This window comes from Moschus berezovskii, chromosome 11, assembly GCF_049115385.1.
Source record: "Moschus berezovskii isolate FMDL1 chromosome 11, NW_MosBer_1.0, whole genome shotgun sequence".
NCBI lineage: Eukaryota > Metazoa > Chordata > Mammalia > Artiodactyla > Moschidae > Moschus > Moschus berezovskii.
Window position 1 is genome coordinate 97,336,685 of NC_142470.1, and position 520,209 is coordinate 97,856,893.

The 520,209-nt window shown below is 41.4% G+C and overlaps 12 protein-coding genes and 5 pseudogenes across 30 annotated transcripts; 9 read left to right on the forward strand and 8 right to left on the reverse strand.

The window, feature by feature from the left end:
- The first annotated feature begins 926 nt into the window (after positions 1 to 926).
- Positions 927 to 7,267, forward strand: NOTO (notochord homeobox). The gene is made up of 3 exons (XM_055399150.2): positions 927 to 1,344; positions 4,852 to 5,066; positions 7,109 to 7,267. Exons 1-3 carry the CDS (start codon positions 927 to 929, stop codon positions 7,265 to 7,267), a joined length of 792 nt encoding a protein of 263 aa, XP_055255125.1.
- A 2,104-nt stretch (positions 7,268 to 9,371) lies between these two features.
- On the forward strand, positions 9,372 to 22,494 carry SMYD5 (SMYD family member 5). 2 transcript variants are annotated; one of them, XM_055400197.2, is made up of 13 exons: positions 9,372 to 9,487; positions 14,424 to 14,532; positions 15,271 to 15,410; positions 15,857 to 15,978; positions 16,642 to 16,711; positions 17,321 to 17,425; positions 18,185 to 18,247; positions 18,460 to 18,530; positions 18,852 to 18,958; positions 19,337 to 19,393; positions 20,193 to 20,287; positions 20,940 to 21,010; positions 21,111 to 22,494. In XM_055400197.2, exons 1-13 carry the CDS (start codon positions 9,392 to 9,394, stop codon positions 21,256 to 21,258), a joined length of 1,254 nt encoding a protein of 417 aa, XP_055256172.2. In that variant the 5' UTR covers positions 9,372 to 9,391; the 3' UTR covers positions 21,259 to 22,494. The 2 variants fall into 2 exon arrangements, with proteins under 2 accessions (XP_055256172.2, XP_055256173.2); XM_055400198.2 differs by lacking the exon at positions 17,321 to 17,425.
- Positions 22,495 to 22,993: 499 nt separating this feature from the next.
- On the reverse strand, positions 22,994 to 27,171 carry PRADC1 (protease associated domain containing 1). The gene is made up of 5 exons (XM_055400199.2): positions 26,992 to 27,171; positions 24,862 to 24,962; positions 24,194 to 24,303; positions 23,753 to 23,920; positions 22,994 to 23,527 (listed from the first exon to the last, which is right to left on the reverse strand). The coding sequence occupies exons 1-5, from the start codon at positions 27,056 to 27,058 to the stop codon at positions 23,407 to 23,409; spliced, it is 567 nt and encodes a 188-aa protein (XP_055256174.1). The 5' UTR covers positions 27,059 to 27,171; the 3' UTR covers positions 22,994 to 23,406.
- Positions 27,172 to 28,114: 943 nt separating this feature from the next.
- Positions 28,115 to 46,358, forward strand: CCT7 (chaperonin containing TCP1 subunit 7). The gene is made up of 12 exons (XM_055400163.2): positions 28,115 to 28,257; positions 35,110 to 35,263; positions 35,893 to 35,999; positions 37,508 to 37,633; positions 38,418 to 38,470; positions 38,817 to 38,988; positions 41,801 to 41,965; positions 42,701 to 42,889; positions 43,633 to 43,730; positions 44,293 to 44,425; positions 44,874 to 45,080; positions 46,002 to 46,358. The coding sequence occupies exons 1-12, from the start codon at positions 28,252 to 28,254 to the stop codon at positions 46,218 to 46,220; spliced, it is 1,629 nt and encodes a 542-aa protein (XP_055256138.1). The 5' UTR covers positions 28,115 to 28,251; the 3' UTR covers positions 46,221 to 46,358.
- A 4,153-nt stretch (positions 46,359 to 50,511) lies between these two features.
- Positions 50,512 to 73,179, reverse strand: FBXO41 (F-box protein 41). The gene is made up of 13 exons (XM_055400780.2): positions 72,986 to 73,179; positions 59,930 to 60,939; positions 58,250 to 58,475; positions 57,696 to 57,769; positions 57,078 to 57,436; positions 56,151 to 56,392; positions 55,803 to 55,918; positions 55,529 to 55,681; positions 55,257 to 55,352; positions 53,598 to 53,716; positions 53,283 to 53,441; positions 51,898 to 52,013; positions 50,512 to 51,793 (listed from the first exon to the last, which is right to left on the reverse strand). Exons 2-13 carry the CDS (start codon positions 60,799 to 60,801, stop codon positions 51,734 to 51,736), a joined length of 2,592 nt encoding a protein of 863 aa, XP_055256755.2. The 5' UTR covers positions 60,802 to 60,939; positions 72,986 to 73,179; the 3' UTR covers positions 50,512 to 51,733.
- A 7,529-nt stretch (positions 73,180 to 80,708) lies between these two features.
- Positions 80,709 to 82,573, reverse strand: EGR4 (early growth response 4). 2 transcript variants are annotated; one of them, XM_055400886.2, is made up of 2 exons: positions 82,423 to 82,573; positions 80,709 to 82,021 (listed from the first exon to the last, which is right to left on the reverse strand). In XM_055400886.2, the coding sequence occupies exons 1-2, from the start codon at positions 82,556 to 82,558 to the stop codon at positions 80,709 to 80,711; spliced, it is 1,449 nt and encodes a 482-aa protein (XP_055256861.2). In that variant the 5' UTR covers positions 82,559 to 82,573. The 2 variants fall into 2 exon arrangements, with proteins under 2 accessions (XP_055256861.2, XP_088697885.1); XM_088841759.1 differs by having other exon boundaries at positions 80,709 to 82,024.
- A 106,193-nt stretch (positions 82,574 to 188,766) lies between these two features.
- On the forward strand, positions 188,767 to 393,948 carry ALMS1 (ALMS1 centrosome and basal body associated protein). Of its 7 annotated transcripts, XM_055400283.2 has the most exons (24): positions 188,767 to 189,070; positions 220,916 to 221,041; positions 231,928 to 232,123; positions 235,871 to 235,988; positions 237,134 to 237,384; positions 239,152 to 239,255; positions 239,358 to 239,507; positions 246,212 to 246,374; positions 257,695 to 262,746; positions 263,797 to 263,930; positions 302,326 to 304,166; positions 319,391 to 319,632; positions 329,892 to 330,017; positions 343,317 to 343,487; positions 351,764 to 351,901; positions 353,358 to 353,528; positions 355,514 to 356,676; positions 380,377 to 380,494; positions 383,997 to 384,200; positions 384,649 to 384,878; positions 385,597 to 385,780; positions 389,719 to 389,782; positions 392,477 to 392,576; positions 393,795 to 393,948. In XM_055400283.2, exons 1-24 carry the CDS (start codon positions 188,780 to 188,782, stop codon positions 393,837 to 393,839), a joined length of 11,382 nt encoding a protein of 3,793 aa, XP_055256258.2. In that variant the 5' UTR covers positions 188,767 to 188,779; the 3' UTR covers positions 393,840 to 393,948. The 7 variants fall into 7 exon arrangements, 5 of the variants coding, with proteins under 5 accessions (XP_055256258.2, XP_055256254.2, XP_055256255.2 ...); XM_055400279.2 differs by having other exon boundaries at positions 237,134 to 239,255; XM_055400280.2 differs by having other exon boundaries at positions 237,134 to 239,255; positions 385,597 to 385,771.
- LOC148776239 (large ribosomal subunit protein uL30 pseudogene) lies at positions 196,465 to 197,232 on the reverse strand (annotated as a pseudogene).
- LOC148776240 (F-actin-capping protein subunit alpha-2 pseudogene) lies at positions 213,379 to 219,631 on the reverse strand (annotated as a pseudogene).
- On the forward strand, positions 320,622 to 321,753 carry LOC129539560 (MKI67 FHA domain-interacting nucleolar phosphoprotein pseudogene; annotated as a pseudogene).
- Positions 324,788 to 328,129, forward strand: LOC148776241 (double-strand break repair protein MRE11 pseudogene; annotated as a pseudogene).
- Positions 393,949 to 395,003: 1,055 nt separating the features above from the next.
- Positions 395,004 to 395,708, reverse strand: NAT8 (N-acetyltransferase 8 (putative)). The gene has a single exon (XM_055401228.2). The coding sequence runs from the start codon at positions 395,706 to 395,708 to the stop codon at positions 395,004 to 395,006; it is 705 nt and encodes a 234-aa protein (XP_055257203.2).
- A 7,634-nt stretch (positions 395,709 to 403,342) lies between these two features.
- TPRKB (TP53RK binding protein) lies at positions 403,343 to 409,242 on the reverse strand. Of its 8 annotated transcripts, none has more exons than XM_055399774.2 (6): positions 408,843 to 409,100; positions 407,215 to 407,292; positions 406,733 to 406,832; positions 405,604 to 405,726; positions 404,134 to 404,310; positions 403,343 to 403,657 (listed from the first exon to the last, which is right to left on the reverse strand). In XM_055399774.2, the coding sequence occupies exons 2-6, from the start codon at positions 407,217 to 407,219 to the stop codon at positions 403,571 to 403,573; spliced, it is 492 nt and encodes a 163-aa protein (XP_055255749.2). In that variant the 5' UTR covers positions 407,220 to 407,292; positions 408,843 to 409,100; the 3' UTR covers positions 403,343 to 403,570. The 8 variants fall into 8 exon arrangements, with proteins under 8 accessions (XP_055255749.2, XP_055255744.2, XP_055255748.2 ...); XM_055399769.2 differs by having other exon boundaries at positions 406,733 to 406,895; XM_055399773.2 differs by lacking the exon at positions 408,843 to 409,100 and adding an exon at positions 408,404 to 408,821.
- A 5,112-nt stretch (positions 409,243 to 414,354) lies between these two features.
- LOC129540183 (U6 spliceosomal RNA) lies at positions 414,355 to 414,455 on the forward strand (annotated as a pseudogene).
- Positions 414,456 to 417,794: 3,339 nt separating this feature from the next.
- Positions 417,795 to 433,702, reverse strand: DUSP11 (dual specificity phosphatase 11). The gene is made up of 9 exons (XM_055399767.2): positions 433,474 to 433,702; positions 431,945 to 432,020; positions 430,641 to 430,772; positions 426,488 to 426,611; positions 423,428 to 423,488; positions 421,330 to 421,376; positions 420,979 to 421,054; positions 420,567 to 420,749; positions 417,795 to 418,278 (listed from the first exon to the last, which is right to left on the reverse strand). The coding sequence occupies exons 1-9, from the start codon at positions 433,572 to 433,574 to the stop codon at positions 418,083 to 418,085; spliced, it is 996 nt and encodes a 331-aa protein (XP_055255742.2). The 5' UTR covers positions 433,575 to 433,702; the 3' UTR covers positions 417,795 to 418,082.
- Positions 433,703 to 442,993: 9,291 nt separating this feature from the next.
- C11H2orf78 (chromosome 11 C2orf78 homolog) lies at positions 442,994 to 450,220 on the forward strand. Its single transcript, XM_055401229.2, has 3 exons — positions 442,994 to 443,093; positions 446,046 to 446,804; positions 448,308 to 450,220. Exons 1-3 carry the CDS (start codon positions 442,994 to 442,996, stop codon positions 450,218 to 450,220), a joined length of 2,772 nt encoding a protein of 923 aa, XP_055257204.2.
- A 14,633-nt stretch (positions 450,221 to 464,853) lies between these two features.
- On the forward strand, positions 464,854 to 489,682 carry STAMBP (STAM binding protein). Of its 4 annotated transcripts, none has more exons than XM_055399790.2 (10): positions 464,854 to 464,916; positions 467,048 to 467,265; positions 476,045 to 476,120; positions 476,413 to 476,508; positions 477,909 to 478,272; positions 479,295 to 479,419; positions 480,294 to 480,431; positions 486,863 to 486,975; positions 487,501 to 487,600; positions 489,018 to 489,682. In XM_055399790.2, exons 2-10 carry the CDS (start codon positions 467,063 to 467,065, stop codon positions 489,072 to 489,074), a joined length of 1,272 nt encoding a protein of 423 aa, XP_055255765.2. In that variant the 5' UTR covers positions 464,854 to 464,916; positions 467,048 to 467,062; the 3' UTR covers positions 489,075 to 489,682. The 4 variants fall into 4 exon arrangements, with proteins under 4 accessions (XP_055255765.2, XP_055255767.1, XP_088697700.1 ...); XM_055399792.2 differs by having other exon boundaries at positions 464,856 to 464,990; XM_055399793.2 differs by lacking the exon at positions 464,854 to 464,916 and adding an exon at positions 465,040 to 465,237.
- Positions 489,683 to 520,209: the final 30,527 nt, after the last annotated feature.

The window sequence follows — 520,209 nt, forward strand, 5'->3', positions numbered from 1 at the left end:
AGCCTGGAAGGCAGGAATTCCTCCCAGTGCCACAATCACTGCATAGTGCTCACTGGCCAATTCTAAATGCTTTATGTGCATTAACTCTTGTGTGACTACACAACAACTCCATGAGGTACCTACTATTACTCTCCACTTCAGAGGAAGAAGTTGAAACAGCAACTTGCAACTTGCCCGAGGACATGGGTAAACACCGATTATCCAACTGTAAAAGGGAGATGCATATGCCTGCCTTACACCTTACAAAAGGCAGGTTTTGTAGGACACCAACTCCCATGCATTTGCAATAAATTCGTATTTCTTACCCTTCCATTTTTTTTTTTTTTTGGATACCGGAAAGATTTTTCCAGTGGGGCTTAAAGTCCCTGGAAAGATACAAAAGAAATTGATAACTACAGCGGTGTCTCCAGGCAGGAAAAGGTGGGAAATTTACTTTTCAGTGTTTAAACAAGATATTTCAATTATTTTTATTTTTTTATTTAAGTGCTTGCACAGTCATAAGTGAACGTGGCCAGGACTTTCAAAGGCAGTGAGCAACACTGTAGGGTGGCTTGCGGCCCACTGCAGGGTGGCTCGCCTGGGATCACCAGCAAGCTAGTGAATTTAGGGTCCTTTTCCCTACTGCACAGGATGGGGGTATTTTTTAGGAGGAAGGAGGAAGGGCGCTGAGGCGCCCTGGGCTTTGGAACGTCGGGGGTCCTGCCCGCGGGAGGCGGCGCCCACCTGGGCGATGGGAAGGAAAGGCCCGGCCCGCTCGGCCCCGCCCTGTCCAGTTTAAGAGCCGCGGGAGACCGCTGTGGCCGTCCCCGGCCGACAAGGCTCGCTCCCTTACTGAAAGCAGGTGTCCTCCCGCGCCTCCCGCGCTGCCCACACAGCCCATTGGCCCCAGCTCCCCTTCTTGGGCCCTTCCGAGCAAGGGCTGCGCCATGTCCAGCCGCGGGCCGCGGGGCTGCCGGCCGCTCCCTCTTTCGGGCGCCGGGCTCCAGCCCCAGCGCTCCAGCCGCTCTCCCCGGCCCGCGTCCCCCGCGCTGCCGCCCGGCTCTGCAGATCCAGGCCCACCCCGCGCGCCCGGGCGCCTCGCGTCCTCCTTTTCCGTTGAGGCCATCCTGGCCAGACCTGACCCCCGCGCGCCCACCACCTCCCCGCTGTCAGTCTCCGCTGGCGCCCGGGGGGACCTCTGGAACGTGCCCTCCAGGCCTCCCGCCCAGGCCCTGTCCGGGGCATGCCCGCCGACGTGGCTGCCTGCCTGCCTGAGCGCGGGGCTGCACCAGCCGTGCCCCCAGCCCCCTGTGCTGCGGCCCCTCGCCTCCCACGTCTGCGGCCTCCAGGGTCTCAGCGTCACAGGTACGAGGGAGGGACGGCAGCCACGGTGGGCGCAGGATAGAGGAGAAGTCCCCGAGTTTGCGAGCCAGGCGTGATTGGAGTGGATGTAGTTTATGACCCTTGACCCTGCAGGTGATACCGGGCGGAGAGAGGGACCCAGAGCGGGAGGTGGGAGAAGTTGTGTGGGGTGGGCAGTACCTGTGCAGAGAGGAAGGTGAGGGCAGGCCCGAGAGGGGCTCGGACAACCAGGATCAGCGCAGGTCTGCAGGCAGCCCGGCCCCTCCCTGGACTAGGGAGCGGGAGAGACCCTTGCTCCCTGCCACACCTGATTTGCACAACGCTTGGTAGAGCAGGCTTTTCCCCAGCGCGGCCAACTCAGCCAGAGAAGCAGCTGCTACTGGTACCTTTCAGCGAGAGCGAGGAGCTGTTGGGTGTTACCCGACCGGGTTACAGCCTCCACTGCTCACCTCTGTGTGAGCTTAGCTTCCGCACTTTACTGCTCTGAGCCAGGTTCCTTCAGCTCTTAGAATGGTTCCTTGGGGCCCTGGGCCCTGGAGCGTAGTCACTTAAATCCCCATGAGACGTTAACCATTGGGGTAATGTTCTCCTCTAGTATTAACATCCACCTACATGAGTTTTTACCATTTTTGCCTATCTGGTTCATGCATCCCCATGGCTTCCATGAGGGAAAACAAGAGCAAATTTAGTGCAACAAGCCTTATCAACCCAAACCAAGATCCTGGTAAGACAATCTTTCTCAGGTTCCCCCCACCGTGTGTCTCCTCACCTCCCTTCAGCTGGGCATTCCTCCCACCCATGTAGGAGAGAAACCCTGGTCTCCCAAGCACAATGCAAATTCTGGCTACATAACCCACCAGAGGTGGCTCAGATGGCAAAGAATCTGCCTGCTATGCAGGAGATGCTGGTTCGATACCTAAATCGGGAAAATCCCCTGGAGAAGAGCATGGCAACACACTCCAGTATTCTTGCCTGGAGAATTCCATGGACAGAGGAACCTGGTGGGTTACAGACCATAGGGTTGCAAAGAATTGGACATGACTGAGCGATTAACCGAAGAAGGCAATGGCAAGCCACTCCAGTACTCTTGCCTGGAAAATCCCATGGATGGAGGAGCCTGGTAGGCTGCAGTCCGTGGGGTCGCTAAGGGTCGGACACAACTGAGCGACTTCACTTTCACTTTTCACTTTCACACATTGGAGAAGGAAATGGCAACCCACTCCAGTGTTCTTGCCTGGAGAATCCCAGGGATAGGGGGGCCTGGTGGGCTTCCATCTATGGGGTCACACAGAGTCGGACACGACTGAAGTGACTTTGCAGTAGCAGCAGCAGAGCGATTAACACTTTCACTTTCATGAGAGCCCTCACTCCAAGACACCTTTTTCTAACATCCCCACACACCTGAGGTCTGAATTGTAACTTTCTACTCTGTATTACTGTTGTCTCATTTTCAAGTTAGTTTATATATATATATATATATATATATATATATATATTGATTTGGCTGTGCTGGGTCTTAGTTGAGGTGTGTGGGATATTTTAGTTTCAGCATGGAATCTAGTTCCCTGACCAGAGATTGAGCCCAGACCCCCTGCACCGGGAACACGAAGTCTTAGCTACTGGACAACCAGGCAAAGACCTCTCTGGTTTTTGCATGGGTATTACATCCACACAAATCAAACTTCAAAATGTTAACTATAAAGTTATAGTATGGAGAAGAGTTTAGCATTCCTTTCCCCTAGCCACCTGGTTCTCCCCTCCCCACAGGCAGCCAGACACCGGTTTCTTTACTCTTCCAGTGTATTTTATACTATTTAATACTTGGACACAAACACGTGTGTGTGTGTTAGATGCTTAGTTGTGTCTGACTCTTTGTGACCCCATGGACTGTAGCCTGCCAGGCTCCTCTGTCCATGGAATTCTCCAGGCAAGAATACTGGAGTGGGTTGCCGTGCCCTTCTCCAACAGATCTTCCCTACCCAGGGATTGAACCTGGGTATCTGCATTGCAGGCAGATTCTTTACCATCTGAGCTCACACACATGTGTATTTGTGGAAATACATGCATATATATATATATATATATATACACACACACACACATGCATTCTTCTACCCTTCCCATACTAGACACACGGCTCTGCACCTTACTCTTTTTACTTGACCATGTATCAGAGATTTTTCCTTATAAGTCCACACAGAGCTTCTGTATGCCACAGAATGGTCCATTGTAAGAATATACCTTATTTTAAATCTGGCTCCATTGATGATTTCTTATCTTTTGCTATTAATGCTTATGTAAGCCAGTTGGGCCCAGTGGCTGGGGTCTTAGGCAGCCAGACCTCACTCCCTTCACTGGGGCAGTTTTGTCTGCTAGCCCTGGAGCCCCTCTCCAAGGTTAGTGGGAGCTGAGGAGTCTTAGCACTGCACTGCCAGAACTCTGTCTGGAACACTTCCCTCCAAGCTAGCCCAATGGCTTACTTCCTCACTCCTCTGGAGTTATGAGTCAGGTACTGCCCCTGGTAGACCAATCTGCATCTCCGCGGGCCCACAGCTCTATGAGCTGAATAGCACCCTTGCGTGCATTAGAAAAGGTCACCTCCTAACTTCATGAAAACACAACACCTTGTCAGGGAGGAAGAACAGGCAGAATTTCAGACTCCACTTACCCTCTCAGCTGGGTACCTGTGTGCAGGATACAAGCTGTACATAGTGGCCCTATTCAAGTGTCACCTTAGTGAGGTGGCTACCCTTTCCAAAGATGTTACTACAAACTCTTCCACCTACCCCCCCCACACACACACACACTTACCCTGTCCTTCCCTGCTTTATTCTTCTTAGCGCTAATCACTTTCTGACATACTCAATATTTTACTTATTTGCCCCACCCCCCTTTTTTTTTTTTGCTGTTAGGGATTCTCTGTTTTGTCCTGGAACCATGCCTGAATCATAGTACACATTCAAATATTTGAATGAAAAAAAAAAGATGACCTTCACTCTTTGTTCAAAAGGGGGTCCCTTCTCTGCTAATCTCATAGGGTTTTCCTGAAGTAGCCAAGGAAAGGAGAGATGGAGGTTTGGCAGGTCCTCTTAGGGCCAGAGATTATGCCACTAACCTGACTAATGGAGGCCAAAGCGGTCTCACAACACTGTCGCTTCTTCTAAAAAAAAAAAATTTTTTTTAAATTTTATATTGGGGTATAGCCATTTAACAATGTTGTGATAGTTTCAGGTGAACAGCAAAAGGATTTAGCCATATATATAAACATATATATCCATTCTCCCCCAAATTCCCCTCCCATCTAGGCTGCCACATAACATTCAGCAGCGTTCCATGTCCTTCTTTTTCATTTGTTTTATTTTTGCGCAGTCTCTTCCCACCCTGCCTTCTTACTGTGTTACCTGGCCAAGGGTAAGACAGGGGAATGGAGCTGTGAGTTTGTTCTCTCTCCTCCAAGATGAGAGGGTAGGGGGTTACGGCTAACCTTTCCTCCTGCTAATTGCTCTTCAGGCTTGGAGCTGGTTCACTGCCTAGGCCTCTTGGATCCCCAAGACTGGGTCCAAGCTCAGGACCTTCAGGACACTGAGAGATCCCAAAAGAGGATCCGAACCATGTTTAGCTTGGAGCAGCTGGAAGAATTGGAGAAAGTGTTTGCAAAACAGCATAATATAGTGGGGAAGAAGAGAGCCCAGCTGGCAGCCCAGCTCAACCTTACAGAGAACCAGGTGAGAGCAGTTACTCCTGTGGGGCTCGGGCTGCACCCAGGGACAGTTACTACTCTCTCAAAAAACCTGGAGTCGGGCTGGGAGGAATTTAGGGGCCTCTTTCTCTGTGCCAGGCTGATAGGGGATACGGACCCTAACCACTGGCATACTCCCTTCTCTATATAATGAGAAAAATAATCCTATTTGAACTCACATTATGGAAATAACACTTGGTGTTAATCTAGAACTTTATAATATAATGTTTCCATGCTAAATAAGGAGTTGACAGTAAAATTAAGTTGGTATTCAAGAGACTAAATATTAAAACTAATAAACATTCTCTTGACCCCATATTCCCCTCTGGCTACTGAATTATCTCTGCTCTTTTCACAGGCAAATTTCTCAAGAACTGCCTATGTTCTCTCCATGTCCTCACCTCCCGTCTACTCCTTAATTCACTGCAATGTGAATTCTTTCATTCTGCCATTTCACTGAACCTTCTCATCAAGGTCTCTAATGACTTCCATGTTGCCCAAGTCATCATATGCTTTCTTCTCTCATCTTACCCCACCATTCAGTACATCTCATCTTACCCCACCATTCAGTACAACCACTCCTTCTGTTTTAAAACCCACAGTTCTCTTGGCTTCCAGACACCACACTCTCTTGGTTTTTTTCCCAGCTCTCTAGTCCCTTCTTCTTGGTTCCCTTTGTAGGCAACTCTTCTCTCTATGGCCTCAAATTTTCTTCCCTGGATGATTTAATCTATCCCCGTGGGTTTTAAATACCATTTGTAAGCCAGTGACTCCCTAATTTGTATCTTCAGCCCACCCCTCTTTTCTGACTTGTGCATCTAACTACCTTCCTGAGGCCTCCACTTGGGGGTCTTGTGGGTAGCCATTTCAAACTTAACAAGTCAAAACCTCAATTCTTGATTTCCCCCCCAAATCTCTCCCTTTCCCCACACATGGCATCGTTGTCCACCCAGCTGCTCAAGTATCTAGCTCAGATACTTAGATCTGAGTATCTAAGATACTCAGTCATCTGAGATTCCTTTTTCTCTCCCAATTCCAATCCATCAGCCAGCCTTTTCACCTCTACCTCCAAAATACAACTGGAATCACTTCATTTCTCTCCATTGCCCCCAGTTTCAAATGGGACCGTTCTTCTCATGATACAGGGAAGGGAGCGTGCAGCCCCAACTATTGCTGGATCACTGCAAGAGTCTCCCCAGCTGTCTCCTCAAATCTGCTTAGATCCATTCTTCACCTGCTGCCAGATGTGCAAAGTACTTGATAAAGTCCATAGTAAATAGGACTATGTCACATCCCACTAAAAACTTGAAAATGACACTTCTAATCCATGGCCTTCAGAGTTGTGGGTGATCTGGTCCCCACTGACCTCTTCCACTTTATCTTCCTTTGCTTTCCCCTTTCTCAGATGTGTCTGCCATGCTTTCCTCCTTTCTGATCCTCAGACACTCCCAGCTTGATTCCCCTGCCCTGGCTTGCTTTTCTCTGTCCCCATCAGGCAGGCCTCTCATCCTCTGAGCCTCAGCTTAAGTGCTGATTCTTCAGGGAGGCTCAAACTCCTATTTGTACCCTCATTTGGGTTTATATATTTGTTTCCATGTTTGTTTTTAGTCTCCCTACACTAGACTGTGAGCTCCGTGAGGGCAGAGCTCGTACTTCACTATTATCACCATCACCTGGGAAGGGCCAGCACTGCCTCAGACGTGGATGTTTAAAGTGAAGCCAATACACAAGTGCTCAGTTGTGTCCCGACTCTTTGCAATCCCATGGACTGTAGCCCAACAGGCTCCTCTGTTCATGGGATTTTTCCAGGCAAGAATACTGGAGTGGATTGCCAGTTCCTTCTCCAGAGTTCAGATCAGGAGCTCAGTAAATACTTGGGCGAATGAGTGGTACTGGAATTAGAGGGAAGGGTGTGCTTCCCTTAGAATGAAGAGTAACTTTTCAGAGAGGAGTGGGCACTGTGAGAATGGGGGATGCTGTGGGAACTGTTAGGCACATTCTGATCTCTTCTCACTGCTTCAATTATAGGTGAGGGTCTGGTTCCAAAACCGAAGGGTCAAATATCAGAAGCAGCAAAGGCTGAAACTGCCAGCTGCATCTGCCATGGCTGCCTCCCTAGACGAGCCCTCCAGCAGCTCTGACACCGGCATCCAGAGAGAAGACGCCGAGTCAGGAACAGACAGCTGAGGATTGCAACAAAGGCTCAGTCCAGGCTGGGCTAGTTCTTCCTGGAAGCACCCATCGGACCTCCTTGTTCCAATTCTTAATGAAGAGCTTGTCAGGTCAAAGGGCACCAGGAGAATCTGAACTGTAAAGCAGGAGCCCTCTTTTTCTGTATCGACCCCGGGAGCTGTAATAATGCAAATAGTCACAGGTACAGACTTTGGCCTTCAGCTATGTCCTTGACCAAGTTACTGAATTTCTGAGGTTTTCCGCTCCCCCACCTGTAGAATGGGTATGTTGATAACTTTGACCTCCCAGGGCCTAAATGATGTCTGTAAAACACTTAAGAGTGTGCCAAGTGTGCCAGGCTCAGCACTAAGTGTGCAGTAACTACTAAGGCTTATAGGTCTCCTTCACCTGTGGGAGTAATAGCTCAGCCCCAGCCTCTCCAGAGAGTAATCTTTGTCTGACCTGGCTGTAGAGGAGAGAGGGCCTCCTTGCATCAGCATCTGGGCATTGAAGACTCTTCCCCATTGGAAATGGTGGAATTGAGAGCAAAGAAGGACGGGTAGACCATTTAGCCCACTTCTTCTCACAGAATTTCCTGAAATTTTTTAGTTTTGTCTGAACTGTTACCACTCATAGAAGGAACTCAGGCCCAGCTGCCTCCTTGGAGCAGACATGCTAACCTGAACACCATCTTTTTCCCTCTAGCTACTCGACTTGACCCCCTAGCCATCTTTATATAGAGTAGAGAGATTTAACTTTGCCTTTGCCAAAACTGGCATTTTGTCATGAACCCTGCTGTATTATTACCCCAACCCCTTCACGACCAGTTCTCATGGCTTCCATTCCTTCCTGGGAACCACTCTGTTTCTCTCCGATAAGTGTATATTATAGCCTCCCTTTGTGAAGTTCGCCACCAACATTTCCAGAGCTAATTTCTCTAGCACTTCACATTTCCTGGCGGGCCTCTGTTGAGGGTATTCCCTTAGAATACAGGATGATTTCTGGGTGTTGAGATGAGCTGGTGGAAGGAGGTGTGCCCTGCCATCTGGTGGTGAGAGAGGGCACGGTCCACGCTGCTCTTCAGAGTTCTTGAGGGAGGGAGGAAAGGTAGGGAGCAGGGGTCCTTGGAAAACCATCTGTCCCTGAGACAGTGGACCATCGTGTTGAGGATACCAGGCTGCAGCTGGATGGAGGGGGAAGGCCAGGGTCCAGCTTCAAGAGCCTTCGGTTCCTGTCTTCCAGTAAATCCTTCCTAATGCTGGATCCAGTCAACTCTATTAAAGGAACACAGTTGCATGTGCCTCTTTCAGGAAACCTTGGCTCCCATTTTTTAAAAATCACCAGTCAGTTACCTATTAAGCAGTTACCTGGCTCTATCCAATCCCTAAATGTCACCATAAGACCACAGAAGATGTAGACACAGGTCTTATGTCAAGTAGCACAGGATCAGTTGGAGGAGGAGGGAACAAAATGAGAGACAGGGGTCAGGCCTGACTGTGGGGACAGATGCTACAGGTCAGTCCTGAGCAAGAGACCAGATCCTTTCCCACTCAGGACAATCTGCACATGCAGACTCACTTCTGTATAAAACTTCATGGTCCTTAGACCCTCCAGCGCCCCCACCCCCACCCTTGGCTACAAGGACCCTATGTCCCTGAAGCGTCCGAGTAAGACACGCTTCCAGCTTGATCTTGCATAGGACTGTCTGCCCCATGCCAGAGTGCCTGGGGAAATAGGAAATCTCGCGCTGGACTTTGTAGGATGACTAAGAGTGGTAAGCTAGCTCTTCCCTTTAGGCTGAGTCCAAAGAGCTACTGACAGGCCACTGGGAGGTAGAGACAACAGACAGAAACACGAATCCAGACACAGATACACACATCAAAACGACACACACAAACTCTGGTACTGGCCACGAAAACAGGCAAAACGGCACAGATGTAAAGCACAAACGCAGGCCCAGCTACATCCAGTCAACTAACCACTCGACCTACACACACATCGCTCAAAAACTCGTGCGCAACCCCGCACGGCCTCACGGACACGCACGCTGGGGGCAGGGCCTTAGGGGCGGGGTCTTAGGGGGCGGGGCCTCCCGGGTCGAGGCTGGGTCAAGGGTCAGAAGGCGGAGGTACGCCCAAGATGGCGGCCTCCATGTGCGACGTGTTCTCCTTCTGCGTGGGCGTGGCGGGCCCGGCCCGGGTCGCCGTGGAAGTCCGCTTCGTGAGCAGCGCCAAGGTGAGGCCGCGGCGAACCGTGCCGGGGTCCCCCACCCAGCCCGGCCTTGGAGACAGCCCCGCGGGACACCATGCCTGCAGCTTAGAGGCTCCTCTGCCGCTCGGACACTGCTGTCCGGGCCCGGCTCGCGGCCCGGGGGCTCTGTGTCGGTCCCCGCGTGCAGGCTTCCAGGGCGATCACGCGGTGGGCTGGGGCCCGCGGAGTCTTCGTGCGCGCCCCCTCCTCCCGTGGAACCGGGCCTTTCTGCCAGCTGGGCTGGGGAGCGCCAGGCCGGGGGATATTGCTGCTGGATCCTGGGATCTGTTGGGCGGGACGTGCTGGGCAGAGGGAGCTGCGGTACTAAAAAGCGTGGGCTATCAAGGAACTTTCTGAGTGAGATTTGGGTGGGGGGGGTTGAAGAGAGAGGCCAGGACACTTCACAAGGGTCTTGGAGTGCTAAGGAATTTGGACCGAAGCCCGTGGTAACATTGAAGGGTTTAAATCAAGAGGATGACATTTTGTGTTTTACTATCGTGTTTTAAAGTTCAGTGTAGAAAAAATTCGAAAGTGCATGTAAGGAAAGGAAAAGTAAAACACTCATAGTCTTGTATTTGTGCAAATATGTGCATATTAAAGTTATATTTTTAGGCTGCTTTCTGATACAGCAGTATATATTTCAATGTCAATAATCCTACTTTTAGGTATTACTTTTTAAGAGTTGAGTAACAGTCTTTCATGGGAGGACCACTGTTCACTCAACAACTGTTCGCTTGTGGCCCCTTGTATTGTATCTTGTTTTCCATCCCTGAGGTCAGAGATGGTGAAGCTCAGTGTCTGTGCACACATCCTTTTATTCTCACCAGCGCTAAGTATTTTCTTTCTCGGTTATCTTTATTAGTTGATATGTGCAAAATGATACTGCTTTGTTCTCATTTGTATTTCTTTACTAATGAGGGTGAATAATTTATCATTTGTAGTGGCAGTGTGTATCCTTGCTCCTTGCCCTGGATGTCAGCCTTCTAGTCATCTGGCTCCTGCTCTCAGCATCATAGTATTCACACAGTTCCCCAACCTAAGCTTCCACTGTCCTCTTTCCACTCCAGAGGCATCTGGAGCATTCCTCTCTTAACCTGGTAAATCAGCTCCCCTATGCCCTTGGGCTCCTCACTGCCTACAACTCCATCTCCACCCCAAGGCCTGCAGTGCTCTCATTGGCTCAGTTTGATGGTGTTTCAGTTCCATCACTCCTAGCAAGCAGAGAGATTCACCTTTACTTTCATTTGCTCATGTCTCTGAACCCCCTCCTTTTTTTTTTTTTACTTTCTTCCCTCTTACATCACTTCAGCCACTCTCTTTGCCCAGTTGTCCTGTTCTAACTTCCATCAAAACCCCAGCTCTGGAAGAAGGAGCTGGCTTCCCTCTGTATGCCTGCAGCTTATGTGCTGCTGCAGAAAAATCATGTACCCAGACTTGGTGACAAGATGGCTTATCCTTTTGCATCTGTATTCATCAAGTGGGATTGGTTTGTGATTTTTCTTTTTCCTTTATTGTATCTTCTTCAGGTTACCACGTCAGAGTTACACTTGGCTTTTTGTTTGTTTTGTAAAATAGAGAAACTTTCCATTTTTTTCCCCTGTGTTATTGAATAGTTTAAATAGCATAAGAATTACTTATTTGGTTCGAGAGAGCTGATTTATGAAACCATATAGACTGGGGTCCTCATGTTGGGGATGGTTTTTGACCACTTGCTGTGTTGCCCCTATGGATATTGGCAAGAATGATTTTCAAAATTTTGCCAGTTGCTATGCCAGGGATATGACTGGTCAGAACAGAAACCTAATCAAATATGGTAAGTGTCAACCAAGATGCTGTTCTAGTGCACATCAGGCAGATGTTGGTGTTGCTTGTCAGTCTGTCTTGGCTTCCTTCCTGTTGAATTCACTTTTGGGAATTGATATTTTTCTAGAAAATAATTTAATAAAGAATTTATTTACTCGAGCCTTAAATCTTTATTGTACAATCTTTTTTTTTTAAAGTTACTTTTCAAATTTTAAATAACTTTGCATAGTTTGTACCCTTTACATTCAGGTTCAGGTTCATTTCTCTCCAGCCTTCTCGGTAATATGAATTAGAGCTGTTTTTTTCTTGAAACACTTCATATGTTTTGGGGATGAGTAGTTTCATAGAGGAACAGCTCTGATTCTTCCCTTTGCATCAATTACTAAATATTTCCTCCATTTGGTCCTCCAGAAAGAGGGAGAGAGATTAGTGCTTATCCAATACCAGACCACCTGACCTGCCTCTTGAGAAACCTGTATGCAGGTCAGGAAGCAACAGTCAGAACTGGACATGGAACAACAGACTGGTTCCAAATAGGAAAAGGAGTACGTCAAGGCTGTACATTGTCACCTTGCTTATTTAACTTATATGCAGAGTACATCATGAGGAACGCTGGGCTGGAAGAAGCACAAGCTGGAATCAAGATTGCCGGGAGAAATATCAATAACCTCAGATATGCAGATGATACCACCCTTATGGCAGAAAGTGAAGAGGAACTAAAAAGCCTCTTGATGAAAGTGAAAGAGGAGAGTGAAAAGGTTGACTTGAAGTTCAACATTCAGAAAACAAAGATCATGGTATCTGGTCCCATCACTTCATGGGAAATAGATAGAAAAACAGTGGAAACAGTGTCAGACTTTATTTTTTGGGGCTCCAAAATCACTGCGGATGCTGATTGCAGCCATGAAATTAAAAGACGCTTACTCCTTGGAAGGAAAGTTATGACCAACCTTGATAGTATATTAAAAAGCAGAGACATTACTTTGCCAACAAAGGTCCATCTAGTCAAGGCTGTGGTTTTTCCCGTGGTCATGTATGGATGTGAGAGTTGGACTGTGAAGAAAGCTGATCGCCGAAGAATTGATGCTTTTGAACTGTGGTGCTGGAGAAGACTCTTGAGAGTCCCTTGGACTGCAAGGAGATCCAACCAGTCCATTCTAAAGGAGATCATTCCTGGGTGTTCATTGGAAGGATTGATGCTAAAGCTGAAACTGCAATACTTTGGCCACCTCATGTGACGAGTTGACTCACTGGAAAAGACTCTGATGCTGGGAAAGGTTGGGGGCGGGAGGAGAAGGGGACGACAGAGAATGAGATGGCTGGATGGCATCACCGACTCTGTGGACATGAGTTTGAGTGAACTCCGGGAGTTGGTGATGGACAGGGAGGCCTGGCGTGCTGTGATTCATGGGGTCGCAGAGAGTCGGACACGACTGAGCGACTGAACTGAACTGAACATCAAGACTGATGACTGTCAGAAGTAATGTGGGTCCCTGTTCATAATATCTTTGCATCCCACAGAGGAAGGCCAGGTTTTCATTTTGCTCGGTCGGGGTCCCAGGGGTTACTCAGCATGGAGGTGGGCTTCTAGAAGGACAACCAAGCTGCACCCACGGCTTTGTCAACGGTTTTGTTCAGCTGTCCTAACGTGCTATTAGAGCTCCCAGAGTTACGCACAGGATTGAGATTTGTGGCTCATGGGCCTGTCCAGGTCTACACATCCTGCTGCTCTGATTTGGGGAGGTGCCCCTGCCTAGCCAAAGCGCCAGTGTTCAAAGGAAACGGGGAGCTACCCAGGAGGCCACATGACAGGACACTTCACTGCTGGCTCAGTTATTTTCTTTCTCTCCCTTTTTGTAACAGTTCACTGGCACTCCTGGGGCAATTGGCAGGGGCACCAGTCCTCCAAGTGTAGAGAGGGCAGAAGAGCCCGGCTGGGCCAGTAACTGCCTGGGTTCCAAAACTGTCTCCTGAGTCCCTTTGTACATTTGAAGTGAAGTGAAGTCACTCAGTCGTGTCCAACTCTTTGCGACCCCATGGACTATAGCCTACCATGCTCCTCCATCCATGGGATTTTCCAGGCAAGAGTACTGGAGTGGGTTGCCATTTCCTTCTCCAGAGGATCTTCCTGACCCAGGGGTCAAACCCGGGTCTCCCACGTTGTAAGCAGACGCTTTACCGTCTGAGCCACCAGGGAAGCACATTTGAGAGATGGCAGTTCAACAGTTGTTTCCTCATCTTTCACCCCGTACATAGTGTCTGCAGTGCTTTAGACCAGGACTTCTCACTAACGTGCGTGTGAATCACCTGGGTTCTGATGTGGCAGGTCTGGAGTGGGGCCAGAGATTGTGCGTTTCTAACATCTCCCAGGCGATCCCCATGCTGCCAGTCCATCACCTCATTTTGAGTAGAATGGCACGCATCGGGTTCCTCCACCTGTGCTGTATCATTACCTCCTGGAAACTACCTGGTAGGTATTATTACAATACTCACTTTTCACATGGTAAACAGATGGAAAAAGGCAGTTGGCTCAACCTTTCACAGCAAGCTGGGTTTAGGACTGGTGCTAGGGTTAGTCATTCCTTTCAGTGTAACACCTGAGAACTTGTTGGGCACCAGGTACTGTGCTAGGTACTGTGAGTACCAAGCTGACCAGGGAAGTAGGACACATTCTCCCGCAAACTAGGCCTCCCCCTCCCACAGTGTAGGATTTCTCTGCAACCCTGAGGAGCAGCGTCATGACCAGGATCCTGGAGGGGCACATGGGTGACTCAAAAGGTGGCCCTGTACCACTTCCTAGTACTGGAGGCTCCAGCCTGCTGTGAACCTCTGGCCATGCTAAACACACTCCTCTGTGTAGTCCAACATGGTTGACATGGTGGCTGTCTTCCCATCCCAGGCCCTCTGCCTTGGACAGGCTGGAAGATGTGCTACTGAATGTAGGGTAGAACTGCATTTCTGGAGGAGGTGATTATGAAGAGGGCTGACAGTGCTCCAGGACTGACCCCCCTGAGGCAGAGGCCTCTGCCAAGAGGGAAGCATATGGAGGTGAGGAGCCCTTGAAGCTCTGTCCTCTGTCTCTTCTTATGGCCATCCTATTCCTTCTCTGCCCTTTTAGGGAAAGGGGCTGTTTGCCACACAGCTGATCCGGAAGGGGGAGACCATATTCGTAGAACGGCCCCTGGTGGCTGCGCAGTTTCTCTGGAATGCACTTTATCGCTACCGAGGTGAGCGCATCTCGCCCACTCTGAGGGCTGCTGTGCCCAGCAGCCTTGGCTCCTGGAGGAGAGCACAGATATCCCTGACAGTCTGTGGGACTCCCGGTGTCGGGAGGGAAAGTGCATCTTTTCTTGGAGAACTGTGCCTGAGAACCATGCCTCTGTCTAATCTCAGGCCGTCTGGGGCTGTGAGCTTGTAGCAAAGAAGCACTTCCAAAGGGTACCCTGGAAGAGGCCTGTCACTCAGGTGGTACTCAGCGTCATCATGAAGGGCTCTGTGCCAAAGTGGAGCCCCCCACCAAGAAGAAACTACATGCCCCCTGGTCAAGAAAGGCTTCATTAGGGGTCAGAATCAAACAGGATGCTCTTAGCTTTGCTAGCCACTCGTTTTTTTCACCCTTTCCTTGGGCTAGAGAAAATCTGTGAAAGGAGGGTCAGCTCCAGAATGTGGGGAAAGCCCAGTTTGGGGGAGGAGTGGACAGCCCCATAGACTAAGTCCCATGGAGAAGCAGGGAGAGTCTGCTAGGAGGGGTGGGGACTCCAGAGAGGGAAGAAGGTATCATCTATCTTTGAATGCATGTGAAATTGATTCATTCATTCCGTTCTTTAACATAGTCATTCATTTACTCACCCCTTAAAACATCTGCTATGAGCCAGGTGCTCTCCTAGCCCCACGGATATTGCTGTGAAAGGACAAATGCAGCCCCTGCTCTGAGACGCTCTGTCATGTCTGGCTCTCTCCCGCAGCCTGTGACCACTGTCTTCGGGCACTGGAGAAGGCAGAGGAAAACGCCCAGAGACTGACCGGGAAACCAGGCCAGGTTCTGCCTCACCCCGAGCTGTGCCCTGTGCGCAAAGACTTGCACCAGAACTGTCCTCACTGCCAGGTGAGCAGCCCTGGGGCTGAGCTGAAGTCCTCTCTGGGGAGACAGGAGTGAGGCCGGACTTGGTCATGGCCCTTCAGAGCCCCCAGTGGAGGGAAAGACATCGAAAAGACTTGGTTACTATTCCAGTTTCGTCCACCCTGTTCCAGTCCCACTGTCCAGAAAATAGGCGTGTTGGGAGCTTGCCCTCTTCCTCGGAGCCTGACAGAGCCCCTCCCTGTCCCCGAGAAGCAGTCTCTTCTTCCCACGGTTTTAAAGCCTGGGGCAGGTGCCCCTCTCACATGCCCCCAGAGCACTGAGTGCTTCCTCGTCTCATAATACCGTAATACCAGTGGCTGCTGCTCGGGCTGTTTGTGGGGGGAGTGAAGTTAGAGAGGTGAGGCCACATGGGTGTCTGTGCCTCCCCCCAGGCCAGATCCTTGGGTGCTGACCTCCCCCTCCCCCGACAGGTGACATACTGCAGTGCAGAGTGTCGACTGGCCGCAGCTGAGCAATACCATCAGATTCTGTGCCCAGGCCCCTCCCAGGATGACCCTGCACATCCTCTCAATAAGCTGCAGGAGGCCTGGAGGTAGGTAGCATTTCCTCTCTTCTCTTCTTTATCCTTCCTTCCTTGTCTGTCTTCCCCACGCTCAGCAAATGCAGCCATCTTTCTTAAGTTACCACTCCCTGGATTTTTCCTCCATTCTTAGGGCTACACAGAGGTCATTTCACCTATTCCCCTTGCCTTAAATCTGAGCTGCCAGTCCCACCATCCTTAGCATTTTACACACTCCCAGAAAGAACCCTATTAAGCCCTGCTGCTGCTGCTAAGTCACTTCAGTCGTGTCCGACTCTGTGTGACCCCACAGACGGAAGCCCACCAGGCTCCCCCGTCCCTGGGATTCTCCAGGCAAGAACACTGGAGTGGGTTGCCATTTCCTTCTCCAATGTGTGAAAGTGAAAAGTGAAAGTGAAGTCACTCAGTCGTATCCGACCCTTAGCGACCCCACGGACTGCAGCCTACCAGGCTCCTCCATCCATGCGATTTTCTAGGCAATAGTACTGGAGTGGCTTGCCATTGCCTTCTCCCACAGAGATATAAAATCCTACCCACGTCCTTGCCAATAGCTTTCCCTCTTTGGTTATGAATGGGATTGGTAGGAAGGACTCTCTGTAGCAGTCAGACCAGGCTTTCCTGAATTCAGCTACTGGGAAGGGAATTTCTAGGCCAAACCTTTTTCTTTCTCCCCAGGAGTGTTCACTACCCCCCTGAGACTGCAAGCATCATGTTGATGGCCCGGATGGTAGCCACAGTGAAACAGGTGAGCCCACCTGATCTTCCGGAGGAAGCTGACTCTGGCCTCATTCAACCCTTGGCCTTAGTTTCCTTCTCACTTTAAGACTCTCGCTTGGATACAGAGTTCCTTCTGGGCCTCTCAAAGAAGAGCTGCTTGCCGTGTAAACTTTAGGAGTAGCTAACCATAAATCTGGCAGGGGGAGGGGGGCTTATCTTGCCTGTGATCTTTGATCTGTGAGATGACTTCCTGTGCAGCAGCAGTTCATGCGTTCCATTTAGAAGCACTGCCTTTTCAGGACTGTGTCTCTTTAGGTACAGCAAGAGAAGCTACTCCGACCCCTTCTTTAATATTGTTGCTGCTCAGCCTCATTCTCTTTTCCCAGGTGCCGTGAATTGGCTAGCTTGGCAGTAGCTGGGCAGGTGGTTGGGTGTGGACAGGGTTGGGAGGAAGAGTCTTACCTAGAAGCTAATGTGTGATGGTGTTTCTCTGAGGGCTGGGGCTTTGGAATGACAGCCTACTCGTCCCACAAGGGCGGGAGTGACAGTAAAGAAGAGGGTGTCCATGAGTCCATCTGTGCACATGCACGCATGGGCATGCGTGAACTTGACCTTGAAGTATATTTGTTCACTACAGGCTAAGGATAAGGATCGTTGGATCAGGCTCTTCTCCCAGTTCTGTAATAAAACTGCTAATGAGGAGGAGGAGATTGTCCATAAACTCCTAGGGGACAAATTCAAGGTTGGTCTCCCCCCATGACCCTCCCACCCCTGCCAGTAGCCTGAGCTGTCTATGGCTTCCTGGAGGAAGCTTCACACTTGCTCCCTTCCCAGTCACAGGAAGAAATTCGCTCTTGGGTCCAAAAATCTATTCAGAGACTTGTATTTCTGCTGCTGTTTAACTTCATAACCTGATGTGGACTTAAAATTGCAAAGTGGGGTGATGACCAAGGACGGAGGGGCTGGGTGCCCTGATATGGGATGCAGGACCCCATGATCGGATAGCAGTGGGCAAATCAGATGTAATGGAAAATGGAGGGTTGGGGGGTCTGCAGGTTAGGAAGTGGGGTGAAACAGATTTCTAGTTGCCCATGTACTGAGCACTCGCTTCAGATCAAAGAGTTACACATTCTCCCGGAGGAGAGCAGACTTCTCTGCAGGAGCCTCCACCTTCAGGCAGCAGGTATAAAAGGGCTTTTGGGGCAGGCCTTCCTGCACTGAATCTGGGGAAAGGAGGGGAGTGTCAAGCTGCTCTGGAGGGTGGTGCTGGTATAAGTGCTAGAAAATAGGAATTTGGGGTTTGCTACCCTGGATTGGAAGAGGCCAGCAGACTGCCAAGGCTCTTTGGAGATCAGGACTCCATGGCTTTCCTTTGCCCCCAGGGAAAGCTCAGTCTTTAGAGCTCACCCTTTTCCTTCCCTTACATGGTCTTCTGGGCCCTGCCTGGGTGCTAAGGGGAAACCCCAGGACTGCAAGTCTCTCCCTGCTTTCCCTAAACCAGGGTCAGCTGGAGCTACTGCGGAGACTCTTCACAGAGGCGCTTTATGAAGAAGCACTCAGCCAGGTGAGTGCGGAAAGGTGGGACGAGTGGCCTCCCAGTCACTCCAGCCCTCTGGGAGCAACCAGGGCAGTGTCTCCACCTGGGACAGCTAAGCGAGAGCAGACCTTGTCTTACAGATTTGGGATGGGACTGACTCACAGCAGGCTCCTCAACAGAGTTGTATTAGGAAGAGCAAGTGGCTGCCCACTGAGTGCCCTTCTCCTTTCTCCCCACAGTGGTTCACTCCGGATGGATTCCGGTCTCTCTTTGCTCTTGTTGGGACCAATGGCCAAGGAATTGGCACCAGGTTAGGAGAGAATGTTCCAGAGCTCTTGGACTTGTCCCTCAGGGCTGGGGTGGGAGATTGAGAAAAGCAGCCAAGCTCCTTTCAAGACTAGGGTGGGGCAGGGTGTGACTCTGGCCAGAATGCTGGACTAAACTCAGGGGCGAGGGTCAGACAGACCGAGTCTTTCTTGGGAACACTTAGTCTGTTGGGAAAGGACACACCTACCCACCCCCACCCCCACCCCCTCTCGGGAGAAAGAAATGGACTTAACTTACTTGGAGGTGGAGAGCCCTGTGAGCTGGGTCTTTCTCCTCTCCAACCACGGCTGACTGGGACCCCCAGCTCCCTGAGCCAGTGGGTCCATGCCTGTGATGCTCTGGAGCTGAAGCCTCAGGACCGTGAGCAGCTGGACGCCTTCATTGACCAGCTGTACAAGGACATCGAGGCAGGTTGGTGAGATGGAGCCTTGGCCTTACCCGAGTTTGGAAGCCCTCATCAGTCAGTCGGTGGACAGTCTTCCCCCCGGGAGCTCTGAGTTCACGGTTGGGGAAGGTAATCCCTGTGTGAAGCTTCATGCCTGTCTGCAGGGCATACACGAGAAATGGCCCTGCGGTCCAAGCAGAGGCCTCATGGTAGGGTGGGGGAGTGCCAGATGGTACGTTGGTATCATGTATAGGAAAGCAAGCTTGTGCCTCAGAGAAGCATTGTCAGGTAAATGGTACTGACTGCGTGGCAAGACAGTGGAGCCATGCCTGTCCATATAAGCCTAGTTTCCTTTTCTACCTGTGAAATGGACACAATACCATCTGCATACTACTGTCTTACAGCAACCGGCGAGTTTCTGAACTGTGAAGGATCTGGCCTCTTTGTGCTGCAGAGCTGCTGTGAGTCCCAGCATTGAGAAGGCGCAGCCTCACGCTGCAGTTCACCTCTCTTGATCCCTTCTGGGCTGGTAGAGTTGAATCTGGGAGTGGGATTAGGGGTGAGCTTGAGGATTTCCCCTTGGTCTTCCGTATCATTCTTTCATTGATTAATTGGACTGTTTGTGCTTTCCAATGGACGAGGCCCGGTGCTCAGGCAGAGCACAGACCTCTGATTCTTCCAGAGGGAACCCTGGGTCTTGCCCCACCACTGCCCTGTGAGTCCTGAGTGTCATAAGAACCCAGGAAGCGCTCAGGCTGGAAGGTAGTCTCATCAGCACCTGATGGAGGGACAGAGCCAGTTTGGACTGTTGTCTTTCCAGATCCCGGCCTGCCACCCTCTGTTCTCTTCACCGCAAACCTTTCCTCCCAGGCTCTGGGGACACTACCTTTCCCAAACTAGGCTCCCAGCTGTTACCAGTAACAGACAGGCCTGATTTAAGTTTCAGGCACAGGCATCCCTTTCACAGCCCTGTCCCTCCCTTTGTGAGACACTGGGAACAGCTGAGGATCAAGGGGACCAGTGAGGAGAAGAGCAGGGCCAGGCATTGCAGGTGGGGCAGGGCAGTGATGTGGGAGTACATCTGGGCCTGGGCTCTTCAGGAAAGAGCGCTGGACAGGGAGACAGGACACCGGGGCCCCGGGACCTGCACAACCCTAGCAGGGGTCAGAGAACAGGAAAGACGGGGCCCAGGGCTCTGCACAGTTAAGGCTGTTATTTTTCTTAGTCAACAATCCTCATTATCTGCCTCTCGTAACCCAGGCAACCACAGCTGTGTCCCCAATGCAGAGACCTCCTTCCCAGAAAACAACTTCCTTTTGCATGTCACCGCCCTGGAGGATATTAAGCCAGGAGAGGTGAGGGGGCAAGTAGCTGTGGGGGTGGGTGGGCAGGAGGCCTGGCAAGTTCTTTCCAGGAATCAGGAGCAGCAGTGGCTGCAGCCCCAGGTTCAGGCTGTTGGGTTGAATCCCCACATGCTGCAGGACCTTAGTCTTGCGAGTGTGCTCTGACCCCACCTCACTTCAAAAAGTAACTCCAGAAAGCCTCAGCAGTGTTTGAGAGAGCACTGTGTACCTGAGTTCTTGTCTCCAGCTACTTTTTTGATCAAGGAATCTGCAGCTTCTAAGGAAACAGGAAATGGCCTTTGTGGCTTGGACTATGGGTTGCTAGTGTGGTTTGGGGTCCTGGCTCTGAGAGCAGTACATAGAGCCTACTTGAAACTTCTTTCAGGGCAAGTAGCTTCACTTCAAGATAACCTCTGCCCCAGCCACAGACAGACCTTGGCCATGGCCTGAGGCCCAACCATAGCCCCCAGTTCAGACTGTTAAAGCCTCATAGTGCCCTCCCTGCTCTGAGCACAGGGGATGGATTGGGGCGGCCTGCCCTTTCACTGAAGGGCAGCTCGGCCTCCTGGGGACAAGGCAATGGTTGGACACAGGGCAGAGGTTGGGGAGGCCCTGATCCCACCTGTTAGAAAGACCATCAGCCCACCTCTCTTGTGCCCCTTAGGAAATCTGCATCAGCTACTTAGACTGCTGTCAGCGGGAACGCAGCCGCCACAGCCGCCACAAGATCCTCAGGTGCCAGTGGGGGCTGCGGTGGGCAGTGGGGCTCTGGGGCCCTCTATTCCAGTGGCTGCCTGACTGCGCCCTCACCATCATCTCCCCTTGCCCTCTGCAGGGAGAACTATCTGTTCGTCTGTTCCTGCCCTAAATGTCTGGCAGAGGCCGATGAGCCCAACATGACCTCGGAGGAGGAGGAGGAGGAGGAGGAGGAGGAGGGAGAGCCGGAAGATGCCGAGCTGGGGGATGAGATGACTGATGTGTGATGTTTCCCTGCTCGGAAGCGCTCCTACCCCAGACCCTGCAGGAGCGGGGGCCTTTCCCCAGAGCAGAGGCTTGGAAGGAACACCCCACTCCTGTCACCCGCTTCCCCCCCATTTCAGCACTCTTTCTGCCAGAGGGTAAGACAGGCTGGACCCTAGGCCCTCTGCCCCCGCCGGACCTCACACCCTGGACACTGCTGTTGAGTGGCTTAGGCTCAGCGCTGTCACTGAGCTGCTCAGAACTGGCTTCCCCCTGAGGTTCGGATGTAAGTGGCTGGAACCAAGGTCAGGGCCTAACTGTTTCTTCCCCATGGCCCCACTTACTCATCCGCTTGAGGCTTCAGCCCTCTCCACTCAGTATGGGGGCAGGGGGCAGTAACAAAGTGGCAACCCGAGAGCAGCCTGAGTCCACTGAAGCAGAGAGGGGCCAAGATGCCCTTCCCGGCTCCCCTGCCCCCACTGTTGCAGCCTGACCCCTGGCACAGCCGGGAGAGGCAGGAGTGGGGAACTGGGCCCCACTGCCCCTTCTCTTAGGCTCTCTGTGGGGAGCATTGAACCACGGGGATTACCCCCCTCCCCACCTCACCCACCGTTTAGACATCAGGGGAGTAGAGAGTAGCCCGTCCCCCAGAATCTCTGTACTGTGCCTTGCCTCTAGGCCCTGGTACAGTGGCTAGCCTCACAGGGTATGGAAGAGGTCTCTGCCTCCCTTAGGAGGGGTGTGGGGGGATCACCATCCCTCTTACCCTCCTCCATTTACGACTCTAGCAGCATGGCTGAGACCTAGGGGTGAAAGGCCTCTGCTCCCTAATTGAGGATGTTCCAGAGTCTTCTAGAACTTTCATCAGTGAGGGGCTCTCCTGGTCTCAATCTCCATCTTTAGGCTCTCCACAGAGGAACACAGGTCTTCCAGAAACCTAGAAGAGCTGGGCTGGATACTCAAGATTAGCCCTGACTGTCCTCCTCCCCAGATTAGCACCACCCCTTGCCCTTGGGTTGGAAGCTGTGGAAATTGTAACCTGTCACCCGCAGTTCTTTTCTGCCCACCTTCCCTGAGGGGCCTGCCGCACGCCCCTGCTGAGGGGTCCCAGGGAGGCCAGGTGCCGCCCCACGGGCCCCTTCCTGGGTTGTGAGCAGGTGGAGTCTGCCTGACTAGCCTGCTGGGTTCTTGATTCTTCAGAGCAGCCAGCACCCCCTCTGCCCCACCTGCCCGTGTTCTCAATAAAACATGAATGGCGACAGGCCTTTCCAGGAACGCTTTGTGGGGGAGGGCTTGACAAGCTGCCTCAAGCAGGCAGCAGTCACGCGGATGGTGGCAAAGTGCATAAGGTAGAGCCAGGTGATGGCAGGAGACGGGAGCTCCAGCTCCCCAGTTTGGATTCATCCCTCGTCTCGTCTATATCTGCTGTGCAAATGTTTCTCAGGTCTAAGAGCAGGGTTCCTCTGAGGTCCAGTGGATCCCCAGAACCAGACAGAACGAGCAGATCCCCAGAACGAGGAGGCTTTTCCTCGGGGGCTGAACCACCGCTTCCTGAGTTCTTGAGCAGGAGACTGTCGGGATCCAGGATTAGCAGTCTGAGCACTGGTCCTGAAGGACCCTGGGCAAGCCTTGTACCCTCTCTGGGCCTCAGTTTCCTCCCTTCAAAACAAGAGCCTGGGACCAAGTGAGTATTTGAAGTCCCCCACCCCACCCCTGTGTGCTTTACTCTAGGACACAGTTGCAACCCTGATGAGAGGCTTTATTGCTAAAAAGTCACTGAGGGTTTATTACGTCCTCAAACACCAGCTCCTTATACCATTCCAGCAATTGCTGTGAAAGACTCTGGGTGGGGAGGCTGGAGCCAGGTGGGATGTGACAGGTCTCAGATGGCTCTCAAACCACCTGCTGTTGGCTCCTTTAGTTTCAGACCCTAGCCCACCAGCCCCGGGGCCTGGCTCTTGCCTCTTCCCATAGCAGGAGATACCATAGGAGCCCAGGGGAGGAGATGCCAGTGGTGTGGCTTCCTTTAGCTGAGTCAAGGCCCAAGCCCTTTTCCTCTACCTGGCTCCACCAGTTCCCAAATGCTATCCCCAAATCCTGAACAGCAGAATTCCTGGATTTTCCCTTCTCAGCCCAGAGTTGCTTATGGCTGGAATGTGGGACCAACTCTTCTACCAGAAGGTCCAGGGCGGTTGCAGCAGCTCAAAGGTGGGGATGCTGGTGACATTGACTGGGATGGAAATGATGGCCCAAGGCAGCCCATGCTGTTCCAGGGAGCGGCGGATCATGTAGCTGGGAGGGCATGAAGAGAGGTGGTGATGGTCACTTTCTCGGCACCCCATCAGGCCCCGCTGTCCCCATTACTCTGGGAGTTCCAGAGCCTGAGGACTTTTTTGGCCCTCCAACCAGGGCACCCCAAGATGAGGCTTGTGGGTAGGGACTAGTAATTGCCCTTGACCTCCCCGAGTTGTAGCACCCAGTTTGGTGCTAATACAGCCAGAGACAAGAACCCCTCACCCATCTCGGCCGAGCAGGAAGAGGGCGGGGATGTCAGCTGTGCGCTGGGTACTGTCCTGGATCATCTCCACGTAGAAGCTGTCATTGTCAACCGCGTTGTCAGAGATGATCACTGCCCGCCCGCCGTGCTCCTGCACCACCCGGGTCTTGGAGAGGAAGGAGCAGCCCCTGGAAGAGGTGATGATGAGACCAAAGAAAAGGCAGGGTCCTAGCTATCCCCTCCCCAGACCACCACCCTGGGAGGGTGAAAGAAGGACCAACCATGGAGGATTATTTTTTTTATAGAGGCTCACAAGTAAATGGCCAAAGGCTTTGATAATTTTAAGACATTTCTTAAAGACTCTTAAAAAGGTGAATTATTTAAAAACAGTTATTTCTAAGTATCACCACCAACACTCACATCAGACACTCCCCTGGTGCCTGTGCCTGTCTGCGCCTTACCCCCTCTCCACCAGCGCGATCTGGTCCTGGATGAAGAAACCGTTGCTGAGTTCCCCACAGGCCTCTGAAGGTTCCGCAGGGACAAGGTGAATCTGCTCATACCTTGTGTGCTGAAAGATATTTAAACAGGTGAAAGTGTGGGGAGGGTTTAGGACCGAGCTGATCATTCCATCATATCAGCTCCTCACAAAATATGAAGGAAATGCGTGATTTCTGTGTGCTGGACACGAGCACTTTCATTGAATTCTCACAATTGTCTGGTTGTCCTATCCCACCCTCCCTTTTTTTTTTTTTTTGTCAAGTCCTTAATTTATTTTTTTTTCCACCCTCCCTTTCACAGACACAGGGAAGTTGCTATGGACCCAGAGTCACGTATTAATAGTTCAGTGGTGGTGCTAGCGGAGCCTTTGGCTTTTTGTTTTTTTTAACTACTTCATGTCCCTAAGAAGACAGTTTTTCCCTCTGAGATGCCCAGGTCTGTATTATACCCAGAGGACCAGCCAGAAGCCCTTCCTTCCTGGCTCTGTAGCCCCTGGAAGACAGAGCAGGATTCTGCCCCCTTCTCTGTCCCAGCACTCAGGTATTGATTGAATTGATGAAGGTCACCTCAACTTAGTAGGGGAAATGTGGAGACAGCATCAGAGATGAGGGGGCCTCCTTGAACTTACAAAGATACCACCAAAGTCCTTGGCAGGCGTGGCTGTGAAGATGTATCGAATGTCTCCAGGACTCAGCACTTGAAAGTACAAATAATCATGGATGCGTAAGCCTGAAAGGTAAAATGTACAGGTGAGACGGCTCCAGGGGAAAAGCTGGTTCAGGTTCAGATGATGGACCCCATGCCTTCAACTAGGCTGGCTATGGTTTGGGCCCAGAGACCCAGCTTCAGCCAACTGTGTCCTCGAAGTAGGTAGGATAGATGGTCTCTGCCCTGGGAGGATAGAGCTGATGCAGACAGAGTTAGTGACCCCAGAGGTTTACAGCTGCTGCTGCTTACACAGGTGAGCCAGGGAGACTGAGAGTTCCAGCGTTACCTCTCTGAGGGTTAATTCGTCTTGGCTCTGAAGCAGACTTGAGAGTTTCAAGGTGGTAGATATGGTAGCTGTTGTAAAAAAAAAATCTGGCTCCACTGCCATTCCCCCCTCTTCCAGTCACTACCATTTCTTGTCCTAGCTGATACAGCTTTTTAACTGGTCTATCTTAGCCTCCATTCTTGCTCCCTAAGGTCCATTCCCCTAACAACTGCCAGGAATTTCCTTTAAACGTCTTAAAGCAGATTTGATCATGTCACCACTGCCAGAGCTTCAATACCCTTCAAGGACTTCCTTTTGCACTTAAAACCTAAACTAGTCTGCAAGGCCCTGCTTGATCTGGCTGTTGGCAGCTGCCCCAACCTCATCTCTTCCCTTCCTATGTTCTAACTACACTGGCCTCCAGTTTTTCACATTTCCAAGTCTTCTCGCAAGTTCCCTCACCATACTGCACTTGTGCCTCTTTATAGGGCTCACTCCTATTCATCCGTCAGATCACTTTCTCAGAGAAACCTGCCCTGTGACTGCCCTCCCTTTATGCCCATTCAAAAATGTACCTTGCCTCCAGTGACACTTTTAACATAATTTGGAATTATTTTTGTTTGTTGCCTCTCTCCTGCACTAGAACAAGGACTTAAGTTTGTAATTTCATTCCATACTGTATCCACATTATCCAACATAATGGCTAGACTATAACTGGTGCTCTAAAAGGTTGTTGAGTGAATGAACAACTATTTGCAGCAGGGAATTGCCAGAACAACTAGATTTTTCTGGGATGTGGATCTCTTTAGTACCAAAGTGTAATCTTTTACCTGAACTGAAGTCGCTGGTTTCCTTAACCCAGAGAGATTGAGTAATGTGAAAGGGTGGAAGCTTCTGCCACAAGTCACTACTGTGTGTCAAGGCTGGGATCGACTGTGGCTTAGCTGTCCTTTTCTACATCCTAATCAGCCACCAGGTAGAGGTCCACTGGTTTGGTACTGGGCTACACATACAGCCTTTTGTCCTGGGAGTGGAGGCTTCCCGTCAAATAGAGAGACATTCCCAGGAGGCCTTCCTGGATTAGCACTAAAATTCCCCTCCTCCGTACACATTTTTGCCTAGCCTTTGCATCCGCTGATCTGTGTCAATTAAGTGTAGATATACAGATGTGCTCACGTAGGTATATGGGTGTATGTTTATGTTCTTGTGTAGGTGCAAACAGGTTTGGTGTGTGCGTATGTGCTAAGTGCGTGTAAGCCCACGTATAGCAATGTGTGGTCCCATTTATGTATGTGAGTGGTCACATATTTCCAGCTTGTAGTATTCGTGTGAGTGTGAGCGTTAAAGTCGCTCAGTCGTGTCCGACTCTTTGCGACCCCATGGATTATATAGTGCATGGAATTCTCCAGGCCAGAATACTGGAGTGGGGAGCCTTTCCATTCTCCAGGGTCCCATTTATGTATGAGTGCTCAAATATTTCCAGCCTGTAGTACCCCTGGGTGTTCCTTGTTCTTCGCCCCGCTCAGCCACCTAAGTCGGCGCTAGTGGGGGTAGGGGGAGCCTTCCTTCGACGTGGGTAGCTGGGGACTCACAGCCCAGCCTCAGGCCGCGCCCAGTTAATGTCCCTGGGGACCGCTACCCACCCACTCCAGATGCCGGTGTCTGGACCTGCCTTGCTCCGAACTCGCGGGGTCCCCAAGGTGACCCGTGGCCCCCGACCCAGGACGCGCTCAAGCTGGTCCGCCAGCCCCGCCCTGAAGCGTAGCCCCGCCCGTTGCTGCTCACCGTGGGCCGCGACGCACGCGGGGAGCCAGAGCACGAGACAACACCAGCCCGCGGCGCCGGGGACCATCTCCAGGGCCCGGCCGGGCGCCGCGCTTCTTCCAGCCACCCCGCCGCGCGTAGCTAGCCGGACTTCGGCCTGACAGCTGCTCTGGCCTCCCGCCCCCGGACCCGCTCACGCCGTCGGTTGGCTGACCGGAATGAGGCCTAGGACTGATTGGCTCTGAGACCTGCTTATGTGGCCACATTTTCCGCCCCTACGCCCTAGCCCACTTCCTATTGGTCGAGAGAAGTGAGGCCGAGGGCTGATTGGTCTAAACTGTTAACTGCAACTGCCGGCCCCCGCCCCAGCATTTCTCATTTTGGGTTAGACTCTGCAGGACCCCTCACGCAGAGGGCGGGCCTGGGAGGCCGCGGGAACTGAGAACCGGAGACCCGCAGGACTCGCCTCAGCCCCGAAAGTCTTGGCTAGTCAGCTCGTGCGTTCTCGGCCGAATCTTCACCGCGGCCGCTTCGCAAGATAACGATTTATCTTCTAGCTTTGCTTTCCTTTTTCCCATCCTCTTCTTGGGAAGGCATTAGTCTAGCGCCCAGGTGGTCTCGGGCGACCCCTGCTCTGCTCATCCTCTGTCTAGTTCCACTGGCGTTTGTGCGCTCGTAGTCAGTAGGCTCTGGGGATGTGGCCTGATGTACCCGACCCTCGAGGAAGCGCTGACTGCCAAACCAGAAAACAAGCATTCGGGCCAGGTGCCCACGTGTGATTTTGGACACCTAACCTCTCAGCCTCGGTTCCCTCATCTGTAAACTGGGCGTGATCGTGGTACTACCAAAAACGATAGTGTTTAACAACGAGCTCACTCACGTCAAATGCTTAGTAAAAGTCTCAGTCAGTAGTCAATAAATATATGCGCTTGTTGCATCCCTTGGTCTTGGGAGATAGGGGGAATGGAATTACAGTTAGTGGCTGATGCGGCCGAGCAAGGATTCCACATGCTCAAAAATAATGGCACCATGGAAAACTGGCGAACCATCCCTCACCAACGATTCTCTTAACTCTCGCCGAGGCCCAGCCTCTGACCCTTCTAGCCACGCCGACTCTGTGGTAGCGAACCATAGAGTGGCGGAAGTGGCCCGCCCCTTCCTCTCCCGGTCCAACGGCTTTGTGAAGCTTCTGGGGATTTCTCTGGCGCGGAGCATTGTGGGGTTGCTGGGCTTCCCGGGCGCGGAGAAGAGGTGTAGCCGGCCACTGGATACGCTTACAAGATGATGGTGAGTCGCGTTTCGGTCATCCGGCCCCATCCGCTGCCATCTGGTCTGTAGCTGGCTCCGCCTGGCCTAGGCCAGTCTCGTAAAACCTTCTCCTCCTTATTGACTCGGTTTTCGCCCCGACCCTCTGTCTGTGAGGGACCCCGGCCCGCTACCGCCTGGTGGGCCCGGGCCTGGAGCAGCTGCTCTCAGCGAGGGTTTTGTGGGGCTCAAGAGGAGGCTCCGGTCGGGCCGGCGGGACTACAAGTCCCAGGGTGCTTCGGGGCCTTGAACCTGTGTCGGTCACCCGGTTTTCGGAGCCCCTCATAATCATGACCTAGGTCAAATGACTGCGGGTTGAGCGTGATACGCGGTTCAGGGCCAGACTTGTAAGCGCTGGCTGTCTTGAAAAACGCGGATGTGAAGAAGGGTGCTTCCTAGAACAGGCAGAGGCAGCATGGGGATGGAGCCGAAGGTGGTCTCTCTTTGCCCCGCTCCCTGCCTCCTTGCGGCTGCATAATTGAAAACACATCCCTCCGCTCGTACTCCGCTCCTCATCCCTTCATTCATTAAGTAAACGCATTTTGTTGTTCGGTCGCTCAGTGCTGTCTGACTCTTTGCGACGCCATGGACTGCACCACGCCAGGCTTCCCTGTCCATCACCACCTCCCGGACTTGTTCGGACTCATGTCCACCGAGTCGGTGATGCCATCCAACCATCTCATCCTCTGTCGTCCCCTTCTCCTGCCCTCAATCTTTCCCAGGATCACGGTCTTATCCACTGAGTCATTTCATCGCATCAGGTGGCCAAAATATTGGAGCTTCAGCTCCAGCATCATTCCTTCCAATGAATATTTAGGACTGATTTCCTTCAGGATTGCCTAGTTTGATCTCCTTGCAGTCCAAGGGACTCTCAAGAGTCTTCTCCAGCACCACAGTTCGAAAACATCAATTCTCCAGCACTCAACCACCTTTATGGTCCAGCTCTCAGATCTGTACAGTGTTTTGACTATACAGACCTTTGTCGGCAAAATGATGTCTTTGCTTTTTAATATGCTATCTAGATTTGTCATAGCTGTTCTTCCAAGGAACAAGGGTCTTTCAATTTCATGGCTGCAGCCACTATCCGCAGTGACTTTGTAGCCCAAGAGAATAGAGTCAGCCACTGTTTCCCCATATATTTGCCATAAAGTGATGGGACTGGATGCTATGATCTTCATTTTTTGAATGTTAAGTTTTAAGCCAGCTTTTTCACTCTCCACTTTCACCTTCATCAAGAAGCTTTTTAGTTGCTTTCTGCCATAAAGGTGGTGTCATCTGTATATCTGAGGTTACTGCTATTTCTCCCAGCAATCTTGATTCCAGCTTGAGCTTCAGCCAAGCATTTTGCACGATATACTCTGTGTATGAGTTAAATAAACAGGGTGACAGTATACAGCCATGACATACTCCTTTCCCAGTTTGAATTAGTCCCTTGTTCCATGTCTGATTCTAACTGTTGCTTCTTGATCTCATAAAGGTTTCTCAGGAGGCAGTTAAGGTGGTCTAGTATACTCATCTCTTTAACATTTTTCCACAGTTGATTGTGATCCACACAGTCAAAGGCTTTAGCGTAGTCAATGAATCAGAAGTAGATGTTTTTCTGGAATTCCCTTGCTTGTTCTGTGATCCAGCAGATGTTGGCAGTTGGATCTCTGGTTCCCCTGCCATTTCAAAATCCAGCTTGTACATTTGGAAGTTCTTGGTTCACCTACCGTTGAAACCTAGCTTGAAGGATTTTGAGCATTATTACCCCTTGCTCGCCTGTGAAATGAGCACTGGTGGGTGGTAGTTTGAACTTATAGTACCTACTGAATGTACTAGTCCCCTAGTACAGCTTCTGTGGTGCAACTTCTCAACCAGGAGAACGGGCAGGGCAGTGGGGATGATGCATTAGAGGTGAGAAGACCCAGCCTCTGACCCTATCTGCCCTTCCAGATGTGACATTAGATGGCTTTTCTAGTTGGCCACCTAATTCTGGGTCTCATTTTCTTCAGGGAAGCTGGTGAATCCTGGAGGCTGTCTGTGGCCCTCCCCTCTCCCTTTCTGTGGCGTCCGTTTCTCCAACTTGGAGGTACAGGTACCTTCCATGGGTCCCAACCAAGCTTGTAGTGTCCCCCGAGTTGCTGTTGAACAGGGCCAGCTTTTGAGTGTTTGAGGTAAAACCCTGACCTGTGGTCCCTGTGCACTTGGCAGTTCGTTTGTTCATTTTTATCCGTCCAACTCAGTTCTCTTTTCCTGCTTCCTCAACTTCTGCCTGACCTAGTCATATGTCAGACTGACAGCTAACAGATGTTCATTCTACCAAATGCCCTGAGAATCCTGCTTGTACCTGAGAGAGTAGGAACCTGGAGTTAATCTGTATACCCTCTCGCCCTTTCATCCATCTAGTACTGCCTTTTTCAGTCTGTCTTCAGTGTTACTATTCCCTGAAGTCATCTTCACCTCATGCAGTGGCAGCATAGTACAACACTTGAGAGTACGGGCTCTGGAGCCGCACTGAATGCCTGTGTTTGTAAGTAACTGTGCCACTTAATAGACGTGTGCCTTTGAGTGTGGTATTATACCACAGTTCCGGCCCCCAAAATTCTTCTGACTTGTGATAAAACCCTTCACCAGGAGGCCCCAGACCACCACCTCGGCTTTTTCCTTAACTGGCCCCTGCTCTGTTTCCTCGCTTATTGACTTTTAATAGCTCTCCTTTTTGTGTGTGAAACTTAAGTCACCAAGATCTCTTCTTGCTGTTATTGTTCGGTACCTGGTATTGAATTGGTACCTGATACTCTGGAAGCCTCCTGTGATTGAAAAAGAGGTAAGAGGGTTCCTCAAAAAGCTCAGTCCTGTGACTTCGGTACAACCACACAGAAGGTATTGATATGTCCTTGCCTTTGTGTTCAGCACTGCATGCCTTAGCATATGAACACCTGTTGTTTTTATAGAGCATCAAGGTAGATAATGCCTATTAAAAGTTTTTAAGGAGAACGAAGACCATTAAGCTGAAATTAGCAAGCCTTTCATGATAGGTACCCTTAGCAGATTATTGAATTCTGCTATTGTTTCTTCACTTGAGTAAAAATGTGATTGGAAAGTAACTTAAGGACACAAGCTGGACTTGCCCTTGGAGAACTGATAGAAGAGGCACCATCCTGATTGACCTAGCTTGGCTCAGTCCAGCCCTGCCACCTTTTCCTCCCCAAAGGATCTCTGTACCCAGCTTGCCATTTCTGTAGGGCCTATAAAGCATAGGTGCTTGGGACAACGTGGTCAGTTTCTTCCAAGCCCTTCTTGCTTGTACTTAGGAAGTCTCAGTGAATTTAGTGTCACCATACTGCTGATGCTTTTCCAAAAATAAGAACCAATTGCCACCTTACTTCATGATGTGTATAAAACACTTTCAAGTGTCCAAGTCAAAAGTTTGCATATGATTTAGTCAGCCCCCCGTATCTTGATTTCTCTGTATCCGAGGACTCAACCAACCTCAGGCGGTGTAGTACTGTAGTATTTACTGCTGAAAAAAATTCAGGCATAAGTGGACCACACAGTTCAAACCATGCTGTTCAAGGTTCAACTGATAATGTAATTGGAATTTTCAGCACCAACAGCTTCTGTATATTGCTTTATATGTGGCCAAATCTAAGCACTCTACGTGTAAGCAGCAACTAATCTACTTTCTTTATCTATGAATTTGCTTACTCTGGACATTTCATGTAAATGGAGTCATATAATGTGGGAAGATTCGCTGGAGAAGGGAAAGGCTACCCACTCCAGTATTCTGGCCTATAGAGTTCCTTGGACTCTTTGATCCATGGGGTCGCAAAGAGTCAGACACAACTGGGTGACTTTCACTTCACTTCACTTCACAATATGTGATTATATGATTGTGACTGTATTGTTTCATTCATTATACTATAATATTTTCAAGGGTCTTTGACGTTGTAGCATGTGTCAGTGCTTCCTTCCTTCTTATGGCTAAACAACTTTTATAGATAAACAATTCATAGATAAAGAAAGTAGATTAGTTGCTGCTTACATGGGTGGGTGGAGGGGGGAAAGGGTTGTGATAGCTAAATTTTGTAGAATTTTTTCCTGTTCATATTATTGATGTATTCTAAATCACCTTATTTTGCACAAAGTTTAAATCATTCTTCATGAGGCTTTTTTTCATGCTGTAGCTCCTTTACACATTTGTGTGTGTGTACATACATATTCTTTATATTCTTAAAAAATATTTGATTAAATCTGGGAATCCTTAAAATATAAAAGTAGTTTAGAATAAAATGAAGGTGTATTCAAGAACAGGAGTAGTGCTGTTTGAAAACTTTGGTTAATATCTTTTTTTTTTTCAATTTTTAAATCTTTTTAAAATTGAGATAACTTACAGGAAAATGCATGGATCTTAAGAATATAGTTCAATGACAGATTCACGTATCTATATAACTCAGATTATACAGATATTATTATTATTCTTTTTGAGGTGATGAAAATGTTCTAAAATTAAGTGTGGTGATAGTTGCACCTATCTACAAATATATTAAAAACCACTCTACTGAATATTTTAAAGGGATGAATTTTATGCATGTATGCACGTAAATCATAATAAATAAAAAATAGTAGAAATAAAAAAAAAAAAATAAGCACTCTACACATTGAAATTAGTGTAGTCCTTAAATGGCAACCCACTCTAGTACTCTCGCCTGGAAAATCCCGTGGACAGAGGAGCCTGGTAGCTACAGTCCATGGGGTCGCAAAGAGTCTGACACGACTGAGTGACTTCACTTTCATTTTACCTTTATGAAGCTTGTACTTTAAGGTGGATGGCAGTATAAACATTATGCTTGAGAAAGAGCAGAGAGAGTTATGGGATCCCCTGTTCCCAGTGCACATGTTAACTACTGTTGAGAAGAATGGCAGCTCTGAGGAACTGCTGGCCTAGTGGTAAGAAAGTGGTTTTGGTAGAATGTGGCAGTGTGGCTCTTGTAGGTGGGGTATAATTTGGAGTTAGAGATGAGAAAAAGTTTATAAAAACATTGGATAAGTTAGACTTGGTGGGGTGAATGACTGTTGAAGGGACTAGGAAGGGATTAAGACTCAAGTTGGTTTTTGATTGATAATGTAAATCTCTATTGGGGCAGGGCTGGGCCAGAGATGACTTGAGGCTGCCCTGAGGAATGATTTAGCAGGGCTGGGAGAAGGGGCCTTTGGGGAACCCATTTTTCTTTGCAATGGACCTGAAGGAATTCTGAGAGTACAGAGAAGCCATTAAGGAATGTATAATGTTTGTTAGGAAAAATTGAAACAAAATAAAATACCCAAGTTTCAAAATTTTCTTTATTATTTGAGTTTGTTGTGCATCTTTCTAGCTGTTTTTATGCAGTAGCTCATTATATCTTGCTGCTTATAGTTTTTTGTTTGTTTGTTTTTTTACCCCAGTGTAAATTAGACTATGCCATTACTCTGCTAAAAGCTTTTCCAGGGCATCCCTTCTTTGTGGGAATAAAATCTATAAACTCCTTACCATAGTCTGCAAATGAGTAGTGATTTCATTCCTGTCTGCTTCTTCAAGCTCATTCCAGTCTTTTGCTTACTCACTACCCTCCAGCTACACTGGCCAAAGAAGTCAAATTTTTAAAGAAATTTTTCAGTTAATGTGGAGTCAGCCTCATGGGTTGTTTGACTTTCTAGTTTGTGAATTCCTGACTCTTTTTGTTGGACTGAGACAGCCTGATGCTTTTCTATGTCTTCCCCACTTGAACACTTGAAATATCCCCAAGGGTGGATGTGGGCAGTGACTGTCAAACTTTATTGCAATCCACAGTAAGAAATAAGTTTCAAAGTATAGGGTTGCAGAGGGTCAGGCACAACTTTGGGACTAAATAACAACATAGCCTAATTGCACACACATAAGGAGGAGCCTGGTAGGCTGCAGTCCATGGGGTCTCTAAGGGTCAGACACGACTGAGCAACTTTACTTTCACTTTTCACTTTAACACATTGGAGAAGGAAATGGCAACCCACTCCAGTGTTCTTGCCTGGAGAATCCCAGGGAAGGTGGGGCCTAGTAGGCTTCCGTCTATGGGGTCACACAGAGTCTGACACGACTGAAGCGACCTAGCAGCAGCAGCAACTAACATAACAAAAGTTTTGAAACAGTGTTTACACTTATCTGTTTTACATACATAAAATCAGTCATAAGAGAATAGTGACTGTTCTGAGACCAATGCAAAATAGAGAAAAACTTGTTTAGGCTATCTGGTTGGAGAATAGTCACAAGAAAGCTTTATGGAACCAGCATGAGAGATGGAAACACTGCTGTACAAATTAGAGTTGTCGTTTTGTGAGGCAGGACAAACGTGCCATTTGTTTATTTGCCTAGCCATCTCCCTACACTCCAGCCACCATCATTGGTAAAACCGCCTGCCCGGGCATCTCTGGGACAGCATCTGAAGCTCTTGGCATCTCATTTTGCATCCGTGCCCCATCTACTTCCCTGCGATTAAGCTCTTATGCAGTTAAGTGGGTGTTTGCGGAGGGTGAGCACCGAGTAGGCCTGCTTTCTCCTGTGCGGTGGCCTTGTTCCTCAACCCAGGAAATAGGATCAGGAGTTGAAAGGGCTATGCTTTTTCAACAGGGCACTGAAGAATACAATATTTGATTTGTTCTTTTTGACTAAATCAGTGCTTCTCAAACCATTTTCTGGTATACCTGCAGAGCATGCTATCTCTGGAGGTAGAGGCTGTTTAAGGAATAGATGTAGTGGATGGACATTGGGGGAATGTGGTTTAAAGGGGCCTCCAGATTTTTTTTTTTTTTTTAAGTGAATTGCTCTTTCTTCTCTAGCCCACACCAGTTATCCTGTTGAAAGAGGGGACTGATAGCTCCCAAGGCATCCCCCAGCTTGTAAGTAACATCAGTGCTTGCCAGGTGATTGCTGAGGCTGTCAGAACTACCCTGGGCCCCCGTGGTATGGACAAGCTCATTGTGGATGGCCGAGGTAAGTGCAGAGTTTCTCAGACCAGTGTGCAGAAGAGGAGGCTCCTCTAAAGTGTTTGGGGCCAGCAGAGATTGGCAACAGAAATCCCTCTGCTTTTAAGATAGCTGAAGGATTGCTCACTATGAAGCTACTTCTTTTCATACATTGTCCTGAATGCTGAGCCTCTTGGGAATATATGGGAGAAGCCAGGTTCAGGAATCTTGCCTTGTAGAGAGATTTGCCCTAGAAACATGAAATAGAACCTTCTGAAGTTGCCTGTAGTCACTCCTATTGTATCATGTTGCTGAGACAAATTCCACATTATGTTTTAGTCTGTTAATTTACAAGTGAAATACGAGGGTATCAACTGTTAAGAATATCTAAATGATTATCCGTTCTTATTTTTTAAAATGTTTTCTACATCCAGTAGAGGTTTGCTGTTCAGGGAAAATGAAGAGTTCATGGCTTTTGGAAATGTGTGATTTTAGGTGGCCCTTTTTGCCCAGAGCTAAATCTATAAGATTAGTTCGTTCCCACCACGAGACCCTCTGTCCTGTCCCAATAAAGTGTATATGGGCTCTAAGTCCAGCTAGAAGTCAGAATTTAAGAAAAGATTGTTACATTTTTACTTTGTGTTTGTCCCTTTAAAGGCAAAGCAACAATTTCTAATGATGGGGCCACAATTCTGAAACTCCTTGATGTTGTTCATCCTGCAGCAAAGACTTTAGTGGACATTGCAAAATCCCAAGATGCTGAGGTAGGAATATCAAGTGTGCGTATTTCAGTGGAGATTGAAACACATGCCTGTTTGTTCCTTTGCTCTTCTTTCTTTAAGCATTTTGATTTTATATCTAAAATCATGGTTTCACAAATAGAGGCTTGTAAAACTATGTCGATGGAATTAATAGCCCTTTAAAATTCTTTCTGTTCCACTCTGTGTGGCTCAGATCTCAGGACCAGGCCTGTGTGTTGTCATTCATATGAGTTGCTCAGTAAATAATTTAACCTCTAATCTGTTGGTTGCCTTATGAGATGGAGTTGAAGATTATTTCCAGTTCACTTTTCTCTTTCTTAAAAAAAAAAAATTTATAGTGGTGAAACACACATAATATAAAATTTGCTGTTTTATGTTCCTGTCAGTGACATTAACTTGTCTTTGCCTTTTTAAAAATCATTTCTAACACTGGAGTCCTGATAATAAATATTGAGAGAGACAAGTTTGCATTTCAGAGTGTTACAGATAACGTTCTGAAGTTATATTAAAAGGTCTGTTAGGACCCTGTAGCCTGGAAAACAGTATGGCAATTTTCAACAAAGGAATGCCTTTCTGTCTAGGAATTTGGCAGCTTAAACCCTTTGCCACAGTAACTTTTTTTCTCCCTAAAATCTCAGTCCACAGAAACGTAAGTGAGTTAAAAGTAAATTTATTCTATATCAGAAGTTAATCAGTTTTCTAAAAAACTTTTTTCTCAAAGAAAAGGGGAAGCAGAGGGAAGAAAAACTCTTATTCTTTTTCTCCTTTATTAAAAATAAAGTTTAGATCCCATTATAGACAATTGCCATTAAGAAAAACAGGCTCATAATCTGCTTATTCCAAATAGTGTTTAAAATACAGAAGACTTTGATCCTTAGAGGTTTGTTTTGTGAACTCCCATAGAATTTGTTCCTATTTATCTCATACCTTTTGCTACCATTATTTGTTATTTGTGACATAGTAGGCAGGCCACTCCAGTACTCTTGCCTAGAAAATCCCATGGATGGAGCAGCCTTGTAGGCTACAGTCCGTGGGGTCGCTAAGGGTCGGACACGACTGAGCGACTTCACTTTCACACATTGGAGAAGGAAATGGCAACCCACTCCAGTGTTCTTGCCTGGAGAATCCCAGGGACAGGGGAGCCTGGTGGGCTTCTGTCTATGGGGTCACACAGAGTTGGACACGACTGAAGTGACTTAGCAGCAGCAGCAGCATTATAATATTATAAGCATGTATACTGTGTTACTGATCATAGTACCTTCTCCATAGTAAATCAGTTCTTGGTTAATTTGTGTGTATGATTTAATATTCTGGGAAAATTTGTCCAGATCAGCCCTCTTTGGAGAATGGGCCTGGCTGGGGAATTAATTCTGTGGCCCAGGACCATTTGATGGGATGAATATCTACCCAGCAACACCTCAGTTTATATGGATAGATTGCCTAGAAAACAGAGTTCGGGAGTTTTATTCCTGAACATGAGTGGATATGAGTTTCCTATCATCCTGTTCCAGGTCGGTGACGGCACCACCTCAGTGACCCTGCTGGCTGCAGAATTTCTGAAACAGGTGAAACCCTACGTGGAGGAAGGTTTGCACCCGCAGATCATCATCCGCGCTTTCCGCACTGCCACACAGTTGGTATGGGAGTGCCAGTGAAGCTGGGCCATTTGTGCAACTTTTTGTTTCTCTTAGGATGTGGTCTGTATTGGGCTGTGGAGGGTCTGGGGACAACATTCCTTGAATATTTTCTGAATTCTACTACATAGAAATCTCAGTTCTACCATTCAGTAGCTATTGACTAGGTTTATTACTTAGTCTAAGCTTCAAGTTTCCTGACAGACTATGATGTAGACATATCACAGGCTGTCGGTGAGAGCTGTTTTGTTTTTATCGAATACTTCATAGCACATCTTGAGACCTTGCTTTTATTGACCTTTGACTTTCATTCTTTAACTTGGGGTAACTCAGTTCCTCTTCACCTTACTTTCTTTACTGTCTCTGTTTTGGGATGGTGACATTAAAATGAAATCATATGTGAGAAGTATGTATGAAAGGATATCTTTTGAAAAAGATGGCTTTGAAAAGATACAGTGTTTAACATACAAATGTGTGTGTCATATATTACATAACATAGTTAATATATAAAGTACTAAAAGTTGTCACGGGTGCTGTTCTACGCCTACACTTTGTCACTGGTGCTGTTCTATGCCTGCTCTGCATGTCTAACTTTGGGCATTTTTCTAAACTAGAGATGTATATTTTTCTGGGCAGCTATAAGACTTAGAAATGTTATTTCAGCTGTCGAGTAGAAATACTTAAGATTTGGGAGTAAGCAGATCAGGGACTAGGAAGAGAGATTGAGATCCACTTTTTCCAGTTTGTTTTTAACATGAGAGACTCACCCAGCTTCTGTTCTTGGCAGGCAGTTAACAAGATCAAAGAGATCGCAGTGACTGTGAAGAAGGAAGATAAAGTGTAAGTTTGCAGTGAACTTTGTCAGAACCTTGACTCCCCATGGCCAGATTGGATGCAGAAGCGTGCTCGAATACCCTGCATGGACTGGGGCTGTTTGGCTCTTCCTAAACCCCTTGCTGTGCCCCAGTCCATGTAGTACAAGAGAGGCTGTAGACAGTAGTTTAAAAGCTGTCACTCATGAGGTCTTTGACTGCAGTCACCATCTGTCAGTGGTAATCTGCCCTAAAGATTCAGAAGACAAAGTGTTGAGGACTGAATGTAGAGGCTAGGATAGAATCCACATTGCAATAGAGTCCCATAAGAGAGGCTTTCAAGGCCTGATGCAGGTCCCACCCTTGTGTCCCAGGGAGCAGAGAAAGCTGCTTGAGAAATGTGCCATGACTGCTCTGAGCTCCAAGCTGATCTCCCAGCAGAAAGCCTTCTTCGCTAAGATGGTGGTGGACGCAGTGATGATGCTTGATGATTTGCTGCAGCTTAAAATGATTGGAATCAAGAAGGTGCAAGGTGGAGCCCTAGAGGTAAGCCTGCTGAGGCCTCCCTCAGAGGCTCTTGCTTTCACAGTGACCCTGTAGGCAGCTTGCTGTGGGAGGACAGCACGCATTAGAGGAATAGAGAGACTGCACTTGGGCTGGAAGCCAGATTGAAGCTGTGCTCCTCATGCTGTGGCTATAAGCTGTCTCCTGTCTGTAGGTGCATTTTGTAACCTCCACAGACTTGTATTACTTGTCAGCAGAATGGAAGGATGAACTGGCTGATTTTTAGAATCTCATTGTTAATGTGAGAGGGGACAGGGCTAGCTCTGATAAATTATCTAAAACCCTCTCAATAAATATAAATACTTTTCAGTCCATTCTTCTCCAGTGGTACAGGCAGGTTCTTCCTTTTATTCATTTATCTTGAACAGATAATACAGAAGTCAAACTGTATAGAAAGCCCTAAAGGAAAGAAAAAATTTCTCCTATACCACTCCTGCCCTAGAAACCACTATAAACTATGTGTGTGTTCTTCCAGACTGTGCCTCTATAAGTGTAAATGTAAATATTGTTTTCTGAAATGAATGCTTGCTTGTAATACATCGTGTCCTGCAACTGGCTTTTGTTTGTTTAACAGAATATTTTTTCACTTATTTAAATTAAAATAGTGACTAGTGTCTGCTGTGTTTGCACAGCACAATTGCATTTTCATTCTGTTCATCTTCCTCCTCCACTTCCTGTCATGGCACATGAGAGTGGGATGAGATTCCCTTTATATAATAAAGGTGTAAAGAATCTGAAAGTCATCTGAACCATTCCCATGCCTTTGGCCCCCAAATGGTCGTGTTTCAGCCCGTTCTCTATGTCATGGCTTGCTGACATTGTCTTTACACGCTACTTTGATCTCAGTGTTCCATCTTGTGTTCCAGAAACCCTTGAGATTAAATTGGCATTCACTAAACTAGGGATCCAGAGAAGGCAATGGCAAGCCACTCCAGTACTCTTGCCTGGAAAATCCCATGGATGGAGGAGCCTGGTAGGCTGCAGTCTATGGGGTCGCTAAGGGTTGGACACGACTGAGCGACTTCACTTTCACTTTTCACTTTCACACATTGGAGAAGGAAATGGCAACCCACTCCAGTGTTCTTGCCTGGAGAATCCCAGGGACGGGGGAGCCTGGTGGGCTTCCGTATATGGGGTCACACAGAGTCGGACACGACTGAAGTGACTTAGCAGCAGCAGCAAACTAGGGATCAGAGCTGTAATTTTTAACTGGTGAGAAAGCCAGGGGCTCCAAGCCATGTTCAGTCTGTCTCTTTTAGTCGTCCTTTGCCCTGGTAATGCACCCTTCCTCCAGTCTTGCATCCCTTAAGTTCATTCTGTTTTTTGCTGCAGGGTGAGGTTCCTCAGTTTACACTCTGTGTGTAAAGCCATTTGGGGTTCTACATTGCCCACAGGGCAAGAGTCAGGCCTTAGCAGAGCCTTTAAGATTCTCCTAAACTTGTCCCTGCCCTCTTTTTCACCACCCCCCATCCTCTCATTTTGTATTCCAGCAACTGCTAATGGCTTTTCATCCCCTGATTGCACCATACTGCCTCTGCCTGTTGGGAACATCTTTTTCGTTTTCTGTTTGACTTATTTCAGCGCATCCCTCTTGATTCAGCTAAGGCATCACCCCCTTTAGGAGGCTGTGGATTCGAAAGATGTAGGAATCTGTTCCCTGTTAGGCTACAGTATTATGTATTATAGACTAAAATTGTAGATTCGTACTACCAGAAAACCATAGGTCATTGAATGGAATACAGTTTTTAAAATTGTTATTTTGTCAACATACAGTTGATTTACAATGTTGTGTTAATTTCTCCTGTTCAGCAAAGTGTTTGTTACACATACCTAATTCTTTTTCATACTCCTTTCAATTATGATTTATCACTGAATATTGAATAGTAGGACCTTGTTTACCCGTTCTGTGTAATAGTTTGCATGGTAACCCCAAACTCCTAACCCATTTCTCCTCCAACCCCCCACCTCATGGCAACCACAAGTCTGTTCACTTTGTGAGTGTTTCTGTTTCATAGATAGGTTCATTTGTGTTGTATTTTAGATTCTACATGTAAATGATATCATATGCTATTTGTCTTTTTCTTTCTGACTTCACTTCCTGAATATACCCTTCTTTATGGAGTGGGAAATGACTAGGTCATTTAATAAGAGATCTGAGATTGAGCCTGCCTTCTCACAGTGTTAAAGTCACTCCCAAGTGCCATGTGCTTTCTATCATGCTCTTCTTTTAAATCTACCACGCAGCAAGCTCTGTTTTGGAATGAGTGGTGTAGTAGTTCCTATTCTGAGGGATCGAGATGGGAGAAGGCACAATGATAACTTAGAACTGCAGGAAATTTCTGACTGTTAGGACATTTGTCTCCGTCTCCTAAAGAGAGGAAGTGTCTCGGCTGCAACACACAGGTGTCTGTGCACTCACGTGCAGCACAGGCAGGGAGGGGCATGTGTGCGCATGTGCAGTGAAGACTGGGAGGCGTAGAGTTGGGACGACAGTGCACCCCTTGGCGCATGTGCTTTGGAGGCCAGTCTTAAAGGACAGCCCAGACAGGCCTTTCCCATGCTTGGTCTCTGCAAGCTAAGTGGTTTTCCTTATCCGAAGGGACAACCAAAATATGTTTTTGTATTTTTCCTAGCATTTAGGATGATGGAAAAACTTTGTTACAGTAGTGGAATAAAAACATAATTAACCCTTTCAGGTTCACAGAAATGGCCGTGCATTAGTCTATCACACCACTAACTTGATTTTATTTCATGCCAGTACTGAGCTGTTGAACCATCTGATTTTTTTAAACAGGAGTCCCAGCTTGTTGCTGGTGTCGCATTCAAGAAGACTTTCTCTTATGCTGGGTTTGAAATGCAGCCCAAAAAGTACCATAATCCATTGATTGCCCTTTTAAATGTTGAGCTTGAGCTGAAAGCTGAGAAAGATAATGCGGAGATCAGAGTCCACACAGTTGAGGTAGGTTCTCCCAGCTGGCAGCATGAAAATGGGCAGCATTCTGGGCCAAAGCCTTGGGCCTTCGTGCTTATCTTGGGCTTAGCTTTGTTTTTCAGGTACCTTAAGCGCTCCTTTCTCTTCCTGTGCCCCTAAGTATTGATGTCTAAATACTGGGCCCACTCTTCTCACTCTACTCTCTCTGACCTGGACCTGAGGAGGTTTGGATAGGGCAAACCTGCTGAATGAAATATTATCCTTGACCCTGGGGAAGGAGCTTGGGGGAGCCTTTCAGCTATGAAATGAGCCCTATATTTTGATTCCTCTTATTTGGGCTGATGTAATCTGCCCTTCTAGGCTGTGTCCCATGCTGCTCGGACCAGTGTGCTCCCAACATTGGTATCAGCAAGGCTGTCTCTCTGGAGGTAGCATTGTCACCCAGCTGTAAGCAACTGTTCTTGGAAAATGCATCCCCAGCACAGAATGGCCTTTGAAGGAAAGGTCTTGTCGTTGGGAACTCCATGGGCACAGTGCCTCAGAAGAGCTAGAACTTAGCTGGCCATACTGCCTCACACCTTAGCAAATACCAGCTCTGGAGTAGCTCCCAGTGCTCAGATTACTTTCTGCTTTTGTGTTTGAAAGTTTTAGATGGTTCCTAAGTTACCTTATAGGGTCCTTGTTTATTTGAACTGAGGGGAGTCTCTTCTCTTTACCCTCTGTTAATTCCCAAATAAATCAGTATTTTCTGGGTCTCTTCAGGATTACCAGGCAATTGTTGATGCTGAGTGGAACATTCTTTATGACAAGTTAGAGAAGATCCATCATTCCGGAGCCAAAGTCGTCTTGTCCAAACTCCCCATCGGGGATGTGGCGACCCAGTACTTTGCTGACAGGGACATGTTCTGTGCTGGCCGAGTGCCGGAGGAGGATCTGAAGAGGACAATGATGGTAACCAAACTTTCACAGGCTGCTTTTAGGTCTTTCTGGCCCCAGAGGGGTTTTCACTTACCCCTAGTGTACTGAAGTGGTATGTGAATCTGGGGCTTGTCTACTTAACTCTTTTTGCCATGAAACACTTCAGTTCCAGTGTGTGCATACTTAGCATATAACAGTTAATCTAACCAAACAAGTCAGGAAAGCTGATCTGTGAGGGAACCTAGCAGTCGCGCTAGGATTAGCTGGCTGAGCTCCAGTCTTGATGCTGCAGGCCAGGTTTCCTCTCTGTTTTTTTGCTGCACCTTGTGCCTGTGGAATCTTAGTTCCCCGACCAGGGATGGAACCTGCACCCCTGCACTGGAAGCATGGAGTCTTAACCACTGGACTTCTAGGGAAGTCCCACCTCCCTTTCTTCTTAAGCATATTGCCAAGGTGCTTTAGGTTTTAAAGCACTGATCATGACTTCGGTCACTGGGCTTAAAGGACCTAGTTTAGGGAAGAGGGCGTTGGGTAAAGCAGAGGGTCACCATCTCTTCTTAACTGGGCTGCTTTGCCCTTCATGTTTCTCATTCTGTTTTGTTTTCTCCTTTTCCAGAGGGAGCCTTGAGGTCAAGGGTGAGAGTGGGTCATCCAGTGTATCTGGGCCACCGTGGCAGTCTGACATGGGAATTGGCTTTAAAACTAGGTAGCAGGATGCTTGCTTCCCACTTAATGTGATCTGTCACTGCTAGATGATTTTGTCTTGTGTTCCTCAGGCTTGTGGAGGCTCCATCCAGACCAGTGTGAATGCGCTGTCATCAGATGTTCTGGGCCGCTGCCAGGTCTTTGAAGAGACTCAAATTGGAGGCGAGAGGTGAGTGGTAGGCCTGGGCTCCCTGTTTGCTTATTAGCTCATGAGACTTGCCGGATGGCCTTCTGCCATCTTTGGTTTGTGGTGTGTATATAACAGGCCTCCCAGGTGGCGCTAGAGGTAAAAAGCCTGCCTGCCAATGCAGGAAATGAAGAAAAGTGAGTTCGGTCCTTGGGTGGGGAGGATGTCCTGGAGGAAGAAATAGCAACCCACTCCAGTATTCTTGCGTGGAGAATCCCATGGACAGGGGAGCCTGGCAGGCTACAGTAACATGAGCTACTCTCTTCTGAGGTCTTAATCTCTTGGGGTGTGTAATGCTCAGTTATATAAAGTGTTTGAGGAAGAAAGAAGGTCAAATCAGTTCTACAGTCTGACTCCACAATCTTTTATGCCCCTGTGATACAGCCCTAGACCTTCCCAAGAATGCGCCTTTAAGGGTGGGCTTGGAGAACTTTAGTGAGGGACAGAAGAGCAGCTGTAAGTGTTGGGAGGACTTGGTGAGGCCAGAACACTGTGGGTTGGCAGCAGAAAGGAGTTCACAAATACAATTTGATCCTGGATGTAGGTACAATTTCTTCACTGGCTGTCCCAAGGCCAAGACATGCACTATCATCCTCCGTGGTGGTGCAGAGCAATTTATGGAGGAGACAGAGCGATCCCTGCATGACGCCATCATGATTGTCAGGAGGGCCATCAAGGTACTGGACTGGGGGCTTCCAGCCTGCACAGCCCACTCTGCCTCTTGAGCTGATGCAACTCTGGACTTGTGTGGTGATCCCTTTCCTGTATAACCTGTCCTTCCATGTGGGGCATGTGGGCCCTGATTGTCTCATGGATCCTTAAGAAACATCCGCAGTCTATCAAAATAAGTCATGCTACCTTAAAAGCTAAGACTTGTTCCTGTGAGCAACTGTGGAACTGATGGAGTCAGCCATCCCAGGGATTGTGCCAGTGCCTTCAAGGTGTAGGTGACCTTGAAGATGGTCAGAAACCATATGGTTCACCTGATTGAAGTTGGGATCGGATTCGGGGAGGGAATGAGGAACTGACCCTCTTTCTAGGCTAGGGGGCCTGTTGACTGACTGGCCCAATTTGGAGCTTAGACAGGGAGCTCCTTGAATTTAGAGGTGAGTCTGGTCTTTGCAGAATGATTCAGTGGTGGCTGGTGGTGGTGCCATCGAGATGGAGCTCTCCAAGTACCTGCGAGATTACTCAAGAACCATTCCAGGAAAACAGCAGCTACTGATTGGGGCCTATGCCAAGGCCTTGGAAATTATCCCACGCCAGCTGTGTGACAATGCTGGCTTTGATGCCACAAACATCCTCAACAAGCTACGGGCTCGGCACGCCCAGGTGGGTTATTCCTTTCCTTTGAGGCAAGGGACTGGGTGGATGGGGCTAGATTCTTTGGGTGTGCTGTGCTTTCTCAGGCTCTGTGTGGTCAGCCCAGGTGGTGCTGGAACCAAACCCAGTACCAACTGACTGCCTCTTCTGAGGTCAAAAGGAAAGACATGGTGTCAGGACTAGTTGTTCCGGGGTTTCTTCAGTGCTTCTTGCAAGAGTCTGATCACTCCTTTTGGTGCACTGAGGGAACGCAGAAACACAGTAGCCTCCTGCCTGGAAGCTTGTAGTAGCTACTCTGTGTACGGGCTTCCTCGTGGGCTCCTCTAGCACTGCAGGGCCCTGCTGACAGTAGTCCAACCGTGGCTGTACTACCTCTGTGCAGAGCATGCATCTCTTGAGAATTTAATTTGTTCGTCTGCCGTTCAGCAATTACTCATTTGGAGATGTTTGCTAAATGCCATTTGTTACATGCTCAGTGTGAGGATAGCAGCGCTCAGTGAGTGACCTTGCTTCTGACTTGTGTTAGAGCTTTAAGCAAGTCACTTTCTCTTGTGTGTCAGTTTCTTTGTCTGTAAAACGGGGGTTACTGGAAGCATTGTGATGATAAATGAGATCAAAGATTGGAAAATCATCCTCTTGAGAAGCATGGTTTGACATACAGTCATCAGGTGACCTGAGGGTGGGCCTTCCTAAAACCCAGCAGCTTGCCTGGGAGAGGCCCTGTCAGCACTTCTCAGGTTTGGAAGGGTGGTGGAGAGCAGGGACGGGAAGAGGCTTCCAGGCTCCCCTTGGAATGCCATCTTCCTTAGGGAGATGCCAGCGGATTCAGAGAGCCTGAGGATGCCTCACAATCTTAGTCATTCAGAGGATGTGCAGGAAGAAATTTGAGAGCAGTTCCATATCATTTTCCCTCTTTTTCTGCTTTTTCAGGGGGGCATGTGGTACGGGGTGGACATCAACAATGAGGACATTGCTGACAATTTTGAGGCCTTTGTGTGGGAGCCAGCAATGGTGCGGATCAATGCCCTGACTGCAGCCTCTGAGGCTGCGTGCCTTATCGTGTCTGTAGATGAAACCATCAAGAACCCTCGCTCAACAGTGGATGCTTCCCCAGCTGCTGGCCGGGGCCGAGGTCGTGGCCGTCTTTGAGAGGTTCCCCAGCCCTCACACGAGTGTCCGGCAGGCTGTGCTTACTCTCTCTTGGTCAAATATTACAAGGAAGGGGCAGTATTTGGCCCACTCTGTTCTCACTGGAGGTTATTTAAATAAAACTTAAAAGACTTAGAATCCATTTTGCACATTATTTGGGTGCAGGAATTTTACTCATAAATGTCTTGACTGCAGCTCAGAATTGTAGCTTTACATGTACTCACCCAGCAGGTAGAAAAGAGAACTCGGCCAGGGGAGGCACTCCACTTGAGTGGCTCCTGTCTGGAAGTTTTACTTTAGTTGCTTTCTCAGTCTTAGAAGCAACTGGAAGATATGGAGTTGCTTCCTTTTTTTTCCTTTTTTTCTGACGTCATCTTATTTAGCCCTGACTTTGCCCGGCACTGCTCCTAGGGTTTCTCTGGGTTTCTGTTTAATGCACTACATTATCTTGTCTACCCCTTTTACTTCCCTATTCTTTTGACTCGGTCCCTTAATCTCTCTTATTTAAGATCTCGAGGTTGAGGACTCTTGAAGGAATGTTTCTAAAGTCTTGTGACTTCTTAGAAGGGCATCCGTTGAGGAGGTGGCTGAAGGAGCCACCTGGTCTTAATTCAGCCACTAATGGTCCTCTGGGGGGTCCCTTCTGCTTTCTTCTAACCAGTGAAAGTTGAAAATGGCCGGCACAGATAAAATCAGCATTCTAACTGCCTCCTCGTTTATGCTAGTCCTGAGAGTTGGCCTGCAGTTAACTAATTAATAGAAAGCTTCTGCTCCCTGAATCTGGGAAGTGATTTTTTTTTTTTTTAATCTGAATTTCAACCACTTGGGAGTTTGATGAACTCAAAAGTAGAATGAGGTGGTGGCAGGGTCACACATTGGAGTTTGGCATCCCTCCTAACTTGATGGTCTTTAAGTAAAGTTTTTCCGGTTCTGCCTGTATGATAATGATAATAGCTGACTCAGAGTTGTGGGGATGTGTTCAGCTACTTGTTTGATGTTAGAGCTACACAGTTTTAAGCCTAAACAGCTGTTTTTTTTTTCCTGATTTTCATTTTAAGACCTGAGGAATCAAATCAGTGGGGGCAACCTCATTTTGTAAAATGGAATGTTGAGCCAGACCATGATGGGAAAATTGGTCTCCATCAGGCCAAAGTCGGATTGGCTGGCCAGAGCCCTCTGTGGTGCCCAAGCCAGTGAGGGGATGGGCAGGTGTGCGCTGTTCCTGCTGGGTTTGCCCTTAAAGATGGCTTCTCCTGACTAAGAGTCAGAAATGCCCCTCAAGGCTTTTTACCTGCACTCTGGCAGGGGCAGTAACCCGCATGGCCTTCCTCCAGTGACGTCTACCGTCCTGAGACAGGTCTTCGTAATACTTTTGTTCGCCTCATTGGTGCCATTCAGATCATCCTCCTCCTTGCTAACTCAGTGCATTTCAGCTACAGGAAGGTTTGGTGACAGACTGGCCAGTGTGGCCACCTACCATTTACTTTCCTGAGGCAGATAATTCCAGTTTCACCATCTTTTATTGGATACAAAGCCACAAATTCAGATGCCCATTGGAGTCCTTTTAAATACATACGCTCGGGTACATTCGGCAAAGGGCATCTATGGGCAATGTGGAGCAAAGTGCTGGGATGGTGGTGCCTGGGTGGGGCAGAAAAGTGGGGCCGGGGAGGCCCCCTGGGGGCTGGAGGTACAGGCACCACTTCAGAAACAAAACCAAAAGTTGCTGTCCACCCCTCTGCCTGATGTCTTTGGGGTGAGGAACGCTCCCCTCTCAGCTCAGGCCCACTGTACCTGGCTGTTCAGGGAAGGCATGGCATGGGGGCCAGCTGTGGAGGTCCCCGCCAGCAGGGTTATGTGAGCCAGGCCTACTGGCGCCAGCCACAAGGCGAGCCTGACCCTGAGCGCTAGGCCCTTGCCAGGGCAAGGCTGAAGCCTGGGCCCCTGCCAGCAGTGGCAGGCGAGGCTTGGACTTGCAGCGGGGAAGCCTGCCTGATTGTCGGGGCAGTCTTGGGACCTGCCAGGGTCCCAAGGGGTTGGGGTCAGACTAGAGCTGGTTGCCTTAATTGGCCCTGGTATTCTGATCTTCATCCAATCCTAACTAAACCTTATCCTCAGGCAAGGCTGCAGATGAACACACTTGTCCAGGAATAAATATACACACACACACGTTACACAGCAGTATGTACAGAAACGGGGCCTGGGAAAAGGCTGGGTGAGAGAGCATAGCCGCCAGGACTAGGGAGAAGTGCCAGGCCCCTGGGGGAGGGAAGTTCCACTCCTCAGGGACTGATGGGCTGGGACAGATCCTAAAGCATGAGTTAACTTCTCCAGGTGCTTGGGCCCTGTACCCAGTCCCCAGCTTGTTTTCACCCCAAACCCACCAGGAATTGGGTCTTTGGCACCAATAGTCACTCTGGAAAGATCTTCGGCTTAGCACCCAAGAGGGACGAGGCATGGGCGGCTCCCCACCCACAGCCCAGACTGGAGACTAGGGCCAGGGAGCCATGCAGAACCCAGAGACAAAGCATGGAGTCAAGTCTTGCAGCAGCAGGACTTGGGAAGGAGACCGCATTCCCTCCCCCGGCCCCACCCCAGCAATTCTTGAACGACTGGCTCAAACTCCACTCTGTCTTGGTCCCAGGTGGTCTTCTGGCCAGTAAAAGCCATGGTTCTGGGCGGCCCACTTTGTCTCCCTCAGGGACCCAGATACATCATCTCCTTTGTTCTCTGCCAGTGCTGTGGGGAGGCAGCCTGAATAAAGCATGATGTCCTCAAACACCCCAAGTCTCCCAGGTGCTGGGCTGGCAGAGAGGAGGTGGTAAGGACACCAAGTGGCCATCACCCATGGGGCCTCTACACCGGCTGGGTCCCCTGGAGCAGGGCCTGCCTTGGTTTGCTCTCCCAGATATTCCTCTATTTTGCATCTCATCAGATGTGAGATAGGAAGAGGGCTCCCCTTTGGGTGAGTGAAAGATGAGGTGCCCCCCGACTCAGGGCTCATCCCCCTGAGGAGAGGTAAAACTACCATCAAGCTGGTAAGGACCTGTGGAAGCCTGCTCACCCAGCAGTACTCAGGGCAGACATCCAGGCTAGGGCACACAAGCCTGTCAGTCCCAGGTGTGCAGTGGGACACGCTGTGACCCATCCGGGCAGGGGCTTGGACCTATGCACTAGGCATCCCCCACACTCAGCTGGAAAACAAAGGATGCCAACTCATGGAGAGGAAAACTTCCCACCAACAGGTGAGGGGCGTCCTGATCACCTGCCCCCCACGCTGGTGATGGTCAGTGCTGCTGATCAGAAGGAACTTAACCACCATCAGGCCTTTCAGCACCACCTTTCTCTCACTCGAGCTCGCTGCCCTTGTACTCTCACCTTTCCCAGAACTGATCGCAGGCATTCCACTGGGCATCTTCCCAGGGAGATTGCCCAAAGCCTTGTATTCAGGGATGGAGGCTTCCTGGGACAGAAAAAGTCCCTCAGTAGGACAGGCTCAGGCCAAGCAAGGCATCCCTTTGTGCTTTGTCCAGGAGACAGAGGGAGGGCAACACCTCTGGTCCTGGGGTCGCAGGGAGCAGGGGCTATGGTGGGTGCAGCTGGTAAAGCAGAACAGACACACCCAGGGCGTCCAGGCCAAGTGGACCTCCACCTCCCTTCTGGCCCCGGAACAGAGGAAAGTTGTGCTTCTCCTTCATGACTCCTGGGGACAGAACTGGGAGGTTAGAGCCAACAGAACCAGTTGCTCTGGGATGGGGGTGCCACACAGCCAAGGCTTCGTGCAGGACTAGATGGAGATACTGACATGCCACCCTTGGTATTTGGAGTCTTCAATGGGTAGGGCCAAAACCAGTCACAGGAAGAAAACAAAAAGAGCAAGACACAGTTGTGTGGGGAGCCAGGAGAGCTGGATACACTTCTGAGCCTGTGAGGGTCCCAGCTCTGGAGGGCTTTTTGCAGGGAAATCCAGGGTGGGTCTTGATGTCCTGATGCCAGGTTGCGGAGAAAAGTTGGATTCCCGGAAAGGACTGGGAAACTAGAATAGCCCGGTCCTAGCCAGGACCAGTGCCCTAATGTTTAGGGCCGAGAGCCTATCTTAGAGCAAAAAACCCTAAGATGGATCCAGATTAATGTTTGAAAGAACTTTCCAAATGGAGGTTGGCAGGACCCACGGCCTTTGTGCCACTGTGGGAGGGCTAAGAGGAGGAACTTGGGAGACCTGAGTCTTAAGAGCCATAGAGCCAGGACCTGACCCTTTGGGAACCATGCAAGGGTCAGTGACTGCCTCCGTTTGCACTCTAAGCCAGTGATCCTGGTTCAGGCCCCAGTACTGCCCCCGGCAGAAGACCTCCCAGCACAGCCCTCAGCCCAGGGGCCAGTGGAGACTGAAGAGGGGGACAAGTCTGATGTTGGGGCTCCTCCTTCTGGGCCCCAAAGGTGTGGCTCCCCAACCAAGGCCGCATCTTCCAGCAAGGTAGCCGGACAAGGAAGCAAACTAAACCACTCCCTTTCCGGCCTCCTCAAGGCCCCAGCAGAGGGCAGCCAAGTGATTCCCTCTCACATGACCTTGGGGACACAAAGGCCATCTGATTCCTGTCCAAGCACCCCGATTAGAAGTATACTCCTTGAGGACAGGAACTGCTTCTCACTGCTGACAGCATTTCCCAGAGCTGGGACCTGGCCCCTCCAGAGGCTCGGGATTGGTGGAAGGTATAGAAACATGTGCGTTATAGCTCTGAATTTAGTTCTGGTGTGTCACGGGATATGTGGTGGCTGGGAAGAGTCTTGTCTTCTCTACAGCAGTAAAAACTCGAAGTTTTCTCACCCTGGCAATATCCACCCTTGGGAGGTGTGACCTGGATGTCTTGGGGAGAAGTTCTTGCCCTTCCAAGCCGACCCCACTACCTCACTGAACCCCCTACTTCCCTCAGCTGACCACATCCCCAAACCCCTAGGGTTATCCCTGGAGAACATGGACCCAGAGCCCTGGCAGGCTGCCTGAAGGGGATGCCCTACAGAGGGCTAGGACTGGGCAGGGGAAGAGAAGAGCCTCTTGGCCAAGTCTGAGCTGTCTGTTGGAGCAACCCTTCTGGTCTGGGGCCCTACAGAGGCTTCCAACGAAGAGGCTGGGCCTCACAAAGGGGCCTCCTGGTCCTCAGGCTGCCCCAACAGCCTGAGCAGCCAAGGAGCCTCTGGTGGTTATTGCAGATCCTCAGGGCGATGACACCAAGTGCTGGTGGAGACTCAGCTCTTCGCTGGCTGTGCCTAGAGGGCTGCTCCAGATGGGGGTGGGGTGGGAGTTGGGGGACAGCTGTCCAAGCCCCTGCTCTGGAGAGGCAGCGCTTACACTGTGTTACACTGTCCCAGCAGGACAGGAGACTGACAACCCCTCTCCCAGAAACCAGGGATAACACCAAGCCTCCAAATGTCTAGTCCAGATCAGGGTCACTCTGGAGGTCCAAAGAGCGTGGCTGGTGTGGGGCTGGCAGGGGCCCTGCCGCCCCCAACCCGGGTTAGCAGCCTTCCACCTTGATGTGCAGGATCTTAGAGAAGCCGGGCCTCCGCCGTAGGGCCTGCGAACCAAACCTGAGTTAGTTCCCCTTGGGGCAGACAGGCGGAGCCCTCCCTTCAAACCGTGGGGTGCCCTGGGGGCTCTTAATCAGAGCCAGCTGCTCACCTGGAGCTTTGTCACCATGTCCTCAAACAGTTTCTGGGCCTCAGGACTGCTGGGCTCTTTGAAGTAATCGGCAATCCCGATCTGAACCACAATGGACTTGAGGTTCCGGCAGATGCCTAGGAAAAGGTAAGTAAGGTGGGGCCCATGTCTGACCTGGGCAAGAGGCCTGTCTGTCTTCTCTCCTCTTACCAATTAATGAAATCAGAACACTCTGAGAGACAACCGTGTGCTAGTCACTGGGAGCAGATCCATGCTGCCCCAGGATCCCCTGGGCAAGGAAAGAAAGAGGGTGAGGTCCCAGAGCACAGGTTGTGCTGGACTCAGGGAGGACGAGTGGATGATAGCCAGCTGTGCAGGGGTTCCAGCAACTTCGCTGGCAGAGGGGACCATTGTGCTATGGTCTGGGCATGCCGAGATGAATTACAGGAACAGCGTAGCTGAGGTGCAGCTGCTGGGTCTCGGCTGGCCAGAGCGCTGGGGGAGTGGAGGCAGGGAGCAGGTTAGTTGGGAGTAAGGGACTGGGTGTTGCCATGAAGTCAGGGGAGGAGGAGTAAGAAGGTCAGGAGGCTGAGAGGATTCTAGAGGTTAAGATTTTGGAGGCCAAGCAGTTAGTTTTGACAGTCAGCCCAGGGCAAGGTCATGAGATTGAAGGGGAAGGAAGAAGAGGATCCTGGCGATGATAAGAAAGTCAAGGAACCTGCAGTGCTCAGGATATGGGGTCCTGCCAGGGGCCAAATGGTCCCCGATGAGGGACTCACTTGGGTGTGTGCAGCTCAAGCTGGGCACCTGCATCCTTAATGAAGGTGGAGGAATCAGGGAGGGAGTGGGGGCTGGAGGGAGGTAGGGGCCAGCAGAGGCGTGCTGAAGGCTTCACCCTGAGAATTATCCTGAGGAGCTAACACACATCTCATTAATCTTCCCGCCCATTCAGCTTAGCATTCAGCATAAAAGATGGGGATACAGACTCAAAAGAAGTACAGTAACTTGCCCAAAGTGACACAGCTAATAAGCAGTGAAGACAGAATGGACACGTAGGTCAGTAAGTTCCAGAACCCATCTGTTCAGCCTTGCCCTTGGCTGGAGGCTCACGTGGCGGTAGATGGTGGACGATACTGAACAGCCCATTTCTCTAGCTTGGAAACAGCACGAGGCAACACATGTCCATTTGGCTGAACTGAACCATTCGGGTCAGATGCTGGCAGGCCTTCAATGCCACCCTGGCCTCAGAAGGCACCGGTGGCAAAGCCAGGGCTAGAACCCTGGTCAACCAGACCCCAGTGTTGGTGTTTGCTGACCAGGAGCAAGAGGGAGTTGGCTACACTACTTGCTGACAAGACATGGTAAGAGGCAACTGTGGTACCCCACCCATGTTCCCCATCACTCACTGTTGAAATGCAGCAGGGCCTTGGGAGTTACGGGGGTGGCTGTGAGCACCAGCATCTCCAGGCCCTTCAGGCCTTCCCGGCAGACCTCAGCCGCCACCTCCTGGGTGATCTCCGACACATGGTCCAACTCCAGCACCTGCAGCCGCATGCAGTTTCTTGCTAGGAAGAGGGAAGGAGAGGGGTGGGCCTGCTGACAAACACCCAGGTCACTTCCTGCCGCCACCCACGCCATAGCCCGAGCCCCACTATGATTTCAGTTTTGCACCCACGCCTGCTTCCCATAACCCCCTATGCCAGTCCCACGGAGAGACTCACCGAGTGATGCCAGGCCCTGCACCCCACAGCCGGCACCCCCGACCCCCAGAGCCCGGAGGTGGGGCCAACAGCGACCGATCATCTGTAGGCAGCGGTTACTGAATCGCATGGGCTGCTGGCTGGAGAATGGAGTGGAGGGAGGGTCGTCAGGGAGCCCCTGGCTGCATGCTATCCTAAGCCCACTCCTCGGTCAGGACCCGCCCCACAAGGCGAGGGCCCCACCAACCACCCGACTGTTCAAGTCAGAAACCTGGGATCTTCCCTGACTCCTCCTCCTTCACTTCCTGCCAAGACCTGCAGATGCTGATTCCTCAACAACTCTTCAACCCACAGCTCAGACCACAATCAACATTCATCTGATTATGCAACTAGTCTCCCTGCCAGTCATCCAGTGGCTGCTGAGAGCCGCGCACTCCCACACGCTCACTCAGTCATTCAACAAAATGCTTCTCAAGTCCTGCCGTGACTAAGAACAACAGAGCTGGGCCAGAATTCACCTGCACTGTGGGAGACCTGGGTTCGATCCGTGGGTTGGGAAGATCCCCTGGAGAAGGGAACAGCTACCCACTCCAGTATTCTGGCCTGGACAATTCCATGGACTGTATAGCCAGTCCATGGGGTCGCAAAGAGTTGGACATGACTGAGTGATTTTCACTCACTCGCTAGGGATACAGTGGTGACATACAGACATGGACCCTGCCTCCAAGAGGTATGCAGTGTAGGGGGAAGACACAGAACATTACCAGTCTGATATAATCCCATTTGTTAGATCTATAATCCCCCAATGGCTTCCCAGTGCTTTCTAGATAAAATGCAAAAATCTAAATCTCCTAGGTAGGACCTGACCTTGGCCCAGCCTTTCTTTTCACACTCACTGCTCATGCCCACCACTCACAGCAAACCTGCTACTTCCCTGAACACTTCATCACTTAACAGTCCCCAGCGGCTGCCACGCACTCGGTACCAGGGACACGGAAACGGACATTCACAGCCTCTGCCCCAAGAAACATGAGTCTGGTGTAGACTGAAACATAGAGAAATTATTGTAAAATTGACTAGATAGGGGCTAGGACAAGGTGCAAGAGGAATGGAGACGGGAGCAGTGACACGTTCTGAGTGTTAGTGATGGGATACTGGGGACCCGTGAGGCGGTGTCATGAAGAGAGAGTCTTGGAGGGCACGAGCAGGGAGTGAGAAAGCCTGGTAGTTTGAGAATTCCAAGTAGAGAGATGAATGATCTCACACCCTGGATTCTCTGAAAACCAACTCTTTTGTGTATTATACATTGACCTCCCTAACTGCCTTTCACGTGTCAAACAAAGCTGGCTATTTCAGGCCAGTATTTCTGAACACTCGCTGTGGGCTCTGCAGCCTTTAGGCACACATCTCATCTGAGCCAGCTACAGGCTTAATAAGATCCACAGATCCTTGATACCACGTTCACTCTGCAGTAGAGAAAGTAAGGCACGACTGGGTAGCCCAAAGTCACACTGCCCACAAGCCAGGCCACGACCCCACGTCAGACTCTGAAGCTTAAACACAGACTGATGGATGTTAATCTGTCACCCCAAACAGCACACGGAATGGGCCCAGATCTGCTGGGTCCTCAGCCCCACTCCGGGCCCAGCCCTGCCCATCCCCACCGCGGCCTCGGCTCACCAGGGGTGAAGTGGTGCCACCTGGAGGGAAACGATCTCTCTGCAGCCTGCTCCCAGGGCCCAGATGACCTCATGACCCACTGGGTCTGTGGCGCTTCTGTTGAAAAGACAAAAGCTGGGGCCATCCACTCTGGAGGCCTTTGCTCCTTTCCTTTGGGCCGCAGAGCTCTTGGGTCCTTTTGCCCCAGAGCCCTGGGGGGAGGGGAAGGTATGCGTATGCAGAGTCCAGGGGTCCCTCTGGCCCAGGCCTCGCTCCCAGCAGTGGGGACCCACCTGTAGGTGACGGCCTGCAGGGCGCGGCAGTAGCAGCTAGCCAGCCACAGCGAACGGTCAGTGAGGATGTTGGGGCAGTGGGAGATACGCAGGATCAACAGATTTCCCCCCGCTGCCTTCAGCAGAGACTCCAGGCCTGCCTCCAAGCAGCCCCTGGGGACGGCCAAGAAGTCAGGGCACCGTCTGCAGCCAGGTCCTCCTCCGGGAAGCACCCTGACATCACTCTGGGTCTGCAGCCCAGGAGTGGTGCCCCCACCCCACCCCATGGCCTCACCGGGTACTCCGGGCATACTCCTCCTTGCTCTCCTTCTTGCCCCGCTGCCGGGGCTTCAGGTTCTGCAGTGTCAGCGAGTGGGCCTGGGTGCACCACTGAGCCAGCATCGCCAGGAACTGCAGGGAGAGAGGAGTTATCTGCGCATAATGGGATGTGAGTCTGGTTGGCGGGAGATGGACCAGCCCCAGGATGGGAGGCCTCAGGAGAACATTTCAGGGAGCCAGGTTGAAGCTGGGGTGTGGTAAGGGTTGCAAGGAGCAGAGCTTGCAGGGCTAGACTCTGCCAGGGAAAAGATGGGGTCACAGCAAGGGTGACTGGGAGAGCAGGACGGCAGAGAGGGACAGCCACCTTGGAACAGACGCGGGCGTTCTCCAGCAGCACCCGGGTCCAGACGGCGGGGTGGCGGGCCACGAAGCGCCAGTCTCGGCAGACCTCGGCGGCGTGTAGCAGCGTGCGAGTGTCCAGGTAGGTGAAGATGCAGAACAGGGCAGCTCGCATCTTGAGGATCTCCGGGCTGATGACCTCATTGGAGCGGGAGGGGCTGCCCCTCTCAGCTCGCCGACCCCGCCCACTGCCTCCCTCGGGGCGGGCTGCACAATACCACAGGGTCAGAGGTCAGATGGGGGGTTATACAGGTGGGGAGCTGGGGTAGGGCAGGAACTGCAGGAGGAATGGGCATGACAGAACCATGCTGGGGGACCAGAAACTGGGGAGGAGGGACAAAGGGCCTCTGCTTCCCCCTCCTCTGCATTATCCCCCTCCCTAATTTTGCAAATTGGAAAAAGGTGGCCCTTCCTCAAGCGAACTTTCTTTTTAAGGTCGTATATCATCACACTGTCCAAAGTCATCCCCTAGAGGAGGCAACTGAGTCAAGATTGGAGGAAGCAAAGGGTTTGGACAGAAACTGTCCATCTGTGAACAGAAGGCAGGTGAGAGGTTGCCCAGAGCAGTCACCAGGCACAGCCACGCACCCGGATCTGAACTTTCTGCCCCCAGACCCACCCACATACACATGCGGCCTTGTATGGATTTGGGCGAGGGCTTCACTTTGAGCTCCCAACTCCTTTCCTATGAATGTCACGTGAATGGATCTCTGTGTCCCAGCAGCTCCTGCCCTAGTACAGCCTGCAGGGCCCAGTACATGTGGGAAGTCTGGAGCAAGAGGAGAGGCAGTGCAGGAGCCCAGGAGATTTACTGCCTCAGCCCTGTGTCCCCTGAGAGCAGTCAGCACCATGGAAAACCTGCCCTCTCAGTACCCACCCCCTCAGGACTCACCAGAGAGCCGGCAGCTGCTCACCGGCCCAGCCATAGCAGGCCCATGGCGGGGAACATCTGAGGGGCCCTCAGCCTCTGACTCGGTGGTTCGGGAGCCCACGTCGGAGACATCACCTTCCTCCCCTTCCGTGCTGTGTCGACGGGGTCTGCGCTGCCAGTTCTGGATGGCCTGGCGCCGCAGTCCAGAGCTGCGAGGGGGCTGGGCCCGCTCTGAGCCACCGTTGGCAGCCTGGACTCGCGTGCCCAAGCCCCCGGGGCCGCTGTCCTCAGGGACCCCCTCTTCTGGCCGGGGCAGCTCCAGACTGTCACTGTCATAGCAACCTGAGCTCTGAGATGCAGCTGGGATGCGACTGGAGGCCCTGGGGTGGGGGGTGGACCAGACGGTGAGGAGCAAGGGGTCCTAGGCCTGCCCAAACTCTCCATGCCACCTACCACTGGCCAAGGGCAATCCACCCACCCTACTGTCCAAGAGTCCTCTCTAAGTGTGGAAAGGCAGACAGAGGTGACCCAAGGAGGATGGGGGGAGGAGGAGAAGCCAAGCCCTAGAAGGGCCAGCAGACCAGTGGATCTTTCTAGGGGAGGGTGGGCTGTGAGGGACGGGCCAGGCCCGTGGCTTACCCTGTGCTGGGAGAGGAGCCATGCCGGGACACTGCATACGTGCTAGGCATGGCCGGGCCCGCGTGGTGTTCTCGCTGTGGGCCCCCCGAGAGGGAAGGAAAGGCCGGAGGCAGAGAGAGCCAGAGGATTAGAAGGAGTGGGAGAAACAGGGTACAAGATGGAGATAAGAGATGGGGAGAAGAGAGAGAAAAAGAAAAACAGTTGGGAGAGATGGACAAGTAGACAGACAGACAGCCCGGAGAAGCAGGCTCACCAGCCCCCTCCCTGTACCCACCACGCACCCCAGACCCCGGCTTGTGGCTCCTGGGCTCTCATTTGCAGAGATGGGCAGAGGTGAGCCCCTGCCTGAGGCCTGGGGTTGCTGGATGCTATCTCACTACAGCCTCAGGGAGGGGCTCCCCTCTTCTGGACCCCTACTTCAGGCCTGCAGTCTGCTCATGGGGAAGAGCCAAAGAAGGAAGCACGGCGTATCAGAGGGGGATTCAGGCACATGTGAAGCACGGACGCAGGGGTCAGCTGTGCAGGCAAAGAAGGGAAGGCAGGTGGGCACTCACCGTCCTGCCTGGGGCCCGGGCACTGGGCCCAGCACCAGCTGCCCCACCTCCGCGGCCCAGGCTGGCACTGGGTGTGCTGCCACAGCTGCTGCTGATGACCTGCAGCTGCCGCTCGGCCCGGTCGGCCCGCTCGAGGAGCTCCTCAATGAACTGCTGCAGCCGCAGCTTGGCACTGGCCTCCCGCGCTGCCGTCTCTTTCAGGAACTGGTCGATCTGCACCACCTCCCTGGGCCCAGAGCAGTCTCTTACCCCAGTGCCCTGGCCTGGCTGCCCACCCACCCGCTGGAGGAGACCCTGAACAGTAGGGAGAGACAAGGGCACAGCTGGCCACAGTGTCTGCTTGTGGTCACATGGGTACATGCAGAGCACACCCAGGAACATTGCCCACACAACAGTGCATACAGAAATGCAAGCACACACCCCGAGTCATACGTTCACGCCCCACCAGCCCAGACCCAAGCACACAAGCAGACACCCCTGCTCCCCGCAGGCATGTTCAGTCACACACAGCCACCTCTTCCCTCCAGAAGCCCACTCATGGGCACACACTTACATTCCACATAGTCCAGTAGCCAGCCCCACACACTCATGTACACAAATTCATATAACGTTCATCCACAGGCATGCACAGGCTGAGGCACAGTCCTACCAACACATTCAAACACACACACACACACACACACACACACACATTTTCAGAAACGTTCTCAGATGCAGAAAAGCACACTTACAGTCACACCAACCTCCAGGAGTTGCACACGCAGCATGCTTAAGAGCCATGCGAGCATTTACTCTCACATGCATTCATACACGGATGGGCACCTTCTAGGTGCCACGCTCCGTTCGAGGTGCCAGGCTCCGTTCTAGGTGCCAGGCTCCATTCGAGGTGCCAGGCTCCGTTCGAGGTGTTGGGGCTACAGCAGTGAACAAAGCAGAAAAAATCCCTGCCCCCATGGGGCTTATCACAATGGGGACAAATAACATCTATGTACTTCATAAGTCTACATTTGAAGACCAGAGAGATGAGGAGAAGCCCAGCAAAGGCTGAGGAAGCCAACAGAAAGAGATGGAAATTCCAGGAAAGTGTCTTAGAAGCCAAGTTAAAAGATGTTTCAAGGATCAGCTGTGTCAAATGGCTGCCAAGGAGCCAAGTAAGAAGATGATCTGGCCTTCGTAACATGAAGGTCATTGATGACATGGAGGATAATGATGGAGGTGGACGCCTGATCAGAGTGGGTTCAAGAGATAAAGTGGGGAAAGAAATCAAAGACAAGTAGAAACAATATTTTCAAGTTTTTCTGTGAGGAGGAGAGAAAAGAATGATACAATAGGAAAAAACCTGAGAAGGGAAAGGAGAGATTGAGCCTTGTCTTTGGGTGGGCAGAGGAGAAGAGTCTGGTGTCACAATCAGGAAACAGCCTTGTCAAGGAGCAAAGAGATGGAAGAGAAAGAGATTCACACACACGAACACGGTCACACTGTCATGGTCTCAGATTCCTAAACACACACCTTCATGCCACTCTTGGCCCCACGCGCACCACCATTACATGCCACAGAGCCCGTGTAATTCGGCCGCACACACAGTCACACTCAGGATGGTGGCGGGAACACAGTGATGCCATCACCGACTCTGGTCCATTCACGGACACACCCACCCACGGGGCCCCGTGGGCCACTCACTGCTGCTTGCGGCTCAGCTCCTGTTCTTTGTGCACCAGGTCCTGCTTGAGCGAGGCCAGCAGCTCCACACTCACGTCCACCTGGCGCGAGAGCTCGGAGGCGCGCTCCTCCAGCTCCTCCTTCTCGCGCCCCAGCCGCGCGCTCTCCTGCCGCGCAGTCTCCAGCTCCGCCGCCTTTCGCTCCAGCTCGGCCTGCAGCCGGCCCACCTGGCCCGCGATCTTCTGCTCCACCTCCTCGCTCAGCCGCTCCAGCCGCCGGTCCACCTCCAGCTTCTCCAGCGCCCGGATCTTGAGGCGCGCCAGGCCCTCTTCGTAAGCCACGTCGGCGGGCGAGGGCGACGCGGGCGAGGCGGACGCGGGCCCGGGGCAGGGCCCGGGGCCGGGCCCGGGCGGCGGCGTCGAGCACGCCGAGGAGGCCACGGACTTGCGGGCGAAGAGCTCCCCCAGCGGGATCTCGATCTCGCGGAGCGCGTAGCGCGCGGCGGGCACGAGGCCCGGCTCCGCCAGCTCCTCGCAAGGCAGGCCGGCCGGCACCAGGTCGCCGGGAAAGTGGGCGAGGGGCGCGTGGTGGTGATGGTGGTGCAGCAGGTGTGGCGCGGCGGGCGACGGCCCGACCGCCTGCTCCTTGCCCTGAAACGACGTGCTCTCGAAGACCTCGCGCCGGGCGCCCGGCACGGCCAGCAGGGCGGCGGGCTCGGGCGCCAGCGGGAAGGCCGCCGCGGCGCCGTCGCAGATGCTGTTGGTCTTGGAGAGAATGTAGAGCGTCTCGTACGTGTGGCTGTACTCCAGGTGCGCGCGCAGCGACGACAGGCTCCGGAAGCGCTTGTGCTCCCCGCAGCGCGGGCAGCGGTAGGGCAGGTCCAGCGAGGCCATGGCCCCGCTGCCCCCGTGGCGCCCGGGCTCCACCGCGGCCGCCCTGGAGGTCAGCCGGGCGCGCTCATGGGGGGACGCGGGCGAGCCCCCCTGAGGGGTCAGGCAGGCTCAGGGCGCTGGCAGCCAGGGGCAAGGAGGCTAGAAGAGAGGGGAGTAAGCCTTAGGAGGGAGGTATCCCTCCCCACCTCCAACCCGTATCCCCCACCCTTGACGAAACTGACTTCCCCAGAAAACATGTGCCCACAAGAGGGGGGCAAGGGGAGACCAATGGCCAGACCTCCCAGAGGAGACTGGCCTGCTCCAGTACCTGAGCGAGGGCTGCGCGTGTATGAGAGTGAGAAAGAATGAGAATTCTCTAGGGGGGAGGGGGGAAGGCATTAGTTTTATTTCTAATAGTAACAACCTGGACATAACCCAAGAGCCCACCACTAGTAGAATGGATAAATCGTGTTCTATTCATAATGGGATGTTACCCAGCATTAAGAAGGAACCGTTGGTACATGGAACATGGATGAAGCCATTTAATATCATGCTGCAGGACAGGAGCCAGACTGGAGTGCATACTGTTGGATTCCATACACATGGAGAACAGACTAAACTCATGAGGACAGAAGTCAGAATAGAGGTCACCTCTGGGACCCACATGGACCAGAAAGAGGCAGGAGGTAACTTTATGTGATGCTGAAAATGTTCTTTATCTTGCTATGAGTGGTGGCTGTACAGGTATATACATAAAGTTACACAGTTTATACACACGTACATTTAAGTTTAGTGTACTACATGTAGCAGCTGTATGTACGTTATACCTCAAAAAAATGTTCATTTCCATGTCTTGCAACCACACGCATCAAACCAGCTGGACTACTGGTACCATGCTGCAGTGACCAAGATGTCACCTCACTTACTGATACCGATGTGTGTATGTCACTGTTTCTTTTCCTGCTTCCGTCCCACTGTCTTTCATCCCTGCTCTGCCCTTTGCTCCAAGGGCCATGATATTTGTCTTCTCCAGGTTCCTTCTGGCACAAGTCACCCCTCTTCCTGGCATCCCACTCCTGTCACTCTCAACTCCTGCTGTCCATCCTGCCTCGTCTCTGGCTTCTCGTCACCCTTCCCCTGCCTCATGGGCTCTCTGCCTTGTAACTGGCCTTCAATCACCTCGGCTGTCACTGTGCCCTTCCAAGTCACAGGCCATCTGCTAATCAGACAATGTAGTTGTCATCAAGGGTCTTCACCTACTTGGTCCCTTGGATGATACCACTGACCGCTCCATGTTGGCAGGCTGCCGTGAAGCTGCCCTGTTTGGGTTCTCTAACATTTCCTTCTAGCTGTGTTCCCAATCGTCCTGTTTTCTGATGGGAGGTATGCCTTCACACCGCCTTTGCTCTATCTGGTTCACTCCCACAGTCTGGTTCACTCATACCTTTAAGCCTTTACTTTCAGCTCCACCTCACCATCCTGACCTACTCTTTAAGTTCCATTTGCCTTCTGGCTTTACACCTGGGTGTATGGATGGATGCCTATTCTCTATGCCAGTCCAGCACCCAGTCCTCCTCCTGGCAACAGCACCCTGCCTTGACATTGGGGAACCATCCTTTCTTCCCCAATTTCTCAGTCCATGTGGTCTGAGTGGGAGCTGATGGTTCCCCCAGGGGTCAGAATGTGATATAGGCCTGGCCAGAGTCCTGAGATGGGCACACATCACCTAACTTGAGTCAGTGAGTCATTTCTCCAGGACTTCTCTGGCATTCCTGGGGAAAGCATCCTCTTTGGTCTCAGGTTTCTAAGCACAGGGGCGGGCCAAGCTGTGAGGGCCATCTTTGTCTCCTTTGGGAGGAACCACCTGGGAATGAAGCCAATACGCAGAGGCAGAGGTGAAACGGAGAAAGAGCGATTCCTCACACAGTTTGAGGTCCTGGTCTGTTCAGTTAGGTGAGTCAGTCCATTCCCTTTTCTGCTTTAGCCAGTCTGTGTTACCTGTACCAGGAAAAAGTCCAAACTCAGAAATTAGATTCAGAAGTCAAATTTTTTTGAAAGAAGGAATTAGCTGAACTAAACAGGATAATACCACTTCCCCTGTCTGCTACACAGCAGCAAAGCAGCTGACTAAACTCTCCCACTGCCTCTAGAGGTGAGCTAGAACTTTAGGGGACCTGTAGAAAAATGTCCAACAAGAAAGAGAAACTTTGGCTGAAAGGGGCTCATCTGAAAGCAGAAAGGAAGAAAATGCTGCTTTGCCCAGAGAGGTCCTTTCTGCCTGAGGCCAGTAATTCAATAGGGCTGAGAGTCAGATAATTAAGAGCCAGTTCTCGGCTGCTAGCTAAAGTCAGCTCAAGCAAAGACAGACAGGCTGGAAACACAGAGGGAGACAAACCTGGAGCCTGACAGGCTCTTGACTCCTCAGGCCCTCTTGAACTCCTCCCAGCTCAACAGAGGCCACCGTGGCTTCCATTACAAGCAGGCTTCCAGTGGGTTGCAGCTTGAAGGAGAAGGGGCAGAGAGCTCTGCCTCTCACCACAGACTAGGAGTTGCATTGCCCTGAGGCGGAGCCCTACTAGAGCCACAGAACCATGGGCTCCTGGGACAAGCAGAGCACCAAGATCTGTTGCTAAGAGACAACTCCTCCTCCTCCCCCAACACCATCACCAGGGACTTGATTCAAGAATTATAACTTTCAATGAGGTCTCTGGTTTGGTTAATAGCTCTGGGGATGGCTGAATGCAGACTGACTGAGAGCTTTCTAATGATTAAAGCGATTGTATTGCCAGGAAATCCCCTCAAACATGGAAAACAAAGGCCAGGGGTTACTCAACCCCTTAAGTTTTCCCACCCCCAAATTTGTACCAATGGGAGGTGACCCCTCAAAGCCCCTTGTGCACGTGGCCTCAAAGCATGAAGGATAACGAGGCTCTCGACAGCAGAACCAGAGCAGCTGCTGGGTGGGCCAGGGCACCTTGTCCACACTGACCGGTCAAGGTTGTGGTCCGGGCTATGGACCTGTGATCCTGGAGTGTTCTCCCTCACCTCCCCTCTTCAACTGGAAAGGTTTTGCTCTTTCAGCTGTCCGACTTTTCCTCCATTGTTGTAGTTTGGTCATAAATTAAAAGACCTGGAGGGGCTAGCTCAATACCATAAGAGACAGGACTTGCATTGGGGCCGGACGTAGTAAGTGGGGGAGAGTTTGCAGCCTCTCCTTCTGGAGATGGGACAAGTGTGTTTTAAGTTTTGTGAGGACTAATTTCATTACGATAAAACAGAAAAATTTTAAATTATATGAGAAGGGGGATCTGTTCAGATCTTGGACAGAGGTGGAAGGGAATGGACATTTGTTGGTTTTGCTGCTCAACTCCAGTCCCCCTTGGTAGGTACACACCCCAGTTTTCCCTTGGAGAACCATTCCCCCCCACTCTGAGTCAATGTTGTTTGGCTGACCTTGCCCCCTGGCTCCATGAGCTTTTCCAGGGGAGCTCATATGACCGTGGCCTTTTCATCAGTCACAGCTGTTACTTGGTCTTGGGCACGTTTCCTAGGCCAAGCCAATATAGCCCCTCCAGTATCTGTGCAAAACCAGCAGGATGTGAGGCTGGAGCTCCAGGGTGGCCCTTTCTGCCCTCTCTTTAGGAAAGGCGAAGAAAAAGACTCCCTATGACTGCCCTGAGCCACGGAGCCAGATGTGCCAAAAACTTTAACCCAGGACTCGTCAATTGCATGAGGCAGCAAAAATTTTTTTGTAGATTAAACAATCTGAATTGGTTGCCAGGAATGAGGCTCTAGAATAACACAATGACCCACAGTGTCAAAAGACTAACCTTGGACTTCCCCTGACACACTCCCCAGCATCCTTGTTTCCCTCAACAGTGCCACCCACAGCTCTGGTTATCTCAATTCTGCTCCCTGCTAACTATCAAGACTGGCTGGTTTTTCCTTTGAATGCTCTCAACACAACTGTTTTCTGCCTCATGCTCCCCCCACCCTGGAAGTCCCCGAGATCCAGTCTTGGGTCTCACAGCTCTCTAACATCCTATATGAGGCACCCCCAGATGCCTCTGACACGAGATAACTCCTATTCACGATCCTTCAGTGGTGTCCATCGTCCGTCAACTGCAGCCAGATTCCACAGCTTCATGCTTCGGCCTCAGTGTAGTCTTGTCAGTTTGAAAAATGGCCTGGCTATTTCACTTGCATTTTTTTGGATTACTAATGGCTGGAGATTTTTTTCACAATTTATCAGTCATTTATATCTCTTTGGTAACTTGACTATGAACTACTTTGCTCATTTTTGTACTGAGGGTCATCTTTGCTTATTGATTTGCAAAGGCTTTTTACAATATTGATCTTTTGTCATTTATATATTGCAAATATTTCTCTCATGTGTTGACTGGCTTTTACTTTTGTTTATAATCTTTATTGACATGCTAAAGCTTTAAAGTTTGCATCAGTAAAATCTTTCAGTTCAGTTCAGTCACTCAGTCGTGTCTGACTCTTTGCGACCCCATGAATCACAGCACACCAGGCCTCCTGTTCATCACCAACTCCCGGATTTAGGATTTCTCAATTTGTTGTCATTCTTAGGAAGTCCATCCCTACCCAAGGATTATACAAACAGTTATATTATGCTTTCTTTTAGTAATTTGTGGTCTCCCTTTATTTTTTTTCAGTCGCTCAGTCATGTCCAACTCTTTGCAACCCCATGGACTGTAGCCTGCCACGTTCCTCTATCCATGGAATTCTCCAGGCAAGAGTCTTTTGTGGATAGCCATTCCCTTCTCCAGGGGATCTTCCTGACCCAGGAATCAAAGCCGGGTCTCCTGCATTGCAGGCAGATTCTTTATCATCTGAGCCACCAGGGAAGCCCCTGGTCTTTTTTTTTAAGTCCAGAACATTTTTAAAATTAAGGGCTTTAAACAAACAACCATAATACTATAAACACAATGACTGGTAGCATGCAAATACCTCAGGATCTGTGGTTTCCTTTCATACAAAGGAGTTTTCATCCATCTAAAAATTTTCGATATGCATAGTGAGACAGGGATTAAAAAACTTTTTGTTAAGGGCATTTTCACACATATCCTAAAATAAAGAGAATATGATGATAACTCTCTTAGGTACTCATCATCTAGCTTCAGAAATTATCAGCTCATGGACAGTTTTGTTCATCTGTACACTGTTCTCTGACTTCACACCTCCTCCACCTCCACCACTGGATAATTTTGAGCAAATCCAAGTTATTGTATTATTTCATCTAAAAGTACCTCAGTATGTATAAGACAACTTAAAACTTCTTTTAAAAACTAAATATTATTCACTTATTATCACAGTATTATTGTCTTTTTATGTCTATTAAAACTCAAAAAAGTAGCCTTGAGAGGTAATCCGAAAGGTGGTTCTCTGAAAAGACCAACAAAGTAAATATTCCTCTGGCAAATCTATTCACAGAGAAAAGGAAGGGAAACAAGTGCTATAGTGAAAAGAAGGATATAAACACTGACACAGAGAAGATTTTTTTAAATTTAATTTAAATTACTGAAATGCTACCAGGTACAACTCCTGGCCCAAATTTATGAAAATCTGGATTAACTGAATACTTTTCTAGGAAAATATAAATGATCAAAATGGACTCAGGAAGAAATTTTAAAAACCTGACTAGACTAATGGTTACAGATAAAACTGCGGAAGTTGGCAAAGTGATCGTGGATATATTATAAGGAGAGTGTGGTTCACACACACAGCTGTTCAGGAACAGGGTTATTCATGCACGTTCAGTCCAGTGTCTGAGCACCTGTGTTTGCCTGTCTGTCCCAGCTAAGTGCTGGTCCTTCCTGTGTGGGGATCTTGCCTACACAGCACCTTGCTAGCCAGGCTTCTTGAAGATCAGGGCTAATCCTGGGGGCACAGGCCTGAGTGTGGAGGTGCAAGCTAGAGGAAGAACGGGGTCTCTGGAATCCGTGGTCTTCACCTGAGGCCCACCCACCCCACAGTTTCCCTCCATCTCCTGGAGCTGAGAAATGACTAAAAATCATTCTTAGGAATATTTCTGGCTAGATTTACCCACTTCCTCAACATAAGCATCAAGCTTTGCCTGAAGACAAGCAAGATGATGGAGGGAGGAGGGGAGAGAAGAGCAAAACAGAAACATGGTCCATTCAAATTCCATCACAGTGCTATACTGTGGTCACCTGGACAGAACCATCAAAGATTTTCCTTTGCATTCTAGTCTCCCCAAACCAGCAACCTCTGCAGACCTAAGACCTGCCTCCTTTTTCAGCCTGGCCTGTCTCTTCACCATCCTCAGGACTTGTTATCTCCTTCCCCTGTCTCAGATGTCTATCTCAAGTCTACTTTTAAGTCCAGCCCAAGGTTCTCTTTGAGTAGAAGACTCAATCAGAGGTATTAGCTTTTTTTTAATTTTGTAAATGGCTTTCCAGTGTGTGAGTTTCATCTCCTCAAATAAGACCAGCCATCTCAGAATGTGTGTCTTCTTTGGCTCCTGTCCACTGTCACAGTTTCACATGTTGACTCTGCCAGAAACACTGATAATCTTGCATTTTCATGGCTTCCACTACCACGTGGTCACTGAGAGTTCCTGCAGTGAACATTATTATTTTTATCTGCTTAGCAAGTCTTCTTCATCTTCTGTTAATAGCAACATCTCGTCTTCTTTTTGGTAAGCTTCCCCTTCCTACTCCATGTTGGAGTTCTGACAGGGCTGCCAATCCTAGGAGGGTGGTCCCAGCACTGACCAATCGTAGTACCTGATCTTGGTCAAGATGATTCCTCAGGCTGAGCCAGCTGAACCCCTCTCTGGGAATTTATATGAAAGACTAAAGAGACCTCCTTTAGTCTTATGTGAAAGTCTAAAGTCTCTCTGGGATCACATGCTAAGGATAATGAAGCTATCTGTGGCCTTGTGCAACTTCCACCCATCACAAGGAGAAAGCTCATGTATGGTGGGGAAAACAATGTGGCAACACTCAGAGGGAAGTCGAGTCCAGAGTTAGCGTCCTCACCCATTTTTGAGAACCTGTGTACAGTTATGCCCAAGACCCACTCATCCCTCTTTTTTCCAGTTATATGCATTAGTTCATATCCTTTTTTGCTTAAAATAATTTGGGTCGGGTTAGATTTCTGTCACTTGCAATCAAAAGTCTTAACTAACACTCGTGTAAATTTGTATTTCTAACCTAGAATTCTCTCCTAAACACCACTCCAACATGAATTCATTCAACAGTCATTTACTGAGTACCTACCGTGAACCACACCAGGTGCTATGCTGGGGATGTTGAGGACACACAAACCTGCAAGATCCAATCCTTGCCTTCAAGCAGCCTGAAATCTGGGACAGACTAAGGCACTGGATGGTGCAGTCACGAGTAAAGGCTATGTGGGAGACCGGCACAGAGGAAGCAGAAGTCCCTCTACACTAAGCTTGAGGAACTTGGGGGTTGGGAACCCCTGGGAGGAAAATGTAAGCTCCACAAGAGTAGAGACATTATCTTTCTCGATCGCTGCATTTTCCCAGCACTGAACAACGGTGCCCACTAAGTGCTCAGGAAACGTTTATGGAATAAAGAGAAGGTGTGCGTGCATGCTCAGTTGTGTCCAACTCTGCGATCCCATGGACTGTAGCCTCCTAGTCTCTCTTCTGTCTGTGGGATTTTCCAGGCAAGAATATTGGAGGGGTTGCCATTTCCTCCTCCAGGGGATCCTCCCAACCCAGGGACTGAACCTGTGCCTCCAGCATCTCCTCCATTGGCAGGCAGATTCTTTACCACTGAGCCAGCTGGGAAGCCCAAAGGGAAGGCAAAGACTTAATTAGATGTAGTTGAGACAACGGCCTACAGAGGGCCAGGGTCAGGAAGAAGGCTGTAGGAACACAACACAGAAACTGTTAGCCAAGGCAGCAGGAGTGTAGATTGGGAGAAGGTTGGATCTGGGAGCAATTTAGAAGGCTTGGTGACAGAATGACTGTGGTGGGTATGAAAGGCGGGAGTCAAGGGTCAGGCTCAGGTTTGGGGTTTGAGGATCTACGTAGATGCGGATGAGGTTCAGTAAAGAGGGGAAATGAGTGAGGGCAGGTTTGCAGGGGAGAGTGAGTTTGGTTATAGATTCCCTGAGTTTGAGGTTCCACTGGGCCTTAGAAATATTTGATACATAGTTTTCAATATGGAGCTGAAAATATAGTTTTGGCAATTTAAGCTTAAAGACAAAAGTGGATGAACAGGACCAGGGAGAGGGTACAGAGAGAGTAGAGCAGAGAGGAAAAGGTGGATCCTCAGAGAGACAGAGGAAGGAGAAGAGCCGAGAAGTGCCTAAGAACCAACAGCAGAAATGGGAATTCTGGCAGGAAACCTTAGAGGGGAGAATGTCATGGGTGGAAGGAGTATAGAAAACTGTAAACAACGGGAGCTGACAACTCAGGTCAGAGCAGAGGTGGGAAAGGTCCACTGCCTCCAGAGAGGGCCACGTTGATGAGCCTGGCTACTGTGGGTTGCCGGGGGGTGTCGTGAGGATGTGAGCAGACAGCGAGTGGATGCGGAAAGCCCAGCGTGAAGGGGAGGAGGCTGCAGGGGAGCATGACGGACTGCACCGAGGACGGAAACACCTGAACACATCTAAATGCTTCTCGCAGATAACCTAATTTTAATCTATATCCTCACTTCCGCTAGCCTGGAGTTATCCATGCCTCAGACCTGTAATTTATAGCAATTCTTTTATTTTTTTAAACTGCTTCTAAGAAGCAGCAGAAAGCAGAGAGGACGAAATGGATGATATTTTAGTGTGGTCAGCTGAGTGCCTAATATGGCTAACGGTGGACTCATACCACAGTGCTCACCCTGAAACCTGCTGCTTCCCCGTTTCCCATCTTGACCAGCATGCTCCCTGTCTGCTCAGCACCCTGTGTGCGACCCCAGCGCATCCCTGAATTCTCAAGAGTCCCCCTCAGATCTCGTCAGTGGCTGATTTTTGTCAATACTATCTTCTAAATATTTGCCTCTATTTGTTGCTCTTCCTTTAGCCAAGGCCCCAGATCTCCTATCCCCCTCTATCTGGACGCTGACACCATTTCTAACTGGAGTCTCTAACTCCTCCAGCTTGGAATTCTCATTGTTTCTCAAGAAGAGATGCAGTCATGTCATTCTTCTTCTAGTGAAGACATCTCTGAAGGCAGGCCATCTTCTGAGAGGTAAAGGCTACCCTGCCTTGCCTGCTCTCAAAGCTGGCTGGAATCTGACCACCACTCAGCTTGTCAGCCCCAGCTTATGCTTAGTGAGCCCTGTGGGGCTTAGCTTCACTGAGAATTGCCATGTGATGTTATATGCTTGCGTCTTGGCTCATGCTGGTCCCTCTTTCCTGGACTCCTTCCACTAACTGGTGAATTCTGCAGGCCCAGCTCAGATGCTACTCTTTCCATGAAGCCTTCTACCCTCTCCTCCAGCTCAAGTCACATCATAGCATGAACCACTCCTCACCATAGCTCTTCACACATGGTAACAGGAGTGAACACATGGTAACATCGCATACTGGATGGTCATGGACGTGTTCGCACAGCTGATCCTATTCACATACATTTGGAGGCCAGAGGCAATACAACTGACTCATCCTCACACCTTCCACAAACAGAGCAGACATCAGTATATTCTTAGAGGAACCACAATGAATAATGGAGGGTGAACAGATTGATTAACATAACCAAAGTGATTTCCACCGTTCATCATCATGGAATGGGTGAAAATCAACCCAAGAATCCCCTTGAGTAACATATTCTTCCCTGGCTCTGCAAGTCACCGCTGGGAGGTCAGACCTTGTTGTGTCTTCTCGACATCATTGCTCCAGCAGAGCTCCAAGGTTTAGGACTTGTCTGCTTCATTCTATTTTATCCACCCAACAAAAAGATGGCAAATACAAGGCCCATGCCAGGCACCAAGGACACACAGATGACTAAGACAGCAATGCTGTCAAAGTGCTTGCAGTCTAACAATCAAAACAGTGAATGTCTACCTACTAATTATTCTGAAAGATGGTTTTCATTTAGTGCTCAAGACAGTGCTGCCAAGTACACAGGATCATCATTTTAGGATGAGGAAACTGAGGCTCAGAGCATCCAGATCATGTGTCCAAGACTAGTAAGTGACTGTTACAAACTGCTGCTTTGGTGGTGCCCAATGAGCCATGCCTCCCAGTATCCCTACCCTTACGTGGTCCTCTCCCACACTGACCCAGAGATTGGCTATGTGACTTTGGCTGCTGGGACATTAATCAAGCCTGATGCAAGCAAGGTTTGATAAGCAGTTGCTCAGAGTTTATCCTCTTGGAATAACTTCACCTGGGGACCCAGCTGTCATGTAGAAAACTTGGGCTTGACTACTGGGTGATTAGATGCCGTGTGTAGAGAGGCACTGTAGGATGAAAGGCCACCTTTCCAGCTGTACGCACCTGTATGCACCTGAGAAGAGCCAAGTGAACCCATAGTCACAGCCAGCACACAGACCATAATAAATAATAAATCAGTATTATTTTAAGCCCCTGTATGCTGGGGAGGTTTGTTATACATCAGAGAATAACTGAAATAGTGACAAGCTAGGATTTGAACCCTGCACTATCTGACTGACTTCAAAACCACGCTCTTAGTTTCAACACTGTGTTCCTTCTGGTTGGCAGTGGCATGTCATACCAATACTATAATATTTATAGGTTGGTCCATAGTAGCACTCAATATGTCGAATGAATGAATGCAGCATGTGGTGGGCTACCAGAGAGAGAGGAAAGTCCACGGAATTCAAAGGCAAGATGGCAGTTACCTTTCCACAGCCATGATCCCCTTTCCGACTACAATTATTCCAAGAACAAATATCCCCTAAATCTAGAAATAAGTATGTGCGTGTCACCGAACTCCCTCTGTCTGTCTCTTTCTCTGTTAAATTCAAATCAGGTAAAATTAAGAATTTCAAAGAGTTTGGTTTTGATGGTCATTCCCCTTTGCCCCCAACTCTCCACCAAGCCCCTGGCATCTTTTCTCCCTCCTGTGTTGCCTTCTAGGCCCCAAAGCTCTTTCTACCTCTTTCCATATAAAATCCATATCCGGGAAAGCAGAGAAGGTAGAAATTACAGAAATGAGGAAGGAAGACTTGGATATTAGTAGATGGCATTACAGGCCAAAGACGTGATACTCCAAGTTCAGTGCTTCCAGGAGCCTCTGCCAGCAGGTGGAGGAGGGGCAGAATGGGGAGGCCACTGGAGGTGTCTCTGTGGCTGGAGAATAAAGGACTGCCCCCTGAATCCCCCAAGAAGGCAGGGGCTCTGGCTGTCTCCACCTGGGGCTGTGGCCCAACATCTGTCCCTCCCAGAGTAGTCCCTGTCACCTGGAAAAGACCCACGGGGGTCACTGCATCCAGTCATCTGCTCTGACACTGCCTTTTCCATTCGAAGCTCCCCCTCACTCTCAGGCTCCTGCAAGCATGCACACACCTCCCAAGGTCACACACACATGGCTCCAGCACGGGGATCCCATACCCAGAAAACCACCTGGGCCCCTCACTGCAGACTCAACTAAGGAGAGAGCAGGCCCCACTCCTATTCACAGGCAGAGGGTGGAAGCGCTTACAGGCACCGTGGCACACACTGACATGCAAAGCAATGCAGTGGGGCACACATATCCAGATCACTGTGGGCACAGCCACCGGCAGAAGCACTAGGATGTGAGGAAACATGCGTGCACACGCATGCACACCTCTAGACCATCACACGTGCACACAAGCCCTCCCACCCTCAGACACCCGCGCAGGTGCCCAGCCAGGCCTCAACACCAAGCCCCTCCCCCACCCCTTTGCAGAGCAGGTGGGAAGGGCTGGGGTTTGAGGGCGCTCTTTCTCCTCCCTCCCTCGGGTCCCTGCTCTCCAAGGTCCAGAGTCCCAGTGGGGTTTGGAGCCCGCCCCGCCCCCCAACCTGGCTTGAGGAACGAATGGCGAGAGGGGGGATGGGAAGCCTGGTCTCGAATCGTTCTGATTTTAAGTCCTTATATTAACCCCTTCTTTGCCTCTGGCCTGCTCCAATCCCCCGCGGTCGGGGAGCCTCCCGGGCCTCCAGAGGGCTGTGGGGGAGAAGCAAGGGGAGGAGACAGCGGCTGGGGTCCTCCCTGCCTTCTCTCCAGGAGCGGTCCCGCAGCGCGCCCGCGACTCGCCCTTACCTCCTCCACCCCGCGACGAGGCCAGGCCCCGCGGCCCGCGGCTAGGGGTGCAGAGGCAGCCCCCGCGTGCCCGGGCCAGATGCAGGGCCGCCTCGGGGCCTCGGATCTCGCTCCCCTCTGCAGCCTCGGGTGGCCGCCGCGGCTGGCGCCCCCGCCTCCCTTTCGGGGCGGGGGCGGCCAAGCCTCCCAGCCAGTCGCAGCGGGAGGGGCACACAAACAGGGCGGGGGAGGGAGGGAGCAGGGAGGAGGGGGCGCGCGGCCGGAGGAAAGGAAAGGAAGGGGTAGGGAGGCGGCGAGGGGGTGGGGCAGAGCCGGCCCCTCCTCCGGGGCGGGCTCTCCTGCGAGCTGGGGAGCGGCAGATGCCGCCAGAAGCGGCTGCGCCGGGACCCCACGTTTTCCGCTGCGGGCGGCCTCGGTGGGGGAGGGGTCCGCGGCGCCGCCCTGGGGGTGCCGGGGCCTCTCCGGCCGAGCTCCTCCTGGGTCCCCGTCTTCCTCGGTCGCGGCACCGCCCAGTGCACTCCCCCTGCCCCAGGCACCTCCAGTTGTGACTTCTGCTGCCCACCTTTAATCCGAACCTCTCCGCCCTAACCCCACCAGGCCGGTTTGGGACTGCTCCCACCCGGGGCAAACCCTGGGGTGCAGGATTCTGTGGGTCAGGAAGAGGGCCGGCGCGCTGCGCTACTAAGATCTGCGCCACCGGCCCGACGCAGCCGCCTGGGATGCGCCCCTGGGGTGTGCACTCAGCGACCTCGGGTCACACAGCCTTCGAGGAGACTGCCTGGGCCCATCCCCTCTGGGCATTCCCAGCGACCCAGAGGAACTAGGACTGCCTTCGGCCAGACTCCACCAGGTCCCGGGACCCAATCTTGCCCTTGAGGGTGCCTTCTAGGAGCACATGTTCCCGTCACAAATCCTATTCGGGACCTGGAGGGGGAAGAAAGGGACAGGAGACCCTTGGTTCCTTCCCACCCACTCCCACCTCAAACTTGGTTAGGGGAGAAGCCCTGACTGTATGGAACTTGAGCACCTAGAGGGCCCACCCTTGACTTGAGGCCCATCCAGCTGATGAAGCAGGAACAATCTGACTGTCCAAGCGTGGAGAAAGTTTATAGGATTGCAGTGGGTAAAATCGGATAGGGTGTTTGGGTTACTAAGCCCAGGGATGAGGTGAACTGAGCTTCAGATGAGAAAAAGAAGGCATTTCAGACTAGGGGTAGTACTTGCACAAAGGCAAAGAAACTGGCTTGGGCAAAGTTGAGGGCCAAGATCATGAGGGGTCATCCAGCAGCAGAACAGAAACCCAGCATAGCCCCAGGATTCTCCAGTAAATGAGGTTGATGGGGACTCTCCTTGACCCCATCCTGTTCCTGCCAAGGCAGGGTCATTGGGCATTTAGTATCTGGAAAGATAGTTTGTGGGCTTCCCTGATGGCTCAGCGGCAAAGAATCTGTCGGCAATGTAGTAGATGCAGGTTCAATTCCTGGGTGAGGAAGGTCCCCTGGAGAAGGAAATGATAACCCATTCCAGTATTCTTATATATTGGAATACTGGAAACCCATTCTTATATAATCTGAATACTGGAAACCCGTCCAGATTTCCAATATTCTGGGAAATCCCATGGACAGAGAAGCCTGGCACGCTATAGTCCATGGGGTCACAAAGAGTTGGACACCACTGAAGCAACTCAACAGCAACAGGATAATTTTAGAGCTGTCAGGTAGCCTCTGAAGAAAGGCAAATTTAATAAGGACCCAGGCCAGCCAGTTCAAACTCTCCTCCTCCCCACATCTTCTTTTCCTTCCCCTAGCTCCTGAATTTCTTTCCTCCTTGAGAAAGTCTTCTTAGATTGAGCAAATAAGAAATCGCTTCTTTTAAGACCTGTTATAACAGCTATTAACCAAATGCTGCATGTTCAGTCGCTTCAGTTGTGTCTGACTCTTTGTGACCCTAAGGACTGTGGCCTGCCAGGCACCTATGTCCTTGGGATTCTCCAACCAAGGATTCTGGAATGGGTTGCCATGACCTCCTCCAGGGGATCTTCCCAACCCAAGGATTGAATGTGAGTCTCCTGCGTTTCCTGCTTTGCAGGTGGGTTCTTTACCACTGAGCTACCAGGGAAGCCCACCCAAATGCTGAGCATTACACATCATTTTTGTACATATTATTCAAATGTCAGACCTACTGAGTAGGTATTATTATTATACCCACTTTATAGATTGGGCAGCTAGAGTTCAGAGCTCAAAAAAAGGAACAGTCAGGATCACTCAAGTCACTAAATTCTAAGGTCTGTGCTTGATCATAGTGCCCCCCGACACCCCTTGGCTGTTTAAGCCCATTGAAACTTCTGCTGCCAAAATGGAGATTCGCTAAATTCACCTGCTTTTGTAGACTGCCAAAAATATTCACCTGTTTTTTGTTCTAGTGATGTTTGTTCTCACTCTGTGCTTCTCTTGAATCTGTAAACCCATTTAGCGCATGCATGTGTGTGTGCGTGTGTTTTTGTGAATGTGTGCATGCACACATATGCACACAGGTGTGTGTCTGTGCATATGCACATGTATGCGTGTGTGTGCATGAGTGCATGAATGTGTGAATGTGTACATGGGGGTGTTTGTACATATGCATGTGTATATCAGTAAATGCACATGTGTATGTAAGTAGGCATACATGTACTTGTATACGTGTGTGTTCAGGTGTGCATGTACACACACGTGCATATGTATATGCGCATGTGTGTCCAGGCTACATTTTATGGACTACAGTTCCTGTTTGGTTGTTATGGGAACCACAGTTCTAAAAATGTTAAACTGAATCCCACTCCATGTGGGCCAGAAAAACCAAAAGGGAGAGAGAGAGCTGAATAACAGATACAGCTGGGGACCCAAAGCTGAGGCAGAGAATCACGGGCTCGAGAAGAACTGGACAGGCACAAACCAGCCAGAAGTATGTCCTACTCATGGGCCCCTGGGCATGGCTCAGGGCCTCAGTCTCGCTTCTTCCCATCTCCCTCCTGACTCTTTCCCAGTTTCATGCTCTCCAGCCACCTTCCTTCCTTCCTCGGCCCCATCTCTTTTCCTCTTCTCCTTTTAGACCTTTAGGCCTTTTTGTTTTAGGCCAATCAATCAGCACAATAATTAGGCACTTAAGGTGTACTGGGCAGAAGGCCTAGTGATACAGTGGCCACACATGTGGATCAGACAAGGTCTCTGCCCTTGAAGAAGCTCAGTAGTTGAAGGATTTGGTGGGCGGATTCACGTGGGTGGAGGGGAGAGGACAGAGCAAAGGGAGAGATGATAGAAGAGGATGGACACTGAGTTTGGATCAGATATGGAGGACTTTAACTGCAGTGTATTTTTTGTAGGAAGGTGGAAGCTGTGGTCAGTTTGGAATAAAACACTATGAGTAACAGTTTAGGGAAATTACATCAGTAGTGCTGTGTGATGTGAAATGGAAGGAGAGAGAATGGAGGCAGAGGGACCACAGGAAGTGGTGTGGTATAGTACAAGCTTGTTTAAAACAAGGCCAGAGTTTGGGGTGATGAGGGAGGAAATAGCACTCTCAGTTGCTTTGTCAGACTCTCCCCCATGTCCCACATCGTCAAGATTCTTATTACTCTTCCCTGTCTTTCCAAGATGAGAGCCAGGATTTGACTGAGCCTTTGTTACTAATGTGTATGTGTGGCAAATTCTTCAGGGAAAATATTGGTAACCACAGGCCCAACATATGGTAGGTGCTCAGTAATACTTGTGAAACAAATGGATATATGGAAATGCGCTGGTCTTGGACCTGGAAAGCCCAGATCCAAAGGTCTACTTCAGTCTCTCATCATCTGTGTGCTCTTAAGAAAATCCCCAAATTTCTCGGACCTCAATTTCCTACTGTGTACAATGAGAGGCCAGTCAGGATGTTCTTGTAAGACCCTTCCAATTATTATGTGATTGTCATAGCCAAGGTGTTTGTGCATGTGGAGGGGGTGGCACGGACTCAGGTGTTGGCAATAGGCAGAGAGAGGATAAATGGGGGAAATATTTTAATAGAGGAATCTGTATCTTCTGGCTTCAGTTTTCAGCAATATTGTGGGATAAACCCAAGTCCCTCCTGCTAAAGAATGCATGGACTGATTCACAAGACATAACAGACATCTGAAATGCTCAATTGAACTTGCAAGAAAGGGAAGAAAATCTACTTGGACCCGAACAGGGGAGCTGAGACCAACAGATGAGAGCACGAGATGTGCTGTGGAGGTATGGAGAAGGAAGACCTTCCGATATTGCTTGTCTGTCCTGACCTGGGCCCTGGGTGGAGAAGGGGAGTTGCCTCTGAGAAGCTGTAACTACTTGAGTTAGAATTTGAACTCACAACACCTGCATAATATAAGAACCCCAAGTCAAGAAATTAACATAAAGATCGGCCTTCATCCGTTGATATTCCTGGAATGCCTGGCAGAAGCAAGCACAAAACTGCTCAGGAGAAACATACCCTCAGCCGAGGCTACAGAATATTACTGACCAGGTAAATCTCACAAGGTTAAAATGACAGGACATAAAAGGAAGCAATGTACCATGAATTAGAGTGTGTAAGACCCTTTTGAACTTCAGTAAGATCCAGGAAGTCTGAGTTGACAGCCTGGATGTGGGGGAGAGAGGGGTAAAAAAATGAATCCCACAGAATTGTAGTTATTTAGGTGATTTTGAGAACCAAACAAATGGTGGTCTCCATTAGCATAAACTGGGTATACAAAAGGCTGATTTGGTTTTAGACAGATTGTATTTGAAATGGTGGTAAGCATCCCCATATAACATCCCCACATGGAGATGTTCATTATTCAGAGTCATGGGCTTCAGCTGGAGTAGAGATGAGGGCTGGCTGGCGTAGAAGTCATCTGTGTAGCAGTGACAGCTGAAAGCCTAGGAATTAATGTCCTCTCCAAGGAGAGTGTTGAAATGGCGAATGAAGGTCTCAGAACTAAGTCTGGGAAAACACCCACATTTTTGAGGACTAAATTAAAAATAGAAGTGAGTAAGGAAAATGAGCTATTTGTCCCCAGTTATGTTTGGGTCCTGGTTTGGGACAATTTTCTGAGTGTTTCACTTAATTCTTTCCATCTCTGGCCTAACATTCTTTTCCCTCAAAATCCCTAAGGGAACTTCCATTAAATGGAGCAGTTTCTCTTGGGTATAAATAGGAGGGCCTTCTTAGCTGGGAGTTCTAGAACCCAGGCTGGGCCCTGGTACATGCACTGCTACTAAGCCACTTCTTTGGGGTGCAGCTTTCTTATCAGCGATTTTAAGCCTCGGTGGCTGTGAGGACAAGGTGGGACACCATAGAGATGACAGTGCTTGATGGATGGTGAAGAAGGCAGGGTGGGGCGGCTAGACACCTCTCATCTCTGCCCTTACTTGTTCAGGTTGCGTAGCTTGAAACCAGTTGCTTGAAATCTGGGTCTTTATGCTCTTTCTTACCCTACTCTGCATGGGAAGTATAGTCGGGTGGTCTATGCCCATAAAGTGAAGGGTGTGGTCCCGTAAATATTAAGATATTGAGAGTCATCATCATCTTATGTCTCCACGGATCTACCACTTCCCTGTTACAGTGCCTGACGCCCCACCATCTGAGGCTCTCTCACTACAGGGGTAAACATTGCTCTCTACAGGCTACTCTATTAAAGTGCTGACTCTCCTAGAACTGTTGGTCACTCAGTCATGGCCAACTCTGTCGAACCCACCAGGCTCCTCTGTCCATGGAATTCTCCAGGCAAGAATACTGGAGTGGGTAGCCATTCCCTCCTCCAGGGGATCTTCCTGATCCAGGATTGAAGCCGGGTCTCCTGTATTGCAGGCAGATTCTCTACTGTCTAAGCCAGGGAAACCCCTCCTAGAGGAGGGAGCAGTGAATCCTTTACCACGGACTAGTTTATTAGATACAAGGTACTCAACCACATGAAAGCACTTAGCACTTTGGGAGAAAAATGGGTAGAATTCACTGACTTGATAATTTTGTCTCTTGTCAACTGGAGTGTGGGGGTGGAGGGTGAGCACATCTGAGTTAGTGAAGGAATGAAGGGGCCAAAGGATCAAAAGCTGGGTTGATCTGGCATCTTAGGGCTGTAGGACTCTCTTAATTCAGGAATAGCTCAGCTCCAAAAAGAATGAAGTCCTCAGACAGGCTCTATCCTTTCCTTAGCAGAGACGAGCTATCAGGGAGGAGAGATGGGGTGCACAGCAGGCTTTTAATACTCCAGCATCTACCCAAGATGGCCAGGAAAAGTAAAAGCTTTTGGGTTGGGAATTTAGGGAGTAAAGGGAGGACCAAGATTCACCCATTACCCACTTCCCCATCACACGATCATACTTTCCTCACCATCCTCCTAGCTCCACTCCCCACTTCTGCCCACCCCTTTTCCCCACCAAAGCCACAGATGTTCACTTGGAAGGAGAGTTAGGGAAAAGGGGCTGTGGTCATTGCATGACTAGGTGGTAAATGGACTGCTATGGGAAAAGCAACTAATGTGACTGTGAGCCTCTGACAAACATCCTCTCCTTACTGGGCTTGGCTCTTCTCATCAATGGTCTAGATGAATGCTGAGTCCCTTCTGGCCCTGACAGCATGTCATTCTTATACAGATGCAAACGCTCTGGCTGTGATAACCAATATTCTGGGCGTTCACAACAGCACTGAAATACTGCAGTCTTTTGCTGCTGTTGCTACTGCCTGGAGCTCCCTCTAGTTGCCAAATCTATTTCACCTCTTGCTAAGATGCCTTTCCAAACAGTGATTTTAAGCTGAGGTGCCGCCATGATGGAGCTGGGGAAAAAGCATTGGGTTTGGAACCAGACAGATCTTAGTTTGACCCTGTCTGGGTTACCCAGCAAGTTACATACTTTGCTTCCTTATGCTTCACTTAAGATTGCAAAGACTAAGGAGGATAATATACGCACAATGTTTAATGCCTAAGCCTCTCAACGACTCTCAAGTTCCAGAAACACCTTGAACCCTTAGGTCAACTGTGATTAAATTCATTCGTTAATGCAGTACATATTTATTGAACGCCTATCACATGCCATAGTGCCTGATAGTAGGTGTGTAATGACTCCATGAGCATGACATCTCCTTTCTTTTCCGGCACACATCTCCATGGCGGGGGTGGGGGGGGGGGAGATGGTCAGGAGCTTGGATGGCAGATTCAGTAAGCTTTTAGCACAATAATTTTAATTGCAAAAATAAACAGTTTTGTCAACTGCTTGAGAGTAGCGTCTGCTTTACAAAAATTAACAACAAAAAGGAAATAACCCCAAAGCAAAACGTTACAACCAATGGCCGCTGAAAACGACATTGCTGTACAAAATCCCGCGCGAGACCAGCTCGGCGCTACCCCAGCCTGTCTCTGGGGGTCTTCGAGGGGGCGTGGGGCGTGCGCCAGTTACAAAGAGTGTTTTAACTTCCAAGTAAGTGCCTACTCAGTGGGGTGGCCCAAGAGAACTTTCCTCCGAAGCGCAGCTGACTCAAAAGACAGCGCCTAGACCACGGGAGCTGTCCGTGGAGCTGGTGCTGAACAGCGTGTGTGCGGCGGGCGCTTCAAGGGAACCAGAGCCGGACCAGAGGCCCGCCCTAGGGCGTGCCGGAAAAAAGTGGGCAAAGGAGTGGGGAGGAGGGCGGAGGGTGGGGGCAGGTTTTCTCTTGCGCGCCCGATTGCGGCGCCCCAATCGACAAACCCATTTCACCCTCACAGGGCTGCGAAGGAGAGGCCCAACGAATAAAAGCCAAGGCCCTTGAGCCGCTCCTCGGCGCGCGCCTTCTGCTTGAGGTGCACCTTGCTGTGCCGTTTCTTCTCATCGCTGCGCGCGAAGCGGCGGCCGCATACGTCGCAGGCAAAGGGCTTCTCGCCCGTGTGCGTGCGCACGTGTGTGGTAAGGTGGTCGCTGCGGCTGAAGTTGCGGAGGCAGATGCGGCACTGGAAGGGCTTGTGGCCCGTGTGGATGCGCAGGTGGCGGTTGAGCTCGTCGGAGCGTGCGAAACTACGCACACAGCTCTCCACAGGGCAAGCAAACGCCTTTGCATGCGGCCGAGGGCAGAAGCAGCGTGCGCTGCACTTGCCACCCCGGCGCCCCTTGCGCCGCGCCTTGGCTGGGGGGAATGGGGCCGGCGGCGGTCCAGGAGGTTCAGGCACGGCGCTGCTCCCGGGGATGTCCGCCACCAGAGGTTTAGGGAAGTCCGCCGCGGCGCTGCGAAGGCCCAGTGGGGAAAGCTCAGGCTGCGTACCATCTAGAAACTCTCCGCCTTCGCCGCTACTCCCTCCCTCCCCGCTAGGAGGGGTCAGGAGCCCCGGGAGGCTCTCGGCTCCTTCTCCTAAGTCACCCGGGGCCAGCGGGAAAGCATCGTAGGTCCCCATGGTGTAGAGTCTGCTGGCAGGGCCGCCCGGCAGCTCCGCGGGGCAGCTGATGGACAGCAGGTCTTCAATCTTGGCCCCTATCGGGGGGAAACGGGCCTCCGGGGCGGCCTGGTAGCCTCCTTGTGACCCACAGCTCCCTGGAGCCCCGGCTGAGAGCAGCTCCCATGGAGAGTACGGACCTTTGAAGGCCGAGGCAGTGTCCAGCGCAGGGGAAGCCGGAGGAGCCCGGAGGCCTGGCTTGACGTCGGGTGGGGAGAGATGAGGCTCATACAGGCATTGTGAGGGGGCGCCCGCCGAGGGCGAGGCCTCCCAGAACGCCTCTGGGAAAGCGGCAGCGCCCAGATCCGGGGAGAAAAGGTCTGGCGGACCTGGTAGCAAGGCGTCGGAGCCTGCGGGAAAAGAGGCGTCCAGAGGAGACCGGGATGCTGCCGCCTCAGCGCCGGGGAAAGGTGTCAGGCCTAGGATGCCCGACATGAGGTTGAAGAGTGCTTCTGGATCGTGCGGGTGTTCGGGTACTGCCTGGATGAAGAAGCTACCACTGTAGCCGAGGCCAGGGGGAGGCGTGGGCGCAGGCCCCTCCAGGAGGCAGGAGTCGGTTAAGTACTCCCCGGCGCCACAGCTGCTCAAGGCCCAGCTCAAGAAATCACCTGCTGAGGAGGGAGCAGCAATCAGCTCCGAGCACATCAAAGCCGGAGCCTCGGAGCCCGCAGCCCCTACCCAAGAAGCCCTCGGTGCTCGCTGACACACGCAAAGTGCCTTTTGCACATTCCGATCCAGCAGGAGCCGGCATACGCCCCAAGACATACATACAAACATGCACACACAGAACACACGTGCAAAAGCAAAAGGACGCCTCGATACACGCACAGGTTCCTGCGGAGGCGCTGGAGGCCCGGTGTGGGTGGGACTGGGGGTGCGCACCTCAAGACCCCGAATCTCCTTCCGCCCCTATCCCTACCGCTCGAGCGTCCCCATCCCTGCCTGTTCTCAGGCACCTCGCGTCCCCGCGGTGCGCTGCCGTCTGAGCACCCCTGGCGTCGTTCCTTACCTCCTGGATAGCCGGCGGCTGCGGGTGGGTCCCTGGCGGGCAGCCGGGTCAGGTCGGTACTGGGTTCAGAACAACAGCCCTCGGTAGACTTTACTAGGAGCGCGTCGGGGCCGGAAAAGTCGCTAAGGTGGAGCATGGCTCGGCGGCGGTGGCGGGGCTCCCGGGGCCTCGCCCGCTGGGCTTGGGGGCGCGCGGATGGCGGGGAGCCGACAGTCCGGGCGCCCGCACCTCACAGACCTAGATCCTCGGACTCCTGGCTCTCACCTCTGGGCAAGGGTTGGGAAGGGGTGGCTGAAGCGCCCTCGCGCTGGGAGGTGGCAGTTCCTCGTCTCTCCAAAGCGCAACCGGGCTCCCCCAACCCGCGGCCCCCCCACTTATATAGCAGCGGCGGCGCTGGCTCAGGGCTTCCGACTCCCCGGGCCACTGCCATTTCGGGAGGCCCCGGCCCTGCCGCCGTGACGTAAATGCCCAAACATGGACACAGGATGTGTGCCGGGGACTCCCGAAAAGGAAAACTCGGGCTGTGACGTCGTTGCCTCAGCCGTCGCCGGGCCCGCGCCGCTGCGTGCGCGCGCACTCCCCAAGCGTGGAGCCCCGTGCGCGCCGGGACCGCGGGTGCGCTTGGCTACGGTGCTGCGCCGCCTGGGTCCGGACGTCTAGAAAGTGCTCTTCTCTCCTGGAGGCCGACGCCGAAGGACGGCTGAAAAAGACCGCGTGGACTTAGGGATTCCATAATTTGGGTTCGAATCCTTTCTCTGTCAACTGTTAGCTGTGTCGTTTCATCTCCCCAAGCGTCAGTTTCCTCACCTGTGAAATGGAGATTCACATATCTACTTCATAAATTTGCTATAAAGAGTCATTGGATTAGAGCATATGAAATTTTAGGCACAGGGGCACTCAATAAACCTTAGAGATTATTGCCGTAATTCAGTATTTGCTCACGTCTGTGTGTTTTTCGTTTTCTTAATAGTTTTGTTGTTTTGGGTTAGTTTGTGCTAGGAAAAATAACATTTAAATTAAAAAAGTGTCATGTCTTGAGAGAAAACGTCAATTAGCACAAAATTGTATATTCAAGATTGAAAAGTAAAGGTATCTCTTTACCCACCATTTTTTTTCAGAAAAAAATTATGCATATGCAAGCATACACACTGTCTTGCAGTAGAATTTTCCCCAACTTGTAACAGCTAAGAGACTGACTCATGTCCAAACATAAAGAGCTTGATCCTTCTTTTGTAAGGCTGTATAGTACTCCACTGCAAGGGACAATCAATTTGTCCCTTATCCATTAGTATATAGAAAGTTTCCAGTCCTTTGCTTGCCATTGTTGTTGTAGTCCTTGAGTGCATAAATGTGAATGTATCTGCAGGATAAATTGCAATGAGTATCATTGTAGATCTAAGAGTATGTAAAATTTTGATACAACTGGCAGTTGTCCTCCAGAGAAGTAGGGGCCAATTCCTGCTCCCTCGTCCCTCATCCACAAGGTTTGAGATGCCTTTATAGTAGTCTTTTTTTTTCGCCTTGGTATAAATGATTGTTACTCTAGGGATGTTTTTCCCAGGAGCACACAGAGAATTTATAAACTATACATGCCTGGAATCAGTTCCTGGAATAATTGGGCTTCTTCTGCAAAACTTAAATATATTTCCTAGTGTTAAGGAGGCTGTGGCTCTTGGCTACAGAAGGCTAGTCAACTCCTGCAAAGAAGCCTGCCCGCCCTCCTGATCCAATTTCTCTTCTTCTATAGTTTTCACTTTGTTTTATTTTCTCATCAGTTCACTTAACTGCTTTCTGGACCAAATTAGGAAATTCAGTAAATTAAGTATGTTTTTCTTTACAAAGAGCATCAGTTCTATAGACTCTGGGTGCCAGATGGTACGGAGGGCAGGTTGGGATCCCCTCTTCCTTAGGAATGGAAACAAAGTCATTTAGGGCTGATGGGCTATAGCATGTCTGGCAGTATATCTCCAAGCCCCCTTTGCCCAGCCTCCTTTTTCAAGGGAGAGTGCCAGGAATGCCGAAAACCCACCAAATGCTCATGTGTTTACCCTATGTTCATTATGCAAACATTCATTCATTTAACTTCTCAATGTTTGTTCATTCAGTATTCATTCCTTAAGTGCCTACTATGGATCAGAAGGTAGATTTTTTTTATATTCTGCAAAGACTGTGAGATATATCTCAATCCCCATTCCACAACAATGCTAAAGTATACAGAATATGGCATCATCATATAATCACCCAAAAAACACATGCTGACACACTTGCATTCATTTTCTTGTGCCTGGGATTCACGTATGTCCAGAATGACCTAACAAATGCCACAGACATAGTTCCGTGTTAGCAGCACATGTGTTTCCATGTAGGAAATGCTGAAACTCAGCACTTGTCTGTAAGGATTAGGCCCATAGGCCACCATTTCTTTTATACTCTATTTCAGACCCTGATCTGAATCCTAATCCAAATGCATTGCCAAAGCCAGGTGAGCCCATACCAGACACACGGGGCACACATGTCTCCAGTCCTTGCTGGCATCTTGCTGCCTGGGAGGGAGGAGGAGTGGGGAAGTTTGACTAGGCCGGTGTCCAGCGCTCCCCAGGTTGCCCCGTCGGGCCAGATTGGCCAGCCCCAGGGTCTCCATCCCTCTGCTGTTCCTCCCTCTGCCACAGCATTCCTCCTGCTTCTTAGTCATGGATAATTCCCCTGCTCCTTTGGCAAGTGCCCAGGCCGTTGCTGCTCTTTGCCAAGGGCTGTTGGGCTAAGTCTGTGTTAAGACAAAGGTCCAACTTCCTTTTGTTAGAGGCCAGGCCTGGAGGCAGCGCTGGGAAGGGGAGAGTGAGTAGGAAAGGAGACCGGGGACCCAGCCTGTGTTCCGGGTGTGGGCCGGCCCGCATTCCCGCCCCTGTGTCCGCACCTTCAGTGCTTGCACACACCCAGATTCTCACACGTGGGACCTGTGGAGGGCAGTTGCATCTACATTTGGCTCTTCAAGGAGGAGGAGGGAACATAAAGGGGAAATGAACATTTTGTATCCCTTCCCAGCTCAGCCCATCTTACTCCCAAATTTTAACAGCTTAAAAATAGATCATAGGGAATTTCCTGGTGATCTAGTGGTTAGGATTTGGCACTTTCACTGCCGTGGCTGGGGTTCAGTCCCCGAACAAAAGCTCCATGGAATAATGAATTGAAGACCCACTTCAGATGAGGAAACACACTTAATGTTAAACAACTCACTCAAAGCCACACTTCTATTCCGTGGTGGGACTGACAGGCAAGCCCAGGCTAGCCTACTCTGTCAGATAATTTAGGAAAAGATCATTCATTTTACAAAAAGATTAAAATGGCTGTATGTGGAGAATCTTCCTCTAGCTTTCCAAACGTACAAACTCCATCTGGCTGGGATCCATCCATGCAAGAATTCTCTGGAGTGACTGCCATTAGGAACACGGCAGGTCGTCTCAGACACATGCTGAGGAGGACAGCATGCAAGGCTCTTGGGAACCAGCGTGAAAGGTGGTGGTGGTGATGATGTATCTGTGACTGTGGGGAAAGCAAGAGGAATTTTCTGGCTTCCGTGGGAAAAGGTGATGGAAGGAGAGTTTGCTTTCTAGACCAAGCATTGAATAGACAATTCCGTTCCGTTCCGTTCCGTCGCTCAGTCGTGTCCGACTCTTTGCGACCCCGTGGACTGTAGCCTACCAGGCTTCTCCGTCCATGGGATTCTCCAGGCAAGAATACTGGAGTGGGTTACCGTTTCCTTCTCCATGAATAGACAATTACTGAATGAATTAATGAATGAACAAATTCATTCATCAAATGTTCGTTGAATACAGCCCTGTGCCAGGCGCTGCACAGGCCCTTCAGATGCAGATGCTGATGTCTCAGGGGTGCGAGTGGAAGCTCTGGATCCAGGGAGGGTGGAGGGAGAGGGATCAGAGCAGTAAGCCTCCCTTTTCTCTCTTTTGGGAAGGGCCCAGACCCTGCCATCTTTCTGGTAATGCTACTGTCTCCTCCCCCACCCCCACCTTGATCTTTCTGCTCTAAATATCATTGTGTTCAAATAATAGTGTATATTTTAAAAGACTCCAAGAAGACAGCTGCCTCAGAGTATTAATCATGAAGAGGCCAGCGCTCAGTCTCCATGGCGACTCCTGGCACAGAATGCCGAGGAGCAGCTCCACGTCCCACTTCCTGGGGCCATGGAGATGCCGGCACACAGCGTTTCTCTTTCCTCTCTTCATCTCTTCTCTCCTCTAGCCCCTCTCCCTTTCCTTTCTTCTTCTCTTCCATCTCCCCCTCCACTGCCTCTCATTATTCTCCCGAGAGGGTTTATTTAAAAGCAGGGGCAGAGGCAAGATCCAGACACCCAGCTGACACAGGGTAAGGCCGTTGAGGCTGCAGTAGAGATGAAGTTTGTTTCCAGCTGCAATTTCTGCAGTACATAGTGCCTCTCCCCAAGGCCCTGCAGTGCCCCTGTGCATCACTGACCGCTAGGCCAGAAGGAGTCCAGTATCTGTCCCTGAGGCAAGTGACCCACCATCAGGGTCCTTCTTTGTACCCCTTCTCTTCCCTGACTGTGTTCAGTTTTTGGTTTATGGTTTGGATTCTCAATATTACTGGGATTTTTTTTTTTAAACGACCACAAAAGTAACATAGGCTTATTGGAAAAAGACAAGCATTAAAATTTATAATGTGAAAAATGATGCATACAATTCTATACCCAGATATATAAAATTAAAGCTTCAGGTTGATTCCTTTAGGTTTTCTTCATGCATATTCACTTATCTTCCATCTATTCAGCAGTAGCATTGTTATACTTGTCATTATTTATACCAATGGTATCATACTATACATACTCTTGTATGACATTGTACACTGAACAGTTTTCCTTTTTCCCTGATCATGGTACCATTCCGTTCCATTCAGTCGCTCAGTCGTGTCCGACTCTTTGCGACCCCGTGGACTGTAGCCTACCAGGCTTCTCCATCCATGGGATTCTCCAGGCAAGAATACTGGAGTGGGTTACCATTTCCTTCTCCAGGGGATCTTCCCGACCCAGGGATCGAACCCGGGTCTCCCGCATTGGAGGCAGACGCTTTAACCTCTGAGCCACCAGGGAAGCCAAAATTCTTATAGGTGATAACCGTATATAAGTATATGTGTATATATATATATATATCCTTGTATTTATGTAACCTTATAACCTATAGCAATTAATAATTGCTCCAGAGTATTCCATCATGTCAATATATCTAATTTTTAACTTGACAGTTTTTTTTTCCGCTATTATAAAGAATCTGGCTATGCACAGCGCCCTTTATGTGTACTTGGTGTACTGATAAGGGTAATAACAATATAATATACTAGTTAACATTTGTATACCACTTACTATGGGCACTATTAATTGGGTATTGAGAGCTTTACATGTACTCACAAGTACATGTAAATCCTCACGATGACTTGTTAAGTACTATTAACTATCCCTGCTTCATAAATGGGGAAATCGCAGCATGAGGAGGTTAAGAAACATACTCAAGTTTACAGGGTTAAGACTAACCTACAGTGTAATCATAGAATAGATTCCAAAAAGTAGAATTCCTAGGTCAAAGGTAGAATATTTAAAATTACAGTGTATGTTGTCAAATCTTCCTCTAAAAAGATTGTTCCAATTTGGGGCCAGAGAGCAGCGTATGAGAGCCAACCAGTAAGCATTTCTGGAAAAGGTATTCCCGTGATATTTTAATTTGCATTGTAAACATTATTAGTAAGGACAAGAAACTTTCCATAGGACCTTATTATTTCCTCTTCTGTGATCTAGGGGCCTAATGCCCCATCCAAAGACAGCTGAGTGGGAGTCTTTCTTGCGCTCCTTACATTCCTGCAGTGGGCACTGGAGATGAGGCTGTTCTTGCATGAACTGGTGTGGGGACTGGGGGTCTAGGGGATTTTGCACTCTCCTTATTTATTTTTTTTTCTGGTTTGAGTCATGGTGGAGGTAGAGAAGAGAACAAGGCGGCTGGAAACCATTCAGGAAAAGCTTCTTCAGTTCAGTTCAGTCTCTCAGTCATGTCCAACTCTTTGCGACCCCATGAATCACAGCATGCCAGGCCTCCCTGTCCATCACCAACTCCCGGAGTTCACTCAAACTCATGTCCATCGAGTCGGTGATGCCATCCAGCCATCTCATTCTCTGTCATCCCCTTCCTCTCCTGCCCCCCTTTCCCAGCATCAGAGTCTTTTCCAGTGAGTCAACTCGTCACATGAGGTGGCCAAAGTATTGGAGTTTCAGCTTTAGCATCAGTCCTTCCAGTGAACACCCAGGATTGATCTCCTTTAGAATGGACTGGTTGGATCTCCTTGCAGTCCAAGGGACTCTCAAGAGTCTTCTCCAACACCACAGTTTTAAAGCATCAATTCTTCGGCGATCAGCTTTCTTCACAGTCCAACTCTTCTTAGATTCTCCCAAAGCAGCTTCTAAACTTCTCTCACAGGAGACAGGGAAGTTATTCTTTCTCTTATCTTTCTTTCCACACTCCTCCTTGGGCAAAATCAGCATTGTACAGAGCTGATCACAGAGGAGGTATGACTAGGGTGGGTTCTAGGAGGGTGAGAGTCAGGGGGATGGACAGAATGACATCTCAATGCTGCTACCCACCCTGCAATTTGGAACCAACCTGCTTTGTCTCTAAGCCTGTTTCTCCATTCATGAGCAATAATGGACTTGTATCTTGATATGTGCTTTTATTTGATTAGGTAATGGTGTTCAAACCACTGGTTTTCAAGTCATGAACTGAGAAGGTGAAAAAGAGGCTGAGAGTAGAGTGGGAAGCCTAGAACTCTAGAACAGAAATGGAATCAGAAAGAAACCTGGTTAACCTCCCCGGCATACCTCTCCTCTCCCTGGCCTCCTCCTGCTTCCTTGCACCTGTGCTTGTCTCATTCTTTTCTTTTTTTTTTTTGAATCACCTCTCCTCCTCCATCCTGTAATAGCTTTCCTTGAACTGGCTTGAAGTAGATTGGTCAATGCACTGAGATCTAAAATACTCAGGCAGTTTATCTACTACTGAGTCCTCTGTGTGTCCCTGAACCCTGTCCAATACTAAGCTAGGTTTCTGCTTGAAAGTGATAGAAATGCAACCTGAATTAGTTTAGACCAAAAAAGGAATTTGTCAGTTCATAGAATCCAAGGGAGTGTCAAACAATGACCCTATAAGGGAGTAGAGACACAGCTGATGTCAGGAGCTGGTAGAACCAGGGCAAAAAGTTTTTCAGATAGTTTCAACTCTTTCTCTTTTCTCTCACTTATGACTGAAAACTTGGCAACTAGCAGATTCTGTATTCTCCATGCCTACCTTTTGTGATTAATGGGTTCTCATTCTCAATTCTAGATAGGAAACGCTAGGAAAGACCTCTGCTGTCCTACTTGAGATAATGATCTGGCTAAGACTCAGGGTAGTACAGCTGATGAGACCACTCGAGGCTTGCACTCGGGTCTTAAGAGCCGTTCCTGGAGAAGGGAAGGCAGTGGGAGCCAGGAACCTCCCAAGAGGCCTCCACCTCAGGCATTGAGGGCAGAAACTGGGGAGCATTGGGCTTTGCAGGTTTTCCAATGCCCCTGGAGCAAGTCACCTATTCCATCTGTCTGCCAGCTCCAAGGAGCACTGCCCCAATAAAAATCCATAATCAGTAATTCCTGCAATCCAGAAAACCAGTGTATTTATTTCCTAGAATAATCTGGAGCCATACTTGGCTTGGCAACCAGTGGGTCCCACAGATGCCTGTAGTGTGCCATGTGAAGACTCCAGCAGGGACCCTTCCTCAGTCAGGGCATGACGGGGAGGCCCTGGGGAACCCCTGCCCAGGTAGCAGCAAGCAGGGGCCGAGAACAGAACCGGCTTTATCAATCGTGTGCCGTGGGCTTCTGAAACAGGGAGTTAGGGAACGGAAGGAACGTCAACAGGACTTCTAAATAGCAGTCCCCATAAAAGCCAGGCTAGGCACACACGGCCTGCAGGATCATAAGGAATCCCATAATGGAGTAGTGACCTGCACCCTGGAATCAGGGGAACTGATTCCAACCCAGCTCTGCTGTTAGCTTGTTCTGTGACCCTGAACAAATTCCCAGTCTTTCTGTGCTTGCATTTCCTCACCTTGAAATGGCAGTATGTTATTTGCTCTACCTACAGTCTGAGGACTGAGAGCTAGAAGGAACAGATTAAGCAGCTGAAGCACAAGTACTCACTGCAGAAATGAGAGATGATGTGAGAAGCAGGATATCCGCTTAGAAATAGTGGAGAGCCCCTGCCACCCCCAAATGTGCTGCCTGTTTTCTGGGCACCGCTTTATATGGGGGTGAGACTGGCCACCATGACCTCAATTTTATTTCCAGTATAAAACATCATCTATTTTATCTCATTATTTTTGTGGGTATGGAATTTGAATAGGGCTTGCATAGCTAACCTATTTTTCTGCTCCACATGGCTTTTTTTTTAATTTAAAAAGTTGAAATATAGTTAACTTACAATATTGTGTTATTAATAGTGTCAGGCGTACAGCAAAGTGATTCACGTACACACACATATATTCTTTTTCAGATTCTTTTACACTAGAGGTTATTATAAGATATTGAATATAATTCCCTTTGTTGAAAGTAGGTCCTTGTTTTTTATCTGTTTTATATATTGTAGTGTATATATGTTAATACCAAACTCCTAATTTATCTCCCCTCCAATCCCCTTTGGTTACTATTAGTTTGTTTTTTATGTCTGTGAGTCTGTTTCTGTTTTTTAAATAAGTTCATTTGTATCTCTTTTAGTTTCCACATGTAAGTGATATCATATGATATTTATCTTTTTCTGTCTGACTTACTTCACTAGAGTATGAAAATCTGTAGGTTCATCCACGTTGCTACATTAGCATCATTTCATTCATTTTTATGGCTGAATAATATCCCATGGTATATGTGTACCACATATTCTTTATCAATTCATCTGTCAGTGGACATGTAGGTTGCTTCCAGTCTTGGCTGTTGTAAATAGTGCTGCTATAACCATTGGGCTGTGTGTATCTTTTCAAATTAGATTTTTCTCCATATATGCCCAGGAGTGGGATTGGTGGATCGGATGGTAACTGTTTTTAGTGTTCAAAGAACCTCCATACTGTTTTCCATAGTAGCTGCATCAATTTGCATTCCCATCAACAGTGTAGGAGGGCTCCCTTTCCTCCACACTCTTTCCAGCATTTATTATTTGTGGACCTTTTAAGGATGGCTATTCTGATTGATGTGAGGTGATGCTTCATTGTAGTTTTAATTTGCATTTCTCTCATCACCGACTCGATGGACATGAGTTTGAGTGAACCCCAGGAGTTGGTGATGGACAGGGAGGCCTGGAGTGCTGTGATTCATGGGGTCGCAAAGAGTCAGACATGACTTAGCGACTGAACTGAACTGAACTGAATAATTGGTGATATTGAGAATCTTTTCATACAGATGCCTATTGGAGAAATGTCTGTTTAGGTCTTCTGCCCATTTCTTTTTGCTTTTTGGCCGTGCTGTGTGACACATGGGATTGAACCTGCGCCCCCTACAGTGGAAGCACAGAGTCTTAACCACTGGACAGCCACAGAAGTCCCTTTTCTGTGTACTTTTTGATTTTTTTTTTTATATTAAGCTGTATGAACTGTTTGTGTATTTTGGAACTTTATCCCTTGCCCGTCACATTGTTTGCAAATATTTTAATATTTTCTCCCAATCCATAAGTTATCTTTTTGTTTTGTTTATGATTTCCTTTGCTGTGTAAAAGCCTTTTAAGTTTAATTAGGTCCTATTTGTTTGCTTATTTATTTTTATTTCCATTACTGTAGGAGACAGATTCCCCCCCCAAAAAAAAAAAATTGCTGTGAATTACATCAAAAAATGCTCTGCCTATGGATTCCTATAGGAGTTTTATACTATCTGATTTTACATTTAGATCTGTGACCCATCTTGAGTTTACTTTTGTATATGTTGTTAGAGAATGTTCTAACTTTATAATTTTACATGTAGCTGTCCAGTTTTTCTGGCACACCACTTATCGAAGAGACTGTCTTTTCTCTGTTGTATAGTCTTTCCTCCTTTGTCATAGAATAATTGACTGTAAGTGCATGAGTTTATTTCTGGACTTTCTATCCTATGTTATTGATCAGTATGTCTGTTTTTGTGCCATTATCATAACTGTTTTGATGACTGTAGCTTTGTAGTACACTCTGAAGACCATAACCTGGATTTTATGACTAGCTATTTTCTTCCAATCCTTGCTCTCCTTCACTCATTTTTTCATTCATCTAAATATTTATTGAGGACTTAGCTTATCAACACGTCAACAAATTATTACAGAAATGTGTGGAGCATGTGAAACTGGGGGAAGAACAGGGTGGTTTGGTATCATAGAATGAGGCAGGAGATCGTTGTCTAGCCAAGAAATTTGGGGGAGGCCTCCTCAAGGAAGTGACATTCTAATTGAAACCAGAAATTTGAGTAAAAAGTTAGCAAAGAAAAAAGGAAAGGTTGAGAGGGGAGAATGTTCTAGGCAAAAGGATAGCATGTGAAAAGGCCCGAGTTGAGAAAGAGGAGTGGAGGAGAGAGAAGGAGTCAGGGAATTGAAGGAAGGCCATGATGGCTGGATGGTAGGGTGGAACAGAGGCTGGGAAATGGGGAAGAAGGGTTGGTCTGGAGGGGTGGGCAGCCTCAAGATCACAGAGGACCTTTTAAAGCATGTTTAGCATCTGGACTCTATCCTTAGGGCCATAAGATGCCTTTGAAGAGGGTTAATCTGTGTAGGAGATGCAGGTTTTATTTTAGAAAAATCAGTCTGCCTCCTGTATGGAAGATGATCTGGAGGGGAGGTCAGTTAGGAAGGTGATTGCTGCAGTATTTTAGGTGAGAGAAGTACATGAGACCTGAACTCTGGTGACAACAGGAAAGGAGAAACTTCAGAGTCTACAGTCATTTAGGAGCTAGTCTATTATGGACATATGTGAGTGCTTAGTTACACATGGGGCAGAAGGGAAAGGAAGGAATTAGAGTTGACTCTTGAATTCTGGATCTGATAGTGATGTAGTCATTTATTTAGATGCAAGAAAATCAGGGTCCTCCAACCAAACAAACTATGTTTTATTTGTGAAGCTATAATTTACAAGTCCCAATTTATCTACCGTAAAAGGAGCAACTCTTAAGTGTATAGTTTGATGACTTTATGCCCAAATCAGGATATAGAACATTTATATCCCCCAGAAAACTCCCTTGTGCCCCTTTCCAGTCGGGGTAACCACTTTTTTTCAACTCTGTCCCTATAGATCAGTTTTTGCCTGTTCTTGAACTTAATATACATGGAATAATTCAGTATGTACTGTTTCGTGTCTGACTTCTTTTGCTCAACACAATGTCAGAGTTATCTACTACATGTTTTGCATATATCAATAGTTATTCACTTTTTGTTAATTACTGATTAGTATGCCTTTGAACATACCACAGTTTATCCATTCTCCTACTGATTGAAGACGGTTTTTTGGTTGTTATTTTCTTTTATGTTTGTTTGTTTCAAGGAATCCAAAAGTTAAATGATTTAGAAATGAATGACAATGAAAAGATATAACAGTTATAAACTCTCATGCTCTACTATATAGCATTAAAATATACAAATAAAAGCTGTGAATAAAATATCTCATTTACTTCAGCAAAAAAAGAAATTTTGTAAAAATCTAGTAATAAACTCAAGAATGTATAAAATGAATATGAGGAAAACTATAAAATTTTCCTGAAGGACATTAAAAAATAGAATAAGTGGGGGCATATGTTTTCTCAGCTGGAAAGATTCAATATTATAAATCTGTCAAAGTGTCAGTGTCAGTGGGTTCTCTATGAAGCAGACATGGAGATAGAGTCAGGAGTGTGTGGGGTTTACTTGGGAGGAACATAAGTGAGAGAGAAAAGAGAAGCCAGAGAGCCTCAGTTTGCAATGCATATCTGACAGGGTTTCAGTCAACTTGATGATGAGTTCCAGAGCGAAAAACACCCATTATGAGACTCTTGCTCTGGGAAGATGTGGCCAGTTCTCTGATACCCGCTCTGTACTCACTCATTGGTGGGAGCCTTCCTTGAAAAAGCATGGCCTTGGCTTGAAAGCTGAGGTGAGTCTTAAAGGTGCTAACGTCTGGGGGCTCCATTATATCTCTACTGAATGGCAAGTTCATTCTTTTATTTTATTTTTAAACCAATTATTTCCTTTTATTTTTAGTGAACTCAATAAGTAGAATCTTACATTTTATACCATGTAAGCATCCCTAAAATTTTTAAAATAAGATCTTTTGAGACTTAAAATGAGTTCTTTAAGTAAGACTATTCTGATCTCATCATAAATGTAGTGCTAAAAGATGAAAATTATAATCAAGAATTTAGAATTATCTATTATACTCTATTCAGAATATGAAAATTTGACTTTTCTCATTTGAGCATAGGCAAATACGTTTAAGTATGTGATTGTGCCTTGCCCCTTGTAAATAATGAGTGGGGAAATTCACTTAACCTGGGAACATGTCAAAACATTAGTCAGCAAGTCCCATCTTGAAGCAAAACTTGAGAGGGACACCTTTATAGCTGCTACAGCTACTTCTCTCCAAATTAATCTGTAAATTTAATGCAATTCCAAGAAAAAGTGCAAAGATGACATGATTACGTACAGAAAAATCCAAGGCAATAAACAGATGAAATATGAGAAATGAGACTTTACAAAAGTTTCTTGATACAAAGTCAATATATAAAAATCTATTTTTCTATACATCAAGAGTGAGTTAAGAAATGAAATATAACAGGATAAGAAAACAAAACAGAAGTTTAAAAATTCTATCATTTTCCAAAGACAAAAATATGAAGTGCTGCTGCTGCTGCTGCTAAGTCACTTCAGTCGTGTACGACTCTGCGTGACCCCATAGACGGAAGCCCACCATGCTCCCCTGTCCCTGGGATTCTCCAGGCAAGAACACTGGAGTGGGTTGCCATTTCCTTCTCCAATGTGTGAAAGTGAAAGTGAAGTCGCTCAGTCGTGTCCGACCCTTAGCGACCCCACGGACTGCAGCCTACCAGGCTCCTCCCATCCATGGGATTTTCTAGGCAAGAGTACTGGAGTGGCTTGCCATTGCCTTCTCCCAAAGTATAAATATGACAAAAAAGTAAAATATAAAGAAATTAATAACATTTTACTGAAAGATATTACAGAGTTTAAATTAAGTGGGGCAACTTATCATTTATTGAAAATGAAGCAATTTTGAGATAACAGACTTCCCCAAATTCATTGATAGTGAAAGCAAACTAAATATTAATATTATTAAAATATTATTGGCAAATGATTATGATTATGAGACATTTATAAAAATGCAAAGAACTAAGAGAACTAAAGACGCATTTTGAAGAGAATAAGGATGGGTAGATAATGCTGCTAAATATCAGAACAAATTATAAATCTAGAGTAAATAGTATAGAATTATTGAATTATTGTAAGTAGTAGAGAAATGTATCCCTGAATTAAAAAAATAATGTCAATAAGGTGTGGATTATTTTAGGAATTGGGGTGTAATTTAACAAATTAATACTGAAGTATGTTTGGAAGAATATGAGAGAATAATCAAGAGATTTTTTTATTAAAGTATGACTAGTGCTCTATTAAGTATCAAAACCTATTAAGATAATGTAGTGTTTGAACAAGGGATGCCCAGATAAGTCAGTGGAATAATTAAGAAACCGGACTTCCCTTGTGCACAGTGGACAAGAATCCGCCTGCCAATGCAGGGGACACGGGTTGGATCCCGGGCCCCAGAAGATTCTACATGCGGGGAAGGGGGTGTAGCTACTGAGCCTGAGTGCTGCAGCTCCTGAAGCCCGTGTGCCCAGAGTCTGTGCTCCCGAAGGGAGGCCACACCAGCGAGAAGCCAGGGCAGGAAGAGTAGCCACTGAGTCAGGCAACTGGAGAAAGCACACCCGCAGCAAGGAAGATGCAGTGTGAGCAAATACAGACAAATAAAACTGCAAAAATGCCAGTGTGATGGCGAAAATAGATGATCAAATAAATGGCATTGAGAGAACAGGGTAGACCTGTACAGGAAACAATAGAACACATACTTTATGAGATTTTCAAACGTAAATGACAGATGTATTAAAAATATAACAAACTTAAACTGTGGAAAATTCTGAAAGAGATGGGAATACCAGACCACCTGACCTGCCTCTTGAGAAACCTGTATGCAGGTCAGGAAGCAACAGTCAGAACTGTACATGGAACAACAGACTGGTTCCAAATAGGAAAAGGAGTACGTCAAGGCTGTATATTGTCACCTTGCCTATTTAACTTATATGCAGAGTACATCATGAGGAACGCTGGGCTGGAAGAAGCACAAGCTGGAATCAAGATTGCTGGGAGAAATATCAATAACCTCAGATATGCAGATGACACTACCCTTATGGCAGAAAGTGAAGAGGAACTCAAAAGCCTCTTGATGAAAGTGAAAGAGGAGAGTGAAAAGGTTGGCTTGAAGCTCAACATTCAGAAAACAAAGATCATGGCATCTGGTCCCATCACTTCATGGGGAATAGATGGAAAAACAGTGGAGACAGTGTCTGACTTTATTTTTTGGGGCTCCAAAATCACTGCAGATGCTGACTGCAGCTATGAAATTAAAAGACGCTTACTCCTTGGAAGGAAAGTTATGACCAACCTTGATAGTATATTAAAAAGGAGAGACATTACTTTGCCAACAAAGGTCCGTCTAGTCAAGGCAATGGTTTTTCCCGTGGTCATGTATGGATGTGAGAGTTGGACTGTGAAGAAAGCTGATCGCCGAAGAATTGATGCTTTTGAACTGTGGTGTTGGAGAAGACTCTTGAGAGTGCCTTGGACTGCAAGGAGATCCAACCAGTCCATTCTAAAGGAGATCAATCCTGGGTGTTCATTGGAAGGACTGATGCTACGGCTGAAACTCCAATACTTTGGCCACCTCATGCGACGAGTTGATTCACTGGAAAAGACTCTGATGCTGGGAAGGGTTGGGGGCGGGAGGAGAAGGGGACGACAGAGGATGAGATGGCTGGATGGCATCACCAACTCTGTGGACATGAGTTTGAATGAACTCTGGGAGTTGGTGATGGACAGGGAGGCCTGGCGTGCTGTGATTCATGGGGTGGCGGAGAGTCGGACACGACTGAGTGACTGAACTGAACTGAACTGAAAACTGCACAATAACAAAAGCAAACTGGGTGAGAGAATATTTTTATAATCTTGGCATAAGGAAGGTCTTTGCAAGCATGAAATAAAACTCGGAAGCCATATTAGAAAAAATTGCCAAGTTTGTCTATGTGAAAATTTTAAATGTTGCTTGACAATAGCCTTATAAAATTTAAAACAAAGGACAGTCTCAGAGAAAAAATATCTATCTATTTAATAGCCATGGCTTAATACTTACAAACAAATATAAAAAGGCAATCCAGTAGAAAACTAGCCAGAGGATAAGACAGGTAACTTGAAGAAGGAACAGTGTAAATGATAAAGAGAAAAAGATGTTCAACCTCATGGTTAATAAGATAACTGCAAATTAAACGAGATGTAAGAGGTGAAGGCTTTTACCCTTCAGATAGGCAAAAGATTAAAAAGTTAATAATATTTAGCATTGACATTAAAAAAAGAATGAGGTGTATCTAAAGAAAGTTATTTATGATAATGCTTATTATTATACATTCTTTTACCAATGAGCCACCAGGGAAGCCCCATTATTACACATTTAAGTTTTTACAGTATTGTTACAATTAAAAGCAACATAGAACAATATATACACACAATGATCTCATTTTTGAAAAACAGCTTATGTGTATGTGTTTCTGGTGTGTGTCTTTGCATATTCCTACAGGAAGACATTAAAGGATACAGGTCAACCTGTTAAGAGTGTTTAACTCTGGGGAAGTGTTGTAGAGGGATTTCTGCATTTTACTTTATATAACTCCTTGTTTGAATTTTTAAACATATAAAATGGCTTTAAAAATAAAAACAATAAGAATTCCCTTTGACTCAACAGCTACAAGACCTTCTAGAAATAACACCCCAAAAAAAGATGTCCTTTTCATGATAGGGGACTGGAATGCAAAAGTAGGAAGTCAAGAAACACCTGGGGTAACAGGCAAATTTGGCCTTGGAGTACAGAATGAAGCAGGGCAAAGGCTAATAGAGTTCTGCCAAGAGAATGCACTGGTCACAGCAAACACCCTCTTCCAACAACACAAGAGAAGACTCTATGCATGGACATCACCAGATGGTCAACACTAAAATCAGATTGATTATATTCTTTGCAGCCAAAGATGGAGAAGCTCCATACAGTCAGCAAAAACAAGACCGGAGGCTGACTGTGGCTCAGATCATGAACTCCTGATTGCCAAATTCAGACTGAAATTGAAGAAAGTGGAGAAAACCATTAGACCATTCAGGTATGACCTAAATCAAATCCCTTATGACTATACAGTGGAAGTGAGAAATAGATTTAAGGGGCTAGATCTGATAGAGTGCCTGATGATCTATGGATGGAGGTTCATGACATTGTACAGGAGACAGGAATTAGGACCATCCCCAAGAAAAAGAAATACAAAAAAGCAAAATGGCTGTCTGGGGAGGCCTTACAAATAGCTATGAAAAGAAGGGAAGTGAAAAGCAAAGGAAAGATACACCCATTTGAATGCAGAGTTCCAAAGAATAGCGAGGAGAGATAAGAAAGCCTTCCTCAGTGATCAAATGCAAAAAAATAGAGGAAAACAATAGAATGGGAAAGGCTAGAGATCTCTTCAAGAAAATTAGAGATACCAAGGGAACATTTCATGCAATGATGGGCTCAATAAAGGACAGAAATGGTATGGACCTAACAGAAGCAGAAGATGTTAAGAAGAGGTGGCAAGAATACACAGAAGAACTGTACAAAAAAGATCTTCACAACCCAGATAATCAGATGATCACTCACCTAGAGCCAGACATCCTGGAATGTGAAGTCAAGTGGGCCATAGGAAGCATCACTATGAACAAAGCTAGTGGAGGTGATGGAATTCCAGTTGAGCTATTTCAAATCCTGAAAGACGATGCTGTGAAAGTGCTGCACTCAATATGCCAGCAAATGTGGAAAACTCAGCAGTGGCCACAGGACTGGAAAAGGTCAGTTTTCGTTCCAATCCCAAAGAAAGGCAATGCCAAAGAATGCTCAAACTACCGCACAATTGCACTCATCTCACATGCTAGTAAAGTAATGCTCAAAATTCTCCAAGCCAGTCTTCAGCAATATGTGAACTGTGAAATTCCAGATGTTCAAGCTGGTTTTAGAAAAGGCAGAGGAACCAGGGATCAAATTGCCAACATCTGCTGGATCATCGAAAAAGCAAGAGAGTTCCAGAAAAACATCTATTTCTGCTTTATTGACTATGCCAAAGCCTTTGACTGTGTGGATCACAATAAACTGTGGAACATTCTGAAAGAGATGGGAATACCAGACCACCTGACCTGCCTCTTGAGAAAACTATATGCAGGTCAGGAAGCAACAGTTAGAACTGGACGTGGAACAACAGACTGGCTCCAAATCAGAAAAGGAGTATGTCAAGGCTGTATAATGTCACCCTGCTTATTTAACTTATATACAGAGTACATGATGAGAAACGCTGGGCTGGAGGAAGTACAAGCTGGAATCAAGATTGCTGGGAGAAATATCAATAACCTCAGACATGCAGATACACCACTCTTTAGCAGAAAGTGAAGAAGAACTAAAGAGCCTCTTGATGAAAGTGAAAGGAGAGTGAAAAAGTTGGCTTAAAACTCAACATTCAGAAGACTAAGATCATGGCATCCAGTCCCATCACTTCATGGCAAATAGATGGGGAAACAGTGGAAACAGTGGCTGACTTTATTTTTCTGGGCTCCAAAATCACTGCGGATGGTGATTGCAGCCATGAAATTAAAAGATGCTTGCTCCTTGGAAGGAAATTTATGACCAACCTAGATAGCATATTAAAAAGCAGAGACATTCCTTTGCCAACAAAGGTCCATCTAGTCAAAGCTATGGTTTTTCCAGTAGTCATGTATGGATGTGAGAGTTGGACTATAAAGAAAGCTGAGTGCCAAAGAATTGATGCTTTTGAACTGTGGTGTTGGAGAAGACTCTTGAGAGTCCCTTGGACTTCAAGGAGATCCAACCAGTCCATCCTAAAGGAGATCAGTCCTGGCTGTTCATTGGAAGGACTGATGTTGAAGCTGAAGCTCCAATACTTTGGCCACCTGATGCAAAGACCTGACTTATTTGAAAAGACTCTGATGCTGGGAAAGATTGAGGGCAGGAGAAGAAGAGGATGATGGAGGATGAGATGGTTGGATGGCATCACCGACTCGATGGACATGGGTTTGGGTGGACTCCGGGAGTTGGTGATGGACAGGGAGGGCTGGCGTGCTACAATTCATGGGATTGCAAAGAGTCAGACATGACTGAGCAACTGAACTGAACTGAACTGAACAATAGCTACACTTACAGAAATCTATTCCAAACAAAACTTCCCAAAATATATAAGTGCATGAAGATTCCTTACAGCATTGACTGTGATAGAAAAACATTGGAAACAAGCTACATATCCATTCAGAGAAGATTGACTAAATGATGACAGTAGTTCACACCATTAAAAAACTTGTAAACTCTTAAAAATGAGGTAGTGTACTGTTAGAAAGGTGTTTCTGTACATTGTAACAATTTGGTGCATTGTAACTAATTGCAGAACGGTATATATTTTGAGTTCATTACATTTTTGTGAGTTTTTAAATGGGTGAATATACTTCAGACTGTTAACAGCACTAACCTTTGGAGAGTGGAACTGAAGGGAGGGCCTAAGACAGGCACAGCTGGACGTCTATTAGGAGAGGCCAGATGGGTGCTGTGGGTGCAGCTGGGTGCAGAAGGTTTTGATCTACCCTGCTTGTAATGTGCTATCTCCTCAGTGTGATTGTTATTACATCCATTAATTCCATAGACAGTATAAAAACAGATACTGAAAACCAAGGTAGTATAAATGGAGAAGAGAAGGAAAAGAAAATGAAATGAAAACAGTTTGAAAATATAAAAGTTGATATTATCAACTGGGCAGAAGGCAGATGTGACTGTTTCTGGTTGATCTGCTGCATCCCTATGTCACCTAGCTTCTAAGGACCTCCATGTATTGTGGAGGCAGGGAAGTTGAACATCACAGTCCTCAGACTCCTTTTCAGCTAGAATTTTGAATGTATATTAAGTAATACCAGGTAACTGCGCTGTGTGAGATCTGGAAGACAGGTGTGGGACAATTGTCATCTTTCTGCCTCTTCCGATTTTTTTTCCTGCTGCCAAACCAGAGTGCTCCACTCCCTGGCTTCTTGGATGTGGAAAGGTGACTGTGTTGGCCAGTAGGGACTTCTGTTCTTTGGATTACATCTACAGTAGTGTGTTTTTGAGCTCAATAATGTTACATTCTGAGAGTCATTTCAGTCCTTTCAAAGATTTTTAAGTCCCCAATACCCTCTAATAAAGTTCTTCCTCTTTAAAATACCTGGAGTAATTTCTGTTTCCTTGTTCCATTTATCTTAGTGCTACCTGACAAACCACTCAAAACGTAGTGGGTTTTAAAACAGCAACACTTGTTTATTTTGCTCAAAATGTGATTTGGGCAGAATTTGGCAAGGAAAGCTCATTAGAGTGGCTCTACTGAAGGCTGACTATCCGTTTTTTAAGCTCTAAGTCACTTCACTGTGTCTGATTCTGTGGGGCCCTACTGACTGTAGCCAGCCAAGCTCCTCTGTCCATGGATGGGATTCTTCAGGCAAGAATACTGGATTGGGTTGCCAAGCCCTTCTCCAGGGGAGGGCTCACTTATATGGTGAGCAAATTGGTGCTGGCTGGCAGCTAAGTTGCTTCTTCTGATTCCCCTGGGCCTCTCCTCACAGCATAGTGGTTGGGCCTCAAGAATGAGTGTATTTGTGTGTGTGTGTGTGTGTGTGTGTGTGATCATCTTTATCACTTACTTTCAGAAGTCCTGGAGCGTTACTTCTGCCATACTCTAGCAGTTGAGACAGTCACAAAGACCCACTTGGGTTCAACCTACTCAGGGTCAAGGAGAGGGAACTTAAGACACCACCTCTTGATGGAAGAGTGGCAAATTTCTAGAAGAGCGTGGGGGATGGAAATATTGTGACCATTTTTAGGAAGTACAATCTGCCACATTCCTGTTCTGAAACATAATTGATACAGTTAATAACAAGGTTGCTTTTAAAACCTTAAGAATAAAAAGTTGGGCTAAAATTAAATTCTATAGAAAGTATTGTCTGTAAATAACTAAACAAGTTAACATTTAAAGAAATATGCAAGAAAAGAAAAGGGGAGATTTTTACAAGATTAGTTTTTAAATAGAAAGGCTAAATATAGAAGCAAATGTTTTTCTAGAGAATAAAGTTTAATACATAAGGTGTGAGGGTAGAGGAAAATAACAGAGAGAAGTTAGAACTAGAAGACTGAAAAAAAATAAAGCAATAAAATAAGAACAAGGATAGAAAAAGAACAATTAAAATGGTCCACATTAAGACAACAAAACATGTTCAAAAGCACTGTGACTAAAAGCATTAAACCAAATATATCTCTGTTAAAATAAGAAAAAAAGTAACTGAAGGCCAGTGTAGGGTGGGTTCTGGCCTTAGATGAAAGGAATCCGTCTTCAAAGGCCCTGTGACCTTCATGGCTGCCGCTGGTAATGCTGCCATGTGCCTTTGGAGGTCTCATCGTTTGGGCTAATCTCTCGCTGTGTCTCTCATTTCTTCTCTGTGCTAATTTCAGACTTCTGCCAAGGCAAATTTCCTTGGACTTTGCTGCCTTGTCCAGGTCTCTCCTTGTCTTTGTGGCCATCACAACTGGTAAGGAGACAACAGGGTCCCCCTGCGCCACTTCATGTGGAGGCCATTTCCCCCTGCGCAGGTGAAGGTAGAAAGAGACCCCGGACTTGGGCTGAAGTTGTCATTAGGACCCAGGAGACCAGTATATCCTCATAGAAGCATGCTGCCAGTACATGGATTCCTTACTTTCTTGTATTTAATCTGCTATTGCCCATATGGTTGTTTGGTTTTAATGGTGGTGATTAAAAGAAGATTCGGTCATTGTCAGAAGCACACACTGTCATTTCCGAATGGGAGAGTCTGAATTGATTCAATTCCTGGGCAGCGCTTCTGTGCCATTTCCTTCGACTCTTTCGTCCTTCTCTCCACTGGGTTGCTATCATTTCCACCACAATGGATTCCTGTTGTTGAACCCCAAGCCCCCATCACTGTGTGAGACCCATGTTTCCTCCAGGGCTGTTTGGGAAACACATGTGAGCAGCATTCGCCCAGCTGTTGGGTGCCAGCTGCGAATCCTCCAAAGCAGTCCCAAGCAGAGCAGGAGCTGGGCGAGGGTGGAGGTGTGAGAGGAAGCAGGGCAGGCTTCAGTCACGTTGCTGAGTTTTGAGTCGCTCCTTTCCTGAAAGGCTGTGTCAGCCTACCCTGGAAACACGTCCCTGGCAGCTCCCTGTCTGAGCTGCGGCTGCCTGCTGCCAGCACCTCTGCCTCCAACCTCGCCAGCTGCCTGTGGCTCTGCTGCCTTCAAGAGCCTGTCTCCTGTGTTATTAGAAGCTAACCTTTCTCCCAAGCAGCAGGAGCATCATCTCTCTTCATCTGGGTGTTGGCTTTGTAGACGGGGCTGGAGGAGGTAGGAAGGTGAGTGGGAAGAAGAAGGAAATATTGACAATGTGATTGAAAATACTTAGTCTGTCTCCTTATTTTAGAAAATTAAAGAATGGTGGGTGTGGTGGTGGGGTTAAACAGGGAGACGAGGCCCCTACCTGCATCTGCTTTCCTACAGGGCCCCCCATGACCAACGGCACCGGCTTTCCAATGGCTGACTGCCACCCCCCGCCAGGGTGGGGTCTGTGCTGGAGGTGTGCTTCTGTGCTTCATCTCTGAGGCAGAACCAAGAAGTGGTTGTGCATTGGTAGAGAGACAGAGCCCCAGCCTGTGGGACTCAGTACAGGTTTTGACCAATTGAATGAATTGGCCATGGATTAAATGGAATGGATTTTTTAAAAATCAGTGAGGATTGAGAGATGGCGGGCAGGTGGGGAGCACTGAGGCTGAATGCCTAGAGACTAATTCTAGCAAACACTGGTGAGGGCTAACTATATGCTGTGCGTGTGTGCGTGCTAAGCCGCTTCAGTCATGTCCAGTTCTGTGCAACCTCCTCTGTCTATGCTATTCTCCAAGAATACTGCAGTGGGTTGCCATGCCCTCCTCCAGGGGATCTTCTCAACCCAGGGATCAAACCCTCATCTCCTAAGTCCCTTGCATTGGCAGGCGGGTTCTTTACCACTGGCATCACCTGGGAAGCCCAACTATATGCTAGTACTTGTCAACTCATTTCTCAGAGTCAACACAGCTGCCCCCTCCTAGGTGGTGGGTCCCAGGGCAGATGTAGCCCTTCAGCTTTCCCAGTATCTATGCCCGGCCCATCATTCAGTTTGGCCTTGTTAGTCTCACTCCAGTCCAGAAAAATATCTACTTCTGATTTATTGACTATGCCAAAGCTTTTGACTGTGTGGATCACAACAAACTCTGAAAACTCTTCAAGAGATGGGAATACCAGACCACTTGACCTGCCTCTTGAGAAATCTGTATGCAAGTCAGGAAGCAACAGTTAGAACTGAACATGGAACAACAGGCTGGTTTCAAACAGGGAAAGGAGTATGTCAAGGCTGTATATTGTCACCCTGCTTATTTAACTTATATGCAGAGTACATCATGAGGAACGCTGGGCTGGAAGAAGCACAAGCTGGAATCAAGACTGCCAGGAGAAATATCAATAACCTCAGATATGCAGATAATACCACCCTTATGGCAGAAAGTGAAGAGGAACTAAAGAGCTTCTTGATGAAGGTGAAAGAGGAGAGTGAAAAGTTGGCTTAAGACTCAACATTCAGAAAACTAAGATCATGGCATCTGGTCCCATCACTTCATAGCAAATAGATGGGGAGACAGTGGAAACAGTGAGAGGCTTTATTTTCTTGGGCTCCAAAATCACTGCAGATGATGACTGCAGCCATCAAATTAAAAGACGCTTACTCCTTGGAAGAAAAGTTATGACCAACCTAGACAGCATATTAAAAAGCAGAGACATTACTTTGCCAACAAAGGTCCATCTAGTCAAAACTATGGTTTTTCCAGTAGTCATGTATGGATGTGAGAGTTGGACTATAAAGAAGGCTGAGCTCCGAAGAATAGATGCTTTTGAACTGCGGTGTTGGAGAAGATTCATGAGAGTCCCTTGGACTGCAAGGAGATCCAACCAGTCCATCCTAAAGGAAATCAGTCCTGAATATTCATTGGAAGGACAGATGCTAAAGCTGAAACTCCAATACTTGGGCCACCTGATGTGAAGAATTGACTCATTTGAAAAGACCCTGATGTTGGGAAAGATTGAAGGCAGGAGGAGAAGGGGATTACAGAGGATGAGATGGTTGGATGGCATCACCGACTCAATGGACATGAGTTTGCATAAACTCTGGGAGTAAGCAATGGACAGGGCGGCCTGGAATGCTGCAGTCCATGGGTTCACAAAGAGTCTGACACAACTGAGGGACTGAACTGAACTGAGCTGAACTGAGTCTCACTCTTAAGGCTTCCCTCATAGCTCAGTCAGTAAAGAATCTGCCTGCAATGTAGGAGACCCGGGTTCAATTCCTGGGTTGGGAAGATCATCTGGAGAAGGAAATGGCCACCCACTTCAGTATTCTTGCCTGGAGAATCCCATAGACCGAGGAGCCTGGCAAGCTACAGCCCATGGGGTTGCTAGAGTCAGACACGACTTAGCAACTAAAGAGAGAGTCTCATTCTTAGGGACCCTTGGGCCTTCTGGAAAGCCCAGGAGTGTGATTCAGATTCAGAGACTGCCTTTCCTCATGCTTCTTGTCCTGGCAGCTTCTCACCCACCCTTCCTAAGCCCTCAGGTATAGGGCATCCCTGTCTCCTTTCTCCAAGCCCTTCGCTCATGGACTTCTTCAATGAGGCTCTCCTGCCTTTCCTCTAAGCTTCAGCACAAGGTGACTCACGTTTCCAAACTAGACCTTCCCCTTCTCACTGTGCATTTATCATCCTCCCCCACATCCCCCTCTGCTGTTTTTTTAATTGCTGGTCAAATTCTGTGGTTTTGTATAAAATAGCTATCTGTGTAGACACCTATCTCCCAGATGAAACTCCAAACTCCTTGAGGGCATGCACTGTCCATTATTCACATTTGCAGCCCTTTCAGCACCCAGCCTTGGCCTGGCACACCAATGCTTGTTTGACCAGGTGACCTGCCAGGGGGCTGCAGGTGATGCTTGGCCCCACAGTTTCCTCATCACTCATCAAATGCCCTTCACTTTTTGCTTGAATGGAGTGAATGCACCCTGCTTTACATTCATGTATTCATCTAATAACTGGTGTTCCAGCCTTCCCTAATCATTCCTAAATAGCAAGGTGCTGAGAGTTCCAGGATCTGGGTCCATTCACCTCCCTTTGCTCATCACTGAGACTCACATCATGGCAGTTATTTGTGAGGAAACACTTTTGAAGATATTTAAAGGGATATTTTTACCAAGTGGATTAAGAAGGTGATGAAGTAGAAGATCTGTCTATTACATTGCCATTTTCTAAGTTAGAAAATGTATGCCCCAACCCCTCTGAGGTCCCCTTCAGAATTTAGAGGAGTGGTGGGAGAAATGTTTATAATTCTCACACCAACCACACAATAGGATTATAGAGATGTTTACTCTTTTATCAATCTAATATTTTATAAAGTTAAAAAAAACCCATTTAAGAGATAGGAACAAGGAGTTGCTAAAGGCTTAGTGACTCTTCCACCCCACCCCTCATCCTCCTTTAAAAGTTCTTTTTATTTAGTTAATTTTAATAATGTAGCAAGCACCCATAAATTCACCACTCAAAATTTGGCCCGTGACAGTACTCCGCATCTGACCGTGCAGTCCCCCAGCCCATGCCTTCGCCTTCCCTCACTCAAGCTGATTTTCCTTGCTACACTCAGATCAGGTTGGAGTCAGGGACCTGCCTTGTTTTATCACTTTCTCATCTGTTCTCATTGCCACCAATAGGGCAATTGTACTTTGGCAATCTTAACATTTTAAAATATCCTTAAATGGCCTCACTTGGCAGAGAAAAAAGTTCAGAATAAATGCTACTTCTTGTAGCAAAATTTTCTATGTTTAACAGGAGTTCAAATATAGCTGAGATATTATTCATCTTGAAGCTATCACCCACTAATTCGGATATAACTTCTTTTGTCATATTCTAGAAATTCTTCCTTCTAGGATAGGACCAGTGTTGCTGACTAAGAGATTCCCACCCCACACTCCCTGCCCGCCTCCTCTCCAGTACTGATTAGCGTTTTTCCCTCAGCCTCCGCCAGGGCGCATAATGGCTCCTGAGTGACAGTCTCCATCTAGGCTCATACTTAGAATTTAGAGGCTGCTGCATGGAGTGACAAATACTGCCATTAGTCACTCTTCCCAGCACTGAGTCTGTACCACGTTTCACAGCCAGGCTTGAAGAGGGGATAAAAAGAACAATACATGTTGTAGATCCTTTCTTGGGGAGAGGGTCTCTTGGAATAAAAGTGAATTTGTGGATACAGAATACAAACTAACGGTTAACAATGGGGAGAAGAAAGGGAAGAAGGGCAAGATGGGTGCAGAGGATTCAGAGGTACAAACTACTATATTTAAAATAAACAAGCTACAAGGATATATTGTATAACACAGGGAATACAGCCAATGTTTTGTAGCTGTAAATGGAGTATAACCTCTGAAAATTGTGAATCACTGTGCTGTCACCTGAAACTAATATATTATTGTCAGCCAACTATACCTCAATAAAAATTGCATTCTGGGAGTTGATTTGAATTAGCAGGATAAAGCCCTGTTTGTCTTATAGACATTTTACTCTGGAGTATCTGCAAGTCCTAAAGTTATCTAGACTTGAAGTGTTATAAGGAGGTTCCATCTACCACCAAGAGAATGCAGTTTCTAAGACATTGACCACCAGGCACTCTGTCAGAGTAGAATCTAAGCCTGAAGCCTGTGAGAGAGGATGGCGGTGGGGTGGGGTAGGTGGGAGCAGAGAAGCAGAAAAAGAAAAGAGAGGGAGCCAGGGAAAGGAGGGACTTTGGACTTCAACCTAAGGCTTATTCAGTCTGCACTGAAGGGCTGCATTTTTTGTTTGTTTTCCTTTTTAGCTTATGGGATCTTAGTTCCCCAACCAGGGATCAAACCTGGGCCCTTGGCAGTGAGAGTGCAGAGTCCTAGCCACTGGGCCTCCAGGGAATTCCCAAGGGCTATATTAAATAAAAAGTAAGGACTTGTTTACCATCCCTCTCTGGACTTTTGATGTCATCATATCTGGCTACAGAAAAGATTGTTTTCTTTCCGGTCAAGACATTGCAGGACATAAGAACCAGGTGACATAAGGAAGATCACAAGCATGAGCAAGGGTTTGGGTTGGCTTTCTGCAAGCCAGAGCTCCGCTGAGATGGTGTGCTGGTGCATTTGGCTTATGATGGGTGCTATGGTAAATAGCACTGTAGGTGGTACCCAGCCCACAATTGCTCCTTGTCTGAGTGTTGCGCCCCTAATCAAAGCCCTGTGACCCAGCAACCAGATCTTCATTCTCTAAATCTTCCCCAAGGTAGGTGATTAGCCCAGAGGAGGAGACCTGATCACAGTTGGGCCAGTTGTATTCTACCTTCTGGTAGAATTTGGAATGTGAAACAGAGACACACACGGACTGGGAGTCACATCAGTGGTGATAATCTAGAGGGAAATGGATCCTCCAGCTTCAGTCAGGCTTTCACGCCAGTATATTGACTTTAACCCCCTGAGACTTTCACCTGAGCCAGAAACACCCACATAAAATGCCGCTGAATTCCTGACCCATGGAAACTGTGTGAGATAATAAATTTTTGTTGTTTTATTTCAAGCTGCTAAGTCTGGGGGTGATTTGTTATACAACTAAGTACATATTTGTATGTATACATTGGTATATACATTTCTGTGTGTATGTTTGTTCAATCTCTTGCAAAGTGTCCTAATCTTTGTAACCTCATGACCTGTAGCCTGCCAGGTTCCTCTGTTCATGGAATTTTCCAGACAAGAATACTGGAGTGGGTTGTCATTTTTTACTCCAGGGGATCTTCCCAACCCCAGGATCAAACTCACGTCTCTTCAGTTCAGTTCAGTTCAGTTCATTCACTCAGTCGTGTCTGACTCTTTGTGACCCCATGAATCACAGCACGCCTGGCCTCCCTGTCCATCACCAACACCCAGAGTTCACTCAAACTCATGTCCATCGATTCGGTGATGCCATCCAGGCATCTCACTCTCTGTTGTCCCCTTCTCCTCCTGCCCCCAATCCTTCCCAGCATCAGAGTCTTTTCCAATGAGTCAGTTCTTCACATGAGGTGGCCAAAGCATTGGAGCTTCAGCTTTAGCATCAGTCTCTTGCGTCTCCTAAATTGTTGCCCTGAGCTTGTCCTTCTCAATAAAGCACTACCACATAAGTTTGCCTCTGCGTTGTTTGCTAGGCAGCGGGGCTAATAAAGGGCTGAAAGGGAAATGGAAATTAAGGGATTATGAGCAGGTGGATTCTCCCAACAGAAATGACTTACTCAAAAGTCATGGCTTTTAGCAAGAGTCCCTGTGAAGTGTGAACACCCTGTAGGCAGGGGCTCTACTAAGATGTGAGGACTAGAATTTCAATTTCCCATTCGTACCCCAGTGGGAACCAAGAGCACTGCCTCTGGACCAAGCAATATGAGATCAGGCTTCTCCTTCTAGTCTACAGCTACCAAGATGTGGAACCCTGGAAAATTCACTTCATTTCTTTGAGCCACAATTTTATGAGATCACAGATGCTGAGAACTGAAGGCTCGTTTTATAAAAGGTATATGTAGTGTGAAGAACACTGGACTGGAACCAGGAGAGGTTGCCAGACCTTCTGGGGCCTAATTTCTACCTCTATAAAATGAGGTGGTACAACAACGTAACCAGCAACAAGGAAGAAATAAAATATTAACCTGTACATAACCAAAGAAAAACTGAGGTGGCAGGAATAAATAAACTTCAAGACTTCTTCTCACTCTAAATTGTGTAATTAAAGATTTGAGACTTAGTTAGGGTCACAGCATGAAGAAACTGGGGGCTAAAGCTGTTTTTCCCAGCCCCTAGTCTGAGATTCCAGTCTTACTGCTTGAGATTTCACTGTCTTTGACTCTTTAGCTCTGCCTTCCTCTTGACTCTTTGGGGCTGGGTTATATAGGTTTTGGACCATGTGGGATTTGGGGTTGGACTAAGTATTTCAAGACCTTCCCAAACACATGAGGACATTGTTTATAGCACTGTGTACTTTGGAAAGAACTTTTAAATACATTATCTGACAGTCTCTTAAGAACTATGTATTTATATCTACTTTCCAGATAAGAAATTGACTTTTGAAAGAGTTAAAGACTCAAGGTCCCAAGGATTGTGAGTTAGAGGTAGAGCTGGGCAAGAATGCAGGTCACCTGACTTCCAACCGAAGGATGTTTACTCACAAATATAGAGGGTTCTAGGGAGAAGATCGGAGAAGGCAATGGCAAGCCACTCCAGTACTATTGCCTAGAAAATCCCATGGACGGAGGAGCCTGGTAGGCTGCAGTCCGTGGGGTCGCTAAGGGTCGGACACGACTGAGCGACTTCACTTTCACTTTTCACTTTCCACTTTCACACATTGGAGAAGGAAATGGCAACCCACTCCAGTGTTCTTGCCTGGAGAATCCCAGGGACGGGGGAGCCTGGTGGGCTTCCGTCTATGGGGTCACACAGAGTCGGACACGACTGAAGTGACTTAGCAGCAGCAGCAGCAGCAGGGAGAAGATACAGTGGCTCAATGAGGGGAAGCAGATCATAGAAGGAAGGAGACTTGAGGTGTGGCTCAAAGAAGGAAAGAGAAAGTAGGTTCCCTGCCTGGCTCCTCTTCACTTCTGCCAAGCCAGGCTAATGCCTCTGTTTTCTTTCAATCACCTCTTTTTTTTACTGTAGAAGCCATATGGGCTCATGGTAAGTAATTCAATCAGAACAGAAGGGTAGCTAGTAACGTGTCAAACTCCTCTGCTCCAACCCATCTCAAGAATCCTCTCAGAATGTCTCAAGAGTGTCTGGTTTAGTGTTGCCATCCTTTCCGTGGTCCCTGGCATGGGTCATGTACTCTTGAAATGTTTGTGAAGATATTGCGGTCCATCCCACATATCCTATACTTCAATTTGGGGTGGAATATTAGGTCATAGCTTGTGTCTCTTATCCATCCTGGGCTTCATTCAGATATAAATGGAAGTGGAAAACACTTCCACGTGTACTTAGCATCACATGTGTGATAGTGCATAAGTAGATGTCACCTGGAATAAACAGGATTTAGTTCTGAAAATTGGGGAAGAGTTTCCTGTTCCCTCTTTCCTAAACTGAAGATAATTGAGAATGCAGAGCCTACAAATTTCCCTTCCTCCTACAGGTCTAGGCAGACAGAACAGGATGGTTGACCAGAAGGACAGTCAAGCCTGAGGTAGGGAGTAGAAGAAAGAGTTGAGCCCAGACTTTCAACCTGTTACAAAATACAGTCACTCTACCCACCAGTGGACACAAGGCTCAAGAATGCCCTAGGCTTTGGACAACTTCTTCTCCCTCGGGATGGACTCATAATGTGCTCTTTCCTCCCTTATGGGCAAAAATGGACATATGAGTAAAGTAATAGAAATATCATTGTTTTACATATAACTGAAATTTCTCCTTTTGGGGAAAAAAATGACACTTTTTATTTTGGGCACAATTTAGGGCACGATAGCCTCTACTTAAATGTACAAATACCGTTTGAGCAGAATATATTAATACCTACTGTGTTAGAGATTGGGAGTCAGAGATGACACCTGCTCTCAAGGAGCTTACAGTCCAGAATGGGAAACAGACACCCACCCAACTTTTGAAATAAGAATAATAATAGCAAGGACAATAGCTAAATGTCCATGGAATAATTACTCTGTATAAGTCATGTTTTATCTTATTTAGTCTTCATGGCAATCTTAACTAAGGTAATTTTAGGAGTGCCAGATTTCAGGTGAGGGAGCTGAGGTTTAAAGCAGTTAAGAGCTTGCCCAAGGCCACACAGATAACAAGAGGCAGAGCCTGGAGTGGCGCTGAGTTCTGACTAACATCTCTGTATTCGAGCACTTCATCATGTTCTTACAAGAGAGGACAACATGGATGCTGCTGGAGCCCAGGGAAAGGCGGTCACCCTGATTGCTGAGGTCAGGAGAGGATCACAGAGGAGCCCACACACCATTCTGTGAGTGCTTGAGCACCTATCAGGGACTAGCCAGGTAAATGAGGGCAGAAAGAGGGAGCATTAGTAGGTCAAGTCTGCACAGGACACCTCAGTGGGAGAGGGAGGGGAGGAGGATGCTGAAAGGGGCGAGAGCAGTGTGGAAAGGTGTGGAATGGAGGCTGAACTTCACAAGTATGTATCATTAAGCTCATTCACCTCAAGGTTAATCCAGAAATGTTCAGTAATGACCACTATTGAGGCAGGTTGACAGAAAAATATTTATCCCTGAGGAGAACACAAATGAAAATATCTAAGAGAGGAGGGAGGGGGAGCCATCAGGGCATCAGGAGCCGGAATCTCAACCATCTGGAATCCTACTGAGATTTGGCGGCCCACTCCGGAGTCTCAGGTATATTGCCAAAATATTTTTTAAAGGAGAAAAAAACAATAACGCTGCCTGCTATAATAATGCACCGGAAACTCCTCACATTGACATTTACGGATTTCCTGCCAGTGGCCTGAAGAGTACATAATGGATGGATGGCAAAGGCAGCAAGAGAGAAAGGAGCAACTGGGTGACTGAACTGTGCCTCCTTGGGTCTTTTATTATCATTGCTGCCTTCAGCCATATGCTTTTCAAAGGCACTGACAAGCCTGGACCGATTTCAAAGGAATTCCTAAATCCCGATTTCAAAATCATCACTGCATCTCCGCATTGTCACTGCTCTGTACAGGAAACACAAATTTATTTAAGTTCTGAAATGTTTCTCTATAAATGTTGATCAGCCTCTTCTGTCATTATATGAGATGCCTTGGATGTTGAAATAGATGCTAATAAATTGCCAATCCAGCTTATTGATTGCCAAATAATGAAAAGCATTTCTCTTCCTTGGAATAGAATGTCTTACCATTTGAGTGGCTTCCAGAAGCTGCATAAAAAACGGGAATAAGATGGTTTCTTTTTTAGTCTGTCTGGTTGTTCCTTACCACCCCCACCCCCACTGCCACTTTTTAAAACAGAATGAAAACAGATTCAGTCTGCTGGGAACGCTGGTATTTAAGTACAGGATGGACTCTATTTATGCTGCATCTGTCATCCAAGCCTTTTGTCATTCTTTGCCACCACTGGATATCCCACGTGCATAATTCTCCACTCATTTCAGGTCTTTCTCTATCCATTTTCTTGGCCCCCTTCTCCATGCCATCCTGGCTCCATCTTACAAATAGACCAATTAAACCAGAGGCTGATAAGTTAGGTGGCTGATGAGTCAGGAACAGAGTCTGGGAGAACCCACAACCAAGTGGGACTCTGGAACTCTGCAGTGTTCCTGGCTCCATCTCCAGTCCAAAGAACGGCACGCTGCTTTGCAAGAATGGTGTCATACTAAAGGCTCTGGAGAACTAGAAGCCACAAGTATACTGGATACTTCTGTAAGATTTGTGTGAACCGAGCAAAGCAAAGAGATATATCCTGTGAAAATACAGAAGTCTTTTACTTTAGAGAAATTCTTGGATGGAGTATGCAGAAATCTGGTATATTTTGGTATATTCCATCCAAAATGAAAGACAAGTTTCTCTACCTTGTGCTTCATCACTAAGAAGAAGATCAATGTTTCAAATACACCCTTGAATTTGGGGGGCAGCATAATAACATATTTAGCTCTTTATTCCATACAACTAATTGGATAACACAGAATACTCCCTGGGAACCAATACGAAATCATGTTCAGCACCTTGAGACGAAAGCATGAGACTATAAAATTCTTTTCTTGAGCCCATACTGTGAGTCAGGTTCTTTTTTCAGGTACTTTATTCATGCAATCCTCACAAGGCACATAGGTTGCATGGCAGAGTGAGTATTTTGACCCAAGAGTGTGGTTCCCAAGTCTATTGTTCTTAACCACCAGGTTCTCCCGTTTTCATTTTCAGAGCTGCTGGTCAATCTTTGACACTGCAGTTTCCAAGTGATGCCCATTCCTCATCTAGTCTACCGTAATTCCAGGATCCTCTGACCTAGGAAATGAATGATAAATTTAACTACCGCCGACACACCCACTTACAACAGTGAGAGGCAGAAATGAGTAACAGGAAGAAATTGCCAGAACTAGCATTTTAAAGAAAGGGAAAAGGAGAAAGTAATTATTCAATCTTCAAATACTCAAGAAGTAATACAGAAGTATGCAGTTAATTAAGAATATGGTAATCTGCACATATTTGTTCCCCTTTTCTTCACTACCACAACTGGGAAAGGATATAATCTCCAGAATTTGGGTATGAATCCAAAAACTGATACCTTCTAAAACACGATTTTTTCAGCATTTTTCCTTCAGAATTCTAACCAGATACAGCAGTGCTTCTTGTACATGTCTCACACGGCCTTGAATACTTTAAAGTTCTGGTGAGATTCTCCCTTTGGCTGCACTTCCATCCTACCCATGTGAGAACACACTTTGCTCTCAGCCCACAGCTACCTCCTCAACTTCTTCTTTTACTCTTCAGTAAATGGAGGGTCCCCAAAGTCAAAGTTTCAAGGCTTATTCTGTAGAACTCTCAAATGTGGTAGAACAAAAATTTCCTATTATTTTTAAATCTCCCACTGCCTCTAAATATGATGGGGTCTTTTGTTTGCTAAGTCCTAATGACGTCATCATTCTTAGTATAACAAGGATACACATATATACTTGTACAGTCTTGAGGACAGAATGTAGATGCTGGGAGGGGTATATGTACTTTTTCATTGCAATTTCATTGCAATTGAGATAACTCTAGATTCACATGCACTTGAAATAATCCAGAGAAATCTCATGTACCCCTGACCCCATCTCCCTCAATGGTAATGTTTTCAAGCTCTAGTAAAATATCACAGCCAGGACATTGTCACTAGTACAACCACCAATCTTAATCAGCTTTCCTCAGTTGTTTGAATGTGTGTTCCTTCTAACAATTTGGAAATTAGAGATTTTAATTCTAGTCTTTAGGTTTAATTTTAAATAACTATCTTTTAAAAATTGATACATAATTAACATGTAATGTTGTTTTAGTTGTACCACATAATGGTTTGATATATGTGTATACTGCAAAACGACTATAAAGAGTTGGACACGACTGAGCGACTGAACTGAACTGAACTGAAATCAGTTTAGTTAATATCCATCACCCCATGTAGTAAAATTTTTTTCCTGTGATGAGAACTTTTTAAGACCTATTCTCTTCAGTTCAGTTCAGTTCAGTCACTCAGTCGTGTCCGACTCTTTGCGACCCGAGGAATCACAGCACGCCAGGCCTCCCTGTCCATCACCAACTCCTGGAGTTCACTCAAACTCATGTCCATCGAGTCGGTGATGCCATCCAGCCATCTCATTCTCTGTTGTCCCCTTCTCCTCCCGCCCCCAATCACTCCTAGCATCAGAGTCTTTTCCAGTGAGTCAACTCGTCTCATGAGGTGGCCAAAGTATTGGAGTTTCAGCTTTAGCATCAGTCCTTCCAATGAACACCCAGGATTGATCTCCTTTAGAATGAACTGGTTGGATCTCCTTGCAGTCCAAGGGACTCTCAAGAGTCTTCTCCAATATCACAGTTCAAAAGCATCAATTCTTCAGCGATCACCTTTCTTTACAGTCCAACTCTCACATCTATACATGACCACGGGAAAAACCATAGCCTTGACTAGACGGACCTTTGTTGGCAAAGTAATGTCTCTGCTTTTTAATATGCTATCTAGGCTGGTCATAACTTTCCTTCCAAGGAGTAAGCGTCTTTTAATTTCATGGCTGCAATCAGCATCTGCAGTGTTGCTAACTGTGGTCACCATGCTCTACATCACATCTGCATGACTTATAACTGAAGTTTATACCTTTTAACTACCTTCACCCAATTTGCTCACGCCACACTGCTACACCCACCTCTGGCAACCATCAGTCTGTTCTCTGTAAATGTGAATTCAGTTTTTTAAATTGATTTATATTTTAAATTAATTTTTTTGGCTGCACCACACAGCTTTTGGATCTCAGTTCTTCAGCCAGGGATTGAACATGGGCCACAGGAGTGAAAGCCTGGAATCCTAACCACTAGGGAACTCCTGATTCAGTCTTTTAAGATTTCACATATGTGAGATCATACAGTATTTGTCCTTCTCTCTGTCTGACTTTCTGACTCATTTTGCCTTCGCGGTCCATTCATGTTGTAGCATGTGGCAGGATTTCTTCTTTTTTATGGCTGAATAATCTTCCATTTTGCATATGTTTATCCATTTATCCACTGACGGACACTTAGTTTGCTTCCATGTCTCCATTATTGTAATTAATGTTGCAATGAGCTTGGAGGAACAGATAGCTTTTCAGCATAATGATTTTACTCCAAATCAGATCAAATTTAGTGAAGGAAAGTCCACATTGTTGAGTCATCCCCACCACTAGGACCAATTTGTTCAGGTGCCCATGCTCTGGACTGCATTCTAGGCACCTGCTACCATAGAAATTTTCTGCTTCTCCACTAGTTCCATGAGCTACTGCTTTCCTCTCCCAAAGTATTAATTGGAATCTCACTGCCTTTTGCCTTATATTGGTCTGATGATCAACTCCAAATACCCCATAAGTCATCAAAGGCCTTTTGCTTGGAACATGCCGTCAGGTAACAATTTCTGTTCCAGTTGGTGTTCTTTGATTAAAAACAATGAAATGACTGGTCACCTTAATTAAAAGAGAAATTTATTGAAAAGATATAGTTTAGCTCACATAATACATGAACCAGAACTACCTAGTCAACTCACAGAACTGTGAAAGGCAATAAACTGTTGTTTTAAGCCATTGACATTTAAAAATTTTTTATTTTTTATCTTTCGGCCATGCCACATGGCATGTGGGACCTTAGTTTTTCTGATTGGGGACCATGCTCCATGCTGCACTGGAAGCATGGAGTCTTAACCACTGGACCTCCAGGGAAGTCCCTAAATTATTAAATTTTGAGGTGGTTTGTTACCCAGCACCAGATAACAAAGCATTCACCTTATAAAAAATAGTAGAAGAAAAATACAAGGAAAATTAAGATGTATAACCGGCATCTGGTCCCATCACTTCATGGGAAATAGATGGAAAAAAAGTGGAAACAGTGTCAGACTTTGTTTTTTTGGGCTCCAAAATCACTGCAGATGCTGATTGCAGCCATGAAATTAAAAGACGCTTGCTCCTTGGAAGGAAAGTTATGACCAACCTTGATAGTATATTAAAAAGCAGAGACATTACTTTGCCGACCAAGGTCCGTCTAGTCAAGGCAATGGTTTTTCCCGTGGTCATGTATGGATGTGAGAGTTGGACTGTGAAGAAAGCTGATCGCCGAAGAATCGATGCTTTTGAACTGTGGTGTTGGAGAAGACTCTTGAGAGTCCCTTATACTGCAAGGAGATCCAACCAGTCCATTCTAAAGGAGATCAATCCTGGATGTTCATTGGAGGGACTGATGCTAAAGCTGAAACTCCAATACTTTGGCCACCTCATGAGACGAGTTGACTCACTGGAAAAGACTCTGATGCTGGGAAAGGTTGGGGGCGGGAGGAGAAGGGGACGACGGAGAATGAGATGGCTGGATGGCATCACCGACTCTGTGGACATGAGTTTGAGTGTACTCCGGGAGTTGGTGATGGACAGGGAGGCCTGGCGTGCTGTGATTAATGGGGTCGCGGAGAGTCGGACACGACTGAGCGACTGAACTGAACTGAACTGAACTGAACTGACTGAACCCTTAATAGATGTTTATTCACATATATATAATTACATATGCATATACATAATGTGTTGGATAGGGGCATGGCACCCCACTCCAGTATTCTTGACTGGAGAATCCCATGGACAGAGGAGCCTGGCGGGCTACAGTCCAGGGGGTCACAAGGAGTCAGAAACAAATGAAGTAACTGAGCATGCATGCATGCATAATGTGAGGAAAATAAGATGACTCTTAGTGTCCTCATTTCTGTAGCTGGGCACAAGTTACCCAGCACAATAATGATTTGATAATGTCTATTTCATGTTCCCTTTCAGTGGGCATCTCAGCCAGCTGGATTTTTTACTCTTGGGGTGACTCAAACCACCATTTCTGAGGAGTCCTTCCCATATAAGTTTGCTATAATCTTCCACTGACTTTTATTGCAGCAGATGTCATTGTTAGGAAGTGTTCCAGGGGATCACTTGCGTTCCAGACACAGTCTTCTCTCACTGTTGTGGCAGTGCTCCTATTTCTCTTTGATAATGGCACTTCTCTTTGGTAATCTGCAGCCAAACAATAGCCTCCTTTTTGTCCTGTTAATCCAGGTTTATAAAAAGCACATAATTGTCAGGTGAGTTTTAACTTTCAGTTCAGTAGAACCCTTGTTTTGTCTTATGGTGGTAACACTCATTCTTTGGGTACTAAGACCTCTGAAAGAGCCAAAAATGGAAGGAACAGGAAGCAAACATTTAGATATGTTACTGAAAAGTAACACTACAACTTTCAAGCCTTTGGCTGTCAGATCCATGTATTCTATTCATAAGAGAAAGCACTGCGTATTAGTTACTAGTTCAGGGCAAGTATGGCACCCAACCTTTTCCCCTGACTGGTTCAGTAACTGAGTCTTAATTGGTCAGTTAACTGTTATGTAAGCTCAGATGTTTCTGAGTGATGAGTACATGATAAGACCACCAATTTCTGTATGATTAAGCCTGTAGCCTTCTTTGCTAGCTAGAAACAATGTTGTACAGAGTACCATGACCAGGAAGAAGGCGTCCAGTGATTTCAAGGATGGTGTTTGTAGCAGAGGCATGATGAGTAAGAAAGACAAGTCTATGTTTAAAGTAAATGTCTATTCTAGTATGTACACTGCCCTGCAGGGATCCAACAAAATCAATCTGCCACCAGTTGACTGACTGGTCTGCTCAGGTTATGTTACTCTATTACATGCTCGCCATTGGTTGGTTTGGTTGGTTGGTTTTGTTCTTTATTCCCCTAACTTTATTGAAATATTACTGACATATAACATTGTGTAGGTTTAAGGTCTACAGCATGATGATTTGACACACATATATACTGTAAAATGATTACCACAATAAAGTTAGTTAACACATTTATCACCTCATGTAATTATCACTTTTTATATATGTATATAGCATTTCTTTATCTGATCATTCATCAGTGACAGGTTATTTCCATGTCTTGCTATTGTGAATAATGCTGCAATAGAACACTGGGGTGCAGATATCTCTTCAAGATAGTGATTTCAGTTCCTTCAAATGTGTATCCAGAAGTGAAGTTGCTGGATCATACAGTAGTTCTACTTTTAATTTTTTGAAGCACCTTCATCTCCATACTGTTTTTCCATAGTGGTTATGCCAATTTACATCCCATCAACAGGGCCCAAGGATTCTGTTTATTCCGCATTCTTGCTGCATTTGTCATTTCTTGTCTTTTTTATGTTTATATAACTGTCTTAATTTTCTATTTTTCTAAATGGAGTATTAATTCCACACTATGAGCAATGGTGAAATTAGAATATTTCTACTTCCCATTTACCCTACTCCCCTCTGCTGCTGCTGCTGCTGCTAAGTCACTTCAGTCGTGTCTGACTCTGTGTGACCCCACAGACGGAAGCCCACCAGGCTCCCCCGTCCCTGGGATTCTCCAGGCAAGAACACTGGAGTGGGTTGCCATTGCCTTCTCCACTACTCCCCTCTCCTCCCTTCTAAATATGAATTGATAGTTTTATTTTTTAGAGTTAAATTTTATATTGTTAATATACTTCTCTCACTTGATTCGGTAGCTTTGTAGCCCAAGCTATTAAAGATGAAGAAACACATTTATGCTGCAACATATTTATACCTCATCCTGCCTTTGCACACCCTTCTCAACAGAACTTTTGTCAGTTAGATCATTTCCAGATAATTTCTAATCTGTTCTTCAGTCATATTCACTGCCTGTATTTTGTCTTGGTCTATGGGGACACACGGGCTTCCCCAGTGGCTCAGTGGTAAAGAATCTGCCTGCCAGTGCAGGAGACGCAGGAGATGTGGGTTTGATCCCTGGGTCTGGAAGATGTCCTGTGCTAGGAAATGGCAACAAACCCACTCCAATATTCTTGCCTGGAAAACTCCATGGACAGAGGAGCTTGGCGGGCTGCAGTTGACAGGGTTGCAGAATTGGACATGACTGAGTGACTGAGCATGCACACCTCGTGGTATACATTCAATGTTCTCTGCCAGTTCTTTTGTCACAGCTTTTTCATCGTCTCTTGGTAGACCCAAGTTTATACTCCCATCATTTGAACTGATAGAAATCCTCAGAATTCCTTTATGTTTGAATCTGTTACCTAAGTATTTGAACAGCAGTCTGGCTTGGAATAAGATGTCATGTTTATTTTGCTTGAGGCTTTCCTGATTCTTTCTTGTCTTTCAGTATTTAAAAAGTTGCAGTGAATGCAAATAATTAATGAAAATCAAGTTACTATCTTCAAGGAGAGAGGGAAAAGAGATGAGAAAAGAAGGCTGAAAAAAAGTAAAAGAGGTTATTTAGTAATATAAATAAAGAAAAAGATGTCATTAAAAGAAGTAAACAAAAGTTGAACAATACTGTAAAGCAATTATCCTTCAATTAAATAAATAATTTAAAAAAAGAAAGCTGAGTAGCAATCTTTGTGTCTGATGAAATAGATTCCTAGATAGAAATAATAATAAGAGACAAAGAGTATCGTCATATGCTGGGAAAAAGAACCACAGGACAAGGACATATAGCCACCATGAACATGTACGCAGCAATATATGAAATACATAAAATAACAACTGACAAAACACCGAGAGAAATAGATTATCAATTATCATCAGTGATTTTAACTACAAGTTGATAGATCAGCAAACAAAAAATTATCAGATATAGAAAATCTGAATGCCATTAATATCTAGCTGCTAAATGTATATTGAACTCTACATTAAACATAATATATTCTTTTTTAGTATATGTGTTATATTTACAAAAATTTACCATATACTAGACAACAAAGTAAACCTTAAAAAATTCCATAAAATCAATATCATACAGACTATTTTCTATGAAGGAACAGATAGTACTAAATATTTTTGTCTTTGCAGGCCAGATGGCATATGTCTTAACTACTCAACTCTGCAGCTGTAGCACAAAAACAGCCATAGATAAGCGAATTGATGTGTTCCAGTACCTTTTTTTTTTAAGGAACTCTATGAATATGAAGCATGGACTTTAGTTTCCTGACCCCTGGTGTAGGCTAATTCGGACATTCTAGAGAGTAGTAATATAATCTGGGGTTTAGTAATCCTGTACATGCGTGTAAGCTCAGCTGTGTCCAACTCTTTGCGACTCCATGGACTGTAGCCCACCAGGCTCCTCTGTCCATGGAATTTTCCAAGCAAGAATACTGGAGTGGGTTGTGTTGTCATTTCCTCCTCCAGGAGATCTTCCCAACCCAGGGATCAAACCCACGTATCCTGTGTCTCCTGAATTGGCAGGCAGATCCTTTACTATTGAGCCAACTGTTTATCACAAAAAATTTTCATATGGACTCAAAAGAAGGGGGCATATCTGGAAATTTCAATCCTCTTTGCAGGGATCTGGGGGCAATCTAAGGTTGATTTCAGGGGAGTTGGATAAGTAAAATGTACTGGACACACACCAGGGAAGACTATATAGCATGTAGAAGAAAGAGACTGGATGTGCTCAAGCGATGCGAATATATACTAATATAGTCAAGGCTATGGTTTTTCCAGTGGTCATGTATGGATGTGAGAGTTGGACTATAAAGAAAGCTAAGCACTGAAGAATTTATTCTTTTGAACTGTGGTGTTGGAGAAGACTCTTGAGAGTCCCTTGGACTGCAAGGAGGTCCAACCAGTCCATTCTAAAGGAGATCAGTCCTGGGTGTTCATTGGAAGGACTGATGCTAAAGCTGAAACTCCGATACTTTGGCCACCCCATGCGAAGAGTTGACTCACTGGAAAAGACTCTGATGCTGGGAGGGATTGGGGGCAGGAGGAAAAGGGGACGACAGAGGATGAGATGGCTGGATGGCATCACCGACTTGATGGACATGAGTTTGGGTAAACCCCGAGAGTTGGTGATGGACAGGGAGGCCTGGTGTGCTGTGATTCATGGGATCGCAAAGAGTTGGACACGACTGAGTGACTGAACCTAACTGAGAGTGCTAAGTCAAAGACATGAGAAATAGGGGACTTCCTTGGTGGGCCAGTGGTTACAATGCCGTGCTTCCAATGCAGGGATGCAGGGGACAGAGGTTCAATCCCTGGTTGGGGAACTAAGATACCACATGCCATGCAGTGTGACCAATAAATAAATAAATATTTTTTTAAAAAATGAGAAATAGAATGAGACCTAAAGCATATAATTTTTAAAATTTCAAAAAATTAGGAATATGGATTAACAGATACAAACTATGTAAAATAAATAATTAACGAATATTTTCTGTATTGCATAGAGAACTGGATTCAATAGCTTATAATAATCAATAACGGAAAATAATCTGAAAAAATATACGTAACTGAATCACCTGAAACTACCACAATATTGTAAACCAACTATTCTTCAATAAAAAAATACACAAAACAGAAATGTATGTTTTGTGAGACATGTACACAAAATGTATGTTGTACATGTGTATAGGTTAAACACTTGTTTGTGTTATACATACATTATACTGGCATGTTATATACAATGTACATTTTTAAATTTTTATTTATTTATTTTAGTTGGAGGCTCATTATTTTATAATATTGTGGTGGTTTTTGCTATACATTGACATGAATCAGCAATGAGTGTACCTGTGTTCCCCATCCTGAAACCCCTCCCACCTCCCTCCTCACCCCATCCCTCTGGGTTGTCCCAGAGCACAAGCTTTGGATGCCCTGCTTCATGCATTGAGTTTGCACTGGTTATCTATTTTACATATGGTAACATACATGTTTCAATGCTATTCTCTCATATTGTCCCACTCTCGCCTTCTCCCACAGAGTCCCAAATCTGTTCTTTACATCTGTGTCTCTTTTGCTGTCTTGCATATAAGGTCGTTGTTACCGTCTTTCTAAATTCCATATATATGTGTTAATATACTGTGTTGGTGTTTCTATTTCTAGTTTACTTCTCTCTGTATAATAAGGCTCCAGTTTCATCCACCTCGTTAGAACTGACTCAAATGCATTCTTTTTTGTAGCTGAGTAATATTCCATTGTGTATATGTACCACAAGCTCCTTATATGTTATATATAACTTAGTTCTCTCTATGTATGAAGGATATATTATAATCTTATTAGAATACTTGCCTATGTGTGTATATGGATGGGGGTTGGGGATAGATAGGCTTTGGTAAATGAACATTAAAAAAAGAACAAATTAGAAAATACTTGGCCTAGAACAAGCATAATAATGGCCATGAACTGATGGGAATTATTAATTTTGTATCTGAGGTCCAGAATGTTACAGATCAGTTGTAAAGGTAGAGTGTTTTCAGCTACTTAACACTCATTTGTCTTTGAATGCTTTGCTGTTTCACTGTCTGCCCATTTAGCAATTATAGTTTGATAATTACAATTGGAACAATGTTATAATGTAATTTAGCTTTTAATAATGTTTTGCAAATAGCTAGTTTTGCAAAAGCATTACTTGTTTATTACTTGTATCTGGTTAGAACCACATAATCAATTGCTCTGTTACATTGCAATCCAGGAAATATTGCCCCAAATATGAACAGCCCCATGAACAATATGAAACAAAACTGTTCAAATTTTAAAACTTGGATATACACTTTAAATACCTTATACTTTTATTTGTCAATTATATCTCAATAAAGTTGAAAAAACTTGATAAAAATCTTATCATCAATCTTAAATTGTACTTTTAACATTGTTGTATGTATTTGTTTTTGTTGTATTCAATGACTAAAATATATAAGCTACTATTAAAGGCCTTGAAATAAATATTACCATCCATAGCAATTGTTCCTGAGAATTCTTTTAAAAACAGATTTGACTTGAGAGTTGAACCTATTTGCTATCCCAGCCTAGGGGAAAGGATCTCACATTTACAGAGCAATTACCATAAGCCAAGCATTAAATGTGTCATTTCAATTAATCCTCACAGCAAGTCTCTAAAGCAGGCAATATAATCCCATTTTACAAATGGAGAAAATCAGGTTCAGATAAATCAAGTGATTTTCCCAAGGTCTCATAGCCGGTACAGAGAAGGTAATGGCAACCCACTCCAGTACTCTTGCCTGGAAAATCCCATGGATGGAGGAGCCTAGTGGGCTGCAGTCCATGGGGTAGTTAAGGGTCGGACACGACTGAGCGACTTCACTTTCACTTTTCACTTTCATGCATTGGAGAAGGAAATGGCAACCCACTCCAGTATTCTTGTCTGGAGAATCCTAGGGACGGGGGAGCCTGGTGGGCTGCCATCGATGGGGTCACACAGAGTCAGACACGACTGAAGCAACTTAGCAGCAGCAGCAGCAGCATAGCTGGTAGGTGGTAATGTTAGAATCTAAACAATAAACACAAGTTTTACATCAGTATTTAAAATTTAAAAAAATCATGACAGGTATGAATTTTACCATGGTGGGGTACACAACCCATCTCTCCTGCTGGCAAAACACAAAAAAACCATTACCTAAAACCATTATCTGAAAATTAAAAAAAAAAAAATTAACTGACAATGCAGGCAAATTGTGGAGGAGAGTAAAAAATTAGAGAGGCAGCCACCATGGGGATAAGCTGCCCTTTGTTTCCCCTCTTTTTCTTTTCTGACCTTGCTCTGTGGCTGAGCCCTGGTTGTGGAGAAGTATAAAAGCACCTATGGCTAAAACGTGAATAGAAACCCAGTGCTTAGGGCCAAAAAAAAAAAAAAAAGAAACCGGAAGAAAACCTGCCTGAGACTGGGGAGTAGAATCCTATATGAGAGAGACCCAAAGAAAGAAATCCATTAATTCTGCGTATGAACCCACATAAGTCTTAGCACAAGCCCTGAGCTATGGATGTGTGGACAGATGCCAAGGTTTTAACCACAGGATCAAATATCGGAGAATCCAACCACTGAAGAGCACTTGTGCAGAAAAAATGCAAACAAAGGTGACTAAAGCGTGTAGAACAAAAGCAGGACTGGGGCCACCTGACCAACTTTCAGAGTAATCTCTGTGCTGCTGCTGAACAGGTCAGAGCCAAAGCAGTGTTACAAAAGCTTAGAGAACCGAGCTGAGAGGCTCTAAGCCTCTATCACAGGAGGCGAGGCAGAAAGGCTGACTGCCTGCTAAAAGAGAAACAAGCATTCTTCAGAGGACTTTAATAGAATCTGGAGTCTGTCTAACATGACAGTCACAATTTCAAGGTACAACACAGGGAAGGAGGTTCAGGATGGAAGGGACACATGTATATCTATGGCCAATTCACACTGACGTATGCCAAAAACCATCACAATATTGTAAAGTAATTGTCCTCCAATTAAAATAAATAAATTTTAAAAATACAGTACAAAGTTCATCAACACAATTAAGAATTAGGAAATATAAATAATTCTTGAGAGAAAATACAGTCATCAGATGCCAACCCCAAGATAACCTGGTTGGTTAGATGGAAATTTTAAAAGAGCTATTACCACAAATATATAGGTATAGAAAATAAAATTATAATAATCTATATGTGCATATATAAAAACAATTATATAACTATTATAACATGAAGAAAAAATACACTATAAGTGAAAGAAATAAATAGAAAAGAAAATAGAAAGCATAAAAAAGAACCTAATGAAAAGCGCACAGCTGAAAAATACAACCCCTGAAATGAGAAACTCACTGGAAGGGCTCAGTAGCAGAAAAGAGATGACAGAGGAAAAGACAGTGAAATTAAAGATAAATCAATAGAAATGATTCAATCAGAACAGAGATTATTCTTGGGACATAGATTGAAAAAAATGAATAGAGCTTCAGGGAATCTGTGAAAAAATATCAAAAAATATAATATATGTGTAACTGGAGTTCCAAAAGGGGAAGGAAAAAAGGTTGGTACAGTAAACAACATCTGAAGAAATAATGGTCCCAAATATCCTAAATTTGGTGACAAGTGTAAATTTACAAATTCAAGAAGTTTAGCAAGCCCAAGGATAGATTTAAAGAAAACCACACCTAAACTTTTTTTTTTTTATTTTCTTAAACATTTTCCTGAGTCTTTTATTTTCCACCTTCGTTGTGTCACTGCAGGGTCTTAATTGCAGCATGAAAACTCAACTGTGGCATGTGAGATCTAGTTTCCAGCAAACCTGGCCCTCCTTCATTGGGAGTGCAATGGTTTAGAAACTGGAGCACCAGGAAAGTCCCAGGAATCTTCCTAACAGAATTGCTTAAAAACAAAAATTAAGGAACGTCTTTGAAACTAGCTAGAGAAAACAAAACAGTACACACAGGGAAAAATGATATGTTTACAAGTTTTTCATCAGAAAAAAAACCATAATCATAGAGCCATAAAAATGTTCTATGGAAGTGAAGGTGAAACAAAGACATTTTCAGGCAAAGAGAAACTAAGATAATTCATTGCCTTATTTACAATAAGTGCTAAAGAATGTACTCCAGGTTGAAAGAAATGTTACCAGAGGGAAATTTGGTTCTTCAGAAATGAAGAACCACAGAAATGATAAATCAGTTCAGTTCAGTTCAGTTCAGTCGCTCAGTCGTGTCTGACTCTTTGTGACCCCATGAACCACAGCACGCCAGGCCTCCCTGTCCATCACCAACTCCCAGAGTTCACTCAAACTCATGTCCATCGAGTCAGTGATGCCATCCAGCCATCTTATTCTCTATCATCCCCTTCTCCTCCCGCCCCCAACCTTTCCCAGCATCAGAGTCTTTTCCAGTGAGTCAACTCATCGCATGAGGTGGCCAAAGTATTGCAGTTTCAGCTTTAGCATCAGTTCTTCCAATGAACACCCAGGACTGATCTCTTTTAGAATGGGCTGGTTGGATCTCCTTGCAGACCAAGGGACTCTCGAGAGTCTTCTCCAACACCACAGTTCAAAAGCATCAATTCTTCTGCGCTCAGCTTTCTTTATAGTCCAACTCTCACATCCATACATGACCACTGGAAAAACCATAGCCTTGTCTAGTATGTAAAAATAGCTGATCACCCTTTTCCCTCTATGGTGGGGTTTTCAACAGATGTAGATATTATACATATGATAACTACATCATGTAGGTTAGTGGTGAGGGGGTTCTAAATGGACCTATATAGCTGCAAGTTTCCTATATTCTATATGAAGTGGTACAATGTTAACTGTGAACCCTTAAAATTACGAAAATGGTACACTTTATGTGTATTTTACCACATTTAAAGATTAAACATTGAGTTATCATACAACCCAGCAACTCCACTCGTAGCTTCTACATACGAAAAATGAAAGCATCAGTTCAGTTCAGTCGCTTAGTCGTGTCCTACTCTTTGCAACCCCATGAACCACAGCACGACAGGCCTCCCTGTCCATCACCAACTCCCGGAGTTCACTCAAATTCATGTCCATCGAGTTGGTGATGCCATCCAGCCATCTCATTCTCTGTCGTCCCCATCTCCTCCTACCCCCAATCCCTCCTAGCATCAGAATCTTTTCCAGTGAGTCAACTCGTCGCATGAGGTGGCCAGAGTATTGGAGTTTCAGCTTTAGCATCAGTCCTTCCAATGAACACCCAGGATCGATCTCCTTTAGAATGGACTGGTTGGATCTCCTTGCAGTCCAAGGCACTCTCAAGAGTCTTCTCCAACACCACAGTTCAAAAGCATCAATTCTTCGGCGATCAGCTTTCTTCACAGTCCAACTCTCACATCCATACATGACCATGGGAAAAACCATAGCCTTGACTAGACAGACCTTTGTTGGCAATGTCTCTGCTATCTAGGCTGGTCATAACTTTCCTTCCAAGGAGTAAGCGTCTTTTAATTTCATGGCTGCAATCAGCATCTGCAGTGATTTTGGAGCCCCCAAAAATAAAGTCTGACACTGTTTCCACTGTTTCCCCATCTATTTCCCATGAAGTGATGGGACCAGATGCCATGATCTTCGTTTTCTGAATGTTGAGCTTCAAGCCAACCTTTTCACTCTCCTCTTTCACTTTCATCAAGAGGCCTTTGAGTTCCTCTTCACTTTCTGCCATAAGGGTGGTGTCATCTGCATATCTGAGGTTATTGATACTTCTCCCAGCAATCTTGATTCCAGCTTGTGCTTCTTCCAGCCCAGCGTTCCTCATGATGTACTCTGCATATAAGTTAAATAAGCAGGGTGACAATATACAGCCTTGACGTACTCCTTTTCCTATTTGGAACCAGTCTGTTGTTCCCATATAAAACCTGTAAATGAATATTTATAGCAGCACTATGCAGGACGACTAAGAAGTTGAAATAGCCCAAATGTCCATCAGTTGATAAATGGGTAAACAGAACATGGTATATCTATACATTGCAATATTGTTTGGCAATAAAAAGGAATGAAGTATTGATACATGCTACAACATGGGTGAGCCTTGAAAACATTATGCTAAGTGAAAGTAAGCCAATCACAAAAGATCAAGCATTGTAAGATTCCATTTATCTGATATGTCCAGAATAGTATTAGCTAAGCCATGCACAGCCCAACTAAAAGACATTAATTCATGGGTTCACATCTCTCATTTTAAGAAGACCCCTCCACTTGAATGCAATTTGACCTGTTTCTAGCACCTGGCTTCAACTAAGCCAAGCATTACCAAGCAAGGATAATATGACAACAGTAGGAGACAGCTGACCCAAGAGTCAGACCAGACCTACAAGACCCATCCTACAAGTTCAAATATAGTGTTTCCCAAGGGTTTGTCTCTCTGTCAAAACTGAAAGTTATTGTTTTATTTATATCTGTGTTTTTGTCTCAGTGAAAACTCATTCTAACACTGTCACAAAGTCTAACTACTGGAAGCAATTTAACTGATTGTTGGATTTGTTATCAAATCCGTTGGTCAACACAAGGCCAATATAAGCCCTTCATAATTCTTGTCACTGACTTTTTGGATGTTCCTACAATCTATAAAGTGCTTCCTCATCAGCATCAACCTCCATGTTCATTTACTACATTCAATTTATGTACTCATTTCTGAAGCTTCTGTGATGAGAAAGTGATGTTGCAAAACCAAATGGTTCCTGATTTTTAAAACTACTTTGCGTGGGACACTTATGCTATACTTCAGACAGTGTTGTTCTTTCATATCAGATGACTCTTCTAATATAACCACCTAATGACTCACATATCAAACAAATTTCTGCATTGAAGGGTCCCCTTTTTTAATCTAAATAAAATCTTGACTCAGTTCAGGGGATTCATGGCTTTTGATTTTGTCATTGTTGTTGGCAATTTTTATTGTGTTCTATATCATTTATAGAAAAATGATCTCTTGTGTGTCGGTGTATATTCAACTAAAATAATGGTGTCTGAATGACTTGAAATTATTGATCATTTCTATAGTTCTGTATAAAATAATGAGCATGCACAATGCGCGTGCAGGATAAAATTTGTATCCTATTGGACAACCTAGAATTGACTGTCAGTCCTTGCCAAGCATTCTACTAGACTAACCTCCTAAAAGAAAAGAAAGAACTAGGCTGTTAAGACCTGGCATAGAGGGACATGATAGATCCAGGTAAACAACCACCCTGGCATCAGGGGCACCAAATATTTGATTTGCTTTCTATTGAAAGATTAATGATCAAAAAGGGAGAAATGATGAAATAAAATTTATATTTTAAGATAGGACAAGAAAAAGATAAACATAAAATTATCTCTGTGTGTTTGTTGGGGCCTTCTCCCTCCCTAATGTGCAGTGTGCCTGCATTACACATTAACCAGGGCACCTCAAAGATGGGAGTGTCTGCTCAATGGTAAATATCAATTTTTTTTCTCTCTTCTGATGCTAGCAATGTAACTTCTTAACAGCATTCTTTCCCAGCTCTGTAGGGGGTTGCTATGACTTGCTGCTCACTTTGTAGGTGCTTAGCTCAACTATGTATCCTTGGTGAATTTTATGTGAAGTATCAGTATGTCATTTTGATGTATAACACGATCCTGTCTCACATGACTATACCTTCAACTTCTAACAGGCATAATAGTGCTCGCAGCTTCTTGAGAATCCTGGGTTATAATCCTAAATTTGGCTTGAATAAAAATTTATTTTCTCTTCTTTTTTTTTTAAAAATTTATGTATTTATTTGGCTGTGTTGGGCCTCAGTTGCAGCACATGAGACCTTTCATTGCAGCACAAGGACTCCCTAGTTGGGTGCACAGGCTCCGGAGTGGGGGGTTCTGTTGGCACGCAGGCTTAGTTATTCCGAGGTATATGGGATCTTAGTTCACTGACCAGGGACTAAAGCTGCATACTCTGCATTGCAAGGCAGATTCTTTTTTTTTTTATTTTATTGGAGGCAAATTACCTTATATTTATATATTGATTGGTTTTGCCATACATTGACACGAATCCGTCCCAGGTGTACATGTGTTCCCTTTCTTGAACCCCTCTCCCACATCCCTCTTCCCCATATCCTCCCTCCAGGTCATCCCCATGCACCAGCCCCAAGCATCCTGTATCATGTGTCGAACCTGGACTGGTGATTCATTTCACATATGATAATATACATGCTACAATGCCGTTCTCCCAAATCATCCCACCTTCACCCTCTCCCACAGAGTCCCAAAGACTGTTCTATATACCTATGTCTCTTTTGCAGTCTCGTATACAGGGTTAAGGTTACCATCTTTCTAAATTCCATATATATGCGTTAGTATACTGTATTGATGTTTTTCTTTCTGGCTTACTTCACTCTGTATAATAGGCTCCAATTTCATCCAGCTCATTAGAACTGATTCAAATGCATTCTTTTTGATGGCTGAAAAATACTCCATTGTGTATATGTACCAAAGCTTTCTTATCCATTCATCTGCAGATGGACATCTAGGTTGCTTCCATGTCCTGGCTATTATAAACAGTGCTGCCCAAGGCGAAATACTCCAAGGCACATATTAATCAAATTAACAAAGATTAAACACAAAGAACAAATATTAAAAGCAGCAAGGGAAAAAACAAATAACACACAAGGGGATCCCCATAAGGATAACAGCTGATCTTTCAGCAGAAACTCTTCAGGCCAGGAGGGAATGGCAAGACATACTTAAAGTGATGAAAGAAGGTAACCTACAGCCCAGATTACTGTACCCAGCAAGGATCTCATTCAAATATGAAGGAGAAATCAAAAGCTTTACAGACAAGCAAAAGCTGAGAGAATTCAGCATCACCAAACCACCTCTCCAACAAATACTAAAGGATCTTCTCTAGACAGGAAACACAGAAAGGGTATATAAACTCGAACCCAAAACAATAAAGAAAATGGCAACGGGATCATACTTATCAATAATCACCTTAAATGTAAATGGGTTGAGTGCCCCAACCAAAAGACAAAGGCTGGCTGAATGGATACAAGAACAAGACCCCCATATATGTTGTCTACAAGAGACCCACCTCAAAACGAGGGACACATACAGACTGAAAGTGAAGGGCTGGAAAAAGATACTCCACGCAAATAGAGACCAAAAGAAAGCAGGAGTAGCAATACTCATATCAGATAAAATAGATTTTAAAACAAAGGCTGTGAAAAGAGACAAAGAAGGAAACTACATAATGATCAAAGGATCAATCCAAGAAGAAGATATAACAATTATAAATATTTATGCACCCAACATAGGAGCACCGCAATATGTAAGACAATTACTAACAAGTATGAAAGGGGAAATTAACAGTAACACAATAATAATGGGAGACTTTAATACCCCACTCATACCTATGGATAGATCAACTAAACAGAAAATTAACAAGGAAACACAAACTTTAAATGATACGATAGACCAGTTAGACCTAATAGATCTCTATAGGACGTTTCACCCCAAACCAATGAATTTCACCTTTTTCTCAAGTGCACACGGAACCTTTTCCAGGGTAGATCACATCCTGGGCCATAAATCTAGCCTTGGTAAATTCAAAAAAATTGAAATCATTCCAAGCATCTTTTCTGACCACAATGCAGTAAGATTAGATCTCAATTACAGGAGAAAAACTATTAAAAATGCCAACATATGGAGGCTGAACAACACGCTGCTGAATAATGAACAAATCATAGAAGAAATCAAAAGAGAAATCAAAATATGCATAGAAATGAATGAAAATGAAAACACAACAACCCAAAACCTCTGGGACACTGTAAAAGCAAGGCAGATTCTTAACCACTGGATCACCAGCGATGCCCTTCTTTTTTCTTCTTTACTTGGTAGCTAATGGAATTTTTGTCAACAATAGGCAAATCTATAGAGAGAAAGTAGATTAATGTTTGTCAGAGGCTGGGGATAAGGAAAAATGAGAAGTGACTGCTAATGAGTATTGGGTTTTGGGATGATGAAAATGCTCTAAAATTAGTGGTATTGATTGCAAAATTCTGTGAAAATACTGAAATTGACAGGATTTGTACACTTTGAAAAATAAATTTTATGGCCTGTGAATTATATCTCCATAAAAAGCATTTTCATAGAAATGCATCTAGGATGATAGGCAGCAAATACGTGCAATTTTAGGTGATTTGTTGCTTTTCATCAATACATTTTTATGAAAACGAGCCACTGATTTCCAAGAAGTAATGGAGCAAGTGAACCCAGACTACAGAGGTCTCAGAAACTAAAGGAAGGGAGTGATTGTTCAGTGGTAAGAGGGGTAGATTTTGGAGAGAAAAATCTTGTGTTCCAGTGGCTGTTATCTGCTGGGCCTATGCCTGCTGAAGAGATGCAAACTTCATTAGCATGATTACAATTAGTAACAAAAGTTTATTTTTATGCTCTCTTAAACTGAGTAATTTTCAAATAAAAAGAACTCCTCATGATGCAATTTTACCAAACTCAAAGAGGGTCTGTTGGGACAGAAATTTGCTGACCGAAAAGTCATTTTCAAAGAGCAAGAACAGAAATATCTCTTTTCCGTGGTGTGCCATTGATTTAATCACAGAAAGTGTGCTGGCAAACATTATCTCAGCAGGTTAATCCATAATTAGAGCTCTAATTTTCCTCCTGGCTTTCTTCTCATTTGTCAGAGGGACCCAATGAAGGGTATCTATAAAACCATGATAATGGTTCTAAGCCTTTCCAGTGCCAGCACTACTACAGAGCTTGTGTGTGGGAAGTGGGAAGTTGCATGGTGCTGTGGGAGAAAAGCGACTATATGACCAGTAGGCTTGCATCCAAATTCCTCCCTCTCTGAAAGGATATAACTGATCCACTATAAACATTTTCTCTCAAGATGCTTTCCTTAGAGGTGCCCATCCTGGATAAAGATTGCCTTAGTCACCAGAGAATCCAGAACAAGATGAAGATAATCTGTAAAAGCAAAAGTCTGGGAAACTTCCTCTGCTGAAAGTACAATAAAAGTAATCAACGGCAGGTCAAAGACAAGTATTTAAACATCTGTCACCATTGGTTTCTGTACATCTCCAATATCTTGATTTCAGGCATCCCTTTCTTTGACTACTATCTCTTATCCTTCCAGTGTACTTGTTTTCATGAATCCATCCAGCAATTCTCTTTAAAAAATGTTATTTATTTATTTATGACTGCTTCAGGTCTTAGCTGTGGAATGTGGGATATTTTGTTGTGACCCAAGGGCTCCAGGGTACATGGGTTCTATAGCTGTGGCACATTGCTTTAGTTGCCCCCCTGCATATGGGATCTTAGTCTGAACTCACATGCCCTACACTGGAAGGCAGATTCTTAACTACTGGACCATCGGGAAGTCCCCCAGCAATTCTCAGCCATACTGAGATCATAATCCATTGATTTTTCACTGTCCATCAATCCCTTCACAACCTCATTCAGTTCTTATCCAGCCTGGGATGTAAGACTCAGGGATATTATGAACCTACATGTTTATTTACTTTTAGTTGATTCTTTACAGTTTACCTACTTCCCAAAACAGTTTGAGATAGATTGAAATAGGAAAAACACTTAGGACAGAATACAGATTCAGAAAGAGAAATAAAATTATTTAAAATGTCAATCAAGAGAGAATTGGTTCTGTAATTAGAAGAGGAAACACCCTTTCTCTCTCTGTCGGAGAGTAGAGGAAAGATTAGCCTTGGCTAATAATTTAATTTGACTGATGGTTAAGAGAAAGGGCAATTCCAAAAACAGGTCTTTGTATGGCTAACCAGTAGTTATTAAAAGATACATAATTTAATAATGAACCCTGTTCTTGGGCCCAGAACACTAGTGATTTGAAGGGAAAGAAGAAAGGTTGAGGGAGTAAGATGAATAAGAGGAACTCAGTGTTTTACATAATTTCAGGTACTCTCAGGTAGGGGTAGTCATTAAATTTATGTGGTTCTACTGAACTGAAGGAAGGAAAGTTATGACCAACCTAGATAGCATATTAAAAAGCAGAGACATTACTTTGCCAACCAAGGTCCGTCTAGTCAAGGCTATGGTTTTTCCCGTGGTCATGTATGGATGTGAGAGTTGGACTGTGAAGAAAGCTGATCGCTGAAGAATTGATGCTTTTGAACTGTGGTGCTGGAGAAGACTCTTGAGAGTCACTTGTACTGCAAGGAGATCCAACCAGTCCATCCTAAAGGAGATCAATCCTGGGTGTTCATTGGAAGGACTGATGCTAAAGCTGAAACTCCAATACTTTGGCCACCTCATGCGACGAGTTGACTCACTGGAAAAGAGTCTGATGCTGGGAGGGATTGGGGGTGGGAGGAGAAGGGGGCGACAGAGAATGAGATGGCTGGATGGCATCACCGACTCGATGGACATGAGTTTGAGTGAACTCTGGGAGTTGGTGATGGACAGGGAGGCCTGGCGTGCTGTGATTCCTGGGGTCGCAAAGAGTCGGACACGACTGAGTGACTGAACTGAACTGAACTGAAGGAAAAACTTTTTCTTCTGCAATGTAAATTTAGACTGTGCTATCTTCAAGAAACCTGTATTTGTTTTTGGGAACTAAGTGTGATTTTGTGTGTATGTGTGTATTTGATCAACAGTTAATACCTCTTGAATATCAGGAAGACAAAAAGGAATAGCTATAGCCTATTCAATATGGTGAACGGATGCTAAGGTAGCTCCTATAATTTCTGCCTCCTGGTGTCCACACTTTCGGTAATCTCCCTTTAGTGCAGGCAGGACCTGTGACTTACTTATAACCAATACAGTGTGGTAAAGATGATGGGACTATCACACTTGCAATTACATTTGTTGCTGTTTTTCAGTTGCTAAGTCATGTCTGACTCTTTGTGACCCCGTGGACTGCAGCTAACAGGTTTCCCTGTCTTTCACTATCTCCTGGAGTTTTAAGGAATCTCTACACTGTTCTCCATTATGGCTGTATCAATTTACATTCCCATCAACAGCACAAGAGGTTCTCTTTTCTCCATGTCCTCTTCAGCATTTATTGTTTGTCGATTCCTTGATGATGGCCATTCTGACTGGTGTGAGATGATACCTCATTGTAGTTTTTTAAAATATAATTTGATTTATTTATGGCTGTGCTGGGTCTTCATTGCTGCATGAGGTTTTCTCTAATTGTGGTGAGTGGGGGTTACATTCTAATTGTGATGTGCAGGCTTTCCACTGGGGTGGTTTCTCTTGTTGCAAATCATGGGCTCTAGGGTGCATGAGTTTCAGCAGCTGCAGCGCATGGGCTCAGTAGCTGAGGCTCCAGGACTCTAGAATACAAGCTCAGTAGCTGTGGCGCATGGGCTTAATTGCTCCACTGCATGTGGGATCTTCCTGAATCAGGGAATGAACCCATGTCTCCTGCATTGGCAGGCAGATCCTTCACCACTAAACCACCAGGGACGCCTCCCTCACTGTAGCTTTGATTTTCATTTCTCTAATAATGAGCTATGTTACACATCTTTTCATGTGTTTGTTGGACATTTGTATGTCTTCTTTGTAGAAATGTCTGTTTAGGTCTTCTACCCGTTTTTTTATTGGGTTGTTTATTTTTTGGGTGTTGAGTTATACAAGATGTTTATATTTGTTGGATATTAATCTCTTATTGGTCCTATCAGTTGCAAATATTTTCTCAGTACGTTGTCTTTTCCTTTGTTGATGGTTTCCTTTGATGTGCAGAAGCATTTAAGTTTAATTAGGTCCCATGTGTTCATTTTTGCTTTTGTTTCCTTTGCTATAGGAGACAGATCCAGGAACTTCCCCAGTGGTCCAATGGCTAAGATTCTTCACTCCCAATGAAAGGGGCCTAGGTTTAAGCCCTGGTCAGGGAACCAGATCCCACATGCTCAAACTAAAGGGTTTGCATGCTGCAACTAAAAGATCCCACATGTCTTAACAGAGATAAAAAATCTTTTGTGCTGCAACTAAGACCCAGCACAGCCAAATAATAATAAGTGAATAAACATTTAGGGCACAGGTCCTAAAAACATTGCTGTGAGTTATGTCAGAGAGCGTTCTGCCTATGTTTTCCTATAGAAGTTTTATAGTATCCACCCTTACATTTAGATCTCTAGTCAATGCAGAGTTTATTTTTGTACATGATGAATGTTAGAGAATGTTCTTTTTTCATTCTTTTACATGTAGTTGTCCAGTTTCCCAGCATCACTTATTAAAGACTGTCTTTTCTCCATTTTATATTCTTACCTCCTTTGTCATAAGTTAATTGACCATAGTTAGGTGGATTTATTTCTGGCCTTTATTCTGTTCCATTGATCTATGCTTCTGCTTTTGTGCCAGTACCACAATGTTTTGATTACTGTAGTTTTGTAGTACAGTCTGAAGTCAGGGAACACAGTTCCTCCAGATCTGTTCTTTCTCAAGACTGGCTATTCGGGGTGTTTTGTACTTCCATACAAATTTTTAAAATATTTGTTCTAGTTTTGTGAAAAATGCCATTGGTTTTCTATAGGGATTGCGTTGAATCTGTAGATTGTCTTGGATAGTATGGTCATTTGAACAATATAGATTTTCCAAATGAGAACATAGTATATATTTCCACCTGCTTGCTGTCTTCAGTTTCTTTCATCAGTGTCTAATAGTCTTCAGAGTACAGGTCTTTTGCTTTCTTATGTAGGTTTATTCCTAGGTATTTAACACTTTTTGATGTGATGACAAATAGGATTGTTCCCTTAATTTTTCTTTCTTATTTTTTGTTGTTAATGTATAGAAATGCTACAAATTTCTAAGTGTTAATTTTGTATACTGCAACTTTACCAAATTCATTGATAAGCTCTAATAATTTCCTGGTAGCATCTTTAGGATATTCTATATGTAGAATCGGGCTTCCCTGGTGGCTCAGAGGTTAAAACATCTGCCTCCAATGCGGGAGACCCGGGTTCGATCCCTGGGTCGGGAAGATCCCCTGGAGAAGGAAACGGTAACCCACTCCAGTATTCTTGCCTGGAGAATCCCATGGACGGAGAAGCCTGGTAGGCTACAGTCCACGGGGTTGCATAGAGTCGGACACGACTGCGATGGAACGGATATGTAGAATCACATCATTTGCAAACAGTGACAGTTTTACTTCTTCCTTTCCAGTTTGGATTCCTTTTCTTTTTTTCCTCTGGTTGCTGTGATTGGGACTTTCAAAATTATATTAAATAAAAGTGGTGAGTGTGGGCATTTTATCTTGTTCTTGATCTTAGGCAAAATGCTTTCAGTTTTCACTGTTGAGTATGATGTTAGCTGTGGGTTTGTCATCAGTTCAGTTCAGTCGCTCAGTCGTGTCCGACTGTTTGCGACCCCATGGACTGCAGCAGGCCAGGCCTCCCTGTCTGTTACCAACTCCTAGAGTTTACTTGGAGAAGGCAATGGCAAGCCACTCCAGTACTATTGCCTAGAAAATCCCATGGATGGAGGAGCCTGGTAGGCTGCAGTCCGTGGGGTCGCTAAGGGTCGGACACGACCGAGCGACTTCACTTTCACTTTTCACTTTCCACTTTCACACATTGGAGAAGGAAATGGCAACCCACTCCAGTGTTCTTGCCTGGAGAATCCCAGGGACGGGGGAGCCTGGTGGGCTTCCGTCTATGGGGTCACACAGAGTCGGACACGACTGAAGTGACTAGCAGCAGCAGCAGCAGCAGCAGAGTTTACTCAAATTCATGTCCTTGAGCCGGTGATGCCCTTCAATCACCTCATCCTCTGTCATCCCCTTCTCCTCCTGCCTTCAATCTTACCCAGCATCAGGGTCTTTTCAAATGAGTCAGCTCTTCACATCAGGTGGCCAAAATATTAGAGTTTCAGCTTCAACATCAGTCCTTCCAATGAACATTCAGGACTGATTTCCTTTAGGATGAACAAGTTGGATCTCTTTGAGTCTAAGGGACACTCAAGAGTCTTCTCTAACACCACAGTTCAAAAGCATCAATTCTTCGGTGCTCAGCTTTTTTATAGTCCAACTCTCACATCCATACATGACCACTGGAAAAACCATAGTCTTGACTAGATGGACCTTTGTTGGCAAAGTAATGTCTGTGCTTTTTAATATGCTGTCTAAGTTGGTCATAACTTTCCTTCCAAGGAGTAAGTGTCTTTTTATTTCATGACTGTGGTCACCATCTGCAGTGATTTTAGAACCCCCCAAAATAAAGTCTGCCACTGTTCCCACTATTTGCGATGAAGTGATGGGACCGGATGCCATGATCTTTGTTTTCTGAATGTTGAGCTTTAAGCCAACTTTTTCACTCTCCTCTTTCACTTTCATCAAGAGGCTCTTTAGTTCTTCTTCACTTTCTGCCATAACAGTGGTGTCATCTGCATATCTGAGGTTATTGATATTTATCCCAGCAATTTTGATTTCAGCTTGTGCTTCATCCAGTCCAGCATTTCGCATGATGCACTCTGCATATAAGTTAAATAAGCAGGGTGACAGCCTTGACATATTCCTTTTCCTATTTGGAACCAGTCTGTTTTTCCATGTCCAGTTCTAACTGTTGCTTCCTGACCTGTATACAGATTTCTCAAGAGGCAGGTCAGGTGGTCTGGTATTACCATCTCTTTCAGAATTTTCCATAGTTTATTCTGATCCACACAGTCAAAGGCTTTGGCATAGTCAATAAAACAGAAATAGATGTTTTTCTGGAACTCTCTTGCTTTTTCCATGATCCAGTGGATGTTGGCAATTTGATCTCTGGTTCCTCTGCCTTTTCTAAGACCAGTTTGAACATCTGGAACTTCACAGTTCACGTATTGTTGAAGCCTGGCTTGGAGAATTTTGAGCATTACTTTGCTAGTGTGTGAGATGAGTGCAATTGTGCAGTAGTTTTAACATTCTTTGGCATATATGGCCCTTATTATGTTGAGTTGTGTTCCCTCTATGCCTGCTTCCTGAAGAGGTTTTTTTTTGGTAAATGTGTATTATTTTAAAGCATTAAATTTGTGGTAATATGTTACGTAGCAATAGAGAGCTAATACCCTGTGAATGGTGGTACATTTTGGGAAACAGAAAGCACTGGGAAGAAAGATTGGAGACATAGTCATGTCTTAAAGGTTATGTTTCAGCCATGTTAAATGTTAACTTCCTATTAGATATCAGAGTGAGATGTCAAGCAGGCAATTAGCTATATAAACTTGAAACTTAAAGAAGAGCCAGAATCATATTATAATTTTGGGAGCCATCAGAAGATAACATTAAAGTCATGAAACTGAATGAGCTCTCTACAGAGAAAGCAGAGAAAAAAAGAGAAGAGGATCCAGATTGATCACTAGAATATACCAACACTTGGTTGTTGGACAGAGGAGGAGGAGAAGTCAAAGGGGAGAGAAAAAGTAGAGAAGTTAAAGAGAAAGGAAGAGACTGTGGGATCCTGATACCAAGCAAGAAGGAATAATTATGCGTGTTCAGTGTTGCTAAGAGAGTGAATAAGATGAGTAGAGAGAAGTGACCACTGCATTTGGCTGTGTGGATGACATTGGTGACCTTGATAAAATCGGTTTCAATAGAATGGAGGAATGAACTAAGACAGATGAGAAGGGAACAGAGGAGGAAGGGCCAGGATGGTTGAGTGTAGGCAAATTGAGGAGTTTTGCTGTGAAGAGAGACAGAGAAATGGGACAACAGTTGGAGGAAGATGTATGGACAAAGGTGGGTTTTTTAATGATGAGTGATCCCATGACATGCTCATAATCAATGGGAATAATATACTAGAGAGGGAGAAATGAACGATGGAAGAAAACATAGAAATGGTTGCATGTACAAGATCTTAAGGCAGAAGGCAATGGGATACAAAGAATTAATGGAAGAATTGAACTTAGGATTGGGAATCCATCCACTGTGAGAGGAAACAAAGACTGCATGGATACAGATACAAGGCAGTGGATCCTGTGGTGGAAAAGAGAGACTGTTCCTATCCGCTGTCACTGTGACTAGTGACATTGGCCATAAAGGCTTCAGCTGAGAAAGTGGTTAGAAAGGGTGTTGGAGGTTTGAGGAGCAATAGGAGAAACTTTAAAACAGACTTCTCCTGTACACTCATCTCGGTAGAGAAATGTAGGACTGCCGGGCAATATGGATTTGTGATGCCACACTAAATTTGCAGCCATGAATTTGAAGTGAAACCATTTTTTTTTTTTGAGGATATTATGCTAAGAGAAATAAGTCAGACAGAGAAAGACAAAAATTGTATATCATTTATACATGTAATATAAAATATAAAACAAGTAAGGAATATAACAGCAAAAAGAAACAGATTCACAGATACAGAGAAAAAAATAGTGGACAGAAAGAAGGAAGAGTGGAGGAGTAAGATGGGGTAAGGGCTTAAGAGGTACAAAGTACTATGTATAAAATAAATAAGCTTCAAGGATATATAGTACAACATGAGGAATATGGCCGATATTTTATAATAACTATAAATATAGCCTTTAATAATTATTATACACTTGACGCTTATATAATATTACACATCAACTATACCTCAATTAAAGATAACAACAACAAAAAAAAAATTAAGTGAAACCAGTCCAAACAGTAATACAGGAAACACTGGGTAGAAAATAATGTTCAACTCTTCAGGTACTTAAGTAGGCACATTGTTGAGCCTGACCAAGCAAGTGTGTTGGAAGAAGAGAGGATCAAGGAATCAAGGTTGTTTGCAAGCAAATCTGTAGTGAAGGACCATTAGGAGGAGTCTGTGTACACAGGGTACTAAGAGAAGGGGAAGAGAAAATGAGAAAAGGCAGTCACTTGTTTGGATAACTGCCTAGGGTACTAGAATTAATAGACAGGAAGATTGGGTGGTGGTCAGAGAGGTGCTTGAGATGGAAAGTTTTGGAGGCAGCACATGGATTGATGATAGTTGTTTGGATTCTTGTCCTTTGCTTTCTTCACTATCTGAATCCTTGAAATCTTACTTTCATGATTCACACAGACCACTGTCTCTAATTGTTTAAGCTCACTCTTGCTCTTATTCCTAAAATAGTGAAATCACATCATTCATGATTTAAACTTATTTAAATTTGGTTCTACTGCCAGGGGGGAAAGTGAGAAAAAGAAAGAACAATTTAAATAGCACAGTTGCTTCAAGGCCTTTCCTTTCAATGAGTGTGTGCCAATAAGTGAGGATAAGGTGGGAGTCAGGATTCTGCTACTTTGCAGGTTGACCTCAGTTCCCTTTTATCTCTTATTGTGGGAACATCTTGTTGCCTTCACTGTGATTCTAGTGGTCAAAGAACACCCCCTATTTTTGTCAATATGGCCTCTGAACACATGCCAACTACTTACACGCTGCTCAACTGAAGAGAGTTCTAGGCCAGCACTGACTTGCTGAAAAATAGTATGTCAGGATGTCAATGCAAACTATGTTTTAAGGCCAATTTAAGCAATTTCCAAGGGAAAATCTGACCTTATGAAATTTATGTCCCAAGTGCTGCCTTCAGAATCTGATCCCTCTGTGATGCAACTCTCTATTCTACCATTTTGGTCACAATTTGACAGTGGGTCCCTTGTTTATTCCATTTTTTCCCAATGAAATCAGCATCCTCATGCCATCACTTGTTTCCTATTGAATCTATACCCTTTCATCCTTTTTATTTCCCTAGACCTTTTTTGACCTTTGGCATGCCAGTGTACTTGACCTTCTGCTGCTACTGCTGCTAAGTCACTTCAGTCGTGTCTGACTCTGTGTGACCCCATAGACGGAAGCCCACCAGGCTCCCCCATCCCTGGGATTCTCCAGGCAAGAACACTGGAGTGGGTTGCCATTTCCTTCTCCTACAGAACCACAAACTTCAGTTAATCCAAGCATTCAATTGTTGTTTAGCATTGCTAAAGAAATTTGCAGGAGTGCTTTCCAGTCAAGTCGCCGATTTCCTGTGGGTCTTTATACCTGCTCATCAGTTCCTCTCTGTATTAGAAGTTATGCCTCTTATCATCTCTTTAGCAATTAATTCAGCTTGTTTGCTCTTTCCTCAAATCTCTTTCCCCATTATCTTCCTCTGTGCTAAGGACTTGCCTATTCCATTGGGAAAATTGAGGCCATCAGGCAAAAACTCTTTCAACTTCTTTCCCAACCACCTACAAATTAAACTGTCTCTTGACCTGTCCTGTTTCCTTCCCTCTTACCTCAGGAAAAGTGGTTTCTCCCTCCACATACTTGGAATCATTCTCACTTTCTCAGAAACTTGCTCACTGACAAACAACTCTCTGCCTTGTCTCTTCAATCTCTTCTTCACTCACAGTGCTTTTCCTTAAGCACTTGATCAAGTCAAATCCTCAATATCCTACTAGCCTATAATATCACCATTTCACAGCCAGGGTATTTTAAAAAATTGCCTACAAGTATTGTTGTTAATATTTCACTTAAAACCACTGTAGTCATGCTTCTGTCCCCATCACTCCACTGAGACTGATGACTTCCTGAATGCCAAATCCAATGGACCATTGCCTTTTCTTATGTAACTTCTCACATTATTCCTCCTTGAAATTCTCATTACTTGATTTCTATGCTACCACACAGTCCTGGTTTTCCTCTACCCTGTCTGAAACAAACTGGAATCAAGATTGCCGGGAGAAATATCAACAACCTCAGATATGCAAATGATACCACTCTAAAGGCAGAAAGTGAAGAGAAACTTCATGGGAAATAGATGGGCAAACAGTGTCAGACTTTACTTTTTTGGGCTCCAAAATCGCTGTGGATGCTGATTGCAGCCATGAAATTAAAAGACGCTTACTCCTTGGAAGGAAAGTTATGACCAGCCTAGATAGCAGAGACATTCCTTTGCCAACAAAGGTCCATCTAGTCAAGGCTATGGTTTTTCCAGTGGTCATGTATGGATGTGAGAGTTGGACTGTGAAGAGAGCTGATCACCGAAGAATTGATGCTTTTGAACTGTGGTGCTGGAGAAGACTCTTGAGAGTCCCTTGGACTGCAAGGAGATCAAACCAGTCAATCCTAAAAGAAATCAACACTGAATATTTATTGGAAGGAATGATGCTGAAGCTCTAGTATTTTGGACACCTGATGCAAAGGGCCGACTCACTGGAAAAGACCCTGATGCTATGAAAGATTGAAGGCAGGAGGAGAAGTGGGCAACAGAGGATAAGATGGTTGTATGACATCACTGACTCAATGGACATGAATTTGAGCAAATTCCAGGAGATGGTAAAGGACAGGGAAGTCTGGCATGCTGCAGTCCATGGGCTTTCAAAGAGTCAGACAATTTAGAGACTTAACAACAACACTCTGGCCATGAAACAATGAACTGCCATTACAAACTAAAAATCTATACGACTATGATCTATTGTACCAATTCCTTAGGCCAATAGTTCTCAAAGTATGGTCCTGGACCTTAGCATCACCTGGGAACTTGTTAAAAATGCAAATTCTTGGGCCCTGCCCCAGATTTACTCAATCAGAAACTTGGGAATGGAGTCCAGCAAACAGTTTCAACGAGTTCTCCTAGTCCTTCTGAAACAGGTTCAAATTTGAGAACCATTACTTTAAGCCTCTGACTCCCAGTTTTCCACCCCAATTAAAACGTCTTCATTTATGTGTTTATATCTCGAGGGATACTTTCAGCTATTAGCTGGAAAACGATGATTGGAAGATGACCTTAGCCATTTTGACTTTGCGTGATGCCTGTACATTTAGGCAGAACTTGGAAAATTTTTGGGCACCTAATAGCATCTTGAATGTCCACAATGAAAAGGAGCAAAAATTTATAAGAAAGGGAAAACCATAATAGGAAAGGCAAATATATAAAAGGATTTAAGATCACTTAAATAAGCCAGTGCATAGATTAAAAAGCAATAAAAAAATTTATGTAAAAGTGATTGTAACTACAAGTGTGAAGGAAATGGCAACCCACTTCAGTATTCTTGCTTAGGAAATCCCATGAACAGAGGAGCCTGGTGGGTTATAGTCCATGGGGTCGCAAAGAGCTGGATATGACGGAATGACTTACACTTTTCACTTTCAACAGCAAAAGGATAAGTATGAAGACATAAAATAGGGCCTCAAAATCACAAAATATAGGGGAGGGAAATATAAAAATATAGATCTCTTAAAATATGTTCGAACTGGTGTGACTCTCAGTTTGAATGTCCACAGTACTCATTTCTCCAAAGTGATATCTCAGTAGTCACGTGTTCCTGGCAGTCCTCACTGCCTGCTAAGTGCTTCCTCTGGAAAAACATTGGGAAATGGAGGCCTGGCAGTTCAAGATAGAGTTTCCAGGGTCTTATTCTGTCCAGCCAAGGGGTGGACACACTTACCAAAAAGAGGCCTTTCATGTGGAGTGGGGCCTCTGATGTCAGAAAACCTGGGTCTCCTGAGATTACCAGATTCTCCTGATAATTCACTCCTGTGATTTTCACCTCTATGTTTCGATATCAGAGTTCCATAGGAAGGAACCCTGGAGTGATGAAGATTTGTACAGCCAAGGTACTTATACAAGGCTCTCTCCTGGACACTTTTATGGGGCTGCCCTCCTCCATGGTCCTTCCCTGATTTTGAATCCTGGTTTTGCCATTTACTAACCAGGTGACCTTGGCCAAGTCATTTAACCTGTTTGAGCTTTAGTTTCTTCATCTGTAAGATAGATATAAAGATACCTGTCTCTTAGGGTTGTGAGGATTAATTAATGTTAAGCTTTTAGCACTGTGTCAAATAGTAGTAGGCATTTCATATATGAGATCTAGTATGAATTTTTTTTTTTAATAAGCCACCTACCATAGTTTATGTCTAGAGATTTTGTGGCTCTGTCTCTTGAAAACAGAAAAAAATCCAAGCACTGAGAAAATATACAGAGAAACAGAATGACTTTAAAATCCAAGTTCCAGCAGGATACTGGGAACAGAGTATTAGGTTCAAAAAGATCAAATGAGAGAAACAAGATCACACAACAGGAAAGCTCTAACTGAAGCCATTTCAGATTTTAATTTAGCGATTTGCATAGTGGGTTAATTTTGCTTTCTGCCTGATTCAGATACCATGGGGAGAATAAAAGACTACTTTGATATAATCAGGGAACATATAGAAGAGTATTTTTTTTTAAGTAGTTAATAGAATGCCAACAAAGCTCTGAATAAATTCTGTCTCTCTCTCTCTCTCTTTTAACATTTAAAAAATATAAGTAGACTATCAAGTTTATGATAGAAAAATCAAGTTATTCAGAAAGGCAAAAAAGGGAAGAAACCTATAGTTACTACTCAGAGACAACTATTATTAATATTTGGGAGTGAATCCTTCCAGTTAATTTATTTGAATACACACACACATACACACACCCAATAAACATGTTATATATATATAACATATATATATGTGTATGCCATATATATTAAAAAATATATATACATATTTTAATGGATTTGCGCTGGATATACTATTTTATAACCTGCTATTTCCACTGAGGAAAATGTTCTTAAAGTTTTCCATGGTTGTTATTTTAAATGGCAACAAATTATTTAATTTCATGGATGTTCCTCAATTTATTTAACTAACTGTAATGAGTCCAGTGACATTATAGATGACACTGCAATGAGGAACCCTATTGTATATACATATTTTTCATTAATAAAATGTAACTGAGGTATAGCATACATACAGAAATGCAGAAATTATATGTGCATAGCTTGATAAATCATCAAAAAATAAATATACCCAAGAAACTCCCAGCTCAAGAATAAGAACTATAAAGAAATAAAAACTATACCAGCATCCCACAAGTCCCCTATTGTGTCCTCCTAATCACTACTCTTTTCTCATTCCCAAATCTTAACCGTTACTTTGGTTTCGAGCACCATAGAATGTCATTGCCTGTTTTTGCAATTTGTATATGTGAGATCCTACAATATGCATTATTTTGTGTATGGCTCCAATGTTAGAAGTATGAGATTGATTTAGCATTGGTTTGTTCATATTCATCACTCTATATTATTCCATTGCATGAGTGTACCATTATTTATTTATTTTTGGCCACACCCTCTGGTATGTGGGATCTTAGCTCTCTGACCACGGATGGATTGAAGTTGGGCCCTCAGGAGAGAAAGCATGAAATCCAAATCACTGGACTGCCAGGGAACTAACAGCAGACCATAGATGATCGATTAATATTATTGTTAATGGATCCTTGAGTTGTTTCCATTCTTGTCTATTAAAAAAAATATTGTCCCTTAACATTCTTTTGCACTTTTTTAACACAAATGTATACATTTATGAAGTATAGGAGGAGTAGAACTGCTGAGTCATAGTATATTTTTCAATTTCAGTTTATTTTGACCTTCAAAAGGGTTGCATCCGTTTATATGTGTGAGAGGGCTCACTGCTCTGTATTCTCTCCAATACTATATTGACGGTCATTTTAATTTTAACCATGCTGGTGAGTGTGAGGTAATATCTCATTGCTGTAGTATTTTGCATGTGGTTGTGCCCTTTTTAATATGTTTATTGACTATTTTTATATTTTCTTTTGTGAAATATACATTCAAGTCTTTTGATGATTTTTTTACATTTCAGTTCAGTTCAGTTCAGTTCAGTCGCTCAGTCGTGTCTGACTCTCCGCGACCCCATGAATCACAGCACGCCAGGCCTCCCTGTCCATCACCAACTCCCGGAGTACACTCAAATTCATGTCCACAGAGTCGGTGATGCCATCCAGCCAATTTGGTTACTAACTTTTTAATTCTAAGAGTTCTTTCTGCAGTCTGGAAAAGAGCCATTTTTCAGTTTCACATGCATTGTGGCCTGAATGTTTTTGTCCCCCACAAATTCACTGTAAGATCCTAGCCCACAGTGTGATGATATTAGGAGGTGGGGCATGGGAATGTGATTACGTCATGAAGGGAGAACCATCATGAATAGCATTAGTACCTTTATAAAAGAGACCCCAGGGACTTCCCTGGTGGTCCAGTGGTTAAGAATCCACCTAGCAATGCAGCGGACATGTGTTCAATATCTGGTTGGAGAACTAACATTCCACCTGCCGTGGAGCACCAACCCCCACGTAACACAACTACTAAGCCAGTGTGCCACAACAAAGATCCTGTGTGCTGCGACCAAGACCTGATGCAGTCAAATAAATAGATTAATTCGCTGAAGAAGAGAGGCCCAGAGAGATCTCTTACTTTCCTGTCATGTGAGCACACAGAAAGAAGATAACTGTGTGAAGCAGAAAGTAGACCTCCACCAGACACTAAATCTGCACATGTCTTGATCTGGGACTTCCCATTCTCCAGACTGTGGGAAATAAAAGTTTATTGTTTGTCACGCAGTCTATGGTGTTTTTGTTATAGTAGCTCAAACTGAGTAAGACGATGTGCTACAAATATCTTTGCCAGTATGTAACTTTTACGCCTTTACTCTTACGATGTCCTTTGGTGAGCAACAGTCCCTGATCCTAATGAAATAAAATTTATTAAACTTTTCCTTCTTAGCTAAGCCCTTAGTGTCATGTTTAAGAAAAATTTTCCCTATCTCAAGGTCATGAAGATATTCTCCCACGCTTTCTTCTAAATCTTTATTGTTTCTTTCTTTCTTTCTAAATCTTTATTCTTTTACATTTAGGTCTGCAATCCACCTGCAAATGATTCTTAAGTATGGTGCAAAGTATGGTCAAGTCTGATTTTTTAAGTAAGTACATTCCTTTGATTTAATACTGTCTACTGGGCTGTCTGAGGAGGCCTTACAAATAGCTGTGAAAAGAAGAGAGGCGAAAAGCAAAGGAGAAAAGGAAAGATATAAGCATCTGAATGCAGAGTTCCAAAGAATAGCAAGGAGAGAAAAGAAAGGCTTCCTCAGTGATCAATGCAAAGAAATAGAGGAAAACAACAGAATAGGAAAAACAAGAGACCTCTTCAAGAAAATTAGAGATTCCAAGGGAACATTTCATGCAAAGATGGGCTCAATAAAGGACAGAAATGGTATGGACCTAACAGAAGCAGAAGATATTAAGAAGAGGTGGCAAGAATACACAGAAGAACTGTACAAAAAAGATCTTCACAACCAAGATAGTCACGATAATGTGATCACTGACCTAGAGCCAGACATCTTGGAATGTGAAGTCAAGTGGGCCTTAGAAAGCATCACTACTAACAAAGCTAGTGGAAGTGATGGAATTCCAGTTGAGCTATTTCAAGTCTTGAAAGATGATGCTGTGAAAGTGCTGCACTCAATATGCCAGCAGATTTGGAAAACTCAGCAGTGGCCACAGGACAGGAAAAGGTCAGTCTTCATTCCAATCCCAAAGAAAGGCAATGCCAAAGAATGCTCAAACTACCGGACAATTGCCCTCATCTCACACGCTAGCAAAGTCATGCTCAAAATTCTCCAAGCCAGGCTTCAGCAATAAAGTAAACCGTGAACTCCCAGATGTTCAAGCAGGTTTTAGAAAAGGCAGAGGCACCAGAGATCAAATTGCCAACATCCGCTGGATCATGGAGAAAGCAAGAGAGTTTCAGAAAAACATCTATTTCTGCTTCATTGACTATGCCAAAGCCTTTGACTGTGGAACATTCTGAAAGAGATGGGAATCCCAGACCACCTGACCTGCCTCTTGAGAAACCTGTATGCAGGTCAGGAAGCAACAGTTAGAACTGGACATGGAACAACAGACTGGTTCCAAATAGGAAAGGTGTACGTCAAGGTTGTATATTGTCACCTTGCTTATTTAACTTATATGCAGAGTACATCATGAGGAACGCTGGGCTGGAAGAAGCACAAGCTGGAATCAAGATTGCTGGGAGAAATATCAATAACCTCAGATATGCAGATGACACTACCCTTATGGCAGAAAGTGAAGAGGAACTCAAAAGCCTCTTGACGAAAGTGAAAGAGGAGAGTGAAAAGGTTGGCTTGAAGCTCAACATTCAGAAAACAAAGATCATGGCATCTGGTCCCATCACTTCATGGGAAATAGATGGAAAAACAGTGGAAACAGTGTCAGACTTTGTTTTTTTGGGCTCCAAAATCACTGCAGATGCTGATTGCAGCCATGAAATTAAAAGACGCTTGCTCCTTGGAAGGAAAGTTATGACCAACCTTGATAGTATATTAAAAAGCAGAGACATTCCTTTGCCAACCAAGGTCCGTCTAGTCAAGGCTATGGTTTTTCCCGTGGTCATGTATGGATGTGAGAGTTGGACTGTGAAGAAGGCTGATCGCCGAAGAATCGATGCTTTTGAACTGTGGTGTTGGAGAACACTCTTGAGAGTCCCTTATACTGCAAGGAGATCCAACCAGTCCATTCTAAAGGAGATCAATCCTGGGTGTTCATTGGAGGGACTGATGCTAAAGCTGAAACTCCAATACTTTGGCCACCTCATGCGACGAGTTGACTCACTGGAAAAGACTCTGATGCCGGGAAAGGTTGGGGGCGGGAGGAGAAGGGGACGGCGGAGAATGAGATGGCTGGATGGCATCACTGACTCTGTGGACATGAGTTTGAGTGTACTCCGGGAGTTGGTGATGGACAGGGAGGCCTGGCGTGCTGTGATTCATGGGGTCGCGGAGAGTCGGACACAACTGAGCGACTGAACTGAACTGAAAAGACTATGTTTTTCATAACTGCTCTACAATGTTGGGCTCTTTCTGGATTCTTTTCTTCTCCATTGGTTTATTTATCCACTTTTTCACCCAGATCACGGTCTATTTTTAAAGTTTATTTTCTTAATTGAAGGAAAATTGCTTTCATAGAATTGTGGTGGTTTCTGCCAAACATCAACATAGTCAGCCATAGGTATACATATGTCAAATAGGACCTTCTGAGTTCATGAATTCTTCAGTAGTATCTAATCTGCTCTTTAACTCATCTGTTGAGCTTTTTTTTTCTTTACTTGAAAAAATTTATTTATTTATTTTAATTTGAGGCTAATTACTTTACAATATTGTAGTGGTTTTTGCCAAACAACGACATGAATCAGCCGCGGGCACACATGTGTTCCCCATCCAGAACCCTCCTCCCACCTCCCTCCCCATCCCATCCTTCAGGGTCTTCCCAGTGCACCAACCCTGACCACCCTGTCTCATGCATCAAACCTGGACTGGCGATCTGTGTCATGTATGATAATATACACGTTTCAACACTACCTTCTCAAATCATCCCACCCTCGCCTTCTCCCACAGAGTCCAAAAAACTGCTCTTTACATCTGTGTCTCTTTTGCTGTATCACATATAGGGTCATCGGTACCATCTTTCTAAATTCCATATATGTGTATTAATATACTGTTTTGGTCTTGTTTTTCTTTCTGACTTACTTCACTCTGTTTAATAGGCTCCAGTTTCATCCACCTCATTAGAACTGATTCAAATGCATTCTTTTTAATAGCTGAGTAAGATTCCATTGTGCATGTGTACCACAGCTTTCTCATCCATTCATCTGCAGATGGACATCTAGGTTGCTTCCATGTCCTGGCTATTGTAAATAGTGTTGTGATGAACATTGGGGTACATGTGTCTCTTTCAATTCTAGTTTCCTCGGTGTGTATGCCCAGCAGTGGGATTGCTGGGTCATATGGCAGTTCTATTTCCAGTTTTTGAGGAATCTCTACACTGTTCTCCATATTGGCTGTACTAGTTTGCATTCCCACCAACAGTGTAAGAGGGTTCCTTTTTATCTGCACCCTCTCCAGCATTTATTGCTTGTAGACTTTTGATAGCAACCATTCTGACTGGAGTAAGATGGTACCTCATTGTTGTTTTGATTTGCATTTCTCTGATAATGAGTGATGTTGAGCATCTTTTCATGTGTTTGTTAGCCATCTGTATGTTTTCTTTGGAGAAATATCTGTTTAGCTCTTTGGCCCATTTTTTTGATTGGGTTGCTTATTTTTCTGGAATTGAGCTGCAGGAGCTGCTTGTATATTTTTGAGATTAATTCTTTGTCAGTTGCTTCGTTTGCTGTTATTTTCTCCCATTCTGAAGACTGTCTTTTCACCTTGCTTATAGTTTCCTTCTTTGTGCAAAAGCTTCTAAGTTTGATTAGGTCCCATTTGTTTATTTTTGTTTTTATTTCCATTACTCTGGGAGGTGGGTCATAGAGGATCCTGCTGTGATTTATGTCAGAGAGTGTTTTGCCTATGTTTTCCTCTAGGAGTTTTATAGTTTCTGGTCTTATGTTTAGATCTTCAATCCATTTTGAGTTTATTTTTGTGTATGGTGTTAGAAAGTGTTCTAGTTTCATTCTTTTAAAGTGGTTAACCAGTTTTCCCAGCACCACTTGTTAAAGAGATGGTCTTTTCTCCATTGTATATTCTTGCCTCCCCTGTCAAATATAAGGTGTCCATAGGGTGAGTGGATTTATCTCTGGGCTTTCTATTTTGTTCCATTGATCTATATTTCTGTCTTTGTGCCAGTACCATACTGTCTTGATGACTGTAGCTTTGTAGTATAATCTGAAGTCAGGCAGGTTGATCCCTCCAGTTGCATTCTTCTTTCTCAAGATTGCTTTGGCTATTGGAGGTTTTTTGTATTTCCATACAAACTGTGAAATTATTTGTTCTAGTTCCCTGAAAAATACCATTGGTAGCTTGATAGGGATTGCATTGGATCTATAGATTGCTTTGGGTAGTATACTCATTTTCACTATATTGATTTTTCCAATCCATGAACATGGTATATTTCTCCATCTATCTGTGTCATCTTTGATTTCTTTCATCAGTGTTTTATAGTTTCTATGTATAGGTCTTTTGTTTCTTTAGGTAGATTTATTCCTAAGCATTTTATTCATTTTGTTGCAATGGTGAATGGAATTGTTTCCTTAATTTCTCTTTCTGTTTTCTCATTATTAGTGTATAGGAATACAAGGGATTTCAGTGTGTTGATTTTATATCCTGCAACTTTACTATTCAGTTCAATTCAGTCGCTCAGTCATGTCCGACTCTTTGCGACCCCATGAATCACAGCACGCCAGGCCTCCCTGTCCATCACCAACTCCTGGAGTTCACTCAAACTCATGTCCATCGAGTCAGTGATGCCATCCACTATTAGCTCCAGTAATTTTTGGTGGAGTCTTTAGGGTTTTCTATGTAGATGATCATGTCAACTGCAAACAGTGAGAGTTTTACTTCTTTTCCAATCTGGATTCTTTTTATTTCTTTTTCTTCTCTGATTGCTGTGGCTAAAACTTCCAAAACTATGTTGAATAGTAGTGGTGAGAGTCGGCACCCTTGTCTTGTTCCTGACTTTAGGGGAAATGCTTTCAGTTTTTCACCATTGAGGATAATGTTTGCTGTGGTTTTATCATATATGATTTTTATTATGTTGAGGTATGTTCCTTCTATGCCTGCTTTCTGGAGGGTTTTTATCATAAATGGATGTTGAATTTTGTCAAAGGCTTTCTCTGCATCTATTGACATAATCATATGATTTTTATTTTTCATTTTGTTAATGTGGTGTATCACATTGATTGATTTACGGATATTAAAGAATCCTTGCATCCTTGGGATAAAGCCCACTTGGTCATGATGTATGATCTTTTTAATGTGTTGTTGGATTCTGTTTGCTAGAATTTTGTTAAGGATTTTTGCGTCTATGTTCATCAGTGATGTTGGCCTGTAGTTTTCTTTTTTTGTGGCATCTTTGTTGGGTTTTGGTATCAGGGTGATGGTGGCTTCATAGAATGAGTTTGGAAGTTTACCTTCATCTGAAGTCTTCTGGAAGACTAGGATAGGTGTTAGCTCTTTTTAAAATTTTTGGTAGAATTCAGCTGTGAAGCTATCTGGTCCTGGGCTTTCATTTGCTGGAAGATTTCTGATTACAGTTTTGATTTCTGTGCTTGTGATGGGTCTGTTAAGATTTTCTATTTCTTCTGGTTCAGTTTTGGAGTTATATTTTTATAAGAATTTGTCCATTTCTTTCAAGTTGTCCATTTTATTGGCATATAGTTGCTGATAGTAGTCTTCTGTGTTGTCTGTTGTGATTTCTCCATTTTCATTTTTAATTTTGCTGATTTGATCCTTCTTTTTTTTCTTGATTAGTCTGGCTAATGGTTTGTCTGCCTCTTGAGAAACCTGTATGCAGGTCAGGAAGCAACAGTTAGAACTGGACATGGAACAACAGACTGGTTCCAAATAGGAAAAGGAGTGCGTCAAGGCTGTGTATTGTCACCCTGCTTATTTAACTTATATGCAGAGTACATCATGAGGAACGCTGGGCTGGAAGAAGCACAAGCTGGAATCAAGATTGCTGGGAGAAATATCAATAACCTCAGATATGCAGATGACACCACCCTTATGGCAGAAAGTGAAGAGGAACTCAAAAGCCTCTTGATGAAAGTGAAAGAGGAGAGTGAAAAAGTTAGCTTAAAGCTCACCATTCAGAAAACTAAGATCATGGCATCTGGTCCCATCACTTCATGGGAAATGGATGGAGAAGCAGTGGAAACAGTGTCAGACTGTATTTTTTGGAGCTCCAAAATCACTGTGGATGCTGATTGCAGCCATGAAATTAAAAGACGCTTACTCCTTGGAAGGAAAGTTATGACCAAACCTAGATAGCATATTAAAAAGCAGAGACATTCCTTTGCCAACAAATGTCCGTCTAGTCAAGGCTATGGTTTTTCCAGTGGTCATGTATGGACGTGAGAGTTGGACTGTGAAGAAAGCTGATTGCCAAAGCATTGATGCTTTTGAACTGTGGTGCTGGAGAAGACTCTTGAGAGTGCCTTGGACTGCAAGGAGATCCAACTAGTCCATTCTAAAGATCAGTCCTGGGTGTTCATTAGAAGGTCTGATGCTAAAGCTGAAACTCCAATACTTTGGCCACCTCATGCGATGAGTTGACTCATTGGAAAAGACTCTGATGCTAGGAGGGATTGGGGGCAGGAGGAGAAGGGGACGACAGAGAATGAGATGGCTGGATGGCATCACTGACTCGATGGGCATGAGTTTGAGTGAACTCCAGGAGTTGGTGATGGACAGGGAGGCCTGGCGTGCTGTGATTCATGGGGTTGCAAACAGTCGTACACGACTGAAGAGCTGAACTGAACTGAACTGATTTTATTTATCTTCTCGAAGAACCAGCCTTTAGCTTTGTTGATTTTGCTATGGTCTCCTTTGTTTCTTTTTCATTTATTTCTGCCCTAATTTTTATTATTTCTTTCCCTGTACTAACCCTGGCGTCTTTATTTCTTCCTTTTCTAGTTGCTTTTGGTATAGAGTTAGGTTATTTATTTGACTTTTCTCTTGTTTCTTGAGGCAAGCTTGTATTCCTATGAACCTTCCCTTTAGCACTGCTTTTACTTAGTCCCATAGGTTTTGGGTTGTTTTGTTTTCATTCTCATTTGTTTCTATGCATATTTTGATTTCTTCTGTAATTTGTTGGTTATTCAGAAACGTGTTGTTTAGCCTCCATATGTTTGTATTTTTAATAGATTTTTTCCTGTAGTTGACATCTAATCTTACCGCACAGATCACAGTCTTAATTAGTTTTACAATGTATTCACATATGATTGTGTAGGTCCTTCCCCTTTGCCTGTCTCCTTTGGCAACTGTTAATGAGACTATAGAGCAAGAGGAAGTCTTGCTGTTAGAGAATGTAAATTGGTACATGCACTTTGGAAAATGGTTTGGCAATACATGCTGAAGAATCATATATGCTATAACCTAGCAATCCCCTTCCTATGTATATTCCCAACAGAAGTGTATGCAGACGTTTACAAGAAAGCAAGTACAAGAATATTCTTAGCAACATTATTTAGGAGAACAAAAATCTTTGAATAACCCAAATGTGCATGAATGGATAAATATATTGTGGTATAGTCATCTACACAAACATACAAATGAACGGCTCCACAGTGAGTGACCATGTCCTTCTACAATTCCTATCAGGTGAGTTGTAGTTGTAGCTCAACCTTCTCCATAGCTCCAGGTCTTGCTAGCAATCTCCTCTTGTTCTTCAAACTTGGAGGGGTAATGGTTTCTCACTGTTGTGAGTCTATCAAAGTACAGTAATCCTGTCCACATGTCTGTATCTAGCTCCTTCATTATGTCTCTTTATTAAGCCATATATGATGAATTATTTTCTCACCAGGCACGAAATGACATACAAACACACAAAAAACTTTTCGCGTGTATGCATAAATGTGATCATATAAATATACATAATAATATAAGTACTATATATTATTCGTATAATATATGTATAACATGCTATATAACATATGTTGTGTAAAGCGTATGAAGTTTTATACAATTCACTGTTCTAATACAATCTCTGCTTAAAAAAAGATTATCAGATTCTAGAACCAAGAGGAATTTAAAAATTCAACCTAAACAATCCCAACTTTGGGTAGGTAAACTGTTTTCACCAATTAACATGTGCCATTGTGGCCCAGAAGTTAAAACCTTACTTCAGGTCACACAGGTGTCTATTTGAAGATTCAAACCCAGACCCCTGATACTGAGCCAGAGATTACACAGTGGTTCTTAAACTGACTGCACTTTGTAATCACTAGGGAAATTTAAAGCATACTCATGCCTGGGTCTCACTTCCAGAGAACTTAATATAATTGGCCAGGGTATGACTGGATATAGGAAAGTTCAGTTCAGTTCAGTTCAGTCGCTCAGTCGTGTCCAACTCTTTGTGACCCCAAGAATCGCAGCACGCCAGGCCTCCCTGTCCATCACCAACTCCCGGCGCTCACTCAAACTCATGTCCATCGATTCGGTGATGCCATCCAGCCATCTCATCCTCTGTCATCCCCTTCTCCTCCTGCCCCCAATCCCTCCTAGCATCAGAGTCTTTTCCAATGAGTCAACTTGTCGCATGAGGTGGCCAAACTATTGGAGTTTCAGCTTTAGCATAAGTCCTTCCAACAAACACCCAGGACTGATCTCCTTTAGAATGGACTGGTTGGATCTCCTTGCAGTCCAAGGCACTCTCAAGAGTCTTGTCCAACACCACAGTTCAAAAGCATCAATTCTTTGGTGATTAGCTTTCTTCACAGTCCAACTCTCACATCCATACATGACCACGGGAAAAACCATAGCCTTGACTAAACGGACCTTTGTTGGCAAAGGAATGTCTCTGCTTTTTAATATACTATCTAGGTTGGTCATAACTTTCCTTCCAAGGAGTAAGCGTCTTTTAATTTCATGGCTGCAATCAACATCTGCAGTGATTTTGGAGCCCCCTAAAAATACAGTCTGACACTGTTTCCACTGTTTCCCCATCTATTTGCTATGAAGTGAATGGGACCAGATGCCATGATCTTAGTTTTCTGAATGTTGAGCTTTAAGCCAACTTTTTCACTCTCCCCTTTCACTTTCATCTAGAGGCTTTTTAGTTTCTCTTCACTTTCTGCCATAAGGGTGGTGTCATCTGCATATCTAAGATTATTGGTATTTCTCCCGGCAATCTTGATTCCAGCTTGTGCTTCTTCAAAGTACATGTATTTCTGTTATGAAATAAAACACCATTGCAGAACACCACACAAATAAAACATGTGGCTTAATGAATTATTTATTTTTTTAATATGTGACTGTTTATTGAAGCACTAATTTTAAATGGAAAAGATTAGACAACCTGAAATTTCATAACTGGGGAAATACTGTAGTTGAATAGGTATCAGGACAAGCAGAGTGTGGAATATACTCCAACCATTAAAACAACTAAGTTCAGTCATCATTTACTGACTCAAAAGAAAATCCAAAATGTACAGCTGAATGTAAAAAAGAAAATTACAGAGAAATGTATAAAGTATCATTTACTTTCTTGGCAAAAAGTATACTAAAATAATTTGTGTTAATGTTTAAGCATGAAGAAATATATGGGGGAGATACATGAGGTGCAGACATTACTCAGAAGGAAATGGACACAGAAGGAGGGAGTAAGGAATGGAGAGAAGCAGAGACACTAAGTTGTTTTTTTTTTATTGGCATTGTTTCATTGGTGTTGGTGCAAATGCATTACTTCTGAATGCATTACTACTAGAAGAGGAACTCAATAAATGACTTAAAATACGCACACTAAAGAATATAAAATTTCACTTACTTTTCATTTTTTTGTTGTTGTTTAGTCACTCAGTTGTGTCAGACTCTTGGCTAACTTTTGGATTATAGCCCCAGGCTCCTCCTCTGGGATTTCCCATGCTGGAACACTGGAGTGGGTTAATGAGTTATTTTAAGGTGGACACCATCTAAACCAAAAAAATAGAACTTAGGCAGGTATTCCAGAAGCTCGTCCATGCACAGAGCAATTCCACTTCTAGGTATCTACCTAAGAGAAACCAAAACACACAAAAAATATGTGCACACAAAAGCTTGTATAGTTTACTCTTTAACAACTGCTGGACTTGGGGTGCCTAATTCCCATCTGTAGAAAATCCATATATAACTTTGTAGACTGCCCTCCGCACCTGCGGTTCCATATCTGGGGAATTAACCAACCACAAATCAAGTAATACTACAGTATTTATAGAAAGGCATATCTAAGTGGACTTGAGGGCAGTTCAAACCTATGTTGTTCAAGGGTCAACTATACAATAATTTATAGCAGTACTTTACTTTTTTTAAATTAATTTTTATTGGAGTATAGTTACTTTACAACGTTGTGCTGGTTTCTGCTGTACGGCAAAGTGAATCATGTTATATATAAACACATGTACGCTCTTTTTTGGATTTCCTTCACATTTACGTCACCACAGAGCACTGAGTAGCATTCCCTGAGCATGCGTGCATGCTCAGCTGCTCAGTTGTGTCCCACTCTTGACAATCCTATTGAGAGTAGACCACCAGGCTCCTCTGTCCATGGAATTTTCCAGCTAAGAATACTGGAATGGGTTGTCATTTCCTCCAAGTGATCTTCCTGACTCGGGGATCAAAGCCACCTCTCCGGTGGCTCCTGCTTTGCTGTACAGTAGGTTCTCATTAGTTATCTGTTTTACATATAATAGTGTATATATGTCAGTCCCAATCTCCTACTTCATCCCACCTTTCCTTCCCTCCTTGGTAACCGTGAGTTTGTTTTCTACATCTGTGCCTCTGTTTTTACTTTGCAAATAAGTTTATCTGTACCATTTGTCTAGACTCCACACATGAACGATATTATATAATATTTGTCTTCTCTGTCTGACTTATTTCACTCTGTATGCCAGTCCATCCATGTCGCTACAAATAGTGCTATTTTCTGGGTCCTTTTTATGACTGAATAATATTCTAGATTGTAATGGCAGGTTTAGGAAGTAAAAGGGATTTCTTTGGGGGATAATGAAATATTCTAAATTTGATTGTGGTGATGGATGCACAACTCTGTATATATTCTAAAAGCCATTAAATTGTACACTTTGAATGGGTGAACTATATGGCATATGAATTATAACTCAATAAAGCTGTTTTTAAAAAGTAAAAAATAAAGGAGACACTTCTGCTATATTTACACTGTTAGAATACATATTTATATATAATACTCTATCTTTTAATTCTCATTTATTCATAGTTCTACAGGTAATATACCTTCAATGTTTAATATCTGCCCTTATATCAATGAGTCTCTAGTTATTTTGGTGGTGAAGTTCTTTCTCTAATAGATTTTTCCAGGAAGAGCTCCTGAGAATAATAGTCCCCGGTCTTCACATGTTGATAATAGTTTGTCTATGTCCTTTATATCTGAAAGTTATTTGGAGGTGATATAAAACCCTTGTTTCACACTTTCTTTCCTTGAGTATCTTACGTTACTACTTTTCTCTCTCTCTTTTTTTCTGGCATAGAGCATTGTTAAAAAGATTCTGATAATCTAATTTCCTTTTCCTTAAAAATCACATGCTCTTTATTCCAGATATTCAGAGAATTTTTACAGTCCAGTAGTTTATGTTGTGGCATTGTTTGTTCTGGGCCAATAATCTCAACTGTGTGTTATGCTCTTTCACATGTGCAGTTTCAAATCTTTTCTATATTTAGGAGAGATTTGTTGTTGTTTGTTTCATTTTTTAATTTATAGGATGTGACTTAGCAGCAGCAGCAGCAGTTTTTGTTTTATGCCTTTGCATTGGGTTTCTCCTTTAGGAATTCCTATTCCAAAAGGAATGTGTGTTTGATCACCTTTGCTTTTCTCTCTCTTCGTTTCTTTTTGATTAAAAACATTTCCTATTTTCACTTTCTATTTCTTTTCAGTATTTCCTTCTTTTCCTTATTCTTTATTGAGTTCGGTCAGCTCATTTCTGAGTTTTTCTGATTTATGTAGTTTTTTTGTGTTTTCTATAATTTTCTTAATATTTACTTTGAAACATATGTTACAATTTTTGAGAGCATGTCTTTTTGACATGCTTTTGTTGTCTTTTGGGATGTCTTATGCTTCTTATTCCTTTTTTTCTTTTAATAATTTTGTGTAGGATTTGACTTTGATACTATTTGGTTTCTCATTTTCATGTGAAATCAGTTTTCCTGAACTCAAAAAGAAATAAGATGGAGTTCAGGAGAGCTTTTCTAATTTCATAGAGCTCCCTCTTCTGTTGCTTTTGTGTAGTATGCAGAAATATGGTGGTTTGCTTCCTGGGATTTTCTGGTTCTATTCCCCTCCCCCATTTAGATCTAGCATTTCTATTTCCATGCAGTATTTAGAACCTACTTATATTAAAAGTTATTCATTATTTACCTGAAATGTGAATTTAACTGGGCAGCCTGTATTTTTATTTGTTAAATCTATCCTAGTTGTAAATATGTCTCATGCATGTTGGTTTTGCTGTCTAGTTGTTCTGCTGCTGTTACGTGGAGATTTGTAGAGGTTGAAAGACTTTGCTGGTGCTGCCATTGCCACCTTCGAGGAATCCATCACGTCGCTTTCAAATGTGATCTCCTTTCTTTTCTTCTTTCTCCCTTGATATTGTCTTCGCTTCCCTCACACATATATCTCCTCAGATAACTCATGTTCTAAACTTAGTGTCTGTTTTTCTATAGTTTTTATTGCATTCATATAATCATATACAGTATGCATTATATATGGTTTCATTTTAATTTTTTTTGACAGAAACAAGATCCTGTGTACCTTTTTTCCTCTTGCCTGTCAACAATATCCTAAGGACATTGCTCCAAGTAACCTCATTGAACTCTATTTCCTTCTTTTTAATGATAGCATTCAGAAATGTACATGGATTGTAAGTAATTCAACCATGTTTCTAATGTTGGGCCTTCACTTCATTTATGGATTTTTATTGGTATAAAAGCATCTGTAATAAACACCCTTATATAAATTCTTATATGTGAGTTCTTTTGTTTCCCAGAGGTAGATTCTCAGGAGTACATTTACTGGGCTACAAGTGTTTCTGATTGTTGCAGGAATGAAGATTGGGTCATTCAAAATCCATTGCATCCCTCTTCTAGCACACTTTCCCATAGAAGCAAGGATGGAAAACTAAAACAAAACCCCAGACTCCAGTTCGTTCATCCAAGTTAACACACCTGTGCAGGATAAGTTGTTAGAAGTGAGCTATATGAGAACTTGTTTTGCATATCGTGGTAGAAGCATTTGATTCTTTTGGGGGAGCTTGTTGAAATTCCTCTCTTCTGTCTTTCTCCACCCTCAAACATGTCTATAAAAAGTAGTGGTAGCAGTGGAATTTCCACTAGGACCTTTCATAGTGAGGTTGAGTGTTTCTCCTGGCTGCATTAGCACCCAAAATTTCCTGGAAATTCTTAAGACAATATTATATAACAAACCTCTCTTCATTAAAACACGCTAGTGTAGATTCTGTTGGCTAAAGCAAATAATCCTGACCGGTAGCAGCTGAGCCTGCAGACAATTCTATGGCAGTGAAATGGGAAAGTGGGATTGGCCATTTGACCTGGTTGTCTAACATCAGAGAATGGGTTGCTAAAATAGTGCATCATACACAGTGTTGAACAATCACTTCAACTATCATCTGTGGTTATCTGGAGTGAAAAATACATATTGAAGACAATACCTTAGTGATCAAAGTGGTTGCTATGATAGATTATGTCAAGGGCACAGGAATACAAAGATTGCAACTTGGATTGGCTTTTTCAAACCATGCTTAAACAAAGAAAATGAAGTCTCTGAGTTTTAAGTTCTTGCCTCAAGGCACAGTTGCATCTTCCCCTCGTAGCTCAGTTGGTAAAGAATTTGCCTGCAGTGCAGAAGGTTCGATCCCTGGGTTGGGAAGATGCCCTGGAGAAGGAAATGGCAAACTACTCCAGTGTCCTTGCTTGGAAAATCCCATGGACAGAGGAGCCTGTTGGGCTGCAGTCCTTGGGGTTGCAAAGGGTTAGGCACAACTGAGTGACTAACACTTTCAGTTTCACACTTTCAAGGCATAGTTAGAGAACCAGGGAGTTCTTATGTCTGTCCTAAAAGAATCTCTTCATGTAGTCACAAATGGCTGAGTGGGTTAACATAGGCTGAACCTATAGTCTTGTCTAATCTTTTCGGCAAAAGTTAGGGCATCAACCAGGTGGTACTATGAGACTGGAATGAGGAAGCTGGAGGATCTGGCTGATACCAAGTACATTAGACTCCACTGAGCTTCTCTTGATAGCAGAAGGAGTCCTCTTCCTTGCTTTTGTCTGATGTGCCAATTCCTGCCCTGGTTGAAAAACTTTTCTTAAGACTTTACCTGAGATAGTTTCCTGGCAAGTGAATGGAATTCTGCACACACTCCTTCTATTCCCCTCTAATTACATTCAGGCAAATAAGTCATATTGTCCCATGTCCCAGGGAACCAATTAAAATTCCAAGATTTCTTAACAAGATAATTGCAAAATTTTGCTAATTTATTTCGACACAAAATGGGTAATACATATGAACACAGAGTTCAACAGATTAGGGACATAATTCTACATTGGCCTAAATTTATTTAATTTTAGAAGATTTAACTGCTTGGTTGGTTGATTAAAACCTAGGATGGCTTATGCTACATGAAACTGAGATACCAGAAACTCTTCAGTATGACACAGAGAAATCCAAAGACTTTGGTATTTGGTATTCTAGAGTGGATTTATTAAATGTGGATTTATCATTCACCTCATGCAACGAGTTGACTCCCTGGAAAAGACTCTGATGCTGGGAAAGGTTGGGGGAGGGAGGAGACGGGGACGACAGAGAATGAGATGGCTGGATGGCATCACCGACTCTGTGGACATGAGTTTGAGTGAACTCCGGGAGTTGGTGATGGACAGGGAGGCCTGGCGTGCTGTGATTCATGGGGTCGCGGAGAGTCGGACACGACTGAGCGACTGAACTGAACTGAACTGAGCACCGAAGAACTGATGCTTTCGAATTGTGGTGCTGGAAAAGATGGCCGAGAGTCTCCTGGACTGCAAGGAGATCAAACCATTCAATCCTAAAGGAAATCAACTCTGAATATTCATTGGAAGGACTGATGCTGAAGCTGAAGCACCATACTCTGGCCACCTGATGCTGACTCTTTGAAAAAGACTTGATGCTGGAAAAGATTGAGGGGAAGAGGAGGAGGGGGTGACAGAGGATAAGACTGTTGGATGGTATCACTGACTCAATGGACATAAGTTTGAGCAAGCTCAGGCAGATAGGGAAGGAGAGTGAAGCCTGGCATGCTGCAGTTCATGGGGTTGCAAAGAGTTGGACTTGAATTAGTGACTGAACAACAATAACACCACTTAATTAGATTACTCAAGAAGTCTCAGAGGACATTCCCTTCGTTATGGTCTACAAAAATACACTGATGTGGAGAGCCCCATGTCTTTAAAAGAAACCATAGTAGCTGTCCTCTGTAAGCTGTGGATGAGATGAGATATTCTGCTACTGAAATGCATTCCTTGATTTCAGTGGAGATAATCGTATCTCAGAACGGCAGAGGCCATAGAGTGGCACTTGACCAACAGAAAAGGATGAACATGGCTACCATAACAGGCAGCAGGGCTAGAGTGGTCATGAGAACAGTCTGACCCACAGAAAACTTTAATAATGCCTAACACAGGCCAAAACAGGCAGCCCACTAAAGTTCTACTTAAATTGTAATAACAGGAAACAAACAAACAAACAAAACTTTAGGTATATGAAGAAAGTCCTGCCATAAGCCATCACAATGAAGACTCATGGCCTCATATCTGTTTTCCGTTTCTGAATCTGTTCAAAAACCCAGGACCCCCTGAATGAAGGAAAAATCAGGAACCCTTGTGGAAGGACAATGTGATAACATAGATACACACGAGCTCTTTTTCTTAGTCTTCCTAAAAGGGACTCATGCTTCTTTACTGTGGCAACTGTAGCTAGGGAAAGTGAAATACCCAGACCTCTTAGGAATTATTAGTTACTGACTCAGAGCCAGAGTTAATCCCCAAGGAACCAGAGTTACCCTGTGGTCTACCCCAGTTAGGGTGTGGCTTGTGAGAGCTATATGATGTAGTTTGCTTATCATTCTTCTCACAATGGCCCAGTGGGTCTTCAAATCCACATGTTCTTTCTGTTTTGATGGCAAAATATTTTAATTTTACATAAGGCTATTTCTTGTTACCCTGTAGACACAAGATGGAAAAGAATCTGCATGCACGTGTTCTGGCAGACCAGGAGAATGAAGTGTGCACATATATACATGCATATACACACATGTGCATTTTAACGATCAGATCCATACTTTCAGAGGAGAAAATGGAAACGCCCTCCAGAGACCAAAACCATCCCAAAGAAAAAGAAATGCAAGAAGTTTGCAAAGTGGTTGTCTGCAGAGACTTCACAAATTATTGAGGAAAGAAGAGAAGCAAAAGGCAAGGGAGAAAAAAAAAGATATACCCAACTGAATGCAGAGTTCCAGAGAACAGCAAGGAGAGCTAAGAAGGCCTTCTTAAATGAACAATGCAAACAAATAAAGGAAAACAACAGAATGGGAAAGACTATAGAACTGTTCAAGAAAATTGGAAATACCAAGGGAACATTTCACACAAAGATGAGCATGATAAAGGATAGAAATGGTAAGGACCTAATAGAAGCAGGAGAGATTAAGAAGAGGTGGCAAGAATACACAGAAGAACTATACAAAATCAGTCTTAATGACCCAGATAACCACGATGGTGTGGTGACTCACCTAAAGTTGGACATTCTGGAATGCGAAGTCAAGTGGGCCTTAGAAAGCATTACTATGAACAAAGCTAGTGGAGGCGGCAGAATTCCAGCTGAGCTATTTAAACTTCTAAAAGATGGTGCTGTTAAATGTCGTACTCAATATGTTAGCAAATTTGGAAAACTCATCTGTGGTGATAGTACTGGAAAAGGTTAGTTTTCAGTCCCATCCTGAAGAAGGACAATGCCAAAGAATGTTTCAACTATCATACAGTTGCACTCATTTCACATGCTAGCAAGGTTACGCTCAAAATCCTAGGCTTTAGCAGTATATGAACCGAGGAGTTCCAGAGGTAAAAGCTGGATTTAGAAAAGGCAACGGAACCAGAGATCAAATTGGCAACATTCATCGGATCATGGAGAAAGCAAAGAAATTCCAGAAAACCATCTACTTCTGCTTCACTGATTACACCAAAGCCTTTGACTGTGTGGATCACAACAAACTGTGGAAAATTCTTAAAGAGATGGGAGTACCAGGCCACCGTGCCCGTGTCCTGTGAAATCTGTATGTAGGTCAAGAAGCAACAGTTACAACCAGACATGAACAACTATCTGGTTCAAAATTGGGACAGGAGTACAATAAGGCTGTATATTGTCACCCTGCTAACTTAACTACTATGCAGAGTGCATCATGCAAAATGCTAGGGTGTATGAATCACAAGCTGGAATTAAGATTTCAGGAGAAACATCAACAGTCTCAGCTATGCAGATGATACCACTCTAAAGGCAGAAACCAAAGAGGAACTAAAGAGCCTCTTGATGAAAGGTAAGGAGGAGAGTGAAAAAGCTGGCTCAACATTCAAAAAACTAAGATCATGGCATCTGGTCCCACCACTTCATGGCAAATAGAAGGGGAAAAGTGAAAACAGTGACAGATTTTATTTTCTTGGGCTCCAAAATCACTGTGGATGGTGACTACAACCATGAAATTAAAAGACGCTGCTCCTTGGAAGAGAAGCTATGACCAACCTAGACAGCATATTAAAAAGCTGAGGCAACACTTTGCTAACAAGGATTCATATAGTCAAAGCTGTGGTTTTTCCAGTAGTCATGTACGGATGTGAGAGCTGGACCGTAAAGAAGACTGAGCACTGAAGAATTGATGTTTTCGAATTCTTGGTGGTGCTGGAGAAGACTCTAGAGAGTCCCTTGGATTCCAAGGAGATTGAACTAGTCAATCCTAAAGGAAATCAACCATGAATATTTATTGAAAGAACTGATACTGAAGCTGAAGCTCCAATACTTTGGCTACCTGATGCAGAGAACTGACTCACTGGAAAAGACCTTGATGCTGGGGAAGATTGAAGGCAAAAGGACATGGGGCAGCAGAGAGTTAGATATTTAGATAGCGTCACTGATTCAATGAATATGAATCTGACCAAACTCAGGAAGACAGTGGAAGACACAGCCTGGCATGCTGTTGTTCATGAGGTTGCAAAGAGTCAGACATGACTTAGTGACTGAACACCACCACTGAAATATTTGCCATATTCATATTATTGTTAATTACATCAATTATTTTTTTTAATCTGTTTAAAAGTAGTTCATCTAGTTCTTTACTTGCATATTATACCCAACTATTGCTCAATGCTCAACTGGAATTCCATCACCTCCACTAGCTTTGTTCGTAGTGATGCTTTCTAAGGCCCACTTGACTTCACATTCCAAGATGTCTGGCTCTAGGTCGGTGATCACATTATCGTGACTATCTTGGTCGTGAAGATCTTTTTTGTACAGTTCTTCTGTGTATTCCTGCCACCTCTTCTTAATATCTTCTGCTTCTGTTAGGTCCATACCATTTCTGTCCTTTATTGCGCCCATCTTTGCATGAAATGTTCCCTTGGAATCTCTAATTTTCTTGAAGAGGTCTCTTGTTTTTCCTATTCTGTTGTTTTCCTCTATTTCTTTGCATTGATCACTGAGGAAGGCTTTCTTATCTCTCCTTGCTATTCTTTGGAACTCTGCATTCAGATGCTTATATCTTTCCTTTTCTCCTTTGCTTTTTGCCTCTCTTCTTTTTACAGCTATTTGTAAGGCCTCCTCAGACAGCCATTTTGCTCTTTTGCATTTCTTTTCCATGGGGATGGTCTTGGTCCCTGTCTCCTGTACAATGTCACGAACCTCCGTCCAGAGTTCATCAGGCACTCTATCAATCAGATCTAGTCCCTTAAATCTATTTCTCACTTCCACTGTATAATCATAAGGGATTTGACTGAGGTCATATCTGAATGGTCTAGTGGTTTTCCCCACCCTCTTCAATTTAAGTCTGAACTTCGCAATAAGGAGTTCATGATCTGAGCCACAGTCAGCTCCTGGTCTTGTTTTCGCTAACTGTATACAGCTTCTCCATCTTTGGTTGCAAAGAATATAATCAATCTGATTTCGGTGTTGACCATCTGGTGATGTCCATGTGTAGCGTCTTCTCTTGCAGATTTGGAAAACTCAGCAGTGGCCACAGGACTGGAAGAGGTCAGTCTTCATTCCAATCCCAAAGAAAGGCAATGCCAAAGAATGCTCAAACTACCGCACAATTGCTCTCATCTCACACGCGAGTAAAGTCATGCTCAAAATTCTCCAAGCCAGGCTTCAGCAGTATGTAAACCGTGAACTCCCAGATGTTCAAGCAGGTTTTAGAAAAGGCAGAGGCACCAGAGATCAAATTGCCAACATCCGCTGGATCATGGAGAAAGCAAGAGAGTTTCAGAAAAACATCTATTTCTGCTTCATTGACTATGCCAAAGCCTTTGACTGTGTGGATCACAATAAACTGTGGAACATTCTGAAAGAGATGGGAATCCCAGACCACCTGACCTGCCTCTTGAGAAACCTGTATGCAGGTCAGGAAGCAACAGTCAGAACTGGACATGGAACAACAGACTGGTTCCAAATAGGAAAAGGTGTACGTCAAGGTTGTATATTGTCACCTTGCTTATTTAACTTATATGCAGAGTACATCATGAGGAACGCTGGGCTGGAAGAAGCACAAGCTGGAATCAAGATTGCCGGGAGAAATATCAATAACCTCAGATATGCAGATGATACCACCCTTATGGCAGAAAGTGAAGAGGAACTCAAAGGCCTCTTGATGAAAGTGAAAGAGGAGAGTGAAAAGGTTGGCTTGAAGCTCAACATTCAGAAAACAAAGATCATGGCATCTGGTCCCATCACTTCATGGGAAATAGATGGAAAAACAGTGGAAATAGTGTCAGACTTTGTTTTTTTGGGCTCCAAAATCACTGCAGATGCTGATTGCAGCCATGAAATTAAAAGACGCTTGCTCCTTGGAAGGAAAGTTATGACCAACCTTGATAGTATATTAAAAAGCAGAGACATTACTTTGCCAACAAAGGTCCGTCTAGTCAAGGCAATGGTTTTTCCCATGGTCATGTATGGATGTGAGAGTTGGACTGTGAAGAAGGCTGATCGCTGAAGAATCGATGCTTTTGAACTGTGGTGTTGGAGAAGACTCTTGAGAGTCCCTTATACTGCAAGGAGATCCAACCAGTCCATTCTAAAGGAGATCAATCCTGGATGTTCATTGGAGGGACTGATGCTAAAGCTGAAACTCCAATACTTTGGCCACCTCATGCGACGAGTTGACTCACTGGAAAAGACTCTGATGCTGGGAAAGGTTGGGGGCGGGAGGAGAAGGGGACGACAGAGAATGAGATGGCTGGATGGCATCACTGACTCTGTGGACATGAGTTTGAGTGTACTCCGGGAGTTGGTGATGGACAGGGAGGCCTGGCGTGCTGTGATTCATGGGGTCGCGGAGAGTCGGACACGACTGAGCGACTGAACTAACATTGCTCAATGCATACATTTGGCCTCTTGCTTCTGCTACAAACATCATCCTAGAAATTACTGGATGCCTTATACTTGATCACAGTATTCTGCACAGTGTTGTCTCTAGCTAAGAAAGAAGAAGACAGTGGCCTAGTACTTATAGAAACTGGTGGTCTTATCATGTATCTCATTGCCCAGAAACAGCTGAGCTTATAGAATAGTTAACTGGTCAATTAAAACTCAGTAACTGGGGACTTCCCTGGTGGTTCAGTGGTTAAGAATCTGCTTTGCAATGCCAGGGACCAAGTTTGATCCCTGGTTGGGAACTAAGATCCCACATGCCACAGACCAACTAAGCCTGCATGTCACAACTAGAGAGTCCATGTGATACAATAAAGATTCTGCATGCTACAACTAAGACCTGACAAAGCTAAGTAAAATTTTTTTAAAAGGCCTCAGTTAGTGAACCAGCTGGCAAACAACTGGGACAGTCAAGAGAAAGCGTGTAATATACACGCTCCAAACTAGTAACTAATATTTAATACTCTCTTTTCTACAGTCAAAATACATGGATCTGAGAGCCAAAGGTGTGAAAATTGTAGTGTTACTTCTCAGAAGTACATCTAAATTGTTTCCTGTTCTTCCATTATTGGCTCTATTGGTTTAGTGGTCTTAGTATCCAAGGAATAAGCATTACCACCATTGGACAAACTGAATCGAAAGTCAAAACTGCCACCTGACGATTTTGTGCTCTTTATACACCTGGATTAACAGGTCAGAAAGGAGGTTACTGTGTGACTGCGGATTACCAAAGGGAAATAATATTATCAAAGAACTAGGAGCACTGCCTGGAGAAGGAAACGGTAACCCACTCCAGTATTCTTGCCTGGAGAATCCCATGGACGGAGAAGCCTGGTAGGCTACAGTCCACGGGGTCGCATAGAGTCGGACACGACTGAGCGACGGAACGGAACGGAGGAGCACTGCCACAACATTGAGCGAGGGAAGACTGAGTCTGGAACACCAGTGATCCCCTGGAACACTTCCTAACGATGACATCCGCTGCAGTAAAAGTCAGTGGAAGATTACAGCAACCTTGTACGGGAAGGACCCCTCAGGAATGGTGGTTTGGGTCACCCCAAGGGTAAAACACCCAGCTGGCTGAGACGCGCACTGAAAGGGAACATGAAATGGACATAATAGAATCGTTATAGTGCTGTGTGACTTGTGCTCAGCTACCAGAGTGAGGGCACTAGGAGTCATCTTGTTTTCCTCATATTATGCATGTGTGTGTGTATGTCAGTTGCTCAGTCAGGTCTGATTCTGAGACCCCACGGACTGCAGCCTGCCAGGCTCTTCTGGCCATGGAATTCTCCAGGCAAGAATACCAGAGTGGGTAGCCATTCCCTTCTCCAGGGGATCTTCTTGACCCAGGGATCAAACCTGGGGATCTGCATTGCAGGCAGATTCTTTACTGTCTGAGCCACCAGGGAAGCCCTCACATTATGCATGTGCGTATGTAAGTACTTACGTGTGAATACATATCTTTTTAGAGCTATCCATCTTAATTTTCCTTGTATCTTTCTTCTACTATTTTATATAACACAAATGCTCTGTTATCCGATGCTGGGTAACAAACCACCTCAAAGTTTAATGGCTTAAAACAAAAACAATTTATTACCTTCCACAATTCTATGAGTTGTCTGGGTTATTCTGATTCATGTAATATGTGACCTAGATGATATCTTTTCAATAATTAAGCTGACCAGAGTCATTTCTATTGCTTATATTCAAGAAACACCAGTTGGTACAGAAATTGTTACTTGAGAGTAAGTTCCAAGCAAAAGGCCCTTCATGAAATATGGTGCATTTGGAATAGATCATCTGACCAAGATAATGCAAAAGGCAGTGAGACTCCAATTAATATTGGGGGAGAGGAAAGTAGTAGCTCATGGAACTCAGTGGAGAAACAGAAAATTTCTATGGTAGCAGGTGCCTAGAATGCAGTCCAGAGCATGGGCACCTGAACAAAGTGGTCTTAGTGGTGGAGATGGATACTATTAATAAGTAGGAACTCAACAATATGGACTTCCTCTTACTAAATTTGATCTGCCTACCACCACTGTTATGCATTTAAATGCTGATAGTAGCATCTAGTTGTGGAGAAGGCAATGGCAAGCCACTCCAGTACTCTTGCCTGGAAAATCCCATGGATGGAGGAGCCTGGTGGGCTGCAGTTCGTGGGGTCGCTAAGGGTCGGACACGACTGAGCGACTTCACTTTCACTTTTCACTTTCACACATTGGAGAAGGAAAGGACAACCCACTCCAGTGTTCTTGCCTGGAGAATCCCAGGGATGGGGGAGCCTGGTGGGCTTCCGTCTATGGGGTCGCACAGAGTTGGATACGACTGAAGTTACTTAGCAGCAGCAGCATCTAGTTGTGATCCGGTAGTACAGTAACAACCCTCAAGCAGATCAGTGAGTTGAGATGGTAATTTTGTACTTACAAAATTAGGAATAGAAATTTCATTCATAGTCTATGCTGTCCTCATTGAATTATCATATACTAAAATCATTATTACATATATATACATGTATACACAGGGAGACACATGTATACATGTATAAAACAAAAATTCTCTCTACGCCACATATAAACTTTTAAAATTTCTTTAACTGATTATGAAAATGAAGCTATCAGTGGATTAAGTTAGCCATCAATAGAAATGACTCATCCTAAGGGAGAGTTTGCCACCAGGATTCAGCTACAGTTTGGGATCATCTTCCCCTCCACCCACTCAAGCACCTGAGATGCACTCCACTTTCTGCTCACCTAATACCCCCAGGAGCCAGCTGGGAGAGGAAATGAAAGGTTCCCCAGTAGCCAGACATCTTTATCAACTTTGGTAAAACCAAACTTATTCTGAAGTTCTCTTCAGAAACTTTTGACCAGCTACTTCAATTCAGTCTCCATTTATTTCATTCAACAATGCAAAACAGACAAAATTCCTTTTCTCATGGAGCTTGCATCCTACTGGCAGCAGTGAGTTGGGGTGGGAATAAATAAGACATCAACAAACAGATTTTGGGTGGTGATAAGCACTAAGAAGAAAAATAAAGCATGGGTAAGGTATGGGTGTATTGGGTTACTACAGAAGGCCTCTCTGATAAAATGAGCAGAGACCTTGTGGTTCTGTGTTTCAGCAGTGGGAATAGCAGGTGCAAGGGCCCTGAGGTGGGTGTGGACTTTGCATACTGTGCAACAGTGAGGAGGCCAGTGTGGCTGGAGTGGTGTAAGCAAAAAGGATGGGCAGAAGTTTAGATCTGGAGATATCCACGTGGGAGCTAGATCATGTAAGCTCTTTTAGGCCCTGGTTAGCACTTTGAATTTTATTTTGAGTGAAGTTGAAAGCCCTTGTGGGGTTTTGAATAGAGACATGAAATGCTCAGATTAAAGATTAACCAACCACTCTTGTTCCCCTGTAGAGAATAGTCTTTGATGGAAACTAGTTCCATACCTCTAAGGTTCTTCATTTTCAGCCACATCTACAAAGGAGAGCTCCTCCCATTTCCTCTTGCTGCAGGGCTTTTCTCTGCATATTTCTGCAAATCTTCTTTAGCTTCTCTTCCTGCTGACCTCCTTCTTCCAAACCTGTCCCACAGTTGTTGAAAATCTTCCCTTGCCCCCACAGCTCCTCACCTCATTCTTTACTGATACCCAGCTTGCTTCTGTGGACACATCTGTCCTTGTCACCTCTGCAGTGAAGGTTGACCCATGTTCTACTCACAACTGAGCTAGGAGTTGGGGTGTGCCCGCTTCTCCTGCCCCACTGGAAGCTACTATATCATAAGGTTAAACAGGAAGGGGCATAGACTGTATAGTCAGACTGGACTTGGAGCCATACTTCACCCCCTCTTACTGACTTGGTTATATTGGGCAAATTGTTTAACTTATTGACTTTGGTTTCCTCATCTGTAAACTACTTTGCCAAATTGTGAAGATTAAAGGAGGCAATGATTGTAAAATACTCATCATAGTGCCTGACACTCAAAAAACCTTAGATTTCCCTTCCCCCTGCGCCTTGGATGTTCATATTGCCTCCTTGTCACTCATCTGGGTGGTGTGCAGGGAGAATGTGGCATCTGATCAATCTCCGCTCTAATTCCGCTTCTGTCTCCATCCTAGGGGGTTTTAATGAGCGCATAAGGAGACCTGTTTTATTTTATTTTATTTTTTTTGAACAGAGGAGAATTTATGCGTCGAACCTGGACTGGTCACTTATGATAATATACATGCTACAATTCCATTCTCTCCAATCATTCCACCTTCACCCTCTCCCACAGAGTCCCAAAGACTGTTCTAAATGCCTATGTCTCTTTTGCAGTCTCTTATACAGGGTTCAGGTTACCATTTTTCTAAATTCCATATATATGCGTTAGGAGACCTGTTTTAGAAACGCACTGTTATACCACACCTGAAGCCTTTTCAACTCCTGTAGCAACACCCTGGACTTTTCAAACACCAGTAACTTGATCTCCAGTCAAAACCTCCTCTTTCTCCCCTCACCCCTTCAGGCTGTCTCATATCATGTGCACTCGGCCTTCGAGTGCTTCTTCTCCAAGTCTGACAGCTGCATCCTGGGATGCCACCTTCTCCCCGTTTGGCTTAGATTTCCTCCTGTGGATCAGTCAGTGGGAGTTTTTGGTTTCAGACGAAAGAAGCTGGCTCTAGCTAGCTGCAGCAGAAAAGGAACCTCCTAGAGAGATTCTGTAGGGTTCTTAGAACCAGTGGGAAAGCTGGAAGACAGGTTTAGAAAAGGGATGGTATCATATATTAGGTTTATCATTCACTAAATATTTATTACTTCTCCTCCATCAACCTCCATGGGAGAAATATGAAGTGGATGGGCCCATGTGATTTGCTTTGGTCAATAAAGTACAGAGGGAATGCCTGTGGCCTTAAGAAGGATTGGTATTTCCACTAACCTCTGAGAGCTTCCTACCTACAGCCTGGAAGGAGCATACTTTGGGCAACCTGCTATTTTCAACGTCTCTCTTTCCTTTGGGTCAGTTTTCTCAGCATACCAATATACTCTCCCATATTAAAAAAGTCCAAATTCCCATATTTCTTTTCCTGCCCTAGCTACTACCTCATCAATTTCCCTTTCTGAAAAACCAAATTCCTCCTTTCTACACTCAATATTTCACCTTCCTCACCTCCAATCATTTCTCAACTGCTGGATCTGAAGTTTCTTCTCACCATCCCATCAACATAATTTTTTGTGCAAGTTACCAATAAATGTCTTAATACCAATTTCAATAGACACTTTTCAGTCCTTATTTTATCTTTCTGCTGCATTTGATCCTGTTGGTTTCTCCAGTCTTAAAACCCTTTGATGTCCCGTTTTCCATGATATAGGTCTTTTTCTGTTTTCTTCCTATTTACCCTGGCAGTTCCTTCTTAATCTGCATCCTCTTTTTCCTCTTTTGGGGACGTATATTGGCACATGTACCTGAGTTATGACTTCCTTTAACATATATACACTCCTTGTCAGTAGCACACACCTCCCTCTTTCTTGAGTCCTAGATCTGTATATACAACTGCTAACTGAACCTCCTTCCTGGATATCTCTCAGGCAACTAAAACTCATAACTGAACACATCTTTTTCCCCTTCAGGCCTGCATCTTCCTACTTCTACACTTGATCTTACCCAAAAGGCTGAGAAATGATGCATCTTCCTATTTTCATCATCAACTCAGTTACCCAAACCAAAATCTGGGATTTCGCTTTACTGTTTCCTTTCCATCTCGCTTCCTCACATCCAGGCACTAGATACTATTGATGTTGCTCCTTATGTAGATTTTGCATCTGTTTTCTCCTCTCCTTTTCTACACCACTGTGTTCTTTCAATTATCATCTAAAGTACTGTTGTAACTTCCTTAGGGGATCTCCTTCTTTTAACCAGGGTTTTCTTCACATCATCAGATGCTTTTATTTCTAAAGATAATGGGTGAAAAGATATAGGGACATATTTGTATAAGCCAAAGATGCAACCATTTGTTTAACGGATGCTGTAGTTGAAGGATGATTTCAGTTTATTCTCTGAAAATCTCAGACTCAGGTTTGTCTTTCAGACTGTCCACTTGGAATATGAAAGCTGCTGGACAGGCTTGAACACTTCAGATGCAGACATTGGGATAGCTTGCCACCAGCTAATAGATCTACCAGTAATTACTTTCTCACTTACACATAACTTTATACATTCTTTTTTTTCCCCCCAATTTTATTTATTTTTTTCAAGTTGAACAGACTAAATTTCTTTAAACAAACTTACTTATACTTCAGAGTCCTTTAAAAACTTAATAGCATTTATACATTGAAGGTATTTGATTTTCTTGTAACTAGCACTTCAAATGCAACAAGCATTTGAAGCAACAAGCATTTGACCCAACAAGTAAAACTTTCTACAGTTCGTAACTTTTATAAATAAAATAAATTAAATGTACAGTGAATAAGTTCTCTGAAATATTTCAATATTTCTGCAGGTTTAGTAACATCGTAAAATACATTTCAACTAAAATTCACAAATCTAAAAACCTGTTAGGCATTTTTAGGCGTTTTAAGATGGAAATGAAGACCAATGTTACATCGTAATATGCCAATTACAAATAGTACTTCAAATAGCAAATACTACAGTTTGTCCCAAACTTTAAAAACTATTCATGAACTCAACACTGAACTATTGATGGCTATGAGAACTGTTTCCTAGCCTTTTTGAAAATTTCAACCCATTTACGTTTAAGGTAATTATTGATAAGTACGATCCCGTAGCCATTTTCTTTATTGCTTTGGGTTCAAGTTTATACACTCTTTCTGTGTATCCTGTCTATAGAAGATCCTTTAGCATTTGTTGGAGAGCTGGTTTGGTGATGCTGAATTCCCTCAGCTTTTGCTTGTCTGTAAAGCTTTTGATTTCTCCTTCATATTTGAATGAGATCCTTGCTGGGTATAGTAATCTGGGCTGTAGGGTATTTTCTTTCATCACTTTAACTATGTCTTGCCACTCCCTTCTGGCCTGAAGAGTTTCTGTTGAAAGATCAGCTGTTATCCTTATGGGAATCCCCTTATGTGTTATTTGCTGCTTTTCCCTTGCTGCTTTTAATATTTGTTCTTTGTGTTTGATCTTTGTTAATTTGATTAATATGTGTCTTGGAGTATTTCGCCTTGGGTTTATCCTGTTGGGGACTCTCTGGGTTTCTTGGACTTGGGTGATTATTTCTTTCCCCATTTTAGGGAAGTTTTCAACTATTATCTCCTCAAGTATTCTCTCATGGTCTTTCTTTTTGTCTTCTTCTTCTGGGACTCCTATGATTCGAATGTTGGAGTGTTTAACATTGTCCCAGAGGTCTCTAATATTGTCCTCATTTCTTTTAATTCGTTTTTCTTTTTTCCTCTCTGTTTCATTTATTTCTACAATTCTATGTTCTAGTTCGCTTATCCTGTCTTCTGCCTCTGTTATTCCGTTTGTTCCCTCCAGAGTGTTTCTGATGTCATCTATTGCATTATTCATTGTATATTGACTCTTTTTTATTTCTTCTAAGTCCTTATTAAATCTTTCTTCCATCTTCTCAATCCTTTTCTCCAGGTTATTTATCTGTAACTCCATTTTGCTTTCAAGATTTTGAATCATTTTCACCATCAAAATTTGAAATTCTTTATCAGGTAAATTCCCTATATCTTCTTCTTTTGTTTGTGTTGGTGGGCAATTATCTTGTTCCTTTACTTGCTGGGTATTTCTCTGCCTCTTCATCTTGCTTATATTGCTTTGCTTGGGGTGGCCTTTCCCTCTTCTTGCAGTTTGTGGAGTTCTCTTTATTACGTAGTTTCTTCGCTGTGCGTGGGGTTGGACGGGTGACTTGTCCGGGTTCCCTGGTTAGGGAAGCATGTGTCGGTGTTCTGGTGGGTGGAGCTGGATTTCTTCTCTCTCCTTTAGAAGATAATGGGCTGCTTTTCTGGGAGCCTGATGTCCTCTGCCAGTATTCAGAAGTTGTTTTGTGGACTTTACTCCGCATTCAAATGTTCTTTTGATGAATTTGTGGGGGAGAAAGTGGTCTTGCCATCTTATCCCTCCGCCATCTTGTTCCTTCCTCCCCAGAACACTGGATCCTTATATTCCACTTGGTCGTAGAGTATCTCTTCCCAGCTGCTCCAGCAAGGCGCAGCCGCTGTACCTTACCTTGGACGAGGGGTATCTCCTCAAGGCCACGCCTCCTGCTTTGAATGTAGATCAGCTCCTCTCGGCCCTCCGGTGCCCAAGCAGCCACCGCCTCCTGAACGTGGTACAGCTCCTCTCAGCCACCGCCCTAACCCTGGGCGCAGGGTAGCTCATCTCAGCCACAATTCTGCACGTGGTCGGTTGCGCTGGAGCCGGGCGTCTCCCGCGTCTGCGCCGCCGGAGCCGGGCGTCTCCCGCGTCTGCGCCGCCGGAGCCGGGCGTCTCCCGCGTCTGCAACTTTATACATTCTTGATGAGTCTTCTTCAGAGAAAGTAATCCACTGTATACAATCACAGCAGAAGGAGTCAATGAGAACTCTGCTATACTGACCAGTGCCAGTGTTGGTTCAAATGCTATAGATAGCAACAGCAATTAAAGTGACTTAAAAGAAAAATTGTGGTACAAATCACAGAACACAAAACCTACCCTCTTAGAATTTAAGTACAGTATGTTATGATTAACTCTATTACAAGAATTACTGAAGTTCCTCAATTCATAATTTTATTACTGGTTTCATGAAAAATATCCCATGATTGAATCCAGGGATGTTTTGAAAATGAAATACAAGCAAGACTGGACATTGATTTCAAAGGGGCAAGTCTGCCTAAGAGGCCCTATTGACTGTAACTCCTCTGAAGTCAGAGAAAGTGTCATTCAGTCTGTTACTCTAATATTTGGCAAAGTGATTGGCATTTAGTAGTTGGTCAATAACTATTTGTTGAGTAAATGCCATTGGAGACTTGGGGCTGATCCAGAGCCACCAATGTGATAAGGCACAGCCTCAAGACTGACAGGGAGCTAAAGAGGGATGTAATTTGATTAGCCGTGTTGTAACCTGACGATCTGGGGGTAATCTGCTTATGTATACTTTTCCCCAATTTAAAAACAAAAGCTTGAACTTTTAAAGGTTTCGGTTTGAAAAGCGAATCCTTTGATGGGAGAAAGTCAGCTGACCTTGCAATTTGAAGTAGCCCCCTGAGTTTCATCTTTCATAGGCAGTAGGCTCAGTTTAATGACTCCTGTCATTGCCATACTGGCCTACACGCTTCAGATATTCTGTCTCAATGGTCACTGGAGACTCTTTCCATGGATTTCCTTTAGCACAGCTCTGGCAAACTGGAGATTCATAATAGTTTTACAAACTAAAACTTCACCAGCCTCTGGCTCCAGGTGAGTCCAAGTTAATGGTAATCTCCCATTTCGGTTCTGTTCCTTCTTCAAATAGCCCCTCATCTCCCCTTTGTCCTCAGGTGGTGGTGATATTAAACGTATTTCAACAACTGGAATGGTGAGGGTATAAGGCAATCAAACCAGAAGCTTAGGATATAATAGGCATTAACCCTTTAGTTTTTCCATCCTAGGAAGTTAGGTCCGTGGTAGCAGAAGGTAATGGGAGTGGAGATGAGAAGGGTGCTTGAAGCCCTGGCTAATTACCAGTGAATATGGAAATATCCCAATATTCTAACAATCGGTATGGCTGTACCTGTACACATCAGATGAGTATCAGCCCTGCTTCCAGATTTTTCTGGAAGTTGTCAGTCTGTCATTCAGGACTTTCCCAAGAAGCCCAGCCAGCTGTTATATGATGGGTGCAGGGCATTGTTGCCACCAGCAAGGGAGAGCCTGTCCTATGGTTACACTGCCTTATCTGGGCATGGCTGTAGTTTCTCCTAGGTTGTTCATCTCTGGAACACTAATCCCCCCACTAGACACTATGATTGTTTCTTCTACTGCCTGATGGACCCCGTGGTCTCCAGTGGGCGTAAAAGCTGCCTTGGGCATTTCTGGACCTCACCACCAAAGTCTGGAAGCCCTCATATCTGATTTTCCACATATCTATAGTAGAATCGGTGAGAATGTGTCTTGTTCCTTTTAAATTCCTTTTGTGAGAGGATCACCAAAATCACATTCATTTATTCATTCACTGGACAAATATTAAGGGCAACTATATAGCAGGCATAATTCCACGTGTTAAGGTTGTGAAAAACACAGGGTCTCTGCTTTCATGAAGTTTATATTCTAGTGGGTAGAAACAGAAAACAGACAAACATACAATGTTGGCTAATGACTGATGTATTAATAATAAGGAAAATAAAGCAGAGTGATAAGAGAATGAAGGAGGAGGTGGGGATATAGATGCCATCTTAGATGATCAGAAAAGACCTCTGATGTCTGAGGTCTTTTACTTTTAATAAAGTAACAGAGTCTGCAATAGGGGATATCTGGGGGGATAGCAAATGCAAAGACCTTGTTGTAGTTTGCATGTGATTTGTGTTTTGTGGTTTTAATGAAGCCGATGTTTTTCACTTTTTACTGAATTCTGCCTTTTGCTCTACATTTGAACTTCAAAAACCCAGTTAAGATTTCTTTCCTCCCTAGCAGACAACTTTTTGCTTTTTTCACCTCTGTTTATCCAGAAAAGGAAAAGAAGAAAGGAGGTGGAGGAGCGTGAGGCAACAATGAATATGGGAGGGGAAGGGAGGGCGTGACGCCCTTAATCCTGTCTCACTGCTTCCTGGCTCCTAGGTGAAGGAGTGGGCATGACCTATTAGTGGGCAGGTCTAGTCTAAGCAGACTCTCAATCTTGTGGGCACATTAGACATGTGTTGTAGGAATCCAAATCATTTATAATTGGCGAATTCCAAAGTTTTATGCACTCATTTGTGTAGTCCTGCTATAGGAAGTGTTAGTCAGGAACATGAACTGTCAGTCTCAGCTGTCAGACCCTCTGTTCAAGGTGGAGTAGGTCTCACCTTCTCCATAGGTTTCTGCCTGTTTTTTTTCCATTCTTTGGAACCCTGCCTCAATAGATGGCTATTACAGATAGTAGTGATTTTTTTTTTTAGTACAATATCAGTATCTAATTTACACTTAACAGTTTTAGCTAAGACCTTTGCCACAATCTCAGGCAGTATGTAAGGTAAACTTACTATGTATCTATGTACTTAATCTATAAACAATATTTGCACAGCACTCTTAGAGCTGGAGTCACTACAATGTATTATGGGTAATAAAAGTGTGTGTGTGTATGGTTTCCTTTTTTTTAATGTTTGTTTATTTTTGGCTGCACTGAGTCTTTGTTGCTTTCACAGGCTTTCTCTCGTTGTGGCAAGCAGGGGCTACTCTCCAGACTCTCTAGTTGTGGTGAGCAGGCTTCTCACTGTCGTGACTTCTCTTGTGGAGCACAGGCTCCAGGTGCATGGGCTTCAGTAGTTGTGCTGCACAGGCTTAGTTGCCCCTTGGCATGTGGAATCCCCCGGACCAGAGATGGAACCTGAATGCCCCGCACTGGCAGGTGGACTCTCAACCACTGGGCACCAGGGAAGCCACGTGTATGTGGTTTCTGATGTCTCCAAACTTCTCTGTACTCTCTCTTCTCTATAAGACCTCAAACATCTGTCTAAGGTGGCTATGGTGGGAGTTGGAACTAAGACTTAGGAGGCACAGTGTGAACAGAATCGTCACTCTCTTTTGTGACTAACGCCCTCTGCTTTTGCATTGACTGCATTCTTATCTAGTTTCTTCTTTCCCAGAGAAATGGGAAGTTCTGAATCTTTATTTGGGCAAAAGCTGAATTCCCTAAAGAGGTAACAGCTGGGAAATAGTATGGAGAACCTAGGGAATAAGAAGAATCTGAATGATGGGGCTTGGGTTTTAATCTTACCATGGTGGGGGCCAGGTTTCTCTGTGCTTTCAGGGAAAATACATTCTCAGCTTCTGTCCTGTCTTCTTATGGCAGCACCACCTTTAACACTGGCTACTACTACTGCTAGAAGGAAACATCAACAGGGGTTCTTGCTTAGCCATAGAAGGATTGATGACAGGAGATGGCATTCCTACTTTCTAGCACAGTGCCTTGAACCTACAAAGCAATCAATCTTTGATCGAGAGATTTGTGCTTCAGAGCAGAAATCAGAATTCTAGAAACTGGGAATGCTCCCCACTCATAAGTTGAAAATCAGCATAGAGCTTACAGAGTTTCTTTAGTTTAATATTTCAGTGCTCTCTGGCCAGTGATCCTTGGAAACACACCTATAGTTAAAGCAAAGTTGGATTTATTATTTGTTGCACCAAGGCAGAACACACAGTATGTGAAATTAAAGAGTACCTCAGTAAGAAGATGTAAGGATCTACAGAATTTGGGCTTGTGTCAAGTGATTTTGAGGAAGGTTCAGAGAAGCAGGGCTTTACTCTGAATCAGATGATGTCAGGACAAGGGAATAATTCTATGACTGAGTACATTAATGTATCTTATCTAGAAGAATGGAGTGAGGCTAGAGCTATAATTGATAAAGCAGTATCAGTCACCCAAATTAGTTGGAAAAGACAAATGTTTAGTATGTTTATGGTTTGCACAGTAACAGTGTTTCTGTCTGTGCTTAGACAAGTGGTCTTATTTTTGTCTCCCCTCATCACAGTCATAAAGTGACCTTGTGTGATGCTGGTGTTCTAAGAAATTGATTATGCTCAATAGGAAAGTATCATGGTATAGCTTCAACTGACAGGCCAGTTCCTAACAGCATTGAGGCTTAGTTATTAGTGTCAGACCAGTTTCCTGATCCAGAGGGTTCCTGATCCCTTCCCAACAATTTGAGTCAGAGGAAAAATTAGCCCATGAGATGTTAATACATTATATTCAGATTTCTTTTCTTTTTACTGTTGCTGAGATTCTGCTGAATCAGAAAATGGGCTGCAGTTGGACTAGGGTTAATCTCTCCTCATACTCCTGTTGTAGGATAAGTTATTGAATCATATGCTATGACAATGACTGTGTAGTAACATTTAGTACTCTGGACAGGATACAGTGAACAACTGCAAAAAAAAGCAGTTACCAGAAACAAAATGCTTATTCACATTTGTTGTAAGTCTGGATGTCAGAGGCCCAGAGTATAAAACCCTGGCAATGAAAACAAAGCCCAGAATAATCCAGCTGACTCTGTTTTTAGGTTTTATCTTTTAGCCATGTTCTACTACCCTGAAGGGTACCGATGCAGGAATAAGTATTGCTGAACACAAGCTCCCCTATGGCTAGCTATGAGGAAATCAAGGCCTATATGACTGTCCACTAAAACCCTGGCTAATGTATTCAAATTTAATTGGTTGAGCTTCTAAAGTAGAAGTTCAGTCATTTATAATGTCTGCTAAAGTCATGGGAAATGCTGGGCTGGATGAATCACAAACTGGAATCAAGACTGTTCAGAGAAACATCAGTAACCCCAGATATCACCCTAATGGCAGAAAGTGAAGAGGAACTAAAGAGCCTCTTGATGAAGGTTAAAGAGGAAATTAAAAAGCTGACTTGCTTAAAACTCAACATTCAAAATACGAAGATCATGGCATCTGGTCCCATCACTTCATGGCAAATAGATGGGGAAACAATGTAAACAGTGATAGCTTTTCATTTTCTTGGGCTCCAAAATCACTGTGGACAGTGACTACAGCCATGAAATTAAGTGACGCTGCTTGGAAGAAAAGCTATGACCAATCTAGACAGCACAGTAAAAGGCAGAGACATCACTTTGATGAAAAAAGGTCCATCTAGTCAAAGTTATGGTTTTTCTAGTAGCCATGTATGGATGTGAGAGTTGGACCATAAAGGAGGCTGAGCGTTGAAGAATTGATGCTCTTGAATTGCAATGCTAGAGACGACTCCTGAGTCCCTTGGACAACGAGGAGATCAAACCAGTCAATCCTAAAGGAAATCAGTCCTGAATATTCATTAAAAGGACTGATGCTGAAGCTGAAGCTCTAATACTTTGGCCAACTGATGTGAATAGCTGATTCATTGGAAGAGACCCTGATGCTGGAAAAGATTGAGGGCAGGAGGAGAAGCGGGCAACAGAGGATGAGATGGTTGGATGGCATCACTGACTCAATGGACATGAGTCTGAACAAATTCCAGGAGATAGTGAAGGACAGGGAAGCCTGGCGTGCTGCAGTTCATGTGGTTGAAAAGAGTTGGACACGACTTTTCAGTTGCCAAGTCTTAGTAACAAAGTCAGAGAGAAATGTTTGCAGCATCTTTTTCAGTTGTATTAATTTTATTGTGGGAATTTCATTCACTGAGGACATACACAGAGAAAGTCAGCTTTCCCTCCTGGGAGTTCTCCCAACTTTTCTGTGAGTCTCTGCTTGCCTCATTTACTTGGTTTCTGGGTATCTTTCTCAGGGAAATACGAGCCACTGGAGGACTGATCATTTTAAGCATCTGAAAACCTCTAACAATTAGATTCAATATACAGGGTAAGTTAGTAGGAGTGTATAAGCCTGACATTCACGTAAGAAGCAGTACTCTAGTGGGGATACAGACTATACTGGGAGTACAAGTATTATTAAGTGTATCAGGAGCAAGCCAGTGGTTTGTCCCTCAAGATGGGCAGATTTCTTGGTTAAGTAAAATAGGTTTCTGCAAAGTGGGCTGCAGTATTTTTGAAGAGAACAAACTGACTGTTGGAGCAAGGATAGCCCCAATATTAGTTGCCATTCCTGAAGAGCTAGGTTTTTCTAATAAGGTTGTAATACCTCAGAGAAGCCTGACAGGTTACAGTACCTGGAGTTGCAAAGAGCTGGACATGACTGAATGACCTTCACCCTCAGACAAACATTTTGTTGAGGTGTGGATCAAGGTCTAATTTTTTACAAGATTGAAGTTTGGGATTAATTACATGAGAAAAGCTTTATAACCAGAAGGGGCCTATAGAAGAAAATCTACACCATGAAGTGCTTAAAAGTGCAGCTACTGAATTTTGTCAACAGCCAGTTTAATTAAGAGCATAGCTATGTTTTGAGAAATATATACCACAAGTATTGCTTTTCTTAAGCAGCAGAAAAGTACAGGGAGTCAAAAGTAAAAAGATGCAGATAAGGTAGATCATATTGAGAAATCATTTTGTTAGTTGTCAAAGTACACTTAATAGTCAAGATTAGTGGTAGGGTGAAGGATGCTGAAGAATCAGAAAATTAATCTTGTTTTGTTGTCATGGGCACAAGCTGTCCACTTCTATAATCAGCAGCTTCTGGAAAATTCCCAAGAATCTTCAGTTTGAGGTCTCCTAATGGAATGGACATCCTGTGGTCAGGAAAGAATGATGCTTATATTTTTGGCTGGGAAACACGGACCCAAGATCAATGCCTTGGAATTTCACTGCTGGTCCACTTGTTAGCAGTACCTGGTAAGGTCTTTTCCGTTTAGATTCAAGGGAAGTTTTCTGTTGATATTTTCTCAGAAAGATCAAATTTCCAGGTTTCAGATCATGCAAAAGTTACTTAGGTGGAGGCTTTGGAAATGCAGATTCTACCTATTGTTGATAAAGCAGGAATTATTATGTGGGCCCCCAGAGCAATTAGTCATATCAGATTGTATCAAGGTAGAATTTATGAAAGTAGTTCCTAAATACAGGCGGCAGCCTATCGTTAATTCAGAAGGAGATACGTATATCCTAGAGAGGTTCATGTTATTGCTATCAAGATAAATAGAAGTTCTTTCGGGCCTTGGAAGTTTGAAGATTTCTGAGAGATTTGATAATTAGTTTTATAATTCCACTAGTTCTCTTTATTTTTCCTGACATTTGTGGATGATAAGGACAGTGGGTTTCTAGGTAAATGGTAAAGTTTTACAGAATTACTTAACAACAGATTCAACGAAATGTGTGATCCTGTTACTAGAGAGGTACATTGAGATTTCTCAAGTCAAAATATGAAATAAAGCAATTTTTCCCCTATCATTACAGCTATAGCTCTCCAGCAAGGAAAAGCCCAAACCCACCATAAGAAGAATTGTACTTATATATACTCAAAGTTCACTTAGAGGTGTTCCAAGGAGTCCTGAGGCTTTGAGCCTCCATATTCTATCTTTATAGTTTTCCCAGGATTGTGTCATTGGCAGATAGGACCTTCATTCTTGGCAAAGCACCTAAATTATGCCACCACTGTAGGTTGTGCCCTGCCCCTTTCCCTCCTGTTACAATACCATGAAGAATTTTTGCTGGACTTCACTTTAATTGTGTCTTTCTCCTTATAATAACAAGGGATCTCAAGAGTCTTTAAATTGCCATTCATTTTACAGGCGTTCTTAAGGGATCAGTCAGTTCAGTTCAGTCGCTCAGTCATGTCCGACTTTTGCGACCCCAGGAATCACAGCACGCCAGGCCTCCCTGTCTATCACCAATTCCCGGAGTTCACCCAAACTCATGTCCATCGAGGCGATGATGCCATCCAGCCATCTCATTCTCTGTCGTCCCCGTCTCCTCCCGCCCCCAATCCCTTCCAGCATAAGAGTCTTTTCCAATGAGTCAACTCGTCACATGAGGTGGCCAAAGTATTGGAGTTTCAGCTTTAGCATCAATCCTTTCAATGAACACCCAGGATTGATCTCCTTTAGAATGGACTGGTCGGATCTCCTTGCAGTCCAAGGGACTCTCAAGAGTCTTCTCCAGCACCACAGTTCAAAAGCATCAATTATTCGGTGATCAGCTTTCTTCACAATCCAACTCTCACATCCATACATGACCACGAGAAAAACCATAGCCTTGACTAGACGGACCTTTGTTGGCAAAGTAATGTCTCTGCTTTTTAATATGCTATCTAGGTTGGTCATAACTTTCCTTCCAAGGAGTAAGTGTCTTTTAATTTCCTGGCTGCAATCAGTATCCGCAGTGATTTTGGAGCCCCCAAAAATAAAGTCTGACACTGTTTCCACTGTTTCCCCATCTATTTCCCATGAAGTGATGGGACCAGATGCCATGATCTTTGTTTTCTGAATATTGAGCTTCAAGCCAACCTTTTCACTCTCCTCTTTCACTTTCATCAAGAGGCTTTTTAGTTCCTCTTCACTTTCTGCCATAAGGGTGGTGTCATCTGCATATCTGAGGTTATTGATATTTCTCCCAGCAATCTTGATTCCAGCTTGTGCTTCTTCCAGCCCAGCGTTCCTCATGATGTACTCTGCATATAAGTTAAATAAGCAGGGTGACAATATACAGCCTTGACATACTCCTTTGCTGATTTGGAACCAGTCTGTTCTATGTCCAGTTCTAACTGTTGCTTCCTGACCTGCATACAGCTTTCTCAAGAGGCAGGTCAGGTGGTCTGGTATGCCCATCTCTTTCAGAATTTTCCACAGTTTATTATGATTTACACAGTCAAAGGTTTTGGCATAGTCAATAAAGCAGAAAGATGTTTTTCTGGAACTCTCCTGCTTTTTCGATGATCCAACGGATGTTGGCAATTTGATCCCTGGTTCCTCTGCCTTTTCTAAAACCAGTTTGACACCTGGAAGTTCACGGTTCATATATTGTTGAAGCCTGACTTGGAGAATTTTGAGCATGTGAGATGAATACAATTGTGCGGTAGTTTGAGCATTCTTTGGCATTCCCTTTCTTTGGGATTGGAATGAAGACTGACCTTTTTCAGTCCTGTGGCCACTGCTGAGTTTTCCACATTTGCTGGCATATTGAGTGCAGCACTTTCACAGCATCATCTTTCAGGATTTGAAATAGCTCAACTGGAATTCCATCACCTCCACTAGCTTTGTTCGTAGTGATGCTCTCTAAGGCCCACTTGACTTCACATTCCAAGATGTCTGGCTCCAGGTGAGTGATCACGCCATCGTGATTATCTTGGTCATGAAGATCTTTTTTGTACAGTTCTTCTGCGTATTCTTGCTACCTTTTCTTAATATCTTCTGCTTCTGTTAGGTCCATACCATTTCTGTCCTTTATCGAGCCCATCTTTGCATGAAATGTTCCCTTGGTATCTCTAATTTTCTTGAAGAGATCTCTAGTCTTTCCTATTCTGTTGTTTTCCTCTATTTCTTTGCATTGATCGCTGAGGAAGGCTTTCTTATCTCTCCTTGCTGTTCTTTGGAACTCTGCATTCAGATGCTTCTATCTTTCCTTTTCTTCTTTGCTTTTTGCTTCTCTTCTTTTCACAGCTATTTGTAAGGCCTCCTCAGACAGCCATTTTGCTTTTTTTTTGCATTTCTTTTCCATGGGGATGGTCTTGGTCTCTGTCTCCTGTACAATGTCATGAATCTCCGTCCAGAGTTCATCATGCACTCTTTCAGAACTATACAATACAAAAAATGAATCCTGATGTAAACTATGGACTTTAGTTAACAATAATGTATCAATATTAATTCATCAGTTATAACAAGTGTAACACCAAATATAAGATTTTTTTAATGTTTTGTTTTTATTTTTTATATAAATTTATTTTAATTGGAGGCTAATTATTTTACAATATTGTATTGGTTTTGCCATACATTGACATGTTTTTAAAGCATTTTAAAATCATTGACTAACCCCCAAACATATGTATTATCAGTATAAATATTTCTACTTTATTCTTTATTAACTGTAGGTCTGGGCAAAGGCAATTACTGGACTTAGAGAAGACCTGAGATGGCATTGCCAGCCACTTATAAGGTAAGTGACTTTGGTCAAGTTATTCTTCTCAGCCTTAGATTCTTCAAATACAAAATGGTTATAACATCTGTCTCACAAATCTGTAAGCATTTAATGTTACTATTCAGCAGTCAACAAATAATGCCTACCACTACCCCTTCACATGTTATCTCCCTTATTTATCACAACCATCCTTTGCAAGGGCCTATTACCCTCATTTCAAAGAGGGTTACTCTCACTGCTGTTAGAGGCCATGTTAGGATTCAAGCTCCATCTTTCTGATAACCAGAGTCCAGTTCTTACTTAACCCCTCTACTGGCTCTGACACTTTTCCACTGTTGGGTTCAAGTGCCCATAATACAGCATGCCATACATTGAAAACTTTGAAAAATTTATAATTTGCAGGTTTGATTATTTTGGGTTCGTCCGATAAGTCTGATTGCCCCTCGGGGCAGAGGAAAATTCAATTTTGGCCCGGCCCAGCCGAGCACTAGATTCTTTCCTATCCCGACAGGAGCCCTGTCTGGGTTTATTGTGAGCTTACAGTACTGTGAGCAAGACCCCAGCCCGTGACGGGGGCTAGGCGTCGGCTTAGCCAGCCCGCAGCTCAGCGCCACGGGCCTTCCCGCCAACCCCTTCGGGGCGTCCTTAGCAACGCGCGCTCACTCCCTGCCCCGCCCCGTCCGCCCCACACCCGGCCCGGCGCAGGGCGTCGGCGGCCTTTGCGCCTGCGCGCAGCCAAAACCGCCAGTCGTCTCTTTTCCCCTCCCTTCCCTTTCCCCGCCCCTCTCCTCCTCCTCCTCCACCTCCCAGAGCGAGACGCCAATATGGAGCCTGAGGACCTACCATGGCCCGGCGAGCTCGAAGAGGAGGAGGAGGAGGCGGCGGCGGAGAACCTGGACGAGGACGAGGTGGTGATGGTGGAGGAGATGGAGGAGGAGGAGAGACGGGAGCCGGAGGCGGATTTTAACTACGAGAGCCCGCGTCGGGAGAGTACGGACGACGAGGACGACGAGGAGGCCAAAGCCTGGCTGCAAGCGCGCCCCAGCGCCACTTTGCCTCCGGCGTCTCTCCCGCGGCACCGCTATTCGGAGAGCGAGCTGACCAGCCCCGGGAAGGTGAGCTTGCCGGGGGAGCGGTATGGGCCGCCGTCGGGCAGGGTAACGGGTGGTCCCTGAGCGCTTTGCCTGCTCCCTGCCGTCTGCCTTCTGCTCGCGCCCGTCACGGCGCCTGACAATGGTACGCGTGCTTTTAAAGGCCTTGGAGAATCCCAGAGACGGCGGAGCCTGGTGGGCTACCGTCTATGGGGTCGCACAGAGTCGGACACGACTGAAGTGACTTAGCAGCAGTAGCAACAGGGGCCTTGTCGCTGCCTGGGCCCCGACACTTGCCGAGTACTCCAAGTCTCCCGTCCTTTCAGGCAAAGATCTCTCTTGTTACAGCGCCCCAGGCTCCGGGCTTTTTGAATTACACCAGATGTTCAGAGGAGTCAGTATTGTGGTTTACGAAACGTTGTTGGGAGGAGGTGGGGCTTATCCCCTGAGGGAGAGGAGAAGAGCGGTGTAGGAAAGGAGACAATGGTTGCCCAGGGACTCTCTTGTTGGGGAGACAGGACGTTATCTGCCTGAAGGGCGGGACTCCGCTTGAGGGAGCAGTGTCGATTCTGTACGGCAGCAAGTTCAGTCGCTCAGTCGTGTCCGACTTTTTGCGACCCCGTGGACTGCCGCACGCTTCCCTGTCCATCACCAACTCCCGGAGCTTGCTCAGACTCATGTCCGTTGAGTCAGTGATGCCATCCAAACATATCATCCTCTGTCGTCCGCTTCTCCAGCCTTCAATCTTTCCCAGCATCAGGGTCTTTTCTAAGGACTCAGTACTTCTCATCAGGTGGCCAAAGTATTGGAACTTAAGCATCAGTCCTTCCAGTGAATATTCAGGACTGATTTCCTTTAGGTTTGACTAGTTGGATCTCCTTGCAGTCCAAGGGACTCTCAAGAGTCTTCTTCAACACCACAGTTCAAAAGCATCAATCCTCTGGCGCTCAGCTTTTTATATAGCCGAACTGTCACATCCATACATGACTACTGGAAAAACCATAGCTCTGACTAGACGGACCTTTTTTCGTCAAGGTGATGTCTCTGCCTTTTAAACTATGCTGTCTAGGTTGGTCATAGCTTTTCTTCCAAGGAGCCAGAGTCTTTTAATTTCATGGCTACAGTCACCATCTACAGTGATTTTGAAACCCAAGAAAATAAAGTCTGTCACTGTTTTCATTGTTTCCCCATTCAGTACGCTACCTGAATAGTAATCTGTAGTGGCTTCTGGCCAATTGTGCTTCTTCAGCTTCTTTGTAGCCTTAAAGGGGTCCCCAGCAGGTAGGAGGGGCTTAGAAATGCAGGAGGCTTATTATGCTGCAGCTCTCAACAGTCTGGAAAACTAGAAAGAGCTGATTTTATGGCTGGCTCCTGAAGTTATTTTGAAAATAACTGCATTTAATTGATTATTTTTCAGGGAGAAAGGAAAGGTATACAATTCGGATATCTAGTCATCAGACATTAAGTTTCTATTCTGTAAGAGGAATATTGTGGGGACCAAAAAAGTCTAGGGTTTATTGTTAAAGACTGCTCCTTAGATAAGGTGTCAGCTGGGTAGAGTGAAACGAGATGCAACAATTGAAAAAACAGAGAAAAGACTATATAGACCTGTGCTGTTCAATACAGTAGTCATAGCAATGTTTGACTCTTTACATCTTAATTTGTTAAAGTCAAATAAAATTAAAAATTCAGTGCCTCTGTTGTACCAGCCACTTTTCAAGTGCTTGGTAGCTACTCTTGATTAGTGGCTGTGTAATTGGACAGTGCAGATGTAGAATAATTTCATCATTACAGAAAGTTCTACTGGACATTATTGCTGTAGGCTCTTGATCATTAAAGAATGTTGTTTTGCTTGGTAAATATTCCTGTCGGTACTCAATTCATTGAGCATGTATTGAGCATTCATCATGGGCCACACATTATGCTTTATGCTGTGGAATCTTGATGAACAGAAATATTTGTTGTTTCTTTTTTCCTAGTGTATGCACTTTAAAGAGGGAGGCAGACAAAATTCAGTTGGTTAAAGAAAGAAAAGTAAAAATGGTATGTCCTAATGTGCTTTGAAAACGTTTAGTAAGGGAATCTGTTTTGTCAGTGAAGTTGGGGAAAGCTTCCCTGAGGAAGTTATGACAAGTTGAGATCTGAAAACAGATCACAATTAACTAGTTAAAGGGAAAAGAAGCTTTCCAGCTGAGAGAAAGGCACATGGAAAGGTACTGTAGGTTAGAGAGTATGGCATTTTCAAGGAATCAGGAGGCAATATGAATTGGTAACAGACTTCAAGGCTTTCTGTTCTATGTCAAGGATTTGGAAGCTTTATCCCTGAAAGTCACTGAAATATTTTTAAACAAAGAAACATAGGATAAGATTTGTGTTTCAGGAAGATCACTTTGTAGCAGAGTAGAGAACAGCTTTGATAACTGGGCGGGGTGGGGAGCAGCAGTAAGTCAAGGACACTAATCAGTTAGGAGGTCATTGCAGTATTGCCCAGAACTGATGATATTTTGGAAGAGGGACATGTTGGTGGATATAGAAAAGTAGCCTGATTCAAGAGGTATTTAAGAAGTAAAACAATCACAGTGGTACACTAACTTTACATTATTATTACACTGATAATGGATTAGATGTGGAACACAAGGGCAGGGAGGTGTCAGGTTATTGGATAAATGGTTGTGCCAAATATTGAAAAATGGCCAAGTTTATGGTAGAAGTGGTGGTCATGGGGTAGGGTGATGAGATGGTTGGGATGGGTGTTTGACTTTGGAGATCAGAGGAGGGATCTGGGCTAGACTTTTCAAATTGTAAGTTATCTATATACATATGGACCAGAGCTAAAGCCACACTTGTGGATGAGATCGCCTAACTTTAATTTTGTTCTATGACTTCTTGTTTGAATAACTGTTAATATTTAAATTTAATATTCCTTGAAGATCTTAATTAAGCCCTTTTACCTCTTTACAGCCAATGTGACAAGATTATTCTTTTAACAGTGATCTATCTATGTAATAGAAGATACTGCTTTTTAGAGCCCAGAGTATTTTTTCCATAGAGGGTTTTTTATTTATTTTGAGAGAAATCTGATATTCTCTTGCTTACCTTGGAGGGTTTATGAAGGTGTGGGTGATGTGCTGTATTAAAGATAGTTTTAAAATGATATAAAATGTATTAAGATAATTTTTTTGCTCACTAATATATTAAGATTTATTTACTAATATATTAAGATTCACTGGCATAAATTGGAAAAATGTTTAAAGGAGAGACTTTTATATGTTTCTTGCTAGAAAGTTATGAACTACAAGTTTTTGAAGATGAGTTTGTTGTATACTATTTAATTCAGTGTCTTCAAAGGATGAGGCTTCCCAGGTGACTCAGTAGGAAAGAATCCACCTGCCAAACAGGAGATGTGGGTTCCATCCTTGGATTGGGATGATCCCGTGAAGAAGGAAATGGCAACCCACTCCAATATTCTTGCCTGGGAAATTCCATGGACAGAGGAGCCCGGTAGGCTACAGTCCATGAGGTTGCAAAGAATCAGACATGATATAGTGACTAAACAGCAGCAGCATTCAAAGGAAGATACCAAATGATAGGAGACATTAATTTCATTCAGGATAGCCTCAAGTTAAATGACAAAATTGTAATATTTGATTCACTCTCATAGGTCTCTGACAATAAGGATGTTCTAGTGGTGATTTGTAAGGTACTGATTAAGTTTGTAAGTCCAGTTAATGACACTGAGCTAAGGTAAGGAACTGTTTTAAGTTCAGTACAAAATATGACCTGTCTTACAACCAAGTCTTAAAAAAAAAATTTATTTTTAGCTGAGTTGGGTCTTTGTTGCTGTGGGAGGGCTTTCTCTAGCTGTGGTGAGTGAGGGCTAATCTTCATTGTGGCACACCAGCTTTGCATTGCAGTGTGCCGTCTTCTCATTGCAGTGGCTTTTCCTGCTGTGGAGCACAGGCTTAGAGTTGGGGGGCTTCAGTAGTTGTGGTGCGCTGGCTTAGTTGCCTCTCGGCATATGGGATCTTCCGGGACCAGGAGTTGAGCCCATGTACCCTGCATTGGCAAGCGGATTCTTAACCACTGGACCACCAGGGAAGTCCCACAACCAAGTCTTTTTAAGATTTCAGGGAAGTGAGTGATTCAGAGCCTTTACTTTGTTGGTCTTATGCCAGTCTTACAGACCATTCAACATGAACCGTTTCAGACATCTCTGCTTTGTAATTCCTAAACCTAAATTTCTCGAACTGTGCTAGGGAAAATAATTCAGTTCTGTGAATTGGTATCATAGAAGCTCTTGGTCTCCAACTTTTTTTGTTTTTAGTTTTATTATTTATTTACAATAGTCTTTTCTTCCAACTGTATTGAGATATAATCGACATGAAGCACTTGTAAGTTTAAGGTATGTAGCATGATTTGACTTACATACATCATAAAATAATTATCACAAGTCGTCATCACATATGGCTTAGAAACATAAAGAAATAGAGAATAATTTTTTTCTGGTGATGAGAACTCAGGATTTACTCTTAGCAATTTTCATATATAGCATACAGCAGCGTTAATTATATTTGTCATGTTGTGCATTATATACCTAATATTTATCTTATTATTGGAAGTTTGTACCTTTTGACCACTTGGTCTCCAACTTTTAACTGGGTCATCAAGAGTTCTTGGAAATATTTTTATGTTTCCTTCTTCATATTCTTCTGCATTTTCGCATAGTGTTCAGCATTCTCCTATCATCTGGTTATCATTTCTTAGAAGGAGAGAAGCTTAGGCCTGAACTCCTTCACCTTCCTAGTCCCCATCTCCAAATTTATCTACAGTGTACACCTCTTAATCTTTTTTTGGCCTATCAGTACAGATTTTGTTCTCAGTATTAATCCTTTCTTGTGCTTGGGGATGAAAGCTGTCAGTTATGGTGTATTTCTCTCTTAAGGAAGTGCTGGATTTTATTTTTAGATATTTGATAAATGGCAATAGTTTTAAGTTAAATTGTTTTCTTGACCTTTTTTGGTCAAATCTGAAATAAAAATTATGGTGCTTTTATGTGAGGTACTGGGAAGATTTTTTATTTATTTTTTATTGGAGGCAAATTATTTTACAATATTATATTGGTTGGTTTTGCCATACACTGACACGAATTCGCCCCGGGTGTACATGAGTTCTCCCTCCTGAACCTCCTTCCCACCTCTCTCCTCCCTTTATCCTCCCTCTGGGTCATCCCCGCACGCCAGCCCCGAGCATCCTGTAACATGCATCGACCCTGAACTAGTGATTCATTTCACATATGACAACATACATGTTTCAATGCCATTCTCCCAAATCATCCCACCCTCCCCCTCTCCCACAGAGTCCCAAAGACTGTTCTATAGATCTGTGTCTCTTTTGCTGTCTTGTATACAGGGTTATTATTTGCATCTTTCTAAATTCCATATATATGTGTTAGTATGGGAAAATTTTTTAATGTCTTGGAACAGTTTAAATAATATAAGACTTTCTTGCATGTTGGAAAAATAATCACTTGTGAAGCTACTGTGCCTATGGATTCCTTTCAGGGTTATAATTTGTATATACTCACTTTTTTGGGGTTGAAACTGTTAGTTGCTCAGTTGTGTCTGGCTCTTTGCGACCCCATGGACTGTAGCCCTCCAGGCTCCCTTCTCCAGGGGATCTTCCTGACCCAGGGATCGAACCTGGGTCTCTGGCATTGCAGGCAGATTCATTAACATCTTACCCACTGGGTAAGCCCCTTTTTTTGGGGTGGGGTCAGTTAATTTTGATAATTTTTTCTGGAAAATCATTTCAATAAGGATTTTCAGTTAATTATAATGAAGTGTTACATAGTATTCTTTATTTTTTCCATTGCATTTGTGATTATTTCCATTTCTCATTCCTAATTTTATATATTTTATTTTCCTCTTGATTTGAATAACTATGGATATGTTTTGTTAATTTTTTTCATCCAAGGAAACTTCTCTTATATTTAATTCTGTTGACTTTTTCAGCATTTAGTTCATTAATTTCAACTCTCATCTTTTACTGTTTCCCTAGGTTTATTTTGATTTATTTAATTTTATTTAATGTGCTGAATGCTCAACTGGCTTATTTAAAAACATTTTAAACAGTTTTGTTGTGATATAATTTAAATACCGTACAATTTACCCTGTATTTTACTGCACAGTTCAGTGGTTTTTGGTATGTTAATAGATATGTTTAGCCATCACCACAATTTTAGAAAAATTTTTTCATTACCTCAGAAAGAAAACCCTATACACTTTAGCTATCACCCCTCTTGCTTCCATTCCTCTAAGCAACTATTAATCTACTTTCCTTCTCTGTAGAGTTGCCTGTTCTGGTCATTCAGTATAAATGGAGTCATATAATATATGGTACATGCCACACAGATTCCTGGATCTTAGTCCCCCACCAGGGTTCGCACACTGGCAGTGAGAGCACTGAGTCCTAGCCACTGGAGCACCAGGGAGTTCCAATATGTGGTCTTTGTGACTGGCTTCTTTCACTTCGCATAGTGTTTTTAGGAGTCCATGCATGTAACATCAACTTTTCATTGCTTTTTATGACTTGATAGTATTCCATTGTATGGATATACTACATTTGTTTACCCATTATCAATTGATGGACATTTAAGTTGTTTTCTGCCTGTTGTCTATCTCAAAATATTTGAAAATTCTTTGTGATTTCTTTCTTTTCCGTTGGTTGTTTAGGAGTCTGTTGCTTAATTTCCACATGTTTGTGAATTTCCTTAACTTCCTTCTGTTATAGATTTCTACTTTCATTCCATTTTGGCTGGAGAATATACTTTCCATGAAACAAAAAAACCTGAATCACTGTACTGTACAGCAGAAGTTAACACAACATTGTAAATCACCTATACGTCAATAAAATAAATTTTCTAAAAAATCGAGGCTTGTTTTGTAACCTAACATATTGTCTATCCTGGAGTGTGCTGAGAAGAATGTATATTCTGCTGCTCTAGGATGGAATATTCTATAATGTAGCTTGCTTATAGTGTGTTCACATCTTATATTGTTGATCTTCTCACGGGTGGCTATCCTTTTTCTTCAATTGTTAGTATTATTTTCTGGCTGTGCTGGATCTTTGTGGCTGCCCTTAGGCTTTCTCTGGCTGTGGTGAGGAGGGACTACTCTTCATTGGGGTGCTCAGGCTTCTCATTGTGGTGGCTTCTCCTGTTGCAGAGCATGGACTCTAGGTGTGTGGGCTTCAGTAGTTGTGGTACATGGGCTTAGTTGCCTCTCGGCATGTGGAATCTTCCCAGACCAAGGATGGAACCTGTGTCCCCTGCATTGGCAGATGGATTCTTAACCACTGGACCACTAGGGAAGTCCCAATAGACTTTATTTATTTATTTTTCAGTTTGTTTCAATTGTTTATTAATTGACCGGATTACAAAAATAATCCTGGTAGATACCTAGCCTGTTGATCTGGTCTTCCCTGTTGCCAGCATCTCCACCTTCTACAAAATGGGTGGTCTTTTTCTTCATTCCACCTCGTGGAGAAGACAATTTAAAGGGCCACAGGAAGTTGTTTGCTTCTTTGAAACGTTTTCCAACGGTATAGATCTCATGAATCAGATCCTCCATGCAGATGATTCCGTATTTCCCAAGAGATTGAGCAATCAATGCGTTGCCTGTCAGGGCAATTTGCTTTTTGTTGATTTTGCCATAACCACGCTTATAGATCAGTTCATTTACAGACTTCAGATTTGGCTACCCCCATGCAATGTATGGCTCCACAATTCTCAGCATGTTAATAGATGCCTTGTTGAGCTTCACAAAGGTGCCATTGAAGATCTGCCGGAGGCGAAGGAGCTGCAGCACCTTTTGAACCTTTGGGCTCACACCATTGATACCTCTGATCCTGATGACAAATGCCAATTTGGGTTCCGCGGGTACATAGAAGTTGCTGACTTTTTGTGCCATCCTAGCCATTCGAATTTCAGTTCTGTACATCTGCCTGTATTCCTTGTGGTAATGCTTAGCTTTTTCATAGATAAGCTTCCTCCTTGCCTTTTGAAGCATCTTTTGGGCAAACTTCTTTCTCAGGCGCTTGATCTTAAGCTCTGCGAAATTCTTTCCCTTTTTCTTAAGGGTTTCTGGCACAGCAGGAACCTTCTTTTTCTTCTCTTCTGCACCCTCCATGGTTCCAGCCTGGAAAGAGCCCAATAGACTTTATTGGGAGCAGCTTTATGTTTAGCAAAAAGTTCAGAATTCCCATGTACCTCTTTCCCATCCCCTGTTTTCTCTGTTACTAACATCTTGTATTAGGCTGGCATATTTGTTACAATTGGTAAGCCAATATTGATACATTGCTGTTAATTTTAAGTGAATGTTTTTATTAGAGTCCACTTTTTTGTACATTCTTTGGATTTTGACAAATGTATAATGACATATATTCACTATTACAGTATCACACAGAATAGTTTCATTGCCTAAAAAAAAATCCCTGTGTTCTGCTTATTTGTCCCTTCCCTCTTTCCTCTGAAACCCTGGCAGCTGCTGCTGTTTTTATTGTCTTTGTAGTTTAACATTTTCCAGAAAGTCATCTAGTTAGAATCATACAGTATGTAGCCTTTTAGAATGGCTTCTTTCACTTAGGAATATGCATTTAAGGTTCCTCTTGTCTTTTTGTGGTTTGATGGCTCGTTTTTTTCCTACCTTGATTTCATTTTCTTTTCTTAAAAATTGTGATAAAATATATATACCGTAAAATTTACTAGTTTAAGCTTTCTAAAAATATATTTATTTTGGCTGAGCCTCGCAGCTTGCAGGATCTTGGTTTCACAACCAGGGATTGAACTTGGGGCCCTGGCAGTAAAAGCACTGAGTCCTAAACACTGGGCCATCAGGGAATTTCCCCATTTTAACCAGTTTTAAGTGACATTAAATACATTCACATTGTTTTATACTCTTTACCACCATCTGTCTCCAGAACTTTTGCGTCTTTACAAAGTCTGCCTTATCTGAGTCTGATTCTGATCCTTGCTGTCTCTTTAACCTGCTTTTGTTTTTGTCTTTTATTATGTTTTGTAATTTGTGTGTGTGTGTGGAAAATCAGGTGTGTACTGAATGAATATGATATGATAGGAACTGAAGTAAATAGACTTTTAGTGTGAGATTTCATAAGTTTATCTGGTTAGAGGTGATTTTGTGTTTATTTCCTATAGCTGCTGCAACTGCTGCTAAGTCACTTCAGTCATGTCTGACTCTGTGTGACCCCATAGATGGCAGCCCACCAGGCTCTCCCATCCCTGGGATTCTCTAGGCAAGAACACTGGAGTGGGTTGCCATTTCCTTCTCCAATGCATGAAAGTGAAAAGTGAAAGTGAAGTCGCTCAGTCGTGTCCGACCCTCAGCGACCCCATGAACTGCAGCCTACCAGGCTCCTCCATCCATGGGATTTTCCAGGCAAGAGTATTAGAGTAGGGTGCCATTGCCTTCTCCAGTTTCCTATAGCAGTAGGTGTCAAAGGCTAAGCTTTCCTCTGATGACCTTGTTTTTGTTCCCCCTGCTTTCTTTGGATTTCTCTAAGGACTTCTTAAATAAGGTCTGGATGTGCTGTTCTTCCATTCATATACCATTATCATCAGGAGCCCTGTTGATGTAGTGGTAAGATATGGATGGAGGGGAAGTGTTCTGTAGTCATATTATTAGGTCTCAGTCTTTCTCTAGGCTGTGAGTTTCACTAGGGTTTCTCATTGTTTTCTCCTTAAATGAAATAAGAAAGCTAGGAGGGGGCTTGGAGTTGAATGTTTACCTTCCTCTACATCACTTCAGTTCAGTTCAGTCTCTCAGTCGTGACCGACTCTCTGCGACCCCATGAATCACAGCACGCCAGGCCTCCCTGTCCATCACCAACTCCCGGAGTTCACTCAGACTCATGTCCACAGAGTCGGTGATGCCATCCAGCCATCTCATTCTCTGTCGTCCCCTTCTCCTCCCTCCCCCTACCTTTCCCAGCATCAGAGTCTTTTCCAGTGAGTCAACTCATCACACGAGGTGGCCAGAGTATTGGAGTTTCAGCTTTAGCATCAGTCCTTCCAATGAACACCCAGGATTGATCTCCTTTAGAATGGACTGGTTGGATCTCCTTGCGGTACAAGGGACTCTCAAGAGTCTTCTCCAGCACCACAGTTCAAAAGCATCAACTCTTCGGCAATCAGCTTTCTTCACAGTCCAGCTCTCACATCCATACATGACCACGGGAAAAACCATAGCCTTGACTAGACCAACCTTTGTTGGCAAAGTAATGTCTCTGTTTCTTAATATACAATCAAGGTTGGTCATAACTTTCCTTCCAAGGAGTAAGCGTCTTTTAATTTCATGGCTGCAATCAGCATCTGCAGTGATTTTGGAGCCCAAAAAAATAAAGTCTGACACGGTTTCCACTGTTTTTCCATCTATTTCCCGTGAAGTGATGGGACCAGATGCCATGATCTTTATTTTCTGAATGTTGAGCTTCAAGCCAACCTTTTCACTCTCCTCTTTCACTTTCATCAAGAGGCTTTTTAGTCTCCGGTAAAACCCCAGTCTCTGGTAAAATAGTTTCTTTTGCAGGCAGGTCTTAAAGACAGAATGCTCTAGGCTTATTTCAAAATGATTCTTTTCCCTCTTTTCTTGCCGGAGCAAGAGATTTTTCTCTAATCTTAACTGTGAAACCTGGTGCAGTTCCTGTAAGTAAAACTCCACAAGTGTGGGAGCCCCTCTAAGACTTTCCCTGAAGTTTTTAAATCTCAGAGTTCTCTATCCTGAGCCTCTAATAATTTGTCAGTTACCACTGAGGCTTTCCTTCCCTTTCCTTGGTGGTGTCTGCTCGGGAATTCTGTCCCTTTAGTTGTGATTGTTTGTATCTGGTTGTCTGTCTCTGATTTGGGGGACTGGAGAAGGAAATGGCAACCCACTCCAGTGTTCTTGCCTGGAGAATCACAGGGATGGGGGAGCCTTGTGGGCTTCCGTCCATGGGGTCGTACAGAGTCGGACACGACTGAAGTGACTTAGCAGTAGCAGCAGCAGCAGTTTGCCCTTAATTTCAATTCTCTGGTGGATGTAAGAAGAGTTGTTGATTTTCAACTTGTTTAGGTTTTTTGTTTCTTTTTGTAGGGATGGGAGTGATGACTTCCTAACTCCTTGCATGCTGGACCAGAGCTTTGTTTTAGTTGCTTTTCAGCAGACTGTGGTTTTGTTTGTTTTTAATATGCTCCATCGCTTGGCTTCCCTAGTAGCTCAGTTGCTAAAGAATCTGCTTTCAATGCAGGAGACCCTGGTTCAATTCCTGGGTCAGGAAGATCTGCTGGAGAAGGGATAGGCTACCCACTGCAGTATTCTTGGGGTTCCCTTGTGGCTCAGCTGGTAGAGAATCCACCTGCAATGCTGGAGACCTGGGTTTGATGCCTGGGTTGGGAAGATCCCCTGGAGAAGGGAACAGCTGCCCACTCCAGTATTCTGGCCTGGAGAATTCCATGGACTGGATAGTCCATGGGGTTGCAAAGTGACTTTCACAGCCTGTGGGATCTTAGTTCCCCCACAAGGGATTGAACCTGTGCCCTTGGCAGTGAAAGCATGGCATCCTAACCATTGGACCACCAGGGAATTTCCTCAACAGATCATTTTTAAGAGCAATTGTAGGTTCCAAAAAAAAAATTGGACAGTACAGAGATTTCCCATCTACCTCCTGCTCCTACACATGCACGGCGTCCTCCACTGTCACTATCAATATCCCATGTCAGAGTGTAATACATTTGTTATGATGAACCTACATTGACATCCAAAGCCAGAGTTTATATTAGGGCTCACTTTTGGTATTGTACTAGCGTGTGAGATGAGTGCAATTGTGCGGTAGTTTGAGCATTCTTTGGCATTGCCTTTCTTTGGGATTGGAATGAAGACTGACCTTTTCCAGTCCTGTGGCCACTGCTGAGTTTTCCAAATTTGCTGGCATATTGAGTGCAGCACTTTCACAGCATCATCTTTCAGGATTTGAAATAGCTCAACTGGAATTCCATCACCTCCACTAGCTTTGTTCGTCGTGATGCTCTCTAAGGCCCACTTGACTTCACATTCCAAGATGTCTGGCTCCAGGTGAGTGATCACGCCATCATGATTATCTTGGTCGTGAAGATCTTTTTTGTACAGTTCTTCTGTGTATTCTTGCCACCTCTTCTTAATATCTTCTGCTTCTGTTAGGTCCATACCATTTCTGTCCTTTATCGAGCCCATCTTTGCATGAAATGTTCCCTTGATACCTCTAATTTTCTTGAAAAGATCTCTTGTTTTTCCTATTCTGTTGTTTTCCTCTATTTCTTTGCATTGATCGCTGAGGAAGGCTTTCTTATCTCTCCTTGCTATTCTTTGGAACTCTGCATTCAGATGCTTATATCTTTCCTTTTCTCCTTTGCTTTTTGCTTCTCTTCTTTTCACAGCTATTTGTAAGGCCTCCTCAGACAGCCATTTTGCTTTTTTGCATTTCTTTTTCATGGGGATGGTCTTGGTCCCTGTCTCCTACAATGTCACGAACCTCTGTCCAGAGTTCATCAGGCACTCTATCAGATCTAGACCCTTAAATCTATTTCTTACTTGTGATTACTGTGTAATCATAAGGGATTTGATTTAGGTCATATCTAAATGGTCTAGTGGTTTTCCCTACTTTCTTCAATTTCAGTCTGAATTTGGCAATAAGGAGTTCATGATCTGAGCCACAGTCAGCTCCTTGTCTTGTTTTTGCTAACTGTATAGAGCTTCTCCATCTTTGGTTGCAAAGAATATAATCAATCTGATTTCATCTCACACGCTAGTAAAGTCATGCTCAAAATTCTCCAAGCTAGGCTTCAGCAATATGTGAATCGTGAACTTCCAGATGTTCAAGCAGGTTTTAGAAAAGGCAGAGGCACCAGAGATCAAATTGCCAACATCCGCTGGATCATGGAGAAAGCAAGAGAGTTCCAGAAAAACATCTATTTCTGCTTCATTGACTATGCCAAGGCCTTTGACTGTGTGGATCACAATAAACTGTGGAAAATTCTGAAAGAGATGGGAATCCCAGACCACCTGACCTGCCTCTTGAGAAACCTGTATGCAGGTCAGGAAGCAACAGTTAGAACTGGACATGGAACAACAGACTGGTTCCAAATAGGAAAGGGAGTACGTCAAGGCTGTATATTGTCACCTTGCTTATTTAACTTCTATGCCGAGTACATCATGAGGAACGCTGGGCTGGAAGAAGCACAAGCTGGAATCAAGATTGCTGGGAGAAATATCAATAACCTCAGATATGCAGATGACACCACCCTTATGGCAGAAAGTGAAGAGGAACTCAAAGGCCTCTTGATGAAAGTGAAAGAGGAGAGTGAAAAGGTTGGCTTAAAGCTCAACATTCAGAAAACGAAGATCATGGCATCTGGTCCCATCACTTCATGGGAAATAGATGGGGAAACAGTGGAAACCGTGTCAGACTTTATTTTTTTGGGCTCCAAAATCACTGCGGATGCTGATTGCAGCCATGAAATTAAAAGACGCTTGCTCCTTGGAAGGAAAGTTATGACCAGCCTAGATAGCATATTAAAGAGCAGGGACATTACTTTGCCAACCAAGGTCTGTCTAGTCAAGGCAATGGTTTTTCCCGTGGTCATGTATGGATGTGAGAGTTGGACTCTGAAGAAAGCTGATCGCTGAAGAATTGATGCTTTTGAACTGTGGTGCTGGAGAAGACTCTTGAGAGTCCCTTGGACTGCAAGGAGATCCAACCAGTCCATTCTAGAGGAGATCAGTCCTGGGTGTTCATTGGAAGGACTGATGCTAAAGTTGAAACTCCAATACTTTGGCCACCTCATGCGACAAGTTGACTCACTGGAAAAGAGTCTGATGCTGGGAGCGATTGGGGGTAGGAGGAGACGGGGAAGACAGAGAATGAGATGGCTGGATGGCATCACCGACTCGATGGACATGAGTTTGAGTGAACTCCGGGAGTTGGTGATTGACAGGGAGGCCTGGCGTGCTGTGGTTCACGGGGTCGCGGAGAGTCGGACACGACTGAGCGACTGAACTGAACTGAACTGAACTTGGTATTGTACATTCTATGGTTTTTGACAAATGTATAATGGCGTGTATCCACCAATATAGTTACTCCATGTCTTTCATGACTTAGTGCTCATTTCTTTTTAGCTCTGAATAATATTATTGTCTAAATGAACCACAGTTTATTTTATCCATTCATTTACTAACGGATATTTTAGTTGAACTTTCCTGATGAGTCAGACAGTAATGAATCTACCTGCGATGCAGAAGACCTGGATTCAATCCCTGTGTTGGGAAGACCCCCTGGAGAAGGGAATGGCTACCCACTCCAGTATTCTTGCCTGGAAAATTCCATGACAGAGGAGGCTAGTGGGCTGCAGTGTGTGAGGCTGCAAAGAATCAGACACAACTGAAAGACTAACCATTTTTTCAGTCCCTTTGGGTCAGTTCCAAGCAGTCTGATGACTAGCTGCATGGGTGCTCAGTAGTATATTTTGGTTAACAGTCCTTATCAGGTTATGTCTTTTAGAAGTATCTTCTCCTAGTCTGTGGCTTGTCTTCTCATTCTCTTGATGTTGTCTTTCATGGAACAAAAGTTTTTAATTTTGATGAGTCCAGCTTATCAATTATTTCTTTCAAGGGTTGTGCCTTTGGTGTTGTACCTAAAAAGTGATCACCATAGCCAAGGTCATCTTCGTTTTCTCCTATATCATCTTCTAGGTGTTTTACAGTTTTTACAGTTTTATATTCTCTGTTTACATCTATGATTAATTTTGAGTTAAATTTTGTGAAAGGCGTAAGATCTGTCTCGATTCACTTTTTGCCTGTGTATGTCCGGTTATTCCAGCATCATTTGTTGAAAAGACTATCTTTGCTCCATTGTGTTGCCTTTGTTCCTTTGTCAAGGATCAGTAGTCTTTATTTTGGTCTATTTCTGGGCTTCATTGTGTTACAGGGATCTGTTTGTCTGGTCTTTCACCATCTGTGTTGTTTTTTTGGCTTTCCTGGGTCTTTTGACTCTCCATGTACACTCTACGTTTAAAATTTAAATTACTTTTTTTTCCCCCATTGGTGTGTTGGTTTCTGCTGTACAACAGTACAAATCAGCCATAATTATACGTACATCCCCTCCCTCCCTAGCCTCTCCCCCCACCACTCATCCCATCCGTCCACGTCATCACCGAGCACTAGACTGGGCTCCCTGTGCCACACAGCAACTTCTCAGCACCTATCCAGCTTACACTGGGCAGTGTATTTATATTGATGCTGTGTTCTCCATTTGTCCCACTCTCCCTCCCCCTCAGTGTCCATAAGTCCATTCTCTACATCTTTGTCTTCATTCCTTCCCTGCAAATAGCTTCATCAATATAATTTTTCTAGATTCTGTATATATGCGTTAATTACTATATTTGTTTTTGTCTTTCTGACTTACTTCACTGTATATAATAACAGACTCTAGCTTCATCCATCTCATGAGAACTGACTCAAATTCATTCTTTTTGATGACTGAGGAATATTCTGTTGTGTATATATGTACTACATCTTTTTTATTGATTCATCTGTTGATGGACATCTAGGTTGTTTCCATGTCCTGGCTATTGTAAACAGTGCTGCTGTGAACATTGGGGTACATGTGTCTTGAATTTTGATTATGGTTTTCTCAGGGCCCAGTAGTGGGGTTGCTGGGTCATGATGATTTATTCCTAGTATTTGAAGTAATCTTTGTACTGTTCTCCATAATGGCTGTAGCAGTTTATATCCCCACCAACAGTGTAGGGTTCCCTTTTCTCTGCATCCTCTCCAACATTTACTGTTTGTAAATTTTTTGATGATGGCCATTCTGACTGGCATGAGGTGATACCTCATTGAAGTTTTGATTTGTATTTGTCTAATAATTAGTGACGCTGAGCATCTTTTCATCTGTTTGTTGGCCATCTGTATGTCTCCTTCGGAGAAATCTGTTTAGGTCTTCTACCCATTTTTTGATTGGGCTGTTTTATTTCCCAATATTGAGCTGTACAAGCTGCTTATATATTCTAGAGATTAATCCTTTGTCAGTTGTTTCATTTGCAGTTTTCTCCCATTTTGAGGGTTGTCTTTCAATCTTGTTTATTGTTTCCTTTGTTGTGCAAAAGCTTTTAAGTTTAATTAGGTCTCATTTATTTTTATTTCCATTACTCTAGTAGGTGGGTCATAGAGGATCTTGTTGTGGTTTATGTCAAGGAATATTCTGCCTATGTTTTCCCCTAAGAGCTTTATACTTTCTGACCTTACATTTAATTCTAATCCAGTTTGACTTAATTTTTAAGTATGATGTTAGGAAGTCTTCTAGTGTCATTCTTTAGCGTGTAGCTGTCCAGTTTTCCCAGAACTACTTGCTGAAGAGGCTGTCTTTTCTCCATTGTATATTCTTGCCTCCTTTGTCAAAGATAAGGTGCCCTTAGGTGTGTAAATTTATCTCTGGGCTTTCTGTCTTGTTCCATTGATCTGTATTTGTTTTTGTGCTTGTACCATACTATCTTGATGACTGTAGCTTTGTAGTATAGTCTGAAGTCAGTTGGGGCTTCCCTGGTGGCTCAGACGGTAAAGCATCTTGCAATGCAGGAGACCTGGGTTTGATCCCTGGGTCGGGAAGATCCCCTGGAGAAGGAAATTGCAACCCACTCCAGTACTCTTGTCTGGAAAATTCCATGGATGAAGGAGCCTGGTAGGCTACAGTCCATGGGATGGCAAAGAGTCAGACACGACTGAGCAACTTCACTGGTTCACTGAAGTCAAGAAGGTTGATTCCTCCAGCTCTGTTTTTCTTTGTTAAGATTGCTTTGGCTATTCAGGGTCCTTTGTGTTTCCACGCAAATCGTGAAATTTTTTGTTCTAGGTCTGTAGAAAAAGACTATTGGTAATTTGATAGGAATTGCATTGAATTTGTAGATTGCTTTGGGTAGTATAGTCATTTTCACAATATTGTTTTCTCCAATTTATGAACATGGTATCTCTCTTCATCTGTTTGTGACATCTTTGATTTCATTCATCGGTGTCCTACAGTTTTCTGCATAGGGTCTTTTTTCTTTTAGGTAGGTTTATTCCTAGGTATTTTATCCTTTTTGCTGCAGTGGTGAATGGGATTGTTTCCTTAATCTCTTTCTGATTTTTCCTTGTTAGTGTATAGGAATGCAAAGGATTTCTGTGTATTAATTTTATATCCTGTGACTTTACTATATTCATTGATTAACTAGTAATTTTCTGGCAGAATCTTTAGATTTTTCTATGTATAGTATCATGTCATTTGCAAACAGCGAAAGTTTTATCTTTGTTTTCAATCTGGATTTCTTTTATTTCTTTTACTTCTCTGATTGCTGTGGCTAGGACTTCCAACACTATATTGGATAATAGTGATGAGAGTGGGCACCGTTCTCTTGTTCCTAGTCTTAGAGGAAATGCTTTTAGTTTTTCACCATTGAGAATATTTGCTTTAGATTTGTCATATATGGCCTTTATTATGTTGATGTAGGTTCCTTCTATGCTTACTTTCTGGAGAGTTTTTATCATAAATGAGTGTTGAATTTTGTCAGATGCTTTCTTTGCATCTATTGAGATGATCATATGGTTTTTATCTTTCAGTTTTTTGATACTGTGTATCACATTGATTTTTCTGCGTATATTGAAGAATCCATGCATCCCTGGGATAAATCCCACTTGGTCATGATGTATGATCCTTTTACTATGTTATTGCCTTCTTTTTCTAGAAGTTTGGTGAGGGTTTTGACATTGGCCTGGGGTTTTCTTTTTTGTGGTGTCTTTGGTTTTGGTGGTGGTGGCTTCCTAGAATGAGTTTGGGGGTTTTCCTTCCTCTTCAGTTTTCTGGAGTAGTTTTAGCAGGATGGGTGTTAGTTCTTCTCTAAACTTTATGTGGGTTCTCCTGTGAAGCCATCTGGCTCTGGGCTTTTGTTTGTTGAAGATTTTTGATCATAGTTTCAATCTCAGTGCTTGTAATTGGTCTGTTCATGATTTCTGTTTCTTCCTGGTTCAGTTTTGGAAGGTTTTTCTAAGAACTTTCTTAGAAAGTTGCCCATTTCTTCCAGGTTGTCCATTTTATTGGCATATAGTTTCTTGTCGTTGACTCTTAAGATCCTTTGTATTTCTGTGTTGTCTCTTGTAAGTTCTTTTTCATTTCTAATTTTATTGATTTGAGTCCTCTCCCTTTTTTTCCTTGACGAGTCTGGCTAGTGGTTTGTCAATTTTATCTTCTCAAATAACTAGCTTTTAGTTTTATTGATCTTTACTATTGTTTCTTTCATTTCTTTTTCATTTATTTCTGCTCTGATTTTTCTAATTTCTTCCCTTCTGCTAACTTCAGGGTTTTTTGTTCTTTTTCTAGTTGCTTTAGGTGTAAAATCAGGTTGTTGGTTTTTTGGTTGTTGTTGTTTTTTGAGATAGGCTTGTATTGCTATAAACTTCTCTCTTAGAACTGATTTTGCTGCATTCCACAGGTTTTGGGTCATTGTGTTTTCATTGTCTTTTTGTTTCTAGGTATTTTTTTAAATAACCTTTTGATGTCTTCAGTGACTTGTTGGTTATTTAGAAGTGTGTTGTTTAGCCTTCATGTGTTTGTGATTTTTACATTTTTTTTTCTTTTCCTGTAATTGATATAAAATTGCATAGCATTGTGGTCAGAAAAGATGCTTGATACAATTTTAGTTTTCTTAAATTTTCTGATACTTGATTTGTGACCCAAGATGTAATCCATCCTGGAGAATGTTCCATGTTCAGTTGAGAAAAAAATGTATTCTGCTGTTTTGGGACGGAATATCCTGAAGATATCAGTTAGCTCCATTTGGGCTAGTATATGATTTAAGGCTTGTGTTTCCTTATAAATTTTCTGTCTGGATGATCTGTCCATTGGTGTAATTGGGGTGTTAAAGTCCCCTTCTGTTACTGTATTACTGTCAGTTTCCCCTTTTGTGGTCGTTAGTATTTGCGTTATGTATTGAGGTGCTTCTGTGTCGTGTGAATTAGAATTTATAATTGTTATATCTTCTTGAATTGGTCCCTTTTCATTATGTTGTGTCCTTCCTTATTTTTTGTAACAGTTTTTATTTTAACGTCTATTTTGTCTGATATAAGTATTGCTACTCCCACTTTCTTTTGATTCCCACTTGCATGGAATATCTTTTTCCATCCCTCAACTTTCAGTCTGTATGTGTCCTTAGGTCTGAAGTGGCTCTCCTGTAGGCAGCATGTATACAGGTCTTGTTTCTGTATCCATTCAGCCAGTTTGTGTCTTTTGATTGGAGCATTTAATCCATTTACATTTAAGGTAGTTATATATATGTTCCTAATGCCATTTTCTTAATTGTTTAGGATTTATTTTTGTGAGTCTGTTTCTTCTCTTGTGTTTCCGGCTAGAGAAGTTCCTTTAGCATTTGTTGTAAAGCTGGTTTGGTGGTGCTGAATTCACTGAACTTTTGCTGGTCTGTAAAGCTTTTGATTTCTTCTTCAAATCTGAATGAGATCCTTGCTGGGTAGAGTACTTTTGGTTGTAAGTTTTTATCCTTCATCACTTTAAATATATCCTGCCACTCTCTCTAGCCTGAAGAGTTTCTGCTGAAAAATCAGCTGTTAACCTTATGGGGATTGCTTTGTATGTTATTTTTTGCTTTTCCCTTGCTGCTTTTAGTATTTTTTCTTTGTGTTTAATTTTTTTTAGTGTGATTAATATGTGTGTTGTATTTCTCTTTGGGTTTGTCCTGTGTGGGACTCTCTGGGCTTCCTGGACTTGGGTGCTTATTTCCTTTCCTATAGTAGGGAAGTTTTCCACTATAATCTCCTCACATATTTTTTCATACCCTTTGTTTCTCTTCTTCTGGAACGCTAACAGTTTGAATTTTGGTGCATTTATTATTGTCCCAGAGGTCTCTGAGACGGTCCTCAATTCTTTTATTTCTTTTTTCTGCTCCTCATCAGTTATTTCTGTCATTCTGTCTTCCAGCTCACTTAATCTGTTCTTCTGCCTCAGTTATTCTACTGTTGATTCGTTTTAGATTATTTTTAATTTCAGTGATTATGTTCATCTTTTTATTTTTATTTCTTCTAAGTCTTTAGTAAATGCGTTAAATGATTCTTGTATTTTTTTCTATTCTATTTTTGATATTTTGAAACTTCTATACTGTCATTTACTTGAAATTCTTTTTCACATAGGTTGCCTATTTCCTCTTCATTTATTTGGTGTTGTAGTTTTTAACTTGCTTCTTCATCTCTAACATATTTTTTTGTCATTTCATTTTTTTTATGGTTGGGACTACGTTCCTGTCTCACAAGTTGTTTAGCCTTAGTTTCCAGCAGTGGAGTTTTCAGGTAGTTGGGTAGAGCTGGGTCTTTGTTTTGAGATGTGGACCTCTGGGAAATCTCACTCTGATTAATATTCCCTGGCACCTGAAGTTTTCTCTGTTACTCTAGCCATTTGGACTCAGCACTGCTGCCTCCTGGGGCTCAGTCCTGATCTCTGGCCCATGAACTGGGATTTCACAAACCATGGTTGTGGAAAAGAAAAATATAGAAAAGGAAGAAAAAGACAAAAAAAAAGGCAGAACAATAACAAAGAATAAAAAATAACCTCTGAAGGGTGAAACTGGATTCCAGTAGCAAAGTGAGAGAAGAAAAAAAAAAAAAATCTATAAAGGTAAAGAACAAGAAAAATGAAAACAAGAGGGGGCAGAATAATAATATTAAAAAATAATAAAATAAAATTTGAAAACAAATAGTAGAAAAAATAAGAATATGAAACAACTACTGGAGGGTAACCGAACTCCGCTGGTAAATAGTAAGAAAAGTAAAAAAAAAAACCAACCTCAAAAAAACAGAAAAAACCTTGAATGTGAAGGGCTGTGCTTAGGTGGGGGATGACTTATGTAGTGTTGTTTGGGTGGAGGTGGGATTTAGCAGGGGTTGGGGTCCTGATTCAGGACTTAAACCTCCAGAAAAGACCCTAGAGAGGGGGCTCTGCCCTAACTGAGAAAGCCTCTGCAGTGCCTCTATGTAGGGCGTGGCAGGTGGCCTGGATTCCACCCAAGTTTCTGCAGTGCTTCTGACTTGAGGGTGGGGAGGATAAGACCTGGGTCTCCAGGAGGCTCCTTGGGGCCAAGTGGGTAGGGATGGATTCCCCTCTCCTCCCCATCCAGAGGGACCCTCCCCTGCTGGCTCTGCTTTGTCTTTCTTCCCTTCTGTACTCACAGGACCTATGTGGGCAGTGGGTGCCCTTGGAGGTGACCCTGGAGGGAGAGGGGTCCTGAAGAATAGAGGGGGCCCCTGGAAGGAAGAGGGAGCCATAGGGTAGAGAAAGGGGTCCTGGATGGTGGAGGGCCCAGTCTAGAGGGCAGACAGAGCCCCTGGATGGGGGGTGAGGGGGCCCACAGAGGATAAAGGACCTTGGAGGGGAGAGGAAACTGGAGGATAGAGGGGGACCCTGAAGGGTGGGGGACCACCCCAGATGGCCGAGGACTTGGCCTGGAAGGAGGAATAAGCCCTGGAGGGAGGAGAGGGGCTGGAAGGGGGCCCCCTGGAGGGTGGAGGGGTCCTGGAGGTGGTGGTCTTAGGAGGCTCTCCAGGGCCGAGTGGGCAGGGGGACACTAGGCAGTTCCCTACTACTGGAACCCTGCAGGTGCCTCCCCAAGCTGGGTGGTCTTCTCTCCCTGCAAGAGCCTCCCTCCTCTCTCACATCTACAGGACCCATCCAGGTGGATGAGTCCCTGAAGAGCAAAAGGTACCCTGAAAGGCAAAGAGCTCCGCAGGAGGGTCGAGAGGGTCCCAGAGGGCAGAATCCCAGGCCCTTGGGCCCATAAAGGCTCCCTGGGGCCAAGTGAAGGGGGAACCCCAGGGCCTTCTGCAGGGGGACTTCTTATACCCTCAGAGGTCCCTCCCCTTTCTAGTAGAGCAGGTTTGCCACTCCCAGCACCGAAAGGCATCCAAACTGTCCCTGGCACCCAAACTGCTTCCAATGCCAAAACTGCTACCCCTACCCCCTGCAGCCCCTCAGTCTCTGGAAAGTGAAAGGGGCACCCCAGGGGCTTTTCCCAGTGGATCCTCTGATTCCCCAGGATCTCCACCCTTCCCAGGCAAGCAGGTGTGTGGCTTCTACCACCGAAAGTGGTTTGGGTAAACCACTTCTTGTTCCAAAACTGCGCCCTCTTCCACAGCAGCCCCTCAGTCACTGGTCCCCAGTCCTGTGCTTTCCCCTGCTTGGCCCTACCTGGTACGTACCTGGGCTCCCCTGGGGCTCCTCCCTTCAGCCTATCCACAGGAAATCCCCCACCATTGCCTGGTGAATATCCTAGCGGTGGGCAGACAGACTGCATGCCTTTCCTCACCGCCATCTTGGCTGTCCGCCATATAAACTTTAGAACCAGTTTATCGATATCCACAAAATAACATGCTTGGATTTCATTGGAATTGTATTGAATATATACATCAAGTTGGAAAGAACTGACACGTTGACAGTATTGAGTCTTGCTAGCAATGAAGATGAACTATCTGTCCATTTCATTCTGTTTTGATTGCTTTCACCAGAGTTTTATAGTTGCCCTCATATAGATTTTGTGCATATAGGAGAAGGGGACGACGGAGGATGAGATGGCTGGATGGCATCACTGACTCGATGGACATGAGTTTGGGTAATCTCCGGGAGTTGGTGGTGGACAGGGAGGCCTGGCGTGTTGCAATTCATGGGGTTGCAAAGAGTTGGACATGACTGAGCGACTGAACTGAACTGATACCTATTTCATTTTTGGGGTGCTAATGTAAATGGGTTTTTTTTCCCCCCTGTACATCATGTGGGATCTTAGTTCCCTGACCACATACCAAACCCACACTTCCTACAGGGGACACACACAGAGTCTTACCCACTAGACTGCCAGGGAAGTCCCAATTGTTTTGTGTTTTTAATTTCAAATTCTAATCGTTCATTGCTGGTATGTAGGAAACCCATTGACTTTGCTCTGGTTTTGTTGTTGTTGTCTGTTTTTTTAAATGTTCAAGTATCACCAAAAAGTATCCATCCACTACTTTGGGAAACTGGAGTATTGAATTCTAATTATTGTTGGATTGTCTCTTTTTTCCTTCAGTTCTGTTAGTTTTTCCTTAAGGTATTTTTGGATCTCTGATGCGAACTGAATATAGGAAAAATTTCACTTTATTGTCACATTGAATTTTAGTACTTTACTTTTTTTTCCTTTTGCTTCCTTCCTTCCTTTCTTTTGCTGTCAGGTCAACTGTGGCACGTGGGATCTTTCATTGCAACACACAAACTCTCTAGTTGTGGCATACAGGCTCAGTAGTTGTGGCACGTGGGCTTAGTTGCTCTGTGATATGTGGGATCCTAGTTCCCGGACCAGGGATTGAACCTGTGTCCCCTGCATTGCAAGGTGAATTCGCAGTTGTTGGCTCACCAGGGAAGACACTGACTTTTAGTACTTCTTAGTACAAGAGAAAAATAAACTGAGTTATGGTCATGAGTTCAGGATTATATATGTTGTATTTTGCCTTGTTATAATACTGTTGTGGCTTTATGATAAATATAAATTGGGGACATAGCTTGTAATCCAAAGCTAATTTGCATAACTGTCACGAGGGGAAAAAAGCATTAAATGCATTTCTGAAATAAGTATTTTCATTTAATTCAGAATGTCAAGACAGCATTAGACATTGGCCTTGTTTCAAAAATGTTTAAATGCTAAGCTAGCTAAATAACTTTCTTGAAAAATTTAAACACAATTGATGAAAATGTTTTCCCTCTAGTCTCAATCTTACGTAAGAGAAAGAGATGAGGGGAAAAATGTAGACAGTTTCTTTAGCATATGTGGCTAAGTACATCAGCCTCCTTAAACTGTAATGTCCATTACTGACTTCATTAATACGAACTGGGCAAATATCCAAAGTTATCCACTTTATAAACCAAAGACAGCAATTTTAGGGTTACGGTAAGTAAAAAAGTTTTGAAACACTTCAAAAATGTTTGACATTAGAGAAATCATCTCTTCATTATAAGAAAGACATAACAGAAAGTAAAAGACATTTAAACTAAACTGATTTTCAGTCCTCTTTGAACAAAAGAAATATAAAATAATGGTTGATTACTAAACTTTGTGCTTTAATCAAACTAATTACATTGATTTTAAATGGCAACTGCCCATCTGACTAGGGTGGTGAGATTGACAGTTTTGAATACTTTTGTAATGAGTATTTTTTAAAACACAAAGACACTAAAATGATCTGGTCATGCAGTGTTCATCTTAATGCATTCTGCATTTCTTTGCCAGTCTTGTAGTTAAGGATCTTGTTCCAATCCATCTTAGTGTGAGTAATTGGGAACTGTTGATGAAAGTTGTGTCTGACGTTGTCTGCTAATTTTCACTGATGCCAGTTTGATACTCATTCTTTTTAGCCTCTACAGTCTTTATAAATTCATTTGCTGTTTGCACCTCATTAGACACTGTTAGGGAATCTTATATATCTTTATGACTCATAGCTGAACCTTACCATTTTCATAATAATGAACCTGAATTCAAGATGCCAGCCACCTGAGTAGTTGAAGGAATGATTGTAAACGTCCACTCTGACCTCCAGTGACCATTCCAAAAGTCTTTTGCTTGAAATTAATGGCTTTCTATGCATACAGTAATTGTTTGCTGTCCATCTATTTTTTTTAACCATATACAGTACTGACACCATTCAGATAACGTTTCTTTATATAAACTCAGAGAGCAATTATTACTTAAGTTTGCCATGGTTCAGTTGCATTTTCTGCTTCATACAGTGTTGGATCAGTTGTGTCCTTTTTTAAGTGATCAAGTTTTTTGGTTCCAAAAACTTTCCGTTTCCCAAGTTACCGTGTTCTGTTTTCAATACCTGATCTTCATAACCTTCAGTTTTTACTGAGGTAAACTGGTATGCATGGGTTGCCCCTTCCCTCAGAAGAGTGTCATTGTTAAGCAATAACAGAACATCATTAAACACCTCGTTAAATTCTCCAGGAGGGGCATGAATGATGAATTTTGCTGCTGTGCATACCTTGTCATCAGACAACTGCTCCTCCAGATCTGCTGTTTTCCTTTCAGTGGCAAACTAGGGTGCCTGCATTGATGGTGGCAGTGACAGCCTGCCATACCCCTTTCCGCCCGGTCTTCCTTGCTGCACATCCTGCCAGTGAAGGCTTTTTAGATCGTCAAAGGGAAGAAAGGAGAAGAAATACGCTGTTAATTGCTTTAATTAATTCTCTGCTATTTTGTGTAAATTTCAGTTACTCTCTAGTATCATCCTGAAGCACTTCCCTTAGTATTTCTTGTGAAAGAAATAAAGAAATTTTCTGTTTGGGTTTATCTGGGGATTGAAAATTTTTAAAAAGAATTTTAATTGTGATAAAATATACATAATATCTTAACCATCTTAATCATTTTAACATGTATAGTTTGATAATGTTAAATACATTAACCCTGTTGTACAACCAGTATCCAGAACGCTTTTCATTTTGCAAAACTGAAACTCTGCATGATAAAACAACCCCCCATTTCACCTCATCTCAGTTCCTAGCAACCACGTTTCTGCTTTATGTTTCTATGAATTTGATTACTCTAGATAACTCTTTTCGGTGAAGGCAATGGCACCCCACTCCGGTACTCTTGCCTGGAAAATCCCATGGATGGAGGAGCCTGGTGGGCTGCAGTCCATGGGGTCGCTAAGAGTCAGACATGACTGAGCAACTTCACTTTCATGTATTGGAGAAGGAAATGGCAACCCACCCCAGTGTTCTTGCCTGGAGAATCCCAGGGACGGGGGAGCCTGGTGGGCTTCTGTCTATGGGGTCACATAGAGTCAGACACGACTGACGCGACTTAGCAGATACCTCTTTCAAGTGGAACCATGCAGTATCTGTCCTTTGTCACTGGCTAATTTTAAGTTTCATCCTCAAGATTCATCCATGTTGTAGTCGTGACCAGATTGCCTTCCTTTTAAGTCTGAATAACATTCCATTGTATGTATGTACAACATTTTGTTTATCCCTTATCAGTTGATAAGACACTTGGATTGCTTCTGCCTATTGGCTGTTTTGAGTAGTGCTGCTGTGAACATAGGTTTGCAAATATCTCTAGACCTTGCCTTCAGTTCTTTTGGATATATACACAGACGTGGGATTGCTAAAACATGGTGGTAGTTCAATTTTTAGTTTTCTGAGGAACCTCCCTACTGTTTTCCATAGTAGGTGTACCATTTTATAGTTTCACCAACACTACACAAGGTTTCTCCACATCTTTGCCAACATTTGTTATTTTTTTCTCTCTCTCTCTTTTTCTTTTTTTGATAGTAGCCATCCTGATGAGTGGGCTTCCCTCATAGCTCAGTTGGTAAAGAATCTGCCTGCAATGTGAGAGACCTGGGTTCAGTCCCTGGATTGGGAAGATCCCCTGGAGAAGGGAAAGGCTACCCTCCAGTATTCTGACCTGGAGAATTTCATGGATACAGTCCATGGGGTTGAAAAGAGTTGGACACGACTGAGTGACTTTCACTTTCACTGTCCTGATGAGTATGAGGTCATGTCTTACTTTTTGATTTGAGTAGTGATGTTGAACATCTTTCCCTGTACTTAGAGGCTATTTGTTTATGTTTGGAGAAATGGCTCTGCAAGTTCTTTGCCTATTTGATAATAGGTTAATTGGGTGGTTTTTTGTTTTGTTTTTGAGATTTGCTGCTGCCACTTCTAAGTCACTTCAGTCGTGTCCGATTTTGTGCGACCCCATAGCCAGCAGCCCACCAGGCTCCGCCATCCCTGGGATTCTCCAGGCAAGAACACTGGAGTGGGTTGCCATTTCCTTCTCCTGTGCATGAAAGTGAAAAGTGAAACTGAAGTCGCTTAGTCGTGTCCAACCCTTAGCGACTCCATGGACTGCAGCCTACCAGGCTCCTCCATCCATGGGGTTTTCCAGGCAAGATTACTGGAGTGGGGTGCCATTGCCTGCTCCATTTTGAGTTTTAAGAGTTCTTTATATATTATGGCTATTAATCCCATATCAGATACGTGATTTGCAAATATTTCCCCCCATTTCATGGTTTGCCTTTTTACTTGGTGGTGTCTTCTGATATACAGAATTTTACAATTTTCATGAAGTCCAGTTTGTTATTTCTTTTGTTGTTTGTGCCTTTGGTATCATATCCAAGAAATCATTGCCAAACCTACTGTTGTGCAACTTTTGCTCTGAGTTTTCTTCTAAGAGTTTTATAGTTTTAGGTCTTTAAGTCTTTGATCCGTTCAGAGTTGACTTTTTTCATATGATGTTAGGTGAGTGTTTAACTTCATTCTTTTGAATGTGAATAGCCAGTTTTTTCCAGGAGCATTTGTTGAAAAGACCATCCTTTTCCCATTGAATGAACTTGATACTTTTATTGAAAATTATTTGACCATATATATGTGAGAATTTATTCTTGGGATCTCTTTGCTCTGGCTGATACTCCCAATAATGTGTTGATTAGAAATGGCGAGAATAGGCATTCTTGCATTGTCCCTGGTCTTGGAAGAAAAACTTTCAGTTTTACACCATTGAGTAGGATATGAGTTAGTTGTGGGTCCTCATAAATGGCCTAAGTCATGTTTATTTGCAGTCCTGTGGACTGTATCCCACCAGGCTCCTCTGTCCATGGGCGTCTCCAGGCAAGAATACTGGAGTGGATTTCATGCCCTCTTCAGGGGATCTTCCTGATTCAGGGATTGAACCTGTGTCTCCTGCATTGCAGGCAGATTCTTCACCTACTAAGCCACCTGGGAAGCCCCATTATATTGATTAGTTTCCTTCTGTTCCTAATTTGTTGAGTGCTTTTATCATGCAAGGGTATTGAATATTCAGGTGCTTTTTCTATCAGTAAAGATGATTAGTGGTTTTGTCCTTCATTCTGTCAATGTGAAGTATTGATTGATTTTTATGAGTCAAATCATCCTTTCATTCCATGGTTAATCCCCATGTGATCATGGTGTATACTTTTTAATGTGCTGTGAATTCTGTTTGCTAACATTTTTGAGGGTGATTGAAGCGATTTGGTCCTTGGCTTTTCTGTGTTGGTTAGTTTTTGATTACTGATTCAATCTCCTTGCTAGTTATACATTTCAGATTTTCTTTTTTTTCATTGTTCAGTCTTAGTAGGTTGTATCTTTCTAGGGATTAATGTGTGTCCTGTTTGTTGGTGTGCAGTTGTTCATAATGTTCTCTTATGATCCTTATTTTGTGGCATGGGTTGTAATATTCCCTCTTGCATTTCTGATTTTATTATTTGAGTCTACTTTTTTTTTCTTAGTCTAGCTAAGGGGTTGTCAATTTTCTGAAAAAAATCACTTTTAGTTTCATGATTTTTTTCCCTTGTTGACCATTTCATTTATCTGTGCTCCAATTTTTATTTTCTTCTTTCTGCCAGCTTTAGGTTTTGATTTTTCTTTTAGTTCCTTAAGGTACAGGTTAGATTGTTACTTGAGATCTTGCCTTTTTTTAAGGCATGCCATTTATAGCTTAAACTTCCTTCTTAGTACTTCTTTAACTGCATCCATAAATTTTTTTGGTATTTTACATTTTCATTTGTGTCAAGGTATTTTCTGATTTCCTTTATGACTTCTTATTGTTTAAGAGTGTAGTGTTTAATTTCTACATATTGTAAAATTTCCAGTTTTTTCTTAGGCTGTTTATTTCTAGTTTCATTACGTTGTGATTGGAAAAGGTACTGTGTATTATTTCAGTCTTCTTGAATTTATTCGGACTAGTTTTATGGCTAGACATGTGTTCTGTCCTGAAGAATGTTTCATGTGTAATTGAGAAAATGTTTTCTGCTGTTTATGGATGGAGTATTCTATATATATCTGTTAGGTTTGGTTGATCTATAGTGGTGTTCAATTTCTGTATTTTCTTACTCTTCTGACTGGTTGTTCTATGCATTATTGAAAGAAGATTATTCATTATGTTGTTGTGTATTTCTCCCTTCACTTATTTTAACATCTGCCTCAATAATTTAGGAGCTCTGAGGTTTGGCGCAGAAATATTTACACTTTTTATATCTTCTTGGTGAATTGACCCTTTTATCATTATATGACATACTTCTTTGTCTCTTGTAACAGTTTTTGACTTAAAAGTCCATTTTGTCTGAAATTAATACAGCTGCTCCTGTGTTATTTTGGTTACTGTTGCATGAAATATCTTTTTTTATCCTTTTAATTGATATGCATCCTTAGATCTAAAATGTTTCTTTGATAGGTAGCATGTAGTTGGAAGACCACTAAAGACCACAAACTTTTAATATTCAGAACTAATCAGGGAAGGACTCTGAATCTGTTTGTTTATACCAGAAGGCATTTAACCTCAGATCAGAGTTGCTGATGACACCTGCTTAGTTTTAAAGCATCCATCTTAAGAATTCTCTTTCAAGTGTTTGGGTTATACCAATATCTGAGGCAACTGTGGGAAAACTGATCAAACATGTGGAATGTATTAGAAATTGATTTCCTTAATGAAATGGTTTATAAACCATTATAAATGGGTTATAAACCATCGGGTAGGTAATAAAAATAAGTTCTGGGAAACGTATTTTTTAATAAGAACTTTTCCAATGAGCTGACTCACTGGAAAAGACCCTGATGCTGGGAAAGATTGAGGGCAGGAGAAGGGAGTGACAGAGGATGAGATGGTTGGATGTCATCATGGACTCAATGGACATGAGTTTGAGCAAACTCTGGGAGATAGTGAAGGACAGGGAAGCCTGGCGTGCTGCAGTCCATGGGGTCACAAAAAGTCGGACACGACTGAGCAAATGAACAACAATAAGAACTTTTAACATTTAATTTTAACTTTTAAGGTTTTTTTAGCTGATAAAAGTGAAAGTGTGTTCTTTTTTCTCAAGCACTGGGTTAGTTTGTCAAAGTCTTGGTTTCATAATATTATATCATTAGTGTTCTACAAATATCCTAGGGAATTGAACTCTCTTTTTGTAAGCTAATGTGAGTCAGCTATTTTCAAAGGCAAGACCCTGTGCTGTACACCCAGCATTATTTAGTTGCAGTGAATAGCCATTATGAACTTTCATTTTGGCATTCTTCTTTCCTGGAGGGCTCAAGGAATACTAACTGTGCCAAAACGTTGGCCCTATTTTTATTTATTTAGGGATTTCAAATTGCCAAAATGAATTTGCAAAATGCCTTTCTTTGCTTTTTGTTCTTTATTCTTCAGAAAATGCCATTGAAGCAAGGTGGGTGTGCCCCATGGTGTTCTACCTTTTGAGAAAAACCTCTTGAAAGAGTCTATACCATAGAAATCTCTTTAGTTATTGAATAGATTTTTGAATTAAGCTTGCCTTTCTCATCAAAAGCACATTGTTGTATGTTGCTCTGTAAAAATGTTCTGTTAGTGTAGTAACTCTAAATTCTGGGGGGAAAAATTACCTTATGATCTTGAGTTTCCTTCAGAGTTTCTTTGACATTTGTGGTTTTGTGAGCATGCATCTTTTCTTGACTCATGGTTGCCTGTTTTATTTTTATCAATCTCTCTTTTTATGGACATTATGTCTCTTTTTAAAAAGTCCCTTTGAGAGTCTGAGGTATTCTCATTTTGAAGTCTTTTGAAATACTTTGAAAGTATAGTTTGTAATTTCATTTTTAGCAAGAGTGTTACTTTATTTTGTCCTTTGGTACATTCTTCTCTACCTAGTGTTTTTCTGGTTGTCTCCACCTTTGCCCCTTGCATCTCCTTTAAAAGGAGGTTTTACATTGGAAGCTTTGGGTTCTTACTATCCAAGAATATTGGGGAAAATCTGAATAACCCATCCTGAACCAGTAGGTGACTTGACGTGACTGAAGTCATTTTTGTTTGATTGCCTCTGATCTTTTCTATGTGCATTGCTTCAGGTTTTATTGCCTTCTTTCACAAATAGGAGAGCCCTGCTCCAACCTCTGATTATGCAGAATGAACCCAACTTTGTCCCCATTTTCCATGCTCTCAGATGATTTTAGTTCCTGTTATTAGGCTTAATTTCTTAGATGTCTCAAATAGTAGGATTGTGAAATAGGTAACTTGCTTGTTTCTGTTTGCTTCTTTTACTTCTACAAGCATGTGTGCGAAGTCACTTCAGTAGTGTCCAACTCTTTGTGACCCCATGGACTGTAGCCCACCAGGCTCCCCTGTCCATGAGTTTTTCCAGGCAAGAATAGCAGAGTGGGTTGCCATTACCTTCTCCAGATGCACGCATAGGAGGTTAAAGAACTGGTGTGGTTTGTTGGGATATGTCACATCCTTACTGTGTAACCAAAATCACTATGTCCTTATTTTTTTTAATTAGTTAATTAAAAAATAACTAATTGATTTTGGCTGCTCTGAGTGTTTGTTGCTGTGCATAGGCTTTCTCTAGTTGTGGAGGGTGGGGGCTACTGTCTAGTTGGGTTGTGCAGGCTTCTCTCTGTGGTGGCTTCTCTTGATGTAGAGCATGGCTCTAGAGCTTGGGCTTAGGAATTGTGGTGCATGGGCTTAGTTGCCCTCTGGCATGTGGGATCTCCTTGGACCAAGGATCAAACTCATGTCTCCTGCGTTGGCAGGCGGATTCGTAACTACTGGACCACCAGGAAAGTCCTCTGTTTCCTTAATTTTAAGTGAAGATAATAAGTTGGACAGTGATTGTGAAGTCTAAATGTTATATTTGTGAAAGTGCTTTATAAACTGACAAACATAATTTAAATGTGAAATTTGTTTATTTTTTTAGTCATAGGGATTGTATTATTACTCTGTTTAAATCTGCCTTTGATTTTCAGGTTGTTCCATTGACCTGTCATCTATGGCAACAGCCATTATATCAAAACGATAGTGGAACACAGATTTCTGATACTAACGTGGCCTCTTTGGAAAATATAGCTCTGTGGGGTTCTGGGGATGATCAGGTATGTCTTGTGTAACTGGAAAACTATCTTTCTTTTGATAAGCAGCATGAGAAATTCTGATTTAGTTATGAAGAGTAGAACGAAGTGAGTTAGTTTAATATTCCACTTTTCTAGTAGATCTTTGGCAACCTTAATTATATAGAACAGCAATTTACTTTTTTTTGGTCTCAGGATTCCTTTACATTTTTCAAAAGTGTTTTAAAGAGTTTTTGTTTATAAGGGCTGTCAATATCAATATTAAGTTATTAAATTTAAATCATTCTAAGAATATTTATTTAAAAATAACAAATCTATTATATATTAACATAAAAATATGTTTTAAAATGAAAAATTACTGTTTTCCAAAGCAAAAAAATTGGGTGAAAGGATGGCATTGTTTTACATTTTTGCACATCTCTTTAATGTTAGCCTTACTAGAAGACAGTTGTTGTATTAGACAGGGTTCTCCAGAAAAATAGAACCAATAGGAGATAATACATGTGTATTTATAGTAGTGTTAGTTGCTCAGTTGTGTCCAACTCTTTTCAACCCCATACATAGACTGTAGCCTGCCAGGCTCCTCTGTCCGTGGAATTCTTTAGGCAAGAGTATTGGAGTGGGTAGCCATTCCCTTCTCCAGGGGATCTTCCTGACCCAGGGATCAAACCGAGGCCTCCTGCATTGCAGTCAGATTCTTTACCTTCTGAGCCACCAGGAAAGTCCACATATATACAGTTTGTACATATATATATATCTATATTTGTGTCTGTGTGTGTATTATAAGGAATTTGTTGCAGGAGTAGGGACCCCTTCTATGGCCTAAAAGTGGGCTCTTGTCTAAATACTTGGATGTTAATTATCCGAGATGACACACATGCAGACAAAGCAAGAGATTTTGTTGGGGAGAATCACCCAGGTGGCGAGCAGGAGGGTAGGGGAACCCAAGAGAACTACTGTGCCGTGAGGCTTGCAGTCCCTGGTTTTCTGGTGATGGGGTTTCGTTTCTGGGTTGATCATTCTGTCTCAGGGTCCTCCCTGGTGGTGTGCGCATAGCTCAGCCAAGAGGAGGATTCTGGGAGGTTGGTAGGATGTTTGGGCTGGTGTCTCCTCTCTCCTTTTGACCTTCCCCAAATTCTTCCTGATGCTGGTAGCTTGTTACTTCTGCATTACTTATCAGGACCTCCTATTGTTAAGATAGTTCATGCAAGTGGCTGGCCACTTGCCTGGTCATGGTGGGCAGTTTCAGTCAGCGTTTCCCTTAGCAAATTGGCTTATGTGATTATGGAGGCTGAGAAATCCCAAGATCTATAATGTGGGGACCCAGGAGCGCTGATAGTTTAATTCCAGTCTGGACTTAGGAGCTGACTGATGGTATATGTTCTAACCCAAGTCTAAAGGCTCCATGACAGGCCAGCGGATGGTGTAAGTTCTGTGCCAAGTCTGATTCCAGAGGCAGAAGACTGATGTTTCAGTTTGAAGACCATCAGACAGAGAGAGCGAATTATATTTTGTCTAGCCTTTTGTTCTTTTCAGGCCTTTAATGGATTAGGTGAGGCCTGCCCACATAAGGAAGGGTAGTCTGCTTTACTAAGTCTGTGGATCAAACGTTAATCTCATCCAGACATGCTCTCACAGTGCCCAGATTGTTTAACCAAATGTCTGGGCACCCTGTTGCCCAGCCAAGTTGACACATAAAATTAACTGTCATAACTGAACTTTCAGATTTGCTTTCTGCATTTAGTCCACTGGGATATATTGTTTTGCTTAGATTATGTGAAGAAAATCTAACCTTATATAGGTACATAGTTAGAAGATGGAGGCCCATGTTACTTCCCTGAAAGGATGTCAGTGACCCCTAGGGATCTTCGGACCAAATTTTGGGAACCATTAATCTAGAACATAGTAATAAATTTAGAGGAAATGGAAAAATTGTGAGCAGATAGGAAAAAGCTCATGTATGTTTGTAGGAGGAAAAAAACTCAGTCTTACACATAATGATTAAATATTTAAAGTTGATTATGTAATAACTTAGGTATCAGATTTCTTCTGGTTCCTTCAGTTTTCTCTGAATTGCAGTTATTATCCATTGAATGCAAGATATAGAGGACGGAGATTTACTGACCCCGAGCAAAAAGGGTTATGAGAAACCCTAACAAGAAAAAGCACGGTAATCTGTGACCGTTAAATGGAAGGGAGACTGTTATTTGTTGAATTGTGTCCCCTCAACTGATGTACCTACACACATTTGAGTTTTTTACTTCTGTTTGATATGTTGGAATATTTTCATCTAATCTAGATGCAGGGCTTTAAATATACCTCTGTACTTCAAAGATTGCAAATTTGTATCTTCAGCCTTTACTTCTCCTTCAAAATTTGTATGTATTTATTTTATTGTTTGTCATCCCTCTTCATATCAATCAAAAATATTTAGAGGTTTGAGGGCCTTTTTATATTAATTTAAAGGATATAACACTCAGGATCATAGCAAAATAAGCAGAAAGAAAAGAATGGTCAACAGATTTTTAAAAGTTTTATGATGGGAAATTATTGGAGTATGTTTGCATGAAGAGAAGAATCGTTCAGTAGGAAGGGAAAATATGTGAAGGAAAGCGGGAAATCACATATAGGAGAGAAATCATTAGAAAAAATGGAATGAGATGGGAAAGCCTTTGATAGGTAGAGGGAGAGACGGTTTAAATCATAAAATGAAAATCTGGGTTAGGTAATGGGGCTGTAGATCTTGTGATAGGAAGATAAGGGAGCTCCATCTTCTGCTCTTTGCTTACTGAAGTGGGAAATGAGGTCATCAGTTGAAAATGAGGAAGGAGAGTTCAGTAGTTCTGAGGAAAGTATAAAGTAATCATTTTGTCCAGTCAGCTTGGCAGGAAATTATAGTAGAATTTCCAGGCAGGGCTGAGTGCCTTTGAAGTTTAATGTTATCAGTGTAAAGCAAATATTGTATATTAACGCATATATATGAAATCTAGAAAAACCAGTATGGATGATTTTTTTTATTCACAGAGCAGAAATAGAGACACAGACATAGAGAACAAACATATGAATACCAAGGAAGAGGGGAGAGTGGTGCGAAGAATTGGGAAATTGGCATTGCCGTGTACACACTCTGGTTGCTGCTGCTGCTAAGTCACTTCAGTCGTGTCCGACTCTGTGTGACCCCCTAGACGGAAGCCCACCAGGCTCCCCCGTCCCTGGGATTCTCCAGGCAAGAACACTGGAGTGGGTTGCCATTTCCTTCTCCAATGTGTGAGAGTGAAAAGTGAAAGTGAAGTCGCTCAGTCGTGTCCGACCCTTAGCGACCCCACAGACTGCAGCCCACCAGGCTCCTCCATCCATGGGATTTTCTAGGCAAGAGTACTGGAGTGGCTTGCCATTGCCTTCTCCGACACACTCTGGTTGCTAAGTATAAAGTCAATAACTAATGAGAACCTACTGTATAGCACAGGGAACTCTACTCAGTGCTTGGTGGAGACCTAAATAGGAAGAAAATCCAAAACAGAGGAGATATATGTATACATGTCGCTGATTCACTTTGTTGTACAGTAGAAACTAACACAACATTGTAAGTCAATTGTTCACCCACGCATGTGTGCTCAGTCATGTCTGACTCCTTGTGACCCCATGGACTGTAGCCCACCAGGCTCCTCTGTCCATGGGATTTCCCAGGTGATAAAACTGGAGTGGGTTGCCATTTCCTTCTCCAGGGGATCTTTCCAACCCAGGGATTGAACCTGTGTCTTTTGTGTCTCCTGCACTGGCAGGCGGATTTTTTATTTTTACCACTAGTGCCACCTGGGAGGCCAATAAAAAAAATCAACTATACTCCAGGAAAAATTAATTTTAAAAAAATCTAAAGGAAATCCAGTCTGAGTGAGTATTTTCATCAGCAGTGTGCTGTTGGTTGGATTAAGACAAGGAGAGGTTCAACTAGAACTCAGCTTTTGCCAGGCAGATAGGATGATGGGGAAAAGGGTAAGAAACTCAGAAATGTTTGTGAAACAGTGTTTATAAAGATGACTGTGAATACTCATACTGTTCATGGGGTTCTCTTAGGCAAGAATACTGAAGTGGTTTGCCATTCCCTTCTCCAGTGGACCACGTTTTGTCAGTCTCCACCATGACCCAACTGTCTTGGGTAGTTTAATTGGGTTAGACAAGGCTGTGGTCCATGTGATCAGTTTGGTTAGTTTTCTGTGATTGTGGTTTTTATTCTGTCTGCCCCCTGATGGAGAAGGATAAGAGGCTTATGGAAGCTTCCTGATGGGAGAGACTGAGGGGGAGACTGGGTCTTGTTCTGATGGGCGGGGCCTTGCTCAGTAAATCTTTAATCCAGTTTTCTGTTGATGGGGGACACTGTGTTCCCTCCCTGTTCCCTCCCTGTTCCCTCCCTGAGGCGAAACTATGGTGGAGGTAATGAAGATAATGGCGACCTCCTTCAGAAGGTGTGTGGATGCACTGCTGCACTCAGTGCCCCTACCCTGCAGCAGGCCACCGCAGACCCACGCCTCTACTGGAGACTCCTGGACACTCATGGACAAGTCTGGGTCAGTCTCTTCTGGGGTCACTGTTCAGTGGTGACTGTGGCTCAGATCATCTTAGTATTGCAAAATTCAGACTTAAATTGAAGAAAGTAGGGAAAACCACTAGACCATTCAGGTATGACCTAAATAAAATCCCTTATGATTATACCATGGAAGTGACAAGTAGATTCAAGGAATTAGATCTGATCGAGTGCCTGAAGAACTATGGACGGATGGACAGAGGTTCATGACATTGTCCAGGAGGCAGTGATCAAGACCATCTTAAGAAAAAGAAGTGCAAAAGGCAAAATGGTTGTCTGAGGAGACCTTACAAATAGCTGAGAAAAGAAGAAAAGTGAAAGGCAAAGGAGAAAAGGAAAGATATACCTATTTGAATGCAGAGTTCCAAAGAATAGCAAGGAGAGATAAGAAGTTTGAGCATTCTTTGGCATTCAATTGTGCAGTAGTTTGAGCATTCTTTGGCATTGGCAGAGGCACCAGAGATCAAATTGCCAACATCCGCTGGATCGTGGAGAAAGCAAGAGAGTTCCAGAAAAACATCTATTTCTGCTTCATTGACTATGCCAAAGCCTTTGACTGTGTGGATCACAGTAAACTGTGGAAAATTCTGAAAGAGATGGGAATCCCAGACCACCTGACCTGCCTCTTGAGAAACCTGTATGCAGGTCAGGAAGCAACAGTCAGGACTGTACATGGAACAACAGACTGGTTCCAAATAGGAAAAGGAGTGAGTCAAGGCTGTATATTGTCACCTTGCTTATTTAACTTCTATGCAGAGTACATCATGAGGAACGCTGGGCTGGAAGAAGCACAGGCTGGAATCAAGATTGCTGGGAGAAATATCAATAATCTCAGATATGCAGATGACACTACCCTTATGGCAGAAAGTGAAGAGGAACTCAAAAGCCTCTTGATGAAAGTAAAAGAGGAGAGTGAAAAGGCTGGCTTGAAGCTCAACATTCAGAAAACAAAGATCATGGCATCTGGTCCCATCACTTCATGGGAAATAGATGGAAAAACAGTGGAAACAGTGTCAGACTTTGTTTTTTTGGGCTCCAAAATCACTGCAGATGCTGATTGCAGCCATGAAATTAAAAGACGCTTACTCCTTGGAAGGAAAGTTATGATCAACCTTGATAATATATTAAAAAGCAGAGACATTCCTTTGCCAACCAAGGTCCGTCTAGTCAAGGCTATGGTTTTTCCCGTGGTCATGTATGGATGTGAGAGTTGGACTGTGAAGAAAGCTGATCGCCGAAGAATTGATGCTTTTGAACTGTGTTGTTGGAGAAGACTCTTGAGAGTGCCTTGGACTGCAAGGAGATCCAACCAGTCCATTCTAAGGGAGATCGATCCTGGGTGTTCATTGGAAGGACTGATGCTAAAGCTGAAACTACAATACTTTGGCCACCTCATGCAAAGAGTTGACTCACTGGAAAAGACTCTGATGCTGGGAAGGGTTGGGGGCGGGAGGAGAAGGGGACGACCGAGAATGAGATGGCTGGATGGCATCACCGACTCTGTGGACATGAGTTTGGGTGAACTCCGGGAGTTGGTGATGGACAGGGAGGCCTGGCGTGCTGTGATTCATGGGGTCGCGGAGAGTTGGACATGACTGAGCGACTGAACTGAACTGATAAGAAAGCCTTCCTCAGAGATCAGTGCAAAGAAATAGAGGGAAACAATAGAATGGGAAAGACTAGAGATCTCTTCAAGAAAATTAGAGATACCAAGGGAACATTTCATGCAAAGATGGGCTCAATAAAGGACAGAAATGGTATGGACCTAACAGAAGCAGAAGATATTAAGAAGAGGTGGCAAGAATACACAGAAGAACTGTACAAAAAAGATCTTCACAACCCAGATAATCATGATGGTGTGATCACTCACACTCACCTAGAGCCAGACATCCTGGAATGTGAAGTCAAGTGGGCCATAGGAAGCATCACTCGGAAGAAATCTAGTGGAGGTGATGGAATGGCAGTTGATCATTTCAAATCTTAAAAGATAATGCTGTGAAAGTGCTGCACTCAATATGCCAGCAAATTTGGAAAAAGCAGAAGCCACAGGACTGGAAAAGGTCAGTTTTCATTCCAATCCCAAAGAAAGGCAATGCCAAAGAATGCTAAAACTACTGCACAATTGCACTTATCTCACATGCTAGCAAAGTAATGCCCATAATTTTCCAAGTGAGTTTTTAACAATACATGAACCAAGAACTTCCAGATGTTCAAGCTGGATTTAGAAAAGGCAGAGGAACCAGAGATCAAATTGCCAACATCGGTTGGATCATCAAAAAATCAAGAGAGTTCCAGAAAAACATCTATTTCTGCTTTATTGACGATGCCAAAACCTTTGACTGTGTGGATCATAACAAACTGTGGAAAATTCTGAAAGAGATGGGCATACCACAGCACCTTATCTGCCTCCTGAGAAATCTGTATGCGGGTCAAGAAGCAACAGTTAGAATTGGACATGGAATAACAGACTGGCTCCAAATCAGGTAAGGGGTACATCAAGGCTGTAAATTGTCACCCTGCTTATTTAACTTATATGCAGAGTACATCACGTGAAATGCTGGGCTGTATGAAGCACAAGATGGAATCAAGATTGCTGGGAGAAGTATCAATAACCTCAGATATGCAGATGACACCACCCTTATGACAGAAAGCAAAGAAGAACTAAAGAGCCTCTTGATGAAAGTGAAAGAGGAGAGTGAAAAAGTTAACTTAAAGCTCAACATTCAGAAAAATAAGATGATGGCATCCAGTCCCATCACTTCATGGCAAATAGATGGGGAAACAGTGGAAACAGTGTCAGACTTTATTTTTTTGGGCTCCAAAATCACTGCAGATGCTGATTGCAGCCATGAAATTAAAAGACACTTACTCCTTGGAGGGAAAGTTATGACCAACCTAGATAGCATATTAAAAAGCAGAGACGTTACTTTGCCAACAAAGGTCTGTCTAGTTAAGACTATGGTTTTTCCAGTGGTCATGTTTGGATTTGAGAGTTGGACTGTGAAGAAAGCTGATTGCCGAAGAATTGATGCTTTTGAACTGTGGTGCTGGAGAAGACTCTTGAGAGTCCCTTGGATTGCAAGGAGATCCAACCAGTTCATCCTAAAGGAGATCAGTCCTGGGTGTTCATTGGGAGGATTGGTGTTGAAGTTGAAACTTTTAATACTTTGGCCAATACTTTGGTCAGCAAAGAGCTGACTCATTTGAAAAGACTCTGATGCTGGGAAAGACTGAGGGCAGGAGGAAAAGGGGACAACAGAGGGTGAGATGGCTGGATTGCATCACCGACTCTGTGGACATGAGTTTGAGTGAACTCCGGGAGTTGGTGATGGACAGGGAGGCCTGGCGTGCTGCATTCCATGGGGTTACAAAGATTTGGACACGACTGAGCGACTGAACTGAACTGAACTGTACTGATGAACACTTAAGAGTGGTAAAGAGGACAGTGTAGTTAATAAGTGTTACTCAGTCATGTCCAACTCCTTGCAGCCCCATGAACTGTAGCCCACCAGGCTCCTCTGTCCATGGCATTTTTCCAGGCAAGAATACTGCTGTGGTTTGCCATTTGCTTCTCCAGGGGATCATCCTGACCTTGGAATCGAACCTGGGTCTCCTGCATTGCGGGCAGATTCTTTACCAACTGGGCTACCAGGGAAGTGTAAATGTGATAGGATAGTTGTCTTCATAAGGTTGCAAAATTATTGCAGTTTATGAGCTAGAGTGATCTGTGGAGGTCAGAGTATGGACAGGAGAGCAAATGAATATATCTTTCATCTGTAGTGAGGAATAAACTATGGGACAAGGCTCAAACCCTGGTCAAAGGGGCTAAGAGATGAGTTGGGGACCCCAAATTTTGTTGTAGTGAAAATCCCAAGATGACTGGAATTCCCTTGTCTTCAAACCTGTTCATTGGCCCACTATACCCTATTGAATTGAGTACTCCCAAAAGAAAAAAAAAATCATTCTCACATTCCCTTTTATTTTTCAAGTATGAAAAATGTATAAAGCATGTTTCCAATAGCAATTTGATGTTACAGATTTGACTCATTTATCTGACATAGATGGGATTGGTATATTTTGGAATGCCAAAGGTCTATTATCTGGTAAGCCATAGATTGATAGTGTTAATATTTTAGAATATTATTCTCCAGTATTATTTTTCTCTGTATATTTATTTTTTTATAGCTGATATTAGGTAGTGGATAGTTGTGTATCCTTTTTTTTTAAAGCTTACTCTTAAGCACATTTGGTTAGAGAATTTTAACTAATGGAAATAATCCTTTAAAGTTTTGTTGAAATTGTGAAATCTTCCTAAATGATAATATATATTTTTATATGTGGGTCATTTGGGAATTAAAAATATTTGATTTGGTTGTGGAAGGAAATAATGAATATCAGTACATAATATATCTAAGCCTGTTGATAGCCATCAATATAATGTCATTGTCTCATCTTTTAAAAAAAGGTTAAAATAATTCATTGTTTAACAAAAAATTTTGTTTGTATAATTAATGAAAAACTGCAAGTAGAGGAAACATGATAAAGGGAAAAGCAGAAATAAATTAGAAAGTAGAATTGTTACACTGAAGATAGAAAAAATGTATACATTCCTAGCGAATCCAGTCAAGAAAAAAAAAAACAAACCTTAATGAAATAGACTTAATACAAACCTATCAAAGCTTATGGAGTTGAACTGGAACTAAGAGGAAATCAAGAATGTTATAGTAGTACCAACTATCAAAAAGATTTCTGAATCTAATGAATTTACTGACGAAGTCTTATATTTTTAAGGAAAATAAAATTTCCTTGTATAAAAATATACAGAACAAGGTTAGAGAACAAAAGCATTTAAAAATACTGGTTAATGTTAATCAGTGAAAATATTAAAGACTGCTATCAAATCTAATTAAAGGTCTCATCTACCATCTGCCTACTACTGTGAAGTTGTTACATTATAAAGAAATTTATTGCTGTATTTTATCATGTATTTGGGGAATGATGATGCTCTAATGCTATTTGATCAAATTTCATGCCTATTCCTAATCAAATTAATTTAAAATGAAAATAAAGGAATACTTTAATAGCATGACAGGAAGGGTATTCTTAATTAATAGCTAATAGTAAATTTGTTTTTTAAATAACAAGATTTAAACAGAAAATGCCTATAAAACTGGTTACCATTAGTCTTTAATTCAACTTTAGTTCAGCGTTGCTACTTAGTGTGGTTTGTGGATTGGTGCCAGTCCATGAATTGCTTGTTACTGTCAAGAAATAACGGAGAAGGCAATGGCAAGCCACTCCAGTACTCTTGCCTAGAAAATCCCATGGATGGAGGAGCCTGGTAGGCTGCAGTCCGTGGGGTCGCTAAGGGTCGGACATGACTGAGCGACTTCACTTTCACTTTTCACTTTCACACATTGGAGAAGGAAATGGCAACCCACTCCAGTGTTCTTGCCTGGAGAATCCCAGGGACGGGGGAGCCTGTTGGGCTTCCGTCTGTGGGGTCACACAGAGTTGGACACGACTGAAGTGACTTAGCAGCAGCAGCAGCAGTCAAGAAATAAAAGAATTGAGAGGAAGTATTTACAAACTTTTATAGCAAGTTGATGTTTTTTAGTACAAGAAAATGACACTTAGACATGTATTTTGTATTTTGGGCTTATATACCTTTTCAGTTTCATTTTCCTAGTTTTTTTTTTTTTTACTAGTTTGTAAGTTAATTTATTTTTTATTTACTTGTTACCTATTAATTTTTATTAGTATTTTAATAAAATGTTATTCTGTAATGAGTTGGAAGTAGGAGGAACTGATCCTTCTCATAGGTATTTTGAGAGACATTGTTCTGAATCATGCCACTAGTAAAAGATTTAACATTTGAAAGAGACAAATGTACTACTCATGACTCATGAAGCCACATGATATTTTGTACCAAGAAGTCCACTAGAAACTAGTATAGCAAATAAGAGTTAGTAAAGTGGTCACGTGTATTGTAGCTTTAGATTTGGAAATTTTTTTTTCAATTTTATGATCATATTGTAGGATTTCATCATGAAGAACCAAATTTATTGTTTTAATGATGAGAAGTAATATTAAAGAATAACAGAAATGCCAGTGGTTCAACACGTTAAAAGACGTGTAATAATGGGAAAAGGTAAAAAATCTTATTAATATTGAGAAAAAAAGAACAGCTTTGATATTTTAAAATTTGATGAAAATGTGAAATAGGAAGCTATATGCTAATGTTAATGGACATTTTAATCTAAATGGTAATATGTATGGTAACTCAGTTAATGATTTAGCATATTTTCCTTTAAAATTCTTGTTTTAGAGAACAGAATCTTGGCATTGTCTTCCTCAAGAAACGGACTCATCGTACACCTTGGATACAGCCCAGACTGGGTTTAATATGAGAGAGAAAGGGACTGAAGTGACTGACATCGCCTCTTTGGAGGAAGGTATATTGACTCAATCAGAAAATCAAGGAAAGGATCCCAACAGAGACCTCTTATGTTCTCCATTACTAGGTAATACCTCTATTTTTAGCTAGTAATAATACCTCACATTTACAAAATACATATGGGGGACTGAAAGTCTTGCAGCTAAATCCTTAAGTTGAGCTCTGGAGAACTGTACTCAAACATATTAGCTTATTTCTGCTTTTTCACACTGGCCAGCTGGTCTAGTTATGTTAAATATGCAATTGCTCCTCATTTTATCATTCCCTATTGCTCTCAGAAGGCATAAAAAACTTTCTCTAATGGCTATGCCTCCTCAGTCCTGACTTTGTGGAGTTTTTCTTGGGGGGTAATCATGTTATCCTTTGACTACTTCTTTCAGCAATGGAGGCTCCATGATGTATAAAAACCAAACAAAAACCAAATGTTCATGCTTACCTAATTAGATTCTTAAAACTAGTTAAGACATATATTATCCTAAGTTTTTAGATCCAAACATTGAAATAAAGAGGTTAAATGACTTTTCAGAGGCAGATCATCCTGCTTTCCTCTGTTTAATATGGAACTAATTTATTAACTCTTTACAAAAGATAAACTTTAAGTTCTTTTCAAATCATCAAGGTAGGAGGTAGAATTATACTATCATTACTTTAGATTGTTACACATATATAGGAATGCTTAGGCAATATGGTAATTTCAATTTTTTAATGCCTAATCATAACTCGAATATTACTTTGTTTTTTGTTCTGTTTTCTTCAGATTTTTATTTTCAAAAATTGAAGAAAATGCAACCACCACAGATTTTACAGTTAACCTTAGTCAAGGGTGTGGGATTCAACCATGGAGGTGTCTTAACAGAATTTTATAGAGGAACATGAATTAGCAGTTAATCCAACAAGTTCTTTTCAAATGCTATCCAAGTAAAAAGTATCAGTGCCAACATACTCAGTGATGTAGATCATTAAAGTCAATTTTAGTTTTATATTTAAAGAAAGATGTTGACAGGAGTTAGAGTTCCCTTGTAAGAGAAGGTAACATTGATAGCATATGAAAGAAAAGACTTTGCTATGATCAGATATTTGAAGGACTGTCATGCTAAAGATGAAACAACTTAGTTTTCATTTATTCATTTATTTAGCAAATATCTAAGTGCCTATTGTGTGTTATACACTAGAAATATGTAGAGGAAAGCTATGTTGTCTTTTGGAAGGACAGTAAAATGAAAATAATAGTACCATAAAATGAGTTGGATAATGGTCTAGAGCAGGGGCCTGCAAGCTACTAGTCACAGGCCGAAGCCTGATTTTGTACTGTCTGTGGGCTGAAAAAGGTTTTAGCATCTATATAGGATTGTAAAAAACTAATGAACAAAAGAATTACATGGGACAGAGACACCAAGTGTGATAAACAAAGCCTAAAATATTTACTTGCTGACCTTTTATAGGAAATGTTTGCCAGTTCCTAGTCTAGAGTTGAAAATGAGACTACAAAACTTGTAGAGAGGCTGTTTTCAACTAGTGGAGCCATTTAATAATGGGATATAGCTAATAATAATAGTATAGCTAATAATGTTATATATATAACAAAAAAAAGTGAGCATTATGTCACAGCAAATAAGTGAAGTTCTCTAATAGAATATTTTCAGCATTGGGTTGGAAAGTCTGCTACATGGCTTCAGTTTTATAGCTCCAGTTTCTCATTCACTGTAGATAAAATAGAACATTTTAATAACTAGGTCAGATCCTGGGATCTGATCACCAGAGGAAATTTCATCATTGTGACTTTGTTAGGCTTGAATCCAGTCATTGTAGAGTGGATCTCATCAGTGGCAAATGTCATGATGATGACTGGGGCCAGAACAGTTAGATGTTTCAAAAAAGAGTATCCAGGCCAGTAACAGTTGTCCAAGTGTGAGGAAATGTGGGGTCTTTGTTTAAAAATCTTCACGATTCTGAGAGGAATGAAAGATTTCTGTTATGAAGGTTTAAGACTGAGCTTATAAATCAGAGCCAAGGAAAAATTGTACCAATTAGTCCTTGGTGGTAAATGTTATTGTTATCTTTCAGTTTCTCATTTTTGATTCCATTTAATAAATAATTGTATTCTGAGTGCCTACTAAATGTAGGAGGTAGTTGGTAGCAGATATTTTGCTAAGCACTGAGGATATGGCTCTGAATAAAGCAGACATGGAATTGGTAATCTAAGTCGGAAGCAGACAGACTGAAGATTAAAACAAGAGTGTGACAGTTATGATAGGGAAGGAATGCAGTATTATAGGCATTGTGAAACGAAGGTATACTGTAGTCACAGTATTACATTTGTATTTAAAGAACATTTCAGTTTTAGCAAAACACCACTTGTTAAATTAATATGAAATAGAAAGCTATTGGTTTTATAGATTTATTGGAAGGACTGATGCTAAAGCTGAAACTCCAATACTTTGGCCACCTCATGTGACGAGTTGACTCGCTGGAAAAGAGTCTGATGCTGGGAGGGGTTGGGGGTGGGAGGAGACGGGGACAACAGAATGAGATGGCTGGATGGCATCACCGACTCGATGGACATGAGTTTGAGTGAACTCCGGGAGTTGGTGATGGACTGGGAGGCCTGGCATGCTGTGATTCATGGGGTCGCAAAGAGTCGGATACGACTGAGCGACTGAACGGAACTGATGCTAGTGTTTAATTTTTTGTTTTTGTAATTGTATAAATACTATAAGGAATAAGGAGTTTATACCTAGTTGTATGTATTTAGGGATGTTAGAACTTCTTTAAGGTGACATTCAGGTATTCACAAGTGTTTATTTTCCTTTAAATTAGCAATTCTCAAACTTTTTGGCCACAGGATTTCCTTGACACACTTTAAAATTACTGAGAACTTTTGTTGAAGTGGCTTATTGATGTTTTCCAATATTAGAAATTATTAAAACTGAAAAACTTTAAAAATGAGTTTATCAATTCATTCAAAAGTAGCAACTCCATTGATGTTATAAATTAACCTGGTTTATTAGAAAAATTGTTTCCAAATCAAAAATATTTAGAAGACTAATGTTGTTTTACTTAAAAATATGTAATGTCTGACTTATTAGAAGACAAACAGGTTCTGATATCTGCTTCTGCCTTCATGTATTGCTCTATCATATGTGATGTAGCTTCTAGGAAATTCCATGGTATCCTTATGAGATAATGAGAGTGAATAAAGCAAATGACATGTTAATATTATTTTGAATTTCACTTTGACCCAGGCATCTTCTGGGAGTATCTTAAGGATGCCTGGGAGCCTGTGAACCACACTTTGATGTAAGATGGAAAGAAACAATCATAATTGTTAGGAGCATTTGCTAAAAAAATAGTGTTTAGGTCTAGATTGTACTCTGGCATATAAGCTATTGGCATGTGAACAGATTTCTTAATCTTTTTTAAGATTTATGATCATGTTTGCTCATCTATAAGATGTCTATAACAATACCTATACTTCAAGGTTGTTATGAGGATTAAATAAAATATTGTATGTTAAATGCCTGCATCTTGTTGTTGTTTAGTCGCTCAGTTGTGTCTGATTCTTTGCGATCCCATGGACTGTAGCCCGCCAGGTTGCTCTGTCCATGGTACTTTCCAGTTAAGATTGCTGGAGTGGGTAGCCATTTTCTTCTCCAAGCTTGGATCTTAATAAATGATATTTGCTGCTGTTGTTACATTATCATACTAATGCTTGTAGAAACTTCCAGATGGCAACATTTAGGTTCTTTAAAGTATTGTATAAGCTAAGCAGTTAATTATCAGCATTCCCAACACTTTTATATTTGAAACTTTGCAGCCCTACAGGACAATTTTGCTTCTCCTGATTTGCCTTTGCTGACATGTTTGACAGAACGTCAAGAGTTTGGGCCTGATTCCTTATTTCATCAAAGTGAACTAGATTTTGCACTTCTGAGGTAGGATGATTTATTTTTGTACTTGCATATAACCTTTTTACTCTTTCTTTTCTTGTTCTAAGTTGTTACTAAATTAATGACTTCTAGTGAAACTTTGGGGTGATGTTCTCAGTACACACTCTGAAGGTAACAAGGCCTTAAGACATGATACATGTTAATTTGGCAGAATAACATGTGTAAAGATGAGGCAGGGGAGTGTAGTTTGTTTAAAAATAATTTCTAATGTATTCTAGCATATTAGGCATATTTTAGTTTAGAAAGCACACTCGATTTTCTTCTTTATATATCTGCTGATTTGCTACCCATCAGCCCATTCCCCTTCTGTAAAAAGCATTCATTTCATGGTCACTAGCTTGTTTGGCATTCTCATTTTTGTCAGCCAATATTGAGTGAACCTAGTTATCTCTCTTTCCTGTGTAGGAGGTGCAAATAGGAAGTAATGAAGTAGCATGATTTTTCTAATAGATGTATCTAAATTTATTCTAAATTAATGTCTTTTAGTCATCGTGAGAGATAAGTCTCGAATTCTTCTAATCATATTTGGAATTGTCCAAGAATATGTTTTCTTTTAGAAATAAAAAAGACAACGTAAATGAAAAACTATAAATGTTTACAGAGTTAAAAACCTCTGCCCTTATGCTTTTACTTTAAAATTACTGTGTTTTACTTTAAAATTACTTTTATGAAAAGTGTTCTGTACACAGTATTCAACCAATGATTAGGTTATGTTTTGTTTGAAGAGTAGATCACTTAAGTGGTTTTTAAGAACCTAATAACTAGTAAAAGAATTAATGTGTGTTAAATGAATATTAAATTATGTATGGTAGGTAATAAATTACATATTTTAAATGGTAAAGTTTGAAATTTTCATTTAAAGAATCATCTTTGGGGTGTAGTATTGTTTTGAGAGAAGCCTGAGAAAATATCAGGTCATAGGATCGTAGTTCATCTTCTGTCTACAAAAAATTTCCTGCATTCAATCATTAGCCACTCTAAAGGAATTTGAAATTAGAGCTTTTTGCAACATACTTTTCAAATAACCTCAATTTTAGTAACATCAGTTTTGCATTTTTTTCATATTAGTATTTTAAAAAGATAAATGTTTTTAATGTGTTATTTATTTATTTTTAACTGTATATTTTCAGGGGAATTCCTGGTAAGTCTGAAGACACTGAATGGTTTTCCCGACCGTCGGAAGTTAGTGAAGCTTTATTCCAGGCAGCCTCAGGAGTAGCTTCAGACTTAGTTAACAGTTGCTTTAGTATATCTCAGCACCCACTTATAGGTAGTACAGCTGTTAAGTCTCAGCACTCTTTATTAACTCCTGAACAAGGGACTAAAGAAGAGACCGTTTCATCTAATACACTTGATGATCTGAAAACCTGCGAAGAATCTGGTAATTATGACGCTGTTTATTCATATATGTCATGGGAGACACAAGTTATGCAGGAGCCAGCAACCACTTTAGCTGATAAAGATCAAGTTTCTTTTTCAACTGCATCTGCTATAAGTGACGAATACATAAATCCTAAGGGAAGTGACAGTTTTGATGCTTCTTATTTATATGCACAGTATGGGAACAAAGGAACTTTACAACAATCAGAAAAATATTTAGCCAGTAAGGACCATGATTCTTATTCAGATTCATCTGACACAATTGATAGAAATAAAATTCCTAAGGAAAGTGACAATTTCTCTTTTTCAAATATGCCATGGAGCAAGCAGGGAGCTTCACATCATCCAGAAATATATCTAATCAGTAAGGATCATGTTTCTGTTCCACATGAAGTTGCTCCTCATTTTAATAATAAAACGCCACATTCTTTGTGGCATTGTTTGTTGGGATCAGGAGGAAGCGAGGTTCCCTTGATGTCTGATAGTCATTATTTTGAGAGTGTTTGTTTAAGGGCTCCTCTTGAGAATGAGGTGAAACAAAAGGTGGATTCTTTGGAGAGTTATGAAAGAAATGAAGAAGATCTGGGAAAAGGATTATCTCAGTGTTTTGAATTAAAGGAAAATAGAAATACTTTAGTGTTTTCAGAGGTGCATCCCAGATCTTCAGAAATACAATATATTGAGAATGTTGTAGTTCCTGATAATTCTGTAGAAGTTTCAGAAGCACATATACTCTCCTGGGGGCTTGATACCTCTACGATGGAGATTTCTGGTGGTCCTCTTCAGACTATTAAATCCAACTCGAATGAGACATCAGAACAACTGTATTTTCACGAAGAAAGAAACCAAGAGGCAACTTCTGTTTTTAGTGGGAAAAATGTTGATGCTACGGAAAATGTAGCTTTTCAGGCAGTTATTGCCTCTATTGAACCTTCCAAGAAAGAGAGTACAGTAAATGAAATCCAAACTGACATCAACAAATCTTTAACAAATGACAGCCAAGAAAGTGAACCAAAAAGTCCAGATCCTTCCCTGTTAAATTATGATGAAAACCTTTTCTTTGATAAACTTAATCATCCACGCTATCAGTCTACTCCTGGGGTGTTTGAATCAGGAGCTTCAAAACCATTGTATAAAAAAGATGATGGTGATAGCTCCCTGTACTGGCGTCACAATTTAAAATCAATCCCCAGTGCTCCTCAGGAAATATTCATTAAGCCACTTTCTGTTAGTCCAGAGCTTAAGTCATCATGTTCTTTAAGTGAAAAATCTCTCAGACAGGCTGTTGGTCTTGGCAAAACACGATCAACTTTATTTCAGTATGGTATAGACAATGAACAGTTTCTTCCCATTGGGAAGATAAAGTCTGTTTCTGCTCTTGACCTTGCAGAGAAGTTAGGATCATCAAACATTATTTACCCAATGAAAGTATGGACTTCAGATTCTTTGGTTTCACAAGATTTAAAGCAGCAAACCTTTAAAGAAGTTGCAGATTCCTCAAACTGTATTTTGGGTAAGAATGTAAACTCTAGTTACATCATTGAAGGTCCATCTGCAGCTATAGGAAGCAGTTTTTCAGCAAACTTGATGGCATGTGATGCAAAGTCACAAGGTGCTTTACCAGTGATCAGTAATGCACCATTAATTGCAGTTGGCCAAAAGACATTGCTGAAAGCTAATACAGGCCAAGGTGAAATTCCTCGGCCTTTGGGAGCCAAGTCCAGTTTTACTATACATACAATTATGCAAAATGACTCCTATTTTGTAGAGGGCCTGCAGGGGAAGGCTGAATCTGACATCTGTACTCTGGATGATGATTCTGAATGCTGTAGCGTAGATGAAAATGCTGTTGTATGCAGTAAAAGACAAGAGGTAAGACAATAAAATGAGTATTGGGGAGAGACATGGTCTTTTTCATTATTGTTTTAGGAAATGGTATTGTTTTTTTTATTTTTAATTTTTACTGTTTCCCAGATACGTGACCAAGGTGACTTGACTGGTGAGTGCGTTGAGCTAGCAGGTTTAGAAAATTTGCTTGATGACCTAGAGATTTGTGACAGCTCCCTGCACTGGCAGTCTACTACACAGCTACCATCTAAGGAAGACAGCAGTTTTGAAGATTCTGTAAGTCTTTCTATTTGACATTTCTTATATGGTGGGAAAAGAAATTTTAGTTGAAAAATGGGGATGAGAATAAAGGGCTGTTTATATCCTCTAATACCAAATTGTGATGTGTAATCTGGTTTTCATCTGATATCCAGGAGTATGCTGCATTAATTTATTGGAGGTTGGCATAAAAGAAATATTTGTGTTTTGTAGACCATGAGACTCAGTAAGTTCTGTGGTGTTTTGGGAAAAAAGGCCAGCCTTTGGAGCATCTAGGCCTTTCATTTTGAAATATCTTAACTCTTTCAAATTGTGCTAGCAAGAACCTCTGGGATGGTGTTAAGATTAAACTCATTCATGGAGATACTCAATTGTGCTTTTTCCACCCTCTAGCCCTTGGAATAGGCCCTGAAATATTCATGTATTTCAGTTTAGAAGCCCCTGAAAGATTTTAATTTCAGAGATATCTTACAGTCAAAATTTTGTTTTATACAAGGCTTGATTTGCTTGGATTCTTGGATCTTTTGGGTTTAGTGGTTCTCTGGTCCCATTGCCCATATGGTTTTGTCTGATACTGTCAGCCCCACCCTGAGTCCTGTTACCTGATAATGTGTCCTTACATTCTATTAGTCATTAAATATAGTTAGGTCATATATATGGTATACTTAATATTACTTTCTTTCCTTTTCCTATTTTCCCATGTATAAGATAAATATGTCATTGGAAAGCTGCTAGTTTGAGTTGCAATTATATTTTGACCTGTAGGTTTGGATAGTTAAAAAGAGAAAATGAACATAAATATTGTGATGAGCTTTTCCTTTTATTTCAGTTTATTGAATTTATTTACAGATAGTAGAATTTATTTATAGGTAGTTTTATTTTCTTCAACATTCTAGACATTGTTTACATCTTACTTTCAGTTTAATAACAATGGGGATGAAAATGATAGCTAACGTTTTGTGCTCAAATATTATTCTAAGAGGTTTACTTTATATATGATACTTCAATTCATTTAGTCCTTTGGTCAGTCCTATCAAGTAGGATTATAGAGATACCAAGGGAACATTTCCCTTGATACCAAAGATGGGAAAATACCAAAGATGGGCTCAATAAAGGACAGAAAAGGTATGGACCTAACAGAAGCAGAAGATATTAAGAAGAAGTGGCAAGAATACACAGAAGAACTGTACAAAAAAGATCTTTATAACCCAGATAATCATGATGGTGTGATCACTCACCTAGAGCCAGACATCCTGGAATGTGAAGTCAAGTGGGCCATAGGAAGCTTCACTATGAACAAAGCTAGTGGAGGTGATGAAATTCCAGTTGAGTTATTTCAAATCCTGAAAGATGATACTGTGAAAATGCTGCACTCAGTATGCCAGCAAATTTGGAAAAAGCAGTGGCCACAGGACTGGAAAAGGTCAGTTTTCATTCCAATCCCAAAGAAAGGGAATGCCAAAGAATGTTCAAACTACTGCACAATTGCACTCATCTCACATGCTAGTGAAGTCATGCTCAAAATTCTCCAAGCCAGGCTTCAACAGTACATGAACCGTGAACTTCCAGGTGTCAAGCTGGTTTTAGAAAAGGCAGAGGAACCAGGGATCAAATTGCCAACATCCGCTGGATCATCAAAAAAGCAAGAGAGTTCCAGAAAAACATCTTTCTGCTTTATTGACTATGCCAAAACCTTTGACTGTGTAAATCATAATAAACTGGAAAATTCCGAAAGAGATGGGAATACCAGACCACCTTATCTGCCTCTTTAGAAACCTGTATGCAGGTCAGGAAGCAACAGTTAGAACTGGACATGAAACAACAGACTGGTTCCAAATCGGGAAAGGAGTACATCAAGGCTGTATATTGTCACCCTGCTTATTTAACTTCTATGCAGACTATGTCATGAGAAACGCTGGGCTGGAGGAAGCACAAGCTGAAATCAAGATTGCCGGGAGAAATATCAATAATCTCAGATATGCAGATGACATGACCCTTATGGCAGAAAGTGAGGAACTAAAGAGCCTCTTGATGAAAGTGAAAGAGGAGAGTGAAAAAGTTGGCTTAAAACTCAACATTCAGAAAACTAAGATCATGGCATCTGGTCCCATCACTTCATAGCAAATAGATGGGGAAACAGTGGCTGACTTTATCTTTTTGGGCTCTAAAATCACTGCAGATGGTGGTTGCAGCCATGAAATTAAAAGACGCTTACTCCTTGGAAGGAAAGTTATGACCAACCTAGACAGCATATTAAACAGCAGAGACATTACTTTGTCAACAAACGTCTGTCTAGTCAAGGCTATGGTTTTTCCATTGGTCATGTATGGATGTGAGAGTTGGACTCTAAAGAAGGCTGAGTGCTGAAGAATCGATGGTTTTGAGCTGTGGTGTTGGAGAAGACTCTTGAGAGTCCCTTGGACGGCAAGGAGATCCAACCAGTCCATCCTAAAGGAGATCAATCCTGGGTGTTCATTGGAAGGACTGATGTTGAAGCTGAAACTCCAGTACTTTGGCCACCTGATGCAAAGAGCTGACTCATTTGAAAAGACCCTGATGCTGGAAAAGATTGAGGGCAGGAGGAGAAGGGGATGACAGAGGATGAGATGGTTGGATGGCATCACCAACTCAATGGACATGGGTTTGGGTGGACTCCAGGAGTTGGTGATGGACAGGGAGGCCTGGTATTTCATAGGGTTGCAGAGATTCGGACACAACTGAGCAACTGAACTGAACTGATTATCATCCACATTTTACAATTGATATTTAGAGGGTTAAGGAACTTGCTGATAATCATTTAATAAGTAGGGGAACCAGTATTTGAAATTAACCTTGTTATATATACTTAATGAATATACCATAAACTGCCTCCCTGTTTAACTGTTCTTCAGTGACACCAAAGCCAAAATTTTGCATTATTTTGGCAAGAATGAAGGTCAAAGTTAGTTTTAATAAGAATGAGAAGCAAAATATTCATTTAAAACTTAGAATTTCTTTTTGTTCTTTCTTTCAGTTTTATTGAGGTATAATAAATTTAAGGGATACAGTGTAATGACTTGACTTACATACATCATGAAATGATTACCACAGTAAATTTAGTGAACATAAACATAAAATTAAAGAAATAGAAAAAAATATTTTCCTATTATTGGAACTCTTAGGATTTACTCTTTTAAAACAGCACTGCTTTTTTTTTTCCTTTTTTTTTTATATTTTATTGGAGGCAGATTACCTTACATTAATATATTGGTTGGTTTTGCCATACATTGACACGAATCCACCCTGGTGTACTTGTGTTCCCTTTCTTGAACCCCACCCCCACCTCCCTCTTCCCCATATCCTCCCTCCAGGTCATCCCCGTGCACCAGCACCAAGCATCCTGTATCATGCGTCGAACCTGGACTGGTGATGTTAATTACATTTAAACTTGAGTTTCTAATTTTTTTTGACAGAACTACTTTTGTAACTTATGTTAACTTTTCATATAGATAAGTATATTAGAAGACGTGAAGATATATATTTATTTAGTTACTAGTGATGTGCTGAGATTAACTCTGACACAAATCCAAATTTTATTTGCTCTTAACTGTAATTTTAAGTATATTTTTTTTAGTCCAGGGAGGATGCTGTTTTCTGTGTTGTCTTTCATTCTTAAGTCTCTCCTATGGTCTGAGACTTACATAATGCTAAATATTAGAGAAGCAATGAGCCAAACATGGTAATCATCTTTCTACATGGCTCAACTTACTCTCAGGAGGTTTGCCTACTGTTTAGTTTCTTCCTTATTCTCATCTATGTCTCAGAAGAGTCATTCATACTTGTTTGTCTCACTTTGATACCTATCCATCATTCTCTGAATGATTATTTGGGTATCCACTTATGTATGATGTAGGTTGGGGCTATGAAGAGAGTATGGAGAATTGGAGTCAAAACCCTGTTCAGTTACTTTGTTAGCTTTGTACCTTGGTCAAATGATTTTGGAGGATCATTCTCCTTCCTTGTTTACATAAAGAAATGAGCGGTAATAATCAACCTCAAACATTGTTATATTGAATGGGATAAGGTATGTAGCATGTATATAGTGCCTGGCTGTTAGTTCCCTTTATTTTAGCGAAATTAGATCAGGCTATTACCATGGCTTTCCTACTCTAATTTGTTATTTTGTTCTTTCTCTCCCCTTGTTCCTGGAAGCATATTATATTCTCTTAGCCTCTATAATAAAATACTGTTTTAATATCCCTTATTTTGGCCATGTAACTCTCAACTATTATTTAAGGTTGACTCCTTAGATCTGTTTCCTTTTTGTCTTGTTGGTTCCCTATCCATCCCATGGGCTTCCCTGGTAGCTCAGATGGTAGAAAATCTGTGTAAGTCGCTCAGTCGTGTCCGACTCTTTGCGATTCATGTCCATGGAATTCTCCAGGCCAAAATACTGGAGCGGGTAGCCTTTCCCTTCTCCAGGGGATCTTCCCAACCCAGGGATTGAACCCAGGTCTCCTGCATTGCAGGCAGATTTTTTACCAGCTGAGCCACAAGTCTCAACTAGAAAATCTGCCCACAGTGCAGGAAACTGGGTTCTTTGCTGGGTCAGGAAAATCCCTTGGAGAAGGAAATGGCAACCCACTCCATTATTCTTTCCTGGAGAATCCCATGGACCGAGGAGCCTGGTGTGCCACAGTTCATGGGGTTGCAAAGAATCTGACAGAACTGAATGACTAAAACCAAATTTCAAAGAATTTGTTTCCGCTCAAGATTTAAATGCTTTTCTCTGTGTGGATGATTATCATCTCCATTTTTAGACCCTAGTATTTCTCCTACATAGACCCATATACTATCTTGTATGACATTTTCTTGTGAATATTCCCATCATCTCAAATTTACCTTGCCTAAATCAGAATAATTTATCTTTTTTCTAAAGTCAGAGTGACTTACAGGTTTTCTCTTCTTCTAGAGGTGTTAACATTTCTTGGTTTCTGTATTGTCATTGATTCTGTCTTCATTGTTGATTATAAACTAGGAGATAAACCCATCTTGATTTTTTTCCCTCCTAACTCACCTAATTTTTAGTGATAAATATCTGTTGATCTCTTAAATATATCTCGTCTTTTTCATTCTACATTTTCTTTATTACCTACTCTAATATCTGTATATTTTGAAGCTTTGAAATTTTATTGAAGTTAAAATTGGAATAGAAATAGTTTTCCCTATGTTTAGAAACTTTAGGGGGAAACTGCTATTAAACACAGTGTGCACGCACAAGTATTCATCTATCACATATGTGATATATACAGTTGACCTTGAACAATGTGGGAATTAGGGGCACTGGCCCTTTGTGAAGTTGAAAATCCATAGTTGGCCTCCTCTATCCCCGATTCCACCAAATCCAGGATTCTTCCACATCCACAGATTCATCCAATCTTGGATCATGTGTAATACTGTAGTATTTACTGTTGAAAAAAAAATCCATGTATAAGCGGATCAGTACAGTTCAAACCCATGCTGTTCAAGGGTCAACTGTACGTTAGTGAGCTGTGTGTCTCCTTCAGCAGTAGGAGAGTTGGAAACTGAGAACTTTGTGTTATGTGTAGAACAGGGTTTCTCCACATTATTGGTTTGGGGTTGGCTAATTCTTTGTTGTGTGGGGGTGTTCTGTGCATTTTAGGATGTTTAGGAACATCCCTGGTCTCTATTCGCTGAATATCAGTAGCATTACCTCCACTAAAGTTAGGACAGAGAAAAATGTCTCCAGGCATTGCCACATGTTCCTTGGTTGGGGAGGTGAGGGAGTTCAAAATCTTCCCCAGTTGAGAACCATGGGTCTAGAGAAACAATATAGGCAGTAGAAGTAGAATTATTTATTTTCACATTCTGCCAGCTTCATAAGAATGTTTGTTACTACACAATGAAAAAACTTTCATAAAGAGGATAGAAAAATTCATAAAGAGGATAGAAAAATTTCAGACTCTGTCCTGGGAGGGCAGCACTGGAATAATATTTTAGGACAATAAGCCTCAAAGTGGTATGCTGTATTTATAAGAGTATATGTATACTCATACACGAATATATGGCAGTATACTGTGAATTTGGTGAAGAGTTGTTTATATTTATGTACCAACATCACTAATAATAGTTTCTAATTTCTTTTTTAGCAAGGACTTGCTGGAATGGCATGAAACTTCAGGAACTTCTTTTTCAGCATTTAACTTTTATTTCATCAATTTATATTTCCTACTACTTTTGTTTCAAGAAATTTGAGGACTTGTGTTTTTTGGTAACTGATCACCGATCTAGTTCTTTGGTGCTTTTATTTTCCTTCTAAACATTTGTGGATTTCTTGAAAATATTTCTGTTCTCTTCTCTTTCCTTACCCTAACATATCTTTCCTACTTAGGGGGAAAAAAAGTCCTTGAGCTTGTCAAGAGTATTATAAGAGTTCAAATCCTGCAGTGTTCATACAATTATTTTAAGGATCAAACTTCTGAGTAATATAACACTATTATGTCTCCTATCTGTAATATTCTGTGCAGGTTGACTTGAAAACCCTCAGAATAATTTGTAGAGACTTCTTGGAATTAACCAAAATATGACCTATATATGAATTCAGGGGAATTAAGAGTATGATCTTAAGGAACTGGTATAACTGTTTAGCATTCATTTTCATAAAAATGAGGTTTATTTTTTAGTAAATGAAGTCTAAAATTAATGTTCCTTTTTTTAAATAGGTATGTCCTTCTAATATGGACATTAATGAATCTTTTTCATCAACTGTGTTGCCTCCATTTATTCCTCATGAGCCAACTAGAGATTTGGAGTATCACTCTTCAAATCTCAGAATGTTGAGGGTATCTCCTGACACTGTGTCAAGGACTCTTAGACATTTAACAGGTACGTAGAGAAGGATATATTGTGTCTTTATAACTAGCTTGCTATGCCTAATTAATTTTTAACTTTGGATCTGCAATGATGTTAACTTTGGATTAGGTATATTTATAAATCTTCGGATATTTTATTAGATGAACCATTTGATTTTTCATTGAGTTCTTCATGACAGTGTTTGGAACTGAATTACATGGAGGAGTCTGATATTAAAGTCAGTTTGTTTCTATATTCCTTTTTGTGACTTGAAGGAAAAAGGGAATTGAATGAACACGGGAGCAGATATAAGTTTGTAGAGAGGAGACTAAGAAATTAATTTTGAGGTAGAAAGCAAGATTGTCTGCAGAGCGAGGTAGAGAGTTGTGGAGGTGGGTGAGGGGATTTGAGGAGAATGGCTTGGTGAAGGCTTAGAATTTACGTTAAAGTGAGTAGGGGATGGAACTGACCAAGGTTAAAAAAAAATGGATTGGCAGTTAGTTCTAAGAGCTGAGGTTGATAACTTTTCTGGACATTTTCATGTAAGTGAAATCATACAATATGAGATCTTCTGTGGCTGGCTTCTTTTTACTGGGTACATTTTCAAGATTTATCCATGTTATAGCATATATCAGAACCATTTTTATTGCCAAATAATAGTTCATAGTGTAGATATATCACATTTTGTTTGCCTGTTCATCAGTTGATGGATATTTGGGTTGTTTCCACTTTATGATCATTAAGAATAATGCCACTATATGAATATTTATACACAGGGCTTTGTGTATTTATTTTTATTTCTCTTTGATATGTATCTATGAGTGGGAATTTCTGGTTCATGGTAGCAATGTTTAAAATTTTGAATATCTGCTAAACTGTTTTCCAGAGAATGAGCCCATATTGCCTTCCCAACAGCATTATGAGGGTTCTCATTTCTTTACATCCTCAGCAACACTTGCATATCTGTCTTTTTTATTATAGCCCTCCTGATAGGTGTGAAGTAGTATCTGTGGTTTTGGTTTATGTTTCCCTAATGGCTAATATGTTGAGCGTCTTTTGTTTTGTTTATTGGGCAGTTACATTATCTTCTTTGGAGAAATGTCTGTTAAAATCCTCACTCATTTTTTAATTGGGTTATTAACTTTTTGTTACTGCATTTTAAGAGTTCTTTGTATATTCTGGATACAGGTCCCTTATTAGATACATTATCTGCAAAAATTCTCCCACCTTGTTGGGTTATCTGTTCACTTACTTGATGGTATTGACTTCACAGAATTTTTAATTTTGATAAAGTCTTATTTTATGTTTCTCTTCTTTTTTAAAGTTAGTTTTAAATAGTGGTAAAATACTGATAATGTTTCATCTTAGCTGTTTTTACATATATAGTTCATTGGCCTTAAATACATTCACATTGTCATGTAAACAATGTCATGCATTCACAAAGCTCTTTCATCTTGTAAAACTGGAACTCTGTATCTAAATATTAAATGGTAACTCCCCATTCCCTCCTACTTCCCCATCAACCATGGTTCTACTTTTCACCTCTGCTGTGAATTTGACTATTCTAGGTACCTCATATAAGTGTTTGTCTTTCTGTGACTGATTCATTTCACTTAGAAGAATGTTTTTTAAGTTTTATTCATGGTGTAACAGGTGTCAGATTTCTTTGAATTTGTAGATTTTTTTGAGAATATTGCCATATTAATAATATTGCATATTTTGATCTGTGCACGTGGAATTTCTTTTTGTTTATTTAGGTCTTGATTCTTTCAACAATATATTGTAGTTTTCGGCATACAACTCTTGTATGTCTTTGTTAAATTAATTTCAAGTATTTAAATCTTTTTGATGTTACTATACACGGAAATGTTTTCGTAATTTCATTTTTGGAATAGTCTCTGCTAGTGTATAGAAATGAAGTTTAATTTTGTATGGTCATCTTGTAGCTGGCAACCTTGCTGACCTATCTCTTTGTTATTACTAATAATCTTTTGTATGGTTTTCTTATTTTGTATACAAGCCAGTGTCATCTGCAAATAGAGATGTCTTCTTCCTTTCTAGAATGTATTCTTTTTTGTATATTTCCCCAGTTGCCTTGAGAAGAACCTTGAGTACAGTGTTGCCTATAAGTGGCAAGAGCAGCCAGCCTTCCTTGTCTCGTGCAGGTCTTTGTGGGAACATCTTTTATCATGTTAGCTGAGGGGTTTTTGTAGATGCCCTTTATCAGGTTGAGGAAATTCTTTACTTGTAGTTTCTAGAGTGCATTTATCACGAAAAGGTGTTAGATATTGTCAGATGCTTCTTCTGTATTTTTAAAACAATGGTTGTATGATTTTTGTTCTTTATTCTAATATTATGATGCATTGTTAATTAATTTTCAGATGTTGAGTCAACCTTGCTTTCTTGGTTATAAATGCTACTCAGTTATGGTGTATAATCCTTGTGTGTGCTGTTGGATTCATTTTACCCGTGATTTTTTTGGGGGGAATTTTGTGATTCATAATAGATATTAATGTGTAAATTCCTTGCCTTTTTTTGTTTGTTTGTTTAGAGTTTGGTACAAAAGTAACACTAGTGTCATAAGTTGAGTTAGAAGTAATTTGAGTGTTCTTTCTCTTTCTCTTTTTGTGAGTCTAGCTAAATTTTGTCCTTATTGTTCTTTTTAAAGAAATTTTGATTTCTTTTTCTAATCTCTATTTTTTTCTACTTCTTAAATCTATTTGCATTTTAGTTTCTTTTTATTTCCTTTCTTTCAGTTGCTTCAGTTTTAGTTTGTGCTTTTTATTGTTTCTTATGATCAAAGGTTAGGTTATTGATTTGAAATTTTTCTTTTTAATATAGGTATTTATGTTGATAGATTTCTAAAGACTTAACTGCATGCCTTAACTTTTGGTTTGTTGTGTTTTTGTTTTGATTCATCTAAACTGTTTGCTAATATAATTGTAGGAGTTCTGTTAAACTTTGTTGAGGCATGTTTTATGTCCTACCGTATGCTTTATCTTGTAGAATGTATGATTTGCACTTGAGAAGAATGTGCATTCTATTGTTGTTAGGTGGTGTGTTCTATACAGGTGTCTTAGTTCCAGTGGGTTGATAGTGTTCAAGTCTTCTGTATCCTTGTTGATCTGCTAATTTTCTCCATTTTTGAAAGTAGGGTATTGAAATCGCCAACTATTATTGTTTATTTCTCCCTTTTCTGTCAGAATTGCTTCATATATTTTGATATTAAGTGAATCTATGTTTCTAATTGTTATATAGTCCTGATGAATTGGGCCTTTTGTTGTTATACGTTGTCCCTCTTTAATTCTAGAAACATTTTTTTTTTTGGTTTTGTTTAAAAGTCTATTTTGTCTTATATCAGTGTTGACATCCCACTTCTTATCGTTGCTGCTTGAATGTCTTATCTTTACTCATCCCTTTACTTTTAGCCTACTTATATTTTTGAAGCTCAGGTTTATGTCTTATAAGTAACTTACAGTTCTGTCTTTATTTCTTAATTCCAGAATGATAGTCTTTGCCTCTTAATGTGATTGTTTCATCCCTTCACATTTAATGTAATTATTGATAAGATTGGGTTTGTATTTGCTGATTTACTTTTTGCTTTCCATCTGTCTCATATCTTTTTTTTCCTTTCCTCTTTTACTGGCTTTCATTGCATTAAATGAATCTTTTCCAGTATTTTAACTTCTTTAATAGTTTTCTAGCTAATTGTTAAAGTTGTATTATTAGTGGTTGTTCTAGGACTTAGAAAATTTATTTTAACTTACCAGAATATGCCCCAAATTTCTACTGACTGAATTCTAGTGTGATAAAGAGGTGTTTCTGCTGTATAGATCTGTTCACTCTCTGTATTTGCTATTATTTTGATATATAATCCTGTATGTTACAAACCAAGGAGTACATTATTACATTGTCATAATCATTTATATAATTTTATGACTTTTTAAAAAACTTAAGTAGAGAGTGCAAACATTTGTTTATTAGGGCTTAATGATTTGTATTTGAATTTACCATGTTTTATTCTTTATTTGTTCCTGTGGACTTGTTATCATCCAGTGTCATTTCCTTGCTGTACTCTTAACTTTGTTCTCATGTACCTCCTTTTGTTATTGTCAAATAGGTCGCATTTCTGTGTGTTATAGCTCCAAATAATACAATTAGATATGTTGTTTTATGTAAACTTTCTTTTAAAATTTGTTGGAAGAAAGGAAAATATGCAAGTATCCTGTTATTTTTTTGTAATTACCTAATATAATTATCTTTACTAGCACTATTTATTTTGTTATGTAAGTTCGAATTACTGTTTGGTATCACTTGCTTTCAACCTAAAGAATTTCCTTTCGTATTTCTTGTAAAATGGGCCTGCTGCAAACAATTTCTGTCAGTTTTTATATATCTGGAAATATTTTTATATATTTGGAAGAGTTTTGCTGGATTTTTAATTCTTAGTTGACAGTTATTTTCTTTCAGCACTTTGAATATGTCTTTCCACTGTATTCTACCTTTATTTATTGTTTCTGATGAGAAATCAGCTTTTACTCTTATTAATGCTCCATTGTATGTGACTTGGTTTTTCTTACTGTTTTCAGAATAGCCTTTTTGTCTTTCAACATTTTGATTATGATGTGTCTGTTTATCTTACTTTGAGTTCACTTGGACTGTCAGATACATAGGATGTTTTTCATCAAATTTGGGAAGTTTTCAAACATTATTTCCTTTGAGTGTTTTTTTTTTTTTTTGCGCTTTTCTGCCTCAGATAATCCCCGTTATACATGTGTCAGTGTACTTAATCTTGTGTAATACTTCTCTGAGCCTTTGTTCATGTTCACATATTCTTCTTTTTGCACTATCCTTCATTGTGCATAGTCTCTGTTATCATCATGTTCACTGATTCTTCTGTCTGTCCCTATTTACTGTTGAGCCTCTAGGAAGTTTTTCATTTCAGTTGTACTTTTCAGCCCCAGAACTTCCATTTGGTTCATTTATAAGTTTTATAACCTTACTTTATATTTGATGAGACATTGCCATTAGCTTCTTTTAGTTTTTTAAGCATGATTTTCTTTTCTTCTTTGAGCATATTTATAATAACTGCTTTGAAATCTTTGCTGGCTAAATCCAACATGTGGATCTCCTTAAAGGCAGTTTCTATTGCTTACTTATTTTTTTCCTATGAATAGTTCACTTTTTCTTTGTACGTCTCAATATTTTTATAAACTGGACATTTTAGATAATATATTGTTGCAGCCCTGGATACTAATTGCTTCTCTGGTGCTGAGAATATTTGTTATTGTTTCGCTTGTCTGATTATTAACATTTTTCTTAAAATTTTATTTATTTATTTTTGGCTATGCTGGGTTTTTGTGGGTGCACGTGGACTTGTCTCTAGTTGTGGTGTGTAGGCGTCTCATTGCAGTGGCTTCCTTCTGTAGCTGCGGAGCACTGCCTCTGGAACGTGTGGGCTCAATGGTTGTAATTCAAGGGCTCAGTCGTTGTGGAGACTGGGCTCAGTTGCCACGCGACATGTGGAAGCTTCTCAGACTAGGGATTCAACCTGTATCCCCTGCATTGGCAGGCAGATTCTTAACAACTGGACCACCAGAGAAGTCCTGTCTAGTAATTTAAATAAATCTAAATGTTTCTCCTGCAGTATGGACCGTCTGAATTCACTGGAAACCAGAGGCTTTGGTATGTGTAGAGCCTCCCTTATTGTGATCTCCATCCATTTTCCCCTCCTCTGCCTGTGGTTGTAACTCAGTTCTCTTTTACTGTCTCCTGTTTACATCTTCTTGTTCAGTTCAGTTCAGTTGCTCAGTTGTGTCCGTCTCTTGGTGACCCCATGCTCTGCAGCATGCCAGGCTTCCCTGTCCATCACCAACTCCTGGAGCTTGCTCAAAGTCATGTCCAGTCAGTGATGCCATCCAACCATCTCATCCTCTGTCATCCCCTTCTCCTTCTGCCTTCAGTTTTTCCCAGCATCAGGGTCTTTTCCAGTGAGTCAGTACTTCCCATCAGGTGGCCAAAGTGTTGGACCTTCAGCTTCAGCATCAGTCCTTCCAGTGAATATTCAAGACTGACTTCCTTTAGGATGGACTGGTTGGATCTCCTTGCAGTCTAAAGAACTCTCAAGAGTCTTCTCCAATGCCACAGTTCAAAAGCATCAATTCATTGGCCCTCAGCTTTTTTATGGTCCAACTCTCACATCCATACATGACTACTGGAAAAACCATAGCTTTGACTAGACAGACTTTTTTCGGCGAAGTAATGTCTCTGCTTTTTAATATGCTGTCTAGGTTTGGTATAGCTTTTCTTCCAAGGAATAAGCATCTTTTAATTTCGTGGCTGCAGTCACCATCTTCAGTGATTTTGGAGCCCCCAAAAATAAAGTCTTTCACTGTTTTCATTGTTTCCCTGTCTATTTGCCATGAAGTGATGGGATGGGATCTTTGTTTTTTGAACGTTGAGTTTTAAGGCAGCTTCTTCACTTGCCTCTTTCATCAAGAGGCTCTTTAGTTCTTCTTCACTTTCTGCCGAAGGGTGGTATCATATGCATATCTGAAATTATTGTTATTTCTCCCAGCAATCTTGATTCCAGCTTGTGTTTCATCCAGCCCAGCATTTTGCATGATGTACTCTGCATATAAGTTAAATAAGCAGCGTGACAATATATGTACTTGATGTACTCCTTTCCCAATTTGGGACCAGTCTGTTGTTCCATGTCTGGATCTTACTGTTGGTTCTTGACCTGCATACAGATTTCTCAGGAGGCAGGTAAGGTGGTCTGATATTCCCATCTCTTGAAGAATTTCCCACAGTTTGTTGTGATCCACACAGTCAAAGGCTTTGGTGTAGTCAATAAAGCAGAAATAGATGTTTTTCTGGAACTCTTTTGCTTTTCTGATGATCCATCAGATGTTGGCAATTTGATCTCTAGTTCGTCTGCCTTTTCTAAATCCAGCTTGAACATCTGGAAGTTCTTGGTTCACGTACTGTTGGAGCCTGGCTTGGAGAATTTGGGGCATTAATTTGCTAGTGTGTGAGATGAGTGAAATTGTGCGGTAGTTTGAGCATTCTTTGGCATTACCTTTCTTTGGGATTGAAATGAAACTGACCTTTTCCAGTCCTGTGGCTTCTGCTGAGTTTTCCAAATTTGCTGGCATATTGAGTGCAGCACTTTGACAGCATCATCTTTTTAAGATTTGAAATAGCTCAACTGAAATTCCATCACCTCCACTAGCTTTGTTTGTAGTGATAATTGCTAAGGGCACACTTGACTTTTAGGAAGTCCATAAGTACAGACCATCTTTCCATTTCTTTAGGTCTTCCATTACTTTCAACTGTGTCTTACAGTTTTCAGTGTACAGATGTTTCACTTCCTTGCTTAAATTTATTCCTAAGTATTTTATTCTTTTTGATGCAATTGTAAATGTGATTGTTTTCTTAATTTTGTTTTCTGATCATTCATATTTAGTACATAGAAATGTAACTTTTTTTATATAGTGATTTTGTTATCACAACTTTACTGAATTCATTTTTTGCTGTTGTTGGAGTCTTTAGGGTTTTCTGTATATAGCATCATATTATCTGCAATAGAGACCGCTTTACTTCTTTTCTGACTTGGATACCTTTTATTTCTTTTTTTTGCCTAATTACTCCGCTAGGACTTCCAAAACTAAGTTGAGTAAAACTGATGAGAATGGGCATCCTTGTCTTCTTCCCAATGTTAGAGGAAAAGCATTTAGCTTTTCACCCTTGAGTATGATTTTAGCAGTTCTTTTGTTGTATATAACCTTTATGTTGAGGTGCATTCCTTGTATATCCTTTTTGTTTAGAATTCTTATCATAAGTGGGTAGTAAATCTTGTCAAATGCTTTTTCTGTGTAGATTGAGATCATATAATTTATCCTTCATTTTGTTAAGAAGGTGTATTTCATTGATTGATTTGTTAATGTTCCCTGGAATAATTCCACTTGATCATGGTATAGCACCCCTTTCATGTATTGTTGAATTTGGTTTGCTCATATTTTGTGGAGGATTTTTAGGTCTAAATTTCAGTTCAGTTCAGTTCAGTCGCTCAGTCGTGTCCGACTCTCCGCGACCCCCTGAATCACAGCACGCCAGGCCTCCCTGTCCATCACCAACTCCCGGAGTACACTCAAACTCATGTCCACAGAGTCGGTGATGCCATCCAGCCATCTCATTCTCCGTCGTCCCCTTCTCCTCTCGCCCCCAACCTTTCCCAGCATCAGAGTCTTTTCCAGTGAGTCAACTCGTCGCATGAGGTGGCCAAAGTATTGCAGTTTCAGCTTTAGCATCAGTCCCTCCAATGAACATCCAGGATTGATCTCCTTTAGAATGGACTGGTTGGATCTCCTTGCAGTACAAGGGACTCTCAAGAGTCTTCTCCAACAACACAGTTCAAAAGCATCGATTCTTCGGCGATCAGCCTTCTTCACAGTCCAACTCTCACATCCATACATGACCACGGGAAAATCCATTAAATTTAGATCTAAATTTATCAGGCCTGCAATTTTCTTTTTATGTAATGTCCTTGTCTGATTTTGGTATTAGGGTAATGATGGCTTAGTGAAATGAGTTTGGAAGTGTTCTCTCTTCTGCTTTTTAAAAAAATTTGATAAGTGTTGGTTTTAATTCTCTGAATGTTTCATAGAATTCAGTTCTATAAATTCTGGACCTGGACTTCTGTTTGTTGAGATACTTTTGAGTACTGATTCAATCTCTTTACTAGTCTGTTCAGATTTCCTGTTTCATGATTGAGACTTGGTAGATTGTATTTATATGTTTCTAGAAATTTATTCATTTCTTCTGGGTTGTCAAATTTGTTAGTCCATAATTGTTCATAGCAGTCTCTTATCTTTATTATTTGTAACATCTTTTTCATTTCTTAGTTCATTTGTGTCCCTTTTTTTCTCTTTGGAATCTAGCTGAAGGACTGTTAGTTTATCTTTTTAAAGAACAAGTCCTTAGTTTCATTGATCTTTTACATTGTCTTTTTAGTCTCTATTTTATTTATTTCCAGTCTGATCTTTGTTATTTCCTTCCTTTCTAACTTGGAGCTTTATTTTTCTCTTTCTGGTTCTTTGAGTTGTAAAGTTCGGATGTTTATTTGCTGTTTTTCTTGTTTCTTGATGTAGATATTTATTGCTATAACCTTCTTTCTGAACTTTTTGCTGTATCCTCTAAGTTTTAGTATGGCGTATTTCCATTTGTCTGCAGGTATGTATTAATTCCTTTTTGATTTTTTCTTTGACCCATTGGTTATTCATTTTGTCAGTCTGTTTATTTATTAATTTTCTAGGTGTTTTTTTCTCACAATTTCTGTAACCCATATTCCTTCTCAAGTTACTGTGTAGCTTATATTATTCCTTTTTAGTTTTTTTGAAGAGTTATTGCTTGGTACTTTAGTTCTTTGCAATCAGTCATTAGCTCAACCTGTTTCATCATATATTCAGCTACTTTTTTTTGTTTTAAAACTCATTAATGGTTTTAGAATGGCAGTCCGTTTTAGTGAAAGGAGTTCAGAATTTAGAGTTAGAATTATAAGGTTAAAGGGCCTGTTTTTGTCAATTAATGTACAACTGTTCAAAATGTAATCTGAGGGTCAATAGTATTGTGCATTATCAGGGAGCTTGTTAGAAATGCAGGATTTCAGCTTTCATCCCAGACCTACTTAGTCAGAATCTGCAAGTTAACAAGATCTTCTCAATGAAAAGCACTGTTGCTTCATCATCTTTGAAACTTCCTTTCCCTCTGTGTAAGGTATAGATCATGTTTGCTGTATATATTAATCATCTCATCACCATCTGTAATACCAAGTTTTAATAATTTATTATCTGCTTTCTTCTAGTAGAACGTAAACTGTGAGGCAGAATTGGAATGCACGCTTTGTTTGTTTGCTGCTCTATTTCTTATATCTAGAACAGTGGCTAGGACAGAGTGAACATTCATTTTTTTGACTCACCAAATGTCAAATCTTGTTATTTTTATTGCAGTTATTTATTTTTCACTGCTACTCAGAACTACTTTCATTTAGAATTACTCTGTTAGATAATACAGTATCAGAATTTGCCTGCAATTTAGGAGACCCCAGTTTGATTCCTGGGTCGGAAGATCCCCTGGAGAAGGGATAGGCTACCCACTCCAGCAATGTTGGGCTTCCCTGGTGACTTAGACGGGAACGAATCCACCTGCAATGCGGGAGACCTGGGTTTGATCCCTGGGTTGGGAAGATTTCCTGGAGGAGAGCATGGCAACCCACTCCAGTATTCTTGCCTGGAGAATCCTCTTACAGAGGAGCCTGGTGGGCTACAGTCTCTGGGGTCACAAAGAGTCAGACATGACTTAATGACTAAGCACAGCACATTAGATAATACAAACATAGCATGTTTCCATTATTGCAGAAAGTTCTTTTAGATAGTACTGCTTACCCTTTTTCACTTTCACACATTGGAGAAGGAAATGGCAACCCACTCCAGTGTTCTTGCCTGGAGAATCCCAGGGATAGGAGAGCCTGTTGGGCTTCCGTCTGTGGGGTCACACAGAGTCGGACACGACTGAAGTGACTTAGCAGCAGCAGCTTACCCTTTAATTCCTTCCACTCATCCTGAATCTGTTTCTGCAGTATTGATTAGATCAGTCAATAACTCCCCATGTCATATAGAATTAATTTCAAACTTTTTTTAGTGTAACCTTTAGAGTCTTTAGAGTTTCATGTAGTTAAAAATACATATTTTATTCACAGTGTGTTTATTAGGAGAATCATTTAAGTCCATTGCATGTATAGCATCCATCTGGGCTATATTACTTTGCCCTTATATGACTTAGGGGAAAGGAATTTCATGAAAATAAGTTGATGTTCCTTTACTATCCCATGAAATATTTTGTCTTTGATTGAGGAGTCCTTTGTCTTCTGACAACATACATGGCACAGTAACAAACTTATTAGCTTATAAGTAGCATGAGATCAGATGCGATAGTCGATGTGATTTGTTCATCATAATGAAAATTCTTTAAAATCTAAATTATAAGCTCCACATAATATTCCATAAAATATATATACTGCTCTCTTTAAAAAATTAACTCTCATTGAATATTTATTTCCATATTAGTTTGCTGTTATAAATCACTTTGTAATTAGCATCTTTATCTGTAAATCTTTATTTCTTCTGATGCTGAGTTATTTCTTTTGGCGTCCTTTCTGGTGACGTAAAGGCCAAAAGAAGAAAAGCTTGCTTGATTTCTTTTAGTGCATAAAAGGAATACATTTTAATTCTATATATATAAGTGTGTATTTATATATAATATTAAAAATATTAACAAATTCCATTTTCTTTAGGGGATACTTCTAAAGGAGGCATAGCTGAAATTCCTCAACCCACTTTTAAACCAGGCATCACTACCTTTCCTGAAGATTCAGACACTGTATCTCCTTTATCCTTGTCCCCTGAGGACTTTCCTCAATCGGCTGGAAGGTCTCCTCAAGTGAAGAATATTGGTGAATATACTGATACTCTCAACCAGCAGACATTAGCAGACAGTCGTCTAACTGAAGAAACTTTAAAAATTTCAGCTATTCCTGGCCTAGCTGACCAGAAGACTGGAATAGCAGCAGTGTCCTCTAGTTCGCACTCACAAAGAGGGAAGCCAAATATCTTCTACCCACAAGCCTTGCCAGACAGTCATCTAACTGAAGAGGCTCTAAAAGTTGGAGCTGTTCCTGGACTTGGTGACCAGAAGACAGGTATATCTACAGTTCCTCCAAGTTCCTACTCACTTGGAGAGAAGCATAGTATTTTCTACCCACAGGCATTGCCAGACAGTCATCAAACTGAAGAGTCTCTGAATGTTTCAGTTCTTCCTGGACTAGGTGATCAAAAGACTGGAAAACCAATAGTACCTGCTAGTTCTTACTCAGTTGGAGAGGAGCCTGGTATTTTCTACCATCAAGTCTTGCCAGACAGTCAGCTACCTGAAGAAGCTCTGAAAGTTTTGACTTCTCCTAGACCGGTTGATCAAAAGAGTGGGTTGCCTACTCTATCCTCTACTTACTCATATGGAGAGAAGCCTCATATTTTCTATCAACAGACATTGCCAGATAGTCATCCAACTGAGCAGACTCTGAAAGTTTCAGCTGCTCCTGGATTGACTGAGCAGAAGACTGGGGTTCCTACTGTAACCTCTCCTTCTTACCCAAATAAAGAGAAGCCCAGTATTTTCTACCAACCAGAATTGTCAAACAGACATCTAATTCAGCAGATTCATCAAGTTTCAGCTGCTCCTGGATTGGTTGAGCAGAAGGCTGGGCTATCGATAGTACCCTCTACTTCCTATTCACATAGAGAGAAGCCTAGTGTTGTGTACCAACAAGAGTTGCCAGATAGTCATCTAATTCAAGAGGTTCAGCAAGTTTCAGCTGCTCCTGGATTGGCTGAGCAGAAGACTGGGATTCCTACTGTACCCTCTGCTTCCTATTCACATAGAGAAAAGCCCAGTATTGTGCACCAGCAAGAATTGTCAGACAGTCAACTAATTGAACAGTCTCAAAAAGTTTCATCTGTTCCTGGACCGGCTGAGCAGAAGACTGGGATTCCTACCATACCCTCTACTTCCTATTCACATAGAGAGAAGTCCAGTATTTTCTACCAACAAGAATTGCCAGACAGTCATCTAACTCAAGAGGTTCAGCAAGTTTCAGCTGCTCCTGGACTGGCTGAGCAGAAAACTGGGATTCCTACTGTACTCTCTACTTCCTATTCACATAGAGAGAAGCCTCCTATTTTCTACCAACAGGAGTTGCCAGACAGTCATCTAACTCAAGAGGTTCAGCAAGTTTCAACTGCTGTTGGACCCCTTGAGCAGAAGACTGGGATTCCTACTGTACTCTCTACTTCCTATTCACATAGAGAGAAACCTCATATTTTCTACCAACAAGAGTTGCCAGAGAGTCGTCTAACTGAACAGGCTCAGAAAGTTTCACCTGTTCCTGGATTGGCTGAGCAGAAGACTGGGATATCAACAGTAACCTCTACTTCCTATTCGCATAGAGAGAAGCCCAGTATTTTGTACCAGCAAGAGTTGCCAGACATTCATGTAATTCACGAAGTTCCACAAGTTTCATCTGTTCCTGGATTGGCTGAGCAGAAGGCTAGGATTCCTGTCATACCCTCTACATCTTACTTACATGGAGAGAAACCCAGTATTTTGTACCAACAAGAATTGCCAGACAGTCATCTAACTGAACAAGTTCAGAAAGCTTCAGCTGCTCCTGGACCCACTGAGCAGAAGACTGGGATTCCTATAATAACTTCTGCTTCTTATTCACATAGAGAGAAGCCCATTATTTTCTACCAACAGGATTTGCCAGACAGTCATCTAACTAAAGAGGCTCAAAAAGTTCCAGCTGTCTCTGGACTAGCTCACCAGAAGAGTGGAATACCGATAGCGCCCCCTGCTTTCTACTCACATAGAGGGAAGACCAGTCTTTTCTATCAGCAGGAGTTGTCAGACAGTCATCTAAGTGATCAGACTCAGAAAATTTCAGCTATTCCTGGACCAGTAGACCAGAACACTGGGATACAGACAGTACCCTCTAGTTCCTACTCATATAGGGAGAAGCCCATTACTTTTTACCAGCAGGAGTTGCCAGGCAGGCTTCTAACTGAAGAGGTTCTAAAAGTTTCAGCTCTTCCTAGAACAGCTGACCAGAATACTGGGATAATAACAGGGTCCTCTCGGTCTTACTTGTTTGGAGAGAAGCCAAGCGGTCCTTTCTATCAGCAGGTGTTACCAGATGGTAGTCTAACTGAAGAAGCTCTGAAAGTTTCACCTGCATCGAGACCAAGTGACCAGAAGACTGGTATCCTCTTACTGCCTGCTAGTTCCTACTCACATAGAGAGAAGCCCGGTGTTTTCTACCCACAGGCCTTGCCCAGCAGTCACTTATCTGAAGAGACTCTGAAAGATTCAACTGTTCTTGGACCAGCTGACCAGAAGACTGGGACATCAGAACCTTCTGGTTCTTATTCACATAGAGAGAAATCCAGTATTTTCTACCAACAGGAGTTGCCAGATAGCCATATAACTGGAGAGGCTCTGAAAATTTCAGGTGTTTCTGGAACAGGTGACCAGAAAACTGGGATACCTATAGTAACCTCTCCTTCCTACTCACAGAAAGAGAAGCCCATTGTTTTCTACCAGCAGGTCTTACCAGATACTTACCTTACTGAAGAGGCTCTGAATGTTTCAAATGCTCCTGCACGGGCTGACCAGAAGACTGGGATACCCATAGTAACCTCTCCTTCCTTCTCATATAATGAAAAACCCATTATTTTCTACCAGCAGACCTTGCCTGACAGTCAACTGACTGTGGAGGCTCCGAAGGTTTCAGATATTCCTGGATCATCTGACCAGAAGACTGAGATACCTATAGTACCACCTAGTTCCTATTCATATAGAGAGAAGCCCGTCTTTTCTTATCAGCAAGAGTCACCAGATCTTACTCAGGTGGCTTTGAAAGTTTTCGAGGTTCCTGGACCAGCTGACCAGAAGATTGGGATACCACCAGTAACCTCTACTTCTTACTCATATGGAGAAAAGCCCATCATTTCTTACCAGCAAGAGTTGCCAGATGCTAATGAAGATGCTTTAAAAGGTTTAGGGGTTCCTAGACAAGCAGACCAGACCATTGGTGTGCGAACTGTGCCCCCTGCTTCCTATTCACATAGAGAGAGTCCCATCTTTTCTTACCAGCAGGAGTTACCAGATCTTACTGAGGAAGCTTTGAAATTTTTTGCTCTTCCTGGACCAGCTGATCAGAATGCTGAGATACCAATAGGACCTTCTAGTTCTTACTCACATAAAGAGAAACTCAAGATTTTACCAGACGATCAAAAGACTGAGTTACCATCAACTCCCTCTGGTTCCTACTCACACAGAGAGAAGCCCAAGACTTCAACTGTAATTGGACCAGCTGACCAGAAGACTCCATTATTGACAGGTTTTCCTAATTCTTATTCTCAGAGAGTAAAGCCTAGTATTTTCTTTCAACAGCCATTGCCAGATAGACGTCAAAGTGGAGATATTCTGAAGATTTCACCTGTTGCTGAGCCCACTGATGTGAATTCTTGGATACCAATACCTCTTTCTAGTTCCTATTCACACAGAGAGAAATCTAATACTTTCTACCCACAGGAACTGCCAGACCCACATCTAAGTGAAGATTCACTGAAGGTTTCAACAGTTCCTGGACCAGCTGACAAAAAAACTGTGTTAACAGCAGTTCCTTCCAGTTCCTTTTCACATAGAGAGCAACCAGCTATATTGTACCATCAGGATTTCCCAGAAAGGCATCTGACTGAAGATAATCTGAAGTCCTCAAGCAGTCTTGGGCAATCTGGTCAGATTAATGGGTTATCAACAGTTCCCCCTGGTACTTACTCACATAGTGAGAAGCACAGACTTGTTTCAGATCACGTCCAAAGGCTAACAGATGATTTGGATTCTTCTCACACCAGTGTTATCTCAAACAATATGCCTTTAAATCCTCAGGCTGATAGTAGAGTTGTAATAAATAAGCCAGAATCTTCTGGTTTTGCAGATGTTGGCTCTGAGGAAATCCGGGATACAGATAACAGTTCCAAAACTCTTAAAGAGATTCAGACACTTTTAATGGAAGCAGAAAATATAGCACTAAGACGATACAATTTTCCTGCTCCCCTTGTCCCTTTCAGAGATGTTAGTGATATTTCATTTATACAATCTAAGAAGATGGTTTGCTTCAAAGAACCCCTCACAACTGATGAATCTAATGGTGATTTGTCTCAGAGACAGCCATTCACAGAAGAAAGCCCAAGCAACAAGTGCATACAGAAGGATATTAGCACACAGACGAATCTGAAATGCCAGAGAGGCATTGAAAATTGGGAGTTTATTAGTTCAACTACAGTTAGAAGTCCTTTACAGGAAGCAGAAGACAAAGCCAGAGTGGCATTTGATGAAACCCTTAAACAATATAAAGCAGCCAGATCTGTAATGAGATCTGAACCTGAGCAGTGTAGCAGAACCATTGGGAATAAGATGGTTATCCCTATGATGACTATCATTAAAAGTGATTCAAGTAGTGAAGAAAGTTCTTGCTCATGGGACAGTAATTCCTTAGAGTCAGTTTCTGATGTGCTTCTAAATTTCTTTCCATATTCTTCACCCAAGACAAGCATGACAGATAGCAGAGAGGAAGAGGGGGTGTTAGAGAGTGATGATGGTGGTGGAAGCAGTGTGGATTCACTGGCTGCACATGTGAAAAACCTTCTGAAATGTGAATCCTCATTGAACCATGCTAAACAAATACTCAAACATGCAGAGGAAGAGGAATCTCGGGTACGAGCACGAGGTAGGAAAAGACAATTTGTTACAAAGGCAGGTCAAACTCAAACATTATAGTTTAATAATTTGCTTAAATATTTGATGCTCTAGATAATTTTCTTGTAGAACTGTTAAAATGATTGCATTGTCTACTGGCAACCCAGAGTAAACTCATTTAACCAATAATGAAGTCAGAGTATTAATAGTGCTAGTTTGAGGTCTTAAGGAACTGTAAGTTCTGGTATCTGAAGAAAAGTAAGAAAATTTGGGTTTCCAAACTCCTAAAGCTTGAATGTTTTCCTGATCTTTTCCTTGTACTGTCCTCATTGTGGAGGCAATAAAATACTCATTAGAGTATTTGACTTAGAGAATAAAATTCTAAGTCACTGTGTTTCATAAAACTTACGTATATTTTCTATCCCCTTCTCTAATAAGATTCTTAAAGCAGATATTAGATAGACATTAGAAAAAACTGAATCAAAGTATTTAACACTAAAACTTGGGTTAGAGTTAAATTGCATTAATCTCTAAATTATAGAATTCCATTTAAAGAAAAAAAAATCTTTAAGATAACATGGCGAATAAATGTATTTTAGAAGGTAACTTTTAAGCAATTCAAGCCTACCTGGAAATCTCTTGAGGTCAGCTTCCTATACTATTCTTTTGATCATTTGTGCTTGTTTCGATTCTCCAGAAACTCCCAGGTTTTATTTATTATTTTAAAATATTAACAATTGTGGAAGTGACAAAGACTGTAGCAGGAGCTAATAGGGGAGACAAAGGGACTCTTTTGATTGGAAGGAAGATTAAGATAAAATTGGCTAAATACTATATTTCAAGTAGCTTCATTGAAGAAATGTCTGTAGAATATGTTTTTATTTGTCTTTAAGTCTGACTTTTAAATGAAATTATCTCTCTCAAGAACTTCTAATAATTTGTTATAAAATTGAGAGCACACACTGTTTACTAAGCACTGTGGTAGGCATTAAATTGGCTGTATTGATGATCTTCTCTGCTGTTGTAATTACTGATAGTTTTGTACTATATTATCTTGAATGCTTTTATCTTTTTTCTCCAGCCTGGAATCTGAAGTTTAATATGGCTCATGAATATGGCTACTCCATTTCAGAATTAAATGAAGATGACAGGAGAAAAGTAGAAGAGATCAAAGCAAAGTTGTTTGGTCAAGGGAGAACAACTGACTTGTCCAAGGTATAAAAAGAAATCTAAAAATTAAGAGACAAAATGTGACAGAGAGGGTATGTAATTTGAATCTCTTACCTGGGCATTGATGACTCCTGCTGAGTCACTGATAGTCTTTGGCTAAAGTGTTAGGAGTCTTAAGTCTTCAAAAGTTAAGATTTAAGAATTTGATTCTATAGGTTTTGATTAATTCCAAATTAATCTATTAAAAGTTTTTGTCTTAGAAAAATAGGAATGGATTTGCTTGTTTTATCAGTTATTTTTTATCACTTTTATTTTCTCTTGAGGGTGGTATCTTGAGATACAGATTCAGTTCACCTATTTTCAGATACATATTCTCTGCTTAAGAGCACACAGCTATCATAGCTTATGTATAAGGGACTTTTTTAAATTTTGACTGCACCCCACTCGTCGTGGGGTGTGGGCTGTTTCTAGTGGCATGGGCTTCTATAGTTACTTTGCATGGGCTTAGTTGCCCTGGCGTGTTGGATCTTAGTTCTCTGACCAGGGATTGAACCTGAATCCCCTGCATTGGAAGGTGGATTCTTAACCAGTGGATCACCAGGGAAGTCCCTCAATGATTTTCTTTTTAACAGTACTTATTTTCCATCTATAGTGAACTGTTTCATGCATGGCAAAGAGTATATATAAAACATATGAATAAAAAAAAGAAAAATAGAAATAATTTGTGTTTATTGGCCACCCAACTTGAGAAGTAAAACATTACCAAATATCACTTGTGTGTCCTCTTTCCCATTGACGTCATTTTACTTCTTATCCTGGCATGTATTGGTTTTCCTGATGCTCAGTATGGTTTTGAACTATATAGTAGATGGATTAAAGATGTTATATTTTCTTCTGAGAATTGCAGTTTTCACACAGTCTTTGGCTTTTGAGGTTCTTCTAGATATTTGTCTTAATGCATTCCTTTTTATTGGTGTAAGTATTGCAGTGTATGAATAGCCAGTTAACAATGTTGTGTATGAATAGCCAGTTAACAATGTTGTGTACATGTATCCATTCTCCCCCAAACTCCCCTCCCATCCAGGCTGCCACATAACATTGAGCAGAGTTCCCTGTGCTATACAGTAGAACCTGTTGGTTATCTATTTTAAATTGATAACTGGTATTATTAATTCTATAAAAATTGATATAGCTATCAGATATGTACACTTAATGGCTTAATACATACAGTGTCTTAGAAAATTGTAAGTGATAATAGCATAATTATTTGGCTTATCAGTTTTGGAAAGGTTATTAGTTTTTGAAACTATGAATTAGGTTGGATTTTAGTTTTACATAGCTCATCAGTTTTGAAAAGGTTATCAGTTTTTTAAAGTATAAATTAGATTGGATTTTAATTTTACATGTTGATATATTTCCTCTTATTTGCACATTTTATCCCCATGACTCATTTATTGTTGTACATCTTAGCCTTCCTCACCTATTCTGCTCTTCCCTCCTGTCTACCCTGCCTCTGGCAACCACATGTTTGTTCTGTCCATGAGACTATTTGTTTTGTTACGTCTGTCCGTTTGTGTTTTAGATTCCCCATGTAAGTGAAATCATACAGTATTAGTCTGTCTTTGACTTATTTTACTTACTGGAATACCCTCTAAATCCATCCATGTAGTTTCAAATGGCAAGATTTCATTCTTTTTTATGGTCTATTAACCATGTGTTGTATATATATATATGTACATACTTAGATTACTTCCATATCTTGACTATTAGAAGTAATGATGGAATGGATATAGGGGTGCATATATCTTTTTGAATTAGTGTTTCATTTTCTTTGGAAAAATCTGCATAAGTTAACTGATGGATCATGTGATATAGTTTTAATTTTGTGAGGAACCTCCATACTGTTTTCCATAGTGGCTGCACCATTCACATTCTCAACAACAGTGCACAAGTGTTCCTTTTTCTTCATATCCTCAACACGTCTTATATGTTGTCGTTTTCATAACCATTCTAACAAGTATGAGTTGATATTTTAGTGACTTTTTAAAATTTACATTTCCCTCATGATTAGTGATGTTGAGCCTTTTTTGTGTGTCTGTTAGCCATCTGTGTCTTTTTTTTTTTTTTTTTTTACAAAAATGTCATTCATATCCTTTGCCCATTTTTTCACTGGGTGGCCTGAATTTTTTATTTGAGTTGTACGAATTCTTTGTATATGTTGGGTACTGATGCTGAAGCTGAAACTGCAATACTTTGGCCACCTCATGCGACGAGTTGACTCACTGGAAAAGACTCTGATGCTGGGAAAGGTTGGGGGCGGGAGAAGAAGGGGACGACCAAGAATGAGATGGCTGGATGGCATCACCGACTCTGTGGACATGAGTTTGGGTGAGCTCCGGGAGTTGGTGATGGACAGGGAGGCCTGGCGTGCTGTGATTCATGGGGTCGTGGAGAGTCGGACATGACTGAGCGACTGAACTGAACTGAATCCCTTGTTAGATACATTCATTGTTTGCAGATATCTTCTGTTCAGTAGGCTGCCTTTTTGTTTTATTGGTAGTTCCCTTTGCTGTGTGGTAGCTTTTTAGTTTGGAGAAGGCAATGGCAAGCCACTCCAGTACTCTTGCCTAGAAAACCCAATAGATGGAGGAGGTTGGTGGGCTGCAGTCCGTGGGGTCGCTAAGGGTCGGACACGACTGACCGACTTCACTTTCACTTTTCACTTTCACACATTGGAGAAGGAAATGGCAACCCACTCCAGTTTTCTTGCCTGGAGAATCCCAGGGACGGGGGAGCCTGGTGGGCTTCCGTCTGTGGGGTCACACAGAGTCGGACACGACTGAAGTGACTTAGCAGCAGCAGCAGCAGCTTTTTAGTTTGATCTTGTCCATTTGCTTATCTTTGCTTTTGTTTCCCTTACCTAAGGAGATAAAATAATATATATTGTTAAGACTGATCTCAGTGTACTGCCAATGTTTTCTTTTAAAATTTTATGGTTTCAGGTCTTCCATTTAAGTCTTTAATTCATTTTGAGTTTATTTTCATATTTTGTGTAAGAAGGTGCTCCAGTTTGATTCTTTTGCCTTTAGCTGTTCAGTTTCTCCAACACCATTTATTGAAAAAAATATCTTTTTCCTATTGTTTATTTTTGCCTCATTGGTCATATATTAATTGACCATATAAGTGTGGGTTTATTTCTGGGTCTCTTTTTCTGTTTCATTGTTCTTTAGATCTATTTTTGTGGCAGTGCCATACTGTTTTGATATCTGTAAGCTTTATGGTATAGTTTGAAATCCACACTACCAGTACCTCCAGCTTTGTTCTTCTTTCTCAAGACTGTTTAGGCTGTTTAAAATTGTGTTTCCATGTAGATTTTAAATTCATTTTTTTCTAGTTTAGTGAAAAATGCCACTGGTATTTTGGCGGAGATTGCATTGAATCTGTAGATTGTTTTGGGGAATCCGGTCAGTTTAACAATATTAATCTTCCAATCCGTGAGCAGGGTATATCTTTGATTGTTTTTGTTCAAATTTAAGTGTTTAAATTCTTTGTTCAAATTCAAATGTTTAAACATTCTACAACTTTTATTTTTAAAGACTTATTTTTTAAAGCCGTAAGTTCACAACAAAACTGCGAGGAAGGTACAGAGATTTCCCGTATGTCTCCTACCCCATCACATGCATTTCTTCCACCATTATCAACATCCTCCAAGAGAATGGTATATTTCTTTGGTGTGTCAGCACCCTAAGTCTAAGTTTACGTTAGGATTCATAACTAGTGTTGTATATTCTGTGTGTGTGGCTGTGTATAGTGACATGTACCCATCATTATAACAGAGAGACTATTTTCACATATCAAGGGAACATTTCATGCAAAGATGGGCTCAAAAAAGGACAGAAATGGTATGGACCTAACAGAAGCAGAAGATATTAAGAAGAGGTGGCAAGAATACACAGAAGAACTGTACAAAAAAGATCTTCACGACCAAGATAATCACGATGGTGTGATCACTCACCTGGAGCCAGACATCTTGGAATGTGAAGTCAAGTGGACCTTAGAGAGCATCACTACGAACAAAGCGAGTGGAGGTGATGGAATTCCAGTTGAGCTATTTCAAATCCTGAAAGATGATGCTGTGAAAGTGCTGCACTCAATATGCCAGCAAATGTGGAAAACTCAGCAGTGGCCACAGGACTGGAAAAGGTCAGTCTTCATTCCAATCCCAAAGAAAGGGAATGCCAAAGAATGCTCAAACTACCGCACAGTTGCACTCATCTCACACACGAGTAAAGTCATGCTGAAAATTCTCCAAGCCAGGCTTCAGCAATACGTGAACCGTGAACTCCCAGATGATCAAGCAGGTTTTAGAAAAGTCAGAGGCACCAGAGATCAAATTGCCAACATCCGCTGGATCATGGAGAAAGCAAGAGAGTTCCAGAAAAACATCTATTTCTGCTTCATTGACTATGCCAAAGCCTTTGACTGTGTGGATCACAGTAAACTGTGGAAAATTCTTCAAGAGATGAGAATACCAGACCACCTGACCTGCCTCTTGAGAAACCTGTATGCAGGTCAGGAAGCAACAGTTAGAACTGGACATGGAACAACAGACTGGTTCCAAATAGGAAAAGGAGTACGTCAAGGCTGTATATTGTCACCTTGCTGATTTAACTTCTATGCAGAGTACATCATGAGGAACGCTGGGCTGGAAGAAGCACAAGCTGGAATCAAGATTGCCGGGAGAAATATCAATAACCTCAGATATGCAGATGACATCACCCTTATGGCAGAAAGTGAAGAGGAACTGAAAAGCCTCTTGATGAAAGTGAAAGAGGAGAGTGAAAAGGTTGGCTTGAAGCTCAACATTCAGAAAACAAAGATCATGGCATCTGGTCCCAGCACTTCATGGGAAATGGATGGGGAAACAGTGGAAACAGGGTCAGACTTTGTTTTTTTGAGCTCCAAAATCACTGCAGATGCTGATTGCAGCCATGAAATTAAAAGATGCTTACTCCTTGGAAGGAAAGTTATGACCAACCTAGATAGCATATTAAAAAGCAGAGACATTACTTTGCCAACCAAGGTCCGTCTAGTCAAGGCTATGGTTTTTCCCGTGGTCATGTATGGATGTGAGAGTTGGACTGTGAAGAAAGCTGATTGCCGAGGAATTGATGCTTTTGAACTGTGGTGCTGGAGAAGACTCTTGAGAGTCCCTTGGACTGCAAGGAGATCCAACCAGTCCATTCTAAAGGAGATCAATCCTGGGTGTTCATCGGAAGGACTGATGCTAAAGCTGAAACTCATGTGACGAGTTGACTCACTGGAAAAGACTCTGATGCTGGGAGGGATTGGGGGCGGGAGGAGAAGGGGATGACAGAGGATGAGATGGCTCGATGGCATCACCGACTCGATGGACATGAGTTTGAGTGAACTGCGGAAGTTGGTGATGGACAGGGAGGCCTGGCGTGCTGTGATTCATGGGGTCGCAAAGATTCGGACATGACTGAGCGACTGAACTGAACTGAAAGTTATTCTGTACTCCATCTGTGGAAGCCTACCACCCCCACTGCAACCACTGATCTTTATACTGTCTCCATACTTTACTGTTTTCCACATTGTGTTATGGTTGGAATCATATATTTTGTAGACTTTTCAAAGAGAGACTTTGGCTCTCTTGATTAGTAATATACATTTAAGATTCTTCCATTTTTGTCATGGCTCGACAGCTCATTTCTTTTTAGCAATGAATAATATTTCACTGTCTTCATGTACCACAGTTTATGCATTTGTCTTCTTCTGTTCTGTTCTGTTCAGTCGCTCAGTCGTGTCCGACTCTTTGCGACCCCGTGGACTGTAGCCTACCAGGCTTCTCCGTCCATGGGATTCTCCAGGCAAGAATACTGGAGTGGGTTACCATTTCCTTCTCCAGGGGATCTTCCCGACCCAGGGATCGAACCCGGGTCTCCCGCATTGGAGGCAGACTCTTTAACCTCTGAGCCACCAGGGAAGCCATAGAATTTATCTCTACATCTACTGAAAGATATCTTTGTTCCATCTACGTTTTCACAGTTATTGATAAGTCTGCTATAAATGTCCAGATGTAGGTTTTTCTGTGGACATAGATTTTCAGCTCTGTTGGATAAATGAAGGAAAAAGACAAATGCTAGATAGTATAGTAAGAGTATGCTTAATTTTGTAAGAAACTGCTAAACCATCTTATTAAGTGACTGTATCATCTCCTGTTCCTACCAACAGTAAATTTGAGCTTCTGTGGCTCCACATCCTCACCAGCATTTGTTGTGAAGATTTTCTCAATTGTGGCCATTCTAATAGGTGTATGCTGCTGCTGCTAAGTCACTTCAGTCGTGTCCGACTCTGTGTGACCCCATAGATGGAAGCCCACCAGGCTCCCCCTTCCCTGGGATTCTCCAGGCAAGAACACTGGAGTGGGTTGCCATTTCCTTCTCCAGTGTGTGAAAGTGAAAAGTGAAAGTGAAGTTGCTCAGTTGTGTCCGACCCTTAGCGACCCCACGGACTGCAGCCTACCAGGCTCCTCCATCCATGGGATTTTCTAGGCAAGAGTACTGGAGTAGTTTGCCATTGCCTTCTCCGAATAGGTGTATAGTGGTGTCTTACTGTTGTTTTATTTTGCACTTCCTTGGTAATGTAATGTGGGTCATCTTTTCATATACTTATTTTCCATCTGTATATCTTTTTTGGTGAGGTATCTGTTAATGTCTTTGGCCCATTTTTATATAGGGTCATTTGTTATTTTGTTATTGATTTTTAAGAGTTCTTTATATATTTTGGATAACACCTTTAAAAAAAAATCAGATATATCATTTGCCAGTACTTTTCTCCCAGTGTAATTCTCTTGACGTTGTTTTTCATAGAAGTTTTTTATTTTAGTGAGTCCAGCTTATCAATTATTTCTCTTAAGGATCATACCTCTGATGTTGTATGTTAAAAGTTATCACCATATCCAAGGCCATCTAGAATTTCTCCTGCATTGTTTTCTAGGAGTTTTGCATTTTACATTTAGGTCTAATATCTATTTTGATTTAACTTCTGTAAAGGGTTTAAAGTCTGTTTCTAGATTCATTTTTTCTGTGTTGATGTTCAGATATTCTAATACCATTTGTTGAAAACACTATTTTTGCTCCATTGTATTACCTTTGTTGCTTTATCAAAGGTCAGTTGACTATATTTACATGCGTGTGTTTCTGGGTTTTGTTCTCTTGTAGTGATATATTTGTTTATTCCACCATTAAAACTGTCTTGAGTACTGTAGCTTTCTAGTAAGTCTCAAAGTCAGATAGTGTCAGTCCTCCAACTCTGTTCTCCTTGCTTATCATGTTGACTTTTCTGGGTATTTGCCTCTCCATATAAACCTTAGAATCAATTTTCCAGTATTCACAAAATAACTTATTGGCATTATAATTGAAGTTGCACTGACTCTATACATCAATTTGGGAGAAACTAAGGATTTTGAAAATGTTGAGTCTTCCTGTCTGTAAACATGGAATATCTCTCTATTTATTTAATTCTTCTTTAATTTTAATCATCAAGAATTTATAATTTTTCTATATAGATCTTATATATATTTTGTTAGGTTTATATGAATTATTTCATTTTTATAGGGTGCTAATGTAAATGATATTGTTTTTACTTGCTAATTTCACTTATTCATAGCTGATACATAGGAAAACATTTGACTTGTATGTTAATCTTGTATTTGACAGCTTACTGTAATTGCTTATTAGTGCCAAGGGTTTTTTGTTGGTTCTTTTAGATTTTCTACATCGGTGATCATGTTTTCTGAAAACACACAGTTTTATTTCTTCCATCTCCAACTGTATACTTTTTAGTTCCTTTACTTTGTCTTAAATTTTGGGAGAAGTGTAAACAACCTCAGATATGCAGCTGATACCACTCTAAGGGCAGAAAGTGAAAAGGAACCAAACAACCTCTTGATGAGGGTGAAAGAGGAGAGTGAAAAAACTGGCTTGAAACTCAACGTTAAAAAAGTTAAGATCATGTCATTCAGTTCAGTCACTCCATGACAAATAGAAGTGGAAAGAGTGGAAACAGTGACAGATTTTATGTTCTCACGCTCTAAAATCACTGAGAACAGTGACTGCAGCCATGAAATGAAAAGACACTTGCTCCTTGAAAGGAAAGGTGTGACAAACGTAGACAGTGTATTAAAAAGCAGAGATAATACTTTGCCAACAAAGATAGTGAAGGCTATGGTTTTTCCAGTAGTCATGTACAGATGTGCGAGTTGAACCATAAAGATGGCTGAGCACTGAGGAATTGACGCTTTTGAATTGTGGTACAGGAGAAGACTTTTGAGAGTCCCTTGGACTGCAAGGAAATCCAACCAGTCAATCCTAAAGGAAATCAGCCCTGAATATTAATTGGAAGGACTGATGCTAAAGCTGAAACTCCAATACTTTGGCCACTTGATGTGAAGAACTGACTCATTTGAAAAGACCCTGATGCTGGAAAAGACTGAAGGCGGGAGAAGACAGAGCCTGAGATGGTTGGATGGCATCACTGACTCAGTGGACATGGATTTGAGCATACTCTGGGAGACTGAGCACATGTATGCGGGGCGATAGTGGAAGACAGAGCCTGATGTGCTATAGGCCATGGAGTTGCAGAGAGTCGGACATGACTTAGCCACTGAACAGCAGCAGAAATTGGGCATCCTTAACTAGTTTCTAATAAAAGGATGGTTTCTCACCATTAAATAAGACTAGGAAGTTTTCCTCTGTTTTTAGTTTACTGATAGTTTTTTTTTTTTTTTTTAATATTCATTTGACTGTGCTGGGTCTTAGTTGCAGCACGAGGGATCATCAGTTCTTTGTGGCATGCAAACTCTTTTTTGCAATGTTATCTAGTTTCCTGACCAGAGATTGAACCTGGCACCCCTTGCCTTGGAAACTTAGAGTCTTAGCCACTAGAGCACCAGAGAAGGCCCTACTGATAGTTTTATCATGAATGGGTGTTGAATTTTTTCAAATATACTTTTTGCATCTATTGAGATAATCATGTGATTTTTCTTTTTTAGGTTTTTGGTGTGATGGATTGCATTATTTGGCATACCTGAGATAAATCCCAATTGGTCACTGCTTATAATTATACTTTATTGGATTCTATTTGTTAATCCTTTTTTAAAATTAATTATTTTAATTGGAAGATAATTGCTTTATAATATTGTGATGAATTTATTGAAGATTTGGAACTATATTCATGAGAAGATATATTGGTGTGTAGTTTTTCTTTATTTCCATGAAATGTCTTTGGTTGTTTTATTAGGGTAGCGCTGTCTTCATAAAATTAATTAGGAAGAAATATTCCTTCTGCTTTTATTCTCTGAAATAGATGAATAGGGAATTGGTATAATTTCTTCCTTAAACGTTTGGTAGCATTTACCAGTGAACCTACCTGGGCCTAGTGCTTTCTTTTTTTCAGTTCACTTCAGTCGCTCAGTCATGTCTGACTCTTTGCGACCCCATGAATCACAGCACGCCAGGCCTCCCTGTCCATCACCAACTCCCAGAGTTCACTCAAACCCATGTCCACCAAGTCGGTGATGCCATCCAGCCATCTCATTCTGTGTCGTCCCTGTCTCCTCCCACCCCTAATCCTTCCCAGCATCAGAGTCTTTTCCAGTGAGTCAACTGATTTGGTTTCTTAAATTGGTGCCTATTCAGAATGTCATTTTCTTCTCGTTTGAGTTTTGGCACATTGAGTCTTTCAAGGAATTGATCCATTTCATCTAGGTTATCAAATTTGTGGGCGTTTGACTTGTTCATAGTATTCCTTCATTTTCCTTTTGATGTCCATGGGATCTGTAGTGATAGCCACCCTTACATTGTTTGTAGTAGTACTTTGTGCTCATTCTCTGTTGGTTTGCCTGGCTAGAGGCTTATTGGTTTATTTATTTATCTTACTTTAGAGTTAATTTGCTCTTCTTTTTGTAATTTCCTGAGGTAGAAATTTGGATTATGTATTTTAGGTCTTTCTTATTTTCTAATGTATGCATTCGGTGCTATAAATTTCCTTTTATGTACTGCTTTCACTGCATTCCACAAATTTTCACAAGTTGTATTTTTATTTTCCTTTGTTATATTTTTTCTTTGATTTATATTTTATTCAGAAGTATGTAGTTTAAACTCCACCTATTTGGGAGTTTTCTAGCTGTCTTAGTGTCATTTCTAGTTTAATTCCATTCTGATCTAAGAGTAGCCATTGTATTACTTTCTAGAAATTTTGTTGAGGTGTGTTTTATGGTCCAGTACATGGCCTCTCATGGTTAATGTTTCATGTGAGCTTGAGAAGGATATGTAGTCTGCTGTTTTTGGCTGAAGTAGTTTATAGATGTCCAGTATATCCCAGTTTATAGATGATTTCGTTGAAGTCAAGTATGAATCTTGACTGATGTATACTTGATTTATAAATCAAGTATAAATCTTACTGATTTCTGCCTAATGAATTTTTTCACTTCTTTTCTTTTTTTATTTATTTTTTTTACTGAAGGATAATTGCTTTACAGAATTTTGTTGTTTTCTATTAGACCTCAACATGAATCAGCCTTAAGTGTACCTATATCCACTGCCTTCTGATGGAAGGGTATTGCAGTCTCCAACTATAATAGTGGAGTCATGTGTTTCTTTTTGCAGTTCTCTTTTGCATTTTTTGTCTTATGTAGTTTGATAATCTTGTTAGCTGCATATACATTGTTTTGTCTTTTTGAAGAAACTACTACCCCTTTATCATTATGCTATGCCCTTTTTTGTCTATTATAACTTTCCTTGTTTTGAAGTCATGAAATTAAAAGACGCTTGCTCCTTGGAAGCAAAGCTGTGACAAACCTAGACAGCGTATTAAAAAGTAGAGACATTACTTTGCTGACAAAGGTCCATCTAGTCAAAGCTATGGTTTTTCCAGTAGTTGTGTATGGATGTGAGGGTTGGACCATAAAGCTGAGCACTGGAGAATTGATGCTTTTGAACTGTGGTATTGGAGACGACTCTTGAGAGTCCTTTGGACTGCAAGGAGATCCAACCAGTCCATCCTAAAGGAAATGAGTCCTGAATATTCATTGGAAGGACTGATGCTGAAGCTGAAGCTGCTATACTTTGGCCACACGATGCAAAGAGCTGACTCAGTGGAAGCTGATTCTTCCACTCCAGAAACATGATATACCTTTCCATCTGTTTGTGCCATCTTCAGTTTCTTTGATCAGTGTGTTATTTTCAGAGTACATGTCTTTTGTCTCCTTATGTTGGTTTATTCCTAGGTATTTAGTTCTTTGTGATGTGATGGTAATTGGGATTGTTTTGTTAATTGCTCTTTCTGATCTTCCATTATTAGTATATAGAAACGCAACAGATTTCTGTGTATTAAGTTTGTAACCTATAACTATACCAAATTCACTGATGAGCTCTAGTGGTTTTCTGGTAACGTCTTTAGGATTTTCTATGTATAGTATCATGTCATCTGCAAGAAATGACATTTTAACTTCTTCCTTTCCAGTTTTGATTCCTTTATTTTTTTTTAATTATCTGATTACTATAGCTGGGATTTCCAAACCTATGTTGAATAAAAGCAGTGAGAGTGAACATCTTTGTCTTAGAGAAGATGCTGTCATATTTATACCATTGAGTATGATATTAGATGTTAAGTTTGTCATGTATGGCCTTTGTTATGTTGAGATAGTTTCCTCAATGCCTGCTTTCTAGTCTGGAGAGTATTTTTCATAAATGGGTATTGAATTTTGTAAAAAGCTTTTTTGCATCTATTGAGATGATTGTATACCTTTTATTCTTCAGTTTATTATTGTGGTGTATCATACTGATTAAGTTGTGATATTGAAAAAAAATCATTATATCTTTGGGATGAATCCCACTTGATCATGATGTATGATCCTTTTAATCTGTTATTAGATTCGGATTTCTGGTATTCTGGTGAGGATTTTAGTGTCTGTATTCAATAGTTGTATTGACCTATGATTTTCTGTCTCCTTTTTTTTTGGTATCTTTATCTGGTTTTGGTATCACAGTGATGGTGACCTCATAGAATGAGTTTGGGAATTTTCCTTCCTCTGCAATTTTTTGGAACACTTTCAGAAGGATGGATGTTAACTCTTCTCTAAATGTTTGATAGAATTTGCCTGTGAAGACTTTTCATGCTGGACTTTTGTTTGTTGGGAGTTTTTAAAACCACAGTTTCACTTTCAATACTTGTGATTTGTCTGTTTATATTTTCTATTTCTTCCTGGTTTTCTCTTGGGAGATTGTACCTTTCTAAGAATTTGTCCATTTCTTCCAGGTTGTCATTTTATTTGTATACAGTTGCTGGTAAAAGTCTCTTATGATCCTTTGTATGTCTGTGGTGTCATTTGTAACTTATCCTTTTTCATCTCTAATTTTATTGATTTGAGTCTTCTCTGTTTTTTAATTGATGAGTCTGCTGCTACTGCTACTGCTGCTAAGTCACTTCAGTCGTGTCCGACTCTGTATGACCCCATAGACGGAAGCCCACCAGGCTCCCCCGTCCCTGGGATTCTCCAGGCAAGAACACTGGAGTGGGTTGCCATTTCCTTCTCCAATGTGTGAAAGTGGAAAGTGAAAAGTGAAAGTGAAGTCGCTCAGTCGTGTCCGACCCTTAGCGACCCCACGGACTGCAGCCTACCAGGCTCCTCCATCCATGGGATTTTCTAGGCAAGAGTACTGGAGTGGCTTGCCATTGCCTTCTCCGTCCTAACAGCCCTAGTTCGGGTTTATTTGACTAGCTAGACTAGTAAAGCTTAATCCATTTTGTTTATCTTTTCAAAGAACTAGCTTTTAGCTTCATGTATCTTTGCTGTTGTTTCCTTTGTCTCCGTTTCATTTATTTCTGCTCTGATCTCTATGATTTGTTTCCTCCTACTAATTTTATGTTTTGTTTCTTCTTTCTCTAGTTGTTTCAGGTGTGAGGTTAGGTTATTTCAGATTTTTTGTTTTTTTAAGATAAGATTGTATTGCTATAAAGTTCCTTTTAAAACTCCTTTTGCTTCATTGCACAGATTTTGGGTTGCAGTGCTTTCATTTTCACTTGTTTCTAGGTATTTTTTGAGCTCCTCATTTTAAAAAAGTTATTTGTTTTGATGGACTGGGTCTTTGTTGCTGAGCGCAGGCTTTCACTAGTTGCAGAGAGCGAGGGCCACTCTTCATTGCAGTGTGGTGGCTTCTCATCGCAGAGCAATAGTTGCAGCACGTGGACTCAGTGGTTCCTGCTTGCGGGCTCTAGAGTGCAGACTCACGGGCTTAGTTGCTCTGCAGCATGTGGTATCTTCCTGGACCAGGGATTAAACTTAACCATGTCCTTTGCATTGGCAGACGGGTTTGTAACAACTGAACCACCAGGGAAGCCGTTGAGTTCCTCTTTGATTTCTTCAGTGATCCATTGGCTGGTTTATTAGCAAATTGTTTAGTCCCCACCTGTTTGTGTTGTTTTATAGTTGTTGTTGTTTTTTCTTGTAGTTTAATCTCAATTGTGATTGGAAAAGATGCTTGATGTAACTTCAGTCCTCTTAACTTTACCCACGGCTCCCTTTGTGGTGCAGCATGTGATCATTGCTGAGGCTATTCTGTGTGGACATGAGAGCAATGTTTATCCTGCTTCTTTTGGATGGAATGCTCTATAATTATCAATTAAATGCATCTGATTTTATGTGTCATTTAAGGCTTGTGTTTCCTTATTGATTTCTCTCTGGATGGTCTGTGCATTGATGAAAGTGGGGTGTTACAAAGTCTCCCAATATTGTTCTGTTACTGTTGGTTTCTCCCTTTATGGCTGTTAGTGTTTGCCATATATATTGAGGTGCTTCTGTGTTGGATGCATATATATTTATAATTGTTATATCTTAATTCTTGCATTGGTCCCTTGATGATTATGTAGTGACCTTTGTTTTAGTAGTCCTTGTTTTAAAGTCTGTTTTGTCTGATAAGAGCATTGCAACTCCACCCTTCTTTAGATTTCTATTGGCCTGGAATATGTTTTTCCATCCCCTCACTTTCAGTGTGTATATATCCCTACATCTGAAGTGAGGTCTCTCTCTCTTTTTTTTTTTTTAATTATTTATTTTTGGCTGTGCTGCGTCTTTGTTGCTGCACACAGACTTTGTCTGGTTGTAGAGAGTAGGGGCTGCTCTCATTGCAGAGCATAGGCTTCAGTAGTTGTGGCACACGGGCTTAGTTGCTCCTTGGCATGTGGGATGTTCCTGGATGAGGGATCGAACCTGTGTCCCCTGCATTGGCAGGCGAATTCTTATCTAATGTGCCAGCAAGGAAGTCCCTGAAGTGGGTTTCTTATAGACAGCTCTTATAGGGGTCTTATTTTTGTATCTGTTCAGGCAGTCTGTGTCTTTTGATTGGAGCGTTTAATCCATTTACATTTGATATAGTTACTGGTATATTTATTCCTATTGCCATTTTGTTGTGTTTTGGGTTTGTTTTTGGAGGTCATTTTTCTTCCCTTCCTCTTTTGTTCCTATCTGTTGTTTGAGCACCATCTTTAGTGTTATGCTTGGGTTGCTCTTTCTTTTTTGTGTGTGTATCTGTTGTAGTTTTTGGCTTTGCTGTTCACCATAAGCTTTTGGTATAGCAGTCTGTATAATGTACAAGGTTGTTTTAAATTTCCGGTCTTTTCCCTCCTAGAGAAGTTCCTGTAGCATTTGTTGCTAAGCTGGTCTGGTGGTGTTGAATTCTCTTAGCTTTTGCTTCTCTGTAAAGCTTTTGATTTATTCATCAAGTCTTGTGTGAGAGCCTCACTGGGTAGAGCATTCTTGGTTGTATTGTGACAGGTAAATCAGTGGTGCATGGGAGCAGGCTCCTACTAGCTTAAGAGAGCCATTTGTTAAATTTTCAGGAGTTGTGCAAATTAGTTATTGAACACAGCCATCACTGAAGATTAAACTATATGAGCGTTAAATAAGTTATATTATAAACATAAATACTCTAAATTCATCACTTTCTTATTTCACTATATTTGCTATATATAACTATTGTCTAAGCTCCTGAAATTATTTACTTTCACTGTATCTATACGATACTATACAGTGATGTGCTGTGCCTATCTTTGCAACTCTGCATTCAGTGACATCATGTTGGTAGCTTGAAACTATCCGTGATGGAGGATTTACACTGTGGAAATAGGCAGATGCTACAAATGTGGGCTCCTCCACTCCACAGTTGGTTACAAGTTCGCCACCTGTGTATAGGACAGAGGATACCTAACTTTGGAGTGTTCTTACAGCTTCAGGGTGCTCTTTTTATTTTTCACAACAAAGACTGTAAACATCTGTGTGAGGCAAGACCCAGGAACTACTGAAGGAAAACTCATCTGTTAGGCTGCGGAGGTCTCACAGAGTCCTTTAAAGTTTACTTAATTATTACAGTAGTATATAATGAAGTTCAGTTCAATTGCTCAGTCGTGTCTGACTCAGATATAATGAAGACATAATTTTATTTTTTTAATGTGGCTGTGTTCTTATGAAAGTTTATTGACAAAAGCAGGAAAAAATAAATAGGCAGTTGACTGGATTCAGCCCATAGACCATACATAGTTTGAGCTACAGTGTAGTAGAGTATAGTATCTCATTTATTTGTTTTCTTATTTCTGGGCATTTACTTTTTAATTTATTAGAGAAATTTTGGGGAAATCTAGTTAACTTAGAATATTGTGTTAGTTTTAGGTATACTGCAAAATAATTCGTATATCTTCATTATACTTTGCTATTATGGAATCTTTTTCAGACTCTTTCCTATTGTAGGTTATTTTAAGATACTGAATGTAATTCCCTGTACTATGCAGGAAAACCCTTGTTTTGTATATACTTTCTATATAGTGATGTGTTAATCCCATACTCTTATTTTATCCCTCCTCTCCTCCTTTCCCCTTTGGTAACTGTAAGTTTGTTTTCTGTGTCTTTGAGTCTCTTTCTGTTTTGTATGTTCATTTCTATTATTTCTTAGATTTAACATGTAAGTTATACCATATGATATGTCTTTCTCGTTTGACTTCACTTATTCATGTTGCTGAAAAGGACAATATTGCATTCTTTTTGGTGGTCAGGTAATATTTCCTTGTGTGTGTGTGCGCACCACATCTTTATCCATGCATCTGTCTGTGGACACTTCTGTGGACACTTAGGTTGCTTCCATGTATTGTAAATAGTTCTGCTATGAAAATTGAGGTTCACTGTGTCTTTTTGAATTAGAGTTTTCATCTTTCTGGACATATACCCAAGTGAGGGGTTGTTGGATCATATGGTAACTCTGTTTTTAAAGGAAAGTCCTTGCTGTTTTCCATAGTGGCCGCACCAATTTAAATTCTCACCACCATTGTAAGAGGGTTCCCTTTTCTCTACACCTTCTGTGGTATTTATTTGTAAAATTTTTGGTGATGGCCATTCTGACTGTTGTGGGGTCATTGTAGTTTTGATTTGCATTTCTCTAATTAGGATGTTGAGTATATTTTCATATGCGTCTGGCCATGTATGTGTCTTTGTAGAAATGTCTATTTAGGTCTTTTCCCAGTTTTTCTCATTGGTTTGTTTGATACTGATTTTTATTACCTGTATGTTTTAGAAATTAATCATTTTCAGATATTTTCTCCTAGTCCATAGGTTGTTTTTATTTCAGTTATGGTTTCTTTGCTGTGGAAAAGCTTATAAATTTGATTAGGCCCTATTTGTTTAAATTTGCTTTTATTTCTTTTGCCTTGCAAGCCTGATCTAAGAAAATATTGCTTTTTTTTTTTTTTTTTTTCAGGGAATGTTCTCTTCTAGAAGTTAAGCCTCCAAGTCATTTTGGGTTTGTTTTTGTGTATGGTGTGATGGACTGTTCTAACTTTATCGATTAACATGAGGCTGTCCCTCTTTCCCAACACTGCTTGCTGAAAAGACTGTCTTTTCTCCATTGTAGCTTTTAACCTCCTCTTTTAAAGGCTAGTTGAGTGTAGGTTTATTTCTGTGCTCTCTATTCTGTTCTGTTGATCTATATGTCTGATTTTGTCCCAGTACCACACTTGTTTGATTTCTGAAGCTTATTTTCTTTGATTCAGTTTGGAATAGGATTCCCTTTTTACTTTCTCTCTCTAGTATTTCATAGTTAGTGTAAAAATAATGCAGCAGATTTATGTGTGTGTGTATATATATATATATAAAAATCTTGTATTCTGCTGACTTGCTGAGTTCATTTATTCTAATAGTTTTTTTGTGGAATCTTTAGGGTATTATCATGTTATCTGCATCTAATGACAATTTTACCTCTTTTCAATTTGGAAACCTTTTATTTCTTTTTATTGTCTGATTGCTGTATCTTGGATTTCTAATACTGCATTGAATAGAAGTGGTGGGAGTAGGCATCCTTGTTTTGTTCCAGAATTTAGCAAGAAGGCTTTCAGGTTTTCACTGTTGAGCATTATGTTGACTGTGGGTTTCTCATAAATGGATTTTATTATGTTGATGTATGTTCCCTTTATACTCACTTTGGTGAGAGTTTTTATCATAAATGGATGTTGAATTTTTTGCATCTGTTTAGCATGAGGTTTTTGTCTTTTCTTTTGTTGATACGGTATATCACATTGATTGATTTGCATATGTTGAACCATCCTTGTAACCCTGGTATTAATCCAACTTGGTCATGATGTATGATCCTTTTTATGTGTTGCTGAATTTGGTTTGCTGATATTTTGTTCAGGATTTTTACATCTATATTTATAAAAGATATTGGCCTATATTTTTTTTTTGGTAGTGTGTTTGTCTGGTTTTGATATTAGGGTGATGGTGGTGGTTTCATAGAATGATTTTGGGGTCTTCCTTCCCCTTTAATCTTTTGGAAGCGTTTCAGAAGTGTAGGTTTAAGTTCTTTTCTTCTTTGTTGTTCGGTAGAATTCCCCAGTGAAGTCATTCGGTCCTTCCTTTTGTTTGTAGGGAGTTGTTTTTTTTTTCCCCCAGTTAGAGATTCTACTTCACGTCCAGTGACTGGTCTGTTCAGATTATCTATTTTTTCTTAACTCAGTTTTACTATATCCAGTAAACTTGTCCATTTCTTCTAAGTTGTCCATCTTGTTGTCTTAAAGTATTATAGTTGCAAGGCAAAAAAAAAAAAAAGATTTTTGTATTTCTGTGATGATTTTCCCCCCTCTTTTATTTTTCATTTTATTTTGTCCTCTTTTGTTCTTGGTGAGCCTTTCTAGAGGTTTTTTGATTTTATCGTTCGAAAAACCCAGCTGTTGCTTTTATTGATTTTTTTTTAATCTATTTTTTCCTCTCTGATCTTCATCATTTCCTTCCTTTGGTGACTTTAGGGTCTTTTTCTGGTTTTTATATTGGTTTATTTGAGATTTTTCTTGTTTTTTCGAATGAGGCCTATATTGCTATAAACAGCCCTCTTCAGACTGCTTTTGCTGCTTTCCGTAGATTGTGTGTAGTTATATTTTTGTTGTCATTGGCTTCAAGGTATTTCTGGTTTCCTTTTTGATTTCACTGTTGACTCAATTAAAGGTTTTTGTAGCATATTGTTTAGGCTACGTGTAGTAGTTTTTATCCTCTGTGTTTCTTTCTATGGTTGATTTCTAGTTTCATGCCATTGTGGTTAAAAAAGATGTGTGAGAAATTTGTTGAGTAAGCTATGGAGACCAATTAAGGATGAGGAAAAGAAGTTGTGTTGGTTTTTTTTTTAATCTTTTACTTGTTTCCTTTTTGTCGATCTTCCTATCTTTATGTAGATCTGAGTTTCTGAACTATATTTTCTCTTCTTGAGTACTTCTGTTAAGTTATTATATGGCAGTCCTACAGATAACAAGTTCCCTCAATTTTTGTTTTTCTGAGAATGTATTTCTTTATCAATTTGAAGGATAATTTCATAGAGAGAGTTTAGAATTCTAAGTTGGTGCAGTTTTTCTCTAACATTTTTAATATTTCAGTCTGTTTTCTTGTTTACATGGTTTTGTGGGAAAGTTGAAAGTAATTCTCTGCTTCTCTTTAGATTTTTCTCTATCTGGCTTCTTTCAGGATTTTTTTCTTTATCTTTGATTTTCTGTATTTTGAATATGTTACATTATACTTAGGCATAGTGATTTTTTTCTTCACATTTACTCTGCCTGATGTTCTTTGAACTTCATGAATCTGCAGTTTGGTGTCTGACATTAATTTAGGGGAAATTCTTAGTCATTGTTGCTTCAGTGTTTTTTTCTGTCCCTTTTTTGTCCAGTATTTTCCTTCTCATATGTTAAACCTTTTGTAGTTTTCCTAGAGTTCTTTGATATTCTGTCCTCCTTTTCCTGCTCAGTCTTTGTTCTCTTTGTTTTATATTTTCAGAGGTTTTTGTTGAGATATTCTGTTTTTTCTTTTTTTAAAAATAATTATTTTAATTGGAGGATTATTACTTTCTAATATTGTGATGGTTTTTGCCATATATCAACATGAATTAGCCACAGGTGCACATGTGTCCTCCCATCCTGAAACCCCCTCCCACCTCCCTCCCCACCCCATTCCTCTGGGTTATCCCAGAGCGCTGGCTTTGAGTGCCCTGCTTCATGCATCAAACTTGTACTGGTCATCTGTTTTACGTATGGTAATATATATGTTTCAGTGCTAAGTCTCAGGTTTCTTGTCTTGAATCCTATGCAATCTAATAATTCCATCAAAGGTATTCTTCATTTCTGCTGCAATGTTTTTGATCTCTAGCATCTGTTTTTTATTCTTTCTTTGGATTTTCATCTTTCTGCTTATATTGTCCTTTTATTTTTGAATGCTTTCCACTTTATTCACTAGTGCATTTAGCATATTAATCATAGTTGTTTTAAATTTCTGGTCTCATAATCTCAGCATCTTCGCCATATCTGGGTTTGATACTTGCTCTGTCTCTTCATGTAATTTTCTTTTGCTTTGTAAATATGTTCTGTTGTGGGACCTATAACTTCTGTATTAAATTAAGAATACTCACATTATAATTGGATGAATTAGGAGGCAAAAGCCATTCACGTGGGGTTGACATACAGCTCTGTTAGCACCTGAGCTTTCACTTTGAGGAAGTGTAAACACTCGGTCATTTTGATTGAAGACACAATGGCACTACACTCTACAAGGGAGTAAAGTCACAAGTTTATTCTTACGTATTGCAGAAAGGGGGATGGGGTGTCCAGTAGCCTAGGAAAGGCAGAGGTCCTTAATCTGTCCCAGGTCACAAGTGAGCAGAAGATAGAAATCAGGGTAGCAAGTACATATTAGTTGAAAAGCGTTTGGGGGGAGATTTTGCTACCTTTTTGTGAATTCAACTCTATGTGGTTATTTTGAAAGGAGCTCTGAGAAAAAGGAAGCAGAAACTTGTCAGAGGAGTCCTAAGCTCAGGTCCTTATCTGTCCAGGCTCTGGGTGTGAGCAGGGTTGTCATACTGTAAAATGCTTTATGTGGCAACTCAGAACAGCTGTTTTCTCATCACAATTGACCCTGTGATGCCTAGGCATTAGTCTTTAGGGAAAATCATGGGCACTGTCTAGATGGTGGAGATATTAAAAGCTGCTGGCAGGATTTTGGTCACCCAGCACATGAAACATCTAAGCAAAGCAAAATGCCACTCAGCAATATGAATAGACAAATGGTGGTTTGAAATCCTGTCTGTAACCATCTCCTCCCATTTTGGGGGGTTCAGCCCAAAAATAAAGCCCATGGATAAGATTAAGGTAGGTATTTGATTTAAAACTTGGGTGAGATTATGAAATACTTTGGGATATCATTTGTGAATGTCTAAGTTTGTCCAGAATTATTAATATACATGCAATAAGAGGTACCCTTTGCAGTTTCCCTTGCCTTGGCCAGTGGTAACCTAAAGCTGAATGGTTGTCCAAAACCATCTACACTAAAGAATTGTACTGTTACTGCATTGAGGCTGGGCTTTGGTATAACAGCCTGGTGTTTTTAGCCAGGGTAGTTGACAGTTCGGTGTTTGCCTTAATAATTTAATTTAATCATTTGTTGTTGCTTGCCTGCTGTGGTGGTGCCTAACTCAGTTCCCATGAAGAATAGTAGCAGACCTATTCCCAACATAATGGGGATGAGTACTCAACGTTTTTGACATGAGGTGGTTTAAAAAGACACATTTTGGGGATCCTATTCAGTGATTTGTAAGGGTAGTCCCAGGGAGACTTAACTCTCTTGGTTTGAACAGACAGGACTTACCAGGGAGCTGGCAAGGAGGCAGATGCATTGGTGGCTGAGGAAGGGAGAAGCACATATATGAGGAACCATGTATATATGTTTGGTCCTGGGTAATAAACCCACAGTGGACACTGACTGTTATACTGGGTATATCCAAATAAGTTGGGGCTCCCCTGGGGAGGCTGAACCATTCAAGACCATGGGAATTGTGCTCTTTGGGATGAGAGGTATAGGTTGTATTCAACCATGTGGTGTCACAGGTGGAGTGTGTTAGTGCATGGACAGACATGGTGGATTATAAAGTGCATGTGGGGCTCCTGCCAAATGCCACATACTGTATTGTAGAGTGTTGCATGGGAGCAGTTGATCACCACAGAGAGGAGCTGGCTAGGCCATGGAGATGCATGAGATGGCTGCCATTGGGAAGATGGGAGCATGGTCCAGAAATTAGCTGAGTAGGCCGCTGACTCAGGAAAGAAGCCTTTGTTGAGTTTGATAATATGTTCAGCAATTACAGCATCTCAGGGGGAAAAAAAAGCACTGGTTTTTGCCCATTGTATAAAAATATTAAGACTGTGGGAGGACGAATGAGAATATTGTGGAACCCTGAGTGGTGACAGTGGGAAAGATTCCCTTGATGTTGTGTAGGGAGATGACTCTGTGGCTGTAGTTCTGGGAGTGATGAGGGAGTCCTATGGTGACTGTAGCGTCTATACCCAGGGAGGAGTCCTCTCAACAGAATTAAATTTACTAGCCCTCAATTAGGTCACATAATGTGGATCAGTCTAATAATGTGTGGTGAGGGTAAGCAATTATATGAAGCATTTAATCAGACATTTAGAAGGTTTAGAGACTTGACACATGCCTTAACCTATCAAAATTTAAAGGTGAAGTGGAGAGCAGCCTGCAGTCAAAGTGCCACCTCACATCTCAGCAGCAAGTATAGTAATAAGCAAGGAGAACTTGGGGTAACTCTACAAAATGCCACGAAAATGGGTCATCAGCTGGGAATTTAGATAACGAGGCGTTCAGTTCAGCACCCAAGTTCTGGGAAGTGCTTGCCATCATCAGCCGCCATGCTTTCCTTGGTGTCACCTCTTCCATAGTGGAAAATTGTGGAGGCAGTATTCATGATGAAGTTGTGTCCCATGCTATCATCTGGTGAGACATTGTCATCTCAGATCATCATGTTTGGCATTATCACAGAGTTGGGCATTATCAAGTGCTATTGCAGGTGAAGGGAGCCGTTCTAGAGTAGGTCGCTCTTCAGTCAGTGAGGAAGGGAATTGAAGGCCTATAGGGTCTAACAGGGTTGCATAGAGTTGGAATATTCTGATTAAGGCTTGCTTGCACCTTTGGGAGTGTCTGTTGCTAACTCAAATTCTCGGTAAAGTTTGGGGGTCTCTGGGGGTGAATCTAGCAAATTATTAAGTGGTGCCCTTCTTCAAGGCATAGGAGGTCACCATTGTAAATAGTAAAGGTTAGAGGCACGTGTGTACCCTTGGTTTAAAGAAAATTTAGTTATATGCATCTGAAAATTTAATCTTCAGTCTTGTATTGCCAGAGATGGGTTTGAACTGTATAATCCTATCAGCCAGTTAGGGGTGAAATTAGGGCAGCGTGAGGCTGGTGGCCTTGAAGCTTTTGTGCTTTGGTGCCATTTAAGACAGAGTGCTTGAATCACTCAGTATACCTGGTGGCATTTTGGGCCCAGCCCTTCTTGGGCTGACTTCCAGCATATGCCATCCCTCCATCCTGGGGTTCAGTTGTGAGTGAGTGCTGTGGTCTTCCAGTAACTTTCTGGTGTTGTCTCCTGGGGTTGTGGAGAAAGCCCCATGACTCAGATGGCATGAAAGTCACAAAATAGGGACAACAATAGCAGGCATCTACATTTTAGTTTTGTGCTTGCCCTTTGCCCCATGTGATAATTGGTTATTGGGCTGTTGTGGGTCAGTATCTCATTGGTGGCATCCTCCAAAGTGAGATAGGGCCAGGTGTGATTGTATCACCATGATATCATCTTCTGATGTTGCTGGTGTCCACCTGAATGCCTCTTCTCCCCTTTTAGATTTCCACCCACACCGTCCTTTCACTGAATCCAGGGTTAATTATTTCTGCAGTGTTCTTGCCTGGAAAATCCCAGGGACGGTGGAGCCTGGTGGGCTGCCGTCTATGGGGTCATACAGAGTCGGACACGACTGAAGTGACTTAGCAGCAGCAGCAGCAGCAGTGGGCGGTATGGTTGGGAACAATGAACTGTCCACTGAAGGCACTCACAGTACATTGAAATCTCAGTTGAAATATGCATATCAAGTTACTTGGTTAAGTGTAGTCCAGCAGCCTCCTAGTGGGTCTGTGTTCCTCTAATGGACCAGGACTCTTTCTGACCAAGGGGTTTCATAGCTAAAGTATCCATCAGGTCCCAGGTGAGTATTAGAAGGCAAGATGATTGACATTTTAAAATCTGTAAGGGGACTCAAAAATGTTGGGGAAAATTTATTGTCCCTTGAGATAAAAGCCTCAGATTTCCTTCTGATAGCAGTCTGTCATCTTTTGCGATTTATATATATATATTTTAGGTATATGCTTTAACTGGGTTTCCCTGGTGGTTCAGTAGTAAAGAATCCACTTGCCAGTGCAGGAGATGTGGGTTTGATCCTTGGGTTGGGACTGTCCTCTGGAGAAGGAAATGGCAACCCACCCCAGTATTCTTGCCTGGAGAATCCCATGGACAGGGGAGCCTGAGGGGCTACTGTTCATGGGGTTGCAAAGAGTTGGACATGACTGAGCAACTAAACAACAACAACAGTCTCCTTTAGGATGGACTGGTTTGATCTCCTTGCAGTCCAAGGAACTCTCAAGAGTCTTCTCCAACACCACAGTTCAAAAGCATCAACTCTTTGGTGCCCAGCTTTCTTTATAGTCCAACTCTCACATCCATGCATGACTACTGGGAAAACCATAGCTTTGACTAAATGGACCTTTGTTGGCAAAGTAATGTCACTGCTTTTTAATATGCTATCTAGGTTGGTCATAGCTTTCCTTATGGCTGCTATCAAAATGCGAGACAAGGGTTAGAGAGGATGTGAAAAAACTGAAGCCCTTGTGCATTGTTGGAGGAAATATAAAATTGTGCAGCCACTATAGTAAACAGTGTAGAAGTTTTTATAAAAGTTAAAAATAGAATCACTATATGATCCACATCCCTACTTTGGGTAGATACCTAAAAGAATTGAAATTAGGATCTCAAAGACATATCTGCACTCCCATGTTCTTTGCAAGATTTCGCAGTAGTTCAGTTCAGTTGCTCAGTCGTGTCCGACTCTCCGCGACCCCATGAATCACAGCACGCCAGGCCTCCCTGTCCACCACCAACTCCCGGAGTTCACTCAGACTCAAGTCCACAGAGTTGGTGATGCCATCCAGCCATCTCATCCTCGGTCGTCCCCTTCTCCTCCCGCCCCCAACCCTTCCCAGCATCAGAGTCTTTTCCAGTGAGTCAACTCGTCGCATGAGGTGGTTAAGATACGGAAATAACCTATATGTTTATTGATGGACAAACAGTAAACATATAGTGGAGTGGGTAGCCTTTCCCTTCTCCAGGGGATCTTCCAAACCCAGGGATCGAATCCAGGTCTCCCACATTGTAGGCAGATCCTTTACAATCTGAGCCACCAGGGAAGCAGTATATTGATGGATAAATACATAGCCATTAAAAAGAAGGATATCCTGCCTTATGCGTCAGCATGAATTAACGTGGAAGATACACATTATGCTAAGTGAAATAAACCAGGTACAGAAGAACAGCTGCATGATTCTGCATATATGGGATTTCTAAAATGGCCAAACTCATGAAAACAAAGTAGAATGGTGGTTGTCAGGGCTGTGGGGAATAACAAGTAGGAAGTTGGTGTTCAGTGGGCATATAGTTTCAATAATGTAAAATAAATCCTAGAGAGATACCTACTCTGGAATATTTTGCACTAAAAAAAGAGATGTACTCTGTCAACAGGGTGGGTCTCGTATTAAGTGTTCTTAACACAATATATGTTTTATATTAAAAAAAGAATCTAATGTGGCAAATAGATGAAAAATATTTAAAACATTAATATTTGGTATTCGGTATCAATAATGTATCATGAGCAAGTAGAGCTTAAGCCAGCAAAGCAGATAGTTCAGTCTTAAGAAATTTATAAACATGTTTTACATAGAGGAAAACTGTAGTTATTTCATTGTGTTCCAAAAAGATATTTGGGAATAAAAATAAAAAGTAAAAATCTGTTCCCAGTTAAAAATATTTTTCTAGAGTAGGCCAGTAATGCCTCAATATGATAAAAAAATATGTTTTTGAAATTAGCAGTCACATAATCAAAGATCATATACTCTTTTTTTATACATATAAAACGTTTGTAAGTGATGTTGCCATAAATGGTCAAGTAGGGAACTCCAAGGCTACATTTCTGCACAGAAGTAACAAGCTAGCAAAATCTTATCAGAACCAATTTTTGTAGATCTCTGGAATCTAGTCAGAACTTAAAAATTAAAAACTAGGGAGGAGCCTGGAAGGCTGCAGTCCATGGGGACGCTGAGGGTCGGACACGACTGAACGACTTCACTTTGACTTTTCACTTTCATGCATTGGAGAAGGAAATGGCAACCCACTCCAGTATTCTTGCCTGGAGAATCCCACGGACAGGGGAGCCTGGTGGGCTGCCATGTATGGGGTCACACAGAGTCGGACACGACTGAAGTGACTTAGCAGCAGCAGCAGCAGTGAATGCTTACTGGAATAAAGAGCAATTGTTCTATAGGCGAACACTGACTGAGGCTTCTTAAATCACCTGCCTAACCATGCCCCAGTCTACAGTAGCTTTGAAGATGACAGACCACACTCCTAATGCAGGCTAACATTTACAGAGGGTGCAATACAAACCTTACTCTTAAAAAATTGTTATTAGGTGTTTTAGCCTGTCTTAAAACTACCTGAAGGACCAGTGTGGCGGATTTCACTCAACCAAGAGCTTTTCTGAGGATGAAACAGTTTCCCTGCCAGTGTTTGGCCAGAGTGTTGACTGTAGCAGACTGGGTCTAGGGATAACAGGATAAACAACAGGAACATTGTAAAACTTGGGGAGAAAGCAGTTGAAAAACAAGACACATGGGGAATAGGACTTTTTAAAGGTCCTGCTTGTACTGGGGAGTTGAGGCCATGTGCTTGCCCAAAAGGACTCATTCTCAGAAAAGGCCCAAGTAGACCTTAAGCTTTCATCTCTGGCTAAGCTTTCAGAGTTGCATTGCACAGGCTGTAAATGAAAGTACAGAGCTGGCTAACTGTTGGAATGCTTGAACATAGAGAAAGTCAGAACAGACTGGGGAAAGTTGTTTTCTTTTTTCTTTTTGCCTGCGGATGTTTATGGAAACTCTGTCAAGATAATAGCTCCCAGTTAAGTAAAGCTAACAAGACTTCAGTGCCACACACAAAGAATGTACAAAACAATTACCCACAACAAGCAGCAACACCAAATTCCAGCTGTGGGGGAGAACCTGATATCCAGAGTTGCCACACTATATTTGATATGTTCAGTTGTCAACAAATCATGACATGCTTAGAGAAACAGAATATCGCTGTTGTCAGGGGGAAAATGCAGTTTACAGTAACACTATGCAGGGATTAATTCCCATATAACTTTACTCAGTTCTCCATTTCTGTGATTTTTTTTTTTTTTACCCCATCTGTGGATTCAACCACAGACCATGATGTACCATAGTATTGATATTTACTGTTGCAAAATAATCACATAAGTGAACCCTCACAGTCCAAATCCAAGTTGTTCAAAAGTCAACAGTAATTAATAAAAATTGTCCCTGAGGAAGTCCAGGAATTATAAAAAAAGATTTTAAAGGTGCTGAAAGAGCTAAAGAATGGTCAGCAAACTGAAGACAACCAAGAAAAAGCTATTTCACCAAAGAGAGATGTCAAAAAAGGATAACAGTTATTAAAAGGATCCAAATTGAAATTCTGGAGCTGAAAATATAATAACTGAAAGGAAAAATCCCCTAGCAGGTTTTAGTAGCACATTTGAGCAGGCAAACAGAGAATCAGTGAATTTGAAAATATATCGGTTGAGATTCGCTACATTGAAAACCCAGACAGAGAAAAGAACGAAAAAAAATTACCAGAGCTGTGAGATACCACCAGCATACCAACATGTGTATAATGGAAGTCCCAGGGGGAGAGAAAAGAGAAAAGGCACAGAAATAATATTTAATGAAGTAATTGTTGAAAACTTTCCAAATTTGATAGAAAACATCCATCCAAGAAGCTTAATTAACTTTGAGCAGAGTAAATAAAAAAGTTCCCCACACTAAGACACAGTAGAATTGCTCTTTGAAAAATACGAAGGTTAGGGAGTCTGACCTGGCTCCATTCAGCTGAAAATTCACGTGTAATTTCACAGTTGTCCTGCATCCACGGGTTTAAGCAGATGCAGATTGGTTAGTGGTATTATTGTTGTTCAGTCTCATCTGACTTTTTGTGACCCCATGGACTGCAGCACGCCAGACTCCGCTATCCTCCACGTTATCTCGGAATTTGCTCAAATTCATGTCCATTGAGTCGGTGACTTCTCTTGTTACTGAGCACTGGCTCTAGGGTGTGCTCCAGAGCATCAGTTCAGCTGCCCTGCAGCAGGTGGAATTTTCCTGAATCAGGGATCAAACCAGTGTCCCCTGTGTTGGGAGGCATATTCTTAAACACTGGACCACCAGGAAAGTCCAGTTTCATTTTAAATACTTTATTTGTTTGTTTGTTTGTCTGCACCATGTGGCTTGTAGGATCTCAGTTCTCTGAACAGGATTTGAACCTTGGCCCTTGGCAATGAGACCACAGAGTCATAACCATGGGACTGTGAGGGAATTTCCTCAGGGGAGTTTTGCATGAAATAGTCCATGTTTCATTTGTTTGTAGAGAGTAGATTTTTTACTTTTAGTGCTAAATGACTGTTTGTGTGGCTGTGTGTGTGTGTGTGTGTACATATGTGTATGTTTGTGTTTAGTTTTATGTGACAGGGAGGAACTATTATTTTCTTTCTGGTTTGTTATATGAGGTCTGTGATTTGTGATATTAAACTGAACAATAAGAGAATAATCTGATAATACTCAAATAGCTCTGTTAGGTAGAAATTTTAATTGAGAAATAGTCTCTGGAAATTGATAAAGGACATATATTAGCTAACCTATACTTTAAAAAAAAAACTTTTTAACTTTGTATTGGGGTATAACCAGTTAATAATGTTGTGATAGTTTGAGGTGAACAGCACAGGGACTCAGCCATACGTATACATTAATCCATTCTTCCCCTAACACCCCTCCTTTTCAGTTGCCACATAACACTGAGCAGAGTTCCATGTGCTACACAGTAGGTCCTTGTTGGTTTTCCATTTTAAATGTAGCAGTGAGTACATGTCCATCCCAAACTCCCTAACTATCCTTTCCTCCATCCTTCCCTACCCAGCAACGAATGGTGTATATGTATGTCTGTGTGTATATATTTATACACACATGAGGAGATCCAACCAGTCCATTCTAAAGGAGATCAGTCCTGGGTGTTCATTGGAAGGACTGATGCTAAAGCTGAAACTCCAATACTTTGGCCACATCATGCAATGAGTTGACTCACTGGAAAAGACTCTGATGCTGGGAAGGATTGGGGGCGGGAGGAAAAGGGGACGACAGAGGACAAGATGGCTGGATGGCATCACCGACTTGATGGACATGAGTTTGAGTGAACTCCGGGAGTTGGTGATGGACGGGGAGGCCTGGCGTGCTGTGATTCATGGGGTCGCAAAGAGTCGGACACAACTGAGTGACTGAACTGAACTGAACTGATATATATAATAGAGTCTTATTCAGCCATGAAAATAAATGAAATAATACTATTTGCAGCAACATGGATGGACCTAGGTATTATCATACTTGAGTGAAGTAAGTCAGACAAAGAAGAAATATCATATGACATCCCTTATATGTGGAATCTAAAAAGAAATAATACAAATGAACTTAAAAAACAGAGGCTCACAGAATAAACTACTTTTTAACAGCTTTATCTCACTATAATATATACACAGTAATAATCACTCATTTAAAATATATAATTCAGTGGTTTTTTCTTTATTTACAGAATTATCCAGTAGCTAAATTTTAGAACTTATTTTTTTTTATCATTCTATCCCCATTCCTCTATTCCTCGAACCAGTTATTATCTACTATCTTTCCTTATGGATTTGCCTGTTCTGGATATTTCATATAAATGGAGTCCTATAATACATGATCTTTTGTGACTGCTTTCTTTTACTTAGCATAACGGTTTTGAGATTCATGCATGTTGCGCAGTAGTGTGAGTCAGTACTTAAGTACTTTTAATTGCCAAATAGTATACCACTGTATAGATATATTTTATTTATCCATTCAATAGTTGATAGACATTTGGTTCCACTTTTGGCTGTTGTGAATGGTGCTAGTATAAACATCAGTGAAGAGGTTTTGATTGGACATGTTTTTGTTTTTGTTTTTTATTAAATTGGAGGCTAATTACTTTACAATACTGTAGTGGTTTTTGCCATACATTGACATGAATCAGCCACGGGTGTACATGTGTTCCCCATCCTGAAACCCCCTCCCACCTCCCTCCCCATCCCATCCTGCTGGGTCATCCCAGTGCACCAGCCCTGCTCACCCTGTCTCATGCATCAACTGGTGATCTGTTTCACATATGATAATATACATGTTTCAAAGCTATTCTCTCAGATCATCCCACCCTTGCCTTCTCCCACAGAGTCCAAAAGACTGTTCTATACGTCTGTGTCTCTTTTGCTGTTTGCATGTAGGGTTATCGGTACCATCTTTCTAAATTCCATATATACGCGTTAGTATACTGTATTTGTGTTTCTCTTTCTGGCTTACTTCACTCTGTATAATAGGCTCCAGTTTCAACCACCTCATAGGAACTGATTCAAATGCATTCTTTTTAATGGCTGAATAATATTCCATTGTGTATATGTACCAAAGTGTTCTTATCCATTCGTCTGCTGATGGACACCTAGGTTGCTTCCATGTCCTGGCTGTTGTAAACAGTGCTGCCATGAACATTGGGGCATACGTGTCTCACCTCTTGGCTATATACCTAGGAGTGGAATTGCCAGGACATGTGGTAACTCTGTTTAACATCTTAAGGAACTAATACAGTGTTTTTCAAAGTAACCGTACTATTTTACATTCCAGCCAGCAGTGTATGAGCGTTCTAGTTTCTCCATATCCTTTTAAACTATTTTCTGTCTTTTTGATTATAGTTATTCTGATAAGTATGAAGTGGTATAATCTTGTTTTTTATTTTCCTAATAATGATATTGAACATCTTTTCACATGCTTGTCATTTGTTTATCTTCTTTGCAGAAACATCTCTATTCAGATCTTTTGACCATTTTAAAATTTAATTATCTTTACTGTTGAATTCCCTCTTTACTGTGGGCTTCCTTCATAGCTCAGTTGCTAAATCATCTGCCTGCAATGCAGGAGACACCAGTTCGATTCCTGGGTTGAGAAGATGCCCTGGAGAAAGAAATGACAGCCCACTCCATTATTCTTGCTTGGAGAATCCCATAGGCAGAGGAGCATGGCAGGCTACAGTCCATGGGGTAGCAAGAGTCGGACACGGCTTGGCAACTAAACCACCACTACCACTGCTGTTGAATTGTGTATTCTGATATTAGATTCTTATCAGATATATTCTTTGCATGTATTTTCTCTCATTCTGTATGCTGTCATTTCACTTTCTTGGTTGTGACCTTCAAAGCACAAGTCTTTATTTTGACAAAGTCTGACTTATAATTCTCTTTTATTGCTTGTGCTTTTGGTGTCATATTAAGAAATCATGGCATAACTGAGAGTCATAAAGGTTTAACATTATCTTCAAAGAGATTTAGTTTTAATTCTTATGTCTAGGTCCATGATCCCTCTTTGAGGCAATTTTAAATTATTTTTGTTTTTAAAAATTGGGCTGAAATATTCATAACAAAATTTATCATCTTAACCGTTTTTAACTGTGCAGTTGACTGTATTTAACTGTGTTAACATTGTTGTCAAACAATCCTCAGCTCTTCTTATAAAACTGAAACTCTGTATTCATTAAACCATAATCCCCTATTCTCTTCTCCCTTTTTCTCCAACCCCTGGCAGTCCCCCTTATAATTTGTCTCTGAATTTCACTCCTTTAGGTAGCTCCATAAAAGTGGGATCATATAGTATTTGTCTTTCTCTGACAATTGTGTCCTCAGAATTCATCCATTTTGTAGCATGTGTCACAGTATCTTTCCTTTTTTAGGCCAAATAGTATTTCGTTGTATGTATGTACCATGTTTGTTTATCCCTTCATCCATCTGTGGACACTTGAGTTGTTTCCATCTTTTGGCTGTTGTGAATAGAGCTGCTATGAATATGAAAATACAGAAATATCTCCTTGAGAGCCTTCTTTTAAGTATTTCGGTACAGACCCAGAAGTGGAATTGCTAGATCTTGTGGTAACTCTACTTTTATGTTTTTTTGTGGAACTGCCATAGTAGTTTCTGTAGTAACCATTATACATTAACATCAGTTTCTGTAGTAACCATTATACATTAACATCAGTAGTGCACAAAGATTTAAATTTTTTCACATTCTCACCAATACTTATTATTTTCTGGGTTTTTTTTTTCCATAATGGCCATGTTGCAGATATAAAGTGATACCGTATTGGGCTTTTGAGTTGCATTTTGCTGGTGGTTATTAATTTGAATACCTTTTCATGGACTTGTTGGCCAGTTGTATATCTTCTTTGGAGAAATGTCTATTCAAGACCTGTACCCATTTTTGGATTGGGTTGGGTTTTTTTGTTTGTTTAAGTTGTAAGAATTCTTTATATATTCTTGATGTGTGTGTTGGTAGCTTAGTCATGTCTGACTATGTGACCGCACAGACTGTAACATGCTAGGCTTCTCTGTCTGGGATTCTCCAGGCAAGAATACTGGAGTGGATTGCCATTCCCTTCTCCAGAGATTATTCCCTATCCAGGGATTGAACCCAGGTCCCCTGCACTGCAGGCGGATTCTTTACCATTTGAGCTACAGGGAAGTCCCAATATTCTGGATAGTAACCCATCATCATATACATGATTTGCAAATACTTCCCTCTTTCTGTAGGTTGCCTTTTAGCTCTCTTGATTGTGTATTTTGATACAGTTTTAAATTTTGATTTAAAACTCTTTGAGTTTTTACTTCTCCTACTAGAGTAAATCAAAAGAGTTAATTTGAGTTTCTGTGAAACACTTCGCCATTGAATGTTGTGATTGATTTAAACTAAAATTTGTACATTTCTTTGTTGTTAAAACTAAAATATGAATGATTATATATAAAAGATTCAAATTGTACTTCTCAATCTTAATCTAGAGATTAGAGAAATTAAGATTTTTCTCTTTAAAAAAGCAACAAAAGTATTAACATTAGTTTTCTTTGAGGAGAAGGGTCTTTCAACTGATAATGTGAAAGAAAGTGTAAGTCACTCAGTCGTGTCCAACTCTTGCAACCCCATGAACAGTAACCTGCCAGGCTCCTCTGTCCATGGGATTCTCCAGGCAAGAATACTGGAGTGGGTTGCCTTTCCTTCTCCCGGGGATCTTCCTGTCCCAGAGATTGAACCCAGATCTCCTGCATTGCAGGCAGATTCTTTACCATCTGAGCCACCAGGGAAGCCTTCACTTATATTTGCACCAATATTTTTTTTAATTTGGGGTGTATTTCTTCAAATTAATTTTTGTTGGCATATAGTTGACTTACTATGTTGTGTTAGTTTCTTGCTTTACAGCAAAGTGAATCAGTCATTCATATACATATATCCACTCTTTTTTAGATTTCCTTCCCATTTAGGTCACTACAGAGCACTGAGTAGAGTTCTTTGTGCAATACAGTAGGTTCTCATTAGTTATCTGTTTTTTACATGGTAGTATGTTTGTGTCAGTCCCAATCTCCCAGTTCATCCCACCACCCATTTACCTCTTTGGGCTCCAAAATCACTGCAGATCGTGACTACAGTCATGAAATTAAAAGACACTTGCTCCTTGGAAGAAAAGTTATGACCAACCTAGACAGCATATTAAAAAGAAGAGACGTTACTCTGCCAATAAAGGTCTGTCTAGTCAAAGCTATGGTTTTTCCAGTAGTCATGTATGGATGTGAGAGTTGGACTATAAAGAAAGCTGAGTGCCAAAGGTTTGATACTTTTGAACTGTGTTGTTGGAAAAGACTCTTTACAGTCCCTTGGACTGCAAGGATAGCCAACCAGTCCATCCTAAAGGAAATCAGCCCTGAATATTTATTGGAAAGAGTGATGCTGAAGTTGAAACTCCAATACTTTGGACACCTGATGCGAAGAATTAACTCATTGGAAAAGACCCTGATGCTGGGAAAGATTAAAGGCGGGAGGAGAAGGGGACAACAGAGGATGAGATGGTTGGATGGTATCACCAAGTCAATGGACGTGTGTTTGAGTAGACCCCAGGAGTTGGTGATGGACAGGGATGCCTGGCGTGCTGCAGTCCACGGGGTCGCAAAGAGTCGGACATGACTGAGCGACTAAACTGAACCATGACTTTGTTCCCTATGTCTGTGATTGTTTCTGAATGTGAATAGCATTTTTTGGTTTATTTTTGTGTGTAGTGTTAGGGAGTATTCTGATTCAGGGTCAACCCTGTCAGATTATCAAGGGCATTTTTCAGAGAATTAGAACAAAATTTTTTACACTTTATATGGAATCACAAAAAAATCCTGAATAGTGAAAGCAATGTTAAGAAAGTATAATGGACCTGGAGAAATCAGGCTCCCTTCAGACTGTACTGCAAAGCTACAGTAAACTATAGGTACTGGCACAAGAAATATAGATTACTGGAACAGGATAGAAAGTCTAGAGACAAACACATGCACCTGTGGCCATTTATTATAATCTGTGACAAAAGAGACAAGAATATACGATGGAGAAGACAGTGTCTTCAATAAGTCGTGCTGGGGAAACTGGACAACTGCATGCGTGTATTTTTACTTTTGTTGCCTGTCCACTTAGAGGCTTTATTTATTTATTTTAGCAAAATAATGGATTTATAAAGAACTAGAAAACACTTATGAAAAAGTTAGGTTATTGGCCACCCACTCCAACACTCTTGCCTGAAAAATTCCATGGACAGAGCAGCCTGGTAGGCTACAGGTCATGGGATCTCAAGGAGTAGCACACAACCAAGAAACTTCACTTCTTATGAATCAGGCTGCTTTCCACTTCTTAAAAAAAAAAAAAAAAAAAAGTTGGGTTATACCAATATCTCCTATTTTATACACCAAAGTATCAAAACTTTAAAAATAATCCATATATGTAGTAGCTGAAATGGCATTTATTTATATATGGAGTACATATTTGTTATTTTACACATAGATATTTAGTTGTCCTAGCACTGTTTGTTTAAAAGACTTTTTTCCCCATGAATTTTCTAGCCTACTTGTCAATTCATCATAAATGTTAGTATTTATTTCTGAACCATCAGTTCTGTTCTCTTACTCGGTACCACTCAGTTTTGATTACTGTAGCTGTGTGTTTAAGTTTTGAAATCAGAATGTGAGTCCTCTAACTTCCTTCACCATTTTCCAAATGGTTTGGCTACAGTGTCTCCTTTGAATTTCTGAATGAACTTTAGTATCAGTTTTTACAAAGAAAAAAAGCCAGCTGACATTTTGTTGCGAATTCCCTTGAATCTATAGATCAGTATGGGAAGTATTGCCATCTTAACAATATTAAAGTCTTCCAATTCATTGGGCCAGTTTTCCATCTATTTTGGTCTTTTATAATTCGTTTCAATAGTGTTCTGTGGTATAGTCTTCATTTTTTTGATAAATATATTCTTAAGTATTTTATTTTTATGTTATTGTAGATGGAATTGTTTTATTTCATTTTTGGATTGTTCACTGTGTGTTGAAATGTAGTTGACTTTTGTCTGTTAAACTCATATCCTAAATTTTAAGGAACTTGTTTATTAGTCCTAGTTGGTTTTCTTATGCTTTCCTTGGTATTTTCTGTGTAGAAAATCATGTCATTTGCAAACAGAGATGGTTTTACTTCTTCCTCTCCATTCTTGATTTCTTTTAATTGGTTTCCACATTGCTCTGGCTAGACCCTCCAGTATGATAAGAGGAAGTATGTACATACTATGTTGTTCTTATCCTAAGGGAAAAGCATCTGATCTTTTACCATTTACTATAATGTTAGCTGTGCATCTTCTGTAAATGCTGTTCATCTGGTTGAGAAAGTCCCTTTCATTTATAGTTTGCTGAATGATGTTATCATTAAAGAGGGTTGTGAGTGAAACCGTAGCCTTTTGGGGGCTAGTGTGCTGTGCCGGGTCTTAGTTGTGGCGTGCAGGGTATTTAGTTGCAGCATGTGGGATCAGTTCCCTGACCAGGGATTGAATCTGGGTCCCCCACAATGGAAGTGCATTTATTTTAGCCATTTTCTGTTAGGTATATCTTCACCACTGAATCACCAGAGAAGTTCACATTTAAGAGCCGATCCCACATCAAGGGATACATTGTTGGGATATAATATAAGTTCTTATGGCTATATCTGGAGAAGGTTTTATGAGAATACTAAAATTGATTTGCCCAATACCAAAGCTATAAAAAAATTTTAAATGGAAAAGTTATTAGGAAAAGCTGTTTATCATAAATTTTGAAGGAGGTGATGGATGGTTGTGGGGTGTGGAGTATTCCAAAAAATTATAAGATATGGATTGTTGAGAAGAAAGAAGAAATGTCTTTCGGGATGAATGTAAATCTAATCATGCCCAGTTTTAAGAAGCTGGACTAAGTTTATGCTTCTCAAATTGGAGCATTTATTTCCCAATGGTATGTGTGGCAGTGTCAGGATAGTAAGAAGCCATGGAATTAAAATCACATTTTTAAAATGTTTTGTCCAGTGGTATTTAGTTTTTTGACTTTTTTAAAATGTAAACATTTAATTTTGAAATAGTCGTAAGTTCACATAAAGTAGTAAGAAATAATACAGAAAGATTGCCTCTACCCTTTACCCAGTTTCCAAAAATGAAGATGTCTTGTAAATATATAATATATATATAATAATATATTACAACCAGGATAATGACATTGATACAGTCAGAATACTTAATGTTTTCACCACCCCAAGGGTCCCTTTTGTTTCCCTGAAATAACTATATCCACTTCTGTCTTATTCCCACTCCTTTCTTAACCCCTGGCAACCATTAATCTAGTTTCTATTTCTATAATTTTGTCCTTTTAAGAATGTCATATGAAATCATACTGTATGCAATCTTTTAGTATTGCCTTTTTCTCACTCAGCGTAATTCTCTGGACAATATTCAATATCAATGGTCTCTTCATTTTTTACCGATGTGTAATTTTCCATAGTATGAATGTACCACAGTTTGTTTAAATATATACCGATTGAATGAGGTAACTTGGTTGTTTTCCAGTTGTTGGCTATTAAAAATAAAGCTGCTATAAACATTCCTGTGTAGGTTTTTGATTAACATCAGTCTTTACTGCTTTGCTGGGTTATATGGTAGTTGTATAATTTTTTTGACTGTCTCTTCCCCTGTGGCTCAGCTGGTAAAGAATCCTCCTACAGTGCTGGAGACCTGGGTTTGATCCCTGGGTTGGGAAGATCCCCTGGAGAAGGGAAAGACTACCCACTCCAGTATTCTGGCCTGGAGAATTCCATGGACTGTATAGTCCATGGGGTTGCAAAGAGTTGGACACGACTGAGTGACTTTCACAACACAATACCACATTGGCCTGAATGTTGGGATTCTGCATTAGAGTTTTCCAGGGATGGAACTTTAGGCTTCTCATTTGGCCTTTGCTGGTGTGGGTATGGATGAGACCGTAGTTTTTTTTCTGTGATATTTGACTGGAAGAGAGCAGTTATTGTCTAAAAGTTTTCTGTGTTGCTGAACTTCACCTTTACTTGATTTTTAACTAATGAGAGCAGGTTTTTGTTAGAGCTCTTTGTATTCTGTGCTCTTTGTTCATAGTTGCTGTCTTTAACTCCAAGTCTGGGATATTTGAAGTAAAAAGAAAACCCAGGGATCACTCCCTTGTTATTCTCTGATCCCAGAGTCCCTAGCCAGTCTGCCTTTTATCTCTTTACCTTTCAGATTCTTCTTAAGTTTGTTCTATAATGTCAAGGATTTTTAGTTGTACTTAGCAGGAGGAATAGGGAAAAGTGAATCTGCATTATGTGAGAAATGGCAATGCAATTTAAAATATTTTTATATGAAATTACATGTGGCACTAAAATTAAATAGAATGCCAGGTTATAATTTTAGAGGTAAAACAGAGAAATCTCAAAGAAGTGTTAAATATTTATGGTATCTTTAGGCACTGATCCTATACCCTAATAAGAAGTACTAATTCTTTTTCCTGTTTTTATTGGTAAATGTTAGGTTGTAGGCCATGTTTCTGTAACAGAGAGACTCAAATACAATGGCTCAGATAAGGTAGAATAGTATTTCTCTTTCAGGTCCAGGGTAAGAAAGTAACTTTGCTTCTTGAAATCTTCTGAGGAACCAAGCTGGGTGGGCAGTTGAGCCACCATTACGTGTTGCCTCCCAGGGTTGTTTTAGACATCACCATTTTCATTTGGCAAGAGTAATGATAATGGGTTGTTGTACAGCAGAAACTAACAACATGGTAAAGCAGTTAAACTCCAATTAAAAAAAGAAATAGTAATAGTGATGGTAATGATTGAAGGTGGTAGTAGGAGAACATGGAGGTCAAGAACTTGATTTTTTAAGGACAAGAGCCAGAGGTTGTACTTACTGCTTTTGCTCATCTCCCATTGGCTTGTACCTAGTCACATGATCATATCTGGCTTCAAAAGAAGAGTCTCTGCTTTGTAGTCTTGTGACTAGCAGAATTTGGGTAAGCGACCCCTGTTACTAAAACAAAAAAGGTGAGCAAAAGTCTTTGCTTTTGTAACTTAAGTGAAAACTTAGAAGAAATTAACTGTGTGATCTTAGTTAACATGAGCCATTTTATTCTATAGCTAACTATCTTTTTCTTGTTGTGTTTTTATAGTTATTCAGACTAATTCAAGTAAGAACTTGTTTATATCTTCTAGGATTTACAGAGTCCACGGGGAATAGGATGCAAGCCAGAAGCTGTTTGTAGTCACATTATTATTGAGAGCCATGAAAAAGGATGTTTCAGAACTCTAACAGCTGAAAGACCCCGATTGGACAGCCACCCTTGTGTTTTTAGATCTGCTGAACCCTCAGAAATAGGCAGAGGACAATGGAGCCCACCATCATGGAGAACAAGGCACATCAACCTTTCCAAGTCACTGGACCAGAACAACTCCCAATTCAAAGTTTGGAATTCCTTGCAGTTACAAAGTCATTCCCCATTTCAAAACTTTATCAGTGATGACTTGGAAATTAGCAAGGGCTTTCGAATGCCATTTCATGAAAAGTTGGACCCTTGGCTGTCAGAATTAGTAGAACCTGCTTGTATGCCACCTGAAGAAATGGATTGTCATTCTTCATCACAAATGCTGCCCCCAGAACCCATGAAAAAGTTTACTACCTCCATCACTTTCTCATCTCACCGACATTCTAAATGCTTTTCAGATTCCTCTTTTCTTAAGGTTGGTGTTACTGAAGGTAGCCAGTGTTCTGGAGCATCTGTGGGGGTAGTTAATTCTCGTTTCACTGAAGAGCAGAATCCTCCTAGAGATCTAAAACAGAGAACCTCTTCCCCTTCATCACTTAAAATCATTAGTCAGTCACCAGATAAAGCTGTGACTGTTTTAGCAGAAAATAGTAGCCAAAGCCAAAAATTATCTGTTGAACATTCTTACCAAGAAGAAAAACCCTTAGAAATATCAGATTTTAAAAACAGTCATCCTAAGCCCAGTGCCAGTGCAAATGATAGCAATTTCAAAGAAGTTCATTTTTCTGATAATCATACTGTCATTAGCATGGGCAGACCAAATTCCACACTAGAAGTAAAAGAGAAGAATGTAACTATTACTGCAGATCTTCCTTCACACATTTTTCTTGAACAAGAGGTCTTTGAACAAAGCAAAGCCCCACATGCAGATCACCATGTGAGAAAACACCATTCTCCCCCTCCTCAACATCAGGATTATGTAGCTCCAAATCTTCCTTGTCGTATTTTTCTTGAAAAACGAGAACTCTTTAAACAGAGCAAGGCCCCACATGTAGATCAGTTAAGAGAAAACTACTCTCCTCTTCCTCAAAGTAAGGATTATATAGCTTCAGACCTTCCTTCTTCCATTTTTCTTGAGCAGCGTCAACTCTTTGAACAAAGCAAAGCCCCAAATGTAGATCACCACCTGAGAAAACTCCATTCCCCTCTTCCTCAAAGTCAGGATTCTGTAGTAGAAAAGAATAATGAACATAAGCCTAAATTACACATTTCTGATGTGATAGATGTTGAAGCCAAATTCAGTGATGTGGTCTCCCCATCAGTCCCAAATCAATGTACAGTAGTAACTTCTGCATCTACTCCACCTTCAAATAGAAAAGCACTTTCTTGTATTCGTATAACTCTTTGTCCCAAGACTCCTTCCAAGTTGGATAGTGGAAACTTAGATAAAAGATTTCATTCATTGGATCCTGCCACTAAAACAAGGATGAATAGTGAGTTTAACTCTGACCTACAAACTTTATCTTCAAGATCATTGGAACCAACCTCCAAATTATTGATCAGTAAACCTGTAGCACAGACTCAAGAATCTTTAGGTTTTCTAGGACCTAAATCTTCATCGGACTTTCAAGTCATACCATCTCCTCTTCCAGATAGTAATGTTATTACTCAGGACTTGAAAACCATACCTTATCAGAATAGCCAGATAGTAACATCAAGGCAAACACAAGTGAACAGTTCAGATTTGGAAGAATATTCCAATCCAGAAGGGTCTCCGGTATCTGCAGATCGGTGAGTCTCATTGTGATGACAAGCAAGCTGATGAAATTTATGATAAAGGGTTTAAAATACTTAAGCAAGTGTAAGTTCTTGGGGGAGAGGCAGCTAATTTTTCTTAGGGGAGGTGGTTATCTGCCTTATCTTGAAATCTTTCAAGGAATGAACACCTAAGTAAGAGAAAACATGTGAATGTAATATATTTATACTCTCAAAAGACTTCTGGAAAACAACTGGACATCAAGTATTTTAAAACATTACTCAGAAGAATCGTTGATCACCAAGTGGTACAATTTAATAATTCCTTATTTATTACATTGGAAATATGCTGAAGACCAGGCTTTGGAAGGGGATGCATGCATATATGTGCTCCCTCTCCCCCTCTCTCTTTTTTTCTGTTTCATGTTTCCTCTCTAAATGAATATCAAAGCAGTAATTTCTCCGTGAAAATTCCTGGCAGACATCACTTTAACCAAGGTATCAAGGTTTAATGTCACAAGTAGTATATGTCAAGATAATGTGGTCCCTAATGTGATACCTTATTTCACAATGATTGTAGGAGTGAAAACCCAGTTTAGGGGTAAAAGCATTAGATTTATACTGTTCAGACTGATTTTAAGACTATCATTAATTCACTTTTACATTAATGAGTCCTTACTAGATGGCTAACACTTACCCTCTGTGTGTAATGTTTCCACGTTATAGTTGAGAAGGTAGTAGATCATAGTGGTGAGCCTTGAAAAGAAGGGAAAAAATGTTTAATCAACATCCACATGTGGTAGTCATGGCAGTGAGGGACTTACATACGTTACCTGATTTAATGCTTGTTAACCCTATAAGGTAGGTCATGGTATCCTTATTTGCCCCCTGGAAAACTGAGACACTGACATTGCTGCTTTTTCAGCAAACAGCAGTTGTTTCAAATAATGCAGTCTGTTCAATGGAAGCAAGCACTTCTTCACCACATTACCATGTCTCCCAAATCCTGAGCCATACTTAAACTATCCTATCAACTGTGCTCTTGGACAAGTCATTTAATATCTTTGGCACTCATATATGGGTGATTGGCGGGAAGAAATAGTTGGAAAGCTTGGAGGTCCATTATAGCTCTGAAAGTTAGTGACTGAGAATTGGATTGGGGCAGATAAAAACAAGATCAATCTCTGATTTCCATAGTATTATAAATAGATCTTTTTTGGGTGTGAAAAGTGTTTAGAAATTAAAAGATTGACAAGTTTGCATGTAATACTTAAACTCTTCTAAGTGATAAAGTGTCAAGTTATTGGAGCTGAATTCTTTGAATGAGAAAGAAAATTATAGCTGATTATAAATATGAACTAATAACAATGCTGTTTGTTCCAGAATGTACTAAATGCTAGGCACTGTAGTCGATGTCTATATCATTTTATACTTAGTATAATCATCATAGGTAGATATTATTACCTCAATTTATAGGTTTTACAAACCTTAGAGAGATTAAATGATTTGCCCCATATTATATGACCATTAACTGTTAAAAATGACATTTGAACCTAGTTTGTCTGACTCCAGAATCTGTAAATAATATAGACACTCATCTGTATATGTGTGTATATATATATAAAATGTTTAAGAATATTAAATTTGTTTTAAGATTAAATTTAGACTTAGTGAAGCTGCAAAAATAGTAGAGTTCCTGTGTTATCTATTGCAGTGTAACCTATTACCCTGAATTGTAGAAGCTTAAAACAGTAAATATTACCCCAAAGCTTCTGTGGGTCAGAGATCCAGGCATGGCTTAGCTAGGTGCTTCTGGCTTCGGGTCTCTCACAGGGTTCAAACAAGGTATTGGCTGAAGCTGTGGTTCCATCCCAAGACTTGAGTAAGACCGATGTCCTTTTAAGCTCACTCACATGGTATTGGCCAGAAACAGCTTCTTCCTTCCATAAGGCAGCTGTGACAGTTAAGCTTTTCTCAAGAGAGCAAGTGAGAGTTCAGGAGATGTGCCCAAGACAAAACACAGACTTTACTTTGTAATCTAACCTTGGAAGTGAATCTCACTGCCTCTGCCACATTCTAATACTAGAAAGAAATGAATCAGTATTTCTGGCCAATCCTCAAGGATTAGGGATTACTCAAATGCATGAATACCAGGAAGCAGAGATCACCTGGGGGATTTTTGTTTGTTTGTTTTTGGCCATGCTGTGTGGCATTGGGGATTTTAGTTTCCAGGCTACCCCCTGCATTGGAGGCATGGAGTCTTAACCACTGAACCACCAGGGAAGTTCCGTTGGGGGTATGTTTTAGAGGTTAGCAATATACCCTTTGCTAAACCTGCTCTTATGTTAACATCTTATCCTAACATCATAACTGTAAAACATTTACCAAAACTAAGAAATTCTCCATCATACAAAATTATGATTAAATGTATAGACCAATTTGGATTTCACCTGGTTTTTCCAAAAATGAACCTCTTTTGTTTCAGATCCATCCCACCGTCTCACCTTGCATTTAGTTGTTCTCTCTAGTTAATCTCCTCTAGTTGTTCTGTCTCCTTAATCTCCTGGAGAAACTGAAGGCAGTTTCTCAGACTTCCTTATTTTTCACGACCTTTGAAGAGAATTAGTTATTTTGGTTTCAAATTGGCTTTGTCTGATGTTGTCTCAAGATTAAATTGAGGTTATCCGTTTTCTATGCATTTCATCAGGAAGCACGTTAAGTTGATATACAATTACTGATGATGTTAACCTTGATTACTTGACAAAAGTGGTATCTATCAAGATTCTCCACTGTAAAGAGAGAATCTTGGTAGGTAAATCATTTCCTTCATTCCTTCTACATTTATTAATTGGAATTCTTCTGTAAGCAAGAGCTGTTCCTCCCATTTATTTATTCCTTTAGTTTTCCATGTACATTAATATGGACTCAGGGGCATTTATTTCGTCCTTTGGATTATAATCCAGTACTACTCAAATTGATTCAGTTTTAGCAATTAAAAACATGATTAGGTACTGTACACTGTCACAGCCCTGAAATCAATCATTTCTCCAAAGAATACTTATTTCTTTTTTGGAGTATAGGATTTCCCCCCTAGCTTTGTTGAGATAAAATTGATATGCAACCTTGTTTAAAGTTTACAGTGTGTTGATTTAATACACTTATATTGCAAAATAATTACCATGATAGTGTTACCTAACACTTGCTATCACATAATTATCATTACTTTTTTTGTGGTGAGAAAACTTAAGATATACTGTAAAATAACTTTCACCTATATTAACACATTATTTTTAACTATCATCACAGTACTGTGCATAGATCTCAAAAACTAACTCATCTTCTAACTGGAAGTTTGTACTCTTGGACCAGTATCTCCCCATTTCTCCTGCCCTCCAGCTTCTGGTAAACAGCATTCTAGTGTCCTCTTTTTTAGGTTCCACATGTAAGTGATACATGGTACTTCTCTTTCCCTGTCTGGTTTATTTCAGTTGGCATAATGCTGCAAAAGTCCATCAGTGTAGGTTGCCTTTTCATTTTGTTGACTGTTTTGCTGTACAGAAAATTTGGGGTTTGATGTAGTCCTGCGTACTGACTTCTGCTTTTGTAGCTTGTGCTGTTGGTGTTACATCTAAAAAAACACTGGCAACACCTATGTCAAGGAGTTTTTTCCCTGTGTTTTTTAGTAGGAGCTATGTTTTCAGGTCTTATGTTTAAATCTTTAACCCATTTCAAGTTAATTTGTTAGTGTTAAAATAGGGGTACGATTTCATTTTTTTGGCATGTGATGATCTAGTTTTTCCAGCGCCTTTTATTGAAGAGACTGTTTTTCCTCTGCTGAGTATTCTTGGCTCCCTTGTAAAATACTAGTTGAATGCATATGTAGGGGTTTATTTACGGGTTCTCTGTTCTGTTCCACTGATCTATGTGGCTGTTTTTGTGCCAGTACCATACTGTTCAATTGTAGCTTTGTGTTATAGATTGGAGTCAGGAAGTGTGATACCTCCAGTTTTGTTCTTTCTCAGAATTGCTTGTGCAATTCAGGGTCTTTTGTGACTCCATACAGATTTTAGAATTGTTTTTCCTCTTTCTATGAAAAATGGCATTGGAATTTTGGAAGGGATTGCATTGAATATATATTGATGGTTTTGAGGAATATGGATGTTTAAACAATACTTTTCTGGTGTCTTCCCATTTGTTTGTGTCTTCCTCAATTTTCTTCATCAAAGTCTTAGTTTTCGGTGAATATTGTGAATGGGATTTTCTTCAGTTCTTTTCAGATATTTCGTTGTTAGTGTACAACTGATTTTTCTATGTTGATTTTGCATCCTGACTTTACTGAATTCATTGATTATTTCTAACATTTTTCTTTTTATGAAGTCTCTAGGATTTTCTGTTAGATGTTAGATCATATCATGTGCAAAGAAAGACAGCTTACTTCTTCCTTTGTGACTGGATGCCTTATATTTCCTTTTCTTGCCTAATTGTTCTGGTTAGGACTTCCAGTGCTGTGTTGACTAAAAGTGCTAGCAGTGGGCATTCTTACCTTGTTCCTGATAAGGGAAAGCTTCATCCTTTCACCACTGAATTTGATGTTAGCTGAGAGTTTGTCATACATGACCTTTATTATGTTGAGGGATGTTTCTTTTATACCTGATTTGTTGAGAGTTTTTATCAAGAAAGATGTATTTTGTCAAATGCTTTTTCTGCATCTACTGAAATAATCATATGATTTTTATCTTTTATTCTATTAAAGTGGCATGTTTACTGATTTTTATATGTTGAACTATCCTTATGCCTCAGGGATAAATCCCAGTTGATCTTGGTGTATAATTCTAATGCGCTGTTTAATTTGGTTTGCTAATATTTTGTTGAGAAGTTTTATGTCTGTTCAGTTCGACTCACTCAGTTCAGTTCAGTCGCTCAGTCATGTCTGACTCTCTGCGACCCCATGAATCACAGCACGCCAGGCCTCCCTGTCCATCACCAACTCCCGGAGTTCACTCAAACTCATGTCCATCAAGTCGGTGATGCCATCCAGCCATCTCATTCTCTGTCGTCCCCTTCTCCTTCCGCCCCCAACCTTTCCCAGCATCAGAGTCTTTTCCAGTGAGTCAACTCGTCGCATGAGGTGGCCAAAGTATTGGAGTTTCAGCTTTAGCATCAATCCTTCCAATGAACACCCAGGATTGATCTCCTTTAGAATGGACTGGTTGGATCTCCTTTCAGTCCAAGGGATTCTCAAGAGTCTTCTCCAACACCACAGTTCAAAAGCATCAATTCTTCGGTGATCAGCTTTCTTCACAGTCCAACTCTCACATCCATACATGACCACGGGAAAAACCATAGCCTTGACTAGACGGACCTTGGTTGGCAAAGTAATGTCTCTGCTTTTTAATATGCTATCTAGGTTGGTCATAACTTTCCTTCCAAGGGGTAAGCGTCTTTTAATTTCATGGCTGCCATCAGCATCTACAGTGATTTTGGAGCCCCAAAAAATAAAGTCTGACACTGTTTCCACTGTTTTTCCATCTATTTCCCATGAAGTGATGGGACCAGATGCCATTATCTTTGTTTTCTGAATGTTGAGCTTCAATCCAACCTTTTCACTCTCCTCTTTCACTTTCATGAAGAGGCTTTTTCAGTTCCTCTTCACTTTCTGCCATAAGGGTGGTGTCATCTGCATATCTGAGGTTATTGATATTTCTGCCAGCAGTCTTGATTCCAGCCTGTGCTTCTTCCAGCCCAGCGTTCCTCATGATGTACTCTGCATATAAGTTAAATCAGCAGGGTGCCAATATACAACCTTGACGTACTCCTTTTCCTATTTGGAACCAGTCTGTTGTTCCATGTCCAGTTCTACCTGTTGCTTCCTGACCTGCATACAAGTTTCTCAAGAGGCAGGTCAGGTGGTCTGGTATTCCCATCTCTTTCAGAATTTTCCACAGTTTCTTGTGATCCACACAGTCAAAGGCTTTGGCATAGTCAGTGAAGCAGAAATAGATGTTTTTCTGGAACTCTGTATTCATCAGATATTGGTTTGTAGTTTTCTGTATCTTCACCTAGCTTTGGGTCATCAGGGTAATGCTGGCCTTATAAAATGAGTTTGCAAATGGTCCTCTCTCTTCAATCTTTGGACAAGTTTGAGAAGGATTGGTATTATTCCTTTCTGAAACGTTTGGTAGAATTCAGCACTTAAACCATCTATTGGGAAGATTTGATTAATGATTTTATTTCCTTACTACTTTGGTCTGTTTATATTTTCTATTTCTTCATGAATCATTCTTGGTAAGTTGTATGAATCTTATGGATAATAGAAATTATCCATTTCTGCTAGGTTATCCAATTTGTTGGCATATAACTGTTCATGATAATCTCGTATGATCCTGTATATCAATTGTCATGTGTTCTCTTTCATTTCTGATTTAGTCCTGTTTCCTTATTCTAGCTAAAGGTTTGTCATTTTTGTCTATCATCAAAAATTAGGTTCTTAATCTTTTCTATTTTTCTGGTCTCTGATTCTTTTTTTTTTTTCCCTTTGTTCTTTCTTTTTTCTACTTTGATCTTTCTTATTTCCTTTCTTTGTGTGCTTTGGGCTAGTCCATTCTTTTTCTAATTCCTTGAGGTGTGAGATTATTTGAGGCCTTTCTTTTTTCCTAATGAAGGCATTTATCATTATTAATGTCCTTAGAACTGCTTTTGTCTCATAGGTTTTGATATGTTTTGTTCACAGTTTCATTTGTTTCAAGATATTTTTTGCTTTATGTTTTGATTTTTTTAAGACACACTAGGATGACACTGCTTCTTGCCCTGCTGAGTGAATAAAGCTAAAGATTATAGGCATTAACTCACACATGTGTCTACATCTATAGTCATTTTGTCTTGATTGTAATGTGTGTGTGTATTTTTTTAAAAATCACAGGTCAATGTTGATACCTCCAGCTAGTCCAGAACCATGGGGTTGATTCTAGCTTTTTCCTTTTATTTATAAACTTCTTTCTCCAATGGTGATAAACATGGCTCTCCTTATCTACAGTATATTTACCCTAGTATAGGTAGCTTCAGAGTTCTTATCCCATACCCAGGTGAGAAACAAATGCTCCAACTATGTACAGGTTTTTTATGTATAGTATTCAGTCCAGACATTGTTGCTGTTTCCCAGGTTAGTTATTTTCTTCCCTATACACTTTAGCATGATGATATGATTCATTTATAATACTGTTAGATTCATTTCTTACATCCTATATTCCATCTTGCCCCGATAACTTGGTTAATTTTTTACAAAAATTAAGATACTATCACATTCAGTTTTTGTGGTTGAAAGGTTAGTTCTGTCAGTTTTTGATTAATCCACATCACAGTTCCATACGAAGCATTTCTTTCAGTCCAAGTACTGAGAGTACTTTCCAGGGTGTCATGTAAATGAAATCATAAAATATAGAATAGCCTTTTAGGTTTGGCATCTTTTACAAAGTGTATATAAGATTTGTCCATCTTGTTTTGTGAATCAGTAGTTTTTTACTTTTTAATTACTTTTTTACTTTTTACAAGTATAAAGCAGTAAAAAGTTAAAAAAAAAAAGCAGCACAGTTTATCTGTGTACATTGACTCCTTTAAGGATATTTGGGTTGTTTCCAGTTTTAGCTGATTGTAGTTAGAGCTGCTAAAAAAATAATATGTTTATATATATATATGTATCTATAGTTAGAGCTGCTGAGTCATGTGGTATGTGTGTGTATTTAACTTTACAAGAACTGTTTAGAACTAAACTCTGCTAAACTGTTTTTCCAGAATAGCTGTATCTTTGTATTCCCACTAGCAGTGTACAGATGTTTCAGTTACTCTCCATCCTCAGCAGTTTGTGGCACGGTCAGTATTTATCAACCATCGTAATAGATGCTTTCCTTTATGTGTTTCACCTGAGCTCCCCTTTTCAGGTCCTCAGAACAGAAAGCAGGGGCTTAACTTAGCCCTTTCTTTTGTGTGTTTTTTGTGTGCTTCCTGTGACTGTGTCAGTGCCAAGTGGTTCAGGACAGAGAAAAAAAAACCATCACAGGTTTGCCTTATTCTCTTGAGATCACACCTCCAGTGGAAGAGAAGGGTTTCCCTCCGTCAGAATTTTAAACTCCCTGTTACTGCTGTATTGCTGCCACCATGTAATCACTTGAGTGCTTGAGATTACTAGAAAGAGAGAAAAGAAAACGGGGGATTTTCACAGTATTTCCAATTCCACTTCTCTTGCCCGAATAGAAGGCTTCTTCTGGAGGTCTGTCTATACTAATGTCCACTTCTAAGGGTCAGGCTCTATTGAGTTCATGTCATTGGATACCAAAGGGAACAGTGCTAAAGTCTTCTCTGTTTTACTGGTACTTCAGATGTAGCAGTAAAACAAATTGCCAGCTCCTGTTATTTCTCAAAAGTCTTCTAAAAACTGCACCATGTAGTCTGTCTCAGTTTTATAGCTTACTTAGTAGCAGAGACAGAATGGGTTATGATTGCTTATCCAAAGCTGGAACTGACTGTATCATTTTTTGTTCTCAGCAACAGCATATGCAAATTCCATTGCCAACACTTGGTATTTCCAGTTAATTTTTATTTTGGCCATTCTAAATGCGGATGTGAAATGATATGTTATTCTGGTTTTAATTTGTGTTTCCCTGATGACACATGATGTTGATTAGTGTTTCTGTGCTTCTTGGCTATTTTTATATCTTTACGAAGTATCTGTTCACTCTTATCCATTGATTGTGTCATGATTTTAAGAATTCTTAATATTTTCAAGATAGCAGATCCTCTGTGTATTACAAATATTTTCTCACAGAATGAGGCTTGATTTTCATTTTCTTACCGGTGGCTTCATGAAGAAAAAGTTTTAACTTTTATGAAATCAAGTTTGTTAATATTTCTTTTTCTATACTGTATAAGTTACAAGTGTACAATATAGTCATTCACCATTTTAAAGGTTACACTTCATTTATTATAGTTATTATAAAATATTAAGCATATTCCTTGTGTTGTACGTTATATCCTTGTAGCTTATTTTATGCAGAATAGCTTGTACCCCTTTATTTTCTACTCCTATATTGCCCTTCCCCTCCCCAGAGGTAACACCTAGATTGCTTTCTGTATCTGTTAGTCTGTTTCTTTTTTGTTCAGTTCAGTCACTCAGTTGTGTCCGACTCTATGCAACCCCATGAATTGCAGCATGCCAGGCCTCCCTGTCCATCACCAACTCCCCGAGTTCACTCAGACTCATGTCCATCGAGTCGGTGATGCCATCCAGCCATCTTATCCTCTGTCGTCCCCTTCTCCTCCTGCCCCCAATCCTTCCCAGCATCAGAGTCTTTTCCAGTGAGTCAACTCTTCCCATGAGGTGGCCAAAGTATTGGAGTTTCAATTTTAGCATCAGTCCTTCCAATGAACACCCAGGACTGATCTCCTTTAGAATGGACTGGTTGGACCGCCTTGCAGTCCAAGGGACTCTCAAGAGTCTTCTCCAACACTACAGTTCAAAAAGCATCAATTCTTCAGCGCTCAGCTTTCTTTACAGTCCAACTCTCACATCCATACATGACCACTGGAAAAACCATAGCCTTGACTAGATGGACCTTTGTTGGCAAAGTAATGTCTCAGCTTTTTAATGTGCTGTCTAGGTTGGTCATAACTTTCCTTCCAAGGATTAAGTGTCTTTTAATTTCATGGCTGCAGTCACCATCTGCAGTGATTTTGGAGCCCCAAAAACTAAAGTCTGACACTGTTTCCACTGTTTCTCCATCTATTTGCCATCAAGTGATGGGACCAGATGTCATGATCTTAGTTTTCTGAATGTTGAGCTTTAAGCCAACTTTTTCACTCTCCTCTTTCACTTTCATCAAGAGGCTTTTGAGTTCCTCTTCACTTTCTGCCATAAGGGTGGTGTCATCTGCATATCTGAGGTTATTGATATTTCTCCCAGCAATCTTGATTCCAGCTTGTGCTTCTTCCAGCGCAGCGTTTCTCACGATGTACTGTGCATATAAGTTAAATAAGCAGGGTTTCAGTATACAACCTTGACGTACTCCTTTTCCTATTTGGAACCAATCTATTGTTCCGTGTCCAGTTCTAGCTGTTGCTTCCTGACCTGCATATAGGTTTCTCAAGAGGCAGGTCCGGTGGTCTGGTATGCCCATCTCTTTCAGAATTTTCAAGTTTATTGTGATCCACCCAGTCAAAGACTTTGGCATAGTCAATGAAACAGAAATAGATGTTTTTCTGGAATTCTCTTGCTTTTTCCATGATCCAGTGGATATTGGCAATTTGATCTCTGGTTCCTCTGCCTTTTCTGAAAGCAGCTTGAACATCTGGAAGTTCACGGTTCACGTATTGCTGAAGCCTGGCTTGGAGAATTTTCAGCGTGACTTCACTAACGTGTGAGATGAGTGCAATTGTGTGGTAGTTTGAGCATTCTTTGGCATTGCCTTTCTTTGGGATTGGAATGAAAACTGACCTTTTCCAGTCCTGTGGCCACTGCTGAGTTTTCCAAGTTTGCTGGCATATTGAGTGAGCACTTTCACAGCATCATCTTTCAGGATTTGAAATAGCTCAACTGGAATTCCATCACCTCCACCAGCTTTCTTCATCGTGATGCTTCCTAAGGCCCACTTGACTTCACATTCTAGGATGTCTGGCTCTAGGTGAGTGATCACACCATCATGATTATTTGGGTCGTGAAGATATTTTTTGTACTGTTTTCCTGTGTATTCTTGCCACCTCTTCTTAATATCTTCTGCTTCTGTTAGGTCCCTACCATTTCTGTCCTTTATCGAGCCCATCTTTGCATGAAATATTCCCTTGGTATCTCTAATTTTCTTGAAGTGATCTCTAGTCTTTCCCAGTCTGTTGTTTTCCCCTATTCTTGGCATTGATCGCTGAGGAAGGCATTTTTATCTCTCCTTGCTATTCTTTGGAACTGTGCGTTCAGATGCTTATATCTTTCCTTTTCTCCTTTGCTTTTCTTTTTTGTTAAATTCACTAGTTTGTTGTATTTTTTAGATTCCACATATAATTGACATTTTTTCTCTCAGTCTCTTATTTCACTTAATATCATAGCCTCCAGTCCATCCATGTTGTTGCAAGTGGCAAAATTTCATTCTTTTTTTATGGCTGAGTATTTTATTGTATATATAAATGTATATACAGTATCCTCTTTATCTATTTGTCTGTTGATGGGCACCCAGTTTCTCTTTTATGGTTGGTACTTTTTTGTGTCTTGTCTAAGAATGATGCCTGCTGCTGCTGCTATGTCGCTTCAGTCGTGTCCGACTCTGTGCGACCCCATAGGCGGCAGCCCACCAGGCTCCCCCGTCCCTGGGATTCTCCAGGCAAGAACACTGGAGTGGGTTGCCATTTCCTTCTCCAGTGCATGCAAGTGAAAAGTGAAAGTGAAGTCGCTCAGTCGTGTCCGTCTCTTAGCGACCCCATGGACTGCAGCCTACCAGGCTCCTCCGTCCATAGGATTTTCCAGGCAAGAGTACTGGAGTGGGGTGCCATTGTCTTCTCCGAATGACAGAGATAGCAATTACTTATTAAACAGGGGAACTTACATGTCTAAAGCCGGATCCTGAAGCAACACCCCACCATGTGCAGCAGCTGGGGAGCAGGACATGACAGCACTCTTCACTAAGGGGTCCAATAATGAAAGAAAAAGTAAAAGTGAAGTCGCTCAGTCTTGTCCAACTCTTTGTGACCCCATGGACTGTAGCATGCCAGGCTCTTCCACCCATGGGATTTTCCAGGCAAGAATACTGGAGTGGGTTGCCATTTCCTTCTCTATGAATGATGTCTAAGCCAGTGTTATGAAATTTTCTCCTACGTTGTCGTCTAGAAATGAAAATAGTTTTAGCTTTTTTTTTTATGTCTTTCATCTGTATCAAATTAATTTCTGTACATACTGTAGTTTACATAATTCAGGGCCATTTTCTTTTACTGGATATTCCAGCACCATCACTGAAATAATTATTTATTTCCTTATTGAAGTAGTTGGCACCTTTGTCAAAAATCAATTGACCTTTTATATGGGGATTTATTTTAAGTTTCTACTCTGTTCCTTTGAACTATTTATCTGTCTTTGCAGCCATACCATGATGTTTTTATTATTGTAGCTTTATATTGAAATCAGATTATGTCCTCTAACCTTATTTTATTTTCAACATTATTTTTTTCTATTTTAGGTTCTGTGAGTTTCCATGTAAATTTTAGAATAGTATTCTCAGTTTCTTCAAAAATCCTCCTGGGATTTTGTTCAATGTTGCATTGAATCTATAGTCATTTTGAGAATGATTGACATCTTAGTAATACTGGAGTCCCCCCCAAGCATGAGCATGTTCTCCCCTTCCTCCCTCCCCAACACTGACTTGATATCTCTCAGTAAGATGTTATAATTTTCACTGCATAGGCTTTCACATTTTTCATTAAATTATTCCTCAGTATTTTATGTTTTATGATAATTTTGTATATGGTATTTTAGATTTTGTATTTTCTAGTTATTTGTTGCTTGTATATACAAATGCTGTTATCCAATTTGTCAGTGCCTACCAGTTAATTTTAATTTCTTACTAATTGGGTCAAAGCCTCTTTACTTACTCTGGGTTAATTTAGGCTGAGCTTTCCAAATTTGGTGTCATGTTGAGTGCAGTACTTTAACAACATCGTCTTTCCAGATTTGAAATAGCTTACCTGGAATTTCATCACCTCCACTAACTTTGTTCATAGTAATACTTCCTAAGACCCAGTTGACTTCAAACTACAGGATGTCTGGCTGTAGGTGAATGACCCCACCATCGTGATTATCCAGGTCATTAAGACCTTTTTTTTCTTTTTTACAGTTCTGTGTATGCTTGACACCTCTTCTTAATATCTTTTGCTTCTGTTAGGTCCATACTGTTTCTGTCCTTTATTGTGCCCATTTTTGCATAAAATGTTCCTTTGGTATCTCTAATTTTCTTGAAGGAGGTCTCTAGTCTTTCCCATTCTGTTTTTTCCCTCTGGTTCTTTGCATTGTTCACTGAAGAAGGCTTTCTTATCTCTCCTTGCTCTTCTTTGAAACTCTGCATTCAGATGGGTGTATTTTTCCCTTTCTCCTTTGCTTCTCTTTTCTCAGCTATTTGTAAGGCTTCCTCAGACAACGATTTTGCCTTGTTGCGTTTCTCTTCTTGGGGATGGTTTTGGTTGCCACCTACATACAATGTTATGAACCTCCATTATAGTTCTTCAGGCATTCTGTCTATTAGATCTAATCCCTTGAATCTATTTGTCACTTCCACTGTGGGAAGGAAAGGGAAGGGATCCCTGTAATAAGGGATTTGATTTACATGAATGTCCTAATAGTTTTCCCTACTTCTGTTTAAGTCTGAATTTTGCAAAAGGAGCTCATGATCTTGAGCCACAGTCATCTCCTGGTCTTGGATTTGTCACTTTTGGAATTTCTTTCTGTCAAGCATTAGTTATTTAGCTTCCTGTCTTATGTAGGTTCAAAAACTGGCAAATATCTTCTGGAGGAGGCCTAATGTTTGTCACAAGCCCCTTTATCTAGTGGGATTTCTGTTTCATTAGTTTTATGACTGTGCAGGAAATTTCACTCTGCTTTCTTGACTCAGTTCCCCATCAGCTTGACTTTGTTTTCTGCTAGATTTCACTCTATTGAGCCAGCCAATTTTGTTTACTTGTTGCAACAGGAGTGACTTTCTGTGGCCACCTAGTGCAGACGTATTATAGAGATCTGGGTTTGGTCCCAGACCATTACAATAAGAGAATATGTTAGTAAAGCAAGTCACGTGAATTTTTTTTATTTCCCAGTGCATGTAAAAGTTTTGTTTACACTATATTGTAGTCTACTAAGTGTACAATAGCATTATGTATAGATAATGTACATATGTTAATTACAGGTAGACCTTAAAAATGCTAACCATCATCTGAACCTTCAGAAAGTTGTAATCTTTTTGCAATAGTAACATCAAAGATCACTGATCATGGATCATGTAGCAAGTATAATAATGAAAATGTCTGACATATGGTGAGAATTACCAAATTGTGACATAGAGCCAGAAAGTAAGCAAATGCTGTTGGGAAAATGGCACCAGTAGACTTACTTGACACAAGATTGCCACAGTTTTTCATGTTGTCAACCTCTTTACCATAGTACATTTTTAAAAATTAAAAAGCCAACATTTATCTATTAGTGTTAACTGAACTTCAGACTCTTTTTAGGTTTCACTGGTGTTCCCGTGGGTGACCGTTCCCTCTTCTCGACATACGGGACCCAGTCCAGCACGTCTCAATGTTCAGTTAGTCACCGCGTCTCCCCGGTCTTCTCTGGCCTGTGACAGTTCCGCATTCCCTCCTTGTTTTTCATGATTTTGACAGTCTTGAGGAATATTGGTCTGACATTTTGTGGAGTTTGTCTCAATCTGAATTTGGCTGATGTTTTTCTCATGAGTAGACTGGAGTTCTGGGATTTTGCAAAGAATGCCATCGGTGAATTCTCACCACATCATAACAGAGAGTATATAATGTCCAACGTGATATCCCTGGTGATGTGAACCATCATCACTTGGATAACATGGTGTTTGCCAGGTTTCTCCACTGTAAAGTTACTTTTTCTCCCGTTTTTGCTCTCTTCTTTGGAACTCACTGAACTCAGGGCTGGACTTAAGATTAAGCTTCACCTCCTTGGGGAGGAGGTTAATGGCAAGAGGGGCTTACCTACATATGGGGTTTTTCTATTATCATGATTTGTCTTCTCCCTCCTATTATTTACTTGTTTATACAGTCATGTATTTACTCCATTATGTCTTAACGTGTATTCTTTATAATCTTTATACATAATTGCAACCTTAAAAACCTCTAGTTCCCCCACTGACATATAAATTTTTGGGGGGAAGATTTTATTCCTTGTTTGTTTTTGTACACTCTATGTGTTTAGCATACTCCCCTGATTTATAGTGTACTTCCAGTAATTTTATTTTTGAATGGATATATTTTCACTTCAACTAAAAAGGACCTTGTCCTTATTAAGTAGCATTTTGAATTGAAAATAAAAGTCAGTTTTAAAATAAATTTGATCACGTTGTAATAAGTATCTAAAAAAGCAAAGGGTACTGCAGAAATAAGTTAACCTTTGGAGTCGGATGTGTCTCCACAAAATATTGAAGAAATGTTTGGAAAGAAATAACAATTTGTGATAAGCCAAGGATATGACCTGCTGTGCCCTTTCTCTTTTTTTTCAGATCACCAGAGGAGATTAAGACCCTGTTTTCTCCCTTCTCTGGAAAATTATCATCTGATGCAGTCACTCAGATAACAACAGAAAGTCCAGGTAAAGCCACGTTTTCATCTGAAATTTTCGTTAATGCTGAAGATCGTGGAAATGAAATTCCAGAGCTCAATACACAGAAGTTGGGCAACGTTCCTGTCAAGTTTGCATCATCATCTTCAGTTCAACAGATTACTGTTCCTCATGGTACAGATGGTAAGAGAATATGATTGCATTTTAGGTCATATTACCAACTTTCGTGTGTAATTAAGAAATTTCATGATTGAGTCTTTCTAGTTAGAAAACCTGATTTTAATTTTAATCATTAGGCTGTACATGATTATATCGTTTGTTTTTCATGGCTATGAGGAGAATATAGTTTATTTATTATGTTTTTATTTCTATTCCATTGGCATTAACAACTTATGTGAAGCGCATGCTACTTTTGGTTGACATATTTTCATCTCATAATACTTGTCATAAGAATGCAAGTAGTTCATGAAAGCTGAAAAACTGTAAAGGTTCAATTTAAGAGAGGCAGGCGAATGATTTGGCTTTTTTTTTTTTAACTATCATTTCATATAATATATTAAACAGATTTTGCAAACACAATACCAGTCTGTTTCTTGCTCGTGAAACATTGACCAGGGACCCAGGCTGGCTGTGACCGTGCAGTCTTTAAAACGTGGAACCTTGGATTCACCGTCATAGTCAACTGCCAGGGATGAAACACGTGGAGGTGCACATGTGGGAGGCTCCTATGGGTGGGCCTAGAATTGGCCCCTGTCACTGTCCACTGACTAGGGCTGGTTTAAGTGTGCTTTCCAGGATGAAGAAGAAATGAGATTTGGTGAACAGCTAGCAATCTCCACCATAGGGTCTACATTTAGGGTGTTTGTATGCTATCTTGACAGTGATACTTTGATAGTGCTTATACTATGTAACATTCAAAATTATAACAAGCTATTTTCTTTTTCAGACCAGTAACTGGAAAATTTAAATTCCCATTCTTCCTCTAAATAAAAGTGGAAGCTTTAAATGTCTAATTTTAAAGTAACTTGTACAAATCTATTCAAAATAAATTTTAAGTTTCCCTACTTGTGCAAAAAGTTTATGTGTCTGTAGATAAAGATGGACATGCTTTAAATGTATAAAGAAAATTGCTGGTCCGGCGTTTCCGGTTATGCCGTGTGGGTCTCGTCTGCCTACGAGCTGGCGGAATGGCGGCGTTCGATGGCCCGGCAAAGCCGCTCCTGTCCCTAAACCCTCAGGAGGATGCCAAATTTAAAAAGGAGGTGGCTCAGGTTCGTCGGCGTGCGAGCAAGACTGGAAATAGCAAAGGCTATGGCTTTGTGGAGTTTGAATCTGAAGATGTTGCCAAAATAGCTGCTGAAACAATGAACAACTACCTTTTTGGTGAAAGACTCTTGAAGTGTCATTTTATACCACCTGAAAATGTACATGAAGAACTTTTTAGAGAGTGGCATATGCCATTTAAAAAGCCATCATATCCAGCAGTGAAACGGTACAGTCAGAATCGGTCACTTGTTCAAAAGCTACGGATGGAGGAGCGGTTTAAAAAGAAGGAAAAATTACTCAGGAAGAGATTGGCTAAAAAGGGGATTGATTATAGTTTCCCTTCATTGGTTAAGGTGTTGCATAAAAATGAGGAAAATGCTTCAAACACTGGTCCTTGAAATTCCAGAAAGCACCAGGCTTTACGTAAGAAGAAGAAAGCCTCTTCAGTCACTCCTAAGACTCCTGAGAAGGCTGTGGATAGCCAGGGTCCCACACCAGTTTGTACACCAACATTTTTGGAGAAACGAAAATCTGAAGTGGCTAAAATGAATGATGATGATAAAGATAATGAAATAGTTTTCAAACAGCCCGTATCTGGTGTAAAAGAAGAAACACAGGAGACTCAACCACCTACAAGTTCAAAGAGAAAAAGACGAAGAAAACACAATCAGTGATTTTTTTTAATGTATTGTGTATAGTTCTTTTTCGAAAGATGATTTTATTATGAAGACTAATTCTTTATATTTAACTCGATACAGTGGAATGCAACCAGTAACAAGATGGTTGGGAAAAAACTGTCAATTCAAGTCACTGAGGAAAGCAGTCAGTGATTCTGGTTCCCCTGCCCTTGGTGCAGTGCAGGGGTGCACCCCAGTTTTCAGCAACCAGGCTTCCGCTGCCTCTCGTCCTGTCTCTAGTTTTCTTTGCAGTTTTCACAGCTGCTTTTAGTTACTCTGCCTGGAGAGAAGATCACTCTTAACTGCTGATTTAAGTACTAAACTGTTACCTTTGTTGTTACCATCAAATAAAATAAATCTTGCTTGACTATCAAAAAAAAAAAAAGAAAATTGCTTTGTTCTGAATTTAAATTGCACTGAATTTAATTTTAATAAATATGTTTATATGTTGAGATAGTTATATTTCTCATACATTTTTAATGTAATATAAAAATATACCCCAAAAATGTATAGTCTAATAAATCTTCAGTGTGTCAGTTACCTATTGCTTACCATTATACCATGTAAGAACCTCAAAAATCTTAGAGCTTTATAGCAAACATTTGCTTTTCTCACTCATGGGCTTACTAGTCAGTTGAAGTTTGGCATCAGGATGCAAAAATGCTTTGGGTCTGTTCTACATAACTTGTTCTGAAAGCCAGGCTACTCTTGGCTGTGTTCTCATGTTGGTGGCAGAAGCACAAGAGAGGATATCCAACTATGAAAGTGTATTTTATACCTCTTCTGACATCAAATGGATCAGTCTGTATAGAGGCCACAGTTTATATAGTTTTACCTTTACATACAGGTACTTGGGAGAAAAGACTACTTTAAAGGGTAAATATTGTTTGGTTTACCAATAAAAGATTAACTCTGTGGATTTAAAAGTAAAATTTTCAAAAATATTTTAAAATATACAGAATAATGAATTAAATTTATGATTGGGTGTCCACTGCTCTGAATTAAATTAAGCGTAATATGCTGTATATCTACATTTAGTTCCATTTTCAAGTTTTTTGAAGAAGTAAATTTTACAGTTGGACTTGCTTCTTTACCATTCTCCAGCCCTTTTTTTCTCTTCCAGGAACAATTATTATTTGCTGTATAGTGGCTTCTTCCCCCATAGATAGGCAGTTCACATGTTAAGACTTCGGCATCCATACATATAAACTTGTTAACAATTGAAAATCTCACCTATCTCTCTCAGAATTCTCCGTCTTCACATGATAGCCATTCTTGCTCTAGGTCCACTGTAATTCTGCCCAAATGTTATTGTCCATTTTCTGCGAACTTTGAACTAAATTTACATACACTGACAGAAGAAGAAAACTAATAAATCAGTATTCTAATAATGATGACTAGCATGTCCAAACAGAAGTGAAGGCTGTAGCTTATTTTTTCTATTATTTATATTCTTCCATCCTCTATACATCTCTTTGTTCCCCTTGAATTCAGCCAGGTTCTCATTACTGGGTTTTTTCTTGTTGCAGTGGTACAAGTATTCTTAAGTAGGCTAAGACTTCACTAGCCCTGCACATATAAGTTTAAAATAATTTTTTGTTAATTTCTATGACCAAGCTTGGTAAAGTGATCCCCTTGTTGTTAGCCAGACTCCTATTGACTGTCTTTTTTTAAGGCAACCTTATTTCTCCTTGATAGTTAAGGTTAGTCATAGTTTGGTCAACATTGTGACCCCTGTTGCCTGCTTATGTCACTATTTCATTGATATGAAGAATGTAAAATGTACTAGATGGCTCCTGTCTGTTGATAGACTTGCCCCTCCCTTATTTCTCAGATCTTCCTTCTAACAAAGCACAGTCACAGAGATGGAAAGGAAAAGATTTTAAAGGCTTCTACCTTTTTTCCTGAATACATGTATTCTGTCTGTGGGATAGAAGTATCAGAACCATACATGGTTCTGAGCATGTGCCATATTCTGTAAGCTAGCATTCCAGCCTCAGAAAGTGATACCCACCAGCTTGTGCCACAACGGTTTTCAGTGAATTGTTCACTCACTTTTTTTTCCCTTTTTTTTGAGTTTACCATAGTTGTGGGTGATCAGACTTGTGATGAGAACAGTGAATTCCTTTAGGCATCAGCCTTTTGTCTCATTTCCTTCACTCTGAAGTCAGTTCCTTGGTTGGAAGCAGGGTACTAGTAATATGGATTTCATATCAAATCATCAGAATGATGGAGTAATAATTCCAAGTAATATAAAAGTTGTTGTTGTGTCCAGAGTGAGGGAGTTCTTATTCCTAGGTTTATCAGACACTGTCTCCAGTATCACTTCTTGGCTTTTTGGCTAAGATCAAGTGGTTTTTATAAACTAGACATGTGTAACTAGGAGTCCATCTAGAGGTGATGACAGGATACAAGGGAAAATCATGGTCTGTAAGGATAAACTGAAGAAGCTGGTCTGTTTGATCAGAGGTGATAACTGTCTACAAAATTCTGTTCAGATATGTGATACAACCCCATAAGATATTCAGAAATAACGTGAACAAGAATTTTATACAACCTTTGTGCAGGGATGGAGCTTCCATAATATTTCAATTGGTTAAGAATCCACCTGCAATGCAGGAGACCCTGGTTCAATTGCTGGGTCAGGAAGATCCACTGGAGAAGGGATAGGCTACCCACCCCAGTATTCTTGGGCTTCCCTTGTGGCTCAGTTGGTAAAGAATCAGCCAGCAATGCTGGAGGCCTGGGTTCGATCCCTGGGTTGGGAAGATCCCCTGGAGAAGGGAAAGGCTACCCACTCCAGTATTCTGGCCTGGAGAATTCCATGGATTCTGTTTCATGGACTATTCTGTATGGTCTGTGGAGTCGCGAAGAGTCAGACTCAACTGAGCGACTTTCACTTTCATGTTCACTTATCACTGTGTAGGGATACAAAAGAAAAGACCAGTAGACTAAAAGGGATGAAATATTTCTGAATAATAAAACTGAATATTGTAAAGATGTCATTTATTCCCAAATGAATTTATACTCTTAACATAATTCTACTCAAATTCTAGCAAAATTGTTGTTTTGTACTTGTTTAATTGATCTTAAATTTTATCATGGAGAATAACAAAGACTATTCTGAAAAAGAAGAGTAATGAAGAGGATAAATTTTAGCAGTAGCTGATAGAGTGTTTTAATGGGATGCCTAGAAGTTGCACACATTATTCTCACACTTGACTTATGGGCCCAGACTTAGTCATATGTCCATACATGGCTGCAGGGGAGATTGGGAAATATAATGTACAGATGGACAGTATGTACCCAGCCTAATATTAAGATCCTGTTTCAGAGGGGACTTCCCAGGTGTTGCAGTGGTAAAGAATATGCCTACAATGCAGGCGATGGTGGGGGGAGTTGGGGGTGTGGGTTCAGTCCCTGGATCCAGGAAGATCCTGGGGGAGGGAAGTGGCAACCCACTCCAGTACGCTTGCCTGGACAATCCCATGGACATAGGAGCTTGATGGGCTACAGTCAGTGGGGTTACAAAGAATTGGATGTGACTGACCACACATGCACACTGTTACAGAGGACTTCTGTGGTGGTCCAGTGGTTGAGAGTTTACCTGCTGATACAGGGGACATGAGCCTCTTGATGAAAGTGAAAGAGGAGAGTGAAAAAGTTGGCTTAAAGCTCAACATTCAGAAAACAAAGATCATGGCATGCAGTTCCATCACTTCACGGCAAATAGATGGGGAAACAGTGGAAACAGTGGCTGACTTTATTTTTCTGGGCTCCAAAATCACTGCAGATGGTGATTGCAGCCATGAAATTAAAAAACGCTTACTCCTTGGAAGGAAAGTTATGACCAACCCAGACAGCGAATTAAAAAGCAGAGACATGACCAACAAGCCAGTTCTGAGACGCCATCCCGGGAGAATTTGGAATCGAGTGAGTTTTCTGACCTATTTGAGCACCGGACCCAGGGGTACTTGGAGAGGGAACTGGTCTCGGAGGAGGTGGACTGACCATAGAAATAAGTCCTGCGGATGCCCTCGATGATGAAAACACATTTAAAATCTTGGTTGCAACGGATATTCTTCTGGGATTTATGGAAAAAGATGCCATGAGAGGAAATGATACATTTGTAACACTTGATGAAATTTTTAAGACTTGCCCAGGAAAATGTTGTAGATTTTATTTTGTTAGGTGGTGATCTTTTTCATGAAAATAAACCCTCAAGGAAAACATTACATACCTGCCTCGAGTTATTGAGAAAATATTGTATGGGGGATCGTCCTGTACAGTTTGAAATTCTCAGCGACCCCAGTCAGTTAACTTTGGTTTTAGTTTCCATGGGTGAACTACCAAGATGGCAATCTCAACATTTCAATTCCGGTGTTTAGTATTCACGGCAATCATGATGATCCCACAGGGGCAGATGCACTCTGCGCCCTGGATATTTTAAGTTGTGCTGGATTTGTCAATCACTTTGGACATTCAATGTCTGTGGAGAAGATAGACATTAGTCCAGTTTTGCTTTGGAAAGGAAGCACAAAAATTGCTCTGTATGGCTTAGGATCCATTCCAGATGAAAGGCTCTATCGAATGTTTGTCAACAAAAAAGTAACAATGTTGAGACCCAAAGAAGATGAGAACTCTTGGTTTAACGTATTTGTAATTCATCAGAACAGGAGTAAACATGGAAGTACCAACTTCATTCCAGAGCAGTTTTTGGATGACTTCATCGATCTTGTTATCTGGGGCCATGAACATGAGTGTAAAATAGCTCCAATGAAAAATGAACAACAGCTCTTCTACGCGTCACAGCCTGGAAGTTCAGTAGTCACCTCTCTTTCCCCAGGAGAAGCTGTAAAGAAACACGTTGGTTTGCTGCGTATTAAAGGAAGGAAGATGAATATGCAGAAAATTCCTCTCCGCACAGTGAGGCAGTTTTTCATGGATGATGTTGTTCTGGCTGATCATCCAGACATTTTTAACCCAGATAATCCTAAAGTAACCCAAGTCATACAGAACTTCTGCTTGAGAAGGTTGAAGAAATGCTTGAAAATGCAGAATGGGAATGTCTGGGAAATTCTCAACAGCCAGAGAAGCCTCTTATACGACTGCGAGTGGACTATAGTGGAGGCTTTGAACCGTTCAGTGTTCTTCGCTTTAGCCAGAAATTTGTGGATCGGATAGCTAATCCCAAAGATGTGATCCATTTTTTCAGGCACAGAGAACAAAAGGAAAACATGGGAGAAGAGATCAACTTTGGCAAGTTCATCTCAAAACCCTCAGAAGGAACAAAACTAAGGGTTGAAGATCTTGTAAAACAGTATTTTCAAACTGCGGAGAAGAACATACAGCTCATACTTTCTCACAACAGAAAGGGGAATGGGTGAAGCAGTACAAGAATTTGTGGACAAGGAAGAAAAAGATGCCATAGAGGAATTAGTGAAATATCAGTTGGAAAAAACACAGCGATTTCTTAAAGAATGTCATATTGATGCCCTGGAAGATAAAATCGATGAAGAGGTGCGTCGTTTCAGAGAAAGCAGACAAAAGAATGCGAATGAAGAAGATGATGAAGTGCGAGAGGCCATGAGTAGGGCCAGAGCCCTCAGATCTCAGTCAGAGGATGCCGCTTCCGCCTTGACTGCTGAAGACCTTATGAGTATAGATTCGGCAGAACAGATGGCTGATGACTCTGTTGATAGCATCATAGTGGCAGCCAACAAAGGAAGAGGCCAGAGAGGAGGAAGAGGGCAGAATTCAGTGTCAAGAAGGGAGTCGCAGAGAGGAAGAGCAGGCACTAGTCTGGAGATTTCTACTCAAGGCAGAGGTTCAAAGGCCACTACATCAACATCTAGAAATATGTCTATTATAGATGCCTTTAAATCTACAAGACAGCAGCCCTCTTGAAATGTTGCTACTAAAAATTATACTGAGGTGATTGAGGTGGATGAGTCAGATACCGAAGAAGACATTTTTCTGACTACTTTCAAAACTGATCAAAGAGGCTCGAGCACTTCATCATCAAGCAAACCTATGTCCCAGAGCCAGATCGCCAAAGGGGTTGACTTTGAATCAGATGAGGACGATGATGATCCTTTTATGAACCTTAGTTGTTTAAGAAGAAACAGAAGATAATATATTTAATGGCAGTTTGAAGTTTTTAAGATTCGGGAAAAATTGAAACATTGCAGACTAAGAGTACCAGTTGAAGATTTTTTGAGTATTGCTGTTAAATGAAGAATTTGAATTATTCTTGCTTACACAGAGATGGAGAAACTAATGTATAAAACTTTATGTTTTTTAATATCATTTCCTGACCATGACTCAAATGTCTGAGAAACTTCCCAGTTCAAGGGCATATAGAGTAGCATTGGTTCTCCTTATTTTTTAATCTGGTGTTAATGTTACCTGTATTATAAATGCTCTATAAAACTTAGGTTATCTGACATGCAATACTTTATTTATACTGAGTGAGAGCTTTGTGTAAATATCATTCTTGAATAAGGAGTAAAATAAATCTACCACTGTACATTTCTGCTTTATAATCAAACACTGTGTCAGTATTTTAAGGTGATGATATTTAGCCAGAGTTGAGGAAGAGCTTTACCCCTTTTTATAATTTTAGTAATTTCTAGACATCCTGGATTTCCTGCCTGAGCTCACTGTGTGTTACTCAATGTGTGTTCTTTTTCAATATATGTTCTTTTTCTAATGCTTGTGAAGGTATCAGCCAGAGACTTTGAGTGATTACATATATCCTGTATTTTGAACAACTCAATAAAAGTTGGTATCAAAAAAAAAAAAGAGACATTTCTTTGTCAACAAAGGTCCATCTAGTCAAAGCTATGGTTTTTCCAGTGGTCATGTATAGATGCGAGAGTTGGACTATAAAGAAAGCTGAGTGTTGAAGAATTGATGCTTTTGAACTGTGGTGTTGGAGAAGACTCTTGAGAGTCCCTTGGACTGCAAGGAGATCCAACCAGTCCATCCTAAAGGAGACCAGTCCTGGGTGTTCACTGGAAGGACTGATGTTGAAGCTGAAGCTCCAATACTCTGGCCACCTGATGCGAAGAGCTGACTCATTTGAAAAGTCCCTGATGTTGGGAAAGATTAAGGGTGGGAGGAGAAGGGGACGACAGAGGATAAGATGGTTGGATGGCATCACCAACTCAATAGACATGGGTTTGAGTGGACTCCGGGAATTGTGATGGACAGGGAGGCCTGGCGTGCTGCGGTTCATGGGGTTGAAAAGAGTCGGACACGACTGAGCGACTGAACTGAACTGAACAGGTCTAATCCCCAATCTGGGAAGATCCCACATGTCTTGGAACATCTAAGCCCATGAGCTGCAACTAGTGAGTCCAGGTGCCTAGAGCCCATGTACTGCGACGAAAAAGTAGCCTCCGTTCACTGCAACTAGAGAAAGCCTGCAAGTAGCAACAAAGACCTGGCATAGCCATTAATTAATTGATTAATTTTTAAAAAGATACTGTTATAGAGAGTGTTTCTACCACATCATGAAAGAAAAGTATATAGAAAAAGACTTCATCCTCTATAATAATCAAATTATTATACTGACACATTTTAGAAAGAATTTTAGCAGTTTATAATAAAACAACTTTATAAATGACAATTTTTACCTCTGAAATCAGAAAATCTATGTGATATGGGACAGCAGGGCAGAATAGGTATGCTATAAACAGGAAGTCTTTTTTCACAGAATTCTCAATTATTGAAAATTTAGTTCACCCCTAATTTTTAACATTAGGAGAAGGGTTAAATACACTTAATTTGTAGTATAATGATTTTTTTAAAATGTGAAGCTGTGAAATATAATGAAAATTGTATTAATGTAAAGTGGAAAAGCTGAAATCCAAGTTATGTATGCTATACCCAACTATGTAAACAAATACTGAGGAAAGACATGTAGGAGATACATTAAAATGTTAATAATAGCTATCTTTGAGAGTAGGACTTTGTCTTTTTACTTTTGTGTATTTTTTTAATATTGAGAATTTATACTTTTATAATAGAAAACTTTTATTTTCAAAATCTGCCACATATAATAGATTTCTTTTCTATGACTCTAGAGGCAGAACCTCCAAAGTTCAGTTGTAGGGGTTAAGAGTGACCAGGTTTGGGTTCAGTATAAGGCAAAGTGTTTCTTAGTTAAAGAGATATATTTGATATATTTGAGAGATATATTTGAATAGATTGCTATATGTTGGAATAGATGCTAAAACCACTCTGTTTAAACCGCATGCTGCTGCAGTTTCTCCCATACTTCCTATCTTCAGCATTTTCTAATTTTTTATATCACTAATAATTTATTAAAATACTAGATGGTTTACTTATTTAGTGTGCTCATTGTTTACTGTTTATCTCCTTCTAGAATGCTAGTTCATGAATTTATCCCAAGAATCTTGAAGGGTACTTAATATTTATTCAGTTAGTTAATAAATGTTTTCTTAATAATTATTCTGATCTTTATCTCCTTAGGCCAGCCTTTACTATTGCCATATAAGCCTTCTGGTAGTACGAAGATGTACTATGTTCCACAGTTAACACGTATTCCTTTGTCTATGGATTCCAAATCAGACACCACCATTGAGAGCTCACACTCAGGTATGACATATGAAAGTTCATTGCTATTTGAAATATGGAACTATTTTTGATAAGTCTCTGGTTCAGATAGGTGTCAGATGTATTGTGTACACTCAAATATTTAATAAATATTTCAAGAAAATTGTGTGAATAGTTACATGTTTTGGTTAGTGAATTCCATCAAGGACTAAGGTTTCCAAGTTTTCTCTGTTCATAGTGACCTTAGTTTTTTGTTGGGTGATCTTTTTCCCCATCATTATGTGGATATGAGTCATCAGCAGCATAGAATTACAAGAAGTATTTTTTTCAGATACTAAGCTATTGTGTTATTAGCACATAAAAATACTGTTTTGATCTAGCAACTTAATAAATAAAAATACTAGGTGTATTTTTTTTGTTCTGTGTTTGAAAGAAAATATTTTACTGTGTTCATAAATACCCATAATTACTTACTGATGAGATATGTGCAGCTACTGGGCACTGTAAACTTTCTCAAACCATGAGATGAAATGGGACACAATCACTCTCGTTTACTATTTTTGTTACAGAAACAGTCAAAAACCCAACTCTACAAAGATACAACAGAGTTGAAAAAAATGTAGCAGTATCTAATGTTGAAACATTTACGTGCTAGTTTTTGTAGTGTATGTGCTGTGTGTGTGGAGCTCGGCGGAGTTGCTTCTGAAAGAAGGGACAGGGACAGCCTTCTGGAGACTGACAATTTGCTTTATTCTTCAGGTGTTATTATATAGTTTTACAAGGAAGTAGGACTTCAAAAACCATAGCAACATGACGAAAACCTGCGGAATGTTGATAACATCAGGTTTACTAAACATGCTGTCTCCACCTCTAAGCTTAATCAGTTTCCCAAGCCCCCAAGTTAGCTATTAATCATGGCTCCCGGCATAGTTTTTGATTACCTCAAGGACTACAGGCACAGGGAATGTTCCTTAGGCTAAATGGAAGAGCAGGGAGTGTTGCTTAGGCTAAATGGAAAGAGCAGGGAGTGTTCCTTAAGCTAAATGCCAAGAATTGTTAAGGGCTGAGTGAGACAGCTTCAAAGGACAAGATGTTTATGAGAACGTTGGAGACAGTGCTGAGCGAGACAGTGCTGAGCGAGGCAGCCCTTCGCCATTGCCTCTGTGAGGACCTTCTCCTCTGGCATCCTCTTCCTCACTTTCTCAACAGTGTGTGCTAAGCCTCTTGTGACCCTATGGACTGTAGCCCGCCAGGCTCCTCTGTCCATGGGATTTGGTTATTTGTAGTATACACCAGATATTAAGTATCACTATTTCCCTAGGATTTTAAAATATCTCACAGCACTTCTTTGAGATCACCACAGGAGAACTGTAGATTTAGAAAGTGAATAGCACCCCATGGAGGAGCTCAAGAAACACTTTCTGTGGAAAATTATACAGATACTGAGTTGGTAGGGTGTGGGGTTTTGATTGTTGGGATAACATATTGATTGGTCCATTGGAGATGATTTAATTCAGTTTAAATATGAATTGTTCATGATTGGTCAGTGTGTAGAAATTAAAAAGAAAGTCCCTGGTGTTACACAGATTTGATTTTAAGAAAACCAAACTAGAATCTAATGGTAACTGAGGTGAAACCCCTGTTACTGCTGCTTCTGACTTCCCAATGTGATGCCAATGTTAGGATTGATTGTTAAGCCTATAACCAAGATCCGGAAAGAATTTTCCACTACCTGCATGGCTATGATTTTAAAAAGACATTTAATGGCTACCAGAAATAAAATAAGCTCACTTAATTGATTGTAGGTAGGAAAATCTTTGATCTCAGTCTCACTTTCAGCCCCCTAGTTCAGAAGACAGAAATGTACCAATAGAAATCTGATCAAGTGTTCAGTATTTTTGAGGTCTCCTGTGTACTTCTATTCATTTACATCCCTAACTCTTCCCTCTGGAGACATTAACTTTGAGAAAAATGGGACAGTAGTGGGAAGAGAAAATGACTTAGGAATGGTACGTTTTATCATGAGAAATACTGTCCCTATAAATAAAGTACTGAATTCATCAATTAGACAAGAAGAGATCTTGTTAGCTATATACTTGAGGTTGTCATTTTTTCATGTTCTTCCATCTGTTCTGAGAGTGGATGGAATTCAGTTCAGTTCAGTTCAGTTCAGTCGCTCAGTCGTGTCCGACTCTCCGCGACCCCATGAATCACAGCACGCCAGGCCTCCCTGTCCATCACCAACTCCCGGAGTACACTCAAACTCATGTCCACAGAGTCGGTGATGCCATCCAGCCATCTCATTCTCCGTCGTCCCCTTCTCCTCCCGCCCCCAACCTTTCCCAGCATCAGAGTCTTTTCCAGTGAGTCAACTCGTTGCATGAGGTGGCCAAAGTATTGCAGTTTCAGCTTTAGCATCAGTCCCTCCAATGAACATCCAGGATTGATCTCCTTTAGAATGGACTGGTTGGATCTCCTTGCAGTATAAGGGACTCTCAAGAGTCTTCTAGAAAATAATACTTTCTTACACCAGTAGAGGTACCCTAGATGAAAGCCTTGAAATTGTTCTGATAGCTATTGTCTAAAGAGTTTATTGTGTTTCCATAGATATATGGAAGATCCAACTAGAGTTTGGGGCTGAGGGCAAGTCATAAACCACTGCAAATATTTGGGCCGAAAAATTTCTCAATTGAGAATGAGTAAACTGTTGAACTCATAAAATCCTTTTAAAAACAAAAACACAAGGCCAAGGTAATCTCACAAAAAAAGAGATTTGCTGTTGTTCAGTCACTCAGTTGTGTCTGACTCTTTGTGACCCCGTGGGACCCTGTGGACTGCTGCAGGCCATGCTTCCCTGTCCTTCACCATCTTCCAGAGCTTGCTGAAAGTCATGTCCATTGAATCGGTGATACCATCCCTCCATCTTTCCCAGCATCAGTCTTTTCTAATGAGTCAGCTCTTCGCATCAGGTGGCCAAAGTATTAGAGCTTCAGATTCAGCATCAGTTCTTCCTATGAATATTCTGAGTTGATTTTCTTTAGGATTGACTGGTTTGATCTCCTTGCAGTCCAGGAACTCTCAAGAGTCTTTTCCAATGCCACAGTTCAAAACCATCAACCTTCTTTATGGTCCAACTCTCACATCCATACATGACTACTGGGAAAAACCATAGCCTTGACTAGATGGACATTTGTTGGCAAAGTAATATCTCTGCTTTTAATATGCTGTCTAGGTTGGTCATAGCTTTTCTTCCAAGAAGCAAGCGTCTTTTAATTTCATGGCTGCAGTCACCATCTGCAGTGATTTTGGAGCCCAAGAAAATAAAGTCTGTCACTTTTTCCATTATTTCCCCATATGTTTGCCATAAAGTGATGGGAACGGATGCCATAATCTTAAGTTTTTTGAATGTTGAGTTTTAAGCTAGCTTTTTCACTCTCTTCTTTCACTTTCATCAAGAGTCTCTTTATTTCCTCTTTGCTTTTTGCCTTTAGAGTGGTATCATTTGCATATCTGAGATTATTGATATTTCTCCTGGCAGTGTTGATTCCAGCTTGTGCTGCATCCAGCCCAGCATTTCACATGATGTCCTCTGCAGTGGTTAAATAAGTTAAATAAGCAGGGTGACAATATTCCCTGAAATGAAAAAGAGATAGATGTGATAAATACAGTCTTTGGGTCTAGTAACACTGTGAAATAGTAACAAGGTTCCAGTTAATATTTGAGAGTAAGCTCTGTGAAGATAGGTACCATGTCTGTTTTTAAAAACATTTATACCTCATACCGATATAAAGTATAGATGTTATTTTTGAGAGTCCCTTGGACTGCAAAGAGATCCACCCAGTCCATTCTAAAGGAGATCAATCCTGGGTGTTAATTGGAAGGACTGATGCGAAAGCTGAAGCTCCAATACTTTGGCCACCTCATGTGACGAGTTGACTTACTGGAAAAGATTCTGATGCTGGGAAGGATTGGGGGCGGGAGGAGAAGAGGACGACAGAGGATGAGATGGCTGGATGGCATCACCGACTCGATGGACATGAGTTTGAGTGAACTCCGGGAGTTGGTGATGGACAGGGAGGCCTGGTGTGCTGTGATTCATGGGGTCGCAAAGAGTCAGACATGACTGAGCGACTGAACTGAACTGAAATAATGTATATACTACTAATATTTAACTGTCAATAGAAGCAAAAAACCATGGGGAGAGAACTGGCTGGAATTTTTAAAAGAAGATGAGAAGTTATAGCCAAAAAATGGCAGAGAAAAATTATAGCAGAAAAAAATGGTAGCATGAAAAATTTTGCCCTGTGATAAAAACAACAGAGTTTTGGCAAAACTTTATAGAAAACTTTTCCAAAACTCGGGAAATAAACCAAAGTCTTGTAGCCTTTGTAGTAAGCATTTATTGAAGAAAAATGTCTGAAGCTTGATAAGAACAATAAGCTTGTGGCATTTTAATTTACTCTATTCTCATCCCCACACTCAGCTCAATGAGAATCTTGAAAAATATCAGACTGTAGTTCCAGGACTGGAGGGAGTAGAACAGAGCTAGTCCTCTTTCAAGACTCCACTCAAAAGGCTTGTCTTTATTTGATGTTACTCAGAGCTGTCCTCCTTTAAAGGAAAAACTGAAGATGAGATGTCTGTAGATATTTTGAAAATGATTGACATATTCCTAGGACTCTAGAAGACTTACACATGTGCACAGGCTTGTGTGCATGCTCAGGCCAAACCTGAGACCTTTATCCATTGCCTGCCCTTAAGGCTGTGGACAAGAAGAAAGGAAAGGCTAAGACAGAATTTTTAACTCCCTACCCTCAGTGTTGAAGGCTCTGTGCACATAATCCCTTGGCAAAGACTGAGAGATTTATTGTTGATAGATGTTTAAGGATATCTATATTTTAACTTATCACTAAGCTAGTTGAGTGAGAACTTCAGTAGAGTTTACAGAATTAGTTTAGAAAAGTTACTTTAAAAAAATAGCAAAAGTCAAAATATGTTCAGAGAACTAAGTGCAACCATGTCCAAAGAACTAAAGGGGGCATCTCTGGTGGCTGAGTGGTAAAGAATCCACCTGCCAGTGCAGGAGACAAGGATTTGATCTCTGATCTTGGAAGATCTCACATGCCACAGAATAATTAAGTCCCTGCCCCTGAGCTGTGTTTATTGAGCCTGTGCTCTAGAGCCTGTGAGCTGCAACCTGCTGAGCCCACGTGCTTCTATTTAAGCCTGCATGCCCTTAGAGCCCATGCTCAGCAACAAGAGGAGCCACTGCAATGAGAGGCCCATGCACTGAAACTAGAGAGTATCCCCCACTCGCCACAACTAATGGAAGCCCACACAGCAAGGAGGACCCAGTGTAGCCACAAATAAATAAACAAAAATTTAGCAAAGAATTAAAAGCAGGTATAAGAACAGTGTTTTACCAAATAGAGAATATCAGTAAAAGAGATAGAAATTATAAAAATCACCAAATAGAAATTCTAGAGTTGAAAAGTATAATAACTAAGGTAAAAAATTCCCTCGAGAAAACTCAATATCAGATTTGAACAGAAGAACCGAAGAATGAATCAGTGACTTGGTGAAGATAGGTCAGTCGAGATTATCCAGTGTGAGAAACAGAATAAAAAAAGAACGAAGAGAGGCCAACAGAATCTCAAGAGTCCTGTGGATTACCCTCAAGCAATCCGTTATACGCATAATGAGATTAAGAGAGAAGAAAAGACTGGAAAAGTATTTGGAGAAATAATGGCCCCAAACTGGCAAATTTAAGGACTCCTGTTAACCTGTGCATCGAAAAACTCAAGGAAGTCCAAGCATGATAAACTCAAATGTATCCACATCTGGATACATCATAAGCCATCAAAAGACAAAGAATGTTAAAGCACACAGCATGAGTTATGTACAAAGTCTCTTTAATAAGACTAATAGCTGATTTCTCATCAGAAGCCATATAGACAAGAATGCATTACAATGACATATTCAAACGCTGAGGAAAAAAAACCTGCCTACCTAGTATTCTGTACCCAGCAAAACTTCAAAAATAAAGGAGAGATTAAGACATTTTCAGATACTCAGATAAACAAAATTGAGACTACATTGCTGACAAACTGACTCACAGAAAATACTAAAGAGATTTTTCAAGATGAAATAATAACTCAGATAACCTAAATAGTAACTCAAATCCACATGAAAAAATAAAGTAATAAAAGTAACTACATAAGTTAATACATAGACAATAGAAAGGTATTTTCATTTGTAGTTCGTTTTTCCTCCTATGTGACATAAAAGACAAATGCAAAACAATAATTGTAAATTTATGTTATTGGACACAAAATGTGTAATGCTGTAACGTGACAGTGGCATAAAGGGAGAGGGGACAGTTATAAAGGAGAAAAGTTTATATAAACTTACAATTGGTATTAATGTAAATAGATTGTTGTTTTATATTAACATGTAAATGTTAATTCCTAGGACAATCACTAAGAAGATAATTTTATGTATAGTAAAAGTCATCATAGGAATTAAAATGATATACTAATAAAAAGGGACATGGTACAGAAATTGAGGAGCAAAAAAAAGCATAAAACATTGAAAACAATAGAAAAATAGCAGACTTAAATCCTACAGTTTTAGTAACTACATTAAATGTAAATGGATTATACTTTTGATAGAAAGGCAGAGATTGACAGATTGGCCAAAAAGACATAATTTAACTGTTTGCTGTCTACAGAAGCCTCACTTTATTTTTTATAGAAATATAGTTGATTTACAATATTGTATTAGTTTCAAGTGTATAGCAAAATGATTAAGTTTTACCTATATATTTTTTTTCAGATTATGTTCCATTATAGTTATTATACTGAATATAGTTCCCTGTACTATACAGTAGGTCCTTCTTTTTTTATCTTTATATATATAGTGGTGTGTATCTGTTAATCCCAAACTCCTAGTTTACCCCCTGTCCCCAGCTTTCCCTTTGATAACCATAAGTTTGGTTTTTTACATCTATGAGTCTATTTCTGTTTTATAAATAAGTTCATTTGTATCATTGTTTTTAGGTTCCACATATAAGTGATACCATATCGTGTTTGTCTTTCTCTGAAAAAGACCGTATAGTGGTTAAGACTCAGCACTTTCACTGCCGTGGACCCAGGTTCAATCTTTAGTCAGGGAACTGAGATCCCACAAGCCGTGCAGTGAGGCCAAAAAAAAGAGACTCGCTTGAGATTCAAAGATAAATTAGTTAAGAGTTAAAGGGTGGAATAGAATATGCTCTGTAAATAATTGCAAAGGAGGGCTAGAGTGTCTTTTACGAGACAAAATAAACTTCAAAACAAAAATCGTTATTAATGACAAAGAATGTCATTTTATAATGATAAAAGAGTCAATCTATCAAGAAACTATAACAATTATAAAATGTATATGCACCTAACAGCAGAGTACCAAATACATAAATCAAAACTAACAGAACTGAAAAAAATATATATTATTAAAGGGAGAAATATTTCAAGCCAATAGCAAAAGGTCATATATTGTATAATTCATTTACATGAAATTCCCAGAATAAGCAAATCCATATAGACAGTAGATTAGTGGATGCTAAGGGAGTGTTAGGGGATGGGAAAATAGGGAGTAACTGCTTACAAAAATGTTCTAGAATTAGATATCAGTATTGGTTGTGAAAGTACCAAGAACTACTGAATTTTACACTTATTTTAATTTGTGAATTTTCTGTTTTGTCTCAGTTTAGATAAAAGGGGGGCAGCAACGATATGAAGAAAAGACTGTAAAGCTGTAAAGATTTGGTAGCAGGTGTAAAATATATTGTTTAGGCAAGAAAGGATGGAATTAGTGTGGTGGGGTTAAGTTAGTGATGTGGACAAATCTGAGAAAGTCTCTAAAATTACAGAGGAAAAAGAAGAAAGTGAAAATGCTGTGGGGGACTTCCTGGTGGTACAGTGGTTAAGAATCTGCCTACCAATGCAGTGGACATGGACTTGATCCCTGATCTGGGAAGATTGCACATGCTGCTGGAGCAACTAAGCCCATGTGCCACAACCACTGAAGCCTGCACACCCTCGAGCTAGCAAGTTGCACCTATTAGAGCCCATGTGCCTGGAGTCTGTGCTCTGCAACAAGAGAAGCCTGTGCACTACAAGGAAGAGTAGTCCCCACTTGCTGCAGCTAGAGAAAGCCAGCCTACAACAACGAAGACCCAGCATGACCAAAAATAAATAAGAAAATGCTGCAAAAGATGATGAGAGACATAAGAAACATAGCTAAGTAAACCAAACCAAGAATTTTATCTGTAGCTGAGGAAAAAGGTAATATTCAAAGGCTTAACAGGAAAACATCCCTCTCCTAAAAAAGGGAACACTTTATGCAGATTGAAAGTTATCATAAAAATCTAGGCAAAAATCAGTAGGAAGAGACTGAGATACATACCAGAAAAAGATTTTTGAGTATTAAAATAAAAGGGAAAAAAACCCTATAAATATACAGTTGAAAAAAGAGAACAAAAATAATCTGATATCAGGCTTATTTGAAATGCTAAATGTAAAAATAATGGAACCAAGTCTGTGTTTATTGGAAAAATTATATAATCCAAGGATTTATAGACCCAGTGCATATTGATTAAGCAGTATAACAGTGAAAAGACATTCTTACATGTATACAAGAGCTAGAAAGTATATTCAACCTCTGTACCTTCTTGAAAAATTTACTTGACTCATCCAGCTGAAGAGATCAATCAAAATGAAGAATTCATTACAGAGAAATGAAGCTGAAAGTGATTGGTGGTAAACTTTGAAATCAGTTTAACACAACACTCATCTAAATAGAAAATATAGTTACACGGTGGGGGGAAAATATCAGAAGTTAATTTTGGATTGAAAGGCACAAAAAGAATAAACAATTGTATTTTTTGTCTTTAATATAAGAGACTAAAGAGGTTTCATTTTATTCATGACTTGGTTTTCCTAAAACTAATGATACTAAAAGCACAGCCAAAAAAAGAAAAAATAAATTGGACTTTAATAACATAACTTTTGCTACCCCAAAAAAATTACCAGCATTGTAAAAAGTTTGCTCACAGAGCTGAGAAAAAAATTTGCAGTTCTTATATATCTGATAAGAGATTAATATCTATAATGTCTGAAGAACTCTTACAGCTCAACAACAACAACAAAATCTCATTTTTAAATGAGCACAGCATCTAAAGAGACATTTCTCCAGGAAATGTCCTGGAGACATTTTGGCCATCTCCACAGATGGCCAAAAAGAATGTGAAAAGATGTTTTACATCATTAGTCATAAAAGAAATGCAAGTGAAAACGATGAAGAGATACCCAGTAGGATGGCTGTTATGAAATTAAAAAGAACAAGGATTGCAGGAACATAGAAAATTGAAACTCATAGCAATACCAACTATGGAAAACTGTATAGTGGTTCCTCCAAACATTAAACATAGAATTACTATATGATCTAACAGTTCTCCTTCTAAGTATTGACCCAGTATTCCTGACAGATACTATACTAGGTGCTGCATTTATAGGGTTGTGCAAAATAAACATGTCCCCTCCGATTATGTTCAAGTGGGGAGGTAGATATGAACAAATAGATACAAATAAGTACATAAATTACAAATGATGCATTAAGAAAATAAGAGTTCTAAGAGAGTAAGAGGATCCAGTTTAATTTTAGGAGCTCATGAAGACCTTGTTAAAGAAGCAACTCTAGAACTGAGATCTAGAAGATACAGCTAAATTAGGCAGAGTGAGGAGTGAAAGTGCTCTGGCCGGAGGGAACAATATGGGCAGAGCTCCAGAAACAGGGACGTTTGATGCATTTGGCAAATGAGAAGAAGGCAGTGTGGGTAGAGCAGAGCTGTGGCTAGATTTGGTTAAAGATAGGCAGGCTCAAGATGAGGCAGGGTTGTGTAAACTATAGTAAGGCATTTGAACTTTCTTCCAGTTGGCACTTATGGTTTGATTTGCATTTGTAATTTTTTCAGGCTGCTACGTGGAGGATGACTTATGAATGAAAAGTAGGGAGTTGGGGTGAGGGTCAAGAAGTGGAAATGAGGATACTAGTTACCTATGAGGAAATGAGGATGCTAGTTACCTATGAGAAAATGAGGATACTAGTTACCTATGAGGATACTAAAGGCTGTTGTAGTAGTCAGTATCGGAGAGGGTAGCATCTAGGATTAGAGTGATGATGATCAAGATGGAGAGAAATGGAAACATTCAACTTATTTTTAGGAAATAGTTCCTCCTGGACTTGGTAATAAAATATGGAGAGTGAGGAAGAGGAGGTTAAAAAAAAAGAATGCTTTCTAGTTTTCTAGAATAAGCAACTGGGTAAAAAAAAGGTGACATTTACTGAGATGGAGAAGCCTGAGGAAGAAGCAGATTTGGGAAAGATGGTCAAGATACCTGCTTTGGGCATGTTAAAAATGAGGCTTATACATCCATGTGGAGATGTTAACTCTGCAGTTTAGTTTAGACAGAGCTGGTTTACAGATGTGTTTGTATACAAGTGCACTACATAGAATATGGCACATCATAAGCATATGGTATTTTTCATGAAAACATCCAGGTGGGTGTAAAGATTCCAAATCTCTTCCTGTCCCAAACATTAATCTGTACTTATTTTGATACATTTTACAGCTGAACACAGATGCAGGAAAATGAGTATGCATACACTCAATGGCATATATATGTTGTGTGGCTGCACTCTCTATCAACTGCCTCTTGGCTCTGATGGGGTTGATTCTCTTTTATATATACCTACTGCTCTCAGGAATTTTTTCTTCCCCACCTCTGAACCTGACATAATCACCTCTCTTGGAGAATAAAGGGAAGTGGTGAAAAAAACCTCATGTACAGTTGTTTGTGTTGTTCCATAATATATAAAAACAGATTTTTTTTTTTTAATGAGGAAAGGAAGTCTTTTTCTAATTTTGTTGCCAAATTCTTGGCTTTCTGTGCATTGATGCCCAACAGAAATACAGACAGTTTTGGAGGAGGAGAGAGATGGCTTTATTCTTTCATTGCCCAGCAAAGGGGAAAATACAGCAGGCTAGTGTCTCAAGAACTGTGCCCTTTTTCTTTGGATAATAGGGAGAGAATCACAATGAAGGTCTTGCATTTTTAAAAAATGTGTTTGTTTGCTTTTGGCTGCATCTTAGATACATTGTGTGGGCTCAGTAGTTTGCAGCCCAAGGGACCAGTTGCCTCAAGGTACACCACTTCCCTGTGGCTCAGACAGTAAAGAATCTGCCTGCAGTGCAGGAGACCTGAGTCTGATCCCCGGGTGGGGAAGATTCCCTGGAGAAGTGAATGGCCACATACTCCGGTATTTGTGCCTAGGGAATTTCATGGACAGAGGAGCTTGGTGGGCTGAAGTCCATGGGGTCACAGGGTCAAACTTGACTGAGTGACTTACACTTTCACTTTCATGTGGAATCTTAGTTTGGGGACCACATCACTTGCATTGGAAGGTGACTTCTTAACCACTGGGCCACCGGGGATGTCCCTTGAATTTTTTTTTTCTTTCCTTTGCAAAATTTCAAAAAGGGCCACAGCTCAACAACTGGGCCTGCCTCTCCCTCAAGTTATTGATCCTAACCTTCTTTTTGGAATGCAGAATGCTACTGAGAGGGTGTAAGGGGAGAAGAATGCCAGGTGCAGAGTACAATGCATATGGAGTCAGAGTAATTAGCTTTGTTTGGCTTTGTGAAGGGCAAGTCTAGCTACACGTGTTAGTAGTAACAGTAAAGAATAAACCCAGATTGCTTAACTTTTTCAGGCCTGTTTATGTTTCCCCAGCCTGTTCACTGTTTCCTTATTCTCCTGTTTATCAGAAAGCTCTCATTTTTATTTAAGAAAAGTGTCATTTGTATTTTTGCTACAACAGTTTCTCCCCCAAATGCTGTTGAGGCTAGTTGTGTCCTAATTACTAGAATCTGAAGCTCAGAAGAAAGGTTCCATCTAGAGATACATATTTGTTGGTCATCAACATACAGTTCTGTACACTGGTGATTGGTGAGTTCATCCAGGAAGAGAACCCAGTTCTGACCCCTTCAGGAACTCCAGCATTGAGAGTTTTAGTTGAAGAAAGGACAATGAGGATTTACCTGAAGGATAGGGAGCAAATAAAAGAAAGTGATGCCACAGAAGCAAAGAAAAGCTCAATGGACATATGACCCAGAGGGCTTAATAGGATTCTTGCAGTCTGTCCTGAAATATTCCTCAAGATATATTTATATTATACTAATGGACTGATACTTGTGGTGGTGGTGATTTAATTGCTAAGTCATGGCTGACTCTTTTGCATCCCCAGGGACTGTAGCCCATGAGGCTCTTCTGTCCATGGGATTTCCCAGGCAAGAATACTAGAGTGGATTGCCATTTCCTTCTCCAGGGAGTTGTCCCACCCAGGGATTGAACCCTTGTCTCCTGCTTGTCAGGCAGATTCTTTACCACTGAACCACCTGAACTGTTACTTACTCAGCTTTTTTGGCCATATGCCTTTTGGGTGCTTACAAAGTGCATTAGATACGGAGTATCAGATAAGAAGGGGAAAAAGAAATTTTTTTGTAGAAGATAATTCTATAGTTACTACAAACTCTTATATACCCAGAGATGTTCTTTTGCTTCTTCTTTGTGACATGGGTAAACTTCTTATCAGTTCCTATATTAGTGGATTTAATACTGAAATGTATTTTAAAAGAAAAAAATATATTCAAATCTTCCATTTATCACATAAAATTTTCCTTATAATATTTTGTATTATTGTCAGATTAACCTTCCTAAAATGTGACTGATTGTATTTCCCTTTATTATTACCCCTTTTAGTTTGGGATTCTTTGTCCCTTTGAATTTTGTCCCGATTACTTTTTAATATCTCCCACCACTCTCTTGAATGTCTGACCACAGAAGTATCTGATTTTCTTATTTACTGTTTTCCTTGTCTTTGCTAATGCCATAGCCTCTACCTAAAATGCTTTTGTTTCTTCCTTCCTCTCCATATTTCAGAAAGTCCCTACTTGCAATCTGTTTCTCCTTGTCTGAAAACATTCCTGAGCTAGAATTTGATCTCCCTTCTGAACTGATATTCTGCTTTATATATCTATGTCATTTGCTTCTCCACTATATTGTTGCAATATTGTACATTTCTGACAGCTTCAGTTTGACTGATGTCTCCTAATTACCCTATAACACTCCCATGGTGTAGTGCCTTTTATATAGAAGTGGTTTAAGAGGTAATTTTTTTTGTTTTTCTTTAAATTCATATCTATACTTATGTTAACTGTACTACTTTCCCATTTTTCTGTAGGATCCAATGATGCCATTGCTCCAGATTTCCCGGCTCAGGTGCTAGGCACAAGGGATGATGACTTGGCAGACACTGTTAACATTAAACATAAAGAGGGCATCTACAGTAAGAGGGCGGTAACTAAGGCATCCTTGTCAATGGGGAAAAAACCCTTTCAGAAAGATAATGCAGGTGACTGGAGTGGCTTTGTGTATTTTGTGGCCTTTTTTTCTTTTCCCGTATTCATCCTAAGTGGGAGTATTATCCTTTCTTTTTTTTCTACTTCTTAATGCGAACTTTTCTCCTAGGTGTTTTACTGGGTATGTACAAGAAGGAAAATATAAAATCTTTTGAAATGCTTCAAATTTTTGAAAACAATAAACTTTAGTTTCACTATGGAAACTATATTGCAGCTTTTGAAATGAAATTATATACAATTAAATGTTTTAAAGACTAAAATCCATAGAAAGTCTTGATTAAAATGCTTCATGAATTTATCTGTCAGATGGTATAAATATATCATCAATTGAATTCTGCAGGAAAGTCTGTGGCTTACATGTTGTTTTGAATTTTTTTAAATTTTGCTGCCAGCATTTAAAAATAAGATTTTGGGCTTCCTTTGAAAAGTCAGAATATCTGGTTGCACTCAGCTTGTGTTCCTTGATTTTTTTTTTTCCCTCGGCATCACTGGTATTGTGCTGCTTTAATTGGTACACAGTAGTATTTATTAAATGAAAATTCCAGGAGCCACTGAAAACTCTACATGTATACTTACATATGTTACTTTGTTACATTTACAGTTTTTTATTCATGTTCATAGCTATTAGCCAGATAGGAGCTACTAATCCTGGGGCAGTATTCAAACAAGGGCTGCTGGCTCTATGTTCTCATTTTGGCATAGTGTTAATGACTTCCTGTGATGGTGTTAGTGCTTTTATGAGGAAACCAAATGAAAGACTGCTTGCTAAAGTGCAGACATTCTTCCAGATAACTTTTTGTTGCACTCAAAAGCATTTTGAGGTCTTTTGAAATGAGATAAGCTCATCTGCCAGTTAGCGCTGAGGCTGCCAAGTAAATAAAAAGGCAAATATTTTTTCAAAATGTAGCTCATAAATGAAAACTCTCATATGCTAGCTGTATACTAGGGGCAGTTTGGTTCATATAAGTAACCTTGTGATCCCACTGTTAGACACTTGTGAAGAAGGTGGATATGCATAAACTGACAGGAAACAAAAAGTGATAGACTAAGGGAACTCCATTAGAAGTCTGCACAATGAACTTACTAACTGTAACTTACCTCCAGGTTGCATTTGGTAAGGATGTTGTGTTTGAAATAAAGTTGGGCTTTGTCACCTGAGGACCCCTGTAAATTCCCACTTCTTATAGGGATCTACTGTTACTATTGTTGGTCTACTTCAGACTTTACATCCTAAGGAAAAGTCTTAGAACCTCTCACTGTAAAGGATTAAGAAGAATAGGGAGAAGATACCTGTTGGGGAAAACTGAATAGTTACTTTTGTATACCAGCTAAGTGAACCCATTAAATATATCAGAAATAAAAATCTCAGAAGGATTGGAATATAAAAGTAAGAAAATCTGATAGGAAATATAACATAAAAAGAAGGGAAAAGAAAAAAAAATGAAAAGAAAATTCAAGATTGACTCCAAAGGGTCATCATCAAAAACAGGTGTTCCATACAGAAGATAGAGAAGGTAAAAAAGAAGGAATCAAAGGACTAGTATAGGAATAGATCCCAAAAGTGAAGGATATGAATTTTCATATTAATAGGAACTATTATGTACATAAAAATCCACATCAAAGCACATGACTGTTTGAAATTTTGATATACTGGCAAGAGGAGATTCTAAAAGCTTCCAAAAAGAAAACAAGTACCATATAAAGAAATGGATATTAGACTGATGTTAAACTTTTTGAAAATAATACATGCACTATTGATATTATCTATAAAATAGATAAGTAATGAGAACCTACTGTATAGCACAGGGAACTCTATTCAGTGGTCTGTGGTGACCTAAATGAGAAGGAAATCCCAAAATAGTGGATATATGTATACATATAGCTTATTCATTTTGCTGTACTTAATAAAACAGTGTAAAGTGGCTATACTCCGATTAAGAAAAGTAATACATGGGACTAGAAACTAAAGGAATAATGCCTTTAAATTCTGAGGGAAAATTATTTCATTAAAATTAAAGATTTAATTTTTTGAAAGGAAAACAGATTGAAGGAAATGAGGTCAACATAGGAGAGTGGGAAAGGAACTGCCATTACAGCAGTGGTACAGAAGATCTAGAACAAGTTCAGATAGAAAGCTGTAAAAAAAAAGTCAAGTTGATAGACTACCTTATATAGTTGACTGTATTTGGAAGAGATTTTCGATTCTGTCCATTTATAAGGATGATGAAGGAAATAGTGTAGAGAAACTTAGCAAATGTAAAAACAGGCAATTGTTAATTCCTCAGGAAAAGCAAAACATTGTAAAAGAAAACAAATATGATTACAGTACTCTTAATTGGTTTAAATGTAAATAATAGAAACATAACAATCATATATAAACTGAATATTGATTAAATCATGACTCTTATTTACATAATGTATAAACACTGAACATTAGTATAGGGTTAAAACTTCAAAAGATAGAATGAGGGAATATGGGTGTGACAGGAAAGTTTTCTAAAAGGTAAATCCCTATTGATCATAGAAGAAAATAAAAAAATGTTTGGAACTAAAGGATACAGCAATATGAAACATGTTATTTGGAAACAAGGCTAGTGATACTGGAAAAAATGACTAAATGGATTGGTGGTATTTGAAAACTGTTGATTTCTATTATAAGCTTAATGAAACTATTTGACTTTCAAAATTTTCAAAACCGTTTGTGTGATATTTTGATTAGATTACTGTTTATTTTGCGTTACCTCCCAAAACACAAAAGAGATGGAAAAAGATATATTTGGCAAATACTAACCAAAGAAAAGGTAACAAGCAGTGTTAATATTGACAAAATAAAATCCTAGGCCAAAAAATAATATATATATACTCCTAGGAGTAGGAATACTCCTACTAATAATATATATTAATTATAATATATAATATGTAATAAATTGTAATTATATAATATTTTATGTATATAATATAATTATAAAACTATATAATTATGAGATTATATATAATAATGAATTATATTTATATATATATATATATGCCTGTATCTATATATAGGAGTAGGAAATGGCAACTCTAGTATTCTTGACTGGAGAATCCCATTGACAGAATAACCTGGCAGGCTACAGTCCATGGGGTCACAAAGAGTCAGACATCACTGGGCGACTGAGTGTGCACACACGCATGCACACACAAGTTTCCCTTGCAATAAAAAAGGTTCAAATATACCAACCAGCAAGGTAAATTTTGAGCTTATTTTCATGTACTCAAACTTGTATGTAGGAAAAATGACAGGAAGATATAGGTAAACCCAACAGTTCATATCCATCAGAAACTGAGAGATGGCAGGAAAGAGGGTTAAAGTGTATGTGCTTGGTTGAGGAGCCAATTGGGCAAACTACCATCTGTGAGATTTAAGGCTGTACACCTCTAGAATCCCATAAGGCAGCACCATGGAAGCCTTGGTGGGTTCAGATAGCTGGTCCCCCTCTGGCAGGTGGCTGCCCATATCCCTGGGGGTGTGGTGTGGCATGCCTAGCTGGGTATTGGACAGTGCAGTACAGCCAGAAAGGCAGCCACCCCCTCACCTGTCAGGTACCAAGCCATTCATAGATAACCTGCTTCTGGGTGGGGGTTTCCTAAGAAACAGAGAAGCTCCCTTCTTGAGTTCTATTTAATGTCAGCCCTCCACACAAGGGTTTTAATAATAAAAAGAGAAAAAAATAAAAACAGAAAAATTAAAGTTAGAGAAGATTTAAACAATGGAATTTTAAAATTTGATTTATTGAGAACTTTGCATTTTTTTAAAGAACAGGTGAAACACTTAGAAAAATTGATGAAGTTGTTGCTTTTAAAGAATTGATGTTCAAACAGAACAGCTTCTTTGTACTGTAGCCAAATTAGAAATCCACAATAAAAACTTGTAATAACAAAACAAAAATCTGTGTGTTATGGGTTGAATAGTAATCCCCCAAAATTCATCTTCACTGATAACTTCAGTATGTAATGCTACTTGCAGATGTAATTAGTTAAAGGTCTTTAGGTTAAATCATCCTGTATTTAGAGTGGCCCTTAAATCCAGTGATGTGTGTACTTATTGAATAGGAGAGGAGCCCATGTGAAGACAAAAGCAAAGATTGGAGTTGTGCTGCCTTAAACCAGGGAGCAGTAGGGTTCATGAGAAGCTGGAAGAGACAATGAAGAATTCTCCCAGATAGCCTTTTGAGAGAGCATGTTGCTGCTGACACTTGACTCCAGATTTGTGGGAGAATAAATGTATTTTGTTTTAAGAAACTCAGTTGGTAATAATTTACTGTGGCAGCCTTAGGAAACTAATATACATAATATATAAATGTTATATACATATACTAATACAGTAACCATGTATTTGAAAATTTAAAACTGTAATTCTAAGTAACTCAGAAGTTTAAGTAATACTGGAAGTTGCAATATATTTAAAACTCTGATATCAAAATGTATAGAAGATAGCCAAAGTGATACTTAGGATAAAGTTATACCCTTAAATATAAATAATAAAAAATCGAAATAGAAGAACAAATCTAGAGGGTTTACACTACCAAGTATCAAAACTTATTATAGAGCTGTGGTAATCAAGACAGTGTGATGTTGGCACAAAGATAAACAAACTGACCAGAGCAGAGACTACTCCAGAAACAGATTCACGTATATATGGACACCTGATGGATGGTAAAGCTACCACTGCAGTACCGTGGGGGAAAAGGTGATGTTTTTAGCAAAATGATGTTAGGCAAATTGGATATTAGGGAAAAAAAAGAACACTGACCCCCCCCCTACTTCTCTACACATCAAAATCAATTCCATATACTTCATAGATTTAAATCTGAAAGGCATAGGTAGATGAAATAGGTCAGTTTTCTGCAAGAAAACACAGAGGAGTATGTCTTCATATTCTTGGAATGGGAAAATATTTATTAAATTGAATCCCCAGCCCCCAAAAATAGTAACCATAAAATAAAATATTGACAAATATATCACATGAAATTAAGGTATTCTATTAATTAACCACCAAATGAGAGAGTAAAAGGCAAGCCACAGAGTGGGGAAGATGTTTTCAATACGTATCTCACAAAGGACTTCTATCTAGAATATAAAATGAACTGATACAAATCAATGTGAGAAGGGTAGGCAGTCCAATTTTTGAAAAGGACAAAAGTGCTTGAATAGGTCCTTTATAAAAGAGAATATCAAATAACCAATGAACATATGCAAAAATATTCAACTTGATTCATCAGCAGGGATATGCAAATTAGGATCACAATAAGATCTCTCTGCATACCCATTAGAATGGCTGAAATTAAAAAGTCAGTACTGTGCTGGTAATATAAAACAAGTGATATTTATTCACTACTGGTGAGAATGTAAATTGGTAGAGTGACCCTGGAAGGCAATTTGCCATTATCTACTAAGTTACACAAAAACATAATCGAGCAATTCTGACCCTAATTATGTACTCCACCGAAGAGGATGTGCATGAGAACCAAGAGACACACGTGAATATTCTTTACAGCAGTTCTTGTAATAGCTTCAAACTGGAAATTACCAAATGCCCATCATTTTTCCAGTAGTATGGATGAATTGTATTAACATTGTTGAATACTAACCAGAAAATGAGACTAAGTGAAGGACAAGTATGTTTTAACACTTAATGGATCTTACAAATACAACATGAGAGAAGAGAACAAGACATAAGGCTATGTGCTCTTTTTTCTATTTATAGAAAGTTCAGAAATATAAGTAGTTTGTTGCATTTTAAATGGGCTGTTAATTATCAGCCTGGGGGAGATTGGAAGAAAGAATGAGGGGAGCATGTTTACTTCTAGCCAGGTTTTTTTTAAAACCCTGGTACATGTTCACTTAACAATTCACTGAATTCTCTGTGCAATATTTGGTATGGTATGTGTCTTCTGAGACATAATGCAAAAGGTATTTTTAGGATATGTTTTTTAAAAACAACAAAAAATAAGTACTTAGAAATGATTCTAACAAAGGACATAGAAAATGATTAAGCTTCATTGAATTACAGTAAGGAACCCTAAGTAAATTCAATGCATCACTACTCAAAATTCCAGTAGAATTTTTTGTGGTATTTGACAAGCTTATTCGAATTTTTTTTTGAAAATCAAGAAGTATATTTAAAGAATAAGGTAGGGAACTTGCCATACCAGATATCAAAAGACTTACTGTGTGCATGTGTGTGTGGTGTGCGTGTGTATAAAACATATTTAAGACCTAATATGTAGTAATAAAAGTGGAACAGTGTGTTGACCAGAAACACCCAGGAATGTGGAAACTTAATATATGCCACAGATGACATATCCTGGAGAGGAGGTGAACTAGTCGTTAGTGTTTTGGCCACTGATTATGTATGTAAGAAAAAATAAAATCTGATAGATCCCTGTGTGCTGTGTGCTTAGTCACTCATTGGTGTCCAACTCTTTGCGACCCTGTGGACTGTAACCAGCTAGGTTCCTCTATCCATGGGGATTTTCCAGGCAAGAATACTGGAGTGGGTAGCCATGCCCTTCTCCAGGGGATCTTCCCAACCCAGGGATCAAACAAACCCAGGTCTCCCACATTGCAGGCAGATTCTTTACCATCTGAGCCATCAGGGAAGCCCTACTGCAAACTAAACAAAAGCGTAGTCCAAGTGATATTAAATGTAAAAAGGAAAACTTTAAGCTTTTAGAATTTAGATGACTGTGTTTTGACCATGAAATACTGGTTTATTAAATGAGACCTGAAAAGCACAGACCATGAAAGAAAAATAAAATAAATATGATATTATTAAAAAATTTTGTACACCAAAAGACATCATAACAAAGACAAAACACAGACTGAGAGAATATTTGCAATTCATACAACCTACAAAGAAATTCTACAACAATGTTCATTGTAATGCTTTTTAACATTAAAAAAATTAGAAATAGCCTAAAGTTTATCAACAGATGACTTGATACATTAATTGAATAGAATTCTGTGTAACACTGAGAATGAATTAATTAGAGTCATTATGAGTAAATCCTCCAATCATAATTTGGAGTGTAAAAGACAAGTTACTTAAAGGTACTCAGAGTATTGCACCCTTTATGTAAAGTTTAAAGACAGACATGCAAAACAATCCAATACATTAAATTCAAAAACATCCTTGAAATTGGCAGATTCTAAATTGAGCTTAAGGTTGCTGCTGAAAATGGTATTATTGAACCTTCACATAGAGTATCTTTATCATTATATCACTATATCTGTAATGTTTTATTTTTCAAGCTCAATGATAGACACATTGGTGTCCATTATGGTGTTTTTAGTAATCTCTGTTATCTTTCTGTTGCTTTGTTTAAAAATATCTGTTCTAGAAAATGAATCTCTTGTCAATCCATTGTTTAAAAAAACTGCTTGGTAACTGTATCCTAGTGTTGGTGATTTTTAATTTATTTACCAACATAATTTTGCACTTGAGTTTTCTCATACAAAAAAACTGACTTTAAAAGACCAATAAAGTAGATAAATCTCTAGCAAATATGACCAAGAAAAAGGAAATAGAAAGTATTAGACAAGTTTAACTTGAGATTTTTAAAAATTACATGAGTACTGTATATAAAATCTAGGTTATATAAATTTTTTCTCGTATTGTATGAAATGTCAGAATTTGCCCCCTAAGTGACAAAAACTTTGAATAGGACAAAGAACTTGAAAGGTTGTTCACATCTACTTTTCTACTTTGAAAGATACCTGATCTGGAAGAAGTGAAGTCACTCAGTCGTGTCCGACTATTTGCGACCCCATGTACTGTAGCCTACCAGGCTCCTCCATCCATGGGACTCTCCAGGCGAGAATACTGGAGTGGATTGTCATTTCCTTCTCCAGGGGATCTTCCCAACCCAGGGATCGAACCCGGGTCTCCTGCATTGCAGGCAGACGCTTTAACCTCTGAGCCACCAGGGAAGCCCACCTGATCTGGAATCCCCCCTTTTTTTTTTCTTACTGGTGCATCAAATCAGCAAAGGGCAGATTTTATTTAAAATGATTGTACACAGAAAAATATGGAAAGTTTTCAAAACTCCCCAAAACTGTCATATGTTATAAAGTCCTCAGAACTGCCACAGCTTTTACATGGTTGAGACTATGAGATGCTTTTTTCCTCTAGTATATAAAGAGGTTTTGTTTTGAGGGGAGGGTGGTGTATTACTTTCTGGTGTTACCTTTTCCTTCTCCATGGGATCAAATTACATCATTATTCCAGATGCTCAAGTTCAAGTTCTCATCACTGGGGATGAGGACCTCTCAGACAAAAACCAAGAAAAGGAGATCTACACTAAAAAGGCAGTGACCAAGACTGCTGGCTCTGAAGAAAAAGAATCCTTGAAGAAAGATACCACAGGTAGAGGAACTGAATTATCTGCCTTTTATTTTCTTCTGGCCTTCTAAAATGAATATATCAATAAATAGAAAAGTGTTATCCAGTTGTCTTCAACCCTCCTCCATCTTGTTCATACCTGAAATAGAATATTAGCTGCAGCTTTTGGTATGCACTGGCAGGTGAAATTAACATTTTTAAAGCTCTTTGAGATATTTTTCGAGAACTTTGTATATATTGTACACACATTAATCTGATTGCCATAAATTAACAATGGATTTTTAAAAACACTATTGATAAAAATATTTGGTGCCATGAGAAGCTAGCTCTTTAATAACATTGTCATACATAGGCTTTTGTTCTTCAGGAATTTAGCTTGTTTACTTCCTAACTACCTACTCAGTTAAAACACTTCAGTAGGACTGTACTAATTTAAAATGCCTATTCAAGTGTGTTTAAGTTAGGATTAGCTTTAGCTCTCAGAGATCAAAACAAAACAAAAAAGACATTGGCTTAAAGAAGATAGAATACCAGGTAACAAAGGTCTTTTTCTCCTGTTGCTTCAACGTTTTAGCCTCCATTCTCATACTGTAGCCGTCAGACCCATATTCCAGCCAGTAGAAAGGAAAACAGGAAAAGAAAAAAGTATATTTCTTTCTTTAAATACGTCTCAAAATTTAAATGTATCATTCCCCTCCCATCCTGTTAGCCAGAGTTATTCACATGGTCACACCAACCTGTGATGCCAGGGAAGCTGGGAAATATAATCTCTATTCTTGTAAACATATGCCCAGCTAAGTCAGTTTCTATTTTAGAGGCAGAGGAAAATCAGTTTCAGAAGACAGCTGGTAGTTTCTGCCACAGTTATAAATATTGAAACATATTTTGAAGTATAATTAGCCACTTCTCTTTTTTGTGTGTATTGCTGCTTTTTCAGAACTTATATGTATTCTGGGCAAAACTTCAAAAATTTACCCCCTTTTTTGCTGTAGCTAAATCAGTGCTTCAGAAGTTTTGATCATGTTAATCTCCACATCAAAAAGTTTTCATTGCCCTTAAAAATTAAAATAAACCTCTTTAGCCTAGTCTTTCAGAACAGTAGAATTGGCTCCCAAACAACTTTTCAGTGCTTACAAAGTCTGTAATCAAATAAATTATATAATTGTTGTTTCTTAGATGTTGAATTGCTTTCCTGATTCCATTTTTCTCATATGTAGTCACCTTTCCCCAAGATGTCTTTCTCTTTCAGTGTTTACCCATGTTAACTGTCTTCTCACGCTAGTGAAAGTGAAAAGTGAAAGAGTCGTGTCTGACTCTTTGGGACCCCATGGACTGTACAGTCCATGGAATTCTCTAGGCCAGAATACTGGAGTGGGTAGCCTTTCCCTTCTCCAGGGGATCTTCCCAACACAGGGTAGATGCTTGAAAGGTATTTTAAAATAAGTTTTGTCAACTTACAGTCTTCTTTTTCCTGTCTTAGGTTCCAGTACTGATGCTGCTTCACAGCACTCAACTCAACTACAGTACACAAAGGCTGAGAGTCTGCCAGACACTAAAGCCATTAAACAGAAAGAGGAGATCCATAGTAAGAGGAAGGTTCCTAAGGAAGCCTGGTCAGAAGAAAAGAAATCCTTACAGATAGATATTGCAGGTAATGGGATTGGGTAGTGGGTTAGGGGCTGTAAGAGAGAGTTAGAGCACGTGTGCCCCCAAGCACCAGTGTCCACATGTTTCCACTTAATTCTGGTGAGCATTGTTGTTCAGTCATTAAGTCATGTCTGACTTTGCAGCCTTGTGGACTATAGCACGCCAAGCACCCCTGTCCTTCACTATCTCCTGGAGTTTGCTAGAATCATGTTCATTTATTTGGTGATGCTATCTAACCATCACGCCCTCTGCTACCCCCTTCTCCTTTTGCCTTCAGTCTTTCCCAGCATCAGGGTATTTTCCAGTGAGTTGGCTCTGCATATCAGGTGGCCAAAGTATTGGAGTTTCAGCTTCAGCATCATTGCTTCAGTGAATATTCAGGGTTGATTTTCTTTAGGGTTGACTGGGTTGATCTTTTTGCAGTTTAAGGGACTCTCAAGTTCTCCAGCATTACAGTTTGAAAGCATCAATTCTTCAGTGCTCCGCCTTCTTTATGGTCCAGGTCTCCCATCTGTGCATGTATGTTAGTTGCTTAGTCATGTCCGACTCTTTGTGACCCCATGGACTGTTGCCTGCCAGATTCTTCTGTCCATAGAATTCCTCAGGCAAGAGTACGGGAGTGGGTTGCCATTCCCTTCTCCAGGGTATCTTCCTGGGGTCGAACCTGGGTCTCTGCATCACAAACAGGTTCTTTACTATCTGAACCACAAGGGAAGCCTCACATCCATACCTGAGTATTGGAAAAACCATAGCTTTGACTAGAAGGACCCTTTGTGGCCAAAGCAATGTCTCTGGGTTTTAATATGCTGTCTGGGATTGTCCTAGCTTTTCTTCCAAGGAGCAGGTATCTTCACGTAACTCTTTCACCCTCATCAAGATGCTCTTTAGTTCTTCACTTTCTGCCATTAGAGTGGTATCATCTGCGTGGAGGGAGATGTGAAGATATTTCACAAAAAAGGAATTTTCCTGGGCTGTAAAACATGTAAAGAGTTGGCATTTTTGAAAATATAATCAAAATATTATAAATATTTAATATTATAACTATATATAGTTAAATATATTTAACTACTGATGATAAAAATGAAGTCTCAGGTTTCTTTGCTGAAAATGAGGTTAATAATACCTATCAGTTTTATAAGAGAAAAAAACAGAGGTAGAGCATATCTTATAATACTCCACACATAGCAGGCAGTGATAGATAGCGGCTGCTGTTACAATCCCAATTACCGGAGTGTCCTCCTCAAGGTCATAGAGCCAGTGTGTGGCAGAATCCAACCCAGAATCTGGGGCTTTTGATCCTGAGTCTCTTGAAGTATTATCATGCCAGTCTGGGCACTAGGTACACGGCATGAATCCTTTATACAGGCAGTGAATTTTCTGAATCTTCATATAAACCTTTTTTTTTTTTTTTATGGAAAGGAAAGTTTGCTTTCTTTTGGAGGCTCGCAGACCAGGGGGAGGGTGGGTGAGACTTATGTCCAAAGGCTGACTCCCCCACTGACAACCAGTGGGTAAGAGCTTTTAAAGGCAAGTTTCAGGGTGTATACATGGAAGGAGGGGACTACATGCAGAAACTGCAGTCAGCTCTGGCAGTTGTCTTGAAATTGGTCCTGCAGTGGTTTGATCAGCATCATCTTGACTGTTTTAAGTACAGTTAGTCTTCAGTTCCAGGGTCAGTTTGTTCTCATTTCTTTGAGGCCAGTTCTCAGAATTGTGGCAGCTTATTTCATGGATACAGTCTGGTCATCATGGAATTAACTTCTCCCACCTTCCCATCGCTGTGGAAAGGGAGGCCAAGCTGATGGCCTTGTAGTCCAGGAAAGGCTTGGGGACTGCCCACTCTTGCCTAACTGCATCCCTGACCTATATAAACTGTTATTTCCTCCAGTCTTTGTTTCATATATAAAGAATTAAATGTGAATACTATTTCTAAATGGAATGCAGATATTTTGAAAGTACTTCAAAATCTTTTTTTTCCCCCTTTTTCAGAATCCAGATGTCATTCGGAATTTGAAAATACTACCCATTCTGTATTCAGGTCAGCTAAGTTTTACTTTCATCATCCAGTGCACCTATCGAGTGATCAAGATTTTTGCCATGAGTCCTTAGGAAGAAGTGTTTTCATGAGGCATTCTTGGAAAGATTTCTTTCAACATCATCCAGACAAACAAAGAGAATACACTTGTCTTCCTTCCCCTTGTCAAAATATGGAAAAGACAAAGACAGATTATACCAGAATAGAGAGTCTCAGTATCAATGTAAACTTGGAAAACAAGGAATTGAAGCATGCTACTAAAAGTCAGGCTAGAGATTTTCCAAAATCTGACAAACAAACTAATGATCTAAAAAGGGATCCTAAGGCCACCCCAGAGCTAACAACCGAGCACACTGTGAGTTTGAATGAACTCTGGAACAGATATCAGGAACGACAGAAGCAACAGAAGCCTGAGTTCAGTGCCAAGAAGGAACTTTCCTTGGTGGAGCGACTTGATCGTTTGGCTAAACTTCTTCAGCATCCCATCACACATTCTCTTCAGCCCTCAGAAAGTACACAGGATGACAGCAGGGAGGAACAAGATGTTAAGGAATGGAGTGATAAACAGCAACAGCAGAAAAACAAGCTTCAGAAAAAGAAATGGTATAAAAGCCTAGAGAAATGCCATAAAAACACAGGTGATCTTAAAAAAAATAAGATTCTTTCTACTCATCAAGCTGGGAGGTCCAATCAGATTAAAATTGAACAGTTTAAGTTTGATAAATACATTCTGAGAAAACAGCCAGGTTTTCATTATGTAAATAACACTTCTTCAGATTCTAGACACTCAGAGGATAGTGAGCTGCTCACAGATACGGCCACCAACATCCTTTCTACCACCACTTCTCCTGTGGAATCAGATATATTGACCCAAACGGATAAGGAAATGACTTTGCATGAGAGAAGCAGCTCAATTTCCACCATTGACACTGCCCGATTGATCCATGCTTTTGGCCACGAAAGAGTTTGTTTGTCACCCAGGCGAATTAAATTATACAGCAGTATCACCGACCATCAGAGGAGATACCTTGAGAAGCGGAGCAAGAAAAACAAGAAAGCATTGAATACAGGTTATCCCCAAATTACTTCAGAGCACACCAGAAGGAAACACATCCAGGTACATGGCTACAAATTCCATCTGGCAATGTGACTGCCTTTTTCATGGACTTCTTTAGTTAAGCTTGCACACAGGTGAAAAAAAGCCAGTTGCCCTTTCCTCCCAATAATATTTCTTACCAACCGGAAAAGAGTGAGAAAGTGTAGTACAGTGCTATTGTGAGTTGTCATTCTTTTCATCAACACTCATTTACAAATTACCCTTTGGATGAAAGGCTTTGCTGCTAAATGCTTCAGAATCTGCAAAGTGTATATACCCTTGGTACAGGGGAACTTCAAGTTTAGGATGACCTTCATTCCGAACAATATTGCCTGCTTTTTTTTGTGTGTGTGTTGATTTTGTTTATTCATTCCTATCTTTTAAGAAATTTTGAGGTTCTTTTAAGCACACATATACATTCACACATACATATATAAGTAATATGATTTTTTTAAGTAGATGAAGAATTGGAATGATAGAAAGTTAGATTGAAGCCAGGGTGCAGTGAGCTACAACATGATTTTTAAAACAAATGAGTGAATAATTAAGAGTAAAGGGAAGCCAAGTTGATACTTTGTGGATATGGTTCCTAAAAGTGAGTTACAAATTTTGCTCTATGTTTTCTACCAGTTAATATTGTTAGAATTTTGTGATCAATTACATAATTCTAATAGAAAAACAAAATTTTCAAGCGCAGTACAGATATCTCTAGTTCTAAAGACTTAAGAGAAATTTCATCTGTCCTCAAGAAGGCATTGTGGTGTAATAAAATCCTCAACGGAGTCCTTACAGTACATTCTCAATAACAATAGTCATATGAGGCTAATATGGCCTTAATTTAGAGAATTCCATAAAGGCAGATTTTACAGGGTCAGTAAATGCAGACCATCACTTTAATCCAATATAAAATTTATTTGGAGAAGTGCTTTCCAAATAAGGATACTTGCAAAATGGTTCATTGGAATATGAACCTTTTAAAATTTATGTTTTGTCTGTGTTTTACACTATATAAATACAGCAATAATACATAATTTATAAGTAATAATTTCTGCTCAGAAATATTTAATCAGTAGAACCCAATGATTAAAACAATTTGGAGACCACTAGTCTAGTGGGAAGAAGGCACAAAACATTCAGACATTTACTATAAATATTATTTCTCATAATTGAGTTTTGGTAGGTATTTAATGACAGTACTTACATGTATAAATAGTACAATAAGATTTTTTTTTAAGTAAGCAAAGAATAGGGAAAGACACGATTGAATAGGGAAAGAACATGCATTTTGTTCCATAGGGGAGACAGGGGGAAAGGATGCAGATAGAGCATTTTTGGGAGGGAGAGAGTGTAGTAAAATATATAGCATAAAGTTTACAGTTTTATAATTTTGAAGTGTACCATTCCATGGTACTAAATATATTCACAGTGTTTTACAACTATCAGCATGTCTAATCCCGGAACTTTTCATCACCCTAGGAGAAACCTCATTAAGCAGTCTCTCTTTTCTCCTTCCTACCAGTCCCTGATAGCCACAGAAGTCTACTTCGTGTTTCTGAACTTTCCTACTCAGGTTATTTCATTTAATTGGAATCACATCATATGTGATCTTTGTGTCAGGCTTCTTTGACTTTAGGATAATCTTCTGAGATTTCTCCATGTCCTAGCATCTGTCAGTAGTTCATTTCTTTTTATGGCTGAGTAATAATATTTGTTTAGACCACATTTTATTTATCTATTCATCCATTCATGGACATTTGAGTTATTTCTACCTTCTGGCTATTGTGAATAGAACTAACATGGGCATTTGTGTACAAGTTTTTAAACACCTACATACAGTTCTTTTGGGTATATACATAGGAGTTGGAAATACTACTGGGTCATATGGTACTGGGTTGTCCAAAAAGTTCATTCGGGTTTTTCCGTGAGAGTTTATGGAAAAACTTGAACTTTCTGACCAACCCAATAATTTTAAGCTTATTCAGAAACCTTCAGACTGTTTTCCACAGTGGCTACCTCATTTGACATACCCACCAGCAATTTCTAAGGGTTCCAGCTTCTCCACATTCACCAACACTCCACCTTCTTTTGCCATCCCAGTAGGCACAAAGTTGTATCTCGTACTCAATGTCATTTCACTGTGGTTTGTTTTGCCTTTCCCTTTCCATAACGACTAATGATGTTAAAGTACCTTTTTATGTACTCGTTGATCATTTTTATATCTTCCTTAGAAAAACATCTATTCAGGTCTTTGTCCACTTTTTAATTGTTTGTCCTCTATGTTTTTGGGTTGTAAGAGTTCTTTATGTATTCTGGATTGTGGAATCTTACCAGATGTGTAAGCTGCAGTTCTGCTCACTGACTGTTCTTTGCTGCGTGGCATTTTACATTTAATGAAGCCCCAGTGTGCCTATCTTTTCTTTTGTTGCTTATGCTTTTGGTGTCATATTTAAGAAGCTGTTGCCAAATCCAGAGTCATGAGGATCTGTCCATTTATTTTTTTCAATAATTTTATACTTTTAGTTCTTTGACTTACATCTTGGATGTATACTGAGTTAATTTATGGTATGAAGTAGGGGTCAAACAGACATCCCTGGCAGCTCAACTGGTAAAGAATCCGCCTGCAATGCTGGAGACCCCGATTAGACTCCTGGGTCAGGCAATTCCCCTGGAGAAGGGATAGGCTACCCACTCCAGTATTCTTTGGCTTGCCTGGCGGCTCAGATGGTAAAGAATCCATCTGCGTTGCAGGAGATCTGGGTCTGATCCCTAGGTTGGGAAGATCCTCTGGAGGAGGGCATGGCAACCCACTCCAGTATTCTTGCCTGGAGAATCCCCAGTAACAGAGGAGCCTGGCAGGCTATGGTCCATAGGGTTGCAAAGAGTCGGACATGACTGAGCAGCTAAGCACAGCACAGAAGTCAAACATCATTCATTTCCACATAGATATCCAGTTGTTGAGACTGTTCTTTCCTTACTGAGTGGTCCTCACACCATTGGCCACAGATGTGAGGGTTTATTTCTAGGCTCTCAGTTCTGTTCTTTGATCTACATGCATATCTATATGCCATTACTGCACTGGTTTGATTACTGTAGTTTTGGTAGTAAGTTTTGGATTTTTTTTTTTTAATATTTATTTGTTTGTTTTTATTTGGCTGCCTTGGGTCTTAGTTGTATCATGCAGGATCCTTTGTTGTAGAGCACAGGCATCAGTAGTTTTGGTGCTTAAGTTGCTTCACAGCATGTGGGATCTTTGTTCCCTGACCAGGGATTGAACCCACCTCCCCTGTATTGGAAGGCTGAATCTCAGCCACCGGACTACCAGTAAATTTTAAAATTGAGAAGTGTTAGCCTTACAACTTTTTTTTTTAAAGACACATTTGGCCAGTCAGGGTCTTATGTCTCCATATGAGTTTTAGCATCAGCTTTTTATTTCTGCTGAAAATGTCATTGGGATTTTGATATTAATTGCATTTAATAGGTAGTTTGCTTTAAAGCTTAATGCCGTCCTAATGATACTGTCTTCCAGTCCATGAATACAGAATGTCTTTTGATTTATTTAGATCTTTAATGTCTTCCAGAAGTGTTTTGTAGTTGTCAGTGTACAAGTGTTATAAGTTATTTTTCTTCCAGTTTAATTGAGATATAATTGACATATCTGTTTGAGTACAGCGTAATGATTTATCTTTTATTTGTAGTTCTTCAGTTGCTAAGTCATGTCTGACTCTTTGTGATCCCATGTACTGCAACAGGCCAGGCTCCTCTGTCCTCCACTGTCTCAAAACTCAAATATGAGTTTGCTTATATTCCCATCCATTGAGTCGGTGATTCTGTCCATCCTCTGCTCTCCTCTCCTTTTGCCGACAGTCTTCCCCAACATCAGGGTCTTTTCCAGTGAGTCAGCTCTATGCATCAAGTGGCCGAAGAATTGGAGCTTCAGCACCAGTCCTTCCAATGAATATCCAGCTTTCCTTTGGATTGACTGATTTGATCTTGAAGTCCAAGGAACTCTCAAGAATCTTCTCCAACACCACAGTTCAAAAGCATCAATTCTTCGGCACTCAGCCTTCTTTATAGCTCAATTCTCACATCCATACATGACTACTGGAAAAACCAAAGCTTTGACTGTATGGACCTTTGTAGGCAAAGTGATGGCTCTGTTTTATAATACACTGTCTAGGTTTGTCATAGCTTTTGTTCCAAGGAGCAATTGTCTTTTAATTTCATGGCTGCAGTCACCATCCGCAGTGATTTTGGAGCCAAGAAAAGAAAATCTGTCACTGTTCCCACTTTTTCCCCTTCTACTTGCCATAAAGTAATGGAATCAAGATGCCATGATCGTAGTTTTTTGAATGTTGAGTTTTAAGCCAGCTTTTTAACTCTCCTCTTTCACCTTCATCAAGAGGCTCTTTAGTTCCTCTTCTCTTTCTGCCATTAGGGTGTTCTCATCTGCACATCTAAGGTTGTTGTTATTCTGGCAGTTTTGATTCCAGCTTGTGATTCATCCAGCCTGGCATTTCACGTGATGTATACATCATGAAATGATTATCACAGTAAGTTTAGTGAACATCCATCATCTCATATAGATACAAATATAGATACAAAATTAAAGAAATAGAAAAAAAATATTTTCCTTGTGATAAAAATTCTTATGCTTCCATATCTTGGCTATTCTAAATAATGTTTCAGTCAATGTAGTAGTGGATTTATCTCTTCAAATTAGTATTTTTGTTTTCTTTTGAAAAATACCCATAAGTTAATTGTTGGGTCATGTGGTAGTTCTATTTTTAATTTTGTGGGGAACCTCCATTTTTTACATAACGGCTGCACCAATTTACATTCCCACCAACAGTGCATGAGCATCCTGTTTTCTCTACATCGTTTTCAACATTGTTATTTGTTGTATTTTGCTAACTGTCATTCTGACATGTGTTAGATGATATCCCATTGTACTTTTGCTTTTTATTTTACTGATGATTAGTGATGTTGAGCATCTTTTCATGTGCTTCTTGGCCATCTGCATGTCTACTTTGCAAAAATGTCTATTCAGATCCTTTGCCTATTTTGAAAATCAGGTGGTTTAGTTTTTTTATGTTGAGTTGTATGAGTTCTTTGTAAATTTTGGTTACTTACCCCTTCTTCAGTAAATTGCTTTCAGTTATCTTCTCCCATTCAGTAGATGGCCTTTTCTTTTTCTTGATGGTTCCCTTTGGTGTGGAAAAGCTCTTCAGTTTGATGTAGTCTCATTTGTTTATTTTTGGTTTTGTTTCCCATGCCTTGAGAAAATACAGCCAAAAAAAAGTACTAAGACCAACCAATGTCATATAGCTTACTGCCTGTGTTTTCTTCAGGAAGTTTTGTCTTTCTTCGGTTGTAGTTCCTACATATGTCTTTAATCCATTTTGAATTTATTTTTGTGCATGGTATAGTTCAGTGATATTAAATACATACCACCTTATGCTCCACCCCTAGCAACCACTATTCTACTTTCTGTGTCTTAAGAGTTTGACTACACTAGTTACCTCATGTAAGTGGAATACAGTATTTATCCTTAAGTAGCAAGTTTATTTCCCTTAGCATTTCCTCAAGGATCAGCAGTGTTGTACCATCTGACAGGATTGTCTTTAAAAAAAAAAAAAAAAGCCTGAATAATACCGCAGTGTATGTGTATACCACATTTTGTTTATTTGTTCGTCCGTCAGTAGGTATTTGTATTGCTTCTACCTTTAGACTGTTGTGAATAATGATGCTGTGAACATGAGTGTGCTTATATGCATTAGAGATCCTGCTTTCAATTTTTGTGGATATATATCCAGACGTGGAATGGTTCAGTTATATGGTAATTCTGTTTTTAACTATTTGAGGAACTACTATACTGTTTTCCACAGTAGCTGCACCATTTTACAGCCCCACTCACAAGACAGAATGGTTCCACTTTCTCTACATCTTTGCCAACACTTGTTATTTTCTTTCTTTAATAGTGGCATCCTAATATGTATGAGGGCTTCCCTGGTGGCTCAGAGGTTAAAGCGTCTGCCTCCAATGCGGGAGACCCAGGTTCGATCCTTGGGTCGGGAAGATCCCCTGGAGAAGGAAACGGTAACCCACTCCAGTATTCTTGCCTGGAGAATCCCATGGACGGAGAAGCCTGGTAGGCTGCAGTCCACGGGGTCGCATAGAGTCGGACACGACTGAGCGACTGAACGGAACGGAATATGTATGAAGTGATATCTTACGATTTTGCTTTGCATTTCTCTCATGATTACTGATATTGAACATCTTTTTACATGCTTCTTGACCATTCATGTATCATCTTTGGAAAAATGTCTGTCCAAATACTTTTGCCCGTTCTTGAATCATGTTATTTATTTTTTGGTCATTGAGTTGTTGAGGTTCTTTATATATTCTGAGTATTAACCTTTTATCACATACATGATTTATAAATTTTTCTCCCAATCAGTGGAGTTGCCTTTTCACCTTTTTTGATTGTGTTCTTTGATGCACAGAAATTTTTAATATTGATGCAGTGCCAGTTGTTGACTTTTACTTTTGTTTCCTATGCTTTTGAAATCATAACAAAGTCCGGTGCCATGAAACTTTCCCTTAATGTGTTCTTCCAAGAATTTTGTGGTTTTAGGTATTTATTTTGTTTCGAGGTAATTTTTGTATATGCTATAAAGTAAGGTTCCAACTTCATTCTTTTTAATAGTGTGTGGATATCCAGTTCTCCCAGCACTATTTGTTAAGAAAATTATTCTTTTCCCATTGAGTGATCTTGGCCCCTTGTCAAGGGTCAGAGATCCTTTGATTGTAGATCATTTGACCATATGGCACAAAGGTTTATTTCTGTCTGTCTATTCTCGTCCATTGATTTACTTGTCCTTATGCCAGTATTTCACTGTTGTATTACTGTTGTGAGATCGGGAAGTATGGATCCTCCAACTTTGTTGTTCTTTTCCAAAATTGTCTTGGTCCTAAATCACTTTTAGTGATTTCTTACAGTTTTCAGTTTTTTTCATTGGTAGATGATTTATTTGAGGTTTTTTTTTTTTTCTAATTTAGCAGCCGTGTAACTAACAAATACGTTTAAGCCACTATCTCAAATGTATCACTGTCAGAAATGAAGTTAGTATCTACGGATTCCACTATTATAGGAAGAATTAAGAAGTTGGTTGTGCTTGCCCTACTTCTCCCCACATACAGCACACTTCCCTCAGTGTACCAATATTTATTTTGTGAATTTTATGTTTATTCTGGAAGTGTTACCCCTGTATTGATTGGCTTTATTTTCAAGAAGTATAACATTTTTCTTTCATATTGTAAGCAAAATCACTGTATGTTTTTTAAAAGCATCAGTATTTGTCATAAGTCGTTTCAATATAACTGAGTTTATTAATTTAAATAATTATTGTTTGGATAGATTTTCAGTAGTTTTTCAGAAGTGAGCATCTCTTCAGTTCTAACAAATTTGAGATTATCGTTCTGTCACCTTTGTATAGGAATAACAACTTGTTTGGGTATAAAACTTTTAAACAGTTTTTTAGAATACTCAGTTATTTATTTGGCTGTCTCAGGTCTTAGTTGCAGCACCCAGATCTTCATTGTACAGTGTGGGATCTTTCACTGTGGCACATGGACTCCAGATGTAGAGCTCAGTCTTAGTTGCTATGTGGCATATGGGATCTTAGTTCCCTCCCAGGAATCGAACCCACCTCCCTTGCGTTGCAAGGCAGATTCTTAACCACTGGACCACCAGGGAAGTCCCAGTAATAATCTTTAATTCAGAACTCAGTTAATTTTGTTCTCCCTTTTCTGGGTGCATATGTGTAATATATCTGTGCCAGATGCAACCGTGATATTTTTTTCCCTATGTTGGATCCTGGATTTTCAAAATTTATCAGGTTTTTTAAATTTGCAGGGTGTGTCTCATTGTTGGTCAGAAAATAAAATTTATGTACCTTACAATTCATTCTTTTTAAAAATTATTTATGTTTTTATCTCTGCTGGGTCTTTGTTGCTGCACAGGCTTTTCTCCAGTTGTGGCAAGTTGGAGTTACTCTCTAGTAGCTGTGCATGGGCTTCTCTTTTTGATAGTTTCACTTGTTGTGGAGCACAGGCTCTCGGGCTCATGGGTTTCAGTAGCTGCAGCACATGGGCTCAGTATTTGTGTCTCCTGGGCTCTAGAGCATAGGATTCTGTAATTATGGTGCACAAGCTTAGTTACCCTGAGGCCTATGGGATCTTCCTGGACCCGGGATCGAACCAGTGTCCCTGCATTGGCAGGCAGACTCTTCACTACTGAGCCACCAGGAAAGCCACCTACAATTCATTCTTTCAAAGTGCAGCCATCACCACTAATTCCAGAACTTTCTTCTCATACCAAAAGGGAACTCCATGCCCATTAACAGTCGTTTGCTAGCCTCCCCTTAATTTTTTCAGGGTTCATTTTGTAGCATGAGTCAGTTGTTGTTTATTATGGCCGAACAGTATTTCATATGCATGTACAACATGTTTATTCATGCGTTGTTGGATGTTTGGATTGTTTCTGCTCTTTTGTCCATTATGAAAAATGCTGCAATGAACATTAATGTACAAATTTTTGTGTCAACATGTTTCCTCAGTTTTCTTAGTTGTGTATATACCTAGGAGTAGAATTGCTAAATCATGTAGTAACTCTGTTTAAGCTTTTGAGTAACTGCCAAAGTGTTTTCGAAAGTGGCTGCACCATTTTGCATCTGCATCTAGTGGCTGCACTTAGATCATATTCCAGTTTTTCTACATCTTCATCAACACTTGTTTTCTGTCGTTTGATAATAGCCATCTTATGAATGTGAAGAGTTATATCACTGTGATTTTAATTTGCATTTCCCTAATAGCTCTGATGCTGGGAAGGCTTGGGGGCGGGAGGAGAAGGGGACAGCAGAGAATGAGATGGCTGGATGGCATTGCTGACTCAATGGACATGAGTTTGAGTGAGCTCCGGGAGTTGGTGATGGACAGGGAGGCCTGGCATGCTGTGATTCATGGGGTCACAAAGAGTTGGACAAGACTGAGCGACTGAACTGAACTGAACAGCTACTGATATTGAGCATTTTTTCATATGCCTGATGGCCATTTGTATATCTTCTGTAAAGAAATATTTATTCTGATCCTTGGCCCATTTTAAAATTATTTGTCATTTTATTACTGTTTCTTTGTCTATTCTGAATACAAGTCCCTTATGTTTTCCAAACATGTCCTTATATTCTGTGACTTGCTTTTCACTTTCTTGATGATATTATTTGTGGTACAAAAGTTTTAATTTTGACAAAAACATTCAATTTATCTGTTATTTCTTTTGTCCCTTATTCTTTTCGTATAATATCTAAAACTGTTATCTAACCCATGGTTATAAAATATTTACTCTTTTTTGTTTCTTCTAAAAGTTTCATCATTTTAGTTCTTTTAGTTGGATGAACATTTTTTAGTTAATTTTTGTATGTGGTGTTGAGACAGTACAGCTTGGTTCTTTTGCCTGTAGATATCCAGTTGTCTTAGTACCATTTGCTGTAAAGACTATTCTTTCCTCCATTGAATTGTCTGGGCACCCTTGGCAAAAACCAATTGATCATAAAGAAAAAAAATTTTTTTAATGATAAAGTTATAAATGTAAGGGTTTATTTCTGGACACTGAACCTATGTTTCTCTTTATTCCACTACAACACTGTCTAATTAGTGTGAATCCTCCAACTATATTTTTTCCTTTTCAAGCTTATTATTTTTAGGTCATTGGAATTTTCATATCAGCTTGTCAGTTTCTGCCCAAAAGAAAAAACTAGACAACTTGAATCTTGGGGAGGGATTGCATTGAAACTGTAGAAGAATTTAGGGAATATTGTTACTCTAATGATATTAAATCTTCTAATCTATGAACATGGGATGTCTTTCTACTTAGGTCATCTTCAATTTCTTTCAGTGATGTTTGTAGTTTCCACTTCTTTGTAGTTTGGTACTTCTTTTGTTAAAAGTATATTGAGTATTTTATTCTTTATTCTTTTTAATAACCAACATAACTAGTTTTCTGAAGTTCAGTTTGGTACTTTTCCTTGTTAGTGTAGACTAACATGTGTAAAAAGCGAAGAAATGACTCATTGGAAAAGACCCTGATGCTGGGAAAGATTGAGGGCAGCAGGAGAAGGGGATGACAGAGGATGAGATGGTTGGATGGCATCACCAACTAAATGGACAGGAGTTTGAGCAAGCTCTGGGAGTTGGTGATGGACAGGGAAGCCTGGTGTGCTGCAGTCCATGGGGTCACACAGAGTCGAACATGACTGAGAAGCTGAACTGAACTGTACAGGAATCTACTGATTTTTTCATATTTATCTTGGTCACTGCAACTTTGTTGAAGTTGTTTATAAGTTTGAGTATGTTTGAGTTGTGTATGTTCATTGGTGTTTTCTCTGTAGAATATTGTGTCATCTGCAAATAGAGATTGTTTTCCTTCTTCCTTTCCAATATCATGTCATTTATCTTTTTTTGTTGCCTAGTTTCCCTTGCTAGAACCTCCAGTACTATCTTGAATAGAAGTGATAAGAATGAGTATCCTTGTCTTATCCCTGATTTTAGAGAGAAATCTTTCTGGTCATTAAGGATGATGTTTACTCTGAGATTTTTATAATTGTCAGATTGAGGAAATTCTCTTCTATTCCTATTTTGTTTAGTGGTTTTTTTTTTTTTTTTTGGCCACACTACAGAGCATGCCTGATCTTAATTCCCCAGCTAGTCTAATCTATACCTCCTGCAGTAAAAGGGCAGAGTCTTAACCAGTGGACCACCAGGGAAGTCCCTGTTGAGTTTTTATTATGGAAGCGTTTTGGATTTTGCCATATACTTTTTCTGTGTATAATGAAGTGATCATGTGTTTTCTTTCTTTATTAATATTGTGTATTACATTGACTGATAATCATGTATGAAACCAACCTTGCCTTCCCTAGATAAATCCCTTTTGGTTTTGATGTATAATTCTTCTGTGTTGCTGGATTCAGTTTCCTAGTATTTTGTTGAAGATTTTTCGTTGTATATTGATCAGGAGTACTGGTCTATAGTTTTATTATATCTTAGCCTTTTTTTCTCAAGGTAATACTGTCCTCATAGGATGAATTGGGGTGTGATCCTCCTTGTTTTTTATTCTTTTTGGCTGTGCTGGGTCTTCAGTGCCACGCAGGGTTTTCTCTAGTTGTGGCAAGCAGGGGCTACTCTCTAGTTGCAGTACGTGGGCTTCTCATTGCAGTAGCTTCTCTTGTTGCAGAGCACAAGCCCTAGAATGTGTGTCCTTCTGTGGCTGGGACACGTGGGCTCAGGAGTTTCGGTTCCTGGGCTCTAGAACACAGGCTCAATAGTTGTGACACACGGGCTTAGTAGCTCCACAGCATGTGGGATGTTCCTGGATCAGGAATCAAACCCGTGCGTCCTGCATTAGCAGGCAGATTCTTTACCGTTGAGTCACTAAGGAAGCCTTCTTGTTTTGAAGTTGTTGTTTTTTAAGTTTGTGAGTGCTTATTGTTAATTCTACTTTAAATGTTTTTTTTAGAATTTACCAGTGAAATAGGCTTGGGCTTTTCTTTGGTGGATGTTTTCTGATTACTGACTCAGTCTCTTTCCTTATTATAGTTCTGTTCAGATTTTCTGTTTTTGCTTGAGTCCGTTTTGGTAGGTTGTTTTTCTAAGAAATTGTCTGTTTCATTAAGGTTATCTTATTTGTTGACATATAATTGTTCATAATATTCCCTTATGGTCCTTTTTAATTTCTGTGTGATAGTAACACCCCCTGGTTCATTCTTAATTTATAATGATACACATTTTCCCTTTTTTTCCCCTTGGTGAGTCTAGCTAAAATTTGTCCAGTTTTTTGGATCTTTTCAAAGAACAAACTTTTGATTTATTTTCTCTTTTTTTTTTTTTTGATTCTCTGATTCATATATTTTCTTTTCTTTTTTCTTAAAGATTTATTTATGGCTGTGCTGGGTCTTCACTGCTGTGCACGGGTCTTCTCCACTTGCATGAAATTTTGTGGTATGTCTTGAGTCTCTTCCCTAGATTCTGAATACTTTTTTCACTTTTTGATGGTTTTTGTTTGTGTATTTCAGTTATGAAAGAGGTTCATTAAGCCTGTCTCTGTGCTGTCATATTTTCTAAAATCCATTATCTGTTTTCTTAGGATTTTTTTTCCTCTCTCTCTTTCATATTCACTTTCTTCTTTTTCTATAGGTTCCTTCTCAACTAAGACTGTGCTTATCATAGACTATAGTGGAGGACTTGCCTGTCATGATATTTTTTGTTGATGTTTCAGCCACTTTACATCTTTCTCTTCTCTTTAGTAACAACTAATTTTTGTCAAAAAAGATATTATTTTATTACTTTTGAATATAAAAGTAAAAAGATAACTAAATATAAAGAGTTTAATACATAAAATATAAAGACCTTGGAAATCACCCATAATTCTCACCATCCTGAAATAGTCATGATTAACATTTTTGTAAATAAACTTCCAGAATTATATTTTATGTTGCACACACCTACTGCTTGCCCTGGATCTGCTTGATCGGCATTCTAATGAAGCTAAATATCAAATGAAGAAACCTCGTGACAACATAAAATGAGACCTTTATTACTGTCCAATTAAATGTTTATCAGTGTTTCTTTCATTTTTATAAAACCGGCTGGTTTCATAATAGTCTCCACAGTTGTTTTCATATATGGAGAGAAACAATGGTCCAAAAAAAAATGAAATCATACTATGTGTATATTGTTTTGAAACGCTACACTTAATATATCATAGACATCTTTCTATGCCAATAAATAAAGATTTATTAGTCATTTTTAATAGCTTTGTGAGTTCCATTGTATAAATACAATCTTTAGTTAGTTTTAAGGGTTCTTTTGCACTTTATCATAATTTGCACTTTGGTGGGTAGTCTTGGTACATCTTTATGAATTTTTCTTTCCTAGAGATACATTTGTAAGCATAGAATTTCTGGGTTACCAAGTACATACATGAAAAATGTTTAATCCACACTACTAAATTATCCTCTTGAAATGTTGATTCAATACCTGCCAGTAGCATTCTTGTTAATATTTGCCATATAGGCCAGAAATGCGGTATCTATCCTGACTGATATTTCTTTAATCACTGAGTTTTTATTTTCTTTTCTGTATTTCTTTTTTGAGTTGCCTATCTTATCTTTAAACCAGGTGCCCTTAGATATGCTAATGCTTTTTTTTCCCTGAACATGTGTATCCAGGACATGTACATGTGAGGGTTTAAGAGTCAATAGGAGGGAATAACTACAAGTGCCTGCTTGTTCTTCCCCTCTTCCTTTGGTTACACCAGTTCTTTCTCTGACTCCCTCTCTGTGCCCGTCTTTGATGTGTCTGTGCAGGCTCTCTGCATGCTCTGTAATCCACGCTCTTTCTTACTGCAGGATCTTTGCACTCTGTCTGCTTCGCTGTTCTTTCCCTCTGCCTCTGTGCACCCACATTCTGCTCACCTGTGCCCTCTTCCAGCCCACTTCATGCTGTCTGTCGTCTCCCTGGCTCTGCTGTGTGTATCTGGTGAAAGCTACTCCTTTCCTTCTCTCTCTCTGTCATGTTCTTGCTGTGCTTGTCTGCTCTCTCCCTCTCTTTTCTTTCTTTTCCCCTCTCTCACTGTCTGGTTGTATATTGGGGTCAAAGAAAAGGAATAGTTTACTACTGTCAGTACAAAAGAAGTCTCACTCAGTTTTTATTTATGAAGAAAAAGCTAAAGATGAATGATTTTTCTGTATTTTTGACCTCTCATTATTTCCAATTGCCCATGTTACCAGCAGTTAGGCAAATGAATAACATTAACTACCAAGGAGACATCCATGAGAGAATAAAATGATAGCTTTGGGAGTGTTTAAATGTTTACTGGTGTTTCTTACATTTTTATAAAACAGGCTAATATCATATCACTTTTCACAGTCACACATACATGGAAACAACAGTCAAAGGCAGTATCTTTGAACCCAAGGATAAATTTCATTATGTGTTAAGAGATAAAAAGCAAGCTATAACATACACATGTATTTATATAGCTGGAACAAAAATATTAGCAGGTTATTTTAAGATTGTGGGTTTATACATTTTTTTAATTTTTCATGTTTTTTTAAGCAATAATCAAGTATTTTCTAATATGAAACCATAAAAAATATTTTGTGGCACTAACTAAAAAGTGACCTCAGCCAGACTGAGCAAACAAACAAAACATTAGTTAAGAGCTGGAAAACAGAATTCTTAAGCTGCTCATTGTGTTCTAGTTTCTGCTTAAAGTGCCTATTTGAATTCCAATCTAGACATCATAAATCCTTCAAGAAACACAATGAAAGAATAGAATTAGAAAAGTACTATACACAGTTTTTATGCCAAAATAAAATTTTAACTTCAGCTGCCAAGGATTGAGTTAAATAAACTCCTAGGTTCATGACGTCTCTTTTAAAAACTTGATTCCCACATCCCATCCTCATTCCTCTCCTCCTATATGCAACTGGCCTTGCTATGTAAATATCTTCTGACTTAGAAGAGTTCTTACAAAATATATATTCTGTAGTTGACATATATTTTCAGCTTATATAAAATGTGTATCATTATTTTTGTTATTTTCACTAAGCATTGTATTTTTAAGATGCATCTACATTGCTATTCATACATCTGATTCAGGTTTCTGATCATTGCACAGCCCTCCATTGAGTGCATCTACCTGTAGTTAACGCCCATGTTGTTGTCAATTCCCAGCAATGCAGAACACCAGCAGTGCACATCCTTCTTCATATTGCCTTATGGACCTTGTGAGGCTATCTCTGGCACGTAAATCCAGAAGTGGAATTCTTGGATCATAAATTACATGTATACATAATTTTCTGCATTAGTACCAAATTACTTTCTAGTCTGTTATTTCTACCTGCAGTGCATGAAAATTCCTTTATTTTGATTTTTCGGTCAATAATTTATAGTTTTACCAGAAATACAAGTTTCTATGCCATTGAAAGGTTAAGGTTTTTTGGTCAATTTTAATTGTTACTTTTTGTGAGAGTCTACCCTATCTCCACTCTGTAATTTCCAAGGGAAGAAAGTCTGTCAGAGACTGCCAAAATTACTGCTGTGCTTGCAACCAGAATGCATTCATATGTTCATCCAAACATAATTATAATATGGAATGTGACAAAAGTACAAGGATGGAATATTTTAATTGTTTTTTATCAGATTTTGATATATAACGGATAAAATAGCAGTATTAACAGTGCTGATTTAAGATATCTATATAAAACTTTATTCCTAAAACACAACGTTCACATTTGTTCCAAATGCCCATGGAATATTTACAAAGATTAACTGTACACTTGGGCAAAATGTTGATAAATCCCCAAAGTAGATTACTAACCAAGCTTATATTCTCTAACCACAATATAGTAAGGTTGGTATTTGATGGCTGTAATTTTTTTAAGGAAACATTTTAAAATATTCTAAACTTTTGGGTTGTAGGATAACTAAAAATTGAGATTGTAGAATTTTTTTTCATTAATGAGAGTAAAAGCAATATCCACATCTTACAGGATGTGACTAAACCTATATTTAGAGGAAAATATAGAGCCTTTAATATTTTAGTTGAGCAAGTTCAACTAGGAAGTAATTAAGCATTCAAAAAATCAGTCCCCCAGATTGATCAATATAACCAAGATCTGGCTCTTTAAAAAAAAAAAGACTAAATCTTTAGTTATTGTGACCATAGGAAAAGGGTCAATGTTAATAGGTTGGAAGGATATAACTCCAGTCGAAGATGTGGTTTTCTTAAAGAAGATTACTATGTGCAACTTTAGGCTGATATATTTTAAAACCTAAATTAGATGGATGATTTTTCTAAGAAAATATCTAAGTAGATCATTAACAACAAATTTAAAAGACCATCAGTAAATCTATAGACCTTCCCACCCCTAACTATGTGCCCTCCAGAAATTTTGTACAAATATATGTGCCCACCAGAAGTATGAGGGAATGTTTCTTCATTCCTTTGCCAGGTTTGAGTAGTACTTTTAATATTTGTTTATCTGATGTGTGAAAAAACTCATTGCTTTAAATTACATTTTTAAATATTAGATTTCAGAGGTTGCTTGTTACATTTCTTATTTTGAGAATTAACTTCCTATGTACTTGGCACATTTTTCTCTGAAGAATTTTTATTAATTGTTGAGCATTAATCATATGATATTAATGAAGGGAATGGTAACCCACTCAGTATTCTTACCTGGAAAATTCCATGGACAGAGGAGCCTGGCAGGCTACATACCATCCATAGGGTCGCAAAGAATCGAACATGACTGAGCATGCACTATCTAAAACCATCTAATGGTGTACTAGCATTGTTGTGTACTCAACTTTATTTATTTGTCACATGCTAAGAAAGGTCTTTCCATCCTCAGGATTATAAGAAAGTATTCTTGGTTTTTTGTTGTTGTTTTATCATGTTTAGGGTAGAGGACAATGTACTTAAATCCTTAATCCACGTGGAATTTATTTTGGTGTGTCTAGTGTAATTTTATTGTGTAATGTTTAGCTAATTGTCAGATTTTTAAGTAAGTGATATTCACAAGTTAATTTATAAGAAAAATTAATATTGTTTTTAAACTGAGCTTTGATCAGTTGGACTTGGTAATTAATAGCCATGGTTCTTTTGAAATTTCTGCCCAAAGCAACTAAAATCCTATGTGATAAGGTAATCAAAATGGAGCAATAAGAAGAGGAAACTAATTCTGACTTATGAAATATGGAGTTTTATTTATTAAACTTGAAGTTGGATCAGAGCATCCACTTGAAAATGTCTAAAACCATAGATATATATGACCTCATGAGTGGAATAAAGATTTTAGAGCCATCCATGTAAAGGTGATCATAATCCTTATAAATACTAAAGCCAAGAGGAAAGATTTGAGAGAATGCAAAGAAAAAAAGAGAGTGAGAGGACCACTTCCAGACCATAATTTTTGGGACTCATGTCATCTAGCTCTACCACCCTGTATAAAATTTTAATGATCATTTTCTAACCTTCTAGTTTTTCCCATATATTAATTGAGGACTTCAGCTCTTGGTTTTCTTTCTTCTCTACCCCAAACCCAACCATTATCTGGAAAACTACTATCCTGCTAGAGATTTTTTAACCTCAGTTCTAATGACAAGTACTGCTGTTACATTTTAACTCTACAATCTCATGGCCTTACTTTGAATTTCTCATTATCCAGATTCGTTACATCTCTGCAATCTTTATTCATTTTTGTATGAAAAGAAATTTTCTGAGGACCTTTCTGCAGGCACAATACATTTTTAATTTAGAGGGCAGGATATTTTGTAGTTAACATCTACCATACTTGTAGAAATAATTGACCAGTTCTGATTTTCTAATGGTGAATAATAGTTCTCACCTGAGTTCTGCTTTCATCTTGCCTCTCAGAATTAAATCTGTGTCAAAATGTTATTTTGAGGGCACACACTTTGTGATTGTGTCATCTTTTACTGGTTAATAAGTTTTAGTATTGAATCTACAGTTGCCAGTTTGAGCTGCACATATCTAAAAACTTCACAAGAAAGACTGTCTTTGGGTACTATTGACTGTATTTCTGATTTTGACTCTACTTTATCAATGTGTATCTCTGGTACTAAACTTGAGTAGTTATAAATGAATTAGCGTAAATCCATTATTCTGAAAGAAAAGTATCTCAGCAGGCACCTTGCTGGCAGAAGGTCAACAATAACAATCTTCATACGTGAAGAATAGCTGTATAAGGTCGTGTAAGAAAACATAGACTTTTTCCTACATTTGATACGTTTTCCTAAGCTCAGTTTCCATCTGAAAAACAATTATTTGAAAACCTTTTTTTTTCTGGGTCTATCTGATGGTGTGTGTGATCAATGAATATGGGAATGAATTTCACCTAGATTTTAATTAAGAAGTACAACAAAAAACCCGAAACATCTCTGAGATGGTGGCAGTTACTTTTTTCCCAGTTGTAATCAGGCATCAACCGGTGAGTTTACTCTCACAATAATAGAAATTAAAACAGAGGAAGCCAGCCAGTATGTATCTCCTTTCAACTCTGCAACAGAAAGCTTAAAAACCATGGTAGCTGGTATTGTCAGTTGACTTGTAGTCACTTAAATCCTTATGTGTAAGCCCAACTGCAGAGAACTGAGTGGGCTGATTCACCTCCAGGCCATGAGGGATGCTGAGATCACTATAGGAGATGCCTAAAACTCTCCCTTGGACTAAGGAAGGTAGGTTATCTTGGGTTACCAACAGCATCTGTAAATGAATTCAGCAAAAATTACCTTCTATCCTGTGTTGGGTCCTCAGCATAGATTGTCAGACACAGTGCAAGGCTGTGATTTGTGATTATTGTTTGAATCTGAGGAAGTCAACATGGCATGACTGTGTCATTCTAACAATTTGCACTTAGCTCTAGCCATAGTGTGTATACAGTGCTACCATATGTACAGTATCCAGTGCCCACATTTTTGTTAGGACTGTTCACTATTATATGAAGATGACACTGTTGGTACCTTCCTTTGTTCTTGTATCCCTGATTCAGTAACAGGAGATATAAGACCACCAAGCATGAGCAGAATTTTTTCTCAAAGACTTCATAATCTGCTCGTATTTCAATTTGCGTACACAGGTATACACATTTTATAGCTTTCTTGAGATATTTCACACACCATAAAATTCACCTATTTTAAGTGTTCAGTTCTGTGGATTTTAGTATATTCACAGTGCTGTGCAACCATCATCCCAATTTTAAGGTGTTTTCAATATCTACCATAAACACCCTATACACATTAGTGATCATTTCTTCCAACTTCCTGCCCCTTCCCTGGCTCTGTTACTAATCTGCTTTTTTTTTTCTCTCTCTATTAGAGTTCTTTATTCTAAACATTTGATGTAAATGGACATAATTTCACTTAATATTTTCAAAGTTCATCTATAGTGTAGCATGTATTCATTCCTTTGTATGACCAAATAATATTCCATTGTGTGAATGTACATATTTAACTATTCATTAGTTAGTGGACATTTAGATTTCTTCCACTGTGGGGGTACTATTAGCAGAGCTGCTGTGAACATCCATATACAAGTTTTTGTGTGGACATAGCTTATATTTCTTTGGGGCATATGCCTACGAGTGGATAGACTCTGGATCATATGGTAAGTCTATATTTAACCCTCTGAGGGACTACCGGATTGTTATGCAAAGTATTGTTACCATTTTGCATTCCAAGCATCAATATGTGAAGGTTCTCATTTCTCCACATCCTTGAAAACACTTGTTTTTGTCTGGCCTTTTGATTTTCACCACTAGAGAGTCAACTAGATATATCTTGTTGAGCAGGAATTCACTTTTAGACTATTTTCTGTTTTTAAATGTTTACCTTTTTACAGGCAGGAATGAACTTAATCAGAAAGATTTAAATTTGAAGCAGAAACACGCATGCCAAGACTCCTCATTTAATCAGATGTAAACGTGTTCTTTCACACCCAGTGGTGCATACCATGACCAGTTGTGTACTTTGGAAGTGCAGGAGGTCCTCAGACTCGTTCTTGGAAAGGACCATCCACACTTTGCTGCCTCTGCCCCGTAAGGTGCTCCAGCCTCTGCTTTGACAGCTCCACCACTCACTGCTCATTGGCATCTCATTTCATTTGTCTAGGCACTAGTTGGCAAAGGTTTTGAAAATTTTTAAAGATCCAAAATCTATCTGTATTACATTTCCTGGCTCTCTTCCCAGTTCCGCTCTCTAAAGGCCCAGGAGAGAGATATAATCTGCTTCTCAGGCCCCCACTTCCTTCCCTGATTATTTTCTCCCAGGTCTTCACTCATTGAACCAGTTCTCACAGGTCATCCTTTCTGCTCCACTTTCCTAAGTTGGCAGCTTCTGGGTCTCTTTGTTGATACCCTGTTTTTAAACATGTCCCTTTGAATTACATATGCTGTGCCTCAGATAGTAACAGCAGATTTATCATTCTTTCTGTGAACTGGTAAAGCATCTGCCTGCAATGTGGGAGACCTGAATTCAATCCCTGGATTGGGAAGATCCCCTGGAGAAGGAAATGGCAACCCACTCCAGTACTCTTGCCTGGAAAATCCCACGGACAGAGGAGCCTGGTGGGCTACAGTCCATGGGGCTGCAAAGAGTCAGACATGACTGAGCAACTTCACTTTTCACTTTATGTAAACTGGAACACTTCTATGGCCTAACATATGTTTTACTCCTATTGAACTCATCAAAGCCATTAAACTTTTATTGCCACACTTCCTTATTTTTGTTTTATTTGTTCTCATTTTTTAAACTGATAATACAATCACATGGTACAAAATTTAAAATATATTAAGTGTTTGATAAAGTATCTTCCGTCTCCTGTTCCCCAAGCACCCATCTTTTCAGAGTTACTCAGTATTACTAGGTCTTGCATATCTTTAGAGATTTTTAAACAGCTTTATTGAAGTAAGTTTATAGAGCTGTGCAGTCATCACCACAATTCAGCTTTAGAACACTTTTGTCACCCAGAAAAGTCACATACCTGTTTTATAGCCAATTCACATTCCCAGCCCAAGACAAACTCCCATATTCCTTTTTTCTGCCTATTTCATATAAATGGAGTTATATAATAGCTAGTCTTTTGTGTCTAGCCTCTTACGGATATTTTCAAGATTCACCCTTATGTATCAGTACTCCTTTTTATTGCTGACTAGTATTGTGTGGCTCTACCACATTTTGTTTATCTGATTGCCAGTTGTTGGACATTTGGATTGTTTGATTTGGGGGGGAATAATATGAATAATACTGCTACAAATATTTGTGTAGAAGTTTGTGTGTGTACACGAAAAATTTTATGCGGACTCATGTCTTTTGAGTATATACCTAGGAGTGGAATTGCTGGGTCATATGGTAAGTTTATGTTTAGTTTTTAAGAAAATTCCAAAATGTTTTCCAAAGTAGCTGTATCTTTTGCATTCTCAACAGCAGCTTGTAAAGGTTCCAGTTTCTCCACTTCCACGTCAACACTTAGTACTGCACATCTTTTTGGTTATAGCCATTCTAGTGGGTGTAAAGTGGTATCTCATGGTGACTTTAGTTTGTTTCCCTCATGACTGATAGTGTTGAAATCTATTCATATGTTTATTGGCCACTCTTAACATCTTCTTTGGTAAAATATCTATTCAAATCTTTTGTCCATTCCACATACACGGAATATCTCACAACTTATTTAGACCTTTAATTTCTCCCACCAATGTTTTATAGTTTTCATTGTACAAGCCTTTCACTTCTGTTGTTAAATTTATTCCCTGATATTTCATTCTTATTGATGCTACTGTGAATGGAGTCTGTTTCCTTAATTTTATTTTCAGATTGCACCTTGCTAGAATATAGAAATACAATTAATTTTTTATCTTCTTGACCTTATATTCTACAATCTGGCTAAACTTTTAAAATTTGTTTTAATACTTTGTAGATTCCTTAGTATTTTCTACAGATAGCATCGTGTCATCTGCAAATAAAAAGTTTTACTTCTTCCTTTCCAACCTGGGTTCTTTTCTTTCACAGGTATTTTATACTTAAAAAGCAAGTAACTATATATTACATACATTTTTTTCCCCTTTTCACAAAAATGGCAGCAAACTTTGCTTTTTGTATTTGACAGTTTATATTGAAAGTCCATTTTAGTGTGTAAATTATTCTCCCCATTTTTTAAAAACAGCTGCAGAAAAATTATAGTGTATTACCAGTCAGTCAAATCTTCCTCACCACACTTTCATACATATTGGTTTAACATGATCTTTGTCTCCTAATTTTATATTAGCTTTTTACATTTTTTGCATCTAAATCATTTGTACTTTGTAACACTTCCATAATTTCATGAATGCAGCTGTTCCCTTTTCTAGATGGGGAAGCTGGCAACAGAGATTATAGCTTGGTCAAGAAGAGACAGCTAGTAAAGGGAAGATCTGAGACTGATTTAGGTATTTGGACTCCAGACTCACAGCTTTTTCTACTGTATCAAAGTTATTGCCATTCTTCCTGCCTGATGCATAAGGCTTTACAATTTTCCCTTGTTTGATTTGGCCTATCATTCCTATTATTAGAGGTCCTGACAGCCCTTTAGGCCCTTCCAGATGTTTTATTTGGAACTTGTTCCATCAGCTTATCCTTCAGCCCCTATAACTCCATCTTGCCCTCAAGTATGCTATGAGAAGTTTTGTTGATTTATTCAAATCTAGTTCTCATATATATTCTGGCCTACCAGTTAAATGACCATGTCTACTAGGGGAAAAAAAGGCTAACCTGGCCGGGTTTTATTCTGCCTGCTTTAGTGAACCTTGGCTAAAATTTGCCGATCTTTTTTTTTTTAACCTGCATATGCTTAACAAATAATCAAATTTGTGATCCATTCTAGAATTTTACAGGTCATCATTTTTAAAGCCTGCAGTTTGCTATGCTTTTTAAAAATTAATTTCCTGTCTCCAGACATTTAGCATGGCCCCTCTGCTGCAGGATCTGTTGCAAGTTCCCCAAAGGTCCTGAAATATAGTTTATCTAGTTCAGGGAAGGAGATGCTCTGTTTCCTTTCCTGACTTGGGCTTCAATTTACTCTACCAAATGTCCTTAATCAGACAAACTGCTGCTGCTGCTAAGTCACTTCAGTCGTGTCCGACTCTGTGTGACCCCATAGATGGAAGCCCACCAGGCTCCCCTGTCCCTGGGATTCTCCAGGCAAGAACACTGGAGTGGGTTGCCATTTCCTTCTCCAATGTGTGAAAGTGAAAAGACACCTAGCAACTCCATGAACTGCAGCCCACCAGGCTCCTCCATCCATGGGATTTTCCAGGCAAGAGTACTAGAGTGGCTTGCCATTGCCTTCTCCAGTCAGACAACCACCTGGCATTTATTCAAAATGTAGATGCCCAGACCCCTCACTTACAACCTCCAATTCATTGTTCTGGGTTAGGACCCTTCCTCAGGAGAGTGTTCTGATGAACCAGTTTAAGAAATACCATTTTATATCAATTTTTTTTTGCTATATTTTGGTAATCTTTTGATTATTCACAAGCAATCCACCATCAGCACCATTCATTGCTCTACTTGCTCTGAATATAACTAAAAAACCTTTGGGGCTCAAATATTTAAGTACTTTTTGCAATATTCCTCACATTCAGGACTTCTCATAGGGCCTTTAAGCTTTTTGGCATTTATTCTTGAATAAACGCCTAAGTCGGATCTTATTGGAAAGCACTCTCTGCAGTTCACCACTCAGCCTCTTTAGTTATCCTCTGCCCTCTTTCTTGTCAGTTTTGTGGTAGTGTTTCTTCAGAATTTCATTCTTAAGACACACCAGGCTAATCTTTGTCTAGCACCCTCTTCAGAGTGTTTTCAAGTCCTGGGAACATACCCAGTCTTGTCTTAGCTTCTTAAAACAGCTTGAGCCCTTGTCTAGCTACAGCACCCACCTCTCTATCACAAAATATGCAGTAGCATGTTCACATTGCTGCAGGCTTCCTCGCACTGTCATCTCAACCATTTGAACTGGATTAGAAAGGGCTCTTGGTGACTTGTATATTCTTCTGTAGGTAACTATGCCATTGACCACAAGTCATGATAACAGGATCTCTCTTGTTTTCCCAGGTGACAGACCATGTCTCTTCTGACTCTGTTTCATCTTCTACCAGTAGTTTCTGGAGCTCGAACTCTACCCTTTGCAACAAACAAAATGCACATATGATAAATAAGGGCGTACAAGCAGGTAAATTAAACATTTTCATTGAAATATTAATATAAGTAGCTCTTAAGCCTGTGATAAGACACTCACCTCACTCACAATAAAAGAAGTGAAGATTTAAAAGGTACTCAAGTATATTAAAAATACACTCAAGTATATTCTCTGGTGGTCCAGGGGCTAAGAATCTGCCTTGCAGTGCAGGGAACATGGGTTCGATCACTGGCCAGGGATCTGAGATCCCACATGCTGCAGGGCAGTTATTGAGCTGGCGCACCACAATTAAAACCTGGCACAGCCAAAAAGAAATAAGTAAATTTTTTAATTAATAAAAAATATATACTCAAATGCCATTTGTCACCTATCAGATAGACAAAAATTTAAGTTTGGTAGCAAGTTTGTTGGCAAGCATGTAAGGAAATAGGTACATTCTAGTAGGTGTATAAGTTGGGAGTGTAACCCTTATGACTAACAACTTGGCAGTTTCTATCAAAATTACTTTGACCCAGCACTTTTACTTTTGGGCCTTAGCCTATAGATATGGTGCTTATGTGTAAATTGACAAATAGTTGATGACAGAATTAACCTCTGAAGTATTGTTTTATTATAAGCATTAAAGTAAAATCAACTTAGATGTCCATCAGTAGCTAAATTGTTAAATAAATTGTTGTATATCCATATAATGAAGTCTTTGGAGAAGGAAATGGAAACTCACTCCAGGATTCTTGTCTGGAGAACCCCATGGACCATGGAGCCTGGTGGGCTACAGTCCGTGGAGTTGCAAAAGAGTCGGACACAACTGAGCGACTAACACACATAATGAAGTCCTAGTGGAGGTGATGGAATTCCAGTTGAGCTATTTCAAGCCTTGAAAGAGGATGCTGTGAAAGTGCTGCACTCAATATGCCAGCAGATTTGGAAAACTCAGCAGTGGCCACAGAACTGGAAGAGGTCAGTCTTCATTCCAATCCCAAAGAAAGGCAATGCCAAAGAATGCTCAAACTACCGCACAATTGCACTCATCTCACACGCTAGTAAAGTCATGCTCAAAATTCTCCAAGCCAGGCTTCAGCAATATGTAAACCGTGAACTCCCAGATGTTCAAGCAGGTTTTAGAAAAGGCAGAGTCACCAGAGATCAAATTGCCAACATCCGCTGGATTATGGAGAAAGCAAGAGAGTTTCAGAAAAACATCTATTTATGCTTCATTGACTATGCCAAAGCCTTTGACTGTGTTGATCACAATAAACTGGAACATTCTGAAAGAGATGGGAATCCCAGACCACCTGACCTGCCTCTTGAGAAACCTGTATGCAGGTCAGGAAGCAACAGTTAGACCTGGACATGGAACAACAGACTGGTTCCAAATAGGAAAAGGTGTATGTCAAGGTTGTATATTGTCACCTTGCTTCTTTAACTTATATGCAGAGTACATCATGAGGAACGCTGGGCTGGAAGAAGCACAAGCTGGAATCAAGATTGCTGGGAGGAATATCAATAACCTCAGATATGCAGATGACACTACCCTTATGGCAGAAAGTGAAGAGGAACTCAAAAGCCTCTTGATGAAAGTGAAAGAGGAGAGTGAAAAGGTTGGCTTGAAGCTCAACATTCAGAAAACTAAGATCATGGCATCTGGTCCCATCACTTAATGGGAAATAGATGGAAAAACAGTGGAAACAGTGTCAGACTTTATTTTTTGGGGCTCCAAAATCACTGCAGATGCTGATTGCAGCCAGGAAATTAAAAGACGCTTGCTCCTTGGAAGGAAAGTTATGACCAACCTTGATAGTATATTAAAAAGCAGAGACATTCCTTTGCCAACCAAGGTCCGTCTAGTCAAAGCAATGGTTTTTCCCGTGGTCATGTATGGATGTGAGAGTTGGACTGTGAAGAAGGCTGATCACCGAAGAATCGATGCTTTTGAACTGTGGTGTTGGAGAAGACTCTTGAGAGTCCCTTATACTGCAAGGAGATCCAACCAGTCCATTCTAAAGAAGATCAATCCTGGATGTTCTTTGGAGGGACTGATGTTAAAGCTGAAACTGCAATACTTTGGCCACCTCATGCGACAAGTTGACTCACTGAAAAAGCCTCTGATGCTGGGAAAGGTTGGGGGCGGGAGGAGAAGGGGACGACGGAGAATGAGATGGCTGGATGGCATCACCGACTCTGTGGACATGAGTTTGAGTGAACTCCGGGAGTTGGTGATGGACAGGGAGGCCTGGCGTGCTGTGATTAATGGGGTCGCGGAGAGTCGGACACGACTGAGCGACTGAACTGAACTGACACAGTATGAAGACGCTTTTGCTACTAATGTGTCAAGATCCCCAAGATATATAATTAAAAAGAGAAAGCAAAGTACAGAATAGTATGTAGCATGCTACTACATGTATTTGAAGAGTGAAGAGAACTGTGCAAAAATTCTCTGGAATCACAGGGTTATAACCTTAATGGAGAACAGGAATGGGAAGGAGGTTTTTCACTTTATGACTTCCTATATCTTTTGATTTTATAAAACAGAAGTAAACCTGCCCCTTGATTATTTTTCCCTTCAAGTCATGTCTTTACATCTGGTAACCTTTTCCTTACCTTGGTGACTGCGTTTACTGTCCTTCTTACTTGGGATCAGAACTGAAATCTTTTTCCCAGTGAATCCTTATTAGTAGTTCTTTCCCTCTAATATCTAAACTGACAGAAATGAACTCCTCCACAGACACACACATCTCCATCTCTCTACCCTCATCTTCCTTCACTTCTTCTCTCTCTCAAAGTCCTTTACCCCACCCAAGAGGAGGCAGTAGCCTGCAGTTCTGAAACCTTAAAATTTTTTTAATTTACTGGAGTGGAATTAAAAAAAACTAACTCTAGTGGTAATAGTGTAGGCAGCAGTGAAACTACAATTCTTTATGCAGATATCATAATAAGAAAAAGATGTATATCACTTATCATAGTTTAGGATTCTTTCTGATGGCAATAAGAGAAAATAAAACTCAAATTTGTTCTTAAAAATGAGATATCTCATGTGTTTGAAATTACAATAAAACTTTGAAGACGCTTGATGTAGTTAATCAAATAGTGTGATTCCAAAACGGTTTATATCACCTTTCAGCTCTGCTTACATTGTCTTTCTGTTTATATTCATTCAGAGCACTGTCTTCAACAAATATTTTTACATGATGATACTTGTTAAAAATGTGTCTCAATGATTGTTTTGAATATTTTACCAGATTTATTTATCTGCTTTTTCTTTTGGCCATGCTGCACAGCATGTGGGATCTTAGTTCCTTGACCAGGAATCAAACCCGTGCCCACTGTAGTGGAAGCATTGAACCCTAACCACTGTCCAACTCGGGAATTCCCTATTTTACCAGATGTAGTTATGAAGAGTATAGATCTCAATTCTTTTTCTTTGCAGAATAGAAAATAAATGATTAATTTTTTTTAAGTTTTCATTTACTGAGTTAAATGCACCTGCCAACTAAATCTCAAGGTTTTTCTCAGAGAGGTCTGTGATCTTTACCCTCAGGTAACTTAGAGATTGTGAGTGGTGTCAGAAAAAACACTCGAGATGTTGGAATGACTTTCCCAACTCCAAGTTCTAGTGAGGCTAGAGTCGAAGAGGACAGTGATGTGACTTCTTGGTCAGAAGAAAAAATAGAAGAGAAGAAGCTCCTTACCAGTTATCTTGGGGGCAAAAAGTTAAAGAAGAACAAGAAGAGCTGCTGTGAAGGTCAGTTTCTAAGTCCTGATTTCTTAGTAGAAAAACTTATGAATTTCTGTTCTCTTGCAATGCTAGGATTCTTCATTTCTAAACAACTTATCGTTGACCCTGTCTTTCCCCAGCACCACCTTGGCACATTTTCAAAGTACAGTCGTCTCTCTATATCTGGAGTGGCTTGGATTGAGAACCCCTCCTGAATACCAAAGGCTGTGGATGCTCAAGTCTTTTATATAGAGTGACCTAGCACTGTCCCCCAAATGCAAGGATTCTGCATGCCTGTATACAGAGGACTGACTGTATTTAACGCTACAGTTAGAGTCTGTATACCTGCAGTAAGCAGACTCTAGGGCATTTTGCTGGCCCCTGACAGCTGATTCCCTGAGAGCCTATGTTATGCACATGTTTCTGTTGAGAAAAATGAAAAATCTTTTTTCTTTCTTAAAAATATTTCCTATAGGAGTTTCATGGTTTGTTCCTGTGGAAAATATGAAGTCTGGTCCTAAGAAGGAAAACATGCCCAAGCTTCATGGCCCTGGTATCTCCTGGTTTGCACCAATAACCAACACCAAACCTTGGAGGGAGCCACTGCGGGAACAGAACTGGCAGGGACAGCACATGGACAGTCCCAGTTCACTAGCCGGCCCAGGCAAAGATCCACTGAAGCCATTTGTGAGAGCAACCCTCCAGGTACAGTGAGATTGAATTAATTTTAGCTGCATGTTTAAGGAGGAAGAAAGGGTGTACCTGTGACTTGGCATGCTGAAGTATAGTCATGTGACCCTTGTTTCTGGCACCTCCACAGTTCATCTGTTCTCACACTCATTAATCAAAGGCTGCCTTACTGTTGGAATTATAAATCACGTATCACCTTCAGTATCTGAGAGAGGCAAGGCAATAGAAAGGCAGATGTTGTGTAGCTGCTCATTGGGTTTGCAGATAGATACCTGCACGTGGAGTGTAGTAGAGGCCTGATGTTTGCATCAGTCTTATATTTGTCCCTCCATATATATAACTCCTATTTCTACTTAGCACAGGGTTTAAAAGGCACCGAGTCTCATTTTTATAAGTACTTGGGAGCCAAAGAAAATGTTATTTAGTGATGTATTTCTTTGAAGGGAAATTTAAAATCGCACAGTGAGCCAAACTTTATCCCATCCACATTGGGGAGAGTTGTAATTGCCATAATCTTAGTTCTTGACTTATTCCGAAGGCATTTCTTTGATCCCTCTGATTTTCCTACTGGAACTCTCCTACTCAGGGAGTTGTTAGATCATCCTTCAGCTCTGAGTATTTTCTGTAAGTTACAGACAGGCTTTCCAAACCTGCTGGGCAGGTACTGTTTTTCTAGGCCCTTGGAGAAAAGACTGCATCATTAATATGAGGTTGGGGGGCTTTTTCTTCTCAGGAATCACTTCAGCTTCACAGACCGGACTTCATCTCCCGCTCTGGGGAACGGATAAAGCGCCTGAAGTTAATAGTCCGGGAGAGGAAACTGCAGAATATGTTACAGAGTGAGCGGGAGGCACTCTTCAACACTGTGCAGGAATGGCGGGGCTGCCGGGACCCCATGCACCTGCTGCGTAAGAGAGGTCCACTCTGCCTGTTCACTCTCCTGTTGCTGGGAGGAGGGGGCACGGTCTGCTTCATGCAAGGCAGCACTGCTCAATGCCAGGCCAGTTACAGTTCAGAAAGTGACTTTTTGCTTGTTGAGACTCAAATCTTAGACAGCAGAACTGCCTAATTAAGCTCTCAGCACTTCCATGATCCAGAAAAGTACAGTTAATCTTGCCCTGTCCCTACATCTTAAAAATGAGAGTGTGCAGTGGAATGCGCACTTGGCTTGCAGAGTCTTAGTTCCCTGACCACGGATTGAACCCAGGTCCTCGGCAGGGAAAATGTGGAGTCCTAACTACTGTACCACCAGGGAATTCCTGAGAATGGTATTTTTAAAAACCAGCTCTGTCACCACGAACAAGTTAGTTCCAAAAGTATAATGTTTTGATGGGGCTTGCTTCTCTCAAAGGGTAATAGTAATAGTAAATACTTACATAGCTGTTGTGTTTTGCTCAGACATTATTCTTATTTAATGCTTATAACAATTCTCTGGGGTGGATACTATTAATATCCCTGTTTCACAAATGAGAAAACTGAGGCAAAGAGAGATTAAGTACCTTGCCCAAACGGGTTTGAACCCCAGTGGGCTGGTGCTAGACTCTGTGCTCGTAACAATTATGCTAGATGTAATATCTCAATAAAATAATACGTGACAGCTGTGAAAACTATTAAGTACTCCCTAATGCTTTAATCGCTGCCTTACCTGTAAACAGGTCAGTGTTTCAGTTCACACTGTTTAGTCTGTGCCGCAGTATTGTGTCTGCAGGAGCCTTAGGCTGCTGTCATACTCATCATTGTCTAACCCTGGCTTTGGCCGTTGCTTACCAGCCTGCACTGCTGCTCAGGGTAGGGGCACAAAGCCCCAGCTGCTCCCTCTCACAGTTCCTGAGCAGCACACTCTTCCTTCTTAAGACACAATCCTCTGTTACCAATCCCCTAAGGGTCAGGATCCCCTCAATGGATCCTTTGCCCAGAGTCACAGCTGTCAATTGAATGAGACCAGGTTCAGCATAGGAGAACATTAGCTTTATACGCTGATCACGGAATGGAGAAAGGAGAGCTCATGTTTTTGTTTTTCCTTTAAAGATTTTTTTGATGTGAACCATTTTTAAAATCTTTATTGAATTTATTACAATATGGCTTCTGTTTTATGTTTTGGTTTTTTGGCCAAGAGGCATGTGGGATCTTAGCTCCCTGACCGGAGATTGAACCATCACCCCCTGCACTGGAAGGTGAAGTCTTAACCACTGGGCTGCCAGGGAAGTCCCAGTAGAGCTCATGTTCTAAAGAGGAACGGAGTAAGGGAATTGAAGGGGCAGCCAGGGCATGCACAATCCTCCATGGTCCTTTGCACATGGTAAAGATTGTGCCTCGATTCAGTTCAGTCACTCCGTCGTGTCCAACTCATTGCAAACCCATGAACCGCAGCATGCCAACCTCCCTGTCCATCATCAGCTCCCAGAGCCTTCCTAAACTCATGTCCATTGAGTCGGTGATGCCATCCAACCATCTCATCCTCTGTCGTCCCCTTCTCCTCCTGCCCTCAGTCTTTCCCAACATCAGGGCCTTTTCCAATGAGTCAGCTCTTTGCATCAGGTAGCCAAAGTATTGGAGTTTCAGGTTCAACATCACTCCTTCCAGTGAACAGCCAGGACTGATCTCCTTTAGGATGGACTGGTTGGATCTCCTTGCAGTACAAGGGACTCTCAAGAGTCTTCTCCAACACCACAGTTCAAAAGCATCGATTCTTCAGCACTCAGCTTTCTTTATAGTCCAACTCTCGCATCCATACATGACCACTGGAAAAACCATAGCCTTGACTAGACGGACCTCTGTTGGCAAAATAATGTCTCTGCTTTTTAATATGCTATCTAGGTTGGTCATAACTTTCCTTCCAAGCAGTAAGTTTCTTTTAATTTCATGGCTGCAATTACTGCCTGCAGTGATTTTGGAGCCCAAAAAAATAAAGTCAGCTACTGTTTCCACTGTTGCCCCATCTATCTGCCATGAAGTGATGGGACCAGATGCCATGATCTTCGTTTTCTGAATGTTGAGCTTTTAGCCAACGCTTTCACTCTCCTCTTTCACTTTCATCAGAGGCTCTTTAGTTCTTCACTTTCTGCCATAAGGGTGGTGTTATCTGCATATCTGAGGTTATTGATATTTCTTCCGGCTATCTTGTTTCTAGCTTGTGCTTCTTCCAGCCCAGCAATCCTCATGATGTACTCTGCATATAAGTTAAATAAGCAGGTTGACAATATACATCCTTGACGTATTCCTTTTCCTATTTGGAACCAGTCCGTTGTTCCATGTCCAGTTCTAACTGTTGCCTCCTGACCTGCATACAGATTTCTCAGGAGGCAGGTCAGGTGGTCTGGTGTTCCCACCTCTTTCAGAATTTTCCAGTTCATTGTGATCCACACAGTCAAAGGCTTTGGCGTAGTCAATAAAGCAGATGTTTTTCTGGAACTCTCTTTTTCAATGATCCAGTGGATGTTGGCAATTTGATCTCTGGTTCTTCTGCCTTTTCTAAAACCAGCTTGAACATCTGGAAGTTCACAGTTCACGTATTGCTGAAGCCTGGCTTGAAGAATTTTGAGCATGACTGCTAGCGTGTGAGATGAGTGCAATTGTGCAGTAGTTTGAGCATTCTTTGGCATTTCCTTTCTTTGGGATTGGAATGAAAACTGACCTTTTCCAGTCCTGTAGCCATTGCTGAGTTTTCCAAATTTCTTGACATATTGAGTGCAGCACTTTCACAGCATCATCTTTTAGGATTTGAAATAGCTCAACTGTAATTCCATCACCTCCACTAGCTTTGTTTGTAGTGATGCTTCCTAAGGTCCACTTGACGTCACCTTCCAGGATGTCTGGCTCTAGGTGAGTGATTAACTGGGTCACGAAGGTCTTTTTTATAAAGTTCTTCTGTGTATTCTTACCACCTCTTCTTAATACCTTCTGCTTCTGTCAGTTCCATACCATTTCTGTCCTTTATTGAGCCCATCTTTGCATGAAATGTTCCCTGAGTATCTCTACTTTTCTTGAAGAGATATGTAGTCTTTCCCATTCTGTTGTTTTCCTCTATCTCTTTGCACTGATCACTGAGGAATGCTTTCTTATCTCTCCATGCTATTCTTTGGAACTTTGTGTCTAGCAGAGTACAAATGCCCCCTTTGGACAGAAACCTTAGCATGTTAATGAAGCAAAAGTCACTTTTGGACACTTCCAGGTTGCATCCACGCAGGCTCGTTCTTGTTGTCAAGTCAGAACTGGTTTGGGGCAGTTGACCACTATATATCTCTCAAAGTCCAGAGGCAAAACATCTCTGCCAAATGTCAGGTACTTTTGAAATGAACACAGAGATAAATCAGGGCAAATGTCCAGCTCTCGGGGTCTGGTATGGAAACATAAGTCACAGGTCCACAGTTTTTAGAATCTGGTATGGTGACACCACTTGATACTCAACCATAAAAAAGAATCAAATTTTGCAACTTGGAACAGCATGGAGTAATCTGGAGGTTTTTATGCTTAGTGAAGTAAGTCAGACAAAGACAAATACTGTATTATATCACTTATGTGTGGAACCTAAAAAATACAACAAACTAAAGAATATAAGAAAAAAGGAACAGACTCACAGATATTGAGAACAAACTAGTGGTTCTATTAGTGGGGAAAGGGAAGAGGAGAGGGCCAAGATAGGGACTGGGGATTTGGACGTAAGTAAGCTACAAGAACGCATTGAATAGCACAGAGCATGGAGCCAACATTTTACAACTATAAGTGGGGTATAGCTTTTAAAAATTGTGAATAACTATGTTGACACCTTAAACTTACATAATATTGTAAATCACCTGTACTTTACTTCAAAGGAAAAATGGCACAATCCACTAAAAAAATCTCTTCTCTTGCTTAGGCTTCCTGTCAGCCCAAAAGAAAAGGCCTATTGGAAAGAAGGAAATGATTCAGAGGTCTAAACGGTAAGGCCAAAAGAATAAGTAACTATAGAAGTATAAATCAGGCCACCAAATGGTCAGGAGCTATAGCTTGGCCCAGAATAAAGGCATTATGCTCTAGTTAAAACATTATGAGAAAATTAACTATAAAAATAGTTTCTCACTTATGGTTCTAAAACGGAGATGAAATTTAGCAGATCATGGTATGGATGGATGCCTCATATATAAAAATACAAAGAATTGCTTTGAATTTTTATGCTTTAGTCAGGCTTGTTTTTGTTAGAAACTTAAATATAAATAAAAATATTTTGAAGTAAAAATAAATACTTCTTTGGGGCTCTATTTCTAGGCAATCCTTTTTCTAGGAATTGTATCCAATATAATAAGAGATAAGGAGATAATCTCAGAGATAACAACACAGGCTTGTTTCTAAATAAAGTTTGAAACTTGAAATAAAGTTTCAGAATCATGTGTACACTGCCACCGTTTGTAGTCTTTTACATAGACACATGTAGTGGGTTGGCAAAAATTCAGTATTTTCCAGAAGATGGCTCTAGCAACACGTAACTTGTCTTTCACTTCTTTCAATACAATTTTGTTAGTTTGTATTGTGACAACTGTCTGTCATATCAGAATGCATTTTAAAACTTTTCAAAAGTGGTGAATTTTTGTGTATTCATTTTAATATTGAAGATGGAAGAAAAAGCAAATTTTCAGAATATTATACTTTATTATTTCAAGAGCAGTAGCGATAAAAACACAGCTGAAGTGCAAAAAAAGATTTTTCCATATATGGAGAAGGTGCTGTGACTTATCGAATGTATCAAAAGTGGTTTACAAAGTTTCATTTTGTACTGGAGATTTCTTGTTTGGAAGTTTCACAGGTGATGGGGTTGATCAGTTGAAATTGATAGCGATCAAGTTGAGACATTGAGAACAATCAACATTATACCTCGCCAGAGACAGCCAGTGTATTCGGTATATCCAAATCAAATGTTGAGTCTTTAAAAACCATTTGCACCAACTTGGTTATGTTAATCACTTTGATGTTTAGGTTCCACATAAGCAAAAAAACCCTCCTTGACCATATTTCTGCATGTGATTCTCTATTAAACATAACAAAAACATTCTGTTTTTTAAAACAAATTGTGACGGGTGATCAAAAATGGATACTGTACAATAATATGGAAAGGAAGTGATCGTGGGGCAAGCAAAATGAACCACCAACCACACCAAAGTCCGATCTTCATCCAGAGAAGGTGATGTTGTGTATATGGTGGGATTGGAAGGGAGCCCTTTATTGTGAGCTGCTTCTGGAAAACCAAACAATTAATTCCAACAAGTGCTGCTCCCGATTAGACCAACTGAAAGCAACACTCTCAGAAAAGTGAGTCAGACTAATTCTGTTGAATCAGTCAACACAAAACACATAATCTTTCATCAGGATAACACAAGACCGCATGTTTCTTTGTTGACCAAGAAAAAACTGTTACAGTTTGGCTGGGAAGTTTTGATTCATCTGCCATATTCACCAGACATTGCACCTTCAGATTTACATTTATTCTGGTCTTTATAAAATTAATGGAAAAATTTTCAATTCCCTGGAAGACTGTGAAAGGCACCTAAAACAGTTTTTTGCTCAAAAAGATAAAAAGTTTTGGGAGAATGGAATTATGAAGTTGCCTGGAAAATGGCAGAAAGTAGTGGAACAAAATAGTGACTACACTGTTCAATGAAGTTCTTAGTGAAAATGAAAAGCATGTCTTTTATTTTCCCTTTAAAACTGAAGGAACTTTTTGGCCAATGTAATACTTCTTTTTCCCCAAATGGTTGATCATACTATATATAGAAGTCTGGAGCCTGTTTTATTTTGCTTAACACTGTATTGTGAGTATTTGAATGTTTTTCCATATCATGAAAGCTTTTTGAAACATTTTGTGCTTTGTAATAATTTTATTATCGTCCATAATTTGTTTTCTTGTTGGAAATTTAGATTATTTCCAATTAAAGTGTATATATCAAATGCATCTTTGCTCCTGTTCCTCAAAACATGGTTCTTTAAAATTAGTGGCATCCAATCTGTGATGGACAGAGCCCAAGATTTTCACATGACTATGAGACCTTCACCCCATCTGTTTCCCCTGCACTCTCTCCATGAAACCTTGACTCCATTCTTACCGACGCTTCCTTCTCCTCCCGTCTCCTTTCTACTCCTAACTTCTTCAAGACCCACCTCAAAGTCAATCTTTTTGGTCTTTGTTGACCTTCTTCCATCAGAATAAGTTTTTTCATTTCCTATAACTCTTTGTAGCATTTTGTAGATATGAACCATTGTACTTTTTTTGCATTATTTTTCATCTTTAGAAGTATGGAAGTAATACGTAGTCATTATCTTACATTGAAACCATGCATTTTTGCATATAGAGTGCCAAGAAGTTCATCCGCACGCTTTATTCCACACCTTTCCCAGAAGTGATCACTATCAGCAGATTTTATTATGTTTTTGTTTATCTGTATCTCTTTCCATATCTTGAACACTCTAGGTCAGGGTTCTTTATGTCCAAGTGTCTTCAAAGGAAGCTGGGCCCACAGCAGGCCCACAGCCTGTCTGAGGGACTGAGTGCCTGGAGAGCTGAGGAGATGTGGGGGAAGTGATTGTGTGCCTCTGTGGTCGGTAACCTCACTGCTTTCTTTCTTCCCACCGGTACCATTTCTAAGGATTTATGAACAGCTTCCCGAAGTACAGAAAAAGAGAGAAGAAGAAAAGAGGAGGTCAGAATACAAGTCATACCGGCTGCGAGCCCAGCTGTATAAAAAGGTCGGTCGGTCCTAGAGCAGGATTGATGAGGTTTACCAGGGGAAAGAGAAACCGAGACCTGTTTGAATTAATTGTATTTGGAGAGTAAACTTAAGCTAATAAATACATTGTACCACCGCTGAAATTTAGAAGACAAAAGCACCTGTAACTCGATTTCAAATCTGAAAATCTAAAAAGGCAAATCTAAAAACGGCTCCTTTCAGAGGCTTCACTGGAGGTCCAGTGTATTTGAGATTGTGCTCCCACTGTAGGGGCACAGATTCAATCCTTGGTTGGGAACTAAGATCACACATGCTGCATGGTGTGGCCAAAAAAAAAATTTTTTTTTAACTTTTTAAGATTATTCAATAGATAAATAAGTCACCTTCCAGACACATTGGGAGTGAAACCAAATTTCATACTTAGGTGTCAGTTTAGACGCCAGGCTGGAAACCCCACATCCTTCAGAATTGTTGGGCTTTCATTTGAGTCCCAAATGGTAGTTTTATGTCCCTTATAGGTAGATCATATACCATTAGAACTCTGCAGATAAATTGGAAAATGTCCAAGTGTAGCATACAAGTTGGTAGTTTGGGGACTTGGGGCCTTGAAGCCACCACCATTTCCTACCCAGAGCCCCAGTAGAATCAATGGTGCTGCAAGTCCCAGAACCTCACAGGCCAGGGGATTTGCTGCCATTTAATTCTTTGAGAAAGCAGATGGTCCAGAAGGTCTGGGTCCTTCAACTGTTCTCATTTCTTTCCCAACCCCCTTGTTTCACCCTCAGAGGACTCTGAAAGTCAGGAACCAAGAGACGCGTTCATACAAGACCCATATAGTATTGGAGAATTGCTCCTGGAGTGTGCACCGTGGCTCCGGCTGGGCTCCCTCAAGTGGGGAGGCTCAGGCGCCACTACGCCGCTGTGTGCTGTGTCAGCGTCGCAAGGCCAGGCTTCACACTGTGCTTGTGTGTTTGTGAACTGACGGACGGATTAGTCTGTTAGGATTATATTAATACAGTGTTTCTGGGTAGACTATAACAGACTGTAGATCATCTTTCCTAAACACTGGAGGAAGTATTTTTTTTAGTATAATTACCATATTTTCTGAAGCTGGGAAAGACAAGGTTTGGGAGAACCACACTGGTCTCTTCAGCAGCACGTCTAGGGTGAGGAGTGGCTGCCTGCCTCTGATGGCAAGAATATCTAACTTCTTTCCTCCCTTTCTTTTCTTCCACAGAAAGTGACCAATCAACTCTTGGGGAGAAAAGTTCCTTGGGACTGAAATAAAGAGTATTTTCCTCAGCGCCTTGGAATTATATTTTATCAGCTTGGAGGAACACAATCCTTACTTTTATGAGTCTGGTTTAATAAAACTTGTTGTCCATGTGTAATGTAGAAGTAGTTACCTTCTGAAGAGTCTTGGATAGAATGATGACTAAGATTATTAATGGTTTAGGAGCAGTACTTTCTCCACAGTGGCCTTACCCACAAGGATATTTGTTACAATGATACTACCTTAATTCTAGCCAAGAGTGTGTGTTTTTATATAAAATAAATAACTTCTGATAGACCCATAGTAAAGCAAGCAGCAGAAAGTTTTTTATTTTCCATCTGGAGAGGTCCCGGGAGTTATGCAATGTTTCCCAGGGGTATGTGGGAGACTTCAATCTAAAAGTGCCAGTCAAGGGAAATGGGCTGTTAGATAAAATGTGGTCTTTCTTTAGAAATGCCATGTAATGTAGTGAGAGCCCTCTTGTTGATTCTGTGGAGACAGTGTCTGCTTAGGTAGCCATTGAGTGGGTCCAGAGACTCTCGGCAGACACAGGCACCTTGGGTCCAGAGCCACATCCTAGCCTCACTCCAACTTCCCCCAGGGCCGCTAGCCTTTGGTAGATACAACTCAGGAGACAGCAGTAGCTGGATTTGAATCATGGCCTGGTCCTGGCCAGTGAGATGCAGGTAGTGCCACTTCTAGGTCTAGTCCTGTCCCTGGCTGCCTTCTCCCTTTCAGCAGAAACCTTGGAAACCGTAACAAATTGATGGCATCATTGGCCCCAGTCCTTCTCACGTGGATTCTTCTCACACGGCTTCTCCACGCCCTCTTCATGTGATTTTGCATTTCCATTCACTGAAAGTGGGGAGGGTCCCCGGCATGACACTTGGACACCAAAGGGGCGCCCCAGCCTAAGCTGCTGACCCACAGACTCATGAGCCAAAGAAAAATGTTCATTATTGTTTTGTGGTAGTTTTTCATGCAGCAATCTGTTGGCATTAGATAAATGAAACAGTAGCAATCCCAGAAGACTGAATGGAGAAGAGCCACCCCACCACCAGCGCCTGGGCAAACAAGCCGTAAGCTTTTACCCTGCCATCACACTGAGACTTCAGAGGCTGCCTGTTTCTGCAGCAGAGCCGATTCCTCTTGACTGATCTGCTAGAAAACAGATCACTGGCCCCCTCCCTGCTCCAGTGCCAGAGAGACCTGAGCAGAGGGGAGGCAGTAGGTAAACTGAATTACTGAGAAAGAAATTAGCCTCCAGCGTGTGAGTAAGAAAAACTGGCCTATCTTCTGGAAGCCAAGACGCTGGTAAAGGGCCAGGGCAGAGTGCTGCAGCACACTGGTGGTAAGGACCACTTCACTGTAGCCCTGGTCTCGTGCAAACGTGAGGACGGTCCTGACGAGGGCTTCGGCTATCCCTTGACCTCGGTGCTCAGGGGCCACAGATAGGTGAAGCAGCTCCAACTGCTCCTTCTGCAGGGTGGGCTTCTTAACAGGCCGTGCTCCCACTATGCCCACTACCTGCCCCTTAGACTCAGCCACCCAGAAGCAGGAGCCACTCTCACTGAGGTAAGATTTAGTGATGTCAGACATGTCTGTGTTCAAAGACGTGACTACAAACTGCTTCCAGGGGTATTTGGCAAGGAACCTCAGGGCAGCAAGGAGGGCAAGGCTGGCCACAAAGGCCAGGACCCAGGAGCCAGAGACTAGGATTAGGGCAAGGGGTCCCCCAAGCAAGAGCACAAGGGTTTGGGGCAGCTTCAGGATGTGGCGGAAGGTGGTAGGAATGTGCTCATCCATCCCCTTAGAGAACAAGTCTATGACCCATTTGCGGTCATTTTCCTGGTATTTGCGGATGTGATAAGGAGCCATAGAAGACTTCTGGTTGTCTGGATCTCGAAGTTCAAGAAAGACCTAGGTGTCCTGTTATGCTTGCCCAGCAGCCCTGGGGAAGAAAGAGGAAGCCATGTGAGTGGCCCACTTACCAGAACCAGGAAGACCCTGCCCAAAGATGTGTCTCTCTGCTTCTACCCAAGAGAAAGTAGGCCACAGCCACTGGGAAAAGGTGTAGAGTCCGAAAGACCTGCATTTGATCATGGCTTCATGCATGACCTTGGGCATGTTACATAATCTCTTAAGAATCTGCCTTCTGAAGTTGTTCAGAGGATTTAGTGAAATAACAAACAAAGCTCTGATTATAAAGTGCCCTCCCTGTCTTTCCCCATTCCCTAGCCCTCTTCTCAGTTTCTCCATACACTGGCGCTCCATGCAGCAGCCATGCATGTCTCCTCCTCCTTTTGGTCCCTCTTTCAGGGCCCATGTGCTGGGGGAAGCCTGTGTTTCCAAGTACAAAGACTTGGAAACAGCAAATGTTCCTTCGCCCTTGATTGCAGATTTTCAGGCTGCTGAGGTGGCATATGAGCGTAGCACCAAAAGTGGTCCAGCCTTGAAGGCCGGGGTGAGTCTGGAGCTCCAGACCACACCTGTGAGCATTGTCCTTCCACCCATGTCCCCTCACCTGCTGTCACAAGAGCGTGGAGTGTCCAGGGAAGCCTCTGCCTGGCCTCTGTCCTCAGCATCCAACTGGCATCCAGGAGAGACTGTGCAGGGCTTCTTCTATGTCTGGGGCCCAGGTCCTGGATGGCACCTCATTGGCTGGCTTCTGAATATTTGTTAATCATAAAGCCCTAGCTCAGGGGACTGGGCTGTGATAGAGCAGAAAGCCCATTCTTTGTTCTCTGAACTCTGGGGAATTAGCCTGGAGGGGACACGCAGGGTTTGGAACAGCTCAGGGGTCCTTGCCCTTGTGACTGGCCTATATCCCCAACCATGGCAGTTCACCTGGCACCTTGATGCTCTCTGATGTCCATGCTTGGCCCCACCATACAGCTGCTATGACCCTGGAGTATTCGCCCTTCACCCTGTGCTCTGTCATCACAGGCCAGAGTCCAGTTCCGCTGGCTCGGTACACAAGGTCCTTCTCAGCTGCGTGAGGGCAGCAGGGCCCTGGCCATGCAGGACATATCATCCAGGTTATGAAGTTTGCACTCTCAGAACATCAGGAGCCCACTGCTGTTCTTTTAGCTGGGGTGTAACAACCAGAGGTCGGAGAAGGCAATGGTAAGCCACTCCAGTACTCTTGCCTAGAAAATCCCATGGATGGAGGAGCCTGGTAGGCTGCAAGTCCATGGGATCGCTATGAGTCAGACACGACTGAGCGACTTCACTTTCACTTTTCACTTTCCACTTTCACACATTGGAGAAGGAAATGGCAACCCACTCCAGTGTTCTTGCCTGGAGAATCCCAGGGACAGGGGAGCCTGGTAGGCTGCCGTCTATGGGGTCACACAGAGTCGGACACGACTGAAGTGACTTAGCAGCAGCAACAACCAGAGGTAGCGGTGACTTCTGTGATATGTGTGTGTGATTCTGGTGACCTGTGGAAAATGGACTGAAAGGGCCCGGAATGGAAGTCTGTATCCCCCTGCCCCCAGAGGCTAGTGCAGCGGTCCAAGCAGAAGGGCCTCTGGATACAGATACACAGGTGCTCACTTTACAAGATCACCTTGTCAAGGAAGGCTTGTGGGAACTAAAATCCATGAGCCCTGGCACAGAGCTGAGTCTGACCAATGGAAAAGGCATCTTTTTCTTATTTTGCTCAGAGGTGTCACTGCCCACTGAACGGTGTCCAGCAGGTTGTGTCACTGTTGAAGGGGGTGCCTTGTTCTATGTTCACAAAGGAGCCATCTAGGCTAGCTGGGGATCCTACAAGAGAAAGCAGTAACTTGAACCAGAATGGGGCCATGGATGTAAACTGGCCCTCTTGGAAGTATCTTTTGGGAACAGAAATGACAATGTTTATCTGTCACTTTTCACTTTCACACATTGGAGAAGGAAATGGCAACCCACTCCAGTGTTCTTGCCTGGAGAATCCCAGGGGCGGGGGAGCCTGGTGGGCTTCCGTCTATGGGGTCACACAGAGTTGGACACGACTGAAGTGACGCAGCAGCAGCAGAGGGTGAAGAAGAGGTCGGAGATGACAGCTAGGTTTCTGGCAAGAGCAACTAGGAGGATGCTCCAGAGACCAGACTTGTGAAAGAGATCACCGCAAAGATGCCATTTTTAACATTTCAATGTTAAGCAAAATTTGAACAAGGAACCAAAAGAGAATAGAATGCTCCAAAGTATAGCTGAGTAACCCTAATGAGTCTCTAATATTAACCAATCAGAAGCCTAATGGTCAAGCTGAGGGGCCAGATGTGCTGTCTGCCCCTGCCCTCTCTGGCTTCCTCAACCCAGTGACCTTGGTTTACATTTAGGCTTTTTTAACCTTCCTCATAGTCATGAATGATGATCATGAGGGTTTATCGGCATGAAAAATAATTGTCAAAATATAATTGTCAAGCTATAAAAGGTTATAAAACTATGTTTTCATTTTTGAAAAATATAACAATAATAATTTATATTCACCAGCATGCAGAAAGAAAAGAATGGTTACACCAAACATTGGCAGCATTTATCTCTGGATAGAGGAATTATGGGTAATTCTCTGTGTAAGAGATACAAGTCTGGAAGTCTCAGCATGTTGCAGGCTCTTGACACTGCTTTCAAATGATGAAACTGAGGCTTGGGAATCTACCTGTCTCTGCCTCAGCCAACTCCTGTTTTAAAAAAATTTACTGAATGATAGTTGATTTACAATGTGTTAATTTCTGCTGCACAGCAAAGTGACTCAGTTATACATATATATACATTGTTTTCCATATTCTCCATTATGGTTTATCACAGGATATTGAATAGAGTTCCCTGTACTATGCAGCAGGACCTTGTTGTTTATCCATTCTGTGCATAATAATTTGCATCTGCTAATTCCGAACTCCCACCCCCTCCCTCTCCCACAGAGCAACCACAAATGTATCCTCAGTCTGATTCTGTCTGTTCTGTAGATGAGTTCATTTGTGGCCTATTTTAGAGTCCACATACAAGCGGTCTCATATGGTATTTGTATTTGTCCTTCTCTGACTTTCTTCGCTTGGCATGATATTCTCTAGGTTCATTTATACTGCTGCAAATGTACTTCAGCCAACTTGAGAGTCAGTCTAGAGACCCATCGAAGGTTCTGAATTCCTGAAGGTAAGGCAGGTGTGTTATTCTATCATTTTTAATTAACCATTCAAATTTGTACAACTCAGTGGTACTTAGTACATTCACAATGCTGTATAACCACCACTTCTGTCTTGTTCTGAAGCATTTTCATCACCCCAAAATGAAACCCCTTAGTCAGTAGGTAGTCACTCCATTTCCACCCCTCTTGCACCCCTGGCAACCACTAGCCTGCTGTCTCTTTGGATTTACCTATTCTGGATGTTTCATTTAAATGAATCACACAATATGTGAACTTTTATGTTGAGTTTTTCACTTTGGTTCTCAAAGTTCATCCATGTCCTAACAAGTATCAGTACTTCATTGCTTTTTATGGCTGATTAATGTTCCATGGAAAGGATTAACCGCATTTGTTTATCAGTCATCCACTGATGGACACTTGTTTCTACATTCTGGCTATTGTGAATAGTGTTGCTATGAATATTCTGTACAAGTGGTTGTTTCAACACCTATTTTCAATCCCTTTGGTATATATCTAGGAGTGGAATTGCTGGGTCATATGGTAACTCTCTTTTAACAGCTTAAGGCACTGCCAAACCGTTGTCCTAAGGTTTACTTTCCCACCAGCAGTGAGTCTTATTTTACTGTATGCCTCAGTATTATGCCTGGTACATACAGACAGCTGTTACTTGCTGAGATATTAGATACCTGGCACTGTGAGAAAGCACTTTTCCTCTGCTGTGCTATTTGACATTCACAACCATCCAAGAGCTAAGGCTCATATTGCTTCCATTTTACAAATATGAAACCGAGGCTCACAAACCTGAGATATCCTACCCATGAGGGTGGCACCCAAGCCTTGGCAGTTTTGACTTGAAGGCCTGAACATTTTGCTTTTTCAGTACCACATGCTGACCCCAAAAGGCAGGTATCTGACAAGTGTTTGAGTTATTAATTAGCATAAAGCACTGTATGCCAACAGAAACAGCTGTCTGCTGGGATGCAAGATTTACCTCTAAGTCTCATCATTCCCGTGTTCAGGACATACTTGACCCAGATCCAGTATGTGACTAAGGCTCAAGGTCCAGTTCAGTGCTACCTCCTCCATCAAGATTTCTGACCCCTGACAACCAGATGGATCTTGTATCTGCTTCCTCCTTTGAAGGAAGACTTTGCACTTCTCATCCAGCACTTATATTGCTGTTAATTTGTTACTTGCTAAAAACTGTTAACTTATTAACAGTTAAACAGTTACTAGTAACCTGATAAATTATTTTTCTATTACCCGTAGGAACCTGATTATAATAGGTAGTTATATTTTTTAAATCACTGTTATTCCCAGAGTTGTGGGACTTGAGAGCAGCATGTCAATGAAATCCCATGCTTGCATTTATGAAGAACATTTGCCTGTTAGACCAGCTAAGCCCAGAAATGGGTCAATGAACTGGAAGTTAGACAATCAAGTGGTGTCATGTTTTGGAAGTCTCAGAGGAGGAAAATGTCCTGGAAAGAACATCATCTCCCCTGATCTCTCATCAGGGTTCCCAGTAAGCCAGCCTCAGGTCAGTGCCCTGGATTCCCACTGAGCACTCATAACTTAAAGGACATGAGTGAGAGGAAGTAACAGCAAATTGTTTCAAGAGGAAAGAAAGTGGTCCCATAGGTCACTCCCTGGCAAGTTGTTCAGAAATACTGGAACAATGATTCTAACTCTATAGAAATACTTCTAATCTAACCTTTTAACCAAAGGGAGGTGTTATCAGGCCCCAACACCCAAATTAGGATAACCCTGAGCTTCCCTGGTGGTTCAGAGGTTAAAGCGTCTGCCTGCAATGCAGGAGACCTGAGTTCGATCCCTGGGTCGGGAAGATCCCCTGGAGAAGGAAATGGCAACCCACTCCAGTATTATTGCCTGGAGAATCTCATGGATGGAGGAGCCTGGTGAGCTACAGTCCACGGGGTCACAAAGTCGGACACGACTGAGTGAAAAAAAAAGCTCATTTTATATAGATCACCAAAGGGCCTAATTATGAAGGTGTGGGTGTGTATGTTAATGCTCAAGAGGCCTGAAGTGAGGCAGGAGGGTGAGGGGACAGGACCTGACCCAGAAGTTGAGTAGCAAGGACCACCCTGAGAGGTCCAAGGGCAAAGCCAGCCTAGGGATCCTTGCAGCGAGGGGCCAGGAAAATAAATACCTTTGGCCTCATTCTCCTGCTAGCCTCCCCACTCCACACACTGGCCAAACCCAAGCAGAAGCCAAGCGGAAGGGAAGACCTCTTGCTGTGTACGTGGTAAGTCAGCCTCCAGGGCAGAGAGAAGAGTGGAGGAGGGTGCAGAGTGAGCTGGAGGGAACAATGGCAGATAACTGGCACAGAGTATTATGACAACAATACAAACTTGGCTCATTCTGAGACCAGTCACCGAGAGAGTTGTGCTTTACTCAGTTTTGTAACATGGAGTGCAGCTGTCAGCAAAACAAAACCAGGTGCAGAGAAGCAGCCGCAACCCTAGCACAGGTTCCAGGTTTTCAGACAAGCAGAAAGGTCATCAAAGGAAAAAGCAAAAATGAGAATGGCAGCAGGTGGCCTGAAAAAGCCTGTGAGCCCCAGGGCTCCTTCTAAAAAGGTGAAGTGCTTAGGAGCATTCTTGTCGTTTTCCCCCCGAGTGTGAGGTGGGGAAAGAGCAGGGGATTAAGATTCTGCCACAGTAGTGGCAGCTTTCCTTGTTCCCAAGACTGGGGAGGTGGGAGCAACGATTGCCTGGGTGACAGAGCCCCCTTCCCTCACGTTATCCTAGCAACAGCTGGCTTTTTGCCTTAGTATCCCTTGTTAACCCTGTAACCCTTGACCAAGGAACCAAATGAGGGTGGCCTGCCAAACTGCATCCCTTCTCTCCCTGCATCAAAGGCCCTATAATCACTGGTTGCTTTTGCTGGGGGAGCATTTAGGCTCTGAAGCAAACTGGTTAATCTAAGAACAAAGAGAACATTATTCCTAAATTGGCTCAACTTTTTTAAGAGAAAAAGCTTGTGAACCTTATGTTAACTTTTTTCCCAGGAAAAGGCATTACTTCTTTTTCCTTCTTCACCCAACAGCTCATAGTTAAAATAAAAACGTCTATATAGTTACAGGTATAAACCCTTTCAAAACTCTTCATAACAAATAAACAGCTTCACCAGTAGTCTGACATTTCAAAATGGTGAAAATGTTGAGAAGTTTAAAGGCATTGTTGGTGAGTCTGCTGAGATTGGCACACTTGAGCACTGCTATTACAAGTGTGAACTGGCACCTTTCTGGTATTAAAAATTCATATCCACTTCCCCAGCAGTTCCACTTCAGGGAAGCTACCCTACAGAAAAAGACATGTACAGAGATTTACTTGCAAAAGCAAAATGAAAAACTGAAAGCAATGTGAATATATAAAAATAGAAATACATTATGTGAAGTTTCACTTTTACAAAGAACATGTTTGATACTGATGGCTGTGTGGAGTCATCAGGAGCATAGAATCAGGGGTCACTTGGAGTTTTAATCCTGGCTACAGGCACTTTGAGCTTTAGGGCAGCTTTGACTTCTCCCTAAGCTTCAGGAGAAAAGACGCCTCCATAATGGAGAAGTCTGGGGTACCACCTTAACGAAGCGACCAAACTATCACCAGTGATGAGGCCAAGTGATGTTATGTGCCTCCCAATGATATAAAATTGGAAAGACACAAAATCTACCTATCATTCTCCAAAATATTTAAACTGACTCGAATCACGAACAAACTCATTCTGAAATTCTGAAAGACATCTGGGGTACTCTTAACAAAATGTCAACATCACCTTAAAAAAAAAAAAAAGTTCTAGATTAAAGGAGCCTTTAAAAGAGACATGACTGTTGATATAAGACAGAAACCAACAAAATTCTGTAAAGCAGTTCTCCTTCAATTAAAAAATAATTGAGAGAGACACGACAACTAAATACAATGGAGGGTGAAGTGCCCCAAGGTCTGCAGTTTACTTTCAGATATTTCAGAAAAGAAGTGTTTGCCCATGCATAGAAAAGACTTCGCAAAACATTAACATATGGCCTGTAACCTACTCTATCTTGACTGACACAACCATATTTTAAGACAAAATATGAAAAAAAAAATCACAAACCATTTATAAAATATGATTTTTTAGCTGTATGACCTTGCGCACATTATTATTTGTACAACCTTTTAATGGGAGTAATCTACTTCATATGATGCTGTGATAATTAAATGACTTCTTGCATACAAAACCTTGGAACCAGGAGGCTTGGAGGTGATGCTGGAATAGCCAGAATTAAGTGCAAGAGTATGAGCTGATGGATATAAAGTCATTTAGATAAGAACCTAGTATATTGTAGACATTCAATAAATGTTTGCAATTATTCCAATTATATTAAAATAAAATATATTTGGAAACAAACAGAAGACAATAACAACAATAACTGTGATTATCTTTTAAAATATGAAGAGGTAGGACCAGGAGTGGTTTTCTTTTTCCTTTGTTACCATTCTGTGTTTTAAAACTTTCTACAACACAACATAATAGATTTTATTATCTAGGAAAAACAATGAATGTTTTTTATAAAAGCTGAAAATCTTTTAATATTTCTGTCATTTCACAAAACATCTTTTGTTGACATTCTACAAATGATACCATCCAATAATGTTCCAATACTTTCTTCTTGTGAAGATAGTTTATATACCTGTAAGCATAAAAGACAGATTATGACATGCTGACATATTCATGCACTACTAATTTTCATTATACAAATACATATATGTGAACTAATTTATTACTCAATTATTGGGATAATGGGATGGAGTCACACAGTGATTACAGTATGCAAAGTAGACAGCAACTCATCACTTCTGTCAAAAGCTCCAACTGCAGTTATAGTGATAACTCTCTAAACATCAAAACATTTGTACCAATTTTAAAAGCACACATCTAGACATTAACTTCATACTATATTTTATATTTAAATGTAAGCTTGATATTTAAAGTTATCTATTCTTTTTAAAAGAATGTCTTTACCAACTAAATCTGCATTTCTTTGCATCTCTAATCATCTTTCAAGTAATTTTTAATTAACCTTTCTTAAAAGTTAAAACAATATAGAAGCATTGGTGATCAATTCCACATCTATCATGCTCTTTCTAAAACTAAGGGTTTACAAACCTTTTTGACTTCTGTAATATTTGTTATTTCAGGGAGATTTTTCAGAGGAACCTGATGACCTTCTACCTGAGATATTAGGTATTCTTGATTTATTTGTTTTTCACCCTCTTCAATATAAGCAATCAGAATTGAAGTATCATTTGCTGAGATACCAAATTTTTTCAAGGCCTCTGAAATCTGAGGGGTGAAAAAGACAATAAAATCAGTAGCCTCAACATCTGAAACCTCTCCCCATTTGCAGCCTTTCTGGTCAGATTCTTATTTTTCATATCCTAGTGATTCTGCCTACAGTTCTGCAACATCCCTTCCTAATCTCTACCACCTCTGCCTCTAGAGTACTCCCCACTCAAAGCTGCACCTCGTTCCCATAGAATCAAGCCTTGACTTTGACTGGATGCACCAATGCCCTCCCCCTGGGCCCAGGGACTCTCTAGCCAGGCACCCCTGCCCTCCAGCCAGTGGGGACTGTCTGGGGCTCCGTCCTTTCATACTTCCTTGCCTGTGCCCGCACTTTGTCCTCTGCCTGGGATGCCTTCATCTTTCAAGGGTCCAGTTCAAATGTCACCCCTTTAGCACTTCCCTCCTTATAGAATGAATTGCATCTTTGTTCCCACAGATTTGCATCATTATTTCATTATATCAAGTATCTTAGGGCATTTGAACTTTGTCTTGTTCATCTGCCTTTCTTGGGAACATTTCTGACCCCAGACTGGAACAGGGACAAGCTCAACACGTTTATGAACTGCAGTCTCTTTAAGTTATTTCATTGATCTCAAAGAAACAATTACCCAGATATTTTCCCTAAGATACTGGGGAATTCTATTACTACACATTTTATAAACTTTTCAAACATCTGTATTTTAAACCATGCCACAGGTTTCCTAACCTTTCTCTCCATGTCAGCACTTGATTATGTTTAGTAGTAGTAATAATTAAACTTCGTCAGCAAAATTAGTTGTTTTTTTAAAAAATATGCCCAGGTGGAATGTTTTTAACTCAAAATCTTTGATTACTATCAGTATCTCAAACACAAACTCTTCCTATGTACTGCGTGTATGAGCATGTGTTAAGAGCTAGTCTGGGTACCAGGCAGACTTCTGGTGTACGGAAAAGACGTGGTTCTATCTTCAAAGAGTTTATAGGGAGAATGAAAGATGCGCATGGTAACACACAAATACCCATGCCTAATTTTTTATCATGAGATTTAAATAGCATTTTCCTGACTCTGTATGTCAAGAAGGACAAATAAAACTGTCCTCCCTTAATTTAGCTAAACTTCATGTGAGTGACTCCAACGCTGACTTGTCTAGTAAGAGGCAATGCTAAACCTCAACTCTCCGTCAGCACTCACTCTTCACTGTTATTTTGGTTTGTTACCAGCAACAGGCTCCAACCCAACACTGAGTCACACACAGGCTACCATGACAAGGCCAACAGATACAAAGAAAGTGTATCTTCCACATTAGTTACATTGTTATTTGGGGAAAGATTGAAAATCACTTCAGTAGATAGAGTTCTTGTCTTCATTTTCCCCAGTTTGTACAGGTGAACAGCTTTGTTTGCGGCCACAATGATCTGAAATGGATCGACAATCTACCAAAGAGAACAGAAAGAATCACACACAAAGAATCTGGAGTACTCTGAAGAATAATGCCCTGTACCCTCCAGTGTCAGGCTGTTTTACTTCATAACAATTTCCATATTTTCAAAATTGTCAAAATATCAAGGCCCGAGGTGTTTAGAAAAATCACAGAATTTTACAGCTGCAGGCAATGAAGACACAAGAAGTTTTAAAACAACTTATTGAGAACTATTATGGGAAAGGCCATATTCTAACATTTAAACTTTATTTTCTATTCTACTCAAAACTACCCTATTTGATATTTTTTATTATTTTTCATGTGCAATAAATGAGGAAGCCAAGGCAAAGAATGGGTTGGAATGTCAGTTCTTTCACTGACCACCAAGGGAACCTGGGCAAATTCCTTAGCATTTTATCTTTTAGATGCAGATAATGATCTCACCACTTCGTAGAGTTGTTGTGAAGATTAAGTGAGTTAGCAGTATATATAAAGAACTTACCAAATAGACACTGTATGAAGGCTGGCTACCACATGCTCAAAGTTGTAATAAATGGCCTAACTGGGATTTAAGTCGTGGTGATTCTACCACTATGCAACGCCTCCTTTACAGAGATTTTCTAGGTCACACAAGAAGATGGATATCTAGGCATCTGCCATCATATCAGAGGGAGACCACCTTTCACGTCTCCGAGGGCGGAGCTCAGCACTTGGCTTCTGCTGCTGCTAAGTCACTTTAGTCGTGTCCGACTCTGTGCGACCCCATAGACTGCAGCCTTCCAGGCTCCTCCATCCGTTGGATTTTCCAGGCAAGAGTACTGGAGTGGGGTGCCACTGGCTTCTCTGACTTGGCTTCTATTCACTGTTAAATTGAAGGCTGGCCAAATCTGAATCCACTCTACAGGTTAGACAAGTCCTTAAACTTGAAGATAACAATTTTGGGCTAACCCATAACATCATGGAAAATCATCAGATTCTTAAACTCCCCATAAAGCTCACTCATTGCCATGAGTACTTACCACTGTAGGGTTTATTAATGAGCCATCAATGGCACCTTCCATGGCCTTTTTTCTCAAGCCCGCAGCATTTTTTACATCTTTAAATAACAGAAGGGTCACCCTGTATTCAGGAAATAGGTCCAGCTGATGTGTTAACTGCATTTCATAGATAAGCAGGATGCTACTGCACAAGACCAAAAGACCAAAAGTTAACAACTGTAAGTCACTAACAAATATCCTTGCTCACAATTAAAGTATTATAACTTTAATAATAAGATGTAGAACTTTAAACTTGAAAAATCCACCCCAAAACATCTGCAGCCTCATGACAGACTGTCTTCCTAACCCTGCTAAGCTGTTCTAGCTTCCTTCCTGGGAAAGGATCAAGGGAAACACTGGGTCCCCTAGTTGTACAGATAAGCCAGGCTCTGGATGAGGGGGAGCTTCTCAACAGATAACTAGAAGCAGGATACCAAACACTTTTTAGACCACAGGTTACTTACAGCATTAAGGAAACCTCACTCCAACTTAAGTCTTCTTAGCTTTCTAATCTCACCATTTTATTTATATTTTGGCAGAATCTAGACATAAATATAAGGCAGAAAACAATCTTATAGAAGAAAATATGACATAACTCAAAGATATTCATTACATACATGGGAATTTAAGCCTAGAGGGTACAATTCTTAAATAGTAACACCCTTTATAGACATAAATTTAACAAGAAAAGGACAGGGTATATACAAAAACATGAAAGCAGCATAAACAACAAATAACTGGAGAGATATAACCTATCTTTGAATGAAAAAACTAAGCACTGCAAAAATACAATCTTTAAAACAATTTCAACTAAAGTCTCAAAGAGATATTTAGGTGAGGCAATTTTATATAGGTTCACTTTATCCTTTTACCTAGGTGGTTTTATTTCCACCATTTTTCTGAAGGAATAAATTGGCAATCTGAAGATTTATGTAATAAGATGTTTTCCTTATCACCTTAAAAGGTTGAAAACCTACCTAACTAGTAACAGGCCCAACTACAGTGGCTTTACTGATCAACCACTAAAAACTGTAGTCCTGAAGAGTAGTTAAGGATGTGTAAATATAGTGATAAATAACATTAAGTACTTAACATCTGATTGGAAAACAAAACACAAAATGTGGCATAATAGGTGGGTTTTTAAAAATGTACACAAAAAGAAAACTACTGGAAAAAACAACAAAATGTTATGTTTGACTTGCTGGAATTACATCTGATTTTTTGTTACAATCTGAAAAAATAAAATTGTGAATAATGTCTTGGCACAGCAGGGCCGCACAATCTTTATCATGATAACATCCAATGGAAAATATATATATACATAGAATGTATACCCAATTCTACAGGAAAAAAAAAAATGGACTCAGAAAACAAAAACATAACGGAAGCACACCAAAATATGGCCATCTTGGGTAGCAGAATTACAGATAATTTTGTTTTCTAGAAAAAATATTTTTGCATGTTCTGAATTTTCTACAGTGAGTACACAAAAGATAATGAGTACATATAACCAGGGAGGAAACAATTTTTTGTGCTTTTTGTTTTTACAGTAGGGAGAAAAGGGCGCCTATCAAACGTCAAAAATGGTTTTGGTTTGTTTTCTAAAATTCATTCACTTAGGTCAGAAACTTCGAGCCATCGCTGGATACTTACCTCCCACTCAAATCCCATATCTTATGCAAAACTCTTGTCAATTTTTAAGTATCATTTTGAAGCGTCCAATTCTCTCCCATACCTACTCTGCCACCGCCGTGGCCACCTCTCCTCAACAGCGGTGACCTCCTAGCAGAGGTCGCCTCACAATTCCTTCCCTCCTATCATCCAACCTCCACCCGGGAGTCAGTGATCTGCCCTGCTATATAAAGCCCCTTTATGTCACGGAGTACCAAACCCTGTGATCTGAGACCTTCCCCTCTTCCGCTTCCTAGCGCACGTTTGCTAGGAAAATGCAGACGCGCTCCTTTCCCCACCGCCGCACTGGCCCTTCCAGCTTGCCACCGCCCGCAGTCCCTACCCAGCACGCGCCCTCGGACAGGCAGCGACTCTGCATTAACCCTCCCTCCCTTCGACTGACCAGGAAGAGCCCATTTACCAGCGCTCCCGGGACCCCAGGACTAGTCTCCTATTCTAAGAGCTCCTCTGTGACAACTTTGGTGAGTGTCAGGCTCATCAGAATGCGGTGTCGTCCGTCCTCGAAGGGAGGCCGAGCCGATCACTGCCGGGCTGCATCCCAGGACCCGACCTTGGCAAACGCTCTATTAACAAGGGCGCCGAGAATCACAGGGATCATCTGGAAAACCACTAGTCTCCGGTTCCCGCCCGACCCGGCCAGTGCTGTGTCGCCGGAAGTACTCACCGTCGCGTCCCCGTCCGTCTCGTAAGATCTTCCCCACGGAAACAAAGCCCTCAACTTCCGGGAGGAAGTCGCAGCTGCGCTTCTTTCTCGCCCTCTCCGACCGGGCAGCGTTTTTGCAGGTCTGGGTCGGAGGAAGGTTCTAGGCTACCTTCTTACAGAGTGTTTCGCCGGCGTGAGTCGCTTCTGCTGACCCGAAGGGGAGCAGGGGCTCGGTCCGCCACTTCCGATGAGAGAGGCGGCGAGGCTCCTCCGGCCGGGCCGGAAGCTGAGTGTGGGTCTTCGCCGCGTCCTTAAGCCGCTTGGCCTTGAGCGAGACTTCGTTTCGTCCTACGCGAAGAAAAGTAATGGCTCCGATGAGCTCTACATGTCTCCGCTGCTCGAGATTCTACAGTTCTTTTTCGAGGCAAGCAGGACTCAGTTTTTTCTTGTTTTGGGCGAGGTCCACTTGGCCAGGATCTCCTGGAGCCGAAAGCGCTCGGAGATCTGCCTCGGGTACTTGAGAGACGTGACGGTACAACCTCTTCATCCAGCAGGCTCACAAGTTTGATTGCTATCCCTGAGTATATCAGCCTCCGAAAGAGGAGGTCATCCGCTAAATGGATGTTTTTCTTCCATGTTTTTTATGCTCGGGGGCTCATCTGGGTCAATACTTTTCTTTAAACAAAAAGACAGGTAAATAATAAAGATTATAGATATGTGCCATGGAGAAAAAACGAGAGAATAGGGAGTAATGTCAGGCCGTGAGTATTACTATTTAAGATAGGATGGTTAAGAAAGATCTCACCAAAAAGGGCCATTTGTGACTGGAGGAGGTCTGGAAGCAGGTTCTATGTGTATCTGAAGAGCAGCAATTCCAGGGAACAGAGAGAGTTAAAAGACTCAGAACAGATATGGCCTCATTTAAGAAAGAGCAAAGAGAACCGTGTGGCTTGAGCCCAGTGGGAATATATATGAAATTATTGAGGAAAGACTGGTATCTAGATTATATAATCAACTCCAATTCGAAAATAGTAAGAGACACAACCTGATTAAGGATAAATGACACAGTTGAACACATTTTAGGAAAGCTACATGAAAGGCCAATAAAAACATGAAAAGATGCTCATTAACAGTCATCAGGGAAATAGATACAAATTAAAAACAGAATAAGTTATTACGACATACCCGTAAGAATGATAAAATTTGAAAGATCTTAAAAATTTTAAATATCAAGTGTTGTCAAACATCCAGAACTGGAACCTTCACATATTGCTAGTTGGAGTATAAAATAAAAAGTGTAACCACTTTGGAAAAGAGTTTGGCAGTTTCTTAAAAAGTTAAATCCATGGCGCTAGTGTGCATTGGAGAAGGAAATGGCAACCCAGTGTTCTTGCCTGGAGAATCTCCAGTGTTCTTGCCTGGAGAATCCCAGGGATGGCAGAGCCTGGTGGCTGCAGTCTATGGGGTCGCACAGAGTCGGACACGACTGAAGCGACTTAGCAGCAGCAGCAGTGTTAAAGAATCCACCTGCCAATGCAGGTGATGCAAGAGACTGCTGGTTTGATCCCTGGGTCAGGAGAATCCCCTGGAGAAGGGCATGGCAACCCACTACAGTATTCTTGCCTAGAGAATCCCATGGACAGAGGAGCCTGGTAGGCTACACTCCATAGGGTTAAAAAGAGTCGGACACGATGGAAACAACTGAAAACACTCCCTTGCACGTGCATACTTAACCATTCACAGCAGTTTCATTCCTTGGTATTTAACCAGGAGCAGTGAAAACGTGTCCACCCAAAGACTTGAACATGAATGTTCATAGCAACTTTACTCATGATGGCCCCAAACTGGAAACAACCCAATGCCCAATAATATATGACTGGATAAACAAATCGTGGTAAATTCATGTCATGAAATACTATTCAGTAATAAAAGGAATGAACATATTTGCAACATGGATCAATCTAAAAACATGCTCAGCAAAAAAGCAAAGTAACATTGTTACTGTATGATTCCATTTCTACAAAACTATAGGAATTGCAAATATAGCAAATTTATTCTAGAGTGAAAGCAAATTAGTGGTTGTTAGGGATGGAGGAGTGGGAGACACTGAAAAAAAAAAAACCCAAGGGAACCTTTGTGATGAAGCCAATGTTCTATATCCTGATGTGGTGTTAATTACAAGGGAACCTGTGTTAAAATTCATCAAATTATGTCAGTTTAAAGAGTACATTTTATAAAATTTCTCAGTAAAGTTGATTAAAAAATAGACATAAAAAAAGTTGTCCAGTTCAAAATGACTTGTCTGTGACCACCAAAAGCTGGAAACAACCCAAACCCTTGTTAAGTGAATAAACAAACTGTATATCCATACAATGGAACACAACTTGGCAGTAAAAAGGAAATCAACTATTACTACATACAATAACATGGATAAATTTCAAAATTATGCTGGAAAAAAGTCAGACATAAAAATAGTGTATCCTGTGATTCCATCATTTATATAAAACAGATCCTACTGTATACCACAGGAAACTATATTCAATACTCTGTGATAAACCATAATGGAAAAGAATATTAAAAGGAATAGTATATTCAATATATATATATAGCTGATTCACTTTGCTGTACAGCAGAAACTAACACAACATTGTAAGTCAACCATACTTCAATAAAACTAGTTTAAATAAAATGGAAATTAAATTTGCTGAATTGCCTCATAAGGAAATAGAAAAATGCTTTGTGTTAGGCTATTGAAAATGTTCTCTTTCTTGAACATAACCTCTAGCAGATGGATAGAAGGCTCTCTAATGTTTCCATTTTTCTATGATCTGTCCTTTGATGTTAATATTCCCTTATAATCTGTGTATGTGGTCACAGTTGGTCTCTTGAGGTAGTTCTACTTGGATTTCTGAAGTCATTAATGTCGATATAGTAGCAACCACTACCACCTACTTGCGGAGAAGGAAATGGCAACCCACTTCAGTATTCTGCCTGGGAAATCCCATGGACAGAGGAGCCTGGTGGGCTTGGTCCATGGGGTCACAAAGAGTCAGACATGACTTAGTGACAATTCTATTGGGGGTATATAAGAATAGAGTGGTGAGGGCGAGGAACAGGCTTCACAGTGAGCCAAAAAGACAGGTTGTTCGGTATGTGTGTTCACTCAGCAGGTTGGTTCTTCTCTGAAAGGCTTGGAAGGAAAAGCCATTCCAAGAGTATTCCACAGAAGGGAGAAGGGAGGGGGAATTCACCTGCCAGGCTCCCTTCTCTCTTCTGCGTTTCATTATTTAAGGCTCCTCACGTGGGAGTCAACTGCTCTACAGTTCTGTACATCATCTCACCCTTCCACGGCAGCTCATAAAGCCAGAGCGTGTGGCCTGATATGCAGCATTTCCTCCAACTCCAAAGGGGAGGGATGGCTGATAGCACTTCATGTGGGGGGTGTCAGGGCCACACAGGCCCAGAGTTTAACTTGGGCTGCAGTCAGCCTAGGGAGTGCTAGGTTTGCCTGCAAAGGCAAAACTGGGGCGCATGGGCCAGGTGGCAGATGGCACTTTCACGAAGGAGGAGGAGACCATTCTTGGAATCTGTATTTCACATAACAGGGTATAAAGGAAATAAATTCTAAATAGTCCTACAAAGTACCGTGCAGCTAAATAAGTAATTCAGTAGGTGGGTAAGGTTGGGAGAGATGGCTTTTCTGAGGAGATGGGGCTTCGAGAATGATTTGCCGATAGAGGCTGCAGGAGAGCGGTTACAGCCAAGGAACAATCTGAAAGACAAAGATACCATGGCATGAACGTGTCTGTGCTCAAGAGCTGCTGGCACAGTGAAGAATGGAGGGGAACACGGCAGAGGCTTTGAAAAGTCAGCTGGGAGTCAGACCACACAAGGCCTTGACAAGGAGTTGGAAATGGATTCTAAAGGCCATAAGCCATTCAAAGTTTCCAAGAGGGGAATAACATTCTTGAGTTTGTTTTAGGATATAATTCTGGGGCAGCTGTTAGAATTACACTAGAAAGGTGGTTCAGACAGGATCCTCGGTAGGGTTCTCTTGGTAGTAGGAGTGTCTGTATTTGACTGTGTGGGTCCAGATCATGACTTAGGGCACTGAGTGGCCTACAATCCTGGGATGCGATGCCTAAAAATCAAGCTTACCAGACTGATGTTAAACCCAAAACTCATTTAACTGACAAAGTCTCACTGTACTGGCTAGAATAAACTCATGCCTATATCTCTACTCACCACCCAAACCCCACCAAAAAAGATAAACTCCCAAAGATTAAAAACTCACAAGAGAAGGGGAGGGATGATGAATGGAAGATGAGAGTGCTGTAAAAATTTCAGAGATATTAAGTGTCAGAATGGAGACAGATAGGGTTTCCCTGGTGGCTCAGTGGTCAAGAATCCACCTGCCAGTTCAGGAGTGATTCCTCGTCCAGGAAGATCCCACATACCTAACGAAGCTTGTGCACCAGAGCTGCTGAGCCTGTGCTCTGGAGCCCCGCTCTGGAGCCCAGGAGCCCTAGAGCCCGTGCTCCACAACAAGAGAAGCCGCCTCAGTGAGAAGCCTGTGCGCGGCAACTGGAGAGCAGCCCCACTCGCTGCAACTAAAGGAAAGCCTGTGTAGCAGCGAGGACCCAGCACAGCCAAAAAGAAATTAAGTAAAAAATTTTTAAGGGCTTAAAAAAAACAGAAAAATAAACCCTGATTCTGTGCAACAAGGGGAAGCTAAACAAAAAGAACAAGGTGAGTGACTGCCTTATTGCAAGCCTGTCACGTGAGTAGTTTCCATCAGCTCCAAGTGCTCAAAGCTAAGTACTGAACAACAGGCAAAGATCACCAGATAGTCCAAGATCACATCTAACAAGAGAAAGCCATCAGCAAGCAGGAGAAAACCAAAACCAAAACCAGCTGATCCAGAGAACGGAAGAAACTTAAAATCTGGTAACTTTATAAAGAGAGAAAAGATAATGCATTCATTAAAAAAAAATAAAAGAATGAAGTGCCGGGGAAAGACAGCCATTCAGAAAAGAAGAGCTAGCTCTTAGAAATTAAAAACATATAGCAGAAAAAATAGATATAAAATACGTAGCAAAAAACCAGTAGAAGGGTAGAAATAAAGCTGAGAAAATTTTTGTGATTAAAAAAAAATGAAAAAGATTAAAAGTGGAAAATAAGAGACAAAAATACAATTAACTTAAGAGGAACATTTCAGAAAATCAAATAGTCAACTAATAGAAGTTCCCCCAAAAGAAAAGAGAAGGTAGTGCTCATTTTGCAGCACATATACTAAAATTGTAACAATAGAGATTAGCATGGTCCCTGCGCAAGGATGACATGCAAACTGGGGAAGTGATCCACTTTAAAAAAAGGAATAAGATATAGAGAAGATAAAGTGAAAAAAAATTTCCCAGAACTGATGCACACAGCCTGCTAGACTGGAAGGCCTCATTTGCATTTTGAATTTTAAAAATACCCACACTAGGGACTTCCCTGGTGGTCTAGTGGTTAAGAATCCACCTTTCAATGCCAGGAGACATGGGCTCCATCTCTTATCTGGGAAGATGCCACATGCTGTGCATCAACTCAGCCTGTGAGGCACAACTAACTGAGCCCCCGCTCTAGAGCCCTCAAGCTGAAACTGCTGAAGCCCACGTGCCCTAGAGCCCATGATCAGCAAGAAGAGAAGTCTGCACACCAAAATAGAGTAGCCCCTGCTTGCCACATAGAGAAGGCCCTCACGCAGCAATGAAGACCCAGAGCAGCCAAAAAAAATTACCCTCGGTAAGTCATATTTCAGGACACTTGACATAAAGATCCTAAAGCTTTCAGGAATAAAAATTACAGGTCACAAAAGTTCTGGGATCAGAATTGTTACTGTTGTTCAGTTGCCCAATCGTGTCCGACTCTTTGTGACCCCATGGACTGCAGCCCAGAAATTAGAATAGCACAGGATTTTAAAGAGCAACAATGAACTATGGAAAAATAATGGATAAATGCATTTTAAACTGCCTACCTACAAATGTATAATGTATCAACTTATCAGTGCAGTGAAAGAATAAAATAAACCCATTTCAGACATGGAAAAGCCTCAGAAAGTTTGCATCCCATTAATCCTTGGCAAACCATGGAAGAATATGCTCCACTGCACAGGGAAGTAAACCATGAAAGCAGCAGCTGTGGATCCAGGAAACAGAAGGGGCACAGAAGAAATGACCAGGGCGAAGGCAAAGAGAAATCCCAGGGCAAGAGCTGTGCCCCTGGTGTAGAGAACAGCCAACACCATGTACCTGTCATAGGCTGAGCTGTGTCCCTGCGAAAGCTGTATGATGATGTCATCCTAACCACCTGGTCTTCAGAATGTGACTGTACTTGGAAGACGGGCTCTTTAAAAAGTTTAAATGAGTTCATTAGGGTGAGCACAATCCAGTGTGACTGGTTTCCATAAAAGGAAATCTAGACATAGATACAGAGGGAAGACCATGTATAGACCACATACAGACCAATGACCAAGACGGTCGTTTACAACCCAAGGAGAAAGGCCTCAGAAGAAACCAGCCCTGCCGATACCTTGATCATGGACTTCTGGCCTCCAGAGCTATGAGAAAATAAATATCCAGTGTTTAAGACACCTAGTCTGTGATTTTATTTTTTAATGGTAGCCCTGGCAAACAGTGCCCAACCTAGACCAAGTCAAGAACAAATCCAATCAACCCAAGAAAGATTTCAAACAAAAAAACAGTCTGATGTGTTTACCTTATCCACCTTAGGCCCACAGGAAAAGACACAAAAATGTAGGGGCAAAAGCGGCGTAAGAATAACCATGGCACACCCTGGTTCAGAGGTGAACACTTACCTAGAAACTAACATAAACAGGATATTGATTTAACCAAAAGCTGGAAAATAACTATACTAAAAATATGATGGGAACAGAAGTGTATATGTGGAAAAATATGAAAGAGCTAAAAAATACTCGAGTATCTTCTACAGTAGGAAATCAACAGAAAGTACTGGAAACTGAAAAATCAAGAAGTGGTCATATAAGCCTAGTATTTAAATAACAGAGGCAAATATTAGATAATAATGCAAAAATACATAAAGTGTTGCCCTTGGGGAGTGACAATCAATGGGGTAGGGCAGGTGTGCTAATGAGAAGACTACTCTTTTTCATAAAAGTCTCAGTAGAACTATTTGAATTTTAAACTTACATGTGTGTGTGTTTTTTGATGTGATGAAAATAAAAAATGTAAAAGCTTAAACAGACCACTACACAGCTTTAAAAGAGGAAGTTGCTGGTCCCTTTAGCCAGGGGTCTTTCAGTGGTATGATGTGAACAGAAGCTAAAACCACAGTATGCTGAAGAATAAATGGACACAAGAGGACAGTGGTTTTCAACAAGCCGTGATGATAACTGAAATGAGATGGGGACAGGGAGGACAACAGGATCGAAGACGGCTTTCCAAGGCGGCACTACTTACGTGACACTTGTGCTGGCGACGTCCTCCTCAGAAACTGCTTGCCAAGGAACTCTGTAGAATATTGGCCTCGCTGGAATCCCATGCCTGTCCCTGGTGGTTCTCTTTCTGTCTCACCAGTTGTCCTGCTCCAATTTCTTTCCAAGTGAGAGTTCATGATATATGCGAGGAAACAATTCCACAAAAGCAGCCTTTTAGCGAGAAAAATTCTTGTATCTCTGTTAAATGTGGTGGGTAGAAAAAAAAAATTTTCTGAGCCACCAATTAGATGAAGGGCAGCAGCCTCACTGAGTTCATCAGACACAGACCAGGAAGTAGGTGAGTCAGAGCACCTCCTTAACATCAGGTTCCACAGGATGTTCATTTATGAAACACAACAGAGCAAACAACCATCACAGGCAGTATGACTCTATGACACAACACTCCAAAATCAGAGGCTTAAAAAATGAAGCCAATTTGCCCAAGTATTCATCAAATATCTACCAAGGCTTATGATGTCATGACAGTTACACCCTTTCTTGAGCAAACAAAGGTTTCTGGCTTCCTCTGCAACTGAAAATAATTACTACCTCCCAAGTGACCCATCTGTGTGTAAACCAGCTAGAGATAAGGTCAGGCACCATTCCATGGTGAGAGGAGAGTAGAAAAAGACTGCGGCAGGTTACGTTCAATAGAAAAGCAGTAACTTCAGGAGCCATGCAAGTCTCCATGGATATCGCAGGCTTTAAATGTCACACCTTATTCTGTTCATCAAGCAACCTTTACAGTCTACAGAAGTTTTCAAGTTTTCTGAGTAGCTCTACCCAATTGATAACAGTTACCCTGTCAGGTAAATTACTCTGCATTAAATATTTAGGTTTATCGATTGGTCTTTCCTGCTCAAATGACAATCAGTCTCAAAGTTTATCTGTTCCTGTGTTAGATGGCCTATCTGAAAATTCAGTGAAAGGAAGCTGACAATAAAACAACAGATTGCCAATGAAAGAAATGTCTAATGACAAAAATACTACAACTAATTACAAACAGTGATTAGGTTCTAAAGAGATTATCTCCTAGGTAGAGTTCAACAAAAATATTGAACAGTTAGGGGGAGAAAAAAGATATCCTAGTGATTTGGTCAGTAACAGAATATGACAAAAACATGTTTCTGCATGCACACACTCACATATATACAGACACACCAACACCACAAGTTTCGTCAGGAAACAATACATAGAAAACGAAGGTAGAATTTTTCATTAATTTACACGGGATATTCTTTATTACCTTTATCAGTTCTAAAATATCATCTTCCTTTAAAAAAAATTTAAGAGTGGAATGACAGATTATTTCCTTCACTGTTGTAAATACTGCAAATTTTTCAGCAGTAGTAAGTATCAATATAATTTTTCCTTAAGCTTGAACACATAAGGGAGCAATAAAATAGATTAAAAACCTCATTTGACCTGATCTTACAAAAAGTCACTTGCTGATTTGAGTCCTGCTCTGTCTCCAGACAGATTTCCAGGGTAGGCTTGTGTCACTTGGTCCATCTATAATAGGCTGAATAGGGTACTCTGTAGTAACTGCCAGGAAAAAACCTTTTGTTCGGGCCTTCTTGACTTGCATTTGGCTTTACATTCCAAGAGTATCTCCTCTGGAAATAGTCCTCTCCAGGGGGACCAGGAGGAGGGCCATGGCATCTCTGGTAAATGTTCTGATTCCGTGAAAATTTTCTTAAAATGAAAGTAATAAAACATTATTAGTTTTAATAACTATATATAACAAGCTTTATAAAATTATACATAGACATTCCGGTTCTACTGTTTTCAACCTGTGTGATTTTAGCAGATAAAACTGCTTAACCTTTGGATCTCTCAGTGCTTTATAAAATAGAGCATTAGGGTATTATTAAATACCCTCCATCTTCATGACTGTTTTGAAGGTAAATTAAGATAATGTATTTCAATTACCCACCACAATGACTTGGCACACAGTAGGTTCCCAGAAGCCTTTTCCATCTTTCCCTATAGAGGTAAATGCTCATACTATTCTAATCAGATATATTCTCTCCAAGTGTGGCAGGGTTGACATGAAACAGAATGAGCTATTTATTTTTGAAAACAGGAACCTGCTTTCACCTTATAAGTCAATACATTTATAAATTAATTACAAAATGTAGAAATTCTAACCATGGCACATGCAGCAAATTTGGAAAATTAAAATTTAATTGTCTCAAAATTAACACCAGTAAATCTAATATAATCATATAAAAGAACATTTGGAGATCTGAGAAAAGTAAACACCCCCAAAACCCCTCAATCCCAATTAATCTAATTAAACTGGTTAATATTTTTTTTGTCTTTTCTTCTTGTGTCTTTTTTTGACTATTGAATCATAACCTATTATTTTCACTTATTAAGTGAGCTCACTTTTAATGGCTTTATAAAATATCACAGTATGGATACATAATTTACTTAGCTATTCTTAACTGTTAGAAATGCAAGTTGCTATCAATTTCCCACTACTGTAAATAATGCTGGTATTAACATTTCGGAACATATGTGACTGTATCCTAAGCACTTAGTTCAGAGTCTGATGCACAGTAGGAAGTTTAGAGAAATCTGTTGACTAATTAAATGCATATAGATTTTTCCATATTTTGAAGTTTTTCTGTAGTCTCAAGGTTAGCAGGTATGAGCATTTTTATGGCTATTACAGTTATGTTTCAAAAGGGCTACACCTATTTTCAGAGTCCCTGGCAACACAAGCAACAATCTTTGAAATGTTTACATCTTCTAAAAATGTCAACATCTTTCCATTTTTGAAAGTGGAAAGTTTACAATGTGATAAAATACTTAATTAACTTATGTAAAAATCAATAACAATCCCAAGGTATATATTATAAAAAAATTTATTTATAATATTACTGAAATCTCCATCCAACAGATAAGAGAACAGGAATTTAGAGATCTTACTCAAGATCATACAGAGAGTGAGCAGCAGACCTGCAAACCCAGGTCCAGCCTGACAAACACTACCCTGGACTACCTTGTCAAAAACTGTTGCCAAATTAATAGGCAAAGAATAATACTGTGCTATTTTAACTGTTCTGAGGTTTTTCCTGTTTCTCAAGTAAAAAAATATGTGTGTGATTTATGCTTCAACTCCTCTGCAGATTTCTCTACTGGCATTGTACTATTTTCCATATAATCTGCATTTATTGCTGTGCTAAGTCAATTCAGTAGTGTCTGACTCTTTGCGACTATGGACCATAGCCCCAGGTTCCTCTGTCCATGGGATTCTCCAGGCAAGAATACTGGAGTGGGTTGCTGTGCGCTCCTCCAGGGGATCTTCCCGACCCAGGGATCAAACTCAAGTCTCTTATGTCTCCTGCACTGCAGGTGGATTCCTTACCACTAGTACCACGTGGGAAGCCCTAATTTTTGTTTACTCTTAAATAAAACAACCTTCCTTATTCTGAAAACTGTACTGCTATTAACGGAGCCTAAGAATGCAAGAAGACTTCCCAGATGTCACAGTGGTAAAGAATCCACATGCTAATGCGGAAGACATGGGTTCGATCCCTGGGTCGGAAAGATCCTCTGGAGGAGGAAATGGGAACCCACTCCAATATTCTTGCCTGGAGAATCCCATGGACAGAGGAGCCTGGTGGGCTACAGTCCATGGGGTCATAAAGAGCGGGATGTGACTGAGTGACTAACACACAGAGATAAGTATGTAAGATCCTTTTTGGCACGCACATCAAATTATTGCATTAAACTAAGTTTAAGGATCAATGAAAACTTCTAAGACCTTATCCCAACTGCCTCTGAAAAATCACCTATTCCCCATCCTATACTTGATTTTCCAGCCCTAAATGCAAAATATGGAGAAAACAATACCTCCTGGTTGACACTGACCAGCAAGAAAATACAAGTTCTTCATATTATCATACTGTGTTTGCACTAATTTATAATATTAGTTTCTATTTCAATTCTAGACAAAGGGAAAGCAGAGATACCTTTCTGACTGTTGTAAATCTTGAGTCCAGGTATGGAAATGCCGAGGTTCTGGGTAACTTTGGGTCTGATGTATGTTATGCTTAGGTCTTCGGTTAACAGACTTGGTAGCTGTGAAAACTGGCTCCATCATATGTGTTGAATCTTCAAAACCTCTTGTTCTAGATACACTGGAATCCCAATTCCTCAAACAGAATGTTTCCACAAAATGTTATTGGTGTCCAAATCTGGTATCAGTTCAGTGACTATATTTTGGCCCATGAAAAAAACAATCCCACCTGACCCCCACACTCCTATATGTTTAGGTTTCCTACAGCAAATTAATGAGCTACAAGAAGAATGGATATCTGCAGTTTAAGTGATACAAAAACAGATCTTTCTAACCACAAATATCAGGTATAAAAAGGAACTTACTTTCTGATGGGACCGTTCCGAAGGTCTTCAATGTAGTTTTGCCTTTCTAAGCAATGTCCGCGGCATCTATTGAATACTGAGGAGAAGATGAACTGTTAGAAATAAGAGTACAAAAAGCAAATCTTTCCCAGAGAAAGCGGATCAAAGAGGAAGTCCACTTACTGATTATTCAGGTTGTCATAGCCCATTATTTCCAGATACATCCCTTTATAAACTTTTGCTAAAAGGTTATCTTATGTCAGAACAAATGAATCACAAACTTTTCTCTTTTACCAAAATTTGAGAAATTCACCTACTTTTCTACTTTCAAATTAAAAAAAAAGGGAAAACAGTGACAGCTCTCATACTTACATTCAATTGCATCATCTGGCCTCATGCCTTCTACATCAATCAAATACCTAACAGACAACAAAATTCACGTCATTTGTAAATAAAAATCAAAAAGAAAGGTCCAATTTCACTTTACAAATATAGATATAAAAATCCTAAGAAAATGTCAGAACATCTAATCAGTAATTATTAAAGAATGATATATGAAAAGGCTTTATTCCAAGGATGCAACGATGACCTAGCTTTAGAAAATCTATTAACGTATTTACTTACATTAATACAACAATTAATAAATGAAAGAGAATAAAATACAGGATCAAATTGGCAAATATTAAAAAGGTATCTGATAAGATGCAACAGTTGGTTTTGATCAGAATGCTTTGTACACTAAAAACAGGAGACTTAATATGACAGAGTATTCATCAGGAACCAACAAGTAACAGACAAATTAGGAAAAATATTAACATCATATCTAAAAAAACCCTATTAACCAACTGTGTGACCCAGAAACTTGGGACTCACCATCACTGACAGTTATTTCTTCCTCACCTTCATCCTCGACCCACCACCAAGGCCTGAACAATGATACTGCCTAAATATCGCTAGAATATGTTCACATCTTTCCACCAGAATGACCACCAAATCCTGGTACAAGCCACCATCATGCCCAGTTTCTACTAATGTCTCCTAACTTGTTTCCTTGCTCTTTACCCCTGCAGTGTATTCTCCACTCAGCAGCCAAATGAGAGGCTGAAAATACAAACTTAATTACACTCACCTTCAACAAAGACAGTTCAATGATTTTCTAATACTCTTAACGTCTAAAACCTTAAATACAAACCTGCATGACTGAGCTCCTACCCACACTTCCAGCTCCATTTTAATTACACGCTTCCCCCACACCCCTGCCTTCCTGGCCAGTTCCTCCAACAGAGCAAATGCTTTCCTCTTACAGGGTTTTTCTTATTTCTTATGCTTAGAAATCTGTCCCCACTGTCTATCTGGTTAACACCTACTTCGTCAGCTATCAGCTCAGACATCCCTAAAGAAACTTTCTTGAAGGAGAAATATTGTATGAACGTTGGAACTTTTATAGGCTGGTGATGGGCTGAAGTTGAGTCCATTGCCAACAGCCAATGATTTAATCAATCATGCCTATGTAATAATAACCTCAATAAAAGCCCAAAAGGGGAAAAAAGAAAAAAAAGAAACTTCTAATCTCCATGATGAGGTCAAATCCTCCATAAAATATGTTCTTGTGGTACCAAGTCCCTTTCCTTGGCATCTGTCAGAGTTGTAACTGTACCTGCAGAGTGTAATTCTTGAATCTCTATTCCCTCCCTGGACTGTCAGAATTCACAAAGGGTAGGTAAAGTCTCTTTGCTCACACAATTTCCCAAGGCTTTTTGCTAGTACCCAGCACAGTGCTTAAACACAACAGATGCTCAATATTTTAAATATTTTATGATATGAATGAACAAACAAAAATTGGTACAGTCACAAAAAGCATAAGAGCATAAACTCTTTAATTCAGAAGTTCCATTCTGAGTGAAGTTATCTGAGACAAAGCATATATAGTCAAAGACATTCACAGAGGAATGTTCATTACTTCAATGTTTTATAATATCAAAAACTTCTGACTTTCTGTTCATCAGTAAGCAAAGGAACAATGCTGCCTTTAAAAAAGAACAAAGTCTCCAAATATTTTCATAGGAAGATGTCTACCATATATTAAATTATAAACCAGAACTTCTAAATATTATAACATGAAATCACATGTAGTCAGTCCTCTGTATCCACAGGTTTCATTCCTGTGGATGTGGAGGTCTGATTATCCTATACCAGTTTACACAGGGGACCTGAGCATCTGAGGATTTTGGTATCCATGGGATAGCCTGAAACCAATCCCCTGCAGATATCAAGGGACGATTATATTTGCTTCTGTTTGTTTTTTAAGTAAAAAAAGATATATGTACTGGTGGTAATCTCTTAAGTCAAGGGCAAGACTGCTTCTACGTCATACATTTCTTTAACTGACTACATTTTCTGCATTCAGCTTACATTACTATTGTAAACAAAAAATTTATACATGGTCTGCCTCTTGGGGTTGGCAACTCACCTGCAGATGAGGTAGCCAGTCCTGTTTAAACCATGGGTACAGTGGACACCAATAAGTCTGTCTATAAAACAGGGAATATGGAATTAAATAAATGAAGTAGCTACTTAAAGGCAGGTTATACAGTTTTCTGAAGAGTAGCATTCATTGGTTATTACAATACCACCACTATCCTAAAATGGAAAAACTCTGAAGAAAAATATGTTTTAGCAGCAACAGACTATAAAGAATTAATATAGTCAAAATTCATTGCCTATGGGAAATTTTGCACAGCCTCCAATCATATGCAATAGTATGGACTGGAGCATGCCCATCATGAACTGATCTGACTATAGAAAAAGGGAATGTGGAAAAAACTAAACAAAACAGGCTACCAAAAGAATGAAATCTGTTTTTGGGTGAAACAAATGGAAAGCCTTCACTATTAATGCTCAATAGTATTTGCAAAAAGAACAAATGGTTTCTTGGGTTCCCAAAGTGCTTTTGTTCCTACTCTCATTTGCTGCTCCACTCACACCGTGGGCCTATATGCCTGTGGAGTTCTCAGGAACATGCCACTGTTCTTGTATCACAGTGAAGAAGTATGGCTTGAGATGCTAAGCCTGAGCTGCACAGCAGGCAAACAGAACAAAGACTAGAATCGAGTCTCAGATTTTTCCAACTATGCCACAGCAGTATCTCTTAGTTTAGCATTAAAAAAAACATATATATATATATATGAGAAAGTAAATAGAAAAGAACACGTTTGATCTCTGCAAAAGGCATGTCTGTGACCAGGTGGCGTGTGGCATTCGTCATCTCTGGCCTGGATCACTACTGCCCAACTTCTAAGCTCTTCTGTTTCAACTGACCTGCCACATGGAAGATGTTATCTTCTAAAATATAAACCTGGCTGGATTGCTCTGTTGATTAAAGGTCTTCATTTAGCACAGAATAAAGCCCAAATTTTTAGCAAAGAATTTAGAACTCTTTATAAACAAGTATCAATCTGTCTCTCCAACTGAATTATAAATTCAAACTATCAATCTGTTTCTCCAACTGAATTATAATTTCAAACTTGGACCTATGTCATCCACCTCCCTCCTGTCCCCTGCCAGCCTCTCTGATCTACTTCTCTGACTTCATTCACTCACCCCTGTTCAGCCACACTGGCCTTCAGTTCAGTTCAGTTCAGTCACTCAGTCGCGTCCAACTCTTTGCAACCCCATGAATCACAGCACGCCAGGCCTCCCCGTCCATCACCAACCCCCGGAGTTCACTCAAACTCATGTCCATCGAGTCGGTGATGCCATCCAGCCATCTCATTCTCCGTCGTCCCCTTCTCCTCCTGCCCCCAATCCCTCCCAGCATCAGAGTCTTTTCCAGTGAGTCAACTCGTTGCATGAGGTGGCCAAAGTATTGCAGTTTCAGCTTTAGCATCAGTCCTTCCAATGAACACCCAGGACTGATCTCCTTTAGAATGGACTGGTTGGATCTCCTTGCAGTCCAAGGGACTCTCAAGAGTCTTCTCCAGCACCACAGTTCAAAAGCATCAATTCTTCGGCGCTTAGCTTTCTTCACAGTCCAATTCTCACATCCATACATGACCGCGGGAAAAACCATAGCCTTGACTAGACGGCACTGGCCTTGCTATTCCTTAAACCTGCCAAGCATAGTTGTGCCTCAAGGAATTTGTACCTACTATTCCCTCTGCTTTAGAACACTCCCTCCCACCCCATCCCCACTCCCTGATATCCAATGGCTTGTTCCTTGCTTCCTTTAAAGCTCTGATCAACTGACATCTTAATAGAGAGGGCCTCCCTGGTCACCTTCCACACGCCCTCACTTCTTTATCTTGTTTTGTTATTTTCCAGAGCACTTAACCACCCACTGTCTGACACTTCTTACGTTTACTTCTCTCTCTCCCCCCACTAGCATGTAAAGTATGTAAGGGCAAGAACTCTTCTGTTCCTATTTCCTAGAACAGTGCCTTCAACTCAGACGGTTATACAATATTTTTGTTGAAAATGAACGTATGAATTCTCTGTTCTTTCCTACTACCCTCTAGTCACACCAGAGGCTGCCCCTCCCTGTGCCGTTTCTACCTGTTCCCAATACCTGGGCTGTCCTTCACTCATTCTGGCAAGATCCTCTTCCCCCAAGCGCAGCTCAGATGCTGTCTCCTCAGTTTCTCCTGGGGCACCTGATTCTTTTATTTTTGTTTATCTGTTTTTGGTCGCACCACGCAGCATGTGGGATCTTAGTTTCTGGACCAGGGATCGAACCTGTGACCCCTGCATGTGAAGCATGGAGTCTTAACCACTGATGGCTGGGGAAGTCCCTGCACTTGGTTCTTTTATTACAATTAAGCCACTGTCTTATAGTTACTACATGCTTATCTTCCTAGATAACCATAAGTCTCTACTGAACAAAGACTGCTAGTCACCCGTTTCCCCATGCCCTAAAAACAAACCTAATAGGCGCTCAGTGTTTACTAAACCAATTTATTTTCTGAGTCTCTACCAATTTTAGTGGAGAGTGTAGCCTCTCCCTCTTTATCAGTGAGCCTGGCATCTGTGGGAGGGATTTATAGCAGAGGAAACCACAAGGGATCATAAGCAAGATCCAGACATCAGAGCACGGTGAAGTTAGCCCATTGCTGGCAGAAGACCCACAGAGGGGTCGCATGCTGTCATGTGGGTCAGTAGCATTCCAAAGACAAGAGATTACTCAGTCTTAAAACATGGCAAATACCATGTTCCCTTTGATACCTTTCAACCAGTAAATAGGACAAAAGAATATTTTAATTATATACCTCCCATTCAAAGTTTTAAAAAGAGGTAAGTAAGCTAGTTCAGTTTGTACTTCTCACAACAATCACCTTCTGAACTAAACTGACCCCCCCAAAAAAGACCCCAAAACTAAATTGCTTGAGACCATAAAAAGGAAAAACGCCTCTGTTAGCACCACCTTAATATTATCAAATAGGCCTAATGTCAGAACTAATAAAAATATTAAAATTTTCCAACCCCACTTGAAAGGCATACCAAAATTCAGGTAAAGAGAAAAACGCAAAACACTCACCATTATCTTTATTTTCTTTCAAAAATCCATTAACAGCATTTTTGAATTTAAAAATAGTGTCATCATCAGGAACCTGATGCCCAACTGTATAAATTTTTAAATAAGGAATATTTTCTGGTAATTCCTAGAAGGCAAAACCATGGAATGGATATTATTACATTTGTAGGGAAAGAACAAAAGATTAATTAGAGAAAGAAAAATATAAACAAAGACATTATATTAATCTAAGTATGTCAGTCACTCTGATAAGGGACTTTTTTTTCCAAAGCTGCTTTAACCAAGAAGTATCACATGATTCTCATTAAACTAGAGAAAGGACAGTTACTAGGGATGCAAAAGCAAATCAACATGAATGAAGGCACATATAACGCAAAATGATAAGAAATAGTTCTACCTAGTATCTTACATTTCAAGAGCATAAAGCATCTGTGATTGACTGAAGTAGTATAGTACAGTAGATTCAAAAGAACTTGGAACTGGAAAATAGAGCAAATTTCATGCACTGTCGAGAACTGGTATTCTTGGGGTGGGAGAAAGTAGATTATCAATAAAAGACAGAACAGGCTAGGTGAAAATTCTGTAGTTCGGAACTTATATGAAAAGTAGCAGTATGAACCTATGATATGCGTGCGAGAGTGCTAAGTTGCTTCAGTCGTGTCTGACTCTTTGCGACCCATGGACTGTACCTGCCAGGCTCCTCTGTCTGTGGGATTCTCCAGGCAAGAATACTGGAGTGGGCTGCCATGCCCTCCTCCACCAGATCTTCCCGATCCAGGGATTGAACCCTCATCTCTTATGTCTCCTGCATTAGCAGGGGGTTCTTTACCACTACCACCACCTGGAAAGCCTTGAACCCATGATATATTTTATATTAAAAACAAACAAACACATTTCCTATCTCGAACCACTGAAAAAGCCTAGGAACAACTGATGTCATGTCAAAAGGATGCAAGAGTCACTAAGAAGCTCCACTGGCCAAAGATAGGCCCTCAGTTAGAACAACTGTCATGGCGTCCACCGTTCTTATTTAGTCACCAAGTCGTGTCCAACCCTCTGCGACCCCGTGGACTGTAGCCCGCCAGGCTCCTCCGTCCCTGGGATTTCCCAGGCAAGAATACTAGAGTGGGTTGCCATTTCCTTCTCCGGGGATCTTCCCAACCCAGGGATTTAACCTGAGTCTCCTGCATTGACAGGTGGATTCTCTACCACTGAGCCACCAGGGAAGCCCAATGCAGTCCACAGTGATACAAATAAAGTTGGTCACCACTGGAGGATATTTGTGAATCAACTCATTATTTTGAAAACTTTTAAGTAAAAGGAGAAAATCATGCCTCTATAACTGGGCAACCAAATAGCTTATGCAGGGAATCTTCTCCTGATAGAGATATATCCAGCTAATAAGTGAAAATGGAACTATAGAATTCACCTTTTGAAGCTCCAAATGAGTTAACTGATGTAGGAATCAATCATCAGTGATTATTAATATCATAGAAAGAGACAACCATATGTCTCCACGGAAGAAGACCTATATTCATCATCATTTATGATGATAAACACCTGTTCTTTCTCACCTATGAAATTGCTTTACCAAAAGAAAATATTCAAGCTTCATTCAGATCAAGCCTCTAGGTTCAACTACCAATTTAAAAGAAATAAAAGGATTGAAAAATATGTTTAACAACACATTAACAAATGAGATCATTAAACTCTGCTGCTGCTTCTGAGTCACTTCAGTCGTGTCCGACTCTGTGCGACCCCATAGACGGCAGCCCACCAGGCTCCGCTGTCCCTGGGATTCTCCAGGCAAGAACACTGGAGTAGGTTGCCATTTCCTTCTCCAACGCATGAAAATGAAAAGTGAAAGTGAAGTCGCTCAGTCGTGTCTGACCCTCAGCGACCCCATGGACTGCGGCCTTCCAGGCTCCTCCACCCATGGGATTTTCCAGGCAAGAGTACTGGAGTGGGGTGCCATTGCCTTCTCCCATTAAACTCTAGATGGGACAATTAAACCAGTTTCTTTGAAAAATAAAATTCAAGGAGAAAAAAAAAGTGAGACAGACATGGAAGAAGAACCTACAAAAAAATAAAAATAAAATTAGAGACCTAACAATAAGACCACACCAAGTAACATGTGGACCATATTTGGATCCAATTCAGAATTCTTAAAAACAGCTTTTTATGACATTTAGGAAACAACTGCAAATTTCAGCACTGACTGTATATTTAATAATATTAAAGAATGATACTAAGGAATAAAAGTCCTACATTTTAAATATATATATATAACAAAAAATATTTATGTGTAATTAAATGTATCTAGGATCTGCTACCGGAGAAGGCAATGGCAAGCCACTCCAATACTCTTGCCTAGAAAATCCCATGGATGGAGGAGCCTGGTAGGCTGCAGTCCGTGGGGTCGCCAAGGGTTGGACTCGACTGAGCGACTTCACTTTCACTTTTCACACATTGGAGAAAGAAATGGCAACCCACTCCAGTGTTCTTGCCTGGAGAATCCCAGGGACGAGGGAGCCTGGTGGGCTTCCGTCTGTGGGCTCACACAGAGTCGGACACGACTGAAGTGACTTAGCAGCAGCAGCAGCAGGATCTGCTACACAATGAAATATAGTGAAACAGGCAGAGGTATAAATGAAGCATGATAGACAAAAGTTGATAAATATTATAGCGAGATGATTTCATGGAATTCTCAACATAAAAGAACACTCAGTATTTTGTATACTTCTGTATATGTTGCAATAATTGTTATGACACTGTAGGAAACAGTTTGACAGTTTCTCAAAGGTTAAACACAGAACTAACATACAATCCAACAACTCTGCTCCAACCTACACTGCACATCTAAAAGAACTGAGAGCTGCAATTTGAACAGATATATGTACATCAATGTTCACAGCAGCATGGTTCACAATAGCTACAATGTGGAAACAAGCCAAGTGTCAATCAACAGAAGAATAACAAAATATGGTATATACACACAATAGGATTTATGAAGTCTTAAAAAAGAATGGCATTTTGTCACATGCTATAACAATGATGAACCTTGAAAATATTATGCTTTGTGAAATAGGACAGATATTGTAGATGCCACTTACACGAGGTAAGGCGAAGTGGCAAATTCAGAGACAGAAAGTAGAATAGAGGTTACTAAGGGCCGGTGGGAGGGAAAATGGGGTTGGTAGTGTTTAACGATTACAGAGTTTCTATTGAGGATGATGAAAGAATTTTGAGTACAGACACAGGTGATGGCTACATAACACTGTGACTGTATTTAATGCCACTGAATTGTACACTTATAAATGGTTAACATAAATATTATTTATGTATATTTTACCTAATAGAAAAAGAGGAACAACTAAGTTCAAATTTCAACTCTTCCTTTTCTGAATCTCAGTTTCATTTCCGTAAAACTAGTAAGTGTAATTGTCTATCCTCTGAGCTAAGTACAGAGCTAAGTGTATATCTTAGGTAATACTAAGATATCAGTACTACCACCACTTCAACAGCAAGGATTGTTGTGAGGATTAATTAAGACAATGGATATGAAATAACTTTTTAAATGGCAAAATGCTATACAAGTATTAACAAACATTACGTGTTATTGTTTCCCAAGGCCATGGAACAGATCAGAAGGATAATTCTTTTGCACTGATGTGTCCTACAAGGGCCAAGAGAATATAAAGGTTTCTGTATTATATCAAAAGATATTAGGAAAAGAAAGCATAAAACTTAGAGAACAATTGCCTTTTACTGTGATGCTTAAATATGTTTAAGCAACTGCTTAAACACATAAAGACATAATGGATATACTTTCTTTCCTTTCAGGCTTACTATTCTCACTAACAGTTTAATTCACTTTCAAACTATACAACAGGGAAGCTTATAGAATTCTTAAGCAGATCTAGAGCCTATTGCCAAATGGTATACTTCAATTCATGTCTTCAATTTCATTTTCTTAACCTCATTGCAGAGAGAAATCAGAAATGTGTACTTTAGGAAACCACCAACTTTCCTTTTTGAACTATTACTCATGAAAGAAGGCCAGGATTCACCTTAGTATAAGATGATAAACATCGAATTACTACAAATTATTACAATACCAGAAAGAAGGTCCTTTTCAACTGCAAGTTCCATTTACCTCTGGCTTATAATAGCGGCGAGTATATGTTAAGTCAATAATCAGTCCAAGTTCTTCATTCTGTTCTTGGATTTTGTTAAAAAGATCCAAGGGGGAAAAACATTCTTCTGGGGCAAGATGCTTTTCAAAACTCTGTCAGAGAGAAAGAAATTTAAAAAAAAACATGTGCTTAAAATCCATTCTTATATTATTCATTTACTCAAGCCCTAAGTTTCCGCCTCTGGAATTTACAAGCTATATTACAATCCTTTCTTCCAGAGAGATTAGAGGGAAGCATTTCTATATATTTATTTGTATATTTGTTTCTTTCATGCTGGTCTCCTAACCAGACTGTAAACTCCCAGAAGGCAGGGACCACATCAGTTTTGCCTACCACTGGACTGCCAACTCCAAGCAGAGTGCATGTAAAGAAACACTTATAAATAAATACTTCTTGAATACATCTATGAAGGATGGCTTTCATTGCTAAATATTCTTGTATGTACTTGGCTTATTTACCTACTCTTTCCCGTTGATCTGTTTGGTTATTCAAGTCCCAGCAACACATTTTCTTTGAAATATATGACTAGACTAGTTTTACAGCAGTTTTAGATTCAGAGCAAAACTGAGCAGAAAGTACACAGTTCCCATTTACACCTTCTGTCCTTCATCCCATACAGCCTTCTCCATGATCAACATTCCATACTAGTGTGCTTCATTTCTTAGAATTCATGAACCAACACTGACACATCATTACCAAAGTCCACAGTTTTTTGCATTCATGGCACAAGTAACTACTTTTTTATTTCTGGTACAGTCATGCCCAAATATATACATACTGAGATATATATTGTCGTTGTTGTTGTCGAGTTTGTTAAGTCATGTCTGACTCTTTTGCAACCCAATGGACTGTAGCCTGCCAGGCTCCTCTGCCCATGGGATTTCCAAGGTAACAATACTGGAGTGGGCTGCCATTTCCTTCTCCAGGGGATCTTTCCAACCCAGGGATCAAACTTGTGTCTCTTGCTTGGCAGGCAGATTCCTTACCACTGAGCCCCCAGGGAAGTCCCAAGGTACATATTACTTTATTATAGATTACTTTATTTACTCTTTACTTATAGTTAAAGCATTACATTGATTTTTCCCTATGAAATTAGGTTGTATTTATCTATGAATTCATTTCAGGATAGTAAAGGGGGTAGTAAAAAGTATAAAAAGGAAAAAAAAAGTATAAAAAAGGAAAATGGAGTACAACAGGGTTGAGAACTAGGGTTCTATCTGGTGAATTCAGATTTTGAAAAAACACTACATCAACTTTTGCTTACCTTTTTCAAAGGAACTTTGAAAGCAATGAAACGAGTCCCAGGCATCCTCCGTCCAACTGGGAGGTAGTCTTTCCACCTATTAATACATTTTTTGTTAGGCAAATTTTATATTAGTCTGTCTCCCAGCATAGGATGAATGCACCTTCAAAATGGAAATGAAAGTCCTCTACAGTAGATTCCTCTTCTTTCAGCTTTGCATTTTATTCAAATCCACCTAGTAATAACCTTTACTTCCCTAGTTCGTTTTCCGATGGTGAACACAGATAAAAGGCAACAAAACAGTGCAAGGGTCTTAACAAAGTATATCTAAAACCAGAGATGGCCAGAACTTCCGACGCCCTAATAAAAATGGCCTGGTGTTGAGTATTAAGGTATCATTATTGACTGAAATAGTTTAAACACAATACTTTCACTTCCCACGTTATTCTTAGTCCTCATTTAACTGATGCCATCAAATTCAGTAGGGAACTGAATCAAATCCGTATTTTAAAAGAAAATCTGACAATAAAGGGATTGTGAAGGTCACAAAATGCTAGGAATCACAGTGAAAAGTAATATTTGAACTGATTTCTGTAGGATGAGTTGGAACTAAGGTTAACTCAGTGTATCTGGAGCACAGAAAGGGAGCGCCAAAGTTCAGTATTAGGATGAAGGAGACGTGCCAGATCCAAAAGCAATTCAGGAGATAAAATGGAGTTGATTTAATAGGATACTCAGCGGAAGAAACGGAAGTCTCAGGGAATAAATGGGTTTACAGTACATATGAGTTAAGTCTCAAAATTAATTTGAACGTATAGAGGTAGATCTCTCAAATGACACCGGTTCTGAAGCAAGACTATGCCCTTTATGATTCCCGGAGACAACACAAATAACACATAACTGTTTCTTTGGAAAATTCGGCGGTATTGGTATATATATTTTTTTCAATGAAACTCAGTTCCTATTACATTTCCTGTGCCAAAAACAACACAGCTTCAGGAACTGGAAGTGAACACTGAAAGTGCCAGTCGCTTAGTTGTGTCCGACTCCGCAACTCCATGGACAGTAGCCCGCCAGGCTCCTCTCTGCATGGAATTCTCCAGGCAAAAATACAGGAGTGGGTTGCCATTCCCTTCTCCAGAGATCTTCTCAGAGATCGAACTCGGGACTCCTGCATTGCAGGCGGATACTTTAAACCGTCTGAGCCACCAGGGAAGACCTGAGGAATTGAAGGGGATTATATTTTGGTAATTACGTTGTGTCCCCAACACCGACAGTCTCACCTTAAAAAAGCAGCCCTTTGTCATTTTACCTGAAAAGCAATGACCAGAGCCTCGCTTTTGAAACAATGGGGCGAAATCAAAACATCACACACCGTCCCGTTCAGCTACTCTGAACGCGGCCGCGAGAGGGTCAATGCCGGCTAGCACAAGGCGGACGATCCAAGCAGGCCGGGGTAAACACGACAGGCGGACAGCACAGGAGATGAAGACCAGGCCCAGGGGCTCTGAGCTGAAAGGGCAACCGCCAAGGACCGAGGAGTGTATTACCTTTCGGGGATGTGGTTTCCGCCCTTCTTCTTGGCCGACGGATGTCCAGAAAAGACGCGATCCTGGCCCCAGTGACCGCCGGCATGATGCCACTGGCTCATGTGACCCCCAAGATGCCGCGCACGCAACGCCAAGAGTGCAAAAGCTGCCAGCCCAGAGACCCGGGTGCCGGCACGACCCCGAACCGGAAGCGCCTGAGAAGCAACCCACGCAGCTCCGGGAGCTCCTTCTATTGCCCATGCGCCACCGCCTGCCGAGATGACGTCATCACGACGGCTGACGGAGAGACTCGATCCGTAAACAGGAGTCTGCGGGCTGCAATGGCCTCCTTATCCGGGGGCGGGTTGCACAGGTCCATGAATTCGTGTGTGCACCCTTCAGAATTCAAATAATGCGGGACATGGAGAGTTCTCCCACTCTCCCAGTGCTTTGTGTGGCTCTTTCAGCTATTTTCCAAGTGCTTACATTCACACTTGAATATTGTGTAAGTATTTGTGCCTAATGGCTCAGATAAGCCCATGACACCACTTTAATTGCAGATAGCGAAAAGGAACTAAAGAGCCTCGTGATGAGGGCCAAAGAGAAGAGTGAAAAAGCTTGCTTAACAGTCCCATCACTTCATGGCAAGTAGAAGGGAAAAGATGAAAGCAGTGACAGAGTTCTTGGGCTCTAAAATCACTGCACATGGTGACTGCAGCCATGAAATTAGAAGAGGATTGCTTCTTGGCAGGAAAGCTATGACAAACCTAAAACGCAAAGTCATCGCCTTGCTGACAAAGGTCCATATAGTCAAGGCTATGGTCTTTCCAAATTTGAGTGCAGCACTTTCACAGCATCATCTTTCAAGATTTGAAATAGCTCAACTGGAATTCCATCACCTCCACTAGCTTTGTTCGTAGTGATGCTCTCTAAGGCCCACTTGACTTCACATTCCAAGATGTCTGGCTCTAGGTCAGTGATCACATTATCGTGACTATCTTGGTCGTGAAGATCTTTTCTGTACAGTTCTTCTGTGTATTCTTGCCACCTCTTCTTAATATCTTCTGCTTCTGTTAGGTCCATACCATTTCTGTCCTTTATTGAGCCTATCATTGCATGAAATGTTCCCTTGGAATCTCTAATTTTCTTGAAGAGATCTCTTGTTTTTCCTATTCTGTTGTTTTCCTCTATTTCTTTGCATTGATCACTGAGGAAGGCTTTCTTATCTCTCCTTGCTATTCTTTGGAACTCTGCATTCAGATGCTTATATCTTTCCTTTTCTCCTTTGCTTTTCGCTTCTCCTCTTTTCACAGCTATTTGTAAGGCCTCCTCAGGCAAGCATTTTGCTTTTTTGCATTTCTTTTCCATGGGGATGGTCTTGGTCTCTGTCTCCTGTACAATGTCATGAACCTCCGTCCAGAGTTCATCAGGCACTCTATCTATCAGATCTAGACCCTTAAATCTATTTCTCACTTCCACTGTATAATCATAAGGGATTTGATTTATGTCATATCTGAATGGTCTAGTGGTTTTCCCTACTTTCTTCTATTTCAGTCTGAATTTGGCAATAAGGAGTTCATGATCTGAGCCACAGTCAGCTCCTGGTCTTGTTTTCGCTAACTGTATAGAGCTTCTCCATCTTTGACTGCAAAGAATATAATCAATCTGATTTTCATGTTGACCATCTGGTGATGTCCACGTGTAGAGTCTTCTCTTGTGTTTTTGGAAGAGGGTGTTTGCTATGACCAGTGCGTTCTCTTGACAAAACTCTATTAGCCTTTGCCCTGCTTCATTCCGTTCTCCAAGGCCAAATTTGCCTGTTACTCCAGGTGTTTCTTGACTTCCTACTTTTGCATTCCAGTCCCCTATAATGAAGAGGACATGGAAAAGGTCAGTTTTCATTCCAATCCCAAAGAAAGGCAATGCCAAAGAATGCTCAAAGTACCGCACAATTGCACTCATCTCACACGCTAGTAAAGTCATGCTCAAAATTCTCCAAGCCAGGCTTCAGCAATATGTGAACCGTGAACTCCCAGATGTTCAAGCAGGTTTTAGAAAAGGCAGAGGCACCAGAGATCAAATTGCCAACATTCGCTGGATCATAGAGAAAGCAAGAGAGTTCCAGAAAAACGCTATTTCTGCTTCATTGACTATGCCAAAGCCTTTGACTGTGTGGATCACAATAAACTGTGGAACATTCTGAAAGAGATGGGAATACCAGACCACCTGACCTGCCTCTTGAGAAACCTGTATGCAGGTCAGGAAGCAACAGTTAGAACTGTACATGGAACAACAGACTGGTTCCAAATAGGAAAAGGTGTACGTCAAGGCTGTATATTGTCACCTTGCTTATTTAACTTGTATGCAGAGTACATCATGAGGAACGCTGGGCTGGAAGAAGCACAAGCTGGAATCAAGATTGCTGGGAGAAATATCAATAACCTCAGATATGCAGATGACACTACCCTTATGGCAGAAAGTGAAGAGGAACTCAAAAGCCTCTTGATGAAAGTGAAAGAGGAGAGTGAAAAGGTTGGCTTGAAGCTCAACATTCAGAAAACAAAGATCATGGCATCTGGCCCCATCACTTCATGGGAAATAGATGTTGAAACAGTGGAAACAGTGTCAGACTTTATCTTTTTGGGCTCCAAAATCACTGCAGATGCTGATTGCAGCCATGAAATTAAAAGATGCTTACTCCTTGGAAGGAAAGTTATGACCAACCTTGATAGTATATTAAAAAGCAGAGACATTACTTTGCCAACCAAGGTCCGTCTAAGTCAAGGCAATGGTTTTTCCCGTGGTCATGTATGGATGTGAGAGTTGGACTGTGAAGAAAGCTGATCGCCAAAGAATCGATGCTTTTGAACTGTAGTGTTGGAGAAGACTCTTGAGAGTCCCTTGGACTGCAAGGAGATCCAACCAGTCCATTCTAAAGGAAATCAATCCTGGGTGTTCATTGGAAGGACAGATGCTAAAGCTGAAACTGCAATACTTTGGCCACCTCATGCGATGAGTTGACTCACTGGAAAAGACTCTGATGCTGGGAAAGGTTGGGGGCAGGAGGAGAAGGGGACGACAGAGAATGAGATGGCTGGATGGCATCACTGACTCTGTGGACATGAGTTTGAGTGAACTCCGGGAGTTGGTGATGGACAGGGAGGCCTGGCGTGCTGTGATTCATGGGGTCACGGAGAGTCGGACATGACTGAGCGACTGAACTGAACTGAACGTCTTTCCAGTAGTCATGTATGGTTGTGAGTGCTGGACCATGAAGGAGGCAGAGCACCAAGAATTGATGTTTTTCGAGCTGTGGTGCTGGAGAAGATTCTTGAGAGTCCCTTGGACAGCTAGGTGATCAAACCAGTCAATCTTAAAGAAGCTCAACCCTAAATACTCTTTGGAAGGACTGATGCTGAAACTGAAGCTTCAATACTTTGGGCACCTGATGCTAGCAGCCAATTCATCACAAAAGATCCTGATGCTGGGAAAGATTGAATGTAGTATACAGGAATGGAAAATAAAGGACCCTAGGATATTTGGAGCACCAGACATCTAAGTATTTGACACTAACAAAATATAACAGTATCTGTTAAGGCCATGCAAGGGTTTGAGGGATTTCAGTGTTTAATTAAATCCAAATGTGACAATAGGGTGAATTAAGAAGAGCCTTGGCAGGTAGATGAACTGAATATGTTACACCAAGACATCTCAATTAACCTAATGGGTTCAAAATGCAAGAAGTGAGTCTATGGGACAATATGACACCCTAAATATAAAAATAAAGCTTTGTAGTATAGTCTGAAGTCAGGAAGGGTGATTCCTCTAGCTCCATTCTGCTTAAGATTTCTTTGATTATTCAGGGTCTTTTGTGTTGCCATACAAATTGCGAAAGTTTTTGTTCTAGTTTTGTGAAAAATGCCATTGGTAATTTGATAGGGATTGCATTGAATCAATAGATTGCTTTGGGTAGTATAGCTATTTTCACAATATTGATTCTTCCAGTTCAGGAACATAATAGATCTCTCCATCTGTTTATGTCATCTTTGATTTCTCTCATCAATGTCTTATAGTTATCTGTATAAAACACTTTTGTCTCCTTGGGTAGGTTTATTCCTAGTTATTTTATTATTTTTGTTGTAATGGTGAATGAGATTGACATCTTAATTTCTCTTTATGGTTTTTTATTGTTAGTGTATAGGAATGGAAGTAATATCTGTGTATTGATTTGTGTCCTGCAACTTTACAAAATTCACTGACTAGCTCTAGTAATTTTCTGATAGTATCTTTAGGACTTTCTATGTATAGTGTCATGTCATCTGCAAACAGTAAGAGTTTTAATTCTTTTCAATATGGGTTCCTTTTATTTTTTATCTTCTCTGATGCCATGGCTAGGACTTCCAAAAGTATGCTGAATAATAGCGGTAAAAGCTACAGTCTTCAAGACAGTATGGTGAAAGTGAAAGTGAAGTTGCTCAGTCATGTCTGATTCTTTGCCACCCCATGGACTGTAGCCTACCAGGCTCCTCCGTCCATGTGATTTTCCAGGCAAGAATACTGGAGTAGGTTGCCATTTCCTTCTCTGAGACAGTATGGTACTGGCACAAAAACAGAAATATAGACCAATGGAAAAAGACAGAAAGCCCAGAGGTAAACCCACACACCTATGGGCACCTTACCTTTGACAAAGGAGGCACGAATATACAATGGAAAAAAAGATAGTCTCTTCAATAAGTGCTGCTGGGAAAACTGGACAACTACATGTAAAAGAGTGAAATTAGAACACTTTCTAACACCATACACAAAGATAGACTCAAAATGGATTAAACATCTAAATTTAAGATCAGAAACTATAAAACCTTTAGAGGAAAACATAGGTAGAATACTCTTTGACATAAATCACAGCAAGATCCTCTGTGACCCACCTCCTGGAGTAATGGAAATAAAAACAAAAATAAATGGGACCTAATTAAACTTAAAAGTTTTTGCATAGCAAAGGAAACCATAAGCAAGATTAAAAAACAAACCTCAGAATGGGAGAAAATAATTGCAAGTGAAACAACTGACAAAGGATTAATCTCCAAAATATACAAGCAGCTCAGACAGCTCAAATCAGAAAAACAAATAGCCCAATAAAAATGGGCAGAAGATCTAAACATGCATGTCTCTAAAGAGGACATACAGATCGCTAATAAACACAGGAAAAAGGCTCAACATTGCTCATTATTAGATAAGTGCAAATCAAAACTAAAATGAAGTATCACCTTATTACTGTCAGAATTGACATCACCAAAAAATCTGCAAACAATAAATGCTGGAGAGGATGTTGAGAAAAAGGAACCCTCTTGCCTCGTTGGTGGGAATGCAAGTTGATATAGCCACTGTGGGGAATAGTAAGGAGATGTCTTTAAAAAACAGAAATAAAACCATCATATGACCCAGAAATCCCACTACCGGGCATATACCTTGAGCAAACCACAATTCTAAAAGACACATGTACCCCAATGTTCTTAGCAGTACTACTTACAATAGCCAGGACATGGAAGTAACCTAGATGTTCATCAACAGATGAATGGATAAAGAAGTTGCGGTATATCTATACAATGGAATATTACTCAACCATAAAAAAGAATGAATTTGTCAGTTCTCATGAGGTGCATGAACCTAGTGCCTATTATACAAGTAAAGTAAGTCAGAAAGAGAAAAACAATTATCATGTATTAACATATGCATATAGAATCTAGAAAAATAGTACTGATGAACATATTTGTAGGGCAGTAATACAGGCTCAGATATAGAGAACAGACTTGTGGACACAGTAGGCGAAGGAGAGGGTGGGATGAATTAAGGGCATAGCATCGAAACATGTACATTACCAAAGGTAAAACAGATAGCCAGTGGGATTTGCTGTATGATGCAGGGAGCTTGACCCCATGCTGTGTGACAACCTAGAGGGGTGACATGGGATGGAAGGTGGAAGGGAGGGGGCATATGTATAGCTATGACTGATCCATGTTGATGTATGGCAGAAACCAGCACAACATTGTAAAGCAATTATATTCCAATTAAAAATAAATAAATTTTAAAAATAGAAAATAAGACCTAAGGTCAGGGAAGGGTTGATGTTCCAAAGTGTTGAACTCTTTAATTTCTTCTTCCTACATGTAAGATTCTCTTAGAGGATAAGATGATGCTGAGATAGCAAGCTAAAGTTAAATGACTGGAACTAGGGAAACCAAATAAGTTACTTAGGTTTGGTGGAATTAGGAAAAGCCTAACTCATAGTTTCCCTAAGTAGAACTGAATATTGGAACTGAACATTTTAATATGTAAAAATTTTATTGCTACCAAAATTGGTCTTACTGCATTTCCCTCTATCTCACACCATCCACCCAAACCTGCAGTACTCATGATTCCCTTGATATCCATGGGAATATAGAGAAAGAGTGACTTGTTTGGCTTGCAGGTATTTAGTGTATAATGTTATCCTCACATCACATACTAGAATCATGGAAATAGGCCATCTGAAGTATGAAGCTTAGGGGGGGAAAACCTTGATATACACTCAAAAGCCTAAGCCACATCTGCACACCACACCTTTCACAATTTCTTGTCAGCTAAGTATCATCCCCCATATATTTCATAATAGGGAAAACAAGCATGTAAATTAAATATGTGTCTTCAGAGATCCCATCTATGAGAAACCTTCTTGGTACTAGCAAAGTCCCCAGAGAGATTGCTCTTTGTACCCCTGAAAGCTTACTAACAAGGAAAATGAATAGAACCATAAATTCCCTCCTTCAAATCAGCTTACCCCACATATAAGTCATTAGCAACTCAGCCAAAACTCATTTTATCAAACTCACAAGAGTGGTTAGTGAGAAAAGCACTAACCAGGGGGAAAAGCAGAGGCACTCCAGGCCAAGGTGGGCTGACGGCAGATAGCTGCTCCTTCCATTTGGGTGCACAGTGCAACTCAACAAAATGCCTTTTTCACAGACGCTTTTTAAAGTTTTTCCACAAAATCCATCAGGTCAAGTTAGTTCATGATGCTTCAAGATAAACATGCAGTATGCCTTAACAACGCTGGATTCCTTAAAAAATATGAGAAAGAAAGAACCACGTAGGCAAAACCAGAGCATTTAAAAACAGTCTGTATTCTATAAACACACCAGTGAATGATATAAATAAGGTAATATGACATAAAATGAAAAATATATGTAAGATTATTCTTGTTAGTGTACAAAATTCATGGCAGTTGCTGCACTATCTAGCTACATAAATATATCTGTATCTAAAATTATTGGTTCTGTTAATACAAAGTGAGGCCAAAGTGTGTCCACTTGCTTCTCACAGAAACTGAAAAATCTGCATGGCTCTCTTTTAACCTGTGCCCTTTCACCTTACCAGCACCACCCCCTCCAGCCTATTTTCCACAAATGTCCTCTTCTATCTCTAATTCTCCTGTTCATTTTGTCTGGCCTCACACCCAAGCATTCAAGACAGAATCCCAGAGGTCTAAGATTCTAGAGTGCTTGTTTGCAAGGGGGAGGAGGCTACAGTAACTGCCACCCTGGATATACTTACGTGGGAAGGAAAAGAGGCAATATCCAGAATGCCTCTCATATATAAAAGAGCTGGATGGCAGGATGCCTGTGTGGTCTAAGGAACCAGAGGCATCAAATTATGGTCAAAAGAATTGCAACCAAAGGCTGCAAGAGAAAAGGTCTGCAACCAGCTGTGTGTCCTAGCTCTCTGGTATTTGCTTCCATTGGGCAGAGTCTATTTTGTGAAGCATCAAGCACTGAAAAGAAGACTCCTGATGCTGGAAGTTGACAGGAAGTAACAGACTGGTTCCAAATAGGAAAAGGAGTACGTCAAGGCTGTATATTGTCACCTTGCTTATTTAACTTATATGCAGAGTACATCATGAGGAACGCTGGGCTGGAAGAAGCACAAGCTGGAATCAAGATTGCTGGGAGAAATATCAATAACCTCAGATATGCAGATGACATCACCCTTATGGCAGAAACTGAAGAGGAACTCAAGAGCCTCTTGATGAAAGTGAAAGAGGAGAGTGAAAAGGTTGGCTTGAAGCTCAACAATCAGAAAACAAAGATCATGGCATCTGGTCCCATCACTTCATGGGAAACAGTGGCTGACTTTATTTTTGGGGGCTCCAAAATCACTGCAGATGCTGATTGCAGCCATGAAATTAAAAGACGCTTACTCCTTGGAAGGAAAGTTATGACCAACCTTGATAGTATATTAAAAAGCAGAGACATTACTTTGCCAACCAAGGTCCGTCTAGTCAAGGCTATGGTTTTTCCCATGGTCATGTATGGATGTGAAAGTTGGACTATGAAGAAAGCTGATCGCCGAAGAATTGATGCTTTTGAACTGTGGTTTTGGAGAAGACTTTTGAGAGTCCCTTGGACTGCAAGGAGATCCAACCAGTCCATTCTAAAGGAGATCAATCCTGGGTGCTCATTGGAAGGACAGATGCTAAAGCTGAAACTGCAATACTTTGGCCACCTCATGCGATGAGTTGACTCACTGGAAAAGACTCTGATGCTGGGAAAGGTTGGGGGCGGGAGGAGAAGGGGACGACAGAGAATGAGATGGCTGGATGGCATCACCGACTCTGTGGACATGAGTTTGAGTGAACTCCGGGAGTTGGTGATGGACAGGGAGGCCTGGCGTGCTGTGATTCATGGGGTCGCGGAGAGTCGGACACGACTGAGCGACTGAACTGAACAAGCATCAAGTAACAAGAATGCAAGATCAAGAGTTGTCCCAGAAACAATGCCTAAAACAACAATAACGACAAAAATGGAGGGCAGAAGAGAAATGCAAGTCCAACCTGGCCCAGCCCAAGAAAAGGAGTCAGGAGAAGAAACTAAAAGAGCAGAGCCTTGGACCACATCATTCTTCACAAGGTACACTCAACCAACTTCGCCCTACTCGTCAACGAAGTTACAAAAAGAGCTTCTTAATCCCTTCCTTTGCTCCCCAAAAGCTACTGCAAGTTCACTAATTTAACAGACTGATAGGATTTCAGAACAACTATAATAGTTCAAACTGGATGGCTCTTTCCTTCTTCTCTACGGTTATTAATTAACCAAGATATATGTAACTGTAAGTGCATAACACATAAAATATAATGCTATGTAGAATATAAGTAACTATGTTAATTATATTAATGAGCATCTGTAAGAAATGTTGCAATGATTTCCTTCATGGAAGAGCTTGAGGGAAATAAATCTGTCTTGGAGGACTTCACCTCCTCAGAGTTCAAACATTTAGGTGTTTCCTATACCTTTTTTCTCCATCCAATCCTGTCTTCTTATTGGCGATCTGACCTCCCTATTGGCTATATAGTACCTTTAAACTGCCCACTTTGTGACATCATTCTCCCACCAAACCTACTGCCACCTGGTAGAATCTTGGGGTTTCCATGGAGCTGTCTGTATATAAATTTGGATCATCACAAGTGACCAGTGACCAGTGACCAGTGACCAGTAACCTTTGTACTGGACACATGCACACTTGGTTGCAGTCACTCAGGACATCCTCTAGTATCAGCTCCTCCTCCTTTGTATCTGAAGTTAATTTTTCGTCTTCTTCTCTGATCATGTCAGGTATGGAAAGAAACTTTGTAAAGTTTTTCATTAGATTTTTTTTTCTGCCCATAAATTTAGTAGTAGATTCAAAATGGAATAATGAAGGAAAGTATTGAACTAGAAATCTGGAGACCTAATTTCAGTTTTGACTTGGACATTTACTATCTCTGTGACTTTGGACACTTTGGACAAGTCACCGTCTCACAAGGTCTGTTTTTTCCTCATCTAATGTTACATCCAATGTTACATTAGGATGCTACATTGGTCTCTCTCTCTGGTCCTTTTCAATATTGAATCTCAAAGGGGACCCATGTAGAACATGAAATCAGAGACTTCTCAAGAGTATTTCAACAGAAACAAAGAAAAGCCAGGTGATGTAGAAAATTAGCAATATATACTGAGTCGTTTCACCCATGATGGTCACCCTCAGTTAATATTTCGGTTTTAGTATTTTAAATTTAGTGCTGCCCCAAAAGTAATATTCACTTGTTTTTGGAGTTTTCTACCTAAATGAGTTGAAAAGAGAAAACAGGGAGAGATGCTGGAGAGCACTGGGCTAATGGGAGGCGTGTTGTCAAACATAAGGAAGTTCAGGACCTCTTCATCAGCAGAGACCAATGGGAACCAAGAGGAAGGAGAGAATATAAGAATGAGGAGAGCAAGCAAGGAGGAGTTCTCAAGAAAAAAGTAGTTTGGGATGGAATGTTGACAGGATCCAAAAATTTTAAATTAAAGCAGAAAGAGCGCAGAGAGCAATCTGCTTAGAGCAGGGCAAAATACCGCTGATTTTCGCAAATGCTTCTATTAATAGACTAGGAAGGAAAGTAAGGCCAGAATAAGGTATCACCAGGAAAAACAGCTTATCAGAAAAGTCATACTCAGTGTTTTTCTTTTATTGCCTCTCTCAACATAGATGGCACTTGACAGTTTTGAATATAAATATTTTAGAAATATGTTTTAGAAATGATACTTCCTATAAACAAGAAACAAAAGTGATTATCTAGGGGGCTGATTTTCAGTGTTTCATTCATTCTGACTTTGAAACTATTAGACATTTTACCAATTAAAAATAATATTTTAAAATGATATTTTCTAACAAATCAGAAGGACAAATTCTTTTGTGTGATAGTAGGTTCTAAGTCAAGGTTGCTTTTCATCTTTACAATTATTTCCTTCCTAACACAGAGAGCACATTGATCAACAGCCATTATCCATTTTTAGAGCTTGGCTACCTCAGAAGATGAAGAAAAAGGCAAACCCTGCATCTCTAATTCCACATATAGGGAATTCCCTGGTGGTGGTTAGGACTTGGTGCTTTCACTGCCAGACTGCACAGTGCTGCTAGGGAAAAAAAAATCTGCATTTATCTAAAATATTGTTGTGGAGTCCTTTGGATTTTCCTACATTTAAAAATCTTTTTAAACTGGATTCTAGTGAAGATGGTTCTTTCAGGCTTTGGAATATCATCCTTCTGGATGTTGAAGCTGATTATAATCTAAGTTCTAGGATAAATATGAAAACCATCTTGATACTTTTTAAGTTTTCCTTTCTGCTTGTGATATTGTTATATTCAGTGAAATATATATTTTTACTAGACTTAGTACCTGTTACTTGCTGCATAAAAATATGAATGAGCCCAATAATGAAAATCTTTTATACACATTATTTTGCTGTCCACTTTGTACCGTTATTTTTACTGAAATAATTGCCTACATATATTGGGCTACCTATACATTCACATTTATTGCATTCTGTTGCTTGCTATGCATTTTTTTACAGATATATCTTCTCTGTAAGTGTGTATTGGCTAGGAATTCATTCAAAGTCACCTTCTATTGTGTCTTTTCATTAATAGTATTTACCAAGATAAAGTGAGCAATATTCACTCATAATATTGCATATATGATACAGATCTTCATTTATCATTAAACTTATTATGCTTTAACACTTGCCACATACTGAGTTTTCATATCTATATTATACATGTATATATACATTAACTAATATGTTTTTCATGATTTTCCTATGTCTTTCTAGAACTTATTAAATCTTCCTCCATATAAATCATACGTAATATATCATTTATTCATGTATTATTATTTATTATGCAATGTATTAATTATTCATGTTTACTTATTACTGCTATTATTGTTTTTGTTGTTATAACCACTCTATAGATAAGTAGTCTGAAACTCAGAGAGTTAAATAACTTTTTTCATTCAAAAGGCATTTCAGAAATTCACTTTCAGATAATCATTTTGAGGTGGGATGAGAAGTCAGGCTTGAAGAGGGTAAAGATGACCCTTTAAATTTATCACTGGACTCTAGGTAACAGTGAGGGAAATGTGCAAGCAAAGTGAGACACTAAAGATTACACTAGTAATAGCAACACTGTTGTCAAAGGGACAAAAAATGCCTACATTATAAGCTGACTTTCTCCTGGTTTCTGGCCGTATCATGCTCAGATCGGCATCCTGGCAAGAAAGTCAGGATACTTAGATTCTGAGACCTGGTAATGATACTAACATAATGAGAGAACTTGAAGAACTCTCTTAGCCTCAGTTTCCTTACTCATGAAATGAAACTATGAGAACAGAAGTTCTCTAAGGACCTCCTAGTTCTAAAATGCTTCAATTCTAGGAAACAGCATGCAAGTCAATACTAGTGCAGGTTTAAGGGAAAGATAGGGCAGGAAGAAGGGTATTTCCTGCCTGGAGAACAATGTCTGAACCACATCACTTGGGTCTTCTGCACAATGCATGCCCGAGACGGGAGCACAGGTAGTTAAAATAAGGAGTGTCAAACTGCTCCAGCCCTTACAGCCATCATAACTGCCTGATTTTTGGTTTCTCAGGAAGTATTGATATTCGAGGCGTCTGATAGCAAGAACCTTGAGATAATGCTGTTCTTCAAGCACAGTGAGAATTTATCAATCTCATTCATCTTTTTCTTACCCTCTTGTTCTTACAGAAAATTTCCAAAATCCATCTGTACTTGGAAACCAGAATTTTCTGCAGTTCTCTCTACCTGTGGTGAGCAACACAGCTTCCCTCACAGGAAGTGTCTGCAACTTCTCCAGGGTCTCTGCTCCAGCCCTCAGTTCAACATGGCTATTGCCAGCGGACTCTAGCACCCCTTTGCAGCCACTCATGGGTAGTGCCTACGTTTACCAACATTCCAGCACAACTATGTTATCTGGAGTCACTGGCCAGAGCCAGCTCTCCACTTCAGCTGCTTCCTATCCGGATATTTTTGAGTGGGACATCACAGGAAGCACTGAAAATAAGTCTTCTTCACTTGGAGACTTCACTGTGACAGTCATTGACCAAGACACAGCTGTTTCCTCCATGTCTATGGCAGCCCAGTATGACAAAACACCAGACGTCAATAGCATGGTCCCTCTATATCCACCTCTTTCTGCCAGCCTTGTTCAGGGAACACCATCTCAGATTCCAAATCAGGGACAGAACCTGTCACTTCCCCATCAGGGAGGAGGCCAGGTATATTACTATCACCAAGGCACACTGGGGCCTTTACTATCTGGAGAACCTGGCCCCTGCCTGCAGTCCTATGGCTCTGTGTCATATGCAGGAAGCAGGACCTCTGCCCAACCAGAAATGGTCATGGTCCTAAAGGAGATTCAGCCCACAAATATCCTACCACCAGCTTCTACCTCTGGAATCTACTACTCTGTGTCTGCTCAGCCCATCACAGAAACAGGTTTTCAAGGTGAGTGCAAACAGCAAGAAAGTAGAATGAGCTCAGCATTCAATAAATGGGGTCAAATCTACAGCTGGGAAGTGGCGTATAGATAGAGAGAATTTAGATCCTGGGACTTTAATAACCACTACCTTTGCTCAGTGCTCTCTGTTTTTAGATGGTATATGAGAACACCTAATGCAGGTAGAAGGCAATGGCAAGCCACTCCAGTACTATTGCCTAGAAAATCCCATGGATGGAGGAGCCTGGTAGGCTGCAGTCCGTGGGGTCGCTAAGGGTCGGACACGACTGAGCGACTTCACTTTCACTTTTCACTTTCCACTTCCACACATTGGAGAAGGAAATGGCAACCCACTCCAGTGTTCTTGCCTGGAGAATCCCAGGGACGGGGGAGCCTGGTGGGCTTCCATCTATGGGGTCACACAGAGTCGGACACGACTGAAGTGACTTAGCAGCAGCAATGCAGGTAGAAGGCTGCACACTGTAAAGGTCATTGATGCTACATGTAAGAGAACCACAGTTCAGTTCAGTCGATCAGTCATGTCCAACTCTTTGCAACCCCATGGACCACAGCACGCCAGGACTCCCTGTCCATCACCAACTCCCAGAATTCACTCAAACTCATGTCCATCGAGTCGGTGATGCCATCCAAACATCTCCTCCTCTGTCGACCCCTTCTCCTCCTGCCTTCAATCTTTCCCAGCGTCAGGGTTTTTCCAAATGAGTCAGCTCTTTGCATCAGGTGGCCAAAGTATTGGAGTTTCAGCTTCAACATTAGTCCTTCCAATGAATATTCAGGATTGATTTCCTTTAGGATGGACTGGTTGGATCTCCTTACAGTCCAAGGGACTCTCAAGAGTCGTCTCCAACACCACAAGCACATACCAAAAGGTACCACGTTTTTCACCACTCTAGTTGATCAGTCCCCCTGTACTACCACACTGTGTCACTCCCTTCCCTGATCTATTATAGTCTTCTTTGGAGGTGTTTCAGAACTCTTATTATGATAGTGCCAGTTTAACTGTCCCTCACTTCCTTACTTTATACCAAGATTTAAGACCTTGTGGTCTGAGATCCTGTCCAGAGCAGGCAGGCTGAAGATTCTTTGTTTACATATTTTATCAGGAAGAGCTCTACTCCCTCTCATAGTTCATGGTGTGAAGTGTTTTTAGTCTCTCAGGAAAGTGGGGAGAGTTGAAAGGACTCTACATGAGAATGCTAGACTTTGTAAGACATGTTATATTTTAAAAATATGACTCATTTTAATTTGGCTTATATGATTTTTATGGAATACAAAGAAAGCAAAAATCAGCGACATCAAATGATCACCAGTAAGAATTAGAACAGTCACCTCTTAGCTCCTAGCACAAGACAGTGTCCACCGTCCTTAAGACTAGGTAGTAGAAATGCCTTGCCCATCATTGAAAGGTACATGATTACTGTGCTGGTGTCTGGGGGTGGAGGGAGCATCTCACTCACCAGGGACTGACTTCTTCCTTGATTCCTTTGTAGTGATGGAGACTTCCCTGAGGATGGAAAATTCCCTGGGATCGCAACCTCCAAGCCAGACATTTTGTCTGTCAGAAACTTCAGAATTCCCCAGTTCCTGCATTAGCAGAAATATCCAGATACTTGAGAGTAATCCACCACTCGAACTTGGGGACATTTCAATGATAGCTCCAGAACAGACTGCCAGTAATCTCCTGGCACTGCCTCCACTGCCAAGCCAGGAACAAACAGAGAATAAGAATTTGGATGATATTAAAACTAAGTTTTCAATGCCTCTGGATGCTTACCAGATCCCAATAGAAAACCAAGATCCTCCCCTAGTCCCTTTAGAAATCTCTGATATTCACGAGCTCCTGGCCAGCATCAATCCCCTCAGCCAAGAGGAACAACTTGTTTCTGAAAATGTGAATCTGGGAAAGAATAGCCTGAGTTTTGAGGACTTAGGGACACTTGAAAATGAGTTTGAATCTAGCAGTGGCTTTGCAGACATTGCCACACTGGTAAAGGATATTCACCTTCCCCAGTTCTTTGATTCTTTGAAAGACCTTGATCAACCCGAAGATCCAAAGTTGATCAAAGCCAAAGATACCAGCACGGTTAAGGTGAATGAGGTGCAGGAAAAGTCAAATGTCATAAAGGTGCCCTCTGATCAACCCAGGAAGAACAAACGAAAAGCCTCTGAGCCTGTCAGTGATGCTACCAAGGACAAAATCCAGCCAAAGAACCCAGAGTGCCTGCTAGGGGGAGAAGTGATTATATGCAATGCTGCAGTCAGTGACAAGGCTCCTGTGAACATGGCCAAACAGCCGAACAGCAAAACTCAGAAAGCTGCATCCGGCAGGACCAACAAAACTAAGAGCCATGGGCAGGAAAAGACCAAGAGAACCAGAGAAAACAAGAAGGCAGAAAAGAATAAGCCATCAGGGAACAAAGTCAAGGCAGAGGAAAAGCCAAGCATTCCCAGGATGAAGCGAAAGAAAAATCAACCTGTCTTTAACCAAGAGAACTTCAAAAGGCCTCGAAGCTGCCTAGGCATGCACATGCTGGAGTCTGTGCAGGTTTTTCACGCACTGGGGAAGAAGAATGATAAGAAAACTGGACTCAATTTCTCTCGGGTCCTGGGAAATTCAAGCAACCCTAAAGACCCCCAGCCATCCCCTGCTATCAAGTCATGGCTCAAAACCCCATGTAAGGATAAAGATCCTGAGAAAACTCAAGTCAAAGCCCAGAAACCAGATGACAGTGCTGAAAAAGAGTGTCTATCTCCATCGCAGTATGAGCTGCCTCCTCCTGGGAAGGTCAAGTTAGTACCTCTGCGTTTTCCTATCCTGGACAAGCCTCAGGCTCGACCTGTTCCTCGGAGGCCACTGTCTCTGGCCTCATATCGGCCTGCTGCGGCTTGTCCTGCCCGGCCTGGTTCTACTAACTCAGCTCAACCTGGTGCAGCCAATGCATCCCAGCCAGCTCCTGCATCTGTGCCAGGTCCTGCCAAACCAGCTCAGACCACTGGGACCAATCCAACCCGACCGGGTTTGACCAAACCCACCCGGCCTAGTGTCCCTCAGTCTGCTGCTCCTCGGCCTGTACCCTACAAAACTTCATCTTGCACTTCTCTCCAGCGGGAGCCTGTTCCCCCTGCTGTGACCAAGCGCCAGTCCCCACCCAAGCCTCAAACCCAATTTCTACTCCAAGACTTCTGCTTCCAACCCATTCCTTGGAGGAAACCCAATGTTCCTGAGCCAGTAATGTCAAAGCCCATCACAAAAGAGCAGCGGCCAGAGCGGGAGGCCATGAAGAGGCAGGCTCAACTAGAGCGTGAGAAAGCTGCTAAATACACCTCTTTGGGGAAAGTGCAATATTTCATTGAGAGGGAAAAAGAGATGGAAATTGCTCGATACTATGGGTATGCCATGTAAGAGCTGCTAGGATTGTTGATGCCACCTGGGGTACCTGTTGTTTTTCCATATATAGATAGATATAAATTTCTCTATTTATTCTGATATATTTTAAAACTTAAAACTGGACAAATATAATAGAGTTAATAGACAAATAATAAAGACTTTTGAATTTGAGAATTTGAGATGATGTTAACTGTGCCTTTTTTTTTTTTTGGTTGGGGCAGGAATCAAAGTCTGCACAAGAAAGGAAGGACTGAATGTTGGATGAGAGAAGGAGAGAAAAGGTGTAAAGCCTGAGGGAAGAGGAAGGAACTTGGCTCAGGGCTAGGAAGGCCAAGAGATTTTATGGGTTTATAAAAGGAAGCAGGAGTGCGGAAAATGGTAGAAGTAAAATGTAGGATCTGAGGTTAGGGTTGAAAGAACAAAATTTGAGTAGAGTTGAAGATGACAGATGATAATTTGACAAGGAGAAACAGAAAAAGTGTCTCCTTGAAATTGGCCTTATGTCTCACCACCACCAGATAGGTATTTCAAGAGGTTTAGGACACCCCTCTGAAAGGTCTGAATGACCTAAGTGTGATGACAGAGGGGAACTGGGAAGTCTACCAGGTGAGTGGCAAGGGCTCAGCGTTATCTTGGCAGCTGACAAGAGGGCGAGGGCCAAGTGAACGGCTGCAGCAGGAGGCTCAGGAACAGGGCCTGGGATAGAAAGCACCATTTACTCAACACCTAGGCACCAGGGCAACAATACACTGTTGAGTGAACCCTGGTAACAACAGGCAGGGCCAGTATTCCTGTGCCACTGCACTTAGTGAGATTCAGCAACGGGCTGAGGTCACATCGCATGCGGAGGTGCAAGGCCTCAATCTGAGGCCCAAAGACCCCCCCAAAGTCCTCAGTATTTGCAAGTTCCGGTAGGCCGCCAACCTGGCTTTTAGAGCATAGCATCCGGAGGTTTCTGGTGGAAGAGATCAAACTTCTGCAAGAGCAGAAACGTTAACTTGAGGGGCTTCCTCCATTGACCCGTGTGCATGCTCAGTTCAGTTCAGTCGCTCAGTCGTGTCCAACTCTTCACGATCCCATGAATCACAGCACTCCAGGTCTCCCTGTCCAGCACCAACTCCCGGAGTTCACTCAAGCTCATGTCCATCGAGCGTGCTACCTTCTCTAAATAACGCCATCAAAATGTCGCCATCAACTGAAGCGCACGAGAAAAATCCTCTCAAAGCGTCCATTTTCAAGGGTGAGAGCGGTACGCACATGCGCAGTAGGTCGCTGCTCCAGCAGCCGCAGGTTGCAGGTATCCTGCAGTCCAGAGGTTCCTTGGGAGGCAGCTCAAGGGAGTGAAGATGAGGTGGGGTGGCAGGGGTGGGGGGTGGGTAGTGGGGGGGTGACGGAGTCGGGGGCTGGGGTTAATGAGGGACAGGGCTTTGGGGCGAGTGGCAGAGGGTGGACCTGAAAAGGAGGGAGAGATGGAAACAGTGGATAGTGACTATAGGAAAATTGGCAATTTTCATTTGTAAATTATTTTATTGAGATATGATTCACATATCTTAAAATTCGCCTTTTGAAACTCCAACTTCAGTGCCATTTAGAACACTGACGAGCCTATGCGTGCAATCATCACCAGTATCTAACCCATAACATTTTCATCACCCCCAAGAGAAACCCCCTCAACCATCAGCAGGCCCTCCTCATCCCCTGGTCCTTCAGCCCCTGCAATCATCAATTTACTTTGTGTGTCTATGGTTTTGCCCTTTTCTGGACACTGCATGCATATGAAATAATGTAAATGTGACCAGTGTATCTGGCTTCTCTCAGTGTAATGTTTTCAAGTTCATCCATGCTGTAGCTTGTGTTAGTACATCATTCCTTTTTATGGCTGTGTAATCCAATATAAAAATCCTTTCATCCATTGGTGAACATTTGGGTGGTTTCCACTAATAGTTTCCATTTATCGAGAGTTTATCTTGTGCCAGGCAGCACCAGGCTAAGTTATTGACCCTATTTTACAGATACAGAGGTTTGGAGAGTGGGAAGAATTTGCCCAAGATTCAGTTCAGTTCAGTTCAGTCGCTCAGTCGTGTCCGACTCTCCGCGACCCCATGAATCACAGCATGCCAGGCCTCCCTGTCCATCACCAACTCCCGGAGTTCACTCAAACTCATGTCCACAGAGTCAGTGATGCCATCCAGCCATCTCATTCTCTGTCGTCCCCTTCTCCTCCCGCCCCCAACCTTTCCCAGCATCAGAGTCTTTTTCAGTGAGTCAACTCGTCGCATGAGGTGGCCAAAGTATTGCAGTTTCAGCTTTAGCATCAGTCCTTCCAATTGCCCAAGATTAAGAGCTAGCAACTGGGGGAGCTGGGGTTAGAACTCAGGCAAACTTCACACAACAAAACGTTTGAAAAGGTTCACAAGCATACTCAATGGAAATTCACCCTATTCCCTAAGTTCCACAGCCACACATTTCCCTCCTCAGAGACATTTGCTTCCAGAGAAATATTTATAGCCCAACATGTATATATCACAATTTACTGACTAATCTGTCTCACAGATTTGAGATGTGACCTTTATTGTAAAATAGATTCTTCTACTTATTTATATTACTCTTTATAGATTGTCCTCTTTTTTGCCTATCTTTTTTTTATATTTCCCATTTCTCTAGAATTCTTTGCATCTTATTTTAAAAAAATTTTCTCCTTTTTCGGGTTTCTTGGTGATTCAATGGTAAAGAATATGCCTGCCAATGCAGGAGACATGGGTTTGATCCCTGGTCCAGGAGGATCCCTCATGCTATGAAGCAGCTAAACCCATGTGCCATATGTATTGAGCCTGTACTCCACAACAAGAGAAGCCACCACAGTGAGAAGTCTGCACTCTGCAACAAAAAGTTAGACCCTACTCACCACAATTAAAGAATAGCTCGTGCAGCAACAATAAATAAATAAATTATAAAATTTTTCTCCTTTTCTTGTTTCTATTAAGACATTATATACTCTTGTATTATTTTAAACAGACTTCATTTATGAATTTATTTCTTTTATTTTGAATTCTGTCCTAAGTTCTGTTATCTTACCTAATTCTGATTTTTACTGCTTTTTCATCTTTTATTATGGTAAAACATACATAAAATTGATTATTTCAACCATTTTAAAGTGTACAATTCAGTAACATTAAATGCATTCATGATGTTGTGTAACCATCACCACTATCCAAAATAATATAATTCAAAATAATTATATCAAAACATTGAGCAGGACCTCAGAAAGATGGGCCCAGCAGAATAGTTTTTGAATCTCCCCAAACCGTTTCATGGAAATAGATCCACCAAATACCCATGGGTGGCATTTATCAGCATTTACTATTTCCGGAACTTTTTCACCATCCTCAACAGAATAACCATTAAATAGTAACTTCCCATTCTTTTCATGATCCATGTTCTTTCATTTTTTGCATCATTTTTCCTACTGTCTTTTCACCCACTTTGAAATGATAGACTACAGTTTTGATCAGTTTTGTGGGCCTGTCTTTTCCAACTTGCTTTCATTGTCTGAAGAGATGACATTCTGCTCTTTATTCTCTCTTTCCTTACACTACTTTTGTATGGGATTTAATCCCAATCCTTTTCTGCTATTTGCTTTTAGGTGAAACCAGTTTTAAAACATTTCGAAAGGGAGATGTGAGGCCACCTGGAAATAGGTTCTTCATGGTGGTTCCATCAATATTTCATCTATTCTGTTCTGGAATAACAATAACTTTTGCAGGAGGCATAAACCAGTGGGCTTTATCATTAGACACCATTCACAGAAAGGACCCCATGAAAGGTTAGCAAAAATGGTTTAAATGGTTTTACTCAAGATGATCACACACCAGCCCCAGGAAACTCACTGAACCAGAGACAAGGTGCAATGGCATCCTTCCTTCTCTCTGCCTTAGCTCTCACGGGTTGGTCACCTACATGTTATTAGCAATTATTATTTGCTTTCTATTCCTAACTACTATCAGAAGACATAGTATTCGTGGGCCTAATCACACTGCCCTGATACCCAATATTCTGCTTCATTTTGGCTTCTTGCCCATCAGCAGGAACCTGGTTTATTTTTGTTCTCCTTTCACCACAGCCTGGTAATTTTTGTGAATGGCTCAGTCTCACCAGAGACTGAGGGGATTTCTAGTTTCTCAGTAACTGCTACCCATGGGCATGTGGTTTTGACTGCTCTATTTCATGAGAGGGTTTTGTTGTTGTTGCTCAGTCACTAGGTCATGTCCGAATCTTTGTGACCCCTGAACTGCAGTACTCCAGGCTTCCCTGTCCTTCACTATCTCCTGGAGTTTACTCAAGCTCATGTCCATTGAGTCAGTGATGTCATTCAACCATCTTATCCTCTGTCACCCCCTTCTCCTCTTGCCTTCAATCTTTCCCAGCATCAGGGTCTTTTCCAATGAGTCAGCTCTCTGCATAAGGTGGCCAAGGTATTGGAGCTTCAGCTTCAGCACCAGTCCTTGCAATGAATATTCAGGGTTGATTTCCTTTAAAATTGATTGGTTTGATCTTCTTGCTGTCCAAGGGACTCTCAAGAGTCTTCTCCAGCACCACACTTTGAAAGCATCTGTTCTTCAGCGCTCAACCTTTTTGATGGTCCAATTCTCACATCCATACGTGGCTAGTGGAGAAGCCATAGCTTTGACTTATACAGATCCTTATTGGCAAAGGGATGTCTCTTTTTAATATGCTGTCTAGGTTTGTCATAGGTTTTCTTCCAAGGAGCAAGCGTCTTTTAATTTCATGGCTACAGTCACCATCCACAGTGATTGTGGAGACCAAGAAAATGAAATCTGACATTGTTCCCACTATTTCCCCATCTATTTGCCAAGAAGTGATGGGACTGGATGCCATGATTTTGAATGTTGAGTTTTAAGCTAGCTTTTTCACTCTCCTCTTTCACCTTCCTGTAAAGGCTCTTTAGTTCTTCACTTTCTGCCATTAAAGTGGTATCAGCTGCATGTCTCAGGCTGTTGATATTTCTCCGGGAAATATTGATTCCAGCTTGTGAATCATCCAGCCCAGCATTTCGCATGATGTACTCTGCACAGAATTTAAATAAGCAGGGTGACAATGTGCAGTCTTGATGTGCTCCTTTCCCAATTATGAACCAGTCCATTGTTCCATGTCCAATTCTAACTTGCTGCATACAGGAGGGAGATAAGGTGGTCTTGTATTCCCATCTCTGTAAGAATATTCCACAGTTTGTTTTGATCCACACAGTCAAAGGCTTAAGTGTAGTCAATGAAGCAGAAGTAGGTATTTTTGGGGAATTCCCTTGCTTTTTCTATGATCCAGCAGATGTTGGCAATTTGATCTCTGGTTCATCTGCCTTTTCTAAATCCAGCTTGTACATCTGGAAGTTCTCAGTTCAGTTCAGTCACTCAGTTGTGTCCGACTCTTTGCGACCCCATGAATCACAGCATGCCAGGCCTCCCTGTCCATCACCAACTCCCGGAGTTCACTCAAACTCATGTCCACAGAGTCGGTGATGCCATCCACCCATCTCATTCTCTGTCGTCCTCTTCTCCTCCCGCCCCCAATCCCTCCCAGCATCAGAGCCTTTTCTCAGTTCATGTACTGCTAAAGCCTAGCTTGAAGGATTTTGAGCATAATCTTGCTAGCACGTGAAATGAGTGCATTTGTATGGTAATTTGAACATTCTTTGGCATTACCTTTCTTTGGGACCGGAATGAAAACTGACCTTTTCCAGTCCTGTGGCCACTGCTGAGTTTTCCAAATTTGCTGGCATATTGCATGCAGCACTTTAACAGCATCATCTTTTAGTATTTGAAACAGCTCAGTGGAATTCCATCACCTCCACTAGCTTTATTTATAGTAATGCTTTGTAAGGCCTGCTTGACTTCACATTCTGGGATGTCTGGCTTTAGGTGAGTGACCACACTATGGTGATTATCTGGGTTAGGAAGATCTTTTTTGTATAGCTCTTCTGTGTATTCTTTCCACTTCTTCTTAATCTCGTGTGCTTCTGTAAGGTCCTTGCCATTTTTGTCCTTTATTTTGCTTATGTTTGCATAAAATATTCCCTTGGTATCTCCAATTTTCATAAAGAGATCTCTAGTCTTTCCCATTCTATTGTTTTCCTCTATTTCTCTGCATTGTTCACTTAAGAAGGCTTTCTTATCTCTCTTTGATATTCTCTGGAACGCTGCATTCAGATGGGTATATCTTTCCCTTTCTCCTTTGCCTTTCCCTTCTCTTTTTTATTTCTGTATTTTTTTCCTTCTCCTTTTTTTCAGCTATTTGTAAGACCTCTTGAGACAACCACTTTGCTTTCCTGAATTTCTTTTTCTTGGGGATGGTTTTGGTCACCATCTCCTGTACAATGTTACAAACTTCTATCCATAGTTCTTCAGGCACTCTGTCTACCAGATCCAGTCACTTGAATCTACTTGAGACCCTCACTGTATAATCATAAGGGATTTGATTTAGGTCATACCTGAATGTCCTAGTGTGGTTTCCCTACTTTCTTCAATTTGAGCCTGAATTTTGCAATAAGGAGTTCATGATCTGAGCCACAGTCAGCTTCAGGTCTTGTTTTCTTGCTGACTGTATAGAGCTTCTCCATCTTAGGCTGCAAAGAATATAATCAATCTGATTTCAGTATTGACCATATGGTGATGTCTATGTGTAGAGTCATCTCTTGTATTGTTGGAAGAGGGTATTTGCTATGACCAGTGCATTCTCTTGGCCAAACTTTTTAGCCGTTTCCCTGCTTCATTTTGTACTCCAAGGCCAAACTTGCCTGTTACTCCAGGTATCTCTTGACTTCCTACTTTTGCATTCCAGTCCCCTATGATGAAAAGGACAAATTTTTTTGGTGTTAGTTCTAGGTGATCTTGTAGGTCTTCATAGACCTGGATTATTGTGATGTCGGATGGTTTGCCTTGGAAGTGAAATGAGATCATTCTGTCATTTTTGAGACTGCAACCAAGTATTGCTTTTCAGACTCTTTTTTTGACTACGAGGGCTACTCCACTCCTTCTCAGGGATTCTTGCCCACAGTAGTAGATATATTGGTCATCTGAATTAAATTCACCCATTCCCATCCATTTTAGTTCACTGATTCCTAAAATGTCCTTGTTCACTCTTGCCATCTCCTGTTTGACTGCATCCAATCTGGCAGATCTGCTTCCCAGATGGGAGGGTTTGATGAGATTCAAAAGCTATACCACAGCCTCCATCTTTCTGAAGTTCTGCTCCATCATTTGACACAATTATTTGAAATTTGGGGATCCTATAATTTTCAGTTTCCCAAGCAGAGACCTATTTGCTCTACCTTAGGACTCTGGGTCAGGTGAAGCTTTCTGAGTCTGCTCTAAGTTTCATCTCAATATTTGCTCAGACCATGTTTTGAGTAGGAAGTCAAAATGCAACAACCTAAACGGCTCATGGGTTGGGGGACATTTGGCCACCATGAAAGGAAGAATAAACTGGGGACAGGGGGAGAGCCTGGAGGCAGGTCCTGGTCAGGAGTGTGTAACTTTTTTCCCCCTTCTCTCTTTTCCTTCTCTCTTATTGACTTTTCCAAACATGTACAAAATGGAATCTCCAACCTGTCCTCTTACCAAGCAACAATATTGGTCCATGCACAGTTTTCTTCATCTCAGTTCATGGTAATGTCATTTCTCCAGTTGCACAGACCAGAGGCCTTCAAAACCACTTGACTCCTCTTTTTTGTTCCCAACTGCACATCAGCAAATTCTGTCTGCCTTACCTTCAAGTTGTATCTAGAACTTGTCCACTTCCAACCTCTTTCCTTGCTGCCTCGATTACTGGGAGAGACATTTAACTCAGAAGCTTCCCAAACTTTTTAGATTCACAGAGCCCTTGTTGTCTTACCTATAGGCTCAAAGAAATACTTAACAATCTCATTTATTAAGTAGCTGGGTGGCAACAATTAATAAGTATTTACGTTTGTGGTAGGCTGGAAAATTACCACCCAAAGAGATCAGGTCCTAATTTCTCAAGCCTATAAATATTATTACCTTATTTAGAAAAATGTCTTTACATATGTGGTCAGATTAAGGATCCAGAGATGGGGAAGTTATCCTGGATTATCAGGGTAGGCCCTAATTACAGTCATTATGTGTCTTTACAAAATGGGGGCAGAAAGAGATTTGATAGAGACAGAAGATGAAAAGGCAATGTGACATGGAGGCAAAGACTGGAGTTTTTCAGGGACCAACCAATCAATGCCAGCAGCCACCAGAGGGTGGCAGAAGCAAGGAATGAAATCTCCCTCAAGAGACACCTTAATTTTGTCCCAGTGGTACTGATTTCAGACTTCTGGCCTCCAGAACTATTAAATTTCTGCTTTTTAAAGCCAATAATTGTGATTTGTTAGAGAAGTCACAGGAAAAATGTTCCATTGTATAATAACACAATGCTCCAATAACTAGGCAGACATTTGAAAAACAATACAGATAAAATTAAATTTATTTTTTTTACTCTGAAATAACCACAGTTATTTGCTAATGGAATGTGGGGAACTGTTGGGCACTATGCAACATCTCAAACTCTGGAATCAAATTGAATGCTGCCAGTCTCATGTCCTGCTCCACACTGATTTTCAAATAGTAGTTGTTTGTTAAAGCTACTGCCAGAATCCCGGGTTTATATGTCAGCATTGAAAGGAATATGGCACAACCTAATGTTGAAACTCTGAACTACTTACCAGATAGAAGTGCACACGGTCTCTAACAGATGTCACATACTGCTGTGAATCCTTCAAAAATGTTAAAGATCCTGCTACAGCCTGGTGAATTTGTGTGGTGTCCTGGGAGGACCCCAGTGTATGTTGTGAACCACAGTACTGACTGACTTCTCTCTCCCCACCCTTTCCCGCCTAAAAGTTGTCAACTCAGTCACCGTAATGACTCTTGAAAAACAGTAGATCCTGTCCTGCTGGAACCCTCCCATGTTCTCACTTTTCTCAGAGTTAAGGCCAACGGCCCTGCAATGGCCTATGAGGCCCTACCTACATCAGGAGTCAGCAAATAAAGAGCCAGACAGTGAATATGTTAGTCTTTATGGGCCAAATTGTCTTTTTCTCTGCTATCAACTCTGCAGGGGTAGCATGAAAGCAGTCATAGAAACCATATAAATGAATGGGCATGGCTGTGTTCCAATAAAGCTTCCTTTACAAAACAGGTAGCTTGCTGACCCCTGCAGTGCATGATCTACTGCTATGTTCCCTGTCACTCATTCCACTTCCAACACACTCAGCCATTGCTGGTCCTTAAATACACCAGCCACCTCCTGGCTCAGGGCCTTTGACTTACTGTTCCCTCTAAGTCTTCACTCAAATCTTTCCAATGTGGGTTTTTTACTTAACTACACTGTCTGAAACTGCAATTGCACCCCCTGCAGTTCTCCTTTCCTTCAATCTGATTCCTTTCACCCAGACCCACTTTCCCCACTGTATTTAGAATCTTCTAACATGTAACTTACTTGTTCGTAATCCATCACTCCCTCACCCATCACTAGAATATAAGATCCTTGAGGGCAGCATTGTTTTATTTTTTTGCCTGCTTGTTTGCTAATATATGTCCAATCCCTTGAATAGTGTTTGGCACATAGTAGGTAGTCAGTAAACAGTTGTTCATTGAATAAATAAATGAATGTTTTTCAAGGAGTATAAATACAGTGGCATGCAATTCTTTATCTTGCATTCAAAGTTATAGTGGTTGGTCATGTGCCAATATTTTTGCAAAGAAATATGTAAGCTAAATATAAAATGATAAAATCCCTCAGCCCAAATTGTACAACTCAAATAGTCCTAAAACTTATCTCTTTTAACTCTTGCTGAAATTTCAACCCTGAGAATGACACTTTTATCTAAAACAAAAGGCTCTGAGTCATTAGGAAATAAATCATATAACTCATGGCTAACTAGCAGGTAACAAAAGGAGAAAATATGCCAAATAAAACTGACCACATATGTGCAAATTTAAGCATTAGTTGTAATAATATACACACATTTAAAACCTTACAAGCGTGCATAAAAACTCATTTTCCTGACTAGATATTTTTCTTGACGACAGGAGATACCATTCTTCAAAACTAACAATAGATGGAGCCCTAAACCTCAGGTTCAACTTTATCTTACTGGTTTTTCTGTAGGCTTCTCAACGAACCTCCTCATAATGTATTTCCAAACTCCAGCTGAAAAAGAACGTAATTTCCATGCATTCATAGTATATAAATGTAAAAGATCCAGTGTACTTGTTGTAATTCCCTTCTTGTAAACAGCTCTTTCCACATCTTTTCTTCTCAAATTCTTGCTTTTCAAATTCAAATTTGAGATTTTATATTCTCAACAGGTTCACAGAAAAAGTTTTAACAATGTGAATAATTTGTCTTAAGTACACATTCCATTTCTGCTTTCTGAGCATCCCCTTTCCCTAGCAATGTTAAAGATAAACTGTTTTGGTGTCTCAATGCATGGAAATCACCTAGCAACCACTTGAGAAACTTACTCATTTTTGTTTTCCTTCTGATGGCTCTCAGCTCTAATCCACAAGAGCCTTAAAGGAATAAGAGCTGAGCTTTTCTTTTTCATTATTGTAAACCCATGGCCTGACACTGATCTATGAGTATGATAGGTACTTAATAAAAATTTGCTCAATAAATGAAGGCATCTAGCCTTGGAGACTTTCTGCTCTTGGTTCTAACTGCCTTGTAGAGAAGATTTGGTCAAAAGAACATAATGGCCACTATTTTCATTGTTCATCTCAGTTATCACCATGATTATTACCCATCCCAGTAATTCTTTTTTGAGACAGTTCGACTTCATTTATTTCAACAACATTTGAGCTTCCAATGATCTTCACTGAATATCATCTGGGATCCCAAGCTGTCCTGGGCACTGGGAATAGAGCTGTGAGCTTGTCAAAAGAAGTTTTCAATGCCACCTGCCCCACTTCCCCACCTCCAGGGGAATCCTAGCACCAACTTGCACATTTATGGTTGTGAAGGGAAAAACTCTGATAAATGCTTTTAGCCATAAGTCTAAAAAGCCAATGCCTGTGCAGAATCACTCCAGGGATATTTAAGAAAAATATACATAGCAGAGAATGGGAGAAATTAGAGCTCTGGATGCTGGCCTAGTGGAGGAGGCAATACCTGTGCAGGGGCTTTAAGCTAGACCTTGAAGTGTCACGTCATCACACTAACAAACTTACAGTCTTTCAAAATTTGGGGTTTAAAGTATGTATAGAGAGTTTAACCTTTTATGTTATATTGGCGCATAGCCAATTAACAATGTTGTGGTAGTTTCATGTGGCTAGCAAAGGGACTCAGCCATACATGTCCACACATCTAGTCTCCCTTAAATTCCCCTCCCATCCAGGCTGCCACATAACATTGAGTAGAGTTCCCTGTGCTATATGGTAGGTACTTGTTGGTTACCCATTTTGAATATAGAAGTGTGTACATGTCAATCCCAAAACTCCCTAACCATCCCTTCCCCAGTTCTTCCTCCTTCGCAACCGTATATTCATTCTCAAAGTCTGTGAGTCTATTTCTGCTTTGTAAATAAGTTCATTTGTATAATTTCTTTTTAGATTCTACACATAAGGGATGTCACGTGATATTTCTCCTTCTCTGTCTAACCTACTTCACTCAGTATGACAATCAAGAGCTCAACTTTTAAACCACAGCATAAAGTTTTGGAGTGGTGATAAACAGTCTCCTGAGATAGAATGACTAGTAGGCTTGCAGAACTTTTTGGAAAGAGGCTGTTCATATATTCATAAATATACACATTCACCGATAGAATGTGTCACTCTGTTGCTGCTGCTGCTGCTGCTAAGTTGCTTCAGTCGTGTCCGACTCTGTGCGACCCCATGGACTGCAGCCTACCAGGCTCCTCCACCCATGGGATTCTCCAGGCAAGAGTACCGGAATGTGTTGCCATTGCCTTCTCCGTGTCACTCTGTATTTGGTGTAAGTAAACACCATGCCCTGGTCATAGGGTAGGAACTGTGTCATACAGATATTTGTGTCCCCATTGCTTTGCACAGTGACCCGTAGAGATTAAACACTCATTTTCAATACATTTTATTGGTGTTGTGACATTAAAAAGTTAGTCTTCTAGGCAAAAAACAATTGTCTAATACCTCAGGCCAACAAGTTTGTGTAGAATGTAACACAAACAAATGGAAATCTTCAGGAGTTTCTTTTCTCTGATTTAGAAAACCTGGTAAGGTTAGCCAGGTTTTTAGATCAGCAATCCCTCTTTGAATACTGGATTAATGTCAGTGTGTTAGAGTGTCTATCTGGCAGGAAAACCCTACTCAAAATGAAAATAATAGTTCTTTCATAAGATTCAAAATTGTAAATTAATGAGATAATGAGGCAAAAGATGTATTTTATTATAGCAACTGTTTTTAGAATTTAAAGAAGTTGTGGGTACTCTTCCAGACAGCAATAGAACAAAATCATTCAATTACTGGGTAATACAATCAGACTCCAAAGCAAATAGGTTTCTATTTCAGTTTTAAATAGTTTAGTCCTTGTTAAGCACACCCATTTATGAAATAGCATGTGTAGATAAATAGAAAAGTTCTTGACAATTTTGCGGTGGTCAAAGCAAGCAGATTCATCGATATTATATAGTGGTCATCAACAACTCAACTGACACGAGTTTGAGCAAACTCCAGGAGACAGTGAAGGACACAGTAGCCTGGCATGTTGTAGCCCACGGGGTCACAAAGAACTGGACATGACTGAGAAACTAAACAACAATATAGTGGTAAAGAACAAATACATATTGATATAATATGTCTAGATAATCAAATATTAAACATATTGGGCTTTAGTCTACTAACATATTTTTAAATTTATTTTTAATTGAAGGATAATTGCTTTACAATATTGTGCTGGTTTCTGCCATACATGAACAATAATTAGTCTACTAATATTTTTAAAAGTTTATAAAGCTGAATACTATACTTTGAAGCAAGGGATAAATTCAAATGTCATTTTTAACAAAATTCAGACTGGATATTGAAACAGCTTTAAACATTAAAACTACGACAGCCAAGATCTAATATTGTTAATCTAAAACAAATGTATATCTGTTTTTTTGCAATGGTAACCACAAATTTTATGATCACAACAGAGTCAGCTAACCTTTGAAAACCTAGAAATTTCTAGTGAAATGCTGAAGAAGTCTTTTCTTAACAAAGCTTTGAAAGTCCTACAGTCTGAAAAGGAAATGGTTACAAAATAAGTGCTTTTCAAATTTACAGATAAAATTTTATTATAATATATGCTTTAAAAAAAAAAATTAGGGACTTCCCTGGTGGACCAGTGGTTAAGACTCCATGCTTCCAACCAGGGAACGTGTGTTCAACTGGCATCCCACAGGCTGTGCTGCATGGCTAGAAAAAAAAAAAAAGTTAATCCCCCAAATTTTTAATGGCTTAACCAGTATTCAAAAAAGAACTCGAGGGGCTAAAGTGGTGTGCTAAAGTTTTCAAAATGAAATTTACTTTTAGATCCTACTAGTGGAAAACACTAGAATGACTGCTAAGTTGCCCAAATACTCTTCCTCTGAAAACCTTGTCACTGACCAGGATGGACCCTAACAGCCAATGAGTCCAACGTGGCCTATCTCTCTGGCCACAAAGGTTTAAGACAGAACTCGACATGACCTCTCTGAATGCGGCAATAAACAAAATTAAGGTGAAATGAAGAGCTGAGATTTGAGTAATTTCTAAAAAAATAAGTGAGTGGAAATTCAGGGAAAGCAAATTTCCACATAGAGAAGACCCAAGGATGTGTATTTAGCATAAAAACATTAAAGACATAGCTCATTTAGTTTTTCAGTGACTTCCTAATATAAACAGGGTATTAATAATCTGGTGGGGTAGGTTTCAACATGCAATGAATCTTGATAAAGCTCATAGAATTTTCTGCAGAACACTACTATACCTTAGCTTTTAGGACTGACATAAATATACAACACGTGCTTCCCAGGTGGCGCTAGTAGTAAAGAACCTGCCTGCCAATGCAAGAGACATAAGAGATGAAGGTTTGATCCCTAAGTCAGGAAGACTCCCTGGAGGAGGGCATGGCAACCCACTCCAGTATTCTTGCCTGGAGAATCTCAAGGACACAGGAACCTGGCAGGCTCCATTCCATAGGGTCGCACAGAGTTGGACAGGACTGAAACGACTTAGGACGCACGTACAAACATATAACTCATCTGCACAAATGTGGAGGACATAAAGGCATGAGGTAAGCATGAAGGTTACCAGTGTAATTTCAATACATGTATGATTTATGCAACACATTTTATCTGATTTCATACTTCTTAAGCTTTTCAAAGGGATGTTGTATAACAACTTGTGTACCCTTTCACTGTGTCTGTACTAACCTAAAAGCAAAGTTAGCTTGGTCATTGGGTCCTTTGCTCGTTTGCTCTTCTCTGCTGGTTGATTTTCCTTTACCAAAATGGCCCGGCTCTCTCCTCGTCGGTGTTTTCTTCCCGCAGGTGGCAGCTCCAGCTCCGCCCACCGGTCCCCGTCCGGGTCCTAGTTCTTGAGAATGTAACCCACAGGCCGGCGGGAGGGGGCGGGGCGGGGCGGAGGCCGGACGTGACGTTTCCGGAAGCGCCGAGAGCCGTCCGCGGGGGACAGGTGGGGAAGGGTCCCGGCAGTGTGGCGGGGCCCGGGCGCTGAGCGCGAGCGGAGTCTGACGGGGAGCGGCCACCGTGAGTGTGGGGCCTGCAGCCTTCTCCTCCCTGCGCCCCCTGCCCGGCCTGTCGCGCGCGAGACCCCTGACGGCTCCGGTCCCCAGCCTGGCCCAGCGCGTCCCCTCCTACCTCACGCGATAGACGCGGAAACCTTGAATAATTTTGCCCGGTGTTGACAGCTTGGGCTTGAGTGCCTTCGAGAAGGCCTCAAGCAGTTGTTAGTGGATCCTTCTCCGCTGTAAACGCCCCCCTTCGCTCATTCCCGGTACTTCCTTTGGCCTCCCAGACATCTTCCCCCGCCTCGGTTTTTTCCGCCACTTTCCCCCCTTATTTGCGGATCCTACATCTCCTCTTTGGAGTGTTGCTCAGCCTTGTCGTGTGGGGCAGCACTTCCTGGCCTTGGGAAGGGGTTCCATTCTCGACCAAAAGATCCTCTCCCGAGAGGTGATAAAGAGCAACAAGCTTCTGCTTCAGTTAGCTTTGATGGGCTCTGCACTGAAACGGCAACCCACTCCAGTGTTCTTGCCTGGAGAATCCCAGGGACGGGGGAGCCTGGTGGGCTGCCGTCTGTGGGGTCACACAGAGTCGGACACGACTGAAGCGACTTAGCAGCAGCAGTAGCAGCAGCAATGAGTTTACTAATGAGGCAACTTGGGAAGGTTTTAGATTTGCTAGTGGCTTCTTGAGCCCCTGAAAAGACTCCCACAGGAGGTGGAATGCCTCTACATCCCTGGTAGTCCCCATAACTTTTGTACCCTTAAGGTGTTTGAGAAGAAGCTTGGTGGAGGAAGTGTGACCTAGAGATAGAATTGACCTGGAGAAAATCATCTTTGAGGGAGTGCTTGGAATGGAAAACAACAGTGGGTAGACAAGTAAATGTGAGGATTTCTAGGCATTTAAGAATCCTGACTGAAGCAAAAAGTCTCTGTTGGCGATGAGTAAGGTTTAAAAGGACAAAATGAGTAAGGTTGAAAAGGACCAAATGGGGCCAGTTGACACAGGGCCTTGAATTCCAAAATCTGCTGTAGCTTGTATATTCTACAGCATGCTGGTTGTGCTGTGTCGCTTCAGTCATGTGAGCCTTTGACTTTGTGACCCTGTAGACTATAGCCCACCAGGCTCCTTTGTCAGTGGGATTCTCCAGGCACGAATACTGGAATAGGGGGTGTGCTGTAATTCAGTATGCGTCAAATACCCAGAATCTTTTTGGAAGTGATGTAGAGTGATAGATATCTGATTGGAAGAAAGAATCTGATTCTGACAGCAACAGCATCAAGAAAGATTGTAGAATGACTGCAATATGAGATCAAGGGAGGGAAGACTCCCAGGTTGTTTTTGCTGTTGTTGTTGGTTTGGGTTTTGCCTTTCAAGTTACCTTTGTGTCCTTTTGTTATTCAAAGAGTACTTAGTCTTGGAAGATAGATTTGAGTAAACTGTTTTCTAGATCTAAATTCCTTACCCTGAAATGATGATGATGTAGATTGACTGGACTAGTGGTTTCATGAGCGGAGTCAGGATTATAAATACTCATCCCCACACGATTTCCCCACACTAACCTTGTGCTAAAGTGCGAAAAGTTGTAGACAAAGCCCGTTACTCTTAGGTTAAATGATCGACTTAGAGTCAGTTAATAATCATCAGGAAATGTCATTGAGTATTCTCTGTCAGATACTGGGGTGGGTGGAAGTGGGTAGCTGGGAGGAGAGATAATGGAAAAAATACAAGACATTGTCCCTCTTTTTATGGTGCCGAGGTCAGGGCCACCAAATGACAGGGAATGATTAGCATGAAGAGAGACCTGACCCCCTTGTGGCTCATTACAGTCATACTCTGTACCACCTGATCATGCCACGGGCATTATGGATTTCTGAGTCTGTCAGTCCTCATCCTTGTGAAATTGTCTTCCTTGAGGGTCTCAGGCTTCTTGTGGGAAAGATACCTTAGTTAATATGAGCAACAGCATGTGGTGTTTTTCTCTTAATTTCTTTGTAAGGTAGAGGTTTGGTGAGATAAACACCTGTGCTGAGGTGACAGGCGCCTTGGTGTTGATGCCATCTTTTGTTTGTTTGTTTCAGGACTTCTTGGTCCTCATGTCTGACCATGGAGATGTGAGCCTCCCACCCGAAGACCGGGTGAGGGCTCTGTCCCACAGGGGTAGCACAGTGGAGATAAATGAAGACATCCCACCCCGCCGGTACTTCCGCTCTGGAGTGGAGATTATCCGGATGGCGTCTGTTTACTGTGAGGAAGGCAACATCGAATATGCCTTCATCCTCTATAACAAGTATATCACGTAAGGCACCTCCGGTTTCCTTTTTCTTTTCTGGTGACTGATGCCTCACTCATGGTGCTCTTGTGCTCATTTATTCCTACTCAGAATTGCTAAAACCAGAGAACTTTACAACATCACTATCATTAATCATTTTTGCTGGCAGCTCCTACATATTAGCTGTTCTTGACATTCAAAGACATGGGTACCGAAAGTGTTGTTTTCATGACTCAGTAATTTCATGAGTAAGAGACCTAACTCTTTGGGCTGTACCCACATGGCCCAGCTGTTAGGCAAGAGAGTTGGTGTTTAAACTATACATGTTTTGTATTGATGAAGGTTTTTTCCTGTCCCCCCTCTATTTAGGCAGCCAGTAGAGGATTATTGTTGAGGTTTAGCTGAGCCAAAATTCCTCACCTCTACTTATTTTGTAGCAAATTGAGTGTCTCAGGAAAGAGTTTTTTTCTTAACCTTTATCCTAATCATGTAAATCATTAAATAAGTATTGACCACCTACAGTTTGTATAGCTCATCATAAGACCTTTCCCTTGAGTTGCTTAGCGTCTTGGAACTTGAACAAGATTTCAGTTAACAGGAACAGTTGCTAAAGTCCCAGTGACATTGGCAAAGATGTGTAATTTAGGAAGGGAATAATAATGTTAAAAGATCTCATTTGTAATTTCTAGTCTTGTTCTTTCATAATAGTAGGATCTTAAGGTAATAATAATTACAGTGTATATGTATAGCTCTTGAATAGTTCATAGAATATTTCACCTGCATTTATGTCATTTGATCTTCACAATTCTGTGTGCACTGTGTAGGGTGCATCATCCTTCCATTCTGCATATGAGGAAACACCCTCCAGTTTCAGTGGTAGGCTTTATTCCACAATTTGGAGTGGCAAAACCTGGATTTTCCTACTCTTAATTCAGGATTCATTCTACAGCATAAGTCCTATTTTTGTTTTCTTTTTGGTGATGTTTCTTGAATTGAAGGTAGTCTTTTGAGATTATAGTCTGGAGACACAGTAATTCTGGGTTTGTTTTTTTTTTATAGTTTTTAAAATAGGTAACGTGCATGTAGTGCAGAATTCAGAAGGCACAAAAGGGTATATATATTTAAAAACTAAATTTCCCTGCCACTCCTCTTTCCCCCAAAACCTTTAGTTCCCCTCCCCACAGGCAGTCACTCTTATTACTTTCTTATATGTTCTTCCAGAGGTGATGGATGCATATTAATTTTATGATATTAAGTTTTTGATCACATACTGCTCTAAAGCAGTGTTTGTCAACTGTGCTGTTAGTGACATTTTGGGTTGAACAATACTTTGTTGCACAGGAGTGGCCTGTGCATTGTAGTGTGTTTAGCAGCATCTTTGGTCTTTCTGCTCACTAGATGCCAGTAGAACCCCGTACCCCCAAGTTGTGACAACCCAGAATGTCTCCAGATATCACTAATGCTTTCTGAGAGGCAAAACTGCTCCAGTTGAAAGCCAGTACTCTAAAGAAAAATAGGTGTAAGAGTGGATTGCCTAGAATTCATATTGTAATTTTAGAATGAAACAAAGGGAGTGCTGTGGTTTTTTTAAGTTTATAAGTAGTATCTGTTTCCTTAGAGATGTTCCATCCATACCACAGTGTCCTGTTATGTGGCCTCATTCCTGATAAAGTTTCATAGAATTATAATTACATTTCTCCCTCTCTTTGCTATTAGGAATTTTTCATTCCTAGGCACAATGGGCACAAAATTTATTTTCCCGAGACATTTCTTTGACTGTTGTCCTCCTCTTCATTTACTCTGCTGCTGGTAGAACTAGTATATTTCTAGTAATCTTGTAGATAGATCTTTCAGAACGAGGGGCACAGTTCCTTTGGGAAATTATAGTTGAGTAAGTGCAGTAGAATCATGGAATCACTCTACCAGGTATTTTCTGAAGGGCCTTCGGGGTCTTGTTGTTTCACATAGAAAGTACTTTGAGGGTGAGGATCATATTCATTCAGCAAATATATATTGTGTATATCTACTGTCTACTTGACACTGAAGTAAGTCCTACGTACATAGTAAATAAAATGGCCCTTGCCCTTATTCTCCTTATGGGAGAAGACAGCATACAGGTAAGCAAAGAAATATATGGTAACAAAATAGGGGAAACGCTTTGGAAGCAACAGAGAAAGTGATAGAGTAACATCTATCTGAGAATGTAAGATTTAAACTGAGACTTGAAGGGTGCCATAGAGTTGATCATTCCAAAAGCATAAAGCAGAGCTTTTTAAAACAGATACTACTGTGTATTCAGAAGCTCTCAGGTAGGAAAGACTTTAGCGTGTTCTGAGGATTAAAGATCCATGTGTTCGGAGTGTAGCAAATGAAGAGAGAATAACCTCAGATGAATTTGGAGAGGCAGGCGCGGCCAAATCATCGAGGATTATATTGGCCACAGTAAGGAGTTTACCTTGAGAGTAATAGAAAGCCACTGAAAAGTTTTAAGTGAGGTTGTGACCTAATCTTACTTATGTTTTAGAAATACAAATTTTGACTGCCATATGGTAGCTGGTGAAGGGTGTGTTAAGAGAAGGCAGTGAGGTTAGTTAGGAAACTGTTAATAGCAGTTCAAGAAAGAGGCTGGTGGCTTGAAAGAACATGGTAGCCTGGAAAAGAGTAGATGGATTTTGTTTTCTGGAGATAGAGTCCGTGAGACTTACTCATAATTTTGGAAAGAAGACCGTATCAAGATTGACATCAGTCTTTGCCTTGAGTAACTTAGGATTTGCTGTCCATTTATTGAGACGGGGGAGAGTGATGTCAAAGGGGTTGTTGGGTAGTGGGAAGGCAAAGAGTTCAGGTCTGGGTTTTTACCATGTCAGGGTGTTAATTTTAAGTAATCTATGAGATATCCAAGTAGTAATGTCCAGTAGGAGGCTGAGTGTAGCAGTCTGAAATCAGAGGAGAGGTCTCTGTTGGAGCAACAAGCTCAGGAGTCCTCAACATATAGTTGATCCTGAAGCCATAAGCGGAGAAGGCAATGGCAAGCCACTCCAATACTATTGCCTAGAAAGTCCCATGGATGGAGGAGCCTGGTGGGCTGCGGTCCGTGGGGTTGCTGGGGGTCGGACACGACTGAGCGACTTCACTTCCACTTTTCACTTTCACACATTGGAGAAGGAAATGGCAACCCACTCCAGTGTTCTTGCCTGGAGAATCCCAGGGACGGGGGAGCCTGGTGGGCTTCCGTCTATGGGGTCACACAGAGTCGGACACGACTGAAGTGACTTAGCAGCAGCAGAAGCCATAAGGATGCTGAGACCATCTAGTGCAGTGGTTCTTAATCTAGGGTCCAGGAACCCATAGGGATTCGTTGATAGAATTCAGTGTCCATGAACTTGGATGGGAAAGACTTTTCTTATTTTTACTAATGTGTAGCTGAAATTTAGCACTTTCTTTAATTTTGAATATAGGCTTAAACCACAGTATTATTAATATTTGTAGTTCTGTCACCAACAGAAATCAAGATATTTTCATACTATGATTGTTGCTGATATCTCAAAATAACATTTATACTTATCACTACTTCAGAATTATAGTGCAGTTCTTAAACGCACACTGTATCTTGTTTTTTAATGTATTAACAATGCATCAATAAGTAAGCACATGTCATCATTTTTAAGTATTTTGAAAACTGTTGCAGTAGAATGGGGCTTTTTGTAATCTTTCATTATTTATATTACATCTTTAAAAAATTATTTCGAGAAGAGTTCATAGGCTTCGTTAGAGGCTGGAAGGATCCATGGTGTATTAAAGGAAAAGAGACTTTGATTATGAGACTGTAGAATGAGACAAAAAGGAGCTTAGGAGAGAGCCCCAAGGTTGGTTACTGGAGGGAAGGCCAGTAGAGGAAACTTGGAAGGAAGGTTCGAGAGATGGGAGGAAATCCATCACTGTCGTGGGAGCCAAAAGAAGTAAGTAATTGCAGGACAGTGGGCAGCTGTGTTAGGTGGGCAGGGATTTGGGTTTGATGTCATGATGTGATTGGTAATCTTGGTAAGCGGTTTCACTGGAAGTGGGACGAAAGGTGAATCGGCGATAATAGTTTAGAGATTGGCAAACTTTTTCTGTAAAAGGACCAGATAGTAGATCTTTTTGGCTTCACAGGCAAGTTGGTCTCTGTTACAACCTCTGCTTTGTAGTGTGAAAGCAAGTCATAGATAATACATGAATGAATGAGTGAAGCTGTGTTCCAACGAAACTTTATTTACAAAAACAGGTGGCGAGCTAGATTTGACCCACTGGCCATAGTTTGCCAAGCCCTAGCATAGACAGCTCTTTTGAGAAGTTGGACCAGAAGTAAAGTGGAAAATTGAAATAATTGAAGGGGGACAAAGAGTACATGAATGTATTTTTGTCTGTTTTAAGGTGGGAGATGCTAGAGCATATTTCTTGGAAAGGATACTGTGGAGTAGGAGAGGCTAATGGTACAGAAAAGAGATTCAGCATAGAAGTAAACTCCTAAATAGGCCAGAGGATTAATAGTACATAGAAACTTAAGTTGATTTTTTTCTGTGCCTTGTTATTACATTGAGTGATATGAATATCAGTGTTAACAAGACTGATAAAGGAGCCTGTCCCTGTATGTGGTGTTCTGCTTATAGGACCATTTAATGTAATAAACTCAGCCTAGAGGAGAGTCAAGTGAGAGGAGGGGAGAATGTATTACTTGTTAGATTTGGGTTTTAATTTGGGACGTCTTTGGATTGGCTTAACCTGACCTGAATCAATAAATGTAGCTACATTTATTTTTCTTGCAGATATCTTCAAGACCCTAACTCTTGATTCTGTGAGCTGACAAGCCCTAGGAGTTGCAAAAAAACCTTAGAGCTCAGTATTCTTGTTCTGTTTTTCTACCACACTTTACTTGGTATGTTCCTGTCAGTTAACAAGAGCTCACTTTGGCAGTTATTACGCTGAGGAGGAGAGAGGAGGGTAGGCCTCTATTTCACCACTCCTCTGCTTCGCCCCCTGCTACTGAGTCATTGTTCTAGACCTTTCTTGGATACTTTAATTCAAGATTTTAAAGGGCATGTTTGTTCTTTTCCCTCGATCAGTTCAGGCATCTTAATGATCTCAAGCACATTTCCCTCCTCAGAGGTTTTCCTTACTGTAGGAATGCTTTTCCTTTTGCAGACCCCAGTATAGAAGAAGGATCCTCAACATATTAAATCAGTACATATTTTCATGGTGAGCACAGACAGTAATCCAGGCAGTGGATTCTTTCACAGCTTTTTATGGTCATTGACTAGGCTACATAGAAAAGAGTTACAGAGGACTTGGGCAGTCCTGTCTGCTGTGTGAGCCTCTTACAACACAAACCTGCTTTCTGAAAATGGTCTATCACCTGTGTTGAAAATGTTTACCACCAGGATTGGGGCTTATGGGCTGAAGAGGGTTTTCCTCTGTGATCCCGCTCACTTTGCTGACTAACTTTTAAGATTGGAAGAAATTAGAGCCCTTGATGCATCCACGTTATAGAATTTCTTTTTGACTTTTTAAATTATTTTTACACAAAATTAATACTTGTTCATGATTAAAACAGTTTGTTTTTAAACCACACAGCAAGGGAAATATTAATGTGAAAAGAAAATGCCCACCCACCAGAGGTAATCACTATTCTATTTCTTTTGTGTTTATTAAGAAAATATCCCCATGCAAGCACATGGGCTCATGTCTTTATCCTTTTTCCTTAGTGCCTGAATGAGATCATACAACACAGTCTTCTCTACAGCTTGCTTTCTCAACAGTCGTATCTTTACATATCAGGACACTGATCCATCATCTCATTCTGCTTTAGGGCTGTTTCTTCTACCTGGAGCAGTCTTAACCTAGATATCTTCATGGCTCGCTCTTCCAGTCTTTACTTAAATGTCACCTTCTCAGTGATGCCTTCCTTAGCTGAACTATCTAAAATCTCAATCCCTTCCCTGTCACTTATTCCCCTTCCCTATTAGTGACTTTTTCTCAGCACTGATTATCTGTATACTCTTTGGTTTATTGTCTATTCCCCCATTGTCATGTATACTCTGTGGTGGGGAGGAATTTGTGACTGTGACATTCACTCCCAGGTCCCCAGCCTTTATAATAATGCCTGACCCCATAGTAGATGCTCAATAAATGTTTTTTGAATGAAAGAGTAAATGATCATGTTGTTTTTCCACATTTGGGTCCACCATTATTTATTAAGTAATCCCCTGCTGATGGCCCAAAACCAGTCCATTCTAAAGGAGATCAATCCTGGGTGTTCATTGGAAGGACTGATGCTAAAGCTGAAACTCCAATACATTGGCCACCTCATGCGACGAGTTGACTCACTGGAAAAGAGTCTAATGCTGGGAGGGATTGGGGGCGGGAGGAGAAGGGGACGACAGAGAATGAGATGGCTAGATGGCATCACCGACTCGATGGACATGAGTTTGAGTGAACTCCGGGAGTTGGTGATGGACAGGGAGGCCTGGCGTGCTGTGATTCATGGGGTCGCAGAGAGTCGGACACGACTGAGCGACTGAACTGAACTGAACTGAACTGCTGATGGCCATTTAGGTTTTCAGTTTGCCTTTCTTTTATGAACAATGCTATATTGAATAATCTTATTCATATATTTTTGTATTATTGTAGGATAAATTCATAGAGATGGAATTGTGAGTTTAAATGGTATACACATTTTAAATTTTGAATACTTGTCTTCTGCACCCCTTGCTCCCCTAAGGAAAAAGGTATTATCAAATTACAGTCCTGCCTGCTAGGAGTATGTAAGGACACCTGTTTCTCTATGCCTTTACCTACACTGGTTGTAATCCATTTTAAGCCTTTGCCAATCTGATAGGTGAGAAATGATAGCTCATCTTAATTTGAATTTCTTTCATTTATAAGTAAAATTGAGTGCCATTTTATTTACTTACCTCTTTTATTTACTTTTATGCATATTTTTTCCTTTTGTTCTTTTAGATTGTTTTGTGTTTTGCCAATGCATCTTTGTTTGCTTTTGTACAACTCCTCTCTAGACTGCAACCAGATATAACCCAGAGAACAGTATACCTCTGGGCCACAGCTATTCTCTGCCTGGAAAATTTCTAACCCTGGTGTTAACATCTTCCTCTCTTTTTCTTGTTCACATCTGTGTTTATTATGATAGTAAAAACAATCGTATATATAGCAGATGTTGGCTGTGTGCTGGGCACTGTGCTCAGCACTTTATTTATTTATTTTTAAACTCTGTTTGGTATCATAGAAACCATTTCAGGTAGTACTAGTTTGTCTCTGCATATATAATTTATAGAGAGAGAGCAACTGAGGGATGGTGCTGGAGGTCACACAGCTGGTAGCTAAGTGGTTAAAACCAGGATTTGAACCTGAGCAGGGTGGCTCCAGAGCCTGCCCTCCTAACCATTAAGCTTTCTTGCCTCCAGTGTGGGCAGTGGTTGTGTTATTCATTCTGTTTTCAGGAGACCCTTCTGCCCATATGTCCCCGTTCAGAAAATTGACTACAGTTACTGAAACACGAGAAAGGTGTTCGTGTTCAGGTCTGGAAGTTTTATAAACTCGTTTTATTTATTTATTTTGGCTGGGCTGGGTCTTTGTTGCTATGCACGGGCTACTCTCTAGTTGCAGTGCAGTCTTCTCATTGCAGTGGTTTCTCTTGGAAAGCACAAGCTCAGTAGTTGTGGTTCATAGGCTTAGTAGCTCCACAGCATGTGGGATCTTAGACCAGGGATCAAACCCATGTCCCCTGCATTGGCAGGCAGATTCCTAACTACCAGACCACCAGGGAAATCCTTTATGAACTAGTTTTCATTACATGGTTCAAAATCAAAATAATTTTTTTAAAAAGGTGTATAGGTGTTTCACTCCCACTCTTGCCTCATGCACTCTATTTCCCCTGCCCTCTACTTTTGTTAGTTTCTGTATATACTTCCTGTGTTACTATGTATACTTATAAGCAGAATCTGGAATCAGCCTGCTGGCACTAAATTTTGAGCCCTCCACTTCTGGCTGTGACAAGTTACTGAACTTCTGTTTGTTTTCACCATTCCTAAGTAGACATCATAAATGTTAGAGCTCATGAATTGATTCCGTTTATTTTTCCCACTGAGCTTTACAGTCAAGGACAAGAACTGAAAGAGGAAATCTAGCGCTTACGTTTCTCTAAGCAGTTTTCATCGGAGACCATAATGTACATATTAAGCATAATACACATGTGCACATATTACAAATTGCACGCGTAATGTTCACATTTAACACATATGCTCTCTGAGCATCCTAGTGCTTAATCTGGTGCGAAGATTATTCTTCTGCAAAGGAACTTGAATCCCAAAGAAAACAAGCCAACATCAAAGATCACACAGAGCTAGGAGGAGTAATAGAACATGGGTTTTCTCAGCCTCCTGCCTTTGGCTGCCAGACTGTTCACTGAAGAACAATGCCTTGTGACAGAGGGCTTTTCCTTTGGAAGCCTGTTACTGTCACAACCAGAAAAAAATTTCTTTGGAGGCACATTTTTGGGCACAGGCTAGGATTTTTCTCCCCTCCATAGTTTTTGTTGTAGCATCGGGTGCTGCTGCACACCTGAGTTGGGAGAAGAGCAATTCTGAGGCTCTTTATGGAGCTGGGGGTGAGTGGGGGAGGTGGCCTGTTACCCATGCGTACCTGGAAACCTGTCAGATAGCCGCTACAGGGTAAGGGAGTTGCACTGCTTCAGAGTCTTTTGGACATTTGCATGTCTTCTTCGCATCACCATCCATCTGTTCTGTCCCCTTAGGCTCTTTATTGAGAAACTACCGAAGCATCGAGATTACAAATCGGCTGTCATTCCTGAAAAGAAAGACACAGTAAAGGTGGGTCTTGACTTTCACTGTTGCTCGCCTAAACGTTTCCGAGAGGCACAGACTGACTTCCAGATAGACGCAGCAGACTCTGCGTCTGAACGTCAAACCCTGCAAATAGGCGATAAGGCCAATTCAGTAGATCAGTTACGAAGTTCCAGGTGCAGTATGGCAGGGGTAGTTTAAATTACATAACTTAAATGTTTTTAGAAGTGTTGTTGCCATTGCCAACTTAAGTCTTTTTACTTTTCTACTTAATTGGTGACCATTGTCCTAACTCTCAGATTTTGATTTTGTATCCCAGAAATTAAAGGAGATTGCATTTCCCAAAGCAGAAGAACTGAAGGCAGAACTGTTAAAACGATATACCAAAGAATATTTAGAATACAATGAAGAAAAAGTGAGTATGTATTAGCTGCTGCTGCTGCTAAGCCGCTTCAGTCATGTCTGACTCTGTGCGACCCCATAGACATCAGCCCACCAGCCTCCCCCGTCCCTGGGATTCTCCAGGCAAGAACACTGGAGTGGGTTGCCATTTCCTTCAATGCATGAAACTGAAAAGTGAAAGTTAAGTCGCTCAGCCATGTCCGACTCGTAACGACCCCATGGACTTCAGCCCACCACACTCCTCAACCCATGGGATTTTCCAGGCAAGAGTACTGGAGTGGGGTGCCATTGCCTTCTCCGTATGTATTAGCAAAAAATGGAAATTATTTTGGTTTCTTAGGCTGTGTTCTAGGAATCTAGTAGGTATTTCAATGGATCTTTTGATTTCATTGTGATATTTTATATTTTTGGCAAAATCCAGAAAAAAGTGTTGAGGCTGCGGATTCTAATACAGATTAACCTCTTTATCTAAGAGGATGACTTGAGGGACAGAAAATCTGTTGCTTGTCTGTTATGTCTAGAGCTAAAACCTAAGAACAAAGAAAGTTCTCACTAAAGTATAGAGTTTTTAGATCAGAGAATTTGGGGATTTGATTCACATTTGATTATATCCAAAATAGATTATACCTGTTTATCATAATCAGATTTTTTCAAGCTATTAATATTTTCAAATGACTTCTTGTTAGGAAGAGTCAGGTAGAACACGTGTGAAGCTCTGAGGCAGTGTCACTGGTCTGTCAGGTGGGAACGCACACTGCAGGCACTTCCGTATTCTTTTGTGCATCTGCTGAGCTCTGTTCTGGACTCTGGTGTTGGAAATCAGCTGAGAGGTAAACAGCTGTCTATTTCTGAGGTACCCAGTGAGTGAAAATCTTCATGAAGGAAACTGTTACTTGATGTTTCTTAATAGTTTAAAATGTCACTCTGTATTTTACTAATCACCAGAAGAATTTCAGAGGCTTCATTCAGGGTTAAAATTCAATACAGACCCCCTACATTGTGTTTGTAAGTTTGGATCTGGTTCTTTTTCACAGCCCTGCTTGGGATACAGAATGTATACAGGGCACACCTACAGACTAAAATTGTATATGATATGCATGTGTGGGCAATATGTTGCATTGAGATTTTGGTAAAGAAGAAAATGCATTAGTTAGAGTTATTGGGAAAGGGTACTGAGAAGATCAGGACTTTAACTGTCCTTGAAGAATAGGTGTATGGTGGGTAGATCGATGGAGGGTTAACTGTTCTATGGGTCTAGAGGCATTGAGGGAAGCATGAATTCTGTGTTTGGAAATCAGACCAGAACAAGAGTACATTTGAGGGCAGTCTCCCTGCTAAAAAGCTTTGTCCTCCTAAGGTGTGAAGTTACTTGAGTGTAAAGTATTATTGTTAACTCCTATTTGTGCTTTGTAGAAGAAGGAAGCGGAAGAATTTGCCCGAAATGTAGCCATGCAGGAAGAGCTGGAAAAGGAAAGACAGAGGGTGGCACAGCAGAAGCAGCAGCAGTTGGAGCAGGAGCAGTTCCATGCCTTCGAGGAGATGATCCGGAACCAGGAGCTAGAAAAGGAACGACTGAAGATTGTGCAGGAGTTCGGGAAGGTGGACCCTGGCCTGGATGGCCCACTGGTGCCTGACTTGGAGAAGCCCTCCCTAGATGTGTTCCCCACGGTGCCTGTTATATCCACACAGCCTTCAGACTGTAATACAACTGTGAGGCTTGCCAAGCCACCAGTAGTGGACAGATCCTTGAAACCTGGAGCATTGAACAACTTGGAAGGTAGTGAATTCATTTGCTCGAATTCTCTTCCATCTCAGCTGCAGCCAAATAGGGTGTCATTCCAAGGGATTCGGTGTACGACTACCTCCATGATCCCACTAATTAGGCTCTGGTCACAGAAATCCACTTGATCAATATTATCATACTGTGTTCTATTACAGCTGTATTATAAAGTGGCCTTTGCTTAAGCCATATAATGTACCTGGGCTAGGTTGATTTTCTGAAGAACTAATAAAATCCTTGAAAGTCAGACTCACTCTCAGCTTTTAAGGGTTATATAGAGATTTGAAATGTTCAGTGAACTAGAGACCACTGTTAACCTTTTGTAAAGGAAATTTGAGATTTATAGTAACACTTTAAAATTCAACAACTGACTTAAAAGCTACTGAACTGTGTTTGCCTTGCAAATATTCCTAATTGGTAAGGAATTTAGTCAAGGTAAATATTCTGTGTAGTCAGTGGTAATTCAGTCTAGCCATAAAAACTATTGAGTCTTTCCTCCTCTCACCAATGAATGGTTACCGGAGAAAATAACAGTAGCAGCAAAATGGTGAGTATGCCTTGATGATTAGAGTAGATCTTTTTGTTAGGAATTGTCTTTCAAGTAGTCATGTAAGGAATTCAGCTTTGCAGAAGATCTACTTAAAAGGACAAGGTAAGAGTGGGCAAGAAGTGTTAGACTCTGAAGCTTTCAGGATTTCTCCCCATGTACTCGGCAGGGTTGCCTCTCACTGTTATTCCTGAATAGCTCAGAAACTTAAGTAGTAGTTTGTCTTCACTTGAATGATTAAAGCCTCTTCTCTTTTCTTGAAACAACATACTCTCAATGGCTGTGGTCAGAAGTTGGAGAAGAGCCTTTGCAGCCCTCTCTCTTCTGCCATTAGGATAAGATCCCCACTTACTGCCTGCAGTTGGGGGGACCCCAATGATTTGGCATTGCTCTCCTAGGGCTGCCAACTATGAGGTCTGCTTGGGGAGGCTTTGCCCCATGGTCTTAGATTTTTTTTCTCTCTCTCTCACAGCTCCTACAATCGATGGATTGCGCCACGTGGTGGTACCTGGGAAGCTCTGCCCACAGTTTCTCCAGTTGGCCAGTGCCAACACTGCCCGGGGAGTGGAGACATGTGGAATTCTCTGTGGAAAACTGGTAAAAAAAAAAAAAAATTCCTTCTAGAGCCTAGACTGTTTCTTCACCCTTGGCCTCCTGTGACTCTCAGAGAAGATATCCAGGGTCAGTTACTCTTTGTACAGATCCCTCTGCTGAAGGAGCCGTGGGCAGCAAAATGCAGTGTCACCTTGAATTTAGTGACCCTGGATTTGATTGATTTTCAGAGTCCCTTGAATTTAACTGAGTATTTTAATGCTGGTAATAAGAAATGCTTAATTCTAAACTTGGTCGGAAGATCCCGAGTTCAGCTTTTGAACACCTGCTTTATGGTAAATCATCAGAATATGAAATATGTAAGGCAGATAGCATCTGTCCACAAAAAGCACCCAAGCAATTTAGAGATGGCAGATACACACAAAAGATAGTTTGCTGACTAGCATGTACGATAAAAGCACTAGGAATTATGGGGAAAGAAGGATCATTAAATGGAGGTGCTTAAAGAACTCATTACTAACTTCTGAATAAATGAGTAAAGTGGAATAGACTTAAACTGAGCCTTAAAGTGTGGGAAGGGCTTAGAGAAATAGTAAAAGGAAACTACTCTAGACATGAATAAAGGAAGAGAAATGGTACTATACCCAGAGCTTCTTAAGATTCATGAGTAGACCTGTTTGGCTGCAGCAGGAAATTCCCACAGGGCTGTGGACATTTTGGCCTTGCAGAGGGCCCCAGGCAGTGTACTTGGGCAGTATGAGTTGTGAGCAAGACTGTCATGAGGGACTTATCTCATGAAGAAGACTCAGGCTGGGAGAAGGGCCTTTGCTTGTATTGAAGTTTAACTTTCTACTGCTGTGAAAAGAGAGGGTTGCCTACGTACCGGGGAATTGTGATGAGCTGTTTTCTAATTTGACAGATGAGGAACGAATTTACCATTACCCATGTTCTCATCCCCAAGCAAAGTGCTGGGTCTGATTATTGCAACACCGAGAACGAAGAAGAGCTTTTCCTTATACAGGATCAGCAGGGTCTCATCACACTGGGCTGGATTCATGTAAGCAGTTCTGAGCCCTCCGGGGGTTCATCTCACATGATGTTATAGACGCACTGCTTGTTCTTTTCTTGAAGCAGAGTGAATTGTATCCAGACTGTTTAGATGGTTGTATTTCCCTCTGTTGAGTACAGACTTGACTTCCTTAGCATACTTAACTGCTTGCACTCCAGTATTGATTTCTGGGGCTTTTCATTTCTAAAAGATGTTATGATTTATTATATTTTTAAGAGATGTATATATGTTTTTTTGACTGTGCTGGGTCTTTTCACTGCACACAGGCTTTCTTTAGTTACGATGCGTGGACTTCTCACTGTGGTGGCTTCTCTTGTTGTGGAGCCTGGGCACTGGGTACATGGGCTTCAGTAGTAGCACCACTCAAGCTCAGTAGTTGTGGCACGAAGGCTTAGTTGCCCTGCAGGTCTTCCCAGATCTGGGATCGAACCTATCTCCCCTGTATTGGCAGGCAGATTCTTCCACCTGACCACCAGGGAAGCCCAGGACTTTTTAATTAAAATAATTTTTTAAGAGAAATGAAATTCTTCCTCCAAAGTCCCAATTTCCCTGTGAGCATGAATGTTGATAGGATGCTAGCTGAGAGTGTATGTGAGCCTTGACCATAGAGGTTATTCCTTACTTCATACAAATGATGTTCCTGAAAGGTGTACAAATCAAAGTATTTAAAATAAACCAAGGAAGTTAATTCAGATACTTGCATTTCATCTTTCTTAAAACAACCTTTGAAAGAAAGTAAAATGTTAGTTGCTCAGTTGTGTCTGACTCTTTGCAACCCCACGGACTGTAGCCTGCCAGGCTCCTCTGTCCATGGAATTCTTCAGGTGCAAATACTGGAGTGGGAAGCTGTTCCCTTCTCCAGGGAATCTTCTCAACCCAGGGATCGAACCCAGGTCTCCTGCATTGCAGACAGATTCTTTACCATTTGAGCCACCAGGGAAGCCCAAAACAACCTTTATGTAAACCTTTATATAAATCAGAAGGGCTATCAAAATAGAAAATTTTTAAGTATCTGCATATCCTAACAGTCTTCTAGTAATATTCAGGTAAAATATAATTCCATCCCTAAAGATTACATTTTAATTTTTCTTTTTATTCTTTTTCAACCCCTCATTCTCAGACCAAGCTGTTTTTTACATTGTGTGACAGGGTTCCACACAAACAAGGCAGCTTACTTCTGGATTTGGGAAGATTGCACATACTTGTATATTGGCATTGGGGAAATACTGACTTGTGAGGTAGTCCCATGTGCCTCTGTCCTTTTGTAAATACTTGCCTTCTACTATGTATCCCCCAGTAGAGATACATGGGGGATAGAAAACCTGTGTCTTATCCACCAGGGGATACAATTTGAGTAAGATAAGATTTTAGTCTAATAGATTGACATATAGACAAGTCGTTAACTCCTTATGTGAAGCAGGATGTGCCTAGTGCCTTAAGAGATGCCCTTTAGAATTTAGAGGAAGGTAGGATCACAGCGGAGAAGGAAATGGCAACCCACTCCAGTGTTCTTGCCTGGAGAATCCCAGGGATGGGGGAGCCTGATGGGCTGCCGTCCATGGGGTCGTACAGAGTTGGACACGACTAAAGTGACTTAGCAGCAGCAGCAGCAGGAGGATCACAGCTGGGGTGATGTACTAGATTTGTGGCAGGGTGGGTCAAGGGAGGGTTGCATATGGAGGGGACAGCAGTGAAATAGGCAGACTGGAATCCTGGATCATTGAGTAGTTTTCTGGGACTTAGAGTTCATATCAGGAAACAGTGATAGATAAGTTTTCACATAATACATTAGGAGTGGTGGTTTGGGTGGACGGGCGGGATAGTTCTGCTTTTTAGTGAGTAGGATGAGGCAGGGAGCTCATTTAAGAGGTTAATGTGATGATTAAAATGTAATAAGAGAGCCAGGGTGATGGCAGTGCATTTGGGGAAAAAAGGGACAAATGTAGGATTTCAGAGGATGTGGGGAATGAGTCAGAGAGGATGATGAGTAAATGTGATGACTTAGAAATTTCAGGCCTGACTCATGGAAGTGGCAATGATCAATCATCTCATAAGGAGAAACAGGTTCCAGCAAGAGAACTTCTGGGGCAAATGTTGTCTTCAGTTCTGAGTATATTGAATTTAAGATACTGGTAAGACATTGGGCTTCCCTGGTGGCTCAGGTGGTAAAGAATCTGCCTGCAGTGTGGGAGACCTGGGTTTGATCCCTGAGTTGGGAAGGTCCCCTGGAGAAGGGAATGGCAACCCACTCCTGTATTCTTGCCAGGAGAATCCCATGGAGAGTAGCCTGGAGGGCTATAGTCCATGGGGTCGCAAAGAGTCAGACACAACTGACTTTCACTTTTTTCTTTCTCAAGACATTATATTGGTAGAGGTAGTTATCAGGCAATTTGAATTTGGAAACAAGGTCAACGTGGGAAAGAGAACCAGGAGACCTCTACATAGAGCTGACCTTGGAGGCTTTGAAACTTGGGGAGGGTGGAGAACAAGAAGAAATTAACTTACAGCTGAAGGCCAGGCCACCTAGGGGAGCATAGGGAGTAGTTAGTCGTGAAGCACAGAGATGTCAGAGAAAGGTGAGGTAGTGTTGAAGCATAGGTGCCAAAGGAGGAGGAATGTCTCAGAAAGAAACTTCAGGATGTTCACTGTGTCACATACTGCAGAGAGCTCCAGAATGATGAATACTTGTATGAGCTGATTGGACTTGCTGAGTCATTGATGACCTCAGTTTAGTGGGTTTTAAGCAGTGGTGGGAATAGATTGAAAAGGTTTAAGAAGTAATAGGTATTGAGGTTGTGGTGATAGTGGAATGTACACTAATTTTTTGAAGAGCTTAGCACTAACTAGAGGAAGGGAAAGAGATTGAATAGTGGCTTAAGGAATAGCCAGGTTGAGAGAAAGTTCGCTTGATTTATGGTTTAGTGTGTGAAAATGTGTTATTTTTATTTTGATTTTCTTGAAACCTTTATATTTGAAATATATATAAGAAAGTATTATATAAATTAAATGTACACTTTCATGAATCATTAAGCAAACATATGTGTGTACATATTACCTAGGTTAAGAAATAGAGCATTGCCAGAAACATACTCCTACCCCATGCTCCTGCCTAGTCACCCTTCCTCCCTGGTACAGGTAATCCCTCTCTTAATTTCTTTTGAAATTCTTTGCTTTCTTTATAGCTTTACCACTTTAGTGTGTGTCCCTAAACTCAATAGTTTACTTTTTCCTGGGTTTGAACTTTACATGCGCGCGTGTGTGCTCAGTCACGTCCAATTCTGTGTGACCCCATGGACTGTAACCCTCTAGGCTCTTCTGTCCATGGGCTTCTCCTAGCAAGAATACTGGAGTGGTTTGCCATTTCCTCCTCCAGATATCTTCCCGAACCTATGTGCCACCAGGGAATCCCTTTTGAACTTTACTTAAATAGCATTATATAATATGTATTCTTTTGTATTCAGCTTCTTTTGCTCAGTGTCTTTAGGGTTCATCTACATTCTTGTGTATAGTTGTCTGAGCATGTTTTTAAGCCCAGTGAGTGAGTGGAAAATAGTGGAACCTGTGAATGAGATGTAAAAGGACAGGAGAGATAAGATAATGTGGAGGTAGGAAGGAATTAAGTCAAAAGTACAAAGAGGGTGTCATCTTCATATTAGGGAGAAAACACTTCTCTACAACAGAATTGAAGGAAGAAAGTTACAGAGAGATTTTTCAAGGTTATAATTGGAGGTGTTGAGGGAACTCATTTTAGACGATCTTTCAGTGAGGTTGAAGTCTAGGTCCATTGCCCAGCAGGAGGAGACAGGAGAGTTTAAGAACTGGACAAGATGAGGGAAAGTTGGGAATAATTACTGTTTAGACTTTTGGTACATCTTAGCCACAAGTGAGTAAAAGTATTTTTAATATCAGTGAGGGCCTGGCTAGGAAGAAATTTAGAACTTAAATTGATAGTATTCCAGCTTTTTTTCCCCCATGATATTCCTGTACCATTTCTGCCTAACTTGGGATTAAAAGCAAACCAAAACACACTGTAATGTTTGCTAAGGTCTTAAAGTTGGCAAGAGGAGAATACAAAAGGTCCATTCTTCCTTCTCTACCATGGCAGCTATGAATCAGGTTCCTGGTCAAAATCTTTGAATTTTTTTTGGCTGTGCTGGGTCTTCGTTGCTATGCAGGCTCTTCTCTAGATGTGGCAAGCAGGGGCTACCCTCTGGTTGCAGTATGTGGGCTTCTCCCTGCAGCGGCTTCTCTTGCAGCTGCAGCATGTGGGCTCAGTGGTTTCAGCTGCCAGGCCCTGGGACACAGGCTCAGTAGTTTGGTGCACGTGCTTAACTGCATGTGGGGTCTTCCCAGAACAGTGATTGAACCCTCTACTCCTGCATTGGCAGGCAGATTCTTTACCATTGAGCCACCAGGGAGCCCCCCTTGTCAGCAACTTTGTATGGTCTTGTTTATCGCCAGCTACTGTGTAACCCCCAGCTCAGTGTTCAGGGCACTCCTTCACCTTGTCTCAGCCCTACCTTAGCTGGCATTGTTCTTTGTGGACACTGCTCATCTGAACACCAAGGCTGCCCTCAGCATTCCCTTTTCTCACTCATTTCTGTTCCTTTGGTGCATTGTTTTTGTTTTTTTCATAAACATGCCTTCAGAGGAACTCTCCAGCATGTGGGCACAGTGGGCATAACTTTCTTTCAAGAAACTCAACTGTGAAGGGAAGGAGAGAAGGCATAGTAGTTAGAGGGGAGCAGAGGCTCAAACACAGTTTTTTGGTTTACAGTTATTTGTTTAGGCCCTACTCCATGTCTTTATATCATCTTTCTAGCTAACCCAGCTTTAGATTGGAGACCTTCATCAACTTATGTAGACCTTGTTTGTTCTCAGTTAAAATTCAAGCTCTAACCGTGGGATGAAAGGTGTTGACACAGGCCATATATTCCTAAAAGCCTATGAGATCGTATTCTTATTGGTAAACTATTTCTCCCTTGTGGTCATAGAAGTCCTTTCCTACCCCATGCAGACGTGTGTGTCGATTTGCTGTCAGTACTCAGCTAACTTGTTCCTGTGTTGTAGACTTCTTCCACAGTGAGCTGGTCACAGCGTTTTGTGCGGTCATGCTTCTCGGGTGAGGCTATGCATAAGAATTATTTAATGAGCTTTAAAAAATATTTTTTTCCTTCTCAGGATGGATATTTCCAGGGTGGGGTGCAGGAACTTGTGCTTTTGACAAGTTCCCTTAGGAGCTTCATTTTTTGCACAACAGAGTTAAAAAAAACTGGTCAAGTGCACATATTTATATTCTGTGCTTTTGAGTCAGTAAAGTTTGGTGTTCTTTTTGAGTCATATTTGGTATTTCCTTTTTCCATCCTTGTTATCTAACATCATACTCCCTCTGAGACAAGTCATTATATAGTGTTCATTTGTATACAAAGACAGTGTTCAATAAAATATTAAATAACTGGGGAACTTCAGTGGTTAGGACTTGGCTCTTTCAGTGCCGTGGCCCAGGTTCCCTCCCTAGCTGAGGAACTAAAATCCCACAAGCCATGCGGCATGGCCAAAAAAACAAAATTAAAAAACTGAAAACAAATGAGAGAAACTGAACGAAGTTTACATGGTGCTTTAACTGATTACTTTCAAATTTCAACATCTTGGTCTTTTTCTCAAATAAGACAGGATCCTTGTGATTTAACCACCCTCTGAAATCCCAGTCACCCTCTGCCTCTCATATCCTTGAATGATATGCTTTAACCACAGGACAGCTTTTGCCACTTTTGCCTATGGAACCCCTGACTTGTGCCTGACTTTTAAACCCCTTTGTCGGGAAGAAGAGTCATTCATCTGTGGTTTGGTATGTCCTTGACTTCTACCAGGTTGGAGTATTGGGTAGCATATACCATCTGTTCTAGTATGGGTGACTTTCCATTTTGTTGAGAGAGCTTATGAGGAGCCAGATAGATCTTGATGGTCAGTTAGAAATTATAAGTCTTCACATACTCATGTTAAATTACATTTTTTTACAATGCAGGGAAGGAAGTTCATTCCTTATTAGGAACTTCAGGCATATTCCTCATGGCTGATAATGACTTTATACTTAAGAGATCATGGCAAGTTATTGGGAATTATTTGACTCTGCCTTCATTCATGGTGGGGGGGCTTCCCTAGTGGTTCAGAGGGTAAAGAATCTGCCTACAGTGTGGGAGATCCAGGTTCGGTCCCTGGGTCAGGAAAATCCAGGGAGAAGGGCATGGCAACCCACTCCAGTATTCTTGCATGGAGAATTCCATGGACGAGGTGCCTGGCAGGCTGCAGTCCATGGGGTTGCAAAGAGTTGGACATGACTGAGCAGCTAACACTTCACTTTCTTCATGGGCCAGGCTTGCCTGTGTATTCTCACTGAGGCTTCCTTTTTCTCTTCTCAGACTCATCCCACGCAGACAGCCTTCCTCTCCAGTGTTGACCTACACACTCACTGCTCGTACCAGATGATGTTGCCAGAGTCCATAGCCATTGTTTGTTCCCCCAAGTTCCAGGAGTAAGTGCATAGGGTGTGGTTCAGGGGAAAAGCCTCAGAGGAAATGTTCTGCATTCTTAAGACCTTGTTCTCTATCTAATATATATATTGTGGTATTTGATTGGCTTTTCTAAAGGTCTTCCTTTTAAGTCCTGTAGCCTGATAAACCTACTCTGCTTGTTTACAAAAGTATCCAAGCAATAGTGTAGGTGCTTTTATAAGAAAAGGATGTAAGATATTTGAAGTGTTTGACTTGAAACAGTAGGAATTTTAAGAGATTGATGTCAGATTAGAGAATTTCAGTATGCAAGAGATTATCTCTGAAAATTAACTTTTTCATTTTAAACCCTGTTATTTACTATGAATTCTCCCAGTAAAACTGATGTGGTGGCAGTGATGAATCACTCTGATTCATTCACCAGAGAAGAGAACTGTGGGCCAGCAGACTTTTGAAGGTGTCTCAAAATGAGTTCTGCCCTGCCCGGTGTGTGTGTAATTGAGGGGGACACCTCTGCTTGATTCTGGACCTGCTTTTTCTTATTTCAGAACTGGATTCTTTAGACTCACTGACCATGGACTAGAGGAGATTTCTACCTGTCGCCAGAAAGGATTTCATCCCCACAGCAAGGATCCACCCCTCTTCTGTGTATGTATCCCTGTAGAGGAAGCTGGAGCTGCGCTTTAACCAGGGAGCACAGTCAGAGCTGATGCAACACAGTGTCCTTCACGACCCACACAGAAGATCAGCCTTGTCACTAATTTTTCTGAATCTTCCTACAAAGACATGTGTGGGAAGCAGTGTGGAACAGGAAGGAGTTTGAGTCTTAGCTCTGCTACTTAAGGGTTGTGATCAAGTTATTTAACCTTCCTGGGCTTCAGCTTTCTCACCTATAAATGGAAATGATGATAATAATAATAATATATACTTTTATAGGGTTGTTGACAGGATTAAATGAAAGTACCAAGTGCAGTAGCTTGCTTATTAAACATTAGGTTTTTTTCCTTTATCATCATCAGTTGCCAAGCCTGCATTTCAATAAGAGATTTGAATTCAAAAGAAAAAAACCATTTAAGATAGGTAAAGTATATTTAATTTTGGAACTTTGCTTTTAATTTGATTTTAGTTAATAGAGATTTTTATGACCTTCTTAGAAAGTTTTTTCCCCAAGTGGGAAACGTTGTGGGTTTCTGGTAAATTCACAGTGGTAAAAAGCTGTGGATAAAAAGCTGTAGTTGCTGATAAGTATGTTGCAGTTTTCTCCTCAAATCTAGTGAGATAGTACTGCCTCACTCCATGCCAGCCATGGAGGAGTATTATTTCTTTTGGGTTCACTGAAAAGAAACCAATGTGGAAAAGGGACTCCAGAGCCTTGTCACATAAAAGAGACTGGGGATGTTTAGGAGAGAACCCCAGGGAGCATCTGAGAACTGACTGTAAGTATTAGAAGAGCTGTTGTAGAGAACGGTCTCAGGTATTTCATATGACTCCCAGAACTAAAACTTAAGACCCTGTGAAAGTGCCAGTTTTCAGCTGAGTATGAGAAAGAAATTTCTGACAGATTTGCTCACAAATAGGGAAGTCTACCTTGGAATGTAATAAATGTCTAGGTACCAGGATGTTGAAACAGAGACTGCACAATACCCCGGAAATGCCTAGGCTTTCAGTTAGGATGATCCCTTGTGCATGCAAAGAGGGAGTATTCCCCTTGTGAGTATAGGTGTGCTTTATTATCTGGTTGACATAATGACCCAGCATACTGCAATTAATTCAGCAGTTATTTAAAATAAATGTATATTTTATAAATGACTCTAGAATGTATATACATTTGAAGAATAAATGGAGATATATAGGTCCATATTGATTCAGACTATAGGCTATTGATTCTGGATTGGTGGAAATAATAATTCCCAGACCCCTTACCATAATTGCCACTTAAGAAACGGTCTGGCTGCCAGCCTGGGAACCACTGGCCATAGCGAGCATTTTAAGTATTTAAGCATTTGAAAGATGACTTTTCTGGATTTTCCAGGACTTCCCCTTTCTTTCTGTTTCACTATTGCAGAGCTGCAACCACGTGACTGTTGTGGACAGAGCTGTGACCGTCACAGACCTTCGATGAGAGTTTGACTCAGATGCCTCCCAAGAATTGTAAAACCATATCAGTGTACTGTAGCCCCTTAATTTAAACTTTCCAGAAAGCTCTGGAAGCTTTTTAAAACAGTAGGAAGTATCACCCAGGGGAGAACTGATTTTCTATTTCTGATTTGAAAAGAAATAATCAAGTATGTTTTTTAGGCACATCTGGAAAATAGCATGGTCATGCTAAAGCAGCTTTTCAGTCTGCCTATAACTAAAAAATTAAGTTGAAAAACTGTGTAATGAAGACTCACATGTGCTTTGTTCAAGATTCACCAATTGTTAACATTTTTTCCCTATCACGTATCCTTCTAATTTCTTTGCCAACTTGTTATTGTTTACCTTTGGACTAATTAAGAGCATCTATGCAGAAGTTTGGAAGCCATTTAAAAAATCTTTGGGTTTTTCTGTGGTTTATGGCAAGATTAATGAAGCTTATAATAAGGCTGAAGGTCAGCTTGCTATGTCTGACCAGATGGTGAGGCTCAAAAACCCTAAAGAATGATTTTGTCAGAAATTATTGTTATTTAACAAATATTTCAGGATATTTTTTCTTCTACAATAAAATAACAATTAACTTATATATATATATATGTGTGTGTGTGTGTGTGTGCTCTAGAATGATCTGTTGGATCAAGCATTGTCTAGATAGACAGGTTAACTAAAAGGTCTGGTTATTTGGGGAAAGGTGAGGAAAAATAGAACTTTGAGATGTGTCAACATTGCAGGTATGTCCCAGTTCACTTTAAATTGTTCAGTCCTTTCATTCTGCCTCTTGCCATCTTCCAGAGGTGTGAAGTCATCTTTGTTCTTTTGGTGCTGTCTCAAGTGGGTCATCCATTCACTTCCTCTTTATGCCCTAAAATCTTTCAGCTGAGGATAATAGTGCCTTTATTTGGAGTACCAGGTTGCACTCCAAATAAATGCTTATATTCCTATGCCACCACACCCTACTGGCTTTATTGTGTTGGTTATTCCTTTCTGACTTAAGCAACGTCTAGGGAGATGTTTGAAGCTGTAGCTGATTCTGTATTTTTCCTATGAGCTGAGCCTAATGTTCTAAGGTGTCCTAGAAATTAATGGTATTGTTTGTGTCCCCTCAGAGGGCAGAAGAATAAATACTTGGGATCGGAAAATGATTTATTTTTGTATCAAAATTCTGTGGGGAAAAAAATTTACAACTGTATGAAGTTTTGCTTCATTTTAAAATTCTGTGTCCTGAATATATTCATTCTTTATTACTTAGGTTTGTGGCCCTTGAACTTTTCCCCTGAAAGAGCCAAGTGTCTGTATTCATGTTCTCATAGGTTCTTAACTCCAAAGATACTGGAAGTTCTCTTCTGCAGTTTCAGAGTAGGTGGGAATGTGGGGCTAGGCGGGTCTGGGCAAGGGAGAGTCTCTCTCTAGTCAGTACCTTCCTTTCCCTGCTGCAGCCCCACGGGCAGCCTGGCCTGCCTTGTCCTTGCAGTCCCACAGTTGCCTGGCTCTGTTCTTTCTAGGCAGTGCACCCCTTCTTTGCATTCTCAAGGCTACTGTTTAGTTTTTGATCTTATTACGCCTTACTTGAACTATTCCAATAGACTTCTTACCCGATTGTTTTTAGTGTTTCTTTTTTTATTTTGTTGGTGGCACTGTGTCTTTGCTACTGTGCACAGGCTTTCTCCAGTTGCTGCAAATGGGGGCTGCTCTTCGTGGCAGCGTGTGGGCGTCTCGTTGCAGTGGTCTCTCTTCCTGAGGAGCACGGGCTTTCGGCGCGCGGGCTTCAGTAGTTCCAGCACATGAACTCAGTAGTTGTGGCACACGGGCTTAGTTGCTCCATGGCGTGTGGAATCTTCCTGGAGCAGGGATCGAACCTGTGTCCCCTGCAATGGCAAGGGGATTCTTAGCCACTGTACCACCAGGGAAGTCTTATTAGTGTTTCTTGACTCTAGTCTGTTCTGCCCAGTACAGTCAGAAGTTTCCCATATTACAGCCGTCCTTGTGTTTTCTCACTTGCTCAGGAACCTACAGTAGCTTTCTGTTGCTTAAAATCTAAATTTAGCCTTTTTCCAGACTTTCCATATGGTCACATAAAGCTCTTACCCTTGGCCACACACTCGATACCTGGGAAGCTTTTTAAAAAGTACTGATACTCATGCTTCACACCCCACCAATGAAATCCAGATCTCTGGAGTGAGACCTCAGACATTGTTTTTGTTTTTTAAGCTGATAGGATTCTCAAGTACAGCCAGGGTTGCAAACCACTGTACTAGTCATTTATAACTAAGAGTTTTGAGCTCTCATCAGTCTCTGTTCATCATAGACATTCAATGAATACTCAGGGTTGCTCTCCTTTAGGATTGACTGGTTTGATCTCCCTGCCGTCCAAGGGACTCTCAAGAGTCTTCTCCAACATCACAATTTGAAAGCATCAATTTGTTGGTGCTCAGACTTCTTTAGGGTCCAATTCTCACATCTGTACGTGACTACTGGAAAAACCATAGCTTTGACTATACAGACCTTTGTTCGCAAAGTGATGTCTCTTCTTTTTAATATTCTGTCTGGATTTGTCATAGGTTTTCTTCCAAGGAGCAAGCATACTTTCACGTACTGCTAATTAAATACCAAACCAGAGAGGAAGAAAAAAGCCTCTTAAACCTTATAATGCTCTCTTGGGTACCAGGCACTTTATGTGGGAAGCATTCCCTAGTGTGGCTGGTGTCATGATGGATATGTGTTACTTGAGAGGAGAGGGTTTCAACTTTCACTTGGCACCTCAGAATTTAAAATCATAATGCCTATCCCCTTTGATTGCTGTTCACTTCTTCTGGGTTTCAGTTACCCCAGTGGAAGAAATTTTTTCATGTGGGGGAGAGTGCGGGCTCAGTAGTTGCAGCCCACAGGCTCAGCTGCTCTGTGGTATATGGAATCCTCTTAGATGAGGGATCAAACCCATGTCCGCTGTATTGGCAAGTGGATTCTCAACCACTGGACCCCCAGGGAAGACCCCAAGGCTCATTTCTTTTTGTGAGGAGCTTTGCTTGGGGCACTGAGAAAACCTGTTTGGAACACTGGAACATTATCCTTTTGGGAGAAAGTGCTAGACTAAACATGAAATATTTTGATTCTAGGCCCAGATGTTCATTTACCAGCAAGTCACCTAACTTCCCAAATGTCTTTAAAATCTGTAAAGTGGGATCAGTCTAATATACCTACCTCAAATGATAAAATGAACTCCATATGTAACTGTGAGAGTTGTAAAGATGCTGTAAAGTCTTAATGTACTTACTATTTGTATCTCTGGAAGACTTAGAATTAAGGTGCCCTTGCTTCTACCTGTGAGACCTCTACCTGCTTTAACTTCCAGCTAGAGGACTCCTCAGACAGATTCATGTTGTTTATCACTAACTGGGCTTCAGCTCCAATTATCTTTTCTGATCTGCTCTGATATTCTGAACTGAAAAAACTGAAAACCTCAAGAACCAGAAAAAGTACTCCAAATTTCTACTCATTTTCCCTAAGACTCAGAGCAGAGACAGGACCTAAAGAGATGGCACCACATCTTTTATCTCTTGTTTCCACCGCCATTCTTTTAAAACTCATTTTTGATTGGAGGATAATTGCTTTGTTTTGTTGGCTTCTGCTGTACAACAACATGAATCAACTAGTATGAATCAACATGAATCAATAAGTATACATATGTCCCCTCCCTCTTGAACCCCCCTGCTACCTCCCCCACCACCCCATCGCTCTGGGTTGTCACAGAGCCCTAAGCTGAGCTCCCTGTGTTCCACAGCAGCTTCCCACTGACCCTTTTACACATGGCATTGCATCTGTGTCAGCGTTACTCTCTGAGTCCATCTCCCCTCTCCTTCCCCCACTATACCCACAAGTCCGTTGTCTGCATTTTTATTCCTGCTCTGTAAATAGATTCGTCAGCACCATTTTTCTAGATTCCATAAATATGCATTAATATATGATACTTGTTTTCTCTTTCTGACTTACTTGTGTAACAGGCTCTAGGTTCATCCACTTCACACCTCACTCTAATTCATTCCTTTTTATAACTGAGTAATATTCCAGTGTGTGTGTGTATACCACAACTCCTTTATCATTCCTCTGTTGATGGGCATCTAGGTTGCTTCCAGGTCCTGGCTACTGTAAATAGTGCTGCAGTGCACACTGGGGTACGTGTGTCTTTGAATTATGGCCTCCTCAGGGTGTAAGCCCAGTAGTGGGATTGCTGGGTCATATGGCAGTTTTACTCCTAGTTTTTTAAGGACTCTCCATACTGTTCTTATAATGGCTCTGTCAGTTTGTATTCCCACCAACAGTGCAGGAGGGTTCCCTTTTCTCCACATCCTCTCCAGCATTTATTGTCAGTAGATTTTTTCATGATGGCCATTCTGACCAGTGTGAAGTTACACTTCATTGTAGTTTTGATTTGCATTTATTTAATAATAAGCAGTGTTGAGCATCTTTTCATGTGCTTGTTGGCCATCTATAAGTCTTTGGAGAAATGTCTGTTTAGGTCTTCCACCCCTTTTTTGATTGGGTTGTTTGTTTTTCTGATATTGAGCTGCATTGAGCTGCTTGTATATTTTGGAGATTAATCCTTTGTCAGTTGTTTCATTTGCAATTATTTTCTTCCATTCTGAGTGTTGTCTTTTCATCTTTTTTATAGTTTCCTTTGCTCTGCAAAAGCTTTTAAGTTTAATCAGGTCCCATTTGTTTATTTTTATTTCCATCACTCTAGGATATAGGTCAAAGAGGATCTTGTGATTTATTTCAAAGAGTGTTCTGCCTATGTTTTCTTCTAAGAGTTTTATAGTTTCTGGTCTTACAGTTTTACAAAGTGTTCTTTTATATGTAGCTGTCTTGTTTTCCCAGAACCACTTATTGAAGAGCTTGTCTTTTCTCCACTGCATATTCTTGCCTCCTTTGTCACAGATAAGGTGCCCATAGGTGTGTGGGTTTCTCTCAGGGCTTTTTGTCTGGTTCCACTGAGCTGTATTTCTTTTTGTGCTGGTGCCATACTGTCTTTAATTACTGTGTGCTTTAGTTGCTCAGTTGTGTCCAACTCTTTGCGACCCCATGGACTGTGGCCCATTAGGCTCCTCTGTCCATGGGATTCTCCAGACAAGAATACTGGAGTGGGTAGCCATTCCCTTCTCCAGGGGATCTTCCTGCCCCAGGAATTGAACCCAGGTCTCCTGCACTGCAGTTGGATTCTTTACCGATTGAGTCACCAGGGAAGCTCCCATCTTGATTACTATAGCTTTGTATTAATAGTATAGCCTGAAGTAAGGAAGGTTGATTCCTCCAGCTCCGTTTTTCTTTCTCAAGATTACTTTGGCTATTTGGGGTCTTTTGTGTTTCCATACACATTGTAAAATTTTTTATTCTAGTTCTGTGAAAATGCCATTGGTAATTTGATAGGATTTGCATTGAATCTGTAGACTGCTTTAGGTAGTGTTCACAATATTGATTCTTCCAATCCAAGAACATGATATATCTCTCTGCCTGTTTGTGTCATTTTTTTATTTCTTTCATCAGCGTCTTTTGGTTTCCTGCATATAGATCTTTGGTTTCTTTAGATATGTTTATTCCTAGGTATTTTTGTTGTTGTTCTTGCAGTGGTGAATGGGGTTATTTCCTTAATTTCCTTTTAAGATTTTTTGTTGTTAGTGTATAGGAATGCAAGGGATTTCTGTGTATTAATTTTGTATCCTGCAATTTTACTGAATTCACTGATGAGATCTAGTAATTTTCTGGTGGCATCTTTAGGGTTTTCTGTTTATGGTATCATGTCATGTGCAGAGTTTTATTTTTTCTTTCACCCCACTTTTGTTTGAACCTCCTACTTTTGTTCCAACTACTTGAGGTGAAAGAATAGGAGGAGAACTTTGACCCTCTTCACAGATGTCTTTATTTCTTAATCCAAGGTTGAATTTTTTGTTAACCTTTGTCTACTTGGGGTCAGAAGTAGACCTTAGAGTTGTAAAATATGCCCAGTATCATTCACTGTGCCTGTCAGATCCAGCATCCAGCCCTGTCGCACTAAATAACCATGGACTCTTGTGTCCTTGTTAATTAAACCTGCTTCCCTGAGGGTTTGATTCAAGTTCTACCTTTTCCAGTGTCCACTCGAACTTGTAAATTCACTCTTAGGGCTTCCTTCTTTGAGCTCCAATGGCACTTAAGCCTGTTACCCACAATTTGGTATGTGATTTTTTTGCTATTTTGCAGTTTTTTAATTGTCTTTTGTGAGTCAAGTCACTGAACTGCCATGTAAACTCATGTCATGTTTGCTTTCTAACACTGTGTTGAATGCCTTTTAGTCAACACAGTACTTCCTTACTTTCTTTTGCTGAGCACTTCCTTGAAATAGCAGCTTTGCTGTTGGACCATGTGCTAGAAAGCCAGCTGGACCTGTGCCCCGACCTCCACCTGTGGGAAGCCCTGTTAAGGCCTTGACTCAGACATTGTATCCTGAGCCTGTCCTCCCACCCCGATGTCACCTCATGCCAAAGATCTGAACACAGGCAAGAGCTCTTGCTCTTCTTCCAGCTGCCAGGACAGCTGGTTGTGCTGTCCAAAAGGTGGACAGGAGAAGATGTGCCTGCACTAAAGGCTGAAAGGGGGAGGTCAGAGAGGTAAGAGGAAACGAAGAGACTCTGATGACAAGTAATTACTATCGTGTCACAGAAACAAAGGAAAGCAAGAGCTTCAAGAAGGAGGAGGTGAGTGGTAGCAAATGGCTCAGGGGAGGCTTTAGGCTAATGACCGAGGGGTCCAAGATCTGTGAGATCTGGCAGCCGGCAGAGGCCTTCCCCGACAGCCCCGTAAAACACCTGCACTCCATTACACTGTCTCCTCCTTTACTGTCTGCACAGCACTGTCATTAGCTAAAATCATCCTTACTTTTAGCTTATATATATATTATATATAAATAATATATATATACTATACATATATAGTATACTCTGAAAACAGCAATTTTTGTTCACTCTTCTATTCTCAGCTCCCAGAACAGTGCCCGACACTTGATGATAGGAATAAATTCACAGACTTACCCAAAGTCACCCAGCCAATAAATGGGAAAGCTTTGGTTTTTTCAGGAACAGCACATTAAGTATGTACACAGTTTGAATAATGACTTTAAAGATTATGCAATTTAAAAATTAACAGTCATAGAAGGTTACCTCTTAGAAGGTAAAAGAAGGAAAGCATATGAAAAAATAAAAACTGCATATATAGAGATCAAACCCAGGTCTCCCACATTGCAGGCAGATTCTTTACCAGCTGAGCCACAAGGGAAGCCCATAAGAAAGTCGTGTATAACTAAGCTTCTCAGTGAATAATCTCAGTGAAACAGATGATTTTCTAGTAAAAAAAATCATACATATGCATGAAACTAAAATTTATCTTAAGTGGAACTTAAAAGACCAATAGTCGATGAAGAAATGGGAAAATGTGTACAATATTATCTCCAGAAGTTTTTATGAATGAGTTCTTTCAAACTTTCAAGTAAAGGAAAATTCCCATGCCCTTTTTTATTTTGGTAAAATATCACATAAGAGTAGCAACGTTTGTCCACTAAAAGATGTATATAATTCTAGCTTTCTAGTACAGGCAATAGCCAGTTGTGATTGGGGAAAAAGATTCTTAATCACCTTAGAAACCAAAACTATGAAATAACTTGAAACAAAATGAACAGGAAATGTTCAGTTTCTTTATTATAAAGAAAACTAAGTTGTACAGAGGGACATGAAGAAAATAAATGGAGAGACAAATATTCTATATTCTATGAGGGGAATACTTAATGCTTTAAGGATGTTAATTCTTTAATCCATAAAATTAAATGCAAGTCTACAAAAATTTTGCTTTTTAACTTGATTACTCTAAAATTAATCTGGAATAAGAGAATAACCATTTTTTAATTGAGAAGTGAAGAATATTGGGGAAATTTTATTACTCGGTAATTCTTATTATAAACATAAGTTAAAATATTAGTGTACTGATGGAAGACTAGATTAAGAATAGCACACTTTATTGTTTAAAGAGAAAAGACAATGCTGTGCATGGCATGGACCGTATCTTGATGGAATTGTGCTTTGGTATATGATGCTATTTGGCTTTTTCTGTGATGCTTTTTTTTTTTTTCAAGGCAAAGTGAGGTGAAATGAGGTACAGAGGAATAGGGAAGCTAACTACAGAGAATGACTGAGAAATATCTAAGAATAGTCTTACTTCCTTTAGTCTAGGTGATGTTTCCACTTCTTTCACCCACTAAAACCCATTACTTTTTTGTCCAACACAAGTAACATTCTATACTCTCACTCAGACCCAGGAAAAAAACAGAAATAACCCTTGGACCACTGCGGGAGTTCTTTTTTGGAGTTGCCAAAAGCCATAGAACTACAAATGAGTGGTGTCAAACTTCCAAACCCACATTCAACCACAATGCAATACCACCTTCCTAAAATATACATAGATATATGCATTCATTAAAACTATGAGAAAGAAATACACCAAAATATTAATAGTATTTTTCTGTAGGTGATAGAATTATGGCATAATTGCTCTCTTTTTTCCCCTCCATACTTTTTTGAATTTTCCAAATATTCTACAGAGAACATTCATTGTTTTTATAATTGGACAGAAAGAACAATGCCTACTATTTTCAGAAACCAAAGCTCCACTGCCCTTTCAATGTGGGAATCCAGCCAAGACCTTATTCTTGGACAGCACCAGTGAAAGGGCCTTAGGAATGCTCGTGGGCACAGCAGCAGAGGATGTCATATATGGAAACCGTCCACGAGGGTGACATCACCACTGGAACCTATTCAAAATAAACCTTACTGCAAGGGCCAGCAGAGATCTTTGGCTAAAACCTGGAGAGTGGAAAGCCCAAGAAAGAGTAGACCTAAAGAAGACAAACTCTGGGCTTGGGCCTGAAGAACTCCTATGTATCTGTTTGGGCTTATTAGCAGATTTTCCTCTGTGCTCAGTTTCTAGGGAAGGATTACTTTTCCCCAACTCACCATCCTCCAAAAAAGAATTCCCACAGTGGTTCAAGGGTTATTTCTGTTTCCCTTCCTGGTTCTGAGTGAGAATATAGGATGTTACTTGTGTTGGACCAGTAGTAATGGATTATTGATAGGTGAAAGAAGTGGAAATATCACCTAAGGGAAGTAAGATTTTTCTTGGCTATTCCTCAGTCATTCTCTGTAGTTAACTTATCTACCCCTCTGTCTCCTCTTTTCATTTCCCTTTGCCTTAAAAAGAAAATCACGTCAAAACACAGTTGCATCAAGATGTGGTTCATGTCATCCACAGCACTGATCCCTCTGCCACCTTGAATAGCTCTTAACAGCCCTGCGCACCATGCTTAAACATCTGTGTCTAGGACTTCTGCTATCCAGCTTAGTGTTCTATACTTTCCAATGGTCCGGGAGTTTTAAATTGTTTTAATTGAACCGTGGCAGACTCAGGACAAGTTTACACAAATCTTTTGGTTCCAGTCCCAGTGTCGCTCTGTAAGCACAAGGCTTCTGATACAGCCCTTGGATCTTCAAGCCCTTGGAAGAGACCATATAATGACAGAGAATCCTGGGTTGGTTTGAATTCTTTGCACTGCACTGACAGAAAACTCAATTCAAACTTGTGTTCAGGCACAGTTGAATCAAGTGGCCATTGTTATCAATGACTCATTTTGTTTTCTTCTCTTAGCTCTTGTATACTCAGTATTTGTTGATTTAATTAGGTTTTTCCAGTATGGGAACTTTGTCAGCTATAGGTTTGTTCCTATTGTCTTGGTAAATCCAGCAAGAAAAAGAGAAGCTGTGTCCAACAATTCCAACAAGTCCTGGAATTGAGTCATAGGGTCATGACTTCATCATTGAATCAATCACTGTGGCCAAGAGGATGGAATGCTCTGATTGGCCTGGCCTGGGTCATGTATCTATACCCCATCTGAACTAGGTGCATTAGGAATGGGGGAACATTCATTCTCCAAAGAAAAATCATGATGGCATTAAGGGAAGAGTGGATGCTGGCCAGGAAAAAGCTACAGCGTCTATACTACGTGCCTAGAAGGAGAAGCTAGGGCACCATCACTGGACACAATGACCAACGTGAGCAAGCTGCTGCTGCTGAGTCACTTCAGTCGTGTCCAACTCTGTGCGACCCCACAGATGGCAGCCCACCAGGCTCCCCCGTCCCTGGGATTCTCCAGGCAAGAACACTGGAGTGGGTTGCCATTTCCTTCTCCAATGCGTGAAAGTGAAAAGTGAAAGTGAAGTCGCTCAGTCGTGTCCGACCCTTAGCGACCCCACGGACTGCAGCCCACCAGGCTCCTCCATCCATGGGATTTTCCAGGCAAGAGTACTAGAGTGGGGTGCTGTTGCCTTCTCCAGAGCAAGCTGCTGCTGCTGCTGCGTCACTTCAGTCGTGTCCGACTCTGTGTGACCCCATAGACGGAAGCCCACCAGGGTCCCCCATCCTCCCTGGGGTTCTCCAGGCAAGAACACTGGAGTGGGTTGCCATTTCCTTCTCCAATGTGTGAAAGTGAAAAGTGAAAGTGAAGTCGCTCAGTCGTGTCCGACCCTTAGCGACCCCACGGACTGCAGCCTACCAGGCTCCTCCATCCATGGGATTTTCTAGGCAAGAGTACTGGAGTGGCTTGCCATTGCCTTCTCCGCCAGAGCAAGCTAATAGAATGCAAATGGAAACACCAAGTGCTCTTGGCTTTAGATAATAGCAGCTGGACTATGGGGTAGTAACCGTTTCACTCCCCAAAAGATGGGTCATTTAATTTGCACTTATTGAGCATCTACTGTGTGCAGAGCACTCTTAAAAATACACAGGAAGTAAATGTTTTACTCTGTCTTCAGAGAGAAAAATAATGGAGTAAATTAAAGAAACTATGTTGTTTAGCTGCTCAGTCACATACTACTCTTTTGTGACCCATGAGTTGTAGCCCACCAGGGTCCTCCGTCCATGGGATTTCCCAGGCAAGAATACTGTAGTGGGTTGCCATTTCCTTCTCCAGGAGATCTTCCCATCCAGGGATTGAACCCACATCTTCTGCACTGGCAGGTGGATTCTTTACTAATGAACCACCTGGGAAGCACTAAAGAAACTATACTCCCATGAAATAAATTTCTTCATAATTGGTCAGTGTATACAGAAAGGGCACCAATTCTTTGCCTGAGTATTGGCAGAACCCAAGTTAAGGAGAAATGAATGTTTTTGTCATTGATAGTCCACTTTTATAATTTAATTTATACTCCATGTAATTATTTTGTGTTCTACTTTTCAGCAAATATTTGCTGCTGCTGCTGCTAAGTAGTTTCAGTCGTTTCCAACTCTGTGCGACCCCATAGATGGCAGCCCACCAGGCTCCGCCGTCCCTGGGATTCTCCAGGCAAGAACACTGGAGTAGGTTGCCATTTCCTTCTCCAACTAAGTGCCAAACCCCATGCTAGACTCTGAACCTAGTAGAAAGGCTTTCCAGGATATGTAAAATACTACAAAGAAAAAATAAATTGAAGGTAGAGGCAAAGGAATATAGAATGCAAGCATAAAACAGTACATACAGTAGTAGAGCAAAAACGTAAAATGGTCACTCACATTCCCATGGATAGGCCACATGAGGTGTGATGTCATAAATAATAGAGACATTTGTGTAATAAACCCAAACAGCACATAGAGGATTATTTTTACTCATATAAAAGATGGCATCTCACTAAAGCACAATATGTTGTAAAAGTAATTCTACTGGAAAAATGGGGAATGGAGGCAGGCAGTATATATAGTTCAGCTCAGATATCTAGCTGTCTTTTAATCTGGTTTAAGCTAGGGATGTATTTTGTCATATTTGAAGGCTCAAATGGACTGCATAGATTTTAAACAACTCCAAGTTTCTCTGGTGACATTTTAATAAATATTTAGTGACAGTGAACTTGGAATTGTAATCTTTGGCAACTATCTGGAATTTAGCTGCCATTCTTAATTGGTGGCTAAGTAAGATCTGAGACTCTGACTTTCAAATGACTTTTGTTTTAACACAGCTCACTATGGTGGAGTAAGAGAGCTCTTGGCCCACTAAATACGTAGATTCCCACTTTACAGTCGAAAAGGGACTTGCAGTAACCACAAAGAGATCTGGGACAGCGAATTTGGGGAATCCAATTTGGAACAACATGGTTGTCTCCTCATTTATGAACTTGGGAATAACATGGGACTACCTTCCTAGGTAGTAACTTTATTCTTAAAGAGATTTTGATCTGTAGCCCTTCTCTGTCCTTAACTAATAAAGACTGTTGTATATATAGACCATTCTTTGTCCAGGAAAAAAAGCCATCTCACCACAGTAAAAAAGAATACCTCCTTTTCTTTTTTAATCGCAAGGGGCTGTGCAACTAACTCATCCAAAGATAGCATCAGGTTTTTGTTTTTGTTTTTTAATGAGTGGAAAAGTACTGGTGTCAGAGCTCAGCCTGGATCAGCCCTCAGGAAAGTTTTCCCCCCACTCTGGCCCATGAAGTGGAATAGCAAGGCCAAATCAATTCGTCCATGGCCCAGACTGAGGAAAGGTCAATGAAAGTTGCAGACAATTTCATACTGTTCTTGCCACTGTAGGGGAAACATCGTAGCAGTGACCTGTGGTGGCATTGTTGTTTGAAGACCATCTGCTCTTTATGTCAAATGCTAATTTGAGAATCCTGGAATTGCATGAATTGTTAACAAGGTGGCATAGAATTTAGGTAGAATGACCAATTTAAAAAAAATAGACTTAATTTGAGTTAGGGGAAGCACAAGTTATCCTTATTTAAGGAAAATAGGCTAGACTCTGGATCTATCTAAACAGAACTAAATCCAAAGAGTAAAATAATAAACAATAAGCACAATGCATAAATAAAGATGAGGTTTAGAACCCATCATTCAGAAGGAACATTAAAAATTCAAGAGGCAATAAGTCCCCATGGATGCTCTGCTTAGCTCAACTGTTAAAATTGGGCAGTGATGGACCATAACTGAGCTCTAGTCAGAGACTTACCTCATATTTATAACAACGGGGGCTGTTGACCACATGGTCAGAGAGCTGGAGGAAGTGAACTTCCTAGGTGTTATTCTGCATTTGGTCCCACACAAACACACTTTCCAAGATAACCACTTGCAAACCTTTTCTATAGTGTACCCTTATTGCCAGATTTCATACTCACCACAAGATAATAGATTTTCCCAGTTTTATTGAGATATAATTGATGTACAGCCCTGTATAAGTTTAAGGTGTATAACATAATGATTTGACTTATGTGCATGAAATGATGACCACAATAGATTAAGTGAACATCCATCATCTCACTACAGCATTAAAGGAAAAGGAAAAGTAAAAGGCAGCCAAAATAACTCACTTGGGAGAGCATAAAGACTGAAGACATGGAAAAAAATTTTTTTTCCTTGTGATAAGAAGTCTTAGGAGTTACTTGGGAGAGTTGTTACTCTTAACAACTTTCATTTGTAACATAGAACAGTGTTAATTATCTTTATCATGTAGTACATTACTTCTGTAGTATTTATCTTATAACTGAAAGTCTGTACCTTTTGATCACCTTCATTCAAATCCCACCCTTCCCCACCTCTGGTAACCATACATCTGAACTCTTTTTCTATGAGCTTGTTCCATTGTTTACTTTTGAAAAATAATTGATCTCCAACACTATGTTAGTCCCTGGTGTACATCATAGTGATTTGACATTTCTATACATTTCAGAATGACTGCCATGATAAATCTAGTTGTCATCTATCATCATACAAAGGTATTACATATTATTGACTATATTTTTCACACTACATTTCATACCTGTGACATTTATTTTGTAACTGAAAGTTTGTGTCTCTTACTTTTCCTCAACCCATTTTTCTCCTCCCCTCCAAAGTATTTTTAAGACAGTGAAAAATGTATCCTAAACCTTAATTTTTATGAGGTCCGAGAGTCCCTTGGACTGCAAGGAGATCCAACCAGTCCATTCTAAAGGAGATCAATCCTGGGTGTTCATTGGAAGGACTGATGCTGAAGCTGAAACTCCAATACTTTGGCCACCTCATGCAACGAGTTGACTCACTGGAAAAGAGTCTGATGCTGGGAGGGATTGGGGGTGGGAGGAGAAAGGGATGACAGAGAATGAGATGGCTGGATGGCATCACCGACTCGATGGACATGAGTTTGAGTGAACTCCGGGAGTTGGTGATGGACAGGGAGGCCTGGTGTGCTGTGATTCCTGGGGTTGCAAAGAGTCGGACACGACTGAGCGACTGAACTGAACTGAAGTAGCGTCTTACTATTCCGGTTTTTCACAGTTGCTTCATTTGACTTGTTAAAAGTTACTTTGGCTACTCAGGAACATTTTGAAAATTAAGGCTGACTCTAAATGTGCATTATGTTGTTATGGAGTTCTCAGCTAATACCAAATTGCAAATATATATATTTTTTCCCTCAGCACTAGGGGAGAGCGAAATGCTGAGGTTAAGAGCAGGCTTCAAAGCTAGACTGAACTGGGGTGGATTCCTGGCTTCCTCACTTGCTTATTATGTCACTTCAATAAGTACCTTACAGCTTCAAAGTTCTCACCTCTATGCAATGTAGAAAATACCATGTTTAGATAAGGGAATGCATACACAGGGCCTAGTACAATTTGTAAACCACAATCAATAAATGGCAGCTATTGATAACAGCAATAATAACAATAATAGTGCAGTCCAAGACCAGTCAGTTAGTTCATTTCACTCAAACTCATGTCCATCGAGTTGGTGATGCCATCCAGCCATCTCATTCTCTGTCGTCCCCATCTCCTCCCACCCCCAATCCCTCCTAGCATCAGACTCTTTTCCAGTGAGTCAACTCTTTGCATAAGGTGGCCAAAGTATTGCAGTTTCAGCTTCAACATCAGTCCTTCCAATGAACACCCAGGACTGATCTCCTTTAGAATGGACTGGTTGGATCTCCTTGCAGTCCAAGGGACTCTCAAGAGTCTTCTCCAACACCACAGTTCAAAAGCATCAATTCTTTGGCGCTCAGCTTTCTTCACAGTCCAACTCTCACATCCATACATGACCACTGGAAAAACCATAGCCTTGACTAGACGGACCTTTGTCCAGTAGTTTGCTCCAAATCATCCTTTGTGGGCTCTGGTCTTTCAGGGGAACATCCTTGCCTTTTTAGAGAGATGGGCAGAGGATCCTAAAAGCCCAGGCTCAATGGTGTCCCTATTTGCTGAGGCCTATCCCAGGGAAACCACTGCCCCGATCACAAAATGAAATGGGCTGGCAGGTGTCTGTCATTTCAAAGCCACCCTCTGAGTGGGCTTGCCTGAAGTGTTAGGTAGAGCTTTACTTTTAAAGAACCATCCAACAAGGAGTCTACCAACTCTACTTTTAAAGCCCTCCAATCGTCCTTCCCCCAACCCTCCCCTCTAGTTTCTCTTGTCTCCTAGGCTCAAAATAGTGACCTGGAGCACCATACCGCTAGGGCTTGCCTGGAAGGAGTGGGAGAGGGAACTGCCTAATAATAAGTAAGGGAAGGAACAGAGATCCCGGGACACCTTCCAGTCCAGCACAAGGCTCAGGACCCCTAGAAAGTGGAGAGGGGGTGAGGTCTGTTTCTAGCTCCTTCAGACTTGGCGTCATCCCTGAGAGCGGGCAGGAAATGGGCATGTGTCTTTTTACTTAGTTGGCTGACAGGTTTCAGAGTTCTTTCTTTGGCTGTCACGTCTCCATTTAGCACTGTCTTTCTCATAGTGATCGCATGTGGGGTTTTCAGCATGCAGTGTGCAAACCGCCGCCACCCCCCAACACCTAAACAGCACCCTTCCTTGATCTGGGGAATCTGGTCTAGTTCAAATGCTTTCAATTGCCCTTAGCCCCACTCTAGGGATACATTCTCCAGGGGACCACCCACAGTCTTTCTCTTGCTTAAATATTGGCAAGAAGGCTTAAGGCCAACCACCTTCCCTGTGCCCATTGTACCTGTAAGAACATACCAGATGGGGGTGTTCAGTCTTCTCCATAGAGTTCCCCACTGTCCAACCTGTCTCATTGTGTAAGAATGGGTTAGCATAAGAACGGCCATCTTAGAGGCCGGAAAAACCATTTTTACTGAGTATGTGACTTGAGGGAAGAAGAACTAGATAAAACCTGGGAGACGAGTTAATCTTAAGTACCAAGAATGTGGGCGGCTGCGACACTGAAAATTAGGTAAACAGGTCTGATAAGTTTATCTCGTTAAGACACCAGGATAGAGATATGCACAGCTGTGTGTGTGTGTGTGTGTGTAAAATTCCTCTGAGTTAGGTAATTTAGAAATATCATGATTTGAAAATGCTATATAACCCCTTGGCTCTGAGTGCTCGGGGTCCTTGTTGAAACCCGCTGCGTTGGGCGGACACTTGGACCCCAGCTAGCTAGAAATAAACCTCGCTGTGTGTCTTGCATTATCGTGAGTGTCCTCTGTTCCTTTGAGGGAAGGGCGACTCCAGACTCTAACTATTGCCTTCCCACAAACCCCACTCAGGTGGACTCAGAGCAGATCAGTACAGCCTCTGCACCAGCAAACCCCCAAAAGGAGAATTATTGTGGGCATTGCACCTTCTGGGGCTTCCCTGATAGCTCAGTTGGTAAAGAATCCACCTGCAATGCTGGAGACCCTGGTTCGATTCCTGGGTCGGGAAGATCTGCTAGAGAAGGGATAGGCTACCCACTCCAGTATTCTTGGGCTTCCCTGGTGGCTCAGCTGGTAGAGTCCACCTGCAAAGTGGGAGACCTGGGTTTGATCCCTGGGTTGGGAAGATCCCCTGGTGAAGGGAAAGGTCACCCACTCCAGTATTCTGGCCTGGAGAATTCCATGGACTCTGTAGTCCATGGGGTCTCAAAGAATCGGACACGACTGAGAGACTTTCACACTCACTGGACCTTCCACATCGTCCTCTTGGAAACCCCCTTACTTGACAGGGAATTACTTATGAGCAGCCCTCCCCTTCCCACAGAGAAAGGAGAGAAAGCCCCCTCCCCTAGCACTGCTCTCCCTCCAAGGCGGAGGGTTCCAACTGTGAAGACTCAAGTCTCTCTCTAGCTTTCTCACATGGGTGTCTGGGGGCTCCAAGTGGGGGGCAGGGATGCTACTCCCAGAAAGCAGGGTGGTTGAGCTGCCTCTCAGTAAGCCCTGGGAGAGGAGTTGGGCTCTGGTTTTTGGCCATCTCCTGTAGCTTGTTGTTTGCATTTGGGGCCATAGCAACGATTCAGGGAAACAAAAACATTCACTCAACATTCTATACACAGATAAGAGTTAATCATGTTGTTCAAATCCTCTAAATCCTTCCTGATGTTTTTGTCGCCTTGTTCTAACAGTTACTGAGACTTTCCTGTGTTAAAAATCTTCCAATGTGATTGCAAATTTGTGTCTTTCCCCTTTTTGTTTGGTTAAGTTTTGCCCTGTGTGTGTGTGTTAGGTGCGCACAACTGTGGAATCGTTATTTCCATATGACTGTGGAATTCTCTGGTGGACTGGCCCATTTTTATTATAAAATGTTTATCTTGAGGACTGCTCCTTGCCTTAAAAACCTACTTTGATATTAGTATAACATTCTTTTGATTAGTGCTTCTTATTTTCAATTTTACTGAATCCTTATATTTAAGGCATATCTCTTATAAGCAGGATTGATTATTGCTGATTTAATTCCCTGGTGGCTCAGAGGTTAAAGCGTCTGCCTCCAATGCGGGAAACCCGGGTTCGATCCCTGGGTTGGGAAGATCCCCTGGAGAAGGAAACGGTAACCCACTGCAGTATTCTTGCCTGGAGAATCCCATGGACGGAGAAGCCTGGTAGGCTACAGTCCATGGGGTCGCAAAGAGTCGGACACGACTGAGCGACGGAACGGAATGGACGGATGCAGTCAAACAATTTTTATGTTTAAATAGGAATGTTTATTCAGTTTAAATTTAACACAATTACTGATATGTCTGGGCATAAAGTTAGCACCTTACATTTTGTTTTCTATTTTTCCCACCTGTTTATCTTCCTTCTGGCCTTTCTTGATTTCTTTTGAATTAATGGAATATGTTCTATTGTTCTAGTTGTTTTCTCTTCTTTTAGCTTATTAGTTATACATTCTTTTTCTTTTAGAGATTACCCTAGATATTATAACATTCATCCTTAACTTATTAACATTTCACATAAAATAGAATTTTCTCTTTCCAAGACAATGCAAAAAACTTAGAATACTTCGACTCCATTTATCCCCTCTTGACTTCAGTATTACTGTTTATGTTATAATTCCACATATATTTTAAAGCTCACAAGACATTTTTACTTTTGCTTTGCATAATTAATATTCATGCAGATTTATGCAATACTAACCCTTTTCATTGTTCTTCATTCCTTCCTGAATTTATATGCTTCCTACTGGGATAATTTTCCTTCTGCCTGAGGAATTCTCCTTAAGGCAATTATCACAGTGTTAACATCTCTGGAAATGTCTTTTTTTTTTGCCTTCATTTTCTGGAATATTTCACAGACTATATAATTATAAACTGCATCTATTCAGCATCTTAAAGATGTCATGCCATTGTGAGAAGTCAGCTGTAAGTCTTTTTGCTGTTCTTTTGAAGGTATCACATTTCAACCCATTGCTTTTAAATTTTTCTCTTGATCTTAGATTCTCCCACCCATCCCCCTCCTGGCATATCCTAGTTCCACTATGATGTACCAAAGGAATGATGTTCTTTGTATTTATCCTACTTGGGATATAGAGTACTTCTCGAATCTGAAGCTTAATGTATTTCACCTGCTTGGGAAATTGCTTGTCCATTATTTTTCAAATATTCTTTTTCATCTCATTCTTTCTCTCTCCTCCTTCAAGGATTACATTTACACATGTTAAACCTTTTCACCATATCCAAATTTCTCTTTTGTATTTTTCCTGCTTTTCAAGATACAGATCATCGGTGACCTGTTTCTGTTATTTGCTTTTTCTCTTTCGGTCCTATTTCCTGGTATTTCTGATAATTTTTAAACTGAATGCCAGATACTGTAGACAAATATTTGTACAGGCTTTTAAAAGTATTATCTTCCTCTAGAGAGAATTTTGGAGAAGGAAATGGCAACCCACTCCAGTGTTCTTGCCTGGAGAATCCCAGGGACAGGGGAGCCTGGTTGGCTGCCGTCTATGGGGTTGCACAGAGTTGGATACGACTGAAGCGACTTAGCAGCAGCAGCAGCAGAGAAAATTTACTCTAAATTTTTGCAGATAGTTAGAGATCACCTTATTCTAATCTGGAATTGAACTCATTTTAAGCTGGGTTCAGTCTTTGTAAGTGAAGTGAAGTCGCTCAGTCGTATCCGACTCTTTGCGACCCCATGGACTGCAGACTACCAGGCTCCTCCGTCCGTGGGGTTCTCCAGGCAAGAGTACTGGAGTGGGTTGCCGTTTCCTTCTCCAGGAGATCTTCCCGACCCAGGGATCGAACCCAGGTCTCCCACATTGCGGGCAGACGCTTTACCATCTGAGCCACCAGGGAAGCTCAGTCTCTGTAAGACCTGGTCTATTTCTGGCTTGCCCTTATTCTCTAAAGCATAGTTTTTCGTGGGACTAGTATTAGTTAGGGTTGTCCAAAGAAATAGAACCAAAATTGAGAGAAAGAAAGAGAGAGAGTGTGTGTGAGTCTGTATACATTCAGCCAGCAGATTGCAGACCCAAAAAAGAATTGCAGCTTAACTCCAAAGATGGTCTGCTGGCAGAATTTTTACTTTCAGGAAGATCAGTCTTTTTCTATTTAGGCCATCTGATTAGATGAGAAACACCCACATTGTGGAAGATATTCTGCATTATTCAAAGTCTACTGATGTAAATTATAATCTCATCTTTAAAAAATACCTTCACAGAAATACCTCAGTTAGTACTTGACCAAATATCTGGATACTGTGGCCTAGCCAAGTTAACACAAGAAGTTAACCATCACAGGTCTCAGTGGAAAGCCTGAAATATTATTTGACAGTGCCCCTCCTCCTGAACAGTGTTTTTCTCCCTGTCCTAAGTCTGTCCAAAGTACAGATAAGCTTCCCATTCTCTTAGTTACTGCTCCTTGTTCAACTTCTTGACCTCTGCTTAAACTTTGAAAGACATCTCAAGAGAAAAATGGCATAGAATATCAAGTTCACCCAAATGAGTTTTCTCTCTCCAGAAACCTGGCCTCTTCAGTCCTATTTTGGGTGTTCTCTGGTGCCTTTGAACAGATGTTTTCATGTTTTATCCTGAAGGGAAGATCATTGAGATGCTGAGAAGATATTTTATTAAATCCCAAACTCCCAATTAATAACTCTTAATAAACCTTTGGTGAAACAATAATTCCATAATATGAAAAATAAGGCATACTATATTGAATTATATTTAACGGGAAAATGCTAGACTACCGTCCTAATGACATATTGGGAACATGCTTCAATATTATTTGTGTAATTAACAGGATGCAATTGCCTGGGTGCGACCTCAGATTTAATGAATTAGAACCCTTGAGTGTTGTAGAGATGTTAAGAAAAATGAACTAGAGGCATTCTCATTAAAGACAAGGATGCTACTTATAACAGCAAAACATTAAACATTGTTCTGTAAGTTCTAAATAGTATAATAAAAATAAACTAAAGAAAATATAGAAATATTGATTGAAATAAATATTTTCAAATGATATGCTACCCACTAAATAAAAACCTTTCAAACTAATGAGATAGTTTAGCAAGCTGACAAGATATGTGTGTATAATGATATTTATATATGTACATAATAAAATGTATGTTTCCTGTATGTCAGTAATCATAAAATATTGCAAAGATGCTAATATAATATCATCAAAAAGCATAAAATCCTAATTTGAAAAACAGGACTGCGCAAAGTCTATATGATGAAAACCTTGAGATGTTATTAAGGAACATAAAGTTTTGAATAAATATATAACGATGTAAAGGTTTTCTAAATTAATATGTAGGGAATTCCCTGGCAGTCTGGTGGTTAGAGTTCCATGCTTCCACTGCAGGGATCAGGGGCTCAGTCCCTGGTTGGGTAACTAAGATCCTGCCCAATGAGGCCAAAAAAACCAATAAATAAAAATTTTAAAAATAAATTAATATGTAAACTCAATGTAACCAATTAAGATTTCAACTTTTTTAGGGGATGTGGGGAGAGAATTTCACAAAATGATTTTTAAGGTTTTCTGGAGAATAAATGAGAAATAATAACCAAGAAAGGTTTAAAAGAAAATAACAAAGCAATATTTACTTCAGGAGATATTAAAACCTGGAGCTATATTTAAAATGCTGAGATACTGGTACAGAAATTGGCAAATAAAGCAAGAGAGTAGAATATATAAAAAACTCATGGAGATGGTGTTGACTAGTTTATAAATGATGCTAACTTGTTAACAAATAATACTGGGTAATAGCCTTGAAGGAACAGATAAGGGAGTTTGATCCTTCTCTCTTGTTTACATTAGAATAGATTTCAGCTGGATTAAATAAAGATTTCAATATAAATGACTTAACTCAAGTGTCAGCATGAAGCGTCAGTTCAGTTCAGTTCAGTCGCTCTTTGCTACCCCATGAATCACAGCATGCCAGGCCTCCCTGTCTATCACCAACTCCCGAAGTTCACTCAAACTCATGTCCATCGAGTCGGTGATGCCATCCAACCATCTCATTCTCTGTCGTCCCCTTCTCCTCCTGCCCCCAATCCCTCCCAGCATCAGAGTCTTTTCCAGTGAGTCAACTCTTTGCATGAGGTGGCCAAAGTATTGGAGCTTCAGCTTTCGCATCAGTCCGGCGAGTATTTACATGATTAGGAGTAGAGGAATGGGCTTCCCAGGTGGCGCTGTGCTTATCCCCTCAGGCCTGTCAGATTCTTCATGACCCCATGGACTGAGCCTGTGGGGATTCTCCAGGCAAAACTACAGGAGTGGGTAGCCATTCCCTTCTCCGGGGGATTTTCATGACCCGAGATTGAACCCAGATCTCCCGCATTGCAGGCAGATTTTTTACCGTCTAAGCCACCAGGGAAGCCCAAGAACACTGGAGTGGGTAGCCTATCCCTTTTCCAGGGGATCTTCCCAACCTGGGAATCAAACTGGGTTCTCCTGCACTGCAGGCGGATTCTTTACCAGCTGAGCTACCAGGGAAGCCCTAGTGGTAAAGAACCTGCCTGCCAATGCAGGAAACATAAGAGATGCAGATTCAATCCCTGGTTCGGGAAGATCCCCTGGAGAAGGGCATGGCAATCCACTCCAGTATTCTTGCCTGGAGATTCCCGTGGACAGAGGAGCCTGGTGGTTTATGGCCCATAGGGTCACAAAGAGTTGGACATGACTGAAATGACTGAGGATGTACGCAGGAGTAGTTATTTTAAAACATGACCCGAAGGTACAAACTATGAAAGCTAAAGTTTTACTACATCAAAAGTTAAAGATTTATCAGAGTAGTGTTTACCTTGGGAGGATTATCAACTGGGAGAGGTTACATGGAAACCTTATATAGCAGTGATGATGTGGGTGTAAAAACTCATTCATGTGTGTGCTCAGTTGTGTCCGACTCTTTGTGACCCCATGGACTGTAGCCCACTAGGCTTCTCTGTCCATGGGATTCTCCAGGCAGGAATACTGGAGTGGGTTGCCATTTCCTTCTCCAGGGGATCTTCCTGCTCCAGGGATTGAACTTGCCTCTCTTGTGTCTCCTGCACTTGCAGGTGGGTTCTTTATCACTAAGGCCACCTGTAAGTAAAATTTCTTAGAAATAATTTTTTAAAAAGATACCATGAAAGCAATTTTCAAAGAATTGACAAACTAGGAATAAATACTTACAGTATTCATGCCATACAAAATGTTAATATCTTAAGTATATAAAGAATTATTATAAATCAATAAGAAGAGTTTAGGCATCTAATAAAAATGCATCCAACAGGCAATTTACAAAAGAAGAAATACAAGTTGATAATCGACAAGAAAATATGCATAACTCACTAGTAACCAAATAAATGCAAATTTAAACCCTGTACAGCACATTTCTCACCTATTAGATTGTGAAAACTAAAAGGTTTGATGCTTCACACTGAAGAAAGAGGTGACAGGCATCCATACTAAAAACAACCCTCACAGCAAAAATATTAAACCCACACAGGCTACACAGGGACACTCCCACATAAAAATAGCCCTTCAAGACCACAAGAGATAATCGTTTCTCCTAAACTCATGGGATAAGAGAAATATAAGCAAAATGAAGAAGCAGAGGAACCACTCCCAATTAAAAGAACAAGCAAATTCCCCTGAAAGAACAGACAGTGAAGCAGACCTCTTCAGTCTAAAAGACACAGAATTCAAAAAGGAGATAATAAAAATACTGAAGGAATTAAGAAAAGCTGTTGATAAAAATGCAGATTACTGTAAAAAAAGAACTAAAAACTTTAAAGAGGAGCCAAGAAAAATTCATTTGCCAAGGAAAAAGCTGAGCTAATAGCTAATAGCAGATTCACTAATGCAGGAGAATGAATAAGTGATCTGGAAGAATAGAAAAAAAGACAAATGAAAGTGGTATAAAAGTCCTATGGGATAATATAAAGCATGACAATCTATGCAAAATAAGGATCCTAGAAGGAGAAAAGGGATCAAAACGTATTTGAAGAAATTATGACTGAAAACCTAAAGATGGAAACAAATATCAAGGTATAAGAAGCACAGAGGATGTCAAACAAGATGAACCCAAGCAGATCTACATCAAGATGTATTGTAGTTTAAGTGGCGAAAGTTAAAAAGAGGATTCTAAAGGCAGCAAGAGAAAAACAAACAGTTAATTACGGGAACCCCCATAAGGCTCTCAGCTGATTTCTCTTCAGATATGTTGCAGACCAGAAGGGAAGATAGATTTAAAGTCCTGAAAGGAATCTAGAATACTCTACCCAACAAGATAGTCATTTAGAACAGAAGGAGAGATAAAGAATTTCTAAGATAAGCAAAAACTAAAAGAATACCACAATACTAAACCTATCATAAAAGAAATATTGAAAGGTCTTCTCCAAATAGAAAAGAAACAAGAATCTAAAGAAAAGAGAAAATCACAGTTGGAAAGTAAATCACTTAAATAATCTAGTGTACAGATTTTTAAAAATTTTTTTAACATGTGAAAGTGATGATAACCAAAATGAATAGCAGAAGGACAAACATGAAAATGTAAAAAAGGACGTCAAAATCATAAAATGTGGTGGATGAGAGTAAGAAAATGTACATTTATGTACGTTTATATATATATTTTAGAATGTGCTTGAGCCTACATGACTATCAGTCTGAAGGAAGTAGATATAGTTAACATACTTGAAAAACAAGATAACCACAAATTAAAAACACACAATATGTTCACAAAAACAAAAAAGAAGAGAACACAAGCATAATGCAAAAGAAAATCATCAAATCACAAAAGGAAAAAGAAAGGAACAAGAAGAAATATAAAATCAGCTGGTAAACTAGGTTTAAAATGGCAAAAATACATATCTATCAATAATTACCTTGGAGACTTCTCTGATGGTCCAGTGGCTAAGACCCTGTGTTCCCAATTCAGGGGACCCAGGTTTGATCCCTGGCCAGGGAAATAGATCCTACCTGCTGCAACTAAAGATACAATGTGCCGCAACTAAAATCTGGGGCAGCCAAATAAATAAAAATAAATTTTAAAAAATTACCTTAAATATCAACGCTCCAATTAAAAGACAGAGTGGCAGATTGGATTAAAAAAAAGAAACCCAAGAGCCTACAATATGCTGTCTACAAGAGGCCCACTTTAGGGCAAAGGACACACATAGATTGAAAGTGAAGTGATGAAGAAAGATAATTCATGTAAGTGAAAATGACAAGGGAGCAGGGGTCACAATACTTAGACAAAATAGACTTTGAAACGAAGACCGTAAAGAAAGGTTTTTAAAAAGAGAGCTCCAAACCAAGATTTAACAGGACTCAAGAATTCTAGTGAATTCAAGCATAATTCTAGAATGGTGAAGGAGGGTTCAGGCATAGTTTGATTATACTGTCTCTTAAACTCATCGAACTCTCCTTGCTGTAAAACCATGATTATCTGGAACTTCTGATAGTCTGGATCAAGGGTTGGTGAACTGTGTCTTAAAGGGCCAGACAGTAAATATTCTAGGCTTTCAGGCCACTTGGTCCCTGTGGAAGCCAATCAGCTTCTGCGGTAGCACAGAACAGCCAGAGACATTGCATAAACATGGGAGTGGCCACATTCCAAGAAGATGATATTTGCAAAAATAGGTGGCCAGCTTGAAGGCTGCAGTTTGTCAGCCTCTGATCTAGATTCAGAACCATATTATCTTGGTTTTAAAGAAAAATTGAATTTATTAGCATTTTTCTAGACTTCTTAGTAGGTTATACTTACTGCCAAGTATTAATAACATGTGGAACAGAATATCAATCACTAAACTGCTAATATGGCCAGGGAGCTAGTCAGTTTAGTGTGAGTGGACATCAATCAGTGTTCTGGATTTTGATCCTTACAGCACCTACAAGAGGCCCAAAGTGGGCAGCCAGTATACCTCCCTACCTATGAGATCCTATGGCTACAACTGAAGAATGAGCTCTAAGAACCTAAAAGTCACCATATGGAGATCACTAAAAAAAAAAAAAAAAAATGACAGAGTTTGGAATAAAAATTGAGGGAATGTCAGTCAGTGCAAAAACATCCTGACAATCAGTAAAATATGTGTGCTGACAAAAATTCATAACATGTTTGGAGAAGAAAGATACCAAGTATTAGAAGTGGTAAACCAAATTCTGGCCCCAGAGAGGCCTTAATACTAAATCTAGAAACTAATGATGAAACTAAAAGGGCAAAACAAAATACAAGGGCAGTAGTATAACTGGCCACTTAGCTTACTGAAAGGTAGGTAAAGAATCCACCTGCCAATGCAGGAAATGCAGGTTTGATCCCTGGGTCAGGAAGATTCCCTGGAGAAAAAATGGCAACACACTCCAGTATTCTTGCCTGGGAAATCCCATGGACAGAAGAGCCTGGCAGGTTACAGTCCACAGGATCCCAAAAGATTTGGACACAAGTTAGCGACTAAACAACAACAACAAACATGTAAGTTATGGATATCACAAGAGGATAACTGCAAGCTAACTCCCAAAATGCAATTAAGAATTGAAACATTAAGTAGACCAGTCACTGCAGAAATGACACAAACCGAAAAATGTTTGGTATCTGCTGCAGCTGCTGCTAAGTCGCTTCAGTCGTGTCCGACTCTGTGCTACCCCATAGACGGCAGCCCACCAGGCTCCCCCGTCCCTGGGATTCTCCAGGCAAGAACACTGGAGTGGGTTGCCATTTCCTTCTCTGTTGGTATCAGCTTTAGAAGACTCTTTGAGAGTCCCTTGGACTGCAAGGAGATCCAACCAGTCCATTGTAAAGGAGATCAGTCCTGGGTGTTCATTGGAAGGACTGATGCTAAAGCTGAAACTCCAATACTTTGGCCACCTCATGAGACGAGTTGACTCACTGGAAAAGATTCTGATGCTGGGAGGGATTGGGGGCAGGAGGAGAAGGGGACGACAGAGAATGAGATGGCTGGATGGCATCACCGACTCTGTGGACATGAGTTTGAGTGAACTCCAGGAGTTGGTGATGGACAGGGAGGCCTGGCGTGCCGTGATTCATGGGGTCGCAAAGATTCGGACACGACTGAGCGACTGAACTGAACTGAACTGATTCCAGGTGATCTAGATGATGAGTGGGACATAGTTCTTGATGAAGTCAATGGTAGAGCTTGATAAATAACCTGATAAGGTGAGAGCTCTGAAATGGTAAGGGTGCAGCTTCCATTTACTGATACTTGCCACAGAACCCTTACTATACACCAGAAGCTTTACACACATGATTTCATTTAATCCTCACAATAGTTGTATGAAGAAACATTGTTTATGGATGAGAAAATTAAAACTTGCTTGGCCTTCCCTAGTGGCTCAGAGGTTAAAATGTCTACCTGCAATGTGGGAGACCCGGGTTCAATCCCTGGGTGGGGAAGATCCCCTGGAGAAGGAAATGGCAACCCACTCCAGTATTCTTGCCTGGAGAATCCCACGGACGGAGGAACCTGGTGGGCTACAGTCCATGGGGTCGCAAAGAGTTGGACACAACTGAGTGACTTTACTTTCAAAGTTAATAGTAGGGGGCAGAGCTGTGATTCAAACCCAGACCAGGACTCCACAACTAATTGTATTTTTCAAGTGGATCATCTGTATAACTCTATCCTGCAATATTTTAAAAGATGCACTTTTAAGAAATGTTCTAAGGGTAAATCAGTTGGGAAATTCTGAATGTTTACTGTACTCTAGGACTTCTCTGAGCCTTTACTATAAATTTAAAAACCAAGGAAGATAGCAACTGGATTGACTGGCCTTTCTAGACCATCTCTTCACTTATCCTTCCTCTTTCTAACTGTACAGAGTGATTAATTAACAGAAAATACTACTTCCAGGATGTGGACTAGATACTGTAGGAGTATGTAATTAGGGTGCTCAAAAATGCCTGGATTTGAGACTTAGCATTTAAAAATAAATGTTTATATGTAAAAACAAAATTAAAATAGAGCTTTTCAAAAAGATTAAACGTAAAGAAATACGTTGGATAATAGTTACAGTATAGAATATGCTCTAAGAATAGGAGTAAAAGCTGTTTGGCTCCCCTTGAGCTGTTTGACTCATAGACGATCTGAGTTGTAAACAAGCAGAGAATGATGCAATTTCTGATATAATTAAAACTGGGTAAGCCACTGGAAAAAAAAAAGGTTTGATGCTCTCCAGTTAGGTTCTAAGAAAATACGCACTCTCCTACCTAAGTGGAAGAATAAATTGCAGTTACTTTCAGGAGGTCTGGCTTAGCAAAATGATTTTTCATTAAAATGTGTATTCTATTTAAATAAACTTCTCCTTTTGGAATAATCTAAGGAGATAATCCCATATGTATACAAACATAAGTAAAAGCATATTCATCACAGTATTGTATATAATAGTGGCAAAGTGGAAGCTAGTTGTTACAGGCAATCAGTAAAGTATTAATTTGATAAATACATTGAAATATATGCAGCCAATAAAACAGATGATGATGAAAGTCTGTATTTATGGACAGAAAAAAAAAAGAAATTCCAAGACATTTTGTTAAGTGATTAAAAGTGGAACTTGTTTATTTCTTTCTTCATTTAGCAGATGTTTCTTGAGTGCCCACATGTGTCAGGCCCTCCTGTAGTCATGGGGGTTACAGAGGTGAGCAAAAAAGAAATAAAATTATTGCCTTCCTAGAGCTGACAGTCTAATGACAAATGGAAGATAATAAAAAGTGAAATAAGTTATGTAGTATATAAAGCAGCGTGTACAGTACGATAAATGTGTATTTGTATTGAAAAATGTCTGTAAAGAGTTTGGTTATAATGGTTATCTGTATGGTGGGGATTTTTATTTTTCATTTCATACATCCTTTTCTTGAAATGTTTTGAATTCTTTTTAAATCAGAAGAAAACTAACAAATTTCTATTTTGACAAAAATAAAATGACAAAATTTTATTTTGAAGAGTGTATGAAAAAATGGTATTTGTTGTTTCCTTCTTTCAAAGAAATTAAGAGATCAACAATTGTGAACAGGAGACATTTTTGACATTAAAAAGAAGTGCTCACATGTGAATCAGAACCACAGTGATGTGAGCAACAGGCCTGCTCTCATTCATTACTGGGGAGAATGCAAAATGGTACAGCCACTTTGGAAGGGAGTTTGAAATTTCTTACAAAACTAAACACACTCTCACCATGTGATCCAGCTGTCACATTCCTGGCATTTACTCAAATGAGCCGAAAACATTATATCCACACAAAAACCTGCTCAACGATGTTTATAAAGCAGCTTTATTCATAACTGACAAAACTTGGAAGCATCAAGATGTTTTCCAATAGGTGAATCGATAAACTGTGGTACATTCAGATAATGCAATATTATTCACTACTGAAAAATCAGCTATCAAACCATAAAAAGACATGAAGGAACCTTAAATGTATGTGACTAAGTGAACGAAGCCAGTCTTAAAATGTTACCAGCTATATGACACAAATGAAATGACATTTTGGAAAAGGCAAAACTATGCAGACAATAATAGGATTGGTGATTGCCAGGGGTTGGAGGGTGGGGAGGGATGAATAGGTGTAGTACAGAGGATTTTTAGGACAGTGGTTCTGTCTTGTATGATACTATGATGATGTATACACGATATTAAATGTTTGTCAAAACTTAGAGAACCCACAACACCTAAAGTGAACTCTAATATAAACTATGGAACTCAGTTGTCAATGACATGCCACTGCAGGTTCATCAGTTTTAACACGTGTACTAGTCTGGTTGGGGATGTTGCTAGTGGGAAAATCGATGCGTGAGTAGGGATAGGGGATATATGGAAAATCTCGGTACTCTCTGCTCAATTTTTCTACAAGCCTAAACTACTCTACGGAGAAGGCAATGGCAAGCCACTCCAGTACTCTTGTCTGGAGAATCCCATGGATGGAGGAGCTTGGTAGGCTGCAGTCCATGGGGTCGCTAAGGGTCAGACAGGACTGAGCGACTTCACTTTCACTTTTCACTTTCACACATTGGAGAAGGAAATGGCAATCCACTCCAGTGTTCTTGCCTGGAGAATCCCAGGGACGGGGGACCCTGGTGGGCTTCTGTCTATGGGGTCACACAGAGTCGGACACGACTGAAGTGACACAGCAGCAGCAGCAGCAAACTACTCTAAGAAATAGTCTATTTAACTTTTAAAAACATACACACAGTGATATACCATTTTACATCCATTAGGATGACCACTATCAAAAAGTGTTGGTGATGAAGTGGAAAAATTAGAACTCTTGTGTACAGTTGGTGGAAATATAAAATGATGTAACTGCTGTGAAAAATAGTGTATCAGTTCCTGAAAAAATTAAAAATAGGATTATCATGTGGTCCAACAATTTCACTTCTGAGGACGCACCCGAAAAAATCAAAAGCAGGGTCTCAGAGAGGTGTTTGTACACTGATGTTTATAGCAGCAGTATTCACAGTAACCAAGAAGTGGAAAAAAACTTACCTCCCAATGAAACAAAAGGAGGTACATACATGCAATGGAATATTCAGTTCAGTTCAGTTCAGTCGCTCAGTCGTGTCCGACTCTCCGCGACCCCATGAATCACAGCACGCCAGGCCTCCCTGTCCATCACCAACTCCCGGAGTTCACTCAAACTCATGTCCACAGAGTCGGTGATGCCATCCAGCCATCTTCAGTTCAGTTCAGTTCAGTCGCTCAGTCGTGTCCGACTCTCTGCGACCCCATGAATTACAGCACGCCAGGCCTCCCTGTCCATCACCAACTCCCGGAGTACACTCAAACTCATGTCCACAGAGTCGGTGATGCCATCCAGCCATCTCATTCTCTGTCGTCCCCTTCTCCTCCCGCCCCCAACCTTTCCCAGCATCAGAGTCTTTTCCAGTGAGTCAACTCGTCGCATGAGGTGGCCAAAGTATTGCAGTTTCAGCTTCAGCATCAGTCCCTCCAATGAACATCCAGGATTGATCTCCTTTAGAATGGACTGGTTGGATCTCCTTGCAGTATAAGGGACTCTCAAGAGTCTTCTCCAACACCACAGTTCAAAATCATCGATTCTTCGGCGGTCAGCTTTCTTCACAGTCCAACTCTCACATCCATACATGACCACGGGAAAAACCATTGCCTTGACTAGACGGACCTTGGTTGGCAAAGTAATGTCTCTGCTTTTTTTTTTTTTGTAATTAATTTATTTTTTATTGGAGGCAAATTATTTTACAATATTATATTGGTTGGTTTTGCCATACATTGACATGAATTCGCCCCGGGTTTACATAAGTTCCCCCTCCTGAACCCCCCTCCCACCTCCCTCCTCCCTTTATCCTCCCTCTGGGTCATCCCCGCATGCCAGCCCCGAGCATCCTATAACATGCATTGACCCTGAACTAGTGATTCATTTCACATATGACAACATACGTGTTT

Bases quoted from the DNA above. Each gene is read 5' to 3' on its own strand.
- NOTO (XM_055399150.2), top strand. From the start codon at position 927: ATGTCCAGCCGCGGGCCGCGGGGCTGCCGGCCGCTCCCTCTTTCGGGC. The intron at 1,345-4,851 runs GTACGAGGGAGG...ATTGCTCTTCAG, and splicing joins CCAGGGTCTCAGCGTCACAG to GCTTGGAGCTGGTTCACTGC. The intron at 5,067-7,108 runs GTGAGAGCAGTT...CTTCAATTATAG, and splicing joins TCAACCTTACAGAGAACCAG to GTGAGGGTCTGGTTCCAAAA.
- SMYD5 (XM_055400197.2), top strand. From the start codon at position 9,392: ATGGCGGCCTCCATGTGCGACGTGTTCTCCTTCTGCGTGGGCGTGGCG. The intron at 9,488-14,423 runs GTGAGGCCGCGG...CTGCCCTTTTAG, and splicing joins GCTTCGTGAGCAGCGCCAAG to GGAAAGGGGCTGTTTGCCAC. The intron at 20,288-20,939 runs GTGAGGGGGCAA...TGTGCCCCTTAG, and splicing joins AGGATATTAAGCCAGGAGAG to GAAATCTGCATCAGCTACTT.
- PRADC1 (XM_055400199.2), bottom strand. From the start codon at position 27,058: ATGGTCCCCGGCGCCGCGGGCTGGTGTTGTCTCGTGCTCTGGCTCCCC. The intron at 24,963-26,991 runs GTGAGCAGCAAC...TTTACCTTTCAG, and splicing joins CGCGTGCGTCGCGGCCCACG to GCTTACGCATCCATGATTAT. The intron at 24,304-24,861 runs GTAAGTTCAAGG...AATATCTTTCAG, and splicing joins AGGACTTTGGTGGTATCTTT to CACACAAGGTATGAGCAGAT.
- CCT7 (XM_055400163.2), top strand. The intron at 38,989-41,800 runs GTAAGCCTGCTG...TTTTTTAAACAG, and splicing joins TGCAAGGTGGAGCCCTAGAG to GAGTCCCAGCTTGTTGCTGG. The intron at 43,731-44,292 runs GTGAGTGGTAGG...TCCTGGATGTAG, and splicing joins ACTCAAATTGGAGGCGAGAG to GTACAATTTCTTCACTGGCT.
- FBXO41 (XM_055400780.2), bottom strand. From the start codon at position 60,801: ATGGCCTCGCTGGACCTGCCCTACCGCTGCCCGCGCTGCGGGGAGCAC. The intron at 56,393-57,077 runs GTGAGTCCTGAG...GGTATTGTGCAG, and splicing joins GAGCAGCTGCCGGCTCTCTG to CCCGCCCCGAGGGAGGCAGT. The intron at 51,794-51,897 runs GTGAGCAGCTGG...TTTGGTTCGCAG, and splicing joins ACATGGTGACAAAGCTCCAG to GCCCTACGGCGGAGGCCCGG.
- EGR4 (XM_088841759.1), bottom strand. From the start codon at position 82,558: ATGCTCCACCTTAGCGACTTTTCCGGCCCCGACGCGCTCCTAGTAAAG. The intron at 82,025-82,422 runs GTAAGGAACGAC...CTCCCTCCTCAG, and splicing joins AGCCGCCGGCTATCCAGGAG to CAGGTGATTTCTTGAGCTGG.
- ALMS1 (XM_055400279.2), top strand. From the start codon at position 188,780: ATGGAGCCTGAGGACCTACCATGGCCCGGCGAGCTCGAAGAGGAGGAG. The intron at 304,167-319,390 runs GTGAGTCTCATT...CTTTTTTTTCAG, and splicing joins TCTCCGGTATCTGCAGATCG to ATCACCAGAGGAGATTAAGA. The intron at 343,488-351,763 runs GTGACTGGAGTG...TCATTATTCCAG, and splicing joins CTTTCAGAAAGATAATGCAG to ATGCTCAAGTTCAAGTTCTC.
- NAT8 (XM_055401228.2), bottom strand. From the start codon at position 395,708: ATGGCTCCTTATCACATCCGCAAATACCAGGAAAATGACCGCAAATGG.
- TPRKB (XM_055399769.2), bottom strand. The intron at 405,727-406,732 runs GTAAGTACTCAT...TCTCTTTGGTAG, and splicing joins CATTAATAAACCCTACAGTG to ATTGTCGATCCATTTCAGAT. The intron at 403,658-404,133 runs GTTTGTAAACCC...TTATGCTTACAG, and splicing joins ATATTACAGAAGTCAAAAAG to GTATATAAACTATCTTCACA.
- DUSP11 (XM_055399767.2), bottom strand. From the start codon at position 433,574: ATGAGCCAGTGGCATCATGCCGGCGGTCACTGGGGCCAGGATCGCGTC. The intron at 432,021-433,473 runs GTAATACACTCC...ATGTATTAATAG, and splicing joins GGAAACCACATCCCCGAAAG to GTGGAAAGACTACCTCCCAG. The intron at 421,055-421,329 runs GTAAGTATGAGA...TCTTCTCCTCAG, and splicing joins GCCAGATGATGCAATTGAAT to TATTCAATAGATGCCGCGGA.
- C11H2orf78 (XM_055401229.2), top strand. From the start codon at position 442,994: ATGCACACTTGGTTGCAGTCACTCAGGACATCCTCTAGTATCAGCTCC. The intron at 443,094-446,045 runs GTATGGAAAGAA...TTGTTCTTACAG, and splicing joins TTCTTCTCTGATCATGTCAG to AAAATTTCCAAAATCCATCT. The intron at 446,805-448,307 runs GTGAGTGCAAAC...ATTCCTTTGTAG, and splicing joins CACAGAAACAGGTTTTCAAG to TGATGGAGACTTCCCTGAGG.
- STAMBP (XM_055399790.2), top strand. From the start codon at position 467,063: ATGTCTGACCATGGAGATGTGAGCCTCCCACCCGAAGACCGGGTGAGG. The intron at 476,509-477,908 runs GTGAGTATGTAT...TGTGCTTTGTAG, and splicing joins TAGAATACAATGAAGAAAAA to AAGAAGGAAGCGGAAGAATT. The intron at 478,273-479,294 runs GTAGTGAATTCA...TCTCTCTCACAG, and splicing joins AGCATTGAACAACTTGGAAG to CTCCTACAATCGATGGATTG.